Raw genomic sequence first — 443505 nt, 5'->3', positions numbered from 1 at the left:
CCACCACGCCTGGCTAATTTTTTATATATATTTTTTAGTAGAGACGGGGTTTCACCATGTTGGCCAGGATTGTCTCGATCTCCTAACCTCATGATCTGCCCGCCTCGGCCTCCCAAAGTGCTGGGATTACAGGCGGTGAGCCACCGCGTCCGGCCAGGAAAGAGGTTTAATTGACTCACAGTTCAGCATGGCTGGGGAGGCCTCAGGAAACTTACAGTCATGGAGGAAGGGGAAGCAAATCCTTCTTCACGTGGCAGCAGCAAGGAGAAGTGCCAAGCAAAACAGGGAAAAGCTCCTTATAAAACCATCAGATCTCGTGAGAAATCACTCACTGTCACAAGAACAGCATGAAGGTAACTGCCTCCATGATTCGATTACCTCCCAATGGATCCCTCCCATGACACATGGGATTATGGGAACTACAATTCAAGGTGAGATATGGGTGCGGACATAGAGCCAAACTATATCATCTGCTGTGGCTAGCTCTCTTAGTCTCTTTGGCTGCTGCAACAAAATACCTTAGTCTGGGTATTATAAACAATAGAAATGTATTGCTCACAGTTCTGGAGGCCATAGAGTCCAAGGTCAACGTGCCAGCGGATTCAGTGTCTGAAGAAGCCTTACTCTCTGCTTCAAAGATGGCACTTTCTTGCTGCACCTTCACATGGTGAAAGGGGCAAGACAGTTTCCTTCCACCTCCTTTTATAACGACACTAATCCCATTCATGAGGATGAAACCTTCATGACTTAATCACTTCCCAAAAGACCCCATTTCTTAATACTATCTCATTGGGTATTAGGTTCCAAAATACGAATTTTGGGGGGACACCAACATTCAGCCTATAGCACTCTTTTTTATTTTTAGAGATGGAGTCTTGCTCTGTCACACAAGCAGGAGTGCAGTGCACAATCACAACTCTCACTGCAGCCTCAAACTCCTAAGTTCAAGGGATCCTCTTGCCTCAGTCTCCTGAGTAGCTGGGACTACAGGCACATGCTACCACGCCTGGCTAGCCTATAGCACTAATTTTTAATTTTTGTGGGTACATAGTAGGGGTATATATTTATGAGTTACATGAAATATTTCGATACAGGCATGCAATGTGTAATAATCTCACAGGGTAAATGGGGTATCTATCACCTCAAGCATTTATCCTTTGTGTTACAAACAATCCCATTTTACTTTTAGTTATTTTTAAATGTACAATTAAATTATTTTGACTATAGTCACCCTGTTGTGCTAGCAAATACTAGGTCTTAGCCATTCTTTCTATGTTTTTGTATATATGAATCCTCTCCACTTCCGTGGCCCTTTCTATAGCACTCCTGAACTTTTCCACCTTTGTATCTTTGCTCTTTGCTTCCTTCTTTTTTCCCCCCCTTGAGACAGGGTCTCACTTTGTGGCCCAGACTGAAGTGTAGTGGTGCAATCATAGCTCACTGTAATGAACTCCTAGGCTCAAGTGATCCTCCCGCCTCAGCCTCTGGAGTAGCTTAAACTACAGGGGTGTGCCACTACACCCGGCTAATTTTTTCAATTTGTATTTAGAGACTGGGTCTCACTATGTTGCCCAAGCTGGTCTCAAACTCCTAGGCTCAAGCAATCCTCTCACCTTGGCTTCCCAAAGTGTTGGGATTACAGGCAGGACCACTGTGCCCGGCCTGCTTGCTCATTTTGACACATACTTCTGACTTGGTTTTTATTTAAATTTTGTCTTGCTCCTGCCAAAATAAGTTTACTGACTACTTTTGTCTCTCCAGATCTGACCTAGACCATTGTACTCTCCTATCAGCATAGGCCAGCTGCCTCATCTTGAAGAGCTGTTAAAATAAAAAGAAAAAAGAGAATGGTAGGAAATCCAGTATACCAAATAGCACTATGGTGGGATTGTGGGTAGTTTATGTCATTTTTCTATAGGTTCAAAATTTTGCAATGTGGTTATGTTATTTTAAATAAAAATATTTGAAGTTTACTGAAGTCACTCATCAAGTGCTTTCATAGATAACTATTGAATTTTCTTCCCTTTCATGATTTCCAAGGATGAATATAAAACTGATATTCCTCTAGCCAACAAGATATGGGGTTTGAGATCCTATCTGGGTCAGAGAATCTGTTCTCCATCTTCCTCCCTTCAAAGCCAACTCTGCACTGCCCCCAGTTTACTTTCCAAAACAGAGATACAAGCATATATTTCCCCTACTTCAAAACTTTGAATGCTCCCCCAGTGTTTGCAGGATCAAGTCCAAGTGACTTAATATGGCTCCCAAGACCTTTTTTTTTTTTTTTTTTTTTTTTTTTGAGACGGAGTCTCACTCTGTTGCCGAGGCTGGAGTGCAATGGCGTGATCTCAGCTCACTGTACCTCCAACTCCTGGGTTCAAGTGATTCTCCTGCCTCAGCCTCCTGAGTAGCTGGGATTACAGGCGCCTACCACCACATCCGGCTAATTTTTGTATTTTCAGTAGAGACGGGGTTTCACCATTTTGGCCAGGCTGGTCTCAAACTCCTGACCTCAGGTCATCTGCCCACCTCAGCCTTCCAAAGTGCTAGGATTACAGGCGTGAGCCACGGCACCGGCCCTTTTACAATCTATTGTCATTCCATCTCTCCAACTTTATCTCCCAGTTGTCTGCAAACCACTTTTTCTTCCTCTCTGTATGTGATATCAGACTACTTGCCATTCCTTAAACATTTATTATATGTTTAACATATATTAACTATTAACATTTTTCACTTTTTTTTTTTAGATGAAGTCTCACTCTGTCGCCCAGGCTGGAGTGCAGTGGCATGATCTTGGCTCACTGCAACCTCTGGTTCCTGGGTTCAGGTGATTCTCCTGCCTCAGCCTCTCAAGTAGCTGAGACTACAGGCCTGCACCACCACGCCCGGCTAATTTTTGTATTTTTAGTAGAGACGGAGTTTCACTATGTTGGCCAGGCTGGTGTCAAACTCCTGACCTCAAGTGATCCACCTGCCTCAGCCTCTCAAAGTGCTGGGATTACAGGCATGAGCCACCATGTCCGGCCCATTTTTCACATTTTTATTGACATAAAACATTTGTACAGTGAGGAGTATAAAATTTAAGTGTATAACTCAGTGGATGTTCACATAAGTATACACGTGTGACCATGACTCAGTAAGATCTAGTTAATTTCCAATTCTCTAGAAGGCTCCCATATCTTTTCCTGTCCATATCTATACCTCCACAGAGATAACCACTATTCTGACTTCTACCAACAAAGATTAATTTTTCCTGTTCTTGAATTTCAAAAAATGGAAACACACCATACGTATTCATCAAAACACAGTACCTTTTTAATTTTCTCCTGCCTGAGAATAGGAGTGTTAAGTATTTGTCATGTGTCAATTCTCTCCTATTCTGCATCCATTGTAGACATTACTAATTCACTAATTTTTCTTGTTGTGCCTAGGTTGGGCTTTAGGCTCTTTTTCTAAACTGCACACCAGCAGCCACTACTAGTTGTTCAGAACTGAAACAACTAGTTGGTACTAGTGAAATCTCCCTGGAGGAGAATGACCTCTTCTACATGAAAACCTTCATCTCCACCACCCACAACACATTTAATAAATTATTTAAGTCTTAACTGATTCTATCACTAATATCTCTCTAATCTGCCCCTTTTCCCACTCCAACTGCTTCTTTTTTTGTTTGTTTGTTTTGAGTGCAGTGGCGCGATCTTGGCTCACTGCAACCTTTGTCTCCTGGGTTCAAGCGATTCTTGTGCCACAGCCTCCCGAGTAGCTGGGATTACAGGTGCACACCACCATGCCTGGCTAATTTTTTATTTTTAGTGGAGATGGGGTTTCACCATGTTGGCCAGGCTGGTCTCCAACTCCTGACCTCAAGTGATCCACCCACCTCGGCCTCCCAAAGTGCTGGGATTACAGGTGTGAGCCACCGTGCTGGCCTATTGCTCCTATTTATATAATCTCTCACCTGATTTTCTGCAGTAATCCCTTACTGTTTCCTCTGCTTTCAGTTTGGCTCTTCTATTCTTTTCCACACACTGCTGTTTCCTCTCCAGAAGAAAACAGCATATTTTAAATATCCAAATATAACTACATCATTATCCTGGGTAAGACCCTTGAAGGACTACCTTTCCAGTTAAGCATAAGTGCTTAGCATGGTATTACTGGCCTCATGATCTTGCCCCGCTCATCTCAGTACCATTTTCTATACCTTGCCCCTCCACCCCTAGATGCTAACTACCTGCAGGTTCCTGAATTGTGCCCTGCCCCTTTTCTCTTCTGTGTCTTGAATGCTGTTTGCTCTACCTGGCTAAGTCCACTCACCCTTCAAGACTCAAATGTCTTTTACTATCTTTTTTTTTTTTTTTGAGACAGGGTCTCACTCTGTCACCCAGGCTGGAGTCCAGTGGTACCATCTTGGCTCACTGCAGCCTGTCCTTCCTGGGCTCAAACGATCCTCCCACCTCAGCCTCCTGAGTAGCTGGGACCACAGGCACATGCCACTATGTGCCTGGCTAATTTTCTGTATTTTTAGTAGAGATGGGGTTTCGCCATGTTGCCCAGGCTGGTCTCGAACTCCTGGACTCAAGCGATCTGCCCGCCTTGGCCTCCCAAAGTGCTGGGATTACAGGTATGAGCCATCGCACCCGGCCCCAAATTTTTGTTGATCATTCTTTAGCTACTAAAGTTATTCTCTCCCCGGCAAAATCAATTATCTCTTATTTGTGTACTCATAATACTTTATACATATCCTTATTGTGGCAGTTATATTATTATCTGTTTATATTTCTGAGAGATCCTTGATGGGATAGAACTTTGTAGCTCCAGAACTCATCAGACTGCATAACATTTTCCTCTAATTTAAAAAATTGTGGTAAGGGCCAGGTGCAGTGGCTCATGCCTATAATCCCAGCACTTTGGGAGGCAGAGGCCAGAGGATTGCTTGAGCCCAGAAGTTCAAGACCAACTTGGGCAATATAGTGAGACCTTGTCTCCTATCCAAAAAATTAAAAAATTGAGGAGAGAAGATGGCTGGAGGCTGGGAGATCAAGGCTACAATGTGCTGTGATTGTGCCTCTGTCTGGATGACACAGCAATACCCTGCCTCAAAAAAAAAGTGGTAGAAATACACATAACATAAAATTTACTACGTTGGCCGGGTGCAGTGGCTAATGCCTATAATCCCAGCACTTTGAGAGGCCAAGGTAGGCGGATCACCTGAGGTCAGGAGTTCAAGACCAGCCTGGCCAACATGGTGAAACCCCATCTCTGCTAAAAATACAAAATTAGCCGGGTGTAGTGTCACGTGCCTGTAATCCCAGCTACTTAGGCAGGAGAATCACTTGAACCCAGGAGGCGGAGGTTGCAGTGAGCTGAGATCACGCCACTGCACTCCAGCTTAGGTGACAAGAGTGTAACTCTGTCTCAAAAAAAAAATTACTATATTAATCATTTTAAAGTGTACAGTTCAATGACGTCAAGTATATCCATATTGTTGTGCAACCATCACCATCATCCATCTCCAGGATTTTTTAAATGATTTTTTTTTAGAAGCAGGGTCTTGCTCTGTCATACAGGCTGGAGGACAGTGGCACAATCAGAGCTTACTGCAGCCCCAACTCCTGGGCTCAGGGGATCCATGTGCCTCAGCCTCCCGAGTAGCTGGGGCTACAGGTGCACGCCAGCGTGACTGGCTTATTTAAAAAAATTTTTTGTAGAGATGGGGTCTTACTATGTTGCCCAGACTGGTCTTGAACTCCTGGCCTCAAGAGACCCACCTGCGTCAGCCTCCCAAAGTGCTGGGATTATAGGCATGAGCCACTGCACCCAGCCCACTTTCTTCATCTGATAAAACTGAAACTCTATGCCAATTAAATGATAACTCCCTAGTCTTCCCCTCCCTACAGCCTCTGGCAACTACCATCCTACTTTCTGTGTCTATGATTTTGACTACTCTAATCACCTCATAAAAGTGGAATCATACAGTATATGTCTTTTTGTGATTGGCTTATTTCACTTACCGTAACATCCCCAATGTTCATCCATGTTGTGGTATATTGCAGAATTTCCTTCCTTTTTAAGGCTGAATAACATTCCATTGTATGGATATACCACATTTTGTTTATCCATTCATACACCAATGGACACTTGGGATTGTTTCCACATTTTAGCTATTGTGAATAATTCTCCTGTGAACACGGATGTACACATATCTCTTTGAGACCATGCTTTCAATTATCTTGGGTACACACCCAGAAGTGAAACTGCTGGATCCCATGGTAAGTCTTTTTTTTTTTTTTTTTTGCCCAGGCTGGAGTGCAGTGGTGCAATCTCAGCTCACTGCATCCTCCACCTCCCAGGTTCAAGTGATTCTCATGCCCCACCCTCCCAAGTAGCTGGGACTACAGTCACATGCCACACACCTGGCTAATTTTTGTATTATTAGTAGAGACAGGGTTTCACCATGTTGGCCAGGCTGGTCTCAAACTCCTGACCTCAAGTGATCTGCCTGCCTGTTTCGTCCTCTCAAAATGCTGGGATTACAGGTGTGAGCCACCACACCCAGCCGGTAATTCTATTTTTAATTTTTAGAGGAACCACTATACTGTTTTCCACAGTGACTGTATCATTTTACATTTCCACCATGAGGGTACAAAGGTTCCAATTTCTCCACATTCATAACAACTCTTGTTATTTTCTGTGTTTTGGTAGAGACGGGGTCTCCCTATCTTGCCCAGGCTGGTATTCAACTTTTTGTTTTAATAGCCATCCTAATGGGTGTGAAGTGGGATCTCATTGTAGTTTTGACTTACATTTCCTTTATGATTAGTGATGATATATCTTCTTTGGAGAAATATCTGTTCAAGTTATTTACACATTTTTCAATTTTTTTTGGTTGCTGAGTTACAAATATTTTCTCCCATCTTGCAGGTTGCCTTTTTACTCCGTTGATCATATCTTTGTTTTTTCTTTTCTTCTTTCCCTTCTCTCCCTTCCTGACTCTTGCTCTGTTGCCCAGTCTGATTCCTGGACTCAAGCCAGGAGTCCTCTCAACTCAGCCTCTTGAGTAGCGGTGACTACAGGTGTATACCAGTGCCCCCAGTTCTGATAGTGTCTTTTGACAAACAAATGTTTTACATTTTCATACAGTTTTTCTTTTGTTGCCTGTGCCTTTGGTGTCATATCCAAGAAATCATTGCCAAATCCAATGTTGTGAAGCTCTTGCCCTATGTTTTATTGTAAGAGTTTTATAGTTTTAGGTCTTATGATCCATTTGAGTTAATTTCTGTATATCGTCTAAGGTCAGGGCCCAAGTTCATTCTTTTGCATCTGGGTATTCCATTCTCCCAGCACCATTTACTGAAAAGACTGTCTCTTATCCATTGAATGGTCTTGGCATCCTTGCTGAAAATCATTTGACCATATATGTGAGGATTTATTTCTGGAGAGAGGGCATTACATTTTGTAGGGCACAAAGGTGCATCAGAGTGTAGACTGTTCTAATACATTTGAATTGGTCAGAGGGAGATTGTTTAGAATGGAGTTGGATCTCATTTTTGTTTCAAAGAAAAAGGAGAGAGATTTGACTTGGGGGGGGGGCGGTAAATTAGCTGACTTAAAGGGGGTTTGAGACCGGCCTGGGCAACATGGTGAGACCCCCACCTCTATAAAAAATAAAAAATTAGCCAGGCATGGTGGTGTGTGCCTGTAGTCCCAGCCACTCGGGGGGCTGAGGTAGGAGGATGGCTTGAGCCCAGGAGGTCAAGGGTGTAATAAACTGTGATCATCCCACTGCACTCCAGTTTGGGTGACAGAGTGAGATCCTGTCTCAAAAAAAATAAAAAAGAATTGGCCGGGTGGAGTGGCTTATACCTGTAATCCCAGCACTTTGGGAGGCTGAGGTGGGCAGATCACCTAAGGTCAAGAGTTTGAGACCAGCCTGGCCAACATGGTGAAAGCCTGTCTCTACTAAAAATACAAAAATTAGCTGGGCGTGGTGGCGTGCACCTGTAGTCCCAGCTACTCGGGAGACTGAGGCAGGAGAACCGCTTGAACCCGGGAGGCAGAGGTTGCAGTGAGCCAAGATCATGCCACTGCACTCCAGCCTAGGCAACAGAGTGAGATTCTGTCTCAAAAAAATAAAATAAAATAAAAAAGAATTACGGATTTTTAGACTCCTTTCCTGCCCTAGTTTATCTGGTTCACACCCTTTTCTTTCTTTTTACATTTAAGAGTCAGGGTCTCACTCTGTCACCCAGCCTGGAGTGCAGAGGCACATTCATAACTCACTGAAGCCTCCACCCCCGGGCTCAAGTGATTCTCCCAACTCGGTCTCTCAAGTAGCTAGGACTACAAACATGCACCACCATTCCTGGTTAAATTTTTAATTTAATTTAATTAATTTATTTTTTGAGACAGAGTCTCCCTCTGTCATCCAGGCTGGAGGGCAGTGGCATGATCTTGGACCACTGCAACCTCCACCTCCCAGGTTCAAGTGATTCTCCTGTCTCAGCCTCCTGAGTAGCTGGGACTACAGTCGTGTGCTATGCCCAGCTAACTTCTGTATTTTTTAGTAGAGATGGAATTTTAACCATGTTTGCCAGGCTGGTCTCGAACTCCTGATTGCCAAGTGATCCAACTGCTTTGGCCTCCCAAAGTGCTGTGATTACAGGTGTGAGCCATGGTGCCCAGCCAAATTTTATTTTTTTGAAGATGGGGTCTCACCATGTTGCCCAGGCTGGTCTCAAGCTCCTGGCCTTGATCCTCTTGCCTCAGCCTCCCAAATTGCTGGGATTACAGGTGTGAGCCATCATGCCTGGCTCCCTCATTTTTATGTATAAAGAAGGCTGATGTTATTCCTAAGGTCAGGATTACCAACAAATATGTATCACAGAAGGAAAAGTCCAGCTCTGTTGAGGAAGTACTTCTTTTTCCTGGAACAGGCAGATTTGGTAAGGAATGAGCTCTCTATAGCTATGAATGTACAAACAGAAGTCAGACGAACACCTGCTGTATAAGGCAAGTCTGAACATCTCTCTCCTTGTTTACAGATGTTCCATGATTGCCCATTAACTTCAGAATAAAAACTTGCTTTTTTAACAATGATGCGGTCCTAGTCTAACTTTATAGCATCATCTTCTGCCATGTATATATGTTCTTGATATCTCTAACTTTATGAACGCTAATGTCCTTTTAAATTCTAAAATCTTATTCACTTAAAAAAATGCCACCTTAAGAAAAACTGACTGTTTCTAATGTTTCAATGAAGTAAGCTGCAGGGTGTGGCTGTAGTTTAAAATTCCACGCATAGAATCCTCAGGACAGATGAAATGGAATCAACAGGTAGAAAGTACACACATGTGCTAGTGTGAGTCTAAGGGCACATGAAATCCAAATGGGGCAGATGAGAAGAAACTAAATTTTAAGAAGAAAGGGAATTCATTTGTGTGGAACATTTACTATGAAATAGGCATTTTTACACATTTTCATCTCATTGACTTTTAAGAATGCAAACAGACAAAGAGAAGTAAATCCTTTACACTATCTTGAGGTGAGCACACACCTCAAGAGCTTTGGTATTGTCATGATCTTTGCAAGAATCACAAAAATTTTAGACACTGACCATATCTTATGCTTTATAGACAATTTAGAGTGTCAACAAGCAATTTCTGAGTGCTTTCTATATGTGTCAGGATTATGCTGGGTGCTGAAAATACAAAGGTAAAGGAGACTTGGTTAGGACCACATCATGGGGGTGATGCACTGTTTTTCACTAGAGATCATTATCACCCAGGGCCTATAGTCTCTCTCCTTGGAGAAATCAAGTACACAGGAAAAAAAAAAATGGGGCTCAGAGAAACAGCTTAGCAGGTCTGATTGTATTTATCTCTGCTTACAAGTGATCAGTGATTCCCCAATAACTATAATATAAAGCCTGCTTTTTTTCCAGTGGCATACAGGGCCCTTTATGATCAAACAGCAAAACTTGGTTTGAACAGACTTAGGCACCTTTCTTTTTTCTTGAAATGGAGTCCTGTTCTGTCACCCAGACTGGAGTGCAGAGGCATGATCTCGGCTCACTGCAACCTCTGCCTCCCGGGTTCAAGCGATTCTCCTGCCTCAACCTCCTGAGTAGCTGGGATTACAGGCACCCACCACCATGCCTGGCTAATTTTTGTATTTTTAGTAGAGATGGGGTTTCACCATGTTGCCCAGGCTGGTCTTGAACTCCTGACCTCAAGTGATCTGCCCACCTCGGCCTCCCAAAGTGCTGGGACTAGGCACCTTTCTTGTTATAATTTTACTTACCAAGTCACCTTTTCATTCAATATTATTAGTTTTTTACTAAGTTTTCTTATTCACCTAGGAAGACAACAGAATATGAATATTGATCCACTGAGTAATTATATTCCTCATGAGATACAATGAAATAAGATTTTTACTGCAAGTTATTTTCACCTGGGTTTGGATGAAACTAAGTTTTCAGAACTTCCAGACTGGAGGCTTAACCACAATCATGAGATTTCCCTTGAAAGTTTAAGTCCTCAGAGGATTTTTACATAGAAATCAGACATTTACCATTTTATATCTCAAAAACCTGTGGTTCAATGGGAAGAATACAGGGCTGGTATTCTAGTCCAGCCTGTGACTTACTGTATGACCCTGGGCATGAATTAAACCTTATACTCCATAAATTTCCTTATTCTTTGTGTCAGAACCATACTTGCTCTAGCTGTGATGATAAAATTATAGTTGTCAAAATTTTCAACTCGACAACTATGTAGGTATCAGAAGGAATACCTTGTAAGTATCTGTGCTGAAGTGTACAATCTATTGGGGTCACGGAATTCAGAGAATAGAGGGATCACATTCAGTGGAGTGCAGAGGAGGGGTGGTAATCAGGAAGATTTAATAAAGAAGGTAGAGGTTGAGCTGGGTCTTGGGGAATAAGCAAGGTAGTAGAAGAGAGTATCTGGAGGGGATAAGGGCAGAGAGGCACTGAAATTTTCAGTCTGGCCCCAGTTTTCTTTTCCAGATTCATTATCTTCTGCACACTCCAGAGTCAATGCTGCCCTCTGAATCACAGACATGTGTCTGGCACACAGCAGACAGATCTTCAAGGTCCAGCTTTTAGTTCTTCCACGGAAGTCTCACCAAAGTGGAATTTATCACACTCTCCTCTGGATTTGCCCAGCCCTTTGTTAATAAGACCTGTTGCTTTTATTGTAGCTCACCTGCTTGCTCAATGGGGAACTTTTTGGAGACAGGAAGCAATGATTTGTCTTTGTTTCCCTAGGCACCTAACAACGCTTTGCTCTTAAGTAATTAGGAAATGTTTACTCAATTGAACTTGTTCTAAGGACACTGCTATCACTGAATTGAAGGGCATGTCGGTATCTTCTTAGTGTCTCTATAGGCTTTAGGCTTTCAGCCGGGTGAAGTAGGGATTTTTTCTTTGTTTCCAGGCTAGTCAAGCGAAGCAGGGATACAGATTAAGAATTTGCAGATGAGGAAACTCAAGAGGGTACATTTGCTCAAAGGCATCATGTTGATAAACGCCAAAACCAGGTAGGGCTCTTTTGACTTGAAATCCAGTCCTCTATCCATTATACCTGGGCCTTGTAGCATCAGCCAGATTGGGGTAAAATGCACTAACTCTGAACCCTAGTTTTTTCATCCGTAAATGAGAGCAACAGTACGTAACTCACAGGGCTATCGTGAAGTGGAGCGTCCCTCTGTGACCTCTAACCAGTCCCAGCCTGAGTCACATTATAAGAAAATTTATAAGGCACTATCTTGTAAATACTTAAGATTTAACATCTTCCCTTCACCTCTACGTCCACTCTTTTCATACCTTTTTCCTGCCTAGCATGTGTCAAACTCAAAGGACTGGGCACAGAGCACAGAGGTTGTGTGCTTTGTCCAGCTTTGAGGTCAGAGATTGGCTAAATAATCTCTGAGGCTGGGGTCTTAAAAAAAAACAACAAAAAACAAAACTAACAAAACCTTAAGTCCGTTCCGCCCGTGACTTTAAATAATTATGTAGAGGAATGTAATACGTTAAAAGCAAGGGGATGAGGGGGCCCATTGATGGTAGATGGTTTTATGCCCGCCTGCAGCTAAAGAAATGATTTCTAAAACCTCTTTTGGGGGTGGGAGATGGAGTGCTCCAGAGATTTCTCTTCGAGCTCCTTCATTCCTGAACTGCCTGCCTTTTCAAAGGAAAAAAGGTCCAGCTGCGGTGGGCTGGAGGCCGTGGTGAGTGGGTGGGGGTCGACCCTGGCGGCTTCCTCTGCCCCGCTCCCTACCGTTGCTCCGAAGCCCGCTTGGGCTTCCGAGGGTCCGCCGAGGCTCGGGCCACGCCCAGTCCGAGTGCCAGGCCAGAGGGTACCCATTCCAGGCCGGCCTTCCTCCCCAGGGGGAGCAGCCTTGGGAGCGAGGCGCCGAGGCGGCCCTCGGGCTCGGCTTCCAGCTCGGGGGCCTCGGCAGAGACTAGGAACCAGACTGGGGCAGCACTGGGGCGCCCGCCACCCCCACCCACTCCGGCAAGCGGGCGAATCAGCGCGGCTAACCCGCGGCGCCCAGGCGGGCTGCGGGACCTCGCGACCTCCGCTCGGCGGCCCCGCCCCTGCCCGCGAGCCCCGGGTGGCTCCCTCCTCCCCTCTGCCAGCGGCCCGCCCCCTCCTCGCGAGCTAACGAGTGTCTCTCGCGCGCTCCCTTCCCTCCGCGTGGGTGTGAGTGCGCGATCCTCCTACCTCGGCCTTCTCCCCATTGTTTCTTCGCGGCCACCACGAGACCCCTCCCCCCAGTGCTGTTTCCCCCCTCCCCCGCCCCGGTGTAAACGGTGCCTGTGGGGCCCCCCGAACGAAGGGAGGGGGCACCCCTGAACCCTTCCCTCTGCGCGTAGCTCCTCCTCTCCCGGGCCAGGACCCCATTACAGGCTCTGTCCTCTCCCCTCCCCCTCTCCCCCGGCAACCGCTCTCCCTCGCCCCCTCCCCTCAGCGGGTCCTCCTCTTTCTCTCCCTCTCCCTCTCCCTCCTCCTCCCCCTCCCCATCCCTTCCCCCCCACAATGCAGTTCGCGGCGCGGCGGACATGGCGGTGGAGTCCTGAGCTAGTCGTGTCCCGGCCTCCAGCGGCGGCAGCGGCGACGGCGGCGGCAGCAGGAGGCGGAGGGAGAGCAGGAGCCACTGAGATGAGGAGGCGTCGCGCGCGCCTGTAGCTCGCGGGCCTCGCAGGTACGAGGTTCCGGCCGCGGGGCAGCGTCGGGTACCGAGGGGGTGTGCTCGGGAAGGCCGGGCGGCCCCCGGTTCGCCCTCCCCAGGTGCCGCGCTTCGCAGGTGTCGGGGGCCTGGCCTGAGAGCGTCTCAGCCGCCCCCTGGGGGCCTGACACTTCTTTCTTTCCTGGAACGGGCTTCGGGTGTCCCAGGGGAAGGCTGAGATAAGGGAGGTGGGGACGGCGGCCTGGGCGGCCTGAGGAGGGCATTGGGGCGCTTTGGGGACGAACTCCACACTGTGGCTGGGGCTCCCGGTCCCGGACCGAAACCTGTTGTAGACCAGCGGGGCGGATTTTGAGTTAACGGGATTGGTTTGAACATTTCTGTTGGGTCCAGTTACGATTCCCTGTCATGTGTACCTTTTTCTTTCACCCTTGCTTAGACATAGGTGACTACATAATGTATATAAATGTATACACGCATATAATACATACTGAATGTTTCCCCGGGCTCGTCCTTGTAGGGAGAAGGCAGAGGTGTCTGTGTGGATTTTGTTTCTTGCTCGCCCGCCTTCTCTCTCCCCCGCCCCCCAGTCGAAAGGTGGTAATGCGCGGTTTTGACGTGGGTAACTGAGATTCGTATTTGTAAACAGATAGCGCTCTCCTAGTGTGTTGCACGCCTCTGCGAAGGGTTTCAGACTCCTGTTGGTATCTGGATTGCGAAAGAATGAGATGTTTAGACCTGAAAGAAGCACATCAGCGGGATTTCTAGTCGTACTTGAATGGGATGAATTACTGTTGTATTAACAACGTTGATTACACATTTTCTTTTCAGAAGATTTCGAAGTCTTAGATGAATTTTGCGTGAGATCTTAGATACCGTATATCTGCTTCTTCATTTTGATAGAAGTAGTAGTTCCTTACACATTTGACCTGCCCTATCGTGATCTTAAATTGTGTCCAGAAATGCAATTCGAATTGTGTATTGTTGGCATGCATTTAGTAATTAGCCCGAGTGGATCAGATGGCCTTTTATTTCCAAAGATTTTTTCCCTCCAGTCTTACAGCAGCGAAATGTTTGTAGCACTTGATGAAACAGAACATATCCTGTTTCTGTTTTTAAAGTAATGAGAACTGTTAGCTAATAAAATTGGATAATCCCAGCCAGATATGATAATTCAGAGAATACCACCGAGAGGTGTTGAATTGTGGGATGGTTTAAAAAGAAAAGCCGACTTTGTGTGTGTGTGTGTATGTGTGTGTGTGCGCGCGCGAGCGCGCTGAAATTTTCTTTAGGCTTAGAACTCATGTATGTCACTACACTGCATCGTAGTACTGATTAGTCACAACTGGTAAAATGAAATATTGATTCTCTTAAAAAGCTGTGCTTAAGATAACTCATTAGTGTCTAGTGTGCTATGTTGCTTTTATAAACAAATTTTTAAAGATTGCTTCTTAGAAACCATATACTTTGGGGAAGATAAGAATTTTAAGTCGTTTTATGCTTTAAAAATATTTATATTTAATATAAACAAAAGAAACTTACTTTTAAAACTCTTAGATAAATTTTTCTGCTGCTTGCAGTTTTTCACTTGGCTAGTGTGGAAAATGAAAAATGAAGTTTTCTTAAAATAATTCAGAAATGGAAGTGAAAGTTAATGACATTTGATGTTTTAAATCCAGCAAACATTTAAATACAGAAAAGAAATTTAAAGTATTTTCATTGTCATAGGCCAAGTTGTTAGTACAGATAAATTAACAAATATTGTCATGCATATAAGTTCAAGTTTATAAATTCTAAGTGACACCTAAAATTACATTTATTTTTAGTTGCTGGAGCTAGAACAGTACAGTGTCTACATTTTAATTTTAGACCTTTTAGAATCAAAATGTATAATTATAAATTTCTCTGATTAACAAAGAGCTGTTTAAAGAGAATTTTTATTAGCTCTCAGCAGATTCATTTTAGAGTAAGTAATTAGAATTCTTTTTTATCTCAAAGTTAATCTTGACATAAAAATAAGTACCATTAATTATGTTGTGTTCTCTACAGAATGTCAAATCAGGATCTGTTGATCAAGAAAGGTGTTTGAATTTATTCACTGTTAAAGTTTCTAGTTTCAGAGAAACAAAATAACCAACACTTACCTGTAGGGCCTGGCCAGGTGGCTCACTCACGCCTGTAATCTCAGCACTTTGGGAAGTGGAGGCGAGAGGATTGCTTGAGCGTAGGAGTTTGATATCAGTCTGAGCAGCATAGTGAGACTTTGTCACTGCCAAAAAATAAAAGAAATTAGCTGGGCGTGGTGGTGTGCGTCTGTAGTCCCAGAAGCTGAGGTAGGAGGTTTGCCTGAGCCCAGAGTTCAAGGTTGCAGTGAGGCACAGTTGCGCCACTGTACTCCAGCCTGGGCGACAGAGTAAGACCCTGTCTTAAACAAAAAAAAAAAAAAAAAAAAGCAATACTTACCTGTTAATGTTGATGCCAGAACATTTTGTTTGACAAAATAGAACTCAATGAGTTGTGTTCCTTTTTCAAATAAATTGCAAATACTTGAATTGATTAAAAAATGTTAAATTCAGTTAAAGCCACTGCAGTAGGATAGAAATACGTTCTAAAAAAGAACAATTCCAGAAAGACCTAAAAAAGTCAAAGGAAAGGGACACCATACTTTAAAACAGGATATGTAGACTTTTTGTTATTAATCTTAGAGCAATTAGAGTTGTTTACTGGGTACTAACTGAATTGTTTTAATTCTAGAATCCTAAATAATTACATAATTTGGGGGAAATGTTTAAAAACCATCATTTCTGCAGAGTATTTTTCTTTCCTTTTTTAAATCTTTATTTTATTATGTACAGACTATATTCAAATAAACCACACACTCTGAAAAAGCAGGTTCCGACTTTTCCTCCGGAGTATTTCTTACAGGCCCAAGGAGAAGAAAGGGTATATAAATGCAAAGATTAATGTTAGGATTTTTCCCCCTTAAGTGAGAGATTTGTGTGGTGTCTTATGTTCAAATTATTTTTATGTCACATCATCTCATTGGATATCTATAATTATGAGTTGAGGGAGAGAGAAGGGAACCAAAACTTTTTAGAGTGCCTGTTTTGTTCCAGGCACTGCGCTAGACACTGTTTATGCATTTTTTTTTCACTCGTTCAGTGTAACAGCCCTTTGAAACCTGTTTATAGGTGAGGAATCTTTGAGTCACAGAGGTTAGTGATTTGCTGAAGATCATAGAATTAGATTTCAAAGCAGATCTCTCTTCCTAATATAATGTATATGTGATGTTGCTTTTCAGGTGTATTATTTTCTCAATTATTTAGAATGGGAAACTGCCTAAGGTTGTTCATTCATTCATTTAAACATTCATTTCATCAAACATTTGCATTTGTATCAGTCTACATATAATACAGTAAATTACAACACACTAGATTGTGGGAGTTGAGAGGGAAGAAACTAGCTCTTGAAGGGTGAGTAGGAGTTTGCTAGGTGGAGAGGAAGATGGACTGGAGGTTGGAGGTCATTCCAGACCTAGGGAATAACATGCAAAGATGATAAATTGTAATGAGCCTTGGGGAGTGAGGGAGAGTGAGAAATTCAGTGTGGTAGGAATTGATATGGATAGAATGGTGAGATAAATGATTGGAAGTAGCAAATTGTGAGGGACCATTTATGTTGTATTAAGGTGTTTGAATTTTTATCTTGTGAGATCACCAAGTGAGATAGTGGTTGAGCTGTGATTAGAACTATGTTTTCTGACTCCTAGTTTTGTATTTTTTTCTCCTTGGCTTCCTAGCTAACAGAGTTTACCCGTTTTTAGTGGATAGGCAAGCCTTCTTTTCCGTACCACTCTTCTCTCCTCTCCCTATATTCTAGACTTTTATCTTGAGAATTCTGTGATCCAAATCTTACTGTCCAAGAACTTTTAATTTTTTGGAAAAGTCTTTTGGGATGAAAACACCTCTGGGGGAGATCACCTTGTTATACTACTTAGGAAGTTTTTTCACTTGTTGGCTTGGATTAGTTGACTATTTTCTAGTTTAGCTCTAGAAAACAATAGCTTAAGGCATTGAAGAGCATGGGCTGGAAGAAGGGAGACGCTATTCATGCAAGTTTGATGTTCACCACTATAGATGGGCAAAGTCCTAATCTTTACATAAGGCATCTTGTACTTTTAAAAAGAAATAGGTATGTTTGTTAACCACACAACAATCTGATTGCTTTAAGTGGATATTTGATTTACAATGATAATAGATAACTTATTGCATAGTTACTATGAGCTAATTTCTTTCTCAAGATCTTTGAAGTGTTAACTTAGTCTTCAAAACAACCCTTTTTATATTATTCTCATTTATAGATGGGAAAAGTCCATGTAGAAGGATTGAGTACCTTGGACAATATCTCATAGCTAGTTTGCTGCAGTCAGGATTTGAACTCAAAGTGTCTGAGTCTAGAGTCACAGCTCTTTGCCACTGTACTGTGTTGTACCTTCAAGTTTAGGGTGTCAAAATTTTGTGTACAGAGAGTTAAATTCTGTAGTCACATAGGTTGTTAAAAATATTTTGCAAATATGCAAAGTATGAATTATAGAGAATGACTAAGCCTGATTGCATTTTGTCAGTGTGTAGTTTAATAATATAATTATTAAATTAAATATTTAACTAACACTATAGTTTAAATAATTTAATTGACCAGTCATTAAGTGTTCATTAAGTGCTAGTCATGTGCTGAGTATTAGTTTAGGCCAGTGGTATTCAAACTATGGGGACCTTTTGGAGAGGGGTGTCTCTGAGTCAAACTGTTTTCATGGTAATATTAAGACACAATTTGACTTTTCCCTTATTCTCTGGTCTGGGGTGACATGTGAAGACTTTATTGCTTTGATGGCTAATGTAATGTGTAATAGTGTATTTTTTTCCCCTTTTTTCTTTGAGATATAATTTACAATACCATAAAATTCACACTTTTAAAAGATACAATTCAGTGGCTTTTAGTATATTTATAAGGTTGTGTAACCATCACTATTTAATTTTGGAATGTTTTTATCCCATAATGAAACCCAGTTCCCATTAACAATCACTCCCCATTCCTTCCTCCTCCAAGCCTTTGGCAAGCACTAAGCTACGTCTCTAGAAATTATGGACATTACATATACAAGGAATTATATAGTATGTGGCTTTTTGTGCCTGGCTTCTTTCACTGAACTTAATGTTTTCAAGGTTGGCCATAGTGTAGCATGTTTTAGCTTTTTTCTGGCTGAATAGTATTACCTTCTATGGAGATACCACGTTTTGTTTAACCATTCATCATTTGATGGACATTTGGGTTATTTCTACTTTTTGCCTATAAGGAATGGTGCTGCTGTGAACATAGTTAAACGTTTTTGTGTGGATGTACATTTTCATTTCTCTTGGGTATATACCCAGATTGTAATTGCTGGGTGTTTCGATAAACTTATGATTAACTTTATGAGGAACTGCCAAACTGTTTTCCAAAGTTGTACCATTTTACATTCTCAGTGGCAATGTATGGAAGGTTCCAATTTCTCTACATCCTCACTATCATCTAGTGGGTGACACTTCACCCACTATCTCACTACCTCATTGTGGGTTTGATTTGCATTTCCCTAATGATTAATAAGATGTTGAGCATCTCTTCATGTGCCTGTTGTGCATTTGTCTATCTCCTTTGGAAAGATACCTATTCAAATCCTTTACCCGTTTTTAAAAATTGTTGAGTTTTAAGAACTCAATATATTCTGGATACTAGATGCCCCCACTTTTTTTTTTGAGACAGTCTTGCTCTATCACCAAGGCTGAAGTGCAGTGGCGTGAACATGGCTCACTGCAGCCTCTGCCTTCTGGCCTCCACCTCCTGGGCCTCAAGCGATCCTCCTGCCTTAGCCTCTTGAGTAGCTAGGACTACAGGTGCATGCCACCATGCCCAGCTAATTTTTTTGATTGATTTATTTATTTTTGTAGAGACAGGATCTCATTATGTTGTCTAGGCTGGTCTCAAACTCCTGGCCTCAAATGATCCTCCTTCCTCAGCCTCCGAAAGTGCCAGGATTACAGGTATGAGCCATCTCGCCCAGGCTAGACCCTTTTTAGATATATTATTTACAAAAATGCTGTCTCATTTTGTGGAGTGTCTATTCACCTTAAAAAAGATTCTAAAAATTGTGATAAAGTGTACATAACAAATTAACCATTTAAACTTGTTTCCAACTTTTAAAAATTGCAGTAAAATATACATAACACAACATATCATCTTAATGATTTTTAAGTGTATCATTCAGTGGTATTAAATACATTCATAATGTTGTGCAGCCATCATCACCATCCATCCCTATAACCCTTTTCATCTTATAAAACTGAAACTCTATACCCATTAAATGATAATTTCCCGTTCCCTTCTTCCCTCACCCCTGACAACCACTATTCTGTCTTTACGATTTTGACTACTCTAAATACCTCATATAAATTGAATCATACAATATTTGTCTTGTGGCTTATTTCACTTAGCATAGTGTCCTCAAGGTTCATCATGTGGCATATTGCAGAATTTCCTTCTTTTTTAAGGCTGAATAACATTCCATTGTATAGATATATCACATTTTGCTTATCCCTTTGTCTATGAGTAGACACTTGGGTTATTTCCATGTTTTAGCTATTGTGAATGATGCTGCTGTGAACATGAGTGTACAGTATCTCTTAGCCTGCTTTCAATTTTTTTGGTATATACCCAGAAGTGAAATTATTGGATCATATGGTAATTTTATTCTTCTTCTTCTATTTATTTATTTATGAGACAAGATCTGGCTCTGTCTCCCAAGCTGGAGTGCAGTGGCATGGTGTTGGCTCACTGCAACCTCTGCCTCCTGGGCTCAAGCCATCCTCCCACCTCAGCCTCTTGAGTAGGTGGGACTGTGGGCGCTTGCGACCACACCTGGCCAATTTTTTTTTTTTTTTTTTTTTTTGTATTTTTGTAGAGATGCAGTTTCACCATATTGCCCAGGCTGGTCTCAAACTCCTGAGCTCAAGTGATGTGCCTGCCTCGGCCTCCCAAACTGCTGGGATTACAGGCATGAGCCATCGCGCCTGGCCTATTATTATTATTATTTTTGACACCTTAGCATCATTGAGTATATTTTTAATTTTTTGAAGAACTGCTATATTGTTTTCCATAGTGGCTGTACCATTTTACGTTCCTACCAACAGTGCACAGAGGTTCTGATATTTCCACAGCCTTGCCAACACTTGCTATTTTCTATTTATTTAATAGTAGTCCTGTCCTATGGGTTGTGAGTTGGTATCTCATTGGAGTTTTGATTTGCATTTCCCTAATGATTAGTGATATTCAGCATCTTTTCACGTGCTTGTGGCCGTCTGTATATCTTCTTTGGAGAAATGTCTATGCCAGCCCTTTGCCCATTTTCAAATCAGGTCATTTTTTGTTCATTTTTTGGAGTTGCTATATATTCTGGATATTAGTCCCTTATCAGATACATGATTTATAAATATTTTCTTCCATTCTGTTCTGTGGGGTTACTTTTTTTTTTTTTTTTGAGACAGAGTCTTACTCTCTGTCACCCAGACTGTAGAGCAGTGGCGCAATCTTGGCTCACCACAATCTCCAGCTCCCAGGCTCAAGCAATTCTCCTACCTCATTCTCCTGAGTAGCTGGGATTACAGGCGCTTGCCACTACTGCCCAGCTAAATTTTGTATTTTTAGTAGAGACGGAATTTCACCATGTTGGCCAGGCTGGTCTTGAACTCCTGACCTCAAATGTTCCACTCACTTCGGCCTCCCAAAGTACAAGGATTATAGGCATGAGCCACCATGCCTGGCCTTTACTCTGTTTCTTTTCTGGCTTTTTTTTTTTTTTGGGGACAAGGTCTCACTCTGTCCCCTAGGCTGGGGTGCAGTGGCGCAATCATGGCTCAGTGCAGCCTTGACCTCCCTGGGCTCAAGAGATCATCCCACCTCAGCCTTTGGAGTAGCTGGGACTACAGGCACATGTCACCACGACACTCGAATTTTAAGATTTTTGTAGAGACAGGGTCTCACTATGTTGCATAGGCTGGCCTTGAACTCCTGACCTCAAGTGATCCTCCTGGCTGGGCCTCCCAGAGTGCTGGGATTATAGGTGTGAGCCACCATGCCTAGCCTGGCCACCATTTTACTCAGTTGATAGTGTCTTTTGATTAACAAAAGTTTTAAATTTTCAGCCAGTCTAGTTTGTCCATTTTTTCTTTTGTTGCCCGTGCCTTTGGTGTCATACTCAACAAATAATTGCCAACTCCAGTGTCATGAAGCTTTTCCCTTTTGTTTTCGTCTAAGAGCCTTATAGTTTTATGTTTCTTAGTTATGGTTTTATAGTTACAAGTTTAGGTTTCTTAGGTCTTTGATCCATTTTGAGTTAATTTTTGTTTATGGTCAAAATTCAATCTTTTGCAGATGGATTACCAGTTTTCCCAGCGCCATTTGCTGAAAAGACTGTCCTTTCCCTATTGAATGGCTTTGTCATCCTTGTTAAAAATTATTTGACCACATATGTGAGGGTTTATTTCTGGTCTGTTTGATTCCATTGGTCTGTCTGTATGTATTTATACTAATACCATACTATTTTGATTACTGTAGCTTTTTTTTTTTTTTGAAATGGAGTCTCACTCTGTCGCCCAGGCTGAAGTGCACTGGCACGATCTCAGCTCACTGCAAGCTCCGCCTCCCAGGTTCATGCCATTCTCCTGCCTCAGCCTCCCGAGTAGCCTGGGACTACAGGCGCCCACCACCACACCCGGCTAAGTTTTTGTATTTTTAGTAGAGACGGGGTTTCACCATGTTCGCCAGGATGGTCTCATCTCCTGACCTTGTGATCTGCCTGCCTCGGCCTCCCGAAGTGCTGGGATTACAGGCATGAGCCACTGTGCCCAGCCTGATTATTGTAGCTTTGTAGTAAGTTTTGCGACTAGGAAGTATGAGTCCTCCACTTTTGTTTTTCTTTGTCAAGACTTTTGGCTATTTGGGGTCTCTTGAGATTCCATGTGAATTTTAGGATTGATTTTGGTATTTCTGCAAAAAATGTCATTGGAATTTTGATAGGGATTGCATTAAATGTTTAGATTGCTTTGGGTAGTGTGGACATTTTAACAACAGTAAGGCCAGGCACAGTGGCTCATGCCTGTAATCCCAGCACTTTAGGAGGCCGAGGCTGGTGGATTACCTGAGGTCAGGAGTTCAAGACCAGCCTGACCAACATGGTGAAACCCTGTCCCTACTAAAAATACAAAAATTACCTGGGCCCAGTGGCAGGTACCTGTAATCCCAGCTACTCAGGAGGCTGAGGCAGGAGAATCGCTTGAACCCGGGAGGCGGAGGTTGCAGTGAGCTGAGATTGCGCCATTGCACTCCAGTCTGGGAGAGAGAGCGAGACTCCATCTCAAAAAAAAAAAAAAAAAAATTAAGTCTTTTGGTCTGTGGACATAGAATGTGTTTCTGTTTATATATTTCTAAATTTCTTTCAGCAATGTTTTATAGTTTTCATTGTACATGTCTTTCACTTCTTTGGTTATGTAATTCCTTAGTACTTTATTCTTTTTGATGGTATTGTAAATGGAATTTTTAAAATTTCCCTTTAGATTATTTATTGTGTTTAGAAATGCAGCTGGTTTTTCGTGTGTTGACTTTGTGTCCTGCTACTTTGCTGAATCCATTTTTTAGTTGTGTGTGTGTGTATAATCTTTAGGGTTTTCTACATATAAAATCATATTATTTGCAAACTGAGATAATTTTACTTCTTCTTTTCCAATTGAGATGCGTTTTGTTTCTTTTGCCTAATGGCGTTGGCTAGAACTTCCAGTACTGTGTTGAGCAGAAATGGTGAACACAGGCCGGGCATGGTGGCTCACGCCTGTAATCCCAGCACTTTGGGAGGCTGAGGTGGGTGGATCACCTGAGGTCAGGAGTTCGAGACCAGCCTGACGAACATGGAGAAACGCTGTCTCTACTAAAAATACAAAATTAGCTGGGCATAGTGGCCTGTAATCCCAGCTACTTGGGAGGGTGAGGCAGGAGAATCGCTTGAACCTGGGAGGCGGAGGTTGCGGTGAGCCGAGATCGTGCCATTGCACTCCAGCCTGGGCAACAAGAGTGAAACTCTGCCTCAAAAAAAAATAAATAAATAAATAAATAAAAAGAAATGGTGAAAACAGACATCTTTCCCTTGTCTTGATGTTAGAGGAAAAGGTTTTCATTTTTATCATTGAGTATGATGTCTACTGTAGGTTTTCCTTAGATAGCTTTTATTATATTGAAGTAGTTTCTTTCTATTCCTAGATTGTTGAGTGTTTTTATCATGAAAGGGTATTGAATTTTGTCAGATTCTTCGTCTGCATCAATTGAGATGATCATGTGGTTTTTCGTTTTGTTTGGTTAATGTGTGTTACATTGATCTGTTTTCATATGTTGAACCATCCTTGCATTCCAGGAATAAATCCCATTTGATCGTGGTGTACAATTCTTTAACTGTGCTGCTGATTTCAGTTTGCTAGTATTCTGTTGTGGATTTTTGCATGAATGTTTATACTATTTTCATTTTAAGCCTCAGCCTCCCAGGTAGCTAAGCATACATTCAGTGACATTAAATTTATTTACATTATTGTGCAACTATCACCACCATCCATTTCCAGAACATTTCCATTTTCCCAAGCTGAAACTCTGTACCCGTCAAACAATAAATTCTCATTTTCCTTGCTTCCTAACCTCTAGCAACCACCATTCTACTTTATTTCTCTATGATTTTGACTGCTGTAGGTACTGCGTATCAGTAGACTCATATAATATTTGTTGTGACTGGCTTCTTTCATATAGCATAATGTCTTCAAAGTTCATCCATGTCATAGCATGTGTCAGAATTGTCTACCTTTTTAAGGCAGAGTAGTAGTTCATTATATATATGTCCCACATTTTGTTTATCCATTCATCTGTTGGTGGATACTTGGGTTGCCTTCACATTTTGGCTATCGTGAATAATGCTTCTTTGAACGTTGATGTTCAAATACCTGTTTCTGCTTTTGGTTATTTGGGTGTATACTTAGAATAGGAATTGTTGGATCATTCTATGTTTAATTTTTTGAGGAGTTGTCATACTGTTTTTTCATTTTCTTGAGTGTGCTCATTGAAATACAAAAGTTTTAAATTTGATGAAGTCCCATTTATCTCTTTTCTTTAGTTTTCTTTGCTTTAAGTGTCATACCTAAAAAATCATTGTTGATCCAAGATTATGAAGATTTACTCCTATGTTTTCTTCTAACAGTTTTACACTTTTAGCTTCTACATTTAGGTCTTTGATCCATTTTGAGTTTTTTTTTTTAATGTGATATGATGTAGGAGTTTCTTTCTTTTTTTTTTTTGAGACGGAGTCTCGCTCTGTCACCCAGGCTGGAGCGCAATGGCGCGATCTTGGCTCACTGCAACCTCTGCCTCCTGGGTTCAAGCGATTCTCCTGCCTCAGCCTCCCAAGTAGCTGGGATTACTGGCGCCTGCCACCATGTTCAGCTAATTTTTGTATTTTTAGTAGAGATGGGGTTTCACCACATTGGCCAGGCTAGTCTCGAACTCCTGACTTCAGGTAATCCACTGCCTTGGACTCCCAAAGTGCTAGGATTACAGGCGTGAGCCCCCGTGCCCAGCCTGATGTAGAAGTTTTACTTCTTCTTTTTTTTTTTTTTTTTTTAAGACAGAGTCTCGCTCTGTGGCCCAGGCTGGAGTGCAGTCGCGTGATCTTGGCTCACTGCAACCTCTGCCTCCTCCTGGGTTCAGGCAATTCTTGTGCCTCAGTCACCCTAGTAGTTGAGATTACAGGTGTACACCACCATGCCCAGCTAATTTTTGTATTTTTAGTAGAGACAGTGTTTTACCATGTTGGCCAGGCTGGTCCCTAACTCCTGGCCTTGGGTGATCTGCCTGCCTCGGCCTACTAAAGTGCTGAGATTACAGGCGTGAGCCACTGCGTCTGGCCAGTGTATTCTTGTATTTGAAAAATTTCTCAGTTTTAATAATCTTAACGATGCATGTATCAATAGATATAACACACAAAGACAAAGGTTCTTTGGATCCTCAGTATTTTAAGAGTATAAAGGTATTCTGAGACCAAAAAGTTTGAGAATTACTGATTTAGGCTTAGAGACATACTCTAGTACATAAACTTGGACCAAAAATTGGGAGTCATGTTTCTTGTAGTCATATACCAGTCCCATTTGTGTTATCTTAGGCAAGTCATAAACAGGGTGCCTCATTAATGTATAAAATGGAAATACTGCAAGACTCTAATTATAGTAACTTCACAAATGTGTAAGGATAAGTGAATGGGCATGCTAGACAGGTAGTGTTTGTCTTTTTTTTCTTTCTTTCTTTCTTTTTTTTTTTTTGAGTCGGAGTCTTGCTCTTTCGCCCAGGCTGGAGTGCAGTGGTGCGATCTTAGGTCACTGCAATCTCTACCTCCCCGGTTCAAGTGATTCTTCTGCCTCAGCCTCCTGAGAAGTCGGACTACAGGTGCATGCCACCACACCCTGCAATTTTTTTGTCTTTTTAGTAGAGATGGGGTTTCGCTGTGTTGCCCAGGCTGGTCTTGAACTCCTGACCTCGTGATCCACCCGCCTTGGCCTCCCAAAGTGCTGGGATTACAGGCATGAGCCACCGCGTCCGGCCATTTTTTTTTTTTTTTGAGACAGAGTCTCGCTCTGTCACCCAGGCTGGAGTGCAGTGGCATGATCTTGGCTCACTGCAGTCTCTGCCTCCCGGGTTCACACCATTCTCCTGCCTCAGCCTCCCGAGTAGCTGGTAACACAGGCGCCCGCCACCATGCCCAGCTAATTTTTTTGTATTTTTAGTAGAGACAGGGTTTCACCTTGTTAGCCAGGATGGTCTCGATCTCCTGACCTCGTGATCTGCCCGCCTTGGCCTCCCAAAGTGCTGGGATTACAGGTGTGAGCCTGTAGTCCCGCGCCTGGCCTGTTTTTTTTGTTTTTTTTTTTTTAAGACGGAGTCTTGCTCTTGTCACCCAGGCCAAAGTGCAATGGCATAATCTTGGCTCACTGCAACCCCCGCCTCCTGGTTCAAGTGATTCTTCTTCCTCAGCCTCCTGAGTAGCTGGGATTATAGACGTGAGCCACCACTCCCAGCTAATTTTTGTATTTTTGGTAGAGACAGGGTTTCACCATGTTGTCAGGCTAGTCTCAAACTCTGACCTCAGGACCTCTGAGGTCATGAGCATTTCAGGCCGCCTCGGCCTCCCAAAGTGCTGTGATTATAGGCATGAGCCACCGCGCCCTGCACTGCCATCTTTTTTTAAAACTGAAAATTTGTAAGAGCTCCGGGACTTTTTGTAGGAACTTGTGGCATTGTTAATGTGTCTTGAACATTGCTTTCCCCCCCATACCTGTTTCCTCAAAGCCAGGAAATTATATCCATAGTTTACTACCTACTGTCTATTCTTCGTTCTCTTGTGAGACTGGTGTCCTGCTGGCTATATTTCTTATCTGTCATTGTCATTTCAATCTGGGAATCTGTAGGTCACCCCTTTATATTCACTGATACTTTGGTGTAATTCCTGACATCCATATTGGGCAGTGGGAAGCATAACATTGAATGTTATCTGACACTTTATTTCCTTAATTTCTATCTTCTAGTGATATTCAACTCTACTTTCCTTGATAGCTCCTATTCATATCATTCAAAATGATTCTTCCCACCAAAATTTTCTGAATTATCTGTATATGTATTTTTAATGTTTCTTTAGTTTTTTTAATCTATCCCTAATTTCACTGTAAAGCCTCTTTTTGGCTTTATCCTTTCCCTTCATCGGCATGATTACTGTTGTGTTCCTTACCCTATTGAAATAGTGATTCTGTAACTTCGCAACCCAGTACAAATTATCTCCAAATTGTATAACTAGTGGTGGTTCACATCTGTAATTCCGGGATTCCTTTGGGAGGCTGAGGTGGGAGAATTGTCTTGGTGCCCTAAAGTGTTGGGATTACAGGTGTAAGCCACTTTACCTGGCTTCAACACTCTCTTTAACTTGGTGGTAAGTAAGGCAGGAATGAAAGGAAAAGGAGATATGAATTGCACTATCTTTCCCTTTCCTTCTGCATCATCATTTTTAGAATAAATGTTTAATTCAGGGAAGTAATATTAGTAAGGAAAGATATGATAGGATTCTTTGATCATTCATGTTTTTTTAATCTTCTTTTTCATTTTTCTTTTTTTTTTTTCTTTTCTTTTCTTTTTTTTTTTTTAGACAGAGTCTTGCTCTGTTGCCTAGGCTGGAGTGCAGTGGCATGATTGCAGCTCACTGTAGCCTTCACCTCCCAAGTGCAAGTGATCCTCCCACTTCAGCCTCCTGAGACTGGGACTACAGGTGCCTGGCTAATTTTTTATATTTTGTAGAGATGGAGTCTCCTGTGTTGCCTAGGCTGGTCTAAAACTCCTGGACTCAAGCGGTCCTCCCAGCTTGTCCTCCAAAAGTGCTGTGATTACAGGCATGAACCACCGCACCCAGCTCCCTTTTTTTTTCTCAGTTGCCAAAACAAGAGCATTTATTTGTCTTTCATGTTACATGCCCATTGGGGATAGAATGTATATTCTGCTGATGTTGGATAGAGTCTTTATATATCTGTTAGGTCTAATTATTTTATTTTATTTTTTTGAGATGGAGTCTTGCTCTTTCGCTCAGGTTGGAGTGCAGCGATGCAGTCTTGGCTCACTGCAACCTCCACCTCCTGGATTCAAGCGGTTCTTGTGCCTCAGCTTCCCAAGCAGCTGGGACTATGGGTGTGGGCCACCACACCCGGCTAATTTTTGTATTTTTAGTAGAGACGGGGTTTCACCATGTTGCCCAGGCTTTTCTTGAACTCCTGACCTCAAGTGATCTGCCCCCTTTGGTCTCCCAAAGTGCTGAGATTATAGGCATGAGCCGCCATGCCCAGCCAGTCTAATTAGTTTGTTTGTTTATTTATTTATTTATTCATTTTTGAGACAGTTTTGCTCTTGTTGCCCAGACTGGAGTGCAGTGGCCCGATCTCAGCTCACAGCAAACTGCCTTCTCGGTTCAAGCGATCTTCCTGCTTCAGCCTCCTGAGTAGCTGGGATTACAGGCACGCGCCACCATGCCTGGCTAATTTTTGTATTTTTAGTAGAGATGGGATTTCGCCATGTTGGCCAGGCTGGTCTTGAGTTCCTGACCTCAGGTGATCCACCTGCCCTGGCCTCTCGAAGTGCTGAGATTACAGGCATGAGCCACCGCGCTGAGCCAGTCAAATTAGTTTATAGTGTTACACAAATCCTCTGTTTCCTTTTTGATTTTCTGTCTGGTTGTTCTGTTATTGAAAAGTGGGGTATTGAAGTCTCCTAAGTATGATTATAGAACAATTTCTCTTTTCAATTGTGTTAACTTTTGTTTCCTGTATTTTAGGTCACTGTTGTTAGGTGCATATGTTTATAACTGTTATATGTCCTTGCTGGATTGAACCTTTTATCAATATATAATATCTATCTTTGTGTTTTGTAACCTTTTTTGACTTAAAGTGTTATTTTATCTGGTAATAATTTAGCCCCAGCTCTCTCTTTGTTACTCTTTGCATGGAGTATCTGTTTTCATTTTTTCTTATAACGCCTTTGCTCTTTGTATCTAAAGTGAATCTTGTAGATAGATGATAGATTGTGTTTTCCAATTTGCCAATCTCTCTCTTTTTTTTAATTTTTATTTATTTATTTATTTTGAGATGGAGTTTCACTATTATTGCCCAGGCTGCTGGAGTGCAGTGGCACAATCTCGGCCCACTGCAACCTCCGCCTCCTGGGTTCAAGCGATTATCCTGCCTCAGCCTCCCAAGTAGCTGGGACTATGGGCGCACGCCACCATGCCCGGCTAATTTTTTGTTAGTAGAGACGGGGTTTCACCGTGTTAGCCAGGGTGGTCTCGATCTCCTGACCTCATGATCCGCCTGCCTTGGCCTCCCAAAGTGTTGGGATTACAGGCGTGAGCCACCGCGCCCGGCCTATTTTTTAAAATTTAATTTAATGTTACTTTTTTGAGACGAAACTCTTGTTGCCCAGGCTGGAGTGCAGTGGCACAGTCTCGGCTCACTGCAACCTCCACCTCCTGGGTTCAAGTGATTCTCCTGCCTCAGCCTCCCAAGTAGCTGGGATTACAAGCACCCACCACCACGCCCTCTTATTTTTTCGTATTTTTAGTAGAGACAGGGTTTCACCATGTTCTCCAGGCTGGTTGTGAACTCCTGATCTCAGGTAATCCACCTACCTCGGCCTCCCAAAGTGCTGGGATTACAGGCGTGAGCCACCACGCCTGGCCAATCTCTCTTTTTAATTGGAAAGTTTAATTCATTTACATTTAAAGTAATTACTGGTAAGGATGGATTTACTTCTGCCATTTAGCTCTTTCTTTTCCATATGTTTTTTATGCCTTTTGTTCCTCTAATGCTGCCTTTTTATGTATTTAGTTGATTTTTTATAGAATTATAATCCTGTTTTGATTTTGTGTGTGTGTGTTACTTTCTTAGTGGATGCCTTGGGGATAATGATGTAATTAACATCTTAAATTTATAACAACCTAGTTTGAATAATGCCAGCTTAGTTTAAATAGTACGCAAATACTCTGCTCCTACTCATCTTTCTCTCCTCCTTTATATTTTTATTGTCACAGATTACATCTTTATATAGTTTGTGCCTATTAACAGAGGTTTGTAATGAATTTTTATGCATTTGTCTTTTAAATCATGTAAAAGGGAAAAACCCAAGAGTTACCAAAATTACAATAACATTGGCTTTTATATTTACCTATGTAGTTATTTTTACTAGTGTTCTTTATTTCTTGTTATGGATTTGAATTATTGTCTAATGTCTTTTCATCTCAGCATTAAGAATTTCTTTTAGCACTTGTACGGCAGAATGAACTTTCTCACTTTTTGTTTATCTGGAAATATAATTTCTCCTTCATTCTTGAAAGGCGGTTTTACTGGCTAGAGAATTCTTAGTTCACAGCTTTTTTCTTTTAGGACTTCAAATATGTCACTGCATTGCCTTCTCATTTCCATGGTTTCTTATGGGCAATCAGCTGTTAACTTTTGTTTGATGAGTTAAATTTTCTTGCTTCTTTCAAAGTTCTCTTTGGTTTTGACAATTTGACTCTGTCTCAGTGTGGATTTCTTTGAGTTTACGCTGCTTAAAGTTTATTGAGCTTTGTGGAGGTATATACTTGTGTCTTTCATCAGATTGGGGAAGTTTCTGACCATTGTTTCTTCAAATATTTTTTCTACACCCTTCTCTTTCTTCTTTCTGTGACTCCTATTATGCATATGTTGGTACGCTTGGTAGAGAAGAAAATGAACAGTATTGCCCAGGGAACAAAATGCCAGAGAACAAAAAATACAGAGGGCAGAAAAAAGTTTGAGAAAGAATTTTAGTGTTCTGAATATTAGTGGTCTTTAGAAATATGAGATTATAACTATGAAACAAGATCAGAGTGCTGTGAAAAGGAATAATTAGAGAGAGTTCTTAGAAATAAAAATATGATAGAAGAGTTGGAAGATAGAGTTGAGGAAATCACCTAGGAAGGAGAACAAAAAGAAAGGTGGAAAAATGGAGAGAAAAGATAAGAAAATTGGAGAATCAATTTAGGAGGCCCAAGTCTAATTAATAGGAGCAATAGAAAGAGAACAGAAAAGATGAAAAGGAGGAATTTATAGTAGATAGAAGAAAAAAATTTTACAGAAGTGAATGATGTGAATTACTGATGAACAGAGCCAGCTGACTATGCAACAAGATGACTATGCAACAAGATGAATGAGGAGATATCTACAGCAGGCTTATTGCTTGGAAATTTCAGAATACCAAAGCAAAGAGATCATCCTAGAAGTTTTCTTAGAGAAAAAAACAGGTCAGTAAAAAAGGTAAAGAATAAGAATGGCATAATTTTCTCAGTGCTAGTCCCAGAAACTAGAAATCATTGAAAACATTTTGAATGAATAATTTCTAACCTAGAATTTTATTTTATTTTTTTGGGGACGGGGTGTTGCACTGTCGCCCAGCCTGGGGTTCAGTGGTGCCATCACGGCTCACTGCAGCCTTGACCTCCTGGGCTCAAGTGATTCTTCCACCTCAGCCTCCCAAGTAGCTGGGACCACAGGCATGCGCCACCACATTTGGCTGATTTTTGTTTGTTTTTTTTTTTTTTGTAGAGACAGGGTTTTGCCATGTTGCCTGAGCTGGCTTTGAACTTCTGAACTCAAATGATCCTCCCGCCTCAATCTACCAAAGTGCTGGGATTGCAGGCATGAAGCACCGTGCCTGGCCCTAACCTAGAATTTTATACCTAACTAAATGAGGTGTGAAGATACAATAAAGATATTTCAAATATGCAGTTTTATAAAATTTACTTCTGGTTGGAGTTTACGGGGGTCCAATAAATAGCACCCCTTTTGCTTTCCTGAATTTTCAACAAATTGGGTGAAACGAAGGAAGCATATGGAGACCAGAAGATAATTTTATTTTTATTTAGTTTTTATAATTTTATTTTTGATCACGTTCAGTTTGGAGAAGGCGGCTTATACTTTCAACTGGTTTACTGATACCGAGTGCCAGAATTAGGCAGACTTAGCCCTCAGGAACTGGCAGAGCTGAACAACTGCAGGCCCTATGTGAGCCTTACACCTGTAAATGTTAGAGTATGATGGAACAGAATGGGAAGGAGAGGGGACGGGGCTAAGTTTTGTCTGGATTATTTTCCCAAACTCACTGATGAAGTAAGTTACCTCTTCTCCTTAGGCAAGGAATGAATGAGGGGAGTGGAAAGAGGTCAGGGATGTTATGATAACGGGTATCCGTCTACATAGAATGAAATATCGAAAGTGGGACATAATTATTTTCTTCAATATCTTTCATGTTTTCTTCCTTTTTTTGAGACTGAGTCGCACACTGTTGCACAAGTTGGAGTGCAGTGGTGCAATCTCAGCTCACTGCAATCTCCGCCTCCCAGGTTCAAACGATTTTTGTGCCTCATTCTCCCCAGTAGCTGGGATTACAGGTGTGTGCTACCACACCTGGCTAAATTTTTTTGTATTTTAATAGAGACGAGATTTCGCCATGCCAGGCCAGTCTTGAACTCCTGGCCTCAAGTGATCTACCTGCCTTAGCCTCCCAAAGTGCTCGGATTACAGCCGTGAGCCACTGTGCCTGGCCTCATGTTTCCTTTCTTAGAAAGCTGCTGGAGGGTATGTTCCACCAAAAACAAGGGAATAAATCATGGAAGAGCTAAAAAGAAGAGTCAGCATGAGAGAGCGTAAGGGAATTGGTAGGATGATAGTGAAAGGAACTCTCAGTATAACGACAACTGTAGTGAAAGTATAGTAACGACCAGAAAGCTCCCAAGAAGGGATATCCAAGGAGAGAACAGCAACAACAAAACCAAATTACTTGATGTGTTTGATCTTACTGAGAAGATATTTATAGTTCTGTCAATGAATTATTGATAGGTATGTAGAAGAAGCTTAAGAAAAATGAAGTGATTAATTTCAGGTAAAACTGAAAAGTATACCAAAAGGGAAATGTGATTAAGTATATATATTTCTTAAGTCAAAAGCTAGATCCAGTAATAGAGTGGCTTAAAAAACAAAGAGTTTTATTCCTTTCTCATATAATAGTTGCTGGGTAAATGGTCAGGAAATCTAGATGAGTAGTTTGTTCCATGTGGTCATTCAGGGGCCTAAGTTACATTGATCCTGCTGTCTCACCAAAAGTATGGCCAAGGACTAGCTGAGTGGACATGACCTGGGTTTGTTTGAAATGCAGAATATTGGAACCCACTCCCAATCTACTGAATCAGAATCGCATTTAGTTGTTTATTCCTATACACAAAAGTTTGGGACTCACTGGTCTGGATTAGAACATGATGGTTGAATGATTGAAGCGGGGCAGTTGAAAATTTTATTCAGTGAGAAGAGAAAGAGAGCATGAGGAAGTGAGAACTTTATCAGAAGGCCACATCAGACTGCAGAGAAGTTTGTGAAATGTAGACTAGTCATGTGCTCAGGAAAAAGGAGAAAGTTAATTTTTAGGGACATTTAGGAAACTCTGTGCTACAGTATAGTTGGCTTAACTGTGAATAATATTGGCATATCTTATTAAAATCATCCTAGGAGGATGGTGGTAGGGTGGGGAGGTACTTACGTTGCACAGTTATGTATGTTTTTAAGGGGAATATTTGAGATAGCTAAATCCATACCTTTCATGTAGGAAGTTAGCAGATAATAGGTAAGGCCGGGCATGGTAGCTCATGCCTGTAATCCCGGCACTTGGGTAGGCCAAGGCAGCAGGATCGCTTGAGCCCAGGAGTTCGAGACAGCCTGGGCAACATGGTGAGACCCTGTCTCCATAAAATTTTTTAAAAAATTGCCAGGTGTGGTCGTGTGTGCCTGTGAGGCTGAGGTGGGAGGCTCGCTTGAGCCCAGGGGTCAAGGCTGCAGTGAGCCATGACTGCACGCCACTGCACTCCAGCGTGGGTGACAGAGTGAGATACTGTATAAAAAAAAAAAGCTAAAACAAAACAAGAAGTATTATCTTAAGCATGTTATTTAGAAATATGGAGATAAATAAAAATAACTGAAAGTAGGTAGTTGCTTCTGAGGAGAGAAATTGGGAGTTGGCAAGAGAGTACTGTTTTTCAACCATGTAAATGTATTTGTTTTATTAAAAACAGATTAGAGGCAGGCGTGGTAATCCCAGCACTTTGGGAGGCCGAGGCGGGCAGAACATGAGGTCAGGACCATCCTGACCAACATGGTAAAACCCCGTATCTGCTAAAAATACAAAAATTAGCTGGGCGTGGTAGCACACGCTTGTAGTCCCAGCTACTCAGGAGGCTGAGGCAGGAGATTTGCTTGAACCTGGGAAGTGGAGGTTGCAGTGAGCTGAGAGTGCACTCCAGCTTGGCAGCAGAGTGGGATTCTGTCTCAAAAAAAAAAAAAAAAAAAAAAAAAAAAAGATGAGAAAAGACAGTCTCTACTGTTCAGATAGGAAGTAAAAACATAAATAGGTTTAAGTGCTAAGTGCTGTGAGAAAAGTAAAAAGAGTTCATTAAGAAGAGGCATACTTATCTGAGCCCACCCTGGGTAAGAGGGTGGAGGAGTAGGTTATGGAAAGCTTTCTGAAAGAGAGACATTTCCTAGTTATATTGTAGACAACATAAAGTATGATGCAATTAAACATCTTTTGGATTTCATGTATTTTTAAAGTGTGAACAATTAAAAATAATTCAGATTACTTTAAAAAAATCCATTTAACCCATTTATTGGGTGCCTACTTTGTATTAGGCACTGTGGTATGCCCAGAAGATGTAATGATAAGCAAAATCAGAAATGATTTCTTACCTCATAGACTTGAGAATCTCATGGGGAGACTGACACGAATCAGATTGTTCACTGTAAGACTGTACAGAAGTCCCTTCATTTCTGCTTTCAGGATCACTTTCAGGATCACTTCTTACAGCCATGGTTCATTAAGTGTGGCCCCCCAGTCCAGCCACATCAGCTGGGAGGATCGTCTTAGCCCAGGAATTCGAAGCTGTAGTGAGTTAGAATGGCATCACTGCACCCCAGCCTGGGTGACACAGGGAGACCCTGGCTCTGAAAAAAAAAAAAAAGTACTTTTTCTTGATAATTATTAAGATATAGTTGGTTATTTAAGGTTAGAATTTCATTTAATACCCATTTACCACATTCTAAAAATGTAACCAAGAACTAGAGGTTAGTTCTGATAATATTTTTTTCCATGATTTGAGGTTATTTGAATTCTATTATTTTTATTTGTTTCAACCAAGTAAAGTGTGCAGGGGAAGCAGTGAGCCTTCATTTCTTTTCTTTTTTTGAGACAAGTTCTGGCTCTTATCACCTAGCCTGGAGTGCAGTGGTGCTATCTCAGGTCACTGCAACCTCTCCCTCCTGGGCTCAAGCCATCCTCCTACCTCAGCCTCCCAAGTAGCTGAAACTACAGGCGCATACCACCACACCTGGCTAATTTATGTATTTTCTGTAGAGACAGGGTTTTACCATGTTGCCCAGGCTGGCCTCGAACTTGCGAGCTCAAGCAATCAGCCTACCTCAGCCTCCTATGCAGCTGAGATTACAGGTGTGAGTCACTGTTCCCAGCTGAGCCTTATCTTCAAAATACTCTCTCCTCCGAGAGAACTTCGTTTCTAGGAATTACATCTTTTTGGGGAAAATTTTGTACTCTTGATAGCTTCAAAGAAAAAATTGAAAATAGCAATTTTGTGATAAAATTTTTGAGGCAATAAGACATTGGCTACTCTTACAAGAAAAGATGTGGGGGTGATTATCGTTAATTATAACTTAATTGTACTTTTACAAATAAAGAGTGTAATTGGATTGTTTGTAACTCAAAGGATAAATGCTTGAGGGGATGGATACCCCATTCTCTATGATGCGCTTGTTTTACATTGCATGCCTGTACTGGAACATCTCTTGTACCCCATAAATATATACACCTACTGTGTACCCTTAAAAAGTAAAAAATAAAGGTGAGGAAGATGAGAAAATACAGTCTTTTTCATAACACATATTCCTATTAGCAATTTTTTTTTTTTTTTTTTTTTGAGATGGAGTCTCACTCTGTCACCCAGGCTGGAGTGCAATGGCGTGGTCTCGGCTCACTGCAACCTCCTATTAGTAATTTAAATGTATTTTTAGTTATATGAAAAATTACTCAAAGTAGCTGACGCAGTGACTCATGCCTGTAGTCCTAGCAGTTTGGGAAGCCGAGGCAGGAGGATTGCTTAAGCTCAGGGCTTCGAAACCAGCCTGGGTGAGATAGCGAAATCCTGTCTCTACAAAAAATACAAGAATTGGCTTGGCATGGTGGCACACACCTGTAGTCCCAGCTAGTTGGGTGGCTGAGATGGGAGGATTGCTTGAGCCTAGGGAGGTCAAGGCTGCAGTGAACCGTAATTGTGCCACTTTACCCCCCAACCTGAACGACAGAGCAAGACCATGTCTCAAGAAAGAAGAAGAAGAAAAAGATTACTCAAAATGAAAACCTGTCAATTTTCTGAGCCTGGGACTCTCCGGGTACATTGATCTATATTAGGTACATTGATTTTTTTCTTTTTTTAATCTTTGTAGCTTTTGTTTATGTATACAAACTTGATTTATGGAGTATTTTTTAAGTGGATGAATAAATTGTCTAAAATGTTTTACAAGCAAAATTGTGAATCAGCATTGTTATTTCAAATCTTTGTTGTTTTATGGCTTTTGTCAGATGACATCTACAAAATTATTAAAGAATCGTTATAGCAGACTAGCATTAAAAATTTAAAGATATTTTGGTTACTAGACAAGGTAAAACTAATCTTTTAGAAATATAACTCATTTTAATTTTTGAAACAGAGCTCATTTTAGTTGTTAAAGTGAGGAACCTGCAGCAGTTCTCACAAGAATTTAGAAATAGTCATATGTTTTGACAACTTTTCTGACAGTTATGTAAAACACCTTATCAAGAATAATAAAAGCAAAATGTATTAATTAAACAAATTCATATGTATAAAAATTAGGAGCAAAAGCATTCTTTTGCAGTTGTAAGTTTCTATAGCTTTTACTGGAAAATGTTAGTCAAAATATTAATGGTGAAAATGTAGTGTGGTTTAAAATTTTTTTTAATTAAAAAATTTTTAAATATACTTTGCTAGACTCCAACTGACACCATATCTAGTGTGGTTTTGACTTTAGTTTTCATTATAATAATTTAGAAAGAAGAACCTAATACATTTTTAAAGTAAAAGACAGTATTACTCTGGAAAAGCAAGGCAGAGAATGTAGAGGACTGCACTATAAAGAAGAATTATTGGCCAAGTGTGGTGGCTCATTCCTGTAATCCCAGTGCTTTGGGAGACTGAGATGGGAGGGTCACTTGAGGCCATGAGTTTGAGACAAGCCTGAGCAACATAGTGAGACTTTGTCTCTACAACAAAAAAAAATTAGCCAGGTGTGGTGGTGTGCGCCTGTGTTCTTAGTTGCTTGGGAGGCTGAGGCAGGAGGATCATTTGAGCCCAGGAGTTCCAGGCTGCAGTGAGTGATTATTAAAGAGTGAACTCTTTATTTTAGGTAGGATTTTTTTGTTTATATGATGTAAAGTTATATGATAGAGATGTTTACCTAAATTTGTAATTTAGTAAATCAACCAAGTAAAATCAAAGATGGTACATTTTAATTCTATGCAGTTTGCTTTTGCTGGCAGAAGGACTCTAATTTTTATTCATATTATTAATGTTTGTTTAGAAACGGATCTGAATTTAAGGTGTATAGGGCAAAGTGAATAGTAAAAAACATCCTGATTTTTTAATAAAATCACTTTTTTTTTTTTTTTTTGAGACAGGGTCTCACTCTGTTGCCCAGACTGGAATGCAGGAATGCAATCTTGGCTCACCGCAACCTCTGCCTCCTGGTCTCAAGCGATCCTCCCACCTCAGCCTCCTAAGTAGCTGGGACTACAGGCGCATGCCACAGTGGCCGGCTAATTTTTGTTTTCTTTGTAAAGATGGGGTTTCACCATGTTGTCCAGGCTGGTCTTGAACTCCTGGACTCAATCCGCCAGCCTCGGCCTCCCAAAATGTTGGGATTACAGGTGTGAGCCATGTGCCTGGCCTTGACATTATTATTATTATTATTATTATTTTTTTCGAGATGGAGTCTTGCTCTGTCACCCAGGCTGGAGTGCTGTGGCGCGATCTCAGTTCACTGCAACTTCCGCTTCCCGGGTTCAAGCAATTCTCCCGCCTCAGCCTCTTAAATAGGTAGGATTTTACAGGCGCCCACCACTGTACCCGGCTAATTTTTGTATTTTTAGTAGAGACGGGGTTTCACCATGTTGGCCAGGCTGGTCTCGAACTCCTGACCTTGTGATCTGCCCACCTCGGCCTCCCAAAGTGCTGGGATTACAGGCGTGAGGCACCATGCCTGGCTGACATTATTTTTTAGAACACTTTTAGGTTCACAGCAAAATTGAGCAGAAAGTGCAAAGTTGCCATATATACCCTGCATCCACACATGCATAGCCTCCCCCACTTTCAACATCTGGCACCAGAGTAGCATGTTTATTACAGTGGATGAACCTACATTGGCCCGCATTGATACCTTATCACCCAGTGTCTATAGTTTACTTTAGGGTTCATTCTTGGTAATGTGCATTTTGTATCATTATACAAATGTGTAATGACAGATATTCACTATTATAGTGTCATAGAGATTATTACTATTACTTTTGTTTTTTTTTAAACTCTTAAGTTCCTTTTTGTTGTTGTTGTTTTTGAGACAGAGTCTTACTCTGTGGCCCAGGCTGGAGTGCAGTGGTGCGATCTTGGCTCACTGCAACCTCCGCCTCCTGGGTCCCGGTTCAAGCAATTCTCCTGCCTCAGCCTCCCGAGTAGCTGGGATTACAGGCATGTGCCACCACGCCCAGCTGATATTTGTGTTTTTAGTAGAGACAGGGTTTCACTATGTTGGTCAGGCTGGTCTTGAACTCCTGACCTCGTGATCCGCCCGCCTTGGCCTCCCAAAGTGTTGGGATTACAGGCATGAGCCATTGCACCCGGCCCCTGTTGGTTTTTAAAGTATACTTCAGCGAATTCATTTGAACCCGTTTTTACTTCAAGGTGGAGAAAGTCTATTGTTTTCCCATATTTAGAGAGTCAAGTTTGAGGTAAGTTCGAGGTAGGCTAGAGGTACAAATAGATGCTAGTTGGTGGTAAAGTCTTGTGGGCAAGATTTTACCATTTAGGATTCCATAAACGGATTCATTTATAGCACATAAAGATTGGGATTCTCCATCTTTGAGATGGAGTTTCGTTCCTTCTTGTTGCCCAGGCTGGAGTACAATGGCATGATCTTGGCTCACTGCAACCTCTGCCTCCCGGGTTCAAGTGATTTTCCTGTCTCAGCCCCTGAGTAACTGGGATTACAGGCGCACGCCACCATGCCTGGCTAATTTTTGTATTTTTAGTAGAGGTGGGATTTTATCATATTGGTCAGGCTGGTCTCGAACTCCTGACCTCAGGTGATCCACCCACCTTGACCTCCCAAAGTGCTGGGATTACAGGCATGAGCCACCACACCCAGCCAAGATTGGAATTCTTGTGTTTTCTTTATTCTGTTTCCTTTCATGTTAATTGTGATACATTCAATTGCAAGTTTTAGTTTTCTATTGAAATTCTTAAAGAAATATGAGACAACCTTTACTTCTAAAATTCTTTATTTTGGTGCTGTTTTACCACAATTACATTAGAATTCCCTTGATGAGCATTTGGCTATTTACCTAGTGCACTGTAACTCCTTCTCATATAGTTTTCTGAGTTTTGTCTTTTTTTTTTTTTTTAACAATTTCTTCAGTTTTTAGAACAAGTTTAAAAAATTGTTTTTTAATGTCTAACCATAAAAAATTGTTTTTGCATTTTAAATAACAGATTTTTCTCTTTTTTTTAACCCAATAGTTTGCTTGCCTAAACTGGACTTGAAGCAATTTAAACTACTGGAGATCTGCCATTTTATAATATCACAATTGGAAAGAAACAGATTTTCAAATAATGGAAGAGTCTAAAACCTTAAAAAGTGAAAATCATGAACCAAAGAAGAATGTTATTTGTGAAGAAAGCAAAGCAGTTCAAGTTATAGGTAATCAAACATTGAAAGCTAGAAATGATAAATCCGTAAAAGAAATTGAGAACAGCTCTCCAAATAGGAATAGTAGTAAAAAAAATAAGCAAAATGATATTTGTATAGAAAAAACAGAAGTTAAATCATGTAAAGTAAATGCTGCCAACCTTCCAGGTCCTAAAGATTTGGGGTTAGTCCTTCGAGATCAAAGTCATTGCAAAGCAAAAAAATTTCCTAATTCACCGGTGAAAGCCGAAAAGGCAACCATTTCACAGGCAAAATCAGAAAAGGCAACCAGTTTACAGGCAAAAGCAGAAAAATCACCAAAGTCACCTAATTCAGTGAAAGCAGAAAAAGCATCCAGTTATCAGATGAAGTCAGAAAAAGTACCAAGTTCACCAGCAGAAGCAGAAAAGGGACCCAGTTTACTGTTGAAAGACATGAGACAGAAGACAGAATTACAACAGATTGGAAAAAAAATTCCAAGCTCCTTTACTTCTGTGGACAAAGTGAATATTGAAGCTGTAGGGGGAGAAAAATGTGCTCTGCAAAACTCACCACGATCTCAGAAGCAACAGACATGTACAGATAATACTGGTGATTCTGATGATAGTGCTTCAGGAATTGAAGACGTATCGGACGATTTAAGTAAGTCATTTTTTGGAGGGATTTTTGTATATTAATGTTCTTTAGATTATCCCCGGTTTAACCATTTTAATTACAAAAAGTCATGTTTATACATAATTGTTTAGCACTTTTGTTCCCGTATGAAAACATCCACATTAATAATACTTGCATTAATGGTTTCTTACTAGATTGATCCTTGGTGAAGCTAAAAAAAAAAAGCCTTTTCATTTATTATGGTAGGTACAAAGACTGTGCAAATAAAAATTTAGTATCTTCTTTAGTTGGTACACACATGCTCGTACACATACACACTCTTGTTTAAATGGTCTTGATAAGGTATTGCTCATTCATTCACCAAATATGTATGTATTGAGTTCTTCTTATATATATATCAAGCATTTGTTTACAATGGAAAACCAAAACAAACAAACAAAAAAACCCATAGCCCTAAACTTCAAGGAAGCTTCCAGTCTGATAGGAGGGTGGTACAGATAAACAATGATTTTCAGTGCCAAAAACTTAATTGAAGTTGAGAGAGCACATGATTAAATAGTGAGATTTAGACTTTGGGCAGACAAAATAGGTGATATAAATTGTGAGACTGAGTATTACTGAGACTTAGTACGGCTGGAGCAGAAAGTTGAGGTTGAGAACGGCAAAAGATGCAGCTGAAAGGGAACACAGGAATATCAGGGCCTTCTAAGCCATGCCAGAAAGTTTGGACTTTATCCTGAGTATTTTCAGAAGCCATTGAAGAATTTTTTTTTGTTTTTTGTTTTCTGAGACAGAGTCTTACTGTGTTGCCCAGGCTGGAGTGCAGTGGTGCGATCTCCACTCACTGCAACCTCCGCCTCCCAGGTTCAAGCAATTCTGTCTCAGCCTCCTGAGTAGCTGGGACTATAGGCACGTGCCACCATACCTGGCTAACTTTTTTATTTTTAGTAGAGACGGGATTTCACCATATTGGCCAGGCTGTTCTTGAACTCCTGACCTTTTGATCTGCCTGCCTTGGCCTCCCAAAATGCTGGGATTACAGGCATGGAAGAGTTTTTTTTTTTTTGAGATGGAGTCTCGCTCTGTCACCCACGCTGGAGTGCAGTGGCGCAATCTTGGCTCACTGCGAGCTCCCCCTCCCGGGTTCACGCCATTCTCCTGCCTCAGCCTCTCCGAGTAGCTGGGAGTACAGGCGCCTGCCACCAAGCCTGGCTAATTTTCTGTATTTTTAGTAGAGACGGGGTTTCACCGTGGTCTCAATCTCCTGACCTCGTGATCCGCCTGCCTCGGCCTCCCAAAGTGCTGGGATTGCAAGCGTGAGCCACTGTGCCCGGCCTTTGGAAGAGTTTTAAGTAAAGTAATGCTGTGATCAGATTTTTAAAAAAATCCTTTTGAGTATAATGCAGGAAATTCTTTGATAGGAACAGGACTGGAAGCAGGGATTGGTTAGGACACTTAGAGTTTACTTTGAGAACTGTTGTAAAATTCATTTTGTTGTGGGATCCTGATTTTAGTTTTAATTGTTTAGAAATATTGTCTATGTCTTTTGAGTAACTTTAATCCTGATTTTGTTTAAATTAAATAATTTCTTTTATAATCTTTTTTTCCTAGTGTTTTCATGGCTGGAAAAATACAGCGTTATCTTGATGTAGAAATAAAAAGAACCTATTTCTGAATCATTATTTGCCACACTTTGAGAAACACTGGTAAAGAATTCTGAAATAGCTTGTTTTTATTTCTTGTGGTACACAGATGATGGTATATCGACAGACTTAAAAGAATTTTAATAGAGTTGACTTTATGTGTCTCAGTCTCAATTGTATATTAAGGCTGAGGGCAAGGCCAAATTTAAAAACTAAGTCAGTTTAGAGACAGAATCAAATAAGTGATAATACTGGTAATGTTTAGATATGGGAAAAATGTAAACATCATGGTACTTGAATGATTCAGGAAATAGTGGTGGTTTTTTTTTTTGTTTTGGTTTGGTTTTGTTTTTGAGACAGGGTTTTGCTCTGTCACCCCGGCTGGAGTGCAGTGGTGTGAACTTGGCTCCACTGCAACTTCTGCCTCCCACGTTCAAGCAATTCTCCTGCATCAGCTGGGACTACAGGTGTGCGCCACCATGCCTGGCTAATTCTATATTTTTAGTAGAGACTGGGTTTCACTGTGTTGGCTAAGCTGGTCTTGAACTCTTGGCCTCAAGTGATACCCCCACCTTGACCTCCCAAAGTGCTGGGATTACAGGCATGAGCCACTACACCGGGCCAGTAAATAGTGGTGTTTAAGGTCACTTAATTGGCCAGGCGCGGTGGCTCATGCCTGTAATCCCAGCACTTTGGGACGCCGAGGTGCATGGATCACCTGAGGTCAGGAGGTCGAGACCAGCCTGGCCAACATGGTGAAATCCCATCTCTACTAAAAATAGAAAAATCAGCCGGGTGTGGTGGCACATGCCTGTAATCTAAGCTACTCGGGAGGCTGAGGCAGGAGAATTGCCTGAACCAAGGAGATGGAGGTTGCAGTGAGCCAGGATCGCGCCACTGCACTCCAGCCTGGATGACAGAGCGAGAGTCTGTCTCAAAAAAAAAAAAAAAAAAAAAAAGATAGTTAAGGGTCTTGTTATTTGAATTGGTGAAAAACATGATTTAAAGATTATTTATTTTTTGAGACAGAGCTTCACTCTGTTGTCCAGGGTGGAGTGCAGTGGTGTGATCTAGGCTCACTGCAACCTCTGCCTCTGAGTTCAAGCGATTCTCCTACCTCAGCCTCCCAAGTAGCTGGGACTGTAGGCGCCTGCCACCACGCCCAGCTAATTTTTGTATTTTTACTGGAGATGGGGTTTCGCCATGTTGGCCAGGCTGATCTCAGACTCCTGACCTCAGGTGATCCGCCTGCCTCAGCCTCCCAAAGTGCTGGGATTACAGGCATGAGCCACTGCCCTGGCCAAAGATTATTTTCTTTTAAAGTCAACAAAATAATTGAGATGACATAGAGAGATAGTTAAGAATATGGGCTCTGGAGTGAAATTGCATGGGTTTTGAATTCCAGCTTCTTTACTTACTTTGTAACCTTCAATAAACTGCTTATCACTGAAAAATATGTTTTCTCATTTTTAAAAAAGTGGAGATGCTGCTGCCTATGTTATGAAGATTAAGTGAAATAATCCAGTAGAGGGTTTCATGTAGTACCGGACACGTGGGCATGCAATGGCAATGACTATCACTTATTATATTACTCCAATTAAATGCAGTTTTTACTTGTTAACATGGAGAATGAGTTGAACTAGTTTCAGGAAGCTAGCTTAAGGAAGCTAGTAGACCAAGTAGAGGTTCTTTTGGGAAACTTGGTATAACAAATTAATAAAAATGATTTGTAGTATACAGTCATTTTTCATAAGTAAGTGCTTCTCATGTTTTAAAGAATTCTCTTTAAATTCATGTATAATATGATATGTATAGTATTAGCCTTGAAGTCATGTTTATACGTAATTGTTTAGCACTTCTTTTTTTCCCATATGAAAACATCCAAATTAATAATGTTTGAATTAATGATTTCTTATTAGATTGATTCTCAGTGAAATAAATACAGTAAAACCTTTATATCTAGATCATTATCTTTTTTTTTGGAGACAGAGTCTTGCTCTTTTGCCCTGGCTGGAGTGCAGTGGTATGATCTTGGCTCACTGCAACCTCCACCTCCCGGGTTCAAGTGATTCTCCTGCCTCAGCCTCCTGAGTAGCTGGGATTTACAGGTGCATGCCACCACACCTGGCTAATTTTTGTATTTTTAGTAGAAATGGGGTTACACCATGTTGATCAGGCTGGTCTTGAACTCCTGACCTTGTGATCCACCCACCTTGGCCTCCCAAAGTGCTGGGATTACAGGCGTGAGCCACTGTGTCCAGCTGTCTTTTTTTTGTTGTTTTTTGAGACAGAGTCACCCTGTCACCCAGGCTGGAGTGCAGTGGCGCGATCACAGCTCACTGTAACTTCTACCTCCTGGGCTTAAGTGATTCTTGTCCTTCAGCCTCCTGAGTAGCTGGGACTGCAGGCGTGTACCACTACACCCGGCTAATTTTTGTATTTTTAGTAAAGATGGGGTTTCACCATGTTAGCCAGGCTGGTCTTGAACTCCTGACCTCAAGCCATCTGCCTGCCTCGGCCTCCCAAAGTGCTGGGATTATAGGCATGAGCTACCATACATGGCTAGATCATTATCTATTTGGACTTGATAGGTTATATAGAAATTTGATTGATCTCAGTCTTCTCCATTAGGCCTAACTTCAGCTCCCACCTGGCACATCATTTTTCTTTTTGTCATTTATTCATTCATTCAATAAAATTTTGTTTTTTGGTGTCCACTACATGCCAGGAACTGAACTAGTCATTAGGAATATATAAGTGATGGAACCGATAATTCCACTCTTATGGAGTTAATCTTCTAGTGGGATGAAACAGATAACAAACACAATAAATAAGAAAAATATGTAGTAAGTTGGCCGGGCACGGTGGCTCACGCCTGTAATCCCAGCACTTTGGGAGGCCGAGGCAGGCGGATCACCTGAGGTCAGGAGTTCAAGACCAGCCTGGCTAACATGGTGAAATCCCGTTTCTACTAAAAATACAAAAAACTAGCCAGGTATGGTGGCGTGTGCCTGTAGCACCAGCTACTCGGGAGGCTGAGGCAGGAGAATTGCTTGAACCTGGGAGGCGGAGGTTGCAGTGAGCTGAGATCGCGTCATTGCACCCCAGCTTGGACACCAAGAGCGAAACTCCATCTCAAAAAAAAAGAAAATAAAATATAGAGAGTAAGTTAAGTAAGGTGGTTTTAAATCCTTTGAGAAAAATGAAATAGGAACGACATAGGGAATGATGCTACTGTTGGTATTGGTGGAGTTAAAGTGTCAATGAGAAAGTGACATTAGAGCAAATACTTGAAGGAAAGAGGTGAACCAGCCAGGTGAATATTTGAGGAGAGAGTGTTCTTGATCTGGGTTTCTCAAACTTTAATGTGTATATGAATTGTTTGGGATTCATATTAAAATGCAGAGTCTTGGGTCTCATTTCCAGAGTGTTTTGATTCAGAAAGCCTAGGATAAGGCCTGATAAATTGGATTTCTAATAAGCTCCCAAGTGATGCTGATGCTGCTGGTCAAGATAATGCTTTCAAGCAGCCTGCACCAACTCATCTTACTTTCACTTACATCACCCTTCATTGTGTTTTCAGTATAGTAAGCAGAATGATCCTGTTAAAATGAGTCAGATCACATTACTAGTATTTAGAGTGTTTCAGTGGCTTTCCATCCATCAGAGTAAAAGCTAGTGTTCTTACAGTGGCTAGTAGAGCCTTACACGATCTGTGACACTCCCCTATTTCTCTGCCTTGCCCTCATTTGTTTACTTCTCACCCTTTCTCTCTGCTCCATCCGCATAGTTTTCTTGAATTTCCTCAACTGAGAAGATAGATATCCATATGAGGAACTTTGCATTTGCTTTTTCCTCTGCGTCAAACACTCATTCCCCAAATGTCCATATGGCTAGCTCTCTTAAACTTCCTTTGCCTTCTTTTTTTGAGATAGGGTCTCACTCTGATGCCCAGGCTGGAGTGCAGTGGCGTGATCTCAGCTCACTTCAACCACCGCCTCCCGGGTTCAAGCAATTCTCCTGCCTCAGCCTCCCAAGTAGCTGGGATTTATATGTCATAAAATTCATCCTTTTAAAGTATATACTTCTGTCTTGCTGTTGGGTCAATTTTTTTTATTTAAAAAATCTAAGTATTCAAGGCCAGGTGCAGTGGCTCGCGCCTGTAATCCCAGCACTTTGGGAGGCAGAGGCGAGTGGATCACCTGTGGTCAGGGGTTCGAAAACAGCTTGGCCAACATGGCGAAACCCCGTCTCTACTAAAAATACAAAATTAGCTGGGCGTGGTGGCGCATGCCTGTAATCCCAGCTTCTTGGGAGGCTGAGGCAGGAGAATCGCTTGAACCTGGGAGGCAGAGGTTGCAGTGAGCCGAGATTGCACCACTGCACTCCAGTCTGGGCAACAAGAGCGAAACTCCGTCTCAAAAAAAAAAAAAGAATATTTTACTAAAAATCTAAGTATTAAGTGTTCAGTAGTTTTTATTATATTCACAAAATTGCGCTGCCATCACTATCTAATTCTGAACATTTTCATCACTCTACAAAGAAACTCCATACCCATTAGCAGTCACTATTCATTACCCGCTCCTCCTCCCCACTGACAACCATGAATCTACTTTCTTTCTCTTTAGATGTACCTATTTTATATAAATGAAATAATACAATATGTGGCCTGTTGTGCCTGCCTTATTTGGCTTAGCATATTTTTTTCAAAGTTAATTCATGTTATGGCATGTATTAGTACGTCATTCCCTTTTATTGCCGAATAGTATTGCATTATATGGATATATTACATTTTGTTTGTCCATTCATCAGTTGATGGATATTTGGATTGTTTCCATCTTTTGATTATTCTGAATAATGCTGTTCTGAACATTTGTGTAAAAGTTTTTGTGTGGATGTATGTTTTCATTTTTTCAGTATATATATTTAGAAATGGAATTGCTAGTTGTATGCTAACTCTATATTTAAGTTTTTTGGTGATAAATACATGTAAGATTTTACCATCTTAACCATTTTAAAGTATACAATTCAGTGACACTAAGTACATTCACAGTGTTGCACAGTCATAACTAGTGTCTAATTTCATCATCCCAAAAGGAAACCCCATGCCCATTAAGAGTTACTCCCCATTCCCCACTTTCCCCAGCCTCTGGCAACTACTAATACACTTTCTGTTTCTATGTATTTGCCTATTCTAAATATTTCATAGAAATGAAATCATACAATATGTGGTCTTCTGTGTCTGGCTTTCATTTAGTGTCATGTTTTTAAGGTTTATCCATGTTGTAACGTGTATCAGTACCTCATTCCTTTTTAAGGCTGTTGTTATGGACTGGATTATGTCCCCTCCCAAATTCATATGTTGAGGCCCTAACCTCCAACATAATTGTATTTGGAAACAGGGCTTTGAGGTGGTAATTAAGGTTAAATGAGGTCATAATGGTGAGGTCCTAATCTGGCCTTATAAAAAAGGAGAAGAGAGAACCTCTGTCCTATAAGGAAAGGCCATGTGAACACACAGCAAGAAGGTGGCTGTTTGCAACCCAGGAGAGAGCCCTCACCAGACAGTGACCTTGCTGACACCTTGATCTTTGACTTTCCAGTCTCCAGAACTATGAGAAAATAAATTTCTGTTGTTTAAGCCACCCAGTCTGTAGTATTTTGTTGTGGCAGCCTGAGCTGACTATGACACCTGAATAATATTCCATTGTATACCAATGCCACATTTTGTTTATCCATTCATCAGAAATGGGTTTTTGGATTGTTTCCATCTTTGGCTATTGTGAATATTCTATGAACATTCATGTACAAGTATTTGTGTGGATACAGGTTTTCAATTCTTGTTTTGTGAGAGTATTAACATGTAATGAACTATTGTTTTTGGAACACAATTTAGGACGTTCTGCCTGGTATTATTTTGTTTTATATGTTGATTCCAGAAAATTAAATAATTTCATATATTTCTGACTTTTGAAGAAAGGCAGCTTTCTCTAATTCTTTGTGTTAGCAGAAACGATACTTTTACAAGATTTGCTGATGTTGGTTACCTTGTCACACAAGGCCAGTTATAAATATGGAAAAGAGAAGAAGGTTACATTATTAGATTGTCTTCTTACCATCCTTTTTCATGAAAAGTAGAAATAATACTAGGATTTCATCTTTTCTTCTACATTTCCATAATAAAATGGTTACTAAAAAACTAAATCATTTTTCCAAATATTAGTACATAATTGCAAGTTGCTTATAGTGCATCAATATTCCTCCAACTGTAATTTAAGAAACACTTATGTAACCTAGCCATACTTCTCATGTTTGAGTCCTTTTTATAACATCCTTATCTGAGTTTGCCTTCCTAGTCTAGAAACTCCTGTGCTCTTGTGGTAGGAAATGCACCATCTCCAGAGGCATACCATTTCTTTGTTCAGAAAATTAGTGCTATCAAAAGGTAGGCTTGACTGTCAGGGTTCCTCTAGATGCCATGCAATTTTGAGGACAGAATGCCATGCAATTTTGAGGACAGGCTTTTGAGGACAGAATGGAGAGATTTGTTGATGATCTATGAGCATTTCTTTTTTGAAATACTTGTAGATACATCCAGATTCATTTATTTATTCAACATGACACAGAGCATTAGCTCAGATCTAGGCATTGTATTAAAATCTGAAGGTAAAAGTAAGACCCCGGTCATTAGCATCAAGAAATCCGTCATCTAATGTAGGGGACAGATACATGAATACAAATTCCATTACTCTGTAAATGTGAGATAATAGAGGGTAATAGAACAAGAGAATGTCAGACTGGCTTATGGAAACAAGTGGTGCTTAAGCTGAATTTTGAAGGACAGGTAAATATTAATGGGGGAGCATCAATGGAGAAGGGAGTAGCATATGTAAAGATATTGAGACTTGAAGCAGCTTTGGTGATTAATTCTGGCACATTTAATATGAAGTGAAAAGTGTCGTGGCAAGATCTGAGGTTGGAGTTACAGGTAAGTTAGCTAGATTTTTTTCTTTAGGTTTTGGCTTAAATGATAACTCCTCAGAGAAGCCTTCTCTGGCTCCCATATCTAAAGTTGGTCTCCCTCTCAGTTCCTTGCTTTTTTCCTTTGTAACATTTATTACAACTTGGAATTATTCTGTTTACTGCCTTCATGAGGTCAAGGGACTGTGCGTAATATGCTAGGGAGTTAAAACTTTATTCTGAACTCTTCAAAAGCCATTTATGTGTTTTAAGCAAGAGAATAAGGTGATTTGGTTTATATTTTAAAAATCGCGCTGGTGGGAGAACCTACTGTAGGTTAGATACATACTGCTAGATGCTGCAGATGCAAAGGTGAAAACATAGTCTGTGCCTCAAAGAGATTACAATCTAGTTAGGAGGCAGAGAAGCAAAGGAAAACCATTAATGTAGTGGAGATATCCAGGAGTTCTGTGGAAGGAAAGAAGAAGGAGCCTTGTGTGGGTTTGTGGTCTGGAGTATACATATGTTGTTTTAATTGCTAGTGAATTTAGTTCAGTGACTAATCTTCTTTGAGTGGGACTCCAAACAGTTTTTTTATCAGATTGACTTCAGAGATTCTCCAAGATGATTATGTTATATTAGCTTTGTGTAATTAGCTTTGTGTAATGTAAGTCTCAGTTATGTATCTCTTGATGGATAGATTGGAAGAACAAGCTAGTCATTTGACCCATAAAGGTTTTTCTTTGTGACTTTGGATACCATGTCTACCTCTTACCTATATTTTATATATGCATACCAACTTGTATACTTTCCTAAGGAAAATATAAGGAAATAATATTTTTTCTGTGTATAAATTTAATGTCTGTTTTCCATTAAAAAATTTAAAAATTTACCAGTTCTGATGATAACTGAGTGATTGCTTTCTTTTCTAGGTAAAATGAAGAATGATGAATCTAATAAAGAAAATTCTTCAGAGATGGACTACTTAGAAAATGCCACTGTGATAGATGAATCTGCATTGACACCTGAGCAGAGGCTGGGGTTGAAACAAGCAGAAGAACGCTTAGAAAGAGATCACATCTTTCGACTTGAAAAAGTATACTATGTTGTTTTAGTTATTTGGGGGGAAATGTGTGTTTCATAACTGTTTTCCCCAAGTACAGCTTTTTTTATTTTTCTTTTATTCATAAGACAGAGGTTGCATTCATCTTTCCTTACTTCCCTCTTCTCTACCTTTCTTCTTCTTTCCCTCTTTTCTTCCTTGCCTCTCTTTTTCAGCAGTTACTTATTATCTGTGAGTCTGACTTCATTCATCCCAAGAGTTGGCAAACTATGGTCTATCCCTTGCTTTTGTTTTTGAATGGGTTAAAATACACCTAGTCTCCCCACCGTTTTTGGTAAACATTTTATTGGAATATAGCCATGCCTATTTGTTTACATGTCGTTTATGGCTACTTTCATGCTACGATGGGAAATTTGAGTTGAGTAGTTGTCACAGAGCTTATATGGCTTGAAAAGCATAAAATATTTAGTCTTTGCCAAAGCATAAAATGTCTACCAAAATATTTATTCGCCCCTTTATAGACGAAACTTGCTGACCTCTGATTTAGGCACTCATCAAATAGACACTGAGCACTTGTTTTGTGCCAGGTATTCTGATAGGCACTGGGGATGTATTGGTGAAAATGGCAGTTTCTTCCCATTAGAAGTTAAAAGTCCATTCAGATTGATGGAAATAAAATAGCATTTTATTTATTGAACCTGTATTTATTGAACATTAACTGCGTAATAGGAACTATCCTAGCCATTGGTATCTTATTCCTGTGTATTAATTTCTTAATCTAGAAATACACATTCCTGGCCTCAATAAAAACACTGCTAGGTTTTGAAGGAAAGAATCACAAATCACGGCCAGGCCCAGTGGCTCACGCCTGTAATCCCAGCATTTTGGGAAGCCGAGGTGGGCAGGTTGCTTGAGGTCAGGAATTCGAGACCAGCCTGACCAACATGGTGAAACCCCGTCTCTACTAAAAATACAAAAATTAGCGAGGTGTGGTAGTCGGTACCTGTAGTCCCAGCTACTTGGGAGGCTGAGGCAGGAGAATTGCTTGAACCCAGGGGGCAGAGGTTGCGGTGAGCCAAGATTGTGCCACTGCACACCAGCCTGGGCGACAGAGCAAGACTCCATCTCAAAAAAAAAAAAAAAAAATCACAAATAAAACTATTGACAAACAGATACTTGGGTTATTTGTAAATATGCTTACAAGGAAATAGGTCATCATTCTTGATAAATAAGGAAAGAAATGGTATGATTTTGTATAGTTTAGAAAAATGAAATTATATCTAGATTGAACAAGACAATCCTGGGTTATTAATAGAACTTACAGCAGAGTAGTCGCCACATGAAAAGAGAAAGGAATATCAAGAAGTAGAGGACCATAATACAGGAGAGAGTTTGGGTTGTATAGTTAGTATTACAAGATCCTAGTTAAAAGGAAGTCTTTTTTGCAATTTGCTCTTATACTTTTTGTTTTGTTTTGTTTTTTGAGACAGAGTCTCGCTCTGTTGCCCAGGTTGGAGTACATTGGCATGATCTCAGCTCACTGCAACCTCTACCTCCTGGGTTCAAGCAATTCTCCTGCCTCAGCCTCTTAAGTAGCTGGTATTACAATTGTGCGCCACCATGCCTGGCTAATTCTTGTATTTTTAGTAGAGACGGGGTTTCACTATATTGGCCAGTTTGGTCTCGAACTCCTGACCTCAAATGATCCACCCACCCTGGCCTCCCAAAGTGCTGTGATTATAGGCAGGAGCCACCGTGCCCGGCCTTTTACTTAGTTATGTCTTTACTTAGTTCTTTCACTTTTCCTCTGGAATTAGTAAATTTCTGGATGACATCTCAACTGACCTTGGATAAATCTCTATCACTGGAACCTGATTCTATCTCCTTATTTATAATATAATAAAGATTGACCTACCTGGTAAAATAATTCAATTCTGTTCATCTTTATTTAGTACTTAATACATAGCAGATTTTGTGCCAAAAACTTTACTTGTGTTATTTAATCCTCATAACAGCCCTATGCGCTAGGTGTTATAATTTTGTCCATTGTCAGAATAAATATTGAGTGCCTTTTATGTGCCATGATCTAGTACCTGACGTTTTAAAAAACGTGATTGCTTTTCTAGGAGTTCACTAGAGAAAGACACATAAGCAAATAAGAAAATAAGCAGAGAACTGGTTGGGAAGTTACATAGGAGTGAAGCAGGAAAGGTCAGTTGTTATTGAAAGAAGGAAGAAGTTGGGATGCAATAGGTATTTGATGGTAGTAGGAAAAATGGCCTGGGGTGAAAATAAAGCTTGGAAGCATTGGAAAACATTTTATTTGTTGTTCAATTTATATAGTCAGTAATGATGTAAAGTTACTGTGCCAGTACCAGCGTAGATATTTGTAATCCCTTTTCTTTCTACCTCTTTATTTCTCATGCCCTCCAAACTTATTTTCAATTCATTGTACTCTTTTTTTTTTTTAAATTATTTGGCCTCTTGAACTTGGTACAATTCATTGTACTTTTTTTTTTTTTTTTTTTTTGAGACAGGGTCTCATTCTGGTTGCCCAGGCTGAATTGCAGTGGTTCAGTAATGGCTCATTGCAGCCTTGACCTCCCAGGCTCAGGTACCTAAGTCTCCCGAGTAGCTTGGGACTACAGGCATGTGCCACCAAGCCTGCTAGTTTTTTGTATTTTTTTAGAGATGGTGTTTTGCCAGGTTGCCCGGACTGGTCTCGGCCTCCCAACGTGCTGAGTTTACAGGTGTGAGCCACAGTGCTCGGGCAAATTCATTGTACTTTTTTTTTTTTTTTTGAGACAGGGTCTCATTCTGTCTCCCAGGCTGGAGTGCAGTGGCGCGGTCTCGGCTCACTGCAACCTCTGCCTCCCAGTTTCAAGTGATTCTCATGCCTCAGCCTCCCAGGTAGCTAGGACTACAGGCATGCGCTACCACAACTGGCTTGTCCTCTTAAGTAACATTTTTCTTTATCAAATTTAGACACTCATTAAGAATATTCCCAGGTTTTTGTTTTTTTTTTATTTCTTCAGGTCCTTTAGTTCAGTGTTTCCATAGATTATCTAATTGAGGAATAAAGATGTAGACTGTAGACTTTTGCTCTGTACCAAAGAAGAAATAAGTCCAAACCATTAGATCAGAAGGCTAAATTTTCCTATGGTTGAATGTTAAATATTGAGTTGGAAATACCCAGAAATCTTTGTTCTAGCTTGTTTGCAGAAAGGTAAAGATTTACTAGTTGGTTTATTTAACAGTAGAATAAAATATAATAAACAGTGTTTAACTTTTTTTATGTATTTTTTTTCTGTGAAACTAGAAAGTTTATGATGATGAGAGCAGTTTTGTCTGATTTGATGTTGTGCCCAATATGTGCCTTGCACGAAGTGGTTGGTTGGTAATTAGACTGTGCACAGTGGTCAAGTGCGTGGATTTTGGAGTCATTGGGTCTAGCTCTGCCACTTATTGGTTGGATAACCTTGGATAAATTATTTAAATTCTTTAAACATCAGTTTACTCATCAGTAAAATGGGATTGATAACAATTATAACACCTAGCTCATAGGACTATTATGAGGATTAAATAAGATAATACAAGTAAAGTTTTTAGCACAAGTCCTGGTATGTAGTAAGAAATAAAGATGAGCTACTTGTAGAACTGAATTATTTTTACCAGGTGGGGCAGTTTTCTATTATAAATAAGGAGATAGAATCAGGCTGTAGTGATACAGCTTTATCCAAGGTCAGTTGAGATGTCCTCTGATGCCTTCTGACTCCCCATTCTGTGTAATACCAAGATTTTCTTGGTAGACTTGTCTTTGGTCTGCTAACATTTTACAATTGAAAAGTTTATATGATTGATTTCATGACTTCCTTAGTGACCTCATCAGTACACAGGGCTTTAGGTATTCTGTATGTATGCTTTCAACTCCTGAAAGCAACTCTTTTTACCACCTTCACCACTCTCACCTTGAACTAAGCCAACATAATCTCTTTTTTGGATTATTGAATTATGCTGTTAACTGCAATAGCCTTTCCTGCTTCTATTCTCAATATAGAAAGCAAATGATCCTTTTAAAATATAAATTAGATCTTGTAATTCTCTGCTCATAAACCTTCAATGGCTTTCCCTCATACTTAGAATAAAAGCCAGAGTCTTCACAAGGGATTTTGTGATCTGTCCCCTATTAGCTCTCTGTTCCCAGTTATGCTAACTTTTTTGTAGTTTCTCAAATATTTTAGGTACCTTCCTGCCTCAGGGCCTTGGCATTCACTTTTCCCTCTGCTTGAAATGTGTCTTTTCAGATATCCACACAGCTTAATCCTTCACTTCCTTAAAGTTACTTTATCAATAAGGTCTTAAGTGATGTCTCTACTTTTAAAAAGCAGTAACTCCCCCGACCCCAGGCATATTTGTGCATTTGTTTATTACCTGTCTCCTTACACTGTAACGTAAATTCATATAGACAGGGATTTCTATTTTATTTACTGCTCTTATCCCCAGCTCCTAGAAAAATGTTTGCTGTATAATATGAGCTCAATATATTTGATGAGTAAAGAAGTAGTTGTTTTGAAACTAAGAGGTAGCGTTTTCTTTGAGGACTTAATTCATTCTCCAGTAGGAACTGATTTGACAGAATTTTTATGCTAGAGAATTGAAATAACTAGATTGAGCCAACTTTTCTTATTTACTTGTTGCCTTGGGCAAATTAATCCCTGAGATTTAGTTTGCCAATAAAATGGGGAGTTCTGATAGGGTTGTTGAAAGGTTAATACTCTATAAGGGATGGCTATATTTATTTTTAGTCTGTAGCAGGATTGTTGCTAAATTTGGAGCAAGTTTCTCATTTAAAAGAAATTATGTAATTTTCTGAGGTGAAAGAATCTTTTTGTCAGAAGCTGAAGCCTGTTGAATATCATAAATCAATCTGAAATAAAAACTAAGCATTGCTAAAGTTTCAGTGTAAGGCATTAGAAACTTTTAAAATTCCACATGTATTTATTGTGTGTTTGTAATTTTTTATTGTGTAATCTGCGTAGAATGTTGACTTCAGATTCAGGTGTACAGGAATTTAAATTCAGTGTCTTCCACTTAATACTTGCTATATCCTTGTAAAAGGTGCAGGTTCTATGGGCTTTTGTTTTCACATCTATAAGATGAAAATAATGTCAATTTAATCAGATGATTAGGGGAATTAAAATGACAAATTGTATGTTAAACACCTAGCATAGTGCCTGGCACATAACAAGTATTCAGTAATTACTAAGTTTTATTAGTATTTTGAGAATACATACACGAAGTATGAGTGACGTTCTGTGACTGATAGTTTAGTGTGTTAGAATTGTTATTCCCTTCAGTTGTGACCTCAAGAGGTTATTCATTTATCCCCATGATACTGTGATTGGAGTGTTTTTCGAACTCAACTTTTGAAATTTCTTACATGTTTGTGGCCCATTCTTTTGAAATCCCCAATTCGAGGGCAGATTTTATTTTTTTATGGTAATCAAAATGGCTGCAAGTTAAATTTGAAATCAGTTTTGGGGACAACATTGGAATAAGACTAAATAGCAAGACCACTTTTCTTTTTTTTTTTTTTTTTTTTTTTTGTTAATACGAAGTCTTGCTCTGTTGCCCAGGCTTGAGTGCAGTGATGCGATCTCGGCTCGCTGCTGCAAACTCTGCCTTCTAGGCTGAGACAATTCTTCCACCTCAGCCACCAGAGTAGCTGGGATTACAAGCCTGCGCCACCATGCACGGCTAAATTTTGTATTTTTAGTAGAGAATGGGTTTCTCCATGTTGTCCAGTCTTGTCTTCAACTCCTGAGCTCAAGTGATCTGCCAGCGTCGTCCTCCCAAAGTGCTGGGATTACAGGCATAGCCACCACACTCAGCCCGACTGCTTTTCTTACATTGGATTCTAAAGATGATAGTAGGTGAATATTAAACATAATTTAGCATTACCATGATATTGTTAGATATCGTATTAAAGTTAGTATGTAATCTCCTATGATAACTATTTTGAAAAAGGACTACTATCTCTTCAGTATATAAGTTTATTAAAAACTATTACTTTAGAAGAAGGAAAGGATAAAGAAAAAACCTTCAGTGCTTATTTCTGTCTACTTACATAATTGTATTATTCACTTATATAGTCAATAGTTTACTCCTCTGTTTTCTGAATAAAGTGCATTTTTAAAATTTGTCTCTTCAGCGATCACCAGAATATACCAATTGTCGGTATCTATGCAAACTTTGCTTAATTCACATTGAAAATATCCAGGGGGCTCATAAACATATAAAGGAGAAACGACATAAGAAAAATATTTTGGTAAGTTCTTTTTAAAAAATACTTTTATTTATTTTTCAAGTTGTAAAACCATATTGAATATTTTTTATTTGTGAAACTAAAAATGAAATATTTGTCCAATCTTATATTGGTAACTGAAGTGATAGCTTTGGAAGCAATTGTTGCCTTCCTTATCTGAGATAATCAGGAAGGAACCTTGTTGAGACCGGTTTGCTCATCCTTTAGAATGTTGATTCCTAAGTTTAGAGCTGTTAGGTACAATTAGTCCATCCAACTGATGTTTATTGAGTTCTTGTGTGCTACTTCTAGGCAGTGGTGAATAAGATAGTTGTGGTTCCTGCCCTCAGATTTTCTAAGAATTGATGAGGGCATGCGTTGAATAAAGATTTAAATATAATGAGTCTTGTTAGGGGGGGAAGATTGTGCTAAGGAGGTGTATGAAGATATTTTACTTGATCTAGAACAGGGGAGGTTTCTCTGAGAAAGTGACTTTTGAATGAAGTAGTAGTTTAAATGGCAAAAAGGTGAGTGGCCTAGAAGGGTAAGTGGGAGAGCATTTTACACAAAAAGCAGCATGAATTAAAAGTCTTTAGGCAGGAAAAGGCATGGCATATGAGTAACTTTAAGTCTAGTATGATTGGAACAAAGAGAGCTGGGGGAAAATGATGTGATGTGAAGCTGGAGAAGTGCAGACAATTAAGAAACTTATAAGCTTCGGGAATTTGTAATTTTTCAGTTATTTCTATTGAAATATCCCATAGACATAGATATGAATAGAGGGCTTTTAAAAATGTATTAGTAAATTAGCTATTTAATTTTTTCTTTTTAAAGTTACAACAGCAGTAATAATACTGTGTAACCTCTTATCTCTAGGTCTTAGCTCATGTATCTTCTTTAAGAAATATTCTACCTGACCCTCTCAGCAAGTCTGGGTTGGATACTCCTTCTCTGTGCCCCCATAACAACTTCCACATATTTTGATCAGAAAATCTAACACATTGTATTCTGGCTGTCTACCTTCTCTTCCCTTCTAGACTTCAATATGCAGTGTTCTAGAAGGCATATTTAGTTATTTTTGTTTCTGAGTTCCTTAGGACAGTGTCTGACAACAGTAGGTGCTCAACATAGTTTTCTTGAAAACAACAAATGAACTGAAGCAGATAGAACAGGGACAAGGGAGTAGTTTAGGTGATAATAATTAGGAATTTTCCAGAAATGTCAGAAGATGCCTATCATTAGTTCCAGGAAGCTCGGGCTTGCAAGCAAGAAACCTTTTTTTTTTTTTTTTTGGAGACAGAGTCTCACTCTGTCTTCCAGGCTGGAGTTCAGTGGTGCAATCTTGGCTCACTGTAACCTCTGCCTCCCAGGTTTAAGCGATTACCCTGCCTCAGCCTCCCAGGTAGCTAGGATTACAGGCATACCATGCCTGGCTGATTTTTGTATTTTTAATAGAGACGGGGTTTCACCTGGGCAAGCAAGAAACTTAAAAAGAAAATCATACCTAGGCTGGGTGCAGTGGCTAAGGTCTGTAATCCCAGCACTTTGGGAGGCTGAGGCAGGTGAGTTGCTTGAGCCCAGGAGTTTGAGACCAGCCTGGGCAACGTGGCAAAACCCTGTTTCTACTAAAAATACATAAAAATTAGCTGGGCATGGTGGCATGTGCCTGTAATCCCAGCTTCTTGGGAGGCTGAGGTATAAGAATTGTTTGAACTCATGAGGTGGAGGCTGCAGTGAGCCAAGGTCACACCACTTCACTTTAGTCTGGGCGAGGGAGCGAGACTCTATCACAAAAAAAAGAAAAAGGAAAACTATACCTATACACATTACAGATTGAGTATACCTTATCCTAAATGCTTGGGACCAAAGTATTTTGGATTTTTTCAGATTTTGGAATATTTGCATTATACTTTAATGAGCATTTCCTTTGAGCATCATGTTGGTGTTCTAAAAGCTTCAGATTTTGGAGCATTTCACATTTTGGATTTTCAGATTAGGGATGCTCAGCCCGTATAGGGAAACTTTAGAACATTATAGAAATGAACAAAAAGAAAGCAAACTTGAATGCAGCCATATAGGACGTATACTTTTGGTGAAGTTAGAGTAACAGTGGATTTACTTTTCCCTTGAAATGACAAACAAAAAAAAAATACAGAAATATGAAGCAGTGGTTTTCAGGCGACAGAGTCAATGAATGAAAAACAAATGGCCTGAGCCCAATGTTGGCTCCAGCTTGAGAGTTTCTAGGTTGCACTATAGGGAAGGGAACCCAGTGGACTCTCACAGTTGAAGAGAGAGACCTTAGAGTGCACTAAGTCCAAGATAGCTAAAATTCACAGGACAGTGTAACTAAAATGAGAAAACTGCACAAAAAGAAATCCAGAGAACTGTGGATGATCCTCTTAAAGTATTCAGCACAATGCTGATTGGTGCATGCATATGAAAAAGCTTCCTGAACCCAGGGAAAGAATTGTCAGAGGAAATTAGACCAGTGATTGGTGCTCATACAGGACTTCTTCCTATCCAGACTGGAAAGCCTCGTGCTTCATGGGACACTGGGTAGAGTACTCAGAAGAATCTTGTTTCAGTAGTAGGGATATTTAGCCCTAAACTAAATGTGGTCTGGTCCTACATAAAATATTTTAAAGGCAACATTCAAAATGATAAATGGTTTCCAAGTATTTAATGTCATTACAGAACAAAGCTTAGGAATATTACAGAAATACAAAAATACTCATCACTGAAAAAAGTTCACATAATGTAGCATTTAGTCAAAGATTATCAGGTATGCAAAGAGGCAGGAAAATACAAATCATGATGAAGAGAAAAGTCAGCTATAATAACTGACCTTGAACTGACGCCTTTGTTAGGATTAGCAGAGAAGGACAGTAAGACAGTTAATATAACTGTATTCTTGATGTTTCAGAGATGAAGTAGAGACATGGAAAATATAAAAAAGATATGAACAGGACTATTAGAAACGAAAACTACGACATCTAAGATTAAAACTATATTGGGTAGGAATAATAGTACATCAAACATTGCAAAAGAAAAGGTTAGTGAACTCTTGAAGATAAGCAGTGGAAACCACCAGAGTGAAACACAGAAAGAAAAAATTAAACAAAAAGAAAAAAGTTAATGAGCTCTGGATAATTGATCAATATACATGTACTTGTTCTGTACAAATTTTTCCAGAACACTGAAGAGGAGAAATACTTCCCAGTTCAGTCTGTGAATATGAGGTCCACGTAACTCTGATATTCAAACCAGAGACATATTGCAATAAAGGAAAACTTTATTCTTAACTTGTTGACTCCGACGGGAGAAAAAAAAAGAAAGAAAACTTTAGGCCAAAACTCCTCATGAACATAGATGCAGAAATTCTAAATATAACTTTAGCCAATTGAATCCAACAGCATATTAGAGGAATGAATGTGTCATGATCAAGTGGGGCTTTATTCCAGGAGTGCAGTGTTAGTTTTACATTAAAAAATCCCTCATTGGCCAGGCGCAGTAGCTCAGGCCTGTAATCCTAGCACTTTGGGAGGCTGAGGAGGGCGGATCACCTGAGGTTAGGAGTTCGAGACCAGCCTGGCCAACATGGTGAACCCCGTCTCTACTAAAAATACAAAAATTAGCTGGGCATCGTGGCTCATGCCTGAAATCCCAGCTACTTGGGAGGCTGAACCCAGAAAGTTGAGGTTGCAGTAAGCTCAGATCGTGCCACTGCACTCCAGCCTGGGCAACAGAGCAAGACTTCATCTCAAAAAACAACAAAAACAAAAAAAACCCCGCTCATTGTGATTTACCATGTTAGCAAACAGAGAAAACTATGTGATTATCTCAGTAGATGCTGAAAAAGCGTTTTCAAAAATGCTTTGATAAAAAGTCTAAGCACAGCCAGGTGCGGTGGATCATGCCTGTAATCCCAGCACTTTGGGAGGCTGAGGTAGGCAGATCACCTGAGGTTGGGAATTCGAGACCAGCCTGGCCAATGTGGCGAAACCCCCTCTCCACTAAAAATACGAAAATTAGCCGGGCTTGGTGACCCACACCTGTAATTCCAGCTACTCGAGAGGCTGAGGCAGGAGAATCGCTTGAATCCCAGAGGTAGAGGTTGCAGTGAGCTGAGATGGCGCCACTGCACTCCAGCCTGGGTGGCAGAGTGATACTCTGTCTCAAAAAAAAAAAAAAAAAAAAAGTCTAAGCAAACTAGGAGTAGAAGACGACTTCTATAACATGATAAAGACATCTACAAAGCTGGGTGTGTTAGTCCCAGCTCCTTTGGTTGTTTGAACCTAGGAGTTTGAGATCAGCCTGGGCAATATAATGAGACCCTGTTAAAAAAAATCTACAAAAAACTAACAGTTATCATCATACTTAAGTATGAAAGACTGAATGCTGTCCCCCCAAGATTAGGAAAAAAGACAGGTATGAAAGTAGTGTAGCTGCCATGGAAAAGAGTACGGTGGTTCTTCAACAAATTAAAAATAGAACTACAGTATGATCCAGTAATTTCACTTCTGGGTATACACTTGAAAGAATTGAAAGCAGGGTTTCAAAGAGATATTTATACAACCAGGTTCATGGCAACATTATTCACAATAGCTAGTATGTGGAAGCAATTCAGATATCCATTGATGGATGAATAGATAAGCAAAATGTACAGTATTCATACAATGGAATATTACTCAGCCTTAAAAAGGATGGAAATTCTGCATTATGCAACAACATGGATGAACCTTGGGAAATTATGCTAAGTTAAATAAGCCTTTTAGAAAACGAAAAATAGTGTGTGATTCCACTTACATGAGGTTTTTAGAGTAGTCAGAATCAGAGACAGAATAGTGCTTGCCATAGGTTTGGAGGAGGGGAAAATGGGGAGTTATTGCTTGATAGATAGTTTTGATTTTGCATTTGTGTTCTGTGTTATAGTATTTGGTTTTTATTTTGAGCATTATGGAGTTTAATAACATGTTTGTTTTTTTTCAAGATAGAGTCTTGCTCTATCGCCCAGACTGAAGTGCAGTGGCGCTATCTCATCTCACTACAACCTCCACCTCCTGGGTTCAAGCAGTTCTTCTGCTTCAGCCTCCCGAGTAGCTGGGATTACAAGTGCATGCCACCACGCCTGGCTAATTTTTGTATTTTTAGTAGAGACGGGGTTTCACCATGTTGGCCAGGCTGGTCTCAAACTCCTGACCTCCTGATCCACCCGCGTCAGCCTCCCAAAGTGCGGGGATTACAGGTGTGAAACAGTGCACCTGGCCATAACATGTATTTTTGCAAGGTCACTCACCCTGGCTTCTGTGAAAGAAGCCTGAGAAGGGTCTGTTTGGGGAGACCAGTTAGCCTTTCATAATAATCTAGTTAAGCTGTGATGAACACTGACCTGAAGTAGTAGTTAGTGAGAATGGAATTGAGTTTTAAGAGAGATTCAGGATGTAGAATTGTGGGAGTACAGGCCTAGGATGTCTTGAATGATCATAAGGTGTCTGATTTGATATGTTATCATAGTTTGTGGTGCCATTTACTTAGCAGAAATAAAAAATGTTTCATAACATTCTGAGTTTGAGACACTTACAGAACATTTCAAGTAGAGATGTCCCACAGTCATTTGAATATAAGGATCTGGAACTTATATTAGCAGTTGGAGATTCAGGTTTGGTAAACTTCAGCAGTTGAAATCATAGTTGTGGATGAGGTCACCAAATGAGTAAGGACAGAATGTCAAGGAATACAAACATTTAAGGGACTAGTAGAGGAAGAACAGTGAATAGATTGGTGAATGAGTAGAATAATAGGAAAAATAGAGAAAGGTGTTAGAGAAGCTAAAAGAAAGGAAAGTTTCAAGATGGTAGTTGAAAATGTGATAATATAGATAAAAATAATCTAAAAGCTTAAAAGATGTCTGATTTGGTGCCTGTAGTCTCAGCTACTCAGGATGCTGAGGTGGGAGGATTGCTTGAGCCCAGGGGTTTGGGTCCATACTGGGCCACGTAGCAAAATCCTGTCAATTAAAAAATAAATAAAAATTTAAAATGTCAGATTTGGCAACTAAGGAGGTTTTGATAATCCTGGGAAGAACAGTTTCTGCTTTAGAACTAAAAAAGACATAGTTTTGAGTGAGAAGGGATAAGGAAATAAAAGGAGAATAGACTCAACTTTCAGGAAACTTCATTGTGCAGAAAAGAAGGGAAGATTGGTAGTAGCTAGACTGGCACACAGTTTTTTTTTTCTTTTAATTTGGCAGAGTAAAGTTCTTATCACAGTTTTAATTTTTTAATTTAAATAATCATTTAATTAATCTTTCTCTCTTGACTGTAAGCTCCATGAGGGCTGGGATTATATGCATTATTTTTTTCCCATCTTAGCACAGTACCTGGCATATAGTTGTTCCATAAATATTTGTTGATTAATGATTTAAATGGAGTGGAAAGAGCATACGGGTTGGAGTTAGAACTAGATTTAATTCTCAGTTCCACCTTGTAGTTGTAGGACGATATTTAACATCTGTAAGCCTCAGTATTCTTATGTATAAAATGGTTTTGGTAGTATCTATCTGGGGAGTAATATTGTGAGAATTAAATGACATAACATCTGTAAAGCACTTGGCACGGTGCCAGGTCCATAGTGGGTACTCAATAAATGATAGTTGTTGCTGTTAGTGTAGAGGCGAAGAGTGCTTACTTAATGTGCCAGGCTTGGTGGCTCACGCCTGTAATCCTAGTACTTTGGGAGGCCAAGGAAGGTGGATCTCCTGAGCTCAGGAGTTTGAGACCAGCCTGGGCAACATAGTGAAACCCCATCTCTACCAATAATACAAAAAATTAGCTGGGCGTGGTGGCACGTGCCTGTGGTCCCAGCTACTTGAGAGGCTTAGGTGGAGGAGCGCTTGTATCTGGGAGGTGGAGATTGCAGTGAGCAGAGATTACTCAATTGCACGCCACGCCAACCTGGGTGACAGAGGGAGTGAGATCCCATCTCAAAAAAAAAAAAAAAAAAAAAAAGAGGGCTAAGAGGGCTTACTTAATGAAAACACAGACTAGTAGATTGTGTAATGTTTAAGGAGAAGGAGATTATTACTGAGTGGGTAAAGAAGGATGGAATTCAGAGCACAGGTGATAGTATTAATCATGATTTAAATGGAGCATTTCATTATGTTGGAAAAGAAAGATATTAAGGGTTCGCTGAATATTTGACTTTTAAGCTGTAACTTGAAGGATGATTAGTTTTACCAGGTGGATACACATAGGGGACAAAATGATTTAAAGGCATGGAGACCCAATGGCACATAGAGTATTTGGAGACTGGTGACTGTTTAAATGTGGATGTCTGTCAAAAATATTGGAGAGGGTGGAGGGAATGGTTGGAGGAAGGCCTAGAAATGCAAATTGAGACCAAAATGCTTTATATTCCATGTTAAGAACATGTTGCATTGTCTTACCGGCGCATTGAAGGTTTTTTTTTTTTTTGAAATTTTTTTATTGTGGTAAAATATATATAAGATAAAATTTACCATTTTAACCATTTTTAAGTGTACAGTTCAGTGACATTAAGTACATTTACATTGTTTTGCAATCATCTCCACTGTCCACCTTCATTCAGAACTTTTTCATCATTCTATACTGAAACTCTGTATCCATTAAGCAATAACTCCCCATTCCCCTCTCCCTGCAGCCCCTAGTAACCACCATTCTATTTTCTGTTTCTATTTGCTTGTCTATTGTAGGTACCCCATATAAATGGAATCATACATTATTTATCCTTTAGTGTTATTTCACTTAGCATGTCTTCAGGTCAACCGCGTTGTAGCATCTGTCAGAATTTCTTTCCTTTTTGAGGTTGAATAATATTCCATCGTATCTGTATGCCATGTTTTGTGAATCATTTCATCCATGGATGGACACTTGGGTTGTTTCCACCATTTGACTGTTGTGAATAATGTTGCTGTGAACATCGATGTACAAATACCTATTTGAGTTCCTTTTTTCATTTGTTTTTTGTATATACCCAGAATTGGAATTGCTGGGTCAAATGGTAAATCCATGTTTAGTTTTTTGGGATTGCCATGCTGTTTTCCACAGTGGTGACATCATTGTACATCTTTACCAGTAATGCACAAGGGTTCCAAATTCTCCACATTCACACCAACTCTTGTTTTCTGCCTCCCCCCGCCCCCCCATAATAGCAATGCTGATGGATATGAAGTGGTATTTCATTGTGCTTTTGATTTGCATTTCTCTAATGATTAGTGGTATTTAGCATCTTTTCATGTACTTATTTGGCATTTGTATATCTTTGGAGAAATGTCTATTCAAATCCTTTGTTCACTTTTGAATTGGGTTGTTTGTTTTCTTATTGTTGAGTTTAAGGGATTATTTATATATTCTGGATATTAATCCCTTATTAGATACATGATTGCAAATATGTTCTTCCATTTTGTGGGTTGTCTTTTTACTCTGTCAGTAGTGTCTTTTGATGAACAAAAGTTCTAAATTTCGTCCAGTCTAATTTATCTGCTTTTACTTTTGTTGCCTATGTCTTTTGTGTCATATTCAAGAAATCATTGCCAAATCCAATGTCATGAAACTTACCTTCTGTTTTTTTCTAGGAGTTCTATGATTTTACATTTCTTAGTTACGGTTTTATAGCTATAAGTGTAGGTTTTAGTATCTTTCTTTTCTTTTTTTGTTTTTGAAATGAGGTCTTTGTTGCCCAGGCTGGAGTACAGTCATGGCTCGCTGTAGCCTCTACCTCCTGCACTGAAGTGATCCTGCCTCAGCCTTCCAAGTAGCTGGGACCACAAGCATGTGCCACCATGCCTGGCTAATTTTTTATTTATTTTTATTTTTTTGAGACAGAGTTTCATTCTTGTTGCCCAGGCTGGAGTGCAATGGCACAATCTCGGCTCATTGCAACCTCCGCCTCCTGAGTTCAAGCAGTTCTCCTGCCTCAGTCTCCCAAGTAGCTGGGATTACAGGCATCTGTCACCATGCCCGGCTAGTTTTTTGTATTTAGTAGAGACGGAGTTTTGCCATGTTGGTTGGGCTGGTCTTGAATTCCTGACCTCAGGTGATCCACCCGCCTCAGCCTCCCAAAGTGCTGGGATTACAGGCGTGAGCCACCGTGCCTGGCCTAATTTTTTATTTTTGTAGAGGTGGAGTCTCAACTATGTTGCCCAGGCTAATCTCAAATTTCTTGGCTTCAGCAGTCCTCCTGCCTTGGCCTCCCAGAGTATTACAACTGTGAGCCACTATACCTGGCCTAGTTTTAGTTTCTGACATTTAGGTCTTTGATCCATTTTGAGTTAATTTTTGTATATGATCTAAGGTCAGAGTCCAGCTTCATTCTTTTACATGTAGATATTCAGTTTTCCCAGCAACATTTGTTGAAAAAACTGTCCTTTCCCCATTGAGTGTTCTTGGCACCCTTGTCAAAAATCATTAGACCATACATGCCAGGGTTTATTTCTGGGCACTCTGTTCTTTTTTTTTTTGAGCAGAATCTAGCTCTGTTGCCCAGGCTGGAGTGTAATGGCATGATCTCAGCTCACTGCAACCTCCACCTCCCTGGTTCAAGCAATTCTCCTGCCTCAGCCTCCCAAGTAGCTGGGATTACAGACAGGCATGCACCACCACACCCAGCTTATATATATATGTGTGTGTGTGTATATATATGTATATATATGTATATATATTTTTTTAATTTAGTAGAGACGGGGTTTCATCATGTTGGCCAGGCTGGTCTTGAACTCCTGACCTCAAGTGATCCGCCCACCTCTGCCTCCCAAAGTGCTTGTAGGCATGAGCCACCACGCCTGGCCTGGGCTCTCTGTTTGATTCCATTGGTCTACATGTCTGTCTTTATTTTTATTTTATTTTTTTGAAACAAGGTCTTGTTTGTTGCTCAAGCTGGACTGCAGTGGTGCAATCTCATTTCACTGCAACCTCCACCTCCGGGGCTCAAGCCATCCTCACCTCAGCCTCCTGAGTAGGTGGGACTGGAGGTAGGCACCACCATGCCAGGCTAATTTTTATATTTTTTGTAGAAACAGGGTTTCACCATGTTGCCTAGGCTGGTCTCAAACTCTTGGGCTCAAGTGATCCTCCCACCTCAGCCTCCCAGAGTGCTAGGATTACTGGCATGAGCCACCATGCCCAGCCATGTCTGTCTTTATGCTAGTACACATAGTGGTTTGTTTTGTTTTCTTTTGTGTTTTGAGACAGAGTCTTGCTCTGTTGTCCAGGCTGGAGTGCAATGGCACGATCTTGGCTCACTGTAACCTCTGCTTCCGGGTTCAAGCAGTTCTCCTGTCTAAGCCTCCTGAGTAGCTGGGATTACCATTGTGTGCCACCATGCCTGGCTAATTTTTGTATTTTTAGTAGAGGTGGGGTTTCTCCATGTTGGCCTGTCTGGTCTCGAACTCCTGACCTCAAGCAATCCACCTGCCTTGGCTTCTCAAGTTGCTGGAATTACAGGTGTGGGCTACCTGACCTGGCCATGTTGTTTTGATTACTATAGCTTTGTAGTACGTTTTGCAGCCAGTAAGTGTGAATCCTCCAGCTTTGTTCTTTGTCAGGATCGTTTTGGCTATTTGGGGTCCTTTGAGAGTCTGTGTACATTTAGGATTGATCTTTATATTTCTGTGAAAAATGTCATATATATATATATATATATATATATATATATATATATATATATATATATATATATAATTTTTTTTTTTTTTTGTAATGGAGTCTTGCTCTGTCACCCAGGCTGGAGTGCAGTGGTGCGATCTTGACTCACTGCAAGCTCCACCTCCGAGGTTGAAACGATTCTCCTGTCTCAGCCTCCCAAGTGGCTGGGATTGCAAGTGCCTGCTACTATGCCCACCTAATTTTTGTATTTCTATTAGAGACGGGGTTACACCATGTTGGCCAGGGTTGTCTGCATCTCCTGACCTTAAGTGATACGCCTGCCTTGGCCTCCCAAAGTGTTGGGATTACACATGTGAGCCGCTGCATCCGGCCTTTTATCATTTTTTCATTAAGTCTGTTGCTATTAGTTCTTTGGATGGATCCTAAGTGAAACGGCCGGGCGCTGTGGCTCACGCCTGTAATCCCACCACTTTGGGAGGCCGAGGTGGGTGGACCACGAGGTCAGCAGATGGGGACCATACTGGCTAACACGGTGAAACCCCATCTCTACTAAAAATACAAAAAAATTAGCCAGGCGAGGTGGCGGGTGCCTGTAGTCCCAGCTACTCGGAAGGCTGAGGCAGGAGAATGGCGTGAACCCCGGGGGGGCGGAGCCTGCAGTGAGCTGAGATCGCGCCACTGCACTCCAGCCGGGGCGACAGCGAGACTCTGTCTCAAAAAAAAAAAAAAAAAAAAAGTACTGAAACTTAGATGCTTATGTAAGACTTAGATACTTAGATTATAATTAAGAATTGCAGAAATGATCACAGAGACTTAGAAAAATGAGTTTGACTTACCCCTCATGTTTGATAATTCCTTACCTGAGGTAAGCTTTACTTAGGTTAAGTCTGAATATGGTAACAGTTAGTGAAAATAGAAATGGACCAAAGTCTTTAAGTATATTTGATTGGGTAGGGAAACCAACTAGCTTTGGCTATTATATCTGATGGGAGCGTCATGTTTCAAAAGATAAGAGATGGTTTCTTGAGTGAAAAATGTTAATAGAAAATGCCTGTGTGGGGAGGGGATGTGTTAATAATACTAAATAAAAGAGAATGATTGTGGCTCAGTTGTGTTAAAGAATGAAGGAGATAGTAGGATATGAAATTGTGGGTTATTTTCTTCTTTGTATTTTCCTGTGTTTTATGTAGCTTTTGTAATTAACATTTTTTAAATCAGAAAATAATTAATAAAAGTCATTGCATATATATAGCAAAGTGTCTTTTTAGCTCCTAGATTTAAATTGGCTTTAAAACTTTTAGCAGAATAGAGGTTTTTTGAACATTTCGCATAGCGTTGGATAAAATCACAAAGAGAAATCACTGGTAAATAGTAGGCAGGAAGTTTTCCTGTGACCATTTAACTTGATACTGTATATGCTGATTAGATAGGATTCAAGACTTTTCTGCTACATCTAAGACAATCTGCCTTGGTGCAACAAAATCGTCAAGTTAGTATTGTACTTAAGGTACCTTGGCTTTAATGTAGCATTTCAGAATTTATGCAGACAGTACAGTGGAACAAATTTTTAAAAACTTAGTAGCATCCCCTCCCCACACAGTACCTCTCATTCTCAAAACCCTGCTTCCCAAAGGCAGAAGTCTTTTGTTCACTTCCGTATTGTAGGTATCTGGTAGATGGAAGGTGAATATTTTTGTTGAGTTAGTTTATTTCTGTCTTTCCCTGCTAAATATAAGAACAATTAAAATAGAAACTTTTTTTGTTTTTATTGTTGTGAATCATTACATTAATAGGAAAAACAAGAAGAAAGTGAGCTTCGTTCTCTGCCACCTCCTTCCCCTGCCCACTTGGCTGCTTTAAGTGTTGCAGTCATTGAATTAGCAAAAGAACATGGAATAACAGATGATGACCTCAGAGTCCGTCAGGAAATTGTGGAGGAAATGTCAAAGGTTATAACGACATTTTTACCAGGTAGAAATACATTTCATATTTGATTTTGAAAATCACAAAACTCTTCCCTTGCTCCTCTTGAACTAGAGTACATTTCTTAATGTTTTTCTTCCCTTTTCTCCTTAAAAGTAGATAAAATTTATTGTTTTATGAATGAATTTTTGAGGGAAATATTTCACACAAGGAAATTGAGAATTATGGCACAGCACACTTTTGTACTAAGAAAAAAAGATTTTAAAAATGCCAGATGTAGAACTATTTCTTGGCGGTCAAATATTTTAGTTTTTCAATATCACTGATTTCTGAGTGGACTATTTTGTTATATTATTTTCAGTATAAACATTTCATCCAGTCACTGAACTAAATTTCTGTTGCCTGATGGTGGGGAAAAATTAATTTACTTTAATAGGGCCTTTAGAAAAAGCTTATTGTTTGGTACAAGGGAGTGTCAGATTTATTTTAGATATTTATATATGGACTATTTGCTTAGCCCATATCTTTTTTGCATCAGTATAGGGTTAAAGTAAATGTATCTGACGTAAGACTTATTTCTTCCCACCAAAGGGATTTTGGAAAGTTGATAAATTATACTTTCATATAGATCCATTTTGAGATTTATAAGAAAGAATATAAAATTGAAATTTAAAAATGGAATTTTTAAAGTATTTATATCATAATATGGCTTTCTACCTAAAATACATTGAATCCTTGTTTAAGTTACATGTAAAAATTATTTACTATGATAAGAAAAGGAATGAATTTTTATGGGTTTAGTGACTTGAATGACTTTCAGACATTTTATGAACTTGAAAAGTAGACTTTTATATATACAACTGAGGATGAAGTTAAACTTTCTAAGAAACTAAATCTTCTTGATCTGTCCCAATCATATTATTTTCAAATTGGCCTCTGGTGAGATCCTTTTAACATTTGCCTTATTATGATTTTTGGAATAACATGTTTCATAGTCTGGGAAAGCTGTAAGTAGTGTGTTACTGCTTTTCTTTTTTTTCTATAAACTCTTGAGAACCACAGTGTTTTGGGTTTTAGGTTTACAGAATTAACTGACTTGGCTTCACTTCGTATTTTATAAAAGCATTGGCATTGAATGTTTATGATCCTTTCCCCAAAGTGCTCTTACATAAATATTTAAGAGTAAATAAATGTAGTTTGTGACAGTAGCCATAGCTAAGTTGGTACATTAGTTACTGTTATATATTGAATGCTAAACATATTGTCAGTCATTTCTAAATGAACTATTACTAAAATTTTGTTTAAACAGTAAGCTTCTGTGAGTAGTTTCTCTCTCCCTTCTCTGTTCCTACACTCCATAACTGGGAACCATTTTTTTATTCTATAGATCAGTTAGAAAGGGTGTTCTTCTTGTATAATTGTCTTACTAGAAATGGAAGACGTAGAACTGAAGTGTGTGAAATTTTCCCGTCGCTGTTTTTTTACATCTCTCATATTTGCATGCTATTTCATGCTTTGATGTTTTTCCTTTATTCCAGAATGTTCACTTAGGTTGTATGGCTCATCTCTGACTAGATTTGCTCTGAAAAGTAGTGATGTTAATATAGATATAAAATTTCCTCCCAAGGTAAGTAATTAGAATCTTTCCTGTGTGGTTCTTAACTAGTACTTAGTAATTTTTATGGATTATCTTTGTAGAGAAAGGATAGGGAAATATAAAACTCTGGTTTGTATAGTGTTACCATCGTGACTAAACAGTGCTTTTGGAAATTACTATTAGATTTCAGACAAAGGCAGGATAAAAGAAATAAGGGACAAGGGCAAAAGGAAGCAGAAGAGGAAAGCTGGAAAAAGGAAAAATGTTTATATTTGAACATGTTGAATAGTTAATACTTCTGGTAAGCAGTATAGAAGGTGGGAAGAGTTTTGAAATCAGATACCTAGATTCAGATCTTATCTGTGATAAGCAAGTTGCTTGAACTTTTTGAGCTTCAGTTTTCTCATTTCCAAAACAGGAATAATAATTTTTATATTAAATGAGATAATATTAATATATGTCAGGTGTCTTAATATAGTATCTGGTACATATGGGTACTTTTAATAAGTAGTACCTAGAATCATTAGAACAATATTGATATTGTTCTAATATTGTTATCAGTATTAGAACAATATTGTTTAGCACTGCTGACATTCTTTATTGACATATCAATCTTTTAAAATAAGTCAATATTTTATGTTTTAAATTGAATAATATGTTTATGTTCAGGGAGGTTTGATTTGGGTGAAAATTTGGTGTTTGTAGGGTGATACATTTACTTTATAATTAATGTATGGTTATTAAATATTTTTGTTGTTTGTTTTTGAGACATAACCTCACTTTGTTTCCCAGGCTGGAGTGCAGTGATGCAGTCTCGGCTGACTGCACCCTCCACCTCCTGGGTTCAAGCGATTCTCCTGTCTCAGCCTCCTGAGTAGCTGGGATTACAGGTGTGTGCCACCATGCCTGGCTAATTTTTGTATTTTTAGTAGAAACGGGGTTTCACCTTGTTGGTCAGGCTGGTGTTGAACTCCTGACCTCAGGTGATCCGCCTGCCTCGGCCTCCCAATGTGCTGGGATTACAGGTGTGAGCCACCGCACCTGGCCTAAATATTCTTAAATAGCAAAAAACACTTTAAACATTTGACAAGCTTGTTACATAAAATAGTATTTTATTCTAAGCCTTTTGACTAAGCTTCCAGTTGTCTATATCCCTTAAAGTTTTTATCTCAACAATTTGTTTTTCACAGTCATCTGGTCAACTCATTTCTCTTTTGTTTTGATGGGAAATTCCAGAACCTTTTCTTGCTTTAAGAAACCATTAATTCTAAGAGTGTTTCTGGAATAAAAGTGCTATATCATTTATTAGATTCTACTTCTTTGAACAAGATTTGTTGACATAAAAGTAAAACATGGCCAGGTAAGGTGGCTCATGCTTATAATTCCCGTGCTTTGGGAGGCAAAAGTAGGAGGAATCCTTCTTGCCAGGAGTTCAAGACCAGCCTGGGCAATATAGCAAGACCTTGTCTCTTAAAAAAAAAAAAAAAAAAAGTATTAGCTGGATGTGGTGGCACACACTTACACTCCTAGCTACTCGGGATGCTGAGGCAGGAGGAGTCTTTGAGCCCAGAAGTTCAGGCTGTAGTGAGCTATGGTCATGCTGCAGCCTGGACAATACAGGGAAACCTCATCTCAAAAAAAAACAAAAAAAAAACACGATTCTGTTTTCACTATTTAAAACACAAAGCATGATTATATTTAAATGTTATTCTTTAATGAAATTGAGTTTTCCTTAATGTTCTGCTGTCCGAACTTTGAAATTAGTATATCGATTTATTTTTGAAACTTTTTTAGATGAATCATCCAGATCTTCTGATAAAAGTACTTGGGATTTTAAAGAAAAATGGTGAGTTTCTTTTCTTTTTCTTTTCTTTTTTTTTTTTAATTTGTCTTTCTAAAGGTACATGTGTTGTTTATATATGGCTAACCAAGTTAAAACTAAACTGCTGGCATAGTTGAGTCATTGCATTACAAATGGAGATACATACACACACTTGTTTATAGATATACTAGAAAATATAATTTAACTGTAACTTAGGTAAAAAAAAAAATGCCATATTAAAATTGATATGTAGGCTGGGCACCGTGGCTCACACCTGTAATCCCAGCACTCTGGGAGGCTGAGATGGGTGGATCACCTGAGGTCAGGCGTTTGGGACCAGCCTGACTAACATGCTGAAACCCCGTCTCTACTAAAAACACAAAATTAGCCAGGCGTGGTGGCACGTACCTGTAGTCCCAGCTACTCGGGAGACTGAGGCAGAAGAATTGCTTGAACCCGGGATGCGGAGGTTGCAGTGAGCTGAGATTGCGCTGCTACACTCCAGCCTGGGCGGCAAAAGTGAAACTCCGTCTGGAAAATACAAAAACAAAAAACCTTCATATGCAAAAAACTACTGCCTTTTGGGTAATTAAAAAATATTTGCTTTGAATATTATGGGCATTTCTTATGTAAAAGAAGACAAAACCTATAATCATTATGAGGTCATTACTGAAAGAAGATTAAGGAGAGACTTGGAATAAAAATGTATGCATGCATTGAGTAAATATGTTTTTTCCCACCTAAAGCATCTATATTAATTTAATCATTTATATTACATCAGTTGAATCATACCTAGTTGAGTTTTTCATGTGTGCTTTTTCTGTCTGGATTGCCTTTGTAAACACATCATTCATATAGGTAAGAAAAATTTAAAAATTACAAGATTCTCAAACCAGGCTCCAGGTCATGTGTTACAATCTTCAAGATTTGCTTGGTTTTTACTTACTGTTTTTCTTGTTACAAAGTGAATGCTTAAGATTAAGCTTGGGAGCTGGAGCTAGACTTTCTGGGCTCAGATTTTAGTTCTGCCACTTACTGGTTGTGTGTCCTTTGACAAATTATTTGTGTTAATACCTTAGCTTTCCCATCTGTAAAATGGTAATATTACATTGTATCTTTTTGATGAGAAAGTTGTTGTAAGAATGAGATAGGCTAAACTATAGTTTAGAAAAGTGTGGGATATACAATAACTTCTTATTACGTTTTTGCTGTTGTGATTGTTATTATTACCCTAAATTATATGAATCAAAAGTATTTGCAATTTGGGTTAGAAGAGAGAGCTTTTTTTTAAAGCCATACTCTCTCATTGGCTTTAATATGAATTCTAAATTTCTTTTTTCTTTCTGTCCACACAATCAGCTCTTATCAGTTTCCTGTTGGCCATTGTCTTGGGAAAATAGTTTTCTAGGAATGAGTTTGGTACAGTGTATCATATAAAGGTATTTTAATACAGTTTTCTTTCTTCAATACTTGTTTCTAATTGCCGAAAAACTTTTAAGTTTACTACAGATAAGAGGTAGACATAGCATTTACCTCTTCAGACTTCCTAGGTAGTATCATCCTAGCACAAATATTTAATATATGCCTTTTCCATCCAAGATATATAAGTAGATTATCTTAAGTCATACAATGTAGGCTTATAAAACTCAGTCTGATTGTAAAATTGATTATTTCTTCCTTTATGTTCTTACTGTATCTTCTACAGGTCACCTACAGGATTTATATGTTTATATATTTGTGTCCCAAACCCCTTATTGACCTTTTTTGTGTTTTACTCATTGTCATATTGACCCTGCTTAATGCAGTTTCTGACATATAGGTCTTCAGCACGTGTTTTTTGACTAAATTAATAATTACAACAAGTACTATTGAGAAATTTTCTTTGAATTACAAGTGATGTTAATCTATCTGGTTTTTTTTTGTTGTTGTTATTTTTGTTTTGTTTATTTTGAGATGGAGTCTCGCTCAGGCTGAAGTGGGAATGTAGTGGCACGATCTCGGCTCACTTCAACCTCTGCCTCCTGGGTTCAAGCAGTTCTCTGCCTCAGCCTCCCGAGTAGCTGGGATTACAGGCGCGTGCCACCATGCCCGGATAATTTTTGTATTTTTAGTAGAGACGAGGTTTCACCATCTTGGCCAGGCTGGTCTTGAACTCCTGACCTCGTGATCCACCCACCTCGGCCTCCCAAAGTGCTGGGATTACAGGTGTGAGCCACCATGCCCGGCCAATCTATCTGTTTTTATTTAGATTAGACATTTATGGCATGGGGCTTACCCTTGGAGATACAGAGAAAGATTTCAGGGTAGAAATGTGCTTCATCCGGTTAGTCCTTCCTTAGCAGCTTTGATTAGGCAAACTCTTCATATACTAACGGGAAATGTGGCCTGAAGAGTTAGGTTGTAATTACATTGGTAATTTAAAAGAACTAAACTGTCAAAGCATGATAGGTCCTCCTTTCATGGCTCCTGTGGAACTAGCTCTCAGGAGTAAGGGGTGTCCTCTCTTTGCTGTTATCTATGAAGGTTTAACAACTTTGACTAGATTATCTACTTACTTGGAAATATTAAAACTTTTAGGGATGTTAAGACCTTTCTTAAGGTGATTATAATTTTTGGACAGTATTTGGGGCTGTACCTGTGGTTTGTGATATACAGCAAATGACACCAGGAGAGGTAAGAGATTTCGCTGGGTTGGTGCTCATAATGAGAAGAGTGGATTATCCCACAGAAGCAATGAGAATAATTTTCAGAAGGAAACTGTTACTTAATGTTTACTGTAGAGTACGTATTTTAGAGATGTTGACATTAGCTTACTTTTTTTTTTCCTTATTAGTATTATATGTAGATGTGGAATCTGATTTTCACGCTAAAGTTCCTGTTGTGGTGTGCAGAGATCGAAAAAGGTTGGTAACAATGAAGATAAAATATTTAAAAAAACAAACCCCAACAACCAAATTTGTAGTGAATGATCTTTAAGAGAAAAAGTTTTTGTTTTAGATTTCTCCTTGGATGAATATGACTAAGCTAGTTTCTATTCATTAAAAATAGCAAGCTTACCAAATGCATGTGAACAAGAAATATATAGAACATCAGACAGTTGAAAATAAAATACTCTAGGCAAAACTTCAATTTTTTTTTTTTCAAGTCATTCACTCACCCAAGAGTATTGCATTTACTTATATGCAGGTACTACTTTGCTCTATGGATACAGACATAAAGAAGAAATAGCCTCTCTTCAGTCACTTGAGCCCAGGAATTCAAGACTAGCCTGGGCAACATAGTGAGACCTTGTCTCCACAAAAAAAATAAAAAAATCAGCCAGGCATGGTGGGTGTGTGTGCCTGTGGTCCCAGCTACTCGGGAGGCTGAGGTGGGAGGATGGCCTGAGCCTGGGAGGTTGAGGCTGCAGTGAGCCGTGATTGTGCCACTGCACTCCAGCCTGGGTGACAGAGTGAGACCCTGTCTCAAAAAAAAAAAAAAAAAAGCCTCTCTTCTCAAGGATCTCACAATCCATTAGAATTTAGAGTTTAGTTTTTATTTCACTTACATTGAATGAGTTGATTTAAATTGAATAAACTCAAGATCAGTCCTAAATTGAAGACTGATCTTGCCTTTCTAGTTAGATGTCTATAAGTCTAAGAGATCAAAGTGCCTTTGAAAGCAGAAACTAAATCCTATTTGAAAGTAGTGTGGGAGACATGGAAACAATACAGAAATGATATTCTTTTATTGATTATTAACTTGTATTATATTTTAAGATCAAGGTATTTTCTTATTCAAAGCTAGATGAGTCTATGGCGATCTAGTTCAGATTTATTTTCTAAACTAGAAAAATGGGACCTGGAGTGGTTTATCAGTTTGTCTAGATTCACATCATTGAGGGGGAAACTATAATTGGAAAATGGAGGCAAAGTGACCTTTAGTGTTTTTTCTGCCACATTGTGTTAAATTGCCTGTGTGTGACACCTCAGATTTATTCTTCTCCCTGCTTTCAAAATATCTTCACTACACTTCTGTCATCCCATTTAAGGTTGCTGCTATTTTCACTTACACAGAAGTATAATTTGTGGGTTAATCTGCAAATCCTGTCTAATCTTTACTCTGAAAATAACATATTAGTACAATTGTGAAAGCTTGGATAGGAAAAATTAGAGTCAAGAAGTATAGCCAGTCAGTTAAGTATTCATTTTTTGCTATTATCATGTAGAAAGCAAGAGGATTGAACTAGGAAATTACCTTGCACTATTTGACATTGAAGAGATCAGTGCCCTGTCTCTCATGTATATCAGTTTTGATAATTCATAATGCTGCTTTTGAAATTAATTTCTCATTAACTTAAATACTAAGTTTGGTTGAAATTTATTTCTGAAGTACAAATGAATGTTAAAAACATCTTTCTTTAATTCGTATGGAACTCTAGTTATGGAATGACATGTAGTTTTCAGTTAGCTCTAAATTTATTAAAACATTTGTTTTTATTAGGGCTTTTACGGTACTATGTTACAATATGATAACTAGAAAGAAAATAGCCACAGGATTTGAAGTATTCTGCTTTTAAGGGTATTAATACAATGAAATTTGTTTCTTTCTCATTCACAGTGGTTTACTTTGTAGAGTGAGTGCAGGAAACGATATGGCATGTCTCACTACTGATTTACTTACTGCCCTTGGCAAAATAGAACCTGTCTTTATTCCCTTGGTGTTAGCCTTTCGCTACTGGGCTAAGGTAAGTGAAAGAGAGGAAAACTACTTATTTATATTTTTAGAAGGAAATGTATTTAATCTTCAAAATTAGGCCTTTTCTTGTACTGACATGTAACATCAATCATAACATGTGGGAGAAAGTAGTTTTCTGTGCTAGACAGAAAGTTGGTGTGGCAGGTTGTAATTTATGGACATAAAAATAAATTTTTGTAGACACACTTATGGATATATTTTAGAATTTTTAATTGTCATGCTATATTCTCCTTTTATGTACTATAGAAATGTTCTCTTTCATATCAGCATATGAGGCTCAAGTTTTCACTCTTACTGTAAGTTAAACTTGTAAGGTTTTAAGATGTATATACATTAAGATTCTTTTGTTGGCATATTTTTTTCCCCAGTCTCTAAGAATGCTATTCTCTTTCCTCTAAATCATTGATAACATGTACCAATTTCTGATTGGGCAACTGCTGAGCATTAGTTATTTAAGTTTCCTAAATTAGTCTTAATTTGTATGTCTAAAGGCTGTGGTTGCCCTGTGTTTATTTCTTTGATGTGGGGATAGGGAGTAGTAGTTAATTATCAATATCAGTCCAAATGACTAGAGAGAGAGATTTTAGCCTTTTGTTTGTGTATTCCTGCCCTATCGGTAGAGTATTCATCACTTGTTAGACTGGTGAGTAAATTCTCAGTCATATACAAAGAAAACTGGTTAAGGGGATGGTGTTAGAGTGGTAACTTCATAGCAAAAATAGAGAAGTCTCTGGAATTTTTTGTCTGGGCTCTGTTTAGAGAATTGCCCCCATGCTTGGAGCAGCACCAGCTGGCTGAGTACGAAACAGTCAGAAAGCCTAAGGTTGGGGCTTCTTTATACTCAAGGCCTTTGTATTTGCTGTTTCCTTCATCTAGAATGTTCTTACCTTAGGTATTTAGAATGCTTCACTCTTACTTTTTTCAGGTTTATGCTCACATTGATTACCAGCTGCCATACATAAATTTGTTGCAGTCTGTACTGTGAAATTGTAAACTCTTTGAGGGCAGGGATTTTAATGTTTTATGTATTCACGGCTGATCCCCACTTCCGCTTATTTTACTGTGTCAGCACATAGTAGGCACTCAGTAAATATTTGTTGAATAAATGACCTAGTTTCTTCAGAAAGGAGTTGTGTTTTTTTTTGTTTGTTTGTTTAAGTAGAGATGGGGTCTCATGATGTTGCCCATGCTGGCCTTGAACTTCTGGGCTCAAGCAGTCCTCCCACCTTGCCCTCCCAGGTGCTGGAATTATGGGTGTGAGGCACTGTGCCTGGGCCAGAAAGATTTTTAACCCATGGAAGAGAGTGGAGGCAGTAAAATAGGTTGAGGGAGGGTGACTACTTCCTCTCATTTATCTTATACTCTATGCCTAGCATACTATAGGAAATCAGTGTATGGAATGGAGTAAACCAATTCCAGGTATGGTTTTTTTTACTAAGTTTTTTTTTGTTTTTTGAGATGAGGTCTCTGTCACCTAGTGCTGGAGTGAGCGATCACGGCTAACAGTAGCCTCGACCTCCCAGGCTCAAGCGATCCTCCTGCCGCGGGCTTCCAGAGTACCTGGGACCACAGGCGTGTACCAACGTGCCTGGCTAATTTTTTATTTTTTATTTTTGTAGAGATGGGTTCTCATTTTGTTGCCCAGGCTGGTCTTCAACTACAGGGCTCAAATGATCCTCCCACCCTAGCCTCCCAAAGTGCTGGGATTACAGGTGTGAGCCACAGCACCCAGCTTTGCTAAGTCTTCAAGCAAGGTACTTCACCTATCTGAGCTTCAATTTTTTTCACCTGGAGAGAATATTTTGGTAATGCTATTAGATAATTCATGAGAATATACTTCAGGCTCGAAAATACTACAGAAATATAAAGGATGATGGAATACACAGTTGCTTCTTTGTTGGTACTTTTAAATTATGCCCTAATTTTTTTTGTGGTCATAAAGTCATGTCAGTTTTCTCCCAGACATTGTTCTACTCAGTAAAATAAGTAGTCTGTGTTAGAAGATTATAAATGATACTCAGATACATTCTTTTTATTTTGGAAAAAAATATGGCCCATAAATATTGTTTCCTAAAGTGACTCTTGGAAAAGGTTGCTCATGGTGTTTTAGTAGTTGATCCATGTAGATTCTAAATATGCCAGTCAATGGACACTGAAACATATATTACAAAACTGGTTGTAGAATGGTTTCTTTCTGTTTCCAACAGAATAACATGTCTCGTTTTTGTCATTTGTGTTAGTTGCAAAGAAAGTTTTTTCATGGTATTCATTTTCTTAAGAAACTTAGAAATAATTCCTAGTTTATTTTTCTTCTAAAAGATTTTTTTAAAATAGCTTTGTTTTTCTTGAAGTTTTAAGCCATATTGTACATTATCTAGTTAAGCACGCATTTTTCCATGATTTGGGGGTTCAGGACAATTCTAGTATATAATTTACTCTTATAACTGTGATATGAGATTGCAGTTGATTATTCTCTGGCTGTCTTAAGTAGTTATAGTCTTTGCATTTTAGTAATGGGAAATAGTTTTCTAGATAAAGCTTCTTAACTCTAGGTGGCAGAACTCTTTAGCCTTATCATCAGTACATTATTAGTCAAGTTACCTGACTTAGAGCCACTTGTCGTGGTTAATGTAAGAATTGCATTTTAGCACTATTTGTCATCTGAAAGAGATATCTGGGTTTTAAGAGCTCTCTCTTAAACTGCTTTAATCTTGTTTATCTGTGAGATGTCTGGTAATGTTAGCAGAATATATTGACAGTTCTTTATAGTTGCAAAGGAATTTTTGGTTAAGTTGACTTATTCATTAGGCAGTTTACCCTTGTCTTAATATTTTGGATAAGTGAGAGTTTATTCTAGTGGAATGTTTCAAATTCTTTTTTGACAAGTGTTTTTAGTTGTCTTTTATTTTGAGTTGCAATCTTAAATGTACCAAGATATTATGCTACGGTATAATTACTCTATATTATTATTATTATCCTAAATCTTCATTGTCTACAGAAGAAAACAATGATTTAAAAATGAATCCAACCAATCCAGTATAGACCAATCGTATATAGATGCTACAATCTAAATGAAATATAAGCAAATGAAATATATCCATGTATCAAAGGTTAATATGCCATGATCTTGCATGATTTACTTCAAGATTATAAGAATGGTTTAATATCAGGAAGTCTGTTCACATAATTTATTATATTAACACATGAAGCAGAAAAAAAAATCCTAGATGCTGAAAGGGCATGTTCTCCCTAACAGAAACTTTTAAGTCAGCTAGAAATGGAAGTTTATGATGAAAACCATTTATTAAAAACACACAAAAAACAAAGGCAAAACAATAAGAAACATCATTTAAGCCATATATGTTAAGATAAAGAATATTGCAGAGAAGTTCACCATTGATGTTGTACATTGTTTTGGGATTTTAGGAAATGCAATAAGAAAATGAAATAATTGAATGTAAATATTGGGAAAAGTATAAAATTATCTCTTTGTGCGAATGATATGATTGTACACCTAGAAAACCCTAGTAAAAAACTACTAGGATTAATAAGAGAATTTAGTAAGATAACTAAATACAAGATAAATATACAAAAGTGAATGGCCATTCTCTGCCATAAAAATAGCCTGTTAGAATGGAAATGGGGAAAAATGTGTACCTTTATGACAGCAACATAAATTATAAAACACTAAGGAAGAGATTTAATAACAAAGATATAAGAAGAAATTATATTATTGAAAGATGAAAGCAAAATCTGAACAAATCCATGCATTCAGCAAACATTCGTTAAATGCCTTCTGTGTGTCAGACACTGTTCTAGAGGCTGGGAACATCTAACAGGACATACAGAGTCCTGCTTTCATGGTGCTCACATACTTCTGGAAGAGTCAAACAGTAAAGAAATACATAAATAATAATATCTGCTAGAGCTTAGTGCTACAAAAATGAAATGATAGAATGAATGACATTACTCTGAATGGTCAGGAAAAGACTCTGAAGAGATGATATTTAAGCTCAGACGGGTAATAGCTAGCCACATGAAAATCTGATGGAAAACTCTCCAAGGCACAGTTAGTCCAAAGCTTCCAAGGTGGGAATGAACTCAGGAGGAGCAAAAAGGAAGGCTGTAAAACTGCTTTAATCAAGAGTATGCTATTGGCATAGAAATAGAAAAATAGATCTGTGGAACAGAATAGAATGCTCAGATGATCTAGTGTACAGATTTTATTAAATAGTGCTTTCACAACTGTATCTTACTGGAAGAAAATAATGTTGGACTCAGCATGCTAAATGCAAAAATAAATTTTACTTAAATGAAAATTTAAAATTTTAGAAGAAAAATGTAGGAGTATGTATATGTAAATAATGGGATGGGGAGATCTTTTACTATGATAGGATACCTAGAAGGTGTATAGTTGTCCTCAGTATCCAGTGGTAGGGGGATTGGTTCCAAGACCCCCAAGGATACCAAAATTTGAGGACGCTCAAGTCCCTTATACAAACTGTGTGTTATTTGTATCTAACCTTCACATAGACTCTAACATACTTTAAGTCATCACTAGATTACTTATAACATCTAATACAGTATAAATGCTCTGTAAATAGTTGTACTGTATTTTTTAATTTGTATTTTTTATTATATTGCTATTTTTAGTTTTTAAAATTTAACATTTTAATTTTTTTCAGAGACAGAGTCTCACTCTGTTGCCCAGGCCAGAGTGCAGTGGTGCCATCATAGCTCACTGTAACCTTGAACTCCTGGGCTCAAGGGATCCTCCCACCTCAGCTTCCTGAGTAGCTAGGACTACTGGTGTGTGCCACTGTGCCTGGCATATTTTTGTTTTGTTTTGTTTTGCTTTTTCAAGAGGCAAGGCCTTTGCACCTGGCGTTTAACAAATTTTTCAATTATATATATTTTTAGAGACGGAGGTCTTGCTATGTTGTCTGGGCTGGACTCAAACTCCTGGACTTCTGCCTCTGCCTCTTGAGTAGCTAGCTGGGACTACATCAGCTGCAGGTGATATGTGTCCATCACCACACCTTGCAATAAATAAATAAATAATTTTACTTAATGAAGAAAATGTATATATAAATTTTTTGATGGGGTGTTGCCCAGGCTGGAGTGTAGTGGCGCAATCTCAGCTCACTGCAACCTCTACCTCCTGGGTTCAAGTGATTCTCCTGTCTCAGCCTCCCGAGTAGCTGAGATTAAAGGTGCCTGCCACTGTGCCTGGCTAATTTTTGTATTTTTAGTAGAGACAGGGTTTCACTATGTTGGCCAGGCTGGTCTCGAACTCCTGACCTTAAGTCATCCACCCACTCTGCCTCCCAAAGTGCTGGGATTACTTGCATGAGCCAGTGTGCCCGGCCTAAAAAATATTTTCAGTGTGCAGTTGATTGAATGTGCAGATGCAGAACCCATTGATATGGAGGGCTGAGTGTCTGAAATAAGCATATTTAAACTAAAGCATAGTGAAAATAAAAAATTTTATATGGTAAGATATAAATAATATCAAAAGAAAAATAGTAGATTGGGAAAAATAACATCTTTCAAATGCATATATCAGACGTAAAGGGTTATTATCTATAATTAAAACTCTTATAAATTGATGTATTGGATGAAAATAGAAAAACTGGCAAAATATTTAATAGGCAATTTAGAAAAGAATAAATCCCAAATGGTTAGTAAACATACACAAATTTCATAATCTCTTTAGGGTCAAGGACATGCAAATTAAAGTAACCATCAGATACTACATTTCACCCATCCCATTGAAAATTATTGAAAATTATTTTTTAAGTGATAATACCTAGTGTTTGAAGGGGTGTATGCACAGGATAATACCTAGTGTTCGAAGGGGTGAACACACCTGGGTTCCTAGTGGAAAATACGAATTTTTGTAGTGATTTTGGAAAAACGATTCTTAACAATATATTTTAAGATTAAAATATATCACTCATTTTTTAATTTAACAAACATTCCTAGGCATACAGCTCATAGAAATAAGCACCAATACTTAGGAAACATGTATAAGGATGAACATTACAGCATTATTTGAAGTGGCAAAAACTGGGAACAAAATGTGAATGTTCTTGAATGGGGGAACTGTTACGTAACCATCCATATCATAGACTATAATTTAAGCATTTAAAAGAATGTGTTGGCTGGGCATGGTGGCTCATGCCTATAAATACCCAGAACTTTGGGAGGCCGAGCGGGGAGATCTTTTGAGCCCAAGGGTTCGAGACCAGCCTGGGCAACGTAAGTAAAATTTGTCTACAAATAGTCTACAAAATAAAAAAAATTAGCTGAGCATGGTGGTGCATGCCTGTAGTCCCAGCTATGTGGAAGGATCACTTGAGGCTGGGAGGTTGAGCCTGCAGTGAGTCATGATCATGCCACTGCACTTCACCCTGGGCTACAGAGCAAGACCCTGTCTCAAAAATAAAATAACGTGTTAGATCTTGCTAACTGACTTAAAGGGACTTTCTTGATATATTGTTAAGGGAGAAGAGTAATATACAGAGAGATGTCTATAATATACTATTTTGGTAAAATAATGTTGAAAAACTTAAACTTCTCCCTATACCTATATAGGAAATAGAAATGTATGTGTATTTGTATATGAGTATAGAAAAAGGCCTAGAAGAAGACATAGAAGGTTGTTAATTGAAGTAGAAGTAGAGGCAAGATGAAAAAATATTTTTAAAATGTGTCCACAGTAAAATAACTACATGTAATATTATTCCTTTTAACAAAAATATGTATCTTTGTATGAATTTTAAAAAGAATGAAAAAAATGATCATCAACATTTTAATGGTTATTTTAGAGTGATGATATTTCAAGTTATTCCTTATATTTTTCATTGTCATTTGAACTTTTTACAATGATTAGGGTAGGAAAAAGCAAGCTACTTTTATCATGAAAATTAAGAAAGCTAAATGGTAGTACTTTTTTCCCCTTCATTTTGCAGTTGTGCTATATTGACTCCCAAACTGATGGTGGAATCCCTTCTTACTGTTTTGCTTTAATGGTGATGTTTTTTCTACAACAGAGAAAACCCCCTCTTCTTCCTTGCTTACTTGGAAGTTGGGTAAGCATGAATTTGTGACATATATATGCATATATATATATAGTTTGCTCTTGCAGAGAACTCTGCTCAAACATTTTAAGCTGGAATTCTGGTTTGTCTGTTTGTCCATCTTTTTTTTTTTTTTTAAATAATTTTTCCACTACCAATTTGGAATGCCTTTTTATATAGATTGAAGGCTTTGACCCAAAAAGAATGGATGACTTTCAGCTGAAGGGCATAGTAGAAGAGAAGTTTGTGAAGTGGGAATGTAATTCAAGTAGTGCAACTGAGAAAAACTCAATTGCTGAGGAAAACAAAGCTAAGGCAGACCAACCAAAAGATGATACCAAGAAGACAGAAACAGACAACCAAAGTAATGCCATGAAGGAAAAACATGGCAAAGTAAGCCTTTTTGTTTTTGTTTTTTGGCTTTTCTATCTGTAGAATTTGTGATATTCTTCGATTGAAGCTATTTTAATTGTAGATTGACTGACCTTGAGCAAGCCTCTTGGCCTCATTTTCCTCATCTATAAAGTGAGGGGTTGATCTGGTTTAGTTTTTCAGTACCAAGATTCTCTAATGAATTTATGCCTTATTTTGGAAAACTTGTGTTGTTTGAATCATGTCAAGATAAATCTGTCATTTTTCATCTAGACAAGGAAAATTTCCTTTAAGAGTTGGGCTCTGACCAGACTTCAGCATATGGGAATTTTGTTGCCAATTGGGTGGAGAAATAAAGCCCCTGTGCTCTAAGAGAGGGTAGCTTTGCTTATTTGATCATTCAGCATTCATTTTTAAGGACCTGCTATGTGCCAGGCATTATCTTGAGTGCTAGAGAACCAAAGGTACATGGATTATGTCCTTCAGAAGCTTGTAGTCTTCTAAATGGACAGATGCATTATTACAGAAATCTGAACATTTCTGAAATCATTGCTCTAGCTATATTGAATTATTTGTAGTTTCCTGATATACTTGACTATTGTATTCAACTCTTCCACTTTCCTGTACTACTGTATACTCTCTCCTCAAACCACTAATACTCTCAGCCAATGCTTGCTTATTACTTCACTGGGAACTTGCCATGTTCTTATCTAAAGTCATTTTCTTCACTTGCGTATTCAGTCTCATCCTTTCTTGTCTTTTCCAGAATATCACTCTAGCAATTATTCCCTCATAAATTGCCAATTTTTCATTCCCTACAAAATCAAACATGCTCTTACTTCTCCCACTGTAAGAAAAATCTGACATCACTTCCCCTCCCAGCTATTCCTTTGCTCCCTTTTGCAGCGAAACTTCTTAAAGAAATGTCTGTATTTACTATTTTTGATTTCTCTGTTTCCCCTTAACTCACACTAATCAGGCTTTGATGTCACCCCATCAGTTTGCCAAAACTTGTATCATCAATGTCAGTAACCTCCACATTACTAAATCCCGTGGTCATTTCTCAGTTTCTGTTGTTTTTGATTTATTAGCAACACTTGCCAGTTAATTACTTCCCTCTCTGAAAATTTTATTCACTTGACTTTCAGGACACCAGACCCGTGTCTGGTTATTCCTTCTCAGTTTCCTTTGCTGGTTTCTTTTTTCCTCTGTAATCTCTTAAAGTTGAAGTGCTGTAGTTCACGATCCCTTTTTTCTTGTGTATGTACATTCCCTTGGTAATCCCATCTAATCCTGTGGATTTTAAGTACTGTCTGTATGATGATCACTCTCAAATTCAAATCTCCAGCCAGACCTCTCTCCTGACCACCATAATTGTATAACCAACTGCCCATTTATTGTCTCTACTTAGATATCTAATAGTCTTTTTTTTTTTTTTTTTTTTTTCCTGAGACGGAGTCTCGCTCTGTCGCCCAGGCTGGAGTGCAGTGGCACGATCTCAGTTCACTGAAACCTCTGCCTCCCAGGTTCACACCATTCTCCTGCCTCAGCCTCCCAAGTAGCTGGGACTACAGGTGCCCGGCCACCATGCCCGGCTAATTTTTTGTATTTTTAGTAGAGATGGGGTTTCACCGTGTTAGCCAGGATGGTCTCAATCTCCTGATCTCGTGATCCACCCGCCTCAGCCTCCCAAAGTGCTGGGATTACAGGCGTGAGCCTCCGCGCCCGGCCGTCTAATAGATGTCTTAAACTTAATGTGTCTAAACTGAATTCCTGATCCTCCCCTCAAACTTGCTCCACACTTAGTTTTTTCATCTTAATTGTTTGCACTGCATCCTTTCAGTTGCTCAATTAACTGAAAGGATGTTCCTTTCGGTTAACCTTGGAGTCATCCTTTACTTCTCTTTCATACCCTATATCAAGTCTTGTCAGGAAATCCTGTCATCTCTACTTCAACATGTATCCAGAATTTGATTACCTCTCACTACCTCCACTGTTACCTTCCTGGTCCTAGCCACCATCATCTCTGGCCTGGGATACTACTATAGCCTCCTAACAGGTTTCCCTGTGTCTACCCTTTCCTCTTATGGTCTGTTCTTAAAAATCAGAACAGTTCTTCTAAAACTTAAGCCAGATCATGCCCTTCCCTCTCGCCACACTCAAATGCTTCAGTTGTTCCTCATTTCATTTAGATAACAAGCCAAACAGCCCTTCCTGGCTCTTTGCTTTCTTTCCTCTTCTACTCTTCCTCTCACTCTATCTTGGTTTGCTTTTTAAAACTGGTCTCATTCTTTGTGTGTTTGCCCTGTTTCCCATTCCTGTAGCACCCTTCCCTCTTCTTAAACCGTACCTTCTCAATAATTCTTATCCTGACTACTCTATTGAACACTGTAACCTTCTCCTGCTTCCACACTCCCATCCTTTTTAGCGTACTCAACTCTTTTTTTTTCTGTAGTACTTATCTTTTAAGTTACTATGTAATTTACTTACTAAAGATGTTTGTTGTCTTTCCATAGAAAGTAAGATCCATGAAGGCAAGATCTTTGGGGTTTTTTCCCTCAAAGATGTATCCCGAGTGCCTGGAACACTGCCTTGCACAAAGTAGGCACTCAATGAATAGTTGTAAAATGGAATGTGAGAATGATTGTTTCATTGTGTTTATGCTGCCTAGTGGTTACTTTTAGCCAGGTTTCATCTAGCTAATTCTTTGGAATTCAGGTGTTACCTCTTCTGTTATGATTCCCCTGATTAGAGGCCCATCTTAGCATGTAGCCCTTACTATAATTGTTAAATTGTCTCTCCCCTCCTAATAGTCTATGAAGTAGGACCTTATTTAGGTGGCAGTATAGTATAGGGATTCACCGCATGGACCCAGTGGCCAGGTGGTCTTGAGTCAAATCCTTGACCTATAGTATCCACTTCATGGAATAGTTAGAATTGTTAATATATGTGCCGCTTTTAGAAGAGTGAATGGTACATGGTAAACCTTATGTATAAGTGTGAGCTTTCTTTATTTTATGATATTCCTAACAATGTCAGGGACATAGGAGGTTCTAAAGAAATGTTTGCTGAATGAAGGAATTAGTTTTTTTGAAAGCCAGGGCATTTACTTATATTTTAAAATTAATTATTGGAAAAACGAGTTGTAGTAGTTATGCAGTGGTTTGCAGCTTTGGCTGCACATGAAAATTACTTAAGGGAGCTTTAAAAATACCATTGCCTAGGCTGATAGCCTAGTCAGTTATCAGAATCTTGGGAGGGGTGTAGAAGGTGGGGTTGGTGTGGAATTCAGGTATTGGTGTATTTTACTGCTCTCCACATGATTCTAATGTGCAGCCAAGGTTGAGAATCACTGGTTCAGTGGAAAGAATGCAGAATTCCTAGGAGTCAGTAAACTGGGACTTTGTTCCCAGCTTTGCTTCAAACTGACTGCTTTTTGGCAAATTACTCCTTCATGTCTCAGTTTTTGAAAACGTGATCTCCAAGGTCTTCTCTAACTGAAAATTTGTTGATTTTTATGGTTTTGTTAAGCTTAAATGAAAAGTATTTTTTCTTTTCCAGTCTCCTTTAGCATTGGAAACACCAAATCGGGTATCCTTGGGACAGTTATGGTTAGAGCTGCTTAAATTCTACACACTGGATTTTGCTTTGGAGGAATATGTCATATGTGTACGGATACAAGATATTTTAACAAGAGAAAATAAAAACTGGCCTAAAAGGCGAATAGCCATTGAAGGTGAGATGATATGTTGTATTTCATTTGGAGAATATTTTTTATGTGCTACTCATTATCTAATTCAGTGTTAATAATCCTTTGGCTTTGTGGCACTATATATATATGTCACTAGATTGTCATTCTTTATTTTTAATTTTTTTAGAGACAGGGTCTTGCCCTGTTGCCCAGGCAGAAGTGCAGTGATAGGATCATGGCTTACTGCAACCTCAAACTCATGGGTTCAAGGGATCCTCAGCTTCCTGAGTAGCTAGGACTATAGGCTTGTGCTACCATGCCCAGCTAATTTTTTTTATTTTTTGTAGAGATGGGGGTCTCACTGTGTTGCTCAGGCTGGTCTGGAACTCTTGGCCCCAAGTGATCCTCCTGCATTGGTCTCCCAAAGTGCTCGGATTATAGGCATGAGCCACCGTGCATGGCCTTCATTATTTATTTAGATTCTTTGTCAAGTCTATTATAGTTTTATAGAATTAGTATTTATTTAAAGATTTCTGCCATATATGGTTAAGGTCAGTAATTAGCATTTTTTAAATGTTGAAAATTTTATTTTTTAATTATGCAAACTTGCAGAAATACAGAAAAATATGTTATGAATAATATAAGATCTTTTTGAATAAATTTGTGTCATAAGATTATGAGAAAGTTTTCATTGTCTTTTAAAGTACCTCACCTAATAAATGTGGCTTCGCTAAAGGAGAAAAATAAAAACTGATGTTGACAAAGTTTCACATCAGATCCCAAGACCATTAAGATCTTTGGAGATACAGAAAACAATAGAGTGGCTCCTCAATTCTTAATCAAAAATTTAAATTTCACAGCATGTCACTTACCTTTTGTAGATAAGAAATTGAATTTATGTCCGTTTTAGTCTGTTCAGCCTACATATTATTCCATTCCCTCACACCTGCTGGCCTTCTCTACTGTGAGTTCAACCCAGAAATATTCTGAAATATACATGCAAACATTTATACACATCTTGTACTCTTATATATAGTAAATAAATGAGCTCTGAAGCCTGCCAGCCATAATTTATCTCTTTTTTTTTCTTTCTTTTCCCCCCCTCTTTCATTTTCTTTGGGAAGTGAGGAAGAAAGTAGAAAAATCTTTTTAAAGCCTGTGGATTTAGATAGCAGCAAAAAGTAACAGATGCCCCAACTTTAACAGTTTGAAGCCTGGCCTGTTAATACCAAAAGATCTTCAGTAGTGGAGAGCATATGTATTGTCTTTTTGGTGCACTGTTCTTTTTTCCTGGGGGTTATCTATATTTAAGGCTTACAGATATTTTCAGAAATCTGTCATGTTATTAATAATAAGGATGCAGCTGTGTCAAGACTTTACAGGGTAGTTATTTTTGACTGGATCAAAGTTTAAATATTGGTTTAATTTTTACTTTTTTAGGTTTCTTGCTTTTTTGCTCTTTCTTCCTACTACTGTCTTTTACTTTTTAATCTCACTAAAGTTAAATCTTAAAATCAGTTTTTTTTCAAGTTGAAGCCTTGAGAGTTTTAAGTTTGTTTTACTTGTTTATATTGCAAAGAGCATATAACTATATTAAAAAACACTGTGACCCGGGTGCAGTGCCTCATGCCTGTAATCCCAGCACTTTGGGAGGCTGAAGCAGGCGGATCACCTGAGGTCAGAAGTTCAAGACCAGCCTGGCCAACATGGTGAAACTCCATCTCTACTAAAAATACAAAAATTAGCTGGGCGTGGTGGCGTGTACCTGTAGTCCCAGCTACTCCGGAGGCTGAGTCAGGAGAATCGCTTGAACCTGGGAGGCAGAGGTTGCAGTGAGCTGAGATCATAGCACTGTACTCCAGCTTGGGGGACAGAGCAAGACTCCATCTCAAAAGAAAAAAAAAAACTCCTTTTTCCACAATTTCATCATTGAAACTAATTACTTAGTTGGCCTTCTCAGCCATCCCATTATTAGTGACCTTATTATTAGTCTTGTTTATTTTTCCTTTTAGCTTTTTATTTTATGAGAGAAAGAAAAAAATGTTGCAATTGTATTTCCTCCCATTTTCAGGAACTTTCACTGGGAGTCTAGCTTAGAAAAACCCCTTGGGAAAATGTATTCTCCTGACAGTTTATCAGTTAAGATCTACTTGTATGAGCTTGGAAATGTAGTTTGTTAGTAGAGACTTAGCTATTTACCATTTTCTCTTTTGCTAGATCCATTTTCAGTCAAGAGGAATGTTGCACGGAGCTTAAACAGCCAGCTGGTTTACGAATATGTTGTGGAGAGATTTAGGGCAGCTTATCGGTATTTTGCCTGTCCTCAGACGAAGGGTGGAAATAAGTCTACAGTGGATTTCAAGAAAAGAGAGAAGGGGAAAATAAGCAATAAGAAACCAGTCAAGTCGAACAATATGGCAACCAATGGTTGTATTCTGCTTGGGGAAACCACAGAAAAAATAAATGCAGAAAGAGAGCAACCTGTTCAATGTGATGAAATGGACTGTACATCACAGAGATGTATTATTGACAACAACAATTTGTTGGTAAATGAACTAGATTTTGCTGACCACGGACAGGACTCTTCATCTCTTTCTACCAGCAAAAGCAGTGAAATAGAGCCAAAATTAGATAAGAAACAAGATGATTTAGCGCCTTCAGAAACTTGTTTAAAAAAAGAGCTCAGCCAATGTAATTGCATTGATTTGTCTAAGTCGCCTGACCCAGATAAATCTACTGGAACAGACTGCAGGTCAAATTTAGAAACAGAGAGTTCACATCAGAGTGTGTGCACCGACACATCTGCTACCTCTTGCAACTGCAAAGCTACAGAAGATGCTTCTGACCTTAATGATGATGATAACCTCCCCACCCAGGAATTATATTATGTGTTTGATAAGTTTATTTTAACCTCTGGCAAGGTAGGATACAGTTTGTAAATGATCTGTAAGATTTTGTGGTTGTTGTATGACTATGTATATTTTTTAGATTAGAAATGTAAAAATAGCTATATAAAGTGGTGACTTGTTTTGGAATGATATTTTGGTATGTATTTTACCTTTTGTGTTTTTCATATAGTTGCCTTTAAATAATGTATATAAAGCCTCAAAAGGTTTCAGCATTCTATTACCAGTTGGTTTCCTTTACTTTCTCATATATGAAAGGATTCATCTGATATTTCATGAAAATCTTAGCAAAGGTAGCATGCATTTTAAATGTTGCTTATTTTGTATTTTTTTCCCCAACAAAAGCCACATTCAAGCTTATTTTTATACATAAAATTTTTCTTCCCCCCCCAAAATAAAAGGTTTGTAAATTCTAATAGTATTCTACTTTAAAGATATTTTTAGAGGGGGGAAATATAAGCATACTAAAGGTAGTTGAGGGAAACTAAGATTAATAGTCAAAAAAATGAAGAATCCAGATTCTGTTTCTGCTACTGAGCCTCTGGATTTCGGCTTATCCTATATGAATTACAGGAATCCAAACTTTTCTACTTTTTCTTTTCAAGTAAGATAGTATGAACTTATTACTACTATTATTTTGAGACAAGGTCTGGCTCTGTTGCCCAGGCTGAAGTGCAGTGGTGCAATCTCAGCTCACTGCAACCTCTGCCTCCCGGGCTCAAGCCATTCTCCCACCTCAGCCTCCTGAGTAGCTGGGACAACAGGCGCATGCCACCATGTCTGGCTAATTTTTGTATTTTTTTGTAGAGATGGGATTTCGCCATGTTGCCCAGGCTGGTCTCGAACTTGTGAGCTCAAGTGATCCGCCTGCTTTGGCCTCCCAAAGTGCTGGGATTATAGATGTGAGCTACTGCACCTGGCCAGATAGTCTGAACTTTAACTCATAAAGGAAATCATTTAAAATCATAGGAAAAAACCCATTGAACAGGAAGTAAGCGATAACTGCTTTGTGAATAAAACAAAGTTTTAACCGAATCACAGTACTTCAAGTGCATTCCAGATAATTGCAATATCATTATTAGTATCCATGTGAAAAAATGATTATACAGATCATGCATAAGCCAAGTAGAATATTAAAAAAAAACAAAAGGAAAGTCATCTAGCCTTATCCAGGCTTATTGTTTTATCGTAGTTATTGACAAGCTTTAAGATGTTTAACCTAATTATTAAATAGTATTGCCTGTTTTTTAAAAATCTGCTTTATTAAGGTATGGCTAGCATTTAAAAAGCTATAGATATTTAATGTCTACAACTGGATGTGTTTGAACTTAAGTATATATATTATTATCACTGTCAATGCCACAAACCTATCCATCCATCAGCTCCAAAAGTACCCTCCTCTTCTTTTCCTTTTGTTGTTAGAGAACTTAAGAGGTACCTTATTAGCAAATTTAAGAATATAATACAGTATTATTAATCTGTACAGATCTCCAGAACTACTTTGTACAGATCTCCAGAACTTATTTATTTTGCACAAATGAAACTTTGTACCCTTTGACCAACACCTCCCCATTTTCCCCTCCCAATAAGCAGTATTTCTTCATTCTATGTAAATATACATCTGTTGCATTTTATCTAGGTTGCAGTATTTAAGGCACATGCACTATTGAAAGCATCAAATAAATGGCAGGTTTTTAGAAAACTTAATTATATAACTTCAGTTTACATGTCTTATGCTTTATACTTTTTTTCCTGGAAACTTAGGGTAAGTACTGTTGTTCCAGTTTTCATTTTTACTATTTAAAGAGTTTCCTGCCTAAATATGTCATTTTTTAAAAAAAGCTTTGAAAAGGTGATAGAGATTCTTGTAGTACTGTTAATTAGCCCACAGTGCATCATTCTTACAAAGAGAGATTTCCTTATATAATTTGTATCAGAATTTATGGCTATATAAATGTCCAGGCTAACATTGGAGAAAGACACTTTAGGATGTAGGCATATTACAATAAAGAAAAGAGTATTGGTGTTTTTTAAACATATGTGTTTCTTTCTTTGAGTTGGCATAAATTTTTGTGTTTTAACCACTTGTTTGGTGTCCATTGAAATACATTTAAAATGGTTATATAGGGTTTGGAGTTCATTTTGTGGCTATTGGATAAGTTACTCTTCGTATGAAGCTAATTTATTTTTAGTGTTCAGTCTGCAGTTTGGTCTCTTGAGCAACTAATTTAGTAAATTAGTTTAATAATTTATTAAATATTAAATAATTTAATAATAAATTAGTTTAATTAATTTATTAATTTAATAAACCAACTAAGTGAGGGTTCTGTGATTGATTCAGAAAATAGAAAATGTTTGGAGTGAAATGAAAGGTGCACCTTAAAATTTCTTTATAACCTATTTTGTTAGATCTCAGTAAGTTAAAAATAAATGCATATATTTTCCTTTGGGAGCTGTTTGAATGAACTCATACTTTCTGCATCTCCTGGCATTTTCTGTATCTTCCATTTTCAGGTTAATTTAATCCTTGATATAATTTTAGTGGGGAAGAAAAAGTGGTTGACTCAAAAAACTTTTTTGTAGCTAATACTGCATTTTAACAACATGTTTTTTTTTTTAATTACCTCCTGAAAGCACAGGTTATCAAAACTGAGTTACATAAAAGATTTGTTTTGAATTCACTTCCTAAGTGATGAAGTCCCTCAAAAGTTTATTAGATTAGATTTCTTTTTATCTTTGTGTAGCCACCAACGATAGTATGCAGCATCTGCAAAAAGGATGGCCATTCAAAGAATGATTGCCCAGAGGATTTTAGGAAAATTGATTTAAAACCTCTACCACCAATGACAAACCGATTTCGGGAAATACTTGATTTAGTATGTAAAAGATGTTTTGGTAAGTCTTTCATTACTACAACTATTGGGACTAGATTCCTTCTTAGATATTAAATATTAATTTTCTGATTTAAAAACAGTTTGTTTACGTTTTGTTTTGCTAGAGGTTTTTGAATAGATACCCAAGCACAGATATTTACTAAATGACTATTATGTGCAGGGCATCATGGTAAATGCCAAGGGGAATTGAGAGTCCATATATATTGCTTTTAAGGAGCTTAAAATATGGATATGAGCTGTCTAACATGGTAGCTTCTAGCCTATGTGGCTTTTAACTTTAAATCAATTAAAATTAAATTAAAAACCAAGTTCTTCAGTTTTATACTAGACATATCTCAAGTACTCAGTAGCTACATGTGGCTAGTGGCTGCTGCATTGGACAGCATTGTTGATAGAGAACATTTTCATCACTGCAGCGTTCTTGGATAACACTATAGATGAGTTAATATGGCATTTATGTAAATTGCCATAATTGGAAATAGAATGTGTTACATGCTATAGTAGTGGTAAACAAAACGCAGTGTAAACACAATTTTATCTGGGGTGGATTAGAGGAATCAGGATTAATGATGTGATATTTGAGATGAACCTTGAGCTGCATTTTTAAACGTCAAAGATTATGCATAAAAGCATAGAGTGGCCGGGCGCAGTGGCCCACGCCTGTAATCCCAGCATTTTGGGAGGCCGAGGTGGGCCGATCATGAGGTCAGGAGTTCGAGACCAGCCTGGCCAACATGGTGAAACCCTGTCTCTGCTAAAAATACAGAAATTAGCTGGGCATGGTGGCCGGTGCCTGTAGTCCCAGTTACTCGGGAGTCTGAGGCAGGAGAATCGCTTGGACCTGGGAGGTGGAGGTTGTGGTGAGCCAAGATTATGCCACTGCACTCCAGCCCGGGCAACAGAGTGAGACTCCGTCTTAAAAAAAAAAAAAAAAAAAAAAAAAAGCATAGAGTGCATAATTTGTTTGGGGGAATAATTGCCTTTGATTTGGTAGGGTATAAGAAAGGCAATAGAGAGAGATAAGCCTATAAACATATTTTGGGGAACGGCTTGCATGCCTTTATTCAGCAAACGTTTACAGAGTACCTGGGAGTCACCTTTACTCAGCAAACATTTATGAATTACTTCCAGTGTCCAGGTAAGATAAAATTTCTGGTCATAACATTTAGTGCTTCATTGTAATCGCTCCCTTCTTCCCCATTTCTGCCTCCCACCAGGCAACTACTTTTCTGCTTTTGTCACTATAGATAGTTTGCATTTTCTAGAGTTCTGTATAAGTGGAATTATACAGAATGTATTCTTTTTTTGTCTGGCTTTTTTCACTCAGTATAATTACTTTGAGATTCATTTATGTTGTTGTGTATCGGTGGTTAATTTCTTCTTGTATCTGAGTAGTGTTCCATTGTATGGTTATACCACAATTTGTTTATCCATTCACCTGTTGATAAATATTTGTCTCATTTCAAAATTTTGGCTGGGTGGGTCTGGGTATGGACATATGCTTTTATTTATCTTGACTAAATACTTAGAATGGCTGGGTCATGGCACGTGTTTTTTAGCAGCTTTATTAAGATACAATTTACATTTATTTTTACTTAGTAATTTATTTACCTCAATGTGGGCTCATAGATATTTGATGCCTTGGGTTATAATTGAATATAATTTTCTTTTGTTCAGATTATTCTAGCTTTGGCCATTGGGAACTCTTTTACTTGACTACCTGGTCCCTTTTATATATATCCATCAGTGTGTGGTTTTTTTTGTTTGTTTGGGTTTTAACACTTCCATACTTTCTGGCACTACAAGATGCTCCTGGCACTGCATGTATATTTTGTGCCCTACTCCTAGAATTAGGCATTTGTCCAAGGAGCTGTGGTTCCTTTTATTGGAGAATGAGATTAGAAACCAAGACCTGAACACTAGATGTGCTTGCTGTTACTGGGCTGTCACTGCTTTGAGGCCATCTCAGAGCAACAAAATATGTGTGTATATACTAACCTATGTATATAAACTTACTATAAAGATTTCTATATGTAGCCGTCTTTTTTTTTTTTTTTTTTTGGAGACTGAGTCTCGCTCTGTCGCCCAGGCTGGAGTGCAGTGGCGCCATCTCAGCTCACTGCAAGCTCCGCCTCCTGGGTTCCAGCCATTTCTCCTGCCTCAGCCTCCCGAGTAGCTGGGACTACAGGCTCGTGCCATCACGCCCGGCTAATTTTTTGTATTTTTAGTAGAGACAGGGTTTCACTGTGTTAGCCAGGATGGTCTTGATCTCCTGACCTTGTGATCCACCCTCCTCAGCCTCCCAAAGTGCTGGGCTTACAGGTGTGAGCCACGGCGCACAGCCTGTATGTAGCCATCTTATCTGTATTAAACCAAACATGATTTCATAATGGTATATCCAACTCGAACTCATTACCACATGGCTCGTTTTAGCCCCCACTCCAACAGTGAGAAACCTGGTTCCCACCATCTATTATTCATTTTTTAAATTGTTCCATTTTAGTACATATGTATAGCAGTATCAGAACTGTTAACCAATACCCCTGTGGGAAACAACTTTATTAACTAGAGTACCGTGCTTATGTATGGTTTCTTTTGCCCTTAAGTCTTATCGATTCCACTCATTTTCAAATTTACTTAGGTCAGCACCTTTCCCCCCACTCCCTCATGTGAAGTTGTTTCATACATTTATAATATAGTTAGATTATTTTGTCACAGTCTACATTACATCCTGAGATCCCCTGACCTCCTAGATGATTTTTTTAAAATTGCATACATTAAGGCTCACTCTTTGTGCTGCAAAGTTCTGTGGGTTTTGACAAGTGCATTGTGTCATGTATCCACCATTAGAGTGTCATACAGAATAGTTTCACTGCCCTAAAACAAGTTAACGAATTACATTAATTTTATTTAACTCCCCTTCTTCTGTAAGCACTGATAACTGCATTTGTTTTTAAAAAGCTGAATATTAGTTTAATTCATTATAACAAATTCTTAATAAATTACTGCTTTGTTTCTGTTACTGTGTTAACTTTTGGGGATAAGTCTGGAAGAGATAGGGAAAAAAAGACTTTGTTCTTAAGAAATATATGGACTTATTTGGAAAAATAAGATGAATATAAATGAAATAACTAGAAAACCAAAAGGACAAAATAAATTAGGTACCAGACTGTGGCACACAGTTTGAAGAACTAAAGAAGTGTGGAACTAAGGAGAGATCATTGAAGGCTGTGGTTAGGCAAAACAGTTTATAGGGAAGATAGAAATTTTGACCAGGCATTTGAGGGAACTGTTAAATTTGAGTGGGCCAGATGCCTAGTATAGCAACATGAATACAGATCTTAACAAATGGGAAAATAAGCATGGATATGGGGGAGAGTGAAGAAGTAAATAGGTTTGTAGATATACGGAAAATGATCATGTGAAATGTACATATATCTTAAAAATTATTTTTCTGTTTCATTTATTTTCGTTTCTTCCCCTGGGTTGCTAAAACAGAAAAACAGTTTTTTTCCTTCTATCTCCCAGACCCTTCCCCAGTAACATTTATGGTTTTAAAGTCAGAGAAGTCAACAAATAATGAACAAACTGTAAGTAAAATTTTTAGGGTAAAAACTTGAAGATGTTTTCAGATTCTGTTTTCCTTACTTTTCTTTTTCCTTTTTTCTTCTTTTTATAAACCCAGATGAGTTATCACCACCTTGTTCTGAACAACACAACAGGGAGCAAATTTTAATTGGCTTGGAAAAGTTTATTCAAAAAGAATATGATGGTATGTCATAGGTTAAAAAATTTATTGCGTTTTTGCTGTAGTCATGTAGTCTTGAGTTTCATTTATTTAAAAATATTTATTGAATGCTATGTGTTAAGTACTGTTCTAGTTGCTGGGAATACAGTGCTAATAAAAGAGATGAAACCTCATGAAGCTTATGTTTCAAATGGGGAGACAAATAGTTGACTAATAAATATATAATATTATATCAGCAAATAATACATGCTGTTAAAAGTATAGGAGATAAAAGAACTGAAGTGATGGAGTGTTATGATAGGCCTCTCTCATAAGGTAGCATTTGAGGAGAATCCTGAATAACATGAAGGAGCAAGTTATATAAATATCCAAGGAGAAAACATTGTTGATGGAACAAGAATAGATTATGTTTGGCATATTTGAGGAATAGCCAGGAAGTCAGTGTGGCTGGAGTGGAGTATTAGAGGTAGATTGTAATGTATAGAAGAGGTCAGAGAGGGGGTCTAGGGATTAAGTCATTAGTGCCTTATGGATGTTGGTAGAAAGCCTTTGAATTTTATTTTGAGTACCTAATGAGAATCTTTTAGAGGATTTTTAGTTAATAAATGACATGATCTGAGTGAATGGTTTGCTGGGCTATAAGACTGGAAGCAAGCAGAACATTTAGGAGGCTGTTGTGTGAGTCCAGAGTAGATGAGAAGTGGTCAGATTTGGGATATATTTTGAAGGTAGAACCAATAGGATTTGCTGATGGAAAATGTGAGGCATGAGAGAAAGAAAGAAATCAAGGATGGTTTCAAGGTTTTTGCTATAACAGTTACAGTAGGTGGTCCTATATAACTGAGATGGCAAAGAGCAGGAAGAGTAAGTTTTGGGCATGGGGATGAAGAATCAAGATTTTTGTGACTAAATATTTTAGAAAAGGATAAAAGTTGACTTTAATCAGAATGAATTTGTACTTTTACAAGATGACCCATTATGTGCTACATATTACAATTAAAAGTATTTGAAAACAAATATTTTTTAAATTAAAAAATCATATCATCATTATTGTTTTTTAGAGACAGGTTCTCACTCTGTTGCCCAGACTGGAGTGCAGTGGCATGATCATAGCTCACTGCAGCCTCAAACTTCCGGGCTCAAGCAATCCTCCTGCCTTAGCCTCCCAAGTCGTTAGGACTACAGGTGTGTGCCACCATGCTTAGCTAATTTATTTTTTATTAAGAAATATTTTTTTTGGCCAGGTGCGGTGGCTTACACCTATAATCCCAGCACTTTGGGAGGCTGAGGAAGGTGGATCACCTGAGGTCAGGAGTTCGAGACGAGTCTGGCCAATATGGCAAAACCCGTCTCTACTAAAAGTACAAGAATTTGCTGGGTGTGGTGGCACACGCCTGTAGTCCCAGCTACTCAGGCTGAGGCAGGAGAATCACTTGAACCTGGGAGGCAGAGGTTGCAGTGAGCCAAGGTCATGCCTTTGCACTCCAGCCTGGGCGACAAGAGCGAAACTCTGTCTCAAAAATATATATATATATATATATATATTTTTTTTTTTTTTTGAAATAGGATATTACTCTGTCACCCGGGCTCAACTGCAGTGGTGCAATCATGTGATCAGGGTTCACTTCAGCCTTGACCTCTGAGGCTCAAGCGATCCTCCTACCTTAGTCTCCTGAGTAGCTGGGACCACAGGTGCGCGCCACCACACCCAGCACATTATTTTTTGTAGAGATGGAGTCTCACCATGTTTTCCAAGCAGGTCTCAAACTCCTGAACTCAAGTGATCCACCCACCTCAGCTTCCCAGAATTCTAGGATTACAGGCATGAGCCACCGCACCTCGCCTTCTTTTTTATCTTAAAAAATTTTTGTAAAGACAAAGTCTCACCATGTTGCCCAGCCTGGTCTCAAACGATCCTCCCACATTGGTTGGCTTCCTGAAGCGCTGGGATTATAGGAGTATATAAAGTATTGACCAAATCTAAGTCTCTATTATATAAAATCATGCTCAGTTTTATTTGCTGATGAGTATAGCTTCTTTTTTGCCTCTCAGCTATCATTGAAATTTCAAGTAGAGCATCAGAACTGGATGGGGGTATGAAGTTTTGAAAGTATAAAGTGTCCTATAAATGTGTAGTCTACTTTAGAATTAATAGGAAGAGCCAGGCCCAGTGGCACACACCTGTTATCTCAGCCACTTGGGAGGTTGAGGTGGGAGTATTGCTTGAGGCAAGGAGTTCAAGACTGTAGTGTATAATGATTGTGCCTGTGAATAGCCAGTGCACTCTAGCCTGGGCAATATAGCAAGACCCTGTCTCTAAAAAAAAAAAAGTAATAGGAAGAAAAATCCAATTCTGTTAAACCACAGCTTATTTGAAATGGTAGCTGTTATTGGATGACACTGAGTCTGAAGGGTTAACCCTATCATAATTTATATCAAGTGGACTATAATCACTCATTTTTGGAAGAGCATCGTATACTAAGGTGATATTTGTAAACCTACATGAATTGTGCTTTGAAAGAACTAATTTATTTTTAAGAGGGCAGTCCTCAAATATTGATCTTAACTATTGGTAGTGATGTTGAGAATGTATAAAAGCAGATGGATTTATTATGTAAGTCGGAAAAAGCTAAAAGTCTCAATGATTGTTTGGATGTGGACATTGAGAGACAGATATTAAGGATTGCACCTGTATTTCTGATGTGGGCATCTGTGTACATGATGGTACTATTTGCTAAGAACAGGGATAATAGAAATAGTAATAGATTTGGGGCAAAGTTGATAGTTCAGACGTGTTGAATGTATGATGTCTGTGGAAAATTGGAAAAAGCAGTTGGGTACATGGGTATGGGAACTTGGGCAAAAGCTTGGGCTCAAGATGTTTTGGAATTTCTCAGTATTTCTTCCAGTGGTAGGTAATTTAAATCATAGAAATGGACAAGAGCATGTTGTATTAGGTCATCAGCAGATAGCAGAAGACTCCTCCTCTCTGCTTATAATAAGGCCTTGGACTTTGTTTTCCTTTGCTTAGAAAAGGCAAGGTTGTGCTTATTTGGCTCTTCTAAGAATGGATTTGGATTTCGTGATAGTGATCTGGATATTTGTATGACCCTGGAAGGCCATGAAAATGCAGAGGTAAGAGTGTTTGGAAAGCGTTATGTAAGTTTATTTTCTCCCAATGACGATTCTATGTTTATTTTTGTATGTGATATTGATAAAAATGTGGTATCACTCTTTGTATAAATATATTAGCAAAATAAGTGTTTGAAATATGAAAACAGTAGCATTTTCAGTTTAGAAGACATTGAACTCTTAAGTAAAAGTGTTTCAGTAATTTTATGATACAAAAACCATGTCACTGAGAGTTACAGTGATTTGTAATGAATTTTGGGAAAAAATATATCACGAAGTTGGAATTTTTTCACTAGAACCAATGGGAAGCTGATGCATCAGTTTTGTAGTGAACATTGATCTTTCATACTTTGTCTTCTCATATCTCTTTCATTAGATGATGTCTTTGTGTTACTATAGGTAGTAAATATAGGTGGTCATCTAATTTATAATTGGTTTTGTTCTAAAAGTTAGTTATAATTTTTGACCACTCACATAAAATTTTTTCCATAGAAGCAATGTTACAGATGATATGCTAAGGGCTGGGCGTGGTAGCTCATGCCTGTAATCCCAGCACTTTGGGAGGCCAAGGTGGGCGGATCATGAGGTCAAGAGATCAAGACACTCCTGGCCAACATGGTGAAACCCCGTCTCTACGAAAAATAAAAAAAATTAGCTGGGCATGGTGGCACGCGCCTGTAGTCCCAGCTACTCAGGAGGCTGAGGCAGGAGAATCGCTTGAACCCAGGAGGCGGAGGTTGCAGTGAGCCGAGGTCACGCCACTGCACTCCAGCCTGGTGACAGAGTGAGACTCCGTCTCAGAAAATTAAAAAAAAAATAAATAAATAAAATGCTAAGATAGCTTTTAGAAACTCATTTTGGGCGGGGAGGAGAACTAACATTTATTGAGTTCCCAGTATACACTTTTACATACATTATCTCATTTCATTCTTACAACCACCTTCGAGGTAGGTATTATTTCCCCCATTTTACAGATGAGGAAACTGAGGCTTTGAAAGATAAACTGACTTGTCCAAGTTCACACAGCTAGTAATTGTTGGAGCCGGGATTCGTAACCCAGGTCTGTCTGACTCCAGAGTTCATGCTCTTTCCATTGTATCTCACTGCCTCTCTGTAATTTTTTTAACCCATAATGTAGCTGAAATATAGTACTAATAGTACTGTAGAACCTAACCACTGCTTTCTGAAACTGATAGCTTTCTGAGTTCCACCGTGAGATGCCAGGAGCAGACCTTCCCCAAGTGCAATTTCAGCAGTAAGAGTGGGTACTTACGCTTTCCTTTTTTGTATACCAGGCCTTAATAGTGGGAAGGAGATTGTCCAAGCTCCAGGGAAGAAAAAGACTGATTGGACAGGGAAGAAGTGTCCCAGGCCTTCTCAACAGCAACTAGCAAAGGAGGGTATCCTTGTAGATGTTCAGTCCTTTACCAGCCTAGCTATTGTTATTTATGTTTCAAAATGCGGGACTGTTTGCAAGATTGGGGTGAGGCCCAGCTTCTGGCATCTGTAGTGGTGTCAGTATCGCCTCTGTTACATTATAAAAGAATTCAGCAGAATAGTGTGCTTTTCTAAAATCATTCTTTTGAACGGTGGTTTTGAAATTGTTAGACCCGGAGTAAAGATGGCAGTGATGACTTAACTTCTGGCCATAAGAAGTTGCTTCTGGTGTCTTAACATCTTGTTTTATAAAGAAACTGAAAAGTTGCAAGTATTTTATTTGTTCTCCTTTACTTAAATTCTGCTTAGAGCCACCTACTTGGAAAGTGGCTGCCCTTCTCCATTCTGAAGAGTAAGAATTGAGGGAATAGGAAATGATTTTTATACCCAGGAAAGAGGTTAGAGTTTTAGATATCTTCTATGTAAAATTTATTAAACTTCTAATCACTAAGGGTTTGTATATTATATATAATCTGTGCCATTCCTACTGGGAAGTTGAAACAATGAAAATAATAAATCATTTTCTTTCAGATGAGCCATAATTGAAACTTTTAAGATTAGCATAATTGTATCGTTGAATAATAAAGAGAAAAATTACCTCCTTTGTTAATTTTATCATATGTGAATTAGTAACTAATGGTTTCTTTGAAATCCTTTGGTTTAGCTGCAATGGCTCCTGCTCTCATGTAGCTAAAAAGAACATGTTGGAAAAATGCAAATGACTTTATAACTCTTGGGATTGATGTTTATACCCTTCAGCTATTTCCAGTTAATTTTTAATGCCATAATCATTATGTATTATGATTATCATTACCATACCAACTCTGCTGTCTCTGGTTTTTACAAGAGTAACACATTTAAATTTACAGAGGTAAGAATTTCCTTGGAGAAATAGGTGCTGGTGATAATAGGAGTATCTTTCTTTTCCATATCAACATAATTATAATAAATAACTCACAGATTTAAAGGCTTATTTTGTGCCAGGCATTCTGCTGAGTGCTTTACATACATGTCTCATGTAATCCTCCCAACAGCTCTGCAGGACAGGAGTTTATGATTATCTTGATTTTATAGAATAGTAATGTAATGCTCAGAGAGGTTAAACATCTGGTTAGTCACACAGCTAATCAATACTTAGTTTAAGATTTGAGACTGGGTGCAGTGGCTCACGCCTGTAATCCCAGCACTTTGGGAGGCTGAGGCGGGCGGATCACGAGGTCAGGAGATCGAGACCATCCTGGTGAACACGGTGAAACCTGGTCTCTACTAAAAATACAAAAAAATTAGCCGGGCACGGTGGCGGGTGCCTGTAGTCCCAGCAACTCGGGAGGCTGAGACAGGAGAATGGCATGAACCCGGGAGGCAGAGCTTGCAGTGAGCCGAGATAGCACCACTGCACTCCGGCCTGGGCGAAAGAGCAAGACTCCGTCTCAAAAAAAGAAAAAAAAAAAAAAAAAAAAGATTTGAATCCAGGTTTGTCTCAATTTGGAGCCTATGTACTTAATCAGTATATTGTTTTGCCCTCACCAAACTCACCTCTAGTTGTTTATTCACTTATTGAAAACCATATTCTTCTCCTGTCTTTGTGCTTCTCAAACTTTAATCTGCATGTGAATTACCTTGGGATCCTGTTAAAATGCAGATTATGATTTAGTAGACTGGGGAGGGTCCTCAGATTCTGCATTTCTATCAAGTTTCCAGATTATGCTGATACTGTAGGTCTATGAATCACTTACTTGGAGTAGCAAGGTTATTATAGAGCTTTATGGCTGGAAATTGTAAATGCTACTATTAAATGCTTAGATTAAAGTAGAATTTGCACAAGGTGAAATTGAGTCAAACTTATTTATTTGATTTGTTTTTTAGAAATTAAATTGTAAGGAAATAATTGAAAATTTGGCAAAAATTCTTAAGAGACATCCAGGTATGAATTTTGAATCTTATCTGTAAAACAAAATAAATTTTTTTAGCATATATGAAAATTATTTAACCTACTGAAGTCTTTTTTTTTTAAATTAGGTTTAAGAAACATTTTGCCTATAACTACTGCCAAAGTGCCTATAGTAAAATTTGAACACAGGCGAAGTGGGTTAGAAGGCGATATCAGTTTATATAATACGTTGGTAAGTTTATCTTTATAGGCCATGTATATACTTTTCATTTTAAAAGTTTACAGATTACTGACTCTATGTTTAAAACTTTCAAATGTGAACAGTATAAGGAAAAAGTATTTTACTAGTTATCTTGATAGTTCCTTCAGATTGAAGGTCAGTTTTTGTTTGACTCATTAATAGGTGTTTTACATTTTACATTTATATATTTTGTATTTGGAGTGTATTTTACTTTTAAATCTGATTTGTAGTTTAATTTTACGAAATTTGAAATCCTTTCAAATATGTAATTATTTTTCAGGCTCAACATAACACAAGAATGCTAGCTACTTATGCAGCTATTGATCCTAGAGTGCAGTATTTGGGATATACTATGAAAGTGTTTGCTAAGGTATTTATGAAAAAATTAATGATCTGCTTTGTTCATGATAATTAAAATGAAACATAACTAATGTCAGATTTGTGAAAAATTTTGTCTCAGTTTTGTTTATCTGAGCTTTTAAAAAAGAAACTTTCAGTATTATATAGCTTGAATAGATACCTATCAGAGTAGGGTGGCTCTGTCTTTTTTTCCTGTATGTATTCTATTCCCATGTGCAACTGACTAGTCAGTTTCTCAGCAGTAACATTTCTCAATGCAGTGATTTTAGCCCCAGGCATGGGAGTTGGCATATCATCCTAGTTAAGAATTTCTGAGTTAAGAAATCTTATATTTGAGTTTAGTGATAAGTTTTTCTGACCCAGAAAACAAAACAATACCAATAATACCTTACGCTTCTCCTATTATAACACTTGTTATGACATTGAATTTAGTTTTCTCATTCTTTTGCTAATTGTGTAAACTAGGTGAGAACAGGAACCTCTGTTTCTCTAGTTCATTGTAGTGCCTGCTTTGTGGTAGCTGCTCAGTGGAATGATTAATTTTATTAATGTGTTAGTGGAAGAGTTTTAGTAGGGGAGAAAGTTGGTCAGATTTTCATTTCATAAAGCTTCCTCTTTCTAATAGGAAGGCTATTGTTGTTGTTGTTGTTGTTCCTGTTGTTGAGATGGAGTCTCACTCTGTCACCCAGGCTGGAGTGCAGTGGTGGGATCTCAGCTCACTGCAACCTCCGCCTCCTGGGTTTAAGCGATTCTCCTGCCTCAGCCTCCCAAGTAGCTGGGATTACAGGCATTCACCACCATGCCTGGCTAATTTTTGTATTTTTAGTAGAGACGGGGTTTCACCATGTTGGCCAGGCTGGCCTCAAACTCCTGACCTCAAGTGATCCTCCAGCCTCGGCCTCCCAAAGTGCTGGGATTATTGTGCCTGACTGGAAATCATATTTTTAAAGATATTCCTGTACATGTCTTTCTAGACAAGAGTGTATCTTAGAAAAGCATAGAGGCACATACTACATACAAGACTTGATATGCCTACTTTTCTAGATTCACCTAACAAGGTAACTCTAACATGACAGTTTTGTTATAACTACATAGAATTCTGTTAATTAAATCACCCCTTTTCCCTTTAAATATAGATATAAGCTAAATCCTTGCTCAAGGGAAGAAGTCTCTGAAGATTCTTTCAGGTTTCATTCCTCCTCCCTCTCCTCTCCCCCCTCCCCTATATTTTTTTAATTTTTATTTTAATTTCATGTTTTTTTGAGATGGCGTCTTTCTCTGTCACCCAGGCTGGCGTGCAGTGGCACAATCTCGGCTCACTGCAACCTCCACCTCCTAGATTCAAGCAGTTTTCCCTGCCTCAGCCTCCAGAGTAGCTGGGATTACAGGTGCCTGCTACCACGCCTGGCTAATTTTTGTATTTTTGGCAGAGACGGGGTTTTGCCATGTTGGCCAGGCTGGTCTTGAACTCCTGACCTCCTCCGCCCGCCTCGGCCTCCCAAAGTGCTGTGATTAGAGGCGTGAGCCACCACCCCCAGCCTTTATTTTTATTTTTGAGGCAGGATTCCACTCTGTTGCCCAGGCTGGAGTAAAGTGGTGTGATTACAGCTCACTGCAGCCTTGACCTCCTGGGCTCAATTGATCCTCCTACCTCAGCCTCTTGAGTAGCCAGGACTACAGGCGTGTGCCACCATGCCCAACTATTTTTTGTATTTCTTGTAGAGATGGGGTTTCGCCATGTTGCCCAGACTGGTCTTGAACTCTTGGGCTCAAGCAATCCACCCTCCTCAGCCTTTCGAAGTGCTGAGATGACAGGCATGAGCCACCATGTCTGGCTTCCTTGTTCTTTTTTTTTTTTGAGACGGAGTCTCGCTCTGTCGCCCAGGCTGGAGTGCAGTGGTGCTATCTCGGCTCACTGCAAGCTCTGCCTCCTGGGTTCACGCCATTCTCCTGCCTCAGCCTCCCGAGTAGCTGGGACTACAGGCGCCCGCCACCACACCCGGCTAACTTTTTTATTTTTAGTAGAGATGGGGTTTCACCGTGTTAGCCCCTTGTTCTTTGTTTTTTATTTATTAAAAAAGATGTTTATCCTAACCACGAGACCATCAGGGGACTTCGTTCTTTTTTTAATGGTTGCATACCATTCCATTATGTGAATAGTCGTTAATTATTTTAAACCTGCGCCTGCACTTTATTGATGAACCTAAAACTATTTCTGATTTTTTGCTATTAAAATAGTGCTGCAATTAAAAAAACCTTCTTAGTCATTTCACATATGTTTTGGCATGTTTGCAGGGTACATTCTTAGAATAGGATTGCTGGTTCAAAGAAAATGTGCTTTTGTAATTGTGATATTGTCAAATATTCTTCATAGTGTTTGTATTAATTTATACTCTCACCTGCAGTGTGTGAGAGTACCTGTTTCCCCACGTCATGTATAGTAGTTTTTTGTTTGTTTGTTTGTTTGTAAGATGGGGTCTCACTGCATTACCCAGGCTGGTCTTGACTTCCTGGGCTGAAGCTTTTCTTTCACCTCAACCTCCCAGAGTGTTGGGATTATAGACGGTGCAGTTTGTTTTTAACTCAGTTTAACCCAGTTCTGTGGGTTAAAAAAAATGATGTGGCAGAATGTTTAATATACTTCTGCATGGAGTAAGACTCTGAAGTTTTGTTTTCAATCATGTTGTTTTTTAGCGATGTGACATTGGGGATGCTTCCAGGGGAAGTTTATCTTCATATGCATATATCCTTATGGTGCTGTACTTTCTGCAGCAGAGAAAGCCACCTGTTATCCCAGTTCTACAAGAGGTAGGTGTTTAAGAAAACTATAAAGGAGTTTTTTTTGAAAACAATAGATCTAAACACAGGAGATTTTGCTTGGTTCATGTCATCATGAAGGATTTTTCCATCATGGTTGTCCTAAGTTTTCTCTTTCCATTAATGCTATAATTAAACAATGAATATTTTTGAAAAATTTATTATGGGAGAATATAGACTACCAAAAGAATATTAGATGAATAGAACCATTGAATATCTTTTGTAATGTTTTTAAATTTTACAGTCTTAGAGTGCTGTGGATGATTGTGAAGTTCTTGTAGCCAGCCATGAACTCATATATTTTATAGTCTCCAAGATGCAAGTACATAAGTTTCTTCTTTCTAGAATATTTTCCCTCCTGTTGCCTGGCAATGAAGATTGATTTATTCTTATGTATACTTTGGTCAACCTTGTGAATTTTGGTTTAGAATGAACCCAGGGAAACTCTTCCTTATCTCTTCTGAAGTCATATTAATTACATTAAACATAAGAATGTACATTGAAAGAAACAGATTATACTCATTCACTCAGAATTGGTGACTTATAAAGTTCCTTTTTGTAGTCAATTTATACTCTCTGAAATTGGTACAAAGGAGATATTAATCATCCATCTGTTCCGCCTGATTCTTGGCACAAAGTAGATTTGTAGGCGTTAGGGAGGATCCAATTCAAATTTTTTAGAATGGTGACTATTTTTATTTAGGAGACAAGCATCAGACTTGGTTGGAAAAGTCACATATTCTGGTTTCACATAATCTTTGATAGTTATGGCAAAGAAGAAAATCACAAAATAGGCTGGGCGTGGTGGCTCACGCCTGTAATCCCAGCACTTTGGGAGGCCGAGGCGGGCAGATCACGAGGTCAAGAGATCGAGACCATCCTGGCCAACATGGTGAAACCCCGTCTCTACTAAAAATATAAAAATTAGCCGGGCGTGGTGGTGCGTGCCTGTAATCCCAGCTACTCGGGAGACTGAGGCAGGAGAATTGCTTGAACCCGGGAGGCAGAGGTTGCAGTGAACTGAGATCTCACCACTGCACTCCAGCCTGGTGACAGAGAGGGAGAGTCCATCTCAAAAAAAAAAAGAAAAGAAAAAAAAGAAAAATCACAAAATTATAAGCCATATAGTAGGTGTCAGATAGCCTTAGTAAGTTTTAAGAAGTTCTAATGAATATATATGGTTTTACCAGCGTTTCCTTCCCTGTTTTAAACAATGGATGGGAATCCTTTCCTAGCCAAAGATTTAAGTTGCTGAATCTGTGTTGGGTGATGTATGTTTGGGTGTGTGTTTAAAGTATTTTTTCAGAGCAGTTTTAAGTTCACAGCAAAATTGAGAGGACTGTAAAGAGTTTCCAACATACCTCCTGTACCCACACATGCATAGCCTCCCCCATTATTAACCCCACCAGAGTGGTACATTTTTTACAACTGATGAACCTACATTGACATATAATCACCCGAAGTCCATAGTTTGCAATTAACATTTATTCTTGATGTTGTATATTCTAAGGGTTTGGACAATATATAATGATGTACACATTTTATCATAATCAATGATACATCAATATATGCCATTACAGTATCATACAGTTTTCAGTGCCTTAAAAATTTTTGTACTTTGCCTAGTCATCCTCCCCTCAACCCCTGGCAACCACTAATCTTTGTGCTGTTGTCTTCATAGTTTTGACTTTTCCAGAATATCATATTGTTGGAATCATATAGTATGTAGCCTTTTCAGATTGACTTCCATCACTCAGTGATATGTGTTTAAATTTCCTCCATGTCTTTTCATGGCTTGATAGCTCATTTCTTTTTCTTTTTCTTTCTTTTTTTTTTTTAATTTTTAAATGTTCAGACTTTTTTGTTGAACCTCTAAATCTATTTTATCTTTTTTTTTTTTTTTTTTTTTTTTTTTGAGACACAGTCTCGCTCTGTTGCCCAGGCTGGAGTGCAGTGGCATGATCTCAGCTCACTGCAACCTCCACCTCCGGGGTTCAAGCGATTAAAGCAATTCTCTTGCCTAAGCCTCCTGAGTAGCTGGGATTACAGGTGTGCACCACCACGCCCTGCTGGTTTTTGTATTTTTAGTAGAGTGGGGTTTTACCATGTTGGCCAGGCTGGTCTCTAATGTCTGACCTCAGGTGATCCACCCGCCCCGGCCTCCCAAAGTGCTGGGATTACAGGCATGAGCCACCACGCCTGGCCTATCATTTCTTTTTAGTGCTCAGTAATACTCCATTGTTGGGATGTACCACAGTTTATTCATTCACATATGGAAAAATATCTGTTTTACTTCCAAGTTTTGGCTATTAAGAATAAAGCTGTTACAGACATCTGTGTGCAAGTTTTTGTATGGACATAGTTTTCAGGTCTTTTGGGTGAATACGAAGGAGTCACATTGCTGAATCATATGTACGAGTATGTTTAGTTTTGTAAGAAATGGCCAGCTGTTTTCCAAAGTGGCTGTACCAGTTTGCATTTCTACCAGCAATGTGTGAGAGTTCCTGTTGCTCCACATCCACCCAGCATTTGAGTACTTGTCCATGTTCTGGATTTTGGCCATTCTTTTAGGTGTGTAGTAGTCTTTCTTTCTTTCCTTTAGGTGTATAATCATCTGTCTGTCTGTCCATCCATCCTCCCTTCCTCCTTCCCTCTCCCCCCCTCCCCTGCCCTCCCCTCCCTTCCTCTCCCCCGTCTTTTTTTTTTTTTTTTTTTTTTTAAAGGTAGCGTCTCACTCCTGTTGCTGCCCGGGCTGGACTGTGCAATCATGGCTCCCTGCAGCCTCAACTTCCCAGGCTAAGGTGATTCTCCCACCTCAGCCTCCTGAATAGCTGGGACTACGGGTGCACACCACCAAGCCCAGCTAATTTTTTATATATTTAGTAGAGATGGGGTTTTGCCATGTTGCTCAGGCTGGTCTCGAACTCCTGGGCTCAAGCCCACCTCGGCCTCTCAAAGTGTTGAGATTACTTTTAATGGCAAAACCGCAATTACTTTTGCTTCAATCTAATATTTTGTTTTATTTATCTATTTATTTATTTTTGAGAGAGGGTCTTGCTCTGTTGTCCACGCTAGATTACAGTGGCACAATCTCCACTCACTGCAACCTCCACTTCCTGAGCTCAAGTGATCCTCCTAAGTAAGCCTCCCAAGTAGCTGGGATTACAGACATGAGCCACCATGTCTGGCTAGTTTTTGTATGTTTTATAGAGATTGGGTTTCTCCATGTTGCCCAGGTTGGTCTCGAGCTCTGGGCTCAAGTAATTTGCCTGCCTTGGCCTCCCAAAGTGAGTGCTGGGATTACAAGTGTGAGCCACCTCACCTGGCCACTGTTGTTTTAATTTGCATCTCCCTGATGACATTATGCGGAAATCTTTTCATATGCTTATTTTGCCATTCATATGTCTTCTTTGGTGAGGTTCTTTGGTCCATTTTTTTAAACAGGTTATTTTCTTACTGTTGAGTTTAAGGAGTTCTTTGTGTATTTTGAATAATAGTCCTTTATCAGATGTGTGTTTTGCAACTATGTTCTCCATGTCTGTGGCTTGTTTTTTCATTCCCTTGACGTTGTCTTTTGCAGAGCAGAAAATTTTAATTTTAGTAAAGTCCATCTTGTCAATTATTTCTTTCATAGCTCTTGCCTTTGGTGTTGTGTCTAAAAAGATATCACTATACTCAAGGTCATACAGATTTTCTCTTGTGTTTTCTTCCAGGAGTTTTATTTTACATTTAGGCCTGTGAGCCATTTAGAGTTAATTTTTGTGAACGGTATAAGGTCTATGCCTAGATTCATTGTTTTGCGTGTGGATGTTCATTTGTTTCAATACCATTTGTTGAAAAGAATATTATTTCTCCACTGTATTGTCTTTGCTCCTTTGTCAAGGATCAGTTGACTATATTTATGTACTATATTTATATACTTTTGGGCCCTCCACTGTTGCATTGATTTATTTATTATTTCACCAATGCCATACTCTCTTATTTATAGTAGTGTTATAATAACTCTTGAGGTTGGGTTGCATCAGTCTTGCAGCTTTGTTCTTCTCCTTCAATATTGTGTTAGCTATTCTGAGTCTTTTGCCTCTCTATGTAAACTTTAGAATCAGTTTGTCTATATCCACAAAATGACTTGCTAGAATTTTGATTGGGATTGAATTGAATCTGGAGACCAAGTAGGGAAGAACTGACATCTTGACAATTTTGAGTCTTCCTGTCAATTATAATGGAATATCTCTCCATTTATTTAGTTCTTTGATTTTGCTCATCAGAGTTTTGTAGTTTTCCTCATGTAGCCCTTGCACATATTTTGTTAGACTTACACCTATGTATTTCATTTTTTGGTGCTGATGTAAATGGTATTGTATTTCTAATTTCAAATTCCACTTGTTCATTGCATGTATCTGGGAAAGTGTTTGAATTTTTTATATTAATCTTGTGTCTTGTAAACTTGCTGTAATTGCTTATTCTTGGAGTATTGTTTCAATTTGGATTTTATGCATGGATTATCATGTCATATGTGAACAGTTTTATTTCTTCTCACCCTGTATACCTTTTATTTCCTTTTCTTGTTTCATTGCATTAGCTAGAACTTCCAGTGTCAGCATTACCTAAGACTTCCCAGATGTTGAAAAGGAGTGGTGAAAGAGAACATCCTTGTATTATTCCTGATTTTACAAGGGAAAGCATTGAGTTTTTCACCATTTGAGTATGATGTTAGCTGTAGGATTTTTGTAGATTTGTTTAACAAGCTGAGGAAATTTTCCTCCATTCTTAGTTTATAGAGTTTTTTTTTTTTTTAATCATGAATGTGTGTTGGATTTTGTCAAATGCTTTTTCTGCATCTATTGATCGTGACTTTTCTTCTTTAGCCTGTTGATGTGATGGGTTACTAAGGAGAAAACACACACTCAAACCCAAAATGCTTTTTATTTCTTTTTTTTTTTTGAGACGGAGTTTCGCTCTTGTCACCCATGCTGGAGTGCAGTGTTGCAATCTCTGCTTACTCCAGCCTCCGCCTCCTGGGTTCAAGCGATTCTCCTGCCTCAGCCTCCCCAGTAGGTGGGATTACAAGTGCCCACCACCATGCCCGGCTAATTTTTTTGTATTTTTAGTAGAGACGGGGTTTCACCACGCAGGCTAGTCTCGAACTCCTTATGTCAGGTGATCCACCTGCCTCAGCCTCCCAAAGTGCTGGGATTACAGGCCTGAGCCCCCACGCCCAGCCCCCAAAATGTTTTTTCTATTCTCTTACTCAACAACAATAATCACAGAAGACTTCTGTGACCAAATGTGTTGGGGGGGTTTTCCCCATATACCAAGCAAGCAACCACTTCTGCGTTGAACACCATGGTGTCCTCCAATTCAATTCTGGCACCATCTGTAGTATCAGATTCCACTGGTTGACGGCTCAGTCCCACAAGACTATCCCCAGTTTAGACACCAGTTGCAAGTCTAGGCCCTCCAGAACTTCTGACTGACCAGCTTAAAGTTTGGGTTCCTATGACGACCTCTTTGGGTTTGATTAATTTGCTAGAATGGCTCACAGAACTCAACCATTTACTTAGGCTTACTGGTTTATTATAAGGGATATTACAAAGGATATAAATGAAGAAATACATAAAACAAGGTATGGGAGAAGGGATGAGGAGTTTTCATGCCCTATCAGGGCATACCACCATCTAGGAACCTCCATGTGTTCAGCTATCAAGAAGCTATTTGGACCGAGACCTTTGGGTTTTTATGGAGGCTTCATTACATATGCAAGATTGATTAAGCCAAGCTGTTCGCCATTGGTGATCAACTTAACCTTTAGCCCTTCTCCGCTCCCCAAAGGTTGGGGTATAGGGCTGAAAGTCCCAACCCTGTAATCATGCCTTGGTCTTTCTGGTGACCAACCCCCATTTTAAAGATACCTAGGGGCTGTCAGCCAGTAGTCAACTTGCTTGCATACAAAAAGACTTCTCTTTGGAGATTCCAAGGATGTTACGAGTTGTATGTCAGGAAATGGGTTTGGAGGCCAATTATAACATCACAATTACATCAGTTGAGTTTGAGATGTTGAACCTGCTTTGTATAACTCTCTTTTGTACATTATTGGATTTGATTTGCTAATATTTTGTTGAGGAATTTTGCATCATTGTTCATGAGAGATTGGTCTGTAGTTTTCTTTACTTACAATGTCTTTGTCTGGTTTTGGTATTAGGGTAATGCTGGCCTTGTAGAATGAGTTAGGAAGTGTTCCTTCTGCTTCTGTCTTCGAAAGATGAGGCAGAAGGAACACTTCCTAACTCATTCTTCGAGAATTGGTTTAATTTCTTCCTTAAATGTTTGGTAGAATTCATCAGTGTACCCATCTAGGCCTAGTGCTTTCTTTTTTGGATGGTTATTAATTATTGATTCAGTTTATTTAATAGATATAGGCCCATTCAGATTTTCTGTTTCTTCTTGTGTGAGTTTTGGCATATTGTGTCTTTTTTTTTTTTTTGAGATGGAATCTCACTCTGTTGCCCAGGCTGGAGTACAGTGGCGTGATCTCGGCTCACTGCAATCTCCGCCTCCTGGGTTCAAGCAATTCTCCTTCCTCAGCCTCTGGAGTACCTGGGATTACAGGTGCCCGCCACCATACCCGGCTCATTTTTGTATTTTTAGTAGAGACAGCGTTTCACCAATGTTGGCCAGGCTGGTCTTGAACTCCTGACCTCAGGTGATCCGCCCGCCTTGGCCTCCCAAAGTGCTGGGATTACAGGCGTGAGCCACCGCCCCTGGCTGGTATATTGTGTCTTTTAAGGAATTAGTTCATTTCATCTAGGTTATCAAAATTGTAGTTCATAGTGTTATTATTCTTTTAATGTCCATGAGATATGTATTGATATCCCCTCTTTCATTTCTGTTGTTAGTAATTTATATACCTTCTCTTCTTAATTAGCCTGGCTAGGAGTGATTTGTTTTTTAACAAATTTGTTCACTGGATGATATTTAAAATTTACCATAAATTAATTAGGCCTGCCAAGGCCAGCATTACTCTCTGTATTCTTATTCTTATTCTTATTTTTTTTTTTTTTGAGACAGAGTCTCGCTCTGTCACCCAGGCTGGAGTGCAGTGGCGCAATCTCGGCTCACTGCAAGCTCCACATCCCAGGTTCACGCCATTCTCCTGCCTCAGCCTCCCGAGTAGCTGGGACTAAAGGCGCCCACCACCATGTCAGGCTTATTTTTTTGTATTTTTAGTAGAGATGGGGTTTCACCGTGTTAGCCAGGATGGTCTCGATCTCCTGACCTTGTGACCCGCCCACCTGGGCCTCCCAGAGTGCTGGGATTACAGGCGTGTGCCACCGCGCCCAGCCTACTCTCTGTATTATTATAATCGTTGTTTAGGCTTTAAATAGGGATCATATGTACTAATTCTCCAGTAATATCATTTGCCACTTTGCCGGAATACTATGATTAACAAAAATGGACCACAAATTTGATTTTCTTGGTGGTTTGTCTGTATTCTCTCCTTACCCATGGATTAGGAGTCACTGAGGTAGCATGAAGTAATAGAAATACCAAGGCATGGTATTTAGAGCCAGAAATAACTAGTCAGAATCCTAATTCTAACATTTTGGCCTTAACAATCTGCATAAGTCTGAGTTTCATCATCATTAAAAATGTAATAATGATAATATTTCAGTGTTGATATGAGGAACAGAAACATTTAATGCTTTTGAATGTAGTAGGTGCTAAAGTAGACATTCATAAACAGTGCTTGCTTTTATTATTATTTTTACTATTATGATTTATGCTCATTAGCAGCATTATTGCTATTATTATTGGAAAAATGTAGGTAGGACTACCATATTCAACTTTAAAAACTCTTTCATTATCTGTTTAACAGACATCTGCTTAATATTGATCAAACAAGAGACAGTTCATGGAATGTTTCCTATCATAATGAGGTTTGATTTCGGGGGACTTTGTGATATATATAGACTGATGATACATGGAATTTTGTTTCTGGCCTTTTTTAATGGTTGTCATATGGGACCTCATTGTCCATTGCTCTGGCATCATTTAAGTATTGACCATTGGCATCAATTATCTTTTAAGGGTAAGGATATGTTTAAAGAAGCTAATGATGTCTGCCTCCATTTGTAATTAAGCTTTAACTTTATATGGCTGGGTATTACTAAGGCACAGCTAAGAGCATTTTTTTGATGGTCAGCAGTACTAAGTTCTTTACGTCAAAAAGAGCTGTCCTAGGCAGAAGATTTTTGCTCTACCCTAGCAAATCATAATAAGTAAAAGCAAATTTTCACATAAAAATTAATTCCAAAAAAGATTTGGGAGTGTTCACACATGATTTTATGAAAAATTTTTTTAACCCATATCAGCTTAAAATTTGCAACTTAATGAATGAATCTTGAGGACATTATGCTAAGTGAAGTAATCCAGTCACAGAAAGACAAATACTATTTGATTCTACTTATATGAAGTACCTAGAGTAGTCAAATTCATAGGGACAGAAAGTAGAGTGGTGGTTGCCAGGGAATCTCAAGGAGGGAGAAATGGGAAGTAATAGTTTCATAAATACAGAGTTTTAGTTTTACCAGATGATAAGATTTTTGTGAATGGATGGTGGTGATGGTAGCGTGACAGTATGACTATACTTAGGCCGCAGGACTGTATGCTTATGATGGTAAATTTTATATTTTGTGTATCTTACCACAACTAAAAAATTACAAGTTAGGCCAGTCGCAGTGGTTTACACCTGTAATCCCAGCACTTTGGGCGGCCGAGGGGGGTAGATTACTTGAGGTCAGGAGTTTGAGACCAGCCTGGCCAATATGGCAAAACCTCATCTCTACTAAAAAATACAAAAATTAGCCAGGCATGGTGGCATATGCCTGTAATCCCAGCTACTTGGGAGGCTGAGGCACAAGAATGGCTTGAACTGGCGAGGTGGAGGTTGCAGTGAGCTGAGATTGTGCCACTGCACTCCAGCCTGGGTGACAGAGCGAGACTCTGTCTAAACAGAAAAATGCAATGTAAATATAACAGTACATATTAGAATATCACAATAAGATAAGAATTTTGGAAATGTTTAGGGTCATTCTTTACATAAATATGATTGACTTATTTGGTGATCCTTATAATATGATTGACTTGTTTAGAGGGAGGACTGAGTGCTAAGTTGAAGATGATTCGTGTTGAATGAGAGAGAACAGAGAGACAGCAGGGAGAGAGAGTGTGTGTGTGTGTGTCTGTGTGTGTGTGTGTGTAAAAGTGTATAGCATTAGTGCTTCTGGGGGCTGAAACAGAGTGGAGAGAATTAAACACAGTGAAACATGAGAATTCAAAAGAATAGGCAAAATGAGTGATGATTAACGTTACAAGGCCCACAGACCTACTCCACTGTGTTATCAGCCAACGTAGTTGGGCTGGATCATGGATATTACTGAGAAGTATGAAATCTCTTAAAAACAATCATGATCTAAAGAGTTGGATTGTTGTTACTCAGAAGTATGAATTATCTCAAAACAGGGTTCTAAAGAGGTAGTTTATTTCAATATCTAGCAAATAAATCTGTGTTTACAAAACATGAAATACCTATAATAGCGTCTGAATCTTTAAGGATAAAATATTACATGTCAGCCCCTTAATATCTTCACTTCTTTCTTGAGGTCAGAAATCCTATGTCTTTTGTTTCAGATATTAATAGCTGCAATTGCCTCTTTTTTTTTTTTTTTTTTTTTTTTTGAGACAGAATCTCGCTTAGTCACCCAGTCTGGAGTGTAGTGGCACAATCTCAGCTCATTGCAACCTCAATCTCCTGAGTTCAAGCGATTCTCCTGCCTCCGCCTCCCAAGTAGCTGGGACTACCAGCACGAACCACCACGCCCAGCCAATTTTTTGTATTTTTATTAGAGACGGGGTTTTGCCATGTTGGCCAGGCTGGTCTTGAACTCCTGACCTCAGGTGATCCGCCTGCCTCGGCCTCCCAAAGTGCTGGGATTACAGGCATGAGCCACTGCGCCCGGCCTCAGTCTTTCACTTTTGTTTTATGAAATGTCGGAATATGTGCTAGATGACTTTTAGTAAACTGTATCTGTTTAAGTAATATGTAAATGTTAAAAAGCAACTTATTAGCCCTAGTCCCTGGAAGCTTGATTTCTGTGTAACATACTTACATATTAAATATAGTCATTCAACAAACATATATTAAGTGTTCTCTATGTGGCTTTGGTCTAGTAGGGTTCTGGGTTTCAGAGATAAGCCATAGTCCTTACCCACAAAGAACTTAAATCTGAGGATAAAATTGGAGGGGCCAGACATGTAGTTAATTTTATAAATCACTGTCACATCAAAAATGGAAATGGCCATTGGGCCCAGGCCCACCTTAACTAGTGGATTTAAATGGTATTGTGGTTTAACTGTATTCTGGGACCCATTAGTCACGGTAGAGGGTAAAGAGAAGGTGGTGTGGTATGTTTTCTCCATTTATAAACTACTGACTGACTAATTTATATAGTCTTTCCTCATTTTCACTGGGAAAAGTGAGCACTTAGGGAGATGATTGTCTTGCCCAGAACCACTATTCCTCAGGATAGAGGCTAGAAATTAGGTCTCCTGACTGAATCTGTTGCACCTTCCTACTTTATTGCATCTCTTAAGCCTCCTTTAGAATAAAAGTATCAATTACTTGTGGAAGTCAGTTACACAGACATCTTACGGGATACTTTTCTTGTAAAAATAGCGTTTTTTTCTCCTTTTTTCTTCTCCTTAGGACAGCGGATTATTATTCATAATAAAGTTTATAGTCTTTATCAAAATGTAAGGGAAAGCTTCCTAATTTTCCTTTTTTTTTTTTGTTTTTTTGTTTTTTTGTTTTTTTTTGGTGAGATGGAGTCTCGCCCTGTCGCCCAGGCTGGAGTGCAGTGGCACGATCTCGGCTGACTGCAACCTCTGCTTTCCAGGTTCAAGCATTTCTCCTGCCTCAGCCTCCCGAGTAGATGGGATTACAGGTGCACGCCACCACGCCCAGCTAATTTTTTGTATCTTTAGTAGACACTGGGTTTCACCATGTTGGCCAGGCTGGTCTCAAACTCCTGACCTCATGATCCACCATTCTCGGCCTCCCAAAGTGCTGGGATTACAGGCGTGAACCACCGTGCCTGGCCCTAATTTTCCATTTTTACAAAATGATAGTCCAATTGCTTTTTAGCCTTATCTGATATAGATAAATGATTAAAGGTACTAGGTCCCAAAACAGTTCTGTTGCCTTCCTTTGGGTGCACAATCAGTGGGTATTATCTATTTTGTATTTTTATATCTGTGATCCTTTGATGAAACTGCTGTTTCATCATGACTGCTGTTTCTTTTTTAAGTTTTGCTTCATTATTCTTGGACTGGATATGTTTTGATAGGTCAAGTAGATAACATCAAATGTATCATTTGGAGTTTAATGCTCTTAAAAGACATCCTTTTCCAGCTTTGGTCTTTCAGATACGTTTTATTCATTAACTTCTTGGCATCAAATTATACCATCATCCTGACATGTTCTTTTTGGAAGAAGTATTTTAGTATGTCTTATAGGTAAATTCTAAAATGGTATTAGAGTATTTGGACCTTTGGGTTGGATCACTTGAAATCTAATAATACAATTAATTTTTTTATGCAGATCTTTGATGGAAAACAGATTCCACAGAGAATGGTTGATGGATGGAATGCTTTCTTCTTTGATAAAACAGAAGAACTGGTAATTTTAAAATAGTCTTTATGTTCTAGAATGCTCACTGATATATGTTAGCATCTGTATAATTTAATAATTTTACTTAAATTTGCTGTCCATGTTTTGGATAGTACTGTATAGACATTGTTCTTTTCTTTTTTTTTTTATATGTAGAAAAAGCGTTTACCTTCACTTGGAAAGAACACAGAATCATTAGGGGAGCTTTGGCTGGGACTGCTTCGTTTCTATACTGAAGAGTTTGATTTCAAGGAATATGTAATTAGCATTCGGCAGAAAAAGCTGTTGACAACTTTTGAGAAGCAGTGGACTTCCAAGTGCATTGCAATTGAAGGTAACATTTAAGCTGATATTAATTCAGGAGCAACCAAAATTTGGTCAACGAAATTGAGGGGAAAACTGAAATACATTAGGATTTGGAAGATTCTTCCTCTTTTATCAGTTTTCCTCCTTTAATGTGTAATTTTAGAGGAAGAGTTTGCTGATTTGTATAGTCTGAGTACATATAAGTATTAGACTTCAGCGGTGACTTCTAAGTATATTTTTATGGTACAGTGAATGTAATTCTTAATCATTGATATATTTCTTTTGTAGACCCTTTTGACTTGAATCATAACCTTGGTGCTGGAGTTTCCAGAAAAAGTAAGTTTTAAATATAGAGATTCTCTGATTTTAAAACTCTGACACATTAATGTCTGCATCTTTATTGTTTTCTTCTTTCTTTAATAGTGACCAATTTCATCATGAAAGCATTTATCAATGGAAGGAAACTTTTTGGTACCCCTTTTTATCCACTCATTGGCAGAGAAGCTGTAAGTTTACATTATATGAATTGTGAATCTTTTCTTTTTTTAAATAGAACAAGAAACTTAATTGTGTTTCCAAACTGATGTTAGATATAGGGAAAGAGATGGTCATAGCTTTGTATATTTTTTCTTATTGCATTTATCATAGTCCATAGTGAGATATATATTTTCAAAATTTTATTTGTTTAAACTATTTGTTAAATTCTGTCTTCTCCACTAGACTATAAGCCCCACGAAGACAGGATTCATGTCTGTAAGGTTCACCTATTTCCAGTACATACATAGTGTCTGGCGCATTGGATGTACCAAATAAGGATTTGTTGAGTGAATGAGAATAGTCAGTCAAGACTCTGGATTGTTGAATTTTAGGTGCTGCTCATTGTCCCTCTTTTATCTTCAGAAATCTCGATGAAAATATACACATAGAAGACAAAACCGAAGAAATATTTTATTATTTGTTGGGGCTTCTCTAATTTTTGTATAGCTTTAGTAAGCTGAATTAGATGGCATGGAACCGAGAAGTTTCCTTCTACCTGAATTGGGTGGGAGAGTGTCACACATTCCTCTTGGCCTCACTCTGGTTTTTGCCTGCTTTCTTATGGTTAGGGAGACTGCAGGAGGTTTTAGCTTCAGAGCAGGAGACTTAGAAGAAATCTCAAGAAAGAGAACAAATGTATTAGGGTTCTCTTAGAGGGACAGAGCTAATAGGATATATATAATCCTATTATATATATACACAGACACACACACACATATATATATACACATATATACATATATATACACACATACATGTATATACATATATATACACACATATACATGTATATACATGTATATACACATACATGTATATACATATATATACACATACATGTATATACATATATATATACACACATATATGAGTTTATTAAGTATTAATTTACATGATCACAAGGTCCCATAATAGAGTGTCTGCAGCTGAGGGGCAAGGAGAGCCAGTCCAAGTCCCAAAATTGAAGAACTTGGAGTCCGACATTTGAGGGCTGGAAGCATTCAGCACAGGAGAAAGATGTAGGCTGAGAGGCTAGTCCTGTCTTGCCTTTTCACATTTTTCTGCTTGCCTTATGTTCACTGGAAGATGATTAAATTATGCACACTAGATTAAGTGCAGATGTGCCTTCCCCAGCCCACTGACTCAAATGTTAATCTCTTTTGGCAAAACCCAACAGACACACCCAGGATTAATAGTTTGTGTGCTTCAGTCCAATGAAATTGACATTCAGTATTAACCATCACAACAAACGTGCATTTACATTGCATAGTGAATGTCCTTGAACTTGTTCAGTCCAGTTTCAGGTGTCTTATTTCTTGGGGGTAGAATAAGAAAAGCAGAGAGAAGTCTTCTTTTCCCTTGGAGCACTGGTTCTCAGATACTTTTATTTTCTAGCCTCTTATGGGGTAATAATAATTAAAATGGAGAAAAATAAAATAATAGTAAAATTTGAAACAATGCAAAAAATGTAAAAACGAAATTACTGAAAAAAGGAAAACCAAACAATTTTTTTTTCTTTTTTTGAGACGGAGTCTCGCTCTGTCACCAGGCTGGAGTGCAGTGGCGTGATCTTGGCACACTGCAACCTCCGCCTCCTGGATTCAAGCGATCCTCCTGCCTCAGCCGAGAGTAGCAGGGACCACAGGCGCCCGACACCACGCCCAGCTAATTTTTGTATTTTTAGTAGAGAGGGGATTTCACCATGTTGACCAGGATGGTCTCAATCTCCTGACCTCATGATCCACCTGCCTTGGCCTCCCAAAGTGCTGGGATTGCAGGCATGAGCCACCGCATTTGGCCTAATTTGACTAATATTTTAATTGAAATAGAAACAATGAAAAACAGATCAAAACAAATACAATGATACACTGATAAAGCATTTTACCTGAGAATTGTGAGGAATCCAACTATTTGTGTTTATATATGCATATGTTCAGTAGGAACCTCACAGTGTTGCATGCTGTCAGACCTTTTTGTTTATTTTTGTTTTTTTGATACAGGGTCTTGCTCTTGTCCCCAGGCTGGAGTGCAGTCGTGCAATCATAGCTCACTGCAGCCTTGGACACCTAGGCTCAAGTGATCCTCCTCCCTTGGCCTCCTAAAGTGCTGAGATTTCAGGCATCAGCCACCATGCTCAGCCCCATGTAGTGACACTTTTTTTTTTTGAGACGGAGTTTTTGCTCTTGTTGCCCAGGCTGGAGTGCAATGGCGCGATCTCGGCTCACCACAACCTCCGCCTCCCAGGTTCAAGCGATTCTCCTGCCTCGGCCTCCCAAGTAGCTGGGATTACAGGCACGCGCCACCACACCTGGCTAATTTTTTTGTATTTTTAGTAGAGACGGGGTTTCACCATGCTGGTCAGGTTGGTGTTGAACTCCCAATCAGGTGATCCGCCCATCTCAGCCTCCCAAAGTGCTGGGATTACAGGCGTGAGCCACTGTGCCCAGCCTTTTTTTTTTTAATTTTTTTTTTGAGACAGAGTCTCACTCTTGTTTCCCAGGCTGGAGTGCAACGGCACAATCTTGGTGCACTGCAACCTCTGCCTCCCAGGTTCAAGCGATTCTCCTGCCTCAGCCTCCCAAGTAGCTGGGATTACAGGCATGTGCCACTACGCCCAGCTAATTTTGTATTTTTAGTAGAGACGGGGTTTCGCCATGTTGGTCAGGCTGGTTTTGAACTCCGGACCTTAGGTGATCCACCTGCCTCGGCCTCCCAAAGTGCTGGGATTACAGGCGTGAGCCGCTGTGCCTTTCCGAGACTTTTTAGTAGAATGCTAAATTAGAGTCCTCGGTAAACTGGAAATGGGCCCATTTTAGTTTATGCATGCAAATTTTTAGTAATTCTTAATAATGCAATATATTATAATTACATATAGATGTCAAAATCTTTGGTCTTGAATGTCATTTGGGGCCTAGCAGAAGGGGCCCATGAGTCTGCTAATCATTTTTTGATTTATTTTATTCTCTTTCAAAAGTCAGTATGTAGTATTCCATAACTTGGATATACTAGTTTATCTAACTTTTCTTTTGATGGACATTTAGGTTATCTTCATTATGTCAGTGTTAACAACTTACACAGGTTGAGCACTCCAAATCTGAAGCCTGAAATTTACTGAGCACTGACATGACCCTCAAATGAAATGCTTATGTGGAGCATTTGAGATTTCAGATTTTCTGGTTTGGGGTGCTCAGCTGGTATAAATGTAATGCAAGTATTCCAAAATCCAAAACACTTCTGATCTCAAGCATTTTGGATAAGGGATTCTCAACCTGTATGGTCAAAAATGTCCTTGTACATAGTCTTTCATGCTTATACTTCATACCTATTTCACTCCTAGTTACTGAGATTATAACAGCATGCAAGATAGATTTGCCTTATTTCCCTAAATTAATGAAAGATAAAGATAAGTATATTTCCTGTCCTTTCATCTTTCTTGTTCTTTCAGTTATTTTTCTACATCATTATGTTCTCCTATATATTGACCCATTTTGTCCCTATCCATCAGCTGTCTTCTGTCATTTTTCTTCCCCATTTAACTTACATTTTGTCTGCTCTCTAGCATACACTTTGGCTTTTTTTTTTTTTTTTGAGGTGGAGTCTCACTCTGTCACCCATGCTGGAGTGCACTGGTGCCATCAAAACTCACTGCAGCCTCCACCACCCAGGTTCAAGTGATCGTCCTGCCTTGGCCTCCAGAGTAACTGGGATTACAGGTGCACGCCACCATGCCCAGATAATTTTTGTATTTTTAGTAGAGACAGGGTTTCACCACGCTGGCCAGGCTGGTCACAAACTCCTGACCTCAAATGATTGCCCGCCTCGGCCTCCCAAAATGCTGGGATTACAGGTGTGAGCCACCTCGCCTGGCCATCTGACATATACCTTGAATTGCTTTGTGCCACAGTCCTTCCTGTGCACTCTTCTGTATTGTACCTTATATGAATTCAGGTATCCACCATGTGCCTGTCCTTGGGTAGCTGTACACTAATGGAAAAAAGTAAAAAAGCTAGACAATTTTAAGTATATAGTACAGTCATAAACGTTTACCAGCCTCAACTGGACTTTCAGTACTGTGTGACAGTCATATTTCTTTAGTTACCTTTAGCTCCTATTCTATTAGAACTATTTCAAATTTACTTATTTTACTCAAAATGCAGTATGCCGGCCAGGCGCGGTGGCTCATGTTTGTAATCCCAGCACTTTGGGAGGCTGAGGCAGGCAGATCACAAGGTCAGGAGTTGGAGACCAGCCTGGTCAACGTGGTGAAACCCCATCTCTACTAAAAATACAAAAAAAAAAAAAAAAAAAAAATTTAGCCGAGAGTGGTGGTGCACGCCTGTAGTCCCAGCTTGGCTGAGGCAGGAGAATCGCTTGAACCCGGGAGGCGGAGGTTGCATTGAGCTGAGATTGCAGCACTGCACTCCAGCCTGGGCAACAGAACGACACTCTGTCTCAAAAAAAAAAAAAAAAAAAGCCATATGCCCTGCACTTTGTCCCACCTTTTACCTCTGCCCTTCTCACTCCAGTGGATGCTTTTCCTCTGAGACAGTACGTAGTATCAAATAAATAGTCCTTTAGCTTTCTGCTACTAGATCTATAAATCTACCTGCATCTATAGGTATCTCTTCTTTATGAAAAATTACTTCTTACATATGTACTCTAGATTATTCTGTCTACTTTGAGTCTTCAACCTCTTCATCTGTGAAAAGCGTTTTCAGTTAAAATACATAAAATGTCATTGCAGATCAGCATTTATAGATGAACAGTTGCTCTCAGTTTTAATGATAGGGAACACTAACTTTGAACCCCAATTAAATGAACTGTTATCTCCCTCCAAAATAATTATATTCTTAGTGGTAAACTTATAAAAGATTATATCTAATTATTAGTATTAGCATATTTAACATTTCTTCAATAAAATTTTTTTGTGGAAATTTGCTTTCTCTCATTATGTAAGTACGTATATTACATCTTCAATTTTGTCACAGCACCTAAAAGATTTACTACTTGACTCTTTACAGAATAAGTTTGTTGGCCTCAGGTGTAGGCCGCCCTAACTGGGGCGGAAGGATAGAGAAAAGTGGATTCAAGAGATATTCAGCAATAGAATGGATACAACTTGGTCATTAATTAAAAGTGATGGGTGAGAGAGAACAAGTTCAGGATGCTTCTTAGGTTTCTGTCTTAAGCATCTTGGGTGAATTAAGACCTTTATGTTGTCCTGGCAAAAACTAGGATGATGATTTTAATTAGCTACATTGATTTATCAGTAGTAATGAAGAATTGTATCTCTTGTCTTTAAAAAAAAAAAAAAAAAAAAAACACAGGATGGGCATGGTGGCTCATGCCTGTAATCTATTACTTTGGAAGGCCAGGGCAGGAAGATCGCTTGAGGCCAGGAGTTCAAGACCAGCCTGGCCAACACAGCGAGATGCTGTCTCTAAAAAACCAAATAAAACCAAACCAAACAGCTTCATTGGAATAGAGTCCACATTATATACAATTCACTGTGCAATTCAGTGGTTTTTAATATATATACAGGATTGTGCAACCGTCCCCACAATTTAATTTTAGAACATTTTCATCTTCTCTAAAATAAACCCTTGTCCTCATTAGCAGTCAGTTCTCATTCCGTCTCTTCCCCTCTTCTCAAACCACTAATCCACTTTTTGTCTCTGTAGATTTGCCTATTTTGGACATTTCATATAAGTGAAATCATATGATATGTAACATTTTGAAACTGGCTTCTTTCATTTTAGTGTGATGTTTTCAAGGTTCCTTCATGCTGTACCATGTATCAATACTTCATTCCCTTTTATGGCTGAAAAATATTCCATTGTATGGATATACCACATTTTATTATCCATTCATCAGTTGTTGGACATTTGAGTTGTTTCTACTTTTTGGCTATTATGAATAATGCTGTTGTGAATATTTGTGTGCAAATTTTTGTGAGAATATGTTTTTATTTCTCTTGGTATATACTTAATAGTGTAATTGCTGTGTCATTTTGATAAATTTATGTTTAACTTTTCAAGGAACTGTTTTCTAAAGTGGCTGTGCTACTTTACATTCCCACCAGCAATACATATGTGTTCTAGTTTTTCTGCATCCTCACCAATACTTGTTATTGTCTTTTTAAAGCTATAGGCATCTTATTGGGCGTGTCTCTTATACTTTTATCCTTGAGTTTAGGTAAATGTGACAACACCTAAGTGGACATGTTCTCTTGACTTCCAGAAGGATGGACACTGTTAGGACCAACTAGTCTTCGTGACAGTGCAAAACTAAGCTAAAGTTTAGAAGGATAAGCAAGGTGCAAAGATAAAGCAGAAATAAGTCTGGTTCTAAGACTTTGGAAAATTATTTACTTCTTTTTAGTTCCCTACCTTTTCTTTAGGTCTGTTCCTCTTTACATAATACATGTTACATGTTCTTAAAAAGCTGTATTAAATCCAATCATATTTCACATAAACCAGATAATTGCTTTTTTTGTTGTTGTTAATTTATTTATTTTTAGTTTTTAGAGACAGAGTTTCGCCACTTCGTCCAGGCTGGAGTGCAGTGGCTATTCATAGGCACAGTCATTATGCACTACAGCCTCAAACTCCTGGCCTTGAGTGGTCCTCCCATCTCAGCCTCCTGAGTAGCTGGGACTACAGACTTTTTTTTTTTTTTTTTTTTTTTAGATGGAGTCTTGCTGTGTCACCCAGGCTGGAGTGCAGTGGCACGATCTTTGCTTACTGCAATCTCCACTTCCTGGATTCAAGCAACTCTCCTGTCTCTTCCTCCTGAATAGCTGGGACTACAGGCACACGCCACCATGCTCAGCTAATTTTTGTGTTTTTAGTAGAGACGGGGTTTTGCCATGTTGGCCAGGCTGGTCTCGAACTCCTGACCTCAGGTGATCCCCCTGCCTCAGCCTCCCAAAGTGTTGGGATTACAGGCATGAGTCACTGCACCTAGCCTACAGGCAATTTTGTACAGAGAATAATTCCTTTCCAGAAGTAGCCCGATATAGCAGAAAGCATGAGTTTTGTTGTGAGACAGACTTAGCTCTACATCTTTTATGTGAGACTTAACCTGTTTTTTCTATGGGCAAATGACCTGAACTCCTGAATCAGTTTCCCCATCTGTAAAGTGAGGATGAAAATAGTATCTACTTTATTGAGATTTTTCTTATTCATCTGTAGCATCTTTGTGTAATGTCATATGGATGTAACTTGGTTAGTACTATTAGCAACTGTGATGATGATGATTGTGAATCTTATTTTCATATCTTGGGTTTTCTTACAGTGAAATATTTGTTGCTGTTATTTTCTTTGTAAAAATAAACCATGTTTGCATCTTGGTCTTCTTTCCATTTGGATTCAAAAGTTTTATAGTGATTCCTCCTAGTAAAATTGCATTTTCTCCCTAGGAGTACTTCTTTGATTCCAGAGTATTAACAGATGGAGAACTGGCTCCCAATGATAGATGTTGCCGTGTGTGTGGAAAAATAGGCCACTACATGAAAGACTGCCCTAAAAGGAAAAGGTTGGCAAATGAATATATATCAACATTTTGAGGAAAATAAATGAGAGGCCAATTTGTAGCTATAATTATGTTCAGAAATGTTTAACTGAGAAAGTTTAGGGTATTTAATTATACCTAAGGTAAATGTTCATTTGAGTGGAATTTTGTAATAGGGTAAGATTTGCATGTGGTATAATAGTATCTTCTAACATTCATTTGTTCATTTATTCATTAATTCACTCAGTTTTTTTTTGTTTTTGTTTTTGTTTTTATTTTTGTTTTTTTTGAGACGGCATCTCGCCCTGTCGCCCAGGCTGGAGTGCAATGGTGTGATCTCGGCTCACTGCATCCTCCGCCTCCCAGTTTCAAGTGATTCTCCTGCCTCAGCCTCCCAAGTAGCTGGGATTACAGGCGCACACCACAATGCCCAGCTAATTTTTTGTATCTTTAGTAGAGATGGAGTTTCACCAACATTGGCCAGGCTGGTCTCGAACGCCTGACCTCGTGATCTGCCTGCCTTGGCCTCCCAAAGTGCTGGGATTACAGGCGTGAGACACCATGCCAGCCAGTTTTGTGTTTTTTTTAAATGAAGAACTGTTTATTGACACCGTCTATGTGTTGGGAATTGTTCTAGGAGAAATAAAAGTGACCAAGACGTTGGGTTCTTGCTGAGGATCTCACAGTCATGCAAACTGATAATTAAAATACAATTAATGGAATTCTTGAGATAACATGCTGTGAGCTATATTTATAGATCTTGGGGAATGTACATCTTCTATACTCCCTCAAAATATATCTACGAATTATAGTCTCCCAGGTTCTGTATACTGTAGTAGGTCAGGAAGATCTCTTTCTTTTGTCATCAAGTCTGGCCTAAAATAAAAACTTGGAACTTTTGAGACAGAACGAACTTCCAGTTTCCATCACTGCTATTTACTATTAAATTTAGTCAAGACACTTATCTTCTCTAAGCCTCAATTTCTTTTTAAAACTGGAGATAATAAATATCAACCTCTAAGGATTGTTAAAGGTTTAAGATTTGGTATTTTAAAAAATTTAATATAATATTGTTTTACAAAACTACTGGAAAACCGAGTTCCTGCCAAATGAGCAGGTGTGCCATAAATGTTTGTTCCCTTGCCTTCAAAAAGACGCATGAAATGATGGGCATGTTAGTCCTTTTGTTATTGTGAGAGTCCTGCATAGTTTGTTCTGTGACTCACTTAATTTACAAGTCCCTAGCCCCACATTATTGGTATCAGCAGTTTACTGTTTAGACTAAAGAAGAAAGACAGTGAAGAAGAGAAGGAAGGGAATGAAGAAGAGAAAGATTCCCGAGATGTTCTTGACCCCCGAGACCTCCACGATACTCGAGACTTTAGAGACCCGAGAGACCTCAGATGTTTTATATGTGGAGATGCTGGACATGTACGAAGGGAGTGCCCAGAGGTCAAGCTGGCCCGTCAGAGGAATAGCAGTGTGGCAGGTAAATAGAAAAGGCCAAACATAGTTTCTGGTAGAAACGAAGTCATTTATGTTGCTTGCATGCTAAATGACCCTAATTCCTCTCTGTTGCAAACCTAATTGTATGATTTTGGACCTTACAATTTCTTAAAGAGATAAAATTTAGACAATGAGGCTTTTACTTTTAATAGTACTTGGATAAGTTTATTATCAAGGTTTCCACAGTCTGTTGTATTCAATTATCTCCCTGTAAGTATTCTTTAGATTTTTATTTTTATTTTTATTTTTTTGAGATGGAGTCTCGCTCTTGTTACCCAGGCTGGAGTACAGTGGCGCGATCTCGGCTCACTGCAACCTCTGCCTCCCGGGTTCAAGCGATTCTCCTGCCTCAGCCTCCTGAGTAGCTGGGATTACAGGCGCATGCCACCACGCCCAGCTAATTTTTAGACTTTTAGTAGAGACATGGTTTCACTGTGTTGGCCAGGCTGGTCTCAAATTCCTGACCTCAGGTGATCCACCCACCTTGGCCTCCCAAAGTGCTGGGATTACAGGCGTGAGCCACCGTGCCCAGCCTATTCTTTGGATTTGAGTCAGATTCTTCATCTGTTTCTCTCACTAACATTCTTTACAAGAGACTTTTTTCCTAGAAACATATTGGAGAATTATATTTCTTCCCACTGCTGTTATGAGAGAAGGATACCTGTTCATGTTATATTTCACAAGGAATTTGAGAGTTAAATAGTAACCCAAGTAAGAGTTTATTAAAAAAAAATAAGAGAACATTTTAGAAGTAGTGATTTCCAGTTACTCAGATTCTTACTGCAGAAAGGTTTGTGTGTGTGTGAGAGAGAGAGAGAGAGAGAGACATAGAGAGAGACAGACTCTTGTTGCCCAGGCTGCAGTGCGTGGTATGATCACAGCTCAGTGCAGCTTTGACCTTCTGGACTCAAGTGATCCTCCCACCTCAGCCTCCCAGAATACTAGGATTACAGATATGAGCCACTGCACCCAACCAGAAAGTATTTCTCAAATAAATATGTTGTCTCCTTTAGAAAAGCAGAATAACATTTGTTCTTGCTTCTAGGATCAGTGTTATTTTTTTTCTTGATCTGCTAGTTTGACAAATAGCTTTTAAAATTAAGTAGCTCAGTTGCTGCAAGTCCTTCGTTAATATACTTAAGGTTTAAAAGTCCAAGTTTATAAAATTGCAGAGATATTTGAGATTCTTTTACATAAGAAGGGAGTTTATTTATTGTCATTTCTCTGCTACTTTCCTTATCTGTTGATTTTCTTTGTGATGCCTTCTCTTAGCAGCCCAGCTGGTCCGCAACCTTGTAAATGCTCAACAGGTGGCTGGTTCAGCTCAGCAACAGGGTGATCAGTCCATAAGGACTAGACAGTCATCAGAATGTGTAAGTACTCTGCCTGTGAATGTGTTAGTCTTGACTGATGATAGCAGTATCTTTAATGGGTGATAGTGTTTTCTCTCAGACTGGCTAATACAATCTTCCAGATTACACAGTGCTTTGTATATATGTCCTTGCTAGGCACATAAGGTGGAATGAGCATTCCTTTTGGAATAATGTAGATCTGGGTTTCTGTCTACAGAGAAGCTACTTAATTTATATGAGCCTACTCTTCAATTGTACAATAACTACCTAATAAGATGGATTAAAAATAAGGTAATGACTTTGAGGTTTCAGACTTTGCTTAGTGGAAAAATATCAGTACCATTAATAAAAATAGACCAAAAAATTGAGATGTTTTAGGCATTTAGTGTTGTTAGGGCAATATATACATGGCATTTTGCTTGCATGAAACTTCTGTCTTCTCATAGCTTGACCTGTGGATACCTAGTGAAATACACCCTGTAAAAAAACAGTATTGAATGAGAATTCAGACTCATAAGTTTATTTTACTATCTTTTCTTTTTTTTTAAGATGGAGTCTCACTCCATTGCCTAGGCTGGAGTGCAGTGGCGTGTTCTCGGCTCACTGCAACCCTACAATCCACACCCCTGGGATCATGCAATTCTGTCTCCATCTCCTGAGTAGCTGAACTGCAGGCAATACTATCACGCCCAGCTAATTTTTGTATTTTTAGTATAGACTGGGTTTCACCATATTGGTCGGGCTAGTCTTGAACTCCTGACCTCAGGTGATCCACCTGCCTTGGCTCCCCACAGTGCTGGGATTACAGGTGTGAGCCATTGCGCCCAGCCCAGACTCATAAGTTTAATATTGTTTGTTGAGTTGCTCTTAACCTTTGTGTAAATCTATATTCACCTTGTACTTCTTAATTAATAATGACTCTAAATAACACTCTAAATCTGACATAATATTCAGTGCTTTACACTTAGCAAATTTAATCCTTGGAGTGGCCATGTGAAGTGGTAGGTATTAGTATCATCAAATTTTACAAATTGGGAAACTGAGAATAAGAGAGTATAAAAATCAAACCGAAGTCTTTCTAGCATCAAATCCATTAACCGTTTAACATGCTAAATCTAATGTGATTTGTGTTTTAGAAAAAACATTCAAGTATTTGAAGAGTATTAGGGAGAATCTTTGGAAAACATTTAGGAAATTTTCCACCCTCACCTCAAACACTTGAATACCTATTATGTGCTTGATACTTTCATAAACAACAATAATCACATTTAATGTAGTTAACATTTGTTGAGTGTAAACTATGTGCTGTACATGCATTCATTCTTTGTGATTATAAAATATTTCAAAAGTACAGAAAAGTATAGAAAATAAATCTCTATGTATCATTACCAGGCTTTAACAGTTTTTAACATTGTTATTTTAGCTTTATTAAAAAATCACCCTCAGTTGAACACCCTGTACATTCTTCTTTGATCCCATTCCTATCTTAAAAGCTTCCTACCATCCTTCCCTTGCTACAGAAATGTATCTGCTATCTTGAACTTGGTGGTTATATGTTCCACATGCATTGTTCAGTTAATCTTCTCAAAAACCTGAGGCAAATTCTGATTATATTTTATAGGTAAAGAAACCGAGGTTTCAGTTTCTTGCCTGAGGTCAATAGACACTTGGAATCAGAACGCGAACCCTCAGGCTCTCTGTCAGCAAAACTTATGCTCTAACCACTTTTCTATGCTGCCCTAATTTTCATTTTATGCTACTAGTCCTCACTTTTCTCTCACCCGTGCTTTCGGAAAGAGTCTGTCTAATGGACATTGCTATTCTGATGTCTAACAAAGCACGTCAACATGCCTAAAATATAGTTAATCTTTCCTTTCAACCCCCAGGACTTGCCTCTTCCTCCTGTGTTTTATATCTCGTTGAATGATCCCATTTTCTATCTAGTTTCCAAAACTTTTCCCTCTCCTTCAACCTCTATGTTCAGTCACTAAGTCCTGTTGTTTCTGCCTTAAAAAAAGCTAGGTGTTTGCCTCACTCCTGTAATCCCAGCACTTTAGGAGGCTGAGGTGGGTGGATCACCTGAGGTCGGGAGTTTGAGACCAGCCTGACCAACATGGTAAAACCCCATCTCTGCTAAAACTACAAAAAATTAGCTGGATGTGGTGGCAGGGAACCTGTCATCCCAGCTAGTTGGGAGACTGAGGCAGGAGAATCACTCGAACCCAGGAGGCGGAGATTGCAATGTGCCGAGATTGCACCACCGCACTCCAGCGTGGGCAACACAGCGAGACTGTCTCAAAAAAAAAAAAGTATCTCACAGCCATTTGCTTCCCTCTATCCCTGTTTGTGTTTCCTTAGCCTAGGCTACTATCATCTCCTAATCAGTCTCAACAGCCTTTTAGCAGTCTCCTAATCAGTCTCAACAGCCTTTTAATTTTTACTTATCTATTTATTCATTCATTTTTGAGACAGCGTCTTGCTCTGTTGCCCAGGCTGGAGTGCAGTGGCACAATCATGGCTCACTGCAGTCTTGACCTCCCAGGCTCGGGTGATTCTCCCATGTCAGCCTCCAGAGTAGCTGGGACTCCAGGCATGCACCACCACACTTGGCTAATTTTTGTATTTCTTGTAAAGATGGGATTTCGACATGTTGCCCAGGCAGGTCTCAAACTCCTGAGCTCAAGTGATCTGCCTGCCTCAGCCTTTGAAAGTGCTAGGATTACAGTCTTGAGCCACTGTTCCTGTCTCTCATCAGCCTTTAAAAAAATTCTCTATTTTATTCTTATTAAACCAGGATAATCTTTCTAAAGTTCAGATTGATCATGTTCCATACCTGTTTAAAACCCTTCAGTGGTTTACCACTGCATTTAGGATATAGTCTAAATTACAAGGCTTATAAGACACTTCATTGTCTTGCCCCTATTTAGCTCTTCAGCCTCGGCCATTCCCCTGCCATTATATATACTCCAGTAATATTAAACTTCTTTCAGATTCCAATTACTTTAAAAAGCCATGTGTTTTCATACCTCTAGACCTTCAATCATATTGAACACTCTTCCTCTCCCCTTATCTCTCCCTTCTTGTATCAGACTGATTTCTGTTTACCCTGAGTCTCAGCTAAAAGATCACTTTTTCTAGGAAGCTTTCCCTGATTTCTCTTCTCTCCTTCTCCCAAAGTGACTTTAGGTGTTCCTGCTCTGGGATTTCATTATGTAGTTGACCCTTGAACAAAACAGGTTTGAACTGCGTGAGTCTACTTATACATGAATTTTTTCCAACAGATTGTGGTTGGAAAGTACAGTATTCCCAGGATGCAAAACCCAAGTATTCAGAGATCCAACTTTTTGTATATATGGGTTCTGTAGAGCTGACTGTGGGACTTGAGTACAGGATTGTGGGGGTCCTGGAACCAATCCCCTGCATATCCTGAGGGACAGCTGTACACTGTACATTCTTTATCATAGTACTCATTATACTTATTATGATTGCTTATGTAATCTTTGTCTGCTCCCTTCCTTATCCCCCTTAAACGTTGAGCTCCATGAGGGCATACATGTTGGTATTACATTTTTATTACCTAGAACAATACTTAGTACATAATTGACACAATAAATACTTGTTGAGGGACTGAATGAAAGTGACTATGAGATATTTAGATGGAAGTTTTGAGTTTGCAATAGGAAGTATGTGTTCTGCACGATGGGAACCATGTCTGGGCTCTCGTTTCTTTGGACAATAAAACGATTTGTGAGGCAATACCTACTTGAAAAGGGGGTTTGAGTACCTTGGGAAAAACTAATTATTTGTTATGATATACATCATAGAGTTCTGTTTTATAAAGTTTTTAATTTTGTATTTTATCTCTACTTTTATAAAATTAAGATGTTTATAAATTAATTAAAAAAAATTTTTTTTTTGTCTGCAGTCTGAATCACCATCTTATTCTCCTCAGCCTCAGCCATTTCCACAGAACTCTTCCCAGTCAGCTGCTATTACTCAGCCTTCATCTCAGCCAGGATCCCAACCTAAGCTTGGCCCACCTCAGCAGGGAGCCCAACCTCCCCATCAGGTCCAGATGCCACTGTATAACTTTCCCCAGTCACCACCAGCTCAGTATTCTCCCATGCACAATATGGGATTGTTGCCAATGCACCCTCTCCAGATCCCTGCCCCGTCCTGGCCCATCCATGGCCCAGTGATCCACTCTGCACCAGGCAGTGCCCCCAGCAATATTGGCCTAAATGATCCCAGCATCATCTTTGCACAGCCTGCTGCCAGACCTGTGGCAATCCCTAACACGTCTCACGATGGACACTGGCCCCGTACTGTGGCTCCAAATTCCCTGGTAAACAGTGGTGCAGTGGGGAATTCAGGTAACCTTTCCTTTTCTTCTTTTTTATCTGCATGTCTTTTCTTCTTTTGTATCTGTCTGTAGAAACAATGTGAGGAAAAAGAAGGAAAGCAGTATTTGTGGAGGGGACAGTACAGGATTAGATAAAGATTAAGAATATGGGCTCTGGACTCAGACTGCCTGGATTTGAATCCTGGCCCTGCCATTTATTATGTAGCTTGGGCAGTTAATCTCTTTGTGCATTGGTTTCATCTGTAAAATAGGCCATCTAACTCACAGGGATGTTGTAAATGTTAAATGAGGTGTAACACACATAAATGTTAGCTATTATTTTAGTATTTTAAAAAATTTTCACTGCCACTCAGTTTGGTGTATTATTTATTACACAGTTGATGAAATTGAAGAGTTAAGTAACTTCACTGTCTTACTGTCATGGTTAATAATGGTAGGTTGGCCGGGCATGGTGGCTCATGCCTGTAATCCCAGCACTTTGGGAGGCGGAGGCAGGTGGATCACCTGAAGTCAGGAGTTCGAGACCAGCCTGGCCAACATGGTGAAACCCCATCTCTACTAAAAATACAAAAATTAGCTGGGTGTGGTGGTGCACGCCTGTAATCCCAACTATGTGGGAGGCTGAGGCAGGAGGCTCGCTTGAACCCAGGAGGTGGAGGTTGCAGTGAGCCGAGATTGCGCCATTGCACTCCAGCCAGGGCGACAGAGCAGAACTGTCTCAAACAAAAAAAAGATCAAGGAAACCAAAAAAATTAATGATGGTAGGTCCAAGAGTTAAACGAATTTCTTTGTTCAAAACCGTGCTGCTGCATGCCCTAGACACTATTTTTTCTCAGGAACAATTCTTTAAAAAAGAAAAATAGTTTTTTTTCTGATATCTAAGTAATAAATGTTCATTATAGAGTATTTGAGAAATAAATCATCTATCATCTCAATTCCTAGACATAAATACTAAGGAATATTTTGGTGTATTACTATTCAGTCATTAAAAAAAAACTGCATATTTAAGAAAATAGTTGATACATGCTATAAATCTAGTTTTACATCCAGCTTTAAAATACATAGACACACACACACACACATATATACACACATACATATAAATATTTATACACACTTAAACATACACAGGCCGGCACTGTGGCTTACACCTGTAATCCCAGAACTTTGGAAGGCTGAGGTGGGCAGATCAGTTGAGGCCAGGAGTTTAAGACCAGGCTGGCCAGCATGGCAAAACTCTTGTCTCTATTAAAAATACAAAAATTAGCCGGGTGTGGTGATGCATGCCTGTAATCCCAGCTACTCAGGAGGCTGAGGCAGGAGAATCGCTTGAACCCAGGGAAAGAGAGGTTGCAGTGAGTTGAGATCATGCCATTGCATTCCAGCCTGGGCAACAGAGTGAGACTCTCTCAAAAAAAAATAAATAAATAAATAAAATTAAAAAAAAGTATATATATATATATATTTAGACAAAGTCTCAAAGTGTTGTCCAGGTTGGAGTGCAGTGGCTATTCACAGGCCAATCTAGCATACTACAACCTTGAACTCCTGGGCTCAAGTGCTCCTCCTGCCTTAGCCTCCTGAGTAGCTGTGGGACTACAGGCACACACCACTGTGCCTGACTTATGCCCAACTTTTTAGTGATAATTATTTTTATCTTAAGAACTATTAGCACTTTGGGAGGCTGAGGCGGGTGGATCACAAGGTCAGGAGATCAAGCACATCCTGGCTAACACGGTGAAACCCCGTCTCTACTTAAAAAATACAAAAAATCAGCTGAGCGTGGTGGTGGGCGCCTGTAGTCCCAGCTACTCGGGAGGCTGAGGCAGGAGGATGGTGTGAACCCGGGAGGCAGAACTTGCAGTGAGCCGAGATCGTGCCACTGCACTCCAGCCTGGGCGACAGAGCGAGACTCCATCTCAAAAAAAAAAAAAAAAAAACCTATTATGGAAATTTTGAAACATACACAAAAGACAGTAAAGTATATAATGAACCCCCCTCCCCATTAACCAACTTTAACAGTTATCAATAATTTGCTATTCTTTTATCGGATTCCTAGCCATTAAAAATATTTTTGACTTGACTGATCAAATCTCAGACATTGCATCAAATTTGCTTTTTAACTTCAGTTGTGTCACTTAAAAAAAACATGAGATCATTGCCATACCTAGTATCATCTAATACCCAGTCCTTGTTCAGTTTTTCCTGTTTATCTAAAAAAGTATATAGTTTTTTGAGACAGTCTCGCTCTGTTGCCAGGCTGGAGTGCAGTGGAACAATCTCGGCTCACTGCAACCTCCGCCTTCTGAGTTCAAGTGATTCTCCTGCCTCCCGAATAGCTGAGACTACAGGTGCGCACCACCATGCCCGGAATTTTTTTTTTTTTTTTTTTTTTTTTAGAGGGAGTCTTGCTTTGTCACCCAGGCTGGAGTGCAGTGGCACGATCTCAGCTCACTGCAACCTCCGCTTCCTGGGTTCAAGCGATTCTCCTGCCTCAGCCTCCCAAGTAGCTGGGATTAGAGGCGCCTGCCACCACGCCTAGCTAAATTTTGTATTTTAGTAGAGACGGGGTTTCACTATGTAGGTCAAGCTGGTCTTGAACTTCTGACCTCAAATTATCCGCCTGCCTCGGCCTCCCAAAGTACAGGGATTACAGGTGTGAGCCACCGCGCCTGGCCCTAATTTTTGTATTTTTAGTAGAGATGGGGTTTCATTCACCATGTTGGCCAGGATGGTCTCGATCTCTTGACCTCATGATCCGCCTGCCTTGGCCTCCCAAAGTGCTGGATTTACAGGCGTGAGCCACTGTGCCCAGCCTAAAAAAGTATTCCTATTATCGATTTATTTGAATCAAAATTAAAACTGTGTGTTTGGTTTTTATATCTCTTTGATTTTTATCTCTCTTAACTGTCCTTTATAACAGTTGCTGCTTCTGTTTTTTTTCCGATATTAACTATAAGGCACTGTAGAATTTCCCATATTCTGGAGTTGGCTGATTATGTCTTTGTGGCATCATTTAATGTGTACCTCTGTCCCTGTATTTCCTGTAAACTGGGATTTAGATTCAGAGACTGGATTAGATTCAGGCTCTTTCTGTTGGTAAGAATGCTGCTTGGTGGGTCCGTGTATTTCCAGTTTCCTCACTTCAGAAGGAACTTACTGTCTGGTTGTAACTATTTTAGTGACTTAAGATTGATCTGTGAGTTAGGTTTTATCAGCCTGTTTTACCCATTATCAAATTCATCATTTTTACTTAATAGCCTTAGCTGCCATTGATAATTGTTGCCAGTATCCATTATTTTGCTGTCTCCAGCTTCTTTTGGAACAATGCAAGTAAGGTATTTTGCTGAGCAAAAATGCCAGAATATGGTAACTTAATTAGATTTCTAAGATCAGAGGATATATGGCATACATGGTCCTTCTCATATATCATTCAACATGTTTATTGTGTATATGCCATGACATGCACTGTGATAGTCACTGAGTTATAGAACCATGAAGACAGACCCAGTGTTTTGCCCTTTGATGTATCAGCTCCATTTTTATAATTTGAAGTCTTCCATCCCCCTGCAACTTGTTGTTCTCAGTGTTTTAGTCATAGTGAACTAATTAATGTCCCACAAACATACTGTACTATCTCTTACCCCTGGTTGCTTATCTAAGTTGTTCCTTCTGCTTGGAATGTCCTCTCCGTTACCTCTGCTGCTCACTCTCACCTTCTTCTGTGCTGCCTCAAAGCTTGGCTAACTCACTCATCCTCCATTTTTAAATTTAGATCACTTTCTTCAGGAAATCCTCATTTTCTTAGTATTCATATCATAACATTTGTCTTACTGTGCTGAAATTGTCTGTTTACTCATCTGCATAACCCATTAGACTGAACTTCTAGAAGCAAAAAATTGTTTTTTGTCTGTCATTTTCTGTCTAGTAGTGAGTTTAGTTTTCTCTTTAGTAGCCTGCCATGTTCCTGTTATATAGTATTATTATCTAATAAGCTATACTTAATATTATTCATTGTATAGATACTCAATTCATAATTGTTATTAAAGCTACAGTTACACTGTGTTGAAAATGGAAGGACTGAATGGAAATATATTAAAATAATAATCATAGTTGTATCGGAGGAGATTATTATGAGTTTTTTTCCCCCATTTTTCAAATTATCTTTAATGAGATTGTATTACTCATTTTCTGGAAATTTTGGGTTATGAAAAACAGGCAAAGGGGATTGGAATATATCTTTTAAAAATACCCTTTTATGTTAAAACATCATTTCTCATTTGGTTATGACCTAATTCTGGATATACCAGTTTCACTTATTTTTGTAAACCCTGAGCCCTTCAGATTCAGCCCTTAGTTGTAACTTGGCTTTTATGAATTCACAGTGAACTAGCTGGTTTGCTTACTTTCTGAGAAGATTCAGCTTCTAAGAATGCAGTTCACACGGGCTTTAGTTTTTTTTGCTGCCTACTCTTTCCTATCCCGTACTTAATTTGAGTTCCTGCTGAGAAGTTTAGTGAATAAGGGCAGTTATTCCCTTTTATTCCCTAGCACACTGTGACTCTGAATGAGAAAAGCCACCAGAATGATCCAGAATATAAACTGGGTACTGCACTTCGAAAAATGTACTTAAAGATACATTTTAAAGGGAAATAGATTTGGGGGGATAGTTAGCCATAAAAAGAATAGGACTTACATTTTTTGAGTACCTACCTATATGCTAGCTCTTGTGCAAGCTACTTTCTTTTGGTTATCCAATTTAAACCTCATAATCTGAGGTTCAAAATGGAACCTTAGTAGTTTTAGGAAATGAGATTTGAGCTTAGACTTGTTTGGCCTCAAAGCCCAAGTTCTCAACCATTATGCCACAATGCCTCAAGCTTGTAATAGGATCTCCTTCCAGGCCAAGATATAATTGATTCTGGGATAGTTGGCATTGTCTTTAGGATAAAATCTTAAGTTCCTTTGCATGATGTACTAAGGTTTTTTGAAATGTATATCCCCACCTACCTGTCCCGCCTTTTCTCTTACCACTTCCTCCATCACTCCTGTCTCTATGTTGCAGATTGTTGTGCAGTTCCCCAAACTTGATGTGCTTTCCTGCTTTCAGGCTTTTGTACATGATACTCCTTCTCTCTGAAATGCCCCCCACCCCCTCCCTATTTTGCCTAAATTTTTCCTTGTTTTCTAGAACTCATATTAGTCAATCATCTTACGAAGACTGTCTCTAACCTTCAAAGACTGGGTTAGCCCTCTCTTCAGAACATTTTGCCTGTTCTACTAGCAATTATTACATATTGTTGTGTATATATATATCTCTTCTTGTATGTCTCTTATGAATAATTTGAGCAAATACCAATGCTTTATTCTTTAAAAAAGTTTGTTTGGTATTCTCTGAATTTAGCATAGTTCTTAGCCAATGGTAGGTACTGAATATATCTTTGTGGAATGAAGGGATATTTCAATGAATGAACTAATGTTTTTAAATGTCTTTTTCCCTCTTGTTGAAATGCAGAGCCAGGCTTTCGAGGACTGACTCCTCCAATTCCTTGGGAACATGCACCGCGTCCCCATTTCCCCCTTGTCCCAGCTTCGTGGCCTTATGGTTTGCATCAAAACTTCATGCATCAGGGAAATGCCCGATTCCAGCCCAACAAACCTTTCTATACTCAAGGTACCACTGCTTACAAATTAGTTAACAGGCTTGGGTGGGTTTTATTCTGGGATAGAGAGCCTTAGTGAAGGCCAGGATCTGGGAGTGAAAATTCATGAATTCAGTAAACATTTACTGAGAAATTATACTGTGTGTCAGATGGTGCTAGGTGCTTGTAAAACAAAATCTCCATTACTTGATGCACACTTTATTAGGAAAGCCAGACATGTTAAATAGAAAAGGAGTTTAGATGAATCAGTTAACATTGCCCTAGCAAATCCAAACAGGATGTGGATTTAAGATTATTACATCACAAGATTTTGACAGTTGAGCTAGATCTTGAAAGAGATGCAGGAATTTTTTTTTTGCCTAGAGATGAGAGAGGAGGAGGAGTATGCTTAGCTGAGGGATTAATATATGCAGTCACTGAGTTTTGCCTGGCATAATGAAAAAGAGTAGAAAATATTAGGGCTAGAGGACGGAGGTATATGGGAAAGATGGTGATAAGGCTAGAGAGGGTAGGCTTAGACCATATTATGGAGTTTGGACTTGGTTTACTGAGCATTGGGGACCTAATTAAAGGTTTTTAGTGGAACGAAGACATAATCATATTTGTTTAGTAAACGTAGGACTTGAATGACCTTAAAATTTATTATGTTCTGCTGGTGCTATTGTAGTACTAATAATGGCTTTGACTGGGTAATGAATATTACAAACAAAGAATTCCTAGAAACTTGGAGCATTTTATCTAACCTACTTGCCTCAGAGGTATTTGTTCTTATAGGCATTGTCTGAGTCTGGCCTTCAGCTCTTTGTTAACTTAGTTCAGAACACTTGGGTCAGAGTCAGTATAGTTAAACTAGGAGTTCAAGAAGTTAAAACAGGCACTCAGGAAATGCTGATTGAATGAAATGATAACTTAAAGGGGAAGTGCCTGGTATGGTCTCAGGCTTGTTATATTTAAGCCTTCTTAAACCACCCATATACTACTGGGGCATCCCTGTATTGTAGAGTGGCAGAGCCTTGACTGTGGTTGAGCTCTTCTCTTGAGCAAAGAACTGGGGCTGAAGGAAGTTACTATTAGTCATAAGCCCTTTTAGGAGGGGAGAGTCTGCAACTCTTTTCTAGTGGGTTTTTTCCCTTTGATTCCTCCTCTCCATCTTTCGTGTCCTCTCCTTTTTTCACATACAGGTATTTCCTTCCCTTCTTCATTTTTCTCCCCACCCTCTCAAATGTTTTGCAGCATGCTTTATCACCTCCTATTATATAAATAGAAAAAAAGAAAGCTAACTACAAGTTAATTCTAAGGTGTTGTCAGATAAACAGGCACAAGCCTTTCAGTTTCCTGTCTGTGTTGTATCCAACAGACAGATGTGCCACCCGTCGGTGTAGAGAGCGTTGTCCCCACCCACCAAGAGGAAACGTGTCGGAGTAATGCGAGTCCATTTTCTTTCAGCTGGTCTACCGATGCACAGCAACCAGCCAATCCTGCTGTCTCAAGGGTATCCGTACCTCAATGTCAGTTACATTCAGCAGAAAAAGTGACATTTAATGGAAAGCAAAACAAATCAGGTCCTGATTTAAAATTTTAACACGTTTAGATAGCTTATTTAAATTCTAAGACTGTTTTTACAGACTGTATTATTTGTATATAAATATGAACTATAGTTTTTACTAGTATCACCAAATTGAGTGATACAAATTTCATCTATTTTATTACCCTATTTTTAAGGGAATTTTATGTTTTGTTTAACCTTGATGAATTGTATAAAGAGAGAATTTAAAAAATTACATTCTTTATTTTCTATTAGCTGTATTCATACTTTGGTTGCTTCAGACTTTATATATTGTTCTTAAAAGTTAGGAAAGAATTTCATGTGTTTTAAATTGTCACTTCTATTCTTTACAGAACCTTGTAGTGCCAAAAACTTTTTAAAAGGTAAAAAAATAAAATAAAATTACAACATGAAGATTCAGATTTTTTTTCTTTTCCATACTTGTATATTGAACATTCAAACTTGAATGGAAAGTTGATTTTGTCTGTATTTGAAGTACTTCTATTTTAAGTTAATAAATCTTTTTGACAAGAGTTAAATTTGGTTAATCTGTTGTATAGATGATGGAAATATTACGTAACAAGATTTCTTTTAATTTCAGTGAATAGAGCATTCTAAATCACAGATTTTAGTTTTAGAGATTCAAGTAACATTTCATATCCTTTATTTGGTTGGATGTTCACAACACCCATATGAGGTTGATAGAAGCGGAAGCCATTTCCATTTTATCTTTGAAAATAAAAACTGAAATGCAAAGCAGTCAGTAAATTCCAAAAAGCAAACAATGCTGGAGTCTGAATTGAAAAGTATTTGGAAAGAGAATTTTAAAACACTGAGACTAATATTGGCAATTAGAGTGGAGGGAAGATTACTTTTTTTTTTTTTTTTTTTTGAGATAGAGTCTGTCTGTCACCCAGGCTGCAGTGCTGTAGTATGATCTCGGCTCACTGCAACCTCTGTCTTCTGGGTTTGAGCGATTCTCCTGCCTCAGCCTCCCGAGTAGCTGGGATTACAGGCATGCACCACCACACTTGGCCAATTTTTGTATTTTTAGTAGTGGCGGGGTTTCATCATGTTGGTCAGGCTGGTCTCGAATTCCTGACCTCAGGTGATCCACCTGCCTTGGCCTCCCAAAGTGCTGGGATTACAGGCGTTGAGCCACTGCACCCAGCCCAGACTGTATTCATTTTGAGTCCTATACTTCCACCTGGAAAGCACACTTGCCAAGATGATAATTATTTACCAGTAATACTTGGAATTAATTATTATTGGGTATTGGAATTCAGACTCGAGTTGTTGGTGGCATAATGTTTTAGCTGTTTTAGCAGTGAGGTGAGGTAATTTTCTCTAACCCCTTAATTAGTCCGTCCAGTTGCCTGGGATTTTAGGCTAAATGATGCTATATATCTATTTGGAAAGGTGCAGAATAAGTAGATAAAAATGTAAGGACAGTGGGTTATCTTTGCTGCGCTTCCTCTGATATACATTACTTAAATAGGAGACTGCTTGGGCCCTTGCCATATTTTGCAACATGGAAGATATTTGAAACCTATTGCAGGAGGTTGAGGGTATTCATGCTGTATTTACAGCCCTGAGTTAAATATATTTACTATTTTTTTTACCTAACCTGAGTTAGGTATATTTACTATTTTTTCTTATTAAAGCGTCAGCATCTTTCAGAATCCTATTAAGTGGTGGACTTAAATCATTTATTAACAAGATACCTGACCCAACTATGCATTCATGTTAAAATGACTTGGAGCATTCAAGATTTAAATTAACATTCAATACTTCATGTCCTTCCACATCTTGGAGAACAGGTAATGACGTATACAGGGGTGTTTATTATTCTCTTTACTTTTGTACATACAGTAGGCCCTCCATATCCATGGGTTTTGCATCTATGGATTCAACCAACCACGGATTGCAGATATTAAAAAAAACTGTGTCTGTACTGAACTTGTACAGTTTGTTATTATTCCCTAAACAATACAGTATAACAACTTTTCCCACAGAATTTCCATTGTATGAGGCATTATATGTAATCTAGAAATGATTTAAAGTATAAAGGAGGATGTGCATAGGTTATATGCAAAGACTACACTATTTTATATCAGGGACCTGAGCATCCTTGGATTTTGGTATATCTGCGGGAGGTCCTGGAACCAACCCCCCACCAGATACCAAGGGGAGGATTGTATTTGAAATATTCATTAAAAATAAAACAACTTCCAATAACAGAATGCCCCAACCCCTCAGCCTTTCTTCCTTAAGGAAGGCAGTATAAAATACCACTTGGCAAAACCTATTAACTGGCAACCTAGTAACCAACAGCCTAGGTTTTACTTATATGATAGTGTTATAGATACTAGTTTTCAGCATCTCATTTGCCCCTCCTTCAGTAACTGCCAGTGTTCAATAATTGGCAAAACTGTTCTGTTGAAAAACATATAGTTTAAAATTGATATAGTAGAAACTCAGATTTTAAGTCTGCAAAGTAGATTATGAGTTCAGATTCATTGTAGAGCAGTTAAGTAGAAAATTATCAATCTTATACAGGGAGAACACACACATTTAAGACCAAATTGTTTTGAAATGTTCTGTTTAATGACATGGAGATTAGTATTTTCCCTTGACATTAGGGTTATTAAAAATATAAATATGTACTGTATATTTGTTTATATCCCCTACAGATGGACATTTTTGCTGTTTCCAGTTATTCTTATATATACATATTATATATGTAATGTGTAAAATGATGATGGGATAAAGCTATTTGTGTGTACATGTAATTATTCTATTAGGGTAAATTCCCCTAAATGGGATTACTGGGTAAAAGGATCAAAAGTCCTAAGGTTCCTGCTACATATTGCCAAATTGCCCTTCATAAAAGTGGTTATCAATCTGTAGTTCCAGCAAACAATACGTAAAATGTGTTGGTATGCTTATAAAAAAGCTTTTAACTCCCAACAACTCATTTCTTCCTTGTAGAAATTAACATGTTTATTGTAAAAAGAAAATAAGCATTATATAAAAGTACAAAGTTTAAAAATCATTCAAAAGTTCATCAGCCAGAAAGAAGTACTATCTGGTGAACTTCATTCATTCCAACCATCTCTCTTAATCATACAGGCACATATATACAAATAGTTTTACAAAAGTGGGCTCATATGCTATATTTAACAAATATAGCAAATTAACAAAAGGAAAACAAGTGTGAAACTGAAAAAATGCTCAATTTAAATACTTTTTTCCCCACAAGAGAATCTAGTCTTGTAAGATTTCTCCTAAAATTAAGGACAATTACGGAAAACAATAAAGAGGCTATTTTTTTTTCTAGCTTCATGTATGTTTTAATTAGAGACTGTACGTGATTCCTGCTATGAAAGATGAAACCAGCACACTCTACTTGTTATTTCTATATAGACAGTGTTCATAATATTTGACTTTATAATCATTGCCCATTATTTTTAAAGTTTCTGAAGTGTTTACTAACACTCCTTTTACTGATTCTTTGTTCCTAAGTCCTTAATTTGATTCATTTCTTCTTTAGTTGAATTTCATTATTGGGCGGTTTTTTCCCAAAGACTCATGATTTGTACTTTTAAGTTCTTACAAACTTGAGAACATCTATAGCCTTTGTATTTTAAGACAACTTTGGCAAAGTATAAAATTCCTGGCACTTTTTCTCAAACCTTTGGAGCCTTTTGCTTCATTGCCTTCTTGTTATAAGATCTGAGACCATCCTGACCCCATTTAATTCTTTTTTCTTTTTGAGACGGAGTCTCACTCTGTTGCCCAGGCTGGAGTGCAATGGCGCGATCTCGGCTCACTGAAAGCTCCGCCTCCCGGATTCACGCCATTCTCCTGCCTCAGCCTCCCTAGTAGCTCTACCCGCCAGCACACCCAGCTAATTTTTTGTATTTTTAGTAGAGACGGGTTTCACTGTGTTAGCCTGGATGGTCTCGATCTCCTGACCTCATGATCCGTCTGCCTCGGCCTCCCAAAGTGCTGGGATTACAGGCGTGAGCCACCGCACCCGGCCAATTCTTTTTAAACCATCAGAATATTTCTTTATTCTACATATTTCTCTTTTCCATTTTTTATTTCCTCCAGCCTATTTTCTCTGTGCTGTTTTATGTTTTGTGGTTTCTAGTATAAGGCCTTTAAACTCCACCAATCTTATTTTTCATCTCTTAATCTCTTTTGAACTTTTTTTTTTTAAAGAGATCATGTCTGCTGTCTTTTTTGAGCAGGTGGAGAATTTCTGTCACATTAACCTTTTTGAGGGAGTGGGCAATCTGTGATCGTTCTTTTCTAAATAATGCTTATTTAAACTTCGGTCTACTGAAGAATAACAAACAGGAAGAGGTTAGAGGAATGAGCTTGAAGTTGGGTTGTTAATATTGGAACCCTCTCACCAAACCCATTCTTCTTCTTCTTTTTTTTTTTTTTTTGAGATGGAGTTTCGCTCTTTTTGCCCAGGCTGAAGTGCAGTGGCACGATCTCAGCTCACCGCATCCTCTGCCTCCCAGGTTCAAGCGATTCTCCTGCCTCAGCCTCCCAAGTAACTGGGATTACAGGCATGCGCCACCATGCCCGGCTAATTTTGTATTTTTTAGTAGAGACAGGGTTTCTCCATGTTGGCCAGGCTGGTCTCAAACTCCCGACCTCAGGTGATCTGCCCGCCTCGGCCTCCCAAAGTGCTGGGATTACAGGCGTGAGCCACCGCACCTGGCCAAAAATGCATTATTTCTTTTGCCCCTTGGAACACATCTCCCTTACTTTCTTAGTATTAAAAGGCGATTGTGCCCTATGGCAAAGCTTTTAAGTCAGTGTATTTCAAATTATTGGAAGTGAAATCGATTAAGTGGTTTCATCCAATATTAAAAACTGTTAACAAGTAGGAAACACCAGAATTCACTTTGCATAGTAAGTATTCTTTCCTGAAATTTGTCTCAGTACAGAATACAGATGTGTACAGAGGTAAGATGTAAAATACGTTTTTAAAATGTATGCTGTAGTCAAAAAGTTTAAAATGCTTCATCCATAGGCAAGCACATAGATGACAGAAAGAGCCTTACAGCAAGGTTTGTCCTCAAGCTCCATCTCCTGTGTAATTTTATCAAAACGATATCTACAGACATGCAACATGTCTTACTCTTACCTCCTTCTTCTAATTAAAGAATAGGGACATTCTCTTTCCTGCTATTGATTGGCTGTGGTACCTCAATTTTGGTCCACATATTACCATATGTCTAAACAAGTATGTTTTAATGTTTGTTTAGGGAGGTTTATTTCTGTTACTAAAATTTATTGGGCTTTGTGCGTGGGTTTATTTTTACTTTAAAACATATTTTAAGACAAAGTTTTATTTTAAGAGTGTACTGGATGACAGCTTGGTTGGTCCATGGGTCATTTCTGTCCATGCCAGAAGACATTTCTTTCTACCTAGATCACTTTCATAAAGAAATAACTGCTATGACACTGTAATACATTTACGTACAGATGCTTATATTTAATCTTAAAAGGTAGTCCTATATAGTTCTATCAGAAACCGTAAGAGCTCTTTCAGACCACTTTTATTAACTCAGGTATTACGAAAGGAACCATTGAAGAATATGAAAGCTCAAATAAGATTAAAAAATGCTTTAATACTGCTGAAGTCTTTCAATTCTAGAGCAGGCATAGAATATATAGAATGTTTACCTTATGACCAGATACAACCTCCCAAGAAAAACTGGATCCTGCAGGGCAGCTGGTCTTCACAGTTCCTGCTGGGACTACAGTTGCAGAAGTCATTCCATCACTTTTCTCTTTTTAAGGGAGTTAAGTACAGGTAAAGGAACTCTTCTAGCAAAGATCTTAATAATCTCTTGATTATCGATGTCCGTGGAGGCTTTTTAGTCCTTCCTTTGCTTCTGCATTCTTGACCCTTGGCTTCTTTCACTCACTCTCTCCTAATTCTCCTGTCTTTCTGAATGGGCCATTCCAGTTTTCAATAGGTGACTTCTATTTCTTCCTGTGTTGGTGTTGCCTATGGTTCTGTTGTGTGCATTTCTGATATATATTAACACTCTGGGAAGTCTTATTGACAGATTCCACCATTACTTAAACATTGTCAATTCTGGCCTAGATCGCTATGTTAAACTCTGGTCCCTATCTCCAACTTTATGGGCTTTTGTTTTTAGCTATACCATAGCTGTCTCAAATTAAACTTGTTAAACTGAATGCATCATTTTCATTACTACCACCATCCTCTAATTCTCTGCCCCTCTAAAAGCTGTCTCTTCCTGCTGTATTTTCTGACTTTGTGAATGGCACGACTGTCTAGCAATTTAGGTCAAAACCATGACTAATATTAGATACTTTCCTCTCCATCAAATCTTTTTCAATCCCGTTACCCTACTGCTACTGACTAGGCCTGGATAATGTCAATGCTTATATGATAAAGGCTGGATACCTTAACCTGGATTTCAAGCTTGTGGGCAAGAACAAATGAAACTATGAAAAAATGGGCTGTATAAAGGGTATTAAGTGCTGCTCTCTGTTGAACTGTTTGATGAAACTGGCTTTAATGATCCAGAAGCAGCCTTACATTTGAATGCATTCTATTCTTTCAAAACTGCTACAAACCAGTTTTCATGTTTATTACCACTTGCTGCTGCTGGAAAAAAGTTAGGAGCAACTATGTTTTACTCCTTTGATCTTTGAATAACAGCAGCAGCACAAATCCCAGGATTCTCAAAGCAGTTCCAACCACAACAAACCAAAAACTAAACTACAGCGAAATGGGAAACAGGTGTGTCCGGTTTAATAAAAAGGGAAAGGGTCATCAGGTGGCCACAGCCTTTCCTTGTCAGTCATATCCCCAACCTCCAGATCCTTTATACTCTCATAAGTTTGAATACAGTCAAGGTTAGTTGGGTCAAAAACTGATGTTGATTATGATTAAAAAGATACAAAACTCAGCACCTCCTTCATTAAAAATAAAGGTTGAGAAACTTGATAAGAAAAAAACTAAAATATTCTTATAGCTGCCTGGGGGAGATCTTAATCCTTCCACATACAGATATCCTTATATCCACAGGAGGCCATGTGGACTAAAACCAAACTGAGTCCATTACTCATTCCCTCTCCGGCTCTTCTTGTGGCTCTTCTTAGACCTGAAATGGCAACACATATAAATAATTATATTAAGAAGCAGCCAGGCACGGTGGCTCACGCCTGTAATCCCAGCACTTTGGGATGCCAAGGTAGGCAGATCACCTGAGGTCAGGAATTCGAGACCAGCCTGGCCAACATGGTGAAACCCTGTCTCTACTAAAAGTACAAAAATTAGCCGAGCATGGCGGCGGGCACCTGTAATCCCAGCTACTCAGGAGGCTGGGACAGGAGAATTGCTTGAACCCGGGAGGTGGAGGTTGCTGTGAGCCGAGATTGGGCCATTGCACTCCAGCCTCAATGACAGAGTGAGACTCCATCTCAAAAAAAAAAAAGGAGTCCTGAGAAAGACCTTGGTATGCTGACATTGATGGGGATGGAGCTGACACTCAATATTCATTAAACTGCTTGGTATTTTTTTGACTCAGAGCAACACTCTTGAGTCAGGCATTACTATCCAAATTTTACCATTGAGGAAATGACCTCTTAGAGGTTAAGAGTACACCAAACAGGCCCGGCGCGGTGGCTCATGCCTGTAATCCCAGCACTTTGGGAGACCGAGGTGGGCGGATCACAAGGTCAGATTGAGACCATCCTGGCTAAAATGGTGAAACCCCGTCTCTACTAAAAATATAAAAAATTAGCCAAGGGTGGTGGCGGGCACCTGTATTCCCAGCTACTCGAGAAGCTGAGGCAGGAGAATGGCGTGAGCCCAGGAGGTGGAGCTTGCAGTGAGCCGAGATTGCGCCACTGCACTCCAGCCTGGGAGACAGAGCGAGACTCCGTCTCAAAAAAAAAAAAAAAAAAAAAAAAAAAAGAGTGCACCCAACGGTATATGGCACATGGGGGTTTCTAATGAAATCTTATCAAATGAAAGTGACTTGTCCAAGGTCACTCAACTGTTAAGTTTTAAAACTTGGGACTAAACCCCATGTTTTCTGAGACCAAAGCTCATCCATTGTCCAAAGCTGCAATCCTGTAAAGCAAAACAGGTATCAGCTTGAACCCGGGAGGCAGAGGCTGCAGTGAGCCAGGTTCACGCCACTGCACTCCAGCTTGGGAGACAAGCACGAAACTCAGTTCTCAAAAAAGAGAAAAAAGAAAAAGTTATCTAACCCCAGTAATTCTCAAAGCAATAGACCAATTTTGTCTTGTAATGCAGGAGAATTCCTAACATCCCCCAACAAAACAAGAAAATTTCAGGTCCAGTTAGTTGTAATTTGGACTATTTCTGTAAAGTTAAAATAGAGGTCAATTCATTACCTTTCGGGAGACTTTGAGTGGCTCCTGTGTCTGTGACTACGGTGATGACCTGGGGAAGAAAAGGCCATTGCATAAGATCCTACCCTTCTACTCTTATTAAACTGTCATTCTCACCTCCCCTAATACCTGCCATTGGCTTAATATTCTTTTGGCCTATGCAGGGGACACCTCTTAGTGGAAGCAACTCTGAATTAGTGGAGGAAGAGGGAGCAAAGAAAGTAGTAATGAAACCAGTTCAAATACATATACATTCAAGGGCTTTATGACTAATTTCACAAACATCATATTGGGTTTTCACTATTATGTTAGATCTTATTCCTCCAATTTTAGATGAAAAAACTAAAGCAAACCTTATCAGCAAAGCTTATAAGTGACAGTCAAGCTGTGAACCTTAATTTTCAAATTCTATGTCCATTTGCTTTTCTGTTAGGCAGTACAGTCAGGCACTCCTGTACTGCAGGAGGCTAACTACTCCTTTTACATTTCTTTGTTAAGACAACCTGTGGCAAAAGGCCCACAAGCTTTACCTGGGGACTTGGAACGGGATCTGTGCCGCCGATCTCGGGACCTGCTGCGGTGACGTCTTGGACTCTTGCTCCGATGCCTTTCTCGGCGAGGGGAGGGGCTGTAGAAAAGACTGGTCAGACTACCAGATCTGGTTAGCAATATACATATAACACCAATACCACCACCCCCTCCCCAAAGCCCTATCCTTCATCACAAATGACTGAAGGCCTACCTTCTCCTTTTGGGAGATCGACTCCGCCTATAAAGAGGAGAGGAAGAAGAAAGCCTAGGTTGGCGCACTGGATGTGGTAGATTGCAAAAACGGCCCCAATCTTATCCTTCACGCTTCTCTGTATCACCCACCTCTGTATCCATGTCTTTTGTCACGTAACTCTAGCACCCTCCCATTCTAACTTTAGGACTGGTGACATGACTCGCTTTGGCTAATGAGATATTTGCAAATGTGATAAAAGCAGATACTGGAAAAACATTTGCATGACCGGGTTTGTTTGCTCTTGAGTTCTGCCACTACCATGAGAATATGCCCAACTTAGCCTGCTAGAGGATGACACAGAGAAGAGAAATTTCCCCCGTCATCCAAGCTAAGGCAATTCCATACCAGCCAGTAGACAGCCGACAACAGAACAGGTACTTTAAAAACTGCCTATCCAAGCTCTGCTTAAATCATTGACTGCAGACTTGTGAAAGGAACAAATGGTTATTGTTGTCTGCCAATGAGGTTTTATAGGTGGTTGTTTTGCAGCAACAGATAACTAATATATTGGGCAAACATTCTCCATAGACGTGCATTTTTCCTTCTCTAAAATCCAAACTTCTAGGCTACAGTGCTCAAAATCTTCTGGGAAAAGGCCAATGACTAGGCTTTACCTTCTGGGAGACCGGCTCCTACTCCTCCTGTAGCGCAGTGTGGGAGAGCGACGGGGCTTGTCCAAGTCTCGGTAGCTTCTCCGGCGGTGATCAGGTGATGGCACTCTTTCCAACTGGAAACAAGATGATTGGGTCATTGAAAGGCACAGGCTTATAAAGAGCCATCTAGGAACACTAATTATACTTCACGCCCCATCTTGTCCCAAAGTCCATCTCCATGTGACTTTAAAGCACAGTAACCTGACTACAAAGAGGGAAGCACTTACCCTATTAACTAACAAAACTTATTATGAGCTATATAAGACAGCCAAAATGACTCATAGGAGAGGGAACAGAAACAGACCTGTGTGTGTGTATGTGTGTATGTTTAGTTTATCTGCAGCCTGGGCAACATGGTGAAATCCCATCTCTACAAAAAAAATACACAAATTAGCCAGGTATGCTGGCACGTGCCTGTAGTTCCAGCTACTTGGGAGGCTGAGATGGGAAGACTGCTTGAGCCTGGGAGGCCGAGAATGCAGTGAGCCACTGCACCTCAGCCTGGGCAACAGAGCAAGACCCTATCTCAAAAAAAAAAAAAGTTTGCTTCCTGGAACAACTGGGCAGCTTGGTTGTTTTCAACTTTTCAGCACCGTAACTAGTACTGAAAGAACATGACTATGCGGTTGACATTTTCCCCCTCCTAAACAAGGTTTATTCCTTAGGATAGGTGCAATTATGAAAGTGTTCTTTCTTTCCAAGTATTTAATAGCTGCCACCATTTATTAGGCAATTATAATGTGCCAATACTCTGCTAAGGGCTTTAAGTTTATAATCTTATTTAATACTTTTAACAGTCTTGGGGAAAAAAGTATCATTAACCTCACTTTACATAGGAGAAAACTAAATTTAAGTAATTTGCGTAAGATTATACTACTAGTATATGGCAGAGCTGAGGTGCTTTTAATAAGGAAATATTGTTTTTGGCTAGAGTTAGAAAAAAAATTTTTTTTGAGACGGAGTCTCACTTTTGCCCAAGCTGGAGTGCAGTGTTGCGATCTTGGCTCACTGCAACCTCTGCCTCCCGGGTTCAAGCAATTCTGCTGCCTCAGCCTCCTGGGTAGCTAGGATTACAGGCACCCACCACAACGCTGGCTAATTTTTGTATTTTTAGTAGAGACGAGGTTTCACCACCACGTTGGCCAGGCTGGTCTTGAACTCCTGACCGCTGGTCATCCACTCGCCTTGGCCTCCCAAAGTGCTATGATTACAGGCTTGAGCGACCACGCCCGGCCAATAGAGTTAAAAATTAAAGTCTAAAAACAAAAAACCATTCCCATTTTCTATTACTCCCTCCCCTACAACCATAAAAGTCTCAGGTGCCAGACCTTCTCATCCTCCTCTTCTTCCTCTTCACTGGACTCCACATCATCCATGTCCTCTTCCAGAGCACTAACTCGAGGCTCCAGTTGCTCAGCTTCCTCTAATACATAGCGTTTCTACAGAGAAAATGATGAGAGTTAGGGGTTGTTGCCATTTCCCCTATTTCTTGAAACCTCAACACTGGGCTTCAGGGTTCCAAGGAGCAACAGCTGAGGCAATTTCATTTCAAAGACAGTTCAAGATTTTCCTAACAAGTTTAATAGACCTGAAATCTATAAAGTTCTCCTATAAACATAAATACAAACCTGAAGAGAACATCTTCATTTTCTATTGACTCTATTCCCTGTACCTTATACTCTAAAGTCATGGGAATATCAATCAGTATAGGTACAGCCTAGAACCAAAAGTAAGGGCTTCACACACAGAGAAAATCCAAGGGCTAATAAGTTCATGGCTGGTAGTTCCACTAGAAGAGGCCTAGCCCTAGAGTAGTACCAAATCTCCAGTAGACCCAGGATCTCGGGAGCTGTTGATATTCATGCATTTTGAACTGGTTCCATTTTAATCTGGGATATGGCTTAGCAATGTTTATTTGAGTGGCTAAGGATCAGAGAGGCAAAGCTGATTTCAAAAATGCCAAATGGCTAAATGTAGTGGCATGTACCCGTGGTCCCAGCTCCTTGGGAGACTGAGGTAGGAAGATCCCTTGAGCCCAGGAGTTTAAGAACAGCCTGGGCAACACAGCAAGACATTGTCTTGCTATAAGAATTGGGCCCTCAAAGTAGGTTTTCAAATTTATAATCTCATTCTTTCCACTACATGCCCTACAGTGCCAACATGGAACAGGAGAGCTGTATCACACTCATTTCCTGAAAAGATGCCTCATGGATAATCGTTTATCACTAGGAAAGGGAAGCAGGATGGTGAAGGCAAGTTTAAGGAATTAATGGCTCAGTCTCCCACTCCTGGCCCTATTTTTATCTGTTTTATGTCCTGGCTTTTTACATGAAGATTAGTTTAAAAAAAACGTTCATGAAGTTAAAAACTCCCTACCTACTCTAGCTACAATACCCTTGATGTAACATCCTGAATAAATTTCTTTTTTCATGATAGACAGGTAATGTGCTGACTTTGTAACAAGGTTTGAGGGAGGCACAACTCACACATGCACCTGAACTACAAAAGGATGGAGAAAAACAAAGTTTCCTTGTTTTAAACCATTCACTTTTAAAGCCCTACCCTTCAAATATTTTATCTATTTTCCTCTCACTCCCAATCCACTATCTTGGGACTCCCAGACAGGAAGACTATTCATTAAGAGGACCCATAAGATCCACAGGCTTCAGTGTTTAAGCTGTGTGTATGTGTTTGTCTGTCTGCCCGTCTAGGAAGAGAAGGGTGACTCTGGTAACAGACTTTTATTTCTTACCTGTAGTCGGGGCAGAATGATATCACAGACTCTCTCACTGTGCAATAGTTCATCAATAAACTCATCAACATGCATCAATTCAAACTCTGCAAGAAAAAGTCATTAGAGCAAACAACCTGGAAATAAAAGATTTAGATGCCAAAAAGTAAAAGAAGTGTTAAGACTTCATATCAGGACATCTATGTGCTAGGCCTCTTTAGAAGAGATTAAGGGATGAATGAAGATGTCCCAATTAGCAGGAGACAAACACAAAAACAAGCACAAACAGTCCTGAATTATGTAGGGATGATCTTGAAGAGATCATATAACTTAAATATAATTTCTCATCTGAACCTTCAATGTTTCTGAATTTAGAACATGTATCTTATATGGCACATGGAGTGATAGCTTTTGAGAACTGGCTAGGAGTGGTGGCTCACGCCTGTAATCCCAGCACTTTGGGAGGCCAAGGCAGGCAGATCACTTGAGGTTAGGAGTTCAAGACAGGCCTGGCCAACATGGCGAAACCCCATCTCTACTAAAAACACAAAAATTAGCTGGGCATGGTGGTGGGCACATGTAATCCCAGCTACTCAAGAGGCTGAGGCAGGAGAATTATTTGAACCTGGGAGGCAGAGGTTGCAGTGACCTGAGACCACACCACTGCACTCCAGCCTGGGCAACAGAGTGAGACTCCATCTCAAAAAAAAAAAAATTATATGTCTATATATATGTGTGTGTGTGTGTATATATATATATACATCTATATATATATAAAAGTATCATTAACCTCACTTTACATAGGAGAAAACTAAATTTAAGTAATTTGCGTAAGATTATACTACTAGTATATGGCAGAGCTGAGGTGTTTTTAATAAGGAAATATTGTTTTTGGCTAGAGTTAGAAAAAAAATTTTTTTTTGAGACGGAGTCTCACTTTTGCCCAGGCTGGAGTGCAGTGGTGCAATCTTGGCTCACTGCAACCTCCGCCTCCCGGGTTCAAGCAATTCTGCTGCCTCAGCCTCCTGGGTAGCTGGGATTACAGGCAATTTATATTATATATAAATTATGTTATATATAAATTATGTTATATATAAATTATATATGATTATGTATATTTATATATTTGTATGTAAATATAATTATAAAATGTATATATATGTGTGTGTATATACACATATACAAATACATATATATACATACATACATATACATATATAGCTTTTGAGAACTTCCATGGTAAACATTACCTTACTTCTGGGGTTCTCAACCATGGGCAATTTTGCACATGCCCATCCCCCTACTTAGAAGGAGGTGTTACTTCCATCTAGTGGGTAGAGGCTAGAGATACTGCTACTCATTCTATGATGCACAAGCCAATCCTCACACAAAAGTTATATGACCCAAAATGTCAATAGGTTCAGAAATTCTTAGTTTTACGTAATAAAATAATAAATAAATAACTCCATCATGGCCATGACCATGTCCATCTTGTTCACCATGGTATTTACACCACATAGCACAGTATGTGACATGTCAATGGCACTTAATATGTATTTATTCAATGAATGAATCAATAAGTTTAAAGTATAATACCAAATTCTATTTTTTTAAGATGGAGTCTTGCTCTGTCGCCCAGGCTGGAATACAGCGGCGTGATCTCGGCTCACTACAATCTCCGCCTCCTGGTTCAAGGGATTCTCCTGCCTCAGCCTCCTGAGTAGCTGGGATTACAGGTGTGCACCTCCACACCCTGCTAATTACTGTAGTTTTAGTAGATATAGGGTTTCACCATACTGACGAGGCTGGTCTCAAACTCCTGACCTCAAGTGATCTGCCCATGTTGGCCTCCTAAAGTGCTGGGATTAGAGGTGTGAGACACCGTGCTTGGCCCCAAATTCTTAACCTTCTACTGTTTAATGATACATGTAGGGGGAAAGGTAAATGTTCCTATCTTCTGTTATGACACCAAGTGAGAAAAGGTTTTGACTGCATTACCTGGAATCCCTCCTTAGCACATTAAGTAATCTCCTTGTAGAAGGTATGGAGCTGCCTCTCTTGGATATACTTATTTTTCAGTGGGATTCCTGTATAAAAATGAGTAGTCTTATATGCTGCAGTGTGAATTACAGTGTTAGAGGAGAGGCCAGTAGAAAGAACTGTGAAGATGTAAAATATGGAAAACTAATTTTGTCTGAGAGGGCTGGGGAAGGTTTTTATGGAGAAGCCATTCTGCAGCTAGATCTTTTGGGATGGAGCACATGTAAAGGGGGCATATGATGCAAGGCAGGGATTAACATAAGATGCACTTGGAAAGGGAGACAGACAGAGGCAGGCTGGGTAAGGCCAACACGAAGCTAGTAGTCAGACTGAAAACTCCCATGAGGGACAAGGGAAAACCTGCATAGAGACAGTAACAATGTAGATGAAAAGGAGCATTCACACTGTCTATGACAATGCAAAGGTAGAAGTACTGGTAAAATAAAAACTGGCTTAAAAATGACAATCAGGAGACTTAGCACCATACTTACCCCCATTTCGGTTCTGGCTCTTGATTTTTCGATAGTCATTGTACAAAGGTTCCAAGTACTTGTAGCAATCAATTGCAGTGCCTGTCAGCCTCATGTAAAGTGCCCCCAGCATGCGGACATACCTGAGAGACAGATGACAGTGAAACAACAGGCCATCCTAGAAGTTCCTGAGTTTTACAACTAGCTGTTCTCATGACAGTAGTGGATAAACATGTTCTTCTCTTTGGCAGGTAAGAAAGCTGCAATTGTGGAGGTAGAATGCAGCAGAAGAAAGACAGCTAAAATATGGAGACCTGAGTTCAAGTTCCCATGCTACCATTTATGGCTGTGGGAACATCATACATATTGATCAACTTTCAAATATATCATCAGTAAAACTAGAATAAAACCTATTTACCTCACAGGATTACTCTAAGAATCAAAAGAAATACTGAATTTTATTTTATTTTTTAAGGCAGAGTCTTGCTCTGTTGCCCAGGCTGCAGTGCAGTGGCACGATCTTGGCTCACTGCAACCTCCGCCTCCTGGGATCAAGCAATTCTCATGCCTCAGCCTCCATGTAGCGAGGATTACAGGCGCCCGCCACCATGCCCAGCTAATTTTTGTATTTTTATTTATGTATTTATTTATTTCTTGAGACAGAATCTTGCTCTGTTGCCCAGGCTGGAGTGCAGTGGCACGATCTCAATTCACTGCAGCCTCCACCTCCTGGGTTCAAGCGATTCTCCTGCCTCAGCCTCCCAAGTAGCTGGGATTATAGGCATGTGCCAACACACCCAGCCTAATTTTTGTATTTTTAGTAGGGACCGGTTTTGCCATGTTGGCCAGGCTAGTCTCAAACTCCTGACCTCAGGTGATCTGCCTGCCTTGGCCTCCCAAAGTGCTGGGATTACAGGTGTTAGCAACCATGCCTGGCATATTTTTGTATTTTTAGTAGAGACGGGGTTTCCCCATGTTGGCCAGGCTGGTCTTGAACTCCTGACCTCAAGCAATCCACCTGCCTTGGCCTCCCAAAGTGCTGGGATTACAGGTGTGAGCCACCACACCTGGCCATATATTGAATTTTAAAACAGAAAGAAGATATATTTAATAACAATACAAGAACAAGTACACATAAACATGACTGCTGGTTTTGGAAAAAAGTAAGTCATCTGGGTTCAAATTCTGACTCCGTAATTTACTAAGTCTGTGACACTACTGGTCAAATCATGTGTTTTCTCAATCCTTGTAAAACGGAGATAATGCTACCTAATTTATGGCTTGGTATATAAACAAGAAATGCATTGAAAGTGCTAAGTATAGCACAGAGCACACAGTAAGTGCCTAACAAAAGTTAGGTATTTTCTAGCTGTTAATGCTTTATTAGAGTCGTTCCAGCCAGGGGCGGTGGCTCACGCCTCTAATCCCAGCACTTTGGGAGGCGAGGCAGGTGGGTCACCGGGTCAGGAGATCGGGACCATCCTGGCTAACGCGGTGAAATGCCGTCTCTAGTAAAAATACAAAAAATTAGCCGGGTGTAGTGGTGGGCGCCTGTAGTCCCAGCTACTTGGGAGGCTGAGGCAGGAGAATGGCATGAACCCAGGAGGCCGAGCTTGCAGTGAGCCGAGACTGCGCCACTGCACTCCAGCCTGGGCAACAGAGCGAGACTCTGTCTCAAACAAAAAAAAGAGTTGTTCCTCTTCCCTTTTTCCTATATCTAACTACTTAAATTTCCTCTTGGGTAACTAGGAGGCTTTTGAAAGTCATAGTTTCTTTGTACGAGAAGCAGAATACTGTAGCAAAGAATATGAACTCTGAAGCCAGATTTGCCACTTACTAGCTGTTTGAACTTGGGCAAAATTAATTAATCTCTGTGCCTCAGTTTCCTCTCCTGTAGAATAGGGATTAAAAGTTTAGAAGGTTGTTGTGAAAGTGAAATGAATTATTATATGCAAAGCCCTTACAGCATGGCACATAAGAAGCTATTATGTCTGTCTCCTATACTTGTTTGTGATTTCCTCGAGAATCGGTAATACGGTAATAAGCTGACATTTTCTAGGTGTTTACCATGCAGCAAGTGCTGTGTTCAGAGATCTGCATGCATTACGTTCTTTCACTCTTATATTATAGTCACCATTTTACAGATAAGCAAAGTTTAGAAAATTAAGTAACCTCTCCAATGTCATAGTTAATGGGCAACAGAATCTGGATGTGAACCCAGATCTTACACCTCTTAACCACCACCTTTTGTTGTTTGATTTTCACCCCTGAGCGTCCAGTGCCTACCAACATATCAGGCACTCACTTTTGCTTAATATGTATTTAGTGAATCTGTGAAATCCTTTTTCAGGGAAAAATTACCAAAACTGAGAAAGTAAAGTAGAAGATTAATACAATCAGAACAGATAAAATACAAACTTGGCAGGGTGTGGTGGCTCATGCCTGTAATCCCAGCACTCTGGGAGGCCCGGGGGGGGAGGGGATTACCTGAAGTCTGGAGTTCGAGACCAGCCTGGCCAACATGGTGAAACCCCATCTCTACTAAAAATACAAAAATTAGCCAGGCGTGATGGCACATGCCTGTAATCCCAGCTACTCGGGAGGCTGAGACAGGAGAATCACTTGAACCCAGGAAATGGGGGTTGCAGTGGGCCGAGATCGCACCACTGCACTCCAGCCTGGGCAACACAGAGAGACTCTGTTTCCAAAACAAAAAACAAACAAAAAATACAAACTCAAGGGCTCAAAAGCAAAAATCTGGAGTGGAACTCTCTAGAAATGAGATACATTGTGTACACCCCTCTTAACCAAAGCCCAATTCTAAACCGCCAAAATTAAACCTCTTATATTAGCTAGTGAACATTGCACTCACTTGAAATCTTCATTTTTGATAAACTCTACAATGATATCCTTCTCGGGTTGAATTTGAAGCATCTTCAAGGTTAAACACAGAAAGGGTGTTGGTTTTATGTTGCCACCATAGACGCCACCCACAAACCTTAACTCCATGGCTTTATCGACTACAAGTTCAGCTAAAAAACAAAAACAATACAGTAACATATTAGGGCTAAGCTCTTCCTAGTTGGAGTGGAGTTAGTTCAAGCTTTGGTTCTCCTAAATATACATCAACAGTGTAATATTAGGAGAACGAATGTGTATTAATAACAGTAACGACAACAGCTAATATACATTGAGAATGGATAATAAAATAGGTACCCTGCTAAGCTTTTCATATTATCTCACTTAACCTTTTTTAACAAGTCATGAAGAAAGTTCTAGCAATGTTCTTATTTCCAGGTAAGGAAAATGAGGGCTAAGAAAGGTAAAGTGACTTGCTCAAGGTCCACAGATTGTCACAGGACATGGATTTAAAGCCACAATTCAAATCGGAAGATTACCTGGAAGACTTCTCTGAAGCACTGATATTTATAAATACTGGAACCGGCCCAGATCTAAGAATAGTAAGATCATGAATTTGGTTTCAGGCATATTAACGTTAGGTCCTTAAAGACCTTCAACAGATTGTGTCAAAGTGTTATATCCGGATCCCTGAGCTTAACACTGTTGCAACCCAGCCTGCTATCATTAAATACGGAATAACTCACAACACCCAACTGAGACAGCCTTCAGAATATGACCTTACCAGATTCATCTGTGCCTCTAATACTCAACACAAGACGAGGCACTTAGCAGGCACTCAAAATTTTTCTGAATGATCGACATACTCCGTTCCAGTACCACCCCCAGAGGCCAGTCGCTAGTCCTACCCGCGCTCGGTCAGGAGAAATGGGCCACAAGGGGGCTGAGAGGCGCTCCGCGCGCTTCCACTTACCTGTAAGTCCAAAGCACTCCTCTTTCCAGTACTTGGACTCATAGATTCGCGTTCGAATGATCTTCTCCACCAGATATTGAGGGTTGGTGCCATGGATGCTGTGCGCATCCTTCACTGTACGGTTAGCCATTTTAGAATGCCTTCAATTCTATTTCCGTCGGATCCTTTAATGCCTCACATCCAGGTTCAGAAAAAGCACCTAGAGGAATGGAGAAAGGTGGAAGAAGTTTCACTAAACAGCTTAGGCGACCATCTTGAAGCCGGAAACACCGTAGTGTAAAGGGCTTCCGCTCCCCGCGTCGCCTATCGAATCAATGATGGCGGCTGCATGTTAGCGGATGTACGTCATGCGCCCCTCTTAGGTGTACGGAGTGGGCGGGGCGAGCTAGTTGGTGTCGCAACGAAGGGACGGTCTGGGGGCGGGGCCACGCCGATTGGCGCGAAGTTTTCTTTTCTCCTTCCACCTTCTTTTCATTTCTAGTGAGACACACGCTTTGGTCCTGGCTTTCGGCCCGTAGTTGTAGAAGGAGCCCTGCTGGTGCAGGTTAGAGGTGCCGCATCCCCCGGAGCTCTCGAAGTGGAGGCGGTAGGAAACGGAGGGCTTGCGGCTAGCCGGAGGAAGCTTTGGAGCCGGGTGAGTGTGGCGTCCAGCGGGCTGCGAGGGACTCGGGGGAGGGCGCATCGGAACCTCTGAAACTGAGGACGTTCTCTGTAGACTCAGTCATTGATTCTTTTAGCTGACATGTACCAAGCGCCTGTTCAGTGCCAGGCACTGTTCTGAACTGTTAAGAGCGTTCCTCTGTTCCACACTCCGATTCCTAAAAGGCTTCCCGCGCTGCAGGGAACTGAGTTTGCAGGGGGGAAGGCGGAAGCCAACAGCCTAGAAGCAGGAGCATTCCTGCCCTCCGCACCCTGATGCTCAGTGATGACTTTCCCTCCATCTGCATTTGTAAAGCACTCTACTTGTTTCGTTCTTTGAGCTATAGTGTAGGAACCACTACAGGGAAGGCGGAGCAGAGGTTATTACCCCATTTTACGGACGTAAATTGCGCCCAGGGAGGGACGTGTCTTAGGTCGCTTTTCGTGACTAAGCAGTCTGGGCTCCTACCCAGATCTTTTTTTCAGATGAGCTCCTAACTGCTGGGCTGTCTGTCATTCACCTTCTTTTCAGAAGAGAAGTCTGGTGGCCCCCTTCCTACTTCTCTTTTCTAACCCCGGAATTGAAGAGTCTTCTGCTGTGACAGTTGGAAAAGGCATTCTTATCCTGATCTATTTGTGAAACTGCAATGATTATATACGATTCTAGTTGTCTGTAACACATGAATAATAGTACCCTCGTCTCTGCTGTGTTAGGTGGGCTGGAAATGCCAAAGGAGTTTCCAATATGACAGAATGGTTTAAGTCCCTTTGCAACAGTTTTTAACTTTAATGGAGGGCAATATGTGGACTTTAGGAGGTTTGTGAATCTGCCGAAATTGAATGCAAAATTTTGCTTGAATTATGTTAGTTCCATAGTATTCATCAAATGATACTTAATAAATAAAACCACTGTACCTTACAAATAAATGCAAGGGATTAAGGTAGTGGGAAAGTGGATTTACCATTTTGCATTTTTTCACTTAATCTTCCATTATCCTAAAATAGTGCCTGGCACACGATGGGTACTTAATAAATATTGGTTGAATAAACGGAAGATTCTATTTTCTCCATTTTGTGGGTAAGCAAATTGAGGCCCAATCCACAATGTTCAGTCAGTGGCTGGGAAGCCTGATTTATTGTAATAAGTACACCAAAAGCAAGCTCTCAGTTACATATTAACATTATCCAGTTTCACACAGTGTGTTGTAAGGTGAAGTAGTTAAGAGCACAGTAATTGCAGTCTGGCTTTTCCGGGTTTGAGTTAAGGCTGTGCCATCCTGTATAAGATAGGATAAGTTATCACCTTGAAGTGATAATAACATCTACTTTTCTTTTTTTTATTTTGAGACAGAGTTCTGCTCTGTCACCCAGACTAGAGTGCAGTGTTGCGATCTCGGCTCACTGCAGCCTCCACCTCCCGGGTTCAAGTGATTTGCCTGCCACCATGCCCACCTGATTTTTGTATTTTTAGTAGAGACGGGGTTTCACCATGTTGGCCAGGCTGGTCCCGAACTCCTGACCTCAGGTGATCCACCCACCTCAGCCTCTCAAAATGCTGGGATTACAGGCGTGAGCCACTGCGCCCAGCCTTTGTATTTCTGTTTTATCCTTGTGTGCATTTTATAAGCGTCATGAAGACATTTACAACCCCTGTATCACTGTCTTTTAATTTCACTTTGTTAGATGTTTTACACCTATTGTTCTGCCTTATTCCTAGTATTTCTAAATGTTACAGTTTCATTTCTTAGGAATTGACCTTTCTGTTTTCCTGGATGGAAAGAGATACGGCATAGTACAAGATGGACACAGATGATACTAAATTGCCTGTGTGTAATCTTCGTAGACCATGACTTCAAATAAAATGTTTTCTTAGTCTAAAATGTATGGGAGTGTAGCAGGGGCAGAAAATAAGTCTGATCTCATTTGAAGGGAGGGACTGACTATGTCTTAGAATCCATCAGATAAATACCAAATATTTATCATGGTAACTCAGAGTTTGGACTCTTCCACAGAAGCCATGGCACACTACCCCACAAGGCTGAAGACCAGAAAAACTTATTCATGGGTTGGCAGGCCCTTGTTGGATCGAAAACTGCACTACCAAACCTATAGGTGAGTGATGGGGTCCTTTGGTTGTCCTGGAAATACAGCTTCTCAAGCTAAACAGTCAACTTGTATCTAGCCTGTTCTAATTACTACAGATTGACCATGAATGAACAGGAGATTAGAACTGATTGTAAGGAGGGTTTTGTTTGATGCAAGAAGATGGTGGGATAAATATAGCAGTTAGTGATGGAGCAAAATTATGGCAGGCTCATAAAATTTTGTATGTAGGATAATGTCATGTCTATTTAAGGTGAGTTCTATATAACTTTTGATGAAAACGAGATGATAGATGTTTTTACTATGTCTTTCCCAGCCCTGGAGATCTCTGACAATTTGACATTGTTACTGGGCAGCTTGACAGCCTTGGGAAACATTTGTTGTGGGAAGCATTTGTTGTTCTTTGTCAATAACTGAGAGGAATTAGGGTTCCTAATAAGACCTTTGGATTCATTACTCAGCTAAAACAATTCATTCAACCCATTTTGCCTATTCTTAAATATAACTGGGCGAATTGGTTTCCCAGTAGGAGAGTTGGTCAGCAGAAAGAAATCAGGATTGGAGAGCCCTCTCCTTTGTGCCCAGGGGATCTGAAGAGCTTGACCCACTTTAAGTTATTTCCTAATGTGCTTCTCTGTTACTTCCTAGAGAAATGTGTGTGAAAACAGAAGGTTGTTCCACCGAGATTCACATCCAGATTGGACAGTTTGTGTTGATTGAAGGGGATGATGATGAAAACCCGTATGTTGCTAAATTGCTTGAGTTGTTCGAAGATGGTGAGTTTGGGACTGGAATAATAAACCATTCCTTGTCATGAATGATTGGGAGGTGGGGAGATTGTGGATTCTTTTGTTCACAGCAGTGTGCAGGGCACATTAGACTGAGGTGGGATCACGTAAGAACTAGCTGCGTCTTCTTCCATCTAAAAAATTTCTTTACTCACCAAAGCAGTATTGAGTAAAACGGAACTGGAAGGCTCAATAATTTAACTTTTTCATTATTTTGGGGAGTAAGCAAGGCTATTAAGGCAGAATTGGGGGGGATGGAGAGAATGGATGAATTTGGGGGAAAGGGAGAAGGAAAAAACAGGTAATTTGTACTATCATAGAGATGTGTCCTTTAGTTTTGGCATGAAGGTTAGTAATATATTTTGCAAGTGCTACTTCGTTACAAGTGAAGAGGTAAGTTGGATTTGGAAGGTGTAGCAATTGGGGTTTCAGTCAGGGAAAACAAAAACACTTAAGATATTTTACCCAGAGGAACTTGTGTGTTAATGTTGGAAAGGCTAGAAGAAAAGGTGACATTTACCAGAGATGAGTAAGTGCAGGAAGCCACGGCTGCCCCTAGGCTGGAGGAACAAAAGGGAAGGTGGCATCAACCAGAGCCTACAAGCCCACATCGAAAGCCTTAGCTGATTTGCTGACCTTCTAACCCTCTGCAAAACAAGAGGAGAGCACAGAAATGTGGGAGTGGGGCACAGCTCCACAAGGAGGATTAGGAAGATAGCAATTTGAAACTATCTAAAACTGCCTCGTTCAAGAGACAGAAGAAGGGCATGGTCATTAGGTAATCCTGTGGTAGTCTGTATGCCCAAGAGAAGGAACTGATAGACTGAGTGGATAAAGATGTTTTATATTACTATAGTCCCCCTTATCCGTGGTTTCACCTTCTGCGATTTCAGTTACCTGACAACAACCATAGTCCAAAAATATTAAATGGAAAATTACAGAAAAAAACAAGTCATAAGCTTTAAATTGTGTGCCATTGTGAGTAATGTGGTGAAATCTCACGCTGTCCCACCTGAAATGTGAGTCATCCCTTTGTCCAGTGTATCCGTGCTGTACAGTATGTGTGTGTAGGAAAAATCATAGCATATACAGGGTTAGTGGCAGCATCTGCAGGTTCAAGCATCTACTGGTCTTGGCGCGTACCCTCAGCAGATAAGGGGAGAGTACTGCACATAGATAAGGAGGATTTTGGACATACTTTCTCTTTGACATACTTAGAAGTATGGAGAAAAACCTCATCAAACTAATGTCCAGTAGAGGCAGCACATCAGAATCATGGGCTTCGGTGTATAGATTCTAGAATCCTCTCTTGGTGCTCCATTGGATGACTTTAGTCTTTCTCTGAAGAAAGCTAAGCAGGGAAGAGAGGATGATGATGAGGCACTAATGAGTGTTCTTTCGGTTGGAGCTATTGCTGGTACGGAGTGATACTAATCGTATGCTGTAATAATAAAGCTGAAGATTGCAAGCATTTGCCAGAAGTCATCTCAGTGGTTGATGCTGTAATTCTTGTGTGTGTGTGTGTGTGTGTGTGTGTGTGACAGTGACAGAATCTTGCTGTGTCACCCAGACTGGAGTGCAGTGGCACAATCTCAGCTCATGCAGCCTCAACCTCCTGGGTTCAAGCAGTTCTCCTGCCTCAGCCTCCCAAGTAGCTGGGATGACAGGCACCTGCCACCATGCCCAGCTAATTTTCTTTTTCTTTCTTTTTTTTTTTTTTTTTTTTGAGACAGAGTCTCGCTGTGTCGCCCAGTCTGGAGTGCAGTGGCGCCATCTCGGCTCACTGCAAGCTCTGCCTCCCGGGTTCAAGCCATTCTCTTGCCTCAGCCTCCCGAGTAGCTGAGACTACAGGCACCCGCCACCATGCCCAGCTAATTTTTTGTATTTTTAGTAGAGACGGGGTTTCACCGTGTTAGCCAGGATGGTCTTGAGCTCCTGACCTCATGATCCGCCCGCCTCAGCCTCCCAAAGTGCTGGGATTACAGGCGTGAGCCGCCGCACCTGGACAATTTTTTGTATTTTTAGCAGAGATGAGGTCTCACCATGTTGGGCAGGCTGGTCTCCAACTCCTGACCTCAAGTGATCCGCCTGCCTTGGCCTCCCAGAGTACTGTGATTACAGACGTGAGCCACTGCACCCAGCCTGATGCTATAATTCTTGCTAGGATTTTTGTTTTGCTGCTGTTTGATGCTGTCTTTATAGTCACTGATTTTTATTTGTTCGTTGCCTGTGTTTAGAGTAGCTCCTCTCAGAGGCCTTTTTGTCATTCCTTTGCCGGCTGATAGCACCATTAGGAAATGGAGCAATCCCAGAAGAGCGGGTGTGTGGGCTGGAATTAGATTGCTGCAGTTGGTCATGTGACCTTTGACAAACTCTTTAAGGTCCCCCGTCACTTGATTTCTTTGCCTGAAAAGGGGGATAGCTGTAGTACCTACCTTGTAGGGTTATTAGAAGGATTAAGGATCGGCCAGGTGTGGTGGCTCATGCCTGTAATCCCAGCACTTTGGTAGGCCGAGGCAGGCGGATCACGAGGTCAGGAGATTGAGACCGTCCTGGCTAACACGGTGAAACCCCGTCTCTACTAAAAATACAAAAAAATAATTAGCTGGGCGTGATGGCGGGCGCCTGTAATCCCAGCTAATTGGGAGGCTGAGGCAGGAGAATGGTGTGAACCTGGGAGGCGGAGCTTGCAGTGAGCCAAGATCAAACCACTGCACTCCAGTCCAGGTGACAGAGTGAGACTCCGTCTCAAAAAAATAAAATAAAATAAAAGATAACACATGTTGGGCCAGGCATGGTGGCTCATGCCTGTAATCCCAGCACTTTGAGAGGCCAAGGCGGGCGGATCACTTGAGGTCAAGAGTTTGAGACCAGCCTGGCCAACATGGTGAAACCCTATCTCTACTAAAAATATAAAAATTAGCCAGGCGTGGTGGCACAGGCCTGTGGTCCCAGCTACTCGGGAGGTTGAGCCAGGAGAATCTCCTGAACCAGGGAGGCAGAGGTTGCAGTGAGCCGAGATCACGCCACTGCACTCCAGCCTGGGGGACAGAGCAAGACTCCGTCACAAAAAAAAAAAAAATTTTGGCGGGAGGTGGTGGCTCATGCCTGTAATTCCAGCACTTTGGGAGGCCAAGGTAGGCAGATCACGTGAGGTCACGAGTTTGAGACCAGCCTGGCCAACGTGGTGAGACCTCGTTTCTACTGAAAATACAAAAATTAGCCAGGTAGGATGGCAGGTGCCTGTAATCTCAGCTACTCAGGAGGCTGAGGCAGCAGAATCACTTTAACCCAGGAGGCAGAGGTTGCAGTGAGCCAAGATGGGGCCACTGCACTCCAGCCTGGGTGACAGAGACTCTGTCTCAAAAAACAAAAAACAAAACCACACATGTCAAGGGTTAAGCACAGTGTCTGGCACATAGGAATTGCTCAGTAAAGTGTCCTTGAGTTGTCTTAACCTTTCCCTTTCCACCAAATTCTTTCTAGACTCTGATCCTCCTCCTAAGAAACGTGCTCGAGTACAGTGGTTTGTCCGATTCTGTGAAGTCCCTGCCTGTAAACGGCATTTGTTGGGCCGGAAGCCTGGTGCACAGGAAATATTCTGGTATGATTACCCGGCCTGTGACAGCAACATTAATGCGGAGACCATCATTGGCCTTGTTCGGGTAGGTGATGCCACCATCCTTGGTTCTACCTTGAAGCTTATTTCTGTCTGCCTCCTGAACTTCATGACCCCAGAAATATTACCGGCTCTAATACCCCATAGGGAATGCATTATTTCCTGTCATCTTCTGTGCTTGCCTGTCTGTTTCATCTCAACAGATATTTATTGAGAGCACGTATCATGTGTTAGGAGCCTCCTACAAGAGGTGACATTTGGGTTGTGACCTGAGGGATGAGCAGGAATTAGCAGATGTATCTCAGGGGGATGTTATATTTAGCTATGACTGTGGCATGCATAAAGCATTGTGAGGCTGAATATGCTGGCTTAAACGAGGACTGCACCTTGAGTAAATCAGTACAAAGAGTGCTAGTTGCTACAGACAAATTTGTATGACAGGATTTCTTAATAAATCAGGTGCTAATGAGCGGCTGGTTTGCAGGCTGAAGTAAGTCACTGGTTATGAGTTTTTCCTGAAGTGACTTCAGGCTCCCCAGCATGGGATTAGGTTGTGATGTGAGGTGTGGTTGTATGCTGATTATGTGGTTCATTGAGCGTTAGGGTAGAGACTCTCGTCTGGCATGATTATCTTAATTTATCTTTGAGTTAAATGAGTGAAGGAGAGAAAGCTAAAGGAGTGTGAGGCAGATGCAAAAGTTGAGGCAGCAGGATGAGTATACGCGGAGAGGCACAGGGCTTGGAGCATCTGGGCAGGAGCACAGTGGTGGGAATAGCAGGACTGTGACAAGACCTCTTCAAGGAGTATTGCGCACTCTGTAGGTAAAATGAGGCCAGATCTTAGAAGGCATTGAAAAATTAGTTTAAGTAATTTGGTCTTGCTACAGTGGGAGCCATTATTGGCTGTTGAGCAGGCGAGCATGTTTAGATAAGTTTGTGGGGAAACTTGGCATAGGCGAACAGAATGGACTGGAAAAGAAAGCAATGGTAGGGTATAAGAATATCAGCTAGGAGGAATCTGTGAAAATAACCCAGGAGTGAGAGGATGCATATTTGAACTAGGGTGATAATAATAGGAATTGAGAGATGAACAATAAACATTTTTAAAATGAAATGAAAGGAATAATTTATTTCACTGATGTCTTTAAAGTGATTAATGATAAAATGAGTAAATACTCAGTAAATATTCATTATTATGTGTTTTTCTAGCAATATGCTATGCCATGTCTATGCGTCTTTAGATTGGAAAGGTAACATTTTAGGTACAGATGTGGACTTCAATGTTTTTAATTGTAGCTCTGATGGAATACTCCTTGGCTCTCTTGGGGCTCATCTCTTCCTACTTATCTATACTTCCTAAATTCAGGTGATACCTTTAGCCCCAAAGGATGTGGTACCGACGAATCTGAAAAATGAGAAGACACTCTTTGTGAAACTATCCTGGAATGAGAAGAAATTCAGGCCACTTTCCTCAGAACTATTTGCGGAGTTGAATAAACCACAAGAGAGTGCAGCCAAGTGCCAGAAACCCGTGAGAGCCAAGAGTAAGAGTGCAGAGAGCCCTTCTTGGACCCCAGCAGAACATGTGGCCAAAAGGATTGAATCAAGGCACTCCGCCTCCAAATCTCGCCAAACTCCTACCCATCCTCTTACCCCAAGAGCCAGAAAGAGGCTGGAGCTTGGCAGTAAGTTGTGGAATGGATCACCGTGGGCAATACTGGGGCTAAAGGGTTATGTGATAAAAATGATAATTTATGGGAAAGTATTGAGTTAGTGATCACAGTGCACTATAGCCTGGAACTCAAGTGATCATGCTCAAGCAATCCTTCTGCCTCAGCCTCCCCAGTAGCTGGGACTACAAGGGTACATCACTGCACTTGGCTCCATTTTCTGGGTTTTTTTGTTTTTGTTTTTTGAGACAGAGTCTTGCTGTGTCACCCAGGTTGGAATGCAATGGCACAATCACGACTTATTGTAGGCTTGACCTCTTGGGCTCAAATGATCCTCCTTCCTCAGTCTCCCAAGTAGCTGGGACTACAAGTGTGTACCACTATGCCTGGCTAATTTTATTTTAATTTTTTGTAGCAAGAGGGTCTTGCCATGTTGCCCAGGCTGGTCTCAAAGTCCTGGGCTCAAGTGATCCACCCGCCTTGGCCTCCCAAAGTGCTGGGATTACAGGCATGAGCCACCATGCCCAACTATCAAAGTTTGTGTTTAATTTTAGGACTTCTCCCTTTTTTTATTTAATTTTTTAAATATGTGAAACATTAATATAATTCGAGTCAAAACTACTTAAATGTACCCAGAAAAGCACTACTCCTTTCCTTGTCCTCCAACCCTGCTTACTCCACCTTCTATATGTTAATTAATTGTTTCCCTTTCTGGTTTATCTTTCCTATGTTTCGTTTTGGAAAAATCAGCAGATACATATACATATATGTATACCTATATGCAGACACACATATATTTTTATTTTTCGTTTTCTTACCAAAAGGGTAGTATACTGGATATATTCTTTTCCAACTTGCTTTTTCCCCTTACAATGTATCTGAAACTCACCCCACAGCCTTTCTGAGAGCTCATCCTCATCTTGTTGTAGTCATTCATCCTTTTTTGAATTTTTTGTGTAGGTGTCAACTTCAAGTATAAGTTACTTGTATTCTTGATAGCTCTATAGTACAGTATGTGTTTTAGGAGCTGAATATAAATGTATAAAACATTTAGAAAATGCAGCACAAATATTAACTAATCTGTAATATCACCTTCAGAAATTAAGGGGCTGACTGGGCATGGTGGCTCACACCTGTAGTCCCAACACTTTTGGAGGCCGAGGCGGGTGGATCAACTGAGGTCAGGCATTTGAGACCAACCTGGTCAACATGGTGAAACCCCGTCTCTACTAAAAATGCAAAAAATTAGCCAGGTGTGGCAGCACATACCTGTAATCCCAGCTACTCGGGAGGCTGAGGCAGGAGAATCTCTTGAACCTGGGAGGCACAGGTGGCAGTGAGCTGAGATCACGCTATTGCACTCCAGTCTGAGCAACAGAGCAAGACTCTGTCTCAGAAAAAAAGAAAGAAAGAAACAAGGGAGTTTTTCTTTTTTTTTTCTTTAGGTCCTCATATGTCCCCTCTTCTTCCTCTTTCAACTCTGTTGAAATTTTACCTTTCTTTCAAGGTATGTCTCAAAAGCCATCTTTATGAGCACTCAGGTGCTTCTGGACACTTATTTCACTTTATGTAATATAATAGGCAGTCATGTGTATCATCTGTTAGACTAGAGTGTTTTTTGTGTTGGAACCAGGATTGAGCCTCATTCAGCTTTTGTTTAACCTCAGCCCCTGGCACACGCCTGCCTTTTTAACTGCTCAGTTGGTATCTGCAAATGAGCAGCTGGGGTCCTTGGTGCTGTGGTCCTCGTGATGAGGGAGCAATTCCAGACAGTTTTGTGTATTCACAGAACCAGTGGATTGTCCCCAGGAACCCCACTTCTCTCTATTGGCAGATATAATCTGGGTTAAGAAAAATCTTGGCCTCATTGTTACTTGATAGCATCTCTAGTATAAATCTCTTCAAATGTCATTGAGTTAGGGTTGAAGGCATGCGATGTCACCCCTGATTGAGACCCACTGTTCTGATAGGTTATTTCAGGGAAACCTGTTAGAGATGAGAAAACACTCCATTTATCTGCAAAAGCTGACTTAAAAGTTGACTTATGGTTCTAACTAGGAAAATCACTCCTAAAATTTAGGTGAGAGATGAAAAATTATTAGAGCTACCTGGGCTGGAGAAAGCAAGCCTGGAATGATTAAAAATATAGATAATTCCTGTTTTACATATAACTCAGTGGCTGAATTTGGCTGTGATGAGATTGTGGGTTTGTATATTGTTAGGTAAAAAATTTACACATTGTGATGATTTCTCTTAGACTTAGGTAACCCTCAGATGTCCCAGCAGACTTCATGTGCCTCCTTGGATTCTCCAGGAAGAATAAAACGGAAAGTGGCCTTCTCGGAGATCACCTCACCTTCTAAGAGATCTCAGCCTGATAAACTTCAAACCTTGTCTCCAGCTCTGAAAGCCCCAGAGAAAACCAGAGAGACTGGACTCTCTTATACTGAGGATGACAAGAAGGCTTCACCTGAACATCGCATAATCCTGAGAACCCGAATTGCAGCTTCGAAAACCATAGACATTAGAGAGGAGAGAACACTTACCCCTATCAGTGGGGGACAGAGATCTTCAGTGGTGCCATCCGTGATTCTGAAACCAGAAAACATCAAAAAGAGGTGACCAGGGACATTACCCACAGAGCAAATTGAAATCCTTCACATCACGTGAAGTATGTGAGTCATAGTCAAAAAAGTTAGAACAGTAGTTGAAAAACCTATGTCACAGAAGTATTGGGGAGCTTTCTTAAAATACAGATTTCTAGGCCTCTTCCCACACCTAGTGAGTCAGACTCCAAGCACTGGCCCTAGGAATCTGTATTTGGAAATGCTCTTCAGATGGTTCCAGTATACCGAGCTGTTATTTGGGGATCATTGCTATAGAAGATAACTTCCCAAACCTGCATTGCTATCCAGTTTGGGATTTCATTAGTTCCTGTGGCTTTTTGCCACACTTTAACAGTCATTTTTTAAAGCAGTTTTTCATTGTTGTTGTTGTTTCATTTTATTTCAATAGTTTTTGGGGAACAGGTGGTCTTCGGTTACATGGGTAAGTTCTTAAGTGGTGATTTCTGAGGTTTTGGTGCACCTGTCACCTGACCAGTGTACATTGTACCCTATATGTAGTCTTTTATCCCTCACCCACCTTCCACCCTTCCCCGAGTCCCCAAAGTCCCTTATATCATTCTTATGCCTTTGCATCCTCATAGCTTAGCTCCCACTTATAAGTGAGAACATATGATATTTGGTTTTCCATTTCCAAGTCACTTCACTTAGAATAATGGTCTCATCTCCATCCAAGTTGCTGGAAGTGCCATTATTTCATTGTTTTATGGCTGAGTAGTATTCCATGGTAAATATGTACCACATTTTCTTTATCCACTCATTGGTTGATGGGTATTTAGGCTGGTTCCATATTTTTGCAATTGCAAATTGTACTGCTATAAACATGCGTGTGCATGTGTCTTTTTTTTAATATAATGACTTCTTTTCCTTTGGGTAGATACCCAGGAGTGGGATTGCTGAATCAAATGGTGGATCTACTTTTAGTTATTTAAGGAGTCTCCACACTGTTTTCTATAGTGGTTGTACAAGTTTACATTCCCACCAGCAGTGTAGAAGTGTTCCCTTTTCTGGCTGGGCGCGGTGGCTCACTCCTGTAATCCTAGCACTTTGGGAGGCCGAGGCGGGCGGATCACAAGGTCAGGAGATCAAGACCATCCTGGCTAACACAGTGAAACCCTATCTCTACTAAAACATAAAAAATTAGCCGGGCTTGGTGGTGGGCGCCTGTGGTCCCAGCTACTTGGGAGGCTGAGGCAGGAGAATGCTGTGAACCTGGGAGGCGGAGTTTGCAGTGAGCGGAGGTCGCGCCACTGCACTCCAGCCTGGGCGACAGCGAGACTCCATCTCAAAAAAAAAAAAGAAGTGTTCCCTTTTCACCACATCCACACCAACATCTATTATTTTTTGATTTTTTAAATTATGGCCATTCTAACAGGAATAAGGTGGTATTTCATTGTGGTTTTAATTTGCATTTCCCTGATAATTAGTGCTGTTGAATATTTTTTCATATGTTTGCTGGCTGTTTCTGTATCTTCTTTTGTGAATTGTCTATTCATGTCCTTTGCCTACTTTTTTTTTTTACCTTTTGTTTTTTTTTTTGAGCGGGAGTCTTGCTCTGTTGCCCAGGCTAGAGTGCAGTGGTGCGATCTTGGCTCACTACAACCTTTGCCTCCTGGGTTCAAGCAATTCTCCTGCCTCAACCTCCTGAGTAGCTGGGACTATAGGCACTCACCACCACGCCCGACTAATTTTTGTATTTTAGTAGAGGTGGGATTTCACCATGTTGGCTAGGCTAGTCTCGAACTCCTGATCTCAAGTGATCCACCCATCTCAGCCTCCCAGAGTGCTGGGATTATAGGCGTGAGCCACCGCACCCAGCTCTTTGCCCACTTTTTGATGGGATTATTTGTTTTTTTCTTGCTGATTTGTTTGAGTTCCTTGTAGATTCTGGGTATTAGTCCTCTGTTGGATGCATAGTTTGCAAATATTTTCTCCCACTCTGTGGGTTGTCTGCTGATTATTTCTTTTGCTGTGCAGAAGCTTTTTAGTATCATTAGGTCCCATTTATTTATTGTTGTTTTTGTTGCATTTGCTTTTGGGGTTCTAAGTCATGAATTCTTTGCCTAACAATGTCTAGAAGACTTTTTCCAATGTTATCATCTAGATTTTTTTTTTTTTTTTTTTGAGATGGAGTCTCACTCTGTCTGACGCCCAGGCTGGAGTGCAGTGGCATGATCTCAGCTCACTGCAACCTCTGCCTCCCGGGTTCAAGCAATTCTTCTGCCTCAGCCTCCTGAGTAGCTGGGACTACCAGCGCGAGCCACTACACCTGGCTAATTTTTGTATTTTTAGTAGAGACGGGGTTTCACCATATTGGCCAGGCTGGTCTCGAACTCCTGACCTTGTGATCCACCTGCCTCAGCCTCCCAAAGTACTGGGATTACAGGCGTGAGCCACTGCGCCTGCCCGTTATCTTCTAGATTTTTTATGGTTTCAGGTTTTAGATTTAAGTCTCTGATCCATCTTGAGTTGATTTTTGTATAAGATGAGAGATGAGGATCCAGTTTCTTTCTTCTTCTTTTTTTTTTTTTTTTTCTTTTTTTGGAGACAGAGTTTTGCTGTTGTTGTCCAGGCTGGAGTGCAATGGCACGATCTCGGATTACTGCAACCTCCGCCTCCCGGGTTCAAGCGATTCTCCTGCCTCAGCCTCCCGAGTAGCTGAGATTACAGGCACCTGCCACCATACCCAGCTAATTTTTTGTATTTTTAGTAGAGACAGGGTTTCACTGTGTTGGCCAGGCTGATCTCAAACTCCTGACCTCAGGTGATCCACCCACCTCGGCTTCCCATTTTTGTATTTTTAGTAGAGACAGGGTTTCACCATGTTGGCCAGGCTGATCTCAAACTCCAGACCTTAGGTGGTCCACCCACGTCGGCCTCCCAAAGTGCTGGGATTACAGGCGTGAGCCACCATGGCCGGCCCCAGTTTCATTCTTCTACATGTGGCTTGCCAATTATTCCAGCACTATTTGTTGAACAGGGTGTCCTTTTCCCACTTTATGTTTTTGTTTGCTTTGTCGAACATCAGTCGGCTATAAGTATTTGGCTTTATTTCTGGGTTCTCCGTTCTGTTCCATTGGTCTACGTGCCTATTTTTATACCAGTACTATGCTGTTTTGGTAACTATATCCTTGAAGTTATAGTTTGAAGTCAGGTAATGTGATGCCTCCAGATTTTTCTTTTTGCTTAGTATTGCTTTGTCTATGCGGGCTTTCTTTTTTGGTCCATATGAATTTTAGTATTGTTTTTTCTAGTTCTGTGAAGAATGATGATAGTATTTTGATGGGAATTGCACTGAATATGTTGAATCTGTAGATTGCTTTTGCATTGTGGTCATTTACACAATATTGATTCTACCCATCCATGAGCATGGGATGTGTTTCCATTTGTTTGTGTCATCTGTGATTTCTATCAGCAATGTATCAGATCTAGGACCTTTTTGGATGAGTCTTCAGGGTTTTCTAGGTATATGATCATATCATTGGTGCACATTAACAGTTTGACATGCTCTTTTTTAATTCGGATGCCCTTTATTTCTTTCTCTTTTCTGATTGCTCTGGCTAGGACTCATTTTTTAACTGGAGACTATTCTCAAATACAAACTGTACAAAAAGATAAGACATTTAGAACAAACTTTGCTGTACAAATAAAAATGCAACAAGCCAGAAGTTACAATTTGTAGTATTTGCTACCTAGAAACTTCAGCACCTGTTCCATAATAGGTTGCTCAGTAAATGCTTTATATTGAATATATAGCTGCATTTCTGCTAACCTTGAGCCTGTGTGGATAATAAATTCATGCATGCATCAGAAACAAAAAAGGACAAGCACCTCTCCCTGGGAGTAGCATATTTTGGTCTCTAGTTGGGGAGTTGGTGAGTCTAATTTAAATAAGGTTAAGGCAGACTTTGAACTCTGGGTTTGAGTCAAGCTTCAATTATAACTTTTTAGTTATAATTTTTTGCCAACTTTTTAGCAGAAAGAAAGTTTTACTCTTTTCAAAGTATATATAAAAAGACTGGGAGCCAATCAGGCCACTTGACTATCTTCTAGTGCCTTTTGTACACTCTGGTATCCAAAACTGCTTCCCGTGACCTCGCTGTGGTTTCTTGCAGGGATGCAAAAGAAGCAAAAGCCCAGAATGAAGCGACCTCTACTCCCCATCGTATCCGCAGAAAGAGTTCTGTCTTGACTATGAATCGGATTAGGCAGCAGCTTCGGTAAGACTACTCCTTGGCAGGCAGAGAAACATTGCTGCCATCTCTGATATCTATAATCTTATCTCCTAATGCCTCTTATACTGTTTATTTGCCAATCCATTGAAATTGACCTTTTACCTAGCATGTCTGGAATTATGTTAAGTTTCAAATAATTGTCTTAGTCTGAAGGGGCAAGAAATACTTCCTGGGCTTAGGTGACTCCCATCCCTAATCATCATGTCCAGCAAGACTGTTGGTGGGATGGGGTGCCTAAGAGCATGAACTTGGATTCTGACAGATCTGGATTTGAACCTGGGCTTTGTCATTTACCATCTGTGTAACCTTGGGAAGGCAAAATTACCTTTCTAAGCCTGAAATTCCTCATCTACAAAATATAATAATATACATGTCATAAAGTTGTTGAGGGGTTTAATGAGATAATATAAATAATGCTCCTAACAGAGTGTCTCGGTAGCAAGCACCCATGTCACCTGGTCACAGGAGGGACCCTGCAATACTTGTAATCCACACTAATGTTATAGAGTTCTTCTTATTTAGACTTGAACACTGAGTATCAAAAAATATGTCCCTACCATTCAGGTTTCTAGGTAATAGTAAAAGTGACCAAGAAGAGAAAGAGATTCTGCCAGCAGCAGAGATTTCAGACTCTAGCAGTGACGAAGAAGAGGCTTCCACACCGCCCCTTCCAAGGAGAGCACCCAGAACTGTGTCCAGGAACCTGCGATCTTCCTTGAAGTCATCCTTACATACCCTCACGAAGGTGCCAAAGAAGAGTGTAAGGTTCTTCTAGGTTTACTTCCCATTGAAGCATCCCTCTCTTAGTTTAAAAGTTACAAATGCTGAAGTCACAGATTAGTAACAGCTGGAATCTGAGGACAGATCTGTTATATTCAATGCTATTCTTTGTGGAATATTCATGGAGAAGGGGACCTAAGTGAACACTAGGACTGAAAATGAATCTAGTAGAGAGTGATTTTTGAGGTAAGTCCCTTTTACGGTACAGAATCAGATGGCCAAGAGCTGAACTTCCTGAGGGAAGTAAGTACAAGACCCACTCCTCTTTGCATTTCCCACGGAGCACTGGCAGAGTGGGTATCGCATGTACGGCCACCGAGCTGTGGTGTTAGTTTTGTTGTCCCACTTGATACACCTGAGAAACCGGGAGTGCTACTTACATATTGGTAACAAATCATGTCACAGCAAGATGGAAGGAGGAGATCAATGAACATCTTTTCTGCTTCCTGTGGAACTTTAGCAGAACACTGAAAAGGTATTCAGATCAGGATCTTCTCATGTTCGAATGTGCTTGAGAAATGTTTGAATTAAAGTTAAATTGACAGAGCATCTTATTCTTTGGAACACAGTTGAGAAATCTTAATTAGAAGACTTTCTAAAGCTGATGTCCATTTTTCCGTATGAAGATGTGATTTGGCTTGGGTTGAAATCAAAGAAAAATCTCGGCTGGGCATGGTGGCTCATGCGTGTAATCCCAGCACTTTGGAGGCCGAGGTGGGTGGATCACTTGAGGTCAGGAATTCAAGACCAGCCTGGCCAACAATGGTGAAACCCTGTCTCTGCTTAAAATACAAAAATTAGCCAGGCATGGTGGCAGGTGCCTGTAATCCCAGCTACTCTGGAGGCTGAGGCGGGAGAATCACTTGAACCTGCGAGGCAGAGGTTTCAGTGAGCTGAGATCGCACCATAGCACTCTAGCCTGGGCGACAGAGTGAGACTCTATCTCAAGAAAAAAGAAAAGTCTCTAGGGAAAGGAATCCAGTAGATCAGTAGTCCCCAGCCCCTTTGGCACCAGGGACCCCCTTCGTGGAAGACAAACTTTCTACGGATGGCAGGGGCTGGGGGGATGGTTTCAGGATGAAATTGTTCTACCCTAGATCACCAGGCATTGGATTCTCATAAGGAGTGTGCAACCTAGATCCCTTGCACACACAGTTCGCAATAGGATTTGCACTCCTATGAGAATCTAATGCCTCTGCTCCTCTAGCAGAAGGCAGAGCTCAGGTGGTAATGCTCACCCCACCCACCACTCACCTCCTGCTGTGTCCTGGTTCCTAACAGGCCTCTGGTTTGATTGTGTCTCCTGGCCCCCACCCAAAAGTAGGGATATAGGGTGTAGGGTACCTTCAGCATAATAAAAAAGGGCAGAAGCCCATCAGGTTTCTTGATACCTTCTCAGCAAGGCCTTGTCAACACTTTTCTGTTTTCTCCAAAATTAATAAATGTAAGGCCTTTTTGTTTTTTTTTGAGACACGCTCTTGCTCTGTCTCTTGCCCAGGCTGGAGTGCAGTGGTGCAATCTCAACTCACTGTAGCCTCAACCTCCTGGGCTCAAGCGATCCTTCCACCTCAGCCTCCCAAGTAGCTGGGACTACAGGAGTGTGCCATCATGCCTAGCTAATTTAGAGGGGGCTTTCACCTCTGTGTTGCCCAGGCTGTCCTCAAACTCCTGAGTTTAAGCAGTCCTCCCTTCTTGGCCTTTCTAAGTTTTGGGATTACAGGCGTGAGTCACCGCACCAGCCTGTAAAGCCTTTTAAACAGTTTAAGTGCTTTCTGCCTCGGGAGGAAATGGAGAGATTGTTCTCTCTCTAGCCAGGCTGAAAACAGAGGGTGGGTGGAGTGAAATGCCCCATAGAAGGGAATGCTTTGTAGAAACGCCATGAAGATGAGGGAAGCAGCAGCAGGCTTGTTCTAGCAAGCCATGAGCAAGGAAGAAGATAGAGGGCTGTTAGACTACACTAAGCGGTGACCTGGGGGTTTGGAGTGGAAAAATCTGCCAAGGTTTCTCCAGGTCCCGCACCGTGGGCCATGGAAGTCCTGGGCTGATGCTTGGCCATATCTTCAAATAAGCCCAGGGAAAGATCTAATGAATCAAACCTAGTTTATGCCTCCTCTTCTCTTCTGTATTTGGGCAGAGTAGTTAGGGTGTCTTAAACATTTCTTGTCTTTCAAGATAATATTTTACTTTTAAATAGTATTTCATCCAAACTTAATTCTTTCCTCAGACTGATATTGTTATAAATCCTGATACTATACATACATTAGAAAAAAGAAACCATATTTGGACGATGAACAAAGTTTATGCAATGTGAGGTGAGAGAGGGAGAGTCATGGTCCTTTATCCAGGAAGGAACTAAGAGGAATTCACCACCTCTCTTCCTTTTATCAGATCAGCACAAATCACATTTGCTGGTGTGTCCTGGATGGTGTTTTGCTTTTTCCTTGTGAAATATGTTCTTTGTTTTCAATACAGCTCAAGCCTAGAACGCCACGTTGTGCCGCTCCTCAGATCCGTAGTCGAAGCCTGGCTGCCCAGGAGCCAGCCAGTGTGCTGGAGGAAGCCCGACTGAGGTACTGCTGCTGTTGATTCCCCTTCAGAGAGGCAGGAACCATGGGGCCTCTGCTTTCATTCACATAAAATTAGCAGTCACTGGTCTACCTAATAAAGGTAGATACACTGTGTGTCTATACTTTTACCTATCTAGGTAAAGTGAGTGTATGTTTAGAAAAAAGAAACCTCTCAGGCAGCATCTGGGTTAGCCAGTGTGGACAGGCCCTGGGAGGACTGGCCTTCCCGTCTACTGCCATCATTTCCGCAGGGATGGAAGATGATTAGTCAGGACAGTGCCTCTTTGTTTTGATGCCCTTTAGAACCATATGGAGACTTTCATATAAGTCTGGATCCTGTCAGAAATCAAGCAAAATCTGAATCTCCTGTGGGATGAGGTCCACCCATGTGATTTGGGTGGAGAAACGGAGGCCAAGGATTATGAGGCCAAATGGAGGGATTTGAGAATGAAGGGATTCTCTAGCATTTGAAATTGAGTTTTCAGGTAGAAACATAGACAAGAAACCATAATCATTTTCCATTGATTAATGAGTAGATGGTTGGGGAATGTTCCTAAAGTCTTCCTTTTCTCCCGTTTACCACCAATGGTAGGCTGCATGTTTCTGCTGTACCTGAGTCTCTTCCCTGTCGGGAACAGGAATTCCAAGACATCTACAATTTTGTGGAAAGCAAACTCCTTGACCATACCGGAGGGTGAGTCATGTGAGGCAGGCAGGGTAGTTTGGGGAATAAGGCCCCTGCTAGTGGAATGCCTTGGGTGTTACAGTTCAGCCATACAGGCTTTCTCCAGTATCAGCAGACTAGACCAAATCGTTGCTGAAGCCCAAAGCTTCTGAAACATTTGTTGCCAAAGTAATCCTATAGTAACAGAAATTTTGCCTTTCAGAAAGAATGAAACTGGCCTTCATTGAGTAGGCAGTTTGCATATAGCATTATGCAAACTGTGGAATGAATGATTCTATATAAGCAGGTCCTACTCTGACCAGCTTCCAAGGATGGTCCCTACTGCCCCCACCTCCACATTTCAAGGGTCTCGGTCCTTCCCTCAGTATACATTCCCACACTCCTAACTGATTATAACGTGTAGTGGCTGGCTGAGACCTACCCCACGGGTTTTCCTCTCTTGCTCTAGGTGCATGTACATCTCCGGTGTCCCTGGGACAGGGAAGACTGCCACTGTTCATGAAGTGATACGCTGCCTGCAGCAGGCAGCCCAAGCCAATGATGTTCCTCCCTTTCAATACATTGAGGTCAATGGCATGAAGCTGACGGAGCCCCACCAAGTCTATGTGCAAATCTTGCAGGTAAGCAGAGCTGTTTAGGCTTTTTGGAAAATGCTGTTTCTTCGTGACACATGAAAAAGGAAAGAGTTACTTAATTTTGCGTGTATTGCATGTTCATGATATACCAGGCATTGTCCTTTCTGTAGAGGTAGCAAGGGCAAGGAAGACAGAATTCTTACCCTAAGAGACTTCAAAGTCTAGGAGCTGGATAATGATTACAAGCCAGGAAGCCAGTACTTACCCACATGGTGAAAACTGTGAGCTTACAGGTAGCAGTGTGGCAACATGGAAAAGGGGTCCGTGGCAGGCCAGAGGTTAAGCCTTGCTCTTTGTCCATGGGCTGTTATTTTGGAGCAGGTAACATCCAGTTATAGAATTCTGTAATAGTGATTTTAAGGGGGCTTCTGGCCCAGCCTGTGACTCATTTGCATTTCAAACTCATATACCTTCTTTATCTTCTCTTTCGGTGCCTTCTCTTGTCCTTCCAAGTAAAGGTTAAGACTAGATTGGGAGGCAGAATATAGGATACCGAAGTCCTCAGGTTAAATGCCTCCCTCCATTTGCAGATTTAACTTTAAGCCCAAGGGAGTAAGACCCTTACAGTTCCTCACAACTGTGTTTCTCCTAATGCAGAAGCTAACAGGCCAAAAAGCAACAGCCAACCATGCGGCAGAACTGCTGGCAAAGCAATTCTGCACCCGAGGGTCACCTCAGGAAACCACCGTCCTGCTTGTGGATGAGGTGAGGTGCCCATGGGCGGACAGGAGAAGAAACAGGGCTGTACCTCAGGAGCAAGTGCTGGATGGGAGGGAGGAAAGTCCTGGCTCCCTTCTCCATTCATATGAGCCCATTTTCTGGTGCTGAGAGGCGTGTGTCAATGGATTGTTTTGGTGCTATGACTTGGGAAACATGCAGCTAAAGCAGTGGTTATAGGTCTTCATTTTGAAGCACCAGCTCAGTCTCTGTGATTGACTCTGCACCTCTCTCCTTTGCCCTGGCAGCTCGACCTTCTGTGGACTCACAAACAAGACATAATGTACAATCTCTTTGACTGGCCCACTCATAAGGAGGCCCGGCTTGTGGTCCTGGCAATTGCCAACACAATGGACCTGCCAGAGCGAATCATGATGAACCGGGTGTCCAGCCGACTGGTAGGTTCTAGGGCAGTTCCCATGCTGTTCTTGCAGATCTGTAAGCTTGGCCAAGAAGTTCTGCAAAAATGGTCCAGGTGTGGTGGCTCACGCCTGTAAACCCCGCACTTTGGGAGGCCAAGGCGGGCGGATCACTTGAGGTCAGGAGTTCAAGACCAGCCTGGCCAACACAGTGAAACCCCGTCTCTACTAAAAATACAAAAATTAGCCAGGCTAATTTTTACTTAGGAAGCTGAGGCAGGAGAATTGCTTGAACTCCGGAGGCAGAGTTTGCATTGAGTTGAGATCGTGCCACTGCACTCCAGTCTGGCAACGAAGCAAGAGTCCATCCCAAAAAAAAAAAAGTTCTGCAAAAATGAATACTAAAATAAATTGGGATGTTAAGAAATGTGATTTCTGCAATGCTTGTAGTTTCTATGTTGGAATATGTAACCATTGCATGATTTTCTGCAAACATCATATCTTGGTGTTCTGCTGCTCGTGGACTTTTAAACTGCACCAAACCATGGAGGTTTAATTATTTAAAAAAAAAATGTTTTAGGCTGGGCACAGTGGCTCACGCCTGTAATCCCAGCACTTTGGGAGGCCAAGGCAGGTGGATCACCTGAGGTCAGGAGTTCGAGACCAGCCTGACCAACATGGAGAAACCCCATCTCTACTAAACAGACAAAAATTAGCCAGGTGTGGTGACGCATGCCTGTAATCCCAGCTACTCGGGAGGCTGAGGCAGGAGAATCTCTTGAACCCGGGAGGCGGAGGTTGCGGTGAGCCAGGATCACGCCACTGCACTCCAGCCTGGGCAACAAGTGTGAAACTCTGTCTCAAAAAAAAAAAAAAAAAAAAAAAAGTTTTAGCACTTATAACCTGCCAGGCAGTGTTAGGTGCTTGGAATAATGCAATAAACCAGGCAGATGCAATGTCTGCCCTCACAGGCCTTGCAGTTCAGCAGGAAGCGCAATGAGAAATCATGAAGAGCCTGGTAAGTGAAGCCAAGTGCAGTGACAATGTATAGCATAGATCTGAAGATCCTCTCACCCACTTCAATTAAAGCACCTCAGCTTTTATCTACTTCCAAATGATTCTGATAGAATCAAAGGTCCTTAGGCCGGGCGTGGTGGCTCATGCCTATAATCCCAGTTTAGGCCGGGCGTGGTTGCTCACGCCTGTAATCCCAGCACTTTGGGAGGCCGAGGCAGGTGGATCCCGAGGTCAGGAGATCGAGACCATCCTGGCTAACACGGTGAAACTCTGTCCCTACTAAAAATACAAAAAAATTAGCTGGGCGTGGTGGTGGGCACCAGTAGTCCCAGCTACTTGGGAGGCTGAGGCAGGAGAATGACGTGAACCCAGGAGGCGGAGCTTGCAGTGAGCCGAGATCATGCCACTGCACGGTAGCCTGGGCAACAGAGCAAGACTCCGTCTCAAAGAAAAAAAAAGAATCAAAGGTCCTTAAATGAAATGAAAAAATAGTTCAAAAACTACTGCCCTACAGGACACCACTGGTCATTGTCAGTAAAGGCAGTGGTAGTCTAGGTATGAAATGTGTAATTTGTTATATGGGACCTGGGAATTGGGTTTGGGGGCCCAAGGGTGACTTTCCACCTGGATAATCACTGGGCAGTCAACCAACTTATTCCTCTGTCATTTTGGCTCCCCAGGGTCTTACCAGGATGTGCTTCCAGCCCTATACATATAGCCAGCTGCAGCAGATCCTAAGGTCCCGGCTCAAGCATCTAAAGGCCTTTGAAGATGATGCCATCCAGCTGGTAGCCAGGAAGGTAAGTCACCAGCTGCACCCATAAATCAGTCAGCACATCTTTGCTGAGTACCTGCTGGGTATGAGGCCCTATGCTGGTGCTCTGAGGTTGGAGAGAAATTTAGAAAGTCGTGTAAAAATATCAAAAAAGACAAGATTATGAGAAATTCCTTAGCCTTGTTATTTTATGATTAGAGGGCCCTAAATATTGTGGGTTTATATGCAAACTAATATGAATTCATTCAGGGAGCAAGCAGTTTTGCATGATGAAAGGGACAATATAGTCAGGTAGACAAACCTGGTTTGAATTCTGGCTTTAACGCTTAGTAGGCATGCAGAAAGTTATAGGAAAGTTACTTAAAAATTTCCTGAGCCTCAGTTTTCTTCTCTGAAGAAGAATGAGAGCACTTCCCTCATAGGGTCATTGTGAAAATATAACAATATCATGTCTATTACATGCCCAGCAAGGCACACTCTCCAGGCTAGATATGAGGTATTAGATGCCCCTCTCCTCCAAGTCTAATAGGAGAATGCTCCCTGAGAGTTCACCACAGACTAGTCTCCCCGGCTGCTGAGGAACAAAGTGGGTTAAATGTCTGCCTCAAGCAGAAAGAAAGAAAGAAAAACCGTACATCCACAAGTATTTCAGCATGTAAAATAATTATAAACTTATTTCTAGTTTCCTCTTGCCGACACACTCTTCACCCTGAATGGCTGTAGCAGCAGCACATGACTGTGACTCCTGCTTGGAACTAGCTACTGTATTAGGGACTGGGGTAAGAGGTGAGCCAATTGTGTGCCTGTCTCCAGGCTTTGCTTTCCAGGAGAGAGATCCTCAAAGTTATCATCTAGGCATTTTATGGGTAGAGTTTTTCACTTTTGCTATTATGCTATCTATCTAGACTATCTAAGAGGCTTTTTCTTTTCTTTGAATGATCCTTTTTTTATGCCACCCTTTTTTTTTTTTTTGAAACAGCATCTCACTCGGTCGCCCAGGCTGGAGTGCAGTGGCGTGATCTCAGCTCACTGCAACCTCCGCCTTCTAGGTTCAAGAGATTCTCCTGCCTCAGCCTCCTGAGTAGCTGGGATTACAGGCGTGTGCCACCATGCCCAGCTAATTTTTGTATTTTAGTAGAGATGGGGTTTTGCCATGTTGGCCAGGCTGGTCTTGAACTCCTGACCTCAGGTGATCCACCCACCTTGGCCTCCCAAAGTGCTGGGATTACAGGAGCAAGCCACTGCGCTCGGCCAATGCCATCCTATTTATTTGAAATTGTCCTTTCCCGTTTTCCTCCAAGATGCTTCTGTCAGTTGATTTTGGTCTCTATCTTGCATCGTTAGAGACTTTCCACAGTTGTCTTGGTTGTCCTCTCAGGTGTAAGGGTGGAGATTAAACAGCTGGCTCTGAACATGTGAGTGGGGCTTATTCACTATGAGATTTGCTGTGGGATGATCTGAGTGGGCCAGTATCACTGTCTTTCCTCCTTTCCCATGGGAATAGTCAGATTTCTCAGTATGCTTCCCCTGTCCTGTCTGGAGGGCAGTGTTCTGGGAATGAGGGGCTGGTGTCAGGTACAGAAGAGGTCTTCCAGTTTGGCATGCATATAGTAATCATCTATTTTTGGTAAGGGACACCTCTTCTACAATAATGCCTAGCATTCCTAGGACCAGAGACTTTTTGCTAAACTTTGCTTGAGAATAAATTTCCTTTGTTTTTTTTGTTTTTTGTTTTGAGACGGAGTCTCACTCTGTCGCCAGGCTGGAGTGCGATGGTGCAATTTCGGCTTACCGCAACCTCCACCTCCCTTGTTCAAGCCATTCTCCTGCCTCAGCCTCCCAAGTAGCTGGGACTATAGGTGCACACCACCACACCCAGCTAATTTTTGTATTTTTAGTAGAGACAGGGTTTAACCATGTTGGCCAGGCTGGTCTCAATCTCTTGACCTCCTGATCCACCCACCTCAGCCTCCCAAAGTGCTGGGATTACAGCCAATAAAACTTTTATTTATAAAAACAGATGGTGAGCCACACTTTGTTGTTTCCTGATCTAAGGCATCTTTAGTTTCTTAACGTCCTCAACTTTTTTTAACTTTCAACCACAACCAAATATTCTCTACTTTTGGCTGGGTGCGGTGGCTCACGCCTGTAATCCCAGCACTTTGGGAGGCTGAGGCAGGTGGATCACAAGGTCAAGAGATCGAGACCATCCTGGCTAACAGGGTGAAACCCTGTCTCTACTAAAAATACAAAAAATTAGCCGGGCGTGGTGGCACGAGCCTGTATTCCCAGCTACTAGGGAGGCTGAGGCAGGAGAATCGCTTGAACCTGGGAGGCTGAGGTTGCAGTGAGCCGAGATCGCACCGCTGCACTCCAGCCTGGGAGACAGAGCGAGACTCCGTCTCAGAAAAAAAAAAAAAAAAAATACCCTACTTTAGCTAAACAACCCCCCTTTACCTCTTTCCAGCACCACTAACTCCTGAGCATTTTGAGGATTTTTAATGTAACTTAGATTTGTTCTTGGATTCCTCAATATAGGTTTAGGATTTGGCTTTCTCCAGTCCACTACACTAACCGCTACTCTTCCATGTCTTTCTAACTTGCAGAATTATTATTATTATAATTTTTTTTTTTGAGACGGAGTCTCGCTCTGTCGCCCAGGCTGGAGTGCAGTGGCACAATCTCGGCTCACTGCAACCTCCACCTCTTGGGTTCATGCCATTCTCCTGCCTCAGCCTCCCGAGTAGCTGGGACTACAGGTGCCCGCCAACATGCCCAGCTAATTTTTTGTATTTTCAGTAGATACGGGGTTTCACTGTGTTAGCCAGGATGGTCTCAATCTCCTGACCTCGTGATCTGCTTGCCTTGGTCTCCCAAAGTGCTGGGATTACAGGCGTGAGCCACCGCGCCTGGCACTAACTTGCAAAATTATATTTTTAAATCTTCTCCTGATGCTTCCCTTCCTTTTAGAGTCTTGGGGTGGGTTGTTGTTGTCATTGTTTTTTGAGACAGTCTTGCTCTGTGACCCAGGCTGGAGTGCAGCAGCACAATCTTGGCTCACTGCAACCTCCGCCTCCCAGGTTCAAGCAATTCTCCTGCCTCAGCCTCCTGAGTAGCTGGGACTACAGGCAGGCACCCGCCACCATGCCCAGCTAAGTTTTGTATTTTTAGTAGAGGCGGAGTTTTACCATGTTGTCCAGGCTGGTCTTGAACTCCTGACCTCAAGTGATCTGCCTGCCTTGGCCTCCCAAAGTTAAAGGATTACAGGTGTGAGCCACTGCACCTGGCCAGAGTTTTGGTGTTTTGTTTGTTTTTTTTTTTTGAGAGGGAGTCTCACTCTGTTGCCCAGGCTGGAGTGCAGTGGCACGATCTCAGCTCACTGCAACCTCTGCCTCGTGGGTTCAAGCAATTCTCCTGCCTCAGTCTCCTGAGTAGCAGGACTACAGGCATGTGCCACCACGCCCAGCTAATTTTTTGTATTTTTAGTAGAGACGGGGTTTCACCATGTTAGCCAGGATGGTCTCTATCTCCTGACCTCGTGATCTGCCTGCTGCAGCCTCCTAAAGTGCTGGGATTACAGGCGTGAGCCACCGCGCCCCGCCCCAGCCCGGTTTTTTTAACAAAGATTCAGAAGACATCCAATTTGGATGCTGCTCTTCCTCAAATCTCTTGCCCATAGTTTCAAAGCCCTCTCTATTTCTTTACATATGACGAAGCGAATCTGTTTTATATTCTATATCCTATAGTTATGATACCTGAAGTCTTTAGGGGTCTGATTCTGATAACCATTGATTCTGCTGGTTCCCATGCATATGTGGCTTGGTTTTCTTATTTTTTTGTCTTGATTTTTATTTTATTTTACTATATGCATGGAATTCAGCATGCTCCTTTATTTGAGAGTTAATTGGGGCCTGGGTTGAAGTTGAATTCATTTAGAATTTGTTTTTTTTTTTTTTTTTTTTTGCTTCTAGGGGCACTACCAACTGTTACCATTTTTAAAATAAAATTCTCCACTTGAGAATTGTAGGAAATACAACATAAATTTGGGCTCCAAATCCAAGCAAGGGCTTATGGTTGTAAAAACTCGAGAGTGTCTGGGTAGGGTGGCTCATGCCTATAATCCCAGCACTTTGGGAGGCCAAGGTGAGAGGATCACTTGAGCCCAGGAGTTTGAGACCAGCCTGGGCAACATATTAAAACCCCGTCTCTACAAAAAATTTAAAAATTAGCCCAATGCGATGGCATGTGCCTGTAGTCCCAGCTACTTGGGAAGCTGAGGTGGGAGGATTGCTTGAGCCGAGGAGGTGGAGGCTGCAGTGAGTCATGATCATGCCACTGCACTCCAGCCTGGGTGACAGAGCAAGACCCTCTCTCAAACAAAAAAACCAACAAAAAGTCGGCTGGGCGCAGTGGGTCACACCTGTAATCCCAGCACTTTGGGAGGGTGAAACCCCATCTCTACTAAAAATACAAAAAATTAGCCAGGTGTGGTGGCAGATGCCTTTAATCTCAGCTATTCGGGAGGCTGAGGCAGGAGAATCGCTTGAACCCCACAGGTGGAGGTTGCAGTAAGCTGAGATCCCACCACTGCACTCCAGCCTGGGCATCAAGAGTGAAACTCTGTCTCAAAAATAAATAAATAAATAAAACCCAAGTTTTTTGTGTGTGCCCACATCCACCTAGCACCAAGGTCAAGTAGGCCGTTTTTCCTGCCATCCGTTCTGCGTGATGGGTCTCACTCACCCTGTACTGAGGCTGAAGTGGAGGTCAAGTTTCAGGTGCCTGCAGGATGTCCTGTTAGGTTCCATGTTGGCTGGGCCTTAGCTTCTTCTTGTGTCTCCCTTGTCCCAGCAGCAGCCCGAAGGGATGCATAGGGTTGCCAAGTGTCACTGATACCCTTGGGGTCAGACTGGTTTAGGTGTTTCCTTACCCCCCAGAGTTCCCCTTTCACTTTGTCTTGAGGCCCTTGAGTCCCTGCTATTCACCACACAAAGTGCCTCTTCACCAGGCTGTACAGGTGGTAATGGGAGGGGAGGAGAACTGACGAAGCAGGAAGGGCTACAGGACACCCTTACCAGTTCAATACTGGGGATTAGAGGAAGGGAAAAATGTAAGCCGATAGTCATGTTTGTGTCCTGGGTTACTTGGAAAGTGATTTTTTTTTTTAGATGGACTCTAGACTGGAGTGCAGTGGCGTGATCTTGGCTCACTGCAACCTCCACCTCCCAGGTTCAAGTGACTCTCCTGCCTCAGCCTCCCCAGTAGCTGAGATTACAGGCATGTGCCACCATGCCCGGCTGATTTTTGTATTTTTAGTAGAGATAGGGTTTCACCATGTTGGTCAGGCTGGTCTTAAACTTCTGACCTCAAGTGATCCACCTGCCTGGGCCTCCCAAAGTGCTAGGATTACAGGTGTGACCCACCGCGCCCCAGACCCTGGCTAATTTTTGTGTTTTTAGTAGAGATGGGGTTTCGCCATGTTGGCCAGGCTGGTCTCAAACTCCTGACCTCAGGTGATCCGCCTGCCTCGGCCTCCCAAAGTTCTGGGATTATAGGTGTGAGCCACCGCGTCCAGCCCCTTCCTACATTCTTGATTCTGGTCCTCTTAGCCATTGACCAAGCCGACCCCAAATTCACCACGTGCTGTAAGGGGTGCCTGGCTATGGCTTTATCTCCAGATAGGCTCCACCTCACCCTCTTGTCTTTGGCTGGCTGCTTCTGGGGGCACACGTCTGTCTCTATGCAAGGAGTGAGAACTCTGTTTGCAGATGCTTCAATAGTGATCTTGAACCAAGCGTCTCTGATTTTAGACTTCATTTCCTGAATAGTAAAGCTGAGAATTTCTGTGTTGTCCACTGTGGAGTTAACTGTAAAACCAAGACAGAGGTTTGGACTAGAGGATTAGAGTCCCATGCACAATGTAATAATTCATTTCTATTCTTCCTCCAGGTTCCCTGCCAGGGCTAAGTACTTAACTTTACGCTTATGTCCATTGCCAGCACTACCAAGAATCTCTTGGTTCTTCTGGGCTAAGGTGGCCTCAGGAATAAAATATTCCCTCTTGTAGGTAGCAGCACTGTCTGGAGATGCACGACGGTGCCTGGACATCTGCAGGCGTGCCACAGAGATCTGTGAGTTCTCCCAGCAGAAGCCTGACTCCCCTGGCCTGGTCACCATAGCCCACTCAATGGAAGCTGTGGATGAGATGTTTTCATCATCATACATCACGGCCATCAAGTAAGATGCTCCACTTCCTGAGCCTTCCTGGAAGGCTGTAGAAACATGTTTCCCTTTCTAAGCTTTTACTCATTCAACCTGCACTTATTAATAACACAGTTATGTTTCATAGGGACATTATCTAGTCAGGGAAACAGAAATATAACCCTAGGATAATAGAATATTTGCCACTTATTGAGCTATATTATAGGTGTTTAGGGCATAAAAGTGCTATGATAGGAACAAAAAAAAAAGGAAGCAGCTGCTTCTCTCACACTGATTGATGTGCTCAGCTCATGAAATGAGGGCACAGGTATTTATGAGTGACCAGTGTATTTCCGGATGTAGTTGCTATGTTTCCTCACTTCCACAGTGACATTTTCTGTATCAGTTTGAGAGTTTGGGGGTCAGGGAGATCCTTGCCACATAATATAGGAGAAATTATTTCCCGGGTTTTCTCTTTTCTAAAGACACAGAAAAGTTTTCTTTGGCTTTCCTCTGGGCTGGGGTTACAGCCACTGACAAAAACTCACATCCCCTCGTTTCCTTTAAGAAATTCCTCTGTTCTGGAACAGAGCTTCCTGAGAGCCATCCTCGCAGAGTTCCGTCGATCAGGACTGGAGGAAGCCACGTTTCAACAGGTGATCTCCTCCTCTTTTCAAATCCTTCTAGATTTTGGACTTACGCTTTTAAAATACATGGAAATTTCCATGAATGTGTGACACTCTATTTTGTGCCACCTAGAGTATGTGAAAGAATACCAGACCGGCACCTATTTTAATGTGACATTTTGTAGAGCTGCATGAGAAGAGACCTTTAGCGACTGGTTTCTGCATGTTAGATTGAAGGCCTGTGTGCCAGACACTGTTCAAAGAATGAGGAACAAGACAAAGTTACTCCCTGATTACAGCTTATGTTGTAGTGGAGTCAAGGCTTTCAGAATGAGGCCATATTTGAGAACAAATCACAGATCAATCCAATCCCTGCATGGGCATAGTTCAATTAGATCAAGTGAGAGGGATCAGTAGGGCATGTGCTTTGTTAGTTTACTTAAGACTCTAGTAATTGGCTGCCTTGGAAGATGAATTGTTAAAGGTGTTTATGAGTGTGTACCTGAGAGTGTGTATGTTTGTGTATGTATGTTTTAGACATCTTTATTTAACTAAAATAAGTCAGGAAAACATTTTCCTTTCAGCTACTTATTTATTGGGTTGGTTGTAAATTCTTGTTTAAAATTTTAGCTACTCGTCATGTTTTGCCCATTACTGTTCTCCTCCTAGAGTCTGAGATAGCTCTTCTGCAGAGAGTGACTTTCATTTTAGTTTGTAAACATTTCCTGAACATCTGCAGTGTGCCATTAACTGTGATGAATCCTTGAACCCCAAGCTGATTTGGTTAACATCCCTGTTCCTGACAAACTCCCAGTCTTGGGGCTGGGACGGGGATAGACTCATAGATATTTAGAATGGAAAGTGACCAGAAATGCTCCAGATTTAGCTGACCCAGTAGAGAACGTTAGGGTAGGAATCTATGTTTCCAGCTATCCTCCTGCCTCCCTTTATTTCTTTATTCAATTTTCTCTCTAGGCCTTTGTGCTTTTCCAAGGGTCATGCCTTGGCATTTGCTCACTGTACCTGATAAGGAAAGTGGCCTTGTAGCAAAATTTGACTTGAATTTTGACAGTCTCAATTATGAAACTCTCAGCCCCTGGAGACAAGACTATTTGTATCACCAGTGAGAGTTACTAGTCATTTTATATCCATTAACTCACAAGGGATGTACAGTGTATTTTATAGATAAAATTGAAGCTCAAAAGAGTGCAGTAACTTGGCCAGGTCTACATATTTAGGTAAATGGTAGCACCAGGATTCGGGCCTGCTGTTTTCTGATTCCAAGGCTAGCATTCCATTCTGCCTCTGCATTTTGTGTACCACTGGGGCACCAACTGATGCCTTCTGGAGTGTTTGATATCCTGGGGGCCATGTGTCTGATTTTCCCAAATGAAGAAAGAAAGGAACAGAAAAAGCCCCAGGATTGTATTTCCTCTTAACCTTTGCCTTGCTATTTGTGTCTAGATATATAGTCAACATGTGGCACTGTGCAGAATGGAGGGACTGCCGTACCCCACCATGTCAGAGACCATGGCCGTGTGTTCTCACCTGGGCTCCTGTCGCCTCCTGCTTGTGGAGCCCAGCAGGAACGATCTGCTCCTTCGGGTGCGGCTCAACGTCAGCCAGGATGATGTGCTGTATGCGCTGAAAGACGAGTAAAGGGGCTTCACAAGTTAAAAGACTGGGGTCTTGCTGGGTTTTGTTTTTTGAGACAGGGTCTTGCTCTGTCGCCCAGGCTGGAGTGCAGTGGCACGATCATGGCTCACTGCAGCCTTGACTTCTCAGGCTTAGGTGACCCCCCAACCTCATCCTCCCAGGTGGCTGAAACTACAGGCACATGCCACCATGCCCAGCTGATTTTTTGTAGAGACAGGGCTTCACCATGTTGCCAAGCTAGTCTACAAAGCATCTGATTTTGGAAGTACATGGAATTGTTGTAACAAAGTATATTGAATGGAAATGGCTCTCATGTATTTTGGAATTTTCCATTAAATAATTTGCTTTTTCCTGAGTGTTTGTGAAGTTATTACATTATAATCATTACAAACATCTGATTATGAAACCAAACTGTCCTTCCTACAATAGTCCTTCCATGTGACTTTTATTTCTGTTACTAGGCCTGCCATTTATTTAATGCTAACATATATAAAATATAAGTACACGATTTACTTGTATCTATATAAAATAGTTCTGGGAGAGTATGCAAAAAACTGGTTACACTGATTACCTCTGGAAAGAATCAGATGGAAAGAATCAGATGGCCAGGGTTAGGGGTTAGAGGAGGACTTTTCACTGTATGTCATTATCTGTCTTAAGTTTCAAATAATATAAATAAAATTTAGGCCAGGGGCGGTGGCTCACACCTGTAATCCCAGCACTTTGGGAGGCCGAGGCAGGTGGATCAGGAGATCGAGACCATCCTGGCTAACACGGTGAAACCCTGTCTCTACTAAAAATACAAAAAAATTAGCCAGTTGTGGTGGCGGGCGCCTGTAGTCCAGCTACTCGGGAGGCTGAGGCAGGAGAGTGGCATGAACCCGGGAGGCGGAGCTTGCAGTGAGCTGAGATCGCGCCACTGCACTCCAGCCTGAGCGACAGAGTGAAACTCCGTCTCAAAAATAAATAAATAAATAAATAAATAAAATATAGTTTATAAAAAAGGAACTACTGGAAATAATATAAATCATAAGTAATCTCTAGCCACAAATAGCTAGAAAGTGTAATTTTTACAAAGGTACCATTTACCATAAAAACAAAACAAACCTTTAAATACAAAAGATTTATATGTCACAGAAAATATAAGGTACTTAGAAATAAATTGATTTAAATATTTATTTATTTATTTATTTTTTCCCTCTGTCACCAAGGCTGGAATGCAGTAATGGATCATAGCTCACTCCAGCCTTAACCTCCTGGGTTCAAGTAATCCTGCCTCAGCCTCCTAAGTAGCTGGGATTCCAGGTGTGGGCCACCATGTCCGTCTCCTAGGAATAAGTCTAATAAAGAGATGCAAGTAATCTCTAGATAGAAATCAATTCCAATCAAAATCTTGGCAAGGTTTCTTGTATGACTTTGCAGTTAATTCTAATATTTATATGGAAACCAACAACAGGCAATGAACATCTAAAACCTCATGAAGTACTGAGGCTGGGCGTGGGTGGCTCATGCCGGTAATCCCAACACTTTGGGAGGCCAAGGCGGGTGGATCACCTGAGGTCAGGAGTTCGAGACCAGCCTGATCAATATGGTGAAATCTCGTTTCTACTAAAAATGCAAAAATTAGTCTGGCGTGGTGGTGTCACCTGTAGTCCCAGCTACTTGGGAGTCAGGAGAATTGCTTGAACCCACCCAGGAGGCAGAGGTTGCAGTGAGCTGAGATCACACCATTGCACTCCAGCCTGGGCGACAGAGCAAGACTCCGTCTGAAAAAAATAAATAAAACCTAATATGAGGTACTGAAAAAAAACAGCCCCACCCGTGTACTAGTCCTGTCAGAAATGCTTGTCCTAAATTTACTGATGAGAAAATTATCAGACAAATCTAAATTTAGGGAGAAACTCTGCAAAGCAGCTGTTCAACTCATTGAAAATACTAATATCACAAGAAAAAAAACACAAAACATGGAGGAACTATTCTACACCAAAGGAGAATAGAGACATGAGAGCTAAATGCACTATATAAACCTTGACTGGGTCCTGGATTTAGGAAATATAAACAATTATAAACATTATTAACTATGTATTAGACAGAAGTATTTTGTAAGTGTTAAATTCCCCGAGCGTGATAAATTTGTGATTATGTAGGAGAATGCTGTTCTTAGGAGATTCATAATGAAATATTTATAAGTGATGTATTATGTCTGCAACTCATTCTCAAATCATTTAGCAAAAATATGTATTTCTATATTCACATATGTATTTATAATTACATATAATGGATTGAGGATCAATATCAATATTTTTAAAACTGCAATGAAAAAGAAAAAATGAGCCAGGCACAGTGGTTCATACCTGTAATCCCAGCATTTTGGGAGGCCAAGGCAGGTAGATCACCTGAGGTCAGGAATTCGAGACCAGCTCGGCCAACATGGTGAAGCCCCATCTCTACTAAAAATACAAAAATTAGCCAGGGGTGATGGTGTGCACCTGTAATCTCAGCTACAGGGGTGCTGAGGCAAAAGAATTGCTTGAACCCAGGAGGCAGAGGTTGCAGTGAGCCAAGATTGTGCCACTGCATTCCAGCCTGGGCAACAGAGCAAGACTGTCTCAGAAAAAAAAAAGAAGGAAAAAGAAAAAAATGGGTAAATAACAAATAAGTCATCCAAAGAAGAAACACGAATGACCAAGAAAATGGAAACAGTAAAAGAGGCATGCAAACCAAAACCATTTCACATCTATTAGAAAACCTTTCTATGGTTACACAGAACAACTGGGACCCCAATACCCTGCTGATGGAGGTGGAATGACTTTTGAAGATTATTTGGTGAATCTTAGCCTAGGAAATGCAAGAAATTGTATGAGCCAGTGTATTAGTCTGTCCTCGCGCTATGAAGAAATACCTGAGACTGCGTAATTTATAAAGAAAAGAGGTTTAATTGACTCACAGTTCCACATGGCTGGGGAGCCCTCAGGAAACTTAAAATCATGGTGAAAGGCACCTCTTCACAGGGCAGCAGGAGAGAGAATGAGTGCCAGCAGGGGAAATGCCAGATGCTTATAAAACCATCAGATCTCGTGAGAACTCACTCCTATCACAAGAACAGCATGAAGGAAACCATGATTCAATTACCTCCCACAAGATGCCTCCCAGGACACATGGGGATTATGGGATTACTATTCAAGATGAGATTTGGGTGGGAACACAGAGCCAAACCATATCAGCCAGTGTGATGGTTAATAGAGCATGCAGACAGCCTATTGTGGGACTATATATATATATACACATATATATATATACACACATATATATACACACACACACACATATATATATACACACACACACACACATATATATATATATATATCCTATTAGTTCTGTTCCTCTAGAGAAACCTGACTAATGCAGCCAGCAATTCCATTCCTAAGTATATGCTCTAGAGAAATTCACATACGTACACCAAGAGTCATATACAAAAAGTTCATAGCACTCTATAATGGTAAGCCATTGGGAAAGTGACTTATTTTCATGCTATGGAATCATAACAGAAATGAAAATCAGCTAACTAGATACAGTATACATGTCAATTTGAGTGAAGCTTACAAACAGGGTTGAGTAGAAAAAGGTTGAAGAATTACACTGTATGTAACCAATGATATAATTTTTAAAAGCTGGCAAAAAAAATACTATGTATTGCTTAAGGATACCTACACAGAAATAGAAATGCTCAGGAATAATAAACACTAAATTTAGGATAATGGGTACATCTTTGGGAAAGGGAGGTGTTGCAATATGGGAGATGTACAGGTAGCTCCAACTATGTTTGTTTTTCTTTTTTCACAAAAATCAGATAGTTTTATGTTGTAAAAACATTAGTTATTTGTCAAAGGTTATGTTCTTCCGTCTTCATCTGTCACCAGCTGTCAGCATCTCCTTTAAATATCGGTTTTTTCTTCATAATGACACCTGCATGTGGCTCGTTGGCTGTCCAGATATGGTTTACAACCTAAATGTATAACACTGTCAAACAAGAGCTCCATTGTTGTTTCACATGCCTGAACATGCTAAGTTAGTCCTAGTGTTTTCTGTACTTCTCGGCAGATCTTGGAGAGGCAATACTGGAATTTCTCATCACAGTCATTCTTGCTTTTGCCACAGTTCTCATAGCACCTGTCGTGTTAGTTGCAACACTTTGTCAGGGAAGGGATACCAATGTTAAGATGAACGCCAAACAGTGGAGAGCCACATCCATTCGGTGGGGAGGGTTTATAACCATAACGTGGGAAAGGCTTAGATCCGTCACTGCATTTATACTGGCAGAGACCGTCCTCGCCTCCCAGGAGGTCCAAGGCGGCGTTCAGGTACGTGTCTATCTTATGAACGCCGTTCCGGATGGTCTTCAGGGTGGCCCTCCAGTCGGTGGTCTAGGCCTGCTCCAGGCACCTGATAACAGCGGCCATGAGGAGGAGCAGGAGGGTGAGCGCGGGGCGCGGGAGAAGGGCCAACCGCGCAGCGCCGGGCTCTACGGGTCCCCGAGCCGCGGCGGGGGGCGCGTCCCCAAAGAGCCCCCGGGAAGCGCTAGGCAGCGGCGCGGGCCCCGGGGTTGCAGCCGCCAGCTCCATAACCACGCCTCCTTCCCGGCTGGCAGGCAGGGCCTCGCTGGCTTTACGTGAACCGCCTCGGGGAGGCAGCGCGGTCGCGGGGACGCGCCCGCTCACCTGCTTTTTTTTTTCCCTTAAACTGGTAATAGATGTCCATGTAGTTAATTCACACAACAAGGAACTATTGAGTGCCTACTATGTACCATGCACTGCTGTAGACACGAGACACTTGGAGAAGCAATAAAAAAATTTCTCCTTCTGGAGCTTGCATTCTAGTAAATGTTAAATATTGTGTATCTTTGTTTATATCTTAAATGTTTCATTATAAAAATTTTTAAATAATTTTAAAAGGAATGAGAAATATGGATGTGAAATCTCAATTTAAATATGGTAATGGGCAGGGCATGGTGGCTCACGCCTGTAATCCCAGCACTTTGGGAGGCTGATGTGGGTTGATCCCCTGAGCTCAGGAGTTTGAGATCAGCCTGGGCACATAGCAAAAACATGTTTCTACAAAAAAAAAAAAAAAAATGCTGGGCATGGTGGCACGTGCCTGTGGTCCCAGCTACTCAAGAGGCTGAGGTGAGAGGATTGCTTGAGCCTGGGAGGTGCAGGTTGCAGTGAGTGGAGATCGCACCACTGCACTCTAGCCTGGGTGACAGAATGAGATCCTGTCTCAAAAAAAAAAAAAAGAAAAAAAGTAAGCAATCAGGAGATGGAAAAGCCCTTTGTCCAAGTAAACTGGGAGATCGCTAACTAGAAAACATAATTTAAAAGTTCAAGGCATAGGCAGGAGAGGAGATGGCAATGTTTTAGACAGAAGAAACTAATCCAGCAGTTTAACTTTAAAATACATTTTAAAACTTTTTTTCCTTTCTCTTGGGTTTCAAGATACAACCTTGAAGCAAACTGCAAAAGCCTTTTCCCTTAGCTGTAAAATAGACCCCATATCCCTCCCTTTCTCACTGTATATACTCCCTTCACATTTATCTTACTGTATGCTAGTATTTAATTATCTGCCTTCTGAGAAGTTCCAAGGGCTAATCTTGAGACAGACAAACCAAGCCTGGAGACACAGCTGCAAAATTCCAAAGATTACTTCAAGGTGGCTAGTCAACAGCGGGGCCATTGTGGAGATGAGACCAGCCCACGCTCCAGGTAGGCTGGGACCCAAGATAGCCACCAGAACAAGACACACAGACGTTGTACTCTGTACAATTCTTGCATGCTTCCCATATCAAATTTTCCTTTTAAGCCGTTCTCTTTCCCCCCAAAATCGAAGTGGTTACTTTAGATGGGAATCTGGCCACTTCCCCATTACTCCGCTCTCGGTTTTTTTGTTTGTTTTAGTTTGAGACAGGGTCTCACCTTGTCACCCGGGTTGGAGTGCAGTTGACAGCTCATTGCAGCTTGGACCTCCGGGGCCACAGCGATTCTCCTGCCTCGGCCTCTCAGTAGGTAGGACTACAGGCACGCACCACCACACCCGGCTAATATTTGTAATTTTTTGTAGAGACAGGGTTTCGCCATGTTGCCCAGGCTGGTCTCGGACTCCTGAGCTCAATCTCTTGTTAACTGGACTCTGCAAGCCGCAGGGAGAAACGTGCTTTCCTTAGAAAACTAGACTAGAGCATATTTACTGATGCTAAAGAGGTTGGTTTTGTATTTCCCTGGGCAAATAATTCTCTCTGAGCCTCCGTTTCTTCTAGAGATGATGTCCATCTTGCAGGATTGAGAACTGGTATAAGCTCCATTATGAAAAGTGACTGACACAAGCTTGGCAGAAAACGGGTATACTCCGTTTCTCTCCTTAATATCCTCCATGCCATTTGATTGCACAGCAGGGTAGGCGAGTGAGAACTTAGTGTTAGACTCTGTAAAGTATTTAAGATGTGCAGCGAGCTCTGCCTGTCTGAAGTTTTCAACGGACCGGAAAAGGATACTTTCAGGTGCTGAATTATTAAGAAACATATGGTGGGCCCCATTTCCATTTCCCCAGGCTTAAAGGACATGGACAAGCAGGTGAGCCCCGCCCCTGTCTCTCTTCCAGGGCGGAGCTTGGGTAGGCCCCGCCCTCTTGCTCGGTGGGGCGGGGCGAGGGCTGGAGGCGGGGTAGGTCCAGCGAGCGAGCGAGCGCCCAGCGCCTCGGGCTGAGTGAGGGAGGAGGTTCGGTGGAGAGGCTGCAAGTGGGCGAGGGCTGGGCGCAGCGACCTCATTGGAGCCGGCCGGTGGACGCCCCGGCGGAACCGCCCAGAGTTCCTGTCCTGCGCTACCTACCCGAACGCGCCTGCGCGCTGCGAACCCCGCCCCGGTGTCACCTGTTGGAGCCCCCCGCCCGCGTAGCCGTGCACATGCGCACTGCCGGCCGCCGGCCAGTGGGGTCACGTGTTGCGCGCGAGCCACCTCCCCTGCTGGCGCTTCCTGTCGCTACCGCTGCGGCCCAGGGCCCGCGGGAGCCCAGGGCGGTGCCGGGTGAGACAAGGCCGGGGTTTGGCTCGGATTCACCGCGAGGTATGCCGCGTCCCCGCCCCTCGGCGTGGGGAGTTCTGGGGACCGCGGGGGTAGATGGAGGCGGCGCGGGCGGGGCAGGGCGGCGCGTCCCGCAGCGCGGGAGTGGGGGTCCCGTGTCGCCTCCCCCTACGGACTCCGTTGCCCACCTTCCGTGAGGCCTGGCTGTGTCATCGGGGCCGCAGCCTTGGAGTGTCTGGCCTCGCTTTCACCTGAGCCGGAGTCACTCCCGAAATCTGACACTCAGAGTCCCCCGGAGCGCCCGCCAGCTCCTCCGCCCGCTCCCCGCCGCCTCCACGCCCGTCAGCTGGTCTCCCCGCCAGCGCTGTGGCGAGATGCGCCGGCTTCCTGCCTTTTCCCCCTACCTTCTGTGCACCTCCCCTTTGGTGCCAGAATGGGGTTTCTGAAACACCGATACGATCCCGCCACTTCTTTCCCAGCGCCCTCAGAATAATGCCCAAACGCTTTTCGGCTTAGAGGTTTTCATATTCTGCCGCTTGCTCACATTTCCACCTCGGCTTGTGCATTCAGGCCTCACCGCTTATGCCCCAGTCATACCAGGCCTCAGGTTCCATTGTACAGGCCAAGCTGCTCCCCACTTCAGAGCCGTCAAGTGTTCCCTCGTCTTGGAATCCTATTTCCCTCTTTCCCCCAACTTCTTTGCGTGACTCAGCTCAGGCGTCACCGCCTCGAAGGAGGAGCCTTTTCTCCCAGGGCTGAAGAAGGGGTCACCTCAGGGCACCCATGGCCCCTGGGGCAACCCCGTGTAGTCCACCTCCACCCTGTAAATGGTCATTGAAGGCTGAGACCGTCTTAGGTTCATTTCTGCGCTCCCAGTGCCCAGCGCAAGGTCTGACACAGGAGGTCCTGTGAATAACTGTGAGATCTTTATGGGAATCAGAATGCTGAGCCAGCTTTCTCCAGAGCTCAGCTGTGAGATGGAACTTTGATGACATGTCCTTGGATGATGAAAATGTTCTGTGTGTGTGCTGTCTGGTCATAGCCCCTCACCACATATGGCTGTTAAGCACTTGGAATGTGTCTGTTGTGGCTGATGGACTGGATTTTTAGCTTTATTTCATTTTAATTCATTGAAATTTAAAATTAAATAGCCAGCTGTGGCTTCCATAAGCACAGCTTTAGAGCCTTTCTGAATTCTACCCAGCCTTCCACCCACCCTGAACCTAGAGTACTTCCCTGAATGTGCTTTTTAAATTTGAGTCCGTTCAGAACATTCCTCAGTAAACCCATTAACAGGTGATCCCCATCCCTCCCATGGCCTGTGCTGCTTCAGTGCTTTAATTAAAGGTAACCCATACTTTGGTGTTCAGCATTGCCTTCTTTGGGAGTTTACTATCCACACCTTACCACGGGTAGCACTGTTGGGGGCGTGGCTTATGGGCTACTCCAGCCTGAATCTCTGTAACTCTTCCATAGGTATCTAGGCTGCCATGATGCCAGGGCCAAGACCTCGGAAGGGCCCTCAGGCCAGAGGCCAAGGGGTGGCCGCTGCCAAGCAGGTATGGAACTTAGCCTTCTAGGCTACTGGGTCGGTTTGGGGATGGGGGTCCCTAGACAACTTAGGCAAACTGGATCACATGTAGTTCCCCCATTAGTTCAGAGACTTGGAGCAGTGCCTCCTGGAGGTGGCAGAGCCCTTAGACACCCTCCTACTAGTCTCTTCCACATACAAGTGGGGAGAGGGTTCAGGAATCACCAAAGTTTAGGATGTTCTGATGGGACCTCAGTGCTCTCAAAGGTTCCTTAGATAGGGTCACAACTTTGCTTGTTAGCCAGGGATGCCAGGGCATGAGGGCTGTAGTCAGTGGGAGGACTTCACTGCCTAGGGACAGATGGCTGTGCCCCAAGTGGAAGAACAGGGGGGTCTCCTCTCCAATTTTCTTCCTTTATTTCTTCTGGGCCTACATCTTGAGACTTCTTAGTCCATTTTTACTGTCTTTAAAAAGGCAGGTAAGAAAGGAGGTGGGGTAAAGGGCATAGACTCAAGTCGCAAAGAGCTTGTTTTAAATTCTGATTGTCTCACAAGACTGTCTCAGTTTCATCTGAACATTGGGATAAAAACAGAATGTAAGCTGGGTGCCGTGGATCACGCCTGTAATCCCAGCACTTTGGGAGGCCGAGGTGGGTGGATCACCTGAGGTCAGGAGTTTGAGACCAGCCTGGCCAACATAGTGAAACCCCATCTCTACTAAAAATACAAAAATTAGCTGGGCGTGGTGGCATGTGCCTGTATTCCCAGCTTCTTGGGAGGCTGAGGCAGGAGAATCGCTTAGACCCGGGAGGCAGAGGTTGCAGTGAGCCAAGATAGTGCCACTGCACTCTAGCCTGGGCGACAGAGCCAGACTCTGTCTCAGAAAAAAAAAAAAAAAAGGATGTACCTCTACCTAGAGTAGTCATATTCATGGAAACAGAAGAATGGTGCTTACCAGAGGCTGGAAGGAGGGGAGGAAGGGGGGTTAATGTTTAATGGGTAGAAAGTTTGTTTCACAACATGAAAACAGTTCTGTGGATGGATGATGGCGATGGTAGCAGGATATTGTGAATGTCCTTATGCCATTGAACTCACCCTTAACAGTGGTTAAGATGGTAAATTTCATGTTGTATGTGTTTTACCAGAGTTTAAAAAAATAGGACCTTCTTTTTTTTTTTTTTTTTTGAGACGGAGTCTCGCTGTGTCGCCCAGGCTGGAGTGCAGTGGCGCCATCTTGGCTCACTGCAAGCTCCATCTCCCGGGTTCACGCCATTCTCCTGCCTCAGCCTCCCGAGTAGCTGGGACTACAGGCGCCCGCCACCGCGCCCGGCTAATTTTTTGCATTTTTTAGTAGAGACGGGGTTTCACCGTGTTAGCCAGGATGGTCTCCATCTCCTGACCTCGTGATCCACCCGCCTCGGCCTCCCAAAGTGCTGGGATTACAGGCGTGAGCCACCGCGCCTGGCCAAAAAATAGGACCTTCTTCTCAGAATTGTGAGAATTAACTGAGGTGGTTAAGATAATCACATAGAACGCTAAGAACAGTGCATGATGGCAGCTATTGCTGTTGGTTGTAATAATGGTAGTGTGTTTTAAATTCTGACTCACAAGACTGTCTCAGTTTCAGTGTGGTCTTACTGGGTTTTTTGTTGAGTCCCTAGGAAGGTAAGTGTCTCAAGGAGTAATGTTGCAGGCCTCAGTTTCTTTCTGCACATTGGGCCTCACAGACTGAAGGAGCCACTGATTGGGACTTGGAGAGCCCCAAGTCTGGCTCTGGAGCTGGACCCTACCCTGCTTGTTGTGTGGTTCCTAAGAGTCCTGCTCTGCTCTCAGATGGGGCTCTTTATGGAGTTTGGCCCTGAGGACATGCTGCTGGGCATGGATGAGGCTGAAGATGATGAGGACCTGGAGGCTGAGCTGCTGGCTCTCACAGGGGAAGCACAAACCACAGGCAAGAAGCCAGCACCCAAGGGGCAGGGTGAGTTTGGACACAGGGCTGGTCTTGGTGCTGGGACAAGATGGGCACAGGCTGGTGGTAGAGGGGTTCCCTTGCAGCTGGACGGAGCCAGCCAGATCCCCTGGTCCTTCCAATACCCATCTGCCGCACTCCCACCAAGAGGCGGCCTCGCCCTGCTTCCCCACCTTGTGTCATGGCCTGGGCTGGCCCCTCCCCATTGTGGACAAATGTGTTTCTCAGACTGACTCAGGTCCCCATCCTTAGCCCTAGCCACGGTATTGGTGTAGGGTAGGGGCCCAGTTAGCACAGACTGAACTGGGTACATAGGAAGTACATAGAAATTGTGTCCAGCGAGTTAAGTGGAATCTCCCTCCACAGCCCAGATGAGAACAGAGACTTCAGGCCTGGGAGGATCAGGAGGTCTAAATCGTCCTCTCTTTTCACCGGGAACCCTCAGAGAATCCCCCCACTCATCCCCCACCATCCTGTGTGTCCCTGAGTTGAGGATAATGGGAGGACCTAGGAAGGGGCTCACTGCTCCTGCCTTGGGGTGGCACAAGCCTAGGTTTGAATCCTAGCTCTGCCACTTAAGGATTGCAGTGATAGGAAAATTAATGTTGGAAGTTTCTCAGTTTATTCAATATATGAAAAGGGGATATTATCCATCTTGCAGATTTGTTTTGAAGCTCTGTTGGACTTTGAAAATCTTTACAGATGTGAAAGGTGTTGTTGGAGGTTGGAGAGAGTGGATGGCCATGTCTATGTCAGGCTACCGTAGGCAGAGGTGCAGAGAAAGGAGCAGCTTGTTGCTTGGTGGGGGGCCAAGGAAGGTTTCCCTGTTGAGGGTCTTTTGAACTGGGTCTTAAAGGAAGAGCAGTTTTCCAGGTGGGACTCTGCTGTGGGAGGGAAGAGGGATTTCTGCCTGGGTGGATCTACCAAGCCCCTCCTTTACTCATCCCTGAACTTATCTGAGTTGTGCTGACTTGTTGTGACCTTTTTCCCCCAGCCCCCCTGCCCATGGCCCACATCGAGAAGTTGGCGGCAGACTGTATGCGGGATGTGGAGGAGGAGGAGGAGGAGGAAGGGCTGGAGGAAGATGCAGAGCTGCTGGTGTGTCTGCCAGGCTGGTATCCCAGGGCTCTGAGGCAAGCTTGGGCCTGGTGGAGGAGAGGGCAGTGGAGAGGAGGCTGGGGGTGCCCCTGTATTCTCTGACTCTGAGTGAGTGCTTGCCCCTCCTGGCTGTACAGTGGGTGGCGTGTCTCTTTGACTTCTGGTCTAAGCTCTGCAGTTGGGGATTCTCAGATTTGGAGTAATTACTATTTTCAAGGCTATCCTCGGTCAGATTAAAGAAATGTTTTGGTGAAGGGGACTCAGGCACAGTGACTGACGTTAGGGAATATTGCTGAGAGAGAGGGTCCTTTACTCTCAGGTCCTGTTGTGGGTATGGTCTTGAGGCCCCCAAGCTCCTGGGCTGTGTTTTGTCTCCCTAGACGGAGCTGCAGGAGGTCTTAGGTGTGGACGAGGAGACTGAGCCCCTGGATGGTGATGAGGTAGCTGACCCAGGCGGCTCTGAGGAGGAGAACGGCCTAGAAGACACTGAACCTCCAGTGCAGACAGCCGTCCTGACAGCTTCAGCCCCAGCAGCTCAGGTGGGTTCTGGAGGAGGGCCCCTGTGCCTCTGATGCTCCTGTGCGCCCAGACGTAACACGTGTGTGGCCTGGCCTGCACAGCAAGGCTGCAGTCACCCTTTCCAGGACCCTCCCCCAGCAGCCGCCCCAAGCAGAAACTGAGCACAAGAAACTCCTCCGTGGCAGCCAGCCTCAAAGGCCTCTCTGTTCTCCTAGACTACCCCCCGGGAGCCATATCCTGGCTTCCACCAAGTGGGGCTCTGTATTTGCCTCTGCCATGGCCTCTGGCCTCTCCAGTGAGCCTTTGCTTCCTGCCTTAAGGCTTTTAGGCTCTTCTTTCTCCTGGAGTCCCAGAGCTCCATCTTCTAGGGCAGCTTCCGCAGAGGGAGAATGGTAGGCCTAGCAGGCCCTGGAGTGGCCAGGCCCTTAGCTGAATTGTTCATAGGCCGGAGCATCTCAGGGGCTACACGCTTTGCTGGAGGAACGGATTCACAACTACCGAGAGGCTGCGGCCAGTGCCAAGGAGGCAGGCGAAGCAGCCAAAGCCAGGCGCTGCGAGCGCGGCCTGAAGGTGAGTCGGGCTAGGCTGGGAGCAGGGCAGGGGAGGGGGCTGCATGAAAGGCGGCTGGTGGAGATCGCACCAGTGGAGGGGAGGTCACCCCACCAGACTTTGGGGGTTGGGGGGCCACCCCTGGCCTGTCTTGGAGCAGGGTCTGGGCTGAGATGGCTGGCTGGGTTTCTGGACCAGTTCTCTCCCTCAGACCTTGGAGTCGCAGCTAGCCTCTGTGAGGAGAGGCAGAAAGATCAATGAGGATGAGATCCCACCTCCAGTGGCCTTAGGAAAGCGGCCCCTGGCCCCCCAGGAACCAGCCAACAGGAGCCCTGAGACAGACCCTCCAGCTCCCCCTGCCTTGGAGTCAGGTATCTGCAGATGCCCAAATCCTGTTCTAGTTCCTGGGGTCATAGCCCACAGCGTGTGTCCCCAGCCTGCCACCACTGTTCATTACCATTGGTCACATCCTCCCCAGGACATCCTCAAGCCAGTGAAGTCCGTGGGCACCTTCTTCTGTGACCCTCATGTGCTCTCTGGGGACTGTTTGTTTCCTTATAGACAACCCCTCCCAACCTGAGACCAGCCTCCCTGGCATTTCTGCCCAGCCCGTTTCAGACTTAGACCCAGACCCGCGGGCCCTGCTGTCATCCCGACAGAGAGAGTACAAAGTGGCTGCCCTCAGTGCCAAGCGGGCTGGAGAGCTAGACCGTGCCCGAGAGCTCATGAGGATTGGGAAGGTATGGCATCTGGCTCAGGGCACCCACCCTCATTTTATAGATAGGGGAAACAGGCTCAGAAAGGGAGCTAGACTGAGATTGAGTGAGATTGGCCTAAGTGGGGGTTGTTTCAGCCCAGGCTCTTGGGGTCCCCTGTCTTTCACCCACACCTGCTTTTCCAACTTCTGCAGAGATTCGGTGCTGTCCTGGAGGCCCTGGAGAAGGGGCAGCCCGTGGATCTGAGTGCCATGCCCCCGGCACCTGAGGGTCAGTATGTATCTTCTCAGGCTGCGGTGGGGTTGGGGAGGAGTAGCAGGCCTGGGGCTGGCCAGGCCCTCCCACCTACACCTCTACTCTGGGTCCCCCAGATCTGAAGCCCCAGCAGGCTTCTCAGGCTCCCACAGCACCCTCAGTCATTCCCCCAGCCGTGGAGCGAGTGCAGCCAGTGATGGCCCCTGACGTCCCAGCAACCCCAGGTAGGGCAGGATGGTGGGACTGTGGCGTGGGGACCTGCAGGCATTGGAGGGCAGGCTGACCTGATGCCCACTTCTTCCTTCTTTCCTTCAAGTGGCCCCTACAGAGTCACAGACAGTGCTGGATGCCCTGCAGCAGAGGCTGAACAAGTACCGCGAGGCGGGCATCCAGGCCCGGAGTGGTGGGGACGAGCGCAAGGCTCGGATGCATGAGCGCATTGCCAAGGTGGGCCCGCGGCTATGCAGCCCCTGCCTGTGCTGGCCTCTTCCCTGGCTGGGTGCTCTGTCTCCCTGGTCCTCCGGCTAGTCCTTGTCTTTTCTGAACCATCATCTGTTTGTCTCTCTGGGGCTCTTGCTGCCTTAGGGATCTTTTTTTCTCCCAGGGCTGCTGTCTTCCCACCAGTCTCCCTCTCCTTGCCCCACTGTGTGTCATGTTGGGCAGGGGGCCTGTGGGCTGCTGCCGACCACAGGCCCCTCCCTTCCTTCCCTTGCAGCAATATCAAGATGCTATTCGAGCACACCGAGCAGGACGGAAAGTCAACTTTGCTGAATTGCCTGTTCCTCCAGGTAAGTGGGGCATGGCCTAGGGGCTCTGTGAGGAGGTGGTCCCTGGGCAAGAAGGGAATGGGGGACAGCCAGTGATTCCCACTTCTCATGCGTCTGCCTCCCCTCTGTGGAGCCATCCATCCCAGCCATGCCCCAGCAGAGCCATGCCCCAGACAGGGCCCCGGGTAGCTTTGTGCTTCTCTGAGGCTGCTCCCTGCCCCTCCCATGCTGTCTCTCTCCCACAGGATTTCCCCCCATCCCTGGCCTGGAGTCCACTATGGGTGTTGAGGAGGACGCAGTGGCAGCGACATTGGCAGCTGCAGAGAAACTGGCCTCTGCAGAGGATTCAGCCCCGGCTGATAAAGACGAGGACGAGGTTTGGTTGAGGGCTCAACTCCAGGGCTGGTGGGGAGAATAGCAGGTGAGGGGTAAACCCAGACCCTGTTGTCCATACTAACAAGCCCAATAAGGTACATATTCTTTCCTCCACTGTACAGAGAAAAAACTTGCCCAAGGACACCCAGCTAGGAAATAGCAGAACTAGGATTCAAACCAAGGTCTTTCTGAACCCAGAGCCCCGGCTCCATCCCCATTACCCTGCAGTCTCTCTCCTGCTGGGGAGGTTAGATGTGAGAGCTTCTGAGGCTGCTTCTAGCTCTCAGATCTTTTAGGACCCAGGAAGAGAAGCCACCCATCTCAGGTCACACAGCGATGTAGTACAGTGTTAGGAAGACAGCCCAAGTCTGGGAGCCGCCATGACTATGCTAGGGAACACATCCCCTCCTAACAGCCTCCTGGGCACCTGCAGGGTGAGCCCCCAGCACAGGCCCCAGTGGCCAAGAAACCTGCACGGCCCACAGTCCCTTCATCCCAGCGCCTGCCTGAGCCCAGGGCCTCAAGTTCTAAGGAGTCACCGAGTCCATCTGGTGAGTTGGGGACAAGCAGGGTGAAGAACTGAGGGCCTAGAGAGGGCAGGTGTGGCCCTAACCAGTGGCCTTCTCCCTTCAGTGCGGGAGCAGCTGGCACTGCTGGAGGCACGGAAACTGCAGTATCAGCGGGCAGCCCTGCAGGCCAAGCGCAGCCAGGACCTGGAGCAGGCCAAAGCCTATCTGCGGGTAGCCAAATGGCTTGAGGCTCAGATCATCCAGGCCCGATCTGGCAGACCTGTTGATCTGTCCAAGGTGAGTCCCACCTGGTTAACCACCAGGACTTCTCAGGCGGAGGTGGCGGCTGGCAGGCTTGACAGGCTGTGAACAAGGGCAGCTTCTGGGATGAGGCAGGGTTTGGACAGAGCATGATGACAGCTGGGAAAGAGCCTTTTGCTCATACTCCTCTACCTCACGGCCCCAAAGGAAACCAGGAGAAGGGAAGGTGGGCTGCCTGTGGTCAGAGATGACAAGGCTGGGCCAGGCCATGGGAGGCAAGAGTGTTATTTTGGGATAGAATGGGAGGCGATGAGTTGTCATCACTGGACTTTAGTAGAAGCTGAAGAATTACTTAGTTTGGGCTCCTGCCTTTGTTGGACTTGGTAGAGGAGTAATCTGACTCTTGGGGCCCGAGGGGCCTTGTGACCTGGGTAGGTGCCTTCGCCCTTGACGGATGAGGAGGGTGACTTCATCCTCATCCACCATGAGGACCTGCGACTCTCCCAGAAGGCGGAGGAGGTGTATGCCCAGCTGCAAAAAATGCTTCTGGAGCAACAAGAGGTCAGCAGGCCCCTCGTCTGTTCCTCCCCTCTGTGCCCACAGCCTCCCCGTGGAGGAAGACCTGGAGCTCAGACCACACAGCCCTGGACTCAAAATTCTCAGCTCTTCCACTTACTCACTGTGTGACTTGGGCAAGGCACTTTCTTCTCTGAACTACATTTTCCTCATCTATGAGATGGGGTGATAATACCCCTTTCAGGGTGGTACAAACAACAGAGAAGAGGGAAAGAACATTGTGATGTGCGTGTATGTTTATGTATTTATCTATCTGAACTGCCACCTGTTCTGGAAAGGCTGCCTTCTGAGGGGATGTTTGAGTTAGGTTTTGATGGAAGGAGTTGCTAATTTGGGGAATGGCTCTCCTCAGAAGAGAAAATGACAAAAGTGTAGGCAGAGAAACGTGGTGGGACTTGGGAGTAGTGCCCTTGGGGCTGTGTTGTGGGAGGAGAGAGGTGAGGCTACAGAGGAAAGTTGAAGCTTTGAGAAGTCTAGCCTTGAATGCCAACCAAGGCAGGTCCTGCTCTGGGCTCGGGAGTCACTCTGGGCCTCTATTTTCAGAAGTGCCTGCTGTTCTCCAAGCAGTTCATGCACCAGGGCAACGTGGCTGAGACCACCCGGTAAGTGCAAGGGCTGGGGCTGGGCTCATAGGGTGGGGAGCAGAAAATCCACCATCATGCTGACATACCCATCCCTGTCAGATTTGAGAAGCTTGCTCAGGACCGCAAGAAACAGCTGGAGATCCTGCAGCTGGCCCAGGCTCAGGGCCTCGACCCTCCCACCCACCACTTTGAGTTGAAGACATTCCAGACTGTGAGGTACCAAGGCCTAGGGAAACAGGGGCTCCAGGCAGGGAGGGGCAGGAGGCTGGGAGCCCAGGCCAGAGACTGCTACCCCTTTAGTGAGGCTTCCCAAGCCTGGCCCCGCTGTGGGCACTGGGGCTGCTGAGGACGACAGGGTGCATGCTAGTGGAGAGCGCACAGCTGTCTGGGTGCTGTGGAAAGAGCTCTGGACCAGAAGTCAGAGATCAAGGTCTGCATACCAGCTCTGCCTTCCCTCCCGTCACCACCCAGCTGGGCAGACAGGCCCTGGACGAAGGGACCTTGTTCCACTACTGTCCTTCACTTTTGAGCATTTTCTCCTTCCCGCTTGGCTCTAGGATCTTCTCAGAACTCAACAGCACAGAAATGCATCTGATCATTGTCCGGGGAATGAACCTCCCAGCCCCTCCAGGTAACCCTAGGGCCGCCCCTACTCCAGGAGGCTCTTGCCCGGACACTCCAAGTGCTAGGCTCCTGGCCACTCCCTCTGACTTGACTCCCTTTTCTCCTTCCCAGGGGTGACTCCCGATGACCTGGATGCTTTTGTGCGGTTTGAGTTTCACTACCCTAACTCGGTGAGGTTCAGGTAGAAGTAGGATCCTCTGAAACCCGCCTTGCATTCCAGGACCCTGTGCTCACTTTCTTCCCATCCCTGGGAGGTGTGGCTGCAGTGCCTGCCCTGTGTGCCTCTTTGTTTATACGCTGTCCTGACTTCTCCCTCCTCACTGCTTAGGACCAGGCTCAAAAAAGCAAAACAGCTGTGGTGAAGAACACAAACTCTCCAGGTGAGGGCCACACGTGGGCCTCTTTCTCCTCCCTCAGAGTGTGTGGGCAGCACTGGTGTTTCCAGAGTGGGTTCCCATCTATGCCCTTACTTGATCCACCCCACTTGGGAGATAAAGGTGCTGTTAACATGCTTCTTCTGTAGTTGGAGAAACACGCAGAGAGGTACAGGGACTTGCCTGGGGCCTCATGGCAAGGAAGTGGTAGAAATGGGATATGAACACAGGAATTCTGTATCCCAATTCCAAGTCTTTCCTACTTTGTTACAATCTATGACTAAAAAGAGTACAAAAACTCACTTCCAAGGCCAGGACCGCGATGCTCTACCACCCTTTGGAGGCAGTACCCCAAAATGCAGGTGGAGAGATTGGGGGAAGGCAGCCAGCCCTGGGCCTCCATTTCCACTTCCTCAGGAAATCCCGAGAGCCAAGCCCCTCCTTGCTTTCTCCCCCTTTGCCAGAATTTGATCAACTCTTCAAACTAAACATCAACCGAAACCACCGGGGCTTCAAGAGGGTGATCCAGAGCAAAGGCATCAAGTTTGAGATCTTCCACAAAGGGTGAGGCTCCTATCGGTCATGCTGCCACACGGGCCGGGAGGAGGGAAGAGCGTTTGTCACTGCTGCCCCTGCATGGGCTCAGCCAGCACATTCCTGCCTTCCCTGCCCAGTCCAATCCTCTGCTGCCTCTTGACTCCCCAGGTCCTTCTTCAGAAGCGACAAGCTGGTTGGCACAGCACACCTGAAACTGGAGCGGCTGGAGAATGAGTGTGAGATCAGAGAAATTGTGGAGGTAGGGGCTGGGGTGTGGGCAAGCCAAAGGGGTTGGTACGACAAGAGCCAATACGCACTGAATGCCACACCTTGTTGTAGGTTTTCGTGCTCATTACTTAATTTGAAATTCTCCACAAGTGTGCTTAGAGTAGGTGGAATCCTCATTTCACAGATGGAGAGGTTCAGAAGGTCTGAGAAATCTCACAGAGGGACCCAGGAGAAGGCAGCCTCCTTGTTTCCATGAACTCAATGGATTCCACAGGCAAGGACTATACGACCTTGCCTCTGACAAATGAGGAAACTCAGGTCCGAGAGGAAAGGGGGTTCTGTAAGCTCATATGGTGTGTCCTTGGCAGAGCTACGACCAGCTCCTTACTGATAACCTATGTAGGCTGGGGCTCTTCCCACTGTAGCACACCTGGCCCTACTGCCTGCCTGGGGAAGTTGTTCTTATGCGGGCCCTGGTCTCTATTGGAGCCACTGAGGGTGGTTGGACTTCTTGGGCCTATTGTACTGCTTTGTGCCCTAATTGACTGCCTCATCTTCTGCCCAAAAGAGGGAGTAGCGTGGTGAATGGGAAGGAACCCTGGGTTTGGGGTTCCAGTGCTGACTCTGCCACATAGAGTCATCTGCTTCTCTCTCTTGGCCATCTGTGAAGTGAGGGTTTGGGTCAGTGGAAGGCTGCTTCTTCAAGCCAATGTTTCTTCCAGAAGTTGCCGTGGGGATTGAGGAGAAAATGAACAGAGCTCTAGGATGCTTGTCTGGATTTATTTATTACTTTTTTAATAAGACTCACCTAAAACCACCACCACCTCCTCCTCCAAATACTGGGAGGGTAGGGTTTTCATGAATGGAGATTCCTGTGTTCATGCCACAGGACATCTTAGCTCCTCTCACTTCTTTCCTGGGAATGTAGGGACCTGCCTGCTCCCCATCTCTGTCCCCTTAGTTACCATTTCCCTCTCTGTGGTCCTCACAGGTCCTGGATGGAAGGAAGCCCACCGGGGGGAAGCTGGAGGTGAAGGTGAGGCTGCGGGAGCCTCTGAGTGGCCAGGATGTGCAGATGGTCACTGAGAACTGGCTGGTTCTGGAGCCCAGGGGCTTGTGAGGTGGGCAGCTCTCTGGGCCTTCAGAACCTTTGCCCCCTCCTTTTACTCAACTAACTACTCAACTCATATCTGGAGAGAAAACCTAGGAGTTTCTCATCTATGAGAAAGACCTACCATGCTGGGTAGGGCTTATGGGCTGAGTTTCTGATGTTCCTCAGTAGAACTGGGAAGAGAAGGTAACCTTCCAAGGTTTAACTATCTATCTATCTATCTATCTTCAGGAAACCCTTTCTAAAATCTTTGTGTTTTCACTGCAGTTTAGACTGACTTCTTGTGCTTTGCACCCCTGTGTAGCCGATGGCCAGCACCAGGAGAGGAGTCAGGCCGCGACTGTGCAGGAGATGACTTTCCCAGCTTTGCTGGCTTCAGAAGCCTTTGTACATAAGAGATGCTGCTACCCAAGCACCAAAGACCTGTTAAGCATGTGCACTACTGACCACGACTCTGGTCTTTCCTGTTGTTGGCCCCTCTGGGGCTCTACAGAAACAGGCTGGGTTCCAGGAGCCCATCTCCCCGCTGTCTCCCCCTGCCCCGAGTCTGGAAGAGGGCAAGGACACTTCCATTCCTCTGTACCATGGAGTCCTGCAGCCCCTTAACCCCTGCGTGGCAACTGTGTACAGCTTACCCCTGCCTCCAGTTGCACCACTTCTAGATGTGCCTTTAAAAGATCTAACTATGGGATGGGAGAACTTGAGGGTGATCGGGAACCTCCCCTGCTGAGGGTGGTGTCAGGGTTCCGTGACTCCAGTGGGCCAGTGGTAGCCTGTCCCAGACAACTCCGTCACCCCAGCTCTGCCTGTGCCTTTATCCCTGACAGCTGCTGCACTAGCCTTCCTGCTTCCCTAAGGACTTAGTGGAGGGGGAAAGTTGTTTTTGGTACTACTTGGTGGGAAGTAAGGGGAAGGTTGGATCTTGGGTTTGGTCTACCCACCCAAGAGAAAAGACTGTTAACTGGAAGAAAAAATATATATATAAAATTTTATGTAGACACGTTTATTTATCTAGGAAACTAAGTCTAACTCATTGTAGGGATTTTATACTCAACTATACAGAGTATCCACCAAAGTCCTAATCTAAAGTCCTGCTCCCTGTCACTTTTTAAAAGCCAGGGTAGCAGTAACATGACAAACGGCTGCTGTGGCTTCCTCTTGAGAGAGGACAGGGAAAGCCTTTCCTCTTCGGCTGGTTATGTGGGGAACTTCCTTAGTTTTTTTCCACAAGAAATTCTCCTTTGGCTTTGTTTTTCTGAATGGATGGAGACTATGAAGGGGTTTGTAGTTGTAAGAGATTTAATATTCAAAACTGAAATATTCTGCATTTCTTAGAAATACCCCATCTTCCCCCACCCCCTTTTTGAATTATTAATTCAAGATCAACAAAGCATTCCTCAAGATCACTTTTAAAAAAGGTTAGAAGTGAAGCAAATACATTCAGCTTACTGATCACTATAGTATTGCATAAGCACAGCTCAAGAACTGAGCTTTGTATGTGTCCTTTTGGGGGATAACAGGGCTGGACCATGCTTCCCTGCCCTTAAACGCAGAGCTTTTAGTGGGTCACAGAGCGGGAACTACACACAAGTGACTTTTTTCCCCATGAGCCCTCTGGCCGATTTTTTTTTTTTTTTTTTTTTTGAGACAGAGTAGCTCTCTGCCAGCCAGGCTGGAGTGCAGTGGCATGATCTCAGCTCGCTGCAACCCCCACCTCCCAGGTTCAAGCGATTCTCCTGTGTCAGTCTCCTGAGTAGCTGGGATTACAGGCACCCACCACTATGCCCAGCTAATTTTTTTATTTTTAGTAGAGACGGTGTTTCACCATGTTGGTCAGGCTGGTCTCGAACTCCTGACCTCATGATCCACCCACCTCAGCCTCCCAAAGTGCTGGGATTACAGGTGTGAGCCACCGCACCCGGCTGGCCAATCTTATCAGAAGTGAGCTACCAAAACTTCCACAGATGTGAGATTTAACACTTAATTGCAGTCACGTGTATGCAACACAGCAATAATCTAGAATGAAAAGGAGGGTGATTAGCCTTCATAAGATGACCTATAGAGCAAAGAAAGGTGACTGGAAGGGTTCCTAACCCAACCTACTCCCCTTAGGGTGTGTATCCAACCCAGTGCTTCCTAAGAGGGTTACGGACCACTGTGGTTATCCTCTAAAGTTCCAGCCAGCTCTAGGAGTTTCTAAATTCAGGCCTCTGTTGGAAATGGCCTATTTCGATAGATAGAAAGTTTTCTATAGCTCTAAAGGTTTCTCCTTTGCAACCCATTCAATTTCAGTCTGCTGCTTTGCTCTTTCAAAACAGAACCTCCAGGCTGACGAGGCAAGACAAAGCCTCCCACCAGACTTGGAGATTGAAGTTCTTAAAAGGCCTTTGTTGTAGCCAAAGGCATGCATGCGTCACTGGTAGTAGGAGGAGCCTGTCCCAGCTTCATCTTGTCCTGAGATTTATCCACATACAGGAAACAGGCGGGACACAGTGGCTCACGCCTGTAATCCCACCACTTTGGAAAGCTGAGGCAGGTGGATCACCTGAGGTCAGGAATTCAAGACCAGCCTGGCCAACATGGTGAAACCCCGTCTCCACTAAAAACAAAAACAATTAGCTGGGCATGGTGGCCGGCGCCTGTAATCCCAGCTACTAGGGAGGCTGAGACACACGAATCCCTTGAGCCCAGGAAGCAGAGGTTGCAGTGAGCCTCGATTGTACCACTGCACTCCAGCCTGGGCGACAGAGCAAGACTCTGTCTCAAAACAAACACAAATACAGTATCCAAACATTGGAGATTAGTGACTCACCTGCAGTTGGGAGCCAGCTACAACCCAAATCATTTTAAAATTTTCAATTCTTTGATCTCATGCAATGCACACTTTCTTCTGAATTAGCAAACTGAATAAACTACAGAAATTTTTTAGAATCAAGAAGTCTTGCTTACAATTAAAGGGCAAACTCCTGTGACTCTAACATTTTTCCTTTCTCACAGCACCATTCTGAAATTTGCATTGTTGCTTCTGGATTTTGAAGCCTTGTTTTCCAAGTATTTGTGGGCAGCTCCTAAAAGACTTTGTCCCTTAAGTAAGGGCAGCTGCTTTCAGGATGAAACCATGCGACTGAGACTGGCAGATCCTGGGAGCTTGCACCTGGGTCAGCTCCACAGATGGATTCGTTTCTTCTCTGCCTCAGCTGCCCAGGCTCTAAAATGGCATCATTTCTCCCTACTTCTTAGCCCTTCTGACTACATACAATCCCTGAATTCCCATTGCCATGATTATTATTTTTGCATTATAAAAATAGAAACCGGCCAGGCACGGTGGCTCATGCCTGTAATCCCAGCACTTTGGGAGGCCAAGGTGGGCAGATCACCTGAGGTCAGGAGTTCGAGACCAACTTGACCAATGTGAAACCCCATCTCTTTTAAAAATACAAAATTAGCTGGGCGTGGTGGTGCATGACTGTAATCCCAGATACTGCGCAGGCTGAGGCAGGAGAATCACTTGAACCCGGGAGGCGGTGGTTGCAGTGAGCCGAGATAGTGCCATTGCACTCCAGTCTGGGCAACAAGAGCAAAACTCCGACCTCAAAAAAAAAAAAAATAGAAACATCATTACAAACTTGCTAATTCCAGAAACAATGTTCAGCAGGTTGATTGTTGTTTGAAATGTGTTAAATGCATAAATTATTTCCCAGGTGACCAGTTATCTAGAGGTAAACTTAACTGAAAATCTTGGGCCCACCAGTGCTCAGGAACCACTGTGGCTGGGGGAAGACAAGACGTGGGAATTTACAGAGGCATAATTTCAAATCTGTAGCCCTAGAGTCCAGTAGTTCCTCAGAAGATGTTGATAAAAATACATTGCCTAGCATTTGATAAGCATTTAATAATTTTAAAAAATTTAATAAATTACCAGAATGGCAATTCTATTCCTCTTAAGTATAGAAGGATCGCTGTATCTCAATCTTTAAGTTTACAATCCAGAAGATTTGCCTATTTCGAAATGTGGTTCAGCCCCTTGCTTTATATAATTCTTACAATATACATTGTATAAAAGCAAGGATAAACAAGGAAAACAATTAACTATCATTGGCTATTTTATGCCCAATTCCACAAATGATTTTACTAAACACAGAGGACATTTGATGCAGCTGAGAAAGGATCTGAGGGCCAGAGTTTGTCCTTAGTGGGAGAATTTAAAAGCTTGCACTGAACCAGAATAAATAAGTACAATGGCAAGCAGGAAGATAAACCACAGGAAAACAGGACCAGTCCCTGTAGAAGTTCCAGACTTTTGAGGTATGTTCAGACAAAGCTGGCTATTAGACCAAAAATAAGCTGCCCCTGTTAACAAGTGCTTCCTGTTCTTGTCAGGTTTGGAGGTAGTGGTTACCAGGGCTCGGTCCTGACAAGCTGCTGCTCTGTGGGCCAAGCTTCCCCTTAGAAGCTCTGAGTACCTCTGAGCCTGTGGGAAAGGTCACAGTAAGAGTTCTGTGCAACCACCGTCGGTAAAACCTTTGGAGAGGCAGATGTCGACTATAAGCTCCCACCTCAGAGAGCAGGATGAACCTACCCAGATGTTTCCCAGGCCAGGCCTTTAGGCCTCTGGAAAACAGCTGCTGCCGCAAACACAGCTCCACAGCCTGCTGTTGCCTCGTGCTAAACCCAGCACTAGCCACTGGGGAGCAGCCTGTCGCTGTCCCACAGGCCTGCGCTAGCTTCCAGGGAATTCTTGGAGCTGTACTAATACTGCAGAAAAACTAGTTTAGCCTTGGCTTTCAGAAGATGCCAGTGACAATGGAGTACATTGCCCTAAAGCAGTATTTTCAAAATGTGCATTGTGGAATCCATTTGGTCTAAGATCAAAATAAATTTTTAATGAAACAGAAAAAGGTCAGAGTGCATCACACATATCATGGATAAACCAGATTTTGGTTTCTAATACCACTCCCATTAAAAGAAGCCAGGGCTCCTTGCAGAAATAGCTGATTCCAGGGCTAGGGCAGGATAAGCACAAGATAAGCCTGAAGCATCTTGTTAGGATAGAAATAAAAAAGAAGTACTCAAAAAAAAAAAAAAAAAAAATAGCATATCACCAGGATGTAGGAGCCAGCTTGAAGGGTCTCTTGTCTAGCTAAAGCTGAGACCATTTGTGCACCAAAATAATGAATTGGAACCACTGAAAAAGGCCAGGCTTGGTGGCTCATGCCTGTAATCCCAGCACTTTGGGAGGCCAAGGTGGGGGGTTTGCTTGAGCCCAGAAGTTTGAGGCTGCAGTGAGCTAAGATTGTGCCACTGCACTCCAGCATGGGTGACAGAGTGAGACACTGTTTCAAAACAAAACAAAGCAAAACAACAGTCCATGAGTGTATAATGAAAATTAAATGAATAAATTGGGAAGGAAGGGCTTCTGCTTATAGTAGATTACCAAGTGCAACCTGTAAAGCTGGAGAATGCGCTAGAATTGGAAAATCATTTTGCAAACATAGTAAAAGATCAGTGCAGGTAAGAAACATCAATGCATGCTAATTTAACGGGACACTTTCATAGGCAAGAGATTTGCATGGTCTGAAAGTCTACATATACTGGTTATAAGTTCCAGGTAGGGGGATATACAGAGAAGTTGGACACCTTGACCAAGTGATCAAAATTTACCACTATCAATGAGGGGGCAGATGGATATCAAGTCATTATGGGCAAAAACACATAAACTGATTCTAAATATGAGGAAATATCAAACTGAGTTGTTTTCTGTTAAAAAAAAAAAAACAGGGTGGGGTTGGGGGTGGCTACATTCACCAAAAATATCAATGAGGCTGAGTGCGGTGGCTCACACCTGTAATCCTAGCAGTTTGGGAGGCAGAGGATGGCGGATCACTTGAGATCAGGAGTTGGGAGGCAGAGGATGGCGGATCACTTGAGCTCAGGCCTGGCCAACATGGTGAAACCCTGTCTCTACTAAAAATACAAAAAAATTATCTGGGGGTGGTGGCGGGCGTCTGTAATCCCAGCTACTCCGGAGGCTGAAGCAGGAGAATCGCTTCAACCTGGGAGGCGGAGATTGCAGTGAGCCGAGATTGCACCACTGCACTCCAGCCTGGGTGACAGAGCGAGACTCCGTCTCAAAAAAAATACATATCAATGACATAAAAGATCAAGATGAGTCATGACAGCCATAGCCATGTCTGATTCTATACTGGAAGGTTTACTGGAGGGAAAAAATGCTACAAAGAACATCACTGGGCAGATGCCAGGTTAAAGTATCAAATCCATGTTTGACTGAAGTAGAGAACTGTCCTACAGTTGTGTAAGAGAATATCCTTATTTTTAGGAAATAAGCATTTAGGAGGAAAGGCCTATGATGTACGCAATTTACTCTCAAATGCCTCAATTTTTTATGGAGAAGGAGAAAGGGAGAGAGAAACCCTGACAAATCAAATGGGACAAAATGTTAATAAGTGAACAAGAGGGGAATCTGGGTAAAGTGTGCGTGGGGTTTTTTGTACTTTCAACTTCCTAGAAGTTTAAATTATTTCTCAATAAAATGTATTTTTAAATTCCTCCAGTATTTATAACTAAAAATGTCCTGGGTGTATTCCATCAGCATTCACAGAAATACCCAGTTGAATACCTGCCATCCACACGGGCAGATCTCCAGCAATCCTGAACTCACCTCTGCTCTCCACATGACATTTACACTGAGTTGCCCTTCCGAAACTGGAAGAGTAGATTAAGCCCTTGAGTCTTCGATTCACTTCAATGAATAATCTGGTAAAAACAAAAATCTAAGTGTGACTTCTACTTGATAAACAGCTGTGATGTAACTGGGACAAGATCAGTGTGGAATTATCCTTTTTATACCAATTCTGTACAAAGAGTGCAAGAACTGATGCTTTATATTTTATTTCCCCTCTGCCCTCCCATCCCACCCTTGGTGATGGTTGTACCCATTTGAGCATTTCTGAGCACATGACCATAAGTAAATCTTGAGAGAGGAGCGGAATTCTTGTCTAAACAGTAACAGAAGGGGATTAGCTGCAAGGATAGCATAACTGTTGTGCAGGAACAGAAGCTGCCCAGATCTTCTTGGTGGACAATGCATAGAAGACTTAGAATTATGGAACATCGGTCCCCCCAACCACCCTTTCCCACCCGTCTCCCAAACCCCCACTCCCACCCTATTCCCCACCCCATTAATAGTGTTAACAAAAGCTTAATCTTCCAGTTTTAAAGTGCAAATGATTTGGGTATGACTGCTGTTGCAACAAGTCTGAACAGAAAAAAATGAAGTCTTCTCTGTTTATACGATGTTTTCCAGAATATAAAAGATGAGTTCCATGACAACGGGGCCCTCACTAAGCTGGCAGGCCCCTCCATGGATCACCGGCACCAAGGCGCTGTCCAGATCATTCATGTACTGCGAGGGAAGGGGCTGGCCATTGCTCCCTGCTTGATAGCCAACCTATACCACAGAGAGAAAAGGAGGAGAGGTTACTGAACAGAGAAGGCCTCTCCAGGGCTGAGGGCAAGGAGGCTGAGCAGGAAAGGAGATGTCCTTTTTGGCCATAGGCTAAACATATGGCAGTGAATACAAATTTATCCTCTTTTCTGGGTGATCACTTATCCTGTTGTTTACTCCTCCTGACCACTTGACAACCATGAGGCACTGGGTAAGCCACTTAACCTGTTATGGTCTTAGTTTTCTGGGGAAGGGTAGAGGTGTGTAAAAAGGTATGGAGTATCAGAAATAATACCTTAATCTTTGGTTGTGAAAATTAAAATGAGAAATACACAATGTACAGCTCCCTAACCTAGTAGGAACTGAATATTTGTTCTTGCATCCATCTGTTCATCCATGCACCATTCTGAGCAACTACAAATGCAGGGATCCAAAGATGAATGTAACAGGGCCCTGCCCTCAAGAGGCTCACATATTTAGCAGAAAAATGCTTGTTCTTTGTTTTATGTGAGATAGGACCAGAATACTTCATTAGTATAGCATTGGGCAAGCCGTTAAGCAGAAAATAAATATTTGTTGATTGATGACTAGTCAGGAACTGGGGCCAGACACAGAACCTTTCATCATTCCCTGATAATGGCACAACCCTGTGATCAGGAACCAGTTTCTCCTCATAAGCACTCAGGCCAGAAGCAGCTTGCTGGGCAGAATTAACACTCACTCAGTGGGGAAGGGGGATCAAGCTGAGCCTACACCCAAGTTCCAAGTGACTCGGAGCTAAAGGGTTGAGGGAACAGAGAGGTCTGGCAATTTGTAAACATCAAGGCAGGACCTGGCAGGTCCTACCACATGCTCCCCTCTTTACCCCACACTAAGAAGGAAACCAGCTCCTTGGAAGGCATGCAGGTGAAGAAGCCACAGTTCAAATGGTTCTGAGAGAATCTGACCAAGCATCACATGTGGGTATAGTACTATTAAAGAGAGGGCCAAAAACACTATATCCAGTCAGGCCAGAAGGTCGGAGAATTAAGCTCTCTGGGGTGATGCAGAAAAACTCACGTCAGAAATACAGACGTTGCCCAAGGCCAGCTTTAAAAGCTGCGGAAGACACATCATACCTGATCTGAGTCAAGTGTCACACGTAGTCCCAGTTTGGTCATTCCATCTTCCTTCAGAAGTTTCAGGTGAGGACAGAGAGCAAGGCAAAAAGCTTTGGCAACATGCTCAGTCAATCTACTGTGATCTGCAGGATCACTGAGGCAATTGTGCTGGTCATCGTTTTCTAGGAAAAACACCTGTTCCCCAAACAAAAGAGACTTTTAAACTTGTGCCTAGATTTTGGGAGAAGTAGATTAGCTCACTGTATATGAGCACCCTGATTCTCCAAGATGTGCAAGAAGACATGACAGGAACAGGACACCATAAAGTCCCTGGTCCAGGAAAAGTTGGGCATTTGTCTTCCACCTAAAAAAAAAACAATCCCTGTCTCTCCATCTCTGCATCCACAAAATGACAGCAGCAGCCTGCCTAACTCCCTGCAAGCCTCCATGGTTGCAATGGCACATTCTTCTCAGAACTAGAAAAGGCCTCCATTTTGCATTGTATGCCACTAAAAGGTAATCCCTGTATGTGGACAATTTACCTAGAAAATGATCTTAAGTCTAAGAGAATGGCTCTTATAGCTGACGTGACCCAGCTGCTTTATTTTACAATTAGTCTTAGAAGGGAATTGACTGGCTCAAGGGCACAGAAGAATTTAAGAGACAGAGGAAGAGCCAGGCTGAGCCTGGCATCTGAGCCTTTTATTGCAGAGCTTTTTCCACCACACAGCCCTGCCACTATAGAGGCGGGAACTGTGTCAGCACTGTGCACAGGCAGAAGTGGAACACACTTGGAACTGATGACCTAAGTCCTAGCACCATAGAGGAAGGGTCATGAGCAAGTCCGTTAGAGGACTAAAGGAAGTTAAAGGACTTTTTTTTTTTTTTTTTGGAAACAAAGTCTCACTCTGTCACCAGGCTGGAGTGCAGTGGCATGACCTCTGCCCACTGCAACCTTTGCCTCTTAGGTTCAAGTGATTCTCCTGCTTCAGCCTCCTGAGTAGCTGGGATTACAGGCATGTGCCGCCATGCCTGGCTAATTTTTGTATTTTTAGTAGAGATGGGGTTTCACCATGTTGGCCAGGCTGGTCTTGAACTCCTGACCTCAGGTGATCTGTCCACCTCGGCCTCCCAAAGAGCTGGGATTACAGGCATGAACCACCGCACCTGGCCCAAAGGACTTACTTTATTTTTTTTTTGAGATGGAGTCTCAACTCTGTTGCCCACCGCCCAGGCTGGAGTGCGGTGGTGCGATCTCAGTTCAGTGCAACCTCCACCTCCTGGGTTCCAGCAATTCTCTTGCCTTAGCCTCCCAAGTAACTGGGACTACAAGTGTGCACCACCACACCTGGCTAATTTTTATATTTTTAGTAGAGACGGGGTTTCACCATGTTGGCCAGGTTGGCCTTGAACTCCTGACCTTAGGTGATCCTCCTGCCTCAGCCTCCCAAAGTGCTACGATTACAGGTGTGAGCCACCGCACCCGGCCCAAAGGACTTCTTTTTTTCTTTTTTTTTGAGATGGAGTCTCGCTCTATTGCCCAGGCTGGAGTGCAATGGCACGATCTCGGCTCACTGCAGCCTCCACCTCCCAGGTTCAAGCGATTCTCCTGCCTCAGCTTCCCAAGTAGCTAGGATTACAGGAGCCTGCCACCAAGCCAGACTAATTTTTGTATTTTTAGTAGAGATGGGGTTTCACCATGCTGGCCAGGCTGAGGACTTCTTAATAATTAATTTGTCTCGGCCGGGCACGGTGGCTCATGCCTGTAATCCCAGCACTTTGGGAGGCCAAGGAGGGTGGATCACAAGGTCAGGAGATCAAGATCATCCTGGCTAACACGGTGAAACCCCGTCTCTACTAAAAATACAAAAAACAAAAAACAAAAAAAATTAGCCGGGCGTGGTGGCAGGTGCCTATGGTCCCAGCTGCTCAGGAGGCTGAGGCAGGAGAATGGCGTGGACCTGGGAGGTGGAGCTTGCAGTGAGCCAAGATCACACCACTGCACTCCAGCCTGGGTGACAGAGTGAGACTCCGTCTCAAAAAAAAAAAAATTAATTTGCCTCTGTAAAGTGGAAAGCACCTGACTTCTCTGGTTATTGTAAAGATAAAACTATATAAAGGCAAAATATAAGGCCGGGTGCGGTGGCTCACACCTGTAATCCCAGTACTTTGGGAGGCCGAGGCGGGCAGATCACAAGGTCAGGAGTTTGAGACCAGCCTGGCCAACATGGTGAAACCCTGTCTACTAAAAATACAAAAGTTAGCTGGGTGTAGTGGCACATGCCTGTAGTCCCAGCTACTCAGAAAGCTGAGGCAGGAGAATCGCCTGAACCCAGGAGGCAGAGGTTGCAGTCAGCCGAGATTGCACCATTGCAATCCAGCCTGGGTGACAAGAGCGAGACTCCGTCTCAAAAAAAAAAAAAAAGGCACTTTGGGAGGCCAAGACGGGCGGATTGCGAGGTCAGGAGATCGAGACCATCCTGGCTAACACGGTGAAACCTCATCTCTACTAAAAATACAAAAAAAAAAATTAGTCGGGCGTGGTAGCGGGCGCCTGTAATCCCAGCTACTCAGGAGGCTGAGGCAGGAGAATGGTGTGTACCCGGGAGGCGGAGCTTGCAGTGAGCCGAGATTGCGCCACTGCACTGCCGTCTGGGCGACAGAGCGAGACTCTGTCTCAAAAAAAAAAAAAAAAGGCAAAATATAAAAGACACAGAAATGCAAATACACGATGTTTCTATATAGCAACCCCTAGCTTACTGCTCCATAAGGAACTTACACTGAGAGGACTACAAAGGAGGCAGCTCCGAAGCCCCGTACCTGGATGCACTGGAGAGTGGTGGCATGAAATGACCGAGTGGGAGTCAGGAGACCTGAGCGCTGGCCCCTGCTCTGCCATTAACCAACATCAGTCACAAAGTTACAGTCACATGACCTGTTTGAGCCTGTCTTCTCATCTGCATCTTAGGATGGGTAGCTTGCCTACCTCACTGCTACTGGGGAGCAAAAAGGAGGGAACAGAGGTCAAACTGCTTTATAAGCCATAAAGTGTTTTACACGTTCCAGACTCTGCACTGCTCAAAATGTGTCAAAGGGACGAATCATTACATAGCAAGCAACTAAAATCCCTTGGCTGCATATGAAATCATGGAGCCTGTTATGCAGGATGAGTCCCTTAGGACTACTGCTCAGAACTGGAGAACCAGGTCTCATCTCTGCTATCAGGAACTAGCCATATGAATTTGAGTAAGAGATTTAACAACCCTGGGTCTCTGTTTCCTTTTGTGTGAAATGGAAAAGCCAGAAGTCGTAGAATTTTTTTAAAAAAACATAAGAGTTTCAAAGCTGAAAAGAATCCTAGAGATCTTATAATTTAATCCTTTACAAATGAGCATACATGAGGTTCAAAAGTAATAAAGGGATCTAAGATCTACCAGCTTACGAGAACTTTTAAAATTTTTTTCGTATTTTATTTTTTCTCAGACCTCTTGGGGATGAAGAGAATAAACTTTCTGATCTATATGACATGTACATACAAAAAAGGGTCACTGCCCTGCTCCTCTCATTCCCAGGTGAGCCTCTAATACAGCTTTCAAGTTAAGGAGCAAATTAATACAGTGGGAAAGAGCTTAGGAGTTGGCCAGATCTGGGTTTTAATCAGGATTTTATCATTATTTATTTGCCTTGTAATCTTGAGCAAGTTAATTAGTCTCTGAGCTTTAGTTTTGTTTGTTTGTTTTTGGAGACGGAGTTTCGCTCTTGTTGCCCAGGCTGGCGTGCAATGGCACAATCTCGGCTCACCACAACCTCCACCACCCAGGTTCAAGCGATTCTCCCACCTCAGCCTCCTGAGTAGCTGGGATTACAGGCATGCACCACCATGCCCGGCTAATTTTGTATTTTTAGTAGAGACGGGGTTTCTCCATGTTGGTAGGGCTGGTCTCAAACTCCAGACCTCAGGTGATCTGCTCACCTTGGTCTCCCTCAAAGTGCTGGGATTACAGGCGTGAGCCACCACACCCGGCCTAGTTTTTTTTTTTTTTTTTTTTTTTTTTTTTGAGACGGAGTCTTGCTCTGTTGCCTAGGCTGGATGGAGTGCAGTGGCGTGATCTCGGCTCACTGTAACCTCTGCCTCCCGGGTTCAAGTGATTCCCATGCCTCAGCCTCTCAGGCAGCTGGGACTACAGGTGTGCACCACCATGCCTCGGCTAATTTTTGTATTTTTAGTGGGTATGGGGTTTCACCATGTTACCCAGGCTGGTCTTGAATTCCTGACCTCAAGTGATCCACCCACCTCAGCCTCCCAAAATGCTGGGATTACAGGTGTAAGCCACTGTGCCTGGCCTAGTTTTCTTATTAGTGAAATAAGTATTTTTTAAAGACCGTCATGTTATCTAAAATAGTTTATAAGTACAGAATAACTGACCCAGCTTTCTGAAGAATACAGCAAAGATGGAATGTACCACTCAGAGATCTACTCTTCTGGAGTTCCAATGCAAAGAAATATCTAAAAGTTAGTTCACAGGAAGGAGGATACATCAGACAGGTGCAGGCTGCAACTGGCAGCATTTCTTCCTGGTGATTTCAGATAGGAATTGTAGTATAAACGAGAAAGATTTTTCTCAGAGATATTTTTTTCTTATCCTACAAAGTCAACCCAGAATGTGGCTCTTGGCCTAGCAAAAAGTTGTGCTCAAAGTGGGTCAAGTATGCCAAGTTTCATTTCCTTACCTCTGTCCATCTGATTACTTTTCCATTTGCTTTATATTCTGATCCATGGAATATCTTCACATTTGTTATAGTCTCCATGGACTTCCCATCTATAGGACTTACGACACTAAAATAGAGGCAAAGGAAAGATAGAAGCAGCTCTTGAAGTTAGAAAAGCCATTTTTCCTATCACGTTTTGCTGCAGAAGTCTTCCTGCTAATTACACTGGGTACCCTGCTGAACACACCTGTGCAGCACATCATAGCAAGAAGCAGCCACTGTATAAAAATGTACATGAACTGAGCTCTTGGGAAAGAATCTATGCACTGAAATAGTTCAAAGAACACACATGCAAAAAAGGAATCATTTTTCCAGGAGCTAGTTCTCTTTAACGTAAAGAAATTGATTAATCAAACCTGCTCTTCTTCCAGTATCCCTTCTTTCAGTGAATGCATGGTCACCCACTCAATCTTGTTTTCACTCTGCTCCTGACTCTGTAATGATACTTGTCATGATATATTCTTCATGTTTGCATACCTGACTTACAAATGAACTTCTGAAGGGGAGGGAATATGATATATTCCCCTCTATGTGCTTATATTCCCATTACTGACCCACTGCTTGGAACTTAGGAGTCTAATAAATATTTATTAAGAATCATTTGCTGGGCATGGTGGCTCACGCCTGTAATCCCAGCACTTTGGGAGGCTGAGGTGGGTAGACTGTCTGAGCTCAGGAGTTCGAGACCAGCATCAGCAACATAGCAAAACCCTACCTCTACTAAAAACACAAAAAATTAGCCAGGCAATAGTGGTACATGCCTGTAATCCCAGCTACTGGGCAGGCTGAGGCATGAGAATCACCTTGAACCTGGGAGGCGGAGGTTGCAGTGAGCTGCGATCGCACCACTGTACTCCAGCCTGGGTTACAGAGCAAGACTCTGTCTCCAAAAAAAAAAAAAGGAATTATTTGACCAAGTTGCTAATTATGACAGTGCTAGTGTAAACAAGTATCTATGTATCTGTCATAACACCTTCCCTTTAGTGCTAAATTATCACTCCTAGATTCCTAAACAAAAAGGCCACTTCTGATAGTCATTTCCTCCCTGAAATACAAGTATAAATACATGGAGATACACATTCATTCTGATTAGGATTCAAAATAATTGGCACACAGATTCTAAACTTTCCCTAACAATTTTCAAACCTGTTTATGTTCTTGAATCTCTATTTTTTTTTTCTTGAGACAGAGTTTCGCTCTTGTTGTCCAGGCCGGAATGCAGTGGCATGATCTCGGCTCACCGAAACCTCCGCCTCCCGATTCAAGTGAGTCTCCTGCCTCAGCCTCCTGAGTAGCTGGGATTACAGGCATGTACCACCACGCCCAGCTGATTTTGTATTTTTAGTAGAGACGGGGTTTTTCCATGTTGGTCAGGCTGGTCTTGAACTCCCAACCTCAGGCGATCCACCTGCCTCAGCCTCCCAAAGTGCTGGGATTACAGGCGTGAGCCACCACACCCGGCCAAATCTCTATGTATTAAAAGTCGAATCTAACTTAAACTTCCATATCAGGCATTCACTTCATTTAGTCAAAATTACTTGAATTTAAGTTTAATTTCTAATTCATCAAATAGCAATGTTAAAAACAAAACAAAAAAAGAGCACCCTTTGTTGTGTAGAATCCTTTGAGAAAGGATACAAAGTTCAGTTTGTAATGTATAAATGCAATGTTTTCCAGCTTGTCCCTGAATGTCTGGGTATGAGAGGAAGAAAGGGGTGAGGGGGAAAGAAAAGTGTCAAAGATGTCTCCAAGGTTTTGGCTTGAACCATTAGAATAGAGTTGCCGAACACTGAGAAAGAATACAGAGTTTGAAGCCCAAGAAGGTGGTTTTCAGAGCTAGTCTTATCACTTCCTAGCTTTGTAGACCTGAAAAGTCACTTAGCCTTTTGGTACTTGTTTACTCATTTATAGAATGGAAATGTTAACACCTGTTATTGTATCAAACAAAACAATGTTGGCAAAAATGTGTTGTAAATCTTAAAAGGCTCAGGTATTACTGTTATCTCAATAACTATAGAGGGACTTTTTTGTTTCATCAATCCCTCTACTTATACTTCCCTCAAAAATACATACAGAAACTCCTTCAGAAACTAACTTACAAAACCAGAAATTTAAAATTCTACGTTAAGCATACAAAGCAGTCTTTCTCTTAGGCAGGGCTTTCAGTAAAACTATAAAACACCAATGTAGACAGCAGACAAAACCCAGAGCCTAACCTATAACTAAAAGCCACAAAGGGGGACATGTGCTGCATTTACCCCTTGCTAACGTTCTTGTCATCATCCACCCACTGGATGTGGATGTGCTCCTGGGGTTCCTCCGCGTCCGCCTTCCCACAGGTGATGGTGAAGTCCTTCATCTCTCGCAGTGCCTGCCTCAAGGAATCCATGTTCTCTGCAGTAATCTGGACCATAACACCATCTAAGAATCAGTACAAAGCCAAAGGAGAGGCAAATGAAACACAGCACCTGGCATCTAGCAAATTCCTCCGAGTTAAATGTAAACCTTAGCTCTGCTTTCCAAAGCTGACTGATACAGAGGTTTTGCTCTTTGAGCTGAACCTCTTACTGAAAGTGTTGTGAGAAGCAATGCCAAGATTAAAACACATGCTTGTTGATTTCACTTCAGACACAACTAAGAATTTCTCCTGAGACTACTTAAGGGGAAAACTTAAACACAGTCACATTCTTCTTCTGGACACACTGAATATTTTGTTCCTGTTTTCACTCCTGCATTTATCATCCTCTGGTCATATTCATTTGTTTGCATCTCCATCTCTCTCACCTTACTATGACTGCCTGGCATACAGTGAATGCCCAATAAATGTTTGCTAAATAAATCACTGAATAAATTATAGTAGTGGGCTTGGAGATAAATCCATTTATTGACTAGCAAATAAGGCAAACCTACCACAGAGTTTCATATGGGCTACCAGATAACCAACAGATGGTAACTTTTTCAGCTGCTACCTACCTGAGTTGAAGGCAAACACTGAAATTGACAGTAAAAGTTGTCACATGCTGAGCAATTACTCTGCTTCACTGACACACAATGAAATAATTTCTAAAGAGTCTCAATAACAATTTCATAGTCAGCCAATCGCTCCACTGAAACACACAAGTGAAATGCAAGACCCAAGAAATTCCCAAGCCAGACACATAAACACATAATTTTTAAACACACTGCTTTGAATTGGTAAGGATCTGTGTCAGGTCAATTTATCTTTTTTTTTTTTTTTTTTTTTTAAGAGATGACTGCCCAGGTTGGAGCGCAGTGACTATTCACAGGGACGATCATAATGCACTGCAGCCTCAAGCTCCTGGCCTCACAGGGTCCTCCCACCTCAGCCTCCCAAGTAGCTGGTACTATAGGTGTATGCCACCATGCCCAGCTCATTTTATCATTTAACAACATTTAAGGGGTGTTTTAAAATCACCTTGTGAAGTCACAATTTCAACTATAGTCAACACTTCATCATATAGGCTTTAACTAGTTGCTTTAGACCAAATGACTGTTTAACTCCTAGATTAATTAAGCTGGGTGTGGTGGTTCACACCTGTAATCCCAGCACTTCGGGAGGCTGAGCCTGGTGGATCATTTGAGGTCAGGAGTTCAAGACCAGCCTGACCAACATGGTGGAACCCCATCTCTACTAAAAATACAAAAAAATTAGCTGGGCGTGTTGGCGCACAACTGTAATTTCAGCTACTCAGGAGACTGAGGCAGGAGAATCACTTGAGGTAGAAGTTGCAGTGAGCCAAGATTGTGCCACTGTACTCCAGCCTGGGCTACAAGCCTCCATCTTAAAAAAAAAAAAAAAAAAACAAAAAAAACCTCTTAGATTTCATAACAATTTGTTAACGGCATGTTTCTGTTTTGTAGTCAAGAGTTGTAAATTTTAGTTGTAAAATATTAGTGCACTCTGTGTTTCACTCACTGTTTTATTAAATTTACCAAAAGAAGACCAAAGCTAGTATCTATAAATATATGTAAGATTATCTACGTATTTCAATCAACACACTGGAATCCAGCCCTAAGAAAGGACCTTTTTTTTTTTTAAAGATAGAGTCTCACTCTGTCGCCCAGGCTGGAGTACAATGGCACAATCTCAGCTCACTGCAACCTCTGCTTCCCAGGTTCAAGTGATTCTCCTGCCTCAGCCTCCCAAGTAGCTGGGATTACAGGCATGCGCCACCACGCTTGGCTGTTTTTTGTATTTTTAGTTGAGATGGGGTTTCACCATGTCGGCCAGGCTGGTCTCCAACTCCTGACCTCAAGTGATCTGCCCCCCTCGGCCTCCCAAAGTGCTGAGATTACAGGCGTGAGCCACCGCACCCGGCCTAAGAAAGGACTGTTTTTACACAGAGCTTTGGAGTGAGCTACTGTAAAAATGAAAACCTGTCATCATGTGAGGCAGACTACATTTTCCATAAATGGTCATATCTCCCATCTCATTTTTCTACAATGCTATCTTCCCATTCTCCCATGTAGAAGTGAAGTCTAATTTCCCTCCCTTTTTCCAACACCAGAGTATGGTGGAAATGACACAATATAACTTTAAAGGGTGGGTCACAAAAGGCAATGCAGCTTCCACCTTCTTGCTAGAACATTCATGTTTGGAGTCCTGAACCACCATGTAAAAAGTCCAGCTATCCCAATGGTATCAAGCCATGTTAAGGAGTCCCCACGTAAGTACCCCAGTCACCACTCCTAGTCTTTAAATCATCCCAGGCCAGGCCTCAGACGTGTGTGTGAACAAACCTTCATATAATTCTAGCTCCCAGTCATCAGATAACTTCAAGTGATCCCAACTAAGACTCCAAACATCATGAAGCAGTGTTAAGCCATCCCTGCATTGCCCTGTCAAGATTACTGATCTAGAGGATAAGCAAGCATGATAAAATGGTTGTTTTAAGCCATCTGTTATGAAATAAGAGTAGCAAAATCAAAACACAATGAATAACCAACAAAGAAAATAAACGGTGTGCCAATTAGCTTTTAGTTTAATTAACTTTTGTCAACATATGTGTCATGTCTAATTATAGCACACTAGCAGCAAGCACATGCCATTTTGTACTCCAAATGATGACCACAGCATTCTTGTGGACAGGACTTTCATCTACACATTTAGATATTAATATTTCCACCCAATGATATATTTGAACTCAGACTACATGCCCTCAGGTACCTTATCCCAGAGCTCTGAAAGGCCATCTCCTAGTTTTAATGTCATTGTCACATGGTATCCCTACCACTTACTCCTTTCTTCAGAGAACTAAGCACTCTCATGGCAGTTTTAATTTGCTGAAGAGATGCTACTGAAAAAACAGTAGGAGTCAGACATCTACAGCAGAAGTGTAAAGGATTCCCTTTATGTACATAAGTTCAGTCCTTATTATGAGGACTGAACAATTCATTCTTTACCTTCCACAATACTGGACTTGGCAAGGTATCCAGAAGAGGATTTCAGAGCGCCACTGAACACAAAGAAACTGGCACCAGTCACTAAAACAGCAATAGAAATAGTTTAGTAAGACAGACCCTAAGCTGGAGGGATTGAAAATAATAACAAAATATTCAGAAGTTGAGAATTCCGACCATCATCACACAGAAAATTTTAAAAAATCAAATCTATATTCCACAATAAACATGTAACCAACAATTCTGATGCTTACAACAGCTTTGGGAACTAGGTTTTAAGATACACTCCCCCATTTTGTTTTGTTCTTCCTCTAATTAAGAATCCAAGTATCTTACAAGAAAAGGAATCTTAATGGTTGAGGTCAGGGGGTTGGCAAGCTATAGCCTGCCTGGCCTCCAGCCTGCTTTTGTAAATAAAATTTTATTGAAACACAGCCATGTCCATTCATTTACTTATTGTCTATGGCAGTTTTTGCACTATAATACTAGAGCCGAATAGTTGTTGACAAAAACCACAGCTTGCAAAGTCTAAAATATTTATCATTTGGCCCTTCACAAAAAAAGTTTGCCACCCCCAATCTAATCCATTGATTTTCAGATTTTTTTAGATCAAATATATTCTGAAGATAGAAATATGGTTGCCAACTATTTTATCTGCTAAGTTTTTTTTTTTTTTTTTGAGACGGAGTCTCGCTCTGTCACCCAGGCTGACGTGCAGCGGTGCTATCTCTGCTCACTGCAAGCTCCACCTCCTGGGTTCACGCCATTCTCCTGCCTCAGCCTCCCGAGTAGCTGGGACTACAGGCATGTGCCAGCATGCCCCGCTAACTTTTTTGTATTTTTAGTAAAGATGAAGTTTCACCACGTTGGTCAGGCTGGTCTTGAACTCCTGACCTTAGGTGATCCACCCACCTCGGCCTCCCAAAGTGTTGGGATTACAGGCGTGAGCCACCATGCCCTGCTTTTTTTTTTTTTTTTTTAAGAGACAGGGTCTTGCTATGTTGCCCAGGCTTGTCTTGAACGCCTTAGCTCAAATGATGCTCTCGCCTTGGCCTCCCAAAGTGCTGGGATTACAGGCATGAGCCACCGCGGCTGGCCTAACACGGGGTTTCTTAGATTAAATCTATTAAACAAGACTTATTTTTTCATGTGAAGTTTTTAACACCATGGTGCCTGAGAAAACACTTTGGGTAACGCCTCTTGAGCAATGCTTCTCAAAGTCGAATGTGCACTTGAATCACACAGAGATCTCGTTAAAATGCAAATTTTGATTAGTGAATCTGGGGTGTGGAGACCACATTCTGAATAGCACTGAAACCTCCTTCAGAATCCTGTCAAGTTAATTAGCATTCTGTGGGAATGGTCATCCAACAAGCTTCAAATTTACCTAAACATACTCTCATTATGGGGCCTAGTCGTGCCTTCAAATGCCAGAGCTGGCCCTTGTCAATATCCTAAGGGCATATTTTTTTTTTTTTTTTTAATTATTATACTTTAAGTTCTAGGGTACATGTGCACAACATGCAGGTTTGTTACATACGTATACACATGCCATGTTAGTTTTGCTGCACCCATCAACTCGTCATTTACATTAGGTATTTCTCCTAATGCTATCCCTCCCTCCTAAGGGCATATTTTCAAAATTGTTCCCTCAATAACACATATCCCATTTGCAACTCTGAGTCTGGCCACTTGGGGAGTCAACATAATCCTGAAGAATATGGTTGGAAAGGTTAATTAATTTGTTTGTGGTCACCTATCTAGAAAGTGAGTGTTACGGGACTGAGGTATCTAACTGTCCAAGTCCAGTATAATTTTCCATTATCATAATCTCAACCAGCTCAAATGCTCACCTTTTCTGGGCTGATTGTGAATACTGATAGCCTGGGTCTGATAGTTTCCATCATCATTCTGTACACACACAAGATGAGAGTCTGCCTTTTCATTGAAGCAGGCACCTCCTGCCAGGACATGCTCATTGGACTTGTTCATGGCTTTCATCATCTGCAATCAAAGAGATAACCTTATTCTGACAAGAATGGGCATTTTTCTGTCTGACATGGTGCAACTCCATCTTCTCAAAAACAAAACTAACAGAATATTACGTATTAAAGTGACAAAAAGGGCCACCAAATAATGAAACAAAGTAAAAAAATGTCACCATTAACAAATCAATGTACACAAAAATTCCCTGTACATTTTATAAGCCATTTGTACTATGACCTAATAAGCACATGATACATTTTGCATTCACTTTTTGTCTTATTGCTGATTGAACTCAAGTAGCTAAAATTAGTTTAGCTAATTGTAGTTTCTCCTATATACTGGATTCTCTGAGGATATATAATCTGAAATTCTAAGTTCAAAAGAATGTCCCATATTTAAGTACATCTGCTTTCTTTTTCAACTTCCAAAGGAGTGAACTTCCCTCTAAAAACATATGAAATTCAAATTGTTTCTTAATTTTACTAACTTATGTTTGAGATCTTCAATGAAATTAGTTACTAATATTTTGCTTTATTCTTCTCAAAAGATTTAACATGATAATTCTGACCTAATCCAAAAAAAAAAAAATTCATGGGCCACTGTTTTGCATGTAATATGTAAGAACTCACCTTGATGTTAAACTCCAACCCTTGGCTGAAACAGGTTAATGATCATTTGTTGTTATTTATTTCTATAAAGAGTTTGGGGCCAGGCACGGTGGCTCATGCCTATAATCCCAGCAATTTGGGAGGCCGAGGCAGGCGGATCACGAGGTCAGGAGATCGAGACCATCATGGTTAATACGGTGAAACCCCGTCTCTACTAAAAATAAAAAAAAATTTAGCTGGGCATGGTGGCAGATGCCTGTTGTCCCAGCTACTCAGGAGGCTGAGGCAGGCGAATGGCATGAACCCGGGAGGCGGAGCTTGCAGTGAGCCAAGATCGCACCACTGCACTCCAGCCTGAGGAAAGAGCAAGACTCTGTCTCAAAAAAAAATAAAAAAAAAAAAAAGAGTTTGACACCTTTTTTTTTTGAGACAGGGTCTCTCTCTGTTGCCCAAGCTGGAATGCAGTGGCTCGATCTTGGCTCACTGCAACCTCCGCCTCCTGGGTTCACGCCATTCTCCTGCCTCAGCCTCCCGAGTAGCTGGGACTACAAGTGCCTGCTACCACGCCCAGCTAATTTTTTTGTATTTTTATAGAGACAAGGTTTCACCGTGTTAGCCAGGATGGTCTCGATCTCCTGACCTCGTGATCCGCCCACCTCAGCCTCCCAAAGTGCTGGGATTACAGGTGTGAGCCACTGCACCCGGCCGACACTTTTTTTTTTTTTTTAAGAGACAGGGATCTCACTATGTTGTCCAGGCTGGATTCAAGCTCCTTGGCTCAGGTGATCCTCCCACCTCAGCCTCTTGAATGGCTGGGATTATATAGGCACATGCCACCTAGCCCAGCTCTGGGTTAATGATAATTTGTTTTTATTTCCCATTTTTTCCTTCATGTCATCCCATTTGTCCAACTTTCTGATCTAATCCTTTAAAATTGAGCCTTTAAACATCTAACTGGAAACTTATTTTGTTTTACTCCCCTCTTCCTCCTATAAGCTGTAGTGTTGCAGGCCAGGCCCGGTGGCTCACACCTGTAATCCCAGCACTTTAGGAGGCCGAGGTGGGTGAACCACTTGAGGTCAGGAGTTCGAGACCAGCCTGGCCAACATGGTAAAACCCCATCTCTACTAAAAGTACAAAAAAATGAGCTGGGTGTGGTGGCGGGTGCCTGTAATTCCAGCTACTTGGGAGGCTGAGGCAGGAGAATCACTTTACCCCAACAGGTGGAGGCTGCAGTGAGCCAAGATTGCGCTACTACACTCCAGCCTGGGGAACACAGGGAGACTATCTCAAAAAATAAAAATAAAATAAAAAAGTTGTAGTGCTGTCAGAGTTGTTTGACTCCATCTTGAACAGGGGCTGGGTAAAATGAGGCTGAAACCTGCTGGGCTGCATCCCAGGAGGTTGGGCATTCTTAGGATAGGAGGAAAGCACAAGATACAGGTCACAAAGACCCCACTGATAAAAACAGAATGCTGTAAAGAAGCTAGCCAAAACCCACCAAAACCAAGATGGTGATGAAAGTGACCACTGGAGGTCCTCACTGCTCATTATCACTAATTATAATGCATTAGCATGCTAAATGACGCTCCCACCCATGCATGACAGTTTTACAAATGCCATGGCAATGTCAGGAAGTTACCCTATATGATCTAAAAAGGAAGGAACCCTCAGTTCCAGGAATTCCCCACCCCTTTCCCAGAAAACCCTTTGTTTAGCATATAATCAGGAAATACCGTAACTATACTCAGTCAGGCAGCCCATGACACTGCTCTGCCTATGGAGCAGCCATTCTTTTTTTGAGATGGAGTTTCGCTCTTGTTGCCCAGGCTGGAGTGCAGTGACACTATCTCAGCTCACCGCAACCTCCAGCTCCCAGGTTCAAGTGATTCTCCTGCCTCAGCCTCCCGAGTAGCTGAGATTACTGGCATGTGCCAGCACACCCACTAATTTTGTATTTTTAGTAGAAATGGGGTTTCTCCATGTTCGTCAGGCTGGTCTCGAACTCCCGACCTCAAGTGGTCCGCCCACCTTGGCTTCCAAAGTGCTGGGATTATAGGCGTGAGCCATCGCACCTGGCCTGCCCATTTTTTAACTGGGTTGTCTTTTTTTTAGAGACTATGGTGCTATGTTATGTTATGTTATGTTATGTTATCCAGGTTGACACTGATCCTCCCACCTTATCCTTCCAAGTAGCTGGAACTACAGGCACATACCCACTTTGCCTTGCTGTCTTTGCTGTTGACACGGAAGAATTTTTTTTTGTTTTGTTTTTGAGACAGTCTCGCTCTGTCACCCAGGCTGGAGTGCAGTGGCGCGATCTAGGCTCACTGCAAGCTCCACCTCCCAGGTTCACGCCATTCTCCTGCCTCAGCCTCCCGAGTAGCTGGGATTACAGGTGCTGGCCACCATGCCCGGCTAATTTTTTGTATTTTTAGTAGAGACGGGATTTCACCGTATTAACCATGATGGTCTCGATCTCCTGACCTCATGATCCGCCAGCCTTGGCCTCCCAAAGTGCTGGGATTATAGGCATGTGCCACCGCGCCCGGCCGATATGTAAGAATTCTTAAGACCCTTATGAGAGATATGATCTGAAAATATTTTCTCCCATTTTATAGGTTGTCTTTTCATTTTCTTGCTAATGTCCTTGGATGCACAAAATTTCTAATTTTTATTAAATCCAATTCATCTATTTTTTTTCTTTTGTTGCTTGTGCTTTTGGGGTCATATCTAAGAATCCAATGCCAAATCCAAGGTCACGAAAGATTACTGTTTTCGTCTAATAGCTTTATGGTTTTAGCTCTTATATTTAGTTTGTTGGTTGATTGTTTTGAGTCAGTTTTTATATATAATGTGAGGTAAGGGTAAGTTTTAAAATTGAGAAGTATAAATCCACCAATTTTGTTCTTCTTTTTTCAAGAACATCCACGAAGGGCTATTAAGGGCCCCTTGCAATTACAGATGATTTGAATATTGGCTTTTCCATTGCTGCAAAAAGGCCATTGAAATTTTGATACGGCTTGCAATGAATCATTTGTAGATCACTTTTAATATTGACATCTTAACAATATTAAGTCTTCTAATCCATGGAACATCTTTCCATTTACACAGGTCTTTAATTACTTTCAGCAACGTTTTGTAGTTCTCAGGGTACAAGTCTTTTACTTCCTTGGTTAAATTTACTCCTAGGTATTGTATCCATACAACTCTAAGGCATCATCATCATCTCTTGGCTTTACTTTATTATAACTCTTCCAAAGCACCAGAGGTATCCAAACTATAATTGAATACTCCTCTTACACTGATATTTATCAACCTCACTAATCCAAACCACTTCTACCCAGGTTTTCCAAAGGTTACTTTGAAATAATTCTTCTGTAAATAGGATGAGTCAGCTAGAAGATTTCTGCTTAGCAAAGCCAACTGACAGACACATTTAGGTTCTCATTTGCAATTTACATTTGTATCACATGAAAGAAACTGAGATGATCACAATTTTAAAGAAATCATTTCTTCCGAATCATTAGGCTAAAGTGGTTTCTAATTTTGTCTACACTAAGCAGACTAAGAAACATTTTCAATCCAGACATTCTGAATAAATTAGCTGGCCTCAAAGGAAATCATTTCCTTGGATGTAAATTACAAGTCCAATGAAAGAAACTTCATATTTCTTTAGAGATAAATGAATATATTTTCTCTTAAGATAATGCTCAGTTACAACAAGAGCAGAGTTTTCAAGAGATTCAAAGGACCTTACTGACCATAAAACAAACTTACACTAGTCATATAATGATATAAATATTTGACTATCCATTTTGGTTGTGTTATTCTGCTGTCAATTCAAATTCTGTAATGTTCTTGTATCTATACCTATTTTCACCATAGTTCAAGGCCTAATTGCCTCTTTTCTGGACATAATGACCTTGTAACTGGTTTTCCTACAGTGAATCTCTATCAGTTCTGATTCATCACATACAATGTTTTCGTACTTATCAAAGCACAGCTCTATGTCACATCTTCTCCAGCTTGTCCTCCATTCAGAATCTCAAGCTTCCTATGCTCTAACCCCAAATCTTGCCTCCCTCCTACAGTATCCTTACATGCTGCTTACATGTAGGACTACTTCCTGATGGCCTACCATTTCCCATCCCTGAGGCTTTGCATTACTATTTTCTTTTTGGGTTTTTTTTTTTTTCTTTTTGAGACAGAGTCTTGCTCTGTTGGCCAGGCTGGAGTGCAGTGGTGTGGTCCTGGCTCACTGCGGCCTCTGCCTCCTGAGTTCACGCGATTCTCCTTCCTCAGCATCCCAAGTAGCTGGGACTGCAGGCGCCCGCCACCACCCGGGCTAATTCTTTGTATTTTTAGTAGAGACGGAGTTTGACCATCTTGGCCAGGCTGGTCTCAAACTCCTGAGCTTAAGTGACCCACCCACCTCGGCCTCCCAAAGTGATGGGATCACATGCGTGAGCCATCGCGCCCGGCCTACCTTCCCTTTTCTTCTCCCATGGCCAAGCACCTGAAAAAGTAGTCCCCTGAAAATGCCAATTTCAGCATGAAGACTTTTTTTTTTTCTGAGACAAGTCTCCCTCTGTCGCTCAGGCTGGAGTGCAGTGGCACCATCTCGGCTCACTGCAACCTCTTGCCTCCCGGATTCAAGCAATTCTTCTGCCTCAGCCTCCCGAGTAGCTGGGACTTCAGGCACACGCCACCACGCCCCACTAATTTTTGTATTTTTAATACAGATGGGGTTTCACCATATTGGCCAAGCTGGTTTCGAACTCCTGACCTTGTGATCTGCCCGACTCAGCCTCCCAAAGTGCTAGGATTACAGGTGTGAGCCACCGCGCCTGGCCAGCATGAAGACTTCTTTAACCCCCAGTGAGACATTAATGTGACCATTACCTTCTTTGAAATGCCATAGCACATTCTCTGTACTTTTTATATGCCATCATTCACATTCAACCTTGAATAATGCTTAATTGCAAGACCAACAGTATTTTTGTTTGTTTATTTTTGAGACAGAGTCTCACTCTGTCACCAGGCTGGAGTGTAGTGGTGCAATCTCGGCTCACTGCAAACTTCGCCTCCTGGGTTCAAGCGATTCTCCTACCTCAGCCTCCCGAGTAGCTGGGACTACAGGTGCATGCCACCATGCCCAGCTAATTTTTGTATTTTTAGTAGAGATGGGGTTTCACCATGTTAGCCAGGATGGTCTCTATCTCCTGACCTGGTGATCCACCCACCTCAGCCTCCCAAAGTGCTGGGTTACAGGCATGAGCCACTGTGCCCGGCCTTGTTTGTTTTTGAGATGGAGTTTCACTCTTGTTGCCCAGGCTGGAGTGCAATGGTGCAGTCTTGGCTCATTGCAGCCTCCACGTCCTGGGTTCAAGTGATTCTCCTGCCTCAGCCTCTCAAGTAGCTGGGATTACAGGCACAGGCATGTGCCACCATGTCCAGCTATTTTTTTTTTTTTTTTTTTTTGGTATTGAGTAGAGACAGGGTTTCACCATGTTGGTCAAGCTGGTCTTGAACTCCTGACCTTAGGTGATCCACCCACCTTGACCTCCCAAAGTGCTGGGATTACAGGCATGATCCACCATGCCTGGCCTTCGACCAACAGTATCTGAATACTGGCCTTGCTCGTAACTATCTGTGTGTCTTTGGTAAACTTACTTAACCTCTCTGTGTCCCAGGACCCTCTTCTATAAAATGTGATAATAAAAGTAACTATTTCATAGAGTTATGAGAGTTAGATAAATTAATATTTACAAAGTGCTTAGGACAGCATCAAACATATAATAAGTACTCTTTTAACAAACAATTTGTTAAATAAAATTTGTATGCTCATCTTCCCTACCCTGCCTACTGAACCTTACAGCAACCTTAAAATCAGCAGCAAATAATTCAACCAGGTAGCTCCTATACCTCTTATAAGATAATGAAATTAAAGACCTTTCCTAAAAGTTTACAAATTATTGAGAATGACATACCAGTAAAAGGCAGAGAAACAACTGCTGTAACAACAGAATGTGCAAAGTACGTAACATTTCCAGAGCACCAACCATGAACCAGGCACTGAGCAAGCTGAGCTAAATGCTACAGGAGCATTATCTCATAAGAACCATTTTAGCACATCAAGTGAAACAGCACGAGCTTTACCTCCCGGTGTTTCCCACCCTTGGAGTCCCGGAAAAATCACAGGAGCCAATTAAAAGAACACAGTTCTATGAATGATTATGCTGCAGAAGTGTGTGAAGAGTTATAACACCTAATCCATCTTTCAGTTAACACATCATGTACTTCCAATTTCCTCTCTGAGATCTCATGTTTAAAAAATGACTAGCCTTTCGATTTGAACTGGAAAGGATTTATAGAGGAGTTTAAGCAGAGTGTTGAGGAGTGGATACAATTTGTATATGTGTTAGGCTTAGCATAGGGCCTTTGTCATGGCAGGCACTCCATAAATACTTGCTGAATATACTAGTTAGTAAACCGAATAAGTAGGAATAGATTTGGATGGCTTGTAATAGTCATAAAACTATACTGAGAGTTAATGTGGTTAGCACGATTTTCTTTTAAATCTTGATTCACTTGTAATTAGTGTCACATAGATTGGGTATCTAATAAAATAAGTTTCTGTTTTTGTTTTTATTTCTTGAGACAGTCTCGCCTTCTCGTTCAGGCTGGGGTGCAGTGGCATGATCACTGCTCACTGCAGCCTTGACCTCTGGGGCTCAGGTGACCCTCCCACCTCAACCTCCCAAGAAGTTGGGACTACAGGTATGTGCCACCACACCTGGCTAATTCTTTTATTTTTTATGTATTTATTTATTTATTTAATTTTTTAGAGATGGAGTCTCGCTCTGTCGCCCAGGCTAGAGTGCAGTGGTGCAGTCTCGGCTCACTGCAAGCTCTGCCTCCCACGTTCACACCATTCTCCTGCCTCAGCCTCACTGCAAGCTCTGCCTCCCGGGTTCACACCATTCTCCTGCCTCAGCCTCCCGAGTAGCTGGGACTACAGGGGCCCACCACCACATCCAGCTAATTTTTTGTATTTTTAGTAGAGATAGGGTTTCACCATGTTAGCCAGGATGGTCTTGATCTCCTGACCTCATGATCCGCCCGCCTCAGCCTCCCAAAGTGTTGGGATTACAGGCGTGAGCCACCACGCCCAGCCTAATTCTTTTATTTTTAATTTTGTATGGATGGGGTCTTTCTTACTATGTTGCCAAGGCTGGTTTCAAATCTTGGGGCTAAAGTGATCCTCCCTCCTCAGCCTCCCAAAGTGCTGGAACGACAGGCGTGAGCCACTGTACCCGGCCAAATAAAATAAGTTTTAGTGATTCAGTTCTACAAACATTATCAAGTGATTAACAAAGGCTTTAGACAGGAAGATCCAGTACAAAGGTGTGAAAAATCTATGAAAAGTGAACAACTACAAGGATACAGGGAAGCATGAAAGACTTACTCTCTGCCCTCAAGAGGCTCACAATTCAGAGGACAGGATTCACACCCATCATCCTGTGCATGTTACAGAAATAAAGAACAACAGGAAAATGGAGGAGAAAAACAGTGACACTGTCTAGGGGATGGAGAATTCTAGGGAGGTTTGCTAAAGGCTATCAGGTATATAAAAAGAATATTTTGGACAGAGGAAACAGCATAAGTGAGGAACAGAACTAGAAGTGAGAAAGAAACACTGAGCTGAAGAACGATGGAAAAGGTGGAAGAATATACTTTCTTGGAGTAATTTTAAGAAAAATGTAAATACGTACCCTTCCAGTTAGCTGAAATTCACTAGTGTCCAGAGGCTAGACCCCATCTTCAAGTCCTATGAATCTACATATTGACAACTATGAGTCTTCATTCAATCTGTTTTGTTTTGTTTTTGTTTTTGTTTTTGTGTGTGTGTGTGTGTGTGTTTTTGAGACAGGGTCTTGTTCTGTTGCCCCGGCTGGAGTGCAGTGGCATAATCATAGCTTACTGCAGTCTCCAACTCTTGGGCTCAAGTGAGCCTCCCACCTCAGCCTCCCAGGTACACAGACTATAGCTATGTACCACTATGCCCAGCTATCTTTATTTTCATTTGTTTTTTTGTGGTTATTTTTTTTTTTTGAGACTGAGTCTTGCTCTTGTTGCCCAGGCTGGAGTGCAATGGCACAATCTCAGTTCACTGCAATCTCCGCCAACCAGGTACAAGCAATTCTCCTGTCTCAGCCTCTCAAGTAGCTCAAATTACAGGCATGCGCCATCACGCCTGGCTTTTTTTTTTTTTTTTTGTATTTAGTAGAGACGGGGTTTCACCACGTTAGTCAGGGTGGTTGTGAACTCCGGACCTCAGGAGTGATTCTCCTGCCTCAGCCTCCCGAATAGCTGGGATTATAGGCATGTGCTGCCATGCCCGCCTAATTTTTGTTATTTTTTGGTAGAGATGGGTTTCACCATGATAGCCAGGCTGCTCTCAAACACCTGACCTGAAGTGACCCTCCCTCCTTGGCCTCCCAATGTGCTGGGATTACAGGCATGAGGCAAAGTGCCTGGCCCTCTGGCCTACTTTTATTTTGTAGAGCTGAGGTCTCACGCTATGTGCCCAGGCTGCCTTCACTCATTCATTTAGAAAATACTTATTCATTTAGCCAATGGGCATTGAGTATCTAATACGTGCCAGACACTGTTTTAGTGCTTGCTTTATTCAGTAGTAGACAAGCAAACAAATTCCTGCCCTCACAGAGCTTATATTCTTGTGTGTAGGAGGAGGAGACAAAAACAATAAACAAATAAGTAAAATACATAAAACTATTATACAATGACAAGTGCTACAGAGAAAAATAAAACATGGAAGGAGGACTGGGAGTATTGGTGGGTACAATTTTAAATAGGAGAGTCAGAGGATGTCTTACTGAAAAAAGTGAGGGAAAAGCCAAAGGCTTTTATCCCACTGCATGGGGATACGTGCAAGGCCCTGGAGGGCAGTAAGGTAGCATGCCCTGGAATTTCAAGGAACACTGAGGACAGTGTGGCCAGAGCTGAGTGACAGAAAAGGAATAGTTATAAAAAATGAGGTCACAGAGGGCCGGGCGTGGTGGCTCACACCTGTAGTCCCAGCACTTTGGGAGGCCAAGATGGGCGGATCACGAGGTCAGGAGATCAAGACCATCCTGGCTAACACGGTGAAACCCTGTCTCTACTAAAAATACAAAAAATTAGCTGGGCGCGGTGGCAGGCGCCTATAGTCCCAGCTACTCAGGAGGCTGAGGCAGGAGAATGGCGTGAACCTGGGAGGCAGAGTTTGCAGTGAGCTGAGATCGCGCCACTGCACTCCAGCCTGGGCGATAGAGCGAGACTCTGTCTCCAAAAAAGAAAAAAAGAGATCACAGAGATAATGAGTCGAGAAATACAAATGGTGTAGAGGACTTGTGTCATTCTGATTGGGATGAAAAATCTGTGGAAGGTTTTAAGCAGAGGAGTGATATGATATGACTTAGTTTTGAAAGGACCAGGCTGGGCATGGTGGCTCACTCCTGTAATCCCAATACTTTGGGAGGCCAAGGCGGGCAGGTCACAAGGTCAGGAGTTCGAGACCAGCCTGGCCAATATAGTGAAACCCCGTCTCTACTAAAAACACAAAAATTAGCCGGGCATGGTGGTGCACACCTGTAGTCCCAGCTACTCGGGAGGCTGAGGAAGAAGAATCGCTTGAACCCGGGAGGCGGAAGTTGCAGTGAGCCGAGATCGCGCCATTGCACTCCACTGGGCGACACAGCGAGACTCTGTCTCAAAAAAAAAAAAAAAAAAAAGAAAAGACCACTTAGGCTGCTACATTAAAAACAGACTGACAAGGGTACTAATAGGAAGACCAGTTAGGAGGCCACTGCAGAAATCTAGGTCAGAGACCAGACTGGTCCCAGGATTGAGAGGCAGCTGGATTATAGATATATTTAGAAAGTAGAGGCAGCAGAATTTCCTGATAGATTTGTCTATCAAGGAATGAGGAAAAGAAGATTCAAAGATGACTCTAAAGTTTTGGGCTTGGGTAACTGGAAAGATGACAGCACTGTCATTAATTTAGATGGAGAAGCCTGTAAGATGACCATGTCAAAGGTGAACTTGCTAAGCTTGAAATGTGTATGCAAGTGGAGATGTCAAGTGGGCAATAAGACAGTCAAGTCTACAAAACAGCAGAGAGATTTAGGCTAAAACAAACATTTGGAAGATGTCAGCTTAGAAATAGTATTTAAGCCCATAGAACTGGATAAGATTACCAAGGAAATGTATAGAGGCAAATAAGACTTACAAGAACTAATATCTTGGGTTTTCCAAAATGAATACGAAATGGGGTCAGAAAGGAGGGTGTACAGAGATAGAAATTAAATTACGATAAATGAGGGATGCCCTAGGAGTCCAGAACTTCTTGTGGTGCTTGACATAAACACAATGAGATTAGAGCTGATGGTCTCAAGGACAAATATGGCAGCGAGGTTGTGAGTTCTGGGAGACAGGGAAAGCCAGGAGTTTGACTAGAAGTCCAGTGTAGTAGAACCACTCCTGTCAATGGGCATGTACACAAGAGAGAAGACAGTACTATCCTGGGCATGTGGGGTTCAGCAGTGGCCTCCTCTTGCAGTCAGTGGAGGTACAGTATCATGGGCTTCTTCTTGAGGATTCTTTTATTTGAACATATCTATTGTTAAATACTGTCTTTTATGTATAAACTAGGAAAAGCTATACCAATAATCAATGGAACATCATCTCTCTCCTCTGCACTATTCTCCAGAGGACCTTTGACCAACTCCTTTCATTCCTTTAAGAAGAGGACTATCAGCTCCTAATTCCCTAAAAGAAATGTATTCCTTGAAGGCCAGAGAATCAAACATTCCTCAAACAGATTTTAGCGCCATCTGTTCTCGCCAGTGCTACAAAGAACCTATGAAATTATGCTTTTGTAATTTCACACTTCTCTGAAGAATATGTGTAGTTTCAAATTAAAATAAACCAAAACTCCTATTTTAGAAGCTTAAGAGTGGGAAAGAATCTCAAGAGGCCATTCAGCCTATTTTTCAGCCTGTCCTATACAAGATGGAGAATTGTACAAATACATGATTTCACAGATTCTTGTATCACAACCAACATAAACTTCTCTATTCCTATCTTTTTGGTGTTGAGTAAAGAGTTAACAAAACCTTGTTCCTTTTTGTGTGAGACTTCGATAGGTTAACTCTTTGGCTATATCACTGCAGTGACCTGATCAAAGTTTGAACGTCTATTACATTACCAGAAAAAAAAAATGATGTATTTTCTTTTACAGTTATATTTAAAATAACTGATGAATTACACATATTTAAAGTGTACAATTTGATGAATTTTGACATGTGCATATACTCATAAAAAGGCACTTGCAATCACCCCCCAAAATTTCCTTGAGCCCCTTTGTAATATATGGTTCCCTCACCCTCCTTCAAGCCAAAGGTCACTAAGATTTTTATCTTATGTCTTCTTTCAGAAGTTTTAGTTTTAACTCTGTATAAATCTATGAACCATTTCCAATTAATTTTTGTACATGGTATGAGGTAAAGGTTGAGGTTCATCTTCTTTTTCAAACAACTGGCTATACAATTATAAAGACCATTTTTGTTCAAAAGATTATCCTTTTGCTAATGAACTGCCTTGGCATCTTTACGGAAAAGCTATTGAGCATCTGTAAGCATCTATGTTTTGACTCTCTGTTCTGTTCCATTGGTCTATTCATATATATTTACACCCAAACAATACTGCTTTGATCACTCTACTTTTAAAATACATCTTAACAGCCGGGCACGGTGGCTAATGCCTGTAATCCCAGCACATTGGGAGGCCGAGGTAGGTGGATCACCTGAGGTCAGGAGTTCGAGACCAGCCTGGCCAACATGGAGAAACCCCGTCTCTACTAAAAATACAAAATTAGCTGGGCGTGGTGGCATGTGCCTGTAATCCCAGGTACTCGGGAGGATGAGGCAGGAGAATCACTTGAACCCAGGATGCGGAGGTTGCAGTGAGCTGAGATTGCACCATTGCACTCCAGCCTGGGCAACAAGAGCGAACCTCTGTCAAAAAAAATAAAGGTCTTAACATCATCTAAGAAGTCCTGGAATTATTTTCTTTTTCTCTTTTTTTTTTTTTTTTGAGACAGAATCTCCCCCTCTCTGTCACCAGGCTGGAGTGCAATGGCGCAATCTCAGCTCACTGCAACCTCTGCCTCCCGGGTTCAAGAGATTCTCCTGCCTCAGCCTCCCAAGTAGCTGAGATTACAGGCACACATTACCACGCCCAGCTTATTTTTGTATTTTTAGTAGAGATGGGATTTCACCATGTTGGCCAGGATGGTCTCGATCTCCTGACCTCGTGATCTGCCCACCTTGGCCTCCCCAAGTGCTGGGATTACAGGCCTGAGCCACTGCGCCTGGCTATTATGTTCTTTTTCAAAGTTGTTTTGGCTCTTCTAGGTTCTTTTTATCCCCATATAAATTTCAGGATCAGTACCTCAATTTTTATTTGTTTTTATTTTATTTTTTTTTTGAGATGGAGTTTTGCTCGTTACCCAGGCTGGAGTACAATGGTGCGATCTCGGCTCACTGTAACCTCCACCTCCCGTGTTCAAGTGATTCTCCTGCCTCAACCTCCTGAGTAGCTGGGATTATAGGTATGCGCCACCACGCCCAGCTAATTTTGTGTTTTTAGTAGAGATGGGGTTTCACCATGTTGGTCAGGCTGGTCTCAAACTCCTGACCTCATGTGATCCGCCCACATCGGGCTCCCAAAGTGTTAGGATTACAGGTGTGAGCCACTGTGCCCAGCCAATTTTTATTTATAAAAAAGCCTACTCGTATTTTGATTGGGATTGTGTTGAAGCTACAGATCAATTTGGGGACTACTGCAATCTTAACAGTACTGAGTCTACCAATCCATAAATATTATATATCTCTACTTAGGTCTTTAAATTCTCGTAACAATATTTTGTAGTTTTCAGTGTATAAGTATTACAGATCATTTAAGAAATTTATCCCAAATTATGTCATATTTTTGATGTTGTGGTTTTTTCTTTGAGACAGGGTCACACTCTGTCACCCAGAGTGAAGTGCAGTGACACAATCTCAGCTCACTGCAACCTCTGCCTCCTAGGCTCAAGTGATCCTCCCACCTCAGCCTCTTGAGTAGCTGGAACTACAGGCATGTGCCATGACACCTGGCTAATTTTTGTATTTTTTGTACAGACAGGTTCTCACCGTGTTGCCCAGGCTGGTCTAGAACTCCTGGGCTCAAGCAATCAGCTCACCTTGTCCTCCAAAGTGTTGGAATTACAGGTGTGAGCCACCACACCTGGCCTACTGTATCGTTATTAAATTTCTATATTCAATTGTTCATTGCTAGTATACCAAAATACTACTGATTTTTATACAATAATCTCACGACTTTGCTAACTTCACTTAGTAGATCTAGTGGCCATTTTGTAGACTCCATAAGGATTTGCTACATAGACAGCCATGTTATCCATGAATACCGACAGTCTTTTTTTATATATATAATTTTATGACTCTTATTTTTTTTCCCCTTATTACATGGGCTAGAAGCTCCATTACAATGCTCAATAAAAACAGGAGTGAACATCCCGTTCTTGTTTCCAATCTTAAAGGGGAAGCACTCAGTCTGTTACCATTAGAGATGTTATAGATTTTTCATAGATAATCATTAGCTTGTGAAAGTTCTCTTCTTAGATTGCCAAGATACACACACACACACACACACACACACACACACACACACACACACATACAATCATGCTCTCTCTAATCTTGAATGGAAGTAGGATTTCGTCAACTGCTTTTGCTGTATCATATGGTTTTCCTTTTTCATCCTGTTAAAGGATCCTGTATCCTAAACTATGGAATGAGTTTTGAATGTTAAACCAACTTAGCATTCCTGAAATAAACCATGTTTAGTCATAATATACATTATTATTTTATGTATTGTTAGAGTGGATTTACTAAAAATTTGTTAACTATTTATGCAAATAACTTCATGAGAGGTATGATGTATAGTTTTCATTTTTTGTAATGTCTTTTTTTGGTTTTGTTATTAGTATAAGGCTGACCTCATAGAGTAAGATTCCTTCTCTTCTATTTTCTTGGTGTGTTTGCACAGAAATGGTGTTATTTCTTCCTTCATTGTTAAGTTACCAGTGAAACCATCTGAACTAGGACTTTTCTTTGTGAGAAGGTTTTAAACAATAAAGTCAATTCTTTTAATAAATACAGGGCTATTTAGGTTATCTATTTAATCTTGAGAGCTGTGAAAACTTACTGTTCAAATAATTTGCCTATTTTATCTAAGTTGAACGCACACTGACCAAAACATGTTCATACTGTCTATCGGACCTGTAATGATAGTTTCCCTCTTTTACATCCTAAAAAGGTAATTTGTGCTTTCCCTATCTAATCAGTCTAACTAGAGGTTTATCAATTTTATTGCTCTTCTCAAAGAACTGGCTTTTGGTTTCATTAATTTTCTTTATTGTTTTTGTCTTCTATTTTATGGATTGCTTATCTTTATTATTTCTTCTATTTTGTATTTCATTTACTCTTTGTTGTCTAATTACTTAAGGTAGACGAGTAGGTCATTGATTTGAGATGTCTTTTTTTCTTTCTTTTTTTTTTTTTTCTGAGACAGAGTCTTGCTCTGTCACCCAGGCTGGAGTGCAATGGCGTGATCTCGAGTTACCGCAACCTCCACCTCCTGGGATTACAGACACGCACCATCATGCCCGGATAATTTTTTTGTATTTTTAGTAGAGGTGGGGTTTCACCATGTTGGCCAGGTTGGTCTCAAACTCCTGACCTCAAGTGATCCCCCCAACCTCAACCTCCCAAAGTGCTGAGATTACAGGCATGAGCCACCGCACCTGGCCTTTTTTTCTAATACAAGGGTTTAATGCTATAAATTTATCTCTAATCATTGTTTTAGCTGTATCCCCAATTTTTATATCTCATGTTTTCATTTTCAAGCAGTTCAAAATATTTTATAATTTTCCTTTTGGTTTATTCTTTGACCCATGGATTATTGGGAAATGTACACTTTATTTCCAAATATTTGGGAATTTTCTAGAGATCTTTCTGGCATTGGTTTCTTATTTAAAGCTGTGTGGTCACAGACCACATTCTGTATGATTTGAATCATCTTACATTTATTGAGACCTCTTTTACACCACAGAAAATGGTCTATTTTGTAAATGTTCTGTGTGCACTGGAAATGAATGTGCATTCTGATGCTGTTGTGCGGAACATTTTATAAAAATCAATTAAGTAAAATTGGCTGTGTTCTTCAAGTTTTCCATAGTCCCGCTGATTTTCTATTTACTACTTCCTTCAATTAGTGACACAGGGTTATTGAAATCTCCAAATATTATTGTGGGTTTCTCCATTTAACCTTTTGTTTTACCAGTTCTCTCACTGTGCATTTTGAAGCTCTGTTATTTAGATACATGTTTTGAAATTGTTGTATCATTTTGATAAATTGATCCCTTTATAAATATGGTATGTATTTCTTTATCCCTGGTTGTAATATATGTTCTGAAATAACCTAGATATTAATATAGCCATTTCAGCTTTAATTAATATTACTATGCTATCTTTTCTACCCATTTAGTTTTTTTTTTTTTTTTGAGACCAGTCTCACTCTGTCGCCCAGGCTGGAGTGCAGTGGCGTGATCTCGGCTCAGTGCAACCTCCACCTCCCAGATTCAAGCAATTCTCCTGCCTCAGCCTCCCGAGTAGCTGGGATTACAGGCACCCACCACCAAAGCCCAGCTAATTTTTGTGTTTACTAGAGACGGGGTTTCACCATGTTGGCCAGGCTGGTCTCACACGCCTGACCTCAGGTGATGCACCCGCCTTGGCCTTCCAAAGTGTTGGGATTACAGGCATCAGCCACTGCACCCGGCTGTGGTTTCTTTTCTTTTTTTTTTTTTTTTTTTTTTTTTGAGATGGAGTTTCACTCTTGTTGCCCAGGCTGAAGTGCAATGGCAGGATCTCGGCTCACTGCAACCTCTGCCTTCTGGGTTCAGGTGATTCTCCTGCCTCAGCCTCCCGAGTAGGTGGGACTACAAGCATGCACCACCATGCCTGGCTAATTTTGTATTTTTAGTAGAGACGGGGTTTTGCCATGTTGGCCAGGCTGGTCTCGAACTCCTGACCTCAAGTGATCTGCCTGCCTCGGCCTCCCAAAGTGTTGGGATTACAGGCGTGAGCCATCACGCCCAGCCCCGGCCGTGTTTTTCTTATACGTATGTTTCTTACACAACATACAGATGAATCTTCCTTATTCAGTCTCACAATCTCTGCCTTTTACTTGAAGGTATTTAGATCATTTATATTTGAGTCATTTTTTTTAATATGGCTGGATTTAAATTTACTATCTTGCTATTTATTATTTGTCCCATCTCTTGTTATCTTTTTCAGCCTTCTTTTATGATTCCATTTTATTATTTTTGTTGATTAGATATACCTACCCATTTTGATTTTTTTAGTGGTTGCTTTTGGGTTTATATTACGTATCTTTAACTTATCAATAAACTTTTAAGTAAAATTATACCACATCACATGTCATATACTTCCATATCCTCTTCCCTGGCCTTTTTGTTACCGTTCTACATTTTTGTCTCTACATATGGTATAAATTCCGCAATACATTACTATTTAATATATGTTATTTTATTTTAGAGACAGGGTCTCATTCCATTGCCCAAGCTGGAGTGGAATGGTGTGATCATAGTTCACTGCAACCTCCAATCACTGGGCTCAAGCAATCCTCCTGCCTCAGCCTAGAGAGTAGCTAGGAATACTGGTATGTGCCACCATACCCAGCTAATTTTTGTATTTTTTGTAAAGATGGTGTCTCATTTTGTTGCCTAGCTGTCCTTGAACTCCTGGCTTCAAGCAATCCTCCCACCTCAGCCCCTCAAAGTGCAGGGATTACAGGCATGAGCCACTGCACCCGGCCAAACATTTAATTTGAAACAGTTAATTGTCTTTTAAAAAGATGTTATGTTTACCTATAAATTTATCATTTCTGTCACTTTTCATTCCTTTGTGTAGATCCAGATTTCCAATATTTGGTATTCTCCTTGATGGACTTTACATTTCTTGTGGAACAGGTCTGTTGGTGATAAATTATATGTATCCGAGAAAACGCTTTGCCTCAGTGGCACGATCTCAGCTCACTGCAACCTCTGCCGCCCAGATTTCAAGCAATTCTCGTGCCTCGGCCTCCTGAGTAGCTGGGACTACAGGCGCCCACCACCGCGCCTGGCGGTTTTTGCTTTTTTTTTTCTTTTTGAGACCGGGTCTCACTCTGTAGTCCAAGTTGGAGTGCAGTGGTGCAATCTCGGCTCACTGCAACCTTTGCCTCAAGTGATTCTCCTGCCTTAGCCTCCCAAGTAGCTGGGACTAGAGGCGCGCGCCACCACACCCGGTTAATTTTTTTCTATTTTTAGTAGAGACCAGGTTTCACCACGTTGCCCTAGGTGGTCTCGAACTCCTGAGCTCAGATGATCCACCCGCCTTGGCATCCCAAACTACTGGGATTACAGGCGTGAGCCACAGCACCTGGCGTACTTTTGTACTTTTAGTAGAGATGGGGCTTTCACCATGTTAGCCAGTTTGGTCTCGAACTCTTGGCCTCAAGTGATCCGCCCATCTTGGCCTTCCAAAGTGCTGGGATTATGGGTGTGAGTCACTGCGCCCAGCCTGCCTTCATTTTTAAAACGTATTTTTACTGGGTATAAAATATAGGATGACAGTTTTTCTTTTCAGCATTTTAAAGATTTTGCTGCACTGTCTTGCAACTTGCATTGTTTTCATGAGAAATATGCTGTCACTTTTGTATTTGCAAAATACCTAAGTATATAAGGAAGATTTCTTCCCTCAAGCTGCTTTTAAGGTTCTCTTTATGTGAATTTTTATACAATTTGATTATGATCATAACATTTCTTAATGTAGTTTTTATCCTGTTTCTTGCAATTGGGGTTCATTGAGCTTCTTGGATCTGTAAGTTTATAATTTTCATTAAATTTGGAAATTTTTTAACCATTGTTTCTTCAAATATTTTTTAGGTCCACCACCTTTTCTCTCCTTTGGGTACTTCAATTACAGAATTTGGCTGCCTGACATTCCACAACTCGATGACGTGCTGTTTATTTAATTTTTCAGCCTTTTCTCTGTGTTTCATTTTGGATCATTTCTGTTGTTATGTTTTCATGATCACGAGTTTTTTCTTCAGCATTGTCTAAACTGCATTTAATTTCATCCAACATACTTTTCATCCCGTTGCCACCTACATTTCTTAAAGCTTGATTTGGGTCTTTTTTATATCTTCCATAGCTCTCCTTAATGTGCCCATTCTTTCATCCTTTTCAAGCTTTCTTTAAAGCTTATTAGGTAGGATCAGAGCAGTTTGAATCTGTACATAATTTGAGTCATTAGACATAATGTGGCCCATGTAGTACAAGAACCTTTGTCACTCTGGCTGGTAAGAATACAAACTATTCCTGGCCCTGTGAGAATTGTTCTACCCATTTCTTTGCAGTGCTTTCCTCGTATAGACACACTGACTAGTAAGTAATCAGCTAAGACTCCAGAAATCTTTCCAGATCTCCTGAATTTTTAAAACACTTCTGGCAATCGGTCCTGCAAATTCTAACCATCGTAGGCTCTCTATATTTCTCAACTCTGTCTCCTCAAGTCAGGGAGACCTCTAAGTCAGTTTGGGTTTCCCCTACCCGCTCTATGGCCTGAAAACTACAGGCAGTAAGATAGGGTAAGCAGAAGACTCACCTTCTCTGCCCATTATCTTTTGTTTTTATCATACTTTGTCTTGATATTTAGTTGTTTAAGGTGGACTGGTGTGATAGCATGCTTGCACAGCTATATCAAAGTACAAGCTGGATGGCTTAAATAACAGAAATGCATTGTCTTACATTTCTGGAGGCTAGAAGTCCAAAATCAAGCCCAAAATCAACATCAGCAGAGATAGTTCCGTCTGAGGGCTGTGAAAGAAGGATCTGTTTCCAGGCCTCTATCCTTGGCTTGTAGTTGGCCATCTTCTCCCTATGTCTCTTCACATCATCTTCCCTATATGTGTGTCTGTTTCCATATTTCCCCTTCTTATAAGGACACCAGTCATATTGGATTTCGACCTGCTCTAATGACTTCATTTAAACTTGATTACCTTTGTAAAGACCCTCTCTCCAAATAAAGTCATATTCTGAGGTACTGGGAGGTTACAACTTCAATATATGAACTTTAGAGGGACACAATTCAATCCATACAATCAATCCTTACTATTCCAACATGGGCAAAAGTGAAAGATAATAAATTATATTTGAACAGGGAGAACCGTACACCCCTGATAGATAGCCATAACTTTGGTCTTACTTCAATAGTCACTCTTGTAGCAGAGCAAGTCCCCTAGAGACACCCTGGAATCTATGCCTATGAAGTTTTTCCAAGAGATATTGGTTGCTGTCAGGAATAAGACTTCTAAGCCAGGACAGCTCCTACACCTGCCTGATGTGAATCTTGTCATTTGAGCAGTTATCTGGGGCTGGAGGAAGGCCCAAAAAGATGCTCCCAATTAGCTACGTTAGATGCTACATGGGTTGTTGCAAAGACTGTCAAAGGTAACAAACGCCTGACACTGTACTACTATCAAGCTATGGTTCATGTTCCACATCCTTATGGGAACCCTAGGGTTAAGTATATCCTATAACCAAATAACCTCATGAGTCTCAAAGTGTAATAGAGCCTATGCATATTAATGGTGGATGCTGTGCTATTCCTTTATAGTCTTCTTTTCCTTATATTAAATACCTACAGTTAGATTCAATATATATTTTGTTAAATGATGTTTTGAGTCTTCGCCACTTCACCTTCTTATAGATTTACCCAGATGTCCTCTACATCCTAAGGGAATTTAGCTATATTGGGAAGTTAGATACATCCTACAAGCACATGAAAATGAGAAGTTTGTAACACAAGTTCAATAAGTTAACCAAATGAAGCCAGGTGTGGTGGCTCATGTCTGTAATCCCAGCTCTTTGGGAGGCTGATGTGGACAGATCACCTAAGGTCAGGAGTTCGAGACCAGCCTGGCCAACACAGCAAAACCCCGTCTCTACTAAAAATACAAAAATTAGCTGGGCATGGTGGCGTTTGCCTGTAATTTCAGCTACTCAGGAGGCTGAGGCAGGAGAACTGCTTGAGTCCAGGAAGCGAAAGTTGCACTGAGCCAAGATTGTACTATTGCACTCCAGCCTGGGCGATGGAGTGAGACTTCATCTAAAAAAAAAATAAATAAATAAAAATAAAAATTAACCATATGAACAATTAATCTGAATGATAAAAATGAACACAACAACAATAGCATACAATTTATGTACAATTATAGTATACCAGGCTAATACACAACACTAGTTATTTGACACGTGATTGAAATGTCACAAAACTTCACAATATGAGCATACCCATATTCCAGAAGAGAGATTAACCCACTAAGGTAATACAGCTAGTAATTAAACATCAATCCAGCTGGGAGTGGTGGCTCACGCCTATAATCCCAGCACTTTGGGAGGCTGAGGCGGACAGAACACCTAAGGTCAGGAGTTTGAGACCAGCCTGGCCAACATGGTGAAACCCTGTCTCTACCAAAAATACAAAAATTAGCTGGGCGTGGTGGTGCACGCTTGTAATCCCAGCTACTCAGGAGGCTGAAGCAGGAGAATCGCTTGAACCTAGGAGGTGAAGGTTGCAGTGAGCCAAGATCGTGCCACCACACTCCAGCCTGGGTGACAAGAGTGAAACTCCATCTCAAAAAAAAAAAAAAAAAAAATCAATCCAAGGTCTATTTGATTCTAACATCTCTTCTTCTTTCACTATGGCTCATCATTTTTCTGATCTTAAACAAACATATTAAATAACAGTCATTGCCAGACATGGTGGCTCATGCTTGTAATCTCAGCACTTTGAGGAGGCCAAGGCAGAAGAACTGCTTGAGCTCAAGAGTTCAAGACCAACCTGGGCAACGCAGTAAGACCTCATCTCTACAAAAAATTTAAAAATTAGCTGCGCACAGTGGTGCACACCTGTAGTCCCAGCTTCTTCAGGGGATGAAGTGGGGGAATCCCTTGATCCCAGGAGGCTACCAGTGAGCTACGATTACACCACTGCACTCCTGCCTGGGCAACACAGCAAGACCCTGTCTCAAAAAAGAAAACAATGACAACAACAACAAAAAACTAGTCACATATTAGGAAATGCCCCAGAGGTAATTTTAGTTCTACCGTTCCATGAGACTTCAGTATTTAAGTGCATGTACTAGCTATGCCAGTGATCTGGTTACATACAAAATGTAAATAGAACCACATACAATCACTTTAACTCATCAGCCCTAAAACTAAATTGGTAATTATTTAAACTAAAGTCTACAGTGCAGTGGTTAAGAGTAGGGACACCAGAATCAGAAAGCCCAGGTTTGATGGCAGCTCCACCACTTGCTAGCTGTACGATCATGGGCAAGTTACTTAAGTTCTATGTGTCTTTTTTTGCTTTTTTAAGAGATGGGGTCTTGCTATGTTGCCTAGGCTGGCCTCCACCTCCTGGGTTCAAGTGATCCTCCCACCTCAGCCTGTACCTAGGACTATACACATTCACTATGGCACCCAGCTAAGTTCTCTGTATCTTAATTTCCTCATCTGTAAAAAGGTAGTTAGCATACTCATGTCATAGAGTTAGTGTAAAGATACATATATGCTTAGAATAGTGCCTGGTACATACTAAATATTTATTATTAGTTAATACAATGGTGAAAATAATCTCATTGTAACAACATGAGGCCCAGTGCAATGGTGCAATCCAAGCACTTTGGGAGGCTGAGGCAAGCAGATCGCTTGAGCCCAGGAGTTCAAGACCAGCCTGGGCAACAAGGGGAAATCTCATCCCTATTAACAGAAAATTTGGCCGGACATGATGGTGTGTGCCTGTAGTCCCAGCTACTCAGGAGGCTGAGGTGGGAAGATCACCTGAGCCTGGGATGCAGAGGTTGCAGTGAGCCGAGATCACACCACCACTGTACTCCAGCTGGGCAACAGAGCGAGAGCAAGACTCTGTCTCAAAAAAATACATATATATATGAACCAGGTGACCTTAACCAACAAGGATCTTTAATGGCCTTGACAAAAGAGATTAGAAATTTTATATACAATGCTTATTAAAATTTCCATGCCGTCAGAAGTACTATCTTCTAGCTTTCTAAGCTTAAAGTCTTTCCTTAGTCCCTCCCTCCCTCCTCATTTTCCATATAGCCACCAAACTCAGTTTTCCAAAATCCTGCTTTCATTAAGTCACTTTTTCTGCTTAAGAACCTATAAAAGCTCTTTATAAATTATCATATTAAAATCTAAATTCCTCTGAGTGGATTTTGAAGCCAGCAGTCTTAGTACAACCTCACATCCCACAAAGCCATCAGTCTGCTTTAACCCCCTCTTTGCTAGGCACTTTGTTGTCTCCCATTTCCCTATGAGCTATGCTCCTTCCCTTCCTTTGTGTAGGCAGGTATCTATCCCCCTTTTCACTTAAGGTCTTTTCTGCCCTTTTTTGCTTTTGTTTTTGTTTTTGAGACAGGGTCTCACTCTGTCACCCAGGCTGGAGTGCAGTGGAGAAATCTCAGCTCACTGCAGTCTCGACTTCCTGGGCTCAGGTGATCCTCCCACCTCAGCCTCCCAAGTAGCTGGGACTACGGGGCATGCGCCACCATGCCCAGCTAATTTTTTGTATTTTTTGTAGAAATGGGGTCTTGCCATGTTGCCCAGGCTGATCTTTAAATCCTAGGCTCAAGCAATCTGCCCACCTTGGCCTCCCAAAGTACTGGGATTACAAGCGTGAGTCACCATGCCGTCTGCCCTTCTCTTTCTAGTGCCTAGTTATCATTCATTATCCATTTCAAATCTTTCATTCATCTAGTTATTTGGTGAACATTTACGAACATCTCCTACATGCAATGTGTTGCTCTGTTAGGGATTCAGGGTCAATAAGAAATTAAGAAACATTGGTGTCTATTCTATTCATCCTCTAGAGATCTACTTTCTCTGTACCTTTAGTATACTTGCAATAAATTTCACCATTTGTTTTCATATTGTTTTATCTATATTAGATCTGTTTCATGTCTTCATCCAACAGATATTTCTTGCTAACCCACTCCGTACTAGGGTGTTTGCTGATGATACCTGTGGTATACAAGATAGACATAGTCCCTCATGGAACTCACAGCAGAGAAAACAGACACACAACAAGGAATTACAAATGTACTGATTATTACAAATAGTATGCATAGAATTCTAGGAATGCATATAATAGAGTTACCCCAGTTGGGAGTTAAATCAAAGTATATGTGAAAAAAATGTCATTTACAGTGACACCTGAATAATGAGTGGGGGTTAGGCAGGTGAAGAGTAGGGGAAGTATGAATCAATAAGGAACCAGCTCTGCAAAAGCCATGAACAAAAGAGCACAAAATATGGGCAATAATAAGAAAGACTATGAGTATAAATGGAAAAAATGAATGAGAGGAAAAGAAGAATATTGTGATTAAATAAAATGTACAAGAAAATTATGGCCGGGTGTAGTGATGCCTGTAATTCCAGCACTTAGGGAAGCCAAGATGGGAGTATCACTTAAGCCCAGGAGTTCAGGATCAGCCTAGACAACATGGAGAAATCCTCTCTCTACAAAACAAAAAAATACAAAAATTAGCTGGGTGTGATGGTACACGCCTGTAGTCCCAGCTACTTAGGAGGCTGAAGTGGGAGGATCACTTGAGCCCAGGAAGTTGAGACTGCAGTGATCCATGATTGTGCCACTGCACTCTAGCCTTGGTGACACAATAAGACCCTGTTTCCAAAAAGAAAAGAAAAGAAAAAAGAAATTACTTTTTCAACTATGAAGTGGAATTATTAGACACAACACAATTTAACTGTATGAGATTGTAGGAGATAAAATTATGTTGAGTTAAAATAAAAATTAAATCAGAAGGAAAATTGTTTGTGGCCGGGCACAGTGGCTCACGCCTGTAATCCCAGCACTTTGGGAGGCCAAGGTGGGTGGATCACGAGGTCAGGAGATCGAGACCATCCTGGCTAACACGGTGAAACCCCGTATCTACTAAAAATACAAAAAAATTAGCCGGGCGTGGTAGCGGACACCTGTAGTCCCAGCTACTCGGGAGGCTGAGGCAAGAGAATGGCGTGAACCCGGGAGGCGGAGCTTGCAGTGAGCCGAGATCGCTCCACTGCACTCCAGCCTGGGTGGCGGAGCAAGACTCCGTATCAGAAAAAAAAAAAAAAAGAAGAAAAAAGAAAATTCAGTTTGCTAATCAGGTAAGAAAAAGACCTGATACATAATCCATAAAATAAATGACAAGAAATACTGTTACTCTTTTAGAACAAAGGATTCTGAACCTGCACACCATAAACGGAGGCAACAGAGTTCAGATAAAAACAGGTTATATGAATAGGAGCTATTGTTGTGAAAGTGTCCAGTCAGTACTGAAGTAACTATGGGGGCTGAACGCAGTGGCACACACCTGTAATTCTAGCACTTTGGGAGGCCAAGGTGGGTAGAAGACCTGCAGTTAGGAGTTTGAGACCAGCCTGGCCAACAGGGTGAAATCCTGTCTCTATTAAAAATACAAAATTTTGGCTGGGTATGGTGGTGTATGCCTGTAGTCCCAGCTACTCAGGAGGCTCAGGTAGGAGAATTGCTTGAATCCTGGAGGCGTAGGTTGCAGTGAGCCAAGATTGTGCCACTGCACTCCAGCCTGGGTGACAGAGCAGGACTCTGTCTCAAAAACAAAACAAAACAAAAAAAAAGAAATAACTATGAGCGCCTCAGCTTTTACAGATATACTTGTACAAACAAAATTTCTAAACACACAGCACTACCTCGCAAACATCAAGGATAGCAATATGTTATTTGCTTGGGAATGACATCTGATCATCTAACTGTTACAGGATCCTTGGTGTGTTGCTTTTCTGGCTGGAAAGCTCTGTGGCCAGTGGTGCCTTTGCCTGAGTTTTGCTCAGGCCTGCTGGGCTTGTTCCGGCCACTCAGCCTGGCAGGCTGTGCTAGGCTTACACTACCAGCCTGGATCCCATGTCTGTCAAGGGTGAGCCAGGCATGGAGCAGCAAGGGGTGTGTGAGAAAGCAAGCGTGGGTTCCGGCCACTGCACACAGTCAGGCATGCTGGCTGCTGCAGTGAGGCAGGTAGCTCCAGGTGCCTGCACAGGCCCTGGCTCTCTGCCAGGCTGCAGCTGGACCAGGTGCACCGCAAGCAGCTTCCACAGCTGCCACCAGGGAATGTGGTGACATTCGGAAGCTTGGAGACTTCAGTAACCACAGGGCCCCAAAGAGGGAGTCACAGCCCTGGCTCAGGGAGCTCCCAAGCTTGGGTTCCCCAAAGGGCTGCAGCTCTTCTCTCCTTCTCTTCACTTGCAATGTGGCAAGCAAGGGGCATGTTTCAGCCTTGTTTGTGTCACAGCTCTTTCAGCCCTGCCATTTGGCAGGTCCCGAGTTCTTGTCCTGCATCCAGGAAGAATGAGGTATGCAGACAAGTGGAGGGTGAGCAAAGTGAAGAGGAGCTTTATGAGTGACGTAATAGAGGAGGGCCTGGGGTGGGTGGCTCCTCTCTACAGGCAGGTTGTCAAATCGAGTATTCAGCTCTCAGCAGAGAGGCGGCCCTGGAGTGAGCAGCTCCTCTCTACAGCTGGTCATCTCAGCGTCTGCAGGTCTCAGCAGAGAGGAGACCCTGGAGTGGGCAGCTCCTCTCTGCAGCTGGTCATCCCGATGTCTGCTCAGCTCTAGCTGATCCCAGGGCTTTTACAGGCCTCAGAGGAGGGGAAGCATGCACCGACTGGTGCATGGACAGCCATGGGCAGGCTGAGAAAAGGCACCCCAAGTTCCCACTACAGTCCATGGGACTGGTGGCCTGGCCCCCCAGCCTTCAGGCCCTTCCTAGCCTGAAGGTGGAACCTCATCGGGGACCTGGCCTCTTCTGCTCAGGAACGTGTTTGCCTCCTGCTATTCATGGTGCCCAAGCTGTAGGTTCCATGGGGTGTCTGCAGGCCAGCATTGAGCTGCACACATCCCCCATCAGCTTACTTCCTATGTTTGTCAGTGCCCAAAGTCCAGAGGGGGCCAAGGCGGCAGGGCACTGGTGTGTCAGCACTGCCCCGACTTTGCTCTGAGATTGGAGTGGGTGCTGACAGCAGGGAAAAGCCAGGCAGTAGGAGCAGGCATTTCCAGGGCTGTAAGGGAGGGGGGCCTTCCCAAGCACGAGGATGCCTGGGTCCGTAGCCACAACTCGGGTAGCTACAGCTGTGCCTGCAAGGGGGGAGCTCCTGCCTGCTCCATGGAGCAGAAGGCCCAGGTCTGCAGCCATAACTTGGGCAGCTGCACCTTGGGAGGCCCACCCCACCAACTCGGAAGGGGTGGGGCTCCCACTTGTCCCCGGCTCCTACAGGCTCCACGGAGTATGCAGCCCTGGCAGCACCACCCTGCTGCAGCCAGCATGATGGCAGCAGCCACTCCAGACAGGCCACTGATGCCATCATTTTCCTGGACAGCAAACGCTCCGAAAGCAGGCATAAGGTTTTTGTTTGTTTGTTTTTTTGAGACAGAGTTTTGCTCTTGTCGCCCAGGCTGGAGTCCAATGGTGAGATCTCAGCTCACTGCAACCTCTGCCTCCCATGTTCAAGCAATTCTCCTGCCTCAGCCTCCCGAGTAGCTGGCATTACAGGCACCCAGCCAATGTTTGTATTTTTAGTAGAGACGGGGTTTCACCACGTTGGCCAGGCTGGTCTCAAACTCCTGACGTCAGGTGATCCACCTGCCTTGGCCTCCCAAAGTGCTGGGATTACAAGTGTGAGCCATCGCGCTTGGCCAGCAGGCCTAATGTTCTTATCTCATCTTTATATTTCAAATCACAGAATATATTTAATACATGTTTGTGAAATAGACAATAATATTTCAAATTTGAGAAATAAAATAGGTTTTCAAAGCACAATCTCTTTTAAAATTCTTTAGGCCATGAAAGATTGCATTACTGCACTCCAGCCTGGGCAACAGAGCAAGATCTGTGAACTACAAATAGTTCACTTTAAAGATTTGACTCTACCTAGTCTCATCGATTACTCCTTGATACTCCAAGGCAGGATTATCTAAATGCTGAAGACTGCTAGTTGTATCCCAGAAAAAAGTAAGCACACATTCTAGCTACTATTTTCTAATATCCTTAAAAAAAAAAAAATCACGTGGAAAGTCATGGCTAAAAGCTTTCTTCACAGAGGTCATTCTCATAATAATGCTGAGAACTGAGCTCACAAATCCAATAAAACATCTGTGTGATTCTACGTGCATACCAAGTACATAATGTTTATTCAACGCATAAATGATTTAGTGGCTAAATGAAGAAAAAATGAAATGAAAAAGGAAAAAAAAAGGAAAAAGGAAGGAAAAATTATTTTATACAAAGAAACCCGGCTGGGCACAGTGGCTCGTGCCTGTAATCCCAGCACTTTGGGAGGCCGAGGTGGGTGGATCACCTGAGATTAAGAGTTTGAGACCAGTCTGGCTAACATGGTGAAACCTCGTCTCTACTAAAAATACAAAAATTAGCCAGGCATGGTGGCGGGTGCCTGTAATCCCAGCTACTTGGGAGGCTGAGGCAGAAGAATCACTTGAACCCAGGAGGCAGAGGTTGCAGTGAGCTGAGATCACACCATTGCACTCCAGCCTGGGCGACACAGTGAGACTCCATCTCAAAAAATAAATAAATAAATAAATAAATATTTATAGTAGGAGTGGGGACATTTTAAAAATCTCACCACTAATATTACAGATACAAGGCTAATTTCATGACCTAATCAAAATGCAAATCTAATACTAATTATCATAACATCAAAAGGTAAAATGACACATCCAATGAACCACTAGGTCAGAAATTTGACATCTTGTCTTCCTGTAATGAAATTCCCCATAATTGAACTAAGCCATACAATATTATTAACTGATTTCATTGTTAATTAATTATAAGTAAAATTTATATATAATCATGCATTTTTCACCTTCACTCATGTTTTCAACTATGAAAAATACGCCTTCATGGTAAATCTTACCTCATTGTATCTGTTGCTGGGAATTTTGATGCTAGTTTTCCGAACTTCCATATCAACCACCAAACCTTGAACTACTGGCAAGGTATACTGGTAATTTCTGAAGTCCTGGGCCAAAGCAGATTGAAGCAGAATAAATTAATTCATCAATGGTAGGGTTTAATTTATAGTAATAAAATTAACACGAATGGAAAAAATGTCAATATTGAAAGATCCTATTTATTTAAATAATAAGGAAATGTATAATGAAAGCCCCACTATATGTATTTTAGCTCTTTAGTCTTTAAACTCTTATAAGTAAACCAAACATTATCATATACCTCTTATACACAACATTAAAAAATATTTTTGAATGTCTACCCTGCTTTACCACCACTTAACATTTTCTGTATTTATTTGTTAACTATCTGTCTCCTCCCTCTGAAGCTCCAAGAGAGTACAAACTCTCAGTTGTGTTGTTCTTGCTATATCCTTAACGCCTGGAACATCTTAGGCACTCAATGAATATCTGTAAGGAAACACACACACACACTAACACATCATCTATCCAGTATGGGTGAAACAAAATGAACAAGAGTGGTGGACTCAAGGTCAAAGTAATAGCAAATGGCTAGATTTCATAGGTTCTTATAGGTCACCGTGAGGACTTTTGCCTTTAGGAGGCTTTTGACCTGTTTTAACAGATCTGACTCCTTGGTAATGAATAGGTGGTAAGGGAGGAAGAATGGAAGAAAAGATCAGATAAATACCATAAAAACAATCAAGGTAGGAGATAGTGAGAGCTTAGACCAGGATGTTAACAGTTTATTTATTTATTCTGAGATGGAGTCTCACTCTGTTGCCCGAGCTGGAGTGCAGTGGTGCCATCTTGGCTCAGTACAACCTCCGCCTCCAGGGTTCAAGCGAGTCTCATGCCTCAGCTTCCCAAGTAGCTGGGATTACATATGTGCGTCACCATGCTCGGCTAATTTTTGTATTTTTAGTAGAGACAAGGTTTCACCATGTTGGCCAGACTGGTCTTGAACTCCCAACCTCAGGTGATCCACCTGCCTCGGTCTCTCAAAGTGCTACAATTACAGTCGTGAGCCACTGCACCTGGCCAGGATGTTAACAGTTTAAAAAGTGATGAGAAGTTGTCAGTTTCTAGATATATAGATACAGATTTTTTTTTTTTTCCTGAGACAGAGTCTCGCTCTGTTAACCAGGCTGGAGTGCAGTGGCGCAATCTTGGCTCACTGAATCCTCTGCCTCCCAGGTTCAAGCAATTCTACTGCCTCAGCCTCCCAAGTAGCTGGGATTACAGGAATGCACCACCAGGCCCAGATAATTTTTGTATTTTTAGTAGAGATGGGGTTTTGCCATGTTGGCCAGGCTGGTCTCAAACTCCTGACCTCAGCTGATCCGCCCACCTTGGCCTCCCAAAATGCTGGGATTACAAGTGTGAGCCACTGCGCCCAGCCTGTTTCCAGACATATTTTAAAGGAAAATCTGATAATATTTGCCACTGTGGATGTGGAATGTGAACAAATGATAAAAGTTAAAGATGATTCTAAATTTTATAGCCAGGGCTACTAGAAGACTGGAACTGCCATTTACTGAAATGTAGAATATGATGTGAGATGGAGGGTTTTTCTAAGTAACTTGACTTCATTACTTGCAAAAAAAGCTCAAGAATATTGATAACCAGCACCCAACTGGTAAAATCAGAATGTCTGGCAACCAATAAAAAAATACCAAACATTCAAAGAAGCAGGAAAATACAACTCAAAATAAAGGAAAAAAAATCAATCCATGGAAACGGAGCCAGAACTTATACAAGAAGTTAGAATTACTAAAGGCATTACAATAGTTATTATATTGTATTCTACATGTACAAAATGTTAAGCAGAGACATAAAAGATCTTAAAAGACCCAAGTATAACTTCAAGAGATGAAAATCAAAGTATTTGATTGAGATTGTTTAAAAGATTGATAGAATTAACAGCAGCTTAAACCAAAATAAAAGATTAGTGAAATTGAGAGCACAGCAATAAAATTCATCCTAAATGAAAACAAGAGACAAAAAAGACTGAAAAAGAAATAAAAAGAACATTAGTAAGACGTGAAACAATTTCAAGCAGCCTGATATATATGTAATTGGAGTAATCTCCTTCAGGGAGAGAAGGGGATGAACAGAAAAAATATCAGATGAAAACTATAAACCCATAGATTCAAAAAGCTCAATGAACCCCAAGTACGGGAAACATGAAAACTACACTATGGCACATTATAATCAATTTGCTTCAAACTTGTAATTTTAAAAAGCTTTTGAAACTAGCCAGAGAAGGTCAGGCACAGTGGCTCATGCATGTAATCCCAATACTTTGGGAGGCTGAGGTGGAAGGATAGCTTGAGCCCAGGAGTTGGAGACCAGTCTGAGAAACACTGCGAGGCCTTGTCTGTATAAAAAATAAACAAAATTAGCTGGGCATAGCGGCACGTACCTGTAGTCCCAGCTACTTGGTAGGCCAAGGTCGGGGGGATCACCTGAGCCCTGTGGGTCAAGGGTGCAGTGAGCCGTGATTGTGCCACTGCACTCCAGCCTGGGCAACAGAGTGAGACCCTATTTCCAAAAAAAAAAAAAAAAAAAAAAAAAAAGATGGAAAAAGAAAAACAACGTTAAGAAAAGAAAAAATTGTTATGTAGAGAGGAACAAAGATGAGAGGGAAAACAATGCAAAGCAGAAGACAGTGGAGCAACATCTCAAAAACACTCAAAGAAGAAAACTCGGGCTGAGCATGGTGGCTCACACCTGTAATCCCAGCACTTTGGTAGGCCAGGGCAGGAGGATCCCTTGAGGTCAGGAGTTCAAGACCAGCCTGAGCAACATAGTGAAACCCTGTCTCTACTAAAAATACAAAAATTAGCTGGGCATGGTGGTGCATGCCTGTAATCCCAGCTACTCGGGAGGCTGAGGTGGGAGCATTGCTTGAGCCCGGGAGGTGGAAGTTGCAGTGAGCCGAGATTGTGCCACTGCACTACAACCTGGGTGAAAGAGTGAGACTCTGTCTCAAAAAAAAAAAAAACCAAAAAACCTAAACAACAAAACTCAACCTAGACTTCTCCAACCACCAAAAGTATCTTCCAAATATGAAGATCAAATAAAGATGTTGTTAGAAATACAAAAGCTAAAATAATTCATCAGCAGCAAACCTACACTGTAAGAAATATTACAGGCAATCATTTTGGCAGAAGGAAAATGACACCAGATGAAAATACAGAGTTATACAAAGGAATGAAAAACACTGGAAATGGCAACTAGATGGGTAAATCTACAAGATTTTTTTTCTTTTTCTTTTGAAACTGAGTCTTACTCTGTCGCCCAGGCTGGAATGCAGTGGCACGATCTTGGCTCACTGCAACCTCTGCCTCCCAGGTTCAAAAGATTCTCCTGGCTCAGCCTCCTGAGTAGCTGGCATTTACAGGCATGTGCCACCATGCCCAGCTAAGTTTTGTAGTTTTAGTAGAGACGGGGTTACACCATATCAGCCAGGCTGGTCTCAAACTCCTGACATCGTGATCCGCCTGCCTTGGCCTCCCAAAGTACTGAGATTACAGGCATGAGCCACTACGCCCAGCCAAGACTTTTTTTTCTTATTGTTCTCTCTAAACGACAGTGACATCAGCAAGATGGTTGACTGGAGTTGTCTGGCTCTTGCTCCCCTCTACTCAACAAAAGGGACCAAAACAACAATAAACAAACTATATTTCAACTGGAGTGGCTGTGGAAGTATGCTGGAGAGCACCAGGGGAGTGCTGAAATTCCTGTGGAGCACCAGATGCCCCAGATAGCACCACAGAGACGGGAGCGAAGCACTCTGCCTCTGCCGCACTGCCTCCCTGCAAGGAGTGGCCTGGAGTCAGGAAGGACTACTTCTAATGGGGAAAGGGTAAGCTGGGGACCCATGGTCCCCATGACCACTGCAGCCTCGTCCCGCGGTCCTCACAAACCCTGAATCCAGTTTGTAGTTGCCTGCAGTTCACAGGACTACACTGCTCCAGAGTTGGAGCCCATGTCATACAGCCCTCATTCCCAGTCATAGCATGGTGCCATCTTGAAACTGGACCCACTGCTAGAGTTCATCCTGCCTGGGGGCCAATTGCCACTGCATCTCTCCATCTCTGAAGCTCCACTGTCAGTCCACAACACACACATGTAGCTGTATCACCATCATCCAGCTGCTGAGAGCCTAGGCCCAACAGAATGAGGGAGCCCTGGCACTGAACTCACATGGCACCTCCCTGCCCCAGGGAACAGACAGACCTGTACAGTGGAGAAACCAACACACAGCTGGCTGGCCTGCTGTGCCCAGCTGGACAAGCAGCCCAGCACAATAAAGGCCATATGTGACAAACCCACAGCTAACATCATACTGAATGGGAACAGTGGAAATCTTTTCCTCAAAGAACAGGAACAAGACATGGATGCCCATTTTAATCCTTTCTATTCAACATAGTCCTAGCCAGAGCACTTAGGCAAGAGAAAGAAATAAAAGGCATCCAAACTGGAAAGTCAAATTGTGCTTGTTTGCAAATGACATGACCCTATACATAGAAAACCCTAAAGATGCCACCAAAAACCTGTTAGAGCTAATGAACAAATTCGGTAAAGTTGTAGGATACAAAATCAGCATGTAAAATCAGTAGTGTTTCTATACGCTAATAAAAAATAAAGAAAACAATTCCATTTACAGTAGCTATAAAAAAAATAAGATACCTAGGAATACACTTAGTTAAGAGGTAAAAGATCTTTACAAAGAAACCTCTAAAACATTGAAAAAGGGCCGGGCAAGGTGGCTCACGCCTGTAATCCCAGCACTTTAGGAGGCAGAGGCGGGCGGATCATGAGGTCAGGAGATCGAGACCATCCTGGCTAACACAGTGAAACCCCGTCTCTACTAAAAGTACAAAAAATTGGCCAGGCGTGGTGGCGGGCACCTGTAGTCCCAGCTACTCGGCAGGCTGAGGCAGGAGAAGGTGTGAACCCGGGAGGCGGAGCTTGCAGTGAGCCGAAATTGCGCCACTGCACTCCAGCCTGGGTAACAGAGCAAGACTCCGTCTCAAAAAAAAAAAAAAAAAAAAACATTGACAAAGGAAACTGATTCCATGTTCATGGATTGGAAGAATTAATACCGTGAAAATAGCCATACTACCCAAAGGTATCTACAGATTTAATGCAATCTCTATCAAAATGCCAATGATATTCTTCACAGAAACAGAAAAAAAAACCAAAACCTTAATATTCTTATAAAACCACAAAAGGCCTCAAATGGCCAAAACAGTCCTGAGCAAAAAGAACAAAGCTAGAGATATCACACTACCTGACCAAATATACTACAAAACTATAATAACCAAAACAGCATAGTAGTGGCCAAAACAAACACATACTCCAACAGTACAGAATAGAAGGCCCAGAAATGAATTTGGACACCTACAGCCAACTAATTTTCGACAAAGGTGCCAAGAACACACACTGCAGAAAGGACTCTCTTCAATAAATAGTACTTGGAAAAGTGGATATATCCACATGCAGAAGAATGAAACTAGACCCCCACCTCTCCCCATATACAAAAATCAACTAAAAACGGATTAAAGACTTAAATTTAAACCCAAAACTATGAAACTATTAGAAGAAAACAGGGCAAATGCTTCACAATATTGGGCTAGGCAATGAATTTTTAGATAAGATCCCAAAAGCACAGGCAATAAAAGCAAAAATAGACAAATGGAATTACATCAAACTAAAAAGATTTTGCACAGAAAAGGAAACTATTAACAGAGTGAAGACACAACCTACAGAAATGGAAAATATCTGCAAACCATACATCTGAAAAGGAGTTAATATCCAGAATATATAACAAATTTAACCTAGCAGCAAAAAGACAACCCAATTAAAAAACAGGCAAAAGGCACTTTGGGAGGCTGAGGTGGGTGGATCACTCGAGGTCATGAGTTTGAGACCAGCCTGGCCAACATGCGCCTCTACTAAAAATACAAAAACTAGCTGGGCATGGTGTTTCGTGCCTGTAATTCCAGCTACTGGGGAGGCTGAGGCACAAGAATTGCTTGAACCCAGGAGATGGAGGTTGCAGTGAGCCGAGATCGTGCCACTGCACTCCAGCCCAGGCGACAGTGCGAGACTCTGTCCCAAAAAACAAAACAAAACAAAATTTTTTAAAGAAATAAAAAAAAAAAGATAACTGGAAATATAGCTTTTAAGCATCACAGAGGGAGGAAATCACCAAACCCACTCCTCAAAAAGCAACCGAAAAGCTGTATAAGTGGCTTAAAAAGAACCATTTCAGTGCTCTGGAATTAGATCAAAGGCATATTAACATTAAGAAGTGTTTTGGCTGGGCATGGTGGCTCATGCCTGTAATCCCAGCACTTTAGGAGGTTGAGATGGGTGGATCACCTGAGGTCAGGAGTTTGAGACCAGCCTGGCCAACAAGGTAAAACCCTGTCTCTATGAAAAATACAAAAAATTAGCCAGGCGTGGTGGCAGGTGCCTGTAATCCCAGCTGCTCTGAAGGCTGAAGCAGGAGACTCTCTTGAACCTGGGAGGCAGAGGTTGCAGTAAGATTGTGCCACTGCACTCCAGCCTGGACAACAGAGCGAGACTCCATCTCCAAAAAAAAAAAAAAAAAGAAATGTTTTTTTCATGAAAACTACTGAACTTTGAATTGAGTCTGTGACCTTCTTGCCTGGGGCTGCCCCCTAGCCCCATTAGGTAGTTAGGTAGTTCAACCAGGGCAAGGTAGTTTGTAAAAACAATGAGCTTTGCAGCTGGGAGCAGTGGCTCATGCCTGTAATACCAGCACTTTGGGAGGCTGAGGCAGGTGAATCATTGAGGCCAGGAGTTTGAGATCAGTCTGGCCAACATAGCAAAACGCTCTCTCTACAAAAAATACAAAAATTAGCTGGGTGTGGTAGTGTGCTCCCATAGTCACAGCTGCTCAGGAGGCTCAGGCACGAGAATTGCTCGGAGGTGGAGGTTGCAATGAGCTGAGATCGTGCCACTGCATTCCAACTTGGGCGATAGAGACTCTGTCTCAAACAAAATAAAACAAAACAAACAAAAAAATGAGCTTTGCTACTTGAAGGAGTTTACTTGCTATGGAACATTGTCAAAGTGGTAATCTCGGTGGTTATTAAAAAGGGAGGCCCAGTAGCTTGATTACCTTGATTTCACCAAACCTGTTTGGGGCAAGTTCTGGGAGGTAAGACAACCATAGGGAGCTTCATAAACGGTCCAAATATCCAGGATTGATCCTAGTCTGTGCATATATGCAGCAGAGAACTTAGTGGACTCAAGCCAACCAATGATCTTGGCCAACAGAGTCAGAACCTGTGCACGTGTGTAGGAGACATGAGAGAGCCCAGAAGAAAGGAAAACAATGAAGTTTAAATTCCAGTCCATATTCAGATCCATCAGCAGAGGGCAGTAGCCTTACTGGCTTGGGGTATCTGGGTACAATCTCTGACCAATCTTTGCTTGGATAATAACCTATATAGACACAAGAGAAACTCATAGAATGCCAGTCTTAAAATAAAAACAAGACAGAATGCTAGGTGTTTTATTTATGTATTACTTCTAGTCCTCACAATAATTCTGCAAGGTTGGACGGTAAGTGTATAATCAGGCGCTGGAATCCTGTACCATTTCACTTCATGTTTGCAAAAGAATATATATATGTGTGTGTGTGTGTGTGTATACATATGAATATATATGTATATGTGTGTGTGTGTATATATATATATACACATACATATACTGTTCTTTTTCTTCAGCATATATCTTTACCTGCCTTAAGCAGCTTGGGCACAGCTACCAAGAAAATAATAAAATTGCTTTCTTCCTTCTCCCATATAAACTCCAGTAAGGACAAAGGAAAAAAAATTCCCAACTTACTGCAAGAAGATTCATGATGGTATGCCCCGTCTCTCCAAACAATGGCTTCCGAAATCTGACACTGAATAGTGGGCATGGATAAACTATGGAAATGAGAAATGATCAAACTTAAATTTGGCAACATAAAACTTTGGTAAAAGAGATTTCATGACTAATACAATTTTCAAAATATAATTATAATGGCTCATTAGAACATATCAAATTTTGGGCTCAAAAAGTATTTGGCATGGTAGCAGACAAATGCTGAGCCATATTAAGTCTTCTGATAACCAGAATAAGCCTTTCGATGTAAATGTTTCAAAAATGACACACAATAGCCAGGCATAGTGGCTCATGCTTGTAATCCCAGCACTTTGGGAGGCTGAGGCAGAAGGATCACCTGAGCCTAGGAGTTTGAGACCAGCCTGTGCAACCTAGGGAGACCCTGTCTCTACAAAAAAACAAACAAAAAAATTAGCTGGGTGTGGTAGCATGCACCTGTAGTCCCATCTACTTGGGAGGCTGAGAGGTAGAAGGATGGCTTGAGCCCAGGTGACAGAATGGGTGACAGAGTGGGCTGGAGCCCACTCCAGCCTTGGTGACAGAATGAGACCCTGTCTCCAAAACAAACAAACAAACAAACAAACAAACAAACAAACCCACAAGGTCTTAGGGAGCAATCTTCTTCAAACTGAATTGATACGATCCAGGAAATAAATATCTCCTGATTCCTCTGTGCTCAATAAGTTTAAGAGTTCACTTTTTCTTTTTCCAACAAGTTTAAGAGTTCACTCTTTTTTTTTTGAGACACAGTCTCACTCTGTCACCCAGGCTGGAGTGCAGTGGCATGATCTCCTGCCTTAGGAGGGTTCAAGCGATTCTCCTGCCTCAGCCTCTCCAGTAGCTGGAATTACAGGCATGCGCCACCATACCCAGCTAATTTTTTTGTATTTTTAGTAGAGATGGGATTCACCATGTTGGCCAGGCTGGTCTTGAACTCTTGACCTCAAATGATCTGCCTGCCTTGGCCACCTCTCAAAAGTGCTGGAATTAGAGGCATGAGCCACCGCACTCAGCCAAGAGTTCATTCTTCTATACCTCCTAACCAGGATCCTCCTTAGGAGAGGCAAATCAGTCTGGCTCATCTCTTGAATTTTATGGTTTGAAATGCCTGTATAAAATAGGAAGATACACATGTTGCTTCTTTTGCACACAATCCTTCCCTTTCCCTGATTCATTTAGCTGATTCATATGCCTCCTTCAGAGTTAATCCAGAGGCACTCTGGTCCAAGAAAACTGAAGGTCCAACTACTCCTTCATTCCTGGTCTGGTCAAGTTAGAGCCTGTCTTGGAGCTCCCAATGAACTTAACTTTGAGCACAGGTTTTAATACAAGATACCACTACAATCATTATTTCTGTATGTATTCCTTATAAAAGTTCCCGAGAGCCTATAATCACATCTTAGCTATTTCAGAATTCCCAGGATTCAGGATATATGGGAGGCCTTTATTAAATTCTTACTGAATAAATAAATAATTGGTGGAAGAATGAAGTTGACTTGCTGAGAACATAAACTGTTTTATGGTTTATAAAATTATGTTTCATTTATTCTCTCATTTGATCCTGTTAACAACCCAATATAAAATAGAAGGCAAGCATTATTATTTCCAGTTTACAAAAGAAACACAATCAGAGAACTTGGGTGACTTGCCCAAAGTTACAGAGCTCATAAGTGGCAGAGTTGAGAATCTTACTCAAGTGGTCGGATTCCTAGCACAGGGCACTTTTAATTAGATGGAGATATAAAATTTAAAATAAAGTTTGCATTTAACCATTAATGTCTTTTTAAAAATCACATCTTAGTTACGCTGCTAAAGCCATGAGCAAGGAAGCTCCTTCTTCTGTAGCCTGTATCTTACCAACTGAGAGTGGTTTCCATTCCACTAGCTTCCAGTATGTTAAGTAAAATATAATTGATCGTAACTGTTTTCCAACCAAGTGACAAAGAATATGCTCATCATATACAGAAACTATAAAAAATAAAGTTACTTAAGTTCAAATTCACTTTTCTAAAGATGATCGTGTTTTTTATCAATGAACTATAAAAGCAGTAAGTTTACAAGGTAATACATAATCAACTTCCTCATTCGTTATTTTCAGTGCTTCCCATTATGCCCAATACACGCAGACACTGGCCAAATTTAGTTTAGCTATTTCAAAAGACTATTTCTGCTGAATTATATCACCAAACAGAGGGCTCTGAATATTTCAGGCATTATTTTAGTCATCATGCCTTGAAAAACGTGTTTTTACTACTTACGTCGATATTCAGCTCCAAGTCTCAACATCAGACGGATAGGAAATACTTTAGCCCAAGGAGTTTCCCATTTCTGGATAAGAATCCCAAACAAGTAAGGTGGGGTTGGGAGTACTAGGTCTTGCAGTGACTGGTAGGTAGATGTCACATATAAGAATCCACCATGTTCTTTACTGCCAAGGAAACTTTGACTGAAGAAGGAATGTCCCAAGTTGCTCACCACATTCCCTAAAAACAAAAAAGTTTATTAGCTACTTTGTATCAATAAATTAATCATATTTCTTTTTTTTTTTTTTTTTTTTTTGAGACGGAGTCTGGCTGTTGCCCAGGCTGGAGTGCAGTGGCGCAATCTTGGCTCACTGCAAGCTCCGCCTCCCAGGTTCACCCCATTCTCCTGCCTCAGCCTCCTGAGTAGGTGGGACTACAGGTGCCCGCCACCAGACCTGGCTAACTTTTTTGTATTTTTAGTGGAGACGGGGTTTCACCGTGTTAGCCAGGATGGTCTCCATCTCCTGACCTCATGATCCACCTGCCTCAGCCTCCCAAAGTGCTGGGATTACAGGCATGAGCCACAGCGCCCGGCCAATTAATCATATTTTTAATAAACATTATGCAACTCTGGGCTGGATGGACACTACCAAACAGTAATTCCCAATCTTTCACTATGAAAGACTTACATTTAAAAAGCTGATTTTTAAATAAATGGCATTTATTAAATGAAAATTTGGTTTCCAATTTTATCAGGGCTTCTAATGAGCATAAACTAAGTTATATTATCACATTGTTGAAGTTTGTCTAAGTAAAAGCCAAAAATATTGATGCCTTCCTTGGTTAAACTGTACAGCTTTACTGTATGAATTGCTTTAGAGGTCTCAAGAACTATCACCTCAAAGGTCATAAAGAAATGTTCAAGGCCGGGTGCGGTGGCTCACACCTGTAATCCCAGCACTTTGGGAGGCCGAGGTGGGTGGATCACAAGGTCAGAGTTCGAGACCAGCCTGACCAACATGGTAAAACCCCATCTCTACTAAAAATACAAAAATTAGCCAGGCGTAGTGGTGTGCGCCTGTAATCCCAGCTACTCAGGAGGCTGAGGCAGGAGAATTGCTCGAACCTGGGAGGCGGAGGTTGCAGTGAGCCAAGATTGTGCCACTGCGCTCCAGCCTAGGCGATAGAGTGACACTGTCTCAAAAAAAAAAAAAAAAAAAAAAGAAATGTTCAGATTAGGAAGCTGCTGTCACCAAGCTTATAATTTCACTGGGTGAACAAAGTCAACTCATGAACATAATGAATTATGGTAATAAGTACAGTTATAAGACATTAAGGGAAGATGAGGATTTATGAAGATGGTACCACAGACAAGTTGTTTTTTTCTCGTTTTGTTTTTTTTTTTTTTTTGAGATGGAGTCTTGCTCTGCCACCCAGGCTGGAGTGCAGTGGTGTGATCTTGGCTCAATGCAGCATCTGCCTCCCAGGTTCAAGCAATTCCTCTCACCTCAGCCTCCTGAATAGCTACAATTACAAACATGCACCACCACACTCAGCTGATTTTTTTCGCATTTTTAGTAGAAACAGAGTTTCACCATGTTGGCCAGACTGGTCTCAAATTCCTGACTTCAAATGATCCATCTGCCTTGGCCTCCCAAAGTGCTGGGATTACAGGCGCGAGCCACCGTGCTTGGACAGGATTTATTGTTTATAATTTTTTGAGACAAATATGAAACATAGCTCTATAATTTAGGGCTTATCTAAATTCATATTAAGCAGGTTTCTCTTTTTTTTTTTTTTTTTTTTTGAGACAGAGTCTCGCTCTGTTACCCACCCTGGAACCCTGGAGTGCTGTGGTGTGATCTCAGCTCACTGCAACCTCTCCTTCCCGGGTTCAAACAATTCTCCTGCCTCAGCCTCCCGAGTAGCTGGGACTATAGGCACCCACCACCACGCCTGGCTAATTTTTGTATTTTTAGTAGAGATGTGGTTTTACCATATTGGCCAGGCTGGTCTCGAACTCCTGACCTCAAGTAATCCACCCGCCTTGGCCTCCCAAAGTGTTGGGATTACAGGTGTGAGCATGTAATTCATGTACACCATGCCTGGCCAAAGCATTTTATAATTCAAAATACTTTTGTGAATGAAACAGTAACAAACATATCAACCCTTCATTAAGGAGACATTTTCCTCAGTTTAGAATTGCAAAAGGACTTTCTGACAAGAGCTGCTCAATGATGGAACAACGAATGTGTTCACTAGCCAAGTACGAGCTTCCTTTGATACCTTTGAAAGCAATAACACCCAATGAAGCAATCTCCATCAGAGAAATTTATGCTTACTTTTCTTGAAAACTAGAGTTTATTCTTATAATGGTTATGGGTCTTTGCATCCTTGATTTTAGCGGACAGGTATCCTGACAGTAGCAGCCACAAGTGAAGGGAATACCTCCCCTTTAAACTCAGAGAAGCTTTGTGGCTGAAAGTCATGTTCACCTAAACATTATCATCTATATTTTGCATTTAAGGTAGTACATTTAGGAATTTAGGGGTAGTACTCTTGCTCCAGGATTACCCAGGTCTGGCTGCACAATTAAGCTGCTAGGCCAGATCTATGAAAACAAAACAATTGTCATATCAACGTAGCAGTATGGCATTTTGAAAAATAAATTGCAGATTTTGGAGTCCCAGAGATATGGGTTTGAATGCTAGTTTGATCATTCACTGTTGTGGGATCTGGGGCAAGTTACTTCTCTGAGCCTCAATGTCCATGTAAAATGGGAGGAGAAACTATATTAAATTCCAGATGTGTTATAAAGAATAAATGAAAGGAAATCTATAAAATGCCTAACAGGACCAGCAACACTGTATTCTCAAAAAATTATAACTATTATTATTCTAATGCAAATATACATATATTGATCAGCCAAATATATGATTTTTGGGGGGACTTTCAATGATTTTAGAGTAAGATTTAAGTAAATTTACATTTTTTCTGGCAGCCACTGCAGGATCAGGGATAGAGTGTCAGGAACTTTAGGGAGATAAGATCCCCAAATTTACCATTGCTTCTTTACCACCTCCCTAGATCCTGGAATTCTAGGATACAATATAAGAGACACTTCATACAAAATTCAACAGATAATTTGTCAAAGAGAAAAAAATTTTTTTTCATCTCTTTATCTAGCTTTGGTGAATAAGGAGGAGAATAGGGAATTAAAGAGATGCTTTCCCTCTACAATGTAGGGTGCATGACAGCATTCCTGTAACTCTATCAACAGCATGCTGTGGTTTGAATATATCCCTCAAAAAGCATGTGTTGGAAACTTGGTGCTAGGAGGCAAGGCCTCATGAGAGGTGACTGGATTAATGCTGTTATCCTGGGAGTGGGTTTGTTATGAAAGGACAAGTTTGCCCTCCCTTATACACATGCCCTCACGCACATGCACATTCTTTCTCTCTCTTCCCCACCCCATTTGCCCTTCTGCCATGGGATGATGCAGCAAAAAGGTCCTCACCAGATGCCTACCCCTCAATCTTGGACTTTGCAGCCATGAGAACTACAGGAAATACATTTCTGTTCATCACCTATTATCCAGTCTGTGGTATTCCATTATAGCAGCAAAAATAGACTAAGACACAGTGTAATGTTTATATTTCACAAAGACTGTCCTAGTAAATATAGCTTAGAGGTGAAAAATATGTTGGCTTAGTACTCAAGGTATTCACTCATTATTCCTTTGCGATTTCCCTATTAGAGCCTAGAATCTATTGGTAGTTATTTTCCACAGATACTGATTTCCTTTCTGCCTCTTCCATTTAACACTCTCTTCATCCCAATCACAGATTCTTCACGAAGTCCACTCTCATTATAAAATATATCTTTTATCCTTTAAATATTAATCACTTTAAAAAATGTAGATTACCAATAATAACTGAATTAGACTATCATGTACCATCTCATCTACAAACAAGTAACACTGCACAGGTGTAGATATTGGCAAAAATAAAACAGTGGGTATAAGAATTTGACAAAGAAAGAAAGGCTTTCATCTGAAGACCTAATCTGAAGCTCTTGAATTCATAAAGTCTGTAATGTACTAATTTATATAGGTACTTCTCAACGACTGCACTCAATGTAATGAATCCACAGAACTAATTTTATATATACCCCAATACTAGTGAAGAACCCATATAACCAAAATAGATACCAAATCTTGCTTCTAAGTGACCTGTCAAAGGTGTTAAATGCTTTATATCAATGGTTTATAAAGTAATTTTACATAACATTAATGAGGTAATCATCAGATCAGTGCTAGTAGGTAAGCAGAACGGTACCATTTCCCTGAAATTTGGGGTTTTATTTGACAAATGAAGAAACTGAAGCTTAGAGGTAGAGGTGAAGTAACTCTGAAAAGACGAGGTAAATAAGTGGCAAAGTAAAACCTAGAAAGCAGAAAGCAGATCTTTCAATCTCCTAGTCTTTGTATGTCACGCAGCCTTTCAAAAAATATACAGATACAGTAATTTACAATTTTCCATCTTTAATTTGGAATTTAAACTGTTTTTCAAATGCTTATAAGTAGCCAGCCATCTTTAAATTCAATTCAAATATAACTTAAATATCTATGTGTCAATAGCTTCCTTTTGTTTCAAAGTATATTTATTAATCCTCACATCAACTCAAGTGGAACCATTTCCAAGCAAATGGTTCATTCATTTCAAGAAATACTAATATTTCTTTTTCTTTTTTTTTTTTTTTTTTTTTGAGACAGAGTCTCGCTCTGTCACCCAGGCTGGAGTACAGTGGCGTGATCCCAGCTCACTGAAACCTCCGCCTCCCGGGTTCAATTGATTCTCCCGCCTGAGCTTCCCAAGTAGTTGGGACTACAGGCGCTCACCACCATGCCTAGCTAATTTTTGTATTTTTAGCAGAGACAGGGTTTAGCCATTGTTGGCCAAGCTGGTCTCAAACTCACGACCTCAAGTGATCTGCCTGCCTGCCTCGGCTTCCCAAAGTGTTGGGATTACAGGCGTGACCCACCGCACCCGGCCAATAAATAAATTTCTAAGTGGTAATATGACTAAAACTCAAGCCATCAAAAGAATTTAGAAAGCTTCTTGGAGTTCTTTGTAATGCAGCAAACTGCAGTTATGCATGACTACTTCATAAAAGGTCATGTCCTCAGTTTAGTGTATCTCTGACATTGATCATGAAAGCTCAAGAGGAGCCAGGTCAGGTGACTCATGCCTGTAATCCCAGCCCCTTGGGAGGCTGAGGAGGAAGGATCACTTGGGCCCAAGGAGATCAAGGCTGCAGTGAGTGTGCTATGATGGCACCACTGCTACACAGCCTGGGTGACAGAGCAAGACTTCTATCTCTTAAACAAACAGCTCAAGAGACACTATAGTACTTCTTATGGTTCGAAACATGAGATTTACGGACAACATAGGTGAATTTAAACCTGGGTTCAGCCACTTATCACCTAACTGTGTGATCTTAAGTTACTTAGGCCTTTGGTGTCTTTCATTTTCCTCATGTGTAAATAGAAACAGTAACAGTATGAATCTGAGTTGTACTTAAGAAGAAATAAAATAGTGTACATAAGGCAATGAATATACTGCTTAGCATATATTAAGTGTTCAAAAAATGTTAGGTATTTTGTCTTAAATCACTTCTTCATAAATAGTTCCATATAACTTTCTCATCAGTTGAAAAGTTACTTTGCAAAACTACAATACCATAATTCTAATAAATTTACCAAAAGGTTCAGAATTTGAAAAATAAAATAAAAACATGAACCATGACATATTATTATTATTTTTAAAGATAGGGTCTCACTGTGTCACTCAAGCTGTAATGCAGTGGTGCACTCATAGCTCACTACGGCCTCAAAAACTCCTGGGCTCAAGGACTCCTCCCACCTCAGCCTCCCAAGTAGCTGGGATTACAGGGATGTGCCATTAGGCCTAGTTAATTTTTTTTTTTTTTTTTTTGGTACAGATAGGGTCTCATTATGTTGACCAGGCTAGTCTCAAAGTCCTGGCCTCAAGCAATCCTCCTGCCTCAGCTTCCCAAAGAGAGAGCAAGAAGGGAATGAACCCCCTCCTTTTATAACAGCACTAATCCCATCCATGAGGGTGAAGCCCTCATGGCCTAATCACCTCTTAAAGGTCCCACCTCCTAATATTGTTCTAATGGCAATTAAAGTTCAACATGAGTTTCAGAGTGGACAAACATTGAAACCATAACAACACCAAACACTTTCTTAATAAAAGATTAGACTGCATGGTGGCTCACACCTATAATCCCAGCATTTTGGGTGGCCCAGGCGGGTGGATCACCTGAGGTTGGGAGTTCAAGACCAGCCTGGCTAACATGGTGAAACCTCGTCTCTACTAAAAACACAAAAATTATTCCAAGTGTGGTGGCAGGTGCCTGTAGTCCCAGTTACTTGGGAGCTACTTGGGAGCTAATTGGGAGGCTGAGGCAGGAGAATCACTTGAACCCGGGAGGCAGAGGTTGCAGGGTGCCAAGATCGCAACACTGCACTCCGGCCCGGGCGACACAGCGAGACTCTGCCTCAAAATAAATAAATTAATTAAATTAAAAATAAAAGATTAAGGGAGTTCAGAAGAGACTACTTCTGTCTGGGAGGGTCATCAAGAAAGAATTCATGGAGAAAGTGGTCTTTAAGATTTAGGACAACTGATAGGATTGAGACAGTTGGGGTGTGGGGAAATAGCACGGTTGGGAGTAGCATAATCATGGGTAATGAAATGGAAAATCATCAGAATATACACAAAATGAACCAATAAATGTTTTGTTTGGCTACAATGGAAGTATGGAGAGATGACTAGCAGGAGATGAGACTAAAAATATAGGAACAGATCATGCAGAATACTGAATGTTGGAGCACAGTTTATTCTAAAGGCAATACAAAGCCAAAGTAGCTTTTGAGTAAGATAGGGAAACAACCAGAGATTAACTCCAGAAATAACAATCTGGTAGATACAAGTCCAATTTCATTCAAGTCTATGTTCTGAATAGATTGTTTGCAAAAAAACAGGTACAAAATATGGAGGAATGAATAGGAGACAGGGAGAAACAATATATAGTCTACAACCTCCGATGGCACTGTCATAACCAGAAGGCATTCTGAAACTCTCAGAACATAATTTCTCACAAATTATAATGTTTCCCTCCACTGCAGAATGCAAAAACTGTGTATGACAAAAAAGTGTGTGTGTATATATATGTGAAACACAGATACACACACATATATAGATATACAACACACATATGGTTATTAAATACCTGTAGTTTAGATTTTAAAATTCACAGGAAGTTATAAAAAAGTTCATTCAATAGCTCCTAAGGCTTTTCTGTGATTTAGGGCAGAATAACCCTAAGCTAGTAATACAGTATTCAAGGTTTCACACTCAGGAGAAATTTAAGATACAATTTGTCAATTTCACTCAATGTGCTACACAGAAGAGAAAAATAATAAATTGCGATACGTTTTTTTTTTTTTTTGAGACAGAGTCTCATTCTTGTTGCCCAAGCTGGAGTGCAATGGCACGATCTTGGCTCACTGCAACCTCTGCCTCCAGGGTTCAAGCAATTCTCCTGCCTCAGCCTCCCAAGTAGCTGGGATGACAGGCGCCCACCATCACACCCGGCTAATTTTTTGTATTTTTAGTAGAGATGGGGTTTCACCATGTTGGCCAGGATGGTCTTGAACTCCTGAGCTAAGGTGATCCACCCGGCTTGGCCTGCCAAAGTGCTGGGATTACAGGCATGAGCCACCGTGCCCAGCCTGCTATCATTTTAGAACAGTAGCCTCCAACCTTTTTGGCACCAGGGATGGGTTTTGTGGAAGACAATTTTTCCACGGACTGTGGGGAAGGGGAGACGGTTTCAGGATGATTCAAGCGCATTAAATTTATTGTGCACCTTATTTCTATTATTACATTGTAATATGTCATGAAATAATTATACAACTCACCATAATGTAGAATCAGTGGGATCCCTGAGCTTGTTTTCCTGCAACTAGACTGTCCCATCTGGGGGTGATGGGAGACAGTGACAGATTATCAGGCATTAGATTCTCATAAGGAGCACACAACCTAGATCCCTCACACGCGCAGTTCACAACAGGGTTCGCACTTCTATGAGAATCTAATACCGCTGCTGATCTGAGAGGAGGCAGAGCTCAGGCGCTAACGTGAGCAATGGGGAGCAGCTGTAAATACAGATGAAGCTTTACTTGCTTGCCTGCCCCTCACCTCTGCTGTGTGGCCTGGTTCCTAACAGGCCACGGACCAATACCAGTCCATGGCCTGTGGGTTGGGGACCCCGTTTTAGAACACCCAAAATATGCTTTTACTTATTAAAAAATTTATAGTGAAATATATCAAGCTATTACCCTGATTATCTAAAAATAAGGTTCTTAATAAATATGTATAGTATATAGATAATATATCTGTGTTTTTAAGAACTGATATATTATTAATGGTACACAGAGGCAACTGACATAATGTAAACAATACTGATCTGGGAGCTACAGTCCCAATTCTGCCACCAACTTGGTCTGTGATTTAGGTACGCCATTAACACTTCTAGGTCTGATTTTCCTTATCTAAAAAATGAAGAGTTTGTATTAAATTATCTAAAATGCCTTCTAGTCCCAATATTTGATGAGTTGTGAAATGATTCCTATTCAAGGAAAAACTCTTTCGTCTCACTTATGCTTTTGAAATGTTATTTCCTTAGATATACATATATATGTTCGTGTCCCTATCCTACATTATAGAAAATATTTTTAGTTGGCTTAGATGTATTATAGTCTGACCTTAGACTATCATTAGTATCTTGTAATCAGTTCCAAGTATTTTTGTTGTTTCAAAATTTTTGCAATAGTTCAAAATGGACTGAACTGACATATAAGTATCCTTTTTAAAAAAATAACCATTGCTGGGCGCGGTGGCTCACGCCTGTAATCCCAGCACTTTCGGAGGCCGAGGCGGGCGGATCACGAAGTCAGGAAATCAAGATCAGCCTGGCTAACACGGTGAAACCCCGTCTCTACTAAAAATACAAAAAATTAGCCAGGCGTGGTGGCGGGCGCCTGTAGTCCCAGCTACTTGGGAGGCTGGGGCAGGAGAATGGCGTGAACCTGGGAGGTGGAGCTTGCAGTGAGCTGAGATAGCGCCACTGCACTCCAGGCTGGGTGACAGAGCGAGACTCCATCTCAAAAAAAAAAAAAATTTATGCTAAACATATTTTAATAATTCATGCAATAATTCACATCCTCTCCTTGAGAGGATGTCTATCTCTCAGGATTCCATCTACAGCCGTAGTCTCTTCACACAGGCCTATCCCATTCACAACGATACTCTCAACTATCACAGGAAAGCTGTGTCTCCAAAATCTGTATTTTAACTCAGATCTATCTTCTGGGATCCATACCCATATAATCATCTGCCATTTTCATGTTTCATCTGATGTCATTATTTCAAATTCAGCACACTGAACAAAGAATTCCCTTACCTCTGCCAAATCTGTTATTCATCAAGATGGTGAATAGAAGAAGACCAACATACACTTAGGTGCTCAAGCGAGGAATCTGAGGCCAACCTTGACTTGTCCCCTCTAACCCCCTATATCCAGTTAGTTACCAAATCCTACTGAATTGAAGCACCACATCTTTCGTATCTCTCCAATACTCTTCTTTATTTCCACTGCAATTATTTAATTTAAATCCTGATAATTTCTTAATTTCTTGCTGGATTCCTGCAATATCTTTTTAAAAAATAAATTTTACTGAGGTATAATCTATATATTATAAAAATGATAGATTTTAAGTGTACATTTCAATGAGTTTTGGCAAACACCCACATAACCACTATCCTAATCCAGATATAGACCTCTCATCTCAGAAAGTTTTCTGGGACTCTCTGTAGTCAGTTCTAGCACCTGCACCCCCACCTCACTTTAGGCAAACACTGACCTAATTTCTATCACCAAAGATTAATTTTGCCTGTTTTAGAAAACCATATAAATGGAATCATCCAATATGTACTTTTTTGTGCCTGGCTTTTGCTCAGCATAATGTCTGTGAGATTCATGCATGTTGTTGTGTACATCAGCAGTTAGTTCATTTTTACTGTTGAGCAGTATTCTAGTGTATGAATATACATTTGCTTATCCTGAAATTGCTTCTTAACTGCCACCAGACTCACGGACTTTGATCCATTTTTCACACTGCTTCCAGAGTCATCTTTCTAAAATGCAAATCTGATTATGTCACTCATCATCTCAAATACTTTCAATGGTTCTTCATTGCCTACAGAATAAAGCATGGGCTCCTAAATAAGACATTCATGAACCTCCCATACCCTAGTCTCTAACACACTCTCAAAACCCACATGAATCTACAATTACTTGAACCTCCAATGCCATTTTTCTAGAGTGTTTAAAAGTGAATACATTCAGATTGAGGAGAAAAGTGAAAGTTCCCAGTTATTTCCAGGACTAAATTCAGCTCCAGGGTATTATGTGGCCTGGAGGACCTGGATGATTTCAGATTTAACCCTATACATTTTGGAACAGACAGGGTAAACATTAAAAGGTACTTCACAGGTATCATGTGGTCAGTTTCCAATGTATCACCTTGCCCTTATGTAATGCTACACCTAAATTATTGTAGAGACTAATGAAGACATAAAGGCACAATCTTTTACGCATAATCTACATCACATTAAAAATACAATTATATATCCTGCTTCTGTAATTATTTAAAGAGCATTTTCCATGTTACTACATTCTTTTCATAAATATTGTTTTAATGGCCAAAAAAAGTTCTCAAAAAGATCCTCACATCTAATAAGTATAACACAGTTAAACTTTCCACCTATAGCTAAGGCATTCAGGTTGCTTCTGAATTTTTGTGTTAAATTTAGGTAATGTTGCAATAAACCCTTTCATTCACAGAAGTGCATTTTATATTCTGGATACTGTCTTTGGCACAGAATCCCACAATGAAAATTATTGCATTAAGAAAGTCTGAATAATTTATTGTTTTAATATATGTATGAAATATTATCAAATAATACATGAAAATAGTTTTAATACCCCGGTCACCCTCACACCCTCTCCAGGCCTTCTTCCTCAAAGATAAACCCTATTTATCAAATACAGATATTATGTACTGACTTCCTGTTACAATAAACGAGAATAGTTCAATTACACCGTTTTTCTACCTCATTTGTTAAATCAAAGGGAGGCTGACTTTGTAATGTCAAATAACACAATGTCATAATAAATAACTATAATGTCAAATAATGTGTTTCTTTTCTCTCAATCTTAGTTTCTTTTTATGTTAATATCCTTAGTCTTTCCCAGCTTCTAACCTCTATGCTTTTACTTTTAAGTTGTTACAGTTAATATTTACAATTTATTTTGAAGCCATAGTCATGTATGCTAATTGTTTTTGAAATTTGAATATTCATTAGCATTTACACTATGATTAAATAAATATTGTTAACCAAAGAAACAAGAAGTAAGTTACAAATATGCTTCCTTCTACCAGGTACCAATATCCTGACCCCAGGCCACTAAAAAGAAAATATTCTTACATTTAGGTCACCAGATTCTCTTACAGCTTTGATTCCAGCCTCTGTAAAATAAAAACTATACCAGGTACAATACTAAAATTTATAATTTCTTCAAACCATGGAAAGCTTCAACTTGCCACTAATATCAAAGTCCCCTGCCATGCTTAAGTCCAAAGTTAAGACTATTATTTTGTATTTGAATTCAAAATTTTTTTGTCATCTACAAAGGGAGCAGACTAAGTCATAAAGCATTCCTACCTGCCAGAGCATCCCGATAAAGCTGCACAAAGTGATTAAAGATATCCTTTGGCAAACACTTTTCATCCGGTAAACACTGTAGAAGAATGACTATCTCAGACTGACCCACTGCATGCATTCCCTTGGTTGTGAAACACCAGCACTTCCTGTTCACATCTACAGATGGAATAAAAACACAAAAATAAAGACATTCCTATCAATCCTTACTCTTAAAAAAAGATGCACAGAAATCTGTGTTACAATACAGCAAAGATTAAAATAGATCACACTGAGTCTGTATAATTCAACTGTGAACTGTCACTGCATTGAGCCAAAAACCTATTGTAGAAAATAAAACATGCCAATGCCTCTGGCTCTTTTCTAAACACTTGGAAAAATGATTGAGGACGGCCGAGGTGGCTCACGCCTGTAATCCCAGCACTTTGGGAGGCCGAGGCGGGTGGATCATGAGGTCAGGAGATCAAGACCATCCTGGCTAACACGGTGAAACCCCGTCTCTACTAAAAATACAAAAAAATTAGCTGGGTGCAGTGGCGGGCGCCTGTAGTCCCAGCTACTCGGGAGGCTGAGGCAGGAGAATGGCGTGAACCCGGGAGGTGGAGCTTGCAGTGAGCCGAGATCGAGCCACTGCACTCCAGCCTAGGCGAAAGAGTGAGACTCCGTCTCAAAAAAAAAAAAAAAGAAAAGAAAAGAAAAGAAAAATGATTGAAATGGAAGTAAAAGAAATAATAATAAAACGCACTTAAAACTTTTAACTCCTATTAAAAGAAGCAACATTCTATTAATACTAAAATAAAACCAAACTATGTATTGTAAGCCAAACGTGATTGAAGAACATAGTCCTCCACCTTTATATTTTAAAAAATCACATCATCGAAGGAAGTAATTACCAATGTAAGGCTAGAAGTAATTACAACAAAAGCCAATAATATAGCTTTATCTTCAGGTTGTGACCTAAAGGAAATATATTTTTATGTATATTTATTAAATTTAATATATGACCAAGAGATTCCAGCTATTTTAACTATAGTCCTTTCCAGGAAAAAATTCTAGATAATCAGCAACATGACTTTACTTGGCTTCATGCTGTAAAAATTAGTGAAAAGGATGGCTTTTCTGAACTACTTAGTTCCACTCCTTCACTTTAAGGCTATATGGAGAGTATGAACAGCAGAAACCATATGTAGTCAAAAACAATGTTTAATCCTTGACACTTTTACTCTTCATACCCCAACACAATGGGATCCCCAAAGGAACTGAAAAAGGACTCAAATAAAATTATGAATACCACCATGTAAATCAAAACAAATGTTAATCAAAAAAACAAAGACATCTTTATTTCACTTTGGGAATCCTTGCTTTATGTACCTAAATAGGACATTCCTCATGATGGTATATACTTCAAGAATCTAGGTTAGCTAATTTTTTTTTTTTTTTTAAACAGGGTCTCACTCTGTCATTCAGGCTGGAGTGCAGTGTCATGATCTCGGCTCACTGCAACCTCCGTCTCCTGGGCTCAAGAACTCCTCCCACCTCAGCCTCGAGAGTAGCTGGGACTACAGGAGCATGTCACCATGCCCAATTTTTTTTTTTTTTTTTTTTGGTAGGGATGAGGTTTCACCATGTTGCCCAGGCTAGTCTCGAACTCCTGGGCTCAAGTGATTCATCTGCCTTGGCCTCCCAAAGCACTGGGACTACAGGTGTGCACCATGGTGCCTGGTCTTAGGTTAGCTAATTTCTAAGCATAATTTATAAACTAGATATGGCAAATTGAAATTTCAAGCAAATTCATTTTAAATCTGATCCTAGAAGGTAGCAAGCATTAATAACTGGCCAAACATACAAGAGTGTGATTAGCAAGTAAGCCAGAAACCCACATTTCATCAATGTAGAACTTCTAAGGAAGTAGTATATGTTTCTGGTTTCCAAAATCAACTTAAGTACACATGGAGAACTGCAGGATGGTTCCCCAGAGGTTCTGTCCTTTAAAATTGCCTATTAACACTCATTCAGAATAAATGCATTCTCTAAATAATTCTCAAAATTACTAGCTGGCGCAGTGGCTCACATCTGTAATCCCAGCACTTTGGGAGACCAAGGCAGGCAGATCACTCGAGTTCAGGAGTTCAAGAACAACCTGGGCAACATGGTGAGACTCCTGTCTCTACAAAAAAATACAAAAAAAATTAGCCAGGTATGGTGGTGTGCACCTGTAGTCTCAGCTACTTGGGAGGCTGACGTGGGAGAACTGCTTGAGCTCAGGAGGCAGAGGTTGCAATGAACAGAGATCATGCCACTGCAATCCAGCCTGGGTGACAGAGTGAGACTCTGTCTCAAAAAATTCTCAAATACTGTCGTCTTTCTCATCCTGATGCCCATGATGCTAGCACCAACAATTGAGAAGTTTCTTCTGAATCTCAATTTATGATGTATTGAAGCTTTACTGTGTGTTAGTTAACACTTTTCCTAAATAAAGTTTTGCACCATAATTGAGGTTTCTGGGATTAAAACACAGCATGTAAATTATTTGAGTAGCCTGTATAATTTATCTACCACCAGTTATTCTGGTGGTAAGTTGTGATTTAACATACTCATCTCAAGAAGAACTTAACTCAGATAAGTTCAAGATTTGTTTGGCTTTCATCCATGGAGAATTCACCTACCTCACCCCTGTAACTAAATGTGAGAGTTTCGGTTAGTTCCACAGCTGTCCTCTGGGATATATCATTTTATAAAAACCAACTTTTTCAGAACTCAGTGTTCAGTAAGATGTGGCTAGGCCAGGCGCGGTGGCTCATGCCTGTAATCCCAGCACTTAGGGAGGCTGAGGCGGGCGGATCACCAGGTCAGGAGATCAAGACCATCCTGGCTAACACAGTGAAACCCTGTCTCTACTAAAAAAAAAACAAATACGAAAAATTAGCCGGGCGTGGTGGCGGGCACCTGTTGTCCCAGCTGCTCAGGCAGGAGGCTGAGGCAGGAGAATGGCGTGAACCCGGGAGGTGGAGCTTGCAGTGAGCCGAGATGGTGCCACTGCACTCCAGCCTGGGTGACACAGCGAGATTCTGTCTCAAAAAAAAAAAAAGAAAAAAAAAAAGATGTGGCTCTATATAAAAATACTTGTGTGTAATAAATCTGAAAGTTTTATGTACTATGAGTCAGTAAAACATCTGATTTTAATTTTTAAAAATTTATAACTTACAATTTACAATTTTAACCATTGACAACAAATTTGCATTTAAAACAAATACAAGTGGGTCAGGGCCACCATCCTCCAACTGCTGCATTACTGAAATCTGTGATGGTTTCTCTTCCACAGCATAGTCTGAAAGGGGAGAAAACAATGTAATAGATTGGTTAAAGGAACAAATCAAGAAAGAGATCAGATGGAGAAATGAGCTAATTATTCACAGAAAAGAGACATGCATTTGATTTATCAATAGGTGCATACAGAGCATGGTTTGTATCTGCTGGCTCAGTATCAAATTAATAGTGCCCTCTTTTACTCTCAAAAGTGACCCAGTCCACCTTAGATGATAATGTGGTTATCCTGTGTATAGACCTCTCCCCACAGTGGTTTGTGCCACAATCTAAAGACTACCTTTCTATTTAATAAAAATTTTCCAACTATTATAACAAGAATTTCACATAATAAATGTTCAAGACCAGCATTTAAAATAACTCATGATATACAAGAAAGTGATAATATACTAGTTACCTCTGGAAAGGATATCAAATAGTTGGGGTAGAAGAGAGCCCTACCTTTTACTCTATGACCTTTTGTACTGTTTGACATTTTTGACAATTAAAAACTTAAACTTTAAAAAATGAACCCAGAAAATAAAAGTATTGTGTGTGACTGGCTTCATAAAACAATTCCTTTAAGTATAATTTAAGAGTTTAGTACATATGTCACTAAAATCATCAGTAAATCACACATAAGATTCTGAACATGAACAAGTTAATACTGAATGTAACTCTTCTCATTTAATCTCTGGAAGCACAGTATGTGCTTCAGCATCTCATTTTGAATGACAGTGGTCCTTTCAGCTTGAAGTCAAATCATGCGTAATAATCACTGTAGAACCTAGAGATATGGGAAAGGAACTGAAAACCTAAAAGTTGAATGTTGCTTGGTTGGTCTTATATAAAATGCATATTTGAGGGACAGTCAGGTAGAACAAAGTAACATCATTTCCCATTTTCTAATGGAAATTTTAAAATGGATTTTTTGGATACAATGGGAAATATCTACTCCATTATTAAAAATATTTATTGGAAAGAGAAATCCTGAGTTTAAAATTTTTTAAGTAAAGTCATCCCACTGGAATAAAAAATTACAAAATTTTGATGAAGAGACTGTAATATAGTTTAAGTAATATAGATAATTCACTGTTCTTTCTTGGTAGGAGAAGTTTTGACAATTAGATTTAACGGACATAACTTTTTATGAAAATGGAATCCAACAATCTGACTCTTTTTAACAACAGAGTAGGCCAATTTAGTTCCCTGTTAATCTAAGATTTATTAAAATAAAAATCTGAACCCTAAGCAGCAATTTTACTAACAATAGATATTTTTACAATAGATAATTTTACTAACAATAGGTATTTTACTAACAATAGAATCCAACAATCTGACTCTTTTTAACAACAGAGTAGGCCAATTTAGTTCCTTATTAATCTAAGATTTATTAAAATAAAAATCTGAACCCTAAGCAGCAATTTTACTAACAGTAGATATTTTTACAGGGTCCTGGTAAAGAAGCAAAAGCATTATGCAGTCAAAAGAATGCTTAACTGTATGTGAAAGTTCACTGCTGAACTATCTGGGACATAGCTGCATTTGAGAGTACAATATAGACAGCATTTGCTGAGAGCCTACTACAGGCCTAGCACCATGCAAGGAGCAGTAAATGCAAGTATAAAATAAGATGAAGAATTTCATAGTCTAAGTGAAAGAATACGATCTGAAAATATAATATCTAAATTGCAATGAGAAAAAGTGTTAATGTAGCCAACAGTCTATAGGAACCACTATTAGAACAGAGATAATGAAGCAAATCACTATTTTCTAAGCAGCCCAGGTAAGGATTCAGAGAAGAATTAACCATTAAGCTGGATTTTAAAAGGTTGAGGAGTTCTTCAGGAAGTCTACAGTAGAGAGGGGTATTCTAGGCAGAAGAAAGGAAGAAATGGAAAATATTAATTACATGCCTACTTTATGCCAGATACTTTCTTGGTATGTACTTACAGGTATGATATCTAACTTAATAACCACAATGACTTTTAAGTAGGTGTAGTTATATAATTGTTTTAAATAAAACAGACTAGGAAACAAATTCAGAGAGGATGAATGACTTGCCAACTGGATCACACAGCTAGAATGGAACGGTACTGGCATTAAAAGTCAGGTTTGTTCAATTCTGAAGTCCATTCTTTCCCATTATTCCACAGCACAAGAAAAAGTACAGAAGAATGAAAAGTAAATATTCAAAAAATAGCAAATAATCTGCAGTATACATGTAAGGTGCTGGGGAATAGCTGGAAATAAAGTTGATAATAAATGGCTAGAAAGACAGGCTGAGATAAGGTTATAAGAAACATTGTCAGACCGGGCATGGTAGCTCACGCCTGTAATCCCAGCACTTTGGGAGGCCGAGGTGGGCAAATCACCAGGTCAAGAGTTCAAGACCAGCCTGGTCAACATAGTGAAACCCTGTCTCTACTAAAAATACAACAATTAGCCGGGCATGGTGGCATGCACCTGTAGTCCCAGCTACTCAGGAGACTGAGGCAGGAGAACTGCTTGAACCCGGGAGGCGGAGGTTGTGGTGAGCTGAGGCTGTACCACTGCACTCCAGCCTGGCGACAGAGTGAGACTCCATCTCAAAAAAAAAAAAAAAAAAAAAAATTGCTTGCTAAGGTAAGTAATTTACACTAAAGACATTGGGAATCCATTAAATATTTCTAAGTAAAAGCAATATAAGATAATATCTATGTTTAAAAACATAACTGGCAACAGTGTGGAAGACAAAATGAAGGAAAGAAAGACTGAAGGCAAGGAGACCAGTTAAAAGCCTAGGACAAAGTTCAGGAGAGGTTAATTAATAAGCCACCTTCTAAAAATGTAGTAATTGTATACTGATCCATATATGTCAGCAATAAAATTTCACACTAATCATCAGAGAAATGCAAATCAAAACCACAATGAGATATCAACTCACACCAGTCAGAATGGCTATTATTAAAAAGTCAAAAAACCATGGATGCTGGTGAGGCTGTGGAGAAAAGGGGACATGTATACACTGTTGATAGAAATGTAAATTAGTTCAGCCACTGTGGAAAGCAGTTTGGAGATTTCTCAAAGAACTTAAAGGAGAACTACCATTCAGCCCAGCAATCCCATTACTGGGTGTATATCCAAAAGAAAATAAATTGTTCTACCAAAAAGACACATGTACTTGAATGTTCACCGCAGCACTATTCACAATAACAAAGACATAGAATCAACCTAACTGCCCATCAGTGGCTGACTGGATAAAGAGACCCTGTCTCAAAACAAAAAACAAAAACAAAAACAAAAAAAAATTACCCATTGGGTACTATGCTCACTACCTGGGTGACAGGATCAATCATAACCCAAACCTCAGCATTATCCACTATATCCATGTACCAGATTGGCACATATACCCTTTGAATCTAAAATAAAAGTTAAAATTATAAAAATAAAATTTCACATAATATTAAGCATTCTTTTGATTAGATAATAATTTTACTTCTTATCAAGATCCCTAAAAATATTTTTAACAGTAAAACTGCCATTTAAATTCAGTGCTCTTCACACTTACTATACGTTCTTTCTGAATGTATATTATACCTCAAAATGAAAAGCTAAATAAATGACTGTATCAGAGTGGGTTCATCCTAAACCACAAGCAATCCTTCAGAATATTATGTGCTTTGAAATATTTTTAAAAACTGCTAATAAACTACATTTACATTATAAGTAATATTATATCCATTCAAAAACTGAAAATGACATTATAATATAAAAACATAAGCATCTACTCTAAAATAATAACAGCAACAACCATTTTCATAGTTTTGGGGGAGTTTGTTTTGTTGGATAAGAGAAAGGTGAATGTCACTCAAATTCTGTCTCTCTACCTTAATTAGAAGGTAACATTTGGCAGATAGAACTATCACTGTTTAAATATGTAGTCCACTTACCTCCTTTTACACCAGTGGAGATGAGAATGGGAGGAAGGCCATCTTCAGGAATAAGATTCATTGCACTTCCAACAGGACTTCCAACCTGAGTTATACTCCCAGAGAATAGACAAATATCCGTCTAGGAAAAGCAAATCAACAAAGTGAGCACTACAGAGAATTCAAGACTTTGGCAGGACATAATTAAAAATACAAATGGGAACTTAAGTGAAAATCTGAAATTCATACTTTTTGAAAGGTAGCACAAAATATTCATTAACCCATGGATTAAAAAAAACAAAAAAACAAATCAGGCTTATACTATGAAAATGTTTTCAAATGTGTAAGTTTCTCCTTTTGGTATCATCAAATCATGGTAATGACAGAAGAGGCCTTAAAACCTGCATTAAAGCTTCCTTTACCCAGGTTTCTTTTGCCATAAGAGAAAAATATTTTTAAAAAACTGTAGTGGCAAAAGAAACAAAACTTCAATATTATTTCATAATTTCTTAATCTTTAATACCTTGGGAACTACTTAAGGTCTAATTTATATTGCTTTTAAAAATTAACTTTGAAAACAGTGGTGATAGTTGCAAAACAATGTGAATGTACTTGATGCCAATGAATTCACTTAAAAATTGTTAAAATTGTAAATCATTTGTTATATATGTTAATATTTTTCCACAATAAAAAAGGGAAAAAAATCAACTTTGATAAAATGTCATCATTTTTCATTTACTATGTAATAAAATAAATCTTGAAGTTCATTTTTTTTTTTTTTTTTTTTGAGAAGGAGTCTCACTCTATCGCCCAGGCTGGAGTGCAATGGCATCATCTACAACCTCTGCTTCCCAGGTTCAAGCAATTCTCCTGCCTCAGCCTCCCGAGTAGCTGGGATTACAGGTGCGTGCCACCACGCCTGGCTAATTTTTGTATTTTTAGTAGAGATGGGGTTTCACCTGTTAGCCAGGATGGTCTCAATCTCCTGACCTTGTGATCCGCCAACCTCGGCCTCCCAAAGTGCTAGGATTACAGGTGTGAGCCACTGCACCCGGCCTGAAGTTTGTTTTTCTTTGCATTACTAGGCAGATCACATTAGCTATATTTAATGAAGTATAAGGTTGCAAAACATGTTGGTTGGCGTTAAATCCACTTAATTATTAAATAGAACATGCTCAAATGTTTATTAAAATGATGCTCTCCTCTCTACATTCTCTATAACTTTTATTTCCCATACTATACAGATGTATATTCTCTATAACTTAAACATGAAATAGAAGCTTTTAAAGAGTTAAAAGAGGCCAGGTGCGGTGGCTCACGCCTGTAATCCCAGCACTTTGGGAGTCTGAGGTGGGTGGATCACCTGAGGTCAGGAGTTTGAGACCAGCCTGGCCAACATGGTGAAATCCCATCTCTACTAATAATACAAAAATTAGTTGGGCGTGGTGGCGCATGCCTGTAATCTCAGCTACTAGGGAGGCTGAGGCAGGAGAATCACTTGAACCCAGGAGGCGGAGGTTTCAGTGAGCTAAGATCGCACCATTGCACTCCGCCTGGGCAACAAGAACAAAACTCCGTCTCAAAACAAAAAGTTAAAAGAAAAACAGTAAAAGCTGTTTTTAACATGTATAACAATATTCATACGGCCGGGTACAGTGGCTCACGCCCGTAATCCCAGCACTTTGGAAGGCCAAGGAAGGCAGATTGTTTAAGGACAGGAGTTCAACATCAGCCTGGCCAATATGGTGAAATCCCATCTCTACAAAAAATATAAAAATTAGCTGGGCGTGTGCCTGTAATCCCAGCCACTTGGGAGGCCGAGGCAGGAGAATTGCTTGAACCTGGAAGGTGGAGGTTGCAGTGAGCCGAGATCCTGCCACTGCATTCCAGTCTGGGCAACAGAGCGAGACTCAAAAAAAAAAAAAAAAAAAAGATTATTTCTAGCAGCTTCATTTCATTCATAATAGCCAAAAACTGGAAACAATTTGAATGGCCACTAACAGGAGAACATAACATAAATGATGGCATATCCATACAATGGAATACTACTCAGAAATAAATTAATTTTTGATGCATATGGATAAATCTCATAATATTAAGTTGAGCTTAAAAAGCTAAACACAAAACATTATATACTATTGTTTGGATTTATATGAATTCAAGAATAAGCAAAACTAATCTGTAGGGACAGAAGTGAGAACAATGGTTACCTTGATGAAAGGAGAAGGTACTGACAGAAAAAGTGCATAAGGAACCCTTATGGAGTGCTGGAGATGTTCTGTATCTTCACCTGAATGGTGCTTACATATTTTATGTGTGTGTGTTTGTGTGTGTATACACACATGCACATATATATAAAACCATGTATAAATTCAAGGTGTTTCCTAAAGATTCATGCTCCTTAGTCATGCATTTTGCTACATATATTGTATACCTGAACAAACATTAAAACTATTTCTTCAAAATATGGCTGGACATGGTGGCTCATGCCTGTAATCCCAGCACTTTGAGAGGCCAAGGAGGGGAGATCACCTGAGGCCAAGAGTTCAAGACCAGCCTTGCCAACATGGTGAAACCGTCTCTTACTAAAAATACAAAATTTGCCAGGTGTGGTGGTGGGCGCCTGTAATCCCAGCTACCCAGGAGGCTGAGGCAGGAGAATCACTCAAGCCCAGGAGGCGGAGGTTGCAGTGAGCTGAGATCATGCCACTGCACTCCAGCCTGGACAACAAGAGCAAAACTCTGACTCAAACAAAGAATAAAATAAAATAAAATAAATATGCCCATGTTTTGCCATACTTCTGTCTCTACTTAGGACAAAGTTTTTAGGACTATACATTTTTAGTGGGATTTCTAAAATTTTCCGGTATGGCATCATATAGGAACTTTATAAAATTTTACTGGCAAACTACCATTAACTGACTTGAAGGCCTGGTACAGAAAATAATCTATTCTAACCTACTATTGAATGGTGCAAAAATCCTCCTTTTAATATCATAAAAAGTGGTCAGTTGGTCTCTACTTAAATGCCTTCTGTGAAAAGGCATTTACTGTGGGGCTTAAAATCTAGATGACGGGTTGATGGGTGCAGCAAACCACCATTGCACATGTATACCTATGTAACAAACCTGCAGGTTCTGCACATGTATCCCAGAACTTAAAGTATAATAATAATAATAAAAAGACATTTACTTCATTTACTGGGCACTTGTTAAGTGCCAGGCACTCTACTAGACCATAAAAATAAGAAAAATATTAATATTTTCTAGTCTGGCATTAAAGAGTTTGCTTTCTCTCATTTTACCACATAAATATTAGAGTGTTGCACAATGTGAGAGCACAAAATAATGTGGCTTAGCCTGTCTTATAATGAGCAGAAAATTGTTTCCCTATAACATTCACTCACTAGACTTTCCTCATTCTTTCAAAAATATTTATAGTTTAAGAACCCATCATACAAACTAAGAGATAGGAAAGAAATTTAACAGAAAGAGAAAATCATCACCCTCCTGCCTCAGCCTCCTGAGTAGCTGGGACTGCAGGCATGTGCCATCATGCCCAGCTAATTTTTTAATTTTATATAGAGACAGAGTCTGACTATGTTGCCCAAGCTGGTCTCAAACTCGGGGTTCAGGCAATCCTCCTGCCTTGGCCTTCCAAAGTGCTGGGATTACAGATGTGAGCCACTGCACCCAACCCAAACTAATACTTCTTGATGTGATCCTTTAAGAAATCACCCTCACTTATGTAGGATTGTCATTACTGCCAAAAAATGTTTAATCTGAAACTAGTCATGAGAAAAAAAAAAAACAGACAAATACAAATTGAGAGTATCATGTAAAACATGGCCCAAATACTTAAATATTAATGATATAAAAACTTTAAAAAAGAGAGAGAACTATTCAAGATTAAAGCAAACCAAAGAAATATGACAACTAAATGCAACTGTGGTCCTTAATGAGATCTTGATTTTTAAAAATAAATTTTATTTTAAAAATTAATATATCTGTGCACACACATATATGTAAAAATGAAAGCTATAGGCCAGGCGCGGTGGCTTACGCCTGTAATCCCAGCACTTTGGGAGGCCAAGGAGGGCAGATCAGGAGGTCAGGAGATCGAGACCATCCTGGCTAACATCGTGAAACCCCATCTCTACTAAAAATACATAAAAATTAGCTGGGCATGGTGGCGGGCGCCTGTTGTCCCAGCTACTCGGGAGACTGAGGCAGGAGAATGGCGTGAACCCGGGAGGCGGAGCTTGCAGTGAGCCAGGATCGCACCACTGCACTCCAGCCTGGGCGACAGAGCAAGACTCCATCTCAAAACAAAACAAAACAAAAAAATTAAAGCTATAAAGAACATTATTGTGACAATTGGGGAAACCAGAATTACATGTTAAGTTTCCATCTCATGTGATAATTGCATTGTGGTTGTATAAGAAAATGACTTTTCTTAGGGTACACAAGCTGAACTATTAAGTGGTGAAGTGCAACCAATCCTTAAATGGGTCATAAAAAAAAAGCGTGTGTACTGTGAAGTGGTAGAGCAAATGTGGCAAAATGGTTAAGTTGATGAAGATAGGTGAAGAGTATATGGGTATTCACTGTACTATTCTTGTAACTTTTCTGTAGGTTGAATTTTTTTCCAAATAAACAGTTGTGGCCAGGCTTGCCTACAGTCCCAGCTATTTGGGAGGCTGTGGCAGAAGGATTGCTTGAGCCTGGGACGTTAAGGCTGCAGAGAGCCATGTCTGCGGCACTATACTGGAGCCTGGGCGATAGAGTGAGACCTTGTCTCAAAAAAAAAAACCAAAACAAACAAACAAAAAAACAGTTGGGGGGAATAAAGAAAAAACTTTCTTGACAAAGTCACTGTGGAGATACAAAGAAGGATAAGACACAGTTCTGGCTGTCACCCTCTGCAGCCACAGAAAAATTCAAAAACTAGAAATATTTGAAGACAGATATTACATGGTTCAATAACTCACCAAACAGGTAAGTCAGCTCTGCATGTCAAAAAATCTAATCTTAACAACATGCAATTTCAATTACAATCAAACTCACAAATTATATAGGATGTAAATGTCTAAAAAAATATTACTTATCATTAATATAAATAATTAGTAACTAACAATTCTATGAAAACATCAGGAGTAAAATTTTTATCCAATCCTGATAGGGTGTGGTGGCTCACACCTGTAATCCTAGCACTTTGGGAGGCTGAGGGGGTGGATCACTTGAGGTCAGGAGTTCGAGACGCAGCCTGGGCAACATGGTGAAACCCTGTCTCTACTAAAAATACAAAAATTAGCCTGGCATGATGGCAGGCGCCTGTAATCCCACCTACTTTGGAGGCTGAGGCAGGAGAATTGCTTGAACCTGGGAGGTAGAGGTTGCAGTGAGCCAAGATCACGCCACTGTACTGCAGCCCGGGCAACAGAGACTCTATCTCAAAAAAAGAAAAAAAAGTATCCAATCCTAATGTAAAATGTGGACTTGGGTTGGCTACGATGTGTCAGTGTAGGTTCAACAAGTGTAACAAGTGTACCACTCTGGTAGGGGATGTTGATAAGCCAGGGTTTTAAACTCAGCTCCTCAGGCCCTTTCATGTTACCTGCTCTTCCTCACCATAGCACTCCTGAGAGGCTGCCATGGAACCTGGGGAACATGCTTTAAAAACCAATGTAGCAAGGGGACAGAATTCCCCACAGCCCGACTGCTAGCTAAAGTGGAGCACCTGAGCTCATCTGAGAACAATCTTCATTAAGAACCTTTCTCCTGAAAAAACTTCTAAATATACAGCAAAGAACAGCAGCTGATTTTTGCCACATTTACTTTATCCATATATGTGCACGTATACACTAAGTTGTATCCAAAACCTACAGAGTTCCACACAAAAGTAATTCAACAGAGGCAGCACAATGCTGAGTAAAGTAGCTATGCAATTTTAGTTGCTGTTTTGTTTTCTTACCTCTGCTGGTAGAGGACTGGTAGTTACTGGCTTGACTGGGTCGTGTGACACAGCCAGGGTTCCTGCAGAGGAAGTTCCATTCATTGTTAATTTGGCTGCATCAGCAACTTCTCCATTGGGCAAGATCCCATCAGCAAACCAAACTCGCCTCTGCTCTCTGGGCTGAGCCACTTGAGGGGCCAGAAAAATAAAACAGGCATCAATGTGGCATTGGAAGGTTTTCTAACATCAAAGAAGAGAAGGTCACCAATTCCAGATGTACAAAGAAATCATTACTTGGCAACTTACAATCAGAAACATCAGAAATGTAACTGTATATAAAAGTGGTTATAAATGAATTAAAAATACAAATTTAAATATATTCTTTACTTGTTTAACTTATATGCAAAGAGTAAAATACTTTGCTTTGAAATATTAAGAGTTCTTAAATACATCTATGATTATGTCACATACTCTGTCCCGTATCACTGACAGAGAAACTAAGGAAAGTGTTCAAGGGCCTCGGAAATAAATTAATAGCATGGTGAAAAAAGCAATAGACATTCACATTTTCTAAAGTTATGAGGTTTCCAAAGAAATTAAACATCTGGTAAAGTGATATGGTACTTTCAAAGGGCAAAAGATGCCCTGAAGAATGTTAAAGAATAATTCATTTATAACAGAAGAGCTGGCACAGATATGTAAGAATTGGGAAGCAAACTGACCAGATCTTTGCCTGAAGTGTAACTGAAGAAGAAAAAGACTGATCTGGCAGTGCAAAAGTAATTTGTGTTTTAGTAAAAAGACAGGGAAAAAGCTGGAAAACTGAGTCTGATGAAATGATCCCTTTAAGTCCAGTTTTAGAAATCAATTCAAACAGCCAAAACACACAGAGACTAGGGAAGAACAACAAAAACAACAAATGAAGAGAATAAAGATTTTAAGAAAGCCTAAATTCATAAAAATACAAGGAGTATGACTAAGGGATGATCTGAAAAGAGAAAAAATGGGGAAGAGTATGATAATGTCAATAGAAGTCTATGATCTTCAAAAGGAAAGGTGGGTTATTTAGCAAGGGGAAGGGAATATTAATAGATGAAAAGATAAAATTAATGAAGGAAGACTGATTTTAATTACCAAGGGAAACTTGATAAGATCATTTTAAGGAAATAAATGTTATTTTTACTATTCATAATCCCCTGCACTTACACAGTGCCTTTCATCTGACAATATTATCATCATAAAGATATAATAAACCAATGTAAGTTGAGCCTGTAATTTTCTACCTATCATATGATATAATCAGAATTAAAGTTCTAGATTTAAAGTCTATGTCCCTAACACAAAAATGTTCATATTTTTATATGGACAGATTAAAAATGAAAAGAGAAAATGGCAATGTATACTCCAAAAAGCAATACTTGAATGGGCTGGTCGGAAAGAAGAACTCTCATTTTTATCACTTACTAAACTCCTACAAAGAACATTAAGACAGGCATGAGGTAGGCTAGGAATTTACAGATTGACTTCAAATTCTGCACCTCTTTTTAAGGACAAGCAGTGTAATTACTCCATTCTTAAGTTGGAGAGGAGACTGACATATATTCTGAGGTGCCTCTAAAATACCAAGCAACACAAATATTATTCTCTACTTGCCCAGAAATAGTCTTGACACATTTCTCACCTTGTTGTTCCATTTTAATAACCACCCAAAGAGACTTATCTGCAGTGTTTTTTAAGACTTGTGCTGTAAAGTCATATCAGCACCTTTTCAGAGGAACTTCGTGAGGAAAAAGAGAGAGAATAGCACATGATCCCCTACCTTCTGCTCCAGGGTGCTTTAAAACTCCCACAGGTACCATCACAGTGGGAGGTGGAGAGCTCAGAGCTCCTGAGGCCTGAGCTTGCTGCAAGGGAGGGATAGTAGAACAGTATTCAGCAGGATTGTTAGGGTTAGGGCTCTGGCTTGAGGCACTCATCATGTTCTCCCAGGCTTGAGCTAAAGCAAATACAGACACAATCAATGTGAATGGATTGCAAAATATGGACATCAAGACCTCCACAATATTGGATAAATAATGCAGCTTCTCCTAATTAATACTCATAGTATGTCTCTCTTCCACCTAGTGAAGGTATTAAAGAGATAGGTGATTTTATGTAATAAAGGAGACCATTTAGCCAAGTAAACTATTTGGTTGGAGCAAATAAGAGTAACATGATTTTTTTTTTTTTTTTTTTTTTTTTTTTTAAAGAATTAGACCGGGAGTGGTGGCTCATGCTTCTAATCCCGGCACTTTGGGAGGCCGAGGCGGGTGGATCACGAGGTCAGGAAATCAAGACCATCCTGGCTAACGTGGTGAAACCCCGTCTCTACTAAAAATACAAAAAATTAGCCAGGTGTGGTGGCAGGCACCTGTAGTCCCAGCTACTTGGGAGGCTGAGGCAGGAGAATGGCATGAACCCGGGAGGTGGAGCTTGCAGTGAGCCAAGTCACACCACTGCACTCCAGCCTGGGCAACAGAGCAAGACTCCATCTCAAAAAAATTAAAAATAAAAAAGAATTATAGGATACTTCTGATAGACTGATAGCAGATCAATCTGAGTTAAAGGTTGGAGCCTGGTTTCTTTATAGGAGACCAAACATTTCCTTAAGAGGGAGTCAAACAACATCAAACTTTAAGAATTTGAAACTTGGATAGCATTTAGACATTTTTTCATTTAATATTTAATGCATTTTATAAAGTTCTATCAAAAAGCAAAATCAGGGGCTAAAATAGAATAACTCTACTGTAAAATTTTAAGTTTCATTTCTAAACTTTTAAGGCTCTTGTTAGTTAAAATAAAATCTCATTAAAAATTTCTAAAGCCTAAAGCTCAGGAGGACACATCTCAATCTTTTTCTGAATTCTGCTTTTATGTAATCATCACCCTGTATAAAACTATCCATCAGTAACAACCATTTCACATCTTTGGTGTGTCTCAAAAGCACAGGACCTATTTGAACATGAAAATGTGCCAATATCATGTAAGTGTGATCAACCAATATAAATGATCACAAATACATTAAGATTCTGTGTACCCTATAATTTCACTAAATACTGACACATCACCTATCGCCTTTAAAGCAAATAGGATGAAAGGTGCTACAGAAATGAAAGATACCAAATTTTATCTTCTAGGTTCAGGTAATACCACATGCCCAGAAATAGAAGCCACCCTCTTTTTAAGCATCCTTTCAAAAATCTCTTTCAACATCAAAGAATGATCCATAGGATTTTGAATATTTATTGCCTCCAAACTGCAAGACAAGGCTAGTAACAAAAGCTATGTTCCTTTGAAAGCACTGGCAGAAAGAGGGGAGGAAGAGAAAAGGAGAAAGGGAAAAAGGGATAGGGAACACCGAAAAGCATCAAATTAAATATTAAGAAAAAGACCGGGCTAAGCCATGCGAGAGGAAAGACACTGGAAAAACCAGGAAAAGTGGATTACCTTAGGATCCCCTGTTAAGGGCCTCCTTGGCTTAATAAAAAGTAAGTATTCCATGTGAATCCTCTGCCATTTCCTTCATCTTTAGCTATGCCAAGTTAAAAAAATTAGCTATCAAGTTGGAAGATCTCATCAAATAAAAGAGGTATTAGGTACTATAATTAAGCAGCATGCTCTTATCTGTGAATATGTGCCCGAAAATGAAAGCAGCAGAATAAAAATCATCAATTGAGCAACCAAGTGAAATAACCACTATTTAAAAAGTAACCCTTAAGAGTGGAGAGAATGATTCATATTTGGTCAAAATTGTAAGAATTCAGAAATGGGAGGAAACTGGGTGGATCATAGGAAATTAGAACAGATCAGATTAACTGTCATGCAACAGGTTAATAAGCCAGCAACAAGAAAACATCACTATCAGCAATGCAGACGGACAGAGCAGGAGGGGTCTCAGAGCAGATAAGTTCCAGCCTCCAGGAGGCACACTATCCTGGCACAGGTAGCACTGGTGTTCAAGTTCAACATTTTATGTCTATTAGTAATTGTTCCAGTAACTGTACAAAGATGCATTCAAAGAGAAAATACTATAACCTGAACAATTTTAGTGTATCTTTTTACAAGAATACTCAGGGTTTTTAACTAATATGCCCTTAAAATCATTTCCAGTCCAGCAAAAGATGAACACTGGGTAAGTTTTATTTACTTTCCCCGGCCATATTCTTTTTACCACGTAACAACTAGATTCTAAACCATTATTCTCATAGCAAATCTAAGTAGCATTAAAGAGATAAATGGGCTTTAAAAATGCAATTTTCTACTTGGTCCTAGATGCTAAAATAGTTATCTTCAACAAGATGAATGAAACAAGGTGTTGATAAGAACACATGCTAAGTTATTAAGTTGTTCCTTAGAAAGAGATGGCTTCTCTTAAAAGGAAAATCTCAGCCCAGTTTTAACATCTTATCATCTGGTGATCAAAAGCTCCCCATTCCCACCTCACTCTGGTTATTTTATAGGAACACAAATAACTACCTCGCACCAGATTTCCAAAGAACTTCCATTATTCCTGCAAAACTTACCTGGCTTTAGCATTTATTCATTAAATTAGGCACAGGAATTCTGAAATGCTAAGATACTTTCAAAACATGGAAATTTAGCTAAATATTTTCAGTTAAAGTTATGACATTTGAGAAGGTGAGCAACTTGTAAAGAAAGGCAGGGGGAAAAAAGTCTTCTCATCGTAATTCCCTTGTTTTGTCTCAATAACTATGAAATCAACCTGTTTTAATACTTACCATTCATTAGCACTGAATGGCAGATTACACACACTCTAGCTTCCTTTCTGTCCATGTATAACAGTTTACATTTCAGGCTACAGCAGGAAGCACAGAAAACCTGTGGGGGGGGGGGGGGGAAGAACACACAAAATTTACTTGGGATTGCCATGCAAAGAGAGTGAACCAATATTGACAAACACTGATTGTCAGTGAACCTTATTAAACTACAATACTAAAGTTTCAAAGAAAATGTAGTTCAGGAAGTTGGGTAATTCAAAAGCAAGAGTGAGATTACAAGTCTGTCAACAATAAAGAAATGGGAAACATTGGCTGAAAATAAAAATCTTAACTAAGATCACGTGGCAAATATACAGCAGTGGGGAAAAAACCACCTGAATTACCCCTAGGCAAGATTTCTATGCACACAATCACCTAACATGGGTGTTGAAAGATAGTTACATGTGCTATTTCCGTTTGGAAAGGAATTATAGCAGGATGAAATAAACAAAGATTGGAATTTCTGTGTTTTAACTTCTGTTTGTTACTATCCTTATATGTGGAATAATAACTATACCAGCTGTTTTCACTGTTTTTGCTATGAAGGCCAAGGGTCAATATATACAACTCAATCATAAACAAACGCACTGCTTTAGCTACAGGAAATCACAGCAGGCAATCAAAATCTGCCATGCCAATTTCCACCTTCTGGGCTTGGTTCCTGGTAATCTCACTTCCTTCTCCCCTCTACACCAGGCAACAACAATCTCCTTTGTTCCTGTTAAGATTTCTTTTCTTTTTTTTTTTTTTTTTTTGAGACACAATTTGACTCTGTGGCCCAGGCTGGAGTGCAGTGGTGCGATCTTGGTTCACTGCTGCAACCTCCACCTCCTGGGTTCAAGTGATTCTTCTGCCTGAGCCTCCTGAGTAGCTGGGACTTCAGGTGTAAGCCACCACGCCTGGCTAATTTTTTTTTGTATTATTAGAAGAGACGGGGTTTCACCATGTTGGCCAGGCTAGTCTCAAACTCCTGAACTCAAGTGATCCACCCACCTCGGCCTCCCAAAGTGCTGGGATTACAGGCGTGAGCCACCACACCCGGCCAGATTTATTTTCTTGAGAACTCATCAGTCATTTACCACATAGAGCCTTACAGTGGCAAAAGCCTGTTCCCAGTAGGATAAATTCTACTTCTTCAGTTTTTACAGCCAAGAAGCATCCTATACTTTACAAAGTTGAACCAAGAGATGAGGGGTCATATTAAAGTCTAAGTTAAGCTCGATATCTCCCATCCTTCTATGTATAATTAATATCTAGTTACTATGACTGTTATCAGTTTACAATTTTTATAGGGCTTGACATTCTTAAATGTGATATAGGGAGATATCCCTGTGATACAGGGAGAACAAAGGGTATACATATTATCCTTATTTTCTATCAGAAGAAACTGAGTTTAGATGGTTAAATGACTTCCTCAAGTTCACAGCAAACTATATGACTACTAGGCACTTTACATGTGTTACATTTAACCTCAAAAATTCCATGAAGACACTCATTTACAATTAGCAGTTAGGTAAACAGATGAATGTTCCAAAACTCCTATGTTGAAATCTTAACCCCAAAAGAGATGGTATTAGGTAGTGGGGCATATGGGATTAGTGCCCTATAAAAGAAGCCTGAGGGAGACTCCTCACCCTTCTGCCCTGTGAAGTTAGAGTGAGAACACAGCTGTCTATAAGTAAGCAGGCCCTCGCCAGATACCAAATCTACCGTTGCCTTGATCTTGGACTTACCAGGCTCCAGACTGTAACAAATCTCTGTTATTTATAAGCCATCTAGTCTATGGTATTTTGTTATAGCAGCCCGAATGGACTAAGACATTAAGTAAAATTACCAGGGTCATACAGCTAGTAAATTACATGATTAATCTGTATGACTGCAATGGCTCTATAGTTAACTACTCTGTAATACTACTTCATACTAAATTACATATTTCATTTAAATTTTGAGTCTTGACTTTTCCTTCTCCCTCGCCATGACCACATCCAGTCAGTCATTAAGTCCTGTTAGTTTTCCTCTGAAATTGTTCTTCCAAAATCACATCTTCTCCTATCTCTAACATTGCTGCCTCTGTTCAGGCTGTTATTATCTGAGGACTAAACGATCATGATGATAACCTAACTGTTCTCCTAATCTTCACATCTGCCTTTCCAATTAATCTTCCAAACAAAGACTGAACTTTCTAAAAAATAAATCTAATAATGTTAAATTTCTTAAAATCCTTCAATAACCTTTCTAATAAAGAGACAAAACCAAGAATCCATCATTCACTCATTTATTCCACAAATATATGAACTCTTACTATGTACTGGGCACCAAGCTACCCAATGGGGATGTGGCAGAAAACAAAACGGACATGGTCCTTGCCTTCATGCAATGCAATTTAGTGCAAGGGTTTCAGGTTATAACCTAAAATCAAATAATAACACAAGGCTGGGCATAGAGGAGTACACCTATTGTCCCAGCTACATGGGAGGCTGAGGCAGGAAGATGGCTTGAAGCCAGGAGTTTGAAGACACACTACACTATGACTGCACCTGTGAATGGCCACTGCACTCCTGTCTGGGTAACACAGCAAAACCCTGTCTCAAAAAAAAAAAAAAAAAAGAAAGAAAGAAAAAGAAAAACCATACAAGTGAATATAAATCACGTGTTTCAAAAGTGGTAAATGGTGAAATAAGATCATGTAATCTAGGCTCTAGCCTAGATTGGCAAGGTCAGGGAAGATTTAGGAAATGACAAGACATCAAATCTGAAGGATGGGTAAGAGTTTTCTGTGAACAAAGAGGTGCCAAGAAGAGACAGTAATAGTAGAGGAAATAGTATGTACACAGTTCCTATTAGGGGAAGAAGCATGGACCCACCAAATAACTAAAAAAAGTTAATATGGCTTGAGGCCCCAAGAGTTAAGGGATGCATGGAATATGCTGAGGCCAGACCAAGCAAAGGCTCTGTAGGATCTGTTTTGACCTTTTTAATAGAGCAATGGGAAAGCCCTTAAGCATTTTTTTTTCTTTGAGCTAGAGTCTTGCTCTGTCGCCCAGGCTGGAGTGCAATGGTGTGATCTCAGCTCATTGCAACCTCCGCCTCTAGGGTTCAAGCCATTCTCCTGCCTCAGCCTCCCAAGTAGCTGGGATTACAGGTGTGTGCCACCATGCCCAGCTAATTTTTGTATTTTTAGTAGAGATGGGGTTTCACCAGGTTGGTCAGGCTGGTCTTGAACTCCTGACCTCAGGTGATCTGCCCGGCTCAGCCTCCCAAAGTGCTGGGATTACAGATGTGAACTACCGTGCCCAGCCCCCACTTAAGCATTTTAATCAAAGAGAAAGACATGATCAGATCTGTATGGGCACAGTGTAGGGAGAAAAAAAAGGAAGAGAATAAGAATGGATTTGGGAAACCTTAATGAGCTACTACAATTATTACAAAAAAATTAATTTATGATAAAAACATGAGCTTCAATAACCAACAAATACCTCCAAGGAAATAAGGCAAAGAACTCACATTGGTAAATACACAGAAAAAATAAATAAAATGGCCAACAGATATAGTAAATACCACACATGACAAAATAAAACAATGAGTTTTATAGTATGTTTTTACTATGAGACTAGCAAAGATTTTTTTTTTAAACACTGATAATATCTAACGGTGGTGAGGGTATAGCTCTTAGATTCTGCTGGTAGTAATATACGCTGGTAGGTTAATTTGACAATATCTTTTAAAATTGGAAGTGTTTATTCAGTATGACTCAGCACACAGTTTTAAAATTTTACACTACTGAAAACATCCACATGTGCAAAGAGATCTACACAAGAATTATCTCCATATTGTTTATAATAAAAGTTGTAAACAACCCAAGTGTTCATCAGTAGTGTAACAGCTAATTAAACTGCAGTATACCCATAAAATGGAATCCCGTTCCCATAAAAAGAATGAAATAGTTCTGTATGTACCGATTGACATGGAAAAGAAAAATATAGTCAAGTTGGAGGATGAGATTGGAATGGAAGTAGGGCCTTTTTCTTTTTTATTTTTAGACACAGTCTTGCTGTGTCGCCCAGGCTGGAGTGCAGTGGCACCATTTCAGCTCACTGCAACCTCTTCCTCCCAGGTTCAAGCGATTCTGGTGCTTCAGCCTCCTGAACAGCTGGGATTACAGGTGTGCACCACCATGCCCAGCGATTTTTTTTTTTTTTTTTTTTTTTAGTAGAGACAGGGTTTCGCCATGTTGGCCAGGCTGGTCTCGAACTTCTGACCTCAAGTGATCTGCCCGCCTGGGCCTCCCAAAGTGCTGGGATTACAGGCATGAGCCACCACAGCTGGCTATCTTTTCTCTCCTTTTACTTTATATAATTTTTTAAATGTTGTATTGGGATATTTTTATTTTATTTTGATTAGTTTTTTCTGTACTTTTTAAATTAGAAAAAAATTTAAAAAAATTAGTTGCTTTTATGGGTTGAACTGTATCCCCCACAAATACTTAAGCTGAAGTCTTAACTCCTAACACCTTAGAATGTGACCTTATTTGAAGATAGGGTCTCTACAGAGGTAATCAAAATGAAGTGATTAGGGTAGTCTCCTAATCCAACATGACTGATACCCTTATAAAAGAGGCAAATATGGACACAGGTATACATACAAGAACACCACCATATGAACATGAAGATGTCGATCTACAAACCAAGGAGAGAGACATGGAAGAGATCTTTTCCGTACAGCCCCCAGGAGGAACCAACCCTGCTATCACCTTAATTTCAGACTTCTAATAACTGTGAGATAATAAATTTCTGCTTAAGCTGCCCAATTTGTGGTATTTTGCTAACTGTAGCAAACTAATATAGTTGGGAACATTCAGAAGTAGTGAGTTAGGCTTTGGGACAATAATCTCAAATAATGATTTTTGAATAAAAAACAAAGTATCTTAAAAAAAAAAAAGCAAGCAAGGGAGCAGCAAATGGAGTAAACACAGAAGAACCCAAGAATACCCATCTTTCTCAATATCCCACAGGCCGAAGAACAGTATAGAGAGATCCTTTACGTTTCCAATGAGATTAGAGGAAAGCACAGGAGTTAGCTAGAAAAGTAGATGACTCTTCAACGCCAGACTATGACGTAGTGAGATTCATAGGTCATAAGAATTAGTATCACAGAGGAGATGGGCAGAATCTAAGAGATTTGAGCCAGGTTTGGGATAGTTTAAATAATCCTGAATTTGAAATTACTGGATAATAGTCAATTTTGCCTAAAAAGATCAAGATGAAATTGTCTACCATGAGCCAGGTTAGTCAGTGCTTCTCAACAGGGGCACTCTTGGCATTTTAGGTGGGCCAGTTCTTCATAGGACAGTACTGTCCTGGGCATAGCAAGATGTTTAGCAGTCTTGGTATGCACAGGTTGCTAAATGCCAGTAGCAACCTCAGTCATTCTGACAACTAAAAATACCCCACTATATTCCATATACCATCTAAGTACCTTCCCCAGTTCTCTAAGCTACAGGCTTAGAGTAAAAAAGTAAAGTCAGTTCTAAAAATTAAGAAAATTACATATTTGCACACCTGAACTTAAATTATACTGCTGAAATATCTTACCATATGCCATATATCTTTATCACAACACAATCTACTGCACTGATTGAACTTATTCTCCATTTCCCCACACTAGAATGTAAACTCCATGGAATAATGAGCTAAATTATTTTTAATACTGGTATCTTCAATATTGTGTCTGAAACATAGTACTCAGTAAATATTTGCTTATTGCTTCCTTGAAAAGTAAAGTTATTGCATAAATAAATGTATGACTGGGACTAGGTGCAGTGGCTCATGTGTGTAATCCCAGCACTTTGGGAGGCCAAGGCAGGTGGATCACCTGAGGTCAGGAGTTTGAGACCAGCCTGGTGAAATATGGTGAAACCCTATCTCTACTAAAAATACAAAAATTAGCCAGGAGTGGTGGCAGGCGCCTATAATCCCAGCTACTCAGGAGGCTGAGGCAGGAGAACCCAAGAGGTGGAGGTTGCAGTGAGCAGAGATCGCGCCACCGCATTCCAGCCTGGGAGACAAGAGCGAAACCCCGTCTCAAAAAATAAATAAATACATAAATACATAAATGTATGAATGGAGAAACAAACATTAATGTAAACTTTTTGGGGAAGGACTATATGATTCATATCCAAATTCAGAAAATAATCTAGAGCCATTCAACTTTTGCAACAACACATTTTAATCTGTTTATAAGAATGACCTCAAGATTTTTATGCCTAATGGTTACAGCTGACATCATATGGCAGGATCCGTATGACCTGCCTAAGCATAAAGAGACAAAGTAAGGTAATTTATAATATATATTCTATACGATGTTCCAGCTAAGTACTGGTTAAAAGGTTCCATTTGTGTGTTTATATGTAATTTTTTTAAATGTGGCACTTCTGTGTTCCTATTTCAACTTGATTATTCTCTAGTCAGATGACCTTATGGGAATAATTTAAACTCTCTAGGTCTTAGTTTTTCTCACATGTAAAATAGAAATGCTAATACAGTATTTCCTTCATATGGCTTTTATGAAGATTAAATGAAATTATATGTATAAAATGTAGCATATAATAGGTTCTAAATGTATGTTGGTACCTTTCTTATTTCCCTTTCCTTTCCTTTTAAAATTTCCCACTACAGGCTTTCCACATAACAAATCCTATTGCTAAATCTGTGAACATGCTTTATATTCAAAGTACCACTTTGTGCCTATTTATACCCTCTTACAGTGTGAATAACACTTATTCCTTTGCAATTCTTGAAAATTCAAATCATCAAATGCTCACTTATTTCTTTCCAAATTAGAAAATGCAAAAAATGATGTCCCAGGTCTTCAAAAAGCCCTATAATTATGACAAAAATAACTGTGATGTGAGAATAATAAAAACAGGAGAGGAGAGTGCATAGAACTGACCAGTGTCCAGCTGTTCACAAAGACCAGTGAAAGTAACAACTTATAAAAATTGTCAAATGCAGGAGTACTTTATCCCTCCACTTATTAGCACATAGCAAAAATCAGTATCATAAGATCTAAAGCAGTTCAAACAAATCCAGACCCTTGCCTCTGTCTAAACACCTGTTTAAACTTCACTGTTATTAATAGAAAACAATAATAATTATCAGAGTCATTTTAAGTGTCCATTACAGAAAGGGTTAAAAGAGATCTCTAATTCAGACTTTCAATATTATATCCAACTGAGGCTGTACCAGCCCAGCCAACATGGTGAAACCCCATCTCTACTAAAAATATACAAATCTGCTGAGCGTGGTGGCACATGCCTGTAATCCCAGCTACTTGAGAGGCTGAGGCAAGGAAAATTGCTTAAACCTGGGAAGGGAAGCAGAGGTTGCAGTGAGCTGAGGTTGTGCCACTGCACTCCAGCCTGAGCGACAAGAGCAAAACTGTCTCAAAAAAGAAAAAGAAAAAAAAAAGAGCCGGGCATGGTGGCTCATGCCTGTAATCCCAGCACTTTGGGAGGCTGATGTGGACAGATCACAAGGTCAGGAGTTCAAGACCAGCCTGACCAACATGGTGAAACCCCGTCTCTACTAAAAATACAAAAATTAGCTAGGCGTGGTGGTGGCACACGCCTGTTATCTCAGCTACTTGGGAGGCTGAGGCAGGAGAATCACTTGAACCCAGGAGGTGGAGACTGCAGTGAGCTGAGATCGCGCCATTGCACTCCAGCCTGGAAGACAGAGCGAGACTCCATCTGAAAGAAAGAAAAGAAAGAAAGAGAGAGAGAGAGAGAGAGAAAGAAAGAAAGACAGAAAGAAAGAAAGGAAAGAAGGAAGGAAGGAAGGAAGGAAGGAAGGAAAGAAAGAAAGAAAGAAAAGAAAAGAAAAGAAAAGAAAAGAAAAGAAAAGAAAAGAAAAGAAAAGAAAAGAAAAGAAAAGAAAAAAGCAAAATAGCTCAAACTCAATGAATTAAAAAAAATTTTTTTTGAGTCAGAGTCTCTCTCTGTTACCCAGACTAGAGTGCAGTGATGCAATCTCGGCTCACTGCGACCTCCCAAGTAACTGAGACTACAGGTACGCGCCGCAATACCCAGCTAATTTTAGTATTTTTAATAAAGATGGAGTTTTGCCACGTTGCCCAAGCTAGTCTTGAACTCCTGACCTCAGGTGATTCACCTGCCTCGGCCTCCCAAAGTGCTGGGATTACAGGCATGAGCCACTGCATCCAGCCTAAAATTACTTTTTTTTTTTTTTTTTTGAGATGGTTTTGCTCTTGTTGCCCAGGCTGGAGTGCAATGGTGCGATCTCGGCTCACCGCAACCGCCGCCTCCCAGGTTCAAGCGATTCTCCTGCCTCAGCCCCCTGAGTAGCCGGGACTACAGGCATGTGCCACCATGCCCGGCTAATTTTGTATTTTTAGTAGAGTCAGGGTTTCTCCATAGGTCGGTCAGGCTGGTCTTGAACTCCCGACCTCTGGTGATCCGCCCGCCTCAGCCTCCCATAGTGCTGGGATTACAGGCATGACCCACCGTGCCTGGCTCTAAAATTACTTTTTAAAAATATGTTTCCTTCAGACATATCTGTTTTTATGCCCAAGAATAATTTAATTGTAAACAAAGCATAAGCTTGCATTCTGTTCTATTCATATGTCATCATAAGCATTTTCTACACTGCCTTGTAATAATTTTTAATGGCTGAAGCAAATATATGTATTGTACTTAACTTACCATTAACCTTTTTTTTTTTTTTTTGAGACATGGTCTCGTTTATCACCCAGGCTGAAGTGTACTGGCACAATCATGGCTCACTGCAGCCTCGACCTCCTGGGTTCAAGTGATCCTCCCAACTCAGCCTCCCAAGTAGCTGGGACTACAGACATGCCCTACCATATCCAGCTATTTTTTAATTTTTAGCAGAGATATTATGTTGCCCAGGCTGGTCTCGAACTCCTAAGCTCAAGGAATCCTTCCACCTCAGCCTCCCAAGTAGCTAGGACTACAGGCATGTACCACCACATCCCGCCATTTTTTAATTTTTAGTAGAGATGAGGTCTCACTGCGTTACCTGGGCTGGTCTCGAACTCCTGAGCTCAAGTGATCCTCTCACCTTGGCCTCCCAAAGGGCTGGGATTACAGGAATGAGCCACCACACCTGGCCCATTATCCAATTTTGGACACAAATTACTTTAAATGTATTTGCTATTTAGTAACACTAAAATACACATCTTTTTGTTTACTGCACTTGTTTTAAGAATTATTTACTCAAAAAAGGAATCATTAGCTCAAAAAATTGGAACATACGTCCCCTTTTGTTTGGCAGAGATGAGGTCTTGCCATGTTGCCCACACTGCTCTTGAACTCCTGGGCTCAAGCGATCTGCCTGCCTCGGCCTCCCAGAGTGCTAGGATTTACAGGTGTGAGCCACCACGCCCAGCCACACATATGGCTTTTTTTTTTTTTTTTTAGTAATGTAAAATATGTGAGCTTTATTACATGTTAAAGATAATATGACCCAAATTTATCAAAATTACAATAAAATATTTTTAAATATATATAAAGTTGCAAATAACTGATGTTTTTTTCAATAAAGGTAACTGATATACTATTTAAAGACAGGATAAAACAAAGATACGTTTAATGACTTCCATATCATTTTAAAGTCACCTTATTGAACAATACATCATGAAATCTATAGTTGTACATCTAGGAAATTTACCAATGGCGCTCTCTTCTACCAGTGTGTATATTTTAATTTGTCTCATATGGGTGGGTGTCTTTTCCATTTTGATGACTGGCTAGAACAGCAATCTGTATCATTAACGTCCAAGTTGGCTTCCTATGATTATCAGTTAAGGGAATATGAATCCAGCCACTTGGTTCCACCAATTCAAGTTGCCGAATTTCTTGAAGGTTGTGAAAATTATTTCCTACTTTGGCTGAAATCTTGCTTGGAGTATAGCTTTCATCAGATTTGTAGTCTGCATAAATATATAATGTCTTAACTGTTGTTTTTCTTCTGAATTGGATGTTCACTAAATGAGGCTGGGAGCCATCTGATTGCCAATAAGTTTCTAGATTGTCATCTCGTAACTGATCCACTCCAAATCCTGGTTTGCAAGATGAGAGTGACCAAACAGCTTGTGACCCAATTTCCCGTACTGTTCCAGTCTTTTCCAACTGCTCAGGGTCAGTACCAGGAGGTGCCTTGTTTGGTGTGGTCATTTTTTAAGTATTCTGGCTGCTTGCCAAAACTCAGGTTCTCAGGATCTCCAGCAGCTCTGTGCCACTCCCACTCGGCTTCCTAGGACAGCCTGGGTTCCCCAGCGACCCACGTGTGGCTTTTTAAATGTGTAAATATGCCAGTGTCAATTTCACTATCTATCATACTATCAACATTTTCTATTTTTTGTTATATAGGCATAAAATTTTAAAAATTTTAATTTCTACCTCTTAGTATCTAGTAAATTAAAATATTTCTCCATTGTTTACTAACCCATCTAAACATCTTTTTGCCCATTTATATATTGAAAATGTGATGGTTTTAAAAACTAATGTAGATGCTGTAAATAATAAAGACACTTGGCCAGTTGATACTGTATAACCAACTTCTGATTTGTTCTGCCAGAGGAAGCATTGATTTAAGACTCGATATACAACAACAACATAAACTGTGTTTTTCTTTCTTTTTTGAGACAGGGTCTCACTCTGTCACCCAGGCTGGAGTGCAGTGGTGTGAGCACAGCTCACTGCAGCCTCGATTACCCTGGGCTCAGGTGATCCTCTTGAGTAGCTGGGACTACAGGCACATGCCACCATGCCCAGGCTGGTCTAGAATTCCTGGGCTCAAGTGATCTGCCTGCCTTGGCCTCCCAAAGTGCTGGGATTACAGGCGTGAGCCACCGCACCTAGACTGTTTTTCAAATAATCCTCTTGTTTAAAAAAATTATAATCCAGTGTATTGTGCTTGCCATCGGTGCCTGTGTCACTCTCTGGTAAAGGTGTGTCATTGTTGGCCGCAACCTCTGGGCTGGGATGAGCCATGCTCCTGGTGCAGTAGGGGAGCCCAGCCATGGCCAGTACAGTGGTAGCAGTCGGACTGACCATTGCTGCTGCAGGATTTGCAGGCTGTTATGTTTTGCAACCCTTATATAAGGCATGTGGAACCTCAAGTAAAACAAATTTTTCGGCCAGGCGTGGTGGCTCATGCCTGTAATTCCAGCACTTTGGGAGGCCAAGGTGGGCGTATCATGAGGTCAGGAGATCGAGACCACCCTGGCTAACACAGTAAAACTCGTCTGTACTAAAAATACAAAAAATTAGCTGGGTGTGGTGGCATACGCCTGTAGTCCCAGCTACTTGGGAGTCTGAGGCAGGAGAAACACTTGAACCCAGGAGGCAGAGGTTGCGGTGAGCCGAGATTGCGCTATCGCACTCCAGCCTGGGCAACAGAGCAAGACTCCGTCTCTAACAAAACAAAACAAAACAAAACAAAACAAAAAAACCCCAAAACAAACAACAACAACAACAACAACAACAAAACAAATTTTTCAAAGTCTACCAAAATCTGCCTTCAGTGGTGGCTATTACAGAGGTATGTTTGAACCCGAAACGACAAAATGGAAAGCAGCATTAATAGTAGCTGTAAGCACTACTGCCAATAAAGAGAAAATAAGAGGTGCTCATTGACAAATGATGCTCTTAAATCATCCAGGTAGATCTTCTGCTATCATAACCAAAAATAAATGGAGCAAAAGATTTACTAGAATGTCAAGCTAAAAAATGAAGTAAATGTATGAATTTTAAGTTCATATTACTTTATGTATATGAGTACCAATTTTTTGTAAAAAAAAAAAAAATGCCTCAACGCTACAACAAAAATGTGACTTACCTAGATTAAATGGATAAACTTCTAAAAACACAAAACCTACCAAGACTGAATCAGTAATAAACAGAAAATCTGAATAAACCTATAACTAGTGGGGAGACTGAATCAGTAATCAAAAACTTCCCAACAAAGTAAAGCCCTAGATCAGATGATTTTGGTGGCAAATTCTACCAAACATTTAAAGAACACCAATCCTTCTCAAACTCTTCCAAAAAATTGAAGAGGAGGAAATACTTCCTAACTCCTTCTGTGAAGCCAGCACTATCTTGATACCAAAACAAGGCAAACATATTATAAGAAAACTATAGACCAATATTCTGTATGAATGTATACTGATACAAAACTCAAGAAAATAATAGCAAATTGAATTGAACATATTGATAGAATTATACACCATGACCAAGTGATATTTATTACTGGAATGCAAGGATAATTCAACTTATGAAAATCAATTAATGTAATCACATTACCTGAACAAAATGAAACAAAAAACCCCAAATGATCATCTCAATTCATACAGAAAAAGCATTTAACAAAATTCAACACTCTTTCATGATTTAAAAAAAACTTTAAAAAACCCTAGTAACAGAAGTAAATTATCTCAGCATAATAAAGGCCATATATTAAAAACCCAGAGCCAACATCATATGCACTGGTAAAAGACCGAAAGCTAGCCTGGCCAACATGGTGAAACCCTGTCTCTACTAAAAATACAAAAATTAGCCAGGCATGGTGGCATGTGCCTGTAATCCCAACTACTCAGGAGGCTGAAGAAGAAGAATTGCTTGAACCCGAGAGGCAGAGGTTGCAGTGAGCCAAGATCGCGCCACTGCACTCCAGCCTGGGTGACAGAGCGAGACTCCATCTCAAAAAAGAAAAACAAAAAACAAACAAACAACAACAACAACAACAACAACAACAACAACAACAAAAACGACTGAAAACTGGCCAAGCATGGTGACTCACACTTGTAATCCTAGCACTTTGGGAGGCCAAGACAGGCAGATCGCTTGTGCCTAGACATTCAGAACCAGCCTGGGCAACACAGTAGACCTCATGTCTACTAAAAATAAAAAAAAATTAGCCAGGTGTGGTAGTGCACGCCTGTTAGTCCCAGCTACTTGGGAGGCTGAGGTGGGAGGATACCTTGAGCCCAGGAGGTTGAGGATGCGGTGAGCTGAGATCATGGCAGTGCACTCAAGCCTGGGTGACAGAATGACACCCTGTCTCAAAAAAAAAAAAAGACTGAAAGAACTTTTGCTTTAAGATAGAAACAAGACAAGGATACATACTTTTGCCATATCTATTTAACATAGTATTGGAAATTTAGCCAGAGCAATTAAAAATAAATAAAAGGCACCCAAGTTGGAAAGGAAAAGGTAAAATTATCTCTGTATACTGACAACATATGCTACATTTAGAAAACCTTAAAGATTCCCCGCAAACACACAAAAACTGTTAGAGCTAATAAATGCGGCAAAGTTTCAGGATACAAAAATCAACAAAAAAGTCCATTGCATTTCTACATACTAATAATGAATTATCCAAAAATGAAATCAAGGAAACAATTCCATTTACAATAGCATCAAAAAGAATAAAATACCTAGAAATTAACTTAACCAAGGAGGTAAAATACTGTACAGTGAAAACTACAAAAGACAAAAGATTGCTAAAAGAAATTAAAGAACATACAAATAAATGGAAAAACATTCCATGTTCATGGACTAGAAGGCTTATTATTAAGATGTCAACAATGCCCATAGTGATCTACAGATTCAACGCAATCTCTATCAAAACCCTAACCATGTTTTCTGCAGAAACAGAAAAATCCATTCTCAAATTCAAATTGAATCTCAAGGGATCCAGAATAGCCAAAATAATCCTGACAAACTACAACCCCAGAGGACTCACATTCCATGTTTTCAAAACTTACTATGAAGCTATGGTAATCAAAACCATGTGGTACTGACATTAAAGACAGACATAAAGACCAATGGAATAGAAAAAAGCCCAGAAATAAACTCTCACTTATATGGTCCAGTTAGTTTTGACAAGAGTGCCAAAACCATTCCATAGGAACAGAACAGTCTTTCCAACAAATGATACTGAGAAAACCAGATATCCACATTCAAAAGAATAAAACTAAGCTAATACTATACACAAAAAATTAACTCAAAATGGATAAAAGACCTAAACGCAAGCACTAAAACTGCAAAACACTTAGAAGACAACATAAGGGAAAGACTTCATGACATCAAATTTGGAGATGATTTCTTTGATATGACACCAAAAGCACAGGCAACAAAAGAAAATGTAAGTTGGAGTTCATCAAAATTAAAAACTTTGGTGCATCAAAGGACAACAGAATGAAAAACCCAAGAATAAGAGAAAATATCTGCAAATCATTTATGTGATAGGAGACTGAATTATATATAAAGAGCTCTAAAACTCAACAACAGAAAACACAACCCAATTTAAAAATGGGCAAAAGACCTGAATAGACATTTCTCCAAAGATTTTTAATATAGAGACCAGTAAGTACATGAAAAGAGGCTCAACATCACTAACCATCAGAGAAATACAAACCAAAACCACAATGAGATACCACTTCACACCTATTAATATGGCTATATCAAAACAATAGAAAACAAGTGTTGACAAGTGTATTAGTCTGTTTTCACATTGTTATGAAGAACTACTGGAGACTGGATAATTTATGAAGAAAAGGGATTTCACTGACTCACAGTTCCACAGACTTAACAGGGAACATGACTGGAAGGCCCCAGGAAACTTACAATCATGACAAAAGGCAAAGGGGGAAGCAAGCACATCTTACCGTGGTGGAACAGGAGAGACAGAGCATGCAAAGGGGAAAGTGCCACATACTTTCAAACAACCAGATCTCATGAGAACTCACTATTATGAGAACAGCAAGGGGGAAATCTGCCCCCACTATTCAATCACCTCCTACCAGGCCCCTCCCCCAACACATGGGGATTACAATTCGAGATGAGATTTGGGTGGGGACACAGAGCCAAAGAAGATGTGGAGAAACTGGAGCTCTTGTGAATTGTTGACGGGAATGGAAAATTGTGCAACTGCAGTGGAAAAAGAATATGGTGCTTAATCAAAAAATCAAACACAGGACTACCATATAATCCAGCAATTCTACTTCTGGGTATATACACAAAGAACTGAAAGCAGGGACTCAAACAGATGCTTGTACACCCATGTTCATAGTAGCATTATTGGTAATACCCAAGAGGTGGAAACAACTGAAGTGTCCATTGATGGATAAATGAATTAACAAAATGTGGTACATACATACAATGAAATATTCAGACTTAAAAAGGAATGAAACTCTGATACACACTATGTGATGATTAGTATTAAGTGTTAACTTGACTGGATTGAGGAATGCCTAGATGGCTGGTATTGTTTCTGGGTGTCTCTGTGAGGGTACTGCCAGAGGAGACTGACATTTGAGTCAGTGGACTGGGAGAAGAAGACCCACTCTCAATGGGGGTGGGCACCATACAATCAGCTGCCAGTGCACTAAAACAAAGCAGGCAGAAGAAGCAAAGATAAGCCTGCTTGCTGAGTCTTCCTGCTTGCTTTCTCTTTTTCCTTGCCAGATGCTTATATCCTCTCCTCCTGCCCATGTACATCAGACTCCAGGTTCTTTGGGCTCTGGATTCTAAGACTTGCACTAGCAGCCTTCTGGGGGTCTCTCAGGCCTTAGGCCTCAGATTGAGGGCTGCACTGTTGGTTTTCCTGCTTTTGAGGCTTTCAAACTTGGGCTGAGCCCTACCACTAGCTTCTCTTTCCCGAGGTTGCCAATAGATTATTGTGGGAATTCACCTTCTAACCATGTGAGTTGATTCTCCCTAATAAACTCTCGTATATATACATATATCCTACCTATTAAAGTCATATATATATATCTATATATCTCCACATCCTATTGGTTCTGTCCTTCTGACTAATACATGCTACGACATGGATGAAATGTGTAGACACAAAGGTACAAACATTGTGTAACCACTCTTATATGAGGTACCTAGAATAGTGAAATTCATACAAACAGATGGTAGAATAGCAGTCACCAGGCATTAGGGGCAAGGAAAGATGGGAAGTTATTAAGTTTGAGATGATAAAAATGGCCAGGCACAGTGGCTCACACCTGTAATCCCAGCACTTTAGGAGGCCAAGACGGGCAGATCACCTGAGGTCAGGAGTTTGAGACCAGCCTGACTAACATGGCGAAACCCCGTCTCTACTAAAAATACAAAAATTAGCCAGGCATGGTGGTGGGTGCTTGTAATCCCAACTACTCGGGAGGCTGAGGCAGGAGAATCACTTGAACCCAGGAGGCAGAGGTTGCAGTGAGCCGAGATTGCGCCACTGCACTCCAGCCTGGGCAACGAAGCGAGACTCCGTCTCAAAAAAAAACAAAAAGCTCTGGAGATAGTTGTTATGGTTGTACAACAACAATGTGAATGCATGTAACGCCACTGAACCATATACCCTCAAACCCATATACACTGGTAAATTTTATGTTATGCATATTTTACAATAAAAAATTGTGACTAGTATTTAGAATGTATCAGCAGACTAGATATTGAAAGGGAGATGGCTTTCAGGAGAAGAGATGCAAAAAAACAAAAAATAGCATGAACTTAGTGCAAACATTTTCTAGCTACATGTGTTTTATCCCACTTTGCACCTAAGTTATCTGTTAATAACATTTGGTACTGAGTGAGGGCCTACTACTACCTTTCTGCTTCCCAAGGAGCCCAACCAGTGGCCATGTTTTAAAATCAAAGGCAGCCAGGAGCAGTGGCTCACACATATAATCCCAACACTTGGGGAGGCCGAGGTGAAGAGGATCCCTTGAGCCCAGGATTTCGAGACCAGCCTGGGCAACATTAAATTTTTTAAAAAATTAGTGGCCGGGCACAGCGGCTCACGCCTGTAATCCCAACACTTTGGAAGGCAAAGGTGGGTGGATCACCTGAGGTCAGGAGCTCGAGACCAGCCTGGCCAACATGATGAAACCCCGTCTCTACTAAAAATAAAAAAATTAGTCGGGTGTGGTGGCAGGTGCCTGTAATCCCTGCTACTTAGGAGGCTGAGGCAGGAGAATCGCTTGAACCCAGGAGGTAGAGGTTGCAGTGAGCCAAGATCTTGCTACTGCACTCCAGCCTGGGCAAGCAACAAGAGTGAAACTCCATCTCAAAAAAAAAAAAAAAAAAAAAATTAGTTACACGTGGTGGCACATGCTCGTAGCCCCAGCTACCCAGGAGGCTGAGGTGGGAGGATCGCTTGACCTTGGAAGGTCAAGGTTGCAGTGAGCCACCATCATGCCACTGCACTCCAGCCTGGGCAACAGACCAAGAGTTTGTCTCAAAAAAAAAAAAAACCCAGGAAAAAAAACAGGATAAAAAAAATCCTTAAGAAAACTGATCTCTGAAGGTATAAGCCAAAACATTATTTGTCTTAATGTGTTACTAATTCAGATTTTATGAAGGTTATTCTCTATTCACATCTAAATTCTCAAATGTTAAACAAAAATGACTTCAACTCAAGTTACCCAAAAATAAACTGCAACTAATTTAACACATAACTATTCAAAATAAAAATTTATATCTAATAAAATGTTAGATATTTTTCATCTTTCTTTTTGAAATAGTATTTAAGGCATTTGTTTTAAAAATTACGGCATAAAGGCCAGGCATGGTGGCTCACACCTGTAATCCCAGCACTTTGGGAGGCCAAGGCTGATGTATCAGTAGAGCCCAGGAGTTTTGAGACTAGCCCAGGCAACACGGTGAAATCCTGTCTCTACCAAAAAATACAAAAATTAGCTGGGTGTGGTGGTGTGTGCCTGTAGTCCCAGCTGCTCAGGAGGCTGAGGTGGGATAATTGCCTGGGCCCAGGAAGTAGAGGCTGCAGTCAGTTGAGATTGCATCACTGCACTCCAGCCTGGGCGACAGAGTGAGACCCTGTCTCCAAAAATTAAAAATAAAAATTATGGCATAAATGCAGACATTTCTCTCAGAAATGCAAAGAAAATAACATAAAGATCACCATAAAGAAACCTATTTGTTTTATTCTCTCAACTTTATTTATGGGAAAGAGCATGAGTTATACAGCTAGCAAGACTGTGTCAGGGTCCTACCGTATCAGTTTCTTCAATGTTAATTAGGGATACCATCAACTATCACACAGGTTTACCAGGAAGATTAAGTTAGATAATAAATAAAGCACAGAATAGGCACTAAACAAATGCTAGCTCCCTTTTGGTTCTAGAAGTCAAAGTCCCTGAGTTTGAATCGTAACTTCACTTACTGGCTGTGTGATTTTGAACAAGTTACTTAATCTTTCTAGGCCTATTTTGTCACTTGTAAATGTGGATTTTAACAGTAGCTAGCTACTTCATAGGGTTGTTATGTGTATTAAATAAAGTCTGTAAGTCTGGATTTAGAAAAGCGCCTGGCACATGGTAAACACTCAATAAATATTAGTATCTCATTCTCCTCACAACCACCACCACCACCACAATCTATCTGCTTCCCACTGCAGAGCATCTGCAGCTTTGTAACTGTTCATTTCTCATTTTATATCTTTAAGTCATCTACAGTAACATGAGTGGTATGTTTTACCAGGAGGCCCATTCTTTTCCTTTTTTTTTTTCTTTTTGCTTCTCTTTAGTAAAAAACAGAATACCAAGCAATAAGTAAATGCTCACTGAATGAAAGAACAAATAATATGTCATAATTTTTTTTTTTTTTGAGACAGAGTCTCTCTCTGTCACCCAGGCTGGAGTGCAGTGGCGTGATCTCGATCTCGGCTCACTGCAACCTCTGCCTCCTGGGTTCAAATAATTCTCGTGCCTCAGCCTCCTGAGTAGCTGGCATTACAGGCCCCTGCCACCACGCCCAGCTAATTTTTGTATTTTTAGCAGAGATGAGGTTTCACCATATTGGCCAGGCTGGTCTCGAACTCATGATCTCAAGCTATCCACTTGCCTCAGCCTCCCAAAGTGCTGAGATTACAGGCATGAGCCACTGCATCCAGCTAAAAGTTTTTTTAAATTGTTTTAAAAAAGAACAAATACATGGAAATAGGTAGACAGGTAGTAGCACAGACGGGTCCTACAGAACTCTTCTTGCTTCTCCAAACTAAAATGCTTGTATCGCAAAGATAATATAACAATTTCATCATATCTCCAAGGATAAATACTGATTCTAACCCATTAAGTCAGGACTGGACTAGATTATTTTTTAATTCATCTAACTGACTGAAAGTTTGATGCCAAGCACAAAGGGCTCTTGAAATTTCAATTCACTATTAGGCTTTACTTTTCCTCTCCAATGTAACTATCTCACTCTCCTCAAACCTTCATCATCTATCCCTATTTCACCCTTCACAATGTTTATATTTTCTATATGAAGTATAAGCCAATCAGGTGTAAATTTCTTCATGCTCTCACCACTAACTTCATAAACCAACCTCTGTCTAGCCCCACCCACTGAAGAGCAAATCCTCAACATGTTGTAGATCCCATCCCTTTGGCCTTCTCAAGGATTTTTCTCTTCCTTTGTTTAATCCTCCCTTTCTCCTAAAACTTCTTTTCTAGAGAATCACCCATACCACTATAAAAATACAACAGTATTTCCCATCCTCCAAAAAGGCATCCATAACCACCATCTCCATCTAATAATTGCTACAATTTTTTTCTGTTTTCATGGCAAAAGTTCTTGAAAAAGCCATCACCACTTCCTCCCTTCATATTCCACTTTCAACCCATTCCCATCTGGCTTCTGTAAACATTGCTCCACTCAATCAGCTTTTTTCAATGACCCTGTTATAGCCAAGTCCAATGGTCCCTTTCCTGTCCATATCTTACTGACAGTATTTTATATAGGTGATAAACCCTTTCACAAACTACATTCCTCTTTTGACTTCCAAGAGACCATATTTTCCTGGTTTTCTATTTACCTCTCCGCTCACTCCTTGGCAACTGGTACTGGGTCCTCCTCTGCTTGACCACATGGGCTCAGCCCTGAGTCTATTCTCTTCCCTTGGTAATCTCATCCACTCCCATGGCTTCCCACTGTGCTCCTTACATGACCTGCAAAGCTCTGCATCATCTATTCCTTAACTTCCTCATCAGCATTTTTTTTTTTTTAGTGGAGATGGGGTCTCAGCTCTGTCACTCTGGCTGGAGTACAGTGGCTATTCATAGACATGATCATAACATGCTCAGCCTATGGAGTAGCTGGGACAACAGGCCTGTGCCACCCCACCTGCTTTCCCATCTCTTTTTATGTGACTCTTCCCTCGTTCACTATACTGGAGTTCCTTCAGTTTGTTGAATAGGTGCCTTCTTAACCTCAATGACTTTGTCCATGCTGTTCTACTTCCTGCAGGAGTTCCTTCAGTTTGTTGAATAGGTGCCTTCTTAACCTCAATGACTTTGTCCATGCTGTTCTACTTCCTGCAGCATTTTTCTCTGTTCTTTGAAGAACTGACTCCTCCACCTTTATGTGTCAACCTTGATGTGTCAACCTTGAACTATGTCACTTCTCAGATGTCTTCTCATACCTTCTTCTCCCACCCCCATTTTTTATATTATCCCTCCTTATCTCCTTCATCGCCCTTGCCACAAATCATGTTTTTTTGTTTTGTTTTGTTTTTGTCACTGGCCTAATCTTTACATACCATGAGGGTGGGGAGCACAACATCATTGGTGTAAGCTCGGCACCCAGCACAGTGACAGACAAATAACAGGCACTCAGTGTTTGTTGAATTAATCAATGATCTGAGACTCATTTACTCACTCATTAACAAACATTTATTGAGTACTTCATAGGTGCCAGGTATTTGTGCTGGATGCTGGATACAAAGACAAATCAGAGGCAATCTCAAGATCTTTACAGCCTAATGGGGAACAAAGACAAAGACAATACTGCATGATAAGTGCTATGACATGGATGAGACCACTTTTAACCAATACAGCCTTTCAGAGGGTGTGTAATGGAAAATATTTCCCTGGGTTCAGCTTCACTAGAAACCAAGATTAATCTAAATGTTGGTTCTGTTTTTTTCATGCCAGATGGCTAAAATCACAATATCAATTACAAGGCAAGACAGATTTTCATGCAAAGTATGAGGGAAACTGTGAATTGCCATGTAATATTCTAAAGCAGCTACTTACTACTCTCATATCTATTCATTCCCATCAGTACATAAGAAACTAGGGAAAGAAACATTTTGGTTTGAATCTGTTCTTAAGTAGGAACAATACACATGACTAATTTAAAATATTTTCCAAAGTTCTTACACCCGTTATATCTAAATTTGATACCATCATCTAAAGATTGAAGGCACTGGATTTAAAAAAAAAAAAAGTACTGCTGCATTAAGAAACAGTATTCACTTATTGTTTAATTCATCTAACAAATATCTACTGAGCACCCGTATGTTCTAGGGCTGAGGATACAGCAGCAATCAAGGCAGAAAAAATCCTTACCCTCATCAAGCTTGGAACTGAATTACAAAAACAAATAATAAACTTAGATAAGACATAAATGAAATCATAATTAGAAAGTCAGTAGATTGGCCAGGCGCAGTGGCTCATGTCTGTAATCCCAGCACTTTGGGAGGCCAAGGCAAGTGGATCACTTAAGGTCAGGAGTTCCAGGCCAGCCTGGCCAACATGGTGAAACCCCGCCTCTACTAAAAATACAAAAACTAGCCAGGCCCGTTGGCGCATGCCTGTGGTCCCAGCTACTCAGGAGGCTGAGGCAGGAGAATTGCCTGAGCCCAGGAGGCAGAGGTTGCAGTGAACTGAGATCACGCCATACACTCCAGCCTGGGCAACAGAGACTCTGTCTCAAAAAAAAAAAAAAAAAAAAAAAGATTGCCATGACATCATAAATTCCAATTTATATACCTCTGAATCCCCATTACCTAGCCTAGAACCTTTTATATATTAGACACAATATATGCTTGTTGCAGTAAAGGGAATATAGCTATAAATATTAAGTAATTACTACGTATGCTTAATTTCTACTGAAATGGAACAAACTTTCTTTTTTTCAATATATAACATTATTTGGGGTATTTTTCTAGCTGCATTCTCAGCATAATCCAATTAGTATCTATGTTTATAAGCCCTTTTCTTCTGAGAAGCTCAAGGATTTTTACAGATATTATCTCATTAATACTTATAACATCTCTAAGGTAAACGAGGGAAAAAGATGAAATTATGAATCCATAAGCCACATGAATCCATGAATTCATAAATTCCACAAATTCTACTCAGCAAAAATTCCAACCATTTTGCAATTTATGATGCATTTTGTGCATCATTTTCTTTCTGAATCCATCTAAGGTACCTATTTACTCATTATAGCTGGATGTGCTGGCCTATACCAAAAATGTTTTCATTATTTACTTAAGAAAGCAAACACTTCAGAAAGTGTTACAGTAAGCAAAATACAGAACAACATAAAAATGATGAACCTAATCTACAAATAGTACTTCAGCTAACAAGAAGAAGACTGGAAAATATTTAGGAATTAGACATATTATTTTCTTCAAACTTTAGCAATCAGAGACCAACAAGCCCAGTGTCAGCTTTAGCTTCTTTCTGCTCCCTGTAATTTGGTTCTTTTGTGCTAGGATCTTCTAGTAAACCTTAGTGACTGCTCACCTAGGAACCATTTTCCTCCTCTCCTTTTTTTAAAATAAATTTTATTGTATACATTTAAGGTATACAACATGATGTTATGAGATACATCCAGACAGTAAAAAGGTTACTATAGTGAAGCAAATTAACCTATCTATTGTCTCACACAGTTACCCATTTTTGTGGCAAGAGGAACCAAAATCTACTCATTTTGCAAGAATCCCAAATATAGTATGATTTTATTATGCATAGTCCTCATGTAGTACATTAGACGTCTAGACTTACTCATCCTACATATCACTACTTCCCCTTCTCCTTTGTTAACAGAATCCCACTTTTTTTCAGGCAACACTGTGCTCAGCCCCAGGAGATAAATCATGATTGATTAGATAATCCCAGTCCCCTTTGCCTGTAATTGGTTATGGTCTAAAATTGGCCAATAAATTAAAGGAAGTTGCTGGAGGTCCCTTCCTCCCTGATAAGAGGGTGCCAAGAGTAGAGTAGGCTCTTTTGCCCCCCAGCCAGTTTCTTTGTGCTTAGGAAGTTGTCAGGTTGAGACCCGATAATTAGAACTGAGATACTATCTTCTGACATGAGGGGAAGACCGAGAGAACTTCCACGATCCTGTCTCTGCACCCAGACATAAATCACTGAGTCTCATAGCTTCTGTTTACATGAAATAAATGTTATTTTCACCTAAGTCACTGGGGGGTCAAACACTCTGTTCCTTGAAGTTGAAAGCACCCTAATTAATACAGATGGACCAAAAAATCAGGCAAGAAGGGAGGTAGAGATTAATCATTGAGCACTATGACTTCTGAGATCTCATTTAATCTTGACAACAGCCCAATAAAAGTTATTAATCTTTTTTGGTTTGTTTTTACAGATTATAAAACTAAGGCTTAGTAAAGTTATATAATTAATAGTAACAAAGCTGAAATTTTATTCTAGACCTGACACCATATCTCAAAAATATAAAATCTCCTTCCTTCCTTATTTACAACTCTAAACAAACAAACAAAAAAGATGTGTTTTTAGCTAACAAAATTTGGGGAGAGCTAAGGAATATCATTCTTACAACCTTGTCATAAAAATCTACAGACTTCAACTCTACTTTGTATCAAAGTTATATGGGAGAAAAGACAAAAATATGTGTGCATGTGTATAAAGAGTTCCAGAATGTTTTGTATAATGGCAAAAATCTCACAGAAAAAAGTAGGATGGATTCTATGTGTAATATTTTTCAACAATTAAATGTAATTTTTATTTTTATTTTTTGTATTTAAATGCATTTTTCAATAAATAATGCAATAAGTTAATGACAAATATTTCCTAAACTGAAAGAATAACTTCCTTATTTCAAACTATTACATTAACCAAGTAGCTATCAATACAGAAACCACAAAGTTTACACTTCCTCAATTCTCATCTCTTCATAAAAACTGATTCAGCATAAATCGTGGCAACAAAAAAAATTACAAATACTATCTAAGAATCAGTGACATCATTTTTTATATAGAAATTTACTAGAACTGGGTTTTCAAAAATGCTATTTAGGTCAACTCAACCAGACATATATTCACCTTACATTGCCTTTATTACTATTTAATTCAGCATTACAAAATGTGCATGCCCGATTTCTGAGTGTATACATGCAACTTACCTTCCCACATGCTCTGCAGTGATGCCTCCTTTTGGTGAATGTAAACCTGGCTTCACATTTCATGCAATTTGGAGCCTGAGAATCCGGTACCCATACTGGAGCCACCTCACCCAGAGTGGTGAATGGCTTTCTGGCAGAAATTCCAAACTGACCAGCTCTGAGATCATTATCTGGGCTATCTGGAGCTAATGCAAGGCATGGTCTAGTGGAGATCTCAGCCTCATAACTTTCTAAATGTTCCCCATTTGTATCGACATTAGAGATGTTTCCCAAAGATGGACTGCATACATTGGTTGCTGAGTTTTCCCCTAATTTTGCTTTCCCAAGAATATCATTTTTATTTTTAGTATTATTTCCACTGTTTGCAGGAAAGTCATTTTGTAAATGGTCTGATAATGGCTTTGGAATTTGAAGTTTAAGATTAGAAGGTTGCTTGGGTCTTGCACCACCAAAAGGAACACTGATAGATGGCAGGCTTGCTACTACCTTGGGGGAAGATTGCCCAAGCACTGATGGAACTTGACTACAGAAATTATGTAAATAATTTTTCTTCATTAGGTCACCAGTGCTGTTTAAAAGTAGTCCACTCCCTTCTGTGGCCTCATTTCCTCTCTGTTCATAAATATTTGAGTAGCATTCTGACTTGCTTTCCTCTATTTCTTTTTCTTCTGTTACTGAATCTTCTTTGGAGGGTAAAGTCTTTGGAACAAAAGAAACACCTGGGTCTTGCATTCCATAGGAATCACAACCATTAGATAGATAATTTGCTGCTGGTGTGTCTATAACAGTGGAGAAATCACATTCTTCACTTTCACTAATGCAAGTTCCTTTTAAATCTAGACCTGCATCTGCCAATCCAACACACTGTCCTCCACTATCACCATTAGTGTCCTCAGGCTGACTAATCTGTAGAAACTTTTCCTTTTCTTCGTTTACTTGGCTATCATTCATCTCATTTAGTTTAGTCAACTTCCAATTAGTCATGTCCTGAGATTCAGAGAAATGCTCTGTCATATTAAGGAATTCTGTAGTGCCAAGAGTTTCTTCATGTTCATAACCTTCATTTTCATCAGCCCTAACTTCATTAGGCACAAGGCAATCTGAACACCGTTCACAGTCATTATTCCTTCCAGACCCATTAGGCATGTCTGGTTTGAGAAGCAAAGGTAAACCAGACCGGAGGGATTCTTCAGTGGTGCTCTCCTCTGCTGGCTCTTTTTTCATCAAAATCCCCTCACTCATGTGGGAAAAGGAATTTGGACTCCCTAGATCTGTCCTAGGAGAGCTGATTTTGCCAGTGAGGTCCTCATCTGGTATATAGTTCTCTTGCTTTTTAACAGCAGGACATCCATCTGTTCCCTGGGATGAGATTACTGAATCAACCGTTAAACTTGTAATCGCAGACATGGAGGGGTCTCTACCTATACTTCCGTCATCCTTTAATTGTGAAGGGGAACAGACACTGGCTAGACTATCAGATGAAGTAGGACACAGATGGTTAACAGATCTCCCCTCTGTTTTCGGTCTATTCAATGGATCCATTTGTTTCTCTGAATTCATATCTTTTTCAGTGGACTCATTTATACTAAAACTAAATTGATCAGTTTGTCTGTTTTCATTATCCAGTGAACAGCTAAAAGCATCCATAAGGGATTGACTATTATAATTATTACAATCCTGTAAATCGTTTTGTAATGTCCTTTTATCACAGTTATGCATGACGGCTACAACAAGAACATTCTTCTCATCTGGCAGACAAGCCAGGTTTCCACATTTCTTCTCTCCCACTTCAACAGCACTGCATTGATCATCCCAACTATAGTTTCTCTTAATTAACTGGTCTTCTGCAACAGCATTTTCATCAATCCACATTGTGGCAATCTCTGGATTTAGATTACAGTCCTGTCCATTAGCACAGTGATCCTCTTCCTCTGTGGTCAGGGGAGCTGAATGAGCCAGGGAGAAGACTTTCAGTTGTGGTTGTGACTCATTAGAAACTGCAGATTCATTCACACTGGCCAAAGTAGGGTTAAATGACAGCCGGTGAGAAGGGGGATCTAGAATCTTATTCCACTTTGTATCCAATAAAGTAGAAGAAACTGTTTCATCTGGAAAAAAATAAGTAATTACAATAAGTTTGCTTGTAACACTGGAAAAGCTTATGACTAAGTTAATAACATTTCTAACTATCGTTTGAAAATTAAATATTCCAAGGATATTAGATTTCTAATTCGGGGCTAAAAAATAAGAAAATATATTTCAGACAATTCTCTGCAATTATATGTCACCAAATGGTAATATCTCAGACTATTCCAAACAACAAAAGAATTCTACCTCAATCTAGTAACATAATTAAACTGACCCACAGGTGAATGGGACCCAGAAGAGGGGAAAGCACCCTTGGATTGAGCAAAGCCAGGACAGGTGCTAATCTAATGGATTAGATGGAAAAAATTTAGAACAGTGGCTAGGATAACTAATTAAGCAGGAAGGAAAATGAAGTTTTCTGTAGAGACTGAATGCTCTACACTCTGTATCATAATTAGGATGTGGGTTTGAGAGAGATACCCATTTGCCAAAACTGGACAGTTAAGATCTATGCATTCTAATGTATATAAAGTTTACCTTTTAAAAAGCTGTTAAAAAAAATAAGAATGAAGCAGGGAGTGAGAAGGTGATAAAGGTATAAATGAAACAAAATGGCAGCATATGAAATGCTGTGAAAGCTGGATGATGGGTACACTGGGGTTTATTATACTTCTTACTTAAAAATATTTTAAATTTGCCCAACACATGTTAAAAAAAGTTTGCCACAGTACGTGAAATTCTGCTTGTAACCATGTCACAATACATTATTAATCAGGTTCATATTTATATTATTATCTGAGGACACTGGGCAAAAAGTGTTCATTTATCATATTAAATCAACATTCTTATAGTCTACCAATAAGCATAATTTCATATAATGTTTCTGTTTACTTTTTAACAGATCATAACTACAATGGCTAAGTTATTCTCTCAAGTTATAGGGCTACTGCATATGTCTAAGTAAATTAGAGAAATAAGGAACAATGCACTCAGTGCCTTTCTTGCTTTCTTCCTCCAGTATCTCTGATAATCATGGTCCTGAAATTATGCAGATATATTTGTAAGCTCAATCCTCATCTGTAACATTAATCTTCAATGTGTCCACAGCACCTTAATCAAAACTTTATTAAGGCATTTACTACACTGAAATGCAATAGTTTATCTACCCTTCTCTTTCAACCACTGAATGATTTCTGAAGGCAGAAATCATTTCTATCAATATAAGTCCTCACTTTGCATAGTGCCTGATAGGTAGAACATACACAGTAAATATATAAGTGAATATCTACCATAGTAAAAGCAGCAGGATTGAGGAACATGAAGATTAAATGATAGCTCTTGCCTCTAAGAAGTATATAATCTCATTGGGAGAATAAGAGACACGTACAAACATCTAATTAGCAGTATGGAGTAGCATAGGTACAGTAAGTCCTCACTTAACATTGTTGATAGGTTCTTGGAAACTGCAATTATAAGCAAAACAACTCACTGTATAAAGAAGCCAATTTTACTATAAGCTAATTGATATAAACAACAGTTAAGGTTCTCCGGCATACAGTGTATCAATTTGCTTAAAGTCACAGTTTCCAAGAACTTATCAAAGACATCAAGTGAGGACTCAGTGTCTGAAAACTATTATGTAGGAGTAGAAAAATAAATTCAGAGGAGACAGATATTTTCCAGGATGAGGTAAGCGAGCTTGAATTCATGAAGGCAAGAAGAACTGGGCTATGCTTCAAAGACAGTTTTATGTAAGTTTGGAAAAGAAAGCATTAATAAATAGAGGAATAAAGAAAAGCATATCCCCAAATATAAGAATTTAAGGAAGCAATAAGTAAATCAGTTTGGGTTGAGAAAAGAATTAGTGTAAAGAAGTAGTGAAAAGTTGTTAAAAAGGGCACAAAACTCAGATTGTGTGAAGAATGGGCTTAGTATCCTCTGAAATGTCAAATCCTGAATTTACCAAATTTGAACCAGTAGAGATTTGAAATTTAGTAACACAGGATTCCTTAAAAGAAAAAAAAGCAAATAAGTCATATTTCCAATATGGTTCCTGGAAACAAAAAAATAGTTACAGCTTCTTACAAGAATATTTAGCAATGTTCAAACAGAAATGATCGGGTATTAAAATTTTCATTATTCAACTGCCTCCTACCTGGGCATAATGTTGATTGCCCAGTGTCATCACAGTCTGTGGTATATTTTTTCATTTAAATGAGAAAATAAATTAACACAAAATGAGAAATCATTTTAAGTATATTCTCTAAGATAACACGAGGCTTGAAGTGATAGTTTTTAATGCAACTGGTAGTGAGATTCAAAAAAATAGTTCAAACAAATGAACCACAAAGTTACAACCAAGAAGCTGGTTTCAGAAATCCTTCTCCTTCTAAAGGAGTTATTATTCTGTAAGCAATTGCTCTATTTTTTAACTAAAATATTTTTACTGATTCAACAAAAATGTATTGAAAACAACTATACACAAAGCACCCTAATAGAATCTACAGAAGTCACAAAGAGACAAATGTAATGAACTAAGAGTTTTATTAGAGTCAGTGGTATTCTAGAAGCATAGTATTCACATGATTAGGTGTAATACATGTCTAAGTACCTTATGACTCAAAGAACTGTGATACACAGAGGGCTAAATCAAATAAAAGATTAAGAAAATACTTATACAAACAGTTGAAACTCAGAAAATAATATACCTTCCAGCCTGGTATGTACAAAGCCCACCTGGATGATGTAAAACCCCAATGATTAGATTTCACATTTACATGAACCAGGAATGAGCCTAGGAATATAGGTTAGTGTTAGGTCATCAATGGTAAAATATGAGAAAAGCAGGCCACTCTGGTAGCCTTCCTCTCTCTCTTCCTTCCTGTCATGATTCCATATTCAATTTAAGGCTGGAGAGCATTAAATATCTAAAGTAACAAAGTCAAAACTAATCTGTCTTCCCAACTGCTATCAAAGAATAGCCCGATTCACTGAATATAGCAAAGGTTTGTAAACCAATATGGAAATCATGGGCTTTATTATTTTTTAAGACAGGGTCTCACTCTGTCATCTGGGCTGGAATACAGTGGCATGATCACAGCTCACTGCAGCCTCTATCTCTAGGGCTCAAGTGATTCTCCCTCCTTTGCCTCCCAAATAGCTGGGACCACAGGTGTGCCACCAGGCCTGGCTAATTTTTTTTGTATTTTCTGTAGAGACGGGGTTTCATCATGTTGCCTGGACTGGAATCATGGACTTTGGATGGAAATATACCACTTTGTAAACTTGTTAATGCCATTTCCTGTTAGAAATAGAGAACACAGGGGAAGAACGGTGAGGAGGAAGAAATTTAATTATGGCTTACCCACTCAAGTTAAACCAAGATGGAAATTTAGAGAAAAGTCTTCCCTAAATAGAAGTGAATCTTGGCCAGGCGTGGTGGCTCATGCCTATAATCCCAGCACTTTGGGCGGCTGAGGAGGGAGGACTGCTTGACACCAGGAGTTTAAGACCAGCCTGGCCAACAAGGCGAAACCCCTTCTGTACTAAAAATACAAAAATTAGCCAGGCATGGTGGCGGGTGTATGGAATCCCAGCTACTCTGGAAGCTGAGGCATGGGAATCACTTCAGCCAGGGAGGCAGAGGTTCCAGTGAGCACTGCACTCCAGCTTGGGAGACAGAGCAAGACTTTCTCAAAAAACCAACCAACCAACAAACAAACAAAAGAAGTGAATCTTAAGTGGACATTTCTACTGATGCTTGAGAATATATAATTAACCACTTAGGCAGTTGTGATGTAAATAGTTTTAAATGTATCTTTACTTTATTGGGCAATCAATATAGAACGAGCTATTTTTCTTAGTTTAGGAAATGCAAGCACATTTCTTGACCATACATTCATTGTATAGGGTAGTTCAGTAAAGCTCAGGCTCTAGTGTCACACTGCCTGGATTCTAATCCTGCCACTTGTTCACAAGATAACTCTGAGAAAAGTGCTTAACCTCTCTGTGCCTCTATTCTCATCTATAAAATGGCAATAAGATCTGTGGGATTTTAAGTATCTGGCATTTAGTGCTAAAAAATGTTATTTCTTCCCCTGTATATTATTAAATAATATTACTATCATTAAGTCATCAGACCTGATTTTATTTTTTTAAATACTACATCCTCTTATATCCCCACATTCTCTATACCACATAGGCAAACAGATTCACCAATATAAATTCTCACCTTCGTTTTGTTCAAATTCATCTAACACCTTGTCCAGGTTGTAAGCTTCTGCTTGGAAGTAATTCTCCATCGGTGAGGAAACACCACTTAAGAGACTTGTTTAAACCTAAAAAGTAAATGCGTATTACATTTTGAATTATTAAAATATAATTTATAAATCTTAAGTATATACACAAGGATAAAATCTCTTATAAATCTTTCCAGATAATGGTAAACTACAAAACCTGGCATCCCACTGGATATATTATAAGATCTTTAAGCTAATAAATTCTAAAAACCTGTAAGCTGACAATCAACAAAATATAACTAAATATAAAAGGCTGACTTGGTGATCATTTCATGCTTCAACAGACACATTTCAGATGCTGGGAAAGGAATCATTGTTTGGTATAAAATTGTGTTTCTATTAAAGAACGAAGCTTACAGAATTTTTTTCAAATGGGAAATGACAGGGAAGTTTAAGTACAGGAGTAACGGATACTAGTTCCAAAATGCTAATGATGACTCTGACCTGGTTATTCCTTTTTTTTTTTTTTTTTTTTTTTTTTGAGACAGAGTCTCACTCTTGTTGCCTAGGCTGGAGTGCAATGGCTCCATCTTGGCTCACTGCAACCTCTGCCTCCCGAGTTCAAGCGATTCTCCTGCTTTAGCCTCCCAAGTAGCTGGGATTACAGGCAAGCACCACCATGTCCAGCTAATTTTGTATTTTTAGTAGAGACAGGGTTTCACCATGTTGGCCAGGCTGGTCTCAAACTCCTGACCTCAAGTGATCCGCCCACCTCAGTCTCCCAAAGTGCTGGGATTACAGGCATGAGCCATGCACTTGGCCCTGACCTGGTTATTCTTGTAACCCTCTTCGAGTACCATTTCTAAACCATTTCTTTAATGTTAATCGATCCAAAAGCATCCTTGGGCATATACACTAGGTATGTCAATGACTTAACAGATGCTAAGGGCACATAATAGGTGTTAAGTAAATGCTACCTATTATCTCCTTTTTTCCATCCATTACCATGATCTCCACACCTATTTCCTTAGTGTTTCAAATTTTTCTTTCCAAACTGAAAATTCTGCTTGGCTTCTTATTGATATAATACAGGCAGGGGAGGTCAAATTACAAATTCCCCAAAAAGTCTGAGTAAGGAAAACATGAAAAACAGAGAAAATCAGAAATGTAATAGGCTGTCTTTGTAAACTTTAAGTCAAATATAATAAGTGATGAAATTTCTTTGACTTACTAAGGTAGTGTTTCTTCTTCTCTGAGGTATATAAGTGTCAATGATATTTCCCTCATTTTACAAATAAGAAAACAAGCTCAGGGAATTTAACTGACTTATTCAAGTATTTCCCGGCCAGGCGTCGTGGCTCATGCCTGTAATTCCAGCACTTTGCAAGGCCAACGTGGGTAGATCACCTGAGGTCAGGAGTTTGAGACCAGCCTGGCCAACGTGGTGAAACCTCGTCTCTAGTAAAAATACACAAAAAATTAGGCAGGAGTGGTAGCGTGTGCCTGTAGTCCCAGCTACTCAGGAGGCTGAGGAGGGAGAATCACTTGAACCCGGGAGGTGGAGGTTGCAGTGAGCCGAGATTGCACCACTGCACTCCAGCCTGGGCAACAAGTGTGAAGCTCCATCTCAAAAAAAGAAAGAGTATTTTCCCATGATTATTAACTTGGTTAACATTTATAGATTGGCTCCTATTAGGTTACTTAAGTTTAGGTAGGCAAATAAGCTACATAATCTGTGAATTATTTTTTTTGGAGATGGAGTCTCACTCTGTCACCCAGGCTGGAGTGCAGTGGCTCAATCTCAGCTCACTGCAACCTCCCCCTCCTGGATTCAAGCGATTCTCCTGCCTCACCCTCCAGAGTAGCTGGGGCTACAGGTGTGTGCCACCATGCCTGGCTAATTTTTGTATTTTTAGTAGAGACAGGGTTTCACCATGTTGGCCAGGCTGGTCTCAAACTCCTGACCTCAAGTGATCTGCCCACCTCAGCCTTCCAAAGTGCTGGGATTACACGCATGAGCCACCACACCCAGCCCATAATCTATGAATTTTTTTAAATATCTATCTTTGTTGTCTAATTATTTATAGGTCAAAATCATTTTTATATGCATGCCATTTCAGATAGGTTGCACATTTAATGTCTACTAATGCTAAGAGCAAATGAAATTTCTCACAACACACAATCTGACACATTCAATATACACCTACAATATTTAACAGCATTTTATGGTCATTATAAAAATATTAGTAAACAAATAATCAGATTAACATATTTACCTACTGCATCTACTATATGCATCTATACTGTAATCAAGTCTCAGATATCATCCCTAACATTATAAAGCTTATAATTTAGTCAACAGTAAACAAGGCTAAGTAAGAAAATTTAAATAATAAATGATTTTAATAACAGCACAGGAGACAGCAAGTGATTAACCTGTCAGATAAAATTAACAGATAAGTGCTACAGAATAACTAGTACAGAAGTTCAAGAGGTTATTTAAGTTCATCATTCTTCATTTGATCTCTTTGCTCAAATATCACTTTCAAAGGCAAGTGTTATGTGAACCCCCAGAAAAGGTGATGGCTCCCCTTATAAGGGGACAGATAGAGACAGGAGGCAGCCAAGGGTACCCCAGCAAAACCCCACCTTCAAGTTTAAAACAGCATGAGGGCTGAAAAACCAAATTGCCCATCCTGGATGAAGCCTGCCCTTTTCCAACTGATTCTTTTTTTTTTTTTTTTTAAGTTCCAGGATACATGTGCAGAACATGCAGATTACATAGGTATATGTGTGCTGTGGTGGTCTGCTGCACCTACTGACTCATCCTCTAAGTACGATCCCCACCCCCGCAACAGGCCCTGGTGTGTGTTGTTCACCTCCCTGTTTGACTGATTCTTTCTGGATGCCCACCTGCGCACTGCACACTGGGAGGACGGGGTGGGGCCTTGGGAAGTTCACTCCGTTTGCCTCTCCTGTTCCTGTGTGGTAACATGGGATTCAATCTGTGAGATGGGAGCCTGTTAACAGGAACCCCTCTCGCTTTGCTGAGTTTTTTCCTTTTTGCCTTCCCCCTCACCCTTCAAAGTGTCTGTGAGCCTAGGCAGGGCGCGGAGGCTCACGCCTGTAATCCCAGCACTTTGGGAGGCCAAGGCAGGCAGATCACGAGGTCAGGAGATGGAGACCATCCTGGCTAACACGGTGAAACCCCGTCTCTACTAAAAATACAAAAAAATTAGCTGGACGTGGTGGCAAGCGCCTGTAGTCCCAGCTACTCAGGAAGCTGAGGCAGGAGAATGGCGTGAACCTGGGAGGCGGAGCTTGCAGTGAGCCGAGATCACACCACTGCACTCCAGCCTGGGCGACAGAGCGAGACTCCGTCTCCAAAAAAAAAAAAAAAAGTGTCTGTGAGCCTAATCTTTCCTGGTTGTTTGACAAGAACCCGCTTTTTCTACAACAACAATCCCTCATGGCACCCCATTCTTGGTCCTTAAAATATTTATCACCATCTATAAATACACATCAGTGTGATTATTTGTCAATCTCTCCCACCAGACTGTAGGCACCACAAGGGCACCCACCAGACTGTGTTCACCATGTATTCCTGGTGATTCACATAGAGCCTGATGTGCTAATGTGGTATCTATTTCAATTAATAACTGCAGAATGAATAAATGAACAGTGTATAAGCAGCTGGTCAATAAGTTGTACTGAATTCCAGTTACGATAACTGATTCAAACAAGCATCAAAAATGGATGCTAAACTATTAAGTAAATTATTATTGGGGAAGAAACTATTCACAGTACCTCACATTATCATTCCACAGGTAAATCACTAATTTCAAAGAAGGAAATGTATGTTTACAATGAAGAGATATAGAAATCATCACCTTAGCCAAATGATTTAACTCAGTACCACCACAACAGTTTAACAAGCTGACATTATGCACTTTCCAATATGATGCAATGAAAAATATAAAACATCACCTATACAGTATTCTTGCCAAAACATTTAGCCGATTTAATCATGAGGAGACAATAAGACAAATCTAGAATGTGAGACATTCTGTATCTGATCTGAACTTTCCAAAATATTATATGTGGCTAGGCGCAGTGGCTCACATCTGTAATCCCAGTACTTTGGTAGGCTGAGGTGGAGGATTGGATCGCTTGAGCCCAGAAGTTCAAGAGCAGCCTGGGCAACATCAACAAAAATAAAAATAAAAATTAGCCAGGTGTGGTGGTGCAGCTACTCAAGAGGTTGAGGTAGGAGAATCGCTTAAGCCCAGGAGTTCGAGGTTACAGTGAGCTATGACTGCACCACTGCATTCTAGCCTAGGTGACAGAGCAAGACCTCGTCTTTAAAAAAAAAAAAAGGAAAAAAGATTATTCTCAACTAGAACAGACAAAATATTAAATAACCAAGTGTCAGGCACTGACTTGATTCTGGATCAAGAAAACACACATATACACACACACAGCATAAATTAACATTTTGAGAACAATCTCAGAAGAAATTTGGATATGGACGATACATTGGGTGACACATTGAATTAATTATCATTTTCTTAGATGTGATAATGGCATTCTGATTTTGTAGGGGAATGCCCTTACTTGTTCTCTTAGGAGATGCCTGCTGAAGTGTTTAGGGAAGAAGTGTTGTGTTGTCTGCAACTAACTTTTAAATGATGTGAGAGTATATGTGTGGGAAGGGAAGAAAGGTGTGCAAAAGGGACAAAATGGTAAAAACTGATAACTCTAGCTGAAGGATATATGGGTCTTAATTGTTCTAGTCTTTCCATTTTTCTGCAGGCTTAAGATTTCTTAAAAGAAAAAAGGGCACACTGAGCTGATGGGTGGTAAACATTCCTTCCTACTCTAAATAAAAAAATTCTAGACAAAACTAATTATTTTAAAGAGTTTAGCACTTTGGGAGGCCAAGGTGTGAGATCGCTTGAGGCCAAGAGTTTGAGATCAGCCTGGACAACATAGTGAGACTCCGTATCTACAGAAAATTTTAAAAATTCGCTGGGTGTGGTGACACATGCCTGTAATCCCAGCTACTCATGAGGCTGAGGCAGGAAGATTGCTTCAGCTCAGGAGACGGAGGTTGCAGTGGGCCATGATGGTGGCACTGCACTCTAGCCTCAGCAACAGAGTGAGACCCTGTCTCAAAAATAAATAAATAAAAAAATTCTAAATAAAATATTTTAAAAGAGTTTAAACAGTCAAATTCAAAAGCAAGAAAGGGAAATACACAGATGCCATAAACCTAGAAGGAAAGCAGGAACTGAAGAGTGGCAGTCCATAGGAGTATCAAAACTAGACAGCAACCTTTAAGCCTGGGTTTTGAAAGGTAGCAGGAAGAATAAGAATTACTGGCTGCAAACATAGAAATTTATGCACCAGAGGGGCTAAACTGAGCTTTCTACATGAAGCCAGGAGCTACAGAAAAAGTCCCCTCCATGGTCCCAAGACTCAGCAATGGAGCAGGATGGAATAGAGTGCCAATAAAATAAACCATGAGAAATTAGAATTCCTAACCTAGTCCTCACTCAGGAGAAAGAATGATATTAAGTCTTCTCATCCAGGAACATACTAGGGTTTGCCTTTATGCTAACCCAGCTCTTCCTATGAGTTTTAACAGTGTTTTTAACTTTAAAAAGTCATTAAATATTGGATAGTCAGGGGAGAGGGTACATGCAACTACAAAGGAGTAGCAATAAGGATCTCTGTGGTGATAGAATTATGCTGTATCTTAACTGTGATGGTGAATACACAGCTGCAAAGGCTGATTGGACTGTGACATCACAGCTGTGGCTACTACAGAAGGGAAAAATGGATTTTGGTGACTTTGGTGGATAACTGATAGTTTTTGCTACAATGGGTGGAAACTTCCTTAGGCAACGCCTGAAGGATGAGATTTTGGCAAGTGAAGGCAGAAAAGAGGGCACTATCTTCTCACACTCCCATGTGAAAAGGCTAAAGGAGGAGAAATAGCTTGCCAACTGCAGACTCAGAGTTTTGGTGAAGAAGGCATTGCTGCCAAGTACCTCTGCTCCACCCTCAACTGAAGAGAAAAGTGGCTCAGTTTCCTATTAAACACTGCTGGTCCCACCATGCCTTTCCTTACAGCTTACATGGAAAAGTCAGATAACTCAACCAGAGTATGCAACATTCCATTAGTGAGTAGTGTAATCAGTTTTTGTAACCTTTCTCACCTATATACCCTCCACCATTTTCTACCCCTTCTGAAAGGAAAATCTTGGGGCCCCAAAATCACTAAGCTAAAGGGAAAAGTCAAGCTGGGAACTGCTTAGGGCAAACATCCCTCCCATTCTATTCAAAGTTACCCTTCTGCTCAATGAGATAAATGCACATCTGTTGCCTCCTTTGGAGAGGCTAATCAGAAATTCAAAAGAATGCAATCATTTGTCTTTTATCTACCTATGATCTGGAAGCCCACTCCCTGCTTCCAGTAGTCCTGCCTTTGCTTTGAATTGTCCCGCCTTTCCGGACAGAACCAATGTTCATCTTACATATGTTGATTGATGTCTCATGTCTCCCTAAAATGTATAAAACCAAGTTGTGCTCTGAGAACCCTGGGCACGTGTTGTCAGTGATACAGGAGTTAAGAAGAAATCACTTAGGCAGATAGTAAGGGTACGAGAGTCCTCAGTAAGGCTTTTCTTTTTAATGAAAAGTAGCCCCAAATCATTTTCTTTTTTCTTTTTGAGACAGAGTCTCACTCTGCTACCCAGGCTGGAGTGCAGTGGCATGATCTCGGCTCACTGCAACCTCTGCCTCCTGGGTTCAAGCGATTCTCCTGCCTCAGCCTCCCGAGTAGCTGGGATTACAGGCTTGTGCCACCATGCCCGGCTAATTTTTGTATTTTTAGTAGAGATGGGGTTTCACCACGTTGGCCAGGCTGGAAATCATTTTCTAACAAAGAGCAGTCTGTGAAGTCGAGCTGCAGACACAGACAAGGAAGCTGGGAGCTTGCACGGGTGAATGCCAGCAGGAACTAGGGACTAGACATGCTCAAGATGGAGGCTCCATCTTCCCTTCTCTGCCAGCCACATGTACAGTAAGGAGCAGATAAGATGGCACCTGCCAAGGAGAAAGTTCGTTTGCATAATAAGATTAGGGTGGGGCAACCAGCCTTCCCTGCATGCTATGTAAACTTCATACCTGATCGAACCAATCTGTGAGCTCTACATAAATCAGACACCGCCTCCTCAAGCTGGACTATAAAATCCGGCGCATCCACCACCTGCCAGTCTTTTCCCTCGGAAGACCCGTCTCTCTCAATAGAGAGAGCTGTTTTTCTTTCTCCTTTCTTCTGTTTATTAAACCTCTGCTCCTAAACTCCTCGTGTGTGTCGGTGTCCTAAATTTTCCTGGCACAAGACGATGAACCTTGGGTGTATACCTCAGACAACACAGTTGCTTCATCAGGACCTCTTGGGTGTCCTCAACCTTGGCAAAATAAACTTTCTAAATAAACTGAGACCTGTCCCAGATGTTGGGACAATTTAGTTCCTCTTCAAAGACTCAACTTCCTGGTCATAAGTTGTAAACAATCCTACCCCTTCTTCTGTTAAGCCTAACTGTTTCTTCTTTACCGCCACCCCTTCACAAATCACACTTTTACCCTATTTGGAAAAGTTTAAGCCTTGGCCAATCGGGATCAGCTTAGATTGTGCAGTCCGACCCATCCAACATGGGAAAGACACAGAAACAGGAACTGTGTTAGGGTTAAAAACCCCTTCCTTCGTTTGGTGTGCTCTTGTATTTGTAACAGGCATAAGCAGCACCCTTCGGCAGAAGTAAAGTTCCTTGCTGAGAAAACTTCTAAATGCGGGTTTCTTTTCACTACACTGAGCACTTGTTTCCAACAAATCTGGGGGCTTGTCCAGGATCCCATTCTCCTTTGGGAGGGGCTAGTGATTATCTTTCATGGGGAGACGCATCCCACTGCCTCGTTGTGGTGGCCCCAGGAGTGGAGGATCGAATCTCGCCCAAAGTGACGAATAAATCCGGACTCTCAGCAACATGGGCTATAGGGAGGATCCCTAAGAATTCCTCAGTGACCAGATAACTCTGTGCATAGACCAAGGTAAGAAACGTCACTATTGGGGCAACAAAGTATTCCTTGGTGGTTGGGATCTCTGTAGGTTGAAAGTGTGTGAGTGAGACACGCCATTGGGTGCGAAGCGAGTGTGGAGTCCGGACTCGGTTCTGTGGTCACCTTGTAGGTCTTAGGGCAGTTTTCCAGTCAGGGGATTACACCAACCCACCAATACTAAGAGGAACCTAAAATTCTCACGAGGGAAGCAGCCAATAAGGACAAAGTGGGTGCTCACAAGAGTGCAAGAAACCTCCAGTGGGAAAAGGGGAGGTTCAGCCTCTAGGACACGGGAGTGCAAGAAATCTCTAATACGAGACATTTAGCCTCACCAACCGCCAGGATGGGAAATACCCCAAGTAAGACAGGGACTATAAAAGGCCAAGCAGACAATAAAATTCCCCCTGACAGTCCCCTATGCCTTATGTTAAAATACTGGAAGGATAATGAAAGGACAAAACACAAGAAAAGACAGCGTATGATAAAGTATTGCTGTTTTTATTTGGACTAAGGAACCCACCCTCAGACCTTCAGTCTTTTGGCCAGAGTTTGGGTAAAATGAGGACTGGATATGTCAACTCCTGATCCAGTAAGTCAATGATAAAAGTCCAGTTTCTCAAGAGGAGACAGATGATGCTCTATGTTGGAGAAAAAGACCTGTCCTTCTCTATCCCCTAAAGGATGAGAAAGCAAAGCCAAATTCAATACCTCCCAAAGACGACCTACCTAAGTCAAATTCTGTATCTAAAGATGCATGGGATCCTCTAGACCACCTTCCCCTGCCTACCCCTCCACCCTAAGTGGAACACTCAGTCCTTCCCCTCCCTACCCCTCCACCCCAAGCTGAACACTCAGTTCCTCTCCCATATAACCCTGCCCCATGGGCCATGCCACCCCACATCCCCGCTGGACAGCCACCTGAACATGCCCCTTCCTCAGGAAAGCTCCAATGGGAAATAGACAATGCCAAAGGGATATCCAAAACTTTCCTTTCCTCCCTTCCTCAAAGAAGTCTACCCCAACCCTTTTTCCCTTAAGGGAAGTACCACTAGGAGGAGGGGATATTGGCTTTGTAAATGCCCCCTTAACTAGTTCAGAGGTTAGAAATCTAAAAAAGGAACTCAAACCACTGTTAGACGACCCTTTTGGAATCGCAGATCAAACTGGACAGTCTCTGGAGCCACAACTGTACACTTGGGCTGAATTAATGTCTATCCTAGTTATTCTCTTCTCAGGAAAGGAAAGAACCATGATCTTCAGGGCTGCCATGATAGTCTGGGAGCGCAAACACCCTCCTGTTCAAAATGTCCTTGCAGCAGAGCATAAATTCCTGGCCCAGGACCCTCAGTGGGATAACAATAATGAAGCCCACTGAGAAAACATGAGAGATCTCAGGGACATGATAATTAAAGGGATTTGGGAATCAGCTCCTTGAACCCTAATGTTTCCTGAGCATTTAATGTACAACAAGGGAAAGATGAAAGGCCCATAGAATTCTTAGACTTAAGGAACAGATAAGAAAATATGCAGGTTTAGACATAGAGGACCCACTGGGACAAGGAATGTTAAAGCTCCACTTTGTCACCAATAGTTGGCCAGACATTACAAAAAAAATACAAAAGATAGAAAATTGGAAAGACCATCCCATAGAGGAACTTTTAAGAGGCCCAAAAGGTGTATGTAGAGAGGGATGAGGAAAGGCAGAAGCAAAAGGCAAAGATTATGCCTGTCCACCCTACAACAGGGAACTCTTCAACAGGGAGCCCAGGAGAATAGAACTTGTAGACCTTCTAAGCACCTGGCTGTCTGACCCCTATACAGGAAGCAAAGGGATGAAACCTGAGAGTCAGGGAACAGGGAGGGGGAGAAGGGAAAACAGATGTTTCTAGTGTGGAAAGCCAGGACATTTTAAGAGGGAATGTCCTGAATGGGAGAGGGAAAAGAAAGTCCTTCCACTCATGACATTTGAAGAAGAATAGCGGGGTCAGGTACTCTACATCTTCCATCTTGAGTCCCACCAAGAGCCCCTGATAAATTTAATGGTGGGACCCAAATCAGAGATAGTCACTTTCTTAGTCGATTCAGGAGCAGCTCGCTTTCCCTATGTTTTCTCCCATCAGGCTTAGCATTTTCAGCAGAAAACCATACTGTCTCAGGGTTTATAGGGGAAGGATTCAGGGCAAAAATTCTAGAGGAAACCAAAGTCAAATATAAGAATAAGTCGGCCACTACTAAGTTCTTATTAATTCCCAAAGCAGGAACTAATTTATTAGGAAGGGACTTAATGTTAAGGTTAGGCATAGGCCTATACGTTAATCAGGGAAAACTTACTTCCTTAAACCTGGTCACCACTTCGGAAGAAAGCCAAATCCATCCCGACATATGGTCAAAGGAAGGAAATCGAGGAAAGCTACAGGTTCCTCCAATCCATGCCAAATTAAAAACTACCAGGGAAGCAGTAAAAACAAAACAATACCCTATTCCCTTGGAAGCCAGGATAGGTTTAAAACATATAATTGAAAGCCTTGTCCACGATGGACTCCTTGAACCCTGTATGCCCCCTTATAACACTCCAATATTGCCTGTAAGGAAGCCAGACAGGTCATCCCGGCTAGTGCAAGACCTCCAGGCTATTAATCAAATAGTTCAAACCGCCCACCCTGTTGTTCCCAATCCTTACACCATTGTCAGTAGAATCCCATACAACCACCAATGGTTCATGGTGATAGATTTAAAAGATGCCTTTTGGGCTTGCCCTTCAGCAGAAGATAGTCGGGACATGTTTGCCTTTGAGTAGGAGGACCCTGACTCTGATAGAAAACAACAGTACTGATGGACAGTCTTGCCCCAAGGGTTCACAGAGTCCCCAGATCTATTTGGTCAAATATTAGAACAAGTTCTAGAAAATTTCTCCCTGCCTTCATCCATATGCCTTCTCCAATATGTGGATGACCTGCTCATCTCAGGAGATAACAAGGATCAAGTAACAGCAATTTCAGTTAACTTCCTAAATTTCCTAAGGGAACAAGGGTTACAGGTCTCAAAGAATAAACTCCAATTCGTAGAACCTGAGGTGAAATACCTAGGACACCTAATCAGTAAAGGCAAACGAAAGATAGGACCCAAACAAATTGAAGGTATGGTATCTTTGCCTTTACCTGAAACAAAGCAGGAACTTAGGAAATTCTCAGGATTGGTTGGATATTGTCATCTGTGGATTAACTCTTATGCCTTAAAAACAAAGCCCCTATATCAAAAACTCACTCAAGAAAGACCAGACCCTGTAAACCCTCCTCTGGACCCCATCAGAGATCCAACAGGTAGAAGAAATAAAACACCTACTTGTAACAGCCCCCATTCTGGCCTTGCCCTCCTTAGAACAGCCATTCCACCTTTTTGTTAATATAAGCAAAGGAGTGGCCTTAGGAGTACTCACCCACAAACACGGAGGCCACCAATGGCCCGTAGCCTTCCTGTCAAAAATCCTTGACCCCGTAACCCGTGGATGGCCCGAATGTGTCCAATCCATAGCAGCAACTGCCTTGCTAACAGAAGAAAGCAGGAAAATAACCTTTGGGGGAAACCTCATCATAAGTACCCCTCATCAAGTCAGAACTATTCTTAATCAGAAGGCAGAGAGATGGCTTACTGACTCAAGAATTTTAAAATATGAAGTTATCTTATTAGAGAGGGATGACCTAACACTAACCACTGACAATTCACTCAACCCCGCTGCTTTCCTAACAGGAAATCCAAACCCAGAAGAATCTACGCATAAATGCTTAGATCTAATCAGTTCTCAAACTAGAGTCAGACTGGATCTAAGCAAAACCCCTTTCCAAACAGGGCATCACCTCTTTACAGATGGTTCCCCCCGGATCATTGAAGGAAAAAGGTACAACAGGTACTCCACAGTTGATGGGGAAATCCTCACAGAGGTAGAGTCAGGAAGACTGCCAAATAACTGGTCTGCCCAAACTGTGAATTCTTTGCATTAAACCAAGCCTTAAAATCCCTGCAGAATCAAGAAGGAACTATTTACACTGACTCCAAGTATGCCTTCAGAGTAGTCCATACCTTTGGAAAAATCTGGACTGAACGAGGCTTCATCAATAGTAAGGGCCAAGATTTGGTCCACAAAAAATTAATTTTGCAAGTATTAGAAAATCTTCAGCTGCCAGAAGAAATTGCAGTTGTCCATGTCCCAGGACACCAAAAGAATCCATCTTTTGAAAGCCAGGGAAATAACCTTGCAGATCAAACAGCTAAGCAAGCTGCCTCTTCTGAAAAGGCACCCATTTTCCATCTATCCCTTTGTTTCCCCCTCCAGCTGCGATCCCCATCTTCTCCCACGTAGACCTTTCTCTAAAGAAAATAGGAGCTCAGGAGAGCCCAGAGGGAAAGCAGGCATTACCAGATGGAAGGGAAATGCTGTCTAAGCCCCTCATGAGGGAAATATTGTCACAGCTTCATCCAGGAACTCACTGGGGTCCTCAAGCTATGTGCAATGTAGCCCTCAGAGTCTATGGGTGTATAGAGTACTAGGCAAGTGGAAGATGGTTGCATCATGTGCAGAAAAACTAGTAAGGAAACCCTAAAGAAGCAGCCTCCCACGGGAAGAAACCCAGGGTTAAGGCCATTCCAAAGCATCCAAGTTGATTAAACTGAAATGCCCCCAATCGGCTGCCTCAAGTATTTACTAGTCATAGTAGACCATCTCACCCACTGGGTAGAAGCCATACCCTTCCCAAGCACAACTGCCAGTAATGTAGTCAAAGCACTGTTGGAACATATCATATCCAGGTTTGGACTAATAGAGAACACTGATTCAGACAATGAGACTCACTTCACTGCACACATCATTAAGGGGCTAACCCAAGCACTAGGAATAAAATGGGAATATCATACTCCCTGGCATCCACCTTCATCAGGGAGGGTAGAAAGAATTAATCAAACTCTAAAAAATCACCTAACCAAATTAATCTTGGAAATCCAGTTACCATGGACAAAATGCCTTCCCATTGCCTTACTAAGAATCCAAACTGCCCCTCAAAAAGATCTTGGCCTGGCAGGGTGTGGTGGCTCACACCTGTAATCCCAGCACTTTGGGAGGCCAAGGAGGGTGGATCACAAGGTCAGGAGTTCGAGACCAGCCTGGCCAATATGGTGAAACCCCGTCTCTACTAAAAATACAAAAATTAGCCGGGCGTGGTGGCTGGTGCCTGTAGTCCCAGCTACTCAGGAGGCCAAGGCAGGAGAATTGCTTGAACCTGGGAGGTGCAGGTTGCAGTGAGCCAAGATCACTGCACTCCAGCCCGGGCGACAGAGTAAGACTCTGCCACACACACACACACACACACACACACACACACACACACACACACACACACACAAAAGATCTTGGCCTGAAATGCTCTATGGGCTGCCTTATCTAAATTCCACTACTGACCTTCCCACATTTGAAACAAAAGATCAGTTTCTAAAAATATATATATTTGGTCTGTCTTCCACCCTTTCCTCCCTCAGGACTCAAGGCCTCCTAGCGCAAACTCCACCCCTCGAATTCCCAATTCACCGACACCAGCCCAGAGATCACGTCCTTATCATATGTTGGAAAGAAGGAAAGCTTGAACCAACCTGGGAAGGACCTTATCTAATACTCCTTATCTAATACTCCTAACCACTGAGACAGCAATCTGAACGGCCAAAAAAGCATGGACCCACCACACTGGGCTAAAAGGGGCCGCAACCATTGCAAAGTCATGGACCATCATTCCAGGATCAATACCCTCCAAACTAACATTCAAAAAGGTTTAATCTGTCTTTTTATTCTTCCTTTAGCTACCCAAGGACACCTTATTATCAATGTAACCCGATCACCCTCCCCACAATTACATTCGATGCCTGTCTTGTCATACCCTGTGGAAACCTCCATAGTCAAAGACAGCTAGCTTCTTCAGAAAAGTACCTCTGCCCCCCATCCCCAGAAAAACCAGCACCACCCCCGACCCTTGCAATCAACGACCACAAGCCTTCCAGGGGTTATGTTATAGTTGGGGAGATATTATCTGGACCACGAAATATCAGGGCTGGACCTCCTCAGAGGGTCGCACCGCCCTAAAACCCTACCTCCACTTCACCAAAGGAACCACCCCCTCAAATTGCCAAAACCACCAGTGTAACCCAGTACTTCTCTCTATTCCTATCCCCACCTCCACTGACCCTATCCCCACTTTAGAGCACCTTTATGGCCTAGGAGCAGATGTCACTGCAAAAGACCCTACAGGCATCTTTGAAATGAGGTTTGCTCCTCCTCCTCCATCTCCCCCCATTACCCGCTTCCCAAAACCACAAAAATCAAACCATTTCTCGCTTCATGCCTACTGACAAAACCAAAGTAGCTATAGTAGAAGTTAAGGATTTACAGCAAACCCTAGCCATAGAAACCAGTTATCAAGATGTAAATGCCTAGCTGGAATTGATTAAATATTCCATTCGCACCCTAAATAAAACAGATTGTTACGCTTGTGCAACAGGCAGGCCAGAAACCCAAACTGTTCCCCTCCCACTCGGATGGGCCAATCCATCAGGCAAAGACTGTATGGTAGCTCTCTTCCAGCACCCCACAGCCTGGGGAAACATGTCATGTGCCACTCACTCACTATTTTCCCCAAAGGTCAGGACCCCTATGGGACAGCCCCCAAGGGCCATTCAACTTCCAGCTCTCGATGCCAATTTTACCTTGTGTCTTTCACAACAAGGGGAAAATTTGACATTCCTTGGAAACCTGATGGGATGTAGTGGGCCTAAACCTTTTCAAGAGATAACCAATCAGTCAGCCCTAGTCCATCCCCGAGAGGATGTATGGTGGTATTGTGGGGGACCAATATTTGGTACACTGCCAAGCAACTGGAGTGGCACTTGTGCTCTGATTCAACTGGCCATGGCTTTCACCATGGCATTTCATCAGGAAGCAGGTAACCAGAAGAAAAAAAGAAGCCCCAATAAATGGGTCCTTTGACCCTCAAGTTTACATAGACAGCATCAGGGTCCTGCGGAGGGTACCAAATGAATTCAAAGCTCAAAACCAAATAGCCGCCAGGTTCGAGTCTATCTTATTCTGGTGGTCCACTATAAACAAAAACGTAGACTGGATAAATCACATATACTACAATCAGCAGCAATTCATCAATTATACCAGAGATGCCATAAAAGGAATCGCTGAAACTAGGCCCCATCAGCCAGATGGTCTGGGAAAACAGAATAACCCTTGACATGGTGTTGGCCAAAAAAGGCAGAGTCTATGTCATGATCACGGTCCAGTGTTGTACTTTTATTCCTAATAATACAGCCCCTGATGGGACAATCATAAAAGCCTTACAAGGCCTTACCACCCTAGCAAATCAATTAGCCAAAAACTCTGGAATAGACGACCCCTTTACAGGCCTAATGGAAAGGTGGTTTGGAAAATGGAAGGGACTCATGACCTCAATCTTTACTTCCCTTGCAATTGTTAAAGATGTACTCATCCTTGTCGGTTGCTGTATCATACCTTGTATTCGTGGGTTAACCCAAAGGCTCATAGAAGCAGCTCTCACAAAAACCTCCCCAACCTCTCCCCCTCCGTACTCAGATAAGCTCTCGCACCTTGATAATCAAGAAGAACAACAAAGCCAGATCCTGTTAAAGAAATCTGAAGATGAAGAACTGTAAGACAGAAGAGGGGAAATTGTTGGGACGACTTGAGTTCCTCTTCAAAGACTCAACTTCCTGGTCATAAGTTGTAAACAATCCTACCCCCGCTTCTGTTAAGTCTAACCATTTCTTCTTTACCCACCCCGCCCCTTCACAAATCTCACATTTACCCTGTTTGGAAAAGTTTAAGCCTTGGCTAGTTGGGATCAGCTTAGATTGTGCAATCCAACCCTAGCCAATAGGGAAAAGATACAGAAACAGGAACTGTGTTAGGGTTAAAAACCCCTTCCTTCCTTTGTTCGGTGTGCTCTTGCATTTGTAATAGGTGCAAGCAGCACCCTTCTGCAGAAGTAAAAGTGCCTTGCTGAGAAAATTTCTGTCTAAGTGCGGGTTTCTTTTGGCTACATCAAGCACTTGTTTCCAACACAGATATTGGGGGTTCACACCCTTAAATAATCTTAAGACTTGAAAAAAAACAACATGACTCCTAGTTAGGAAAAAGACAAGGATTCCTGTTCTACAAGAATACTTCCAGTTTTCTGCTGGAAATTATTGCTCTACATAATAACTTACCTAAAAATACAAAATAAAATAACATAATTAAATTTACATTTCTGATTCCCCATCACCAAATTAGCTTTACTTGTTTAGCTCTTGCATGAGCTTAAATATTGCTCAAATCCATATTTTTTCTGAAATTACCTTTCTATGGTCAACAAACTCTAAAACGAAGGAGCCAGCACTGGGAGGGAAATTAACATTGTGACCATTGTGACACAAAATAACAGTGATTTTTAAATACCCTTTTCCTCTGAATTTAAGTCAAATCTTTTTGAAAAAAAGCATACTCCTGATTTAATAAGACACAATGTTATAAATGATGCAAGTAACATATATGCATCAGCATTATCTTCTATAGATCTCATTGGTTTCTCAAGTTCAATCTCTAAGAGAAATAAAAACATTTTCTTACCTTTTTCCCCTTACACACGTGATAAGGAACAGACTTCTCGGTGCTTACTCATGATGTCTGCTGCACCACCAGCCAGTCCTGCTGATTCAGTATGCTCTGTTTGATCCTAAAGGAAAAACACATTGCTCATTACACTTGCTGAAACAATAAGCCCTCATTTTCTTCATATAAATCTACCATAGCCAGACAAATGAAAGCAATAGGGCTGAAACAGTAGATAAAATTATACCTTTGGATTCAAAGACCTGGCTTGCATACAAGGTAGCAACAGAGACATTTTATTGTCTGAAAGGCCAAAAGTTAAATGTTTCAATGAAGAAGAGTTTTTGCACGTTTATTTTCAATGGATAATGCAAAGTGAGAAACATCAACAGCAGGCACTTTCTACCCAATGACTTTAATTGTGTTAATTCATAAGTATATAATTTGCCTTATAATAGGCCCTCCAAGAATCCAAAGCTAAGAAAACTGCTGCTTCACAAGAATGTCCTTCTAGTGTGATTTTTTTTCTATACATGTAGAATTCTTGAGTTTCACAAGTTTCCAGTTGTGATTTTTATTGCCAAACTGTTTTTTTTCTCCAAATGGAGTCTCTTGATTCCAGTCCTCCTCCAACTGCTTAGAAGCAATGGATCTATTAACCCAGTATTAACCTTCACTATCAGGCATGCATGCAAAAGACAAAGGCTCTTCAAATATTGCTTCCTTCTTGTGAAAATACGACAATATCCATTAAGTTATGGTAGCCCAACTATAACTGCTTAGAGACAATGTAAAATTCTTTAAGGGCCTAATTTAGCCTTGAACAAGATTAGTAGTTGAAGCTAATCAGAATAAAACTAAGACTATGAATATTATATTATCAGTATAAAATATCTAACACATAATCATAGTATTTTCAGAACACGTAAGTATCTTGGAGATAATTTAATGAACACTACTTAATTTTAAAGATAAACTGAGGCAGCAAGAAAAATTTCCTGACATTACAAATATTCTATTATCAGATGTGAAAATGATATGCTTAATAAAAAATAAGAGAATAAGTAAAAGGCCTAAAATTCAAGTTTCCAAGACCCAATGAAGAATAAAGAATGAAAATCACTGGTAAAAGATTTCCCTGTCTTGAGAACTAGAAAAATATGCACATGCTATGATATACTCTAAATGAGAAGAGCTACTGACACTAAGAAACAGATTTATATCTATTAAATAAAGGACTAAGTCATATCAGAAGTATGAAAGAATAAAAATACAAACCAAGGTCAAAATGAGAATGAAAGTAAAGTAACCACTCCTCTAATACCTAGCTGATTAAAGATTTTCTTAAACAAAATTAACTCTATAGATTCAAGGTCAAATCATATATATAGTTTTTCAATATGTGAGGCAAGTCCAATAATAGATAATTTTATATATCAACTTGACTGAGACATGGGGTACTCAAATTAAATACTATTTCTGGGTATGTCTGTGAGGGTGTTTCTGGATGAGCTAATCTCATTTGAATCAGTGTACTGAATAAAACAGATTGCCCTCCCCAGTGTGACCAGACATGATCCAATCCATTGAGGACGTGAATAAAATAAGGCTTGAGGAAGAGGGAATTCTCTCTGATTGGTTGAGCTGGGACATCAATCCTCTGCCCTCAGAATGGGACTTACATCATTGGCCCTCTAGTCTCAGAATGACACCACCAGCTTTCCTGGGTCTCCAGCTTGCAGACAGCAGATTGGGAAACTTCTCAGCCTCTATAAATGTGTGAGCCAATTCCTTATAATAAATTTAAACACACACACACACACCCCTCCATATACTATTGGTTCTGTTTCTTTACAGAACCCTAATACAAATAATATTACAGGTTTTTCTATTGGAATTATATTCCAGTCTCAGCTGGCAAAGCCTCAACTCTAGCTAAATCCAACCATCCACCTACTACATACATTCCCCTAAGTAGCTGAAATCTGGCTGGTGGAAAATCACACAAGACCACTAGTGGCTAGTCTCAACTTTACTATTTTATTTTATTTTATTTCATTATTTTTGAGATGGAGTCTCACTCAATCACCCAGGCTGGAATGTAATGGTGCAATCTTGGCTCACTGCAACCTCCACCTCCCAGGTTCAAGAAGTTCTCGTGCCTCAGCCTCCTGAGTAGCTGGGATTACAGGCATCTGCCACCAGGCCCAGCTAATTTTTGTATGTTTAGTAGAGAAAGGGTTTCACTGTGTTACCCAGGCTGGTCTCAAACTACTGACCTCAAGAGATCTGCCTGCCTCAGCCTCCCAAAGTGCTGGGATTACAGGCATGAGGCACCGCGCCCGGCCACATTTATAACTTTACATTTTCCTTAATCTACTTTCAACCTGCACCTCATCCCCTCCTGATATGCTTGGTATCCTTCAATTCAAAGTATCCTCTATTCAATTCTTCCAGAAAATAAACTTCTAGACCCCTGCAGGATGAAGGGGAAAGTTACTTGGCTACATAGGATTCTGCAAAACTAATCATTCTTTGTATCATATTCCAGCCAATCTACTTTCAGTACCACACCTCACCTAAGCCCTTAGAGAACCTTGGAGTCTCTATATCACAAATCTCTCTAAGGTGCTGTGGGGCTTCTCAACATATCTTCCTCCGCAGGCAAGCAGCTTATTGCGTCTTCAGTTTGAAGACCTTCACTCTTTCCATTTACTGAAACCTTTCATCCACTGTTATCTCCTCTTCTGTTCTTACTTCTTACCATTTTATGAGGGTTTCAAGAAAGAAAGAAAATAAATGGTGTGTGTGAGGAAGGGTCAATAAATCCTCTTTTTTTTTTGAGACACAGTCTTGCTCTGTCGCCAGGCTGGAGTGCAGTGACACGATCTCGGCTCACTGCAACCTCCACCTCCCGGGTTCAAGCAATTCTCCTGCCTCAGACTCCTGAGTAGCTGGGACTACAGATGCACGCCACCAGGCCCGGCTAATTTTTTTGTATTTTAGTAGAGACAGGGTTTCACTATGTTGCCCAGGCTGGTCTCAAACTCCTGAGCTCAGGCAATCCGCCCACCTCAGCCTCCCAAAGTGCTAGGATTACAGACGTGAGCCACCGCACCTGGCCTCATCCTGTTTAATTGTAAGTCTCCATTCTTACCTTTGAGAAGTGACATACAATAAAATAAAATTATTGCATTCATTCTTAAAAGTAGACTTAAAGTTGCTAATGCCCTAATAAATAAAGAAATAGTTCAGAAAAATAAAGGAAGGGAAAGGGAGACACAGAGAGAAACCAACAAGCAATATGTAGTGAAAAGAAGAATTCCATCACCTCCCATGGAGAATATGCTTCTCAGATAAAGAGACAAATAACGCCAGTACTTTTTACCCAGAATGAGCATTACAGTAATGACTTATTCATTGCCTTTTGACATTACAGAATCATTTTTTGGAAGGAACAAAAGAAGTTTAGTAAATGGATAGATGGATAGGTATACAACATAAAACAGTACAAATGTCTTCAATACAGTTCAAGATACATGAGAGGAAAACAAAGAATTTCACAGAACTCCTCTAATATTCCACTCAAATGTCATCTCCCAATGTGAAATTAATAATTACAATAATTAATCACATAGTTCTCTGTGTTCCCATAATGTTTATATTTCACATTACATGTAATTTCTCTCTTTACAAAACGACTACACTAAACCATAAGTTCACCCAAGACAGGAAACCCTTTTTATTCATACTTTTATTCCAAGGCCCCAGCACAATTCTTTTCACATAGTAGTATTCAAAATATGTGGAATGATTTAATTATTTAATTAAGTATAGCATATAACACACTACCATGGCAAAGATTCCAAAGAAGTTCCTAATTTCATCACCCTCATCCCATTTCTACAACTGCCTTAGCTTAGGCCCTCATCAGTTCTCGCCTAGAGTGGTTCATATAGTTACCAAACTAGTGTTATTGCCTTCATTTCTCTATAAAATATATCCTTCATAATCTTAACTGAAATAGCTTTCTAAAATCATAAATCTGGCCAGGTGCAGTGGCTCACACCTTAATCCCAGCACTTTGGGAGGCCAAGGTGGGTGGCTCACTTGAGGCCAGGAGAGTTCAAAACCAGCCTGGCCAGCATGGCAAGGCCCCATCTCTACTAAAAATACAAAAATTAGCCAGGCATAGTGGCATGTGCCTGTAGTCCCAGCTATTTGGGAGACTGAGGCAGGAGGACAACTTGAGCCTGGGAGGTGGAGGTTGCAGTGAGCTGTGATCATGACACTGCACTCCAGCCTGGGCAACAGAGTCAGACCTTGTCTCAAAAAAATAAATAAATAAAAATAAATGTTTTACTTTGAAATATAAAAACTGAAAAGCAAAGGGAATGGGAAAGATAAGGATCTAAAAAGATTATCTCCCTGGGATGTATAACAGAAGACTAAAATTTTAACTGTAATATGAAGGAACGTTAAAGAACCATCATTTAAAATTAAGAAACAAAGATTTTAGTTCTTACATAAACTTATAAGGAAAGGTCACAGGTATAAAGATGATGCTTAAAATATAAAATGCAAGAAATTCATAGGAATCTCTGATATGAACATGTTTATAACAGAAGAATTATTTGTGAGGGTGAAAATTTCCAAAATCCTGGCCATAGATTTTAAAAAAGAAAATAAAATGATGATATGTTTGAAAATATTATCAGTTAAAGATGTTTCCTATCTTGGCTGTGATTAATACTATTCTCTGTAAACAAATTCAGTATCTGACCAGTAATCAAACTCTTAAATTTTATTTTATTTCTTAGAGATGGGGTCTCGCAGTGTTGACAAGGCTAGACTCAAACTCCTGGGCTCAAGTGTTCCTCCGGCCTCAGCCTCCTGAGGCTGGGAGTAGCTACGACTGCAGGTACACACCACTGTACCCGGCTCAGTAAAGAAACTTCTTAACATTTCTGCCAGAAAGTCTGACAAAGTGTTCAAACTCAACAGGTACAAAATCACATTCAATCTTCCAAGTCCCCTCTTTCTGTTCCCAATCTTAGTCTGAGCAGGGTTCTCAGGTAGGGATGGCAGATTGTATTTTTTTAAATGGCTGCTACTATATCTCCCATCCCACATGATTTTTTAATGTGATTGTGACGTAGCACCTGTGACTCAGGTGTCACAGTCACATTAAGAAGATAGTGTGGGATGGGTGATTTCAACTGAGTGGTGAAATCTATGTCTCCTTCCTCTAAACCTGGGCAGACATTCACAACTACCTCATCTAATGGAGTATAACAAAGGGGAAACTATGTAACTTCCAAGACCAGGTCATGAAAGGTAATACAGTTTCTGACCACTCCTTTTGGGACACTCACTCTTGGAACCCAGTAACCATGCCAGAGAAACCACACGGAAAGCCCACATTTCGGTGATCTGCCCCATGAATCTCTACACATGTGAATGAGCAAGCCTCAAGATGACTCTAGCCCAGCCACTGTCTGACTACAACTGCATGAAAACCCTAAGAGAGAAATACCTGGCCAGGGGCGGTGGCTCACACCTGTAATCCCAGCACTTTGGGAGGCCAAGGTGGGCAGATTACCTGAGATCAGAAGTTCGAGAAGAACCTGGCCAACATGGCGAAACCCCGTCTCTACTAAAAATACAAAAATTAGCCAGCTGTGGTGGCAGGCACCTGTAGTCCCAGCTACTCGGGAGGCTGAGGCATGAGAATCTCCTGAACCCAGGAGGTGGAGGTTGCAGTGAGCCAAGATTGCACCACTGCACTCCAGCCTGGGCAACACAGTGAGACTATGTCTCAAAAAAATAGAGAGAGAGAGAACCACCTAATTAAGTAAGCCCAATCAATCCCCAGAACCATGAGAGATAATTAAATTGTTATTTTAAACCACTACATTTTGGTGTAATTCAAATGGAACAGCAGGTTAGTAATCTGATAGTCTCCAAACCAATCTCATATAAACATTTTAAAGAGAAGAATAAAAACCTTAATAGGGACAGGGAAAAAAGATGACCCACTGATGGTAGCCACTCAATAAAACAAGCTTTGGGTCTCTTAGAGTACAGTTTAGGAAACAACTAATGTTACTCAGGCAAAAAGCGAGGTAAGAGAGGGGTTTTACTCCATCTACAGTAGCTTATCAAAGTTTTCCTCCAACCCACATACACTGCTACTAAGTAGGGTTCCAGTAAATGCATTTTTTCTGACTCATTAATGTTCCAGTGCCATTTTACTACTTATATATTGGCACCGCAGGAACTTACCTAGCAGCCAGCTCCTTAATGAGTAAGTGCATTATCATCCACTTGTCTCATAAACTCAGAAACTTAAGTACAATTCTAGATACTATCCTCTCCTCCCAACTCTACATTCAATCGAACATCAAGTCTTATCAATCTTACCTCTTAAATCTTTCAAATCCATCCACTTCTCTCCATTCCCACTGCCATATCCCATAATGCCTCCATCTTTCTGTTGCCTAGATTTTTGCAAGAATCCTAGTCTCCCTGCCCCCTGTTTTGTACCCATCTAGCCTATTCTCCACACAAATACAAAACCCAAATCTGATTGTATCATTTCCATACTTAACATCATTCAATGTCATCCTATTGCCCTTAGGATAAAGTCCATACTTCCATAACATAGCTGACAATGTTCTGTTCTGTTTGATTTGGTTTCTGCTTACTTCTCTAGTATGACATCTTATTCTCTATTCTCAAATTCTTACTCTATGCAGTAGTCATCTTGATCAACACAAACCCTCAATTCTCAATCTTGCCTATTTTCCAAAACACACCTTCATACCAATACATGCTACAACATGAATGGACCTTGAAAACATTATGCTAAGTGAAAGAAGCCAGTCATAAACAACCACATATTATGTGGCTCTATTAATATGAAATGTCCAGAATAGGCACGTCCACAGAGACAGAAAGTGTATTAGTGTTGCCAGGGGCTGGGGAGAGGAGGAAATGGCGTGTGACTACTAATGGGTAGGGAGTTTTTGGGGTGATGAAAATGTTCTGGAATTATAAATGGTGATGGTTACACAACTCTGTGAATATACTGAAAACCACTGAATGTGTGCTTTAAAAGTGAATTTTATGATATATGAATTCTATCTTAAAAACCAGTTAAAAAAAAAGTCTTCATCCATATTATTTTTTAAGCCTTGAACCCTCTCCAAACTTTGCCCCTGCCATTGTCAGTTGACTCTTACTTGTCCTCCTCATTCTATCCAAGACATCACTTCTTCCATTAAGTCCTTCTGATCTAGGTCTGAGATAGGTGCCCCTTCGATCTTGTGTACCTTTTACCCCTATCAGAGCACTTATGAACTGATCCATGATTTTTCTAAAACTGTCTCTCCCTTCCAGACTATTAAGGTTTCTCAGGATAGAGATTGCTTCTTTTGTCATTGTATCCCTAGTGTATGATACCATGGATAATACACAGCATGTGCTCACTACTTGTAAATCAAATTAAAATAACTAAAGGATTTACTTTCGAAGAACTTCCACCTGGGAAATAGTCCCATACAAAGGATCCCAAGAGTTGTACTGGGACCACTAAAACTTCAATGTACTTACTATTTCAAAGTTTATTAATGCCAACACATACTAAAGAACAATTCAAGGCCGGGCATGGTAGTTCATGCCTGTAATCCCAACAATTTGGGAGGCCAAGGCGGGTGGATCACCTGAGGTCAGGAGTTCAAGACCAGCCTGACTGACATGGAGAAACCCCGTCTCTACTAAAAATACAAAATTAGTCAGGCATGGTGGTGCATGCCTGTAATCCCAGCTACTCAGGAGGCTAAGGCAGGAGAATCACCTGAACTCGGGAGGCAGAGGTTGCGGTGGGCCAAGATTGCGCCGGGCTGAGATCGCGCCAGGCCAAGATCACGCCATTGCACTCCAGCCTGGGCAACAAGAGCAAAACTCCGTCTCAAAAAAAAAAAAAAAAGAAGAACAATTCAGACTTAAACCATGTTTTCTCAAGGTTTTGTGCTGTCTATTCACAATCACAACTTATCAGAAAGTTCCTATTAGTTCGATATTTTACCTTTAAAGAAAGAAAAAGTATGATTCAAGAGTGTGACTACAGCAATGGAATATCTGGCAAAACTGAGTCTGGAATTTTAAATCAACCATTAGCAATATGGAACATACCTGGCTTGATATTTAATCCAAATGAACATCTTTTATGAAGAGTCACTGGAGTTTGGTAGAAGCAACACTGGTACAAAAATCTGGCTGATCCAGGCTTGAATTCATGTTCTATTATTTATTTTATTATTATTATATTTTAATAGAGACAGGTTTCTGCTGTGTTGCCCAGGCTTGTCTGGAACTCCTGGGATCAAGCAATCCTCCTGCCTTGGCCTCCCAAAGTGCTGGGATTACAGGCATGGGCCACCATACCCGGCCCATGCTATATTGTTTAATAGCTGTTGCTACTTTGAGCAAGATAACCTCTCTGAATCTCAGTTTCTTTACACTTTATATGAAAACTATACTTTGCGGGATATTTTTAATGATGATGAAGGTATTTATATAAAGTGCCTTGCACAGACCTGATATGTAACTGCTCAATAAATGATAGCTATTATTATTCATCATCAAAAAAGCAATTTGTGTGAAAGAATTAGAACAGAAAGGCAAAGATGCAATTTGAACCATGAAACCAATCAGTGGACTAGTTTGTTTATACAATTAATAATCCATTAGGGCAACTGGTCTTAAGTGATCAACTCAAGTCTGAGCAATGAAACAGAAAACTAGGAACGAAAAAGTAACCTGATGTTCAACTTTCTGAAGAGGCTAAGTAAATTTGATCCTAAAAAGACACCCTTTGAATATGAACACCCTTACAGTGGCAGAAAAAAGAAATGAAATAAGCTCTGAAAAGAGCTTTATTCCTGCAGATCAAGACCAAAATACATTAAGAGAATAGGATCTGGGAAGCTGACATTGTTGCTTCCCCACATTCACACAGGGCTTCAATTTCCAGCATATCCATCTGGCATCTTTCACAAACATCAAATTCCCAGTCAAGAGCTATAAAGAACAAGGTGAGTGTTTTCACCTAGTTCACACCAAACAAAAAGCAGAGTAGTTTAACAAATATTGGAAAATGTGATAACAGACGTATCAAATATACATAGGCATTGAAATCGCTAGAACAGCAACTGATCTGCGATTGGGACTAAAAGAAGGAGCATGCTTAATTCTCACGTCTGGAGTAATCAGACTCAAAATGACATAAATTTGTATATACATGTCATAGGGACAGAAACTACTGAGATATACAACATCCCTGTGATGGTTAATTTTACATGTCAACTTGACTGGGACAAGGAATGCCTAAACATTTGATTAAATATTATTTCTGGGTGTGTCTGGGAGAATGTTTCCAGAAGAGATAAGCATTTGAATGGAACTGAGTACACCGGATTGCCCTCCCCATGATATAAATACATGCCTACATACATATATATAATTCTCTCTGTGTGTGTACACACATAATGAGACTTATCAAATGAAACTGACTCACAAAATTATGGAGGCTGACATATCTCATGATTTACTGTCTGCAAGCTAGAAACCTCTATCTCCGGGCCGCGCACAGTGGTTTGTGCCTGTAATCCCATCACTTTGGGAGGCCGAGGTGGGCAGATCACCTGAGGTCAGGAGTTCGAGAAGAGCCTGGCCAACATGGCGAAACCCCGTCTCTGCTAAAAATACAAAAATTAGCCAGGTGTGGTGGCAGGCACCTGTAGTCCCAGCTACTCAGGAGGCTGAGGCATGAAAATGCTTGAACCTGGGAGGTGGAGGTTGCAGTGAGCCGAGCCGAGATCATGCCACTGCACTCCAGCCTGGGTGACACCACGAGACTGTCTCAAAAAACAAAACAAAACAAAACAACAACAACAACAAAACAGAAACCTCTATCTCCTTCTGGTTCTGTTTCTCTGGAGAAACTAAAGTGGTATATAAATTGTTTATCCATGACTGAAATATTAATTAATACCATATTAGCCAAAGTCTGTATCTCCAATTTTGAGATGTTAGACATCTCTTGGATTATCTTTGCCAACAGAATTATAGAACTGTCTACCACCACGCCATACACACATATACTTTCATCACAAGATAAAACGCCATATTCAGGGAAAACCTATCCACCTAACCAGTTTATTAGCCTGGTGTGAGCTCCTAACCAGTTTATTAGCCTGGTGTGAGCTCCTGATCTAAGTTGAATGAATTACAGACCCTTCTATGCTATGCCTGAAAGATACAGCTACAATAGCTGCCTTTGGATTCTGTGAGATATTGTCATATCCTTATAACTGTTATTTTTTTTTCTAACTTAGCTCCAGTGGATTGCCTTAACCTGCAACAAGAATCTTAACAAATATATCCCAATAGTATGATATAAATTGAGGCAAATGGCATCAAAATCAGTTTCAACTTTAATTGGGCACCTATACCTTCAAAGATCAGACCCTAAACTGAGATATTCTATGTTCTACAAGTAGATAATAAACAAGGGATAAATTCATGGAAAGAGGGATGGGTCTTATATTTCGGATCATTCTAGGTGGCAATCTAACAGGGAGATATAATTTGTATACCACAAATTGTGTGAACCAAGAGTAACAACAAGAGTATACATAGACTTCCAGTTTCTAGTGCAGCATTTAAGTAGCTTGGAAGTCACTATTCTATCCGAACAACAAAGTAAAAAAACTGAAATATCAACAACTCTTCTTAGATGCATAAAAGAAGTGAGGTGGCCAGGCATGGTGGTTCACACCTGTAACCCAGTGCTCTGGGAGGCCAAGGCAGGAAGGCTGCTTGAGGCCAGGAGTTTGAGGCTAGTCTGGGCAACATAGCGAGACCCAGTCTCTATTTAAAAAAAAAAAAAAAATTTAATTAGCCAGGCATGGTGGTGCACACTTGTAGACCTAGCTACTCAGGAGACTGAGACAGAAGGATCGCTTGAGCCCAGAGTTCAAGGTTATAGTGAGTTACCACTGCACTCCAGACTCGGCAACAGAGTGAAACCCCATCTCTTAAAAAAAAACAAAAAGCTGGGTTTGGTGGCTTCACCCTGTAGTCCCAACACCCTGGGAAGCTGAGGTGGTCAGACAGCTTAAGCTCAGAAGTTCAAGATCAGCTTGGGCCACTTTGCAAAACCCTATCGCTACAAAAAATACAAAAATAGGCCAGGTGTGGTGGTGCACGGCTGTAGTCGCAGCTACTTGGGGAACTGAGGTGGGAAGATTGCTTGAGCCCAGGAGGGCGAGGCTGCAGTGAACCCAGATCATGCCACCGCACTCCAGCCTGGGCGACAGAATGAGGTCCTGTCTTCAAAAAAAAAAAAAAAAAAAAAAAATTCACAGCACAAACCCTGACCCAAATTCGAAGGGACAGACAGGTGAATACAAAAAAAGTCACAAATTACCTAAGCAGAAACCCACAAGCAGGAACCTCTGTGGGAACCAGATGTCGGGCAGAAAAGCTTGAATTATAATTGACAAATTGCTAGAGGCTTAGTGTGGACAACTCTGCGAGTTAAAAACTTCAAGGGGACTCCCACACTTTCGTGGGAAGCTTGACCTAGATCTCACAGCATCAAGGGGGAAATCCCCTCATTCTTCTGGCAGGGAAAGGGGAAAGGGAACCATTTTGAAATAAGCCAGAGCATTCTACTCTTTTTTCTTTTCTTTTTTTTTTGAGACAGGGTCTCGCTCTGTTGTCCAGGCTGGAGTGCAGTGGCGAGATCTCAGCTCACTGCAACCTTCACCTCCTGGGTTCAAGTGATCCTCCCACCTCAGCCTCTTGAGTAGCTGGGATTACAGGCACACGCAACCATGCCCAGCTAATTTTTGTATTTTTAGCAGAGACGGGGTTTCACCATTTTGGCCAGGCTGGTCTTGAACTCCTGACCTCAAGTGGTCTGCCCACCTCAGCCTCCCAAAGTGCTGGGATTAGCAGGCATGTGCCACCCCAGCCTAAGAGCATTCTATTCTTAATACGGTCTGCCCTCAGCAGAAACTATTTGACGAAAGCCTAACCTGCTGGGGTTATATCAGAGCCTAACTGACCTGGGGAAAGGAAACACCCAGCTCCAGCCCATTCTTGCTATCCTGTCCCCTCTAAACAGGGGAGAAAACTGAGAAGCACTTGTGAAGTTCACAGTCCAGGGGCAGAGGCTTGCTAAAAGACTGAGACTTAATCGTAGAACTATAGAATGCTCCCCTTCCCCCAACAGCTTATCACATTACTAAAGGCCTATTTTCAGCAGTTCCTCTTACTCAATATATCATGTCCAGCTATCAAGAAAAGATTACAAGGCATAAGGTTAAAAAAAAAAAAAAGTTTGAGGAGAAAGAGCAAACATCAGAACTAGATTCAGATATAGCAGAGATGCTAGAATTATCAGACCAGGAATTTAAAACAACTATAATTAATATGCTAAGGGCTATAACGGGTAGACAGCGTGCAAGAACAGATGGGCAATGAAAGTATAGAAAAATTCTAAGAAAGAACCAAAAAGAAATGCTAGAGATCAAAAACACGATAACAGAAATGAAGAATGCCTTTGATAGGCTTATTTAGGAGACAGGACATGACTGAGGAAAGAATCTCTAGTTTGAGGATATCTCAACAGAAACCTCCAAACCTGAAAAGCAAAGTGAAATAATAATAATAATAATAATAGAACAAAATACTCAAGAACTGTGGAACAACTACAAAGGGTGTAACATACGTGTAATAAGAATACCAGAAGGAAAAGAGAAAAAAATACTTGTAACTAAAATGACTGAAAATTTCCCCCAAATTAATGCCACGTACCAATTCCCAGATACAGAAAGTTCAGAGAACACCAAGCATGAAAAATGCCAAAAAAAACCTATACATAGTTATATTCAAACTATAGAAAATAAAAAAAAATTTTTTTAATCTCTTAAAAAAAAAAAAAAAAAAAAAAAGACGGGTCTGTAACCCCACCACTTTGGGAGGCCGAGGCAGGTGGATCATTTGAGGTCAGGAGTTCAAGACCAGACTGGCCAACATAGTGAAACCCCGTCTCTACTAAAAATACAAAAATTAGCCGGACGGTAGTGGCGCAAGCCTGTAATCCCAGCTACTTGGGAGCCTAATGCAGGAGTATCACTTGAGCCTGGGAGGTGGAGGTTGAGGTTAACCGAGATCAGGCCACTGCACTCCAGTCTGGGCAAAAGAGTGAGACACTGTCTTAAAAAAACAAAACAAAACAAAAAAACACTATACCTACGGAGGAGTAAAGAAAAGAATTACAACTAATTTATCCTAAGAAACCTAAACAAGGAGAAAGAGGAGTGAAGAAACCATATAAGCAAGAAGAAAGAGAAAAAAAAGACCAACCTAAAAATCTGTACCCCTATAAAATTGTCCTTCAAAAGTGAAGGAGATTATATTAATAATCACTTTGGGCTGTGCGCGGTGGCTCACGCCTGTAATCCCAGCACTTTGGGAGGCCAAGATGGGGGGATCACCTAAGGTCAGGAGTTCGAGACCAACCTGGCCCATGTGGCGAAACCCTGTCTCTACTAAAAATACAAAAATTAGCCAGGCATGGTGGTGCATGCCTGTAATTCCAGCTACTCAGGAGGCTGAGGCATGAGAATTGCTTGAACCTGGGAGGCGGAGGTTGCAGTGAGCCAAGATCGTGCCACTGCACTCCAGCCTGGGTGACAGAGTAAGACTTCATCTCAAAAAAATAAATAAATGAATACATAAAATAATTTTTTTTAAAAAAATTGCTTTGAAGGTCAATGGTCTAAATGCACCAATGAAAAGACACAGACTGTCGGAATGCATCAATAAATAAGACCTGGGCCAGGCACAGTGGCTCATGCCTGTAATTCTAGCACTTTGGGAGGCTGAGGCAGGTGGATCACTTGAGGCCAGGAGTTCAAGACCAGACTGGCCAACATAGTGAAACCCCGTCTCTACTAAAAATACAAAAATTAGCCGGACGGTAGTGGCGCAAGCCTGTAATCCCAGCTACTTGGGAGCCTAATGCAGGAGAATCATTTGAGCCTGGGAGGTGGAGGTTGAGGTTAACCGAGATCAGGCCACTGCACTCCAGTCTGGGCAAAAGAGTGAGACACTGTCTTAAAAAAACAAAACAAAACAAAAAAACACTATACCTACGGAGGAGTAAAGAAAAGAATTACAACTAATTTATCCTAAGAAACCTAAACAAGGAGAAAGAGGAGTGAAGAAACCATATAAGCAGGAAGAAAGAGGAAAAAAAGACCAACCTAAAAATCTGTACCCCTATAAAATTGTCCTTCAAAAGTGAAGGAGATTATATCAATAATCACTTTGGGCTGTGTGCGGTGGCTCACGCCTGTAATCCCAGCACTTTGGGAGGCCAAGATGGGGGGATCACCTAAGGTCAGGAGTTCGAGACCAACCTGGCCCATGTGGCGAAACCCTGTCTCTACTAAAAATACAAAAATTAGCCAGGCATGGTGGTGCATGCCTGTAATTCCAGCTACTCAGGAGGCTGAGGCATGAGAATTGCTTGAACCTGGGAGGCGGAGGTTGCAGTGAGCCAAGATCGTGCCACTGCACTCCAGCCTGGGTGACAGAGTAAGACTTCATCTCAAAAAAATAAATAAATAAATACATAAAATAATTTTTTTTTTAAAAATTGCTTTGAAGGTCAATGGTCTAAATGCACCAATGAAAAGACACAGACTGTCGGAATGCATCAATAAATAAGACCTGGGCCAGGCACAGTGGCTCATGCCTGTAATTCTAGCACTTTGGGAGGCTGAGGCAGGTGGATCACTTGAGGCCAGGAGTTCAAGACCAGCCTGGCCAACAGAGTGAAACCCTGTCTCTACTAAAAATACAACAAAATTAGCTGGGCATGGTGGCACACACCTGCAATCCCAGCTACTTGGGAGGCTGAGGCAGGAGAATGGCATGAACCCAGGGGGCAGAGCTTGCAGTGAGCCGAGATTGCGCCACTGCACTCCAGCCTGGAGACAGAGCAAGACTCTGTCTCAAAAAAAAAAAAAAAAAAAAATTACCAAAAACCCTCCAGGAATAAGTGACTATAGCAGGGTTACAGGATACAAGGTTAATATATAAAAGCCAATTACTTTCCTGTATACCACTGATGAATAAGTTGAAGTTAAAATTAAAAACACAATTTACATTAGCACCAAAATAAACAAAATACTTCTATATAAATATAACACAATATGTTCAAGATCTATATGAAAAAACAACAGAACTCTGATAAACACTATAAAAGAACCAAATAAATGAAAAGATATTCCATGTTCACGAACAGAAAGACTTAATATTGTCAAGATGTCATTTCTTCCTGACTTGATCTACAGATTCAACACAATCCCAGTCAAAATCCCAGAAAGTTATTTTATAAACATTGACAAATTGATCCTAAAATTTATATGGAGGAGAAAGACCCAGAATAACCAACACATTATTGACAGAGAAGAACAAAGTTAGAAGCCTAACACTACCCTACTTCAAGATATACTGTAATCAAGACAGTGTCAAATTGGTGATAGACAAATAAATCTATAAAACAGAATAGAGAGGCCAGAAAAAGACACACACAAATATAGTCAGCTGATCTTTGACAAAAAAGCAAAAGCAATACAATGGATCAGAGATAGTATTTTTACAAATGGTACTGGAACTAGACATCCAACATATAAAAAAAGATAAATCTAGACACAGACCCCTATACCTTTCACAGGAGTTAACTCAAAATGAATCAGAAAACTAAATATAAAACACAAAACTATTAAACTGCTAGAAGATAACAGTAGAAAATCTAGATGACCTTTGATTTGGCAATGACTTTTTAGACACAATACCAAAGGAATGATCTATGAAAACAAGAATTGATAAGGTGCACCTTCACTAAAATTAAAAATTTCTGCTCTGTGGCCAGGCACAGTGGCTTACATCTGTAATCCCAACACTTTGGGAGGCCAAAGTGGGTGGATCGCTTGAGCTCAGGAGTTCAACACCAGCATGGGCAACATGACAAAACCCTGTCTCTACAAAAAAAATATAAAAATTAGCCAGGCATGGTAGTATGTGCCTATAGTCCCAGCTACTCAGGAGACTGAGGTGGAAGAATGGTTTGAGCCTGGGAGGTCAAGGCTGCAGTGAGCTGTGATTGCACCACTGCACTCCAGCCTGGGTGACAGAGTGAGAGCCTGTCTAAAAAAAATAAAAAATAAAAAATAAAAATTCTGCTCTGCAAATGACACTGTTAAGAGGATGAAAAGACAAGCCACAGACTGGGAGAACATACTTGAAAAAGATTTATCTGATAAAGGTCTATTATCCAAAATGTACAAAGAACTTTTAAAACAATAATAAAAAAAAAAAAACTGGATCAAAAAACAGGCCAAAGACCTGTACAGACACTTCACCAAAGAAGGTACACAGATGGCAAACAGGCATTATGATAAGATACTCCACATTATTTGTTATAAGGAAAACACAAATTAAAATAACTATGAGATTCCACCACACACCTATTAGAATGGCCAAAATCAGAAACACTGACACCACCAAATGCTAGAGAGGATGTGGGTGCAACAGGGACTCTCATTCATTGTTGTGAGGATGCAAAATGGTACAGCCACTTTGGAAGACAGTTTGGCTGTTTCTTACAAAACTAAATATACTCTTAAAATATGATCCAGCAATCGTGCTCCTCAGTATTTACACAAAGGAGCTGAAAACATGTCCACACAAAAACCTGCACATAGATGTTTATAGCAGCTTTATTCATAATTGCCAAACTTAGAAGCAACTAAGATGTCCTTCAGTAGGTGAATGGTAGGTAAATAAAAGCTGTGGTACATCCATACAATAGATTCAGCACTAGAAAGAAGTGAGCTATTAAGCCACAAAAAGATATGGAAGAACCTTAAAGGCACATTTCTAAGTGAAAGAAGCCAATCTCAAAAGGCTACGTACTGTATGATTCCAAGTATGTGACGTTCTGGAAAAGTCGAAACTACAGAAATAGTAAAAAGATCCGTGATTGGCCAGGTACGGTGGCTCACTCCTGTAATCCCAGCACTTCGGGAAGCCGAGGCGGGTGGATCACGAGGTCAGGAGATCAAAACCATCCTAACACGGTGAAACTCCGTCTCTACTAAAAAAAATACAAAAAATTAGCCGGGCGTAGTGGCAGCGCCTATAGTCCCAGCTACTCGGGAGGCTGAGGCAGAAGAATGGCATGAACCCGGGAGGCGGAGCTTGCAGTGAGTCGAGATCGCGCCACAGCACTCCAGCCTGAGTGACAGAGCAAGATTCCATCTCAAAAAAAAAAAAGATCCGTGATTGTCAAAGACTAGGGGAGAGGAATGAATCGGCAGAGCAAAAAGATTTTTAAGGTGTTAAAACCACTCTGTATTATATCATTATGATAAATGACAACATTAAACATATGTCCAAACCCATAAAATATACAACACCATTGAGTAAACCCCAATGTAAATAATAATCTTTGGGTGATAATGATGTATCCATGTAGGTTCTTAAACTGAAACAATTGTGGAGGATATTGATAATGGCGGAGGCTATACGTGGGTGAGGGCAGGAGGTACACAGGAAATCTCTATTTTCCTCTCAATTTTGCTGTGAACTTGAAGTTGCTCTAAAAAACAAAGTCTACTAAAAAAGACAGAGTGTATATATAAAGCAGCGTTATGAATCACTACTGATCCAGTCAATGCAAGTGATATATTTCACTTACAAAGTACCAATTGGAAAACTAGCCAAATTGGTAGGTTCACAAAATCATATAGCCTAACACTTGCAGTAAAATTAGATCCTATGTATGCTCCTATCTTGACAACTCTTTGCGAGCATTTAGGGCATTGTTTCTAACTTTTAACCACATCAAATTTGAAAAGAACATAACCTGAATTGTCTCAGTCAAAGCTCAGGACAACAGTTAGATGAAACAAATCCATGCTCAAATTACTTATATTAAAGAACACTACAGGCTGGGCACAGTAGCCCATGCCTGTAAGGGAGGTCGAGGCAGGTGGATCACCTGACCTCAGGAGTTCGAGACCAGCGAAACCCCACATCTACTAAAAATACAAAAATTTTCTGAGCGTGGTGGTTGGGTGCCTGTAATCCTAGCTACTGTGGAGGCTGAGGCAGGAGAATCGCTTGAACCCGGGAGGCAGAGGTTGTAGTGAGCCGAGATAGCATCACTGAACTCCAGTTTGGGTGACAGAGTGAGACTCCATCTCAAAAAAAAAAAAAAACAAACAAAAAAAAACACTACAATATTATTTAATGACAACCCAAAGAAAATCTCTGCCTATAGGTGCTCTTCCAGTTTGGCTCCCTTTTCTTCCAAAGTCTTTACCACCTCCATTCGAATGACTCAGATTTCTATAAACATCACCTCTCACTCAAATTCTGAGGCCACAGCTTCACCTATCTGATATGAAATAGTTCTCCATCTGGTTGTTCCACTACACCTCAAATTTCAAACAGTGAACCCTTCACATTCAAGAGGAATATTTTCTCAAGAGAGTTGTCTACTTTCTGTGCATCCTCCTCTCCACCTTCTACTTATGCTCTCACTCTTCTCTGGCTTCCCCACCATTCTTGTTTCAAGTCACTGATAACTTCCATATTGTTAAAACTAATGGACACTTTTTGGTCCTAACTTCATCTGACATTTTAGCAACATTCAATTATTAGATCACATCCTCCTCCTTTATGAAACTCTTCTTCCATGACTTGTGTGATACTACAAATTCTTACTTTCTTCTATTTTTTTTTGACATCTATCTCTCATCTTCATCCCTGACTCCTCCTCTTCTACCCAATCTTAAATGTTGAAATTCCTCAGAGTTCTGTACTCAGTCCTCTTCTTTTCTCAATTTATACTGTTTTCCAAGAGAATTGTATCTACTATGATTGCTTCAAACACCATCTGTTAAGAAATTCCAATTTAAAAGAGTGACCTCTTTTCTGGGTTCTAAAGCTATACATCTAAGTGCCTACTCAATGTCTCCATGCTCCACACACATCTCAACACATACATCTATTTTCATACTAATCAATGTTTTCTTCTCTATTCTCTATATCATCTACCCAGTTGTTCACGCTATAGTAATTCTCTATCACTCCCTCTCCCCATAATGCTCACAATCAACATTAAATCATGTTCTCATTTAATGAAAACCAATTTACTTTTCTGTCTACAACTACTACCTTCATCCAAGCTACTATTATCTCACATCTGGATTACTGAAATACTATCTTCAATAATATTCTTATATCTACTTCTGCCTCCTCCTCCTCCAATCCATTCTCCATTCAGCTGTTAAACTTATATTTTGAAAGATCTATTCAAGTGATTCTTCTACCTGAAATTCTTCAATTGTTTGATATTAAATATATCTTGATAATAAAATTAAATATAATATCAAGACTCCTTACTAAGACCTTATGAGGTCTGGCACAATTTTAACACTTGCCTACCTCTCCAGTTTATACTTTTGTCACTTTCTTTTTTGCTTACTTCTCTACATCTACACTGACATCTTATTCCTCAAGAGTATCATGTTCTTTCCCACCTCTGATTCTTTATCCATGTGAATAAATGCTGAGATTTTATAAATTTACAAGTTAATAAATACCACTAAAAAATTTCTCCTATTAAATGCTATACAATTAATAATCAATCCTTCCAGGCTTTATTGATGTTTATCATGACCTCCAATTTACCAATTTTTTCTGAGACCGGGTCTTGCTCTGCTGCCCAGGCTAGAGTGCAATGGTGTGATCTTGGCTCACTGCAACCTCTGCCTCCTGGGTTCAAGCGATTCTCCTGCCTCAGCCTCCCGAGTAGCTGGGACTACAGGCACCCACCACCACACCTGGCTAATTTTTTGTATTTTTAGTAGAGACGGAGTTTCACCATGTTGGCCAGGATGGTCTTGAACTCCTGGCCTCAAGTGATCCACCCACCTTGGCCTCCCAAAGTGTTGGGATTACAGGCGTGAGCCCGGCCAACTTACCAATTTTTATAATGTGTTGATCTTCACACTCTTGACTTCTCTATCATTTCCATCAAGACTCCTTAAAAGAACCACTGTAAAATTTTCACTTCAACATTTAGCACATTCTAAATATGTGACAGAGCACTCACTGTTTGAGAGCTTTTGTAACATGGCATATGGTAAGATTTACTGGCCAGTAGTGTACAAGTCTACCAAGTTAGAGCTCAATGACAAACAATGTATGGGAGCACCCAGATTGTGGACAAATATAAGACTATACTGGCCGGGCACGGTGGCTCACGCCTGTAATCCCAGCACTTTGGGAGGCCAAGGTAGGCGGATCACGAGGTCAGGAGTTCGAGACCAGCCTGGCCAACATGGTGAAACCCCATCTCTACTAAAAAATACAAAAATTAGCTGGACTTGCTGCCGCGAACCTATAGTCCCGGCTACTCGGGAGGCTGAGGCAGGAGAATTGCTTGAACCCATGATGCGGAGGCTGCAGTGTGCTGAGATCGGGCCACTGCACTCCAGCCTGGGCGACAGAGTGAGACTCTGCCTTGGAGGGAAAAAAAAAAAAGACTATACTGAAACAGACTTCATGTATCTTTTAATGCTATTGCATTTATCAAAAACTTTCATAAACTAGTTAATACATTAATACTCTGTGTCCAAAATAAAAATAAAAAACACTCTGTGTCTATTTTGCAGAAAAGAAGAGAGGGAATAATAATATTTATTGACCACTTACTATGTACCAGACACTCTTCCAAGTGCTTTTTAGGTATTAAACTTTTACTTTTCTTTACAATCCTAAATAGTGGGTATAATTAGGCCCTCCAAGATGTATACTACAAGAGGGCAGAGATCTTCTCTTAATGCTCTTTGTTGCATTGCTGGCACCCAGAACAGTGTCTGGGATATATAGTAAGCAGTCAAATATTTGTTGAATGGATAATGAAGAAATGGAGGCAAAAAGAATTTAAGTGACTTGCACAAGGTCACACACAGTGACACAGCCAGAATTTGAATCTAGGCAATCTGGTTTCACGTCTCAGATTCTTAACCACTAGGTATGTATATATTTGGAAACAACATTCCTCCTTTACCTCTTTTCACCCTTTAGAAATATTTTCAGTGTAAAAAATGCTTCCATGAGCTAGAAGCTGTGCTCACTGTTTTGCAAAGAAAAGAGAAAGAGAAAAAGGAAAAGAAAAAATATAGTTTAATAACATATAAACACTATAGTATATCTGAATTTATTAATACTCCCACTACAGATGCAGTAAGCACTACAGAGCAGGGAGAGAGGTATAGGTTAACAGGTTACTACCATGGATTTTAAAAATACATACATGTCTATTGTTATATATTATTATAATATATTCATACATGCTATTTAGCATAGCATTATAATCAATCAGCACTACACAGTGCAGTATTAAATAAGTCATGCATGTACATCTAGACTTGCTGTCTTTTTAAATAGCTGAATAGCATTCCATTAAATAGACATATAATACTACAATTTAGCTCTTATCCCTATCAATAAGCCTTTAGATTGCTTCCATGTTTTTATGCTTATCAACAATATAATGAATATCCTTGTACCTGTATCTTTACCCTTTAACGTGCAATAAATATCTAAAAGCAAAGTTTGAGAGAAAGGTAGTGCACATTTTAAATTTTAATAAATACTGCCAAGTTTTCCACCAAACATGCTGTTTGTTTTTATTTCCTCAAATGGGTATATACAAGAATTTTTTCTTCATGCTCTAATCATTATTGAATAAAATCAATCTTTTACCAATCTCACAGGTAGTAAATGGAACTTTATTTTCTAATTTGTATTTTTCATTATGAATAAAAGCTAAACATCTATTTATATCTTTCATATGTTTATTGGCCTTTCTGCAAACTGCCTACAAATATTCCTTATATGTATCATGTTTAGAATCTTAGTCTCAGTTTAATGTTTGAGTGAGGTTTTTTTTTATATGAAGGTCTTCCATTTTATGTAGTCAAATTCACCAATCTTCATTTTTGGCTTCTGTATTTCATATCATGCTTAGAAAAAGCCTTTTTTATACCAATATTATGAACACATTAGCCTATGTTTTCTATGCTATTTTCATGTTGCTTTTGTTTGCTTCGCTCTTTCATCATCTAGAATCTATTTTGGTGGGGAAGGCTCTATAACTTGTTTTTCTCACTCAATGATATATCCTAGATATCTTTCCAGATAAACTACTTTGTTTGTTTTTGAGATGGAGTCTGGCTCTGTCGCCCAGACTGGAGTGCAGTGCCACGATCTCAGCTCACTGCAACCTTCGCTTCCTAGGTTCAAGAAATTCTCGTGCCTCAGCCGCCCGAGAAGCTGGGATTACAACTACTTTAATTGTACACATAGAATTCTAAAATATAACCATATCATAATTTTCCTGTTATTTATCAGTTATATAAAGCACGAATAAGCATTTACATTTTCCCCTATTTTTCAACGATTACCAAGAATGCTCCCATTAACACCCTTGTATATGCCTCCTTGGACACATGTGTGTGTGTGCGCGCGTGCGTGTGTGTTTGAAGATAAACATTAAGACATTAAGATGCACAATTACTGAGTCATTAGTGTGTATCTTTTTTTTTTTTTTTTTTTTTTTTTGAGACAGAGTTTTGCTCTTGTTGCCCAGACTTGAGTGTAGTGGCACGATCTCGGCTCACTGCAACCTCCTTCTTCCCGGTTCAAGCAATTCTCCTGCCTCAACCTCCTGAGTGGCTAGGATTACAGGCGCCTGCAACCATGCCCAGCTAATTTTTGTATTTTTAGTAGAGACGGGGTTTCACCATGTTGGCCAGGCTGGTCTCGATCTCCTGACCTCAGGTGATCCACCTGCCTTGGCCTCCCAAAATGCTGGGATTACAGACATGAGCCACCACACCCGGCCATGTGTATCCTTTTTTTTTTTTTTTTTTTTTGATACTGACAAATTACCCTCCAAAATGATGTGCCTAATATGCTTTTGTTTTAAAATTAATTACCTGTATCCATTCACTCAACAGGTATTTAAATGTTTTCTTTCTGTTAGGCACTGTTCTAGAGGCTGGGTACACAGCATAATAGCCAACCCAGACAAGGGCACTACTCTGGTGATGAAGAGTGCAGGCTTTAAACTGTGCTGGGTAGTCCCAGGTACTCAGGAGGCTGACGCAGGAGGACTGTTTGAGCCCAGAAGTTGGAGTCCAGCCTAGGCAACAACAAAAAAGAGTGCAGGCTCTAGACACTGACTGCCTGAGTTCAAATGGGGGTTCAATAAGCATGAGATGTCTGACCTTGGACATCTATTCTTGTGCCTCAAGTCCCTTATCAATAAAACAGTAATAATAATAATAGTACCTATCTCATAGGATTGCTGTGGATTGTTCTGCCTACAGTTTAGAAAGTACTCAAAGATTTCTTATTACTTAAATTTGCTATTACTATTATTTTTGCCAATGAGAGGCAGAAATAATGTTTCATTATGGGATCATCATTTTCCTGATAAAAAGTAAGACTGAACATATATTTTTACTTTTTTAGCCTTTTGAATTTCCCATTCGATGACCTCCTGTTCAAATTCTTTGTCCATTTTTTTCTGTTATGATGTTTGCATTTTTCCTTAATGATCTGTCAGAGTCTTTACATATCCTGTGCATTAATCCTTTGACTGTTAAATATGATGCAAATATTTTCTAGTATGACACCTATGCTCTGACCCATGGGCTGTCAGGTTTTGTTTGTGGCCAAATCACAAGGATGGCAGAATTGACTACTGTTTTGCCAAGAGAATTTCAAGTCCTGCTCTCTACTTTAAAAGGTTTGTAATTACTTAGATTTAAGGGAAGGAGGTAGCAAATACCCTCTAAGCAACTGACAGTATAAGCCAAAGGCTTAGGAGCAATTTCTAACTTATCTACTCTTGTCTCCTAAATACCTGGTACACGGTCTTATACATAATAGACTCCGGATGAACAAGCATGTTTGAATGCAGCAGAATCTCCTTACTAGGTTACACACTTCTTATGGGTAATGATGGTGTCAAACTTACCTTGGTATCACTCCCACAATGCCTAAAAGTGCTTTTACACAGAAAAAGCACTCAAATGTTTTTATAGGATAGATTGCCATCTCTGAACATACATGAAAGTAGCCAAAGTAATCAATGTAAAACAAAGCAATCCCCTCCTCTAAGATTACACCCTGATTTGCAGTGGCAGGTAGCTCTGCACAGAGTCTGATGTTTGGGTATCTTCCTCTTAAATTCACTGTGTTTCAGGTGCTTGTTCTAGAAAAAAAAAAAAGCCCCTGCCAATTACTGTGTCCTAAGCCTGTCTAGATGCTGTTAAGACCATGTCCATTTAATATTTTTCATGTTTTAGTCTCTCTCCAAATTTCTTCTCACTACCATTATTTAACAATAAGTCCATTTCAGCACACTAGACACAGCTTTTGGGTCTCTGGATTTTATTCTTTTCCCACATACCATTCCCTGGTTGAGCTCTCCTTTGCTAAGTGCCGCTAGACTGGTTTCTTTCCAGGATATCACTCTTGGTGATCTAGCCTTACAGTTTCATGAGAAATCACGAGACAATGTGGTGTAATGGAAAAAGTGCAGGATTGTTGGAGCCAAATGATCTGGGTTTGTGTACTGGTTCAGCCATTTACTAACTATATGACCTGAATAACCCTAAGTATCAGTTTCCCTACTTTCAAATGGGGATAATATCTAACCCATCTGGGTCATAGGACTGTGGTAAGGATTAGAAAATTAGATGACAATGCAGAAATACTTCATAAAGAATTCTACAAATATATGTCATTATATGAAATATGGCTCAAAGAAGTATCAGTAAAAGGACTCCACCAGACAAGTCACTTCATGAGGGCAAGTGTCTGACTGGGTCATGGCTGCATCTTCAAAGCCTGGCATATTTGTTGAAAGAATGACAGAATGAAAAGAGAACTTTTCAGTGACCTTAGCCAAATTAATAAATCTCTGGGCTCTGGGTTTCAATTCCCTCATTTGTAAAGTAAGAACACTATCTCCCACCTCAAAATATTGCTATGAAGATTAAAAGGAAATAATATTCATTGACCGGGCATGGTGGCTCACGCCTGTAATTCCAGCACCTTGGGAGGCCAAAGCAGGTGGACTGCTTGAGTCCAGGAGTTCAAGACCAGCCTGGGCAACATGGTGAAACCCTGACTCTACAAAAAAATACAAAAATTAGCCAGGCATGGTGGCATGCATTTATAGTCCCACCCACTGGAGGCGTTAGGGGGCTAAGGCAGGAAGATCACTTGAGCCACGGAGGTTGAAGCTGCAGTGAGCTGGGATCATGCCACTGTACTACAGCTGAAGGAAGGAAGGAAGGAAGGGAGGGAGGAAGGGAATGAATATCCATAAAATATAATAGATATTTATCTATTTGCTTCTTCCTGTCAAGCCAGATATAGTTTAAGACTTGGTTGTATAAAAAGTAGATGCTATTAATAGTTACTGACACAAATTCTTCTAGGGAAAGTCAAGAAATATTACTATCTTCTACCCTTTAATCTCAATAAAAATTAATATACTGACAAAGTGATTTAAGTACTTTATCTCAGCCATGTTTAAAGTGCTGCAGTTCACTGTGACTCACATACACACAGACCCTTATAATGAACCACAGCCCCAATGAAGTCAAGAGCCTTCTCAGAGACAAGTGCTTCTTTATGTAATCCAGACATGACAATCTACTATTGATGAAACTGAAAATCTTTTAAGCATCTAATCCATATCAAAACAAGCTCCACTTATTGGTCACAGCACATGAGACAGAAACATTGTTTTATTTAGTCATCAACAGTATTAACATACAGAGAATCTAATCCATATTGTGCATAATTTTGATGCACAATAAAATTAAAACCAAAGCACCTAACGGAACCCCAAAGTACACTAAGCATAAACTGACAGAACTGAAGTGAGAAATAGACAATTCAACAGTAACAGTTGAAGCTTTGCCACATCCACTGCAAGAATGAAAACAATTCTCAGCAATCAGGCTATTGACATTCCAGAAAATGTCAACATCATTCTGAAGAAACATACAGGTATTATGAAGGAACCCAGAGGTACCCTGCAGAGGGACATCAACGTAAAACACAATCTTATTGGAAACAAAAAGTAGCAGCTCCAAGTTGATAAGTGGTAGAAAAATGGGAACTGGCTACCGTTTGCACTTTTTGTAGTCATGTACAGAACATGATCACGGGTGTTATACTGGGCTTACGAAATGAGGTCTATATATACTCACTTCTCATCAACATAGTTATCCAAGAGAATGGGTCTCAAAATTCAAATTTTCTTGGGTGAAAAATACATCTGCAGGTTTCAGAAGAGGCCAGGTGTTGCCTGTTTAGTATCCCAAGCCCAGGATACTAACACAATTCCATAAGGAAAGAACATTTTTCAACAAATGGTGTTGGATGTTCACATGCGCAAGAATAAAGTTGGACCTACCTCACACCATATACAAAAATTAACTCAAAATGGATAAGAGATCCAAATATAAGAGCTAAAACTCTTCAAAGAAAACATAGGAGCAAATCTTTGTGGACTTGCACTAAGCAATATGACACCAAAAGCACAAGTTTAAAAAAAAAAAAACAACCTAAGGCCAAGTGCGGTGGCTCACACCTGTAATCCCAGCACTTTCAGAGGCTGAGTGAGGCAAATCACTTGAGGCCAGAAGTTTGAGACCAGCCTGGCCAACATGGCAAAACCCCATCTCTACTAAAAATCAACAAATTAGGCCGGGCTCAGTGGCTCGCACCTGTAATTCCAGCACTTTGGGAGGCCGAGGTGGGTGGATCATTTGAGGTCAGGAGTTAGAGACCAGCCTGGCCAACATGACAAAACCCCATCTCTACTAAAAATACAAACATTAGTCAGGCATGGTGGAGCACGACTGTAATCCCAGCTACTTGGGAGGCTGAGGCAGGAGAATCACTTCAACCCAGGAGGCAGAGGTTGCAGTGAGCCTGGATCGTGCCACTGCACTCCAGCCTGGGTAACAGAGTGAGATCCTATCTAAAGAAAAAAAAAAAAATAGGCTGGGCATGGTGGCTCATGCCTGTAATCCTAGCACTTTGGGAGGCTAAGGTGGATGGATCACTTAAGGTCAGGAGTTCAAGACCACCCGGGCCAATATGGTGAAACCCCATCTCTACTAAAAATACAAAATTAGCCAGGCGTGGTGGTAGGTGCCTGTAATCCCACCTACTCGGGAGGCTGAGGCAGAAGAATCACTCGAACCTGGGAGGCAGAGGTTGCAGTGAGCCGAGATCATGCCACTGCACTCCAACGTGGGCAACAAAGCAAGACTCCATCTCAAAATAAATAAATAAATAAATAAAAATAAAATAAAATAAGACAGTGGTGATTACCGCATGACTGTGAAAACTACTGAAAGTAATTCACAACTGAAAACTACTGAATTCTACACTTTGAACAGGTGAATTTTGTTATAAAGCTATCTTAAAAACATAAAAAAAAAGCTATCTTAAAAACAAGAACTAAAACTAGAAATACTGTAATTCTGATCCGCCTGACCTTAACATTGGTATTCTACCATGTACCTCAGTCTACTATATAAACCAATGCAACTCATCTTCAATTATAAGATAGAAAAATTAGCAGCCAGTCCTCTCATACCTATAAATTCATTTTATAGGCTACAAAACTATTTTTTGTACAAAATTACAAAACTATTATTTTTAATGAAATCATATTATTCAAAATATTCATCAAATGCCAATTCTAACTGTTGGATAAACTAGGCAATTTTATTTTAAAAATTTTTTAACTTATATTTTAGGTTCAGGGGTACAAGTGCAGGTTTGTTATACAGGTAAACTCATGTCACAGGGGTTTATTGTACAAATTATTTTGTCACCCAGGTAAAGGCCTAGTACCTAATACTTATTTTTTCTGATCTTCTCCCTCCTCCCAGCCTCCACCCTCCAGTAGGACCCAGTGTCCGTTGTTCCCCTCTTTGTGTCTGTGTGTTCTCATCATTTAGCTCTCACTTATAAGTAAGAACACGTGGTATACGGTTTCTGTTCCTGCATTAGTTTCCTAAGTACAACGGCCTCCAGCTCCATCCGTGTTCCTGCACAGCATATGGTCTCATTCTTTTGTATGGCGCCATAGTATTCCATGGAGTATATGTACCTCATTTCCTTTATCCAATATGCCATTGATAGGCATTTAGGTTGATTCCATGTCTTTGCTATTGTGAATAGTGCTGCAATGAACATATGCATGCATGTGTCTTTATGCTAGAACAATTTATATTCCTTTGGGTATATACCCAGTAATGGGATTGCTTGGTCAAATGATAGTTCTGTTTTTAGCTCTTTGAGGAATCACAAAACAAGGGAATCACTGTGGAAAGGAATCGTTTTCCATAATGGCTGAACTAATTTACACTCCCACCAACAGTGTATAAGAATTCCCTTTTCTCCACAACCTTGTCAGCATCTGTTATTAATTGACTTTTTAACAATAGCCACTCTGACTGGTGTGAGATGGTATCTCACTGAGGTTTTGGTTTGCATTTCTCTAATGATCAGTGATGGTGAGCTTTCCTTCATATGCTTGTTGGTCGCACATGTATGTCTTCTTTTGAAAAGTGTTCATGTCCTTTGCCCACTTTTTAATGGAGTTGTTTTTCTCTCATAAATTTGTTTAAGCTCCTTTTAGATGCTAGATATCAGACCTTTGTCAGATGCATAGTTTGCAAAAATTTTCTCCCATTCTGTAGTCTGTTTACTCTGTTGGTAGTTTGCTGTGCAGAAACTCTTAAGTTTAATTAGATGCCATTTGTCAATTTTTGCTTTTGTTGCAATGGCTTTTGGTGTCTTCATCATGAAATCTTTGCCAGTTCCTATGTCCAAAATGTATTGCCTAGGCTGTCTTCCAGGGTTTTTATACTTTTGGGTTTTACATTTAAGTCTTTAAACCATCTTGCATTGATTTTTGTGCATGGTATAAAGAAGGGGTCCAGCTTCAATCTTCTGCATATGGCTAGCCAGTTATCCCAGCACCATTTATTGAATAGGCAGTCCTTTCCCCATTGCTAGTTTTTGTCAGCTTTTGTCAAAGATCAGATGGTTGTAGGTATGGACCTTATTTCTGGGCTCTCTATTCTGTTCCATTGGTTTACGTGTCTGTTTTGTGTTAGTACCATGCTGTTTTGGTTACTGTAGCACTGTAGTATAGTTTGAGTGGGGTAATATGATGCCTCCAGCTTTGTTCTTTTTCCTGAGGATGCCCTTGGCTTTGGGGCTCTTTTTTGGTTCCATATGAATTTTAAAATATTTTTTTCTAGTTCTGTGTAGAATGCCATTGATAGTTTGATAGGAATATCATTGAATCTGTAAGTTGCTTTGGACAGTATGGCCATTTTAATGATATTGATTCTTCCTATCCATAATCATGGAATGTTTTTCCATTTGTTTGTGTCATCTCTGATTTCTTTGAGCAATATTTTGTAATTCTCATTGTAGAGATCTTTCACCTCCCTGGTTAACTGTATTCCTACGTATTAATACTTTATTCTTTTTGTGCCAATTGTGAATGGGATTGCGTTTCTAATTTGGCTCTCAGCTTGGCTGCTGTCAGTGTCTAGGAATGCTAGTGATTTCTGTGTTTATTCTGTATCCTGAAACTTTGCTGAAGCTATCAGCTGAAGGAGCTTTTGGGCCAAGACTATGAGGTTTTCTAGATATAGAATCATGTCATCTGCCAACATGGATGATAGTTTTACTTCTTTTCTTCCTATCTGGATGCCCTTTCTTTCTCTTCCCTGATCTCCCTGGCCAGGACTTCCAATACTGTGCTGAATAGGAGTAGTGAAAAAGGGCATCCTTGTCTTGTGCCAGTTTTCAAGGGAATGCTTCCAGCTCCTGCCCATTCAATATGAGGTTGGCTGTGGGTTGGTCATAGACGGCTCTTATTATTTTAAGGTATGTTCCTTCAATACCTAGTTTACTGAGAGGCTTTTTTGTTGTTGTTTTTTGGGTTTTGTTTTGTTTTTTTTTTTTTGAGACAGAGTCTCGCTCTGTCACCCAGGCTGGAGTGCAGTGGCATGATCTTGGCTCACTGAAACCTCCACCTCCCAGGTTCAAGCAATTCTCCTGCCTCAGGCTCCCAAGTAACTAGGATTACAGGTGCCTGCCACCAAGCCCAGCTAATACTGTATTTTTAGTAGAGATGGGGTTTCACCATGTTGGCCAGGCTGGTCTTGAACTCCTGACCTCAAGTGATCCACCCGTCTCGGCCTCCCAAAGTGCTGGGATTATAGGCATCAGCCACTGCACCCAACCAGGATATTGAATTTTATCAAAAGCTTTTTTTTTTTTTTTTGAGACGGAGTCTCACTCTGTCCCCAGGCTGGAGTGCAGTGGCGCAATCTCGGCTCACTGCAACCTCTGCCTCCCAGGTTCAAGCGATTCTCCAGTCTCAGCCTCTCAAGTAGCTGGGACTACAGAAACACCACCATGCCCAGCTAATTTTTATATTTTTAGTAGAGATGGGGTTTCACCATGTTGGCCAGGATGGTCTCGATTTCTTGACCTTGTGATCTGCCCGCCTTGGCCTCCAAAAGTGCTGGGATTACAGGCGTGAGCCACCGTGCCCGGCCATCAAGAGCCTTTTCTGCATCTAACCAATTTTATTTTTAACAAAGGATTTAAAAGTGCTTAGCAATACTCTATATTAAAACTTCCAACTCAATAAATAGCATATCTTACTTATTTGGTTTATTAATTAGGGACTAATACTCTACAGCTACTTAACAGAGCTAAGCAATAGAATTTTAGACATTCCTCAATAACATTTCCCAGGCTTATAATTTCATTTTTAATTTCATTAAAAATACACTAACCATTGATAATTTTGTCAGAATAAGTCTTTCCATGGGAATTTACAATCTTTTAGCATGGTGTGGCATTAGAAAACTTGCTTAGCTTCTACCTGTTTTTTTCTCTTCTTAAATGAGGATAATAAAAATATCTGTTCCAACCCTTTGTTAATGAAAATTAAAAAAGAAAGCACTCTGTAAGGTATAATTATTACTCCCTCTTCAATGAAAAAGCTGAACTAGTAGGTATTAAATTGTTGAACACCTCTTAAGAAAAGCATAAACCTGGGATGAGTGTTAGCAAGTGGGGAGATAGTACTGCAATGCGGAGGCAGACCCAAAGGTTCCACTCCCAAGCAAACAAACAAAAAATGTTGTACGTCATCAGACTTGGCAAAACATTTTATCAATTCTTTTTTTGTTTTGTTTAGCTTAGAGATAGAGACTCAGTATGCTGCCCAGACTGGTCTTGAACTCCTGAGCTCAAACAATCCTCCCCCTTGTCCTCCCAAAGTGCTGGGATTACAGGCATGAGCCACCGTGCCCAGTCTTTGTTTTGTTTTTGAGATGGGGTCTTGCTATGTTGTCCAGGCTGGTCTCTAACTCCTGGCCTCAGGTGATCCCTCCTCCTCAACCTCCCAAGCATCTGGGATTATAGGTCACCGCACTCAGTTTTTCAATTCTTTTACACTGAACATTAGCAGCTATTTAAATCTAAAGGATGGTCATCTGGAATAATCGTCCTGGATAGTCAAAGAGGAATTTGTTTCTTTGTTGTCACATTAAGTATCTGATTGAGGACCCACCCCCGCCCACCCCCGCTCCCCACCACCCGCCACCCAAAAATGGAAAAGGCTGACTTCAAAATTATTTTCCTGGCCAGATGCGGTGGCTCACACCTGTAATCCCAGAAATTTGGGAGAAAAAGGCAGGTGGATCACCTGAGGTCAGGAGTTCAAGGCCAGCCTGGCCAACATGAGGAAACCCCATCTCTACTAAAAAATACCAAAAAAAAAAAAAAAAAAAAAATTAGCTGGACTTGGTGGCAGGCGCCTGTACTCCCAGCTACTTGGGAGGCTGAGGTACAGAAGAATCACTTGAACCCAGGAGGCAGAGGTTGCAGTGAGCCAAAATCATGCCACTGCACTCCAGCCTGGGCAACAAGAGTGAAAATCCATCTCAAAATATATATATATATATCTATATATATAAATATATATATATAATGACACTTGTCATTAAAGAAATGCCAAAAGGACAAATAGAACCATGAAATGACCTAATTTAAAGCTGCCAACTAAAAAGGTGAACTATATCAAATCACCTGACCGTTGTGTGAATTTATGACATAACTCCATGATGTCCTCTCTGCAGCCCTACTCTACCTTACTGTGTCTTTTAAAAATTATTTTTATAAAAAGAAAAGCTTGGCCAGGTGCGGTGGCTCACGCCTGTAATCCCAGCACTTTGGGAAGTCGAGGTGGGTGGATCACAAGGTCAGGATCATGCCACTGCACTCCAGCCTGGGTGACAGAGTGAGACTCCATCTCAAAAAAAAAAAAAAGAAAGATAGAAAAGAAAAGCTCTGACAAGCTTATACATTAAAGACACAGCTGAGGCTGGACGCGGTGGCTCACGCCAGTAATCCTAGCACTTCGGGAGGCCGAGGCGGGTGGATTGCCTAAGCTCAGGAGTTTGAGACCAGCCTGGGCAACATGGTGAAATCCTGTCTCTACTAAAATACACAAAAAAATTAGCCGGGTGTGGTGGCACGCACCTGTACTCCCAGATACTCGGAAGGCTGAGACAGGAGAATTACTTGAACCCGGGAGGCAGAGGTTGCAGTGAGCTGAGATCGCACCACTGCACTCCAGCCAGGGAAAAAGTGAGACTCCAGCTCAAAAACAAACAAATAAATACATAAATAATTTTGAATAAAATTAATAACTCAAAAGGCAAAAGTACAAACACAGGTCTCAATTTCCTCATATGTTTAATAAAGAAACTGGTCTAGAAAATCTCTTAGTTTCCTATGACTTCTAAAATTGAGTTTGAGTATTCTATATGTTGGTGATTGCTATAAGTTACAACAAACATATATCCCAAACATTCATAGTCTACTTAACTGGTTTACTTCCCAATATATACGTTAATTAATTTTGAAACAATCTACTTTACAACATACTCTAAGTGCCTGTGTCCTCTGTCTTTTCAACCTTTCCCTTTTACGGTCTGTAAACATCCTCAACATCTTTTGATAACAAACATTAAAACCTCTCCTTCAACCCTACATTTCCCTCTAATTACTGCCCTTTCGCCTTCTTTTCACAGCCACATTCTTTTAAAAGAAAAAAATTACTGACCTTTACTTACTTTCAATTCTTACTTTCAATCTACTAAAACTGCTCTACCTAAGGTCATCAATGACTTTCTAATTGCCAATCCTAATAGACACCTTATTTTTTTTAATTTATTCACATTTAAAACTAAATATTCTTTTTATAGTTATATGTCAAAAAATAGTGACTAGGTTTTATGGCTTACTTAAAATATAAATGAGGAAAATACACATGTGCCATACCAATAGCTGGTTTTATTTTTTTTTTAAAGGAAATACTATAATTTAAAAAAGAGTTCCAAAATATTTATTTTTTTTTATTTTTTATTTTATTTTTTATTGATCATTCTTGGGTGTTTCTCGCAGAGGGGGATTTGGCTGGGTCACAGGACAATAGTGGAGGGAAGGTCAGCAGATTAACAAGTGAACAAAGGTCTCTGGTTTTCCTACGCAGAGGACCCTGCAGCCTTCCGCAGTGTTTGTGTCCCTGGGTACTTGAGATTAGGGAGTGGTGATGACTCTTAACAAGCATGCTGCCTTCAAGCATCTGTTTAACAAAGCACATCTTGCACCGCCCTTAATCCATTTAACCCTGAGTGGACACAGCACATGTTTCAGAGAGCACAGGGTTCGGGGTAAGGTCATAGATCAACAGGATCCCAAGGCAGAAGAATTTTTCTTAGTACAGAACAAAATGAAAAGTCTCCCATGTCTACTTCTTTCTACACAGACACAGCAACCATCTGATTTCTCAATCTTTTCCCCACCTTTCCCCCTTTTCTATTCCACAAAACCGCCACTGTCATCATGGCCCCTTCTCAATGAGCTGTTGGGCACACCTCCCAGACGGGGTGGTGGCCGGGCAGAGGGGCTCCTCACTTCCCAGTAGGGGCGGCCGGGCAGAGGCGCCCCTCACCTCCCCGATGGGGCAGCTGGCCGGGCGGGGGGCTGACCCCCCACCTCTCTCCTGGACGGGGGGCTGACCCCCCCACCTCCCTCCGGACGGGGCAGCTGGCCGGGCGAGGGGCTGACCCCCTCGCCTCCCTCCCGGACGGGGCGGCTGGCCGGGCGGTGGGCTGACCCCCTCGCCTCCCTCCGGGACGGGGCGGCTGGCCTGGCGGTGGCTGACCCCCACCTCCCTCCCCGACGGGGTGGCTGCCGGGCGGAGACGCTCCTTACTTCCCAGACGGGGTGGCTGCCGGGCGGAGGGGCTCCTCGCTTCTCAGACGGGGCGGCTGCAGGGCGGAGGGGCTCCTCGCTTCTCAGACGGGGCGGCCAGCCAGAGACGCTCCTCACCTCCCAGACGGGGTCGCAGCCAGGCAGAGGCGCTCCTCACATCCCAGACGGGGCAGCGGGGCAGAGGCGCTCCCCACATCTCAGACGATGGGCGGCCGGGCAGAGACGCTCCTCACTTCCTAGATGGGATGGCGGCCGGGAAGAGGCGCTCCTCACTTCCTAGATGGGATGGCGGGCGGGCAGAGACGCTCCTCACTTTCCAGACTGGGCAGCCAGGCAGAGGGGCTCCTCACATCCCAGACGATGGGCGGCCAGGCAGAGACGCTTCTCCCTTCCCAGACGGGGTGGCGGCCGGGCAGAGGCTGCAATCTCGGCACTTTGGGAGGCCAAGGCAGGCGGCTGGGAGGTGGAGATTGTAGCGAGCCGAGATCACGCCACTGCACTCCAGCCTGGGCACCATTGAGCACTGAGTGAACCAGACTCCGTCTGCAATCCCAGCACCTCGGGAGGCCGAGGCTGGCGGATCACTCGCAGTTAGGAGCTGGAGACCAGCCCGGCCAACCCAGCGAAACCCCGTCTCCACCAAAAAAATACGAAAACCAGTCAGGCGTGGCAGCGCGCGCCTGCAATCGCAGGCACTCAGCAGGCTGAGGCAGGAGAATCAGGCAGGGAGGTTGCAGTGAGCCGAGATGGCAGCAGTACAGTCCAGCTTCGGCTCGGCATCAGAGGGAGACCGTGGAAAGAGAGGGAGAAGGAGACCGTGAGGGAGAAAGTGAGGGAGAGGGAGAGGGAGAGGGAGAGGGACGAGTTCCAAAATATTTAACAGAATTTCCAGCAATGATTATTTCTACCTTTTTTTTTTTTTTTTTTTTTGAGACGGAGTTTTGCTCTTTGTTGCCCAGGCTGGCATGCAATGGGGTGATTCAGCTCACTGCAACCTCCGCCTCCCAGGTTCAAGTGATTCTCCTGCCTCAGCCTCCTGAGTAACTGGGATTACAGGCATGCGCCACCACGCCCGGCTATTTTTGTATTTTTAGTGGAGACAGGGTTTCTCCATGTTGGTAAGGCTGGTATCGAACTCCCAACTTCAGGTGATCTGCCTGCCTCAGGCTCCCAAAGCACTGGGATTACAGGCGTAAGCCACCGCGCCCGGCCCAGCAATGATTATTTCTAAAATGTAAAGATTTGAAACATAATTTGTACAAAACTAAAAACCAGAAGAATTCATTCTTACTTTATCCTTTTTTAAAAAATCCAGACAATTTGTCACAAGAAAGTGATAGCAGCTGCAGCCTCAGTCACCCTCAGAATCACTGTCCCTCTTCATGGGGACAGAGCATTGCACTGAGGACAGCAATACATCTTCAACTGGCTTCTTAGGGTTTTCCTCCAGGTCCCTCTTAATTGCTCCAGATTCAGACAGTTTTCACTGCAACTCATCTCTTGTCAGGTTAATGCCGCCAAACACCAGAGGACCAATAAACTGAGCCTTGATATCTCCTTCCACGTAAACAAATATCATGGGCAGATTCCTATCAGGATAACTGGGTATGCAGGTTGTTGAAATGGCTTTGATAAATTTGACATCAGGAAACTTCCTGGCAACTCCACTGAGGTGCTGATTTATCAGGGCACAGAGGGGAATTCCTTGTTTGTAAAGGTGCAAGACGACCCACAAACCCTCACTGGCTTTGGTAACTTCTTGAACATAATCCTTCCCTGAGATCTCCAAAACTTCTTCAAATTTATTCTTCAATTTAGTTGCTTTCCACTCAGCCAGTCTCTGCTGTCTGTACATTTCAATAGCACATTCATCCTCCTCATTAAACTTGTCTTCACGATCCTCCAGCTCTTCCAAAGTCATATCTTCCTATGTTGTCACGACTGACTGCTGGAGGATGCGCTGCTCATCTTCTGCCTCCTCTTCCAATTCTTTCAGACTTTAAGATGCCCTTTTTGTGTAAGATGTCACTCCATTCAGTGTCTGCGTTGGGGTCCTGCATCTTGTTTCCAATTGCTGAAGCCAGCTGTGCCCCCTAATAGACACTTTAAATCCTTTTTATTTAGCCTATCCACAGGAACACTCTTTTTTAAAACTCTCCTCCTCCGCTCCTATAAAAACTTGATACTCTCTATTGATTTTCCTCTTCTTTTCTTTGTCTCCTTTTGTGGACTTTATTCCACTGTGTCACTTAAATGTGACTTTTTTTTTTTTGAGACACAATCTTGCTCTGTTGCATAGGTTGGAGTGCAGTGGCACAATCTCAGCTCACTGCAACCTCCACCTCTCGGGTTCAAAAGATTCTCCTGCCTCAGCCTCCCAAGTAGCTGGGACTATAGGCATGTGCCACCACGCCCAACTAATTTTTGTATTTTTAGTAGAGACAGGTTTCACAACGTTAGCCAGGCTGGTCTTGAACTCCTGACCTCACACAATCCGCCCGCCTCAGCCTCCCAAAGTGCTGGAATTACAGGCATGAGCCACCACGCCCGGCCTTAAATGTGACTTTTAATCCAGTCTCATGTTCTCTCTCATGACCTCTTGTCTCTTCACTCTACATGGTTTCACTGGATGATCTCATTCACCCTTGTGGCTTTAACTACTCCCTAAAACCTAGTATGTCTTCTGCACTCCATCGCCTCATCTAAGCCTGAATGATACACTCAATCATCCAAACCCAGACATCTAAGAACCACTCTACCCACCAATCAATCCTAACAATTCAAACCCTAAATATCTCTTGTGGCCAGGCACAGTGTCTCACATCTATAATTCCAGCATTTTGGGAGGCCACGGAGGGAGGGCTGCTTGAGCCCAGGAGTTCAAGACCACCCTGGGCAACAAAGGGAGACCCTGTCTCTACAAAAACAAAAAAATTAGCCAGGCATGGTGGCACATGCCTGTGGTCCCAGCTACTCAGGAGGTTGAGGTAGGAAGATTGTTTGGGCCAAGAGGTCGAGGCTCCAATGAGCCATGATCACACCACTGCACTCCAGCCTGGGTAACAGAGCGAGACTCTGTCTCATAAATAAGTAATTATCTCTTGAATCCATCCCTTCCTATCCATTCTAGATGTTACTACTCTAATTTATATTATTGTCTCTGGCTTTGTTTTCTTCAATAGTTTCCCCAATGATAACCCTGTATCCATTCTGGCCCTCATTCAACCCATCTGCTACACAGACAACAAAATAATCTTTCTAAATCTTCAACCAAATAAGCCGGGCGAGGTGGCTCATGCCTGTAATCCTAGCACTTTGGTAGGCCGAGGCAGGTGGATCACAAGGTCAGGAGTTCAAGACCAGCCTGTCTAATATGGTGAAACCCTGTCTCTACTAAAAATACAGAAATTAGCCGGGCATGGTGGTGGGTGCCTGGGTCCTAGCTACTCAGGAGGCCGAGGCAAGAGAATCACTTGAATCCAGGAGGTGGAGGTTACAGTGAGCCAAGATCGTGCCACTGCACTCCTGCCTGGGCGATAGTGCGAGACTCCGTCTCAAAAACGAAAAAAAAAAAAAGCCCAAATATGCCCAAGTAGCCTACCTTTTTTTTTTTTTTTTTTTTTTTTTGAGATGGAGTCTTGCTCTGTCACCCAGGCTGGAGTGCAGTGGCGGGATCTGGGCTCACTGCAAGCTCCACCTCCCAGGTTCATGCCATTCTCCTGCCTCAGCCTCCCAAGTAGCTGAGACTACAGGCGCCAGCCACCACACCCAGCTAATTTTTTGTATTTTTAGTAGAGATGGGGTTTCACCTTGTTAGCCAGGATTGTCTCGATCTCCTGACTTCGTGATCTACCCGCCTCGGCCTCCCAAAGTGCTGGGATTACGGGCGTGAGCCACTGTGCCCGGCCTATTATTTTAAATTCTTCATTGGTTCCCCATGCCCTGCTAAAAAAAAAAAAAACAAAACTACTTTTCATAGTATATGAAGTCTTTCATAATCTAGCTCCTGTGTCTAAGTATCTACTTTACCTCTTGCCCTCAATTCCTTTCAGCCTACAAAACTAGCATAACACACTATTTGCAGTTCCCCAATTAGATAGCATATGTTGTTCCACATACTGCTACACGTTTGTGCCCAGGTTTTCCTCTGCTTAAAACACCCCTCTCATCTTTATCCATCTGGAGAACTCCTGTTAATTTTTCAATACTAAACAAAAGTGTCACCATTTCAGTCAAGCTTTCCTCGATCTCTCCAGATGGAACTGATCATCTTCACACAATTTGGTGTATTTACTCATTTACATATTTGCCTTCCCAACTAGTCCTTTAATTCCTTGATGGCACAGATGTCTTATTCCTTTTTCTATATCTAGCACTTAAGCACGGTCTTGAGAGAGTACATGGGTCATGTACTGGACAGATCTCCCAGACAAAAAATCAACAAAGAAACATCAGACTTGGGCCAGGTGCAGTGGCTCACGCCTGTAATCCAGCACTTTGTGCGGCGAGGCGGATGGATCATGAGGTCAGGAGTTCAAGACCAGCCTGGCCAAGATGGTGAAATCTCATTTCTACTCAAAAATACAAAAATTAGCCAGGTTGGTAGCTCATGCCTGTAATCCCAGCTACTGGGGAGGCTGAGGCAGGAGAAGTGCTTGAACCTGGGAGGCAGAGGTTGCAGTGAGCTGAGATCCTGCCATTGCACTCCAGCCTGGGTGACAAGAGGGAGAGTCCGTCTCAAAAAAAAAAAAAAAAAATCGGGCTGGGGAGCCAAGATGGCCAAATAGGAACAGCTCCGGTCTACAGCTCCCAGCGTGAGCGACGCAGAAGATGGGTGATTTCTGCATTTCCATCTGAGGTACCGGGTTCATCTCACTAGGGAGTGCCAGAGAGTGGGCACAGGACAGTGGGTGCAGCGCACTGTGCACGAGCCGAAGCAGGGCAAGGCATTGCCTCACTCGGGAAGCGCAAGGAGTCAGGGAGTTCCCTTTCCTGGTCAAGGAAAGGGGTGACAGACGGCACCTGGAAAATCGGGTCACTCCCACCCCAATACTGCGCTTTTCTGACGGGCTTAGGAAACGGCGCACCAGGAGATTATATCCCACACCTGGCTCGGAGGGTCCTATGCCCACGGAGTCTCGCTGATTGCTAGCACAGCAGCCTGAGATCAAACTGCAAGGCGGCAGCGAGGCTGGGGGAGGGGCGCCCACCATTGCCCAGGCTTGCTTAGGTAAACAAAGCAGCCGGGAAGCTCGAACTGGGTGGAGCACACCACAGCTCAAGGAGGCCTGCCTGCCTCCGTAGGCTCCACCTCTGGGGGCAGGGCACAGACAAACAAAAAGACAGCAGTAACCTCTGCAGACTTAAATGTCCCTGTCTGACAGCTTTGAAGAGAGCAGTGGTTCTCCCAGCACACAGGTGGAGATCTGAGAATGGGCAGACTGCCTCCTCAAGTGGGTCCTTGACCCTTGACCAGCCTAACTGGGAGACACCCCCCAGTAGGGGCAGACTGACACCTCACACGGCCGGGTACTCCTCTGAGACAAAACTTCCAGAGGAACGATCAGGCAGCAGCATTTGCGGTTCACCAAGATCCGCTGTTCTACAGCCACCACTGCTGATACCCAGGCAAACAGGGTCTGGAGTGGACCTCTAGCAAACTCCAACAGACCTGCAGCTGAGGGTCCTATCTGTTAGAAGGAAAACTAACAAACAGAAAGGACATCCACACCAAAAACCCATCTGTACATCACCATCATCAAAGACCAAAAGTAGATAAAACTACAAAGATGAGGAAAAAACAGAGCAGAAAAACTGGAAACTCTAAAAAGCAGCGTGTCTCTCCTCCTCCAAAGGAACGCAGTTCCTCACCAGCAATGGAACAAACCTGGATGGAGAATGACTTTGACGAGCTGAGAGAAGAAGGCTTCAGACGATCAAACTACTCCAAGCTACAGGAGGAAATTCAAACCAAAGGCAAAGAAGTTGAAAACTTTGAAAAAAACTTAGACAAATGTATAACTAGAATAACCAATACAGAGAAGTGCTTAAAGGAGCTGAAAGCCAAGGCTCGAGAACTACGTGAAGAATGCAGAAGCCTCAGGAGCCGATGCGATCAACTGGAAGAAACGGTTTCAGTGATGGAAGATGAAATGAATGAAATGAAGCAAGAAGGGAAGTTTAGAGAAAAAAGAATAAAAAGAAACGAACAAAGCCTCCAAGAAAAATGGGACTATGTGAAAAGACCAAATCTACATCTGAATGGTGTACCTGAAAGTGACGGGGAGAATGGAACCAAGTTGGCAAACACTCTGCAGGATATTATCCAGGAGAACTTCCCCAATCTAGCAAGGCAGGCCAACATTCAGATTCAGGAAATACAGAGAACGCCACAAAGATACTCCTCGAGAAGAGCAACTCCAAGACACATAATTGTCAGATTCACCAAAGTTGAAATGAAGGAAAAAATGTTAAGGGCAGCCACAGAGAAAGGTCGGGTTACCCACAAAGGGAAGCCCATCAGACTAACAGCTGATCTCTCGGCAGAAACTCTACGAGCCAGAAGAGAGTAGGGGCCAATATTCAACATTCTTAAAGAAAAGAATTTTCAACCCAGAATTTCATATCCAGCCAAACTAAGCTTCATAAGTGAAGGAGAAATAAAATACTTTACAGACAAGCAAATGCTGAGAGATTTTGTCACCACCAGGCCTGCCCTAAAAGAGCTCCTGAAGGAAGCACTAAACATGGAAAGGAACAACCAGTACCAGCCGCTGCAAAATCATGCCAAAATGTAAAGACCATCAAGACTAGGAAGAAACTGCATCAACTAAAGAGCAAAATAACCAGCTAACACCATAATGACAGGATCAAATTCACACATAACAATATTAACTTTCAATGTAAATGGACTAAACGCTCCAATTAAAAGACACAGACTGGCAAATTGGATAAAGAGTCAAGACCCATCAGTGTGCTGTATTCAGGACACCCATCTCACGTGCACAGACACACATAGGCTCAAAATAAAAGGATGGAGGAAGATCTACCAAGCAAATGGAAAACAAAAAAAGGCAGGGGTTGCAATCCTAGTCTCGGATAAAACAGACTTTAAACCAACAAAGATCAAAAGAGACAAAGAAGGCCATTACATAATGGTAAAGGGATCAATTCAGCAAGAAGAGCTAACTATCCTAAATATATATGCACCCAATACAGGAGCACCCAGATTCATAAAGCAAGTCCTGAGTGACCTACAAAGAGACTCAGACTCCCACACAATAATAATGGGAGACTTTAACACCCCACTGTCAACATTAGACAGATCAATGAGACAGAAAGTTAACAAGGATACCCAGGAATTGAACTCAGCTCTGCACCAAGCAGACCTAATAGATATCTACAGAACTCTCCACCCCAAATCAACAGAATATACATTATTCTCAGCACCACACCACACCTATTCCAAAATTGACCACATAGTTGGAAGTAAAGCTCTCCTCAGCAAATGTAAAAGAACAGAAATTATAACAAACTGTCTCTCAGACCACAGTGCAATCAAACTAGAACTCAGGATTAAGAAACTCACTCAAAACCACTCAACTACATGGAAACTGAACAACCTGCTCCTGAATGACTACTGGGTACATAACAAAATGAAGGCAGAAATAAAGATGTTCTTTGAAACCAACAAGAACAAAGACACAACATACCAGAATCTCTGGGACACATTCAAAGTAGTGTGTAGAGGGAAATTTATAGCACTAAATGCCCACAAGACAAAGCAGGAAAGATCCAAAATTGACACCCTAACATCACAATTAAAAGAACTAGAAAAGCAAGAGCAAACACATTCAAAAGCTAGCAGAAGGCAAGAAATAACTAAAATCAGAGCAGAACTGAAGGAAATAGAGACAAAAAAAAACTCTTCAAAAAATTAATGAATCCAGGAGCCGGTTTTTTGAAAGGATCAACAAAACTGATAGACCGCTAGCAAGACTAACAAAGAAAAAAAGAGGGAAGAATCAAATAGACACAATAAAAAATTATAAAGGGGATATCACCACCGATCTCACAGGAATACAAACTACCATCAGAGAATACTATAAACACCTCTACACAAATAAACTAGAAAATCTAGAAGAAATGGATAAATTCCTCGACACATACACTCTCCCAAGACTAAACCAGGAAGAAGTTGAATCTCTGAATAGACCAATAACAGGATCTGAAATTGTGGCAATAATCAACAGCTTACCAACCAAAAAGAGTCCAGGACCAGATGGATTCACAGCCGAATTCTACCAGAGGTACAAGGAGGAACTGGTACCATTCCTTCTGAAACTATTCCAATCAACAGAAAAAGAGGGAACCCTCCCTAACTCATTTTATGAGGCCAGCATCATCCTGATACCAAAGCCGGGCAGAGACACAACCAAAAAAGAGAATTAGAGACCAATATCCTTGATGAACATTGATGCAAAAATCCTCAATAAAATACTGGCAAACCAAATCCAGCAGCACATCAAAAAGCTTATCCACCATGATCAAGTGGGCTTCATCCCTGGGATGCAAGACCAGTTCAATATAAGCAAATCAATAAATGTAATCCAGCATATAAACAGAACCAAAGACAAAAACCACATGATTATCTCAGTAGATGCAGAAAAAGCCTTTGACAAAATTCAACAACACTTCATGCTAAAAACTCTCAATAAATTAGGTATTGATGGGACGTATCTCAAAATAATAAGAGCTATCTATGACAAACCAACAGCCAATATCATACTGAATGGGCAAAAACTGGAAGCATTCCCTTTGAAAACTGGCACAAGACAGGGATGCCCTCTCTCACCACTCCTATTCAACATAGTGTTGGAAGTTCTGGCCAGGGCAATTAGGCAGGAGAAGGAAATAAAGGGTATTCAATTAGGAAAAGAGGAAGTCAAATTGTCCCTGTTTGTAGATGACATGATTGTATATCTAGAAAACCCCATTGTCTCAGCCCAAAATCTCCTTAAGCTGATAAGCAACTTCGGCAAAGTCTCAGGATACAAAATCAATGTACAAAAATCACAAGCATTCTTATACACCAATAACAGACAAACAGAGAGCCAAATCATGAGTGAACTCCCATTCACAATTGCTTCAAAGAGAATAAAATACTTAGGAATCCAACTTACAAGGGACGTGAAGGACCTCTTCAAGGAGAACTACAAACCACTGCTCAATGAAATAAAAGAGGATACAAACAAATGGAAGAACATTCCATGCTCATGGGTAGGAACAATCAATACCGTGAAAATGGCCATACTGCCCAAGGTAATTTATAGATTCAATGCCATCCCCATCAAGCTACCAATGACTTTCTTCACAGAATTGGAAAAAACTACTTTAAAGTTCATAAGGAACCAAAAAAGAGCCCGAATCACCAAGTCAATCCTAAGCCAAAAGAACAAAGCTGGAGGCATCATGCTACCTGACTTCAAACTATACTACAAGGCTACAGTAACCAAAACAGCATGGTACTGGTACCAAAATAGAGATATAGATCAATGGAACAGAACAGAGCCCTCAGAAATAACGCCGCATATCTACAACTATCTGATCTTTGACAAATCTGAGATAAACAAGCAATGGGGAAAGGATTCCCTATTTAATAAATGGTGCTGGGAAAACTGGCTAGCCATATGTAGAAAGCTGAAACTGGATCCCTTCCTTACATCTTATAAAAAATTTAATTCAAGATGGACTAAAGACTTAAACGTTAGACCTAAAACCATAAAAACCCTAGAAGAAAACCTAGGCATTACCATTCAGGACATAGGCATGGGCAAGGACTTCATGTCTAAAACACCAAAAGCAATGGCAACAAAAGCCAAAATTGACAAATGGGATCTCATTAAACTAAAGAGCTTCTGCACAGCAAAAGAAACTACCATCAGAGTGAACAGGCAACCTACAAAATGGAAGAAAATTTTCGCAACCTACTCATCTGACAAAGAGCTAATATCCAGAATCTACAATGAACACAAACAAATTTACAAGAAAAAAACAAACAACCCCATCAAAAAGCAGGCAAAGGATATGAACAGACACTTCTCAAAAGAAGACATTTATGTAGCCAAAAGACACATGAAAAAATGCTCATCATCACTGGCCATCAGAGAAATGCAAATCAAAACTACAATGAGATACCATCTCATACCAGTTAGAATGGCGATCATTAAAAAGTCAGGAAACAACAGGTGCTGGAGAGGATGTGGAGAAATAGGAACACTTTTACACTGTTGGTGGGACTGTAAACTAGTTCAACCATTGTGGAAGTCAGTGTGGCAATTCCTCAGGGATCTAGAACTAGAAAAACCATTTGACCCAGCAATCCCATTACTGGGTATATACCCAAAGGACTATAAATCATGCTGCTGTAAAGACACATGCACACGTATGTTTATTGCGGCACTATTCACAATAGCAAAGACTTGGAACCAACCCAAATGTCCAACAATGATATAGTGGATTAAGAAAATGTGGCACATATACACCATGGAATACTATGCAGCCATAAAAAATGATGAGTTCACGTCCTTTGTAGGGACATGGATGAAATTGGAAATCATCATTCTCAGTAAACAATCACAAGGAGAAAACCAAACACCGCATGTTCTCACTCATAGATGGGAATTGAACAATGAGAACACATGGACACAGGAAGGGGAACATCACACTCTGGGGACTGTTGTGGGGTGGGGGGAGCGGGGAGGGACAGCATTAGGAGATATACCTAATGCTAAATGACGAGTTAATGGGTGCAGCACACCAGCATGGCACATGTATACATATGTAACTAACCTGCACATTGTGTACATGTACCCTAAAACTTAAAGTATAATTAAAAAAAAAAAACCATCGGACTTAATCTGCACTATAGAACACATGGACCTAATAGATATTAACAGGACATTTCATCCAATAACTGCAGAATATACATTTTTATCTTCAGCATGTGGATCATTCTCAAGTAGAGACCATATGTTCGGTCACAAAACAAGCCTTAAAACGTTCAAAAGCATGGAAATATCAGGCATCTTCTCTGACCACAAGGGAATAAAATTACAAATCAATAATGAGGAATTTTGGAAACTATACAAACACATGGAAATTAAACAATATACTCCTGAATGGCCAGTAAGGAAATTGAACATTTTATTGAAACAAATAATAATGGAAACACAACATGCCGAAACCTATGGGATACAGCAAAAGCAGTACTAAGAGGACAATTTATAGCTCTAAGTGCCTACATCAAAAAAGAAAAACCTTCAAATAAATAACCTAATGATGCATCTTAAAGAACTAGAAAAGCAAGAGCAAACCAAACCCAAAATTAGAAGAAAAGAAGTAATAAAGATCAGAGAATAAATGAATTTGAAAATTAAAAGGAAAAAAGAAATGAATTTGAAATGAAAACAATACAAAAGATCAATGAAACAAATGTCAGTTTCTTTGAAAAGATAAATAAAATTGACAAACCTTTAGCCAGACTAAGAAAAAAAGAAGACTCAAACGAAATCAGAGATGAAAAAGGAGACATTATTACTGATACCAAGAAATTCAAAGGATCATGAGTGGCTACTATGAAAAACTATATGCCAGCAAATTAAGAGTAAATGGGTCAATAAGTATCGTCAAATGAATAAATGATGCAATGGATTTACAAATATTAGTATGTTCATAAATTAATGTTATAGAAACTAAGAGGAAACAATTATTACAGCTTAGAATTATCTAACAAGACTTCATGAAAAGCTTTGAACTGAATATTAAATGAAGATAGGAAGAATTTTTAAAAAAGAGCAATAAAATTTTTCAAAATCTTCTTAAGTAAAATCTGCAAAAGGTCAAAACGAATTCTTGGCTGTTCCAACGTATGTAACTGTTACATCACATAACGAAAATGTATTTCTGCAGGAAAAAATTGAGGCTTACTGATTGACAAATCCATTCAACAAATGTATTAGCTTACTAAAGTCCTAGACCAAGTTGAAAATAAGAGGATAGCAAGGAGTTAGGGTACAAATACTTCATAATAGCAAGTTTTGGGGTCAAATCTCATTACAACATAATTACAATAAAAATCTCCACATAATTCACATTTATATAAATATTCACTCAACCAATACTTGAGCACCTGGTTACTGTGTTCCTTCAACAATCAAGGGTACAGATTAAGCCCTCTATTATTATAACATTTTAAAATAATTAAGTCAGTTAAACACTCAGTGGAGTTTATCTAACCAGGTTGTTGAATTTGAGTATTAGCACTGGAGATGAAACAGCAAGTAAACAGGCAAAACCTGAGCCCTCGCAGAGATTACATTCTAATGGATGGAAATGAATGATCAACAAGATAAACATGTAAAATATATGATATGCTAGATGACGTGTTAAGATGAAAAATAAAGAGAGAGGAAAATTTGAGGGTTATAAATTTATTTTATTTTATTCAGACAGTGTCTCACTCTGTCACCCAAGCTGGAGAGCAGTGGCACAATCATGGCTCATGGCAGCCTTGACCTCCTGGGCTTAGGTGAACCTCACATCTCAGCCTCCCAAGCTGGGAGTACAGGCGTGTACCACCACGTCTGGCTAGTTTTTTTGCATTTTTTGTAGAGATTGGGTTTTATCATGTTGCCCATGCTGGTCTCAAACTCCTGGACTCAAGCAATCTACCCGCCTCTGCCTCCCAAAGTGCTAGGATTATAGGCATGAGCCACTGCACTCGACTAGGGGGTTACAATTTTAAATTAGGCAGCCAGAGAAAGTCTCACTGAGTCACATCAAGATCTGGATGTCAGGGAGCAATCTGGGAATTCAGAGGAAGGTAGTTAAAAACAGAGGGACAGCAAGAACAAAGCACAGATTAAGGGAGGGAAAGAGTAGCAGATGATAGGAAAGGAGTTTCCAGGGGGGTCAGATTAGGGTCGGCCAACTGCCACTTATTTCCAGCAAAAATCAATACAACAAAATTTCAATACATTAAAAGAAACCTGATACCTCATCTAGAATTTGCTTTTAAAGAATCTAATCTGGCTAGGCGTGGTGGCTCATACCTGTAATCCTAGTACTCTGGGAGGCTGAGGCAGGAATATTGCTTGATCCCAGGAGTTCAAAACCAGCCTGGACAACATAGGAAGACCTTGTCTCTACAAAATAGTAAAAAATTAGCCAGGCATGGTGGTGTGTGTCTGTGGTCCCAGCTACTTGGGAGGCTGAGATGGGAGGCTTGTTTGAGCCTGAGGTCAAGGCCACAGTGAGCCACAATCAAGCCACCGCACTCCAGCCTGGGCTACAGAGCAAGACCCTGTTGCTTTTAAAAAAAAAAAAAAAGGCCAAGCACAGTGGCTCACGCCTGTAATCCTAGCACTTTGGGAGGCCAAGGCAGGCAGATCACCTGAGGTCAGGAGTTTGAGACCAGCCTGACCAATACGGTGAAACCCCGTCTCTATTGAAAATACACAATCTAGCCGGGTGTGGTGGTGTGCGCCTGTAGCCCCAGCAATGCAGGACGCTGAGACAGGACAACTGCTTGAACCTGGGCAGCAGAGGTTGCAGTAAGCTGAGATCGCACCATTGCACTCCAGCCTGGATGACAGAGCGAGACTCTGTCAAAAAAAAAAAAAAAAAAAAAAGAAGACGAAGAGGAGGAAGAGGAGGAGGAATCTAATCTGTAACACAAACTTAATTTGTTTCTATTTTCAAATTTGCTTTATGACAGATTTTAATAAGTTTTCTTAAATAAGAAGTATACTAAATGAAAGCAGTCCCTCCTAACTCCTAAGGAAGCCCCAAATTTCACACAGAAACCACTCTATGATCTACACAATGACAAAATGCATATAATACTATAATGCAACTTACTTCTAACTCCTTTCAACAGCCTGCTGAAAATATTTCACTAATCCTAAATTTATTTGCCTTTTCTCCAAAAAGCTACAGAAACAAAGATTTTTGCTGCAAGCATCTCACAGGATCTGAATGTTCCAAAGATCAACTGTGATTCTGCTGTCTGCACACTGAGAGGTCATTGCTTTGGACCTGGTATCATGAAGGCTCTCTTGAAGTTATCTTCAGTTCATCTGCTTGTTGCTGTGACTTTGTTTGGATATGCAGAATCAAGAGTATTACTGTACTCTTGATTGGCTTCACATCAAAATTAAAGCAATGACAGTTGATGATTTGTATGTGCTTTCTGATGAGGTGTTTCTGAGAAGTGGGTGTCCTGTAACCAAAGTGTGGCAAGATTTGTATACGTTTTTGTACTCTACAAGTGACGGTGGCATCATATATCAGGGTAAAAGGGTAGGTTATTTTTAGATCTATGCTAATATTCACCTCTAGAACATTACCAAGGCGAGGATTCATATGTATCTCATGCGCTGTTGAGTGAGATGGGTCTTCATGGCAACGTGCAATTTCATTTATCCATCCAAGGCAGGCCAAATCACTGGCTTCGTCCACTTACCAAGACTACTGCTGAAACACTATCAAGTGCTTGAAATCATGTTTCAAAGCTTAAAATGTATTTTTCTTATTTATCCACCAAGATTGATGGGGTCAAGGAAGTACCTAACATTGGATCACTGCACATCCTATGCCTCATTTTTCTTCAATGAGAAACAGAAGGTGAGCTATGTAATGTGATATACAGAGCAACTGCAGCTGCCTGAGGACTTAGAAACAAGAGGCCTAAACTATAGCAATCCTGACAATGGCAGAGTTCTTACTGATACCATGTGTTTGTATTAATATGCAACTTTAATGAAGCAGACATTTCTTTTTATGACTCCTTTTGCAAAACTTTTTAAATTATATTGGAATCATATTCAATACATAATCTTTATTCTGCTAATGGGAATTATTTTTTATAAAGATCAATTGATACATTTTTTAAAAAGATTTGTTCAGAGTAAATAAGCATGAAATGTAAGCCTTAAAACTTTTTTTTCTTCTTAAGATCTGGTGTCACCCAGGCTGGAGTGCAGTGGCATTATCACAGCTACTGCAGCCTTGACCTCCCCAGGCTCGGGTGATCCTCCCACCTCAGCCTCCAGCTGGGACTACAGGTGCGTGTCACCATGCCTGACTTTTTTGTTTTTTGTAGAGATGGGACAAGATGTTGTCTAGGCTGGTCTCGAACTCCTGGGCTCAAGCAATGCTCCTACCTTGGCCTCCTCACGCTGGGATTACAGGCATAAGCTACCGCACCCAGCCTAAAACTTTTTTTTTTAATCATCAGGGTAGAATTAGTATATATAAGCAAACAATAAAGTGTTCAGATGAAAAATCATGAAGGATATAGATTAAGCCCTGTATTATTAAAACATTTTAAAATGATTAAGTCAGTTAAACACTCAATAGAGTTTATCTAACCAGGTTGTTGAATTTATAAAAACTTTTAAACAGGCTAGGTAATCTTATGAGGTAAAGTGCAGGTTGCAACATTCAAACTAAAAATGGGATGAGTTCAGATTACTCCAGTGGTTCTCAAATTGTAGTCCACAGACTCGCGGGAATCCACATCTTAGTATGTATGCCCTTTTCACCATGTTGACAACTGTAGTGAAAGCACAATAGCAATGATGGGTAGAACTGCTTGCACCTTAGCAATAATCAAGGCAGCAATACCAAACTATACTGGTAGTCTTATTCTTCACTGCCATGCACTCTCAGTTGTTCTAAAACGTCAGTTTCACTTGACTGATGAAGCAATAAAAATTATTAACTTTGTTAAATCTCAACTCGAGTAAAGTCTTTTTAATATTCTGTGTGACAAAATGGAAATATGAAGAAGGCACTTCTACTGCATACCAAAGTGTGACGGTATGCAAACTCACCCCTTTTTCCATGTAACTACTGTTGCTTCAAAGAACAGAGGGCATTAAAACAGAGCACAAATAGCAGGAGAGTCAAAGAAGAGGAGCTAAGTAGGATACAAGATATGCTTCCAATCCTCCAATAATTGATGACACAGTCTAGAAGACAAATTTGCTGTTATTATTTATATGCCCATCTCTTCAATGATTGTTCTGACAATTTCAATCACTTTGCCACGTTCTAGGAACTATGCTGATCACTATTGAATTGAACCTGAAATAGTAAACTTTTCTGTCAGAAGAATCCAGAGTTCTAAGCCAATGGTTCTAAACTCTTAACAGCAAAACCTCTATTAACAGCAGAATCCCAATAGGAGCTCACAGAAAAGTGCTCTGATTGAAGCAGCATATAGAAAAGTTCAGATACATACATCCCATAAATTTGCCTTCTATCTCCCATTTACCTATTCTCAGTGGTGATTCTGCGGGCCATCTAATTCAATCATATTTTCCCCCAGGTCTCAACTGATTTATTCTGTTCCCTTCTATATACACACACATGCATGTATACACACAAAACTCCCTCACAGACTGTTCAGGGGTCCTATTATCCTTCCCCTTCCTTTTCTCTAATTCATATTGAAAGATCTCAATGAGGCCCCTCCACCAAACCACTTGCCTTTTTCTAGTGATCTCTTTCTTTCTTGTCTAATTACACTGATAGTTCCTCTGAAAATGGTGAAGGTGGACATTTTCTTTTGTTTCTGACTTTAATAAAAATTCTTTCAGTATTTCACCACTAAGTCTGATATGAGTTTTTTATTATATTTATATAATTAAAAACAAGAAAGGCAGTGGGGTCCCTTAACATTATTGTTACTATTGTTCAATACCAGCCTACTCTTATTTTCTGGATTTTTTTTTATTGTGGTAAAATACACATATTTACCATTTTAGCTATTTTTAAAAGTGTGCAATTTGGTGGCATTAAATATGTCCACACAGTTGTGCAACCATTACCTCCAACCATCTTCAGAAATTTTTCATCTTCCCAAACTGAAACTCTCTACCTATTAAACACTGATCCCCATCTCCCCTTCCCCATAGCTTCTGACAGACACCATTCTGCTTTGTCTCTACAAACTTCCCAATCATATTATTTTACTGCTAAGAATCTCAAATCCTGAAAGGCTGAGTCACTTTTCCAAGATCACCCAGCTGATTACTGGCAGATAAAAGCCAAAAGCAAGTGCTTACTTAGAAAGGAAAGCAGCAATCATCTATAGCCAAATAGCTTCATTTCCTTTTCTGCCTCAATGCCTTGTTAGCCTTGGTCTAGTGCATGTCTGCAAAGGATGGATGGATGGATGGATGGATGGACGGATGGACGGACGGACAAAGATATATACTCATTGTCAGCTGGGCGCAGACAGATGTATAAAGATATATATTCATTGTTGGCTCGGTGCAAACAGATAGATAGATAGATAGATGTATAAAGATATATACTCATTGTCGGCTTGGCGCAGTGGCTCCTGCCTGTAATCCCAACACTTTGGGAGTCCGAGGCGGGTGGATTACTTGAGGTGAGGAGTTCAAGACCAGACTGGCCAACGTGTTAAAAGCCCATCTCTGCTAAAAATACAAAAATTAGCTGGACGTGGTGGTGCATGCCTGTAATCCCAACTACTCAAGAAGCTGAGGCAGGAGAATCACTTGAACCTGGGAGGCAGAGGTTGCAGTGAGCCGAGATCATGCCACTGCACTCCAGCCTGGGCTACAGAATGAGACCCCATCTTAAAAAACAAACAAACAAAAAAGATATATACTCATTGTCTTTTAAGCAATAAATGTAGAAATTCAGTCTGGGCAACATGGTGAAAACCCGTCTCTACAAAAAAAAAAAAAAAAATTAGCTAGGTGTGGTGGTGCGCATCTATAGTCCCAGCTACTGGGGAGACCAAGGTGGGAAGATGGCTTGAGCCTAGGAGGCGGGGGTTGCAGTGAGCAGTGATTGAGCCACTACGCTCCAGCCTGGGCAACAGTGAGACCCTGTCTTAAAAAAAAGGTAGAAATTTGGGTCATATTCAATATGGTCAATTTTTAACAGGCTGAATAGTGTTGACCATAAATATCTACCCATCTGAAAGCACATCACCAATTGCATGGCCTAGAGCTTGATTCTTGGTCTTATCGTATTTAACTTTTTTTTTTTTAATAATTTAGATGAGGTCTCACTATGTTGCCCACGCTGGTCTTAAACTCCTGGGCTCAAGTGATCCTCCCGAAGTCCTGGGATTACAGATGTGAGCCACCGTGCCTGGTCCTGTTTAACATTTTTATTAATGATTTGGATGTGGCCATTTATGGCACAATAATGAAATATGTGATGGATATAAAGAAAAGTATGACAGCTGAATCTGCTGGATCAAAGAATCAGTATTCGAAAGATCTAACCAAATTAGAATGTTAGAATACTAAACTAAATCATCTCTAACAGACCTAAACTAAAAGAAAATTAATAAATAAAAATAAAATAGGTCAGCACCATTTTGCTGGAGCCTGCAACCAAGTGGGAGTGGAGTGGAGCGGCCTTTGTTGCCAACTCTTTCCTCTCTCCCACAGTTTGGTCAGCAGGTTGATTAGGCCATTGGCCCTCGAGCCAAGACTTGTCTCATATTTAGTTCTGGGGAGCACCTCATAGACATGAGTGATGTAGAGGAGAACAACTTCAAGGGCATAGTTAATGTTCATGAAGAAACTGAAGAGTTTTTTCCAAAAATGTTGAAGATAAATCAAGGTAAAAGAAGGCTAATGGAAAGTATTAAGGATCAGAAAGTTAAAATTGAATGGGGGAAAAAACTGAACAGAAGATTGGTCGGATAGAAGCACTTGAATTTTTTTAAGGCTATTTTGAATTGTTTGAATTGGGGAAGAATACGCAAAGTACAAAAAGTGAAAAACTCAAGAATGAAGAGAAGTAGAAAGCAAGAGTGAAGTAGAATTAAAAGAATCTGGAAGAATAAATGGGTCCTAAGTAAATGAGTCTTCACTCTCAGTCAAAATCTCCAACAGGAACTCCTGCTTGTGTAAAATTGGAGAGATGGTCAGGATCTCGTAGTCCTTCAAGGGTTTTCAAACACTCTGAATCCCATTCTCGATCAAGATCAAAATGTCAAGGAGGCATTCTCATCGACGTTACACACTTGATCCAGATCCCACTCTTGATCCAGATACCACTCTCACAGGAGACGAAGTAGCTCATATACACCAGAATACTGGCAGTGAAGGAGCCGAAGTCATTCTCCAATGTCTAACCAGAGAAGACACACTGGCAGAAGGGCAAATCCAGATCCCAACACTTGCCTTAGAGTGTTTGGCCTTAGTTTGTACACAACAGACAGAGATCTTCGTGAAGTATGTTCTTGATATGGACCTTTGAATGGTGCCAATGTGGTTTACAACCAGCAAACTGGGCGATCTCAAGGATTTGCTTTTGTGCATTTTTAGGGAATAGATGACTCAAAGGAGGCTATGGTAAGGGCAAACAGAAAGGAGCTGGATGATAGAAGAAATTCGGGTGGATTATTCTATTACCAAGACAATGCGCACACCTATACCAGGCATCTATATGGGCAGAACTCATAGTGGTGGTGGCGGAGGTGGTGGCAAAGGCGGCAGTGGAGGTGGTCACAGACGTCGAGATTCTTACTATGATAGAGGATATCATCGTGGATATGACAGATATGAAGACTATGATTACCGGTACAGAAGATGATCACCTTCTCCTTATTATAGTCGATACAGATCACAATCAAGATCTCATTCCTGCAGCCCAAGACACTATTGATAATGAAATGGTTGCAATGAAGGACATTTTTTTCCTCTTTATTTTCTTTTTCCTCTCCTTTTTTTTTTTTAATTCTGGATGTCCCTAAGCTTCTGATTCTTCCTAGTCTTTAAGAAAAAAAAATTTTTGGTTTATTTAGTATCTACATTATACTCCTAAAGATGTAATTGTTGTCATTTTGAGTAAACATCTTGAGTATAAAAGCAACCCTAGTGTTATACTCCGTAAACTTTTTTTTTTTTTGCTTTTACTAACATAAACTCCTAGCTAATCAAATAAGAAATTACCTTTTTAAAGCTTCTTTTGTGTTAGATATTGTATTAGAGATCTGCATTTATGAAGAACTCCTTTTTAAACTTTCTTTTGAGGAAGACAGTAACACATAAATTAGTTCAGTCATGTCATGTTTGGGGTGGCATGGAACAGTCAAGTAGTTAGGTGCAGAAAGTTTGAAGCTATAAAAGAAAATACTTGGACATTTCTTTTGAAGAATGGAATTTTTGAGCCCTAAAAATTAAGTCATTTTTTAGAGATAAAAAGCTTGCAGACTCCTATGAAAGATGTATTTAAAATACATCTCTTAAAACTTTGGCTAGGCACAGTGGCTCACACCGGTAATCCTAGCACTTTGGGAGGCTGAGGCAGGCGGATTGCCTGAGCTCAAGAGTTCAAGACCAGCCTGGGCAACATAGCAAAACCCTGTCTCTACTAAAAATACAAAAAATTAGCTGGGCGTGGTAGTGCGTGCTTGCTGTCCCAGCTACTCAGGAGGCTGAGGCAGGAGAATCGCTTGAACCCAGGAGGCGGAGGTTGCAGTGAGCTGAGATTGCGCCACTGCACTCCAGCCTGGGTGATAGAGCAAGACTCTGTCTCCAAAAAAAAATAAAATAAAATACATCTGTCAAAACTTAAAAACTAAAGTGTGATTTCTTTGTTAAATTTATTGAAGTTTAAGTATTCCCTTAATCAGTGAAGGACAACCCTTATTTATTACCTAGAGCAACTATATAATTTGCTGTTAGAAATTTTGGTATTGGAACTATGGATAAGCAGGTTATCATATAGTATAGAATCCTTAGAAGATACATGTGGGGAAAAGTAGTCTCCTTTCAAATAAAAGTTAATTTATTTGAAAAAATAAAATAAAAAGACCCAAACTACTGAATTGTCTGTCACAGAAAATATCATCAGTAAACAGGCTAATGCAATCTCAAACTGCACTAGAAATGTCCAGAATAAGGAGAGTGGGGATTATCATGTTCTATGCTATACTGATCAACTGCATGGTTCATTTCAACCAACATTCCCTGGACACCTACTATGTGCCAGACCACACTGAAATATTGTTTTCAATTTCAGTTAATATTACATATTAACAAACAAAAACACATTCAAGAGAAAATAAGAAAAATGTCTAAAAGGTTTTTATTCATAAAGAATCAAAGCAACTTAGAAAAATGTCATCAAGGCCGGGCACAGTGGCTCACGCCTGTAATCCCAGCACTGCAGGAGGCCGACGCAGGCGGATCACGAGGTCAGGAGATCAACACCATCCTGGCTAACACGGTGCCCGACTCTATGGACTATTCCTTTGAATGTATTGGTAATGTGAAGGTCATGAGAGCAGCACTTGAGGCGTGTCACAAGGGCTGGGGCATCAGCGTGGTGGCTAGAGTAGCCGCTTCAGGTGAAGAAACTGCCACTCGTCCATTCCAGCTGGTAACAGGTCACACATAGAAAGGCACTGCCTTTGGAGGATGGAAGAATGTAGAAAGTGTCCCAAAGTTGGTGTCTGAATATATGTCCAAAAAGATAAAAGTTGATGAATTTGTGACTCACAATCTGTCTTTTGAGGAAATCAACAAAGCCTTTGAACTGATGCATTCTGGAAAGAGCATTCGAACTGTTGTAAAGATTTAATTGAAAAGAGAAAAATAAAGTCCATCCTGTCGTGATGCGATGGGAGCAGCTTAACAGGCAGGGAGAAGCGCCTCCAACCTCACAGCCTCGTAGAGCTTCACAGCTACTCCAGAGAATAGTGTTATGTGTGTAATTCATGAATCTCTATAATCAAGGACAAGGATAATTCAGTCATGAACCTGTTTTCTGGACGCTCCTTCACATGAATAATTGCTAGCTTATTAATGAATATTTTAACATAAAAGTAATTTCTACCAAAAAAAAAAGAAACCCCGACTCTACTAAAAATACAAAAAAATTAGCCGGGCATGGTGGCGGGTGCCTGTAGTCCCAGCTACTCAGGAGGCTGAGGCAGGAGAACAGCGTGAACCTGGGAGGCGGAGCTTGCAGTGAGCCGAGATCTCGCCACTGCACTCCAGCCTGGGTGACAGAGCGAGACTCCATCTCAAAAAAAAAAAGAAAAAGAAAAATGTCATCAAAATCATCCTAACAATAAACATTTGCTTATTACATGTTGCAGCCATGGAGGTATGTCGCTTATATCAACCTTTATGAAATAACTTTCCAATAAGCTTCTAGGTGCACAGTTAGCTGACAGCCTCCTACTGCAGTCCCTTCAGGATGCCCAGCTTTCAAGCTGAAGTCACACTCTTCCTGGGCAGCCCCACCCAATGACTACTCATAACATAGGCACTAAGGCCTGGCCACTTCTGTCCAATGCAGGACTCCTTTAATGAACAATTTTTGTTCAAGTCTTCACTGTGTTGTCTGAGACTCTGTCAGACCTGCATCGCACTCTGAGACTCTCCCTGACAATTGTGCCTCCTCTCCCTTTCCTTTCACGGAAGTCCTCTCCTACTTCATGTATCTCTTATAGTCCTGTCTCAGCAGCTGCTTCCTGAAGGACTCAAACTGGCACAGCTGGTACCAGAAATTGACTAAGAAAGCAGGAGCTAAGATGGGGCTTAGGAATTAGATAACTTACTGCCCAACTGACAATGAAGCTCTCATCCCAGGTGGTATGTGAGGCATGACAGGCCCTGGCACAAGCTGGTGGCCCAAGTGTTAACACGCAAGTTGTGACTTGGGAGAATGTTCCCAGAGAGGAACACTCAAACTGGTGTAAAGATTCAGATATTTGGGAAGGGGAACACAAAACATACAAGAATAGCCGGGCGCGGTGGCTCATGCCTGTAATCCCAGCAGTTTGGGAGGCCGAGGCGGGCGGATCACGAGGTCAGGAGATCGAGACCATCCTGGCCAACATGGTGAAACCCCGTCTCTACTAAAAATACAAAAAATTAGCCGGGCATGGTGGCAGGCGCCTGTAGTCCCAGCTGCTCAGGAGGCTGAGGCAGGAGAATGGCGTGAACCTGGGAGGCGGAGCTTACAGTGAGCCAAGATCGTGCCACTGCACTCCAACCTGGGTGACTCAGTTTCAAAAAAAAAAAAAAATACAAGAACAATAAAGTTGGCTAGCTGTTAGATTGCCCAGGCTCCCTAGAAAGGGCAGCTAACAAACAACTGAAAACTAAGCGTGAAGGTCAGAGGGCTCTTTGGTAGCTCACAAACAGGTCCTTATCACCTACGAAGGGAGGCAGTAAAAGATGAAGAACAAACTCAGGATGGCTACAGACCACTGCTTCACGGTGGCTGAATGCTCAGCCAAGGCAGGTTTGTTACGCCAAGGTCAGGATCCTGATTTGGAAAACCTAGAAGCCTGATAGACAGGTTACGGATAGATGGCTGCCCCCAAAGATTGTCATTTCCAAATCCTTTGAACTCTGAGTCTTCAGGGATGAGTTAGCACTCCCTGCTGCGCAGCAGCACACTTCAGAGGTCTGTCACCTGCAAGGCAACACAGGGGCTCCCTCAGGATCTGTCCCTATCTGCATTCCTAGATGCCATGATAATAGCTAGTGCTAACCCTGCCAAGGACATCTTGGACCTCATAAAGGAGAACAGAGACTATAATCCCCAAAAGAATGGCAAGAATTAGCCAGGGTACCAGCAGGACTGGCATAAACCACAGTGCTAGATTTTCAAGGTGCTTAAGCAAGCAGGAACATTAGACTGAGTAAGGTCAAGTTTACTGGTTGAGAAAGGGGCTGTCTCAGGATATGAGAATTAACACTGTGGCAGGGACCTGGGAGATGGCATAAACTTGCTGTCAGGGTGGCTCCTAGCAGCCTGGAGAAAATGATGGCCCAACCTAAGTCAGGCTGAAATGACTGAATTGACATAGCAGAGAGCAGAGGACAGGATTAAAAAGCTCAGGAAAGTGGGTATGATAGAGCTGTGTATACCATGTGAGGAGAGAAGACCATGCATCAAAGCTATCAGGAATATACTGGGGAGAGAGGCACCAGCATCACTAAGAAGTTCAGTGGTGGCGCTCCTCTAAAGGAAAGGCTCATTGATAGCAATAGGGGCCAGGTGGTGGCACTTAAACACCAGAAGCTAGTGAACTCTTACCATTATGATTCATGTTGAAAGACAGCCAATAAGACTTAACTTTCAGGGAGCTGTGGAGATAGTTAAGAGAATATGGTGCAGGCTGGGCAATGTGGCTCATTCCTGTAATCCCAGCACACTCTGGGAGGCTGAGGTGGGTGGATCACTTAAGGTCAGGAATTCAAGACCAGCCTGGCCAACATAGTGAAAACCCCCGTCTCTACTAAAAATACAAAAATTAGCCAGGTGTGGTGGTGGGCACCTGTCATCCCAACTGCTGGGGAGGCTGAGGCAGGAGAATCACTTGAACACGGGGAGGTGGAGGTTGCAGTGAGCTGAGACCACACCACTGCACTACAGCCTGGGCAACAGAGTGAGACTCCATCTCAAAAAAAAAAAAAAAAAAAAAAAAGAGAATATGGTGCCATAAGGAAAAAAACAGACAGATAGTCAAAATCAGTGCTGCTTAATATATATAATCAAAACAAGGCCAGAATTGGATAAGCAGGAGGCTGAGGGTGATTGCACCAATAAAAACCTACTATCCCTTTCCCAGTTCCTGGACCTGAGCCAGTTTTCACATCTAAACTCATATATATATGTAAAATTATTCCCAAGTCCATCCCGAAAGGAACCTATGGCCATTTACTCAGGCAACTATAAAGTGGGGAAGGAGGCCGGGTGCGGTGGCTCACGCCTGTAATCCCAGCACTTTCGGAGGCCGAGGCAGGCGGATCACGAGGTCAGGAGATCAAGACCATCCTGGCTAACACGGTGAAACCCCGTCTCTACTAAAAATACAAAAATTTAGCCGGGCGAGGTGGCGGGCGCCTGTAGTCCCAGCTACTCGGGAGGCTGAGGCAAGAGAATGGTGTGAACCCGAGAGGCAGAGCTTGCAGTGAGCCAAGATCATGCCACTGCACTCCAGCCTGGGCGACAGCGAGACTCCGTCTCAAAAAAAAAAAAAAGAATGTCACTAAAGTGGGGAAAGGAAAATACCCAGACATTTCAAAGACTATGGGTCACAGAGTCTGACTTGATATTGGTATACAGAAACATGGAGCATCATTGTGGCCCTATTATAGCAGTAGAAATACAGGAACCAAGTAATAAATGGAGTCCTGGCCAAAGTCTAGCTTTTAATGGGTCCACTGGTCCACAGACCTACCCAGCAGTCACTTCCCCAGTCCCTCAATGTATAAATGGGATTGGCATACTTGGCAGTTGGGGGTAACTCCCACCCCGGGTCTTTGACCTGAGGAGTAAGAGCTATCAGACAGAGAATGGCCAAGTGAAACCTTCTGAAAATAGCTCTCCGTCCCCTGGGTGTAAATCAAAACCAAAATTGTGTAGGGGGCAGAGGTAAAGGGAATGGCAATGATGAGTGTCACCTTTAAGGATCTCAAAGATTCAAGGGCAGTAGTCCCTATATATATCCATGTAATTCAAAAGTCTAGCCCCTGCAGGAACCAGTTGGATCTACCACAAGCTCAAACAAGTAGCAGCCATGACCACATTGCCATGCTAGATGTAGTATGTTTGTTGTAGCAGATAAATATAGCCTTGGGTACACAGCATGCAGCCATTTATATGGCAAATAAGTTCCTTTCTATCCTAATCAGAAAAGAGGATCAGAAGCAGTTCACTTTCACATGGAACAAACAATAAAATGCATTCATGGTTTTGCTTTGGGGCTATGTTAACTCCACTCTATCATAATAGTCTGCAGAGATCTGGACTCAAAGCATATAGATCCATCACGTCAGTGATACATGTTGATCTTGCAAGATGAGCAAGAGGTGGCTAGCATACTGAAGAACTTGGTGGGGTACATGTGTTCCAAAGAGGGTAAAGAAAAACCCTACCAATATTCAGGGATCTTCCATTTCAGCAAAGTTTTAAGAGTCCAGTGGTCGCAATCATGCCAACACATCCCCTCCAAAGCAAAAGACAAATTGCTGCATCTTGCATCCCCAACTACAAAAAAGGAAGCACAATGTCTGGTAGGCTCCTTCAGATTCTAGAAGTAACACATTCTATATCCAGGAATACCACTGTGGCCCATATACTGGTTGACATGAAAGGCTGCTAGTATTGAGTAGGGGCAACAACTCTGCAGCAAGTCCAGGCTGTAGTGCAAGCAATCCCTATGCTGTTGGAGGTACCAATGGTGGGAAAAGATGCAGTGTAGAGTTTATAGCAAGGAAGAGAATCAAAATGCAGGCCCCTAGAGTTCTGCAGGAAGGCCATGCTATTAGAAAAACAGCTCCTGTGGCCGGGCGTGGTGGCTCACGCCTGTAATCCCAGCACTTTGGGAGGCCGAGGCGGGTGGACCACGAGGTCAGGAGATCGAGACCATCCTGGCTAACACAGTGAAACCCCGTCTCTACTAAAAATACAAAAAATTAGCTGGGCGAGGTGGTGGGCGCCTGTAGTCCCAGCTACTCGGGAGGCTGAGGCAGGAGAATGGCATGAACCCCGGGGGGCGGAGCCTGCAGTGAGCCGAAATCGCGCCACTGCACTCCAGCCTGGGCGACAGCGAGACTCCGTCTCAAAAAAAAAAAAAAAAAAAGAAAAAAAAGAAAAACAGCTCCTGGTGTGCAACTGTGTCCTATTAAGAGATACAATGCTTCATCACTGGGCACCATGTGTCCAGACTTTCCATAATGATCTGCATTCACTAGGACTCGCCAGGTCATAAAGCCAGGTGAGCATAGCAGCAATCCATTATAAGATAGGAATGGCACATCAAGGATCAAAATGAAACAGAACCAAAAGGCACAAGAAGACTGCTATAAGCAGGCAGCCAAGACTTCCCTGGCACTCACCATACTAGCACCATTTCCTCAGCTCACATCTATAGCTATTTGGGGTATCCTATAAGACCAACTTAAGAAGGAGAAAAAAGCCAAAGTTTTGCTTATAAGTAGGTCAGCTCAGTATGTGAATGCAAGCTGAAAAAAACAACGGAGTTCATTATAGCCACACTTAGGGGTGACCTTGACAATGAAAAGGGAAAATCTTCTTAACAGACAGAGCTTTGAGTCGTGCACCTGGTTATGAATTTTATGCAGAAAGAAAAGTGGCCTGGGGTGAGAATATATAGACTCACGGGCAATGGCAAGTAGACTGGCCAACTGGTTAGAGGCCTTTAAGGAGAAGGACAAAGGCAAGGGGTATGGGTGGAGGGAAATGAATGAATATATGGGAGTGGGTGGAAAGTATGAAAATCTTTGTTTCATGTGTTAATGCCCACCAGAAAGTATCCAATACAGAAGAGCCAATGAACAGCCAAGGAGACAAAATGACTCAACTAGCTGACATCGGTCACCCAGAAGTGGCAAGATGGGGACATAAATGGAGAGGTCACTGTGGCAGAAATAGAGATGGAAGCAGAGAAGGAGACATGGACTCCCATTTACCAAGGCCAACTCTGAACATCCAACCTATGAGCAACAAAGACCAACACCAAGCCCCCATATAGCATTATGCCTCAGGCAGACCAACAGACTATTAAGTGGTAAGCTGACTACACTGGGCCTCTTCCATCTTGGATGGGCCAGTGATTGATCTTCACAGGATTAGACATTTATTCCAGGTATGGGTTTGCCTTTCCTGTCCATAGAGACCTAGCCAGTACCACTAAATATAGACTTATACAGCACTTAATCAACAGACATGGAATCCAGCCAAGGGAATCACTTCACAGTGAAAGATTTGTGGCAGTAGGCCCATAACCATAAGCTCCAGTAGTTATATCCATAACAGCTCCATACAAAAGGACCAGTCTTAGAGAGTATTGGAATGGCCTGCTGCAGGCACAGCTAATGTACTAGCTCAGAGACAAAAATGGTGTGCTATCCTCTTGTATGCAGTACATGCACTGATTTAGAGCTAGGTTCCCAGTAAGAAGAATACATGGGTCTGAGAACCAAGAAGTGGAAAGGGAAATAGCCCCTACTCGCCATCATTCCCAATGATCTACTTTGTGCTTCCCATCTCTGCAATGTGGGGCTCTACGGAGTTAGAAGTCCTGGCACCCAAAGCGGGCACACTTTTGCCAAGAGACACATGAAAGGTCACAGTGAACTACAATTTACAGCTGCAGCCTGAATACTGAGTATTCCTTGTGTCCAAGGACTAGAAAGCAGTAAGAGGAATGCCCATCTTGGCAAGATTAATTAACCCTCATCCTCAGGAGGAAGTAGGGCTGCCGTTACACAAAGGGAACAAGAAAGAATATGTGTGGGACTCAGATGATTCCCTAGGATACCACTTAATACTCCCTGCCCAGTAGTGACTATGAATGGGCAAATGCAACCACTCCAGTCTCAGACCCCTCAGAAATGAGGGTTTGGGTCAAACCACTAGGTAAACAACCAACACCAGCAGAAATGATAGCTGAGGGCAAGGGCAATTTAGACTACATAGTGGAGATGGCTCTAGAACTTTGTGGCTCTGAGACCAGCTACAGTGATGAGCCTGAGGCCTGTCTCACTAATCTCTTTCTACATTTCCTCCCTTGGAGGAGCTGCTCTCAGAAACTGTGAAGATATGGATCTGTGCATCATGAGGAATGGACTGTAGCAATCACTTGGATCTTCCTTCAAAAAAGAATTGCCATTCAGGTCCAAGGAGTTTGGTTAGCTAACAGCCTCCAGCTGCAGCATGTTCAGAATTCATCTCAGCTTCCCAGTCATGACCATGCTCTCCTTGGGCAGCTCTAGCCAGTGACTAAACATGGTGGGTGTACTAAAATCTGGCCATTTCTGCCCATGCAGGCCTCCTCTAACAGGCAATATGTGCTCTGAAGTTCCCTGTTAGGTTGACTGAGATTTTTTCAGATCTGCATCACAGACTGAGGCTCTCCCTAGGCAATTCTGCTTTCTCCCCATTTCCTTTCATAGGCATTCCATCCCATAAAACCTCTTGTGCTACTACATCCATTTCAACGTCTGCTTCCCAGCGGACCTGAACCAATACACTATGTACTTAGCTCTTTACATGTATCTGTTTATTTAACCCACTGATGTATTATTGTTAGTCCCATTTTACAGGTGAGAAAACTGAAGCACAAAGAAGTTATTAACTTGCCCAAGATCACAAAGTGAAAGGAGAATTAAATTTGAACCCAGACAGTTTGACTCTAGAGCCTGTAATTTAATCACTATGCTGGGAGAGACAGGATACTGTCTTGTCATCTTTAGATATTAAGAGTGATTATTTATTCTGTGTAATTTTAAAGAGTAAAAGAGCAAAAGGATATATACTAGAAAAAAAGCTAGATTTTTGGCTGAATATAAAAAGAAATAATACTGCTAATATTCTAATAACGTGCAGAATGAGCACCTTCAGGAAGTAATCAGGGCCTATCATCTGAGAGTTCAAAGTCTCGGATACGGTGAGGGTGAGACTTTAAAAAACAGGTAAAAGTTGACCTACATCAGTAAAGGGTATTAATTACTAAGGCCTACGTGGAAAAAAGGGGTTCCACAACCAAATAAGTTTGGGTAATATAGCCAGGCACACTGGCTCATGCCTGTAATCCCAGTACTTTAGGAGGCTGAGGCAGGTGGATCATCTGAGGTCAGGAGTTCGAGATCAGCCTGGCCAACATGGTGAAATCCCATCTCTACTAAAAATACAAAAATTAGCCAGACATGGTGGTGCATGCCTGTAATCCCAGCTAATCAGGAGGCTGAGGCAGGAGAATTATTTGAACCTGGAAGGCGGAGGTTGCAGTTAACCAAGATGGTGCCACTGCACTCCAGCCTGGGTAACAAGAGCAAAACTCCATCTCAAAAAAAAAATTGGGGTAATACATAGCTGAACAAAGTTAAACAAGTTTCTTCCACTCCTCAGTCTTTAGAATACTAACGTGCATTTGCAAACTTCTACCTAAGGGATATATAGTAAGCTGAAAACCCAAACTTATTTGACTAAAGAACATCTCCTTGCTCCTAGGGAACATACTTTAGAAATCCTGGATGGGCTCAGAGAGGTGGCTCATGTCTCTAATCCCAGCACTTTGGGAGGCCGAGGCGGGTGGATCACTTGAGGTCAGGAGTTCCAGACCAGCCTGACCAACATGGTGAAACCTTGTCTCTACTAAAAATACAAAAAATTAGCCAGGTGTAGTGGTGGGTGCCTGTAGTCCCAGCTACTCGGGAGGCTGAGGCAGGAGAATTGCTTGAACCCGGGAGGCAGAGGTTGCAGTGAGCCGAGACCACACCACTGCACTCCAGCCTGGATGACAGAGCGAGACCCCATCTCAAAAAAAAAAAAAGAAAAAACACACATACACACACACATAGACACAGGACAAGATTCACAGGATGAAAAAAGAGTGTGGACTTTCTAGTCAGAGATATATGAGCTTGATATATAAGTTTGAATCATCAATGTGGGCTTAAGCTTAGGAAAATCAATAAAACTCTCCAAGCCTCAGTTCCCTCAGCTGTAAAATGCATAATAATATAATGACCTTATAATATCCTTAGTAAGAGTTACAAATAACATATGTGAAACACTTACCAGAAAGATGGCACACTACAGGGAAAGCTTTTATATTCCACAAAAAGTAATACAAGGTAAAAGAATCAAGGAAAACTCCATAAACCTGGAATCTTGGAAGAACAGGATGCAAAAACAGGAGGGAGGAATGATCAGCTTGGAACCAAATCATGAAGGCTGTATGCCAGGTTAAAGAATCTCAACCTTGCTTTTTAAACACTGAGCAGAAATTTCCATGAGTGACCTCACAATAACTTCAAAAATAATTTACCTCGGCTACTACTACTAAAAAAAAAAAAAAAAAGACAATTATCACCAGAATCACAAAAAGGCCTACATGATGTACTGTGAAGTTCAAGTTTCAAACTGGCAGTGTTTTATTTTAATTACCTTTTAGGGACTGTTTCTCCTGCTCAACTGAAAATGAAAAATGGAGATTAAAGTTTGTATAAATCCTGACAGGGTGTTTTTACAAAATTTTGACATTGCTTGTTCTATCTTTTCTTCTTTTTTTTTTTTTTTAAGACAGTATGTTCCCCTGTTGCCCAGGCTGGCGTGCAGTGGCGTGATCTCGGCTCACTGCACCTCCCCTCCGGGTTCCCAGGTTCAAGCGATTCTCCTGCCTCAGCCTCCTGAGTAACTGAGATTACAGGGGCCCAACGCCACGCCCAGCCAATTTTTGTATTTTTAGTAGAGACAGGGTTTCACAATGTTGGCCAGGCTGATCTTGAATTCCTGACCTCAAGCGATCCATCCACCTCGGCCTCCCAAAGCGTTGGGATTACAGGCATGAGCCACCGTGCCTGGCCCTATATATCTCATCTATCTAGCTATCTATCTAGCTATCATCTATCATCTATCTATCTATCTATTTAGAGATTAGGTCTCACTATGTTGCCCAGGCTGGAGTGGGGTGGCTATTCTCAGACATGATCCCACTACTGATCAGCATGGGAGTTTTGAGCTGCTCCATTCCCAGCCTGGGCCAGTTCACCCCTCCTTAGGCAACCTGGTGGTCTCCGACTTCCAGGAGGTCACCCCCTCTCAGGAGGTCACCATACTGATGCCAAACTTAGTGCAAACACTGATCAGCATAGCACACTACAGCCCAGAACTCCTGGGCTCAGGCAATCTTCCCGCCTCAGCCTCCCAAGTAACTGAGACTAGACGCACATGCCACCACACCAGTCAGTTTATTTTAGTAAAGAGAATTTTGAGATAGACTCTGTTGGGCTATGTAACATATAAAAATATGTACAATTTACTCTTTCTTCATTTTAATAAAATGAAATCTCACAGATAAACAGCAAACTTTAATCATGAAAGGTTAGAAAAGAACCAAACTATATTGCAAACAGAAATGCATATCTTTTCATTAATCCTACCAGAAAGGCTCCAGAACTACTGTTTTTGTAACTTTATACGGAAACTATATCATCCAAAGGAACTAAAAGATTGTATAATAAACCAGAACAAGCCTTTCAGCTTAAAATCACCACTACAGGCCGGGCAGTGGCTCACACCTGTAATCCCAGCACTTTGGGAGGCCAAAGCAGGTGGATCACGAGGTCAGGAGTTCAAGACCAGCCTGGCCAAGATAGTGAAACCCCGTCTCTACTAAAAATACAAAAATTAGCCACGCGTGGTGGCAGGGCATACCTTGAATGAGTAACCAAAACATCGGGTAATATTCTACATACAAGACAAACAATGACATTTGTATTTATATAAAATTATGTATCATTGAGAGGTAACGGCAATTCTTAAAATCTGTCATGCCTGACTGCCTAGAAATGTTAATATGAAACTAGACTGTAAATTTTTAGAAATGTTTCAGTAGAGTTAAAGAAAAACTAAACTCAGGCATTACAATTGCCTTTTCTTAAGAAATATTCATATTGCCCAGGCGCGGTGGCTCACGTCTGTAATCCCAGCACTCATTCAAGGTATTAAAGCCTTCCTATGAGGTTTTTTAGGACATAGTTCAAAGTCAGCAATAATTACTTGCTAATGTTTCTAAAGTTTTTTTTCAAACCAGTTAGGAAATACTACAGGGAACCATTGTTTGAGTAAACAAAGTGCAAGTTTTAGACCTTCATTCTACATGTTCAAGATCAGCCTGGTCAACACGGCAAAACCCCATCTCTACTCAAAATACAAAAATTAGCGGTGCATAGTGACAGGCGCCTGTAGTAACAGCTACTCGAGAGGCTGGGTCAGGAGAATTGTTTGAACTGGGAGGTGGAGGTTACAGTGAGCCAAGATCACACTACTGCACTCTAGCCTGGTTGACAGAGCGAGAGTCTATCTCAAAAAAAAAAAAAAAAAAAAAAAAAAAAAAAAAAATCATGTTAAGGCTGGGAACAGTGGCTCATTCCTGTAATCCCAGCACTTTGGGAGGCCAAGGCAGGCAGATCACTTGAGGTCAGTTTGAGACCGGCCTGGCCAACATGGTGAAATCCCGTCGCTACTAAAATTACAAAACTTATCCAGGCATGGTGGCGCGCACCTGTAGTCCCCGCTACCAGGGAGGTTGAGGCAGGAGGATCGCTTGAATCTGGGAGACAGAGGTTGCAGTGAGCCAAGACTGCGCCACCGCACTCCAGCCTGGGCAACAGAGCAAGACTCCATCTCAAAAAAAAAAAAGAAAGAAATATTCATATTAATAGAAGACAGCCTTTTATACAGCTGAAGTCCTCACACCACCATTCCTATCACCACCCAATGTGGTTAATCAGTTCTATTAACCAGAGTTCACTGTTTACTAAACAGGAAACTAGAAAGTTTACAGCTTTTTTTGTTTTTGAGATGGAGTTTCGCTCTTCTTGCCCAGGCTGGAGTGCAATGGTGCAGTCTTGGCTCACTGCAACCTCCGCCTCCCTGGTTCAAGCAATTCTCCTGTCTCAGCCTCCCAAGTAGCTGGGATTACAGGTATCTGCCACCATATAGTGGTGATTTTGAACCGAAAGGCTTGTATTTTCAGGAGAGACAGAGTTTCACCATATTGGCCAGGCTGGTCTCGAACTCCTGACCTCAGGCGATCGGCCCACCTCAGCCTCCCAAAGTGCTGGGATTACAGGCGTGAGCCACAGCGCCTGGCCTACAACTTTTATCCTCAGGCCAAAAACATTCCCTATCATCAAAGAATCTGGCAATGCATCTGCAAGTAAAAGCTTCAACAATTTACCTAATGACTGTAAATAAAAGTTATTAACCAGGAGCATGGTGGCTCATGCCTGTAATCCCAGCACTTTGGGAGGCTGTGGGTGGATCATTTGAGGTTAGTAGCTCCAGACCAGCCTAGCCAACATAATGAAACCTCGCCTCTATTGAAAAAAAAAAAGTTATGAACCGCAGATAGAGCCTTACATTACCACTTCACACTCATTAGGATGGTTATAATCAAAAAAACAGATAACAAGTGTTGGTGAGGACGTGAAGAAATTGGAACCTTCATACAACGCAGGTGGGATTGTAAAAAGGTGCAGCTACTTTGTAAAAACAATCTGATAGTTTCTCGAAAGGTTAAACATACAGCTACCATTTGGCCCAGCAATTCCATCCCTATAAATACCCAAGAGAAATGAAAGCATATTTCCACACAATAATTTGCACATGAATGTTCACAACAACATTATTTATAGTAGCCAAAAAGTGGAAACAGCCCTAACTGATGAATAAAATGTGGTATTTCCATACAATGGAATATTATTCAGCAATAAAAAGAAATGAAGTACTGACACTTGCTACTGAACCCTAAAACTATTATGCTAAGTAAGAGAAACCAGTCATATATCGTATGATTCCACTTACATGAAATGTCTCGATAGGCAAATCCATAGAGGCAGAAAGTACATTAGCGGTTGCCTAGGGCTGGGAGGATTAGGGAGATCCTGGGAGTGACTGTTAATGGGTACAAGTTTCTCTTTGGAGTGATTAAAATGTTCTAAAATTAGACAGCAGTGATGTTTGCACAACTCTGTGAATATATAATACTGTTCTAACTTTTCCAGTTCCGTAAATGGGCTATTTACCATAATTTAAAAGAAAAATATAAGTATTAATTAATTTGTAAAATAGAAAATACTTTATGCGTTGAGTATCCCTTATCTAAAATACTTGGAACCAGAAGCATTTGGGACAGATTAGAATTCTGACGCAAGTCTAAACACAAAATTCATTTGTTTCATGTATACTTATACGCATAGCCTAAAGGTAACTTTATACACTATTTTTAATAATTTTGTACATGAAACAAAGTTTTGACCATTTTGATTGTGACCCATCACATGAGATCAGGCGTGGAATTTTTCCACTTGTGAGATCATGTCAGTGCTCAAAAAGTTTTGGACCTTTGAGCATTTCGAATTTCAGACTTTTGGATTAGGGATGCTCAACCTGTAAAAACAGCACTTTTCAAATTATTTTATTAAATAAATTTTACCATTATAAAATATAAGGTATTCTACTACATAACTAAATGCTAATTCTACTGACACCTTGGTTCCTCCTTAATTTAGCAATCTCTAATACTTCAAAATTAGATTATGCTGATTTTACTTATTAATAGTAAACTACATAAATAATTAACAATCTTTCAACCTCTTTTTTTCAAAACTCAGAGAAATATATTTTCCAATTCCAGAGTCCGGATTTACCAGGACTCATGGGACTGAACTATAGCTCTGATTTACCCATTATATCATTTAATACTTACAATAATCCTGTAAGGTGACTATTATCAGTTGCATTTTATAGAAAAGAAAATTGAGACTTAAAGAGGGTAACAAACTTGTCCAAGGTTATAAGAAAAGACTGGCAGGCTATAAAATCTAGTTCTAGCCTACTGTAGTTTATAAGGAAAAATCTATGTTCTGAAAACAGTTCTTAAGTAAATTTAATAAATTGAGAGTTTTTTGAAAACTAAATATATGAACTATTTCTATTCAGTGCCTGCAACTACATCTTTTCCAATGATTATTATATACAGTTGTCTCTCTGTATCTGTGGAGGACTGGTTCCAGGAACCCACAGGATACCACAATCTGTGGATGCTCAAATCCCTTATATAAAATGGCACAGTATTTGCATATAACCTATGAACATCCTCCTGTATACTTTAAATAATCTCTAGACTACTTACAATGCCAAATACAATTGTAAGTGCTATGCAAATCAACTGTTATACTGTATTGGGTTTTTATTTGTATTATTTTTATTATTGTATGATTACTTTTGTGTGTGTGTGTGTGTGTGTGTGTGTGTGGATATTTTTGAGCCTTGGCTGGGAGGACCCACAGATACAGAGATCTGACTGTACTAAGAATGTTGCTCTATATAATGCAGGTCAAGTATACACAAGTAAAATTAAAGATCAATGTAAAACTCTGAAAATAAATAATTTGCAACAAGTGTACCCTATATAAAGGGAATACTAATTTATTGGCTAAAAATGAAATGGAAAACATACTAAAATCGAAATTGTTTTCCATAAAAAATTCCAAATCCCAAAAGTAGACTTAGTCTAAAAAAAATAAAGCAACCAAGTTTTAAGTCATGCAGAAATCCCAATGCCTGATTTTTGTTTTTCCCAAAAGGAAGAAAGAAATGTACATTTATTGAGCACCTCCTACATGACAAACACTGAGCTAATTGCTTTCGGTTACTTTTATCTCATGGAACCTGTTCTACTTTGCTAGGAGGGGTAGTGTTACCCCAATAGTACATAAGAAACTCAGAATCTAAATGTCACATCGCTTTAAGAGGTGTAGTAAGGATTCCTGCTCACATCTGACTCCATACTCTGTACCACATTATGCAATTAACAACCATAAAACACACATATATACGCCATATCTTTAGGAACATAAGAACTTAAGCTAAAATCCAGGCAATTATCTTTTAAACAAGCTTTGTGCCTTGCAACCAGTCTGTGGCTAGCACGTTTACAAGGTGCCACATAAAAGTTTACTGAATGGAATGAACAGTGGTAGCTTAGCAACAGAGGAAGGAATTATCATCTCTACTCACTCTACCTTTCTAAAAGAGTTAATAGGAAACTATCACCAGGCAATATAAGCAATTATTTCCTTAAAGAAAACACTGAATCAGGAATTGGAAGAGAAAGGAATAATCATACATAAAAAGTATTATCAATGTCCTTAAACGGCAAGATGAGACACAGAAGCCTTAAACAGAGATTTAGCACGTTCCACTCAATTTCAACACTTGTCTGACCTACCTTGTAACAGTTAATTAAAGGTATCCTGCTTCCACAGGACAAGTTTAGTAGAGCCCTTGGTCATTTTTGTGTTTCCTGGAATACCTATAACAGGACCTGGCACTTAAAAGCCAAAATTGTATAAAAATCTTTTACAGATTATAATACCTTTTCAGATTTATTTATCCTAAAAGCCTCGCAAGGTAAGCATAATAACTGAAGTATATGCATTTTACAGACAATGACATTGGTGTCCATTAAGTGCCAAAGTAAATGACAAGGTATTCTTTTAGCACACCACAGCTATCACAGGAGGCTCTCAATAAATGGTTGCTGATTGGATCAGCTGTCCCTCAAAATATCACTTTTCTTTCTAAGATTATTTACTACGAAAAATGACATCCTTTGAGCTGGAGCTGCAAGGAAGTAAAAAAAAAAAAAAAAGAAAGAAATGACTATTGCCACTAAAGACTTATAGTTTTGCTAGAAAATAGACACCTTCCTTCGGCTCAGCAAGGTTAGTTAATTTTAAACTTACTGTATCAGTGATTCTCAAACTTTAGTAGGTCTAAGAATCAGGGAGACTGATAAAAATAAAGTTCTTTGGGCCATCGTCATCCCTAGAATTTCAATTCAAGGGACCAAGAATCTGCATATTACATATAATACTTATATATATAACAAGCACTCTCAACTGATTCTAATGTTGGTGGTCTTGAGGGACACACTGAGAACTGTATTCAACTTTTTTTTTTTGAGATGGAGTCTCGCTCTGTTGCCCAGGCTAGAGTCAGTGGCCCAATCTTGGCTCACTGCAACGTCTGCCTCCCAGGTTCAAATGATTCTTGTGCCTCAGCCTCCCGAGTAGCTGGGGCTACAGGTGGGCACCACCATGCCAGCTAATTTTTGTATTTTTAGTAGAGACGGGGTTTCACCATATTGACCAGGCTGGTCTTGAACTTCTGACCTCATGATCCACCCGCCTCGGAGAGGGGCATCTTGCTTACGTTGCCCAAGCAGGACTGGAACTCCTAGGATCAAGGGGTCCTCCCCATTCAGCCTCCCTAGTAGGCCTAGCCATCACACTTTGCCTGAATTAGACTTTTAAAAATCGAGATTAACCTACCCAAATAACTGGTAATGAAGCCAATTTTTAAAAGAAATACTTAAAATCTGACAAAAACAATGCAAGGCTACAGCATCTAACACAGTAGGTCTTCAAAAACGTGTACCATGCCAAACTTTCTCCCTAGATGGAGACCCCATGCTGCATAGAAGGTTAAGTCAGGGATCTTTTAGGTAGTTACCCATATTCTTCTGTTTTAATTGATGAATTCAACATGGTTCCAATGTAATTTAGTAAAATATTTTTACAGGTCTTATACAAATGACAATGTAAAATGGAACAGTCAGATAATTTTAAACCTAATATACAGAAATAATAATTTTAAAAATCACTGTCAGTACGAGCCCATTATAAACCTGTACTGTTTACAATCTGTGAGATTATGGGTGATTTCTCCTATTATTAAATATTTATTAAGAGCCAACATGGTACCTTTCTATAATTCCCAAGTTTTCTACAATAAGCATATTTTTTCATGATTATAAAAGTTTTGCAAGTACCTATAAGTCTTATAACTTTCACATACATAACAGGAAAACAAGAATAACCTGTAATCACATTTCTCACAAAACATAAATATCTGACTTACGGTATCAAACTGTAATCAGTAGCATTTTCAACATTAATATCAGAACAAATCATTTTATTTCTAAAATTTAGCATGTATCCCATTTCCTTCAGGTATTTATTAGGGTAGCTGGCACTTAAAGAGGACTTAAAATCCTTTTGCCAACTATTCTCTGGATCTCTTTAAGTGGAACATTTTTGTACCGAACACTGAAGCATAAAAATATTTCTTCTGGCGGGGTGTGGGGGGCAGACCTTTGTAAAAGACGTTTTTATAACTGTGAGTGTTTATCTACAAAACTTAGCATCGCAAAGATGCGATGGGGCTTTCTCCAAGGCAGACCACGCTTAGAGGCAAGATATAATATAAAGAGGCAGGAATGAGCAACCGGCAGGTGATGAAATTTCACCTCAAATAAGACGCAAAAGGTTGTTCTCGAGCAAGCCAGATCCATGAATGACACTCCAGGAGTAGCAGGGGCTCTCTTGGTCCCGCACTCTCTGCACCCCCAATTCTCACCCTGGCCTTCCTCTCCTCCCCCTTTCCCCGCCACAACCGGGATTCTGAGGGACTCGGTATGGGACGCGTGGAAGCCAAAGCTTGTTTGCAAACAGGCGTCATCTGCCTCCCTCCGGGATGTACGTGCAGGGCCCGGGCTAAGAGGCTGCGCTCGGCCCGGGCCCATGCAAACCCGAAAGGCGGCCGTGCTCCTGCCGGCCCCCAGCTCCACACACCCGGCCGCGCCGGAACCGAGGCCGGAGCGAGGGCTTCCCAACGGCGCGGGGCCTAATCGCCCCCCACGGCCTTCAGCCTCCCGGGGGACGCGGGGAGAAAGGGCTGAGGCCCCAGGACCGCAGGGTGGGGGAGGCGACCGCAGTGGCAGGACGCCCCGTCCGCCCGGCCCGCGGTCTGCCGCCAGGGCCCCCACAGGCGGCGGGAGGCCGGCGAGCCCCGGACCACGCCGCGCCACACTCACCTCGAGCAGCGGCCGCCTCCGCTTCAGCATGGCCACGGGGGTCGTCCCTGAGCCGAAAGCCTCCTCCGGAGGGCACCGGCGCGGCCCCAGGCGCCGCCGCGAAACCTCCCACTCCTGTAGGAGCTGCGGTAGCCGCAGCTGCGGCTGCTACTGCTGCTAAGGCCCGGCACCCGCCCAGCCGCATCGGCGCCCGGGCCGCGGCAGCCACGCGGATCCCGGAGGAGCGCCGCCGAGCCGGGCCGGGGGCGCAAGGCTGCGGCGGGACGACCGAGGTGCGGCAGGCGGGGATCCTCAGCGAAGCCTCCAGCGTCGGGTGGCCGCTCCTGCCGCCGGCGCCGCTGGGCCACAGCGCCCCCTGGACCCCACGTCCGGCTACGGCGTCGGGACTGCGGCGGCCGCGCTGGGCACGAGCCGCAGGGAACGCTAAGGAGCGCGGCCTGGGGGCGGCGAGGGCCCCGTGCTCCCTGCGTAGCCCGCGGCCCGCGGCCGGCCCGGGACTCCGCTTCCCGGGAACCGGAAGCCCCTCAGTTCCCACCAACCCCTGGCGTTCCCCGCCCCCGCCAGACCCGAGCACCTTTTCGTTCTCTCCCGAAGATACGTGAACGTTCTTGTCACTCGGACCCGCACCTGAGAGCAGGAATATAAGGGAATCTCCGTTTGACTCTCACGGTTTCGGGGGTGGCAGGGAGACCCCCTTCTAATTCCTTTAATGCGTCTGGATGAAAGAAGAGTGACCCAGAACAAACCTTTTTTTCAAACATACACACTCGTCTCCCAAAACAGACGAAGGAATTGTCTTTGACCTTAACTTGTTTTTTTATCTACTGTGTAGATCATTAAGAAATTTTCTACAGATATCAACCAAACCCTTAACACCTAAACCACCACCCCCACAAAACAAAAATGAAAAAAAAATACATACATATATATATATGCCAAGCCAGAGAAGAGAATAGCCAACGGGTTGTCCTGAAATTCATAAACAACTTAAAGGTAAGCAAAGAATCACCCATCTTTTACTAACATCCTCTCCCTCCCAACCTCTTCTCTCCCACCTTTCCACCCCTCATCCCAGGCAAATCCTAGTAAGGCTCTGAAGGAAGGAAATTATTACACAGTGGGGGCTATGGAATCATTCTGTTTACAGATGCCCCATATTTGATCCCAGTCAGCCTCTAGGGTGCAAACATCAGAACCAAAAACAAACACGACTGTCAGAGGGGAAGTAGGGAAAGAAAATTCTCCAAATCCTCTGATCCCTAAATTTTCCAAATACACTTTTTTAACAGAGTGGTATACTAGAATGTGTAGTGATTTTGGTGTCAGACACATACCAACACTACCAGTTCCAGTTCTGTCATGTATATATAGCTTTATGACCCTGGGGAAGTTATGTAACATTTTTGAACTTCAGTTTTCTCCTGCCTGCCTTGCTGGTTGTTGAAGATTGGAGATAAAGAGACTGGCCCATAGAAGATACTTAATAAATGTTAGTTACAATTTTTATTGGTTCCAGTTCTTTTTCTTAGGCTCAATTTTGTACTCCTCTGTTTTTGTTTCTCATTCTCTCTCTCTCTCTCTCTCTCTCTGTGTGTGTGTATGTGTGTGTGTATGTGTGTGTGTAACTGTATTTCTGTCAAAAGATAGATGCTCCATTCTTCATCCTCCCTAGTCTGGGTGAAATTTCCCTAAATTTCACTAATGGGTTTATGTAACACCCCTCCATGGAAGAATAGAGCCTCATACACTGGATCCTATGACATTCTGTTGCACAGCAGATAGCAGCATGCAACCAGTATTTTTTATGTATAAAAAATGTTATAAGGCAATCTCACCTTACCTTAGGTTATGGCCTAATGATGATAAATAATAGAAACTACAAAAGGTCTCCAGGAATCATTCATTTAATAATTGAGCAGCCACCATGGAGAAGATGTCACCTAGTAGCTCTCTTAATGAAAGCTGTTCCTGCATAATCCTAAGTGTGCCTTTGCCACATACTCCTGAGTCACAAAAAAATCACTATGCCCTTTCTATAACAAGAGAAACTGGGGCTCAAAGGGAAACCATGATTCATCCTCGCAGTGATTCTATGAGTTAGGTCCTATGCTACCATTTTACATGTGAAATATATCCAACCTAAGGAAGAGCTGGAAGTAGACCCTGAGATTCCCTTCAGTCCCCAACCTGATGCCCCAACAGTCCTTTCAACAATATTAACAAAATGCTGTAAGGGTCATTTGTTGCTAAAAAATGTTTAGTCAAGGGAAAAGGGCCCTTCAACTGATTGAGATCATTAGCGCTGTAACCTAATATTAGCACTGTATTTTTCATGCCTAGATCACTGCCACCACAGGAAACCTGCATTTGTTTATGAATAATCATGCAACCCAGGGCATAGCTACTACATGAAGAAGATGATTCATTTGTTCCCAAGACCAGTTTCCTCTTGCTTCACACTTTCTCTCCTTGTTGCTGAAAGCAGCTGCCTTTATCATCACAACCTCCCCGCTGATCGGAGTAGTCCACTTTAAATCATTTCATCCTCTTCAATTTCATTCCATCGTTTTCAGTTTGCCCTCTGCTTCTAAAATGTCTCTCACCTGTTTTCCTCTCTTGTACTGTAAATCTCTTGTTCATTTTAATCTCCCTTGGGCTTCTGTCAATTGATTTGGCTACCCTCATCTCAATTTTTCATTGATTTCCCCTATTAGCTAGCAACCGTAAAATGTCTATTCCCAACCTGGTAGACCTCCCCACTTTCATTTTTATACTGTCTACATCCTGTAGAAAGCCAATATTCTAAGAATCTTTTTTCAACTGAGTTTAAGCACTAGCACCCCAAGCAAAATATTCTTTGCTCTTTAAAATTAGTTTTTAAAATTCAGGCCAAAAAGATACCCGTTTCCTGACTTGGCGAATGGCACCATCATCCACCCAGATGCCCAAGCCAAAAATCTTGGATTCATTCTTAACTCTTGTGTCTTTCTCCTGGGCAAGTAGTTACAAAGCCTGATAAATTTTACTTTTTTGCTTTTTAAATTTCTCTTCTCCTGTCCAACTCCACTGCCACTCACTTTGGTCTAGGATATATGCTCAATAAATTATAAGTGAACTGAATGAAAAAAAGGAAGAATTGATGAATGCATATTCTATTTGGATATAAGAGTAAATACTGGCCGGGTGCAGTGGCTCATGCCTGTAATCCCAGCACTTTGGGAGGATGAGGCATGTGGATCACCTGAGGTCAGGAGTTCAAGATCAGTCTGGCCAACGTGGTGAAACCCTGTCTCTACAAAAATACAAAAATTAGCCAGGCATGATGGCGAGTGCCTGTAATCCCAGCTTCTTGGGAGGCTGGGGCAGGAGAATCGCTTCAACGCCAGAGGCAGAGGTTGCAGTGAGCCAAGATCGCACCATTACACTCCAGCCTGGGCAACAGAGCAAGACTCAGTTTCAAAAAAAAAAAAAACAAGTAAATACTGTATAAAAGTTTGTTTAAAGGAAGACACAAAACCCCTTCCATGCTCCTATTAATCCTTGTGCTTCCCAATTTGTAACTACTCATCACTCTACAGTCAGTATCTATTTACTTATATGTCTCCCCTACCAAATTGTAAGCCCCTGTTTGACAGGTTCAGTGTTTGATTCATATCTGTGTCCCTAGAACCAGTCTCAGCACAAAGTACACCCCAGAGGATGTTAAGCTGAACTGAACTTCCCTCATCAGACTGTAGATAGCCTGCATCCCACATGCTCAGTGACTTTTTAGAACTTTTCCTTTAAATTTCAGGGCCCACAAAAAATAAGACTCCCGGCCGGGCACGGTGGCTCACACCTGTAATCCTAGCACTTTGGGAGGCCGAGGTGGGCAGCCCACGAGGTCAGGAGATCAAGACCATCCTGGCCAACATGGTGAAACCCTGTCTCTACTAAAAATACAAAAATTAGCCAGGCATGGTGGTGTGTGTCCGTGATCCCAGCTACTCAGGAGGCTGAGGCAGGAGAATCACTTGAACCCAGGAGGCGGAGGTTGCAGTGAGCTGAGACTGTGCCACTGCACTCCAGACTGGGCGACAGAGCGAAACTCCGTCTCAAAAAGAAAAAAAAAATTACCAGGCATGGTGGCAAGAGCCTGTAGTCCTGGCTACTTGGGAGGCTGAAGCAGGAGGATCGCTTGAGCCCAGGAATTTGAGGTTACAGTAATCTATGATTGCCCCACTGCACTCCAGCCTCAGAGACAGAGTGAGACCCTGCCTCTAAAAATAAAATAAAATTATTTTTAAAAAATTAGCAAAGCAGTTCTCATTCTAGGAGATGAGGATATGTAACTAATCAAATATAAATATATGGACAAAGATAGATGCAAAAAGATGTTAATTGTAGGTTTTACTGTAAGTTTATGACATAATGTGAGGAAAACCCTAAATAAATAAATTAAAATACCTCCACATGCCAGGCACTATGGCCCAAGCCTGTAATCCCAGCACTTTGGGAGGCCGAAGCGAGTGGATCATCTGAGATCAGGAGTTTGAGACCAGCCTGGCCAACATGGCAAAACCCCATCTCTACTAAAAATACAAAAATTGGCCGGGCATGGTGGTGCATGCCTGTAATCCCAGCTACTCAGGAGGCTGAGGCAGGAGAATTGCTTGAACCTGGGAGGCAGAGGTTGCAGTGAGCCGAGATCATGCCACTGCACTCCAGCCTAGGCAACAAGAAGGAAACTCTATCAAAAAAAAACAAAAAAAAACCTCTACACAAAGAACTATTATGCATCCATTAACAATTGTTTTTAAATAATTTTAAATGACATTGAAAACTGCTTATGATTCAATACCAAGTTAATAAAAAACAGTGTTAAGTACAAAAGACTATTATCCCAATTATGTGCTTTATATACTTACAAAATATATAAATATGATACTTAGAAGGAAATAGTTCAAAATGTTATATGTTTGTGGAATTTTTCGATTTTTTTATTTTGGAATAATACCAGATTTAAAGAAAAGTTGCAAAAATAGTACCCCAAAATCCCACATACTTTTCACCCATATCTAACCACATTTGCTTCATCATTCTCTGTCTCTCACTCTTGCTCTATGTTTTTTCTATCTCTATAGAGAGATATAGATATTGTATTAGTCTGTTCTCATGCTGTTATGAAGAAATTTCTGAGACTGGGTAATTTATAATGAAGAGGTTTAATTGACTCACAGTTCTGCATGGCTGGGGAGGCCTCAGGAAACTTACAATCATGGCAGAAGGCACCTCTTCACAGGGCAGCAGGAGAGAGAATGAGTGCCAAGCAAAGGGGAAAGTCCCTTATAAAATCATCAGATCTCATGAGAACTCACTATCATGAGAACAGTATGGGGTCAACTGCCCCCGTGATTCAATTATCTCCACCTGGTCCCACCCTTGACATGGGATTTTTTTTTTTTTTTGAGACGGAGTCTCACTCTGTTGCCCAGGCTAGAGTGCAGTGGTACGATCTTGGCTCACTGCAACCTCCGCCTCCCGGGTTCAAGCGATTCTCCTGCCTCAGCCTTCCGAGTACCTGGGATTACAGGCGCCTGCCACCATGCCCGGCTAATTTTTGTATTTTTAGTAGAGATGGGGTTTCACCATCTTGGCCAGGCTTGTCTTGAACTCCTGACCTGGTGATCCACCCACCTCGACCTCCCAAAGTGCTGGGATTACAGGTGTGAGCCACCGTGCCTGGGCCCGACACAGGATTATTACAATTCAAGACAAGATTTCAGTGGGGACACAGCCAAACCATATCAGATGTATAAAGAGGCTACTGTAATTTTTTTTTTTTTGAGACGGAGTCTCAGCTGCCCAGGCTAGAGTGCAGTAGTGCGATCTCGGCTCACTGCAACCTCTGCCCCCTGGGTTCAAGTGATTCTGCCTCAGCCTCCCAAGTAGCTGGGACTACAGGCACACACCACCATGCCCAGCTAATTTTTGTATTTTTATTAGAGAAGGGGTTTCACCATGTTGGCCAGGATGGTCTCGATCTCTTGACCTCGTGATCTGCCTGCCTTGGCCTCCCAAAGTGCTGGGATTACAGGCATGAGCCACTGTGCCCAGCCTAATTATTATTATTATTTATTTTTTTTTTTTTGAGATGGAGTGTTGCTCTGTCGCCCAGGCTGGAGTGCAGTGGCCGATCTTGGCTCACTGCAAGCTCCGCCTCCCGAGTTCGTGCCATTCTCCTGCCTCAGCCTCCCAAGTAGCTGGGACTATAGGTGCCCGCCACCACACCCGGCTAATTTTTTGTATTTTTAGTAGAGACGGGGTTTCACCATGTTAACTAGGATGGTCTCGATCTTCTGACCTGGTGGTCCACCTGCCTCAGCCTCCCAAAGTGCTGGGATTACAGGCGTGAGCCACCGTGCCCGGCCTATTATTATTATTTTTAAGAGACACTCTTGCTCTGTTGCCCAGGCTGGAGTGCAGTGGTGCAGTCACAACTCACTGCAGCCTTGAACTCCTGGGCTCAAAGAATCCTCTTGCCTCAGCCTCCTGAGTAGCTGGGACTGCAGGTGTGCACCACCATACCTGGCTAATTTATTTATTTTTTGGTAGAGGTGAGGTCTCACTGTGTTGCTTGGGCTAGTACCAAACTCCCGGCCTCAAGCAATCCTCCTGCCTCAGCCTCCCAAAGTACTGAGATTATAGGCCTGAGCCACCGTGCCTGGCCCATCGTAATCTTCTAATCTATCCCTAAATATTTTTCTGTGTATTTAATCAAAACAAAGACAGAGTACATATATCACATTATAATTATCAAAATTAAAAACTTAACATTGATACAGTACTGTGATCTAATCTGTGACCTTGGATGGGCATGATGGCTCACACCTGTAATCCCAGCACTTTGGGAGGCCAAGGTGGGAGGATCACTTTAGCTCACAAGTGTGAGACCAGCCTGGGCAATATAGCAAGACCCCTATCTCTACAAAAAAATTTTTTTTGGCCAGGCACAGTGGCTCACACCGGTAATCCCAGAACTTTGAGAGGCTGAGGCGGGTGGATCACCTGAGGTCAGGAGTTTGAGACCAGCCTGACCAACATGGTGAAACCCCATCTCTACTAAAAATACAAAATTAGTCAGGTGTGGTGGCACATGCCTGTAATCCCAGCTACGTGGGAGGCTGAGGCAGGAGAATCACTTGAACCCGGGAAGCAGAGGTTACGGTGAGCCAAGGTTGTGCCATTGCACTCCAGTCTGGGCAACAAGAGCGAAACTCTGTCTCCAAAAAAAAAAAAAAAAAATTCTCCTGCTTTTTTTTTTTTTTTTTGGGGCCAGGCACAGTGGCTCATGCCCATAATCTCACCACTTTGAGAGGCCAAGGTGGGCAGATCACCTGAGGTCCGGAGTTCAAGACCAGCCTGGCCAACATGGTGAAACCCCATTTCTACTAAAAATACAAAAATTAGCTGGGCCTGGTGGCTCACACCTGTAGTCCCAGCTACTCGGGCAGCTGAGGCACAAGAATTGTTTGAACCTCAGAGGCAGAGGTTGCAGTGAGCTGAGATCACACCACTGGACTCCAGCCAGGGCAACAGAGTGAGACTCCACCTCCTGCCTCGGCCTCCCAAGTAGCTGGGACTACAGGCATGTGCCACCACACCCGGCTAATTTTTGTATTTTTAGTAGAGACGGGTTTTCACCATGTTGGCCAGGCCAGTCTCGAACTCGTGACCTCAGGAGATCCACCCTCCTCGGCCTCCCAAAGTGCTGGAAATACAGGCGTGAGCCACCATGCCTCGCCTAATATTCTTTATAGAAAAAGAAAATAAGTTTTTGGTTCTGGTCCAGGATCCAGTGCAGGATCACACATTATAATTAATTTCAAGTTTCTTTTATTTTCTTTAATCTGGAACTGTTTCTCAGTATTTTTTCTTTTACAGTCTTTACATTTTTGAAGAATACAGGCCATTTATTTTGTAAAATATCCCTCAATTTGAGTTTTTTTGTTTTTTCTTCATTATTAAATTCAGGTTTTGCATTTTGGGCAGTAATACTACCCAAATGAAGTTGTGTCCCTCTCAGTGTGTCTTATCCAGAGTCATGTGATACTTGTATGTCTCACCACTGATGAGAGTGACTTTGTTCACTTAAGAAGGTATAGGCAGCTGGGCGCGGTGGCTCACGCCTGTAATCCTAGCACTTTGGGAGGCTGAGGTGGGTGGATCACAAGGTCAGGAAATCGAGACCATCCTGGCTAACACGGTGAAACCCCGTCTCTACTAAAAATACAAAAAAATTAGCCAGGCATGGTGGCGGACGCCTGTAGTCCCACCTACTCGGGAGGCTGAGGCAGGAGAATGGCGTGAACCCGGGAGGTAGAACTTGCAGTGAGCTGAGATTGCACCACTGCACTCCAGCCTGGGCGACAGAGCGAGAATCTGTCTCAAAAAAAGAAAAAGGAAAAAAAATGGTATCGGCCAGATTTCTCCACTGTAAAGTAACAATTTTTATCTTTGTAATTAATAAATATCTTGTGGGAGATAATTTGAGACTACCCACTTTTAACATTCATTGGTGATTCTTGCTTGAGACAATTATTACTATAATGGTTGCCGAATGATAATTTTCTAATTCCATCATTATCGTTCCTTATATATTTTAAATTTGTCTTTCTGCTGTATGGGAGAGCTTTTTTATTCTCCTTCATTTATTCATTTATTACTTTGTTTATATCAGATAAACTCATTGATTTTTATTCTATGAATTATGTAATGATTATTATTACAAATAGATGCACCAATTGTTTCAGATTCAGCTGGTTTCTGTGTTCTTTTAACATTTCTTCATCATTTTTTAAGATTTCCCTTACTTTCTGCATTGTGTCCCAGGCACACCTTGTACTTTCCCAGCTCCATCCCTGGAATCACCCATTTCCCTAAAAGCCCAAGTTCCATTTAGTAGAGAATGGTCTTTAGAAATAAAGACCTATGTGCTAGTTGTGCTCATTGCTACTATAATGTCATTGCTTCTAGGTGCTTTCACTGAGCAGAGCTAGAAAATACACACACACACACACACACACACACACACACACCCCAGTTTTTATTTGAACATCATTTTTACCTTAAAGAACAACAGACAAGCTATGGTTATCCAGAGTTGGAAATTTGGCAGACATTTTCTAGAAAATGGACAAAGTAAGACTGTCACTTCCAGGAAAACAACTAACAGTGTTTGTTGCCAATGATAAAATTCAAGTTTTCAAATGAATATTAGAATTTTGAGGCCAGGTGCAGTGACACAAGCCTGTAATCCCAGCACTTTGGGAAGCCAAGGTGGGTGGATCAGCTGATGTCAGGAGTCCAAGACCAGCCTGACCAACATGGCAAAACCCCGTCTCTACTGAAAATACGAAAATTAGCCGGGAGTGGTGGTGGGCGCCTGTAGTCCCAGCTACTGTGGAGGCTGAGGCAAGAGAATCATTTGAATCCGGGAGGCGGAGGTTGCAGGGAGGCAGAGGTTGCAGTGAGCCGAGATTGCACCACTGCACTCCAGCCTGGGCAACAAAGTGAGACTCTATCTTAAAAATAAATAAATAAATAAATTAGAATTTTGAAAAACTCGTATTCACCGCTATGAACTTGAGAGCTTTCTAAACTTTTCTGAAGAGATGGGCGGAGATATTAACTGTTGGAACTGTTGCGGGGTGTTTTTTTTAAATATTGTATAATGAAATGTGTCAACATGTGGAAGATCTGCATAACTTAGTGAACCAGTATTTTTTCTTTTTTTTTTTTTCTTGAGACGGAGTCTTGCTCTGTCGCCCAGGCTGGAGTGCAGTGGCACAGATCTCAGCTCACTGCAACCTCTCCCTCCCAGGTTCAAGTGATTCTCCTGCCTCAGCCTCCCAAGTAGCTGGGATTACAGGCACATGCCACCACACCCGGCTAATTTTTGTATTTTTAGTAGAGGCAGGGTTTCACCATGTTGGCCAGGCTGGTCTCGAACTCCTGACCTCAGGTGATCTGCCTGCCTTGGCTTCCCAAAGTGCTGGGATTACAGGCGTGAGCCACCACACCTGGCAATGAACCAGTATTGTTTCAAATAATGAATGCATGATGTTACAAAAGTACATATAGGCCAGGCCCAGTGGCTCACGCCTGTAATCCCAACACTTTGGAGGCTGAGGTGGGTGGATCACCTGAGGTCAGAAGTTTGAGACTAGCCTGGCCAACATGGCGAATCCCCGTCTCTACAAAAAATATTAAAATTAGCTGGGCGTGGTGGTGGGCGCCTGTAATCCCAGCTACTTGGGAGGCTGAGGCAGGAGAATCGCTTGAACCCAGGAGGCAGAGGTTGTGGTGAGCCGAGATTGCACCACTGGACTCCAGCCTGGGCGACTGAGTGAGACTGTCTGAAAAAAAAGAAAAAAAAAAAAAAAGAAGTACATATAGATAAACTATCTATTTAAAATGTAATATAGACCAATGGATTTAATGTAACAGTATGAAAAGTTCACTGATTTGGTTGCAGAGTCCACATTGCAACTCACCTTTAATAAATTACCACCTGTGGTCAGACATAGTGGCTCACACCTGTAATCCCAGCACTATGGCAGGCTGAGGCAGGAGGATTGCTTGAGGCCAGGAGTTCATTAGAATGATTTAAATCCTATTACCCAGTAATGGGATTGCTGTGTCAAATGGTATTTCTGGTTCTAGATCCTTGAGGAATCACCACACTTTCTTCCACAATGGTTGAACTAATTTACACTCCCAGCAACAGTGTAAAAGTGTTCCTGTTTCTCCACATCCTCTCCAGCATCTGTTGTTTCCTGACTTTTTAATAATCACCATTCTAAGTGGCATGGGATGGTATCTCATTGTGGTTTTGATTTGCATCTCTTTAATGAGTAGTGATGATGAGCTTTTTTTCATATGTTTGTTGTCCACATAAATGTCTTATTTTGAGAAGTGTCTGTTCATATCCTTCACCCACTTTTTGATGGGGTTGTTTGTAAATTTGTTCAAGTTCCTTGTAGATTCTGGATATTAGCCCTTTGTCAGATGGATAATTGCAAAAATTTTCTCCCATTCTGTAGATTTCCTGTTCACTCTGATGATAGTTTCTTTTGCTATGCAGAAGCTCTTTAGTTTAATTAGATCCCATTTGTCAATTCTGGCTTTTGTTGCCTTTCCTTTTGGTGTTTTAGTCATGAAGTCTTTGCCTATGCCTATGTCTTGAATGGTATTGCCTAGGTTTTCTTCTAGGATTTTTATGTTTTAGATCTTACGTTTAAGCCTTTAATCCATCTCGAGTTAATTTTTGTATAAGGTGTAAGGAAGGGGTCCAGTTTCAGTTTTCTGCATATGGCTAGCAAGTTTTTCCAACACCATTTATTAAATAGGGAATCCTTTCCCCATTGCTTGTTTTTATCAGGTTTGTCAAAGATCAGATGGTTGTAGATGTGTGGCGTTATTTCTGAGGCCTCTGTTCTGTTCCATTGGTCTATGTATCTGTTTTGGTACCAATACTTTGCAGTTTTAGTTACTGTAGCCTTGTAGTATAGTTTGACGTCAGGTAGCGTCATGCCTCCAGCTTTGTTCTTTTTGCTTAGGATTGTCTTGGCTATACAGGCTCTTTTTTGGTTCCATATGAAATTTCAAGTCGTTTTTTTCTAATTCTGTGAAGAAAGTCAGTGGTAGCTTGATGGGGATAGCACTGAATCTATAAATTACTTTGGGCAGTATGGCCATTTTCATGATATTGATTCTTCCTATCCATGAGCCTGGAATGTTTTTCCATTTGTGTCCTGTCTTATTTCCTTGAGCAGTGGTTTGTAGTTCTCCTTGAAGAGGTCCTTCACATTCCTTGTAAGTTGTATTCCTAGGTATTTTGTTCTCTTTGTAGCAATTGTGAATGGGAGTTCACTCATGATTTGGATCTCTGTCTGTTATTGGTGTATAGGAATGCTTGTGATTTTCACATATTGATTTTGTATCCTGAGACTTTGCTGAAGTTGCTTGTCAGCTTAAGGAGATTTTGGGCTGACACGATGGGGTTTTCTAAATATACAATCATGTCATCTGCAAACAGAGAGGATTTGACTTCCTCTCTTCCTATGTGAATGCCCTTTATTTCTTTCTCTTGCCTGATTGCCCTGGGCAGAACTTCCAATACTATGTTGAATAGGAGTGGTGAGAGAGGGCATCCTTGTCTTGTGCCAGTTTTCAAAGGGAATGCTTCCAGCTTTTGCCCATTCAGTATGATGTTGGCTGTGGGTTTGTCATAAATAGCTCTTATTATTTTGAGATATGTTCCATCGATACTTTTTTTTTTGAGACGAAGTCTGGCTCTGTCGCCCAGGCTGGAGTCCAGTGGTGCAATCTCGGCTCGCTGCAACCTCTGCTTCCTGGGTTCAAGAGATTGTCCTGCCTCAGCTTCCCAAGTAGCTGGGAGTACAGATGCGTGCTACCACGCCCGGCTAATTTTTGTGATTTTACTAGAGATGGGGTTTCACTATTTTGGCCAGGCTGATCTTGAACTCCTGACCTCAAGTGATCTGCCCACCTTGGCCTCCCAAAGTGCTGGGATTAGGGGCATGAGCCACCATGCCCGGCCAACTATTGTTATTTTAAATAAATGTTTAAAATGTCTTAGTTTTAATTTCTAAAATGATACCTATCCATATATGTAATCTATAGAAACGAAAGATCTTTTGGGTCCCTTATAATTTATGAGTGTATAGGGGACCTGAGACCAAAATGTTTGAGAACTGCTGCTGTAATTTATTCAACCATTCTCTTAAAATTAGGCATTTAAATTGTTACCAGTATTTTGCAATTGCAATGTTGCAGTCAATAATTTTGGGCATATGTGTTTTTCTGTTGTTGTAGATGTATCTTTAGGGCAAATTCTTAGTTTTGCCTGATCAAATAATGCATATGTAGTTTTGTTAGATATTACCAAATTCCCTTTCCAAAAGGTTGTACCTCAGTGCTACCACTGTCCCTCTCTCCTACCAACACCCATACTTTCTGTCAAACCTGATACAATAAGATATAATAACACTTTCAAGACTGTGTAATGGGAAAAGCTTTGGAACAGACAGACATGAGTTCAGTCCTGAGTAACTACTGGATATGAAGAGAAAGACTTGTTTTCCCATCAATAAAATGAGGCTAATGTCTGCTACAATATACAAAGGAATTGGCACATAGTGGGTGTTCATTAAATGGTAGCTGATGTTATTTATTATCTGAATCACTCTGGGCAAGTGGAAGTAGTGGTCAAGGTTGACCAGCACTGATATCCTGGATTCCTTGGGGGTAAAGAGTGGACTATGCAAACTGGAACTGTAGATGATGCTGACCGTAAGAAAGCATATAGAGTTGAGAATCTTGGAAGTTATCTAGGGTGCAAAAAGAGAATAGATCAATCTAACCAGAAAAGAGGCCAGAAGCAGATGCTGAAAGCTAGGGTATAGAACCAGAAGTTAGAAGATGCAGGCAATGAAATCACCAAATAGTTCATTAATTCAGCCAGTTAGTCAAATATTTATTGAATGCTACCATGTACCAAGCACAGTGTTCTGTGGTAAGCAAGGCACTATTCCTTACAGATGTTAGACTCTACTGATGGAAGCAGATGAGGAAATAGGCAATTACAATCTTAAGGGGTAAGTGCAGTGTGTTCTAGGAACACAAATCAGGGGTATCTAACCTGAACTTAGGGATCAGGAAAAACTTCTTAGAGGAAGTGTCACCTAAGTTGAGACCTGAAAAATGTCCAGGACTTTGCTAGGTGAATTGGGTAGAGGGAGGGAAGACAGTAGATAGGAAAAGAGTTTTTTGGGCAGCATAAATAGAATGTGCAACAACCTAGAAGCAGGAGAACACATAGTATGGTATGCCTGAAGAACTGAGAGGACAATTTTGGCTGAAGCAGAGAGTACAAAGTTGGGAAGCAATGACAGCCAAGACAGAGGCCAAATCAAGAAAGGTCTTCTAATTCTTGTCAAGGACTTTGGATTCTATCAGCAGTGAGAAGCTGTTAGAGCTTTTAATCTGGTCAATGATGTTAACAGATTTGATTTTAGAAGAGATCACAATGGTGTTAACAGATTTGATTTCAGAAAAGATCACAATGGTGTTAACAGATTTGATTTTAGAAAAGATCACTAACTGCTATGTAGGAAATAGATTAGAGGACACAGACTTGGAGGCAGGGAAGCCACTTATAAGTGTTTATTGCAGTCATCCAGGCAAAAGTGATGGTGACCTGAATTAGGTAGAGGAGGGAAAATACAGATTTCAGGAAGTAAAATCATCAAACTCATGATTGGATTGGCACGTGAAAAAGAGGGAGAGGTCAAGGATGACACTTGGGTTTCTGGGTTGGGTAACTTAGTAGTCAGTGCTGTCAAGCAGGGCGACAGCAGAGAAGGAGAAGGCTTGAGGGAGAAGATGATGAATGCTATTTCAACATGTTGCCAGATTAGGAAACAGGTTCAGAGAGGTGAAGTTGCCTGTCCAAAGTGACTGTAAGTGGCAGAGCTAAGATTCCAACCCAGGTGTGACTACAGATTTTCTTACTGCTTGAGCATTGCCACACCTTCTCCCACGCTCAGGGTGGGAATATGCACCAAGCACCAGGGAGAGGCAAACTGCTGAGACCACTTCTAATGTGGGTGAAGTGCTTTCCTGTCAGTTAGATTTGACTGGAGAATAATGGAAGAGGGTATTCCCACAAGCATAATTATTGTTATTAACATTCTGTCCATGATGACCCACACTGCCATCTTCTGGTGCCAGTAAGGAAGCATTAGGATACACTTGACAGTGGGGAATGTTTATGTTTTTTCATAAGAATTCTGTATGAGGCAGTATGGCATGTATGGTACAACGGAAAGACCCTGGGCTACAGTGTGAAAACCTGGGTTCTAATGATGTAAACATGGACTGGACTGAGGAGGAAAGTTGTGTAGGCATTTGAATCTCTGGGCTTTTCCTCAGGGTATCCAGTTCAGTCAGAGCTCCTTTAGCCTACCAACCTATTTGAGACTGCCCACAAGTACAGAGATAGTGTAGTGGAAAGAGCTTGTGTTTTGCAGTAAGCAGATCTGAATTCGAATTACAGCTCCACTAATTTCAGGTTGACTGGAGAAAGTCACTTATTCTGAGCATTGTTTTTCTGATTTGTATGGTACATAGTTGTAAGGGCTAGCAAGAAAGTGCCAGGTGCATGGTAGGCACTCAATTAAAGTTAAGTATCTTCCCTTGCCTTCTCTTATCTTTTAAACCTAAAACACTGTTTCCCATCACTATCTCTGGCAGCTCCAGAAAAGAGTTAACAACTACTTCATACCCTTTCCTGTTCTTTCCAATGTACATGTATTCTCTCATAATCAGAAAACCAAATAAAAAACATTTTGTTGTACAGAATAGACCAGCCAAATAGTGAGCATCCGTTGTGGCCAACATTTATTTTATTTGAATGTGCTGCATCTCGGTTGTGCACATGAACAAATGATGTGGACTCGTGTGTGTTCTCATGTGAATGTGAATTCACTTTAATTCTGCAAACACTGAGCTCTACCTATGATCCAGACACTATAGGAATAAAGAGTTGGGTGAAAATAGTGTTTTTGCTTGGTTTTGAATGTATGAGCATATGTGCTTTGGCTGAAGGAAGGGAGGATTCATAAAATTGAGGGATGTATGAGGTGAAAGCAGTGAAGGGCTGACACTAGCTCCAGTTGGCTCATGAGAGGCAATTGTTAGATTTTCGAAACTTTGTGAGCCAATTGTTAAACATTGCCATAATAGTTAGAAGAGAAGATTTGAAATGTTCCCGACTCAAAGAAATGATAAATCTGTAAGGTGATGGATATCATAAGTACCCTAATCTGATCAGTATATACTGTATGGAGGTATCTAAATATCATATATACCCACAAATATGTAAAATTATGTATCAATTAAAATGTTTAGTTAAAATTTAAATTATATAAACTTACAATTAAATTATGTTAAAAACCAAAGTAATAAATACAGGCAGCCCTTGCTTTGCACAGTTCTGAAATGCATGAATTTTAGTTACCATAGTTAACAACACAATTCAAATTTCATTTATCACAATATAGTAACTATAAGTAATTGCACACATTACAAACTTTGCTGCTGGCTCTTCAGTCCATGCATCACTATGTAAATAACAGATGCACATTATGATCAGTCATCAATCACACCACTTCTTTCAAAGTCAATCAGTGATAGACTTTGGTCTATCACTGCATATTTGTTATTCAGTTCTTTAACAAACAGCAAAGGATATATTGTGTTGCCTCCTTTTCTACCAGTAATAAAACTCACATGACATTTTAGAAAAATGAATAATCAAAAAGGGGAATTAGAAAAAAAAGATCAAGTGAAGTAAAGAAATGAAAAGTGATAAGGCTGGAAGTGAAACTTGAAGTAGTTGAGCATGGAAATTTTGACACTGTTCCCATTTGAAAGACTTTAGATATGTAACCAGAGGAACTTAGTGAAGGCAAACTTTTGAAAAAAATGAAGAAAATGGTTATAACCAAAAGGATGAAGATGTCTTAGAGACAGTAAGACCAGCAAAAAACTTCACATTAAAGGAACTCTTTGGCCAGGTGCAGTGGCTCACACCTGTAATCCCAACACTTTGGGAGGCTGAGGCGGGTGGATCATTTGAGGTCAGGAGTTCAAGACCAGCCCGGCCAACATGGCGAAACCCCATCTCTACAAAAAATACAAAAATTAGCTGGGCATGGTGGCAGACACCTGTAATCCCAGCTACTTGGGAGGCTGAGGCAGGAGAATCACTTGAATCGGGGAGGCAGAGGTTGAAGTGAGCCAAGATTGCACCACTGCACTCCAGCCTGGGCAACAGAGCGAGACTCCATCTCAAAATAATAATAATAATAATAACTAAGTAAATAAGTAAGAGAACTCTTAGAGATACTTCAAGACATTGAGAGTACCAAAAAATTTTTGATTTAAACAGGTTTTTCAAAATATATATTGAAAGTACAAAGAATAAGATGTTCGGAGTGGACCAGGCACAGTGGCTTAGACTTGTAATTCCAGCACTTTGGGAAGCCGAGGCAAAAGGATTGCTTGAGGCCAGGAGTGTGCAAGACCAGCTTGGGCAATATGGAAGACCCTGTGTCTACAAAAATAATAAAATTTTTAATTAGTCGGGCATGGTGGCTTATGCTACATAGTCCCCACTACTCAGGAGGCTGAGGCGGGTGAGGACTGCTTGAGCTCAGGAGTTCAAGGCTGCACTGAGCTACAATAGGGTCACTGCACTCCAGCCTGGATGACAGAGCAAGACCCTGTCTCTAAAAAAGTAAAAATAAAATGTTGGAAGTGGATCCAAACTTAGAACTAGGACCATGTTCCAAGCATGGAAACGTTGGTCACTCATAAATTATACAAAAACAAAGCAAGCACTATTCAAATTACCATTGATACTTTTTTTTTTTTACAAAGAAATACTTACTAATGTTTCAAATTTATTGTTTTTAATTAGTATACCATATCATTCAATGGGGAAAAAATAGTTTTCTCAACAAATGGTGCTGGGGGCCAGGCACAGTGGCTCACATCTATAATCCCAGCACTTTGGGAGACCAAAGTGGAAAGATCACTTGAGGCCAGAAGTTCAAGACCAGCCTGGGCAACACAGTGAGACCCCTGTCTCTAAAAAATATTTGAAAATTATCTGGGCATGGTGGTGCATACCTGTGAGTCCCATCTACTCAGGAAGCTGAGGTGAGAGGATTGCTTGAGCCCAGGAGTTTGAGGCTGCACTGACCTATGATTGCACCACTGCACTCAAGCCTGGGTGACAGAGCGAGACCTGTTTCTAAAAAAATAATGAAATGATATTATTGGCTGGGCACAGTGGCTCACACCTGTAATCCCAGCACTTTGAGGGGCCAAGGTGGGTGGATTACCTGAGATCAGGAGTTCAAGACCAGCCTGACCAACATGGTGAAACCTTGTCTCTACTAAAAATACAAAAAATTAGCCAGGCATGGTGGTAGGTGCCTGTAATCTCAGCTACTTGGGAGGCTGAGGCAGGAGAATTACTTGAACCTAGGAGGTGGAGGTTGCAGTGAGCTGAGATTGGGCCATTACACTTCCAGCCTGGGCAACAAAAGCAAAACTCCATCTCAAAAAAAAAAATTAAAAGAGGGCCGGGCGTGGTGGCTCACGCCTGTAATCTCAGCACTTTGGGAGGCCCAGGTGGGCAGATCACAAGGTCAAGAGATAGAGACCATCCTGGCCAACATGGTGAAACCCTGTCTGTACTAAAAATAAAAAAATTAGCTGGGTGTGGTGGCATGTGCCTGTAGTCCCAGCTACTCGGGAGGCTGAGGCAGGAGAATAACTTGAACCTGGGAGGCGGAGGTTGCATTGAGCCAGAGATCATGCCACTGCACCTCCAGCCGGGCAACAGAGCGAGACTCCATCTTAAAAAAAAAAACAAATTATTAGAAGAAAACATAGATGTAAATCTAACCAGGGATTATGCAGTGATTTATTTATTTATTTATTTATTTATTTATTTATTTATTTCTCTCTCTTTCTCTCTTTCTTGACAGAGTCTTGTTCTGTCACCCACCCAGGATGGAGTCCAATCTCGGCTCACTTATGCAGTGGTTGCTTAGATATGACACCAAAAGTATAAGCAACCAAAGAAAAAAATAAATTGGACTTCGTCAAAACTTAACACTTTTGTGAAGCTGGCTATGGTGGGAATATTTATACCAGAGAAATTGGCAAATGGTGTATATCAGGGCTTGTTTTGTTAAGTGTCTAGACTTAAGAAAGTGATAGAGCAACTGTGAATAATGCAAATGAAACTTAAAATTGTGTTGTGTCTGTAGCTGTTACACTGGGAAAAACATGAAAAAAATTAAGAGCTAATCTTTCAGTATTTGAAAACCGTTACTTGATTCAGCAAAGAAATCACCGATATCATTCATAAATGAGTGAAGTTCCAATAGATGTCTTTGTTTCATTTTCGTCTCATTTGTTAAACCAACATTCATGTCAGAACTACACTTAGCCAGCAGTTAAAACATTTACCAGCACGCCACTGGCTAGAAAGGACAGCACAGATCCTAGAATCCAGCATCTCTTACCATTTTACACGTTGGGCACTGGAGCCCAGGACCTGTCCAGGGTCACAAGCAAGTGAATGAATGAATGGTCAACATTTGAATTGTGCTATTCTTTTACATTTTAACACCACCTCCCTGAGTATCCAGGAAAATGTGTTTTCCTTAACATGCCACAGTGAGGATGGGCAGTGAAGATGTATGAAACAGTTGTCATCAGTTTAGCTAATAAAAAGCCCTTCTCAGGATCACCTGAGCCTGGGGAGGTCAAGGCTGCAGTGAGCTGTTATAGCACCACTGCACTCCACCCTGGGCGCCTGCGCGACAGAGTGAGATGCTGTTTCAACAAAAAATAAAATTAAAAAAGCCTTCCCTCCCAGGTTCTAACAAGGACACATACCTGCCCTGAGGGTAGGAGGAGCCAAGAAAATTAGGACACAAGAAGAGATCTGCTAGGTCCCCCTCCCTGTCTGGGCAGACAGCAGTAGGGCAAGCAAACAAGCCATGTCTTATTTTGAACTTTTCCCTCATTTACACTCTCCCCACTGAGGCACTGAAGAGATACTCAGGCTTCTCTCCAATCAGGAACTAAACAATGGCCTGGCC

At 41.1% G+C, this 443505-nt stretch overlaps 6 protein-coding genes, 1 long non-coding RNA gene and 9 pseudogenes across 69 annotated transcripts, besides 28 other annotated features; 7 read left to right on the top strand and 9 right to left on the bottom strand.

Moving 5' to 3' along the window:
- Window positions 12364-12763: a silencer, noted in NCBI's record as "silent region_893". NCBI's record gives its function as "represses an Ori minimal core promoter by ATAC-STARR-seq in GM12878 lymphoblastoid cells {active_cell/tissue: GM12878}" and the evidence as "EXISTENCE:reporter gene assay evidence [ECO:0000049][PMID:35858748]".
- On the top strand, window positions 12695-142883 carry TUT4 (terminal uridylyl transferase 4). 51 transcript variants are annotated; one of them, XM_017000804.3, is made up of 31 exons: window positions 12695-12725; window positions 13068-13227; window positions 39785-40595; window positions 50104-50267; window positions 56446-56562; window positions 68975-69152; window positions 70643-70731; window positions 72496-72547; window positions 75357-75426; window positions 77123-77249; window positions 84316-84354; window positions 84523-84735; window positions 88276-88450; window positions 90623-91326; window positions 94056-94206; window positions 97891-97977; window positions 100985-101088; window positions 104389-104446; window positions 104542-104645; window positions 104935-105024; window positions 107709-107822; window positions 119491-119568; window positions 119716-119893; window positions 120154-120201; window positions 120289-120371; window positions 127823-127938; window positions 129195-129403; window positions 130693-130793; window positions 134698-135145; window positions 140651-140809; window positions 142156-142883. In XM_017000804.3, exons 3-31 carry the CDS (start codon window positions 39878-39880, stop codon window positions 142221-142223), a joined length of 4842 nt encoding a protein of 1613 aa, XP_016856293.1. In that variant the 5' UTR covers window positions 12695-12725; window positions 13068-13227; window positions 39785-39877; the 3' UTR covers window positions 142224-142883. The 51 variants fall into 51 exon arrangements, with proteins under 51 accessions (XP_016856293.1, XP_047272280.1, XP_047272283.1 ...); XM_047416324.1 differs by having other exon boundaries at window positions 84235-84354; window positions 142245-142883; XM_047416327.1 differs by having other exon boundaries at window positions 84235-84354.
- Window positions 12774-12883: a silencer, noted in NCBI's record as "silent region_892". NCBI's record gives its function as "represses an Ori minimal core promoter by ATAC-STARR-seq in GM12878 lymphoblastoid cells {active_cell/tissue: GM12878}" and the evidence as "EXISTENCE:reporter gene assay evidence [ECO:0000049][PMID:35858748]".
- Window positions 12924-13053: a silencer, noted in NCBI's record as "silent region_891". NCBI's record gives its function as "represses an Ori minimal core promoter by ATAC-STARR-seq in GM12878 lymphoblastoid cells {active_cell/tissue: GM12878}" and the evidence as "EXISTENCE:reporter gene assay evidence [ECO:0000049][PMID:35858748]".
- Window positions 13124-13453: a silencer, noted in NCBI's record as "silent region_890". NCBI's record gives its function as "represses an Ori minimal core promoter by ATAC-STARR-seq in GM12878 lymphoblastoid cells {active_cell/tissue: GM12878}" and the evidence as "EXISTENCE:reporter gene assay evidence [ECO:0000049][PMID:35858748]".
- LOC105378723 (uncharacterized) lies at window positions 13321-34776 on the bottom strand. Of its 2 annotated transcripts, none has more exons than XR_001738048.2 (4): window positions 34659-34776; window positions 15354-15478; window positions 14752-14801; window positions 13321-13947 (listed from the first exon to the last, which is right to left on the bottom strand). It is a non-coding gene; the product is annotated as an uncharacterized LOC105378723 (long non-coding RNA). The 2 variants fall into 2 exon arrangements; XR_007066083.1 differs by having other exon boundaries at window positions 13321-13917.
- Window positions 33797-33856: an enhancer, noted in NCBI's record as "active region_1033". NCBI's record gives its function as "activates an Ori minimal core promoter by ATAC-STARR-seq in GM12878 lymphoblastoid cells {active_cell/tissue: GM12878}" and the evidence as "EXISTENCE:reporter gene assay evidence [ECO:0000049][PMID:35858748]".
- Window positions 67244-67763: an enhancer, noted in NCBI's record as "H3K4me1 hESC enhancer chr1:52964067-52964586 (GRCh37/hg19 assembly coordinates)". NCBI's record gives its function as "activates a minimal SCP1, AML or CMV promoter by ChIP-STARR-seq in primed H9 embryonic stem cells {active_cell/tissue: H9 hESC(primed)}" and the evidence as "EXISTENCE:reporter gene assay evidence [ECO:0000049][PMID:30033119]".
- Window positions 67764-68283: an enhancer, noted in NCBI's record as "H3K4me1 hESC enhancer chr1:52963547-52964066 (GRCh37/hg19 assembly coordinates)". NCBI's record gives its function as "activates a minimal SCP1, AML or CMV promoter by ChIP-STARR-seq in primed H9 embryonic stem cells {active_cell/tissue: H9 hESC(primed)}" and the evidence as "EXISTENCE:reporter gene assay evidence [ECO:0000049][PMID:30033119]".
- Window positions 86795-86995: a silencer, noted in NCBI's record as "peak228 fragment used in MPRA reporter construct". NCBI's record gives its function as "represses an SCP1 promoter by STARR-seq MPRAs in K562 erythroleukemia cells {active_cell/tissue: K562}" and the evidence as "EXISTENCE:reporter gene assay evidence [ECO:0000049][PMID:32103011]".
- Window positions 90995-91195: a silencer, noted in NCBI's record as "peak227 fragment used in MPRA reporter construct". NCBI's record gives its function as "represses an SCP1 promoter by STARR-seq MPRAs in K562 erythroleukemia cells {active_cell/tissue: K562}" and the evidence as "EXISTENCE:reporter gene assay evidence [ECO:0000049][PMID:32103011]".
- Window positions 142229-142278: an enhancer, noted in NCBI's record as "active region_1032". NCBI's record gives its function as "activates an Ori minimal core promoter by ATAC-STARR-seq in GM12878 lymphoblastoid cells {active_cell/tissue: GM12878}" and the evidence as "EXISTENCE:reporter gene assay evidence [ECO:0000049][PMID:35858748]".
- A 2438-nt stretch (window positions 142884-145321) lies between the features above and the next one.
- Window positions 145322-161556, bottom strand: PRPF38A (pre-mRNA processing factor 38A). Its single transcript, NM_032864.4, has 10 exons — window positions 161279-161556; window positions 160319-160478; window positions 157468-157589; window positions 154958-155043; window positions 153534-153644; window positions 152167-152279; window positions 151511-151537; window positions 151299-151396; window positions 150772-150820; window positions 145322-149510 (listed from the first exon to the last, which is right to left on the bottom strand). Exons 1-10 carry the CDS (start codon window positions 161406-161408, stop codon window positions 149468-149470), a joined length of 939 nt encoding a protein of 312 aa, NP_116253.2. The 5' UTR covers window positions 161409-161556; the 3' UTR covers window positions 145322-149467.
- Window positions 149007-149301: a silencer, noted in NCBI's record as "tiled region #15542; HepG2 Repressive non-DNase unmatched - State 15:Elon". NCBI's record gives its function as "represses a minimal TATA promoter and a strong SV40 promoter by Sharpr-MPRA in HepG2 cells {active_cell/tissue: HepG2}" and the evidence as "EXISTENCE:reporter gene assay evidence [ECO:0000049][PMID:27701403]".
- Window positions 154636-154716, bottom strand: LOC124904850 (uncharacterized; annotated as a pseudogene).
- ORC1 (origin recognition complex subunit 1) lies at window positions 156655-193329 on the top strand. Of its 7 annotated transcripts, XM_047421674.1 has the most exons (18): window positions 156655-156672; window positions 161760-161912; window positions 163930-164029; window positions 164669-164796; window positions 168295-168473; window positions 169794-170112; window positions 172355-172715; window positions 176837-176941; window positions 177521-177716; window positions 180209-180306; window positions 180896-180997; window positions 181437-181608; window positions 182221-182328; window positions 182589-182738; window positions 184397-184516; window positions 190559-190728; window positions 191261-191348; window positions 192783-193329. In XM_047421674.1, exons 3-18 carry the CDS (start codon window positions 163935-163937, stop codon window positions 192975-192977), a joined length of 2586 nt encoding a protein of 861 aa, XP_047277630.1. In that variant the 5' UTR covers window positions 156655-156672; window positions 161760-161912; window positions 163930-163934; the 3' UTR covers window positions 192978-193329. The 7 variants fall into 7 exon arrangements, with proteins under 7 accessions (XP_047277630.1, NP_001177747.1, NP_001177748.1 ...); NM_001190818.2 differs by lacking the exon at window positions 156655-156672 and having other exon boundaries at window positions 161735-161912; window positions 163933-164029; NM_001190819.2 differs by lacking the exon at window positions 156655-156672 and having other exon boundaries at window positions 161735-161912; window positions 177521-177701.
- Window positions 161037-162236: an enhancer, noted in NCBI's record as "MED14-independent group 3 enhancer chr1:52869594-52870793 (GRCh37/hg19 assembly coordinates)". NCBI's record gives its function as "activates an origin of replication core promoter dependent on BRD2, BRD4, P300/CBP and CDK7 cofactors, and independent of MED14, by STARR-seq in HCT116 cells {active_cell/tissue: HCT116}" and the evidence as "EXISTENCE:reporter gene assay evidence [ECO:0000049][PMID:35650434]".
- Window positions 196813-197678, bottom strand: PLA2G12AP1 (phospholipase A2 group XIIA pseudogene 1; annotated as a pseudogene).
- Window positions 197352-197431: a silencer, noted in NCBI's record as "silent region_889". NCBI's record gives its function as "represses an Ori minimal core promoter by ATAC-STARR-seq in GM12878 lymphoblastoid cells {active_cell/tissue: GM12878}" and the evidence as "EXISTENCE:reporter gene assay evidence [ECO:0000049][PMID:35858748]".
- Window positions 197492-197591: a silencer, noted in NCBI's record as "silent region_888". NCBI's record gives its function as "represses an Ori minimal core promoter by ATAC-STARR-seq in GM12878 lymphoblastoid cells {active_cell/tissue: GM12878}" and the evidence as "EXISTENCE:reporter gene assay evidence [ECO:0000049][PMID:35858748]".
- Window positions 197712-197761: an enhancer, noted in NCBI's record as "active region_1031". NCBI's record gives its function as "activates an Ori minimal core promoter by ATAC-STARR-seq in GM12878 lymphoblastoid cells {active_cell/tissue: GM12878}" and the evidence as "EXISTENCE:reporter gene assay evidence [ECO:0000049][PMID:35858748]".
- Window positions 199574-200203: a silencer, noted in NCBI's record as "silent region_887". NCBI's record gives its function as "represses an Ori minimal core promoter by ATAC-STARR-seq in GM12878 lymphoblastoid cells {active_cell/tissue: GM12878}" and the evidence as "EXISTENCE:reporter gene assay evidence [ECO:0000049][PMID:35858748]".
- Window positions 199953-215561, top strand: CC2D1B (coiled-coil and C2 domain containing 1B). Of its 2 annotated transcripts, NM_001330585.2 has the most exons (25): window positions 199953-200089; window positions 201524-201606; window positions 203412-203556; window positions 204542-204645; window positions 205026-205184; window positions 205609-205734; window positions 205925-206084; window positions 206275-206453; window positions 206624-206699; window positions 206801-206908; window positions 207001-207131; window positions 207400-207472; window positions 207697-207827; window positions 208260-208377; window positions 208460-208632; window positions 209032-209157; window positions 209716-209774; window positions 209856-209972; window positions 210314-210387; window positions 210492-210550; window positions 210709-210760; window positions 211219-211318; window positions 211460-211550; window positions 212511-212640; window positions 212935-215561. In NM_001330585.2, the coding sequence occupies exons 2-24, from the start codon at window positions 201538-201540 to the stop codon at window positions 212637-212639; spliced, it is 2559 nt and encodes an 852-aa protein (NP_001317514.1). In that variant the 5' UTR covers window positions 199953-200089; window positions 201524-201537; the 3' UTR covers window position 212640; window positions 212935-215561. The 2 variants fall into 2 exon arrangements, with proteins under 2 accessions (NP_001317514.1, NP_115825.1); NM_032449.3 differs by having other exon boundaries at window positions 208242-208377; window positions 212511-215561.
- Window positions 200244-200353: a silencer, noted in NCBI's record as "silent region_886". NCBI's record gives its function as "represses an Ori minimal core promoter by ATAC-STARR-seq in GM12878 lymphoblastoid cells {active_cell/tissue: GM12878}" and the evidence as "EXISTENCE:reporter gene assay evidence [ECO:0000049][PMID:35858748]".
- Window positions 208486-208987: an enhancer, noted in NCBI's record as "H3K4me1 hESC enhancer chr1:52822843-52823344 (GRCh37/hg19 assembly coordinates)". NCBI's record gives its function as "activates a minimal SCP1, AML or CMV promoter by ChIP-STARR-seq in primed H9 embryonic stem cells {active_cell/tissue: H9 hESC(primed)}" and the evidence as "EXISTENCE:reporter gene assay evidence [ECO:0000049][PMID:30033119]".
- Window positions 214008-214981: an enhancer, noted in NCBI's record as "NANOG-H3K27ac hESC enhancer chr1:52816849-52817822 (GRCh37/hg19 assembly coordinates)". NCBI's record gives its function as "activates a minimal SCP1, AML or CMV promoter by ChIP-STARR-seq in naive H9 embryonic stem cells {active_cell/tissue: H9 hESC(naive)}" and the evidence as "EXISTENCE:reporter gene assay evidence [ECO:0000049][PMID:30033119]".
- Window positions 214008-215956: a biological region, named in NCBI's record as "NANOG-H3K27ac hESC enhancers GRCh37_chr1:52815874-52816848 and GRCh37_chr1:52816849-52817822".
- Window positions 214887-215181: an enhancer, noted in NCBI's record as "tiled region #8197; HepG2 Activating non-DNase unmatched - State 14:Gen5'". NCBI's record gives its function as "activates a minimal TATA promoter and a strong SV40 promoter by Sharpr-MPRA in HepG2 cells {active_cell/tissue: HepG2}" and the evidence as "EXISTENCE:reporter gene assay evidence [ECO:0000049][PMID:27701403]".
- Window positions 214982-215956: an enhancer, noted in NCBI's record as "NANOG-H3K27ac hESC enhancer chr1:52815874-52816848 (GRCh37/hg19 assembly coordinates)". NCBI's record gives its function as "activates a minimal SCP1, AML or CMV promoter by ChIP-STARR-seq in naive H9 embryonic stem cells {active_cell/tissue: H9 hESC(naive)}" and the evidence as "EXISTENCE:reporter gene assay evidence [ECO:0000049][PMID:30033119]".
- On the bottom strand, window positions 219524-424069 carry ZFYVE9 (zinc finger FYVE-type containing 9). 5 transcript variants are annotated; one of them, NM_004799.4, is made up of 19 exons: window positions 423755-424069; window positions 349684-349789; window positions 332882-332987; window positions 326563-328670; window positions 302286-302385; window positions 299327-299503; window positions 297526-297695; window positions 291574-291694; window positions 287544-287666; window positions 284342-284497; window positions 272481-272705; window positions 270181-270263; window positions 262233-262337; window positions 233240-233390; window positions 231390-231470; window positions 228224-228386; window positions 225927-226032; window positions 221214-221390; window positions 219524-220098 (listed from the first exon to the last, which is right to left on the bottom strand). In NM_004799.4, the coding sequence occupies exons 3-19, from the start codon at window positions 332949-332951 to the stop codon at window positions 219937-219939; spliced, it is 4278 nt and encodes a 1425-aa protein (NP_004790.2). In that variant the 5' UTR covers window positions 332952-332987; window positions 349684-349789; window positions 423755-424069; the 3' UTR covers window positions 219524-219936. The 5 variants fall into 5 exon arrangements, with proteins under 5 accessions (NP_004790.2, XP_011540739.1, NP_015563.2 ...); XM_011542437.3 differs by lacking the exon at window positions 423755-424069 and adding an exon at window positions 366727-366841; NM_007324.5 differs by lacking the exon at window positions 299327-299503.
- ANAPC10P1 (anaphase promoting complex subunit 10 pseudogene 1) lies at window positions 311775-312591 on the bottom strand (annotated as a pseudogene).
- On the top strand, window positions 313275-314204 carry DNAJC19P7 (DnaJ heat shock protein family (Hsp40) member C19 pseudogene 7; annotated as a pseudogene).
- Window positions 347869-348041: a silencer, noted in NCBI's record as "fragment chr1:52683789-52683961 (GRCh37/hg19 assembly coordinates)". NCBI's record gives its function as "represses an EF-1alpha promoter that drives an FKBP-Casp9 reporter gene in an ReSE screen in K562 erythroleukemia cells {active_cell/tissue: K562}" and the evidence as "EXISTENCE:reporter gene assay evidence [ECO:0000049][PMID:32094911]".
- Window positions 348995-349195: a silencer, noted in NCBI's record as "peak226 fragment used in MPRA reporter construct". NCBI's record gives its function as "represses an SCP1 promoter by STARR-seq MPRAs in K562 erythroleukemia cells {active_cell/tissue: K562}" and the evidence as "EXISTENCE:reporter gene assay evidence [ECO:0000049][PMID:32103011]".
- Window positions 368075-368275: a silencer, noted in NCBI's record as "peak225 fragment used in MPRA reporter construct". NCBI's record gives its function as "represses an SCP1 promoter by STARR-seq MPRAs in K562 erythroleukemia cells {active_cell/tissue: K562}" and the evidence as "EXISTENCE:reporter gene assay evidence [ECO:0000049][PMID:32103011]".
- RPL9P12 (ribosomal protein L9 pseudogene 12) lies at window positions 375849-376253 on the top strand (annotated as a pseudogene).
- Window positions 383318-384287: an enhancer, noted in NCBI's record as "NANOG-H3K27ac hESC enhancer chr1:52647543-52648512 (GRCh37/hg19 assembly coordinates)". NCBI's record gives its function as "activates a minimal SCP1, AML or CMV promoter by ChIP-STARR-seq in naive and primed H9 embryonic stem cells {active_cell/tissue: H9 hESC(naive and primed)}" and the evidence as "EXISTENCE:reporter gene assay evidence [ECO:0000049][PMID:30033119]".
- On the bottom strand, window positions 385464-386343 carry PDCL3P6 (PDCL3 pseudogene 6; annotated as a pseudogene).
- Window positions 402677-405113, top strand: LOC724060 (TRA2A pseudogene; annotated as a pseudogene).
- On the bottom strand, window positions 405380-426439 carry LOC107984956 (collagen alpha-2(I) chain-like). Its single transcript, XM_047439476.1, has 5 exons — window positions 426358-426439; window positions 424869-424965; window positions 424677-424723; window positions 423755-424381; window positions 405380-406041 (listed from the first exon to the last, which is right to left on the bottom strand). The coding sequence occupies exons 1-5, from the start codon at window positions 426437-426439 to the stop codon at window positions 406019-406021; spliced, it is 876 nt and encodes a 291-aa protein (XP_047295432.1). The 3' UTR covers window positions 405380-406018.
- LOC100190934 (alcohol dehydrogenase 5 (class III), chi polypeptide pseudogene) lies at window positions 405557-406152 on the top strand (annotated as a pseudogene).
- On the bottom strand, window positions 415739-416050 carry RN7SL788P (RNA, 7SL, cytoplasmic 788, pseudogene; annotated as a pseudogene).
- Window positions 417764-418297: an enhancer, noted in NCBI's record as "NANOG-H3K27ac hESC enhancer chr1:52613533-52614066 (GRCh37/hg19 assembly coordinates)". NCBI's record gives its function as "activates a minimal SCP1, AML or CMV promoter by ChIP-STARR-seq in naive H9 embryonic stem cells {active_cell/tissue: H9 hESC(naive)}" and the evidence as "EXISTENCE:reporter gene assay evidence [ECO:0000049][PMID:30033119]".
- Window positions 423410-424269: a silencer, noted in NCBI's record as "silent region_885". NCBI's record gives its function as "represses an Ori minimal core promoter by ATAC-STARR-seq in GM12878 lymphoblastoid cells {active_cell/tissue: GM12878}" and the evidence as "EXISTENCE:reporter gene assay evidence [ECO:0000049][PMID:35858748]".
- Window positions 426440-443505: the final 17066 nt, after the last annotated feature.

Source organism: Homo sapiens, chromosome 1 (assembly GCF_000001405.40).
Source record: "Homo sapiens chromosome 1, GRCh38.p14 Primary Assembly".
In the NCBI taxonomy this organism is placed as follows: domain Eukaryota; kingdom Metazoa; phylum Chordata; class Mammalia; order Primates; family Hominidae; genus Homo; species Homo sapiens.
This window is presented reverse-complemented; position numbering and strand designations above follow the sequence as displayed.

What these genes read in the sequence shown, in the direction of transcription:
- LOC107984956 (XM_047439476.1), bottom strand. Translation starts at nt 426,439, where the DNA reads ATGAGGGTAGCCAAATCAATTGACAGAAGCCCAAGGGAGATTAAAATG. An exon ending in AGTACAAGAGAGGAAAACAG is followed by an intron (nt 424,966 to 426,357) that starts GTGAGAGACATT and finishes CCCCTCTGACAG; the next exon opens with TCGTGTTTGTTTTTGGTTCT. An exon ending in GGCTTGGCATATATATATAT is followed by an intron (nt 424,382 to 424,676) that starts GTATGTATTTTT and finishes TCCTGCTCTCAG; the next exon opens with GTGCGGGTCCGAGTGACAAG.
- TUT4 (XM_011541097.2), top strand. Translation starts at nt 39,878, where the DNA reads ATGGAAGAGTCTAAAACCTTAAAAAGTGAAAATCATGAACCAAAGAAG. An exon ending in AGTATGTAAAAGATGTTTTG is followed by an intron (nt 94,207 to 97,890) that starts GTAAGTCTTTCA and finishes TTATAAACCCAG; the next exon opens with ATGAGTTATCACCACCTTGT. An exon ending in CAAGTGCATTGCAATTGAAG is followed by an intron (nt 119,894 to 120,153) that starts GTAACATTTAAG and finishes TTTCTTTTGTAG; the next exon opens with ACCCTTTTGACTTGAATCAT.
- PRPF38A (NM_032864.4), bottom strand. Translation starts at nt 161,408, where the DNA reads ATGGCTAACCGTACAGTGAAGGATGCGCACAGCATCCATGGCACCAAC. An exon ending in GGAGTGCTTTGGACTTACAG is followed by an intron (nt 160,479 to 161,278) that starts GTAAGTGGAAGC and finishes TTTGTTTTTTAG; the next exon opens with CTGAACTTGTAGTCGATAAA. An exon ending in CGATCTCCCAAAAGGAGAAG is followed by an intron (nt 151,397 to 151,510) that starts GTAGGCCTTCAG and finishes TCTTTTCTACAG; the next exon opens with CCCCTCCCCTCGCCGAGAAA.
- ORC1 (XM_047421674.1), top strand. Translation starts at nt 163,935, where the DNA reads ATGGCACACTACCCCACAAGGCTGAAGACCAGAAAAACTTATTCATGG. An exon ending in CCAGAAAACATCAAAAAGAG is followed by an intron (nt 172,716 to 176,836) that starts GTGACCAGGGAC and finishes GGTTTCTTGCAG; the next exon opens with GGATGCAAAAGAAGCAAAAG. An exon ending in AGGAAGCCACGTTTCAACAG is followed by an intron (nt 191,349 to 192,782) that starts GTGATCTCCTCC and finishes ATTTGTGTCTAG; the next exon opens with ATATATAGTCAACATGTGGC.
- CC2D1B (NM_032449.3), top strand. Translation starts at nt 201,538, where the DNA reads ATGATGCCAGGGCCAAGACCTCGGAAGGGCCCTCAGGCCAGAGGCCAA. An exon ending in AGGAAGATGCAGAGCTGCTG is followed by an intron (nt 204,646 to 205,025) that starts GTGTGTCTGCCA and finishes TTGTCTCCCTAG; the next exon opens with ACGGAGCTGCAGGAGGTCTT. An exon ending in GAACCTCCCAGCCCCTCCAG is followed by an intron (nt 210,388 to 210,491) that starts GTAACCCTAGGG and finishes TCTCCTTCCCAG; the next exon opens with GGGTGACTCCCGATGACCTG.
- ZFYVE9 (NM_004799.4), bottom strand. Translation starts at nt 332,951, where the DNA reads ATGGAGAATTACTTCCAAGCAGAAGCTTACAACCTGGACAAGGTGTTA. An exon ending in CCAGTCCTCTACCAGCAGAG is followed by an intron (nt 291,695 to 297,525) that starts GTAAGAAAACAA and finishes TGCTTTTCCTAG; the next exon opens with ACGGATATTTGTCTATTCTC. An exon ending in GACAAGAACGTTAGCAAGGG is followed by an intron (nt 226,033 to 228,223) that starts GTAAATGCAGCA and finishes CCTCTATTTTAG; the next exon opens with TGTCGTAAGTCCTATAGATG.